This window comes from Ursus arctos, unplaced genomic scaffold (assembly GCF_023065955.2).
Source record: "Ursus arctos isolate Adak ecotype North America unplaced genomic scaffold, UrsArc2.0 scaffold_17, whole genome shotgun sequence".
Taxonomy (NCBI): domain Eukaryota; kingdom Metazoa; phylum Chordata; class Mammalia; order Carnivora; family Ursidae; genus Ursus; species Ursus arctos.
The window spans coordinates 38,940,998-39,513,510 of NW_026622841.1; the positions used below are offsets into that span (position 1 = coordinate 38,940,998).

Genomic DNA, 572,513 nt, shown 5'->3' on the forward strand with positions numbered 1-572,513 from the left:
GATATGGGGCTCGATCCAATAACGCCGGGATCACGCCCTGAGCTGAAGGCAGACGCTTAACGACTGCGCCACCCAGGTGCCCCCAGCATTTGACTCTTGATATTAGCTCAGGTCTTGATCAAGGGGGTGAGTTCAAGCCCATGTTGGGCTCAAAGAAAAAAAAGTTTCTGTGCCACAACCATATTTTGGAATATACACTCCATTTTGTAGCTCATGCCAATTTCTAACTCTTACACAATCTCCATTCCAATTGTGTAAGTAAAAAAAATTCATCTGTTTAAGCATAATTCATCAACCCAACAATTTTCTTTAACTGAATCTCAGGTCCCGAAACCCTGTGTTTAAATATATAAAATTACTATATTTAATCAGTGATTGTAATATGGAGGTCTGAACCCTAACTAACCATAAAAGTGAGATTCAATGTGCTTTCTTTCATTCCTTTTTTCCCCAATTTACAGGGAAAAAAACCTTATTGATTTTTATACTACCAAGGTTGTGAGCAAATCTAAAACACTCCATGGATTTCGTTTAGCCTCACTCAGCATGGACCAAGTAAAATGTCATCCACCTCATCAAACAAGTACATTTGGCTGTTTTGTTGTAATCACAATCTCAGTAATATATTCCTGATAATATAAATAGACAACCATTAGTTAAAACATAATATACTCAGTTTGATACTCAAATATTTAAGAGCATGGGGGCTCTCGTGGACAGAAAATAATAAAAGGAGTACTTGGTGGTAATAAATATAGAACAAAGCAGTCAAATGAAATTCACTTGTGTCTTACTATTGTTATGTTTTGTCTAATTATTTTAAGTTTAAAGTCTTACTGATATTATAAAACTAAACTTTGATGTTATAAAATGAAACTTTCTGCAAGGTCGTTCTGCAAGGTCTGCTGTGGACTTTACCTGGCTCCTCAAAAAGTATCAGTTGATAATCTCGGCTTGGAAAGGTTTGGTTAGCGTTCCTTGAGCTCTGAGTATTTCATGGATTTTGGCTTTACAAATGAGCTGAGACCCTGAGGCATCCTTCAGAGGGATAGAGACTCCACGGGTGACTCAGTAGGAAATTTGGTTTTTAAACAGAAAGAGACCAGCATCACCCTTTACTGTTGCCAGAGTGTGATCTAAAAGAGAGATTAAAAAAAAAATTAACAAATATTCGAATTGTGCTTACTAGGTACCAGCCTCCCCCAAGCTCTTTAGAGGCACTAACTCATTTAATACTTACAAAAACCTTAATAGGTAGTATGATTATCTTTAGATCACTTGATCAGAGGGTGATTGGGATTCGACCTCAGGCTCCCTGGCTCCAGAGGCGTGGCTGCCCCTCTTTGCGGCTGGTGATAAAAGTACCAACTGAGCTGGTTTTCTGGTACACTGCTTTACTCCAGGGAAGAGCCAACCAGTCTTTTTCTTTTTAGAACAAACCAGGCTTTTTTTTTTTTTTTAATCTTTTTCTATAATTGATTTTTTTTTTATTGAGGTAGAGTTGACATATAATCTTACATTAGTTTTAGGTGTACAGCATGATTCAATATTTGTATATGCTATGAAATGATGACCACAATAAATATGGTTACCATCTGTCACCATGCATAGTTACAAAATTTTTTTTCTTGTGATATGATCTTTTAAGATTCACTCTCTTAGCAGCCAATTGGTTTTAACAAGTACTGTGGTGAACTTGAGAGAGTAACCATGGCAGTTGTCTATGCCAGCCAGGCACATCAATACATAGACATCATATTTCTTATAGTAAGCTTAATAATCAATTTCTACGATGTTAATACTTCCCTCTTAGTTACATAATAAACTTTTCTTATAAAAAGCCAACCTTGCCTGAGACCTGGCCATTGCTAAGCCAGCATGGTGGTTGAACTTGTGTGACTAGAGAGATGAAAATTCAGTAGGGTTTGCTTCCATGCTATTCATGGATTTCTTTCTTTTGCATAGGTATTTTTTTAAAAGTGAGTTTTATTTTCATTTAATATTGCTCTGTTTGGATTTCACATTCCCTTAAGCATCTAAAAATGTCACAGAATAGGGTCATTTCCTTTCACATTAAATATCCAATCAGCCAGAGAATTCCAAAAAACCAAAATATTAAAAAATGAATTTGAACTTGGCGATTCCATTCAGTCAACTGTCTAACAGGATATGAGGGAATCTCTTATGTGCCAGACATAATTTTACACAGTTATCCCGTTTAACCCCACAGCCTTGCAAGGTGGTATCACACCCATCATCTGAGGGCCGCGGAGAGAGGCTTGCAGAGGGTAGTAGCTTGCCATGAATTTCACAGTTAATAAAAGGCCTTAGTGAATTATAAACCCAGGTGTTTCAGGCTTTATGTAACATAGTACTATTTAAGAGACGATCCAAGGCATGGTTATCTTGCTAAGAAAGTACCAAATTTGCTGGCGGTCAGGTGATGGGGTCAACACCACTGCATTTGGAAATACTGAGCAAATAATGGCGGTAGGGGGCATCCAGCCACTTCCTACATGACTAGTTGAAACACCTTCACACACACGTTGGGAAACTGTGAGATAGCTAAACTAAGGCTCCGGACTAATTTACTTAGCTAGCAGAAAGATGCAGTTTTTGAACAAAGGGGAGACCACGGCCTAGGAGGGGAATTAAAACAATTTGCTTATTGAAGCTCCTTGGTGCTGCAGTACTGAACGGCCAATTGGCTGCACAGAAGTCTTTTCCGCCCCGCCTGAATGGATAGAGCTACTCTACCCAGTGCTCACCTTCAGATGAGAAGGCAAGTCCCATCATAAAGGATATACACAGATCCATAACACATCCTGGCAGTATGTTTCTATAAGAAGTGCGGGATGGAAGGTTTCATTAATCCGGGATGGAAAAAAAATATTGTTCCCGGAGCGTGTATTTTGGGAGGAAATTACACCATTGAAGTCCCCTTCTTGAGATACCCTTTTCCCTCCAGGTACATCATCCTTCTTTATCGATCCGGGGGGGTGGGGTGCGTACCCGAGGCTCAAGACCGGTCCCTCCGCTGGGAGCAGCGCGGCTGGCGCTGGGGTCCCGGGGCTGGCGGGGGCGGCCGTGACGCAGGAGGCGGCCGCGGCCCAGGTCGCGGCGCGGGGGGAGGGGGCAGGTTGCTCGGCGCGGTGCGGCGCCGGCCAATCAGGAGGCGCGGTGTTTGGGGCGAAGGGAGGGGAAAGGGTGGGTGGGGGCCTCCAGGTTTTCTCGGGTGCTGGGGCAGCGCCGCCTGCAGTTTAGAGCACAGGCGCGGAGCCCCGCGGGGGTCTCCGGACGCGCCCGCCCGTCCCGGTTTTCCGCGGCTCCCCCGCCCTTTCAGGCCCGCCCCTTTCTGCGACCCAGACGCGGCTCCGACGGCGCCCGGCCTCCTCCTCTTCGGGCTCCCCGGGTCTGCCCGCAGCGCGAGTCGCCCGGCCGCTCTACGCCTGGTGTCCGGGGGCGGAGTGGGGGCGGCGCCGGCGGGGGCGCCTCACCCCGGGCCGGCGGCGGTAATGTTGCTGCGGTTGCCGCCCTTGCGGCGGGGCGGGCAGCCGGCGGTGGTAGGAGCTGGAGTCGGAGCGCGCTCGCCGCTAGCCGGGACGCCGCCCTCGCCTGCGCTCTGCTCCCGCGGCCGCCGCGGGGCGCCGGGGCCCGGCGCGGCATGAGGAGGAGGCTGCGCGCCCGCGAGCGCTCAGCTCCTCGGCCCCCAGGGCCCCCGCGGGCCCCCGCGCGTCGCGCGCGCCGACTGCGGCCCCGGCGCCCACGCTAGCCCCGCGCAGGCACGAGACGCCGCGGCCCGGACGAGGCGGCGGCGCAGGCCTGCCGAGCGCGGGCGGGCCGCTTCCCTAGCGCGGGGGCTTCCAGTCCTGGACCCCGGCGGACGCGGAGCGCCCGGGCGTGCTGCACTTTGCTGCCCCTCTCCGCAGGGGCGCCGCGGCGCGCAGCCCGCGCCTCTCCCCACCTGCAGCCCCTCCTCCCGCCGCTGCCGGGCGGATAAAAGGCGCGTCCTTGCCCTTCCTGGGCCTCCTCAGGTCCTGCCGTCCCCCCGCCCGCCTTGCCTCTCTTTTCCCTCCTCCACCCCTTCCTCCTCTCCTCCCGCGCCTCCCCTCCCCCGACTCTCCGACCTCCCATTCATTCCGTCCGCTCCCTCCCCTTTCCTCCTTCCCGCTCCGGCCCTTTCCCCTAGGTCCTCCCCGCGCGGACCCCGTTGCAGTCTCGGGGTTCTTAGCACATTCATGGAAGTTTAGGGCCTGGATGGTGCCCCCAAGTCCGGCCTGAGAGCGCAGCCTGAGCTGCTGGCCGGGAAGAGGAAGATGTCTGTGCTCAAGCGGATGATGCGGGTCTCCAATCGCTCCCTCCTCGCCTTCATCTTCTTCTTCTCCCTCTCCTCGTCCTGCCTCTACTTCGTCTATGTGGCTCCGGGCATCGGTAAGCACCGAGACACACCCTCCCTTCCCACGGTCACACCGAAGGAGATGCAGGATGTTACTTATGGGATTTGGAAGGTGTATAAATAGGCGCCCGGCGGAAGGCATTTTATTTGAAATGTTACAGACGTGTCAGATAAACTGCTGGGGCATGGCTTTGGTGCATGAGTTTCGTTTGTGCCGGTTTAAATAACTTAAAAGACTGCATTAAATGGACGTAGCAAAATTAGGTGTGGTGACCCCGGATGCCCTGGTCGCTTTCATGACAGCTTTATTATTTAATATCAAGTCTTTAAGCTTAAACTCGGTGCTTAATTGTAGTTTTATTCAAACACCCTCAGAATACCTGGGTTAAAAATATGAAGGAGAAACCAACACCAGGGAATGTGATTGAATTCAAGAATGTATGTATTCTAGTGTTCTAGGTCACTTTTTCAGAATGGGGTCAGTGAACATTTGTGCCACACTTCAGGAATTTTTAGGCGATGAGTTTTCTTGTGGAAACAATGCTCCATTATTTAGTCTGCTTTTCAAGGGTAGGTAGACTCTGCTACCTGTTAGGATGATTTCCGAGATAATATAATGATTAAAGTGACAGTTACACAGATAGTTTGTAGTTTAACATTTTAACCTATTTATCATATTTGGGGCCACATATACTTTTTAAGTAATCTACTTGAATTGGCTCATTAAACATTCTAATTAGTCCCCTTTGGTTGAAAAGGTGCCAATATGGCATTCTAATGAATAAAAAGTAAGAACTTCGTATGGTTATGAAAACACATCATATCTCCAAAACTTTTTCTGAGTTTTTCCTGGTTGTTATGTATTTAATGTTAAGTATTTATGGTATGTATTTAATGTTAATGTATTTAGTGTAAAATATAAGTTTAATGTTCACTTAGTAATAGTGTGTATCTCCTGTTATTTCTTTTTAGACACTAGTAGTCTTTTGAGCCAGGGCCATTTCTCTCTGGGTCAGCCAAAAATGTATGGCTTCTTATACAGTGAAAACACCTGCAGAATTTTGAGGTGGCTTAGTATCAGGGCATTATCTTGTGTGATACTAGATTATTGTCGTGAATTGCAGGGGAGAAGGAAGATGCAAACCTCACGGAGACTGTTGCATTTCCTAGGGCAGAATCACTATGTGACTTTTTCTTGATTAAATTTTTGGATTCAAGTAAGGTGTGTAAACTAAGATAATGATGCTTGAGAAGACAGAAATTGTTGACACCTTGATGTATTCCAAAATAGAAGTTTGAGGTTAAAGTTGGAACAAGTATGAATATTTTAAGGTATATTTTCCTTTAATGCAGCTTTTTCTTTAGGCGAAATAAAACCCCCTGGAAGCCTGTAGTAGAAATGATAGCGGTAGTTCAGTGGACTTGAGAGTAGTTAGCCAAATTATTTGGCTAGCTTTTCCTTAAGTCCTCTGCCATTTTGGCAGTCTTAGAAATTAACTCTTCATTCTGCAGCCGTTTTTGCCTTGCCATGTAGCTCTTTATTTTTATTTTTATTATTTTTTAAAGATTTTATTTATTTATTAGAGAAAGAGAGAGAGAGACAGCCAGCGAGAGAGGGAACACAAGCAGGGGGAGTGGGAGAGGAAGAAGCAGGCTTCCAGCGGGGGATCCTGATGTAGGGCTCGATCCCAGGATCCTGGGATCACGCCCTGAGCCGAAGGCAGATCCTTAACGACGGAGCCACCCAGGCGCCCCTGCCATGTAGCTCTTTAAAGGTCGGAAATCTTTGGGTGACGTTAGTTAATCAGACATTTAACTTTGAGAGGTTTTGCAGAAAAAGGTTTTTTGCACTTAGGCAACAGTGTTTTTACTTTCTTGGTATTTTGAGTAACTTGTTGAAGTTATGTTACTCAAAACGTTAACCAAAGGAAATCAGAATTCTGTTACTTGGTAGTCATCCTTTTTTTCCTTGGTACATTGATATATTATCTGCAGATTCTTAAAATTCGATTGATATGAAATACTAATACATTTTTCTCACTTGTGTGTAAGTTTAATGTTTGCCATAGAATAATCACTGATATGTCATAAAAATTTGGCAGTTTTCTTATAGACAATTAGGTTGACACAGTTTAAGCTACTGTTTTTGTGGGTCTTATAATTTATAACCTAAAAAAATTGATTAAAGCTAGTAAAGAGAATGAAAACCAAAACTTATAAGTGCTGTTAATTTGTTAATTTGTATATATTTCCCAAACCAGTACTATTTAGTAGATTAAAAAATCTCCTTATTTCTCTTTTATTGGGAAGCAGTTTTCCAAAAATCGCATGTTTGCCTGAAGGCTCAAATTTTATCATTGGCAACAAATACTGTCTGGTTTTTTTTTTTTTGTTTTTTTGGAGTGTCAGGCTCACTTTGTTCATTTTTGGGGAAATGTAGGTCAAATACATGAGTCTAGATAACCAAGTTTGTCAGTTCTTCAAAGTAAAAGTGATAGTTCATGAAAAATGTGGCTAGTTCAGCTCACAATGCAAAATCATCATGCAAGTTGATTTTCAGGGTAACCTGAGTGGTTATGCTACAGAATTGGTCTGCTACAGAAGTGCTTTATGTATACTGCCCATTTCGTTGCAGATTTCTTCTTAGTGAGATATACCCCAAACTAGCTAGGTTCTTACAACTAATTTACATGAGATTTCAAGAGAACCTTCTTGAAATAATGCATATTTTGGCCTGAATTACATCTTGGGGCAAAACTTGTCTTGTGACTAAAATATATGTGGTGTAAGAGAGTACTTTTTATCGATCCTACATAAATGTTTCAAATGTCTTCTGTTAAAAAGTCCCTCTTATTCCTATCCACATCAACCTGTTGTGTAGACACGAGTTTTATTTCCCTACATTTTCTGTCCAGAGAGCTATTTTTGTCACGCCCCTTCCCCCAGGCAGTCCTGTTCTTGTGTTTAGTTCCTCTTCCTTAGCCTTCTTCACCTGTGCTTCTCCCTCTCTCTCTCTCTCTCTCTCTTCTGAGCACATAGTACCACACAGTTGTCGACAACATAGCCTGTTTACTTTCTATTTTTTTCTCATGTTCAGCACTTTTTTGGCTATTTGAGTGTTACTCTGCAATGAGTTCCATCAAAGTCAAACCTCATTATTTTAAGAATAATTTGAAACATTTTCCTTGACATTTCTAATTCATGCAGGAAACGCAGGGGTAGTCTTTATATTACGAACTTTCGTAACAAGGGAAGCTGGTCTGCAGACACCCACCCCCACAGGAAGACCGATTTTTCCCTCGCCCACCTGGTAGAGTGAGGAGCCATTAGTTGTTTCGCATTCTCTTCCTGCCTTTGTACATGATTGCAAAAAGGTGAGTGCAGTTTCCCCCCAAGATCTTGACCTGGCTGGATTGAGAGTAGAATCCCATTTAGTGTTTAGTTTCCAGTGCAGCTTCCAACACAACATACTTACGTTATCCTGCCATAGCATCATAGGAGAAGATGAACTGGCTTACGCGTTCATTCAGCAAACACAAGTGGAGTGTCTCAGATAGGCTAGACATTGTTTGAGGCACAGAAGATACATGACTAAGACACAGTTACTTCCCTCGTGCTACAATGGGGTGAGCACCAGGAAAGAGCTGTAGCCAGTCCTTGGAACTCCTGCATTGTGAAGTGAGTGAGGGCTGGTGGAGGATTTCCAGAGGGAGCTGGTGGTTCGAGTGGGCCATTTGTGGATGGATAAGCTTTATCTGGACTAAGCGGTGGGACAGCATGGCCAAAGGTACTTACAGAAAATAGGAGTATTTCCACCTGACTACTGCTTGGGGTATGTGGTGGCAGATCAGCCAGGTTGAGAAAAAGCCTTGGGACTCCCCTGCCCAGCCTAGTGTTTTGGTGTTGAGGTCTCTAAAATTCCTGGCAGAGAGAAGCTGGTCTTGACTCACATAGGTTTATCAAAGCTGTCTGTGATTAAGAAAAAAGTTGATGTGCCTCTAATCAACGGGGTAGTATTGTGGAGAAGATTGCACAACTCCATTGGGAGTGGGGTTTCGCTGTCTGTGTGACTCACCAGAGGTTTTGACCTTTCCTAGATGTGCTGACAGGTGGTTTTATTCTTTGAGTCGAGGTGGAATCTGGTTGGGGCACTTTGGTCTGGATTCTTATGGGCCCTTTAAGGAATAACCTGGCAAGTGCTTTGTTATTTGGGCCCCTAGGCGGTTTGTGCTCTGCTGGTACTGGTGTAGCTAATGGGTGGTCAGGATGTGTGGGTATATGTATAAGGGTTGGTGGTAGGGGAGAGGGTCGCTCAGTTAGGTCCTTGCTGACAGTCGCCTGACATTTTGCCTGGGTCTCTCTTGGCCAGCTCAGAAGGTGGCAAGTTGCCCTGCAGCTTTCTTGTCATAGCCCTTTAGCCTCCTGGCCCTGGCTGGGTAAGCCTGGTTGTGTTCTTTTTGAGCTGTTATAGTTTGCTTTGTGATTCAAAGGTCCTTTGGTTTTTTCCTCACCAAGTTCTCCGACCTACATGGCTCCTTCCAGGGGTTCTTTTGATTCGGGCCATGGTGTCAGCTGTTTCTTTCCTCTGGGCCTTCCTTTGCTGGTCACTCATCTGATGCTCAAATTTTTGTCCTGGGAGTAGCAGGAAACATCAGAAGTTTTGAAAAAGGGAATGATGCAATCCTTGGTTTTACAGCATTTCTTTTAGCATGGAGCACGGTGATAGAGAGCAGAACCGGGGGCAGTGAGACCAGGTGGGAAGTTATTTCAGTAGCTCAGAAGAGTAGAACCTGATCAGGGTCATAGGAGGGTCTGGGCGGATTGAGAGGATGGGAGTAGTGACATTGAAGGAAAGGGAGAAGCTTTAAGATGATGCTTGTCTTCCAGCTTAGGCAGCCGGGTGGCTGGTCGTAGGGAATGTAGATAGGCATGTGCTTGGAGGGAGCTGTTTTGGTTTGAGAGAAATGGAGTTAGGGTGCCTGTGGTATATCTAGGAAGAACTTGTCAGTAGGTAGGGAGATGGACAGAAGGACTTGGAGCCCAGGAGAATTGTCTACCAGGAGAGAGACTGGACTGTCTTCAGCAGGTAGGTGAATGGTACTTACTTATTTCTGTCCCAACACACCTGAGTGATAAAACCAATTCCTGTAAGCAGAAGTGCCTCACTGAGTCAGTTACTCTTAAACATGGGTTGGTACGGGTTAAACCAAAATATAGGGGAGGCCCAAGCGTACTTTGAAAAGTTTCCCATGAGACTCTGTTACCCTTTCATTCCCCAGTCCCAAATAGGCAGTCCTTGTGGTCGATACCGTGGAAAGTTTGGGTGGCCGGAGAACTTAGGGAAGCTGAAGAGAAGGTAGCCATGGATGAAACCTAACAGCTTAGGGCAAATGGAGAAATAGGAACAGGAAAATGAAGGGAAAGAGAGATCATACGGCTGAAGTGAGGCCTTTGTGAATGAATGAATGAATGAATGAATGGATGAAAAATGATGATTAGCAAGACAAGGTTTGAAATGGGTTAATTCTTGGAAGGAGAACTACCAATTTGCTAAGTAGGAGGTCCATGACAGCTACTCTGAGAGCAGTTTTTGTTTTGACTGGTCAGATAGCCTCGAGTTGGGTAGTAAATCAGAGGTCCCATGAAAGTGCCCTACTTAGTGGAAAGTAGGGGAAGCAGGCTTTAAGGACCTTACAAGATGGGAAGACCTGAGCTTATATAAAGGTTTAAGGACTGAGGGCAGGGTTTGAAGATTTGAGAAGGGGAACAGACATGTGATCTAGGAAGACTTCATTCATTCATTTATTTTTTTTTTTTTAAAGATTTTATTTATTTATTCGACAGAGATAGAGACAGCCAGCGAGAGAGGGAACACAAGCAGGGGGAGTGGGAGAGGAAGAAGTAGGCTCATAGCGGAGAAGCCTGATGTGGGGCTCGATCCCAGAACCCTGGGATCACGCCCTGAGCCGAAGGCAGACGCCCAACCGCTGTACCACCCAGGTGCCCCCATTTATTTTTTTTCATACAGCAAATGTTTGTCTGCAGAAAGCACTGCGGTTCAGCATCGAACAGGATCCACATGGTCCCTGTCTTCATAGATCACAGAGCCAGTGAGAAATCCTCATAGCTAAAGAGTAACTATTCTAGAGTAGAGTGAAATACCATTTGCTGTGGAGGCATGGGTTGTGGGGTGGCACTGAACTGGTTTAGGGATTATGGAGAAGGTGAACATGAAGCACAGGCCAGAAGCTTAAGTTAGGTAATTAAAAGATTGGCTTGGGGGGCGCCTGGGTGGCTCAGTCGTTGAGCGTCTGGCCTTCGGCTCAGGGCGTGATCCTGGCGTTATGGGATCGAGCCCCACATCAGGCTTCTCCGCTGGAAGCCTGCTTCTTTCTCTCCCACTCCCCCTGCTTGTGTTCCCTCTCTCTCTGGCTGTCTCTCTCTCTGTCAAATAAATAAATAAAATCTTTAAAAAAAAAAAAAAGATTGGCTTGGGGGAAAAATATTTCATGCAGGATTGGAAGATTTGAAGGCTAAGAAGTGAGGGAGAAATGGAAAGTTAAAAAATAAAACCAAACGTAGGGGTTAAAGCATAGAGTACAGAGGGGAGTGTGGGCTGAAGCCAGAGAGATAAATATGGGTCTAGTTATAGTGGTCCTTGTAAACTGGGTGTGAGAGCTTGGATGTTAGCCCGAGGACAATGTCAAACCATTGAACTTATATTTTAAGTAGGAGAGTGATGTGATCAGATTTTTATTTCAGAAATATTTAGGTGGTACTGGTATGAGTGGGTTAAATGGAACAAGACTGGAATCATGGGGAGCAGGTAGAGAGAGTGGGATCAAGTATATAGGTGCACTAATTTTGGCGATGGGAGAAGAGGACATAAAGATGTTTGTGGTAGCAAAAATTAGATGAATATGGAGAAGGAGATTGAGGGAGTTCATACTTGATTAGGTAGGTATCTGGGTTATCTGTTGAGAACGAGGGGCTCAGTTTATTTGACCACATCTTAGTATAGAGTGAACCGTTTCCTAACCTAAGTTAAGAGATTTTGTTTCTGCCTTGGACCATACTAGAGGCTTAGCAAAGAATTGTTGGGTGGCTGAATGTTTCGGATTAAATCACTTCTCTTGGTATGGCAGCTCCTTTGTCCTCTTACGAGCTGACTCATCAATACCATTGGGATGTTACATGTTAGATACCTTGGGAGAATATGGAGGGCCGGGCCGGGAATTAGAAACTGTAGAGAAAATTGGATTGGTCAGTATATTAGTTATCTATAACTTTGTGAATTACCCCCAAATGTAGGGGTTTAAAAGAACAAATAGATTATTTTCTCATAGGTGAGATGGGCCAGGAATCTGGACATGGTTGGGCTGCATGCCTCTGGCTCAAGGTCTCTCACGAGGCTACAGAGTGTTGAGTGTTGATCACCGTTGTGGTTCACCCATGTGGCTTTGGGCAGGATTCAGTTCCTTGAGGCTTGTTGGACTGAGGGCCTCAGTTCTTTGCAGGTTGTTAGTTGAAGGCCTCCGTCACTTCTTGCCACATGGGCCTCTCCATAGGGCAGCTCACCACCCCATCACTTTTGCCATATTTTCTTAGAAAAGAGTCGCTCAGTCTAGTCTACATTCAAGGGAATGGGAGGCCTTCTTAGGGACGTCCGACCCCGGTCGGAGTGCCGTTCTCCAGCAGCATACGGAACTCAGGCTGTGTGGTTTCAGTATAAGTGAATCTAAATCCTATGGACTTGTGGGAAGTGCGGTATTTTTGGAGGGAAAATTAATTCATTGAAATCTGACAATGCTAAATACTATTCTTTGTAGTTATTCTTTCATGAATAAATTTGAGGTCTATTAAACAACATGGCAGAGTGAGATAAGTGATAGATGTATTCTGCGGTAGTGTTTGTCATACTGCCTTTTAATGTTTATGAAAAGGAAAAATAGCCATGTCCGTGGATACTTTTAAGAGAGAAACTCCTAATCTAGGCTTGTAGTCTCTGTATGGTAGGTGTGGTAGGTGTTCCGAATACCGGTTGGAATTTAGTTGGGAACGGAATGGGTTTTTCTCTTGAGGCGGTGTTATATAGGATGGAGAATTTCCTAACCCATCGTGTGGCTGGCCTCTTCATCACAGGGTGTACTTCAAAGCTTATCAGGCACTTGGGTTTGTAGGCCTCAGGCTCTGGTAGCTGTGGTTGCCGGTCTCCCCACCGGAGCCTCTAGGTTTGATCCTCTGTTCAAGGGGCCAGGGCCGTGGGAACCTTGGGCACAGAGGCCGTGGTGTCTCTGAAGCCAAGCTTTGTGCAAAGAAGTCCCAGGAGAAAGATTCCAAATGTAGCCCACTGCTTTGTCCACTGTTGGGGCTTCATAGGATTGTCCCTGCCACACCCCCAAACCCTGTGCTCATGGAATAATAGCCTTGTTGTAAAGAAAGAGAAGGCAAGACAGCCTCCCAAAGATTGTCATTTGCCCAAAGTCTCACATGTTGTGGGAAGAGCTGAAGTAGACAGTTTTTTGGAACAGCTGAAATGTACAGCTTGGGATAGCTGACTACTTCCACTGTTCTGGGTGGCGGGATCTGGTCATTGTTGCCCTGGAAATGATTGGGGAAAATATGAGCTCTCTGTTCTTCAGGTGAAAGGAACACCACATAGAGGAGAGATGAACCTTTTTTTTTTTTTTTTTTTTTTTTTGGGATAGCGTCAGGTAGCAGTGAGGGTAGTTACAACGAGGCAGATTTTAAGAAATCAAACCATTCTAACTGAGCTATAAACAATGAGATAAGTGCCTCATAGGTGCCTCATCAGGCCGGGGGTAGATGACCACCTGTTAAGGCTGGAGAAGGTGCTTTGCTTGGGAGACTGGATGGACGTCTAATAGCCTCTTAAACTCAATGATGCTGTGTTAAACTCTGCAGCACCCTTGCTGACCCAGCCTAGGGGCAGACCTGCTCCTCCACCTCTCTCCCCTGCCCCCACCCCCACCCCCACTGGCTTTTGTGACTCCCTTTCCCTTTCAAGCCTGTTTCATGTTTGTCTTAACCTCAGCAAGCGTGGAGGTGGGTGGGGAGGCTGCAGTGAGCCGGTGGAAGGAGGTGCATTGCAGTGATTTGCCTAGAGCTGGGTTTTCCGGGGTCACATTTGGGAGTTCCCAAGAGCACTGATTTCTACATTTACAGTGTCCCCTTCTGGTCAGTTTTCCTGGCCGTCTTAGCCCAAGCTGGCGGCTGTTCCCCCTGCCTCAGAGTGCAGTTTGCCAGTTTAATCAGAGCAGCCTGCCCCTGCTATCTCTGTCATCCCCCTTACTCCCCCTTTTCCCTCTGGTTTTCCTTTCTTTTCTCTTTTTTTTAAATTTCTGGAGGACACCATAATTTAGTATTTAAAAGACTGTTTCTTTCCAGTCCTGCCTTTTGTCAGAATAACGACAAAGAGAATACTATACAGGTAACGTGATTTGAGTTGAAGATCAGGCCAATTCGAGGTTGAAATCCCATTAACATGCCTTTGCAAAAGTAAGAGTTTACTCCAGTTAGTACTAGATATTTTTACTTCATGTCTTGGATTCACTGGAGAATTTCAGGTAACACCTCAATTTTATTTTTCTCTAGTACGTGAATCCTGTGTTGGGCCAACTTGATTTGTTATGTTTCGTGAGCATACTTGTTTTAGGTCATACCAGAACTTGGCAAAGTTTGGCTTAAAGCTACAGCAGAAACCCTCCTCAGTTAAAACGGGAAAGCTAGCTTAAAGGATGTTCGTCAGCAGTTATATTTTTGGCTATGGGGCACAGCAAAATGTTTAGGAAAACATACTTAGTAATTTTAAATCTGAAATTTATAATTAACTTTTTTTTCTCCAGAGGCATAATAAATATGGCTTTTTGCTTTCATCTTTGTTTTCATGATTAATTACTCGAGTTAGTAAAAGTCTTTGGCTCCACCAAATCGTTGTGTGATACCATTACAACAGGAGGTAAACATAGATTCTGCTATGTCTGAATGAACTGTGCATAAATTAGAAAGCTGTGTAAAGAGGATTTTGTTTAATGTAAGTTAAACTAATATAAAAGGAAGATCCTACTTTTTTGGCTTGTTTCATATGTTAATGTTTAAAGAATTCGTACAAGCAGTGTCTTTCAGACATGAAAGTATTCAAGCCTTACTTAAAGTGGTTTGCATAAATAAATGTATTTCCTAGGTTTTATTACTAGAGATGCTAATTCTGATTCTGGTTCATTTTTAATACACATCCTAGGTAATTCTGGACCCTGGGAACTTTATTTCTGACAAATACCCCAACTGGTGGGTTAAAAAAAGAAAAACCAAGTGCTGGATAGGTTTATTTTTTGAAATTAATCATCTTATTATCATTTGATCTTTCATAGAAGTAAACTTACTTTTTAAAAAGCAGATTAACTTGTGTGTAGCAGCGTGTTTTACTGGAGTTAGAGATGGCTATCATGGTGAAGAATTTTTTTCCTTCAGAAAAGAAATGGACAGAATGGATAAATACATCCTTTAAGACAACCAGGATCATGCACTTCTTTGTGAGTCTGCAGCAACTGTGTGATTGAGTTATAGGTTGATCGGAAATTTGTTAGTGTTTCTAATTATTAGAAACATACATTGTAATTTACTTAATAAGATCAGTAAAAGTGATTAAAGCATATAGACCTGCATGTTAGCCAACGATTTAAAAACATCTGATACAGCATTTGGCTAGAAAAGTCCCTTTGTAATATTGTTTCAGGTAGGTGGGTATAGAAGATTTGTACTGTAACCTGTCGTCTTGATTGAAATGTTATGTCTTGTTTTATTTTTAAATATTTGAGGCTTGCTAGTGTTAATGTGACTTTACAGAGACCATTTTATATATATTGCCTTCCTGATAATTAAGTTAATTGCTCAGAAATTATGACTTATGCAATTTCCAGTTTGACTCAGAGGAAGAGAAATTGGACTTTTTTTAATTTTATTTTTGAATCAAGAGACCTAAGGCAGAGAATTATAAGGTGCCTTGTTTATTGATTTGAAAATATGCTCTGGCTTTGGAAATCTTTTTTAAAAATTTTACTTGAGAGAGAGAGAGTGTGCGTGCGCATAGGGGTGAGGGGCAGAGGGAGAAGGAGAGAAAGGGGGAGAAAGTCTCAAGCAGACTCTGCACGGAGCCCATTGATCTCACGACCCTGAGATCACGACTGGAGCCAAAACCAAGAGTCCGACGCTCAACTGACTGAGCCCCCCAGACCCCCTAGCTTTGGAAATCTTTGAAATTCATTTCTCACAGTGTCCCCTCTCTCCTGCTTGTCTTAAGAGTCATTTTTCTTTCATAAAATAAAGAAGTTTAAAGGTATTTTAATTGCGAAAACACAAAGAAATCAGGGATGATTGTAAAACATATAGTTCAAATACCACTTTTTTCCCTCATGATAGAATTCTTAAGAGGATAGAGATTCATTTCACATTCACCTTATGTACTCTGAAATCATTAATTTTCAACAGTTTTGTACATGTTTTCTGGATATGTTTATTTATGGTTTGATCTTTTAATCTGTAATTTCATTAAGTAAGTTTCCTTACTGATTGGCTTTTTAAAAATCTATTTAATTGCCTGCGGTCTTCCTTCCTCGATTCCCTCATTTCCTCCTAATTTTACTTTTCTACAGTGTGGGCTGTAATGCTTAACTCTCTAAGCTCCTGTCCTGCTTTAAAGAAGTATGTGTTTATTTTAAGTGAATAACAGTGAACTACCACATGACAGTGCAGATCGATATCTTGTGTTAGATAGTGTTTTCATATTGCCAGGTTCGGAGTCTATTTTTAGAATTATCAGCTAAGTGTAAACTAGCCTGAACTGATGATCTGATTATTTCGAAAGTACTTCTGATGTTTTAGGCTGTTTAGGCTTCTTCAGGATTTGGGTTTTTACAGAGGAACCCCCTGGACACCTTGTTTCTGGTACTGCTCGGCAAACGGTAGGCATTCAGTAAATATCTGTTGAACAAACACATGTCTCCACCCTGAACATCTTTAATAATTCTGTTGGAAAAGTCCAATTTTATTTAAAAATACTTAATTTTGATCAGTATTCAAACACAAATAATCTCCCCAAATAACTTAAAACTGCAGGGTAGAAATGGTGAAAGCACCAGTGGTAAGGAATTTCTTGTTAATTTTTAGTGTCTTCGTCAGCAAAGCTGTTAGCCGTTGGCTGAGATCTGAAATAGATCTATACCGCATATAATCACGGAATTCATTATTCCTTGATAAAATGGGATTCTGAATGCAGAGTTCTTTCATTCTCTTTATTCATTAGTCAGCCCATGAGTCACTTGAAAGATGGGGAAGAGGTTATTATAGGTTGGTAATTATTTGCACTATAGATTTCCTTGAGCCCATACCTGGCTTTGAATCATTGTCACCGTGGTAAGATACTCGGCTTAAATAGTACTTTGACATAAAGGGAACTGTTTGTTTTACAGCCTGGCACAGCCTACAGATTTGTTATTTTTTTTGTTTTTAACCCAAGCAGTACTTTGGTCCTAGGCAAGGTATGAACAGTATTTCATACATAGTCAGGCCTCATCCTAGGGTTTACAACATTATTACCAGAGATAATATGTTTAGCTTTACCATCTTGGATGAGTCATTTCGGGGAATTAGTTGAATAAGGGCTAGATGTGGGTAGAAGAAAACGTTTAGGCGTCTGAAACAGATACTTAGAAGATTATTGTGAGTTCTGAGAGATTCCGAGATACCGGATTCGGATATCTGTAGTAATATCCAGGGGCATATATAAGTGGTATTTTGCTTTTTTTCTGCATTGTTGATTTCTTTGTATGTTCTGTAGCTAACAGGGGAAACTATTTTCTCTCCTGTAACCTGTAAGTGCCCCTTCTGGTTTCCTCCTCCTCCTTGGACTAGTTGAGATCTGGCTTATCCCTCCTTTCTCACTCTCTCATTACTGTTTACGTTGAAGATTTTCTCTCTCTCTCTTTTTTTGCCCCTCCCTCTCCTCTATGACTTTCAACCGTTGCTTCTTCCAAACTGCTGCCTCTCAGAGACATTCGGACCTGTCCTTGAATCCTAGTTTTTAAATTCTGCCTATGCAACTTACTTCTGAGTTTGTTTTCCAAGCTTTCAAATGGGGAAAAGTTATACCCACGCCATGTGGTGGTGTATTAGTTTCCTGACTACCATACACATTACCACACACAGAGTGGCTGACAACAACAGGACTTTATTATCTCGTAGTTCTGGAGGCCGGAAGTCTGAAATCAGGTGTTGTCAGGACTGTGCTCCCTCTGGAAGCTCTCAAGGGGGATCCTTCCTTGCTGTTTCCGGCTTCAGGTGCCTGTTGGCATTCCTTGCCTTCCTAGGCTTGTGGTCACATCACTCCAGGCTCTGCCTGCATCTTTACATTGCTTTCTCTTTTGCGTGTGTGCGTGCATGTGTGTATGTGTGTGTGTGCGTGTGTAAAATATCCATTGCCTTTTTCTTATCTGAGCATTTGTCATTGGATTTAGAGCCCACTCAGATAATCCAGGATGATCTCCTCATCTCAAGATCCTTAATTACCTCTGCAAAGACTCCTTTTCCAAAGAAGATAACATTTTCACAGCTTCTGGGAATTAGGATGTGCACATATTTTCAGCCTGCTACATACAGGTGGTTTAAGAATTAAATGAAATATAATTATATGTATGTGTATTTAAATAAGTTTATACATGACCTTGGTAGGTACTCAATAAATGTTAATTCATTTCCCTTCTCTTTATTTTTTTTTAGAAGATTTTATGTATTTGTTTGAGAGTGTGCGCACACTCAGGGAGGGGCAGAGGGGGAGGGAGAGGGAAAGAATCTCAGGTGGACTCGACGCTGTGCACGGAGCACAATGTACAGGTGGAGGCAGAGACTGGGGTGATGTGACCACGAGCCCAGGAAGGCAAGAAATGCCAAGAAATGCCTGATACTGGGGCTCGGTCTCATGACCCTGAGATCATGACTTGAGCTGAAACCAAGAGTCGGATGCTTAACTGCCCCAGCCACCCAGGTGCCCCTCCCTCCTCTTCAGAAGCCTCTGCCCACCAACATTCTGTATCTCGGCATGATTTTGGCAGTTAGTACAGGCATATCTCATTTTATTATGCTTCACTTTATTTATTTAATTTATTTATATTTTATTTATTTATTTATTGTGCTTTGCAGATAATGAGTTTTTTAATGAATTGAAGGTTTGAGGCAATCATATTAGCAACCCATTACTGCCATTTTTCCAACAATATCTGCCCAACTTCATTTCTCTGTGTCACATTTGATAATTGTAATATTTCAAACCTTTTCATTGTTATATTTGTTATGGTCATCTGTGTTCTTTGATGCTACTATTGTAATTGTTTTGGGTATCATGAACTGTGCCCATATAAGACAGCAAACTTAATCGATAAAAGTGTGTGTTCTGACTGCTTCGCTTATCGGCCATTCCCCATCAGTCTCCCTCTCCTTGGGCCTCCCTGTATTCCCTGAGACACCAACAGTATTGATATTAGGCTAATTAATAATCCTGCAGTGGCCTCTGAGTGCTCACCTGAAAGGAAGAGTCGCATGTCTCTCACTTTAAATCAAAAGCTAGAAATGATTATGCTTAATGAGGAAGGGATGTCGAAAGCCGAGATAGGCAGAAGGCTGGGCCTCTTGCATCAAATAGTTAGCAAAGATGTGAATGCAGAGGAATGTTTTTGTTTTTTTTTTGTTTTTTTTTTTTTAGCGTTTTATTTATTTGAGAGAGAGAAAGACAGCATGAGCAGGGCAGAGGGAGAGGGACAAGGAGACTCCTCGCTGAGCAGGGAGCCCAGTGCAGGGCTTGATCCCAGGACCCTGGGATCATGACTTGAGTCCAAGTCAGATGCTTAACCACCTGAGCCACCCAGGTGCCCCTAGAGGAGTGGTTCTGGAAGGAAAGTAAAAGTGCTACGCCAGTGAACACATGAATGGTAAGAAAGTGAAACAATCTTATTGCTGAAGTGGGAAAAGTTCTAGTGGTTTGGTTAGAAGATCCAACCAGCCACCCCTGAAGCCAGCGCCTAATCCAGAGCCAGCCCCTAACTCTCTTCAATTCCATGAAGGTCAAGAGAGGGGAGGAAGCTGTAGGAGAAAAGTCTGAGGCTAGCAGAGGGTGGTTCATGAGGTTTAAGGAAAGAAGCCATCTCCATAACATGACAGAGCAAGATGGAAGCAGCAAGTGATCCAGAAGGTCTCGTTAATCAATGAAGGTGGCTACACTCAACAGCAAATTTCCAGTGTAGACCAAACAGTTTTCTGTAGGAAGAAGATGCCTTCTAGGACTCTTACGGCTAGAGAAGAGGAGTTAGTGCCTGGTTTCAAAGCTTCAGAGGACAGGTGGACTCTCTTGTTAGGTAGGGGCTAATGTAGCCAGTGACTTTAAGTTGAAGCCATTGCTCATTTGCCATTCCCAAATCCTAGGGCCCTGAAGAATGGCGCTCAGCCTACTCTGCCTGTGCTCTAGAAATGGAACAGCAAAGCCTCAATGAGGGCACATTTGTTTACAACGTGGTTTACTGAATATTTTAAGCCCACTGTTGAGACCTACTGCTTAGAAAAAAAGGTTTTTTAACAAAATATTACTGCTCATTGACAGTGTACCTTGTCAGTCGAGAGCTCTGATGGAGATACACAATGAGGTTAGTATTTTCAAGCTTGCTAGCACAATATCCATTCTGTAGCTTCTGGGTCAAGGAGTCATTTTGACTTTCAAGACTTATTTAAGAAATACATCTCATAAAGCTTTACCTGCCATACATAGAGATGCCTCTGATGGATCTGGGCAAGGTAAATTGAAAACTTTCTGGAAAGAAGTCCCCTTTCTAGATCCCATCAAGAACATTTATGATGGGAAGAGTTCCAAGTATCAGCATTATCTAGAGTTTGGGAGAAGTTGATTCCAGCCCTCATGGAGGACTTTGAGGGGTTCAAGACTTCGTGGAGGAAGTCACTGCAGATGTGGTGGAAAGAGCAAGAGAACTAGAATTAGAAGTGGAGCCAGGAGATGTGACGGAATTGCTGTAGTCTCATGAGAAAACTTGAACGAATGAGGAGTCGCTTCTGATGGATGAGCAAAGAAAGTGGTTTCTTGAGATGGCTTCAACTCCTGGTGAGGGTGCCATGAAGATTGTTGAAGTGACAGTAAAAGATTAAGAATATGGCAGAGATTCTGTTGAGAGGATTGATTTGAGAGTGGCAGGGTTTGAGAGGATTGATTCCAATTCTGAAAGAAGTTCTGCTGTGGGTAAAAAGCTGTCAAACAGCATCATCATGCTACCAAGAAATCACTGATGAAAGGAAGAATCATTCGATGTAGCAAACTTCATTGTTGTTGTTGTCTTATTTTAAGAAATTGTCACAGCCACCCCACCATCTGTAATCATCAACGTGGAGGCCAGACCCTCCACCAGCAAAAAACAAAAACCTGCTGAAAGCTCAGATGATGATTAAGATTTTTTGGCAATAAAGTATTTTTAAAATAAGGTATGTACATTGCTTTTTAAGACAATGCTGTTGCACGCGTAATAGACTATAGTGTAAACTTTTATATGCACTGGGGAATGAAAACATTTATTTGACTTGATTTATTGTAGTATTTGCTTTCTTGTGGTCGTCTGCAGCACAGCTCAGTGTCTCTGAGGTATACCTGTGCTCAATTCAGATCACTCCCACTCCACTTCATCCCCCACTGATGTCCTTGTTGGTGGCCGTCAGGCAGTCTGGTCCTTGTCTTCCATCCTCCCTTGTCTGGCCACATCAAGTCCTTGTAGTTGTGACCTGTTCTCCCTTGCACCTCTGCAGACCATAGTCTTCCTAACCTCGCACTTCTGGCACTTTCTCACTGTTGTTAACATTACTTCTCATCTTCACGATGATCTCGAGTCCTCTCCCCTTTTTTCTTCTGTTTTTCCACACCATCCATCCCCTTACATCTTCGTAAGTTATTTTTCATTGCGGCCAAACTCTGCTCAAGTTGGGTTGTTTCCTCCTGGATGTGCCCCCTGTGCAGCCCAGAGCCTCTGGTTAGGCTGTCCCCTCAGTGGAAATGTTCTTTTCCATCCTTCCTCCTGTTTCTTTCAGTGCCTTAAATGTAAATGTACTCTTTCTTCCCTCTGCTGAGGCCACAGGCATGCTCAAGGTTTCTTCTGTCTAAAAAAACTTCCTCGACCTTGCTCTCACTTCTCTTTTCTGAAAATCGCTTTTACTTTGTCACTATCCACTTTACTCTTCCCGACTTGCCTTTTGTTTCCATTGCTTTCCAGAAACTCTTCTTTTACAGATTGACGGTGATCTCCTAAGAGCATTTTGAAGAGGCTACGTAGTATGGTGGTGAAGAGCTGGACGGCCGGGGCCAGCCTGCTGGGGTCTGAATTCTGGCTCTGCCACCAGCCATGTAGCCTTGAGCAAGTTACTTAACTCCATGTGATGGGAATAATATTCGTACCTACCGTTAAAGGGTTGCTTGTAAGGATTAATTAGGTTAGCGTATGTAAAGCTCTTCCTTCCGGGGGCGCCTGGCGAAGAGTGTGCACCAGGTATTAGTGTGTTATTTTTTTAAGCTATTATTTTTTAGTCTGTCTGCTTAGCCTCTGTGGTGTTTGATATGGTTGACCATTTCCTCTTCTCCACCGTGTTCAAGCTTAGACTAATTCATCTTGGGGCCTTTTATCTTCATAACCCTGTTCATGGTCTCTCTCCATGTGTCTGACATCCTTTTTTTTTTTTTTTTTTTTAAGAAATATTTGTCAGCGGGGGGCACACGCAGGGGGAGCAGCAGGCAGAGGGAGAAACTGGCTCCTTGCTCAGCGGGGAGCCCAATGCAGGACTTGATCCCAGGACTCTGGGATCATGACCTGAGCCGAAGGCAGACGTTTACCCGACTGAGCCACCCAGGCACCCCTCTCTCGGTGTGTCCGAACTTTACTTTCTTACCCGTTTTCTGGATAATTTTTTCTTATGGTGATTCAGCATGGTAGTTGCCACTCTTACATGAATGTCACTCCAAATTGTATTTCTTGCCCTTCTTTCTTAGCTCCAGTCCTGCAGTTACAGTGCACCTAACTACATAATCTCCCTCTCAGAATCAGCTCCTCGCTGGATTTCTTTTTTGTTAACGGACCTACGGCAGTGTATCGTAGAGGTCAGCAACGGGGTATTGGGACCAGGGGGATGTTGTGTCCAAAGTCTTCGAAGCTCAGGAAAGCTTTCCAGGTCACTGCAGACTGGCACATTCTCCTTATCTGGAATACTTTTTTCACTGAACAAAGCTGGATGTGGAAAGGGATGGGGAGACACAGTACTAACAAGTGCGTTCCTTAGTTTTCTTAAGTGGAGAATGAGGCAAGTTCATAAATGTCTTGCCTTGAAAACTCAAGGTAGGATGTCTAGAAGCTGTTATAAACTTGATTTTTGAAGGTTTTTTTTTTTTTAAGTTGAATGTATTCCTTCCCCTCTGCCCCAAAAAGCAGAACTAGGTAAGTTAAATTTATGTCTCACAAAGAAGAGGCAAATAGCAGATTAACTGAATTAGAGAACAGGGCATGATTTTAATTAAGCAGTGGTAGTTTTTAATGTATTTCTGAGTTGTCTCAAGACCAAAGGGTAAGGCTGAGAAAGATTTCCCTATTTTCTGAAATGCAGTTTCTTTTACTTGGAATAGAAATTTTAGACAACGATTTCCTCCACCTGGTTGGTTTGCCAATAAGCCGTTACATTTTATATTAATGGTAACTAGCCGTCATATAGTTATTTGAGTGTGGGTTAACAGTTTAGGGTGTTTAGAAATCAGACAGTTGGAACCATTCTCATACTGGTTTAGTGTGCCTTGCCATACTTTGACACATCTCATTCTTCCTGTTAACAACGACTCTATTTAAACAAAACAGCTTCATTCCCTAATGGGTTTTGATCTTTAGGGATTAAACCCATGAGGACCATTAACCTAAGGAATGTAACTCAATTAGCTGTAAATGATTTAAGATAAACTAACAGATTCTCCATTTGGAGAGCTTGGTGTCTTGCATTCCTTAATTTTTTCTCCATCCAGCTAATGAATAGTAAATGCATTGTTTTGGCAAATGGTTCACCTTTGTCACAGTTGCCATCAGTCATCATTCCCCCCCCCCCCCCGCCCCCAACAGGTTTGTTACCTGGTGTTTTGGAAGTTTTTAGGATAACTTGGCTTTGGTGATTCTTTTCTATACCAGATTTTTTCTTTGCTGCTTAAATCTGACTTAGCTTCACGATGTCAGACAATATTCTTTATATGAATAGGTGTGTTAAAAGTAAAAGGTATGTAGTTTTAAAAAAGTTCAGTTTCCAGGACGCACCGGAGTGCACTTTCCTTGCTTGGGCCAGTATTGTTTCCAGCGGCTCAGTTCTGCTGCCCCATGACCGGTCCTTTCCATGTTTTGGTGCAGAGCAAATGTCAGAAGATATTAGATCACTGATAACAAATTTCATATATAACTTTAGGATTCAGTGATCCAAGGTGTTGTAAACCAGTTGGCATTCGTTTTCTATTTGATGGTTTTCCCCTGCATCATTTCAGTGGAATTTTAGATCTCGGCTTCTGCTAATATTAGTTGGCTTTTATTGAATGTTTTCCTACATTTTTGGTTGGCTCTTCTTTTTGTTTTCATTTTTCATTTTGTCTCTTTTCTTCTTTTAAAGTCTGCTCAAGAGCAAAAATGTAATAAAAACTTGTATTTGTAACCCCACGGGTGTAATAAATTCAAGCCTAAACAAGTTATATCTAATTATAGGACTGCTTTCTAGAGAGGATGTAGACACGCTCTTAAAAATGATCGAAGTAAAACTTATGTGAAGCTTGGATTTCTGTTGTTTTCTCTGTTTGGGAATGAAGGTAAAAGGAGAAGAAGGGTCATTGTACTCTGCTCTTCTATTAGTTTTATTTATTCTGTCTTTTGTACTTTGAGCAAGTTAAAATTTACATTAAAAATGGGAAAGGACAGGGGTGCCTGGGTGGCTCAGTTGGTAAAGCGGTTAAGCGTCTGCCTTCAACTTGGGTTATGATCTTGGGGTCCTGGGGTTTGAGCCCCTCATCAGGCTTTCTGCTCCGTGGGGAGTCTGCTCCCCCCCCCAACTCCTGTGCATGCATGCGTGCTCTCTCTCTTACATACTATCTCTCAAATAATTAAATAAAATCTTTTAAAAAATGGGAAAGGCGGTAGTAAACATCACAGTTTGCTCATGTCTCTGTAGCATCTCAAGGAAGTAGAGCAGGGCCCAGAAAATTAGTTGGCATTTAAGATTTTTTGACTTGGCATTCATTTTTTGAGAGTGTCATTACAATGTTCGGGGGCAGCTTATTTTAAAATTGAAAGAGTCATTAACTGAGCCTTACACGGTTTTGCCATGAAAATGATCGCCCTCCTCTTGAATGAGTGGAGTTTATGGTTTTTTGGCTGTATGCTTGGAGAACTGAAAGTAGAAAGGGCTTTAGAGAACATCTCATGCAATACTGCCTTTTTTAGGTGAGGACACTGAGATTCAGTGATGAGTGGTCCAGAGCTAGGCATTGTGCTCACAGAATCAGAACCAGAAAGAGAGGATCTTTTGATTACTTCTATGCTTCTCTGAGGAGCCCTGACATCTCAAAAGGCAGAGATTTGTGTCATCTTTGTAAATTTACCAATTTCTCCCAAAGCAAGAAATTAGGGGCCTAGTTTTGAAGCACTTACCACAAAGAATTAAATGTACCCACTTGAAAATGCACACTGATTGTGATTTGTCTGCTTTTACAATCTTGGTAGGTAGATTTGTGATGGACGGGGGTGCAAAAGGGCTAAGTAATTAACTTAGTAGAGAGAAATTGCCAAAATAGATATTGATTCTAGGTCATTCTGCCCCCTAACTCTCCTTGCCCAAACACATTGAGAATCTGCAAGATCCATTGGAAGATTCATATTCATACTAGATACTATGGTGATTTATGATATATTTACTATTAGATAAGGAATCCTTGCCCTTGTGGAGTTTTCGGTTCGAGGGAGTTAATATGGAATTAGAGAAAGTATACTATAGATTGTATATTTGTAATAAAATGCCTTTTTGAAATTTTAAAGTATATTTTATGGTAGAAAATTATTTATGGATAAAGGAATTCATTATGGTATTCAGCTAGTCTCATTCTGTTTGGTGGATATTACTACTTGAATTTTTCATTTTTATTGTTTTTAAAAAAAGCAGTTTGTTTTTGTAAGTTTGTTTTTTTGGTTTCTTTTTTTTTTTTTAGATTTTTTTTTTTTTTTTTTAAGGAAATCTCTACACCCAATATGGGGCTCAAACTTACAACCCCAAGATCAAGAGTTGCATGGATGCTCTTCTGTTTGAAAGCTTGCCCGGCACCCCTGTTCTTCTAAGTTTTTGATAATGGGAAATAGTCATTTTATATTTCTGTTTTCCCTTTGGACATGTTAATTGAGTCAGTTTGGGTTAATTGGGTAGTTCCCTAGTCTGAATATTATGTTATTAAATTTAAAAAAAAGCTTACCGAGTTATGATATTTCCTCTCTTTTTTTTTTTTTTAGCCAACACATATCTCTTTATGGTGCAAGCTCGAGGAATAATGTTGAGAGAAAATGTGAAAACAATAGGACATATGATCAGGCTGTACACAAATAAAAACACTACCCTCAACGGGACAGGTAAGATTGCTTGCTTCTTAATTGTGCTTTGTTTCTCCTCCTTGCCTTTGTAGTCAAAAGAAGTAAACCAAATCTCTCAAGCTCTGGTTTGGCCTGTAAGGCTCCTATTAAAGATGAAGGTGTCTCCTACTGAGTGTACTGGGAGATTCTATTGCCGCTTGAGCCAGGGCTGTCCATGTTTTAGGATGTGTAAAGGTGTTCTCACAGTGGTGATGGGAGTTTTGTATAAAGACACTTAAGTTAATTCTTTTTATTAAAGTTAACTCTTGGAAACATAAAATACAAAAAGCAGCTTATGCTTTTTCAGCTCACCTATGGTAGTTAAGAAAAATCAACCACAGAGAATAATTTGTCCATATTAGTCATTCTGCCATCTCTATGCCCATTCTAACTCCTAAAATGTTTTTCCAACCATGTTTAGAAAATACTTCTTGTTTTTAATTATAGAAGATTCGTAATAATTTTATGGCCTCTAAGGGGCTTAAGGGGAAATTATATAAAAGTGGAAATCCGTAGCTGCTCTTGTCTTTGAAAAATATTATCTGGAAGTAGAATGTCCATCAGAATCACATGAGGTTAAAGCCAAGTAATAGGCCAAAGTAGTGATTGAACGAAGGCAGAACTGATGCAGATAGATGGAACTATTGTGGAAGAACGCTCAGACTCCCATGTGGCAGTCTCTCTGCAGTGTTTCCTGAAGTTATTACATGTTCCTTCAAGGTTTCAATAACGGGTTGTCACTTGTTGCGTCCTCTATAGTCTCATTTTAGACAGTTAGAATTAAAGATTTCATTTGTGTCAACAGTTCTCCATTGTACCACTGTAAATGACAGACCGATACACACACACACACACAGACACACACACAATTAATAGGAAGTCCCTATCTGCCAACCGTAGATGTTCATTCTTCAAATGTGTGTTAAGGTGGGTAATAGTTTTACCCTTCTAAAAATTCAAGACTTCAAATTGATTCTTAATTTAATTTCCCACGTGCTTCTGCAAAATCCATTCTAGTCATTTGCCTGATTTGTTTTATGATGCCACAAATCAAAACACTCTTGTTTTCTCCCTTTTAAGTTGAAAGAAATTTCTTTTAGAAAGACTGTTGTTGTACCTGATATGTTAATAGTATTGTCAAAATCTCATTAACTGGTCTTGTTTTCATTGGTCTTCTGAATAGTAGGTCAATGTTAGGAGCAGTTTAAACATTATAAAAGCTTCTTTAGGACTTGTCCCGGTTGAATAAGTTGATTGTGAAAGTGTTCATTAAAAGTTCACTTAACTGAACAGAAATACTCAGCATCTTGGATGACTGTATTCATAGAAGGGAGTGCTGGGTATCTGTGCATAATTGAGTTCCTTTCCTGGGGCATGAATAAGTTTTATGTGGGAACTCAGTTGAACTTGATTAGGAGAATTGATTACTGGGTCAAGACAAACTCTCCCCTCACCTCACACCCCACAACTGGAAGAGAAGAAAAAGGGAAATCCACTTTTCCACTTACCAACTCATAGTTTCAATACTGACAAAGCAGCTACCGCCTACTTTGATTAGAGTTGGCTTACTTTTATGAACCTTTGAAAACTTTTCTCATGGTTCCTTTACTGGTGGTAAAACGGTTCACAAGAGACAGTCCATCATTGTATCAGCTAGGCATTGGATTTGGTTGTAAGAGAGACCCAGTTGCAGTGGCTTAAGCCCATGGGACTTTATGTTCTTCTATGAAAGAGATCTGGGAGTTGGATGTCTGGGGCCATCGTGGAGAAAGTCTCCACACGCCTTCTATCTTCTACTCTGTCATGGAGTTTTATAGTCTTCGAAGGTTGTTGTGGGGCTCCAGTCTTCCTATTTGTACTTGGGTCAGTAAGAAGGAGGAAAGGAAGAGGGAAGAAGAACAGAGGGACCCTTTTAAGGAGACTTCCCAGAAGTTTCACGTGGTATTTCTGCTTACTTTGCATTGGCCAGAACTTTGTTGTAGGGACTGTAAATTATGCTCTTTGAGCTGTGTGCATTGGTGCTTTGAATGAAATTGGGGTTCTCTTACCTAGGAGAAAGGGAAAATGGAATTTGAGTAGGCAACTCTGAGACTCTGCTGTGTTCATGTATACTGAACAATTCATGTAGTCAGTATTCTTACCTAGCTACTTGGAGACATAGCATTAAGAAGAACATCCTCTCTTTGTATGAGGATCTCTAGGCTTTTGAGAGAGATGGAAGCATACACAGTTACTTATAATGTAGTTGGTTATTTCTGCACAGACTTATATAGATATCACCTGCCAATAAGGTGTACTAAGAGCTAATTGAACTCTAGGGGAATTGATTAATATGTACTGACTCATTTAAAATTTAGCACTGGATGGCAAATAGGTTGTGATATTTCTAAATACATTTGATTTCAAAAAGGGGTTTTTAACCTTGTACCTGACTTTCTGAAGCACCAAATGTAAATAGATACTACGTATAATATTTTTGCAAAGAAATCACATACCCATAATCAAATGATGCTTTGCCCTGTAGCTATGGAGTTAGGCAAATTAAGGAAATACGATGTAATCAGTGAATAATTACCAAAGCAGATGATAAGGGTCATGCAATGTTAGAACTGGTAGGTTTGTTAGAAATAGCTGAGCACACTTCCTCGTTTGATGGCTGTGTGGTCTGAATGCTCAAACACTGCCAGACTGACACAGTAAGCCAGTGGTAAACAGACTAGAATTCTCACTGAGTTTCTGTACCTGCTTTAAGCTGCCTTTTGCAGGAAGAACAAAGCCCTTGAGAGCCTGATTTGGTGCTGTTCTTCTTTTCTTATAAGTGATAAGGTCCAGTGAGAGCTGAGGAGGGGACCTGTCCAGCAGTTTTCATTTTTCATTCTTCTCTGTTTCTCCTTTCTTCAGGTGTGGCTCTAGAAAAGAGGAAGAAGGCTGGGGGCCAGAACTCATTGTGTTTTCATCCATCCATTCATTAGATGAAATAATGTCTACATTTTAAAGCGGTTGTGGTAGATCCCGTCTCAAGTGCATCTATCATGCGTAACCTTTTAAAACTCCTGATTTTGAAAGCAGTGGTTATACCTGCTGGATCCAAGCACTTTTGTGGGAATAATGATTTTGTGGGTTTATTATAGTGTAGTCTCCAAAAGCTTAAATTATTGTTGGCTGAAAGATCAGTTGTGACGTGTTCATTTACAGTAAGTTTTTACCATGTTGTAGATACTTCGTTAGATACTGGAAATCAAAGGCAATTTGATTTAAAAAAAAATAGGTATTCAGACTAGTGGCAGGGGGTGGGTGGATAGACTTACACATAATACGTTGGTATGACATAAGCACCACTGGACATAGTACCCAAGGAGCGCAGAGACCCTCTGTAAGTCTGGCAGTGAGCTGGTCCTTAGGGTCATTTGTAATTATTTGGCCAAGAATAACACGTTTAGCCCCAAAACTTTGTATTTGAAGGAAGTGAATATACTGCTCTTCCATGTCTTTGAGTTTTGTTTTGTTTTGTTTTGTTTTCAATTTAGTCCTTTAAAAATTGATCAAAGAGATGCATGGATTCTTTTGTGAAAGACTCAGTCATTCTAGCACTAAAATAAAAAGTGAAACAGTCCTCTAGGCCTTCTGCTGCCATCAGACTCCCCAGGGGGAGCTTCCATTAGCAGTTTGTTTTGCAGAAATGTCTAGAGAGCTTACAATATCTCTGAGTTGCATGTAGATTTATAAATCATAGCATGTGGCTAAGAGAAGGGGCCCAAACATTAATCGCAAGATTAATTATGCAAAACAAGAAAATACTCTTATCTAAAGTTAACTACCTGACATTAAGAAATACTTGAGAATTTTGAGAATGTTAATATTTATCTGCCTCAGGATTATAAGAAAATGAATCTTCAGAACACGTAAAGGCCGGGGACAACCTTATTTATCTTCTGTGTTTAGCTCCTGCAAACGCATGGACTGTAGTAGCTGCCTGGTATAGTAGGAGTCCCCGGAAATGTGGAAACATTTTTTGAATATAACTTGGAATTTGATCTATATCTAGATATATTTTTAAAAAGCATCTAAAGGAAAGAATCAGAACTTTAATGGACTTACATTTATTTTATGTTCAGTATCTTTAAATCTTTTGAATGTATATGGGGGACATACAGAGTATGGACTGCTAGAGGGGTCTCTATGCTCTTGGTGTGTCCCTGGGCTTACAAAGCAATTAGTGTCCACTGAATACCCCTTCCCCTTCGGCTCGGAGGATTTTCCTGTGAAGTGCTTTCCACGGCTGCTCTGGAGAGAGCTCTCGGGAGCATTCTGGCACTGGGGCTTTCCCACTTTCCTACTTCCTGGAATAGGCCTTAGCGGTTGTACATCATTCGGCCCTACTTATCATCTTGGGGTTTCCTGGCAATACATACACTTATCTTAAAAACCTCCCCCATGGTCTGCCAAGTTTATAACTAGGATTTCCATGCAGTCCTTTGGAATTGGACCTTTTCCTCCAGCTTCTGAGTCCTCGTTGGTACCGGGACCCTTTACCCTCTGCTTAGCATCCTTTGCAGGGTCCCTTCCCGCAGGCGTGCCTTGGCTTGGAAGGTCCATCGTGGAGCCCAGGCTGCATCCCCTGTCAAGTCCATTTTGATGATGAGTGAATATCTGTGTTAGGCAAAAGGTGTGCAGGGTCGGTGTTTAGTGTTCTTTGACTCTTCTCATATACTTCATGTTCAATTGCCAGGATTCTACCATTCTTCCCTAGGGAGAGGGTTTAGCTTTTACAGATTAGTAAGGTATGTGGTTTTTACCTTTTGCCTTTTGCTTGCTGGTCATGCCAGACAGGCCTCTCTTTCCAGTCATATGCCTGTTCTCCTCTTTCTTATCTCTCTGCGTGCAGACCAGTTCAGATAGGAATAATTCCGTCATCAGAGCAGATTACTGGAGATTGAGAGGATAGCTTTGCATTTTCCTAAAGTGTCTGCTAGAGCTTCATTTCCTGTGGGTACACGGTTTATGATCCAGGAGACACTAGTTTAATCAGCTGTTTCCATGTCTTATCTCTTACTGCACGTTGGTCTCATTCTCTTGGACTGGCTTCCTCTGACATAGAGGAAACTGGCAGGTCACGGTTCTCAGACTTGCATCTCAGAACCTTGTTCCAGAAAGGGCTAAAACATCACCTCTTTGGTTCCAAGTTCAGAATTTCTAAAGTTCTGAATGTCCCAGGTTAAGTCACATGCAGGGCTCTGTACCAGTCACTCATAGCTCCAGCCACTGAATAGGTATATGGGCCAGGGATTGTTCTAAGCAATTTGTGCATTTCTCTTCCGAAATCTGAAAATGACTACATGCGGTAGGCAGAGAAGAGAAACCACATTGTCTTGCCCTGTACCACAAATCTCGTGCATGTTGGAGCAAGGAGTTGAACTCCACATTTGACTGTGGTGCTCTAACCAGTGTCTTCCATGCTGTATTAACTTGCAGTATCTAAAGATAACGGACCTAATGTAATACACAGCTCAGGGCTCCCCAGGGACTGCAGCCTATGAGTTGGGAACTTAAAGATTTAAAATGGACCGCGTTACAGAAGTAAGTTGAGTGGGTAAATCTCAGTTTTTTAAGTGTGGGGTGGTGAGAAAACATTACTCCCACCCCTCAGCCCCTTGGTTACTAGAAGCATTGTGCCGTGGCTCTGTGGTCGCCCAGGATACCCTTGGCCATTGCTAGCGGAGGGGATTCCCGGGTGTACTTCCCCAATCCCTTTTGATCTTGCTCAGCCAGGGGAGGGATGGGAGCAGGTGCTCTCATAGGGTCGGGGATGACCCTGCTCTGTATGTGTGCACGGATGAGGCCAGGCTGTTCTCTAGACTTGTCCGCGAGTTCCCTTGGGAAGTCACGCTCAGAGGTCCTTTCCAGTAGCAGTGACGGGTGAACGGGAGAGCAGCCACGGCGGCTGCATTTGCTTTCCTCTGGTTCTTTATAGATAATTGCCCGTAAGTACAGATTGCGTATAGCAGGTCTTCTTACAGTGATAGTGACATATCTCATACTAGGAGCAAAGCAAAAGGCAGTTTTTTGGTTGTAACTTTTTTCTCTCTCTCTCCAAGATTATCCCGAAGGCAATAATTCAAGTGATTATCTTGTTCAAACAACAACATATCTTCCGGAAAACTTCACATATTCACCATATCTACCGTGCCCAGAAAAACTGCCTTATATGCGTAAGTGTCATCTAGTTTTGACTTAACTGTTTGCTTGTGTTATAATAAAATAATAAAAACCACATGGTTTGGGCACGCCACACTCAGATCATGACTGTGGGTGGTAATGTTTATGTTACGTAGCATGTTACCTGATTGTTCTTTTTTTGAGAAAGCGGTTTTTTTTGGAGGGGGAGGGCGATTGAAAAGCTGAAGAAAAAACTCATCCTTTGCCCAGAAGTAACCCCTATTGTGAGTTTGATAGGTATTCTTACAGGTAATTTTAAAATTATTTCTTACATAAATAGATGCTTAGATAGAAAATTATAATGATGCAAAAGTTTTAAGAATTTATATAAATGGTCTTAAAATTACAATTCTTTCTATAATTTGCTTGCTTAATTTTTAAGAACTATCCATGTCAATGCATATCGATCTATTTATTTTCCTTAGCTACTGTGTAGTACACCCTTGAATAAATATACCACATTTCAATTACCGTTTTCTCTGCTGATGGAAATTTAGGTTATTTCCACTTTTTTGCTCTCACAAAGTAATGTTCTAGGGAGCAGCGTAGTACAGTGTCTGTGTGTGGTGCCTATGTGCTGGGCATGCATACCTAAACTGGAGTTGGTGTGTAGGCTGCTTGGGTTTGTACCAAAGCAGCTGGTCAGTTTATATCCCCAACAGCAAACATGAATGTACCATGTTGATAGGGATGGACTGCAAAATTTTTACTAGTCTGATAAAAATATTTTTTCTAACCTGTTAGATAAAAAGTGATATCCGTTGTTGGAATTTTCACTTTTCTTATTACTAGTGGGTTTGAGTAACTTTTTTTTAAAGATTTATTTATTTATTTGAGAGAGAGAGCAGAGCACAAGTAGGGGGAGGGGCAGAGGAGAGGGAGAGAGAATCTCCAGCAGACTCCCCACTGAGTGCTGAGCCGAATACGACACAGGGGTTCAGGACCCTGAGATCACAACCTGAGCCGAAATCAAGAGTCAGACACTTAACCGACTGAGCCACCCAGGCCCCTTGAGTAACTTTTGATATGTTTGTGAGTGGTTTTGAATTTTCTCTCCTGTGACTCAGTCGTGGGCTTTATCAGTTCCATATTGGTTAATTAGGTTTTCATATTAATTGATGGAAGTTCTTTACATATATTCCAGCGGTGACCTACTGTCTGCTGTATGTGGTTTGATAGTTTTTCAGAGTCCCTCGCTTGTCTTTTCATTTTGTTTATGGAATCTTTTATAGAAGTTTAAGGTTATGATGTTTCCAAGTATATCAATCATGTTATTTAAAGCTTTTTGGTCTTAAGAAAGCTTTCCTTATTACTTGAAGGCCATACAAATACTCTTATTTCCTTCTAACAGTTTTACCGTTTTGTATTTAACTTTTGTGTATAATATGAGATAGAGATCAAGATAGGGAATTTTAAATGTATATATTTTTTCAAAATTATGACGACAGTCCATCCTCATCAGAAAGCCCACCGTAATCACCCAGAAGCCGCAGGGCTAATCATTTTGGCGTTTTTTCCTTTGTCTATTCCCTTGCCCCTAATTTTAAGCAGACTCTATATGTAAGTTTGTATGTTGACTTTTATGTAATTAAAATTTAAATAAACATCCTTTTGAATTGCTTGTTTGCCCTTGGGTTCTAAAGTCCTATCTGAATGTGTTTTTTATGTCTTCACATGAGTATTCTTTATTGAGGAAGTTAGCCTTTGCCTGGCATATTTGTAGGATTTTTTCAGTTGAGTGTACATCAGAATCAGTTGGATAGTCTTTTAAAATAGAGATTGTAGGGCTCCACCGTCAGAGTTTCAGACTCTGTAGATCTCGAGGAGGGTCTGAGAATTTTCATTTCTGGCAAGTTCCTAGGTGCTAGTGATCCTTGGCCCACACTTTGAGACCAACTAATCTAGAATAGATCCTGGCTATACTGAGCCTGGGGAACTCTTATAATTCTTGGTCCCAACCCATAAGTGATTTTATTAACCTGACAGGGGGCATGAGTATTTACAAAAAATTCCTGCTTGCTTCTAGTCTTGCTCTCTCTTTGCTGTCTTATAGTAGAGAATGAAGCTGTGATCTTTGTGGCTCTACATTTGTCATGACTTTGTTATTGTAGCCTTGGTTTTCTAAAAATGAATGTTTGTCTGTGTAGTACCGAAACCACTAAGTAATGTTCTGTTGAAATATTGATTACAATGATTTCATTTTCATAATTTGCATATTCAAGGATTTATAGTTTTAGGAAATCTTTCTGTTCTTGGTGTAGTTGCCATTTTCTTAATTACTGCTTTATGGGTACTAGTTAAACTCTGTTTAAAAGCATCTGCCTGCCAGGCCTTCCTACTAGCCCTGTCCTCCTCCAGGCCCATAACTTGTTATTGCTCCTGTCCTAGGGCTTGCGGGATTGTGTCAGGGCTGCTAGGCGCCGCCTTTTCTCTGAATGTCCTGGTGCTACTGTTCCTTATCACTGCTTCCGTCAGTCTTGTGTTTTCACAAGAGAGGATCACATTGGTTTGGCAAGCCACCTTTTCACAGAAGGCGTCCGCATGGGCTGCTGGCTTTGGGTCCATCAGCAACCCCATGTCCAGTTAGAAAATCAGCCACATACCCATAACTACTTAGAAAGGGGCTATGGGTACAGCCAGTGTAATGAGACTTCTTGCAAGAGGGCCTTGCATGGACCATCCAGGAGAGCCCCTTCACTTAGTCATGTGACCTCTGCAAAGGGGAGCCTCACTTTACCTATCTGTAAAATATGGGAGTGTAATATCAATTTCACAGTGTTGCAAGGCTACAAAGAAGTGTAGTGCTTGAAGCTTGATAGACATTAGTTTGATATTCCCTTTCTTTCTCACTGCTTTGAGGGTGCCAGACTTTGTAATGACGAAGGGGGTATGAGAAACCCAGGAGAAATGGGTGGAGTTAAGGGGTTCTATACTTAGCTATACATCCCAAATTGATTTTTAATTAACAGGATTATTTTCCATCTGTCATAGAGAACAGCATACTAAAATACCTAAGTATAAAATCTTATAATATCATACAAAATAACTGAATACAATACCTCCCTAAATAATAGTTAAAGGAAGTCTGTGTAGGAAGAAGTTCTCCTTTGATGAAAACTGTGCAAGTATGATGATACTTAATTTTCCTACATTCACCAAAAGTGAAGTTAAGGCTTAAAATTGGTGTTTGATTATCTAGCTATAACTTTTTAAAAAATTTTTCTCTAGTGTAACAATGGGGCTAGCAACACTGCATTGCCATAAAGATAAAGTTGGAACTTTTCCAGTTGGAATTCAGATAAAATTGATTTCATGGATTTCAGCAATGTTTTACATTCAATCAGTTACACTCTAAAACCTATTTTAATGTGTGTTATTTATACACTATGAATGACTTCTTTGTCAGTGTTAGTATTTATAGATTTTCCAGAGGGCTTAATCCACTTTCAGCTTTTTAAAATTTATGTGAGACTCTCCATGCTAACAAAGTAGAAATTTCACTTTATCTAGAGGTTAAAAATAATAAGTGCTTAGGGTGGATGTTTTGATTTTTCTGAGTAAAGTAGAGCTAGAAAATGTCATTTGTGTACTTTTCAGAATGAAGGTAGCCTTACGTGGAATTTTCCTGTCTTTTAATTCTTAATTCAACTAGAATACATTTGCAGCAATGTTCATGTATTTTGTCCTTACTGTTGTGGAATAGTTCCCTTTAGGGTTTAAAAACCTGATAATTGCAATAGCTGCTAGACTTAGGAACATAACGAAAGCTATAAGGACTTTTTGAGATGAGTTTAAATAATTCAAATGAAAATCAGCAAAGAGGGAAAAGGTAAATAAATACACTTCAGAGAAGCTCAAAGACTGTTTAATGTGACAAACCATTGTGCATATGTTTTTGTAAAAAGAGAGACGGGAGCCATTTTAGAGTAAACCACATGTGGTGGCCCTGGGTTGTTCACAGGGACAGACAGAGGAGAAACAAAGCTGAATATGATCCCGTGTCTACCAGCCAGAGCAGGTAACACGCTCAGAGGAAGGCAGTATGCTTACTGCTGTGAATGGATTCTTGTGTGATGAAAGGAGTCAGTGGTTCATTCTAGCAGGAGAAGGGAGACGTCAGTGAGAGGGGATGTCTTCCAAGATCGTTCAGTGGGCAGCTGAAGTAGCAGTGTCAGAGCACGAAGGGCTCTGTGTTTTGAGAACAGAGGGTCGTATGCTGTGATTAGGGCAGGTGTGTGGTCGGGCGTGTGGGAGGTGAGGCTGGACAGGGAGGTGAGGGGCCTTGAGGGCCATGTGGGTTCTGTGAATCCCTGGGCATCCGTGAGATAGGCCTCGGAGGGAGCAGAGCCCCTGAGCCTATTTGCTAAGGGTTGATTTATGGCCTCTATGCATATCTGTAGGGTGAGGGTGCACAGTTTTCAAAGGGTTGGGGACAAAAAAGGGTAAAACAAAAACAAAAACCCCACTGCTTTAAGCAGATGACTAATGTGACTAAGGTGGTATCCAGAAAGATTATTCTGATGAGGAGCTGAAAAGTGGATGAGAATGGGGAAGTACTAGACTCTGGAAGACCAGTGAGGAGCTTTCTGAGGGGGCCAAGAGGAATGATGAGAGCAAGTGCTGAAACCGTGGCATTGGAGAGAGGACAGGGCACCAAAGAGAAGCACCAGGGGTGCCATTGGCCGGATGTGGTGACCAACTAAGAGATCAGGGCTCATGGGAAGGTTTCTGGCTTGGTGACTGGTCACTGAAACAAGTAATGCAGGATAAACATCACATTTGGGAAATGGGAAGTTAATGAGGAAGTTAGCATTGGGCCCCTTCTTTTTAAAGCTCAGGAGAGTTGATGTGGGGTCTGAATTTCATCAGCGAGATCCAGGCTGGAAATAGAGGAAGTGAGACAGGATACTAAGGGTGGGTCCCTGGAGAGCACCAGCACTTGTGGGGGCAGGGGGTGAGGGGGCATCTGTAGAAGAAGGCACACAGTCATGGGCCGAGAGGAGTCAGAGGACAGTGTCCCAGAGGCTAATGAGAAGAGTGTTTCAAGGAGAGAGTGTTCTGTCTTGTGACATACCTCAAAGCAGGTGGAAGGACGACCTGTGAAAAGCCCTTGAATTTGGCATGAAGAAGGGGGGGAGGGCGACAGCAAGCACAGTCTCAGTAGAGGGGTGGGCTAAGAGGCAACATATACTGTCTGGAGAAGTGACCCAGAGGTGTGTGAAAACTAGTTCATTAAAAAAAAAAAAAAGTTTGGTGGGAAAGGGAAGCAGAAGGGGGTAAAGTATCGGGTGGAGGTGAGGGCAAGGGAAGAACTCTTTGGGAAGATGTGGACTTGAGCGAGTTTTAGGCATTACAGAGAGATAAGAGATGGGGAGTATAAAGGAGGAGAAGGGAAGTATCCACGGAGCCAGATTCTGGAGAAATGTACAGGAAACAGAAATCTGCTCAGGTCAAGGAATTAGCCTTGGAAAGTAGGAACCGCTTCTCCCCTGAGGCAGGAGTACAGTTCATTTGGCGATGAGGTGGAGAAAGTTAAGGGGGTTCATGCCTGTTGCTTCTGTGTTCCTAGTAAAGTGGGAGGCCACATACATATGAGAGGTTGACCAAGAAGGACTGAGCAGCATGAAAGGGAGAAGAAAATATTTAAAAAGTTGTCATAGCGGAGTCACCTAATCACAAATGAAAGGTGACTAAGTGGTTAGCTGAGAGAGCCCGCCTACCCTGGGGGGTCAAAATGCACAGATATTGTGATGCTTGCTTTGTTGAGAGCTTACCGTGTTCAAGGCAATGTATTGGGTACTATCACTTAGGATGAGGTTAGTGTGTGTGCTTATGTGCTTTTCTTACTGGTGTTATTGGGTAGAGGATTCAGGCATGGACAGTTATTGCTGAGGCGTGTCAGGTCAGCAAGGGAGGGGAAGGAAGAATATTTGTGAGCGAATAGGTGTGGCTTAGTCCATTTGGGCTGCTAAAACAAAAATACCATAGACTGAATGACTTAAACATTAAGTATTTATTTCATCATCAGGAAGGCCGGAAGTGTTAAGATTAAAGAGCTGCAGCAGATTCAGTGCCTGGTGAGGGCCTGATTCTTGGGTCACAGATGGCCATCTTCTCACTGTGTCCCCATGAGGTGGAAAGGGCGAGGGATCTCTCGGATATCTTTTATAAGGCTCCTAATCCTGTTTATGAAGGCTTTGTCCTCATGACCTAATCACCTTCCAAAGGCCCCACCTCCCAATACCACCATATTGAGGGTTAGGATTTCAACATAGGAATTTCAGAGAACACAGACATTCAGCCTGTTACGAGGGGCTGTGATTGGGTAGAACTCACGGAGCTGTGTTTCTCTAAGTGTGCCCAGGGATCATCCGTGCCAGAATGAGCTTGGGATACTGGTTAGAAGTGTAAGCCTCTCAGCCGAACCTCAGATCGACGGGGAAGGTCAGGTTTCCTGGTTGCAAACCCCAGAATACAATCTGGCTTGGTTTGAGGGGAAGGGGTATCTGTGAAAGGATACTGGGCAGTCCTCGGAAAGCCTGGCTGGCCACAGAGAGGATGAGAGGCTGCACGGCCGCGATGAGGCCCAGACTCCCCCGAAGCATCTCTTGCTTTCACTCAGCAGAGTCACAGTTTCCACCATGGTGCTCGGGTCTGGAGACCAGAAGTGCCCCTAAAGCTGGAAGCTTCTGCCAACTGGTTTTACCAAAAGGTAGTTTTGTAAAGTGCCCCTGTCCTCGTGGTGTTCTCTCCTGTTCTGCTGGTGTATGTGGTCACGTGACTGCTCCTATCGGCTAGAGAGGATGGAAGAGTGGGTTCTAGCGTCTTCCTCTGGAAGGCAGGACTCAGTGGTGGGCAGTTCAAGCACTTGGAATGTGTTCACATGAAGCAAACACGATCCAGGGTTATCTACTGACAGAGGAGTTTTGAGAATGGGGCCAGTCACCGTCATTCTAAACAGCCATGCCTGCTGATTCTTAGCCATACCACCAAATTTAGTGAGCTGCTTTATTAGAAGACCAGATAGATGGGAAAAAGTAAGAATTTGGCAGAGAGAACTTGAAGCCAGAGCTGACTGGCTTTCAACTCTGACACTGCCAGTCGTTCTGGGTGACAGTGATGCTGAGGGGGTGAATACAGATCTGGGTTTGTAAGGATGATGGACAGGGAGCGGTGAGTACCTCCCTGTCAGTAAACAGGGCTGGATATTCGAAGGTGGTATGATTAACAATCATACACTTCAAAGGGGGTGGAAGTAAACATTTTTTTGTAAAGTGTAGGTGTAAGTCTGTGGAACACCTTCTTTATCCCTGGCTCCAAGACTGTAGACCTAGGAAAGTGAGCACTTAGCACAGTTTGGAAGGAAGAACACTTGTTCATTTAAGATGATTAGTGAGGTGATTTTCTAGAAAAAACACTGAGGTGCGGCATTTGGAAATTTCTTGACAATGAAATGGTTCCAGAAAACACATTTGAAATCACAGGAGGAGTATATGACATACTGTATTTTCTTTTTTCTTTTCTTTTTTTTCTTTGCTTTCCTTCCTTCCTCCCTCCCTTCCTTCCCTCCTTCCTTCCTTCCTTCCTTCCTTCCTTCCTTCCTTCCTTCGCATATATTTTCTTGACAAGACACACCATTAATTACATGATGGCTTTTTGGGAACAGGAAGAAGCAGTACACTAAATGCACCCATTGTGGGGTATGCCCTGTGTCAGTGTGCTGAAACATTAAACGAGTGCATGTGTCAGAGTTGAGGAAATAAGTAATAGTTGTGGACTGTGACTCTAGAGGAGGTTGTCAGCTTCTCAACAGTCGGGGACTAGGAAAACCGTGCGGAAAAATGTGCTAAAGGCTGTGAGACCTTGGGGGCTGGAACAAAGGCTCATTGGGTGGGTTAGAAGGCAAAGGTAGGGACAAAAAGCAAAGACTGTTACCTGCAGGTTTCAGTTAGTCATTCAGATTAAAGCAGGAGAAAACCATAAGCAAAGGAGAAAATTGGGTGTTAAGAACTGTGTGTTATGGGCAGGATTAGGGGATGAAAACTTGGGCTGGCTGGGGGCTGTTATTTTGGGTCATCTACATGTGGGACACCTTTTACACAAATGTCTTATAGATGTATTTTAGCTCCTGATGGAGCCAGCGGGTGGAGACACAGGTAGAAAGGAAGCAGAAGAAAGAGAGGTAAGACAGAATTTGGACGTGGCCAGCTTTGCCCTTCCTACCCATTCATTCATTCGTTCGTTCGTTTTTTCATTCATCCCTCCAGTGTGCAGGCATTGGTCATGCGTGGCTAAAAACCACTCTGTGTTTAAAATACTTAGATTTGGGGGGCGCCTGGATGGCATTAAGTGTCTGACACTTGGTTTCAGGTCATGATCTCAGGGTCGTGAGATTGAGCCCCACATCGGGCTCCATGCTCAGTGAGGCGTCTGCTTGAGAGTCTCTCTCTCCCTCTCCTTCCGCCCCCTCCCTGCTTGCACACTCTCTAAATAAATAAATAAAATCTTAAAAAAAAAGAATTCTTAGATTTGGTTACTTCAGTAGTTGAGTAAGAAATTACTTGTGTAAACAGACATAAAATTCCAAAAGTTGGGGTGCCTGGGTGGCTCAGTTGGTTAAGCGTCTGCCTTTGGCTCAGATCATGGTCTCTGGGTCCCAGGATCGAGCCCCATGTCAGGCTTCCTGCTCAGTGGGGAGTCTGCTTCTCTCTCTCTGTCTCTCCAATAGATAAATAAATAAAATCTTTTTAAAAAAAATTCCAGAAGTTGAAAAGCCTAAGTAATTCCCCATTGGGAATAGGCAGTTTCTAGTGTTGGCTTCAAAGGGGGCAGTGGGTGACTGGGGACAAGATGGCTGTAACCGAATAGCCTCAAGCTGTGCTCAGGCAGCTGTCCAGAGGGTGGGGGAGAGCATGTGCTCTCTTATCATAACAATAAAAATTTGACTTCGGAGTGGAATTCACCCAATGGGTTATTTCTTTAGGAAATTCAGGTCTTTCTCAACACTGTCATCAGATCGTTCGACTGTGCACATTTGAGGGCAAAGTGGTGATAAAAAGCCAGGGTATCCAGAGTTAGGCTTTAGATGCCAAAAAATAGATAATAGGTCCTAAGCCCAGTGAAGGAGTCACAGAAAGCTGTTGATTTATAGGGAAAACAACTCTCTGGCTAGAGATAATATATGCCTTAAATTTTACTTGAAATGTAAGAAAAAATGTAAATATAAGTAATTCATATGTATTGACTATTCTTTTAAGATTAAATTGTATTTTAGTAGAAAAAGTAATATCCTAAGTCATGTCATATGATACCTCAAATGCATACTACCATGAGCCTGTGGTTTGGTCCTGTATGTACCTGATGGACCCCAGAGCCATTTAGGTTTCCAAACTGTGTGGCATTATTGCATAATTCATCATTAAGAAATTATAGTAAATGTCGTATATAACCAATGGTGCAACTAAGTTTTTCTCATACATAAAAGAAATAGTTTGGCGTGCAGGCTTTGTTGCCAGGACTAATGGGTAGCTTACAGTTGACTTTCATGCTTCCACTTGACCCCAGTTAGGGCCCTGCTCTTTCCTTTCTAACCCCATTTCTGCCTTCCAAACAGTGAAAAATCAAGACTTGATAAATTATGTTATTTACGTGCTGATAGCACTGCTAGATACACTGTTTTCAGCAAATATATTTATTTTTCGACCTTTTAATTTCTCTCCTTTTTTTTAAAAAGATTTTATTTATTTATTTGACAGAGAGAGACAGCCAGTGAGAGAGGGAACACAAGCAGGGGGAGTGGGAGAGGAAGAGGCAGGCTCCCAGCGGAGGAACCTGATGTGGGGCTCCATCCCAGAATGCCGGGATCACGCCCTGAGCTGAAGGCAGACGCTTAACAACTGAGCCACCCAGGCGCCCCTTAACCTTTTAATTTCTAATTGGGGAACGAGCACATGTGTCATTGGAAGAGCTCAGATTAGCACAGGTGCGGAGTGAAGATTGGGGGTTCTCTGTGAAGCTCAGTGGGTCCTTCCTCTCCAGTTGCCCTGGAAATCTCAACAAATGAAATAAAGGGGGCTAGGCTGGCTGACTGCTTACTTCTCTACAAGTAAAGAGAGATGTGTCCTCTCCTGGTTTCACAGCACAGGAATGCTTCTTTGAGTGGAACCTGAAGGGGACATCCAGTATGTAAAGGAGGTGAAAGTAGTTTCAGTGTGTGCAGTGGTAGGAGGACCCCAAGTCCTCCCTGACCACAGGCTCACCTTGAGAGGTTTGTTTGGAAACCACATCAGCAGTAGTTCCTCTGCTCAGTGCCTCTTCCAGGCCATATGCCCCTTTCCCGTCACTTCCTGTGCATGGGGTCTTTTCCCCAAGACCATGTGTTGAGAAGCAGGAGCTGGTGTATTAAGAAGACCCAGATTATGACCTGCTGAATGGGGCACAAGCCACCTACATGGGGTTGGCAGGTAGCTCCCTCAGCATCTGAGCTCCCACTTTGGGGATGTGAAACCCAAACCCATGGGGTTGTTTTGACGAAAGTTTCGGTTTCAGGACAGCCCCACAAAGGAAGTAGATTTAATAACTTACAGATCCCAGAAGCAAGGGGGCGCAGTGAGCTGGGAGAAGGGCAGCACTCTGTTCCACGTGGAGTGAGCAGGAGACCGAGCAGGGGAGCCAGCACCTAATCACTTAAATAGAGTGGTTGGGGCAGAGGTCACTTAACTTTTTTGTGGTCTTCATTCTACATGGTTATTTTAAAAGGTGCCCTAGCAGAAGCAAAGCAGGAACTTATGGCGGAAATCCTAAACTCAGGTCCTTATCTAAGTGTCCGAATTGGGGTGTGAGCAGGGTTATCATACTTTGAAATGCCCAGGCAACAATTCAGAAAAACAAAATTGTTTTTTCAGAAGAACAATAGTTGTTTTTCTCACCACATTGACCCCGTGATGCCTAGGCATTAATCTTTAGAGATCATAGGCACTATTTGGACAGTGGAGATGTTGGACACTGGCAGGGTTTTTGGTCACCCAGTGCATAAAACACTTGAGCAAAGCAAAAATGGCCATCAATAATATCAATAGACAAACAACAGTTTGAAATGCTGTCCGTAACTGCCCTCCCTGTTTGTTCGGGTCCAGCCACGAAAATAAGCCAAAGCCCCTGGATGAGGTTAAAGTAGGTATCTGATGAAACACTTGGATGAGATTATGGAATACTTGTACCTGTTGGGCCATGCCTTGTAAATTTGTCTGAAGTTTTCCAGAATTATTAATACACATGGAGCAGGTGGGGCCCTTCCCAGCACATAGAGCTCCTTCCCTGGCCAGTAGGTAACCTAAAATGGCATGGTTATCCAGAACTGTCTGTGCTAGAGAATCAGGTGTTTGTATCAGGGTTAGTCTTTGATGTTGAAGCCCCGTGTGTTCAGCAGGGCAGCTGACAGGTTGGTGTTTGTCTTAATAATTTGTTGTGTGCCCGGTGCGGTGGCACCTAGCCCAGCTCCAGTGAGGGATAGCCGCAGAGCTCGGCACAATATAACGGGGTTGAATTCTGCATGGTTTTGACGTGAGGGGCAGAGAGATGCATGTGCGGCATTGTGTTCAGTGATTTCTAAGGGAAGCTCCAGCGAGCCTAAAGTACGTTGGTGTGACTAGACAGGACTCTTGGGGGCTGGCACGGAGGCAGACGCGTTGGAGGCTGAGCGAAGAAGTGCACGTGCAGAGAGCCACGTATGTGTGACGGCCCCAGCGCACTGCACCCACAGTGCACCCTGACTGCTTAATCAGGGAAGCCAAAATCAGTTGGAGGTTCCTCCTGGGTGGTTGGGCCTGAAGGCCCAAGACCATGGGGGTGGTTCTCCTTGGGACGGGGTGGAGATCACACTCATCCATGTGGTGTTGGTGTCGGTGCCTGGGCGGATGGAAGATTGTAAAGGGCACTGGGGGCCTCCTGCCAAGTATCACGTAGTGCTCTGCAAAGTGTCCTGCGTGAGAGCAGTTGAGCAGTAGAAAGAGGCCAGGCAAGCCATAGGGACACTTGGGGGCCTTTCTGCTGGTCAAATGGGGACAGGGTCAGTAAATCAGCTTGGTAGGCCACTAACTGGGGAAACAGCCTTTTTTGAGCCTGGTAACATGCCTAGCAATTATAGTGACCCCCAAAACGAGCTCTGATTTCTGCCTATTGTATAAAAATATGAAGACTGTTGGAAGGCTTGAATGGAAGGACTATGTATTATGTGTGTCCTAGTGGATAATTAGAGAGCTGTATGGGTGATTGTCCCCCAGAGGAGAGGCAAGCTCTGGGGAACTGCTGGGTCCACTCTTGGAGGTCAGAGTATGGGACCTCAGATCCTGCTGCCAGGGCTGGGAAATTCTGTTTGCCCTCGTGGTGGGCTGGGAGTCTTTTGAGGAGCCCATAGCGCCTGAACAAAGGCTTCTGACTTGCGTCTGAGCTGTCTCGGATTAGAAACCCCTGATCTCCAGAGCTGCCCATACAGAGGGGCCTGTTGGTCATTGTATGTGGGAGGGAGCTGAGTCCAGGAGCCAGTCCTCCAGGGAGACTGATAAGAGGCCTGGAAGCCCTATATCTCCTAGGGCCTTCTGTTGGGTCACTAGCTGGAGGGGCAGAGGGGCCGTTTGCCTTTACTGGCAAATAAGATCTAGCCTTCAGGAAAATTATCTCTTTCATGTCTAGCTACAGCATTGATGTCGTCTAATGCCCATTATGCTGCATCTAACGCTATAGTGATTTGTAACAATATGGCCTTATAATTGAAGGGGGGAGGGGAGCTTTAAGAAGAACTCCTTTAGACCCGGGGCATGGGTGGCTCAGTCGGTTAAGCCTCCGACTCTTGATTTTGGCCCAGGTCATGATCTCAGGGTCATGGGGATCCAGTGAGGTCATGGGATCCAGTGAGTTGGGCTCCCTGCTCCACAGGGAGTCTGCTTCCCTTCTTTCTCTCCCTCTGCCCCTCCTCCCACTCTTACTCTCTCTCAGAAAGAAATAAATAGATCTTTAAAGAAAAAAAAAAGAACTCCTTAGATTCTGGCCCCAAGGACACCTTCTGGGTTGGAAGTGGTCGGGTGCGGGGGGGGGGGGGGGGGAATCTGCAGAAGCAAGATGTTCCGCAAGATGTTATACGCATTGATCCATCCCGGTTTTACAGAGGAGGAGGCATGCTTCACCCAGGCTTGTCCACTCACAGTGAACCTGACCTGTTGTAACTGAGATGGATGGATGGGCCTGGGGCCCAGCCGTACGGACCCTCGTTAGGAGAAGCGGAGCCGCCTTGTCCTTATCCCTGCGGACTCCGGAGACTTGTTGGGGAGGTCTCTTCCTGAGAGTCTCTTCCCTTTTTTGTCTTCATCTCCTGCCTTGGTAGCTCAGTTCACTTGGGAGTGCTGTTGCTGTGGTGATAAGTCCGGAGTCTCCTCTAAGGTGTTTCTAATAAAATAGGCCTTTAGTACCTTGCGTGGGTTTTTTTTTTTTTTTTTGTACAAATTATGAATTTTGGGGTCTTTGGCCGATCTGGCTAGGGCAGGCATCTCAACTGCTGTAACCAAGAGCTTGGAGCCAGTTCCAGAGACCTGTAAGAGCCAATTAGCACTCTTCTCCTCCTCCCCATAGGCAGATTTTTCTAGAAAACCTTGACATTTCTATCCTGTGTAGTTACTTGTGTCTTTCTTTTCACACTGGCGGTTGGACGTTTTGGTTGTATGGGTAGTAACCTGGGATGGAGGTTGCCACTTCCCTAACTCATACACTGCCACCTCCTGTTCCAGGCTGTCCCAACCAACCCTCCAAGTGGTCGGGGTTCACCTCCACCAGTGCGACATGTGTCGCAAGCCTCAGGAACGTAGCAGCCACGATGAGGCATGGTGATAGGCCACACTGCTCAGTACAGCCCCGGCCATTTGAGCAGGGGTCCTACAAGGGTCTGGTGGTTTTTCAGCCTCCTCTGGGAACTCAGGAGGAGCTGCTATCCTGTGTTCAGGGGCCCTGCTTTTAGTGAGAATTTGTTTTGCTGTATACCACGCCAGGGGTGGGACTCCTGATATCCTGTGGGGCTGGGGGATCATTTGCAACAGCAGCAAGGAATGTGGCAGCATCACGAGTGCTGGCCCAGCAGCACCATGATACCCTGGGTAGAGCTGCCCCTGTCGTGTGTCAGGGCAGGCTTTCGAAGCTCAACACCCCAGTCCTACCCACTGCCACCGTAGGCCCAGCAGCCAGCCTCCCCTTGTGGCACTAATCTAGGGGAACTCTCCTTGCTCCTAGGATCTGATAGCCGCATCCCCTGTGCCTACCTGGGGAAAGGAGGCAGAGCCCTGGTGTTCGTGGTTAGCTCACCTGGACCCAGTGCTGGGACTTACGCATACGAGTATTACCAGTTACCTCCAGACCTGATACGTAGCAGGGACTTGTTTAGAGACTCGTGGGAAACACACCTACCTCAGACTGGGGCCTGCTGGGGGTCGTCTCTGCAGGGGAGTCTGACTTTTACAACAGGGACAATTCAGGGTGGGGATTTGTGGCAACACCTGGCCGCCACAGTAGACAGCGGTGCCCAGCAATGCCACAGACTGCCAGCAAGCTGGGGCTCCTTCCCAGGGAGATGGAGCGGTCTTGAGAGGCAGTTAGTAAGCCATTTGTAGCTCCAGGGCTTTGTATGGGGATACAGACCGCACCCACAACCCCATCCTCATGGTTGTGTTGAGAAGCGGGAGCTGGTGTATTAAGAAGACCCAGATTATGACCTGCTGAATGGGGCACAAGCCACCCACGTGGGGTTGGCAGGTAGCTCCCTCAGCATCTGAGCTCCCACTTTGGGGATGTGAAACCCAAACCCATGGGGTCGTTTTGATGGAAGTTTCAGTTTCAGGACAGCCCCACAAAGGAAGTAGTGTCACAAGATTTAATGATTTACAGATCCCAGAAGCAAGGGGACGCAGTGAGCTGGGGGAAGGGCAGCTCTCTGTTCAGGTGGAGTGAGCAGGAGACCGAGCAGGGGAGCCAGCACCTATCACTTAAATAGAGTGGTTGGGGCAGAGGTCGCTTGAGTTTTTTGTGGGCTTCATTCTACGTGGTTATTTTAAAAGGTGCCCTGGCAAAAGCAAAACAGGAACTTATGGCGGAAATCCTAAACTCAGGTCCTTATCTAAGTGTCCGGATTGGGGTGTGAGCAGGGTTATCATACTTGGAAATGCCCAGGCAGCACTCCAAAAAACAGAGTTGTTTGTCTCATCACACTCCACGCCACCCCACTGAATTCGTGTTTCCTCTTCCTGCTGTCTCTCTGATCACACTGTCAGTGTTCCCAGTGGTGGCAGTCTTATCTTGGAGGCCTGTCTCCTTCCCCCACTCCCATAGTAATGTTGCTGTGACCCCTGGCACGACAACGTCATGTCACTGGGTCGTCTTTGGCCTTCAGCCAGTAAGAGATGCGATTTCAGAGGAAAGAGCAATAAGCCCATGGGAAGGCTGCTGCGGGACTCTGAGGAATGTGCGCAGTGGGGCAGTTGGAAGGGAGGTGAACTCTGGGTACCTCGGGCGTTGGAGGAAGCAGTGGCCACTGGAGGCCCTGCCCACCGAAGAGAGAGAGAGAAGGCTTGCCTCCAGATTTGCCAGCGCCTGTGTGTTTGAGATGAGAACTAAACTAAATGAGGCTGGAGAGAGCTGTTGACCACAATGGCGATCGCCGCTGGATCGGGTCCTGTCAAGGTGGAAAATGGGCAAAGAAATCGGTGTCACCAAGCACATAGAGAATCCCAGCTTCAGTGACTTCTCTGAACTGCCTGTAATTCAGCCTAATGACTATCATTTGTGCAGTCACGCATACCATTAAGTGCATCAGATTTATTTGTGTGAATTTTATTTGATTACGGTGGTAGATTCTGTTTTGGTCAGCGGAGTCTGTACTTAGGCTAATCAGTCTCATGTCGCAACCTGCCCCTCTGCACGTTCGCAGGTTATTCTTTCCTTTAGGTGAATCTTGTCACGTGGAAGGCCGAGTATTTGGTTATAAAAGACCACAAACATTGTCCGGAGAGCTGGCAGACATGAGAAGGTTGCACATTTTTTCCCCAGCTTACCCTTTGAAATGTGGACATTTGTGTTTTAAAATACTTCTCTCTGGCATGCCTCAGTGCTTAGTGGAAGCTGCTGGTATTCCTGCCTACTTAGGAAGAAGGGAGGGATGGGAAGAGAGGCAGCTGAGAAGCCTTAGAATATAGAACCACAGGAGAAAGGGAAAGGGCTCTCTCCAGGAGGAGCTGAGGATTTTATATGGGGAATCAGGGCCACTCAGGCTCAGAGGACGAAGTGGGAAACCTCATTTGTTGGTGCATAGTTCATGAGACGAAGAGGGAGACAGAACTTAGTTCTGTAAGTTCTTAGTTCTGTTTTTGATGGAGTTAATGGGAATGGCTTTCCATCCAAGAGTCATTCCTGTTTTAGTGGCACGCGGCAGAGAAGCTGCTAGTAGAAACACCTCCAGAAATATATTTGTTAATTCAGAGAGTGAATGCCTACTAGGCCAGGAATATCTTAAAAGCCTAAAGTTTTCCGGTTTTACGTATCAGGTGGATACTGGGTAGGTGCGAAAATATAAATTTACTGAGTTGTGTTTGCAAATTCTCTGAAGAAATGGGAGTACAGTAGGGGAGAGTGATACTAGCCAACGTATATTGAGCATGTACCTTTGTGGCTGATGGCTGTGCCTGGCCGTTCACACGCACTATTTTATCCAGTGGATGCAGCCACACTGGGAGGCAGGTCTCACCATCTGCTTTTACAGAGAAGGAGGCTGAAGCACCGAGAAGTTCAGTAGTGTCCCTAGTGCACAGAAGGTAGGATTCGGCGGCTCCCTGCCGGTCTAACTGCTTCGTTACCTCTCACGTACTGTGCTCTCATGCTGCCTGTGTGGATCACGTTGAATTTAAAAGACTTGAATAAGTTCTAAAATTACAATAATAAGCTAATTTGTAATGACATGCAAAAGTTTCCCAAAGAATAATAAAATATTCACTGTAGTCCTCAGAGCAAAAAGTTTAAACAATCTGATTTATCTTTGGCTGATTTACCAAAGGTAGTGGCGTGATCGTATGATGTATCATCCAGACCAAACCTGAAAGGGGGTGATACTAACAGTTATGTGGTGATAACAGGAATAAACCGTACTGTCCTGGTAACTAAGTTACGCCATCGCCCAACTGACTGTTGTTTGTCTTGCTTCATATTAAAACCGTTCTTCACGTGTTTGACCTTCTAGGGGGATTCCTCAATGTCAATGTAAGTGAAGTCAGTTTTGATGAAATTCATCAGCTCTTCTCCAAGGATTTAGATATTGAGCCAGGAGGTCACTGGAGGCCTAAAGACTGTAAACCCAGATGGAAGGTGAGGTGAATTTTTTCGTAAGTAATGTAATTGTTCCTGTGCGTCTGAGGGAGGAAAAGTGTGCTTGGTTCAGAAGATATAGTGAAATTTATTTGTCTCTGAAAATTTAAGACTTCAGAATTTTTGTCTTTAACGTGTAGGTATTCACAGTCCAAGGATGGTTTAGTAGTGTTACACGTGACGACTCCAAGCGTACCCGTGTGTTTACAAACTCTGTGCTCCTGTGTTGTCCCTCGGAGACCCTGCTCATAAGTACCTTGTTGGAGATTGGCTTGGAAAACAGATTTTTTTTCCTGTTTTCCCCGTTTCCTTCTCTGCCTTCTGCTGCTGTCCCGAATGATTACTGTCACCTGCAGGCACAGCCGCACCAAATCCTGGAACTGCGACTTCCAGCTGGGCTCACGCTGGGGTCCTCACAGTCCCAGAATCCTAACGAGGCGGCTCCGAGGTCCCGGGGGGACACAAAAAGGAAAACTTTGGGTTCTTCACCCCTATTTCATTCAGAAGGCAGAGCACAAGCTTTTTATCTTTTTGACACGTCAGAGTTCTAGTTAATGTTGTGTTTGAAAAACTATAAGGGAACGGGTCTGCCTCCGCTGCTTAAAATAAATTGAAATCACAGTTGCTCACAGTACTGTGAAAGTGGCTAGTGAGTGCACATTCCCGTACGGTGGTTACGTTTGAGTATTCACATAATTCAAGTGAAAACCACGTATGATTAAATCAAATGTGTGTCCTTAAGGATTGTGATATAGCCTTCATTTGGGAAGAGTTTTCAGTTCCTCTTTTCAATATTAGTATTTTCTAAAGTATTTGTCTTTTCATACACAAAATCACTGCTGAGGAGGAGAATACAGATAAAAGCCCTCGGACTTAATTGGCCTTGAACTCTTTGTGTTTGGGGAAGTGTGTTATTTATATCTGCATCCGTAAGGCAGGACATTTATCTTGTCTAAGATAAGCACTAAACCCAGTTTTGTTGAATGGCGGTTACGAGATAAATAAATGCCTCATGACAAATTATTAAATAAATGTTTGGGTTTTTGTGCTTCAAACACATTGTAAAGCTGCTTAAATGGATTCCAGTACAAATTTTGGCAAATCATTCATTTTACAGTTGTCTGGTCAGATTCTGTTAATAAGTGAATCTTCATATTTCATGATTGATTTTTCTAATACTTGTAGATAAAATAGGGCCGAATTCACACAATTCTACTTTTTAAAAATGTCCTGGGCAAATAAATGATTTTTCTTACTTGGGTGATGAGTGTGTATATTGAATACTAATGAGAGAAAAAAGCACAATTAATCACAATGGCTGTGGGGTGGCAAGGTCTGTTGATGTGGGTACTGCATACTGCTCCAATGTACACGGTGTGGTATAGTGAAATAATCTGGGATTGAAAAAATTAAGTATTCTTGTTCTTTCGTCATTGGTCTATATCAGACACTGGATTTTAAATTTTATGGTTTTCTTCTTCTCATTTTCTGGGAGAAAGGTATATCACACACAGAAGTAGTTCCTGTTTAAAGATTTTAGTAGACTGTGAACTCCACGCGAATTACTAGGTGACAATATTGGAAGTGCAGTTCCTAGGAGCAAGCTAATTCAGGGATCTAAAAATAAGCTTATTTTATTTAGGAACCGTATGGTAATGCTGCTCTTATTTCAACTTGACGCAAACCCTTCTCAGAATACAGTTTCTAGTTCTGAGCTATGCAGCTAAAGGTAGGAGAGGAAATTTGGACATCATTCAGAGGTGACTTGAACTTGCCGTATTTAATTGAGTAAGGACTCTCCCCCTCCTCTCCCTGCCCCGGACTTGTTTACGTTCTCCTAATGTCCCATTCCAATCTTGGAACAGAGCTGAGGGAGAAGGAGAGAAAAAATTACTAGATTTATGTTACACATGTGCTACCAACTTGATTCTTCATATTTGATGTTCTTTTTTAAAAAAAAAATACCAATTAAGTTCATTGATGGCCAATTAATTGGAACTGAGATCTTCTAAATCTGATGATTTCAGCAATTCTCAGGTATTTTTGAACACTAGAGGTTCAAGTGGAAAAGTCAGCACACACTGGAGGCCTTATGGAGGGAGGCAAGCTTATTTCTATAAGGGGACTTGAAGGGGAAGATGGTGATGCTTTTCCAAACATTAAAAGTAAAGTGTTCACCTGTGGCATTGCCTTTCCATTCAGGGGTCAGGGGGAGGTCTGAACTGCTTCTGCCTAAAACCTACGGGCTTAAAGAACCAGGCAGCTGCCCACTGCACATTATCTGCTCAGAGGCATAGGGTTCCATTTCTCATCCCAGATGGCTCAGAGACGAGTCTTAGCCACCTGTTCAGAACTACCAGGGTGTTTAGTAAAAATGACGATTCTTGAACGTAATGCTCAGACATTCTGATTCTGTTGCTGGAAAGGGACAAGAACCTGCCGTTTTTATCAAGTGCCTCCTGTTTGAGAAGCTCCTGTAGATACTGGAAATGGGGAGGCAGAGGGAGATGGACCCAGAAACACTGCAGGAGAATGAGAGCACAGCGGCTTCTGCTGTGTTCCGTCTTCGTCAGTGGCAGAGACCAGTGTGCCCTTGCTGGAGGCAAGCGTGAAGCTGGTCGTTTAGGGACACTGTAGCTGCTGGTGTGCTTGAAGTTTGGAAGTAGGACAAATACTTGGTGGGAAATGTATGTAGAAAACATTTTTCTTGCTAATCTCTTCATGGTGAATATAAGAGAAAATAAGCAAGTGAGAAAAATAGGTGCATAAATTCAGTAAGATTAGTGGTTTAAAATGAGCGCAAACTGAATGGGATAATTTTGCTTGAATAAGAGGTGGTGAGGAGAGATTCATGAAGACAAAGTGTTGTTTTGCAGAAGATAATGACCAGATGTTGTGTGTCTCCACTGGAAATGCATCAACAGGAGAGTGGCTCCAACAGTGAATTCAACCTTGAAATATATTATTGCAGAACACTGAGACCTTCATTTTCTAGACAATAAATTGTAAACTGTTGAGAATGTCATTCCACAGCCACAAGAAGGGACATGCGAAATGAATTTTTAAGATACTGGTTAGCTTTATTTTAATAAAAACTATTCAGAATATTTGATAGCCATCTCATTAAAAAATGGACATTTGTTTGCTATTAAGACAACAGTTTAGCTTATTTTGAATTTGCCAAGACAGTGGTAATTTCTTTTCTATTATTCTCAGTTTCTTTATAAGATTAAGAAAGAAAAACAACTCTTGATATTTTAAATGCTTCATTGAACAAACGACTGTATTAGGGACTATGACTTTGTCTTGTTTATTCTTATATGTTCAACTCATCAGTCAGTGCAGTTGTAGTTAATTAATATGGACTCCACAGCCATTTAATAGCTTCTTTCCTTAAATATCTATAATTCTCCTTAACTGCTTTTATAGCCCATTTACATTATGTCCTAGGCGGCTAACTTGTGGCCAAATTCAAAATGAGGAAGGGCAAGCTTGATGCTTATTTCTGCAGAAGATATCATGCTGTTCCCTTCAGATAAGGCCAGTGGTAGGGATCTGTTCTCACCATCTGACCCCTTTCTCTCCTTTGACTTTTCATAGCAGTTTGCTCTCCTAAGAGTGAACCGAGGGGTCCCTAATGGCTTTGGGAGTTGTATTGATTTGGGAATAGTGTGGCTCTGCTGGCAGTGGTCACTGACTCCCAGCAGCAGGTCCGAGTCACTGGGGAGGGGGCAGAAGGGACTCTTAGCTGTGGGGTAGCTTTGCTCCGGCTGCCTTGTCATCCTCAGTTCAAGAGGTGTCTTACGGATGAGCCAGATGGGAATGGGATCCAAAGTGGGGCTGGCAGAGGCACCAGAACCTCTTGAGTTCCTACCACATACCAAGTAGAAAACAGTGTGAACATGAAGACAGCAGTGTCATAGTGGCCATCATGCCTTCCTGCTACCTCATCACCATCAAGGAAAATTAGTGGTGGTGTTTCTAGTTTAGACATTCTCAGTTTTGCTAAACTACATTTTGTGGGCTTTTTAAAATAAAACTATTTTAATAACTGAAAAATTTCTCTCATTTATGATCCTGGTAACGTAAAATACACAAGTAAATGTTACTTTTTTCCATTGACTATGTCTAATGTCACGTCCTAATTTCACAAATAGGATTAGGTCCTAAACCTGTGCCCTTTCAATTATTTGCATTTATTCATTCACTGGTAAAAATTATTTCATATAAGTGAATTTCAATAAGTCCCAGATTTAACATTCCTACAAGATTTTCTGTTATAACCAGGTTAGACTGTTGGAATATAGAGTGACACATTAATATTGTAATTAGATATATTTTGACTGTTATGTTCTTTGAAAATCCAATGATTTGGGGATTTATAATTTGTATAAAACTTTTAATTTCAACTTGTATTAGAAAATTCACAATTACAATAAATCCAGCTTAGCTCAGAAACTGCTAAGAAAAGTAATGTTTAGAAAACATTTCATCTTTTTCAAGGGCAAAATCTAAATTGTAGGGCAGCTTAGTTTTTATGACAGAGTTTGGATCCAGGAAATAGAGGATTCGAATAAGTGATGGTTGACAATATTCATTTATTCTTATTTTATAAGAACACGTTTTAGATAGATGGTGTTTTTTAGTCTTGATTTTCAGAGTCCCAATACATTTTTTTTCCTATTAGAAGAAACATTGATTTACTGAGAAACTGTTTAATTTCCATATATGTGGGGTTTTTTTTTGTTCTTTAGATTATGTAAGAAACATTTCTTTGGCTGTTTATAAAGGACACATTTCTCTGTTTTCTGCTGCTTACATTACTTTTTTTTGTTAAGCTTAACATTTTAATGTAATTTTATTATCAATTTCATTTAGAACTCAGCATTATCCTACCACCAAAATAAACATAACATGTATCAAAAATTTAATTGTGAATTTTGATTAAATGAAAAATGTTAATATAATTATGAAACTTCCATGATATATAACCCTAGGCCAGATAAGCCACATGTAGGATAGTAGATATTCAAGTGGAATCTCTTTTAAATTCAGTTTAAAAGCCATGAATTTATTATTTATGATCTACTTTAAAACCTAGAAGTTACTCTTGACATATCCCTTCCCCTGACTCTTCTTATCCAATCCATAATAAACCAGTCCTGTTAATTTACTTCTTAAATGTTTCAAAAATTCATGTACCTCTCCTCTTCACCCTCCCCTCAGTTCTAGCTACCATTGCCTCTTGACTAATTGTGTTAATGTCCTAAGCAGCTCCCTGACTATTTTGGGCTTTCTCCAGTCTACTCTCCATCCCCAAATGGGGTTTTATCACTTTTAATGAATCTTTCCAAAATTTCCCATGGTGTTGATAGAATAAAGACCACGATCTAAGGAGTGGCCCTCAGAGCCCACTTATACCTCCCCAGGTTCACAAGACCCTAAGTGGCACAAAGGCAAGGGCCATGTCAGTGTTTTCTCACTGTTGGATCTCTGGTGAGAAAATCCATAAAGGTAGGACTTTAACACCTTCAGAAATTTTTAAGGATCAGTTTTTCTTTTTACCTCCAGGGCTTGCTGCTCTATTTATTTACATACGTGACTATTTTGTTTTTGAAGGTGGCAGTTCTCATTCCTTTCCGTAATCGTCATGAACATCTTCCGATTTTTTTCTTGCATCTGATTCCGATGCTCCAGAAGCAGAGGCTAGAATTTGCCTTTTATGTCATTGAACAGGTGAGAATATTGTTCTTTTCTTCTTTTTTTAATTTTTAAAAAAAATTTTAAATTTTTATTTATTTCTTTAGAGAGAGCATGTGTGTGAGTGGGGCACAAGGGCAGAGGAGAGGGAGAGAGAGAATCTCAAGTGGGCTCCATGCTCAGCACAGAGCCCTATGTGGGACTCTCTCTCATGACCCTGAGATCATGACCTGAGCCTAAATCAAGAGTTGGGCGCTTAACTGATCCACACAGGTGCCCCTAGGCTAGAAAATTTTTCAAAATGGTAACTTAAGTATACTGGAACTTAATAAACTCTTAGATATGGTGGGATTAAAAATGTTTAGCTTAAGGTGAATCTTTGGTTTTATATTTGGGTAAATTCTCATTTGGGATTGAGCGTGATCTATCTATCTATCTATCTATCTATCTATCTATACACATACACACATACACACATACACACATACACACATACACACATACACACACACCATGTTTTGTTAATCCATTTATCAGTTGATGTGCTCCTGTCATTTTTAATCATCATGTCTTACCTATTAAAGGGAAACAGTTTTCAAATTATTCTTCATATTACCAGCTAGTTTTTTTCTCTATAAATATTTTTCGTGTCTCAATATTCCATATATGCAATTTCTTTCAGTCTTATTTGAACCCCTTGAGGATATTTACCATACTTTTGATTTTTTCCACTTCTGTCATTGCCTAGTTTTATAAAGTATCATCTTGGATTTCTTTCCTCATCTTTTCCCTACCCCACCTCCCAAGCACTAGGGCACTTGCTGAATTTTATCAGTGATTTCTAGGTAGCATTTCTAAGATAGTGCATTTTGTTTGTGTTTCAAATATATTGTAGCTTGGGTACTTTTGGTTTTGACATTGATAACCTCATTTTATCCTGATATTCCTTCTTTTTACTCACACTGGACCTGACTAAAAATGGATGTCCTTACTTATCAGTAGACAGAAAGTGACCTAGCTTATATTATTAGATGCTTCCGGGTTTGTTTCTTTGTGGAACATATTCAAAATTTGTCCTAAGAGTATTACATATAATATGCTTTCCCAGCTCTTTTGTGGCTTATTGTAGATCTGCTCTTCACTTTTTGCCTCTGTTTTTTCCCCTGGAAATACTTGGTATTTATTATAATTTATGCTTCTCTGTATGTAAATCATCCTTTTAAGGTGATTTGTTCCTGTGCAGTGATGCATATAATGCGTATATACTTTCTAATGTGACAACCTATACTGTGAAAATTGATTTTTTTTTAATCTGATAACAAATCAAAATTTCTAGCTTCTTTCATGATAGCCCTTGTTAAAAAACCTCCAGGTCAGTTCTACCAACTGCTAGTTTCCTCTTTTGAAACGTCAGTGTCCTTGCTGTGTTGGGAGGTGGGATGGCTGCGTCTGCATTTTTACGGTCCACTGCGCCCCCAGATGAGCGGTGAAAGAGGGCACTGGGCTTGTGTTTTCAAAGGCATGTTCTTCTGAGAGTCCAACACCACAGAATTATTTTGTGTGTGTGATGAAGCGACCTTTGCAGAGCAGCTAATATCCATATTTTATAAACCTCTTCAGTCTAAATCTCAGCCTTGATCAATATTAATTCAGGCCCATGTATTTGATAGCGGGTGGTTTTGAGGTAGTAACATTTTTACCACGTATGAAATAGAAGAGTGATTTTTCTGCTGGGCCGGTGCCCAGAAGCGCGAAGCAGTTGAAGAACAGCTTAGAACCCCTAGTGAAATATGGAAGAGTGTACACATACTTACCACTTCTTCTTTTCAAACTCCTAAAACGAGAGTGAAAGAAAAATACTTAAAAAAAAAAAGTGTTTAAAGCAGAAGGACAAAGAGATGGTCGTTGAGAGATTGCAACATATTTCTGGAAGTCAGGAAGCAGATGGGACACTAACAGCTCCCTTAGTAGAGCAGAGAATGTTCAAAACCATGTGCGTTGAGGGCGATTGTGACAAGCGTTGAGTCCGTTTGCTGGACAAAGTCCTGTGGATCTCGGCAGTTGAAAGATGTCGCCGATGGACTGAATTTACCCAGCTAAGGTAACAGGATTATTTAAAAGTTTGATTACAAAACACTCATATTCCCAGTTCCTCATCTTTGCTTATGTTGCAAGGTGATTACTCCACCGTGTCTTGTAAAAAATGAAAGTTTAAGTTTATCCTCTGGAGAAACCACACCAGAGAAAGTCCTAACTGTGCTGGCCCAGCTCACCTGGGGAGCCTAGGGTTAAGTAAGTTTGCATGCCAACCCTAGGGACCCTCAGGCCCTTTTCTCCATCTGGTTTTTTGAAGCCAGCAGTTAGGCATGAATCCCCCCACCCCCTCCAACTGAGGTAGGGCACGAGTGGTGTCTTTGTTAGAGAAACAGATTAGCCCCAGGGAAAAGATGCCTAATCTAATATTTAGGCATTTCCAAAGGAAGAGGCCAGCTCACCGCTTTATCACCTCCATTTAGCCCTTTCCTTCATTCAACAATGGGGCTACAGCAGTGAACACAGCAAGGCAAGGCCCCTCGTTCTGGTGAGGAGAGAGAGACAATAAATAATTTGCCATTTGTCAGGAGGTGTTCGGGGCTAAAAGGGCAAAGAGAGCAGTAAAGGCAGGAAGATGTGCTCTTTTTATACAGAGTGTTCAAGGAAGGCCTCTTGGAGGAGGTGAGGTTGGGGCAGCCCTGAGTCATGTGAGGGGATGTGGATTCCAGGCAAGTGCGTGGTGTGTTTGTGGAGAGGTCATCTGGACATCGCTGGAGCGGTGGGTGCGGGACAGTGTTGGGAGGGAAGTCAGAGAGGGCGTGAGAAGCAGCTAATGGAGGGCGGGGCAGGCCAGGGTGAGGACCTGGATTATCACAGTGAGGCTGGGAGACGCCGGAGAGTTTTGAGTAGTGCAGCGACGCGATCTAACTGAGGCTTTGAAAAGATGACTGTGGTGAGAGCAGATGGAGTGGGGCCAGGGCGGAGATGAGGGCAGCCCCGGAGCTTTTGCAGATGTGCGGGCAGGAGGAGACGTGGGCTTGTGCCGCTGGGGTGGCGGAGGGGGAGGCGAGCTGTGGCGCGGTTTGGCTCCTACACTGGGTTGAAAAGTAGTAGCATTGCTGACGAATCAGATGTGCATCGGGAGCGATGGAGAATTGTCAGCAGTGCCAGGGCGTGTGTCTGGAACTAGGGTGTTGCCATTTTCTGGGCTATGAACGTGCAGGACACAGGGGAGAGGAATGGGGCTTTTGGTTTTTTATTTCAGTTTGGTTTGGGGATTTGCTTGTGTACATGTTGTGCGTGTGTGGCGTATGTGTTTGAGTCAAGAGTGGGATGCCACAGACCTCACATGCATTCGTGGAGACTCTCCCCAGCTTTTTAGTGCCTCACTCTTAAGCGCAGATGCTAAGGCTTCTCAGAATTCGAAGAAAGTCTGCACAAAAGGAGACCAAACCAATCCAACAAGAGGGAGTGTAGAGAATAGAGAAAATGAAGGAAAATCTTAAAAGAACAACAAAAGCTCATAGTCAGTATCCACAGAGAGTAAAGATAATGAATCTGCAAAAATGGGACATCATAAAGGAAGAATAGTCAGAATAAGGATGTTATTGTAAAAGAAAATGCCCTAACTAAAACAAAACTTTTACAATGGCTGGAAGATAAACTTAAGAACATATCTCCTAAAATAGAACCAAAACATAAGAAATTAAGAAGATCAACTGGTACCAGTATGGCATGGGGGTAACCACTTCCAAGATGGCCCTGAAGGATTTTGGCCTCTGTGTAGCCAGGCCCCTGTGTGGTCTCTTCCTGCAACAAGTGTGGGCTGACTGGCACGGGCAGCCCAACTGCAGAATGGCAGCATGGGATTTCTGAGGGCAGGTCCTGAAAGACCTTGCTGCCTCTGCGTCGGTCTCTTGGATCCCTCACTGTCAGGGAAGCCAGCTACCAGGTCATGAGGACACGCAAGCAGGCCTGGAGGGGACACCGGCTTGGCAGCAGCACCTTGCTGGCTGTGTGAGAGAGCCGCCTCGGAAGCAGATCCTCCAGCCGAGGCCCAGACGTCACGGAGTAGAGAGAAGGCATCTGTGCCGTGCTGTCAGAATTCCCGGCTCACAATTAGCTGTAGACTCACTAATCCGAGTTCTGGAAAAATAGAGCAGGAAAAAACTGGGCAGGGAGTGGAGGGGAAATGACCAAAGAAATAATATAAGAAAATTTCCCAGAAGGAAAGACACGTCTTCAGATTAAAGGAACTCACATGTACACACGAATAAAATATAGATCCACTGTGAAGCATGTTATTTTGAAATTTTAGAATACAAATTAAAAAAATATCAAGAAGGTTCTGGAGGAAGAATTACCAGTGATTATATATCAGGATCATAGGAACCTTCTCAGTAATGCTGATAGCTAGAAAATTGTGGAGCCATGCCTTTATAATCCTAGGGGAGGGATGCCAGGGGGCTCAGTCAGCTAAGCCTCTGCCTTTGGCTCAGGTCATGATCCCAGGGTCCTGGGATCGAGTCCTGCATTGGGCTCCTTGCTCAGCAGGGAGCCTGCTCCCTCTGCCTCTGCTTGCCGCTCCCCCTGCTTGTGCTCTCCCTCTCTGCCAAATAAGTAAATAAAATATTTAAAAAAATGATTCTAGGGAAAAGTGATTTTTAACCTAGAAATTTTTACCCAGCTAAAATGTCAGTCAGGTGTTAGGGTAGACTGATGGCATTTTCTAGCATTCATTGAGTAAATATATATATAGATATTTATTACTAAATATTATATATAAATACTATAAGTTTATATAAATATAATATAAACATATATACATATGTTTACATTATACATATATATGTATGTTATATGCATTTATATATAAATATACATTATATATAATATAGATATTAGTATATACATATATGCATACAGATGTACATTATATGCATTTATATATACATATACATTATATATAATATATTATTAATATAATTATATAAATATAATTTATATTTATTACTATATATATATATTTCTTTTTTTCTTCTCATGGACCCTTATTTTGGAAGCTGCTGAAGGATATGCCTCAGCAAATGGAGAAAGCCAAGTCAGGGACAGGACAGGGGTGATGTTAGGGAACAAAGAAGTCCTAGGATGAGAGGTGCCCATGGTCAGACCAGTCCAGACTGGAGCAAGAATTCAGGGCGGTGGAAGTTGAAATTGGGCTTGAGAGGGTGGAAAAGGAATTGATAGATGACTTGATGTGTTTGAATTACATCAATTATTAATAAGTAGAAGGCATATCTATTGGGGCTTTTGCACAGAGTAATAATACTTACATAGAAAACTAAGAAAACAGAAGCTGGTTATTATTAATCCCAGTTTGAAAAAGAAAACAGAATTGTAATTCACTTGGCACTCAAGAAATATTTATGCAGTCCTAATAATGTAAACACTATTGGTTTAGCCAAAAACTGATATAACTGTATTGGGAAAATGTCTGGAGAAGCAGTGGGTGGGGTGGCGTGAATCCTCAAGTGACCATGGTACGAAGTCAGGAGACAATGTCTAACGTTAACGAAACCGGGAAATGTCTGAACTCTCATTACCTTGCAGTATGGAGAGAAGTACTAGAGTAAACTACTAGAGGAGGTGAAAGGCTCTGCTTATGGAAGATGAAGATGGGTTAGACATAGAACTTCTTATATATAAAGTATTATGTCCACATTTAATAAAAAACAATTTTTTCAAACCCTAGCGGAAAGGAGTTCATTCACATTGATGTTGATGTGCCAGTAATGACACTACAATTTAACTCCCTTTCCTTTTTGTTCTCCTTTTCACTGGTGAAGAAAGAAGCTGTAAAAAGTAAAGTGATTTCTGTTACCTCAAGTTAGTGCAGGACTCAGGACTATAGATTAGTCATTTCTCACTCCCGCGGCACCTCTGGGGATGACTGTGTCTGGTATCTCCTCTGCTTCTGTCATCATCCTGTTTTGTTGTCTGGTTTGGAAATGATTTTGAGAAATATTGCTAAGGCGTGGATAATTGCTCTTTAATTTCCTTCAGATACAGAATGAGGCAGTTTAATTGCCAGTGCACCTTCATATAATTTCCCTCATAAGTAAAAGGAAGTGGATATTCCATAGGAAGTAGGGTTCTGTGTAAAAGTTCCTGTCTTCTTTTCCCTTAAAATGTTCTTGGTCTGTGTCATAAGCAAGAATAATAAAAATAAGAAGTGTTTGTTTGCCCGGGCACTTTAATAGATTTTTCTTAAAATAAAGGAAAATAGTTGTAATAAAGGAAGTTGGGTTTTGTGTACTCAGTTCCACTTGATTTTGTCTCTAGAAATGTCTGTGTCTTTATTGTAAGTATTAACAGTGGGGAGTTAGCTCTCGCTGGCCTTGTTCCGTAAGCGGGGAGGCCTACCGCTTGTCCAGTCCCAGTTAACTTCATACTTCTCTTAGTCTTAACACATATGGAAAGCTTCACTAAAAAAATGCAACCTATATTATTTTTAATGGTTTTGCTTTTTTCCCCTGCTCATAAATGATCTAATTCTCATGTATTTAAAGTAAAACAGGAACGTTCTGTAAATGCACTAGGTAACAGCAGTGTGTTCTTATATGTAGCCAAAGCACAAAAGAATGTAGTAAGTAGATCCAAACAGTGTATTGGAAGATCCTGACATGTTTTTTATTTTATCTAGTTGATTTGGATGTATTTACTATTATTATTTGACCTTGATTCAACAAGTTAGAAAGCCATAGAAAAGTCAGATGACAAAGCCTGACTCCGTTTCTGTTCTCCTTTGTGAAGACTGGCACACAGCCTTTTAACCGTGCGATGCTCTTCAATGTGGGCTTCAAAGAGGCCATGAAAGACAGTGTCTGGGACTGCGTCATCTTCCATGACGTGGATCATCTACCCGAAAATGACCGAAACTATTACGGCTGTGGAGAAATGCCACGTCATTTTGCAGCAAAGCTGGATAAATACATGTATATGTGAGTAATATGCATTCCTCCTGATAGCGGACAGTATACTTACGTGTCATTGAAGTGGTAGCTCTCTTAATGTGCCTGGATCTGAGAGGGCTCAAAAGACTAAGAGTATCTTTAACTGCACTTCGTCCTCACAGGGAGCCAGGATATAGAGTCACTTGCCCACCGGCTAGGTGCTTCCTCATGCAGAGGTTCGCATGTGGGTTGATGGGAAAGAGAACCTGAGTTCTCTGTGAAGCAAATGTAGATTTAACTTCTGGTTCCACACTTACCAGAGATAGGACTTGGTTAGTTCCTTCTGTCTCTGCATGTTGGTTTTCTTGTTCGTTGGAGTAGTAGAGTCCGTCCTAGGGCCATAGGAGACCACACACACCCGTAGTAGAGTCCGTCCTAGGGCCGTAGGAGACCACACACACCGGTAGTAGAGTCCGTCCCTAGGGCCGTAGGAGACCACACACACCGGTAGTAGAGTCCGTCCTAGGGCCGTAGGAGACCACACACACCGGTAGTAGAGTCCGCCTAGGGCCATAGGAGACCACACACACCCGTAGTAGAGTCCGTCCTAGGGCCGTAGGAGACCACACACACCGGTAGTAGAGTCCGTCCTAGGGCCGTAGGAGACCACACACACCCGTAGTAGAGTCCATCCTAGGGCCGTAGGAGACCACACACACCGGTAGTAGAGTCCGTCCTAGGGCCGTAGGAGACCACACACACCCGTAGTAGAGTCCGTCCTAGGGCCGTAGGAGACCACACACACCCGTAGTAGAGTTCGTCCTAGGGCCGTAGGAGACCACACACACCGGTAGTAGAGTTCGTCCCTAGGGCCGTAGGAGACCACACACACCGGTAGTAGTGTCCGTCCTAGGGCCGTAGGAGACCACACACACCGGTAGTAGAGTCCGTCCCTAGGGCCGTAGGAGACCACACACACCCGTAGTAGAGTCCGTCCTAGGGCCATAGGAGACCACACACACCGGTAGTAGAGTCCGTCCCTAGGGCCGTAGGAGACCACACACACTGGGCCTGCCCTGTGTAGTCACACGTAGCACATGGCGGCTCTCTTTTTTTTTTTTTTTTTAAGATGTTATTTATTCATTTGAGAGAGAGAAATACAAAGAGATAGTGAGAGAGAACACAAGCAGGGAGAATGAGCAGGGGGGAGAGGGACAAGCAGACTCCCAGCTGAGCAGGGAGCCCCACGTAGGGCTTGATCCCAGGACCCTGGGATCAGGACCTGAGCTTAAGGCAGACGCTTAACCGACTGAGCCACCCAGGCACAACCTCCCCCAACACATTTACCCACATCTACCTATCTACTGATCTCAGGTTTCTCCCAAACCACTGATCTGGGAAAGAATAATCTAACTGGCATGGGAAGCCCAACAGCGCCACAAATGCTTATCAGCCCTGTTGAACCCCAACTGGTGCTATAACTGGAATCCTTGCTTCCCACATGTAAGCCTCATGCAGTCTCCTGGGACAGTGTGATTGTCTTTGGGGTCAGTATTGCTGTTAGTGTCTTTGGGTGCCTTTGGCCAGTGGGGCCAAGATTGCTTTCTTCTGCACCCAGTGAGTTCATGCAGGAGCTGCTCCCCCATCTTCTGTGCCCACACCGGATCTCAGCTGGCATACAGCACTTCTTCCCCACAGGGAATGACATGAAAGTCCTCCCACAAAAAAAAATGAAATCTGCTCTCTCTCCTTCTCTGAGGCAGCTTTGCTCTAGTCCTGGCCGGAGTTCTCTCAGCTTGGTTAATGGATGGTGTGCATGGTCATATTTCCCTGCTGGCCCCCCACATTGACCGGACCTCTGTACAGGCTCTGGCATGCCCCTTCCCAGTGGCACGTTTGGGGCCACAGGAGTTTACTCAGAACTAAGTCTAGGGATGCTACCTTGAGTTCAGAAAACCAATTTATATCCAAATGATCAACTTAGTTTGACAAATTTGAGTTAGGGAAAGGTAAGGAAAATAAATCCAAATTTTAAAATGTAGTAGTCATTTCTCAGAGAGAGACAAGTGCTGTATGACCTCACTGACATGTGGAATCTAAAACAGACAAACTCATAGATACAAAGGACAGACTGGTGGTTGCCAGAAGCGGTGGGAGGGGCTGGGGGAGGCTAAAGGGGTTAAAAGGTACAAAGTTCAGTGTCAGATAAATAAGTCCGGGGATGTAACGCACAGCATGGTGACTAGAGTTAATGATACTCTATATGTGAAAGTTGCTAAGAGAATAGATCTTAAAAGCTCTCATCACAAGAAAACAAAGAATTTTGTAGCTGTGTGTGGTGATGGATATTAACTAGATTTATCGTGGTAATCATTTTGTAGTGTAGACATGTGTGAAATCATGTTGTGCACCAAAAATGAATACCAGGTTATATAGGTCTATTATATCTCAATTAAAAAATCATTTATCTAAATATTAGTACATTTCAAAATAATGTATTTGTAAATACCGTGGGTATTATTGTATCATACCAAACAGGTATGATTATTACAGGAATAGGCAGCTAGCTAGTCATTTCAAAATTAAATGCTCGAGTTGTATTTACTGATTTATATTTATCCTGGTCTATGTAATAAATAACACATTTATAATGACGTTCTATTAATTTAGAACACTTTATGAGCTTAACAACGTCTAACATCTCATTGACAGCTATTGATGTATTCAATCAAGTTTACTTTGGCGTGGAAATCTTATCAATTTTTGAACACTGGGTTGTGAGTCTTACAAAGTAACAGTACTGAATATTAAATTTCATTTATTGTAAGTGTTTTACTTAGTGTTTTACCTAACACATTTAGATGTTTCGCTAGACTGTGAAAATGTTTTCTTTCTTGGTATACTTTACATTTCCCAGAATATGATTTAATCAGCACAATTGTTTGTATGGAAAATAAGAATATATTTTGCAAAGCACATATAAGACTGAAAACTTGATTTCAGATGGCAGACTGTTTTGATTTCATTTTTAGAATGCTGTATTCTGCTTTCTTTTTAGTCTTCCATATAAAGAGTTTTTTGGTGGTGTAAGTGGACTGACTGTGGAACAATTTAGAAAGATCAATGGTTTTCCTAATGCCTTCTGGGGATGGGGAGGAGAAGATGACGACCTTTGGAATAGGTATGTTGAGGTACAAATTGCTTAATAATAGAATTTGTATAAATTTCATTTCTATTAGTTAGATTGCACTTTGGTATTCCAAGAAAAGATTTTCTGGGATGGAAAATTTTTGAGGTTTCTAAATCCTGCTTTGTGCTTCTGCTTTTCTTCATTTAGAGTGCCTTCTGGAATTATTGACCACTCTCTAATGATAGCATTCTTTTGCATTTCGAGTTGAACTCATGTAATGAATTTTTATGTCACAGTGTATTCCTTCATATTTTTATTTCCATGTATTGTAGAGTTCACTACGCTGGTTATAATGTAACAAGACCAGAGGGAGACTTGGGAAAATACAAGTCTATTCCTCATCACCATCGAGGTGAAGTCCAGTTTTTAGGACGGTAAGTTTAATATCACTTTCAGATAACAAGGTTTCAATATTATTTGATATATGAGAGATTTGTTAAAAAAAACATTGCAGCCAAAAAAAAATCTTCTGCAGGGAATTTTCTATTGATCTTATTTTTCTTTATAGAAGTAGAATATTTTTGTGCTTGTTTTGAAGAGATATACATATATATTTGTGTTATATTAAAGAGCCCAGTTAACTATTTATATGAAAAGTGTTTCTTTAACATAAGATGTATTAGTTCATAAAACATTTTATTTCTTAAGGATGTCTAAGTTGTAAGTGTGAAAAATAAATTTTTCAGGAGGCGTTTTAAGACTCGTAAAAACGCTAATTTAGATAATGGTTTCGAAAAATTTTTAATCATGTATGAAAAGTAAGAATTGAAAAAGCTTTAAATGCTTTAATTATAAGAACGACCTTGGGCATATTTGTTGTCAGTTTTTCTTTTTGTACGTGTTGCTGTTATTTTTCATTTTTTTCTCTGACACCATAGGTATAAATTACTAAGATATTCAAAAGAGCGTCAGTACATCGATGGGTTGAACAATTTAATATATACGCCAAAAATACTGGTTGATAGGTTGTATACAAATATATCTGTAAACCTCATGCCAGAGTTAGCTCCAATTGAAGACTATTAAATAGCTCTCGTGGCAAGACAGACAGACTGCAGTGCCGGCTGGTCAACTTGGAATGTGCTCTTACTGGAGGTCAGTGAGTGGACGCGTCGCGGTGCCCTGCCGTGTGAGAAGAAGAGCCAGCAGCCCTCAGTGTTTACAGCGTGAGAGTAGAGACATCGCCATCCTTCTCTGAGACACACCCCCATGGCAAGCACGGCAGAGACCCGATGCCCTTGCTGAAATCTGGAAAGGAAGAGAGCTCCCTACAAAGAGAAAATTTTTATACTAAAATATATAATTTAATTCAAGAGAATGCTTTATTTCTGTTTAAACATGTTTTGTATATATGTGATGTAAATTAACGTGTTCAAGTTGTTGAAAAAGAAGATGTGTTGCAGTTTTGCATGTAATTGGTTATGCCTTTATCGGACTTTTATAGACATTTTTTATTTGCATGGAAGAAAACAATGTAAATTCGCGTCACTAAGCAAAGGTTAACCCTTGTGTGAAATGAAGGAACTGTCAGTAGTTGACAGGCAACTGCTACAGCAAACTGACACTAGTTTTGAGCTTCCGACCTCCAGCCTTTTGTGTGGAAGAAGTCACAGCTTTTCCTAGGGTTTTACAGGGTAAGAAGAAAGGGCTTAGACCACTTTTCTTCCTACCGGAATTACCTGTTTTTTTCCTTGCTTGCAGTCTCATCAGATTTTGCTAAATCACAACCACATTGTTGATGCACATTGCATGAGTATTACCAAGAAAATCTTCAACATTGTGATGTAACATGATATAAAGGACCTCTTTATGTTAACTGTCTTCCATGTATCTTTGGTGTAGTTGTCAGGGATTTTGTGCCTCAAAAAATCTTCCCGAGGTTGTGTGTGTTTGTACACTGTATTTTTTTTTTTAATTCATAGCACTTTTATTATTTCTAGTTCAGAAGAGCCAAAAAAAACCAATTTTCATTAAAAAAAATCAAAAGTTTTTTTTTTAAAAAAGAATGAGCTATGGAAAACCCAGTAGTACTTACACAAATGAGTTATACTATTAGATAAGAAATTAAATGTTCTATTTTTATGAAGATAAATGCTTAATAAATAAAAACAAACTTTAATTCTCAGACTCATAGAATTTCAAGTTTTGAAGGGAACCTTTAATGTCGGCCAGTTTTATTAGAACTATATATTTTTTTTTCACTTTTAAGAAATTATGTTTCTGGGGTTCTTAAAATTGCCTCACTGAAATAATTTAATGGGATTATATTAAAACATAATCAGTTATTTAAATGCACTGATGTTCTAGGATACTTCTCTGATAACAGGTCTCACTACCCGACATCCAGTATATTCCTTGATCTTAAATTTGGATTAAGTTTTCATGGTAAAACCAAACAATATCCTTAACTTTGAAAATTATCAACTATAGTTAACCAAAGATTCTAGAAAATATCTTGATATTTTCACAAATTTAAAATAAAAAATTATGTATCTATAAAATGAATCTTCAAAAACAATGCAGAACAATAGAAATCTGTCTGTGAGGGATGTTGGGATAATATTTGCCTCATGGATTGTTTACCTAAAACAGAAATATGGTTATTTATCTCAGGTTGAAGTTTAATTTTGAAGTATCATCTCTTATGGCAATATTAGTAATACAAATGACCACAAACCATATTGTAACTTAATTGAAATTCTTACACTTTGAAAAAAACTGATCACTCTCCCTTATAATACCAAACAGAATTTTCCATATTTATTTCTCTAGCAATATTTCCAAAATATTTATCTTCCATTTTTTTGGTGGTACTCAAAAATCACGATAAAAATCAAACCTTCTGAAAAGTAAGAGATTTGTTCTGAATTTGTGTATCTCTTCGTTTTGGTCTCATAGCCAATGCAGTTTTTTTTTAATTTGGTGAAATGAAAGTCGGTTGGGAGTATTAACATTTGTGATCACTTAATAAGATAGTAGGGGCATAGGAGCAGAATTAACCCAATAATACTTAATATTTTTTTAATACTTACATATTTTAATTGTGGGGAAAATTAGGGCTGTTTCTCTGAGTCTTATTCGTGAAACATATTTTTTGCTTTTTAATGTGGAGCTGCCCACATTTTGGAATCCTCATTTTGATACACATTTTACAGTTTCAGGAGAACTCAGTTCTACTAGTATCTGCCTTATTTTCTTGGATTAAGTCTAATAGCCAGTTTTGTTTTATGAGTAAGCCATGTTGTTTTGTTCTCTTCAGTTTTGAATATGGTATGTCATCCTGTGAAAATCGTCTCATTAGTTTGTTTTTTGCTCTCCCCCCCTTTTTTTGTTGTGCTTTTTAAGTGCACACCTGAAATTGATTTTTGCCTATAAATGACTTTTTTATGTTTCCAGAAGAGTGATAGTTTTGCTCAGTTATCTTCATTTTATTAAAATAAACCTATTCCATAAAAATTAACAAATACATTGCAAATGGAGGTTCTTTTTATCGTTATGTTTGGTGGATTTCTTAGGGAACGTATATTAATTGCCTACTCTGTATCAAGTGCAATGCGAGGTATGTCAACAGAAAAAGTCTTTTATTTCTGAACAAATCAAATCAAGCAAGTTGAAACCTTTCTAAAATTATGAAGACATCCTCTGATAACTTACCTGTTGTATTTCTTAGTTTCAAAGTCAAGAAACACATATATGTGGACATGGAACTATTATGAGGTCCCAATGGCACTAACTGGGAAAGTTACGTAGTGCCTTTCAACTAGACAGAGAAGTAGTGATTAATGGGCTTGTTTGTAGAAAAGAGAGGGAAAAGTGTACACATGAGTATTTTTTTAAATCTATATTTAAATTTGTATTTTGTGAAAATGTGTTCAATCAGAAAACTTACAGTATTATGCAAACACATAATTATGTGTTAAAAACTTGCTTAAATTCCTTTTCCAACCAAAATATTGATATCCATTTTAAAACAAAATGGAAAAATAACCAATACAATATTGTCCTTCTTTTGGAGGCTTCCTGCAAGTGAAAGCAGATTTTGTGTCATTTTATTTGGCCTCTGCTTGTATCTGTTATATTTCTCTGTGTACTTTTCAGACAAATATTAGTTTTGTTGCCTTGTATTTGCAAGTATGCCAATTGAGAGATCTAAAATGGCCATAGTGGTGTTTATCAGAAAGAGGAAGTGTACTTAAGATTATTTTATTAGATCCGAAAGGCTTCTACATAAATGCACTGAAATAAATGCTAGTAATTTCTTGTACTTTTTTTTTTTTTTTTTTTGCTTCTCATGGAAATGTTTGTACTTTTTTATCATTGTCTTTTATGAAATATAATGTTCTAAAGACTCCGTGTGACACTGTAATTATTTTCGCTCCGGAACTTTTTTGGGGTTATCTGGGTGTTTTCCTGATTTTGAGGCGAGCTGTGGATGAATACCTTGGTGGCACTGGAATGGCAACAGAAGCATAAAGCAACCACCGTATCTGCCTTTGCGACAGTTTTCGGTACATGCATTGATCTCATAGCTCTTAACTCAGAAAAGACACAGTAATATTTAAATATTTTGCATCAGTACAATTAATCTGTACCAGGAAGAATATTTAAGGAGTCGTTTTTAACATTTCTTCTGCTTGCGCAACTTGAGTAAACTAAGCTGGTGTGTTGTGCTCGGCCCCCTTCTTGTTTTCCAGGTATCAAGTAGTAGTGAAGATCTTTAAGGCAAATAATACCTAGGGACTAGATTTGTATCTGGACCTAGAATGTGAGATCATGACTTTTGTCCACTTATTTGTGTAATGAATTATTATTGATTTTTATGTATAGTATAAGCTACTGGGATATTGACCCTGTATGTCCCAAATAATGCCAATCGTGAAATAATAATTATTTAGTCTTTTAAATCATGCAGAGCCGTAAAATCGAGTTGGCTTAGTCTGGCCCAAGCTCCTACCTATGGTATTAATGTGTCCTCTGATGAAACATGCCAACTCAGTTTAATGATCTTATAATATATATTTTTGTCCTGTCTTAAGCACATGGATTTAAGGTTGTGGAGATATTCTGGACCCAAATTGTTTCATTTAGAGAAGGCTGTTCTTGACCATATACTGTTTTGCTCTTAATTTAAGTGACTTTAGAGAACATGGTGTTATATCACTGAAAATTATACTACAATTAGAAGAAAAATATATAGGTCATAAAAATACAACTTGTATCTTTCTCAACACATTGCTCTAACATATTTTGGTGGACCTGAATTCCGTTGCTAATTTCATCCTCCTAACTCCATCAGTTGAAGTCTTTGATCTCCAAGAAGTATCAGGCATTACCTACACTTACGGAATTTACTGTCTTCTGTGGGTAAAACAGACGTGGAAACAACTGAAAAACCTACATACTATGAAATGAGGTGCTCAATTGGGTCCCCTGGAAACGTTGGTTTTATATTTTACTAAGGCAGTATTAGGCCAACAGAGCATCTTTGGAGGAGAAGCTTTTCCCAAAGCACAGACGGTTTCTTAGCTGTGAACCCTATACGTTGGAAGGATAGTTGAGATCATTGTTTGTCTACAATGAATCTTGAGGATTTACAGTCAACTTTTAATAGGACTGTGTGGAAGGCAGTGGTTATAAGCAAAGACTCTGGCATCAGACTGACCTGAGTTTGAATTCAGAGATCCCCCGTGACTCACTGTGACATTTTAGCAAAATTTTAAACCCCCGTGGGCTTCAGTTTCCTGATCTTACAGGTGAGGATGATAGGGACTACCCAAGGATTGCTGAAGAACTTACATGAGCTAATCCCAACAGAACTGAGCCCAGCGCCTGACACGCTGAGCAAAAACTCGGCTTATACTTAAGTCAGTTTTCAGCTCGAGGGTAATAAGTTTGACTTGAATGCAAATTATCTTGGATTATATTTTTAAAATGACATTGCATTCTTTGATTCTATTAGGAAATGAAGTTAGTGATTACCCTACCTATACATGGTAATGCATGTAAACAAGAAAACTGGCAAAGGTGCAAAATTAAATTTTAGCAGTACTAGTCATGAGGAGAAATGTAGCAAGTGGGAATCAGGCTCCATTTGCTCAGAGGCTGTGTGATTTTAGGGAGACAGCGTGGAAGCACCTGTTAGGATACTTTGCCTACGGAAGGCAATTCAGTAACATGTAGCTTCTCTCAGTATTGTGACTGAAAAAGTTAAATGCCATGTTGGCCTGTACTGCTTTTTTTTCTCCCACCTTGGCTTTTGGGCTTGGCTTTTTCACCTGTTTTCTTCCCAGTTTCCTCAGAAGACCCTTCTTTCTCTGCTTTCCGTTCTTTCTCCCTTCTCCTTCCTCTGATCAGTAGCTCGATTTCTAGGACAACTGGCCAAAACTGTCCAGTAGAATGCTCTAGAATGATGAAAATGTTCTGGGACTGTGCTGTCCAGTATGGTAGCCTCTAGCCACATGTGGTTGTTGAGCACTTAAAATGTGGCTGGCGTGAGCCAGAAGCTGGCTTTTTAATTGTTAAATCTTAGATAAATGTAAATAGCCCCATACAGCAGGTGATCTCTTATTCTCGAAGAACTTTAACCTCATGGTGTCCCCAAGTACATGCAGGAGGCTCTTAAGCCAATGTCCAGCTTAGAATTCTTAGCTCCCGACCCACATTATCAACTTTTGGGTCATCTCGACCTGCTTGTTCACAGAAACTTAAAACTCCCATGTCCTAAGCTGAATTTATCATATCCATCTTCAAAACCTAGTCTTCCTCTTGTTTTACCATCCACTTGGTAACTCAAGACCAAATTCGTGAGTCACCCTCCCCTTGCTTCTCTGAACTATCAGCGTTAGCTCCACCTCTAAAGTCTCTCTTCAATCTGTAGGGTCTTCTGTTTCTACAACAACTGCGTGGCTCCTCCCAGTCTTGTCTTAACGCAAAGGTATGCTTTCTGTTTTAAATCTGTCTTCCATCTTGACACACAAAATTGTGTCTTTTGAAATACTACCTTGCCTTAAATCTTTCAGTGGCTCCCCATTGCCTACAGGAAAAGGTGCAAATATTTCTGCTTCTCAGACCGGGGCCTTAATGATCTGGCCTCTGCTTGCCTCTGCAGGACCAACACCTCCCCTCCCATCCCTCTCGAACCCTTTTTCATTCTCCAGTTGCCTATGAACTACTCCCGCTGGCCTTTCCTACCCTCATCCACCAGAGGGTCTCCTACATCTCTTAAGACTCAAGCTCCTGGAGCACCTGGGTGGCTTGGTTGTGAGTTCAAGCCCAGTGTTGAGCTCCACGCTGGATTTGGAGCCTGCTTTAAAATAAATAAATAAAGACTCAAGCTCCTCTGGAAGCAGTCCCTGGCCAACCCAAGTACAGTTTGCTGCTCCCCCCCTTGCACTCCTGCCCTACGGTACCACAGCATTAAAGTGTGTCTTATGCTATTACATTTGTTCATGCATTTTCTTTTTCTCTCAAAGACTGTTAGCTCTTTGAGGGCCGCAGTCTGTGCCGTTTGGTTTTGTAACCCGGCATCCTGCATGGCACTCAGCGAATGAACCATCCTGTCAGGGCAACACTGTTTGCCATCTGTCAGGACAGAACACTCCATGGCATTCTAAATCACTGTGCTATTACTCCTTATGCCATACCTACTGAGAGCTGTGTTCAGCAGATCAGGACCTTAATTAGGACTATTAAATGCCCTCATCAAGATGTGTTTTGACCTACCCATACATCTATCTGAATAGGGAGCCAGGCCCAACTTTTTACTCAACATATTTTTAAAATTTAGAAGTATTTACTAAGCTTTAGAAAATTAATGTAGGGGCGCCTGGGTAACTCAGTTGGTTAAGTGTCTGACTCTTGATTTTGGCTCAGGTCATGATCTCAGGGTCGTGAGATCGAGTCCCACATGGTCGGGCTCAAAGCTCAGTGGGGAGTCCACTTGAGACTCTCTCCCTATCCCTCTGTCCCCCCCCACTCTTTCTCTCTTAAATAATAAATAAATCTTTTTTAAAATTTTATTTAAATTCAATTAATTAACATATAGTATGTTATTAGTTTCAGAGGTAGAGAATAAATAAATCTTTTAAAATATTATTATATATTAGTATATAAAAGAAATAGAATAGTGAAGAATTCACTGCCAAAATTTTTATTAAATTAAAAAAAACCCTGGGAAGTGAAAGTCATCCTTCCCGTAAAATAAATGTCACAAGACACTACTGTGTTGATGGAAGAATGAGCACAGATGCTGGAAACACCTGTTGACTTAATACCAGAGAGAAGGTGTAAATTTACCTGTGGAACATAATTTCTATCTGAGGCACTTCTTAAAATGTATTTAGTTGATTTCCAAAGACTTTATTTTACACGGTTATCCCTCCCCCCTCCTACCTTTGTTCACCTGTTTTTCCTTCTTTCTTCTCTTCCACCACCACTGTTGTTAGAATCAGGAAAAAATCGTGGCGGGGATTTATTTTCCTGGAGTCTTTACGAAATCCTGTGAGTGCTTTTGTTCAGGCAGCACAAGGTCACCATGGTAACCAGACTTCCCCTTCATTATTGTCTTATCCCTTGACCTTGTATAAATGTCATTTTGCATTGGGTAATTAACCAGTCTTTTAGCCTGTCTGGCAACTTCTGGCAGCCTTGTTTCTGGTCTCTCCAACCCCAATATGTCCGGGCATTTATTAAGCACCTGCTCTGTCAGGCACTGGGCTGCGCTGAGGACATGAGAGTGGATAAGGCAGTTCCTTCCTCCAAGTAGGCCCCAGCCAAGCAGGGGAATGCTTGCCAAGGGCTTCTCACGGGGCCACCCCTTTGCCTCTAAATATTTTACAACCTACTTGGAAACCTAATAGAAAAGTGGGCAAAGTCTTGGACAGGGCGTGTAGAAGACAGGAGTTCACAAAGAGTTGCATCCACAGGCTCTGTGAGGGAGAGCATCCCCTCTACCATGGAGAAGGTGGGGATGGGGAGGGGAGGGCACAGGGTTGCCGGTTGAGGGCGGAGAAGGCCCTGGCTTTTCTGGAGTACTTTCTGGAGAATAGACACGTGTGTGGGATAAGTGTCTGCCTGATGGCCTGTGCTCTTCTAGGCTCTTGGGCTACAGAGAACAAGCTTTGTTTCGGGGGGAGCATTTCTGGGCTGCAGACATCTCTGGCACCCAGGCTGGGATATTGAGGGGGCAAGAAAAAAAATCCCAGAACTCACACCTGGGTTTTTTCTCGTCAAGTCCCCATGTCCCCTGGGAATTTGCCTTTCAGTCTTCTGGTGGGGTTTCATTGTTGTTTGGTGATTAGTGGGAGAAGCCAATGGAATGCTTTACCCCATCCTGTCCCACTCCTAGAAATGTCCCCGACAAGGAAAGTTCAGGAACTGTCCTGTATCTTGACTGTGGGACAGCATGGATGTTGTGACATGGCATTATAACTGCATGCAGGACTGGGAAAAGGGTGGAGGGATCTCTCCGCGTCCTTTCTTACAACTGCGTGTGAGCTCCAATGACCTCCAAGTTAAAAATTTTATTACCAAAGAGGTAAAGTGCCCTGTATGAAAGCTGATCGACTCAACTCACAGTAAGAGAGATGCAACTGAAAATTACATGGAAGCACCAATTCTGACCTATCTGATTGGCAAAAATCCAGTAGTTTCACCGACACAATTGGCAAGGCTGTGGTGAGCCTAGTACTTTCATACGTGGGGTGCCAAATGTCACAGCCCGTGTGGAGGGGAAGGCAGCAATATCCAACGAAATTACTAAAGCATTTGCCCTTTGTCCCAGAAATCCTTTTTTCGGCGTCCCTTCTAAAGATACATCTCTGCAGATATGAAATAACGTGTACAAGTTTATTCATGGAGGTTTTATTTACAACAGCAAAAGATGGGAGCTAAGCAGAGGGAACTGGGTGAATAGTCACCCACACACTGAAGCACCTTGCAGCCATATGAAAGAGGGGGCCTACATTCTATGTCCTGATTGTACTGGTTGCCAGGCCAGTAGTGCCTGTGGGAAGAGATAAGGTGCACAAACTATATAAAATGCTGCCTTTTGTGAATGAAAGAAGGGGAACTAAAAATACGTATGTGTGCTTGCTTCTCTTGAACAAGAGTCACTGGCAGGATAATAAAAATTGTGGTCTGTGTAGGGGAGGCGAACAGTGGGGTGAAGGCCGCAGGGCTCCAGTGAGACTGATTCTTCCAGTGTGATTTTATAGAGTTAGGAACTGGCATTGTGTCAATGTTTTGACAAAATCAAAAAATTGAATTTACAACAAACCCTAAAATCGATTTTCAACAGAAACAAATTAAAAAATGTATTTGGGCAAAGCAGAACAAATGTGGTCTAATGAGTGTGTTCATTAGTAATGATTAACCTTAGCAAGAATAAAGAAAACAATTCTTGTTTGATCATGGCTGCGTTATGCAAGTGTCGCTAATACCGTGTTTGCGTGTCTTACGGGCTTTAACTTTTATTCTTCCCACTTTTACCACGCATTTGTCTGTTCTGTAGACCATTGACTTTGTATTGTTAATGCGACAAATGTAATAACTTCTCTTTTGTGGTCACAGCAGTGGGTTTAGCAGCCCGGCTCAAGGTCCTTGCCCAGAGAAGCTGCCTTAACCACCTCCTCGAAGGCCGCGTACCCGCCCCGTCTAGCTTCACCGGCCACTGCCCCCTGGACGAAGGGTAGGTAGAGCCTTGCCCAGAGAAAGCACAGCAATACACAGACCAGGCCAACCAGGTTCTCAGAAGTCTGAAGGGACACAGGGACTGAGGGAGTTAATTAGGGGGTGGGGACCGAGTACAGATTTCCTTCCATGTGGTAGGTGAGCGGGGAAGCTGGTCTGCAGAGAGAAGGAAGAAGACTTACATTGGGAATCATGCAACCCAGAAAGAGAGAGAGAAAAAGGTAGTTACTTTCATTCCTGATGGCTTTCCAGACCCAGTCCCTCATGTGTGTCTGTGTCCCTTCTGTGTGTGTTCTGTGAGATACATATGAATCCTTAAATAAATCCCTCATCATTCAAGTTAGCTGCGCTGAGTTTGTGTTTCTTAAATGAACCCCTCGTTGAGACACATCATTTCTCTTTTAGAAAGGGTTTTGACCTCATTCAAATCAAGTTTGATTACCTTGATCAGAGTGACAAGCTATTCGTAATCAAGGGTATTCAAACCTCTATAAAAATAGCCCTACTGGAGTGAGATGTCTTTGAAGACAAGAACCATTTCTTTTTCATCTTTACCTGGCACTCCTAATGGGAGTTCAACTAATACTTGCTACGTGACACTTTTTTCGGTTATGGCCCTTAGAGCATGGATTCAATTTGGGTTATTTGTTTATTTATTTGTTTTTCAAACAACCTTTCCCTAAGATGACAGAATGTAGAGTCTTTCAAGGGGTACAGCTTCAGTCTGAGTTGGATTTCAGGAGCTATGGATATTCTGGAACAATCCCCCAGATATCTGGCCCTCATTGGTCCTTGTCTAGGAAGTCCTGGGAAACTGAGGCACGGGTTTCCCATGGTTTGGCAACTGTTTGCATGGACGACACTCTGGGCTGGTGGGTCTCAATGCTGACTGACATTAGAGTCAATTGGGGAGTTTCTTAAACTGTAATCACACCTGGGCACCACCTCCGGAGAATAGATTTCACTGGTCATGGGTATTCTTGAAAATAAGTCCAAGTGACTAAAATGCAGCCGGGCTTGAAAACCAGGCAGGGAACCGTAAGTCACTGAAGTGGCCTTGCAGTTGATATACTCACGGGGCTTTCACAGATGTAGACCTTGGTCCAGGCTGATGGCGCTGAAGTTTGGGAACCACTGCTTGAGGCCAGAACAGGCTGACGTAGACCCTGCGGAGTTTGTTTTGGTCCATGCCCCCCCCCCCTTTTAGGTCATAAATTATTGTTATTTCCAGAGAAAGATACTGGAGACTTATGACAGACTATTTATTTTAAAGATTTTATTTATTTATTTATTTATTTATTTATTTATTTATTTATTTATGTGAGAGAGAGAGAGAACGCATGTGCGTGAGTGGGGGGAGGACAGAGGGAGAGGAGAGTGAGAACCCCAAGCAGACCTGTGCTGAGCAGGGAGCCCAGTGACGCGGGGCTCGATCCCACGACCCTGAGATCATGACCTGAGCCAAAATCAAGAATCGGTCACTCAACCGACAGAGCCACCCAGGTGCCCCATTATGACAGACTATTTAATAAGACTATTATCTTGACACGTTTTTGACTATTTCATAGGACAATGTGCTCAGTACAAAGTTCACGTAGGTAATATTTCACATGCTCCATGTTTATGATGGGCCAAGTACTTTCTAAGCCTGTTTCATGTCCTACCTCATTACTGGTCCTCACGACCACCCTGAAGGAGTAAAGGTAGGGATTTGTTGAGAAGCCACAAGAAAGAGATTCAGTGGCAGAAGAGCAAAAGTTAAATGCGGCCCCTTCAAGATAAATCAGAATGCGGAAGTGGTTAAAGGACACTGGGGGCTCTAAGGAAGTAGAATAAGAAACAGTGGATAGAAATTTTATAAGCCCCAGAAATTTACAAGCCTTATGAAAACCTTTCTAGAAATTAATTCATGACTCTAGACTCCAACCTTAAAGTTCAACAATTTATTAAAATTAAGGAAAAAAAAGAACAACAAACATTGTTTTTTTAAATCTGCAGTCTGAAGGGTTTCGCTGCTTCTCAGTTACAAGGACGATGGTATTGCTTTTCTAGTGTGCTTTTGTAAGGAAATAGAATCTATCCAAAGACTTCGGAGAATACATCGGGGGAAATAATTGAGTACTTTTTTAATAACACTTTTTAGTAGCTACTTATCTAAAAACTTCTTTTGTAGGTCATTTCCTGGGAGTAAATGTAATTTTTTACTCTAGGCCTAGTAGCTAAAGTATTATAATTACCAGTCCCATGGGGAGGACGAATTGACTAGGGAGCATGAAATCACAGAACTTTAGGTCAGGAAGGAACTTTGCAATCATCCAGTTCATTTCCTTTCCTTTCTCTTTGTTGTATTAGGTACCCATTAAAACAAAAAGAAGTGGAGATGGAATTTACCACTCCTCCACGGGGCAGTTGTAATGTTCCCATCACTCAGTCAATCCCAGCCACAAGACCGGGTTTAAAGCACTGATCAGATCAGTTCATTGCCTGTTTTTAACTTGACACTAGCTTCCCCTTTACCCATAGTTTCTTTAACTTCTTAGCATAGACCTTCTGTCCTCTGCTATTCGATATGAAATAGCCCGCCTCGAATTAAACCAAGTTGCTTGCCTTTCTCTGTTTCATGGTCTCTCAAGTCTCTGTCCCTCTGCAGTTCAGTCTCCCCCCAGGAAAGGCTTTTCCTACTTATTTGCCTGGTGTCTCCTACTCAGCTTTTAAGGACGAGCTCAGACGCCCCCTCTTCTGTGAGGCCTCCAGGCCCCCAGGAATCAGGGCAAGCTTTTCTGTTCTGCTGCCATAGCATTTAAATCTCTTTATGGCAATGCTGACATCCTTTCCTCCCCTCTACTTTCCTTCCTCCTTCCCTCCCTCCCTCCTCCCCCCTCCCTCCCTCCTCCCCCCTCCCTCCCTTCCTCCCTCCATCCTTCTCTCCCTCCCTCCCTCCTTCTCTCTCTGTTCAGTCTTTCATGCCCATCTCCACTGCTAATAACATGAGTTCCCTGAAAACAGACTTGGTGTCTTAATTCATCCTTCTGGCTCCAGCACCCGGCACAGGGGCTGCACACATGTGTGTGTGGAAGAACCGATACACGTGCCCTGCCATAGATTCAAGGATGCAACCCCCCGCCCCGCGCCCCCCAAAGCTTCTATGTGCTAATTCCCAGAATCTGTGCAAGGAACTTTGCAGGTGTGATTAAATTAAGGATCTTGAGATGGAGACATGATCCTGGATTATTTGAGTGACCCAATATAATCACAAGGCTCCTTGTAAGAAAGGGCCGTGAGCCAAGGATGTAAGGGGCCTCTAGAAGCTTAGAAAGGCAAGGAGAACCACTCTTGGAGGTCAAACATCCAGAAGGAACACAGCCCTGCCAACACCTTGATTTTAGACTTCTGGCTTCCAGAAGTGTAAGGGAATAAATTTGGGCTGTTTTAAGCCACTGAATTGGTGGTAATTGGTTCCAGTGGCAATACACTAATACACTAGTACACATGCCTAAATGAATTATGGATCAGACCTTCCAGACTATTAGACATATTTTTTAAAATGGCTTATTAAAGGGAATAGACAATACACATTAAAAATAAAGTAAATACAGGGGTGCCTGGGTGGCTCAGTTGGTTAAGCATCTGATTCGATTCCAGCTCAGATTGTGGTCTCAGGGTCATGAGATCATGCCTCGCATCAGGCACCGCCCTCAGCGTGGAGTCTGCTTGACAGTCTCTCTCCTTCTCCCTCTGCCGCCCTGCTTGCGCTCTCTCTCTTTTTAAAATAAATAAACAAATTAAAAAATAAATAAATACAGGAGAAATGTTCATCCTTTGTAGTCAAAGAATAAAAATTCAAGCAATCACAAGATATAATGATATATCTGCTGAAGTGATAAAACATTTCCAATAAGCAGAACTGGTAAGGCTTCACGTTATAGAATTTTTTGCATTAATATGTTCATACTCCAATCTTACTCCAAATAACATGCCACAGTTCTTGAGAACTTAACAAGTTCTGTGAATTGTTTTAAACATTTTTACATGTATTATGCCAATTGTCATTTAAAATAACCCTTTGGAGGGGCACCTGGGTGGCTCGGTCATTATGCGTCTGCCTTCAGCTCAGGGCGTGATCCCAGGGTCCTGGGATCGAGCCCCACATCGGGCTTCCTGCTCTGTTGGGAGCCTGCTTCTTCCTCTCCCACTCCCCCTGCTTGTGTTCCCTCTCTTGCTGGCTGTCTCTCTCTCTGTCAAATAAATAAATAAAATCTTAAAAATAAGATAAAATAACCCTTTGGAAGTGGTGCTGTGATTATTTCCATTTTACAAATGAAAAAACCCAAGGCATAGAAAGCTGATGTAATCTGTTCAAGATCAAACAGCTTGTAATGGTGAAGCCAGGACTATTTCCCAGGCAATCTGATGCCCAAGTCTCCACGCCATCTAAGAATTAGATACTTCTGGAAAATGTTAGGTCACTCACTTAATTCAACAGAAGCAAAATGCTGTATGCTTCATAAAGATGTTCATTGTAGCACTAACTATAAGTCCCCAAAATTGAGACTCAGTATATGACATTACGAAAGTGGTGTAAATTTTTCAAAACATAAAAATTATAAAGATTGTATGGAAATATGAGAAATTGTTCATGACAACATAATTAAAGCATGAAAATAATGTTACATTATGGTTGCAATTTTATATAAATATGTTTATAGCATTCTATTAGTAAGAACATTCTATTGCGGTATAACTATGTGCAGCTATAATTTTAGTTTCTTGAACATTATTACATTCCTTTCAATAAAAGTATACTAAAATAATTATCTTTGAAAAAACCCTGCTAACTTTATTCTCCATAAACCATGGGATTGAGTCTTTCAATTTAATAATGTGCATGAGAAAGCCTATTTTGGAATCATTACTGATTTTTTGGGTACACGTTTTTCTCTTATCAAGAGAAGATGGATATTTCTACAGCTGTATCATTTGAGACATTCTTTTTTTTTTTTTTAAAGATTTTATTTATTTATTTGAGAGAGAGAGAGCGTGCGTGAGCAGGGGGAGGGGTGCACAGGGAAAGGGAGAAGCAGACTCCCCGCCAAGCAGGGATCCCGACATGGGGCTCGATCCTATTACCCCAGGATCATGACCTGAGCCGAAGGCAGACACTCAACCAACTGAGCCACCCAGAAGCCCCTTGAGATGTTCTTGGTCACAAGTAGCAAAATAAATAAATCAGTAAATCCAAAATTGTTCTAAAATTCAAAGTTTATTTAAAAAAAAACATTTTAGAAAATATATATAATTTTTTAAAAGCCATTTTTATAAATAAAGAAAAATTGATTTAAAAAAGCCCTGAATCAAACACACTTAAAAAATAAACTATTGGTTAATGCCAATGAAAATTCAAGAAATAGTAAATGCTTCGGCTGCTCCAAATTGTCACCAAGCCTTGCTTTCTGCCTTTCTGGGACGGGCTTCCTCCTGAACATCACCCCCTCATAGGACGGCTACCAGCCCCTCCCGGGCTGCACTGTTCCAGGGGAGACGTCACATTCTTATCTCATCGTGAAAGAGAAGTCCCCGGTTTCCCTCTGATCGGACCACGTTAGGTCCCTGAGCACCCCTAAACTAAACACAGGGGCAGAGATGATGAGATTAATTCAGACAGAAAAACTCCTTGCTCCCACTCCCTTCTCCTAGAGGATTTCCATTGCTCTTCAAAGGAAACAGAATGGATGGAATGGTTGCTGGAATATTCACTATAGAGCTTTCATGAACTTTTCTGTGTATTTGCCTCTGTACAGAGGAGCCCCAGGTGGGAAGGGCCTTGACTCCTGGCAAGATGCCAAATTCTTAGGCAGGACCCTGACTCTTGATTTCGGCTAGGTCCTGATCTCAGGCTCATGAGATGGAGCTCTGTGTGGGGTTCACTCCCTGTGCAGGGCCCTGACCCCCCATGATGTGGGGCTCCCACCCTGTGATGCTGGGCTCCCACCTGTGACGCCCCTCTGTGGCCTGGCCTGGAATGGCAGTGGGTCTCTACCTTTGAAGATGCTGAAGCAGAAGCCACTCTGTAAATAGCCTTTGTTTTTTATTTTTTTTAAATAATATTTTTTTATTATGTTATGTTAGTCACCATACAGTACATCCCTAGTTTTTGATGTAATGTTCGATGATTCATTACTTGCGTATAATACCCAGTGCACCATGCAATACGTGCCCTCCTTACTACCCATCACCAGCCTATCCCATTCCCTCACCCCCCTCCCCTCTGAAGCCCTCAGTTTGTTTCCCAGAGTCCATAGTCTCTCATGGTTCATTCCCCCTTCTGTTTACCCCCCTTCCTTCTTCCCTTTCTTAGCCTTTAGTTATAATTTGAATGCAGGGACCCTTTTGTTCTTTTGGCCCCAGCCCTAGGCAGAACATTTTAAATAGACTGTTTTCTATTTTAAACATTCCCAGTGACTAGGTTCTTGACATCAGTTCCAGGATGTAGAACCGTGGCACTCAGGATTTGAACTAGGTTACTCCCAGGAGCTGGGAGTCTGCCAGTGTTTCCCAACAAACTGGTCCGTTTCTTGTAGATTGATAGGTCATGCTGCCATTTCTCACGTGTCTATATGAGGGGAAAAAACACCCTGGTAAATCCCAGAGACCTTGGAGGGGCTCACAGAGGAGCTGTCTGCCTGCTCAGAGTCAAGCCGTTCACTTATCCTTCGGCAAATGTTCGCTGAGCACTGACTAGGTGCTGGACACTGCTCTGCAGACGCTTCAAAATCCATTGCAGTGCCTTTTCCAAAAACGCTTTCCCGGGAAGGCTGTGGAGTCGGGTTCATTCAGCTCAGCCCCGCTCATCCAGACCGCTGCCTGGTGCTCTCGGGCCGGCCCCGGGGTTCTCTCCCTAAGCCCACCACTGCTTTCCACAGCAGGCTTGATGCCTCCTGGGGAGTGACATTAGTGGCAGGGCCAGCAGGTGGGTGACAGCTGAGCCGTGAGGGACAGGCCACATCTCTGGCGTTTATGTAAGCAGGCTGCGCGGAGCCCCTGTCCCCTTGCTAGCTGCCAATGGTTCCAGAACAGACCTTCAGCGTTTGCACTGATTGCCAAAGATAATTACCATCGGCCTTGGCTTTAAATTAACTGGGGCAGTTCTAACCCACCATGAATGGGCAGCTGGGAAACGGAATTGATGGGGAGCTTATTTCCATTTTGAGAGGCCGTAAGAAGTAGTGGGGCTAAGGGAAGGGTGTGTTCCATGAACTGGGAAGTAGGAGGAAGGAATGGCTGTAAAGCTGAGGGTCCGGGTGAGGCACAAAATTCCTAGGACGCGCCATGTCTGAAGACAAAATGTAGTTTAAGGCGTAAATACTCTGAATGTCCTTGTTCGACAGGTGCTATCCAAATGTTTCAGGAGCTATTTTAATACTGGCGATTTTTGTTTTCTGCCCATATGTGTGCCCACAATGCCAACTCCCAAGGTATGAGATTAAAAAGTGGCTTGATTGCTTCAAGTGCAGCATGGTTGAAATTGAAGTCAGCATCTCTGGCTACAGATCTGCGCTTCTGCCCATACTCCTGAGCGCTGGCTCGCCCACCCAACCCACTCACCGCGATGGGTGCCTGAGACTTCACGGACTCCTCGAATTCTCCCCATTCCCACCACAAAGCCAGCATTGCTACCTGCTGATTTTCTATTCTAAATACCTCTATAGACATGGAGGTCAAGGGGGGAGGGGCTGGGGAAGTAGCTCACGCGTGGAGGAACTGGCCTTAGCGTTATCACAAGCTGGTTTGGTGTTCACCATAGGGCAGTGGCGTTCCGTAGGACATGACAGTATCGCAGAACATCAACATCCTCAAGGTTGCTCTGAGACCACGACAAAGACAAAAACCAACATCACCGTGAAACCCACAAAACACCAAACCTCCCCTCTATTGAAAGGAGTCACCGCTTCTGCTTTATTACCAATTACAGTTCTTTCTCTTCTCTGATCTGCCCTCCTTACACATAAACCTCTGCGATGCCCGTAGAATTGTCCCCACTTTCAGACAGCATCCAATCTAGATGAAGTCCCACTTCCTGAGACTTTCTCAAATTATCGAATTAAAGCCCAACTCCTATAACAGGTTCTTTCCAACACTCTCAGTGAGACACTCTAGGGTTCCCCATGGAGTGTGCTCTCCCTGGCTTGAAAGAGTCGTAAACCCAAGTGGTTCAACTCCATAAATGTGCTCCTGGTGGATCTGGGCAGGAGGCAGACTGGAGACACGCAGCTGCAAGCCAAGGACCCCAAAGATTACCAGCGAGTCACCGGAAGCTAGGCGGAGGCAAGGAAGGATCCTATCCTACAGCTTTCAGAAGCGACGGGGCCCTGCCAACGTCTTGGTTTTGGGCTTCTCACCCCCAGGACTGTGAGACAATAACCTTCTGTTGTTTTAAGCTACCTGGTTTATGCTGGTTTGTTACAGTTGCACCAGGAATCTAATACACAAGAAAAGACCGAGAAACTGTGAGGGGTTGGAGGCCACTAGGAAGTCTTACGGCAATGTTGTTTTCCCAGTTTTGATAATTGTACTATGATATGTACGACGTTAGCATTAGAATTTGGATAAGGAGCTCTACATACCATTTTCCCAACTTTTCTTCTCTGAGGCGAAAACTAGTTCAAAATGAGAAGTTAAAACAACAGGGCCTGCGTAGCAACGTTTTTTTCTAGGTAGGTCTCCTGAGGCAGGGGAAACAAAGTAAAAATAAACTGTTGAGACTACATCAAAATAAAAAGTTTCTTCACAGCAGAGGAAACAATCAACCAAACGAAAAGACAACGTACAGAATGGCAGAAGATACTTACAAATGACCTATCCGATAAAGGGTTAGTATCAAAAATATATAAAGAACTTATACTACTCAAAAAAGTAATGTAATTAAAAAATGGGCAGAAGACATGATCAGACATTTCTCCAAAGAAGACATCCAGATGGGCAACAGACACATGAAAAGATGTTCAACATCAGTCACCCTCAGGGAAATGCAAATCAAAACCACAGTGACATAGCACCTCACACCTGTCGCACTGGCTAAAATCAGAAATACAAGAAACAACAAGCGTTGGTGTCGATGTGGAGAAAAAGGAACTATTGTCCACTGTTGGTGGGAATGCAAACTGGTGTAGCCACTGTGGAAAACGGTATGGAGGTTCCTCAAAAAGTTACAAATAGAATTATCACATGATTCAGTAATTCCATTACTGGGTATTTACCCAAAGAACATGAAAACACTAATTCAAAAAAATATATGTACCCCTATGTTTACTGCAGCATTATTTGCAATAGCCTGATTATGGAAGCAGCCCAAGTGCCCACTGATAGATCAACAGATAAAGAGGAAGTGGTACCCGCGCGCGCACACACACACACACACACACACACCCCACAATGGAATAGTCAGCCATAAAAAAGAATGAAATCATGCTATTTACAACAACATAGATGGACCTATAAGGTATAATGCGAAGCGAAATAAGTGTCAGAGAAAGACAAATACCATATGATTTCAATCGCATGTGGAATTTAAGACAAAAACAAACAAAAAAAGGGACAAATAGAAAAACAGACTCTTGGGCACTTGCGTGGCTCAGTTGGCTAAGCATCTGCCTTTGGCTCAGTCATGATCCCAGGGTCCTGGGATCGAGCCCCAGTGCTGGTCTCCCTGCTCAGTGGGGAGCCTGCTTCTCCCTCTCCCTTTGCCCGCCCCCTTCCCCATGCTTGTGCTCTTTCTCTCTCGAATAAATAAATAAAATCTTAAAAAAAAAAAAAACCCAAACAGACTCTTAACTATAGAGAACAAGCAGATGGTTACCAGAGGGGATGGATGAGATAGGAGACGGGGATTAAGAGTAACTTCCTGTGAGAGCACTGAGCTCAGCTATGGAAGTGTTGAATCACTGTGTTGTATGCCTGAAACTTGCGTAACGCTTTATGTTAACTATACTGGAATTAACACACACACACACACACACACACACACACGCAACAGGGCATAGACTTTTTTTTCTTAAACAAGAAACAGTACTCGGGCATTCTAATTTAATCACGCCGCTTCTCTGCTTGAAGCCCTGCATTGGGATGAGAGGCCCACGCCCCTGTGCCCGTTTGCACTGCGGGTTATGGGGCAGCGCAGAAGGAGTCTCACAGGCCGGCCGCTGCCCGTCAGCCTGGCCTCCCTGCTCGGGCCCTTGCGCTCCAGCCATCCTGACCGCACTGGGCTCATCTCTGCGGACTCGCCTTCCCCCTGTGGGTGTTCATACGACTCCATTCACTCGTTACCTCTTCTCTGAGCCTTCCCTTCTTGTCCTCAGGCTGCATCAATGCCCAGCCACATCCTCACGCTGCAGAGCGCGGCCCTGGGCCCCGAGGAGAGCCAGGATGCCCGAGAGATGCCAACAGGTGTCGAGGGAGTACAGGAGCATCGCGTTTCTTTTCTGTTTATCTTGGTAACCGTGAGAAAAATATTCCTTTTCTCCATGCCCCTCCAAGTGCTGAGGGGCTGGTCTCACCCCAGAGATGAGCCTCCTGGCTTTAGCGGTGTGGCATCCTGAAACATCAGAAAGGTTAAATGGGGGTGGAAATGTACGAATCAATTCATCTAGGGGTGCCCAGATTAAGAATTTTTACCTGTGAAGTCTGGCTTCAAAGGCTCAGGACGTCCCATTGATTTTAATGGTGACCTCTGTTTCCCTAACGGTAGGATACACCACCCAGGAAAGACTTTCAACAGAGGTAATCTTGAAACAGATTGTTGCATATAAATGTCCCAATCAAATTATGTTCCGTTGAATATGTTTTATGTGGAGAGCATAGCAGCAGTTTTTTGTCTTATTTTTAGAAAGGCCAGGGACATTTTATGAGAATGAATACCTTGCCTTTCAATGACACTGCTGTTTACACTTACCCTCCACCCATTCACACACATGGACGACACTCAAGTCAAGTGACATCTGAAAGAGCTGTGACTCAGAGCATTTCCACACTGGTGTCCTGGAGCCGGCAGGTAATGCGTTGTGTTAAATTTTCAGGAATTTTATGAGCTGATTATCAAACACTGCATTAAATTATCTTAAAATAAAGGTAAGAAATACTCAAATCTCATTTCTTTCTAATCATCTTCTGTACGCTCTTGCTGTTGCTTACGACTGCTGCATCTGCGTGGTGGAAATCTCCACCACACCATGTGCTGCTCGTCCCGGCTCTGCCTCAGGACACCATGCTGCTGGCTTGGAATTGGCCGTGGTGCGGTTACTTACACCAAGACATTGGCAAACACTACAAATCTGGGCTGACTTTTTTTCTCTGAAGGGTCTGTTGTTAAACATTTACCATCAAACACACATACACACATGCTTACTTTATTGATTTTTATGTTTTTGTATATGGAGATAAATTATTGATTCAAATATTAGGAAGTCTACATGGGTTGAAGAGGTATTTTCACTCAGCTCTCCCTTGAGGCACTGGGTGCTTTTTAAACCACGTCATCATTTTTTTCTGGACAAGGCAAATGAAACCCATTTTATAAGCTAATATTCATTCCTTTTTCTGAATTTCCTTGTATACCACACCACTCCAAATCACACTAACCCACACCTCAAACCTTCATTTCTAAAATGAGTTGGTCTGGTTCCCCTGCTTCCGCTTTTAATCAATCCCATGAGCCAGAGAGAGATCACAAGCAGTCAAGGGGGAGGGGCAGAGGGAAAGGGAGAAGCAGATTCCCTGCTGAGCAGGGAGCCCAACACCCTGGGATCCCAGGACCCTGGGATCATGACCTGAGCTGAAGGCAGATGCTTAACCAACTGAGCCAACCAGGCGCCCCACAAGTTTAGTTTTCTTAAACCCAGCTTCCATCATGTCATTCCCCTGGTCCAGACCCTTCAAGGCCTCCTTATTACCATACACAGGCTTTTCAAAGAATGGATGGTAGTATAGTCCCTGTATTAGGGTTCCCCAGAGAAATATAAATATAAATATACATATAAATTTAATAAATTTATATTTAAAATAAAAATTCAATCATATTTGTATTTAAATACACACATATATATAGAGAGAAAACGATTCACTTTAAGGAATTGACTCATGTGATTGTAGGGGATGGGAAGTCTGAAATTTGCAGGGCAGGCCAGCAGGCTAGAGATCCAGGGGAGAGTTGATGTCGCTGTCTTGAGTCCAAAGGCAGTCGGCAGGCAGAATTCCTTCTTTCTCTGGGGGCCTCAGTCTTTTTCATAGGACCATCAGCTGATTGGATGAGGCCCACCCACATTACGGAGGACAATCTGCTTTACTCAAAGTCCACTGATTTCAGTGTTAATCACGTCTAAAGTAGTTAAAGGGCACAAACTTCCTGTTATGAGACGAGTAAGCTCTGGGGGTGTGATGTAGGGCATGGTAACTATAGTTAGCAATGCTGTATCATATACTGGAGAGTTGTTAAGAGAGTAAATTTTGAAAGTTCTCACCACACACACGCACACAAGAGGTGACCATGTGAAGTGAGGAATGTGTTAACTAACCTTATTGTGGAATCTTTTTACAATATATATGTTTATCAAATCACCATGTTTTATGGGGCGCCTGGGTGGCTCAGTCATTAAGCATCTGCCTTTGGCTCAGGTCATGATCCTAGCGTTCTGGGATCAAGCCCTGCATCAGGCTCCCTGCTCAGCCGGAAGCCTGCTTCTCCCTCTCCCACTCCCCCTGCTTGTGTTCCCTCTCTCGCTGCCTCTTTCTCTGTCAAAATAAATAAATAAAATCTTTAAAAAAATCACCATGTTTTACATTTAAACTTACACAATGTTATGTGTCAATTACATCCCAATAAAGATGGAGGGAAAAAATGTTAATCACATCAAAAAATACCTTCACAGCAACGCCTAGAATGGTGTTTGACCAAAGACTGGGTACTGTAGCCTGACCAATTTGACACATAGAGTGAATCATCGTGGTGCTCCTCCTCTCATTTATCTATCCCAGGGTGAAATCTTCGGCCACATCCTTATTCCTGAGGTTATTGGGAAATTGATACAACATGATGAAGACCCTTTTGTTTTAGGGAAGTAAGAGATGTGTGTGTTTCTGATTAGTGGGAAAGGCCATGAATGGAATTAATTAAGATACTCTTATTTCTTGGGTATTTTTATGGGAAAGAGAGGAGGGCTGATGGGAGGCCACCAAGGTTGAGATGAAGCACATATTGTTGCTTTTGTGCATTTTTGGCGGGATTTTCTTATTAGTGCTCATTGCTATTTCAAGGGTTCGGGTGAGCAGCTCCTCACCATCTGAATAATCAGGAACCCACGGACTACTGTGGCAAATCTCTCTCTCTGCCTTTCAGGGCTTTGCACAGCTCTCTGTGTGGCTTTGGGCAAATTACTTAACCTTCTATAGCTCAGCTTTCTTATCCCAAAAAGACTTCTGAAACCTAGCATTCGGTGATTTTGTAACCTGAACTTACCCATCCAATTATCCCCCCATGATTTTTCATCTCTCTGCGTGTGACGACCCAGTTCCTGCCCTCCTTTTTGCAATGATCACACCAACCTCCGTGAAGATATCTCAGCTAATGTGCTTTTCTACAGCTTAGATAACTAGTCCTCTGTCCACCACATCTACTTTTCAAATACAACTTGTAATATCTTTCAAATACACAGGGCTTTAATAAACCAATACTGAATAGACAGACCCCCTGCGTCATACGGTAAACGATGTGGACGTGCAGTTCACAAGAGGCTCGAATGGCCAATAAGCACAAGACAGTATGTTCAGCGTCACTAGGGAAGAAAAGAAATCTAAAGAAATATTACGTGTAAATTTTGACTTTCAGAATGACATACTTCAGTGACTACAAGCCCAGGATACAATTTGGAAGAATACCATAGGAGGCTACACTAGTTTCCCAGGGTTGTTAAGTGAGTGGCTTAAAATAACAGAAATTTGTGGTCTCACAGTTCTGGAGTTTAGAATTCTAAAATCAAGGTGTCAGCTGGGCCACACTCCTTCCAAAACTCGTAGGGGAGAAGACTTCTGTTGATGGCTATTAATCCTAGGTGTCCTTGGCTCACGGCTGGTTGTTAGTCCATTCTCTGCCTCTGTCACCACATGGCCTTCTCCCTGTGTTATCTGTGTCTGAATTTTCCTCTTGTAAGGACACCAGTCATGTTGGCTTAAGGCCCACCCTACTGACTTCATCTCTACTAATTACGTCTGCAGACTCTGTTTCCAAATAAGGTCACATTCACAGGTACTGGGTGTTAGGACTTCAACATAACTTTTTAGGGGACACAATTCAACCTGTAACTGTGGCCGTGAAAGGCATAAGCCAAGATACTAACACATAACAAAGAGCAAAGGGAGAAAGAATCATTTCAGTGGAGGCAGCAGGGACAGAGGACTCTCAGGGACCAGGCAACACATTCTGCTTTATGCCAAGATGCTACATAGCTTCCAGAAGATAGATGACATTCAGAAAGGAAGGAGAAGGCTGAACGTTAAACTGGAAGTCAAATTGAGTTGATTTCAATGGACAAGATTCAATTTGTTGATGCCAAAAAGAAATGAGGCAGGAACATTAAAAAGTTAAATTCAATTCAGATACATATATGGCATATTTTCAATCTGCCTGGGCTATAAAAATCCATAGCTATTTAACAGCGGCCAAATTGAAATGTAGCATTTAATTAATAGGCAGGTCAGTGACCAATACAGTCATTGTTAAGTATTAGATTGATTCTTATAAAATTGCCAATATTTGACCATTTAATCTATAAAAATGTCAGTTTGATGTGGATTGGCCTAATATACACGGAAAAAGGACTTGCTAACCTTGTTAACAGAATTAGAGGCATTGATTTTACCACATGGATTTGGGGCAAAGCTTAATGAATACATGTTAAAAACCTACACTCCACTTTCTTCAAATTTCTTCCTCTTTCTACACGGTCAGCTAGAGCATGGCAAGATTTTAGCTTTGAATTTGGCAGAAAATGGAATGACTGCTTAGGTATGTTTAGGCCTAAACCTTGGGTCAGACCCAGGTTGTCCTGGGGAACCCTGGTTGGAGATTGTGCCCCAGAAGTAACTATCTCTGCCCCAGCCAAATGGGGGACACCTGTGACGAGTTTCCCAGCTTGGGTCCATATTGTCTGGAACTATACCGCTCGGTGTGTCTAAGGGAGACCATGCGACAAATTCTAGCTGGGGAAATGTCAGTGAGAATCATCGGTCTCACTGCAGCACAGGGGGGAAGAAGATCATACTTTGTCTCTTCCCCCAGTCTGCCGACTGGGTGTCCCTTCAAGCCACAAAATAAACAAATCTGGGCCCTGAGTTACCATTTGGAGGAAAGCCACCCTGGGGGTCAGCAGACGAAGAATTCCTTCACCGGACTTGGCGCGGGGGAGAAAGAAACTGTGGTTTTGTGAACCTCGGAGATTGGGATTGTCATTACGGCAGCACAACCTAGCCCACCTTACTACCTCCCACCCGTCAACATCCTCAATCTCCATCTGTTCCCTCCATTTACCGCGTCGTTTCACTTTGTGTGGGCCTTGCAATCTCTGCTCTCTCGACCTAGAATAACTCCTCCCTTTTCTAGCTGGTAAACCGCCAAGATTCAGAAGTGAAATTTATTCAGTGTCCCTGTCTGACTTCTCCCGGCTGTTTGCTACGCCCTCTTTCCTCCCCTCGCTGAGCCTTGTACCCCAGCCTCGGTGAAATCACATTGACATCGTCATCTTCTCCAAAGTCTGTGAGCTCTTGAAATGCAGACACTAGATCTCATTCTTTATGTTCAGGGCGCCTAAAATAGCACTTGGCATGTAGGGTTTCTCAGTACATGAATTTTGGATGAGTCTAAGTGAATCGGGGTGTGAGGGTTCTCTGATTACATCCTCTAGTCAGCTGACTGTGGGCTGCCGTTGGTCAGAACCGGATTAGAGACCTTGAGTCACTGCAGGTCTGTCCCGGCACAGCTGGGCACTGCTCTCAAAATCAGGAAAGCACTTAAAGGGAATGCACAGAATAAAGAAGTGGGTCCTCAGAATTTGTCTTTTGCTATTCAGCGAAGGTTAGAGGAAACAAAAGCTTTCTCTTTCTCAGAATGTGTGTTTTTAATGGCCGTGGACCACGTCAAATACGTGCTCAGCTCGAAAGACATTGGAAATTGGGACTTCCCTCCAGAATTCAGCCAGAGACTTCTTTGAGTTCCTTTGCTTCTCTCTAAAATTCAAATTTTTTTTTCTTTGAGAGGACAACAAGGGAATAAAAAAGTGAGCTCAAATGAAATGAGAAGTGCTTTAATAGGAACATTTTATTGTCTCTGCCCGAGTTTCTAGCATAGCTTATAAAGTGAAAACACTGCTTTAATAAAAATGGAATACTACTGGTTACACAAAAATCCCGTCCTTTCAGCTTCAAATCCACCCAGGGAGGCGTCCCTCATTCTTTGGGGCTGCTGACGAGGGCTGTGGTGGAGTAGGAGTAGGGGCTGAGCAGGGCCGCGATGGTGTAGTGGCGGAAGCCAGAGTCGTTCGCTGTGAACACCACCTAAGAGAGAGCACAGACAGGGTCCGTTTCTATCAGAGCCTAGAAAGGTGAGTCACCAAGAGGGAGACCACTGGAAGTCCAGTGCCAAGTTAATTCATTTTATCTTATGGTTTCTTTTTCTGGAACAGATTGAACAAAAAGCAAAAATCCAAATATGCCAGTAAGAAGACTTCATGGGAGACTGATGCAGCCCTTGGAACGAGATTTCATTCCTACCGCCTGGGTAACCAGGTCTCTCTCTCTCTTGCCTGTGTTTGTTTTTTGCAAATTCACACTAAAAATCAGGGTGGTGCTAGCCTGACTGAGGGAAATCACAGAAAGCCTAAGTGTTCTTGTCCATTTTCTTGGTTTTAGGAAAAGGAGGAGGAGAGGCAGTAACTGGCATTCAGTCGTCTGAGGACCGAAGAACGGGGACTGCCATCCTCACCGCACACCAGAGACCTGGAATTGTAGAACTGACAGGGAATATTCTTCCCATTTTAGAGATAAGTAAGTAAACCAGACCTCTGAGTTAGGGTTTGGCCCAAGTTGACACAGGACAGAGCCAGGTTAGAAATTAAGGCTTCTGTCTCCAAACCCAGAGATTTTTCTCCCTCTATTCCTTTGCAGTTTTTAACACAAAGAGCAAGTATGTGTTTATGTGTGTAAGAAGCAATGAAATATGGAGTAAAAGCAGTATGGGGTTCTCGTTACCACAGCAGAGTGTGCGGGGTCACGTGGGAATTTTGAAATAGACACACCTGGGTTGGAGCTCATTAGAGCTTCCTGATTGGACAGATTGCTGACCAAAGTGTTGTTCCAGGTGGTCATGTACTTCAGGCAGGGTTAGCAGAGCTTCTGAGACCCAGGCACCGGGGGAGTCTAGATGCCAGAGTGAGACAACTAGGCAGGAAGCTGGCTCAGGAGAGAGATGGGGGGCAGCGAGGAGGCCTTTAATCTTACTTATTTTGTATACAGGCCTTGGATTGAGCTTTGGACACATCCTGGATAAATGAGTTTTTTCCTCAAATGGCAGAAGGAAGCCTTGGTTGTTTGAAAAAAAAAAAAACTGACTGAACCATACTGAAAATAAAAACAGCATGAGGGCAAGAGGAGGGAGGAATCACCTTGGAATCCTGAAGGAGAAAAAAGCATTCCTTAAAGGCCAAGCGTCTGGAATCACCCAGGGAAAGCTTCTGACACTGACCTTGGCTTTCAGCTCCACTTGATTTTTCCTCAAAACTGTAGATGGCATAGTCTGCGCTCACAGTCCCACCAAGTGAAGAGGACGACTAGTTCTGCAGGAAATTTCCTAACCCTCTCGGTGAGTAAAACGGGGCTGCCCGGGTCACAGGCGAGGGAGCAGGTGGCTGACGCAGAAGTGTGGGAGGCCTGGGTCAGCAGAGGCTGGCGGGGAAGGAACTCACGGCTGGACCCCCAGCACCAGCCACAGAGGGGGACCCGGGACGTGCAGAGCAGCAGTGTGCTTTCACGTATGAATTTCTAGCATTTAGCAGAGTGCTGGACACATAGAAGGCTTTTATTTTCCTAATGTTAGTTGAATGAGTGCTAAGGGAGTCAGGACAGACAAGGAAGCTAACATCTAACGACGAGGAGCAACACATCGTGGGCCGTGTGGCCGTGAATCCTCTCGTTAGGCTGAGCCCAGGGCAGACAAGGGTTCCAAGGAGCCTGATCGTGTGTTCTGGGGTGCAGGCCGAGACTCTAGGGGCACGCGTTTTGTGGTAGGCGCCTCCAAGCCCTGCACCATCTAAACTAGTCTGTCTTGCTGCGCCACTGAGGCGGGGCAGCCAAAGGCTTCTTGGGAGATGGGGACCCCCATCTCCCTGGATGACTTGTGAGCCCCAGAAGTCAACCAGGCTCCCACGGTTTTTCTGGCAACACCGTCTACCAAAAGAACCATTTGATGTCAATTGAAAGTCTCATCCATGACTAAGCCACAGAGGATGGTTCCCTTTCATGCTGAGCTATTTTTGATGCAGTTATTTGATCTTTGACTCTGGCCAGCATGTCTGGATTCTCTTTCCGTGATAGCCATCTGTTTTAAATGACTTAAGGAATTACAGACAAGGAGGAGGCACCAAGACTGGGCCGTGGATCACTTGAAGGTTCCTACAATGTGGCTTGATTATTATTGTTTTTAGCCTGACTTCTTACAGGAAGAAGGCTAAGGCACACCTGAGGCTAAGCCCAGCTGGGGCCCTGTTGGTCATTATTTCTGCTCGTCCCTTTACTAGACTCTGGGCAAGTTATATCACTGCCCGGTGCCTCAAATTCTTCCTTTGTAAGATGAGGATAATAATAACAGCCCCAATGGTCTGTGGAGGAGGATTGAGTAGGTTAAATATAGAAAAGACAACAGCCTGGCACGTGGTGTATCCTCGACCAGTGTTATCTCTTGTGTTGCCGTTATCATCTTGAATTTGCTGTCTGGGATTAACAACAACAAAACAAGGAAAATACTAAAAAGCAACGTGCGTGTCTCTACGCTCTCACCTCTGCATATTCATGGAACGGGGAAATGCCGAGTGACTTCCAGTACGACTTGGTGTCTAATTCCACCTTGTATACCCCTTCCACAAACTTCTCAGCCGTTGTGAGCCCATGGAGCTCGCCAAATTCACTGGTTTTCCTAGAAGGTGCAAATTACAGGTTAAGTTAGGCATTAGGGGAATGAATGCCATGGCAAGGTGACACCACAGGCTCGTGCACACGCGCACATACACACACACACACTACGTATATGTGGGGGGAGATACATATATATCTACACATATATATAATACATATATGTGGGGGGAAATATATAGATAGATATAGATATATACACACATACATATTCAAGAAAGGGAGAGGGAAGGAAAGGTGAAATCCCAGTTACTGAAATTAACTGACAGGAAATTTGTCAGAAAGATTTCAAAAAGCTTATTCTAGATTTTTCTTAGGAGAACAGAAGGTATAGGTATAATGTTTCATCTCAAAAACAGTCAGTGCAATTCAGGGTTGGTGTTTGGATGAAGGTTCATAACTACCCCTTGGAAGTGGGGGCATGAGCTGCTTGGACTCTGCGGTCCCCATGACACCAGGGTCTTACTCCTTCCCGCCCCCTGCATGTGAGGGTGTCTTTCAGAGGTGGTACCACTTGAACGCACAGGGGGAACGCCAAAGTATAATGAGGAACCTGTACCTGAAATTATGTATATATTTAATCTTTTTAATAACACTTTGCTAACAACAAATACGAGGCAACTCTCTTTAAAAAAATAACCAGGGAACTTCTGTTTCTATACAGTACCAGCTCCATTGCTGATGTTAGAATTGCCCTCCATTAGACCTCAAAAACTGACAGATAAAAATGGAAATTGTCTTTACTAACTCTAATTGCCTTTCCACCTTTCTTCTTTTCTAGGAAGAAAATATTTAATTTCCTTTTTTTTTTTGTCTTGTCAGAAGAGAGGATTCCCATGAACATCTGAATATATTTGGTGTTCATTCTATCTCTTGCTTAGAATATTCTCTTAAGTACTTTCCACATTGTGCTTGGCATTTTAGATAAACACAAATGAATTCACAAATAAAAACTCAATTGAAGCCACACCAACACAAATGGTCTTCCCAGTGATGGGTGAAGAATCGTAATGCGGTTCTTGAGATTCAGTTAAAGCCCACAGAAATTTTCCTTCCTGGAGACGTAAACACTTAGCAGTATCGCTTGGTGCTGAGGGTTTCTTGGCTGCTCATTCGTTCAGTGAGTTGGTTTAGGTTTGCTAATGTGCATTTTCTTTGAAATTCGTGCTAAGGGAGATTGGAAAACACTTTATGAAAATTGTGCGGTGGCCGAGGAAGGTGAGAAGTCACTGTTGCCCCTGACGTTGGGTGATCGGTCTGTGGCCGTGCTCTGCTTACGTGTCTTTCTTGTCTGTGTCCTTTTGTTACCGAGAGCACCAGCCTCCAGCCTGGCGCGGAGCAGGTGCTCCACGAGCGCTGGTTAGACACAGCTCTGGATTCTGGCGGATCCAGATAAACTGCAGACGCGTGCCTTGTCAGTGCCGTCCCTCAAGTCCTTTCCTTTCATTAATAAACTGATACAAATTGTTCTTCTTGCCTAAAATTCCAAGCCAAGGACACTCAGCTTGAGTGTTTTGCAAGGGCACCGGAGAATCTGTGACACTCCTGAAATTGATTAATACGTGTGTGTGTGTGTGTGTGTGTGTGTGTGTGTGATTTCCTAGGCGCAGAGATCACAGTTTTCATTACCTTCTTAGAGTGGTCTGTGACCCAAGAACGCAGTGGACCGCTACTAGAGACAGAGGAGAAGCTGACTCCTTTTTCCTTTCCCGTCTGTCCCTTCTGGGCGCTCCCGGAGAAGCAAAGCAAGAGGAGGGCACCCTCCCCATGGCCTACTTGACCCCTGCCTGCATTCTCAATCTACTTGAAGATTCTTCAGCGAATGGTGTGAGGCACTCTCTCTTACAAGCGGCAGGGGAATGAGCTGCTAGAAGGAGGTCCCAGGTCCGGGCTTGTTGGGTAGCTTACCCGGAGGCGAAGGGCTCCCAGCTCTCATCAGCAGCCTTTTTGAACACTTTCACGGCCACGTTGACAGCAGGGCTGCCTCGGACAGCGTCTAGGACCTTGACCATCAGAGGACACTTGGATCCACCGGAGCCCTGGGCATAGAGAAGACCAGTGAGAGGTCAATAAAACCGGTAAGAGTGAAAGGATCTATTCTTTTTCTTATTTTAAGGTTTTATTTATTTATTTATTTATTTATTTATTTATTTAGCTCGAGCAGGGGGAGGGGGAGAAGCAGACGCCCAGCTGAGCAGAGAGCCTGACACAGGGCTTGATCCCAGGACCCTGGGATCATGACCGGAGCCAAAGGCAGACACTTAAGCAACTGAACCACCCAGGTGCCCCTGAAAGGATCTATCCTTGATGGTGTTAGAAACCTGGAACAAGGCAAGATGTACATGCCAATTGCATTTCCAGCAGTATATATGTTGATAGTTAATGAGCTCCCCTTCTCAGTGTAACAGAGACATGAGTGCTCCCAGAGCAAGGCTGGTTTCTGCCTCCGGACATGCTGCGATCGACCGGGGATGTGTCTAATGAATTTTAAGGGAGAAAATAGGCCCTCTGAGAGCAGTTGCTTTGTGAAGCCTCGCTATTTGAGTGGAATTACTGAAAAGATGTAATGTGCCATAGGACCCAATAGTTAGTTTCTCCCCCCTAGAGCATTTTAGTTCTCTGTTGCTGTAGTCATTCCCACTTACTAGTTGTAAAGTCATGCCAGACTATTTGATGACCCATTTAATAGTATTAGTTAATTCTTCTAGAGGACTAAAGAATTCGGTATTTGACTAGAATGGTGTCTGCCAAGCCTTTCAAAAATTAATCAATAAAGACATTTTGATTAGCTGAAGGGAAATGAACTTTATAAAAGGATCCATTTCTGAAAACGTGATATTGGTAGCTTCGCGAATATCACGTCTTTATTTCTACCATCTATCTGAGGAAATGGAGCGGAGGAGCCAGGACCCTGCAGGCCCAGGGCACCAAAGCAATAGCGGGGTGCACCAGGGTCCCAGAGCTCTGCAGAGCTTGACTCATTTTGAAGTTTGAATCAATGACATTTAAAAGCCTATGCGGGGTACCCTTGTCCTAGTAACAAAAGGCGGCTGGCAGAGCTGAGAGAAGTCACTTCTTTGCCTAGTGGACCTAAGGGTCTGTATAAAAGGACTTCGCAGAATCGAACACTCACCGCAGGGCCAGCCTCAGCCACGAGTACCAGTCCGGCGAGGCAAAGGAGGAGCAGACGATGAGAAGCCATCCTGCCAGGAACGCGAGGGCCTGTGTGGCGGCTGCCCCCAGCTTGGGGCTTTTATGCTCACTTCTCCCAAGCCATGCTGCTGATCCCTGCCAACTGACTCCAAACCTGCTGATTCTGATTATTGACTTAGTCAACAAAGAGAGAATAAGTAACTCACACAAATATGAACCTTGCCTAGAGAGATTAGAGTGTAGGAACATTAGCTCTATGAAATATTCTTATGCGTAACAGGTCATTGCCCGGCTAGATCACCAAAACAAAACACACAAAACCAAACATATTCTTCCCCCTGCTTGGCTGGAGGCAGCAGCAGCATTCTTGGGATTTTTTTTTCCCTCCCTTACAGATTTCTCTGCGTGGTTTTTTGTTTTTTTTTTTTTTGTTTTTCATTTTCTATATGTTTTGTCTTTCGTTTTAGATGCTAGACGCAAGTTGTAATACTCTATTTCACATGGAACGACGTCCGGCCTCACAGAGTTAAATACAGTGCATTAGAAAACATCACTTGGTATATGTCGGGCGGGGGGCGGTCAAGAGGAAAAACCTTTGACAGTGCTTGTATTTTAAAAAGCCTATGTTTTAGCCAAACAAACTCATCTGTAAGCTTTGCTTACTCAGCCATTTCTCCACCGGTTTTTGTGTTCTTCCCAGACAAGGTTCATCTCAACCCAAGAAATAATGATATATTTCAAACTGGCATTAAAAAGCCTAAAATACAGAGAACCAGATATCCTTCTTTTAAAAATGTTTATTTATTTATTTATTTTAGAGAGCAAGACAGCATGAGTGGAAGGGGCAAAGGGAGGGGGAGAGAATCTCAAGCAGACTCCCAGCTGAGCAGGGAGCCCAACGTGGGGCTCGATCCCACGACTCTGAGATCATGACCTGAGCTGAAACCGGGAGTCAGTTGCTTCACCGACTGTGTCGCCCAGGTGCCCGGAAAACCAGATATTCTTACTGCTTCTCCTGTGTTGATGGGCAGGAACAAGGCTACCCAGCTGGCTTTTAAACCTCAAGAATCATAATCCAGGGAAGCTGACTGACTCAGTGGAGTGTGCAACTCTTGATCTTGGGGTTGTGAGTTTGGGCCCCATATTGGGCTTAGAGCTTATTTAAAAAAAGATTCACAATCCAAATTTCTTGAAGGAAGTGGAGAGGACTGTGAGAACTGGAAGTTATGGTTGACAGCATATTCTCTTCCTCCTCCCAACTTACACACCCAGAAATTATCACTATTTCATGATTCACTGATCAAGTATCAACTCGGGTGTATGAATGCGCACGTATGTGTACGTGGCTTTGTTCGTTGATTCATTAAGACAGGTTTGTCTTTACAGAGACATGCGGAAGAGAGACAACAATTTTGGACAAATACATGTCAAGGATGGGTCGAGTTTGGAGCAGCGAGGGCTGGGAGGGCATTCCCAGAGCTGACGGAATCAGGCTGAAAGAAAGCTGATAAGAGATCATGAAGGAGAACGGCTTTCAGGGCGTAGTGGAAGGACAGGGAGGCATTTCGGGAATATGGAAATGTGCAAGTGACTTGGGGAGGGTGGGGTGATCACAGGAAAGCAGCAATGAGCAAATCCATTTCTGAGCATAGCTAGAAATGGAATCTTAGAGCCTTAGAGTCGGCTCTGAAGTGGAGCTGGAAAGTGTTTTGAGTTTGGAGACAGATAAACCTGAATCATCCAATTCCTACTTCTATTGCCCCATTTCCAGGATGACTTTCTGTGAGCTATTTAGTAACCCAGATGTGTTATGCTTATGCATTTGTAAAATAGAAATATCTAGGGCGCCTGGGTGGCTCAGTTGGTTAATCCTCTGCCTTCGGCTCAGGTCATGATCCCAGGGTCCTGGGATCGAGTCCCACATCGGGCTCCTTGCTCTGCTGGAAACGTGCTTCTCCCTCTCTCTCTGCTTGCCACTCCCCCTGCTTGTGCTCTCTCTCTGTCAAATAAATAAATAAAATCTTAAAAAAAAAAAAAGAAATATCTAATATTTTACTTTAAAGGACCTTTCTAGTAACTTTTAATATGAGATGATACAAAAGCTCTGGTGTCAAGGATAGACATGTATGGGCTGTGGAATGTTTCTTTAAATATTCTGAAATAGTTGCTAAAATTAAAAGTTGAGACACGTTGCATAAAAATTTGTGTTTCTGGCTTCTCTTGAAAAATTAGAAAAGATGGCAGCTCTAGGCCCACATTCACACATGACAGTGGGCTCTCACTCTCAGACATCACAACTCACTAGGCCTCCCTCCAGCTCTGAGGCTAGGTGACATTTCTAGTGGCCCAATCAGGCTCGAGCTTAGTTCTTTCCTTACGTGCCCTTGTTTGAGACATGCCCGTGTTTGTCTCATCTATGTTTCTACCTGGCCTCTTGGCAACTTGGGTTAGCCATTGCTGGCCTTCCAACAGCCATTTAGATAGTGAATAACAGCTCAGTTTTTTATTTTTGTTTTTGTCTTTTGTTTTGCCAAACAGACATCCTTACCTCCTTGAACGACTCCTCTTCAGACACAGTTTCTGGAGCCCTTATCACTTAGAACTTCCCCCTCTGTTAGACTCCCACTGGCTCCTGTTTTTCTTCAAATGGGATGCTCTGATGGGGGCACATGACCCAGATGGGATCAGGCCAGCACACTGGGCATTGAGACCGTTACTTCCCTTGACAAAGGGGCTCCACTGCCAAGGGTGCACCCTGAGAGCATTTGTACCGAAGTAGCTATGACCGCCCCCCTCATCATGACACTACCCGTTGTGACCTGTTAGTCACAATGATCTAAAATCACCATATATTATCCATCACCCTACACTTTTATCATTTATAAATTTGACTTTATCTGTTTTTCAGCTTTATGGAGGTATGCTCGAGAAATTGTAAGCTATTTGAAGTGTATACCGTGGTGATTTGATACATGCATACGTCGTGGAAGGATTTCCCACCATCTAATTAATTAAAACATCCATCACCTCACATATTTACCTTTTTTAAAAAAGATTTTATTTATTTGAGAGAGAGAGAGAAACAAGCGCGCACACAAGTGGGGGGAGGGGCAGAGAGAGAGGGAGAAGCTGAACGTGGAGCGGGACGTGGGATTTGATGAGGGGCTCCACCCCAGGACCCAGAGATCATGACTGGGCCGAAGTCAGATGCCTGACTGAGCCAGCCAGGCGCCCTTTATCTTTTTTATGTGAGAGAACATTTAAGTTCTACTGTCTTAGCAAATTTCAGTTATATAGTATAGTGTTACCAACTAAAGTTCCCATGTTTCACATTAGATCCTTAGACTTTATTCAACTTGTAGCTGAAATCTGTACTTTTATCAACTCTTATTTCCCCCACCTCCCAGCCCTGGCAACCACTTTTCTACATTCTGTTTCTGAGTTTGACTTTTTTTTTCTTTTCTTTTTAATTTAGATGCCACATATAGGTAATATAATGTGGTGTTTGTCTTTCTCTGGCTTATTTCGCTTAGCATAATGCCCTCTAGCTCCATCCATGCTGTCACAAATGGCAGGGTTTCCTTCTTTCTTGTGGCTGAATAATAATCCGGTGTATTTACATACTAATTTCATTTATCCATTCATTTGTCAATTGGCGATAGACATTTATGTTGTGTCTATATGTTGGCTATTGTGAATAATGCTGCAGTGAACATGGGAATATCTCTTTGATACCTGATTTTCATTTCCTTTAGATATGTATCCAAAAATGGAATTGCTGGATCATATGGTAATTCTATTTTTAATTTTTTTGAGAAACCTCCGTACTATTTCCTTTAGTAGCCAAACCAATTTACATTCCCACTAACAGTGTACAAGGGCTCTCTTTTCTCCACATTCTGGCAAACACTATGTCTTTTCTTTTTGATGATCGTCCTTCTATCAGGTATGAGGTGCTGTCTCACTGTGGTTATCACTTATAAATTTTAACCTAATCTGGTAACCTATGTTTATGTCTTATCATCTCACCCTGTTAGTTCTATCTTCCCCTCCATCTTATTGACACCATTCAATAGTTGATTCTGTCATTCACTGCGTTAGTGTGCCCTCCAAGCCTTGTCCTTGGCCACTTTCTTGCTTTTGCCTTCTGAAGTGTCATTGGTCTGGAAATCATTAATAAAATTTGAATTTGAGCAAGACAAGGAGGTGGAGGGACAGCGGAGTCATGCAGAGTACGAGGAGCAGCGTGCATCTGATTGTTGAATCAACGATAAATTTACAGAGATAGAGGTTATTTTTAACATAAAAAGAAGAGAAAAATGTTGGCAGAGACCTACAGATCAAATGGAGATGGTCTAAAGTGAACGTTAAGAGAGTGCAGGAGAAGGAGCTACAGTGCCTTTTAGGTGAGAGAAGAGCAAGGAGGAAGGAAAAAAGAGAAGAGGAGCGGAAATGCATTCTCGGTCAGAGGAACACTTGCCGGAAAAAATGGCAATGATAAATACAAGAAAAATCTAGTGTTTCCTGCCTGAGAGGCAGTCTGTGAGGATGACTGAAGGTCACATGGATAAACACAGGCACCCTAACATAAGAGGGCCTGCCTTTCCTGTGTTTGTTTGAGTTTGTGAAAGCTCTTGTAGAAAGATGGCTACAGGGGATCCACCAAGAGGGATGAGTTAAGGTCAAAGGTCACCACATTCCTGGAGTCCTAAGCGGTTGCTGTAGAAACTGTGCTCTAGGGCGAATATTAGCAGCAGTAAGAATCCATTGCCAGAAAACAAAATGTGCATTGTTGAGACATTTATGCTACAAATGTGTCTTCTCTTCCTCACATTCTGACCATGGGACTATAGGGTAGATGTTTAACTGAGGTAAAACAGACTAATTTGATGACGACATTCCTCCTATGATAGACTATGCAGTGGTTGATGGACAGCTCAGGCCTGCTCTTAATTTAAGGTTCTTCTGCTCTCTCCCTTATAATGAACAAACTTGTTTATTAATATTTTTAAAGTACAAGAGATTAACTCTCTTTTTCTTCATTTAGTTTCTGAAGGTGCCTGTGAACCGCTAGCCAGGGATCTGGTGACCCTGAAATGCTTATTAATTTTACTGCAAGTAAGCTGATTAGCCAGAGAGGTGGCTGGCCAAGTACTTGGACTGGGTCTCCGCGGAAAGAGTGGGGGTGGGGCGGTGCCTTGGATCTTTGCAGGGTAGAGAATTCAATTTTGTTAGCTCTTCCAAGGTGAATAAGCCCCGTGGGTTTGATTAAAGGTAAGCAAATCATAAAAGACTCATTTTAAAACCATAATACCAATTTAATTAATAGTCAGATGGTTGCTGAGTAAGCAAGGAATTACAGCAAAGGAACTTGACCAATTTTTTGAAAACATTTTATCCAAAGTACTGATGAGCCTAGAAAAGTTTCCTTACTTCACCATAGAGTATGCTTTTCTGGTGCACAAAATGCTTGTGTCTACCCTATCTGGCATGCCTTTCCTCCGAGATTGCTGAATAACCACGAAAAAGCCTTTTCCTTTGTCTTCCCTTCTTTCACTGTCCATGTGGACGATCACGCAGGTAAAGGCTAACATTAGCTAGGATACGTTAATTAGACCACATTTTATTTTTTATTAATTCTAATTTTAGTTTCATGGTTGAATCTCAGTGCCCGACCTAGTTGGGAAAAACAGTTGGGAACTCCCCAGTATAAGAATCTTCCATAGCTCTTATCCTGCATGCTGCCGTATTTGGGGACTGTATCATTGAAAGCAGCAACCATGGCCCCACACCAAGTTCTAGAACTGACCCTGTCGCTATCTGGGAGACTTTAATTTACTTTATGCCAGTAGCTCTGATGATTCAAAGTCAAGACACCCATGCCTGGGTCCACGTTCACATCTGTCTCAGCAATCACACATTTGTTAAGGATTTTATCCATAGGTAATTATTAGATGAAGTTAGAGTTTTAGTTTCTAGAGCCACTCAGAGTTCACCCAGCCCTACTTACGATGGAAAGAGGTATAGACAGGAGAGGAGATACCAGGCTCCTATCTAGTTGGCAGGTTTTCTTCGTATTTCTGTTTTTCTCTGTAGCTTTCATGCAGCTGGTGTGGCAAAACAGGCCTGAGGTTGCCTGCCCCTTAGATGGGGCTACGTGGCCATATCCTGTGAAACATAAGCAAGAATCAGGGTATGGCCTGATGAAAAGATAGTATGGAACAGACTACTGTTTTCTCCAAACATGTCTTTGTGATTGGCTGAGAGCTTAGCTCAGTTCACCAAGAGACTGCCCTGGGGTTTGGGTCCATTGTACCAGCTAGAATGAAAAGAGATTTATTCAATTGATTTTATCTCTTTACCATTATCACCTGTAGAATCAGTTTAGAGCCATCATCCAGGATCCATGGCTCAGGATCCATATTTTGGTGACTTTTATGTATCTTTCAGTTTTGGAAATATGACTAATAAAGGGATAGCTTCTGTTCATCAACTGATTAAAAAACAAGCAACTCTTGAGCATTTTCTGACTGTGTGCCGTGTGCTAGCCATCACCCTGAGAAATATCCAGAAGCATAGTTTCAAAGTTGCTTATAATTTAGTTATTTTTATTTTTTAATTTTTTAAAATATTTTATTTGAGAGAGAGAGAGAGAGACAATATTAGTGGGGGAGGGGCAGAGAGACAGACTCCCCACTGAGTGAGGAAATGGACGTGACACGGGGCTTGATTCCAGGACCCTGAGATTACCACCTGAGCTGGAGTCAGATGTTTAACTGACTGAACCACCCAGGCACCCCCTCGAAGTTGCTTATAACTCAGTTATTAAGAAAATACATTTGCCATTCAATGGGAAACAGGTGATGAGGTAGGCAATTTATTCAGAGAAGGAGGAAGTCACTTTCAGGTTCATGGAAAGCTTCTATAAGAAGTGAGATTTAAGGGGTGCCTGGGTGGCTCAGTTGGTGAAGCGTCTACCTTTGGCCCAGGTCATGATCCCAGGTCCTGGGACCGACCCCGCATCAGGCTTTCTGCTCGGTGGGGAGTCTGCTTCTCCTTCTGCTCCTCCCCCACCTGCTCGTGCTCTCTTTCTCTCAAATAAATAAAAAAATCTTTAAAAAAATAAAAGAAGTGAGATTTAAGTTTTATCATCAACGAGAAATACAATCTAGGTAGGAGAAAAGGAGCAGTGCGTGCGATTTGTGTCCCATACAAGTAAGGAAGCATTTGAAGGGTAGATGCTGGATGGGGCAGAAGAAGTCAGTGGAATGCACACTGTGGTACATGGAATAGAGGAAAATCCGAAATCCAGGATTAGGAACCGAGCATAGAATTTGATGGAAGCCTCAGTTTTAAAGGCTAGACAGAGAGGTTAAGACCAGGAATGAGAATAGTAATGGGGATAACAGAGCAAGCAGGTCAGGAGGGGTAGCTGGAATTCCAGAGCCTGAAGTCTGGACTGAAGACGATTCTGGATGCTGTTCTTCCCCCAATTTTCCATTCCTGTAGGAATATAAGATCTGGGGCACCTGGGTGGCTCAGTTGGTTGGGCGTCTGCCTTCGGCTCAAGTCATGATCCTAGGGTCCTGGGATCAAGTCCCGCATCAGGCTCCTTGTTCGGCGGGAGCCTGCTTCTCCCTCTCTCTCTGCTGCTCCCCCTGCTTGTGCTCTCTCTCTTTCTCTGTCAAATAAATAAATAAAATCCTTAGGAAAAAAAAAGAATGATAAGATCTGTAATAGCACTTAGGGTAAATGGAAAAGTCTGCTCCATTTGGAGGTGATGAGCCTACTGACCGGGGCTCCCCAAGCCCTACCTGGCAACTCCAAGGGCAGAGGGGATCATCCCTATACATCCTGTATCCTCCATTTGTTACACATGGATTGCGAATTTCAGCCATTGAGACCTAGTTCTAAGTGTTTGGTTATATTTGTTGTCACTCTTGCTGATTTTATTGGGCCCTTGGAGCCTACTTTGTGAAGGATAAGGAGGTGGTCTGGGCACTGAGCTGTTGGGACAGAGCGCCACGGAAACCAGAGTGAGCCAAAGTGCAGAAGTGGAAGAGTATCAGGTAGGGCCTGAGGATGCAGAGCAGAGCGGAGTCTACTGTATGGATGTGGACTGTATAAGCCTAAGCAGAGGAGCCAAAACACAGCTCGGAGTTGGACTGTGCAAGCTCTTTAGTGCTTTCCTGAGAAGTCTGAGTTTTATTTATAAGCGAGAATGTAAACCTTCCTGATAATTTTTGAAAATCTTTAGAACGATGCTGTGGCCTGTCAAATGGGCAAATACATACTCTTAATAACTAAATTATATGCAACTTTAAATATATGATTTTGATATCTCCCACTGTGATGGGACCCCTTGGCTCACCTTCAGAAGGTGTTCAATTATAGTGAGCCTGGAACACTCTGCCTCATGAGGTCAGTGAGCTCATTGTCACTAGGAGGTCCATGTGAATGCTCACTGGTCATTGGTCACAGGTATCATTTCGATGTCATTGACTTCCTTTATAATCCTCTATATTTAATTTTCGGCACAATGAGGTTAAGGACCCGGGCAAAAAGACAGAATGAGCCCCAGCCCAGCACCACTTGGCTGTAATCTAATGGGGTCCACTGGCATACATGGAAAAAGAGAATGGCAGTCATCCCTGGGATTGGTTAGTCGTGGAAGGAAATTGTCATGTTGGCTGTTTGGATGGAAGATTTGTAGTTTTACGGACGGGACTTTCCCCAGGGTAAAGAAGAGTGCTCTGGAGACTTCCCATGGAGACAGAAGACATGTTGCCATCCTGACCTGTGAGACCATTGGGTTTGTTACGGAATATCACTACACCGAAATGTTTATTTATGCTTCAGCATCTGTGAGCTTGGTCACCAAAAGTCCCATCTCTGAGATTTTAGATGAAACAGTGGTTCCAAGCTCCCACAGTTGACTTTGGACATTGGTTGGCCCACGTGAATTGGCAAATCCACACAGGTAATGCCTCTGAGGAAGAAGACCAGCTGGGCTTCACGTGGAGAACTGACCTCCTACAATGTTACGATAGTAATCAGGCTGGTGTGGTGTCACTGGTTTCCAAGGAAGGGACACTGTTCAACAGACAGAGTTAAACAGGAGGCTACCAGAGGGACAGGGTGTTGAGGAAGATGGAGGGTAAAAATGATTTTCTATTTTAGAACTTAAGAAGATTAGAGAGTGTCTCTCTGACAGAAAAGACATAAGGCAGTGAATAAAAATAGCAGTGTAGTAAACCGAAGGTCTTATTTATGGAACGAGAGCATTTGCATATCTAAAGGCAGAGGGCAAAGCGACAGTTCAAGTTTCGCCCTACTCAGATGGCTCTGCAGCAACATCACTGCTCATCCATTTTCCACGGAATCTGTTCTACAAGCTCCTGCCAAACTCATCTTCTTAATGCACACCTCTGATTACATCACCTCTCTCTTCAAAAGCTTTCTCTCGCTCCCCATGGCCAGCCCAATAAAGTCCAATGTCCTCTGCGTGGCATTCAGAGATGGCTGCGTCTTAGCGCTTCTCCATCTTCATTTATTGCTGTGGTTCCTCAAACACCAGCTGAGCACTGAACGGTTCCTGTGACCTGCCACCCTGTGCCTTTCTCCCCCACCCTTGTCCACTCTCCTGCCCACTTTAACTGCCCGAAGGGCAAACAAAGCTCCCAGAGGCTTTTTAGTGTGTGAAAGACAACCCTGTGTGGAGGGTGAGGCTTGAGGCAGACGTTTTCAGAGAAGAAGGAGCTTTGGGAGCCTTGCAAAGTGCTGGTGAAGGCCATGGTCACAGAGAGAAAAAGCCAGATGAAAGACAGTTATGAAGGTAGTATTAAGAGATTCTGGTGCCATTAGCAATGGAAGGCGAGCGAGAAGAAAGAGTCAAGGAGTCATGACTGGAGTACTTTAGCCTGGGAGGCTATTTAGATGATCAAATTATTTGCTCTTACAGCCAGAAATATGAAAGAAAGTGAATCTAGTTTGGGGCATGTTGAGTTTCAGGGGTTGAGAGCCAGGCGTCCATGTCCAGATGGTGGCTGGGAAAAGCCTGGGAGATGGGGCTTGGTGAGGGTGGGAATCAGCATGGGGCTGGAGAGTCAGAGTCAGGAGCATTCGGGTTGGATTCCAGCATTTGGAGGTCACTGAGAGCCATTAACAATGAGAGGTTCGAGAATGGAACTCCGGGGTCAACTAACGTTCAGTCAGTGATAAAAGCAAAAAAAGCCTGAAACAGAGGTTTTTCCCAGGCAGAAGTTTATTTCTGTCTTGGGAGGTACTTTCTACCTCTCTTGAACATTTATGACATTCTTCAGGCTTGTTGTTACTCAGTTTCTCTGTCCAGAAACAATAGTGCCTTGAAAGAAGAGGCAATGTCTTCTTACTCTTTGCACCCACAGTCCCTCGTGCAGGACGCGGCACACGGGAAATGCCTAATAAACACTTCTCGAATGATTCCATAAACTGACGAGGTCACTTCCAGCTGCAGCTAGGTTTTGCTTTCTGTCTCAGTGACTCAACACTTGCATTGCCCTCTATAACTGACTTGCGGCATTTCTGATCTTGGCCAAACAGTCTAACTGCCATTTGCCTATGTTCTAGGTTGCACGTGCCAGACGGAGCCAGGCTGAGTCTGAGCTCCTGTGCTCCTGGTTGCATCCCCTGACCCCGTACCTTTGTTTCCCTGCCTGCTTGCCGGGGCCCATCTTCACCCAAGGGATATTCCATGGACCTCTATTTGGCTTCTGTATTTGCCTGAGGACTCATTTTCTTCATCTTTGATGATGGACTCAAATTCAAAACTTCTTTACTATGTATGATTCGGCAGGACTCGCTGCTGCCTTGACGTTGGATTGCTTCTAGAAGACGCACTCAAGAAGACAATTTCACCTCGATTTTTACTTAACTCAGAACAGGTTTGGAAATGGGAACAAACTGCTTTATTCTGAGCTGTTAGAGAAATCTCTTGTGTCTTTGGGGTCAGAGGAGGAACTTCTTCCCTACCACACATCCTGGATCAGTGTTTCCTAAAGCATTTGGCCCCAGACCAAGAGGGTCAGCATTCCCTGGAAACTTGTTAGAATGTAAATTTTAGAGAGTCACCCAAACATACTGAATCAGAAACTCCGGGGGTGGGGCCCAACCATCTGTTTTGACAAGATCTCCAGGTAGTTTTAGTGCGCTCTGTATTTTGATATAACTCATGTTAAGGAGTGAGGTTGGGCCTTGGAGTCCAGAGTCCAGTTTCTTTAACAGCTCTGCCACCACCTAGGTGGGTAACCTTGGCCAAGTTCCTTCACCTTTCCAGACTTCAGGTTTTTTTCTTTGTAACATAACATTTTTGAGTCAGCTGAGCACAAATTGGAGTCCTAGTACTCTATGGCTCTTTGAACACCACAAAGAGAACAACACAAATTCTCACGGTGTTAACAGGGGAGAGTTTCAGGGCTGGTTGGATACATTAAAAGGGCTAGGCTGGCCGGTGACCAGGTGCCTGCGGTCTCTAATGACCTCCAACCTTGTTCAGAAACAAATCCGCTTGGCCAGGTGTTCATGAGGCAAATAAGAACCTCTTTGCCAAAGTTCTGTGTTGAGAGAGGTTAAGCGAATGATCTACGACATATGGGTTCTGTTGAGTCAGGGTCCCTTACACTGGTATAGAAGGAACTATTTGCAGATATTAGTAGCTTAGGGAGACTGATGCATGAACAATGATCAACCCAGATTTCAACAGGCAACAGAATTACCCAGATAGTGGCTTAGTGCTGCTTGCTGCTGTGTTTTAGTTACTTATGAATTCAGCAGAGGAGCTCGTTCATTGTGTTCTCAATTTAAAGAGTTTAAACTACAAGGTCACTCTGAAAATGAGTGCTGATTCTTCTAGAGAAGTAAACCATGTCATTAGCTGCCTGTATAGTCAATACAATTCCCTTGGAACACAACTCAGCTTCTATTTTTTTAATGCATATTCATGCCAACACTATAATTCTTCAGTTGGGACAAATGTCTGCATAAAAAAACAAAATGAATATATCCATAGCTTTATTGGAGTCACGTATAACCCCAGTTGGCCTTTTTCCCACTGTTTAGTTCTGAGACCCGCTCCAAAGTCTTCATGAAGATAAGTCGGCTGGCACTGGTGGGTTTGGATCAGCAGTTTTCCCAACAGCACAGCTGGCCCCCAGCATTTGCAATCTCTTATCCCCATTCCTGCGGGTGCTGTGGGGCTGAAGCCGGCTGAGACAGGTAAGCTGCCCCATCTGGCATCACGCCCATTCCCCAGAGTCCCTCACTCACTAAGCTTCTACCTGGAGACCTCAAGGCCTGTCGACATGCCATCTATCGACTCACTGCCCATTTTTATTTATTTTTTATTATTATTTTTTAAAGATTTTATTTATTTATTTGACAGAGAGCGAGAGAGCACAAGCAGGAGGAGCAGCAGAGGGAGAGGGAGAAGCAGACTGCCTGCTGAGCAGGGAGCCTGATGCGGGACTTGATCCCAGGACCCCAGGGTCATGACCTGAGCTGACAGCAGATGCTTCACTGACTGAGCCACCCAGGTGCCCTCACTGCCCATTTTTAAAGACGGTTACAACTATGAATAAGTGGGACATGCCTGCTCATAGTTGATTTTTAAATCTCTTTGTTGGCCGTGCTGGGGAAGGGAATATTGATGAAAAACTCAGCAGAACTTTTGTGTGAAGGAGGCAGTCTGAATTTTTGGTGCCACCACTTTTTTAAAGCCTTCCAGCTATCTCCCCACTTTCCTGGACCAGGGCCGTACTTAGATCTGTCCACACCCACCGTGGCTATGGGGGCTGCTGGGCAAACAAGTCTTTGTCTTGCGAGGCAGCCGAGCAGAGGGGGGAATGCATGGGCTTCGGTGTGAGGGAATCTTGGTTTGCATCAACTTTGCTGGACCCTAACTGTCTCACCTGGGTTTGCTGACACAGTCCGAGAGGCTTAACGTCCTTCCCCCCTAAACAGCGATGAGAATAGGGAGGATTGAATGCACCAGGGGACAAGAAGCACAGCGCAGTCATGGGTGCACAGTCATTCACGATGTTGGTCTAGTGGGTAGAGGTGGATGGGGAGACCGGCATGTTTGCCTTATCTTTTGTTTAAGCAATTTAATCTTTGGCTCTGTTTGTCGTGGATACTCTGCAAAGGAAGTTGCAAGCCCGTGGCTGTCCATTTCCAGGGCCCAGCTCTTTGGATAGGAATCACTCTATCGAAACCCAGTTTCAGATCCGTTTCATTTTGGCCCTGAATGCCATCCCTGTCATCATCAAATACGGAAGTCCTGTCAGAACGTGGAGTATTAGCGAACTCGGTAGTGGCCTCTTGGATTACGACACATGTAGAGATGTAAGTAGTTACCAGGGCGTTCAGGCGGTGTCTGTTTATTTCAGTGAGGCTCACTACGCTGCATGGCTGTCGCTGCAGGTATTCCGTGGAAATAAAGATAGCGAATCAAGGAGGAGGAGCGCTGCAGTCTCTGTTAATGCGGGAAATATGATGAGACGTGATGGCCTCCTCCTCCCAGCCACGCAAAGATAGAACTCTGAATGGTCAGCATTGCGGAGGGACAGCGGTTGGAACCGGGCCTTGCTGTTTATTGTAAGCTAAAATAGAACTCTTAAATCATATTGCTTAAGATCAAGGCTCCCAGCAAATAGGCCAAGGGTGACAGTTGCATCAGTAGCATTTAAACTTTGTCCTAGGCTTTGAGCTTCTGTGATTTCAGAGGCTTCTGTTTGGCAGGCTCAAAAAATACCCATTCAAAGGAACTGACTCTGCAGCAGGTTGAGCTCAGAAATGGGGAATGGGGACCCTGGGCGGCAGTTAGCAGAATATTACCTGACCGACTGGAGAGAAATATCAGCATTTGGCGTGTGGTTCGGTGATTAGAACCTTTTCTAATATGACATAGAAATTCTTTTTTTCTTTTCATGTAAAAAAATTTCTTGCACCTGAACCTCTATTTAAAAAAATTATCTATGACGAAAGGTTAATAAGAAGGCAGCATTGCCTTGAAAGGACTTTGTGTTTTATAAATCAAATGTGCATGTGTTTTTTTTGACAAATGGTAACCCATTTCTGGATGACATAACAACTTCAATCACCTTTAGTAGTTTGTGCCAAGGATTGGCAGGTCCTTTGCCCCATCTATGAGGCCCACGGTGAGTGGTCCTAAAGGGGGGACTCTCCAGGTTTCTTCTGCTAATGCCCCCCGTCCAGGACAGTGTGCAGGCGGAGGGGGTTCAGTGAATGATGCTGATCTTGCAGCAAAGCTGGAGATGAAGTCAAGCATCGCCTTGCTCTCAAGCATCTAAAACCTCTTGCCAGCAGAGTGTGTTAGGAGCCAGGTCCACACACTGGAAACCAGAAGCAGGTATAAAGGACTCGGCCGGTAGTTCACACCGGGAAAAGGAGAGGTGCCGATGCTGGGTTGCGGGATTGAAGAAGACTGTGAAGGAAAGCTTTTTGGTGGGGGCTGGAGTAAAAGAGAAGATCTGAAGATCCAGAAAAGACAGAGGATTGAGAGGGGGAATTTCCTGACCCTTGGCCTCTCTAGACCACCTCTTCGCCTTCTCAACGTTCCCCTCCTAGCTCTCCCCTCTTCCCTTATGCCCCCATTTCGTCCATCCTGCTAGTTTGGCGTCTCTGTTTTGTGGCTTCTAGTACTCCTGGCAGAGAATGAGGAGGGTCACTCTTCCACAGAAGGGCATACTGAGTCAGCCCCAGTATGCCCTACCCTTAGCTGGGAGGCCGATCAAGATGGGATCCTGGGAAGAAGGGTCCTGTAGACCATTCGGAGTCTAAAGTCCTCAGGCTCACTGCGCAGGATTTAGGACCCTTAGGCACAGTCGCTCTGAACCCACTCTGGCTTTCTCTTGCTGCTTACTTCCTGCTTTTGCCCCGCAGTTGTGCTAGATGCTTCCCCCTGTGCAGCTTTTAGTGACAAATCAGAGATTAAGACCTAAACCTCCAAGGTGGCCAGTCTCCTCCGAGCTGGGCTCATGGGAGGCGGCTGCTCTTGCTCGAAAGTGGCTTCCTTGCTTCTTCTGGGGCTGTCTGCACAGGCAGCGACTTTCTGAAGAGGAACGGGCTTGGCAGTTGGGAGCAGCTGGGAGCTGGGGAACAGGGGACATTCTCGGAGCCCTGGTACCACGTTTGGTTGGAGTCTCCGCTGAGATTTGATATTCAAAGCCATCAACTTCATTTTGCTTGTTCTTTCAATTTAGAGCTTGAACTTTCTGGGAAGGCAGTATAAAAACATGGTTTATCTGGGGATTTCGACAATGCTTGATTTCCTTTGAGAAGGATAATCTGGACGTGAATGTGTAAGGGTTGCAATTTCAAGTCCGCAGGGGGCAACTAGGGAAGTGAAAGCATTTAAAGAAAATGATGTATGCACAAAAAGAGGCATGTCTCACCATTTGAGCTCAGGAAAACTGGTCTCGTCCCAGCTTCCTCCTGCCTCTAGGGCTGGAGTGGCTGGATCAGCAGAGAACGAGGAGTGAGAGGTACTCAGCACACGTTCCTCAGAAAAGACAGAGCAGATGCTCCTTCAGTGCTGTCTTGCTGGGGCATCATTGTGGCTGTGAACTTTGGGTGTTTGCATCTCTTTACCTTAAAGATTTCTCTTATTCATGAGTGGGATTTGTTATGCTCTGCTCTTGCAGAGAACATCTTGGTGGGCAGTCACATGTTACTGTGAAGTTGTTCCAGGATCTCCAGGCCTCCTCCTGCCCCAAGTGGAAGACAAGCTGAGGTCTCCCAGAGGTAGATAAGAGTAGCATGGTGTAGAGGAAAAAGCATGAGCTTTGGGTCAGACAGCCCTGTGTTCAAACCCTGTCCTTACTACCTGGTGGGTGATTGGAGAAGTTTCTAGTTCCTCTTCAGCCTACATCAAGGGGATTGGGAAGGACTGGAGAAAACAAGAGGTGGAATGTACTGGTTTAACAAAGAACCAGCTCTCAGTAAATGTCTATCCCTTCCTTTTTTTTTTTTTTTCTTCCATTTGAATGGCTGCTCATAATACCTAGTTTCAGTGTGTTGCTTTCATTCAGCCAGGCCTTGTTCTTTAGCTGCCCCATTATGGAAACCTAGAATGACTGGCTTGGAAGGTACCTCCGTAGTCCCCAGTACAATCCCCCACTTTACAGATTTGAAAACTGAGGTCCAGAGAGGGCAACAGCTTGCATAGGGTGGTACCAACAGCCTTCAGTGAGGGCTTGCTATGGGCTGGGCGTTGTGCCTTTTATCCTTACAATAGTCTTGTGAGATGCTTTTTTAATCTACATTTTACAGATGACAAATGGAGAAAGTTTTGGGCAATTAATCTACACTCTACCAATCAAGGCCACACAAACCTTCATCGAGGAAACCAGAGCTGTGACTGAAACAGACTCTCTGGGCTCCGCCTTCTTCTCCACCCAGCAAGGATGCCTTCCCAACACCTGAATGGGACGGTCAACTTCAAGGTTTTTCTATGTTCTCTGAGATCAGGAAAGGTCCTTAATGAGAGGATCACCCACAGAGAAAAATCTAGAAACATTTTTAAAACTTTTTAAAAAATGAAGAGACTTTACTTTTTAGAGCAGTTTCAGGTTGATACAAGAATGAGTAGAGAGTATAGAGAATATCCATACACCCCCTCAAATGCCCCACCCCACAACTCACGAGTGGGTACATTTATTATAATTGATGAGCCAACACTGATACATTATTATTAACTAAAACCCATAGTTTACGTTAGGGTTTGTTCTTTGTGTTGCATATTCTGTGGTCTTGACAAAGGTATAATGACATCTATCCATCATTGTAGTGTCACACAGAATGAATTTACTGCCCCCAAAATCCTCCGTGCTCTTCCTATTCATCCCTCATGCCCCCCAACCCCTAGCAACATTGATCTTTTACTGTCTCCATAGTTTTGCCTTTTCTAGAATGGCATAAGTTAGAATGATACTATATATAGCCTTTTCAGATTGCTTTCTTTCCCTTAGCCATAGGCATTTGAAGCTCCTCCATGTCTTTTTATGACTTGATAGCTCATTTTCCTTTATGGCTAAATGATATTCCATTGTCTGGATGAGTTACAATTGTTTATCCATTCACCCACAGAAGGACATCTTGGCTTCTTCCGGGTTCTCGCGTGCAGATTTTTGTATGACAGAAATGGTTTTCGATTTGGCAGGTAGAATGACTGGCCCAGCCTTAAGAGTAATCTCAACTTCTCCGATTTCATTTATTTGTTTCAATCTGGTTTGCTTCCCTCATCACACACAAGGATTCCTCATTTCGCTGAGCACACGCTCCTTTATTGAAAGATGAACAATCTATATCATATAATGGGCAGAACTCCGGGGCTTGGGAACCTCTCAGGACTTAAGTTCACACAATGTCCCCTTGGGCCCTCAGACTTAATTAGATTTAGGGGAACTTAGATTCAGAAATAGTCAGCAGCCTTGGAGTCTTGACCCAAAGAAACATGTCACGTGGAAGATTCTGACACTCAGCTGGCCATTCAGGGCGCTTTGGGCATGGGCAAGATTCTTAGTAACTTTCAATCCCATTCTTCCTTCTCCTGAAGTTGGTTCGGGAAAGAACAATTTCTCAACAGCTAATGTTCTCCAGAGCACCATGGGGAGTAAATGTGTGTGTGTGTGCGTGTGTGTGTGTGTGCACGTGTGTGCATGTGTGTGCGTGTGCGTGTGTGTGTGTAAGTGTGTGGGGCGCGGCCAGAGGTAGGTAAGCAAAGAGACATACTCCACATGTAGACTAGGAGGAAATTACCTGAATTTTAATGTTTTGTTACTATTTGGCAATGGGGCTGTGGAAACCGGCATGCTTCCCAGTCGCCCTGGGGGCTCAGTCCATCCCTTTCTTTTACTGAAGAGCTGAGACTTGCATGCTTCCGGGGTTCTATTTGCTCTTATTTTTACGCAGCCATTTCTCTTCTCACTGAAGATTGAACTTTTCTTTGCCTCCGTAAGAAAGAGCCCTGCTCAGAAGAGCTGCCTGGGACAGCCTTGCTGGTGAGGCCACATGCTGTGTTTCAGACATTCGTTTTGTTAGGCTTCTTATTTTATTATGGTTTTAAAATCTTTCCAATAATCGCAGTCAACTTTAAATGAACCTAAAAATATATTCCTATGGCCTTTTGGGAATGATTTCCTTGGGCAATCAAATCAAAATACCCCTTTCTTTAGTTGTTAATATTGGAAATAAGGGAAGGAACTGAGAGAAGGCAGAAACAAAAGAAAGCTGACATTTTTTTCTAGTGTCATTGATGGAAGAGCCCTGCACACGTATTCTAATAAGCTGTGTGTAAAAACATGCTCACGTATGTGTCTACATTGAGAAGCCTGGGTGGCTTATCGTACTTGGAAACGACTACATAAAGGGGCCCAATCCGAGATGGGGTGGTGGGTGGGTCCGAGGGCTCTGGAAGGTATGGGGGTGGGCCTGGGGGATGGGGCCACACTCAGAGCGGCTTGATGTGGATACCCGGGTCAGAGAGGCGGAACTGTACACCTTGGCCGACCTGGTAAAATTCCCACCTGTGCCCACAGTGGAAATTCGATGATATTCTCCCTATTGATAATGGCAGCCTCTAGCATGTAGTGAGATAGAAAGTATTTTGTTAGAAGGGTTATCCATTGACAGGTATAAGCATTGCTATCATAATTACCGCAAAAGACCTCCATGCAGACACATACATAACTAGAATTGACACAGAAGACTGTCCAGGACTCTGAAGAGTTTGATTTTACTCCTTCTCTGGGCATTGATTTCTTCTTAGTACTGTTTCTGATTTTCAAAGTTTCCCCTTTTATGGTGTATCTACATTCAGCTCTAAGGAATCACATAGGGGAAAGTATCCTGTAAATCAAGAAAAATTCCCATGAGGCTTTACTACCTATAATCTGGACAAAACCCCACGTGTGCCCATTTTATCTTTTTTTTCCTACCCAGAGGAGGAGTGAGTGGGCCAGGTTTGGACAGCATGGCGTGGGCCCAGCCTGGCAGTGTCAGGCCTGGGGCATGAGCTTAGCTAGGGTGCAGACTGGGCTGAGCAGGAGTCATATTCTGAAGGAGAAAGAAGGTCAAAGTGGTGTTAGTGCATCCGAGGCCTGACGATGGACGTGAGGGGCTAGCTCTCCGGCAAGGTCGAGCAGCCAGCCAGGAGCGGGCAGACTCCGACAGCGAGAGCGAGGGGGGCCTGGGGAAATCAGGGAGGTCCCGTGAGACCATCCGGGCCCTGTGTGTGGCCACTGGGTAGGCTTGTGCAGATAAGGGGCTGTGAAGGGGCAGCGAATTCCTCACAAAACTGGGAATGTGAAGATTGTGCCGAGCTCAAGTGTAAGTCTGCGGGTAACACAACACCTAGGCAAGAGTGGTTTGAGCCACGGGTGCTTAACGTGTGTCACAGCTTTGGGTCCAGCTTCTCTGTGATTCTCTTGGCTTTTTCCCATAGGCATTCAAGGTAGCCACAACAGCTGTCCCCATTGCATCTTCCTACAGAAGCAGCCTGAGGCCCGAGGGCATCTCTGCTTCTCAGGGAGAAAAAAAAATTTTTTTAAAGGTTTTATTTATTTGACACACACACACACACACACACACACACACAGAGTCCCCGCTGAGCAGAGAGCCGGATGGAGGGCTCGATCCCAGGACCCTGGGATCAGGACCTGAGCCGAAGGCAGATGCTTCACTGACTGAGCCACCCGGGCATCCCATCAGGGAGAAAAATCTCTGCTCACCTTTTCCCTCTGAGCCTGTCAGCCAGGATGGGGCCACAAACCCAGATCCCAGCTACAAGGGAGAGAATTATAAAGCCAGTGCCTGGTATTTTAGACGTTTTAATGCCCTGGGGTCTTTCAGGTCTTGTTCAGAAAATATAAACTTCAATCTCATTGCTGTTTCACATCTCAGCCCCTTTTGGATTGTTCTTTATCCTGGTGGAAAGAACAGTCATAGGTGCACCAAACTACTCCTGAAAACCCTCAATGTGAGACAAACGGGAGGCTGGTGTTGCCCAGCCTGTCGCTGCCCATATCCTGTCATTGTTGGGGATGTAACTGGAGATGCAGGTTGTGAGCGAGAACTCTGTGCTAAGGAAGAAGGGAGGTTTGGGGGGAAATGTTAGTATCAGTAATGGGACGTGTAGGTCATAAATTGTATTGCTCATCAGAGAATCTGTCACATGCCAGCTACCATATGACAAACAGACAAGCTATGAAAGGAATTTTAAGATCAGGTCCTACTGTCAGAGTCAACTTTTCCCATGGCTTTCCCTGAATTCAGCTGACTTTATTTGGCACTGCCATGTGTGCACGTGTCTAATAATAATCCTGTAGCAGGATCAAAATTTATATGCAGTGTGCTGGATTGTTCTAAATCCAGCTTTGTTACTTGAAGAACGATGTGTTCCAGTATTCCCTGATCCCTCTGTGGTTCATATTTAGAGGTGGCCACCAGGGACACTTGCATGAGGTTTGAGAGGCAGAAGGAAGTAGTGGCCATTTTTCTTGGAAGCTCTTTGCAGGCTGATATGGTGGTAGCAGGACGGGCGGCACCCAGCAGGTTCCAGCCTGTCCTTACTGCTCCTCTGTCCAGCTCTTCTTTCCCTCCCTCCCCTGCCCTCTTCCTTCCTTCCTTCCTTCCTTCCTTCCTTCCTTCCTCCCTTCCTTCCTTCCTTCCTTCGAAAGAGAGCGTGAGGGGGGAGGGCGGGCAGAGGGAAGGGAAGAAAGAGAATCTCAAGCAGACTCCCTGCTGAGCACAGAGCCCGACATGACCCTGAGATCGTGACCTGAGCCGAAATCAAGAGTCCGCCGCTTAACTGACTGAGCCACCCAGGCGCCCCTGCAGCTGACACACAGTCCGCCACCAGCCGCATGGTTGTGGATCTGCAGTGGCTAACACCCCTTCTCCTCCTCCCCTCCCTCACCAAAAAGCAACCCTATTGTCATTGGCCTCAGTGACCCACCAGCATCCCGCTTTCCTGTTCCCCAGCTGGCTCTGACTGGTTCGTGTGGCTAGTGCTTCCAGATGACTAGATCGTGACTTTTCTCTGATTCTCTCACTTCCCCTTCCAGATTTTTCCTTTCCAGAGTCCTCCCACCATGCGTCAGGTCTAACCCCACACTAAATCTCATCCCACGGTCCTCAGGGCAGCTCTCCTTTCCCGAGCACAACCTGATGAAGAGATGCCGCTCCCCAAACATACACAACGCTGGCCTGCAGTTATTTTCTCTAATTCACGTTTAAAACCCCTATTTCAGGTCGCCTGAGTGGCTCAGCCCATTCAGCGTCTGCCTTCAGCTCAAGTCATGATCTCAGAGTCCTGGGATCGAGTCCCGCATCGGGCTCCTTGCTCGGCAGAGAGCCTGCTTCTCCCTCTCCCTGCTGCTCCCCCTGCTTGTGCTTTTTTCCTCTCTCTCTCTGATTAGAAAAATAAAAAAATAAAAATAAAACCCCTATTTCTACCAGTGATAAGACGGGGTAGGATACGGTTTAAACTTGCCCAAGTAAGGACATTCTGTCTCTTGTAGTTCAAAGCAATCATTTCTGGGTTAATTTACACTGTTGGGCATTCCCCCCCTTCTTCTTTCTAGGGGCAGTGATCCTGGGTGTAAGGGGAAATGTGCCCATCTTCCCGGCGGGGCCACGCGTTCCTGACATGCTAAGCTCCTTTGCTGTGGCTGGAGGTCCCCGGATGCCCTGCACGGCTCTCGCTTGAGATGTGGTGACTTCCATGTGGTCCTCTGGGCCGTGTGCTGGGACCTGCTGCTGAATTCCAAGGGCCCTGACATTTGCCTCCCCTGACCAGGTGGCAGCCCGCTCTGGCCTCATCTCCTGGCCCCACATCTCCACCGGCTCACCTGTCCTCCCAGCATCTCCACATCCCTCCACTGGGGCACTCCTGGGTTCCTGAATCCCATCCCAAGGCTGTGCAGAAAGCAGGGTGCCATGTCAGAAGCATTTTGGAGGCTTAGACAAGGTTAGGGGGGATCCACAAGCAGGGAAGAAAATATTTCTAGAAGTCTCCAGAAGGTTGAAGAGAAGATGTCGTGGGAATGGAGACACACCCTGGGAAAGCAGGGAATCGAGGTCAAGGTTTCCGAGGTAGAGGAGTTCTAGGAACTGCCTGGCTCAGAGGTGTCCCCTGGAGTGGGAGCATGACAGGGTAGAAATGGAGTTCAGGGGAAGTCACCTCCCTTAGTGCAATCTGACCTTGTTGAGTGTGCTCGGGAGAGGGTTCAAGGAGAGCAGCCTGGAAGCCCTAGGGTTTGGGGAAAAGGAGAAGGAAGCCCAGGAGAATAAAATCATCATGGATTTTGTTAGCCAACCTCCTGAGTTTAAACCTACATATCTAGGGTCGAAGGTCGATCCTTTCGTCAAGCCTTGCTTTCCTCAGGTGCTAAAGGGGGACAGTGAGAGCCCTTCTGCAGGACGACTGAGAAAGAGCATACCACAGGTGCTTGGTGCACGGTAATCCAGCATTAGACATATTTGTACTTGTCGTTAGCTGTCAGTTGCTAGAAAGTAAAAGAATTAAAATGCATCACTGTATTTCCTCAAGATGCCTTGCACTTCCTCTTGGATTTCTAGAATCTTATAATTTATGGTACCTTGAATCCAGGAAATGTATTATTTGCTTCCAGTTCACGCAGGTGCAAGGGGATAAGATACAAGTTTGGTGCATCTTATAATTTATGGTACCTTGAATCCAGGAAATGTATTATTTGCTTCCAGTCCACGCAGGTGCAAGGGGATAAGATACAAGTTTGGTGTTCTTGTTTTTTACCTCATTTTGCCACTAGATGGCGTGTCCATTCTGCTATTGCTCCCCCTACCCCCCTGCCACTTAGTGACAAAAATAGAGCTAATACTTTGAAACGGAAAAATTAAGGTAATTTTGAATGGACAATCATCAAAACACCAAGTTTCAAAAACAGAGAAGTCCCGATCTTCACACATCACACTCTGATGCCGTTGTTTCTTTAAATATCTGCTTCCCCCCTGTGAAACTGTAGGTTCCTTGCAAACAAGGAATGTGTCATAATGATCTTTGTATACCCAGGACTTAGTCTGTCTAGTGTCAGGCCCAGTAAATGCCATCCTAGTGAGTGATTTAGAAATTGAACCTGGAGAAGAGAAAGGTCCACATGAATTCCTGGTGCATGTCAAGTTAATGAAAGATTAAGAAAAGTCTAAAGAAAGATAGATGCTTCTGTTACGAAGAGTACAAGAAGACAGTCACTTAAAACAGTAGCGTGAGGTATTCCAGTGAGACTCAAGGAAGAACTTTTCTGACACAGAAGCTGTGAATAGGAGCGAATAGCAAAGAACTATAGAGGCTCCCCTCCTTTTGTTGGTCGGTAGGTGCCCCTGAATGGGAGAATAGAGTTAGCTGACCTTCTGGGCTGGATTCAGCTCCTTGGACACTGTTGTTTTGAGTGGTTTTTCTCACTTATTGCAAATCACTGCTGTTTTCTCTGCTTGTGAAAGCGAGCCTTGGCAAAATTTTTGTAGTCTTCAGAGCATTTCAGAGCTGATGCTCATGATCATGGGCTGGTGTGGATGTCTGCAGGGGTTCAGAGACTAAGCGAGATGGGGACTCCCCCCTCCCCCCACACCAGTCCAGAATCTGGTCTCTTTCAAAGACCTACATGAGTTTTAGAAACCAAACAAAGAAAACTTGTTTTGCAGTGAAGGAAAATACCAAAACCAAAGCAACAACAACTTTGCCTGACCTTTAAAACCCCTATAAGCCTGAGGGCAGTTGCTGTACCTTGTAAAAACTCTGATCTTTTGACTAAAAAAGAATGCTAATCAGCCCGGCTGTGCCAACCTTCGTTTGTTACCCGTTGCTAAGTGAGAGCCAAAGAAGATTAGCGATCATAGATCATAGGTGAATGGAAATTTCTGCCCTGGGCTTTTGTTTGCAGTGATGAAAAATAGTTTAGGGTATTTGAGGGGAAAAACCCTCTTCTGTGTCTTTGGCTTTTGAATTGTTTTTAAAGAGCCCCTCTCTGTCCCAACAGACTCAAAGACCTTCAGAAGCAACACATGGTTTTCTGCCTTCCCGAAGCTTCCCTCACTCTTGTCTGTTATCATTTCTTTCTTTTTTTTTTTTTTAAGATTTTATTTATTTATTTGACAGAGATAGAGACAGCCAGCGAGAGAGGGAACACAAGCAGGAGGAATGGGAGAGGAAGAAGCAGGCTCCCAGTTGAGGAGCCTGACGTGGGGCTCAATCCCATAACGCCGGGATCACGCCCTGAGCTGAAGGCAGATGCTTAACCCCTGTGCCACCCAGGCGCCCCGTCTGTTATCATTTCTTTAGCTACATGTCTGATGATGGAGAAGGCATGAGATAGATCGTCCAGCGGGACATATTACATACGTGCTCGCTCCCTTAGCTTACTCCTCTATAAAATGGGAGAAAATAATAAGATGTATCTCTACGATCGCTGCGAGAAAATCAGACAATAGTAGGAGAAATGCTTAGTTAGCCTAGTAATAGACCAGTACATACCTCGTACTATTCTTATTACTACACCGTTATCCCATGTCAGTGTCTCTGTGGGGCCCCCGAGTAGGATTATTCCAAAGTGAAACACACATTTATTTTCTCTTAAAGACTGCCTGCAGTTACAATTTTTGACCAGAGTGAGCACCACTGAGCGACGAAGGGCCTCGCACGTCTGAAAGCTTTACCTTGCAGGGTGTGCACGGAGCTGCACGCCTATGAACTCCATCCACCCTTGGTTGCTTGTCTGAAAAGTGGGCCATTCAGCCTCCTGTAGCTGATGCACGTGGACAGCAAGGGCTGTGCAGTGGTCAAGATCCGTCCCAGGTTCCCTCGTATCCTTGCAATTACTGAAAGTAACTTAGGAGCATCTCTGTCCTGTCACTGTAAAGTGCCTCCTTAATCCAGCGTGTTACTGCATAGAACTAACTGCCTTGTATTTATTTATTTATTTAAATCTTTAAGATTAAAAAAAATTTTTTTTACATAGAATTGACTTTTAATGAACTCTACCAGTAACCTACTATTTTCAATTTTTACACGATAATCAGCCCTGTGATGGACATCCTTATACATACATCTTGTCATAATTGTAAGATTATCTCTTGAGGTAAAATTTTAGAAGCTGAGCTGCAGAACCTGATTACTTTCTGCTGGGTTGTTAGAAGTATCATAGGACGCATCTGGTAACACAGCTTCTTCATCTCCCATTGCCAGGGCCATGTGAGAGTTGGGGAAGGATCTGGAGAATTTGTTTGCCTCTATGTTCAGGAAGAAAACTAATTTTAACTTTCTGATTTTTAGTTATACCAAATATTATTGGAGAAAGAGAGAGAATATTCTTTTTAATCATTATCTCTCTTCATTTCCGTTTCATCCTTACTTTTGACTGTGAACTGGGTAGATAGATTGCTAAACCATCTTTCTAATTTTTAAGACTAAATCCTGCACTAGTAACAACCTAGTGGATTGCACTACCCTTCCTGAGAATATTCCAGGTTGTGTGGGAATTTTATTTCTCTTCATTTGCAAGGGAAGCTCCTGGATAGACAAGCTCATCCCTTGGAAAGGCAAGAATCCCCAGCTATCTCTTTAACCACCGATTTAGCGGTTCTCAAAGAAATCTGAAGAATGCTTTGTTTGTGTGCCTTTTTCCTTCGGCATTCACTTCTAACTAAATGCCCCTTCCCAGCGTCTCCATTTCAATTCTCAGAGAGAGGAATGAACTGGACCAGGTATTCACCATCATTCTGTTGTGGGCAGATCTTCGAACATGTCTGTCTCTCGGGCTTCAAGGCAGCCTATAGATGGCTACTCTTGGGTCCAGCATCCCTCTCTCTAATCAGTTTGTGTGTGTGTGTGCGTGTGTGTGTGTGTGTGTGTGTGTTGTCCTAGTCCATTGGGGCTGCTGTAACAGATACCATAGACAGGGTGACTTATAAACAACAGAAATTTAGTTCTCACAGTTCTGGAGCCTGGCCAAGTCCAAGATCAAGGTGCTGCCAGATTCAGGGTCTGGTCAGGACCTGCTTCCTGCTTGACAGGCACTGTGTCTTCACATGGTGAAGGGACAAAGAGCTCTCTGGGGTCTCTTTTGTAAGGGCACCAATCCCATTTATGAGTGCTTTACCCTCGTAATGCCCGCACCTCCTAACACCCTCACATTGAAGGTTAGCCGTCAACCCGTGAATTGTGGGGGTCCCATTCAGTCTGCAGCAGGTGTGCATTGCTTGGAGAGGAAGGACCCGTGATGCTCTGGCTGTCTGTGTGTGGCATTAGCAGTCAGTGGACCTGTATGGCTGCTCTTACTCAGGATCATCAAACTGAGGTGGGGGGAGGATTTGGTAAAAAGGAGCTCCTGATGATATCTAAGCATTTACCCTATGATGAAGGAATTGCAATCCTAGTTATCTGCCCACGGGGAATAGAAATACGTGGCCACAAAGACTTGAATAAGAATGTTCCTATAGCTTTATTCTTGATGACGCGGAATCGTAAAACAGCCTCCGTGTCTATCAAGATGCAAATGGATAAGCAGCTTTGGCGTCTTTATTCTGTAGAACACTAATGCCGATGAAAAGAAATGCATCACTGATACTACACAGGTGAATCTCAAAAACATTAGGCTGAGTGAAAGAAGACCTATTGGGGCGCCTGGGTGGCTCAGTCGTTAGACGTCTGCCTTCGGCTCAGGGCGTGATCCCGGCGTCCTGAGATTGAGCCCCACATCAGGCTCCTCCACTATGAGCCTGCTTCTTCCTCTCCCACTCCCCTGCTTGTGTTCCTTCTCTCACTGGCTGTCTGTGTCAAATAAATAAATAAAATCTTAAAAAAAAAAAAAAAGCCCTATCCCAAAGGGCACACACTAGATGACTCCATTTACGTGAAGTTCTAGAAGAGGCAAAACAAAATAATACAAATATAATAAAAAATTTGTTGCCTCTAGGGGGCGGGAGTGGGGACTGAGGCATTAGTATTTTCTGGCGTGATAGTAATGTCTACGTCTTGAAAGGGGTTTGGGTGACACAGGTGTATGTGCTTGTCAGAACTTAGCAAATGTGCACTTAAAATTGGTGCATTTCATTGCATGCAATTTTTTCTAGGAGAAAAAATGTAAACAAATCCTGAGCTCTAGTTAAAATATATGGACATGACATATTTAGAGCGAAGTCTAATTATGGCTATTATGTCATTTGAAATTCATAAAAAATAAGATGGATTGGTGGATGGATAGAGAAATAGGTAGACAGATATGTGATAAAGCAAGAATGGTAAAATGTTTAATGGTGAAATCTAGGTGATGGAATGTGGGTATTCATTAAAATTCTTTCAAATTTGCTGTGAGTGTGAAAAGTTTCCTAATAGTATTTTGGGAAAAATTCCTCACCGTGCAAAATATACCATTCAATTAATTTCAATACTACTTAGTTTAATTTAAGGGCAACTCAACAACAAATGATAATAATTGAGCATCTGCCATAATATAATATATGTTATATTATATACTGAGGATACAAGAATAAATACAGACTAAGTTCTTGGCTCAGAAAGCTTACAATTTCCTAAGGGAGACCAAAGTAAATCAAACTCTCATGGGAAAAACCGTATGTCAACTGTTTTCTGGAATAGTCTAATTTCAAATACTTTTATTATATTTAAGTGTTAGGGGATTCGTTAAGTAAATGGCCAATGTTACTTTGATTGCTTAACTTTTTTTAAAGATTTGATTTGATTTATTCGACAGAGATAGAGACAGCCAGTGAGAGAGGGAACACAAGCAGGGGGAGTGGGAGAGGAAGAACCAGGCTCATAGCAGAGGAGCCTGATGTGGGGCTCGATCCCATAACGCCAGGATCACGCCCTGAGCCGAAGGCAGACGCTTAACCGCTGTGCCACCCAGGTGCCCCTTGATTGCTTAACTTAGCAAGACTTTTTAAATAAATAAAAATCACAAATCAGAGGAAAAAATCTCTTGTCAAATGCTGTATTCTAATTTTGTTTAGTACAACCTTTTTTTTTTATGTGTGTGCCATAACTGTATCCTACTTCTCTGTTGGTTCTGTGACCTTATTGACATAACATTTAAAATTAATGGGGAGCCTGGGTGGCTCAGTTGGTTGAGCATTGGACTCTTGGTTTCGGATCAGGTCATGACCTCAGGGTCATGGGATCCAGCCCCACCTCAGGCTCTGTGCTCAGCAGGGAGTGTGCTTGATATTCTCTCCCCCTCCCTCCACCCTCCTCTTCCCACCCTACCCCCTACCACTCTCTGGCTCTCTCTCTCAAATAAATAGATAAATCTTTAAAAGAAAACATGCAAGAATAGAGGCACTGAGAATACCTAGAAAATGCAATGGAAGTCAGGGAAAAAAAGAAGTTAATATTTAACATTCACATGGATTGGAATAATCAATTTCCCCACCCTCTTCCTTTGATATCTTGCATCTGCAGCCCATCTTCCTCTATAGCCCGAGGGCTCTTTGATCACACGATTGTCTTGCTCGGAAATCTTCCACGGGCTCTCTAGTGCATAATGCAGTCTAACAGCCTTAGCCTGTGGTCTGTACCTGCCTTTTCACCAGACTTCTGCTGGGCCCACTACATGTCGTTTTCCAGACACTAGCCACCCTCACTGGTGTGACGTGAACCTCTGATCCGGCTGAGCCCTGTTTATGTATCTTCATTTTTCATGAAAAGTCCATCTCTCTAAGAAGGGCTCTTAGTTAAATTCCACCCCAACCTCACAGAACAATTAATCTCTCTAAGCAGTCTTGGAATTTTCTATCTTTGATGGCTTGTCTGCTGCGGGTTGTCTTGATTTTCAGAAGAGGATGTTTGTAACTACCACCTGCACTACTGTGTGGGCCCTTGGAGGACAAGGGCTGGGCCTTACGCATCTTTCATGAACTTAAGAGTCACTAAACAGAGCTCAGCACATAGTGAGAATTGAACAAGTGTTGTTTAATTGAATCTCAACATTTATTCTTAAAATTAACCCACACCAGGCTGAGTGTATTATTTGTAAATGCATTGGCCAGGAACACTTCCTCCAAAATGCAGCCCCCCCCCCTTTTTAAGATTGATTTATTTGAGAGAAAGCAAGAACTCAAGCACATGAGTGAGCGAGTGTGGAGCGGCAGAGGGAGAGAGAGAATCTCAAGCAGACTCCCTGCTGAGCTCGCAGCTGGTCCGAGGGGCTCCATCTCACGACCCTGAGATGGTGACCTTCGCTGAAACCAAGAGTTTCGGATGCTGCACTGAGTGAGTCACCCAGGCATGCCTGAAGTGCGGCCTTTCTAATAGAACCAAAGGCTCATGATGGACCTTCAGCTAGACATTTTGTATTTCACCACCGAAGGAGCCATATGGGTTCTATTAGGCTTCTGTAAGTCTGGGCCAAGCTTTCCAGGCAGTCCTGAAACAGACCACATTTTATCTGGGAGGAGCATAGTTAGCAAAGGCAGGTATTGGCCTTTGTGAGTTTGCACTGCTTATCAACTTATTAAATTGCTTAATTCTTTTTCTTCTAAGAGGTGACGCTGATCGACTTTGCTCCTTTTGCTGCGTGCATAGTGCCATCTTGTGGCCCTGGAGCATATAACACTCATTTACTCCAAAAGCGAAAGAGACAATGGCTTTTGAATGTGGACAGGCTTAGATAATTGGGCTTCTGTTATTCATCTGTTTCTGTAGCCAGAGGACCTTCAGGTGGAGAAACATGGGATTTATGATAGGTGAATGTGCACGTAGTTTACGGCTAAGCCAACTCAACATGGACTTTATCTAGCAGGAGTATATTTAGAAGCATTCATGAAGTTTGTATTTCTTGCACTTCCTCACTTCCTTCATAGGGTTTCCCCAAGGGGTGTTTTCCCCTCCTTAACCAGGTTTTTGTCCTTTGAGAGAGAGCCCTGTAAAACTGGGGCCACAGCACCAGGCGTTCTTGGAGGGGTAGGGAGTGACAAATCTCCAGCCAGGTTCACCTCGAGAGGGTTGTAAAACCAAACTTTCTTCTAGAGGAAGCAGCAGATGAGAGGAGGTGGGATGTGTGGGTTTCACCCTAATGTTGGCCTTGGGTAAAAGGGCAGAATAATAACACAAATAATACACGGAGTAAAATCTCTGACAGTCCAAGTTATCAGCCCATAGAAAGAAATTCTGGAAGAAACGTAAGAGTCCTTGAGCCATTGCGAAGAGTTCCCGCTACGCACTAAAATATAGTTCTCTTCACACCAAAACCCCTCAAACCTTTCTCAGAGTCCACCGATTAAGACTTTACGATGAGAACTTGGGTTTGTGATGCAGCCAATTAGAGGTTGAAAATTAAACGAAGGATGGACAGGTGGGACGCTGACATCATCACACACAGGCTTAGGAAATCCGTTTTGAAAACCTCGTTGGATTTTCAAAGTTCACAATTGTCTTGTTTGGGTGAATCACGAGGAGACAAAGATCAAAAGGGCCCATTCCTGCCTTCAGTGATCTCAGTTTCTAGGGGCAGGGACATATGAAGCAAAGATAAGACACATGAAGCAATTAGAGTGATATAGGAAACCATGTGCTTTTTCTTCTTTCATCTGTATTGTGCCTTTTCCCAAAAAAGTCCATGTAATTCAACAAAATATTTTGGTAAAATAACGCTTTCAAAGGAAAAATTGGAGCAAAACAAAGAAGGGGTTGAGCGCAGGCAGTACATCTTCTGAGAAAAATAATTAAATAGCCTCACTGCTAAGTTTCCTAAGCCACCTGACCATTAAGCAAACGACAATTGAAGAAATTTAAAATATCGATAATTTCTGCTTGTTAGGGTAGATAGGGGGCTATACTAGTGGTTTATTATAAAGTAAGCAAATATTAAACCAATTCCACAAAATGTATGAATATTTATGAGCAGACAGGCACAAACACAGTCATATAACCAGATTTGGTAGCTCAGGGCACGTCCACTCATTTCACCAACGAAAAATCACTTCTCTCCCTTATGTTAATTAGCAAACCCTCTGACGGTGGATTTTAATAATGATATTCGAAGGGCTAAGTAACCACCCCTGGAATTTCAATTTGTGATTAAGATTCTTCGAACGCCGCTAGTGTTAAGTGGGATAAATTAGAAATAATTTGGGCACAGGCTTATCACATACCTGCTACTGAAATATTTTGAAATGAATTTCATGGACATGATAACTGAAGTCCTAATGAAGAAGCAGATCAATATAATTTATTTTAAGGTCTTTGTATCCACATTTTTAACTAGGAGGAAAGACAGAGAAAGAATAATTTGTACTGACTTAAATTTAGAATATAAAAGAAAACCAGGAAAGGCCACTGTGCTATGTATAGAAGCCTCACAAGTAAGTAAGAAAAAAAAAATTAATCCTTAGAATGAGTTACGAGGGAAAGGATCATTATGTTTCCCGTAGCTTATTGGAGTCATTGGTGGTGCACGTACTGCAGATATCCGAGGAAACCGAACAGCAGTGTAAAGCACGTGGCCAGGGCCCCCGAGCTGCGCATGTTAGCTGCTGTCAACAGTACTTAGGTCCATGGCGGATGTGTTTTTGCTTTGATTACCTTTGAAATCTCTCTAAAGGCTCAATAAATACTCTGCAGTCTCCTCATTTGGGCTGCTTTCACCCCAGGTTTCAACTTTATTACTGTGACAAGCAATTTTTATTAATAATTAACCCAATAGTGGGATGAAGAAATTCATGCCTTTCATGGGAAAAAATAATACAGCTTTTCCAGTGAAGCCTGGTTTGCTCACCAGGTCTGACCGGCTGAGTTGTGTTCCCTCAAAATTCATATGTTGAAATCCTATCCACCAGTACCTCGGGATGTGACTCGATTTGGAGATAAGGTCTTTACAGAGGTAATGAAGTTAGATAGAGGTCATCAGGATGGGTCCTAATTCAATCTGACTGGTGTCCTTATTAGAAGGGGAAGTTTGGACATAGATATAGATAGAGGAAAGACCTGCGAAAACACAGGGAGAAGACTGCCATCAACAAGCCAAGGAACGAGGCCTTGGAAGACACAGACCCAGACGACACCCTGATCTTGGACTCCTAGCCTCCAGAATTGTGAGAAAATAAATGTTTGTAGGTTAAGTCCCCCAGTCTGTGGGACTTCATTATGGTAGCCCAAGCAGACTAATGCAACAGGACTTTTACTGTGTCCCTGAGTGTCCCAGGGGGAAGCAGATGGACGTGAGGGGAGTTTAAGGGGTCACATACACACAGTGAGGCAGGTGAAGAGAACCACAAGGCATAGTCCAGGGCCCTACACTGACACAATCGAGGAGGGAGCCATCACCACCAACAGGCCTCAAGGAGCAAGGAGAGGGAGTGGGTCCTGGAACTCAGAAAAGGAGTTTCTGTACAGAGAGAGATGCCAGACAGGTGTTGGCAGAGGGAGAGAGGGGAAAACGTGCCCTGACCTTGTATTTCTCTTTCTGGCCATTCTCCAGCCAATGCTTCCCACTGACCACACCCAACTCGTAGCCAGAGGTCAAGGATGCCTGCCGAAGCATCCAGAAAGGACAAGCTCCTGGGTCTCAGAGCAAGGTGTAAAAGAAGCGTAGAGAGTGGACATAAAGAGGCAAATGGGAAAATGTCCAGCCAGGGGCGTATCTGGATTTTTAATAGAAGCACACCTTCCTCATCTCATTGTCTCTACTCGGCTCTCGGGTTGGTGGACGTTCTGTAAGCTGTAGAATGATGAGTCCATTTCCATTCACTAATGGACTTGATACAGGTTTTAGGATATTCGTGCCAATAATGTACCACAGCCAATAGGGCGGGGGTATGGAGGAAGGTGGAGGGGACAGGAGGCAACAGTTGAAGGTCAGAGATCTAGTGACGTAGCAAGATCCACAAAATGAAAGTCCAAGGTTGATGCACGTTGTCTGTGAAGTAGTAGAAGAGTTGAAGGTGGACTCTGATAAAGAGACATACTGTAATTTCTAGAGCTCTGCTGCCCAAAAAACCTTTCCACAGCAATACAAATGGTCTAAATTTGTGCAATTGGTAGCCACTTGGCACATGGAGCATAGCCCCAAAGTGTGAGAGTAAGAACAAATCTAAGAAAGAAAATTTAAATTTTTCTTGGTACAAAAAGGGAGACACTTGCCCTCCCTTTTCTCTTCCTCAGAGCATTTACTTTAGAAAACTTGTCATTGCTAATTCTTTCTCTGCCCTTTTCAGATACTGCCGACATCTTCTTAAAACTCAACGATCTTTTTGTCAGCCTTACAAGCAGCAATGTCTTTCTCTAAGACCTGGGAGTCACCCCTTTGAGCATCAAGGATGAGACCATCAAGGAAGACAGCACCTCTCTCTTCTCCATGAGCGTCTCGGCAACACAATGGCCACCTTAACTGCCAGGCGAATTTAAGATGCATCGTGTATGACCAACGGTGCCGGCAAGTGTTGCTTGAGGACAAGTCCTCATTGTGTTGTGAACATGCATGCAATGGGTTGTGTCCGCTGGGCTATACAGAGAAGTGAGATTCCTGTCTTTGCAATTTCTTTATGGGTTGCCCGTGATGCACATCTCATTCTGGCATAATGCTTATTCAGTAATGAAACTGTCTTCTTTCTCTTCTACTCTTGTGCAGAGCTTTTTTTTTGGGTTGGCAGGAGATTTTTTTAATTGTATTTCCTCAAGAGCCACCAGTAAAAAAAGGTCAGTAGAGGAACTACGGTGGAATCCTAGAGCACCCAACACACAAAGGAAGGCAGGAAAGGAGCAGAGAAATGAAAAACAAACAGACGGGACCAAGAGAAAACAAACACCAAGATGGCAGGCTTAAGTTCATCAAAGAATAACTGCTTCAAGGAGACTAACCTCCTCCCCCCCATTCAAAGTCAGGAAGTGTTACAATGGATAAGAAAGCAAGACCCATCTCTATAGGTATAAGAAATACACTATAAATATAAAGTTGAGAGTAAAAACGTCCAAGATATAAACCATGCAAACACTAAGCGTAATAAAGCCAATGTGGCCATATTAACGTTAGGCAAAGCAGATTTCAAAGCAAAGAATATAATCAGAGACAAAGAGAGGTATTCCAGAACGATAAAAGGGTCAATTCTTTGACACAATAATGTTAAATATATTTGTACCCATTAAGACAGGCCTAACAAGTTTCAAGATACAGGTAGCAAAGCTAGAAACAATTAAACGTGGAGTAGGCAGGGCCACAATCAGCTGGAGATTTTAATATCCCTCTCTCAGCAGTTAATAGAAACAGTAGACCGAAAAAATCAATGATGATGAAGAGGACTTGAACTCCACTAAAAGAGTGAAGCCAAGGGATTTTGGTATGCTAAAGAGGTAAGATTTAATTACCTTAACACTGTCTTTGGAAGCACCTCATTTCTAGGTGTTACTTGCTAAGTAACATCTTGCCGTAGACATGGCTGTGGTGGTGATTGGAATACGGTCTGTATAGATCAACCAAAAATTGCTCCCATGTGCCACTTGGGGTGGGAGCCCTGAGGTCACAGAAATACCACCCGGTCTCTATGCTTGAGGATGTCTTGATGTGCCAGTGTTGTGAAATGTTTATTAACGTGACATTATAGTATAGGCAGAAACTCTGATCTTTTCTCTCATAAACTATAACAAGCAACTAAAGCAGCTTCTTGACCGTGATGGAATGATTTCGTCACTTTGGGTCAGATGCGCAAACTTTCTTTAGCAGAACACAATGGCCTCCTCCAATGCTACTTTGTGGGCACAGAGCAAACTCCAGTCCCTTAGGAACAAGGTTGCCAGACTTGACAAAGAGAAATATGGAGGCCCCAGCTAAATTTGAATTTCAGATAAACAACAGAGAATTTTTACTATGGGACATATTTATACTAAAATACATCTGAAATTAAAATTTAAGCAGGCCTTCTGGAAAGGATGCTTTTCCAAGGATGTAAGCAGTTCTAATTCAAATACCAAAGTCAAACAAACGTCTGCTTTCAGGGAGCTTCTCTGCTCTGATGCAAAACTATAGTCCTTGTAAAATATCGGAGCGATAAAAAGATTATGGAAAAGGGTCACTCTAAAGGGCATCTTTTTATTTAAATATTTTATGATGATGCACATACAAATATAATCCCCCAAGGGACAAAAGTAAAACCTAATACAAATCACCATTTCAGGTACAAAAAACCATTTAGAAAATGTGATTATGCTACATACAAAGAGACAGGTTAGGTTTGCCGGGTCTGTCCAAGGAGGACGGTTAAGACCACGTTTGGAGTTTTCGAGTACGCAGGTCACCTTCACATTTCACACAATAGTGAAATTCCTGTTGCATACATGGCAAAATATCACTACTAAGTATATAATGGAGAAAAAACAACAAATATTACTGAGGAGAGAGTAAAAAGTCTGGATCATGAGACTGACCTTCACCTTGATCACACGCTTATGATATTTAAAAATATTTGCCTTTTGCCCGTATACAGTCAGTAGGGGCAAAACATATCAATCTTTTGGATAACATAATTCAGGTAAAAAACACGTCTAAAAAACGCATTTTTAAAGACTCATTTCCCTAGCAAAATACCTTGAAAAATAAAAAAATTACAGTCTTTAAAATTTATGAAAATTTTTTTGTTGTGGGAAATATTCACATAAACTTTACTGATATGCTTCGAAACTTTAAATGCACCATCTTTTTAAGGAGCAATGAAAGTGTAATCTACTGAGAAGCCAAAATACCCAAATAACTTTTCAAAATGAAAGGCAAGGATGTTGTACAATTTCAGGCCAATTGTTCAATTGAATAATATTTACTATTTCATATTCACATTGTAAGTTAGGACTGGCCAGCCCGTGACTTTGAGATGTAGAATAAAATCATAGTTTCAAACTCACAAATACTGATAGTATAGGGTTTTTCCTATTTTTTGCAATTGTATATTTGTTTCTAAAATTTGTTTGATGCCACAAATATTTGGCACTTGTCTTATGTACTGAAGGTATATAGCAGTGAAACAGGCAAGTTCTTATCACAGTGGAGAATCCAGGCGAGTGGTTAATTTAGCTGTACAAAATTAGAAGATAATGTATCCTGAGTTCGTAAAAATAGTATATTATTCTAAAAAGTAAAGTGATTTTATATTTATGAATTTTGCCCTGGATTATGCAACTGAATTTGAAGTGTTCATTATTTTCATGATTTTGGGGAGACAAAGGGAAGCAATAATGCTATTTTTACGTTCATACAACACACATGCACAGAGACCTACAAGGTGTGTTCTTTACTGTGTCAATGCCCCAAAATTCAATCATCCTAAGAAAGATTAAAAGGCCAGGCTTCTAGTCTTAAGGAAAACAGTCGTCCAGACTGCGCACGTAGTTTTGGAGCAATGAGGTGTTGATAATCTGCTAGGTGCTGTCAAGTATGGGGTCTAGACGGCAACGTTCAAGGTGAACGCAGGAAGCCAAGAGGCCCAGTTGGCTTCACGGGTGGCTGGGCTGGACGGCTGATGCCCTGGCTACTGTGTCCATTTGGTAAACTCTTAGAAGTAGGACTGACTCTATTTAACTTGCTTTGTGAATATCGTTTGGCCGTAACTCGCTAAAAGGCACTTAAGACACAGCACCGTCCTTATGCCCTCAGCAAACCCTGGAGCATTTCTGAAGTCCGCTCCAGGAGGCCGGGGCAGCGAGGCTGGTTGTGTACTAGTGACTGAGAAGAGTTTTAAGCCCAATGTGTGTGTCTCTTCAGTCTACAGGCTCATCAAAAGACAGGCCCGTTGAAGACATGAAATGGGACTCCGGGTCGGACTGTGGAGGGTTCCGCTTTAGGAGTAAGAATGCTGCACAATGCTGTGCTTGGAGATTCTGGTGGAGGAGGTGGTCTGGGCAGAATTAGAACGACCAGACTCCTCTAAACTGAAATTTGGCAGGGGGCCACGGACTGCGGCTCCAGAAACCTCCGTCTTTCTGGCCATCACAGAGGTTTCGGCAGGAAATTGGTAACTGGAGGCAGGGGTCCGCGCTCTTTCTGTCACTATCACCTTCTGTCCCACTGCCGCAGCGGGAACGGCCAGAGCGGGCTGCAGCCCCGAGCTGGGGGCCAGGAAGCGCTCTCTCTCCCTCACCATAACGTAATGCGCATCTGGGAGATGCTGAGAGCCTTCCAGAGGACCAGGGAGGCCCCTGTTAGGCTGTATGATTCTCTCGGTAACCAGGACGCCACTGTCGTTAGCATAATGCTGATCTCCCAAGGGAGGGGCGGGCGCATACACCCGCTCCGTCACAATGAGGGCCTGTGACTGGCCAGGACCCAGGATCACAGTGCTTGGTGGCACCGTGGGGCCTGTGGCATAGGACGTTTCTGTCACTACAACGTTACCAGAAGCCAATGGGTCAGGGAGCAGCGTCGCTACCTTCTGACTCTGCCTAGAAGATACAGAGCTTTCGGTGACTATTTCCTGAGTTACTTTCTCTGCATTTGCTTCATGCAAAGGCTTTGGAACTTGAAAGCTACTATCAGAGAAGTGGGCATGCTCCGAATGAATCCTAGTTTGCTCACTGAATGAATGTGAAGCTGCCTTCGTACTTGACTCTCCCACAGGTTTTTGCCTCTGCTCAATTTCCCCATCCATATCTATTTTTTGACCCGAGCAAATCTCAGCTAGTGTCCTGAATTTAAACCCTAAATCATCTAGAAAGCGATCATCGAGTTCTCCTTCAATAAAACTGCAGCAGCCAATGGAACCATGGAGAGATGCGGTGTCTTCCTGAGAATAAACCAGAAGGCAATCTTTGCCTATGTGAATGTCATCTTCGTCAGTGTAAGAGGCAGCTTTCTAAAATGGAAATAAAACATAGAGGCATAGAATTAGTGACACAACTTCACTTAAGAATAAGACTATATTTCTGCCCCAAATGCATAACCTGAGTCTACTTATTAAGAAAACATCAGAGAAACACAAACGCAAGGACATCCTACATCACGGCTGGCCTGTATTCTTAAAAAAAATATTCATATTGTGAAAGATAAGACAGGCAGGACTCTGGGTTGGGTCTTGGGTGGGAAAAACAGTGGCTACAAAAGACATTATTGTGATAATTGGCAAAACTGAAATATGGAATATGGCACTGTTAAATCTCTAAATTTGTTTACTGTCTTAGGTTAAGAAAATGTACACGTGTGTGTGTATGAGAGAGAGAGAGGGACAGAGGGAGGGAGAGATTAAGAAAGCAAATAGCAAATACGGCAAAGGGTTAATAACTGGGCAATCTGGGTGAAGAATACACAGGAGTTCAAAATTTCTATCATTCTTGGAAAGTTTCTGGTAAGTGTGAAATGGTTTCTGAATAAAAAAATTGCTCACATACACACACAACCAAGTCTGATTGGCGCAGGATTCGAGTGGAGAGGGAGAACTATTGAAATGGAACTAACAGGGCACCCCAGAGTGCAGCTTGGCAGTGAGGCAGAAAGGGCACACCGTCTTCCCGTGAAGCTAGCAGGTGGGCAGATGGTCTGAAAGAAAGCAGGGGGGTAGGAGACAGGAAGGGGAAAAGCACTCCGGTAATTGGCTATCATGTAGAGAGGGGACCGAAATAAACTGGCCTCCTTAGAAGCCCATCCCTTCACTCGTCTCAAGTATCCTTCGGACGCCCAGCACTCTGACCCTGCCCATCCCTGTGTGGGCCACACCGGCCTTCTTCTCAAGAAAGGCACCCAGCCCTGCTTCTAATTCCTCATTCCACGTACGAGCTTTCTGACTGCATCCCATCATCTTTCCTGCAACTCTCCTCCTGATTTTTTCTGAACCACCTCAATAGTGAAGCCAAGTAGACAAAATTTAAATGGACATAATAGATGTGATTTTTAGATCACGTATTCTCTCTGCTCCTCGTGGGCTCATCCCTATCAAGTCTGCTCCGACAGAGGAACTGTACTTTCTGACCCACTGACATCTGGCTTGGTCATGTGACTCGCTCTAACCAATGAAATGCGAGCACAAAAAGGCAGCTGTTTGAGGAGTCCGTCCTTGCCTGGTTCTGCCTGGCTCTGTTCCCCTTTCTCGGAAGACCGCACCTGCCCAGTCCAATCTGCTCTCTCCGAGTGCATCTTAGAATGAAGGCAACATGGAGGAGAGCAGAGTTGTGTCATCTGACAAAAACAAGAATGTGAGAAATAAGCTTCTGCAAGAAGTAAGATTGTGTGTCATTCGTTATCATTACATAATGGAGCTGACTTAATGGGCCACATCTGTCTTTCCTCACAGCCTATAAGCATTCTCTTAAAAAACGACAAAGTCCTATTTAGAGCCAAGGCAATAATTACCCGAATAATCACACCTTCACATGTCACTGTGCCCCCGCCCCGGCACCTACAAAAACCAACCCTTACCTCAGTGAAATAATTTCTTAAGAACTCTTCGTTGACTGCAACAGCAGCTGCTCGAGCTCCGGCCAGGTCTCTGGAAGACCCTGTGACTTTTGTGATCTTTGTCATTCCAGCGCCTATGTTGGCTCCTGTTGTCCCTGTCACTTCGGTGACTCCACCAGAAATCAGGCTTCTGTGTTCTTCCCATCTGCCATCCACCGCAGCCATCTCATGCTGGCCTCTGATGAGGGCAGACCTACTTTCTTTCGTGGTTTCCTTGGTCGTTACACCGCCCACTCTGGTGTCTACCGCCACACACTCTCCATGATCTGCTGTCACAGGCAAAGGCACCACCTGTGAGAGCAGATACAGTTGGGAAGTGAGAAGGATGGAGGGTCAGTACAGGTGGTTCAAGGATCTAAGCTAAGCGGGCAGGTGCAGGGAAGAAGCTATTTCCACAGAGTCAAGTTAGGAAAAATATTTTGGGTTGAATAACTTGTATCTGAGTCTTCTGAAGATCTCCATTCCACCTTCTTGTTTTGTTAGTGGATTATTACTCTATTGGCACCACTGGCATTTCAACTTTCCTCTAGGGTTTAATGCCTCCTTCTATAGTTATTAAATATATATATATAATTCCACCCCCCCACCCCAGCTAGACACATGGCTGCTCCAAATAAAGACCATCTTTCTAGGCCTCCACTGCTACTCAGAATAGCTACCTGACTAAGCTCTGGTTAATGTGATCTCAAGCAGAAATGGGGTAGGCAACTTTTTGGGAAGTGTTCTTTAAGAACATTTCTCGCAATCTGCTTTTTTGGAATGTGGGGACAGCAGCTAGTGTCTGGAGCGTGAAGACAGCACGGGAAGGGAACTCAACCATGGAGGAACAACAAGGAAGGAGGAGCTGTGACCATGTTGGAGAGGAACCATCACGCTGGTCCTTGACTGCCCACATTCATATTGCTGAGTTCTCTGACACTTGGTACTAAATCATGTCCTACTGAACACGATGCAGATGGTGATGACAGACCCGGGGTGAAAATGCAGTAGACAGACAATGGGATCGCCTCCTATCTATGACGTAGGGAGGAGAGGAGATTTTGCAACATTTTCTAACCGTCATGGGGGTGGTGGGTTTACCTCTCCCAACCCTATGTATTGAGACGAATGGAAATGGAGAAGCACATCCTTCATTCCCTGACCCTTTTTAAAGATTCTCTGTAACACAGGACCTATCACAGTAGAACAAGACCACTTCAACTCTGCCCTGGCAACAAACACAAAATATGTTGTCATTTGAACCCTCTGTCTAACAAAGACGTGTGAATGAAATCTATAATGACTACTTTACTCTCTCATGACTTAAAATGTTAGAAACAGTTCCCAAAGACCCTTTCAAATCAGGAAAGAAGACAAGTCCCGCTGACATCTGATGATCTGACCTTGTCTTCAGGCGGCGCCCCTTCATTATTCCAAGGATGCAGCATCTCGATAGTGCCAGGAATGGGGGTGAAGCCCTTGGCGCCTTCTCCACAGTGGCACATCAGCAGCAGAAGTGGCACGACTGGACAGAAACAAAATTGAGTCCAGAGAAGGTTAGTCCCAACATGTTTCTAAATTTAGATTGCATAGTTTTGGAATTTGCATTTTGCTTCTTAGAGTTCAGTCTTCACTTTACAGCCCTATTTTTGCATTTTTCTTTTCTTCACTCTGATCCAACCTCACCAAGCGTCTTTTGGTGAATTATATCAATGCCTCAAGGCAGCACGAGGGAGTCCTCCTCATTCATCACAAAAAGACTGTGTGTATCGTTGCTGGATGGAGCACCACGCCTGGATTCGATAGCATACAAATCATCAAAACCAATTTAAAGACTTAAATCTTTTGTTGTTCTTTTTTTTTTTTTTTAAAGATTTTATTTATTTATTTGACAGAGAGAGAGAGACAGCCAGTGAGAAAGGGAACACAGGCAGGGGGAGTGGGAGAGGAAGAAGCAGGCTCCCAGCGGAGCAGGGAGCCCGATGTGAGGCTTGATCCCAGGACTCTGGGATCATGCCCTGAGCCGAAGGCAGACGCTTAACGACTGAGCCACCCAGGTGTCCCTTTTGTTGTTCTTTTAAATCAGTTTTTTAATGTGAGAAAATTCACGATCCAAAAAATATATATATGTTAAAAAGATCAAAAGCTCCTAGGGGTAGGAAAATTTTAGTATGTTCAAATATTCTAGAACATTGGAACTTCTAAAACCCTTCACCACTTCATCCTGGAGTAGAATTTAGCAGAAGGCATGGCAAACTGAGGTTCTAATTAACATTTGAATTACCTGAGTATTATTTTCAAAAATGACTCTACATTAAAAGCCCTTAGAATATATGTAACATTTCATCACGAATTCAATAACATTTCAGAGCTCCCTCCTTAAATTTTATTCTACCCCTGGGAGGAAGTGAAAGCCAAGGTTGTCTTCTCGATCAATGCAGTAAAGAATTAATGATACCTCTGCAGGCAGTCCTTCTCAAATGAGTTTTTACCGCCGCTTCCATTTGGCAGCTTCCAATGATGAACTGACTCCTTCCTAGATTCCCTTTTGTGTGAAATAGTTGACAGCTCAGTAAATGCAGCCACTGTGAGTAGCTACACTGTGAGTAAAAAGCTGAAATTAGCCAGTGGCAACTCAACAATTTCAACAGATTTAACAAATGCTTATCAAGTGTCTGCCGTGCACGAAGCACCACACTGGGCCCCGGGAAGTCTGAGATGAGAAGGCAATGCAAGGGGTCTCGGGACAAGATACAGACCCAGCTCCAGTACCTCCCTACAGAGCTGGGGAGCTGAGACAAGTCATTCCTCCATACATGTCTGTATTTTTATGCATAAAACAGAGACGATGGTATAAATGTACACTGTAAACTGTTGAGTGCTGTGCATTCGATTGCCCATCTACTACTGGCTTTGACAAGCTCCTCTTTCATCACTGAAATCACTGGGGGTGCCTCAGAGGTGGTCCTCTGCCCTCGTTCAGTGGCCAAGTGGAGTGGTATTCCACACAACCCCAAGCTGCAGTACTTTGCTCTTTCATGAAAGGGAACCGGAGGTCTTTGGAGGCCATGCAGGGAAGGCAGGACTGGCTGACATTGTCAAGAAGCACGGAAGTGCTCGGAGGTCGGGCTACTGCTGGCGCAGGGGAAGGGGCAAGCAAAGCAGAGGGTCTGAGGAGGCTGAGCCCTGACAAGTTGAAGGTGCAAAGCAAGAACTGATGGGAACAGAATGAGTCTGTAAAATAACTTTGTATCCATCACCCAGATTCACCCAACAAATCTTTTCGGAGAGCCTACTATGCGCAAGGCAGTGTTCTAAGCACCAGGTGTGGGAGAACAGACTACGTCCCTCATCGCAGAGCTTATCACCAACAAGGCTGTCTAGTAACCTTGGTCATTTAAATCGGGAAATGAGATGTTTTTATAAAACAAAAGTTCATTCTCATAAAACAAAATTCTGAAGAGGGCTAGAATAATCTTTGGTGAATTTATTCATGGTCACTTATTGTTTCCCGAATCCCCCTCGGAAGTGTTCTGAGTGGTCAAGGAATCACTGTGAAGAAATCAATGACTACTGCCATGACAAAACACGGGTAGGGCACTGAAATGACTCGAGGAGCTGAAGAGTGGCTTTTAAAATACTTACGTAGCAAGAGCAGAAGGGCAAAAATTATTAGCGCAATGGCTGCGGGTCCCAGGCCAACGTAGGAGTCATGCAGAGCTTCCACACAACCACCGCCGTTCAGACACTTACAGACCGTGAGTTTAAGCACCTGCTTTTCGGGGCAACTGAAGCCCTGATTATCCGAAATCAGAAACTGAATTTCACTTCTCCCAAGCTTTTGCTCCTTTTGTTGCAGCAGCACACTGGTACCTACAAGGGTCGGGGGCAAAAGGAAATAAAAATGCGTGATTACCAAGGAAGGGGTGAGCAGGAGCATCCTTTAATTGCTGAGTGAACTCACACCGCGTGCTTGTTAAAATTAGTCCAGACCCCCAACAGGCAGGCTGACAGCAAAGGGTCAGATGTGGACGCATCTTCCTTTTATGATGATTAATTTTAACAAATACGTGTGATGTCTACCAAATGCTAGAAACTGTTCTATGTATTGGGAATACAGTAACAAACAGGTGGCGAGTTAAATGACATTTTCATTAAATGGCCTTTATTTTACTATCTTAAAAAAACTTTGTGAAGGCAATTTTCAAACAGACAATAATAGAAGAATGTAGTTGACTCTCATGGTACCCATCCCAAGCTTTAATAACTTTCAGCAATGGGCCAATCTCATTCATCTAGTCCCCTCCTTTTTGTTCTCGACACTGTATCACTATATACTCAAAAGTTGGAAACATTTCAAATCTACAGAAAAATTGTAAGAATATTACAATGAATATCAATATACCCTTCATGACTTGTTCACATTTTATAACAATACTTTCTACGCACTCACTTCTTTGTGAACTATTTGAAAGTAGGTTGCAGATATTATGGTGCATACACAGCATATACCTTCTAAGACCAAGGGACATTAGCCCTCTCAAAAAATTTAGTATTGATATAACCCATAGTCAAACTTTTCAATTGTTGCAATAATGCCCTTTATGGTTCTCTTTCTTTCTGTTTTTTTTTTCCCCCTTGATCCTGGATTCAATCAAGAATTGTGCATTGCCTTTAGTTGTCACCCTAACCTCTATGAATGATCCAGGTCAGTCCCACCCTTCTTTTTGGCCTTTAAGACCTTGTATTTTTGAAGGTCACTTGTTTCAAAGGATGATCTGCAGTTTGAATTTGTCTGATTATTTCCTCAAGATTGGATTCAGGTTATACATTTTTGGCAAGAACATGACACAAAGTGTTGTCCGAATGAACTTCTATTTTTTTAAAAATGTGACTGATGCTTCTTTTCAATTTTTTCTCTCACATGAATAAAAATAATGACCAGTTTTCACATGAGTAAAAATTAGTAAAAATTATCCCAACATATTCATACCATATATTTAAAAATAATAAACTTGCAAGACACATAAACCCAGATGAACACAAAGATAAAAATGAAGTATTTGGTTTTTTTTTTGTTTGTTTATTTTTGTTAATTTTCTTTTCATTTTAAGGTCCAAATTTTATGGAATTTGATCTGCATAGCTAGAATATACTTATTAAGATATCCTCAAAGCTTTGGAGAAGGGAGAAAAGCACCTAGTTATTTAAAGGAGTAAGAACTCATGAAAAAAAAACCATGAAAACATGGCCTGGAAGAAGAACATAATTAAATTTGTGATTGGCTCTGAGGGGGCAAGTCGAGAGAGAAGAAAAGGCAAAAAGAGGACTTCTATCTTATCCATTATCATAAAAAAAGAGGTCTCATTCAAAAATGAAAAATTGTTAATATTCCTTTAATTCTAGGTTGTAGGTACAAAGATGTCTGCCATATTAGTCGCTGAAATTTTCTGTGCTTTAAATTTTTCCCAAATACATAAAAATAGACAGGAGCTATTTATTATCATGACAGGTGGCCGATCACCTTATTATGTAACCAAGAAGAAGAAAGCTTGGTTTACAGAATCCTCTCTCTCTAAATTGTCTAGGTATATAAAGTATAAATCTCAGTCACTTCCTCTTATAACACTCCACATGCATATCCTTAAGAGTTTCATGTTCCTAAGACTACAAAAAATTCAAGGACCCATCAAATTCAAACATCTTTATCTTTAGATAGAAAATGTATTTATGTATCCAGAAAGACTCCAGAGCCAGACTGCTTAGGTTCAAATCCTAGTTCCAGCTTTTAACTAGCTGTGACCTTAAGAATGGTTTGTTTGTTTGTTTGTTTGTTTGTTTTTTAAAGATTTTATTTATTTATTTGAGAGAGTGAGAGAGAACAGGAGCAGTGGCAGAGGGAGAGGGAGAGGGAGAAGCAGACTCCCCTGCTGAGCAGGGAGCCCAACATGGGGCTTGATCCCAGGACCCTGCGATCATGACCTGAACCGAAGGTAGACGCTTAACCAACTGCACCAGCCAGGCGCCCCTGACCTTGAGAATGTTAAGAAAACTCTCTGTGCCCTCGTTTCTTCATCTGTAAAATGTTGACGACAGTAGCGCCAAACTTGTAAGGTGGTTAACATTAGTAGAATGCTTGGGACAGTGCCTGGCATCTCCCAGACATCATATGTTTCTTAGATAAAATAAGTAAGAGTTGGAAACCCAGTAAATTCAATGCAAAACATGCTTAGACATCTTAGTCAAAGAAAGGCCAGCTCCTATCAAGCATTCAGCCTGGGTTGGAGTCCCAGACTTCTGTGAGTACAGAATTAGACGCCGAACAAGAAGACCAACCACTTTTCAAGTTTTGAGGCCTGTGACTTAATCACCCTAAGAGGAACCACCTGTCTGCCACCCAGGGCTCATGCTAGCTGAAAACTTGATCTTAAGTAGTCTCCGTTAGTCACGAAGGTGACTGTCATCCTCAGAGGGGAGGCAACTTCAGTTAACTGAGCCCATAACTATCTTCTGTCAGTGAGCACATAAACCCAAGAAGATTTAAAATTAGTTACAGAATATTTAAGCAAATTAAAGACATAGTTTTAATATTTTTGTATCATAAGGGAATTATACTGTGTTTTTATACTTGCATCATTTTTAGGAAAATTAGCCATCTTCACGTGACAGCTTTGTAACTCCAATTTAAAATGTGTGATTATGTTACTGATTTGGCCTTGTAGCTGTAGGTCGAAATATCACTGGTTTGTTCAGTATTGGACCCCTGAAGAGGATTTCAGGTTCAGTGTATTTACAAGTCACATTTATTGGAATTTTAAGAGTACAGGGATCTCAAGAAGTGAGACAATGCATTTGATTTGTTAATTCAGATCATTGAAATTCATGGGCAAAAACTGAAATATGCTAAATTTATAAATGTAGTTTGAGATGTTGAAGGTGTTTGTTTACTCTGTAAATTGGGCCAAATGCTATTCAAAGCTTCTTAAAATGGCTATAAAAATCTGTTAGACTTAACAATGAATTTGTTAGTTAAGAAAAACTTGGATATTATATTTGAAACTTTTCTAAAATAAACACTAATTGTTTAAAACAAAATAGTCTCCTGGATAGTCTGTGGCATTCAAAACCACCCTGGAGAACACCCAGAAGCTCATATCAACAAGGGGGATATGTCTAAGACATGGATATACATCCAGGGTCACCTGGAATGGGGGAGGGGTCAGGTAGACCCTTCTTCATACTGTGTCCATCACTGACCAGCTTTGTGACTTGAACAGCTATTTAATTCTAAGTAAGCCAAGATTTCTCAGCTGTAATCAGGGGATCATGTTATAGATTAAAGGATTAAATGAGATAATGCCTATGAAGGGCCAGCAGAGTGCCTCATACACAGTGAGTCATTCATAAATATTATTTTAATGGAATTGTTATTATAGCTTAAGACTTTAGAAGGCATCTACTCTGATGCTGTGCTTAGACAGGCAAGGTACTCCTCATAAGACAAAACAACAACTTCAGGAGTGACTTAGGGAATACCCAGCTCTCTTTAAGACATCAGGTTATTTTTCTTCTCTCCCTCTTCTGTGACTGCAAATGGGGCATTTACTGTAGGCCGGTGAAAGACACTCTACCTGAGTCCAGAACATCATTTGATGAAACTTCTCTACAAAATCGTATCAGAAATATAATTTATGGGGAAAAAAAGCACAGCCTGTATTATAACGATTTTAGATTTCTCTCAGGTTTAATATTTAAAAATGTAGTCCAATGATTTTGCTTACTTTCTTGGTGTACTATTTGCCATCTTTCTGCCGTTCCAGCTGGTTTGTCAATGATGGAGAAACTGAAAGGCCCACTGTTTGGGGACCCATCCAGGTCCTCTGCGGTCACATTTACATACGGCACGTCATCACAGAGAGTCTGCACTGGGTCGATCAGCGTGGGACAGTTGTCATTGATGTCTCCCACTGTGATAACAATGGTGCCGGTGATGGTTTTTCTTGGATAACCTTAAAAACGAGAAAGAAGAAATATGTATATGCTGCCCATATTGCTGACAACAGACACAGTTTGAATTCTCTTTCCGATTTGAGAAGGTACTAACAAATTATGGCCCTTTCTATCCTAGATGTGTTTTAATATTCAGATCAAGTAATGTTTTTTAATCCACTAAATGAATAGAAATGTGAAGGTTTGTGCATTGGAAAGATTTGGTTTTCCTACAAGAACAAAATGAAGGTCTTGGATGTTCCAAAGTAATATTTAGATACACATAACCAAGAAAAATATATATGTAGTAACTTACTTTCGGATATTGCCAAAATCTTTGCAGTGTATGTACCATTTCGGACATATCTGGATTCAAAATCAGGAATTTTTACAAGTTTAATTTCAGATGTAACAGAATCCACAGAGATCCAGTTGTCTATATCTTCCAACTTGGCATATCTGTTATTAAAAAAAAACATAAAAATAATTTTCACTTCTGGATAAATTGATGATCTCTAGTAATCTACAACTCTTTCAAGCTTAATTTTTGGTTCATTATCTATGTTCTTGTTATAGGCATTAGTTTGAAATATTTTTACTTTCTTGAAACTGTACTAAAAGCCCCCTCTCTTTACTGCACATCATACTTATTTGCAAGCTTTTGTATTTCTGTAATATACCCAAGACATATGCAAGGGCGATCATTTCTCGCCTACAAACCCAGTTGCAAGTTGTTTTGTAATCTGTCCTACAGCTTTTGGTCAAGTCTCGCTTAAATTTAGGGTAAACCTTTGGAGGGTAACTTAGTAACCCAACAACTGGTGGAGACAATGTATTTGCTACTTTCTTGCCTCTAATACTTTCTCTCAGGAAATAAGACAGGTTTAGACAGAATAAGACAGTAAACTTCTTTCTGAACTTTCTCTTTGTTGCTTTTCAGCTTTCTTTAGCCAGAATTACTTTGAGGTGAAGCACCTAGTCTCTGCCTCACACTCAACTGGTGGAGGCAAGGTGGTCTGGGGAGAAATTTCTCCCTGACTCTCAGTTGCACGTATAACTCTGGATAATTTAATCTCCAGACTTTTGGGGGATTGTACGGCTAGGAGGAAGGAATAAAGTGTTCAAATTTCATTATGATTTTTTGAAGACAGGCATTTAAAGTAATTTAAAATAAGGAAATATATTCATAACTATCTCTTACTTCACATGGGCTAGTTGTCCAGTGTCTTCATCAAAAGCTTGAAATTTTCCAATTATTTGGCTTTGGCTTGATTTATCCATGCTCTCGCTAACATGAACTGAGATTGTGTTACTTTTAAAATGAATGCCTTCTTTCACATTTTTCACCTTTACTTTGAAGGGAATGGATGTAGCCTTATATTTATTCTTAACTGATTTGTGAAAAGCTGCTTTGTTGGTGACAGTAATGCTGAAATCAAGATTCTTTATTTCTTCATAATCTACCTCCTAGGAAGACAAAATCAAAGGGAATTCATTCTTTCAAAAGAGAAAACAACGAGAACACACACAGAGCATACATACACATACAGTTTCACTGTTAGATATTACAATTTAACATATGGGGAATACATCAGCCCTCAGCATTCTAACTCATACTGATACCAAGCAATTAAAAAGTCCGTCAATTTGGAGATTCATCAATGTTAAGGATGATTTAGGGTGCAGCCCCAATTTATCTTTTTAACGTCCAAATTATTTAAAAGATATTATATAGATACACACATATATTTAACCATCTGAAGTGATTCTTTATTGAAAAAAGTTAATGGACATGCAATATAATATTCCTTAAAATGTGTTCTATGGGTTTGTTCTGGTGAACAAGGCATGTAACGCCTAGTGGTAGCAGACGGCTGTCCCCCTAGTATAGACTTTCACTGCACACGAGCATACGAAAAAGCTGAGACCTCCTGGTATAACTTGCCTAAACTCAAGGGTTTTCAAATTTCTTTAAACAAAGAACCTATCCCCCCCTTTTTAGCATAATGTCTATTAATATCTGGTTTGCTATTAATGCCATAAAAGATTAACCTTCCTCCAAATAGTGTTCTTTGTGAAATTTATTTATTTACTTAAAGATTTTATTTATTTATTTGACACAGAGACAGCCAGCGAGAGAGGGAACACAAGCAGGGGGAGCGGGAGAGGAAGAAGCAGGCTCCCAGCAGAGGAGCCTGATGCGGGGCTCGATCCCAGAACGCTGGGATCAGGCCCTGAGCCGAAGGCAGATGCCCAACGACTGAGCCACCCAGGCGCCCCCTTCATGAAATTTATAAAGTACATTTGATATACTTAGTGTATCACTGAATACATATTTTATGTTCCAATTTGTCCATTTTCTTTTTATAAACATTTTTACAGTATTCTACTATTTAGATATATTTAATTTACTTAGCCATTTGACTATTATGCATTTGGACCATTATGCAATTTTTAAATATAATTAATACTGCTGTGAACATGTTTACACAAATTTATTTTTCCTCTGTTGAGCTATATCCCACTATGAAAAGAAATACCGAGTCAAATTTTATTTAGATCCTGTTGATTTTTATTTCTAGGGGTCCTGACCATTTAGATGCATGGGCCATTTTTATTGTTTCTTCAGTATAACAGTAAATGTATTACATGTATTTACATGAATTACTGCAAAGCTGTTCACTTTGTTTTTCGATGATTTATTAAAAAATCGTGTTGCTTTTTGTAGGGTTCTGGTTGGATAAGAACTTCTGCCCTCTTTTTAAAATGGACCACTAGGGTGTTGAGGCAAGGACTCAACAGAAAATGACTAGAGAAAATACACTCTTTGTGATTGTAGAATCCTTGTGAAAGTTATTTTCTTTTTAAGTTGCTGTTGCATTTGACATGCTTGTTTTAATAGCATGATGTATGCTGGATGCGAAGTCAAATATTCCAGCCAGATGTCATTAGTATTCAAAGACCATGGAAGGCCACAACAGTGTTAAAAAATGAGCTAGGTACTGGGGCCATAAAAACTGTTTCATGGTGTTTGTTATAAATAGCTATAGTTCTCCAAAGAGAACGAAAAAAAATTTTCAGCATCATGAACAATGAATGAGGGCAGATACCTCTATGTTTTTAGAACTGTCAACATATTTTATCATTTCCATTTTTGCTACTTTTAATAGCGTTAAAGATTTCAAATGTATTTGTTAATTTGTTAACAAAGCTGTGGCTTTTTATCATGTGATGAAATATTATCCGTATTTCCACAGTTAAAAATATCTGTTCTTGGGGCACCTGGGTGGCTCAGTCAGTTAAGCGTCTGCCTTCAGCTCAGGTCATGATCCCAGGGTCCTGGGATCAAGCCCCAAGTCAGGCTCACTGCTCAGCGGGGAGTCTGCTTCATCCTCTCCCTCTTCCTGCTGCTCCCCGATTGTGCTCTCTCTCTCTGTCAAATAAATAACTAAAATCTTAAAAAAAAAAATAAAGTATCTGTTCTCCTTTTGACAGCTTTATTGAGGTATAATTTACATAGAATAAAATTCACCCATTGTAAGTGTACAACATGACTTTTAGCAAAAGTGTACAGTTTTGCAAATGTCACTACCATCCAGTTTTAGAACATGTTGATTACCCCCAGAAGTTCCTTTCTGCCTGTTTGTAGTCAATCATCACTCACAGCCCCAGCCCTGCACAACCCACGTCTATAGCCATTGTTCTGCTTTTCTAAAAATTTCACGTAGATAAAATAATACAATATGTAGCATTTTGTGTCTGGCTTCTTACACAAAGCATAATGATTTTGGGATTCACCCATGTCGTAGTATGAGTACTCCATTCCCCTTTATTAACCAATAGTGTTCCATTATGCGGATATATTGCGTTTTATCTCTTCATCAGCTGATGGACATTTTTATTTTTACCAGCTTTCGACTATTATGAATAAAGCTGCTTATAAACATTTGCATGGAAGTTTTTGTATAGATGTATTTTTTTCTTCCTTTCTGGACATGCAAATGTTTTATTAGTCTTACGTGTACAACACAGCGATTTGACAATTCTACACATTATGCAATGTTCACCAGGATAAGTGGTTACCGCTGACATCATACAAGTTGTTACAATATATGCTTCTATTTTTCCTGGGTGGACACCTAGGACTATATCTTTGGGTCACTGAGTAATTACTTGTTTTAAAAAACTGCTCAACTAGCTGTATCATTTTATGCTTCCCCAGCAAGAGATAGGAGTTCCAGTTTCTGTTTAATGTTGCCGATTGCTGGTGTTGTCAGTCTTTCTGATTATAGTCACTCGAGCAGATGCATTGTGCTAACTCTTCTAGCTTTAATTTGCATTTTCCCCAATAACTAATGATGTTGAGTATCCTTTATGTACATATTTGCTATCTGTATATCTTCTTTTTCTAACTTCCTTTGAACAGAATCTGACTATTGCTCTTAAAATTTAGAAGCAATTCTTTATATAATTGAGACAGTATATTTATAATTTTCTCAATCTGCTGATGTCACAATAATGTTAATTTTACTATTTTTTGCTATGCCTCCTTTGGTAGAAATAACTGTATCCCTTTTTGTGCTACCATGGTAGAATGAGAATACCTCTAGAACTTCTATCATTCATCACTGACTTTTTCCTTATCTGTTATTGGCTTTTTGTCTTAAGCATCTAGCAAGATTGTACTCACTTTCTACTAAGAGGATTGCTTACTTCTATATAAGTAAGCAAATCTATTTGTCTCTGATGCCATTATCCACTTCTTGCATAATCATAAAATATGTCTTCCCTTTAAACATGAGGTAATCGTATTCTATTTTCCTTTGCTTTACAAAGTGGTAGTCTAAGTGCATACAATAAATAGCCTATTAATAAATGGTGCACATAATTATTACTGTGAAAATTCAAGTTAATATATATCTATTCTGTTATATATTTACAGTGTTATTATTCCTCTTCCTGTGGTTAGACTTTACCTACTCTGTCATATAGTAAGTTTTTGTGAAAGTTTAGAAACTTCTGGAATTAACCTCTGTCTGTGTGTGATCAATGGAATAGTATTTTGAAAGCTGTAGCTTTGCGTTTTATTTCAAAATCTGATAAGCCAATTCTATCATAAACCATTTAAAAATACACGGATATTATTTCTTACTTATAATGTTAGATAAAAACCCATCCTATAATTATAATTTTTGTATAAAAAAATTCTGTGGGGGTAATAAATTTCAAAGGTATAAGACCCATATACTTAATAGGACTATTTTTCTTTCACTGATTCAATTAAGCACAAGAAGTTAGAACACTGTGTTTCAAAAGGTGACCCTCGTACTGCTTATATTAGAATCACAAGCGGATTTCTGTTACAAAGGCAAGTTCCTGAGCTCCACCCCATCAGACTTGGTGACGGGGCCCAGGAATCTGCATTTGTGCCATGTAACTTTACAAGTGACTCTTAGGCATATTTAAGTTATGAGGACAACCGGATTCGAGTTTTGTCAAATTATTACAGCTTTTGTTTTTAGATGCTATTAATGAGGTCTGGCTTTATGTTAAGTTGATCAAATAAAATATAGTCAATTGGGGATACTTAGTAGAGGCAAGAGGTCATGATATAAGAATGCCCTAGTCAGACACGGGCTACAAGCAAGACAGGAAGTGTGCTGAGCAATAATGATGCTGGTATCATGTTGTCAGATAAGGGTTCGAGTTTCCTGATCTGAATTTGGACTGTAGTGTGACCATTTACTAACTACAGAACTTGGACAAATAGGGGGGGTCTCCAATCTCAAACAGTTGTGGTGTTGGTTGAGTATGTAAGGCAGTCTTTAGTACAATCATTTCTTCCTCTGCACCAACTTTTCCCATTCCAATTTTGAACACTAAGTACTTACCTTAATAAGGGTCACGATTCCTTCATTAGTTTGAGTATCAGTTTCTATGTGGAAATAACCCATTTCATTTCCTGATACGATTGTAAAATTCGCTAACCAATTATCAGAGCCTATTTCATCTGCATCGAACACTTTTATGCGCATAACTTCTACATTGGCTTGATTTTCTTCAACTACCCCTTCAGTCTGCAAAACATAAACATAGGGTTTTTATTTTAATGTAGCACAAACGCAAGCGATATATTCTTAGGTAGGACAAAAATATGAGTAAGTAGATATCTTTTATAAAAATAATAGCTACCATTTCATTTTTGACTACAGGTATATTGTCATTGACATCCAAAATACGAATCTGAACTTGAGCTTGCTTTACTGGTTTATCTGTTACTTGTCCATTGCCGTCTCTTGCTTCTACCGTCAAAGTATAGCTGCTGTGTTCCTGCAAGACAATGAAAAATACCCATCTGGGGTGAAAGTGAATCACTCCCAAATCTGTCTTTCTAGTTCATTTCATCCTTAAGAGAAGGAACCACAGTATATTTTATTCATAAATATGTTTTATGATCTGTTATTCATGCGAAGATGCTGTTTAGTTGCCGTCAGAGCACGTCTAGAAGCCAGAAAAAGCCTAGAGAAGTTGTTGGTAGTCAAATTCTTAAATATGTCACTGGTGACATTATCAGGAAATGAGTCTCTCCTTAAAATAGTCTGTGCACAAAGGAGTGCCATTCAAAATGTAGTTTGCTCTATATGGAAATGACGGGGGTGGTTATAAGAATTGGTTCTTTCTTCATTTTTAGCTAAGAATTAAGCAAGGAAAACCTCGTCCCCAAGAAAAGTTCGCCGGCAAGGAAAAAATGGGGTTGACTTTGCCCAGACATTCTAAGAGGTGTGATTCTTAGAGAACCTGTCCTGGAGAATGATGTCTTACATGCTACTCCAAAGTGAGCCCTTTTCTTCCACACGGTCCCCTTATGATGGCTCCATTAGGGATAGCTGGAGTTTAAGAAAAAGCAGGGGCAGCCAGTGCCAATGCATGGGGGTCCTGTGTGGGACAGAACTGCTCAGTGCAAGTCAGGACAACTGAGGCCCTGGAGCCACTTGCTTGGATTCCAATTTTGTCACTTACTAGCCGTGTTGGATACACACTTAATCCTTTTGACCCTTGGTTTCATTCTGTGTAAAATGGGGATAATAACTGGATCTGCCTCACAGAGTTTTTAGGTGGATTAAATGGATTAATCTATGTAACATGCTTTGAATAGCACTTGGGACACAGTAGACGCCCACTAAGTGACAGACATCACTATTGGCTAAACTTGCCCTATTTCACAGACAGCAGCTTATCACAAATCAGGATAGTTAAAAATAATGCTTTTCCATTCTAGTTTTATGTAAAAAGTACAGACTAGAATTTTAGGAGTAATAATATTCTTTAATTCTACAGAGATCCTGTTAGCCATGTTGGGCACAATCTTCTTCTCTGGCCAAAACGAAATCATTTTTCCCAAGAAATACAAAACACCGTGACTGCCCCGGACGATGATTTATGTTTGACGACAATACAGTGTTCTTAGGATTATCCACATTTTCCTCGTGCACACTGTTAAAACCTTCATCTATGTAGCATTTAAAAATCTCCTATTTCCTGTTTTTATCTCAAATTTTCCCTTTGAGTTAGAAATAAAAAAGTGAAATGTTTGAGAATAGCCTGCCTGGAATCCCATTGAAATTGTCCTCCAATTTGGGATTTACAACAATTCTTTCCTTTACAAGTATTTCTATTATCCTAAGTAGGACTCCTATGTCCATCTCTGTTCCTCCCTCTGTATCTGTATTGGCCGTGGAGGAGATTCCTGATGTTTCATTACAGAAGCACCAATTACGGAACATTGCGTTAGGACGCTCTAGCAAACAGAATCCTGACTGGAGAGGCCCTAGAACAGAGCTGTCCGTATGGAATTTTAAATTTTCCAACAGTCAGATTTTAAAAAGTTAAAAAAAAAAAAGGGAATACTACATGCAATCAACAGAATATTACTAAGGTGATGTGTTACACTTTTTATTCATGCTAAGTCTTTCCAAGCTGATGACTTTTACATTTCTAGCACATCTCAGTTTGGGTGAATCACAGGTCAAGTGCTCAATGGCCACATATGGCTAATGGCCACCATATTGGACTGCACACTGCGAGAAGAGGGTATTTCTAGGAGTTATCCTATAAATGAAGAATATGTAAGAAAGTAAGAAAATTAGAAAAGAAAGGGAAAGGAAAACCTGAAAAGATAAAGAAGAGCTTAGAAGATGAGCAACATAAAATACCAACTCACCTCTCTGTCCAAGGTGAAACTGGTTGTATAAATCTCCCCTGTGTCTTTATTTAGGTAGAACACTGGAGGATAAGCAGGCTCCTGAGATACGATTCTATAGGAAATTTTAGAATTCAGGGTATTGGGCTCATCTGCATCTGTTGCACTGATTTTCATCACAAGGGTATCTGGCGTTAGAAACAAAGGTCTCCAAGGTGAAACGACTTTAAGCACAAGTTCTGTACATTATTATTCTCTTTATAATTTCAGCCTGTTCACAAAAGGATTTCAAGCGCTTATCAAAATCACAGTTTACCAAGATGAAAAACTTGAATTGGATGAGAAAGTAAGGGTAAATGGGGTGCAGAAATAGGAAAGATAAGAAGAGGGCAACGCTGCAAATTTATTTATAATAGCTCTAATAATCAATACAAAGAAAGAAGGATGGGCAGGTACAAATACATGCTTAGTAAAATACGAACAGTTCAGGAGAAGCATAGCTGTTCTTTATATTATGATCAAAGAGAAATCTCTCCTGCAAGTCTTCACATGGACCACTGCATTGGACCATGTGGTCAATATTTCTATTATAGAAATAATATAAGTCAAAGGTCAGCCAACTACTGCCAGTGGGCCAAAGCCAGCCAGCCACGTGTTTCCGTAAATAACATCTTATGGGGAACACAGCCACACCCATATGTTTACATGTTGTCTATGGCTGCTTTCCAGCTACAAGGCAGCACAGTTGTTACAGAGACCTAACCCGTCACATCGATCTACCATATCTGTTCTGAGGGTAAAAAAAGATGTCATGTAAAGCCTTTAGAACATATCACAGAAAAAGCAGTTCCCAACTTAGACTGATAGATTTATGACCATTTGTCCTGTGGGTAGTACTCAGCCTCCATCAAGATATAGGATTTAGTGTTCAGATACATTATGGGGTTAACGTGACTGGTGGTACTCATTCATAAAATTAACAAACTCTGACCTGATGCGCTTAGCTCTTCAATAGACCCAGCAAAGACGTCCTGTGTGAACACTGGCTCATTGTCATTGATATCAAGAACTTTAATGCGAAGTTCTAATGGTTTCTCCAGGTTGTTTCCTCTTTCATCCAAAGCATAACCAACTAGCTGAAATCATGACATAAATAATAGAAGAGATTAAATGTTAAGCTAAGGTAATTAAATTACCACAATGCAAAAATAAATCGTAACTATTACCAAAGAAAAACTACAAACTAATTAATGTAAAACTGTTCTTCTTACCAGAAAACTTGGCGTTTCTTCTCGATCAAGAATCCTGGTGATGTTCAATTCTCCCGTGTTTTTATTAAAGACAAACACACCAAATGGTGGTTCTGTGATCCCTTTTCCAGTATATTTGTATGTAATTTTTAGTCCTTTTTCTTCTGCAATATCAGAATGTATCTAACATAAAAATAACAGAAGAATGCCCCAAGTTAAGCTCTCTGTAACTTAAATGCACATATTTTTTAATGGAAAATTTCCCTCTGAAGTTGTCATAATATTGATAGGAGAGAGGGAGAGTACATAAGCCCTCAAGGGAAAATGTGCTGATGTCAGAAAACCTGGGTTCAAATCCTGTCTCAGCCACTTACCGGTTACGTGATACTCAGAGTTACTTAACCCCTCTGTGCCCCAGTGTTCCTATCAGTAAAATGGAGAGATACTACTGCCTACCTCTTAGGGTTGCTATGAAACTAAGATATCATTAAGGGTATATCTTGGGATGACAGATTTTAAATTTAGTACATGAGGAGGGGCACACAGGTGGCTCAGTCATTTAAGCATCAGACTCTTGATTCTGGTTCAGGACATGATCTCAGGGGCATGAGACTGAGCCCAGTGTCAGGCTTTGCTATGGGTGTGGAGTCTGCTTGAGATTCTCTCTCCCTCTCTCTCTGCCCCTCCCCCACTCTCTCTCTCTCTAAAAATAAAATAAAATAAAATAAAGTTTATATTCAGCACATGAAGGAAAAAATTGCGGTGTCAAAATCACTTCTATAAATCCATTCGATCATCTGGAGAGTATGAATAAGGCATCCTTCTATAGAAGGATTAAAAAAGTCAACGCCTTCCCTGTTTGGAACGCCTCAGGAAATTCATGCATCTAACCCACTTCAAATGTGTTCTGTAGCCGGCATCTTCTTTTTCTATAAACAATTTCATTTGTGTCTGTCATTCTTCATTAGTAAATATGTCTCTATGGCTCCCTACTGGTTCCTTAATTTTCTTCTTCAGACATCATAGAAGCCGTCGCCACTCACCTACCCAGTCACTTCTTTGTCCAGGATTAGTTACAGTTCCTTCCTATAGGTTTCCCAACATGCACTGGGGCTGGGGAACTGCTGTTGAGAATGACCAAGGAGACAGTACATGGGGGGCCTCCAACCTCCTGCTACACCAGCTCTGCTCCTGGAGTGGAATGGTGAACCTGGGGCAGTCCGTGATTACCCTTCACTGAACTTCTGTCTCTATCTGTTTGTCTTTGTCTTTCTCTTGTACTTCTGTATGTCTCTGTTTTTTGCCAAGTATATACATATATATACAAACACGTGCATACACATGTGTGTAGTATTCTGGATCTTCATGTACTAATTATACATTACATCATGCTATTTAGGTTAAAAATAAAACAAAACTGTGTGTGGACATACCTGTTTGTTTATATATGTGTATACATAAGAGTATGTAAGTATACACATACTTAACAAATTTCTTAAGATTTAGAGGATACTATACTGTTGATAGCATTACCTCTACATAGAGAATGTGGGAAGTTGGGGAAATTCAACTTATACTCATGTACCAAATTTAAAATCTGTCTTCCCAAGATATACCCCTAAAATTTATGTAAATTTTACATATGTAACGACTCATGTAATTAAGATTACTAAGAACAACTAATGCTTATTGAATCCATGCATTTTGGAGAAACCTACTGAAAAAATGTATGAATGACTCACACACCTCAGAAAACCAAACCAAACCAGCAAACTTAGTTGCTTGTATCCATACTATTATGTAAAGCCATAATTAAAAATTTGGATTTTAGAAGGCTTTTATGAAAAGAACCTGTTGCTAGACAGAGGAAATCATTGTCTTCTGTTCTGTAGCTGCTCTTCCTTTGAAGGAGCTCTTCATGCATGATATTTATAATGTCGGAAAGATAAAGATAACACTTGGATATGAACAAGTATTCATTCACACAAATGTTTCCTGACCCCCGCACTGGATGCTGGTATTGCCTGGGGTCCAGGGCATGAGCTGTGAGCCTAAGAACTAAGCCCCTGCCCCCCGTGAGCTTACACTCTACAAGGGAGCCAGACTACAAGCCAGCCAATGTAGGGCATGTCATGTAGTACAATGCACTCTAACTAGGCTGAAACGGGAGTGAAGGGATAGAGAGAGGGGGTGTGGCAGAAAAGGGAACTCTTTTAGGGGATGACACTTGGGAGGAGGCTTGATGCTGTGAGATACTGCAAGTAGCCTTGGGGAAGGGATTCCAGGCACGGGGAACAGCAAGGGCGAAGGGCGAGGAGTTGGGAAGAGTTTGTGTTGGTTTAGGGATGTAGGAGAGTGGGAGATGGGGGCTGTTAGAAGCTGAGGTAAGAGAGGAGGTCTTGTCTTAGAGCTCTTATAGGTCAGAGTAAAGAATATTCCTTCCACTGCAGCAGGAAGTCATCGAAAGGCCTTTGCTAAGGGGGCGAACATGCTTTGATTTGTCTTTTTAAAAGATCACTCTGGCTGCTTTCTGGAGAATGGACTGTGGCAGGGTGGGGGATGGCAAGAATGAAGCAGGCAGACAAAGTCAGGGGCTCTTTTGCTATCGCAGGTCAGAGATGACACGGACTTGGACGATGGGGGTGGCCGTGGAGAGAAGTGAGCAGATCTGGAATATATTCTGGAGGTCGAACTGATAGTGCCTGCTACATTTTTGAAAAACTGGGTAGAATTATAGTGCCATTGACTGACATGGGGAGAACTGATGCAGAACAGCTTTAGGGGAAAAATCAAGGGCTCAGGTGTGAATGCTAAGTCTGAGATACATACCAGCCGGATTATCATCTAATTTATCAAAAAACAGGACACTTTAAAAAGGGGGCTATTAATTGTTAGGCCAGGACAATGGGTACACACCAAGGATGTATGCTCACCCTCCCTATTAAGCACCAGTTCTTTTCATTTTGAAAATTACTTTTTATTTGTAGGGTGGCAGAATATACTGTCCCCAAATAGGTCACTTTGGTGTAGGATTGTTTTGAGCTGAAGGCAATTGAAAAGCAGATTCAAGAAAGTTTTCTGCCCTTCCCCTATGTGCCTAAAAGCAGGTCATAAATTTGAAAAGGTGTCCGCCCTCCCTTCTCTACCAGGAAGGACGAATTTTAATCATCAGAGACAATTTTAGACCCTTATCAGTTTAGATATGGCATCAGGCATCCACGTAATGAGCTGTCTTCACTAGTCTTTCTCTATCACTGGTTCCCCACGTATTTACCCTCCCACAATTTTCCATCCCGAGAGATTCAAGGACTTTTTCTTTTGTCTTGTCACTTCTCTAAAATTTACTGTTGCTTTGCTAAGATGCTTTATAAGCCCCAATTCTAACCAAACTTTTGAATTATTCATCTCTGGGTACTCCCATGTGTTACAGGAGCAATACGCATATTAATAAACTTGTCTGTTACTCTCCTGCTAATCTGTCTTTTGTCAGTCCAATTTATAGGGCACCAGTAAGAGAACTTAGGGAGGGTAGCAGGAAAAAGAACCTTTCTCCTCTACATATAATATCCTTTTTTGAGTATTGTAGCCCTCTCTCTTAAACAAAGATTCAACTAGTGTCAGAGTCCTGACTCTTAGGTGAATCAAATCCCCAAATCATAGAATACATATAGAATATTAAAAGACTCAGTAAGTACATCATATTATTCTCCTTAAATTTAAAAATGAACGTAAAAGTCTTCTCCCACTATATTTCAATAATATACATATATTTCCTATTTCTCTGTAGAAGGTAACTTTTTTTTAAAAAAAGATTTTATTTATTTGACAGAAATAGACACAAAGAGAGAGGGAACACAAGCAGGAGGAGTGGGAGAGGGAGAAGCAGACTTCCAGATGAGCAGGGAGCCTGATGTGGGGCTCAATCCCAGAACACTGGGATCATGACCTGAGCTGAAGGCAGACGCTTAATGACTGAGCCATCCAGGCGTCCCCGTAGAAGGTACCTTGGCAATCGGATTCCTTTTGGACAGATCTTCTCCTTCCCGAAGAGCCACAGGGGCGGTGATCCAGGCACGCTTTTGCCGCACTGAGTGAGTGTGCTTAGGAAGCAGAGTATTGTCATTTTCTGTGTTTAAGACCTACAACAATAAAATATTGTCAAACAATTATTAAGTATCCTAAAACATTAGTATGGTCTTCTGTAATGTATTAAAACTTTAAAAATTGTCACACATATCTTAAGGTATAAATTTCATATTTTTTAATGGGGTTCATTTTCAAAGAGGAAGTATATACACTCTAACAAACTCCATAGGCATTCAAGAAATTGTCTCTAAATCAGGAGAATGGTATAGTTTTGCTTTTATCAGTAAGAACAGATTTCCCAGAGTGAAGAGTTACAAAGGCTTGTTGAAGCGTCTAGACTAAGGCCTAAGATGGAGTCGCCTATGCTAAGCTCCAGATCAATACATTGGAACCTAACTAAATTTCTGTGCGTGGCTCTCCCGGAAAAGGAAGGCCTAGGCCAAGCAGTCAGCACTGACCTGCTCAGGACTGTATCATATCTGCGCCAGGTCCAAAGTGATTCTGTTCTAACCAATCAGCAAATACCCAGTGTAACTTCCTATTCTCTGGGAGCTGGGGTCTACAAAGCCCTCTCGTTTGTACAACTATTTTCTAGACTGGATGCTTCCCTATTCATGAATCATTGGATAAAGCCAACCAGATCTTTTCAAGATTTATGATCGTTAGATTGTTCTTTTAACAGCCTAGAGTAATTGAGTGACCATACAAATAGGCAAATTAAAAAATAATATAGTGTGTCAAAAATATTCTTTCCTTACTGAAAATGAAGTTTCATTTTTCTGGGGTGGCTTATAGTTTAAGAATGAATTATTAAACATTTTAAAACTAAATCTGAGTAACTACCCTGTGGCATTGATTTAACTAAAACCAAGTGAAACTGTCTGTTAATGAATTTATTGTTTAAAGAATGAGATAAAAGATTAAATAATCCGTCTTTTGTTTTCAGAACTTTAAGTAGAAGAGATTTATTCTGTATATTTTCAGTTGGGCTTTAATAGAAAAACATTTTATGCAAGGAAAGTTTCAATACAGCTGACCTAGTATATTAAGATCAGAAATGAATATTATACTAGGTTTATCACCTTACTTATTTTGCTGCTCTACATAACATGTATTTTTTTCAGAATATACTGCTTATCACTAGGTCACTGATTTTTTTTTTGTTTTTAGTTGAAAAAATTTTTCTAGAACTTAAAAAATTAAATTATGTAGCAAAACAGCAAAATAACATTATAGTTTATAATGTAAAATATAAAACTTCATTCTACTTTTTCTCTCACACTTTGGAGTATTCACTGGTAACTGCCTGATGATCTTGTCTTATGACCATACAGTTGCACATGTTTAAGCTCTTTGTCCAAAAAAATGGAACTATACCATACCTCTTATTCTGCCCCTTGATTTTTCATTCAGTACCTCATCATGGACATTCTTCATGTACCCTAAGTTGTTTTACCATTCTATCAATTGAACATTTAGATTGTCACAAAATGCTGCTTTGAACATCCCTGGGCACATATTCTGTGCCCTTCACTGAGTGGGAATGGCCAGGTCTAAGGGAGCGTGCATTTTTAATCTGGTAAATCATAGCCAAATTGCCTTCCATGAAATTAAGCCTCTGAGTGCAAAAGACAGAAATAATCCCTTGGTTCCTTACCTCTAAATGGAGTCCATTTCCAAAGTTAAAGCAGATCTGGAAAATAAGATTATTTATTTGTTGTTTAATATAACTTATCACTCAATTCAGTTTAAATACTTGTTAATAAATTACCAATTGAATGGTATAGATAGTAAAAAAGGTTTAACCACCACCATTACTATCCTCCTTTGTAAAAAAAAAAAAATTTAATTTTCCCCTTTGTCCCCCCCTCGACCCCCACCGCACCAGGGCCAGAGACAGGAATCTACATTCTTCTTGATCCACACTGCCTCCTCCAGGAATCTCAGAACACAACTAATATCCACCTCATGTTCTCAGGGACCTACATAACTTTCCTCAAGTCCTTTAGTGTGAAATGCACCCTTCACTCCTGGCTCCGCTAACTCCCTTCATTGCCAGGGTCATCCATGTGACCACCCATATTCAGACTTCACACTTAAATCTGACCAACTCTTTTCTTTGGTTATCAAGCACTGTCACATCTGGGCTTCATCGTCACACAGAACTAAATACAGTTTTGCTTACTCTAAAATCTGCACAATAGGGGGGCACCTGGATGGCTTAGTCTGTTAAGAGCCCGCCCAACTCTTGATTTTGGCTCAGGTCATGATCTCAGGTTCCTGAGATCCAGCCCCACCTTGGGCTCTGTGCTCTGTGTGGAGCCTGCTTAAGATTCTCTCTCCTTCTGCCCCTCCCCGCCATGCCCTCTTTCTAAAAAAATAAATTTTAAAAAATCTGCATAATAAAATCCTATCCTGCCCTTCGACTTTTGCTTCCCTGTCTTTTTTTAAAATTTAAATTCAATGAGCCAACATATAGAACATCATTAATTTCAGATGTAGATTTCAGTAATTCATCAGTTGCATATAACTATCACATCACATGCCCTCCTTTTTGCCTGTCACTCAGTTACCCCATCCCCCCACCCACCTCCCCTTCAACAACCCTCAGTTTGTTTCCTATAGTTAAGAGTCTCTCATGGTTTGTCTCCCTCTCTGATTTCTTCCCATTCAGTTTTCCCTCCCTTCCCCTATGATCCTCTGCACTACTTCTTATATTCCATGTATAAGTGAAATCATGTAATTGTCTTTCTCTGATTGACTTATTTCACTCTTGCTGCCCTTTACAGTCCAATAATCTCTTGGTTTCATTTTTCCCTTGGCTTAATTTAAACCAGTTATTATTATTTTTTAAAGATTTTATTTATTTATTTGAGAGAGAGACAGAGAGAGCATGAGCAGGGGTAGGGGCAGAATGAGAGAGAGAGAGGGAGAAGCAAACTCCCCTTTCAGTGGTGAGCCCATCGCGGGGCCTTATCTGAGGACCTAGAGATCATGACTCGAGCAGAAGTCAGATGCTTAACTGACTGAGCAACCCAGATGCCCCTAAACCAGTTCTTTCTAAAATGGTAGCCACATGTGGCTATTTACACTTAAATTATTTTAAATTAATAATTCATTTGCTCACTATTCACACTAAGCAACTGGCTTGCAAACATTTGCAACATTGTAGATAGCTCTATTAGACAATGTTAATAGATCATCGCCACCCATTCCAAAGACGTTGTCAGTGACTCATTCTCTTGCCTTTCTAATATTCCAGCTTCACTTCTTCCCCAACTCTGTGAGCCTGTTACTCTCTCTGATTCTGACCCTGTACTGGCAACAATGCTAGACAGGGTCATAGAGGCTGAATGGACCCATCATATCCATTCACTTCCTAATAGCTGCTCCCTCCACAGGGGTGGTGATTCCTTTCTAGGGTGACCATGTGCAACCTTTGCCCAGGAAAATCTGGATGACACCTGCTATGTAGGTATCCCATCTGTATAACCCCTTCATTCTCAAATGTGTGCTCATTCAGACCATAAATTATAAAGTTGCCCTATCTTTGTATAGTAGCCCTATCGTGCCATTCCACACTTCAGGAGACTACCCCAATCACATGGACCACACCTCTGAACCCACTCATTCTTAGATGATCTCACCTTTTATCTGAGATTGTATCTTCAATCCTCCTCTCCTTCCCTGCTTTCTCCAAGACAGAGGTGTCCTGATTCCCTTCCAAAGTTAACCATCATCCGTATGCTTTACCTTCAACTTTCTTTTTTTTTTTTTTTTAAGATTTTATTTATTTATATGACAGAGACAGCCAGCGAGAGAGGGAACACAAGCAGGGGGAGTGGGAGAGGAAGAAGCAGGCTCCCAGCGGAGGAGCCCGATGTGGGACTCCATCCTGGAACGCCAGGATCACGCCCTGAGCCGAAGGCAGCTGCCTAACGACTGCGCTACCCAGGCGCCCCACGAATAGTGCTTCTTAAGCTTTAATGTGCATTTTGGTCACTGGGGATCTTGTTAAATTTAGATTTTAATTCAGTAGGTGTGCAGTTTAGCCTTACACTCTGCTTTTCTAACCAGCTTTTAGGGGATGCTGACATTGCTGGTTCTTGAGTAACAAGGTTATAGAATGTGATTGGAATATCAATTGTTTGTTTAAGGTTAAAGACAATGAAGTTCACCTTATTCACTATTGTCTTAGTACTTAACACAAGAAACTTCATCATTCTTTTTTTTTTTTTTAAGATTTTATTTATTTATCTGACAGAGATAGAGACAGCTAGCGAGAGGGGGAACACAAGCAGGGGGAGTGGGAGAGGAAGAAGCAGACTCATAGCGGAGGAGCCTGATGTGGGCTCGATCCCATAACGCAGGGATCACACCCTGAGCTGAAGGCAGACGCCCAACCGCTGTGCCACCCAGGCGCCCCGAAACTTCATCATTCTTGATTACTAATATCTTGAATGCAGAGAATCTTATATTTCATGAATTTAACATTAAAAAATTTTAATTGCAAATATATATGGAAGTAGAGTGAATGGTACAATGAACACCCACAAAACAACGCCTAGTTCCAATCATCTAGCACACACTTTCTTTAAAAATAGGTTTTTTTAGGGGCACCTGGTGGCTCAGTCGGTTGTGTCTGACTCTTGATCTCAGCTCAGGTCTTATCTCAGGGTTGTGAGTTCAAGCCCCACACTGGGCTCCACACTAGGCATGGAGCCTACTTACAAACAACAACAACAACAACAACAAAACAAACCCACAACTGTAAAAAAATAAAAAAAATATTTTTTGAAATTTAAGAATAACTTTAAATTTACATAAATGTTGCAAAGATAGTGCAGAGTTCCCTTACCCATTTTCCCCAGTGACAGTTTAAATAATAACTATTGTACACTTGTCAAATTTAAGATAATGACATCGGTATATTTATATAATGCAGAATTAGCTAAATTCCAGACTTTGTTCAGATTTTATCATTTTTCCCCCTTAATGTCCTTTTTCTGTTCCAGCATCCATTTAGGATCCCAGACTGGATCTGGACTATCTTCTCTGGTCTGTGACTGTTTTTCAGTCTGTTCTTATTTATGATTCTGGCAGTTTTGATATTGGCCAAGTATCCTAAAAAAGGTCCTCCAGTTTGGTTTTTTCTGTTGGTTTACTTCATGATTAGACCAGGGTGATGTGTTTTTGGAAAGAACGCCATGGCACTGTGAAGTGCCCCTGTCATCACATTATATCAGGGGTAAATGATATCCATATGACATTATTGGTGAACGTAGACTTTGCAGGTTTCTCCACCATAAAGTTACTACTTTTCCCCTTCCCTACTCTATTCCCTACAAGTGAGTCACTAAGTCTAGCTCTCCTTTGGGGTGGGGGGCTTGGTGGAGGAAAGAGACTAAGCCCCACTTCCTATGATAGAGGCATGTATACATATTACTTGGAATTCTTTGGCAAGAAAGCTTTGTCTCGTCTTCCCTCATGTCTTTATCTATTTAATCATTTACATCAGTATGGACTCATGTGTATTTATTTTATTCTATGGGTTATAATCCAGTAATATTTTATTAATTTTGTTCCAACAGTTCCAGCTTGGGGCACTGGAAGATCTTTCAGGTTAGATTCTGTTCCTATGTTGGGCATGTTCCCATCTTTTTGTTTTCTGAGCTCTTCCTTACTGTCTAGCATCACAAGATGCTCCAGGGTCACCTTATACTTCTCCCATCCCAGCTTTATAATGAGCCATTTCTCCAAGGAGCCTTGATTTCTAATATTGGAGGATGGTATTAAGAAGCCAAGATCTGGATATAGATGTAGCAAACACAATACAAAATTGCTCCCCGTCTCCTCTACCACTTTTTTCAGGGGAATCATAAAGATAGAGCTTTCTTAACTTTGTTATTACAAAAGAGACTCTGTTCTAATTATCTTTGAGAAGTAGTATCACCTAGTGGAAAGTGCATGACTTTGGAAATAGTCATACCTAGATTAGAATCCCGATTCTGCTCAATAAATTGATTTAATCTGTTTCCTTATCTGTAGCATAATACATTGGTGGCAGACATTTTCAACTGTATAGCTAATTGCCATTTCCTCTCATTTTAGCATTGACAGAACCCCATTCTGTTCAGGTAGCAAGTAGACCCTGCCTAGCTGCTGGAGCTGAGTAATGATTGGTATATGCCAAAGTATCACAGTCTCATTCACTTTGATGGTGACTAGGCATAAATGTATGTATTACTCAGCTAGGCTGCCATAACAAAATACTATAGATGGGGTGGCTTAAACAACAGGAATTGGTTTCTTACAGTCATGGAGGCTGGAAAGTCCAAGATAAGGTACTGGCTGAGTCAGTTCCCAGTGAGGGCTCCCTTCTGGCTTGCAGAGAGCAGCTTTCTTGTTACGTCCTTACACAAGGAGGAAGAGCTCCAACTTGAGCTCTCCTGTCTCTTCTTGTAAGGGCACTAATCCCATCACCCTGGGAGTTAGAACCTCAGTACAGGAATTTGGGATTGGGCAGAAGGGGGAAGACAAACATTCAACCTATACAATGTGTAACAGAATTTTGGCCAATGAGATATCTGGAGGGTCTGGAAAAGACTTTCCTCATTGATAGGAAGAGAAGTATATGCACAGCCTCTCTTTTTACCTGCTTCTGGACATTGCTGAGCAATTTCAGGACATTTGGATGGAGCCATCTGTACCACGTGGAGAGAGCTAATAAAATGGCAGAGAAACCAGACTGAAACCATAACATCTTTGAGGTACAAAATTGGTCAAAACTGGAGTCACCCCATCTCTGGACCACTTTTTATGAGATATTAAATATTCTTTTTATTTAATCTACTTTCAGTTGGGTTTTGTTACTTGAACCTGAAAGCAAAATGATACACCCAGGTTGCAGGTTATGGTGCATATTAAAAGAAATAATATATGACTGTTATTACTGCTGCAGTGACTGACATATACCAGACACTCAATAAATAGAACTATGATGGTATTTCCTTAATTCTATGACTTGCATTTTCCTCATCTTAAAATTTCTGAAATTTGGATTCATTCATGCCTTCAATTTCCTGAGCTCCTACAATATGCTAATAGAATGTTCTTATCCCCTTGGGTTCTTACTTGTTGGAGAGACAGACAAAAACAGAATGTGATAGCTGTAAAGTAAATTAAAGCAGGGATAGGTAGAGACTGATTTAGGACTGTCAGGAGGCTCTCAGCAGAGATTTCATCTTCAAAGAGATTGGAATGGAATGGGGGAGCAAGTCAAGCAGACTGCTGCAAAAGGAAGAGCCAGGCATGAGGTGGGAATGGTATCAGTGATCAAGGCTGGTGCTGTAAGAGGGGAGTGAGTCAATGGAGATGATGTCAGGGCTTTTGGGGTGCTGGTAATCTTGTTTCTTGATCTGGTTGCTGGTCACACGCTGTGTTCAGTTTGTGAAAATTCAGTAATTCAGTACACTTGTGATATGTACACTTTTCCATGTGTTACACTAAAAAGTTACAGAAATTGATGTTCATCTTAAAGCCAAGGGTGTCATGGAATAGTTCTGCATATAGTTACGCTATCTGCATTTTTATAACACCTGCTGCAGTGCTCTGTTCTCAGACACTTAATAAAGTATGATGGACTGAATATTTGCTCCACACTCGTACAAAAAATCCCAAAAGAACTGTACCAACATTTTGTCAATTGTGGAACTGTTTTGTTTATTTGATTAAGGAAACAGTTAAGGTCTTAACTATTCCTTTCTACTTACTCTAAGTAAATAATCTGGATGTTTCCTGGGAGACCACTGTTAACTCACAGACCACTTTCTTAATTTATACCCGTGGTTCACTTCAAATGGGGGAGATTTCCTGGGAGACCACTGTTAACTCACAGACCACTTTCTTAATTTATACCCGTGGTTCACTTCAAATGGGGGAGATTTCATGTATAATTTCCCTCTCCATCCTGGGGCCACCTGGTTATTCGGTAATGTCTGGAGACATTTTTGGTTTTGAATCCTGTGTGGAGGGCAGGGAGGTAGTCAAACCAGGGTGAGCTACTACTGGCATTTAGTGGATAGACCAGGGATGTAGCTTAACATCCTGTAATGCACAGGACGGCTGCTCCCAACAAAGCATTATCTGGTTCCAAATGACGAAGCGCTAGGTTAAGAAACCCTGATTTAGAACTTGCATCTCTGATTGGAAGTTACCATAATAACTGGAGTCAAGAAAGTCATACAGATTTCAGAGGACTGTGGATTTATGTAAACTTCCAAATTGGTAGCATATTGCAGATAATATAAGTGGAATAGCTGATATTTTCTGACTTCTGTCCCCCATCCCCCCTCCTTCCCACTTCCTTTGAACATTTCCAGCTCTGTAAGTTTGAGTGACATCCTGTGGAGATGTTGTAAAAGGGTTTCAAACATTGGAAGAATGCCTGGACAAGACGACCATTATGGTTTCTCCTGAGTATGAAACCTATAGCTTTTTTCTCACAGGGAACTTGGTGACAGAAAAGTGTCATATGCAACATGCCTTTAAGACTAAAGAGGAAAAGTAAACTTCTAGTCTCTCTACCCAAAGAAGTAGTGTTTTTAGATGAAACAGAAAAATCCTTCAATCCAATTTACTGAAGTTAAAAACAAGTTTTTACTTTTACCATTGGATCCTATGCATCTTGTCAAAACTGGCCTTCCTGGTAACTGGCAAGAAAATAATTTTTTTTTTGACAGAGGCATTAGGGAAAGTCAAACATAACTGCAAAAATACTATCAATCAATGTACTGTTTGTTCTCAAGGTCAGCACTTCTAGAAAAGACTTCCTGTTCTGAAGTCACCTTGATGATTTAATAAGCACAATCCAGGAGGACTTATGAGTCACTGGATGACACTCCTTCTGATTGATATGTTTTTGATTTGGAATAGATGATCTTGGAGCTTTCTTCCATGTTTCTGAGTCCATGGTGAGATGACCCCTTAAACTTTAATAACTCAGACTAATAAATATCTTATTACAGATGGAAGTAGAGGGATACAAAGCAGTTTAAAAGCTCTTTCAACGTTGAGGCATTCTAATGGCTTATTATTTCCAATCAGCCAGAATTAACTTCATAGAGGTCAGTAGTGTGGTCAATAGACATACTTCAGGAGTCAAACAGAGATGATCTAGCATGCACCTGCTGTTGTTCTTCAAACTCCTGACCACCCCCTGGATAATCACAGGAACACCTGTGTTATTTCTCTTTCTCACCCACCCTTCCAAAGAAGCAGAATGTTTTAAAATTCTTTGTTTCTCCATTTTACTGTGTGGAAGGCAAAATCAGAAACTGCTCTAAGGATCTGTGGTTTATCCCCAATCCACTCCTAAGGTGTTTGCAGCTTTGGCTAAAATAATCCAAAGGACAGGGGCGCCTGGGTGGCTCAGTTGCTAAGCGTCTGCCTTTGGCTCAGGTCATGATCCCAGGGTTCTGGGATCAAGCCCCGCAGTGGGCTCCCTGCTCTGTGGGAAGCCTGCTTCTCCCTCTCCCACTCCCCCTGCTCGTGTTCCCTCTCTCTCTGTGTCTCTCTCTGTCCAATAAACAAATAAAATCTTAAAAAATAAAATAATCCAAAGGAAATAAAAATGAGATAAAGGCCACAAATGCCAGTTGTTTATTTCCACTGATCACATATCCTGACTTTTCTATTTGTATAGACTACAGCTAGAGGTCTGGCTCACAGTAGCCTTTGTAGCCCCAAGAAGGTCATGGCAGAGCATCTGTAATCGCAGAACCTTATAGATTCAGAAGAGTTTAAGTGACGCAGTGCAGTAAGAGTGGACAGTGATTTTGGTGAGCTTCCCTGATCAACTTAATGTAGGTTAGATTTAGGTTAGAATTTCACCTACCATACTCCTTCTCTTAATCTTCTTAATCTTTTCTAAATTTTTCTTCTTGAGGGAGGGGAGGTAGTCTTTATAAAATTGATTTTTTTTAAGGCTAAACATAATTTATTTAGACAATCCCAACTAAAAAATTTATATACTATATATTGATTGATATTTTATTCAACTTCTATTTGACCCATACATAAGTACAATTCCTAGTACTTTTACTCAAAAACTAATTTAAATATACAATTGAATTTGTTTTCACAGTTGGTACTTAAGAAAAAACCCTCAATAGCCAAGAAAAGCAGTATTTTGAACTTTAATTTTTCAATTCTGAACTTGAAATTGAATTTAAGTATGTAGTTAAACTACATATTTTAAATCTGAATGCAATAAATTATATGATTTGTCATAGCCATTTACCTGCTTTTCCAATGTTTGGGCTAATCTTAACGAAACAAATAGGGTACAGAGTGAGTCATACTGAAGCTAGCTCTAAAGAGGAAGATATTTTCCTTGGCAACATTTATTGCCTCAAAAATTTTTAAAATATGGATTTGGCAATGTGTGCTACCCTTGAGTTGTTAGGTCACATGGCGAATTCTTATTTCAAGTTGAGTTTTGTGTAATCATAGACAGCTCCTATTTCTTCCCTGATACAGACAAAAAACTGAAGGCCCAGAAAAGTCAATGTTATTTTATTTAGTGTACATTTCTTTGGCCCTTAAAACATTTTTATTTTTTTTAAAGATCAAGACCTGAGCTGATACCAGAGTCGGATGCTTAATCGACTGAGCCGCCCAGGCACCCTGGCCCTTAAAACATTTTTTAAAAAAAATCAGAGTTGCTAACAAGTGATCAAGTGTAAGCTTTTAAAATATGTAATCTTTTCTCTTCCTGTTTGTTTTCTAATAAGGATGTTAGGAGTGCTTCTCAAGCTTCAGTGGCATCAGAATCACCTTGTGAAAACACGGATGGCTGGGCTCCACCAGTTTCTGATTACAATTATTGGTCTGGGAGTCAGGGGCCATAAGAATTGGTCTTCTAACAAGTTTCCTGGTGATGCTGATGCTGCTGTTCTGGGATCACACTTCTAAAAACCACTGTATAAAAGCAGAGTAGCAAAGGAAAAGGAAGAAGAAAGCCTGCATAATTCATACACTGGATAATAAATCCTCAACTACAAAGATGTATGAAACAATAGATTCTAAATTAGGAAATTCAGTAACTGAGTGATTTTTATCCAAGAAAACTCTTCACTTTAGAAGTAATAATGTAATAGGATTACTTGAAATAGGGTTTTCCACCACTTTATACTTTTTCTAGTTGAAGTTTTACTGATCTTGAGCATTTATTATTTTTGAAATATTTTACCATTTTATTGGTACGTATTTTCTGTAATTGCTATGAATGCTTTTGGAATCAGGCAAAATAGTAGTCAATCTATGAAATACATCTCACATAAATTGACAGACAAAAATGATGGGTTGTTTCCACCTATTTCCTACAATTTAGTCCTGAAAATTAAACTTAAAAAAAAAAATGAAGAAAACCAGATTCCCAGCCACCCTCCCCAGAAGTCTAAGAAAAACCAAGAGCTTCAGACTGTCCCTTTTCACCATTAGATGGCACTGGGCTGTCAGTGAGGCAACATGTGACGCCAAGGCTCAAAGCGGGGAAACAGGCATTTCAATTGGCCTCAAATAAGGGGAGGCAAAATTTTAAAAAGTGAAAATCAAGGGCTTTAGAAAGTTGTATGGATCTTTTTGGAGAACTATTATCTGTGAAATTAGGCAAATCTTAACTTACATTTCTTCTCTCTCTCCCTTTTTTCCTTTTTTGAATAATTCTAACTTGTAATGAAACTAAACCAATGAATCTAGAAGTTCAAACCAGACTGATGACTAACTGGGCAGTAAATATTTCTTTTAAACAAACGAAATTCAGGTTATTCTTCCAGATTTCCCAAACATAGGAAGATACTTTGACTCTTGGGTTTTTAAAGAATACTTCTGTGTCCCAGACAGTTAGCTAGTGTATAGACAAGTGACATGTGGATTCTGCTCTGAAGCTTACAGTTTAGTAGGAGAGATAAAGAGTACATAAATTACTATAACGTAAGGTAGAAAAACTCAACTGTCGGAATGACAGCTGCAAAAACAGCTCTGGGGGAACTGGGGAGCTCAGAAAGGCAGAAATCACTTTCTGCTAGGGACATCAGGAGTGGTTTAGGGCAGGAAGTGGCACTGGGCTTGGCCTTAAGACGAGCTGAATCCGTGTTTGTGCAGATCGGAGGTGGAAGGAAATGATCCATATCAAAGGCAGCATGTGCCAGAACATGGAGATCGAGGGCAGTGAACAAGAAGTTTGGCAGTTTGGCACCTAGACTATGTTACGGTGGCAAGTAGGAAAGCAAGGACAAAGAGCTGCGCTAAGATTCTTCACTGACAGCTTCGGATTAGGGTTGCTCTAACACTAGAACTCCAGAAAGTTTTCTCGCAGTAGTGTGTAAGACGAAAGGCAGGTGATGGTTTGAACATTAAAGTAATAAGCCAGAGGAGATAGAATGAGGACCAGCACAGGGCAATAGCACGAGGATGGATGGGTGAAGGCGTATGTTTCAGAGGACACAACTAGTCCTTGGCAATGTCCCGTGTGCGGAGGATAGGGGAAAGGGTCAGAGACACTGAAATTGTACGTCCGAATGGCTAGAAGGATGCAATTCTCAGAGCACATCCTGTAGACATGCTAGGCTTAGATCCTGGGGAAAGAGATCAGACAATAAAGACTAGGGCACTGCGGCTCAAAGGCAGGCAGGGGTTACACTCACTCTGTCCTAAAGGCAGCACTCTCCCAGCCCCAGCTGTCACCACCCACTCTGCACCGCCCCTCTGCCCACTCAACTCTGATATGTCTCCCAGTGATGTGTGTACAGCATACCCCTCTACTGTGCTGGGATGGAAAAGGAGGTGAGAGCCACTGCAGCTTCCTAGAGGCGAAAGGACCCCCGGTAGAATATTATGGAAGCAAAGGAAGGAGATATTTGAAAGAAGAGATGATTAACAGTATTAAAACATGATGATTGACCTAAGTGTCTTTCCCAGTTTCTCAGCTGGAACTTTTGGGGTCTAAGGAGAATAGATCTCTAAGATGAAAAAGCGGGTAAGGGCAATTTAATTTAATGTAATATTTTTATTTTTAAGTTTCGAACCATTTTTCACTGAAGAATAATGGATATATAATATTGTATTAGTTTCAGGTGTACAACATAGTGATTTGATATTTATATACATTATAAAATGATCATCACAAGTCTAGGCAGTTAGGAGCTCTCATCATACATATTGTTACAATATTATTGAGTATATTCTCTATGTACAGTGTAGAGAATATAGTTTTATATATTTTATAACTGGAAGATTGTACCTCTTAATCCCCCCCACACACACCTATTGCATCTAACCTCCTGGCCCCCTATGGCAACCATCAGTGGTTTTTTTTTTTCTTTTAGATTTATTTATTTGAGGAGAGTCTCAAACTGACTCCATGACCAGCTCAGAGCCTGATGTGTGGCTTGATCTCATGATTCTGAGATCATGACCTGAGACGAAAAATAAGTCAGATGCTTAACTGACTGAGCCACCCAGGTGCCTCTCTTTTTCTAGTTCCTTTAGGTCTAAGGTTAAATTGTCTATTTGAAATTTCTTTTATCTCCTGAGGTGGGCCTCTATTGTTATAAAATTCCCTCTTAGAACTGCTTTTGCTGCATCCCATAGATTTTGGAACATTGTGTTTTCATTTTCATTTGTCTCCAGGTACTTTTTTTTTTTTTTTTTTTTTTAAGATTTTTATTTATTTATTTGACAGAGACAGCCAGCGAGAGAGGGAACACAAGCAGGGGGAGTGGGAGAGGAAGAAGCAGGCTCCTAGCGGAGAAGCCTGATGTGGGGCTCGATCCCAGAACGCTGGGATCACACCCTGAGCTGAAGGCAGATGCTTAAGGACTGCACCACCCAGGCGCCCCTCCAGGTACTTTTTGATTTCCTCTTTGATTTCTTCATTGGCCCAAGGCTGTTTAGTAACATGTTTTAGTCTATATGTGTTTGTGTTTTTTCCAGTTGTCTTCTTGGAGTTGATTTCTAGTTTCATACCACTGTGGTCAGAAAATAATGCTTGATAGGATTTCAACCTTAAATTTATTGAGACTTGTTTTGTGGCCTAACATGTGATCTACCCTGGAGAATGTGCCATGTGTACTTGAGAAGAATGTGTATTCTGCTGTTTTTGGATACAATGTTCTGCAATAATCTATTAAGTCCATCTGGTCTAATGTGTCATTCAAGGTCAATGTTTCCTTATTAATTTTGGGTCTAGATGATCCATCCCTTGATGTAAGCGGGGTGTTTAAGTCCCCTACTATTATTCTATTACCGTCAATTTCTCCCTCGGTGTCTGTTAATACTTGCTTTATATGTTTAGGTGCTCCTGTGTTGGGTGCATAAATATTTACAAGTGGTATATCTTCTTTTTTAATTGACCCTTTATCATTATGTGGTGCCCTTCTTTGTCTCTTGTTACACATTATGTTTTAAAGTCGATTTTGTCTGATGGAAGTATTGCTACCCAGCTTTCTTTCTGCTGCCATTTACATGGAATATGTTTTTCTATCTCTTCACTTTTAGTCTGTGTGTGTCCTTAGATCTGAAGTGAGTCTCTTGTAGGCAGCATATGGACAGGTCTTGGTACTTTTTATCCATTTACCACTCTGTATCTTTGGATTGGAGCATTTAGTCCATTTACATTTAAGGTAATTATTGATAGGTATGTATTTATTGCCATTTTAATTGTTTTCCCATTGTTTTTGTAGTTCTTTGTTCCTTTCTTCTTGTTCTCTTGTGACTTATGACTTTCTTTAGTGTTTTTGGAATACTTTCACTTTATTTTTTGTGTTTCTATTACAGGTTGTGGTTTGTGGTTACTATGAGGTTCATATATAACAATCTATGTATATAACTATCTATTTTAAGTTGGTGGTCACTTAAGTTTGAATGTTTTCTAAAAGCAATACATTTTTGCCCCCACCCCTCATGTTTTATGTTTTTGATGTGATATTTATACATTTATTTTATGCCTTCCTTAACTAATTATTATAGATATGGTTGATTTCACTAATGTTGTCCTCTTCTACCTATCTTGTTGCTGTCCCTTGTTGTGGAGGCTCTGTTCACCTAATTTTTAGATCCCCTTCACAGGGAATTATTCCATATATAGTCATAGATTTGCTGTGTCTGTGGGAGGAGGTGAGATCAGGATCTTCCTACACTGCCATCCGAACCCTCCTCCTAATTTTATTTTAATATATATTTTTTTTAGTTTGCATTGTAGGGAACTTGAAAGAATAATGGGATGGAGGAAGTTTAGAATAGGGAGAATTTGAACTCTCTTCTCATCTCATCTTTACCCAAATCTGCCCTCTCATTCTCCAATCAGCCAGGCAGCACTCACTTGACTGATGAAAATAATTCCCATGAAGGTGTGATTTTGATGTGAGACCTAGAAATGTCTGGCACAGAGCAGGTGCTCAATAATATTTGTTGAATGAATGAATGCATCAAGACTCAATCAACCACAGAGATCTTTGCATTTTCAAAAGAGAATAGAGATAAGTAAAATGAATCCTTAATTAGAACCTCTCACTATTTGTCTATCACCATTTCTCAGTGGGGGTACTATTGGCATTTCCACTAAGAAAAAATAATCATGAGTGGCCAATTCTTCTTGAAGGTTCTAAAGAATGCTGGAGGCTTAGCATCCCTGGATTTGAGGTACTAAATACCAGGATAATCCCGGGCCTTGTGACAACCAAAACGCACCTTCCAAACCCCCTGGCCCCCAATGTTTTCTTGAGAACCGTTGCTCCCAAGCCAACCCTCCTGCCAGGCTGCATCCTCCCTCAATTGTACGCTCTGTACTTTTCTGCCTGTCTTTGATCACAACATCCCAAATTTTGGAGCATCTCCTTTAAAAAAAAAAAATGAGGAAAAACTAATCCTAATCAGTCACCTACTATCACTTCTTTCTTGACCCTTTCCTGACCAACTCAACCAAAATTAATTTTTTTATTTTCTTAATGATTGAATACCTCCCTAAATATGCTTACTTGTTAATTAGCCTTCTGTGGCTTCCCCTGGTATCAAGAAGGTTGCACTTATCTTTCTGCATGGGTTTTGTCTCACATTTATGTTCCCGCTAAATGAACTCCTTCACTTTTCCAAAGAACCACGCACCCTTGTCTTGAGACCTTCGCATATACTCTTTTCTCTACCTAGAACATTCTTCTCCCTCCTTCTCTTCATATCATCTTCTCAATAATTTATAATTATTCTCAGATCTTGGCTGGGATGTTCAGTGCTGGAGCTCCTTCTGTAGACTCCATAATATTATCTGTCTTTTATCATTATTCTTCTTACTATAACTCAATTGGAATTTAACCATTTAGTTGTTTACTAGACCAAAAAACAACATGAGGGCAGAACATGTCTGGCTTTTCATGGTCTCCCAATGTCCACAATGTTGTTTAAAATTGAGCAAGGCATTACTAAACAGTGGTCCTATACGGTTAGTTTCTACAGAGTTTCTTTTCTTGTCAGCATTACCATATTACACCATTAGACCATGGTATAAATCCTGGTGTCCTAGCTTCTTTTACTTTAATCACTAAGCTTTGCAAATAATAAAAATCTCAATAATTTTTAATAATTTGAAATAAACAAAAATAGTACAATGTCATATGTGGTATACATTTGATACTTAAAGATAACCTTAACTAAGAAAACAGTCTCTTATATATGGACTATATGTTTGAAAAGTGTTATTCAGCTCTTAAAATTTGTGGCACTTTGAAAAACAGAGGAAAAAAGCTGTGACTAAGAAATGCTCAAATTGTTCTAAAGCTCATTTATGAGTTCAATTAAAGTTTCTGATTTTTACTACAATTTGGCAGTTTAAAAATACCAGTCCCTATTCAATGTGTAATTTTTTTCCATATAAATATTTGTATGCTTCATTCATGAATAAACTGTTTTGTAAAATTTAGACCAGTAATTCTCACTATTATACAAGTCTGATAACTAGATTAACTGCAAAGTTTTTATCAATACATATTTCTGGACCTCAATCATGGGGATTTTAATTTAGCTCATCAGGTATGTGAATGTGTATAACTTTTTGTACAGTACTTCCCTCTAAGTTTATTATTAAAGAAATTTGTTAAGAGTTGACATTTTCCTAACCTATTAATTTTTAGAAACAAAAACAAATGTGAAAGCACGTTTACCTAAAATCCCTTCAAAATTTATCATCTAATTTATATGTGAATTTACTCTAAATTCTATTATCTAGTTGTATATTAAAACATCAAGCATAGCTCCAATGTTATTGATAATTTATAGTTGAACCTATTTGTTATGGCTTGAACTGTGTCTCTCAATAGAAGATATGATGAAGTCCTAACCCCCAATGTCTCAGAATGTAACCTTATTTGGAATCAGGGTCTTTGTGGATTTAACCAAGGTGAGGTCATCAGTGTGAGCCCTAATCCATTACAACCAGTGTCTTTATGAAAAGGGGAAATTTGGACATAGACTCAGACATGTGCAGAGGTAACATGATAAGCGATATAGGAAGAATGTGACGTGAAGTTGGAGGATAGCAGTAAGGCATCTAAAAGGCAAGGAATGCCAGAGGTATTTGGCAAACTGCCGAACACTAGGAAGAGGCAAGGAAGTAAATCCACAGATTTCAGAGAGAACGTAGCCCTGCTGACACCTTGATTTCAGACTTCTAACATTGAGAACTGTGAAATGATAAATTTCTAATGTTTTAAGCCACCCAATTCTTGGTACTTTGTTACGGCAGGCCTAGCAAATTAATACACCAGTAGCTATAACTGTTCATAATACAATGTGTAATCACTGAATCCTTAAAATTTAGTTTGGTTTTTAAAAATAAGCTTAATTAGTCAAAGGCAAAATGGAGGCAACCATCAGAAAATCTCCCCCCAAGTGCCCTCTTCACCAGCAGTCTGGTGAAGCCTATGGACCCTTTCTCAGAATAATATTTTGAAATTTATGAAAGAAAAAAACCCACTGGATTATGAATGAATTCCATTACATCAAAATAGTCAGAATTGAAGAAAAACCAATTTGCGATGCAGTGACATTATGCACTTCATTTTCAACACAGTAATAAGATTTAGAAGTCTGTTAGTGATGAGAACAAATGGTATTTTCAGATAACTCCAGTATGATGTGACAAAATTTGTGACAAAGTCATAGGTACTGCTAATGCTAAGGAGTGTCTTTCTTACACTCATAATTTAAAGTAATGCTAAATTTCAGATAGAGATTTGTAAACACAGATATTTATTCCCAGCCATGTCTAAGGACCCTCTGAATTCTACCTGTGGAGCATTTGGTAGTTGGTGGATCCCAGGTAAAAAACTCTTGAAGAGGAAAGACTGTCATGAAATTGTTCCTATTTTCCAGTTTGATAGTTGGCCTAAATGACTGTGTGACAGTTATGCGGGTGTCACACAGTATCTCCTTTCTTGTGTGTCTCCCTGAACTGCAGAAGAAAGCTAAAGACAACAGGTCATAGACCCCCTTGCAGCTTAAGTTCTAAACGTGATTTAGGTTCAATCAATCAGCATTTATGTAAGATCTGAAAAAAGGAAGTAAAGTAGAAGCTATATGCATGCTGTCAAGCCTAGTATATAGGATGCAGGTGGGTTTTTGCAGCAATCTTATTACTGTTCTAGCGTCTATCACTAGATTAATGGATGCCAAGAGGCAGGGTCCTGGTACATTTAGTTGGCATGCATCCTAGTAAATGTGGCATGGTTCTGGACCTGGCAGCAAAAGTAGCATCCAGATCGTGGCACTTTCTACATTGTGGGATTGGCAGTGTTGGTTTCTGATCACAGGAGAGACGGCAGCTCCCTAAATGCTTGGGTTTGGCTGTGTGGCTTGGAAGGTATTACAGACCACTCAAAATGAAGTCTGCTTCCTCAATCCTTCTTATACTTAAGCAATCAACTTAGTGCCCTGAAATATATTCCCCTCTTGCTTTAACTAGCTAGAATGAATTCTGTTATCTGCAACTGAACTCTGACCCGTACAGCATACAATTTATATTCCCTTCTATAAAAGACCCATTTCCTCAAGAACTCCTTCCGACAGATGAGTTGCTTTCCATTCTTTACCAAAAGTATTACTTTCAACTTCAAACACCCGGGGGGGCAAAATGCTCAACCGTCCACTGTTCTCTGACCAAAGATAAACATACTCAAATTTATACCACAAAAAGCATAACAGAAAATACAAAGAATAGTCTAGAATCTGTTCCAGTTCATTTAGTAATAATCACTTTATAAAGAAGTCAATTATTGTCTAGGAGAGTAAAAATACTGGATTGTTGGAATAGAAAATATGCATAAATTATTAGCTATTTATCCATAAATATATGTGACTTGGCCTGCTTGTTCTACCATTTGAGAATTAAGGCTATTCTTTTCCTGTGGGAAAGAAACTTAATATTTAACCCTCAAGGTAAGCCAGGTGCTATGGTATATGTTAGTGTGGTATACGACCTAGCCAGGAGGTGTCACAGTGAGGGAATTACTCTGTTATACTGGAAGACAAAAAGAAAATCCTAAATTGTCACAGAAAACTTTTATTAACAAAATGAACTTGATTGAAAATTACCCCAATGACTTCAGCAAAATTAAACGGATAAACAGTGCATGAAAATGCACTGGTGTGCCAAAGGTTTGGAGGTCTTAATTATGCTATTCCATGTGAGAGTTCACTGAAATCCCTAGATTGGATCAGCCATGCTTTTTTTCCTCCCTGTGATATACACACATAGACAAAAGAGGAAAAATATATTAATGTAATTAACTAATAACACTATGTAAATATATTAATATAAAAATAGACATATGTATTTTCCCCTCCTTCCTTGCAATTCTGGAAGTTAGAACTTTATTTATTTATTTATTTATTTATTTATTTATTTATTTATTTTTAAAAGATTTTATTTATTTATTTGAGAGAGAGAGGGAGAGAGAGTGCAAGAGCATGAGCAGGGGTAAGGGCAGAGGGAGACGGAGAGGGAGAAGCAGGCTCCCCGCCGAGCAGGGAGGACCCTGGGACCCTGGGATCATGACCTGAGCCAAAGGCAGACCCTTAACGGACTGAGGCACCCAGGCACCCCGGAAGTTAGAACATTTAATATAGAGAATGAACTTGTGTGGTTTAAAGAATTTTTTAATCATTATATAAGAAAACTGAGTATGACTTTGTATCTAATCTCTCTGAATATATATTTAAGTCTCAGGAAGGTGAACCCGCACTTATATTAGAGTAACTGTCACTTTATCAAAACTCACTTAGCAAAATCCCATAAGCCAGATACATTTCTTAATCATGAGCAATTCCTTTACCAAACAGAAAGCAAAGATACATAAAATCCAATCCGAGCACGGAAATCAAGCATAAGAAATGTGGCTCTGGAGACTCAACATTATTTTCCAATGGTTCAAGCCCTTTTCGTTAGTCTGAAAAGCCAATTTATGGCTCTGCACTTCGATTTTCCGTCACCTTTCAAAATGAAAAAGATCTTCAAACTATTACATATGTTCATTATCTTTAACACCCGGAAATACTTTAGAACACCAACTTTGTGAGCTTTAAGTTAAAAGCATATGTGATTTTGACAGTAACGTGGCTTTAACAAACAAAAAAAGTAAACTCTGTAAAATGCGTTTTTAAAAAAAACGTATTTTTAGCCCTTTGTTGCCGTCTAGGGATAAAGGCGTTTCTCCGGTTTCTCGGGTTCACCACCGCGGACCGGATCGTGGAGAACGGCCCCGAACCTGCAGGAAGGCACGGCTGCTGCCGCTCCTGCCTCCATGTTGCCCGTCGGAGGGAGAAGGCTGCAAACAAAGCCCCGATCTCCGGGAAAAGTGCTCCGCGCGCCGGGCCCACGACACCGACGGATCACAGCCAGAGAAGGCGCTAGGGCCGGAGCGTGGCAGCCAGAAAAGCAGAACTTGAGGCAGGTTCCCACACGCCTGGGGAGACCCAGCGGCTTTTCCGAAGCCTGGAGGTTCGAGCTCGCCACAGCCTGCCCAGCCCTTCCCCACCTCGGCGCACAAAGAAGGAGCGCCGGGCGCCGGCCTCTGCTCTGGCGGAGGAAGGCAGGTCGGGGCGCGAGCTCGGCGCCCGCTCCCTCGCCCGCGCCCGCGCCCCCCCGGGGCTCCGCGTCCCCGCTGCCCGCACTTACCAGGAGAAGCAGCGCGGCGCCCTCCGCGCTCCGCGCCATCGCGCCCCCGCCTCCGCCGCGCCCTCGCCTCGGGCCGCTCGCCCTGCTCGGCACCGCCGGCTCCCCCGCGTCCCCGCCAGCGCGCCCCCGGCCCCGCCCCGGAGCACCCGCCCCGAGGGCCGCTCTTTGCGGCCGCGGTGCCGCCCTGCCCAGGGGCGCCGTGCCAGGTGTGGCCGCCGCGAGAAAAACGGAACCGGGAGCCCGCCCGAGCTGCTGGCGCTGAGGTGGGAATTCCTCGGAGGAGGGAGGCGCGCGGTGGACTCCCGCCCCCCGTTGCACACGCACCTGGGACCATGACGTCCCTGGGCTGGGGACTTTAGGTGGCAGGCCCCGCCCCGCCGTCCTCTCCTTCCCCGTCCCCTCCTCTCAGGAGAGTGGCCGGGACTAGGGAGGCTCCGGGTCACCCGGCGCCACTCTGCCTGAGCAGCGGCGGGCCGCCCGGCCCCGGCCCAACGGCAAAGCCTGCTCTCCGCAGCGAGACCTGCTGTGTCCGGAGAGGGTCCTCGGCCACCCAAGGCCGCTCAGGGGTACAGCGCCTTGTGCTTGTGCGCGGGCCCGGAGCTCAGGTGGCGCAGAGGAGACTGTGGCGCGGGCTCCTTCGTCCTCACTGCAGCCAGGGGTGCCTGGGGCCTGCTTTCAGCGAGCTCGGGTTCTGGAGCAGGATTTAGGTGGCTGGCTCTGTGAGGCTTCTTGCTTCTCCCCAATGCCCCTTCATTACTTCCAACAGGTTTGCAGTTTATCTGGTTAAGGGAGAAACAAAAATCACAGACGATCTAAGCAGACAGTTCTTTGACTCCTTGTTAACTAGACACAGCTAGGAGAATATTCTAGGGGTGTTAAGGGGAAGATAGACCCCTCGATATGATTTCCAAAATCTCTTACACAAAGAATAACTGGAGGTCAGGATCCTTGCTCCAGTAGTTACTAGCGGTGTGACCTGGACAATCTCTCTGTGCCTTAGTTCCCAGTCTGTTCAATGGGATTAATAGCACCCAACACATAAGGCTGTTGTGAAGATTAAACCAGAAAATCCATGTGAAGCCTTCTGTGGTGTTTAGTACATCAGGTTCAATAAATGTAGTTGTTGGTAGTCTAATTATTATTGCAAGTGTAAATGTTAAGTTGAACTCCTCTTGAAAAACAAAGCACTGGAATCAACATCAGGTTGGGAAACTAAGAAAGGTTAACTATTGATGTTGGAGTAGTGGAAGAGCCTATGAAAGTATAAAGGGTTGGTATGCTGCTAGGAAGAGAAGTTTGGCATTCAGTTTGAACACAATCGCAGAGTTCCTTCTGTGGTCAAAAGTGCCCTCTTGTTCCTCTCCCTGTTTACCCTACCCTTCTCTCCCCAGCTCTGATCTTACCAGTTTTTCAGATGCAGTGCAGTTGGCATGTCCTCTTTGTCCCTTTCTTCCCTAACTGCCAAGGACCACTCCCTCTTTGAGTGGAGAGAACCACATTCTCCTCTGTTTGGTTAGGGCTTAACTGCTGAATGACTTCTCTCATAGTATTATTTAAGTGTTAGTGATTAAGTAAGCAGAGGACTAAGTATCTAGGAAGAGTGTTTCATTTTCCGCTGTTTCCAGTGCCTAGAACAGTGCTGAGTACCAGCATTGGATGCATAATTCAATCAGGAAAGAAGTATGTCTTCTAGTTTCCATTCCTTTCTCTTGAGCTAGACGTGGGTGGTAGCACCTTGGTGATAATTCTCATTCCCCATCGCTGTGGGAAAACTCCTAAATAAACAAGACAGGCTTTACCAAAACACTTTCACAAATCAACCCTGGAGACTGTATATAAATCCCACCTAAAATTAGTTCTCTTGCACCTGAGTCCTATAGGCAACTATTTATGCCTCGTTATCAAGAGTTTGGTTTCTGTTTAGTAAAAAACATAATTGTAGCTTCCAGAATGAGAAAAAGCTAAGCCAAATTTTATTTCTATTGAATTGTTCACCTTCCCCAGAGGCTGACAAAGTCAGTTTCAGTGTCGTATTCTTTTATAAGACATTTATTCAAAGGCTTTGAGAGAAGGTATCAATACGTGCATTATCCAGTGCCATAGTATGTCATTCTTGAAATCGTTCCCCTTTAAAAACTGTGAAACTTATGACTCAGTGTGTTGAAGGTACTTGTTGAAGAGTCAGGTGAAACAGCTAGTTCTCTAGCTCCTGACTTCTTTCTCCTGGCATGAGAGTAATCTATTTCATAAATCTGTACACAGGAACAAATGTCATTACCAACGAAGCACTTGATTGCCTTAAAATAAATTGAGTGTTAACAAGATGTGAAAGATTTAACTTACAGGGTTTTCCCCCTAAATTAGTTGAACATTATGGTAAATGCACTTTTCTTAAAACATGTACTTATAAAAAAAAAAACCAAAAACATGTACTTGTAATGTACCATTTCGAATTATACTTTGTGCAAATAATTAGCTTTAATGTCTAGATATATTCAAAATACCTACCTGAGTTATGTTTCCCACAATACTTTGCTTTACACATACACACAGACAAGAATAAGTTTCAAGTGATTGGCTTATTATCTCATCTCTTAATATTACCTAAAACATAAAAATTGTGTAAAAACAAAAATTAATGTGTCCTTTATCTACTATCACTGGCTTTTTACTCCTGACACATTCCAGCATCAAGGAACACTTTATGTATCAACAGTTCTTGGCAAATAGTTTGATAGAAGGCTGACCCTTTAAATCCACTGAAAATCCCAATGAGTGTATTAAAATTAATGTCAAAGAGGTGAGAGCTAAATTGGGCGATTTCTGATTTTTAAGTCATAATGTATGGCCATTACAGCATAAAAAATGGTCATTATGGTCAGGAGGCTTACTTCTAGAACATCTATAGATAATGGGTATGTAGATACAAGAAAAAATATGAAATACCTCTACATAACGTGAAAAGAGCAGAAAAAGAAGGAATCTCTTTTCTGGTGTAACTCCACTCATTTATTCCTTCGTTTATTCAACATTTAGCTTGTCCCTGTTCACCAAACATTTCATTTGCATTTTATTGGGAATACAAAGGTAAATAAGTATTTCTTCATCCCAAGAAATAAAAATAGGTACTTATGAAATAATATAACTACAGAACTTAAAAGCTATTATAAATGCAGTGGTAGAACTATATGCAGGGTATAATGCAAACCTAGGGAAGACAGTACCTAACTCACACTGAGGACAATGATATTAGAGAAGGCTTTTGGTAGGGACTGTGGGGGTGGTGTGGTGAGCTGATTCTTAAAGGATGAATAATTGTGAAGGAGACACTGAACGTGCCAGGACAGAGTAACTCAAAACATAGACACTGTTGGTGGAGAGTCAGGGGCTTCAGATTTCTGTGAAGAAAGCATTCTTTTCATCACATGTTAACACCAACAGGGGAGTCAGAAGTAAAAGCTTCTTTTTTTTTTCCGTAAAAATTATGTTGAGGTATTAGAGCACTATCCAATTAGAAAAGTCCAGCACGTAGCTTGAAATGAGAAGGAAAACACAATTGCAAGTAGATTTAGGGAGCGGAAATAATCATCTAATTTTCTTTCTTTTTCCATCCGTTTCTTACGGCCCGCCCCCCTGTTAAATGCTAATGTTTTTTTTAGTTCTTTCCTTCTTTTCTTCTCACTTGGTACTGAGATGATTCTATAGGGACTCTCTTTGTGCAAGCTTTGTCTCCTGAGCTTCAAACATGGGAATATTACCATTTGGATATTTCATGGGGACCTCAAAGTACCATAATAATTTTGTAGGGATGTCAAACTCACAAACTGAAAAAAAAAAGATCTCTGCAATCCCTCTACACCTCTCCAATTCAAGCTTACAACTTCCTCATATGCTTCTCATATGCCTTGTCAAGTTGGCCACCCAAGCCAAGAACATGAGAGTCATTCTCTATTCAACTTTTTCCATACTCTCCATCTCCAATTAGTTACCTTTCCCTTCATTCTCTGTGGTTCTGTTTGAAATGATTCATACAACCTTTGTAGCAGCAATCACATTGTGGCTCATGGTGATTTCATCCATGTCTGCTACTCCACCCATTTCTCTCTCTCAAGACTGTTAGTACTTAGAAAGCAGAGGCCATATCATATTCATAGTGGGTCCAGCCTCTAGTATCTAGCAAATATTTGCTGATCAATAAAGATTGAACTAAGCCCACATACTAGAAGGAACTGATTATAAGTAAAAAGCAGTATAATTAAGGGAAGGTGTTTGAAATATGCACTGTGGATGAATTAATGGTGGATCTGGTCAGAAAATGTTGGTTGGGATCGTGTGTGTGTGTGTGTGTGTGTGTGTGTGTGTGTGTTTCATATGCACACATGCATGCACGCATATACATACACATGTGTTGGTCTGTGTATGTGTGTTTTCCCCAACCACACTACAGCTCAAGCACAGAAGGATGGCGGATGGTGATGTGACTTAGGGTTGTAGAGTGGCCTGGCTGATAGTTAAGAGGTGTGTCAGTATACATGTGAAACTCAGTGTGGCATGAGGGGATGGACAGAATGAAGCTGGAGGAGTTTAGGGGCCAGTTGAGAAGCCAGTGTATTACATTGGATGTGGAGAAATGGGAGAGGATCCCCCTTCCCCTTAATCCTGGGGAAGGAGCCCTGGTCCTTTTCCACAGAAGCCAAGGCAGGAGCGACATCACAGCCACTAGAGTCAGGATGTTGAGATTCTCATGGACTTTCCAGTTAGACGGATCAAGAGCCACCTCCACCTTGGGCAGTGAGAGAGGAGAGCTGGCCAATTTGGGTGGAGGATGGCTTTATTGCCTTTCTGAGCTAGAACTTACAGACTAATAATCAAAGCCTAGCAGACCGCAAGCCCTGTGGTCTCGCACAGAGAAGCCAGCACGTCCGTAATGAACAGTCGCCACACTTGGGGCAGCAACAGTCAGCCTTGAGAGCACAGCTGTGGACACCAACACCCTGAAAGAGCGAGAGCGCCCCATGCAGTGAGTCACAGTGTAACTGAGCTGTTCCCTACAGGCTCCTCCTTGCAAGTCAATATACGGGGATTGGCTGGATGCAAAGTCCCTGAACCAAATGGCTGAAGGAGATCCTTAACGTTGTTCACAGGGCAGAGGAGAATTAGTGGGGGATGTTACAATCCCAAAATACTGTTTGGCTCAGCCAGAAAACCAAACTTGTCTACTCTTGGGTCTAAGTAGAGTACTGATGACATCTTAAGAGATTTTTTTTTTTTGAAATGAATCACACTAGTTTTAAAATGTGATAGGACTGGAATAATGCTGGGTGGCAGTGTGCACAAAGCCCCAGTGTCTAGGAAGCCTCAACAAGCCCTGGTGTCCCATCAGATGCCCCTCCCTCCCAATGACTAACGTCTGGAATCCTTTAGCTGAAGGTTCCCTTAGCCATTATGTGCATCATGCTGGGAGAGTGGCATGTGAATCTCTTATCAGTCATTTACACCATAGCAGATACCAGTTTGGCCAGGCATGCTCCACCTCGGAGCCTTTGCACTCTCTGTTCCTTTTCCCTAGAAGGTTCTGTTCTAGACATGTACAATGTTTACTCCCTCACCCTTCACTTTTTGTGCCCCTCAAATATTACCCTATTGGTGAGGCCTTCTCTGAACACTCATTTACAAATCAAATTACTCCCACCCCCAGAGCGCCCCTTCCCTGCTTCATTTTTCTTCCTGGCACGTCACAATCTAAAAGACTAAGCATTTATGTATTATCCGTTGCCATTTACGAGCATGTAAACTTCAGGAGGGCCGGGGGTTTTCTCTGTGAACTGCTGTGTGTACAGCACATAGAACCTTGCCTGAGCCTTTGTATGTCTTCAGTAAATATTAGTTGAATGTGGGAATGAATGAATAATTGAAAATATTTTCGAGTTATTTTGGAGGCGAGGGTGTGGGTGTGCGCATGCGTGTGTGGGTGCGCCTTTAAAGTGAGAGTAAAGGGGAAAGAACAAGAGACAGTTATATTCCTGGAAGGATGTCAGTAAATGTCTCCAAACTAAGGTGGACAAAAATCACTCTCCCTCACCATTTTATCAAGGATGGGCCTTGCTAAGGCTGGCTGAACAGCGTGAAGTGACGAAGTTCAGAGGCCAGTAGAGAACATTGCTGTGTTAAGACTCCCTTCCTTGCAGGGAGGACAAAGTGCAAAACCATAAAACATATGGAAAGTCTCTTGCCTTCTGGAGCTGAACAAAGCAAGCATTCATTAACAGGAGTGTGACACTTGGGAATGTTGATTTTATCTAGTCAACTACATTTTCTGTCTTTTTAAAGTTGGCTCCACACCCAGTGTGGGGCTTGAACCCAGAACCTTGAGATCAAGAGTAGCATGCTTACTGACTGAGCCAGCCAGATGCCCCCCAACTACAGTTTCTGAAAAAAAAAAAATTCAGAATAAGTTTCTGGCTTTGGTTTTACCCCAGGATTTGTTTATGAGAATTCTTGGAAAGATAAGGGAAATAGCAGTGGCTGGGGACGATCGGAGGAGAGTATTTGGCTGTTAACAGCATCTCTGGACTGGAATCTATCCCCAGCATGACAGGACTTGCCGAGCTTACAGGCAGGGATGGGAGTGTTTACTGAGGGTGTCAGGCAGAAGCCATCACGCTGACTCAATGTGACTAATGAGCCTATGGAAATACACAGAGAAAAACCCTCAGAAGACAGAAAAGAGTATTGGTTTCTTGGCAGTTGTTTCATTCATTTGCATGTAGGCAAGGGAAGTTCTTATGTGTAAGGAAAAGATGAAATGAAGTAATTCAATAGTTTTGGAGAGCAAACTTGGAAGTATACCATTGGTTGTTAAAGATCTTTCAAAATAATCTGGAGTGATATTATAAATACCTTAGTAGAGAGAAGCAGAATCCCCAAAACAGTGAACAATTTTCATTTTAAAGAAAAAACAAGGATCTGAGGAAATGAAATCACTCATTTTAGTTACCTTTCAGTATTCCTCTTGGTGGTGGTGGTTTTTTATTTCAGTACCATACCAGTCGATGTGGTAATCTTAATAATCAAGCTCTGTAATTTGTGAATGGCTTACTTGTTAAAATGATTAGAGCACATTTAAAGTTATTCAATAATGATCTTACTTACTTGCATTTTGACATCCATGTTGGGTGGAGAGAGTTGATTCCGGCTGGGAAGACCAGTGCAGCCTCAAGGTGATCTTGTCCACAGGAGGATGTGAGCTTGTGAATGTTGTCTGTCACACATGTCATGGAGAAAAAAAATATGGGGAACCACTATTTGGGAACACGTTTACATGAGCTGTGCTGACTAAAAGTTATAATGTTGTTATTCTTGAGTCCTAAATTAGATACTGTGAATGGCAGATTATATATGTAGTAACTTTACTTTTGTAACAAAAATAATCGAAAAACTCAATATGATAAAAAATAATATAATTAACTCAGTTACATCTATTATACACCCAGGGAATTGGAGAGTTGAAGCAGTCTTTCGGATATAAGAAAAGAGATTCAAAATGTCTCTAGTGCCTAAGCATTTTAGGAAGATGTTTGTTTTTAGAACTGTTTTGTTTGAGCTGTACATTTTTTCTTTTTTTTAGTTTTTGTTTTTGTTTTGGTGGTAGACCAAATTTAAATTTCACCCCCCTCTCTAGTTCCCACTTAGAGATTTTATTAGACAGAAATATGTTCAAATGCTAAGCAAACCAGTTAAGCAAAACATTGGTACAAAGAAGGCAATGGAAGGGGTCCCTGGGTGGCTCAGTGGTGAAGCATCTGCCTTTGGCTCAGGGCGTGATCCCAGCGTTCTGGGATCGAGCCCCACATCAGGCTCCTCCGCTGGGAGCCTGCTTCTTCCTCTCCCACTCCCCCTGCTTGTGTTCCCTCTCTCGCTGGCTGTCTCTCTCTCTGTCAAATAAATAAATAAAATATTTTAAAAAAAAAGAAGGCAATGGAAAAAAATTACTCTTGAAAAATTAGCTTTAAATATCACAGTGACTTACTAGCATCTCTAAGGACAATTGTGGTTAAAGATTTTTTTAAAATTCCTAATGATCATCATGAACATTAATATATGCCTTGAAAGCAGACCTCTTGTTTGACTAGGCAATTGTCTGCTAATTTACTATGACATTTTTTTTTTTTTTTTAGGTGGACCTCTCTTAACTTTTACTGAAACAATATCTGAATGATGTCATACTTTGGGGAAAGTCACACCCATTTCATGTAGAATCAGCTACAATAGAGGAGGTAAGTCAGTCAAAAAGACTTCTTGTGACTAATTCTTCTTTGGGTATGAAAGAGGAAGAGAGTGTATCATCATCATACTTCTTTCTTAATTTTAGGATTAGAGCATTCATCTGAAGTAATCAGGACATTTGATGACAAGTCAAAAAATTAAGCAGAGCAGTATTACAGGGAAGACTTAGAGGTGAACAAAGGAAAACCCATGTGAAAGCTCATGTAAAGAATTGCCTTATGGTTCATAAAAGTGCCATTGTGAGTTTCCATTGTTTGGCACTGTGGGAGAATCAGCCTACATGTTGGAATTTTCAATAGTTGGAATCTTAAGTCTATAGAGTATGGTTTATTGTTCTTTATACCTTCGATTTTCACCTGAGAAGTATGAATAAGCTGTCTGAAACACAAAAAAATCAGAGGAAGATTGTGGCTTCTAGGTTTTCAGAAATAATTAGATAGTGGGACTTCTACGGAACATTTTATTTACTTTTATTTCTTAGAGACTAGATCCATTGGGTCAGTTCATCAGAATGTGAAACCTGAGTCCCAGGTGTGCTCTGGGCCCTACATGGACAGATACAAAATATGTGATTTGAGAGACCCTGGAAAGTGTATATGCTTAAAACACCTCACCTCTTGACCTTTGACCTAATGTTAATGGAATATCACTTTGTTTTCTAAGTGAAGAGTTATCTTAAGTATTAAAGACATATACTCCAAGGAGGAATAATAAAGTTCTCCTGTGATTTATACTTGATCTTGAATTAACCTATCAAAACAATTTAAGAACCTATCAACTAGTTATGGTCAGCTTTTTAAAGGAAGCAGGAAAGTAGTGATTACCAAAACATTAGGCATATCGTGTTCTAGAAATAAGGTAAAAAAAATGCAAAGGAAAAGACAAATTTCATTTCCTTCCGTTTTATGTTGGGTAACTAGTTTTTACAAATAAATCTCTTTTTTACCTGGCTACCAACTTGACACCAGATATCATAGAAACTGAATGTAAAGTGTGGTCTCTTTTGTGTGTGCAGTAATTGCTATTCTATTAGCGTTACCCAGCACATGGATACTACTGAAGGTTGGGTTAAGAGCATTATTCTTTTCATGCTAATTTTCAAGTAACTTTTTTCCCCCAAAGCCACCTGGCTGCCCCGTTCTACTGGTGAAAATGATGTGATTAGAACTCTTAGGGGGTGCCTGGGTGGTTAAGCATCCAACTGTTGATCTCAGCTCAGGTCTTGATCTCAGGGTCCTGAGTTCAAGCCCTGCATTGGGCTCCACGCTGGGTGTGACTACTTAAAAAAAAATAGAACTCTTAGGGAAAAAAGCTCTCCACTCTGCCCTTTTCCAAGGAAGCTCAACTGAAAAACTATAATCATCTGGTGATTCTCATCATTTTGGCTACATAAGATAATAATTTGATCTGAATGAATTTGTCTCTCTTTGCTTGTGGGTTCAGAGGAGTTTCCAATGTGGAGTGGCCTAGCCAGGACAAGCCTGGTGAATGAGGCAAAAGATTAGTGAAAAAGAAATATTATAGTGGCAGTTTGGAGTCACAGGAAGAGAATTAGCCTAGTCAATTCTTAACTTGATCAACAAGTTGCTTTTCAGCCTGTTTGAACATCTAAGACAAGACTTTGGATCAGATAATATAGATGTTTTGAGTTTGTATGGTTTCAATACGTTGTATGTCAGTACTCTTAACTTTGAGTTGAGTTCATTTTGAAGATTTAAACTATAATGATAAAAACAATAAAAAAAATAGCAATCTTCATGAGTACTTACTGTGTCCTAAGTGCATGCTTGCCACCTGTTTACAGAAACCTCATGATATAGGTAAGGACTGTTATTTCCATAATAATAGTCCAGAGAGGTACAAAGAGGTTAAGTAACTTGCCCAAGGACACACAGCTAGGAAGTGGTAAAGCTGGGGTTTGAACTCAACTAGTTGTCTCCAAAGCTTGAACTCTTAACTGTTAACTTAAAACACACAATTAAAAAACAAATCACATTGGGGCGCCTGGGTGGCACAGCGGTTAAGCGTCTGCCTTCAGCTCAGGGCGTGATCCCAGCGTTATGGGATCGAGCCCCACATCAGGCTCCTCCGCTATGAGCCTGCTTCTTCCTCTCCCACTCCCCCTGCTTGTGTTCCCTCTCTGGATGGCTATTTCTATCTCTGTCGAATAAATAAATAAAATCTTTAAGAAAAAAAAAAAAACAAATCACATTAAAAAAATTCAAATTTATCTTTTGTTAATCCTTAAAACATAATACAGTTATTTTGATTGGCTAATAGATGGAATGGCATTTTATAATTTTCTCATAGGCCCTTGAGTAGTAGCTTTGATTTTGTGCAAAGTTTAGCAGGTTTTCTTTGCCCGACAACTCAGTGTCTCCTATCAAAATATTCAACAACATCTCCTGACTTGTTCTTTCCGTGGAGACATCCTTTCCTAGCCAGAGTTGGCAGAAGTAGCCATTGCATGTGTTGGCTTGTTCTGGAGGCTCTGGGGTGCAATAGGGTTGCATAGAGTAGAAGAGCTTCTATCACCTTGGCAGCAAATGTCTTTGTTGTTGGTTTGCCTCTTTGAAAGCATTTCCAAAGACCAGCACAACAGACCCTTCTGTTGCAGGGTGCAAGAAAGTGTAAGGAGGAAGAGCGGCACGTGAGGAGATCAACTTATATTTCAACTGTAGCAGCATAACTTATAAGGAAAAATTCATAGCAATTTATAAGAGCTGAGAGGAAGAGGGAAGATGCAGAAAGAAATATTGTCAGAACTTATTAGAGTGAGTGTTTATTACATATTAAATTTTTTTGTCATATAAGAAGTTGTACATGATGAATGTATATAACTTGATGAGTTTGGGGGTAAGTATACACCTATGAAAGCATCACCAGTCTATGCCATGAACCTATTCATCCCCTCCAAAAGTTTTCTCCTTCTCTCTTATTTATTATTATTATTATTATTATTAGTGACGAGAACACTTAACATAAGATTTACCCTCTTAGCAAAGTGTAGGCATACAATACAGTATTGCTAACTATAGGTTCTGTGCTGTCCAGTAGATCTCTAGGACTTATTCATCTTGTCTAGGTGAAACCCTGTGCTCTTTGACTAATACTTCCACTTCCTATGACACAGTCTACTAATCTAAAGTTGTGGATGTCAGCCCTGGATGAGGATAGTTAAGAGTTTGCTCAAACAAGGTCTTTTCATTATGTCTTACCTGAAGAAAGTTAGGTGGGGAATCTAGGTGATTCTTTTCTTTTTAATAATAAATCCGGAGAGCAGACTGTGCATGCAGAAATTTTATATCTGCAACACAAATCAAGCATTAGTGTCTGCTCCATGGCTCGGAGGATGGAAAGACTCTTTTCAGCTCCACTACTTGCTTACCTGAGTGTGTGTGTGTGTGTGTGTGTGTGTGTGTGTGTGCATGTGCACGCATGTGCATTACCTCCAGGTTACGACCACATAAATCTTACTATCAACATAGTCAGTTGGACATGGGAAGACATGATTGAAGTTAATCTCACTTTCTGTGTTTAAATACTCATTTTTGGCTTAGTTACAATGCCTTTTTGCAGGAGTGGAAACCATGTCATTATCCCATTTAAATAAATACAAGATTACCTGATTCTGTGCTGCTTTATAATTAAGAGAGTTCTTTGCAATCCTCTCTTGGTTGTGAAAGAATATAAATACTTCCTTTGCCTTCTGAGGAAATGAGGACATACATATTCTTTCAATCTCAGTGTTTTGCTTTCATTGGAATTTGACGCTGTGTGTTTTCACATGACTTTTACTGTTTGCTAATTTAATAATGACAAATTCAGCACACAGAAAGCATCATAGATATTCCAAGGCATAAATTTAAAAATATGATGGTACTTCATGGAATAAAGGTGGAGAGGGAGATAGGATTGAGGAGTAAAATAGTTGTAGTTGTTCAAATGTGTTGTTTTCCACAAATCATGGAAACGCTGAGGTGGAAGGACCCATTTAAAGCTATCATTTAAAAAAAGTGAAACAGAATAAAACAAAAATCGGGGTCTTAGATACAAAGAACAGACTGATGATTGCCAAAGGTGGGGCATAGGGGGGTGGGGAAAATGGCTGAAAGGGGTCAAAAAGATACAAACTTACAGTTATAAATAAGTCATGGGGATATAATATACAGCATGGTCACTATAGTTAATAATACTGAATTGCATATTTGAAAGTTGTGAAGAGGATAGATCTTACAAGTCCTTATCACAAGAAAAAAAAATTTTTTTGTAACTATGTATGGTGACGGATGTTACCTAGACTTACTGTGGTGATCATTTCACAATATATATTAACATTGAATCAAAATCTCTCTATTTAAAGTTATTTTTATATCTAGCTACATGTCACACATAACCTCTTCTAAATAGTGTGCTATCAAAGTAATCCTTAAGGGTTTTATCAGAAAAGAGATTCTATGACTTTTGGGTAATTTGTTTTCCTTATTAAATGTGGAAGAGATGCCATTGTGCCCTGAAAAATAACCTCACATATACTTAAAAATAACAGCAAATCATGTATTTGCGTTCTTTCTATCTATTCCCCCATCTCTACCTTTTCATCTCTATCTCTCAATCTTAGATATACATAGAAATATATAGATTGCTCTGTCCTCTATGCCCAAGTAGATATATTTGCCTGCAATGTACTGCTTCTTTAATCTTTAGAATTATATCTAGATTTCTAGTCTTTTAAAAATTACTTTCCTTGTTTTCTTTGTATTCTTTCCAATTTTTCATGCTCTACTCACATCTTAGAGCTGAAAGCAAGCAGATTATTTTGACAGAGAATTATGTATTATTATTACTGAATAACTATATATAAACCTTTACATTAATGTCACTTTATTGAATGACCTTGAGGAAGTAATTTGTTCTCTGGGTCTCTGTTTTTCTGACTATAATCAGGGTTACTGTAAGAATTAAATTAGAATATGTAACTAACTGCCTTGGCCACCTGGTAGGGCTTATCAGTATCTAGTTTCTTCCTGCTCTGGTAACTGTATCTATTTGCATTTGTTCTTTTAGACCATCATTCTCTTGAGTTTTAACTGTATCTGCATTGTGTTTAGATTTTTCTGTTTTGCATTTGTTAAAAAGAAAGGCTATGAATAAAAGAAAAAGAAAGTAAAGGCACTAACCTTGAAGGGCCCATGTCTTGTCATGGAAGGGTCATGAAGAGCAGAAGGAATCTCAATATTCTCTGTGGTAAACGTGTTGCTTCTGGCACCTGGAAATCAACCAATTATCTTCTTTTCTTTATCAATTATCCCCTTACTTAAAAATGATCTCAGACTGTGTTGTCGAACAAGTATTAAACCATATAGGGGCGCCTGGGTGGCACAGCGGTTAAGCGTCTGCCTTCGGCTCAGGGCGTGATCCCGGCGTTATGGGATCGAGCCCCACATCAGGCTCCTCCACTGGGAGCCTGCTTCTTCCTCTCCCACTCCCCCTGCTTGTGTTCCCTCTCTCGCTGGCTGTCTCTATCTCTGTCAAATAAATAAATAAAATCTTTAAAAAAAAACACCATATAATCTGTGATTCAGAGTTACTTTTTGCAGACCCAGTAAAGGAGTGCAGAAAATGCTGAATTTCCAATAACAAGAAGGAAGGATCCTTAACGTTTACTCATTTCTTAATTGTTAGTTGTATTGAAGCTTGTCAGTTGAGTGTGTTTTTTCACACTCTTCCTTGACTTTTGAAAGTTAAGATAATTGGTCTTGCTGTTTTTATTCTTTAAACTTTTTATAAATCAGAGGATCAGGGGATATTTTTGAAATTTACCTACAGGAGTTTCATTTTTCCTGGGGTTGATTTGGAACGTCAGAGTCAAGCCATCCACTTTTCTTCACTCAACATCCACTCTAATCCAGTTTCTGCTCCTCATACAGCAGATCCAAGTTGAATGGTATGAATTAAAGAATGAAGAAAGTCAGCCAAGGCAAGATTTGAAGTTCCAAAGGGACTTTTTGTGGCATCCCTTTAAAGGAAGACATGAAAATAAAAAAACGGCATTTACTGGGAGACAGACCCAGGCTGAGGGCTGATAGCTGTCACCAGAACCATGGTACATTACCTTCTCTTTGCTCCAGCTTTTCTCTCTGAGGCATCATAGCATGTAAGAACTTTTGCTGAAAGATCATTCCAAACTACCAAACAAATAATAAATGAGTTAAAGCATCTAGTTAATAAAAGTCTGCCCTGACTTCATCCAGCACCTCATCCAGCACTATTTCCACCTGAAGAAGAGATCCGGAGTCCCCAGGTATTTCCTTCCTGCCTGGGAGGATGGGCAAAATGTATCTGCTAGAAAAAAATGTAAAATACTGATAAAAATACATATGTAAGTCAGTTTCTTACCTTATATTTCTTAGTAACTGTTAATTATGGAGAGTAGTTCACCTTTTACTAAATGGTTAAGGAAGTACTCATAAGTTTGTTGCCAAACAGTTTTATTATAACAGTGTTACACTGTTAAAGTTTTAGTATATACTGTTTAAAATTTATACATCAAGTAAAAAGACATTTTCAAACTTTTTTTTTTTTTTTTTTTTGCTTAAAACTTTTTATTTTTGGTGAAAAAATACAGGTACATTTTTGCTTTGAATTTTCTTTTACATGGCAAATCAATTTGAGGTCCTCCTGGACAAGATGAATCTATTTTTATTTTACAACACATTTAATTTCAATTTTTCCCTTATAGAGCCTTTACTGCAATGACATAGTTTCCTCTGCAGTTTGGCAATGCAGCAAAATTCCCATTTCATGAAAAGTTGGGTTTTAAGAGGCAATGCTAAAGTACTTTAAGGATCCTGAAGACACTTTTGAACTTGAAGTAAGGATTATTATGATTAATTTAATTCTCATTCATCACAAATCAACCATGTGTGATCTCGACCCCAGAGCAAGCTTCCATTGAGAAGAGGTCCCAGTGATAATAGCAAGACAGCTTCCTCAGGACCTGCTCCATAGATGGGCACACTGCAGGTGTTGCTAAAACAGCGGGCTTGTCTTGAAAGAACAGATTGCCTGCACTTCTTGGCTATTCTATACCTTCCTGGTAGTCATGGCACCAGGGAGAGGGAAGGATGTTAGATGTAGGGACATTTAGGAGAGTCTTTCCCCCCAGGGATCCTTAGGACTATATCCTTCTGTGTAAAAACACACCTTATTACTTTGCATTCCATCTGGACAAACAAATAGGTTTTGAATATGGCAACAAAACAAAACAAAGAAGAGTATTTTATATACAATTAGAGATAATGGAGCTGGACAATGACCTTGTAAAGACTCAGCTAAGACAAGAATGTTGATAAGAAGATAGGGTGTTCCTTAGGGGCTAAAGGCTGAAGATCTTGAATGACCTTAAATGATTTGAACAACCGCATTGCTATCACGGCAACATGCATGAAGTAATAAATTCGAAATCTTCATTGTTATGCTAGAGAATTAAGTTGTTGTAGCTGTTTCAAAGGAGTGAGGTTTAATAAAATAGAGGGTACTGATAACCCCTTTCCATCTCCTTTTTTGACTTGAAATGGGGTTTATAATACATACTCAAAAATTTCACAATGTTAATCTATTCAGAGGCCTCTTTTTCTTGTGAGAAAAACCATGTATTTATTCTCACAAAGTCTGTAGACATTGTTAACATAATAAACATAATAAACATCATTATATGTCATATGCAAGTTACATCTACCCACTGACGCTTAAAAAATAGAGAGTAATTTTTTAAGAACTATTAACACAGGATTTGTACTGAGAAATGGAGCTCAATACAGATATTTTCTTTGGATAGATCCTTTCAAAGAAATTTAGAAAAACACAAAATATTATTTACACCATACTAAGCTTTCCTAAACGTTCTATGATATATTCTTATCAAATTTTCTTATTTTGAGAATTGAGAAATACAGATATAGCAAGTTTAATGCATAAGCCAATAGCCCTTAGCTTGAGCAAAAGATGCACTTAGGGTCTCCCAACACCAAGAGGATGGCAACAACTCAACTGCAACTACTTCCTTTTTCCAAGCAGCTCAAAATGCTTTAGCAAAGACCTTATGACTCCTACATCATTATTAGTGACATAAGAAAAGGTGACAGAGACAAGAACTGGGGCTCTTGACTCCAAGTGCTTAATCCACTAAAACACGCTGCATTTTGTTGAAAGTGACAAATACCTTTCTTTAGTACTGCAAAAATAGAAGTTTAAAAGTTATTAATTGTTAATGGAAATTTTCCCACTGAATATGATCTTAAGATTTTTTTGAAAAACATCAAGATTTACTATCACTTGGATGGTATTTGAGAAGTGAGAGTGACAACATATCCAGTTTGGGGATATTAACTAGAAAATTCAAACGAATCGAGCTCAGTTTAGGAGAGTACCAAATAAGTGCCCAATTAGACCAACACTGTGAGCTTTGTTATGCTACTTTGAACAATTTGGTCCAAATCATTATATTCGGCCAATATGCTATTCCAGTTCATTCTGGTCATATCAGACGGGAACAAGGATCTTCTGTACAGATCATATTACGTGACCCCCGTAGCTCCATCGGAGTTTGTAGGCTGCCAGGAACATTGGAAATGGGACAAATCACCCTTTCTGTCACTATTACATTTTGCGTGAGAAGCGGCTCAGAAACTGTAGTGGAAGGTTGCACGAGAGAACCAGAGGCCGAGTAAGTCTCTGTTACCGTATAGCTACCATGCTGCAAAGGGTCAGGAATGGAAATGGCTGGTTGGAGAGCAGCGCCGGAAGCAGACAAAGCAGAAGCTCCTTGATGGCCGGACAAAGTCTGGCCCCTAACAGATTCTGACTGTTGGACTCCTAGGGAATAGCTGCAGGATTCAATCCCAAAATGGCTGTCTTTGGAAGGTGGCTGAGATTGTTTGGCTTCATCATCGATCCCGAGACTTATCTCTGCAAGTTTTTTAAATTTGGGGCCGAGCGAGTCCAAGAAGCTTTCATCCAGCTCATCGGCAATAAAACTGCAACAACCCAAGGAGCCCACGGGAGAACTGGGGGCACCCATTCCTTCATTATCATAGATCAGCAAGCAGTCATTTGCTTCCTGGGCATCGTCTTCCTCTGCACAGGCAAATGCTTTCTAAAGATGGAGACAAGTGGAAAAAATGAATTTTAAAAGAGTCTCAGCTAAAGAATACAATACCGTTCATATACTCAAGAATTGATCATGAATGCAAAATTTAGATAATCTGTAGAAGTAAAGGCATACTCTGTATATCAACAGTCTTGTTACAGACATTATCTGGTGTTTGGAGAACAGCGTAGTTGACATTCCTTCAAAATTGAATCTGGCCTGGCCTTGCGTTTTAAGTCTGGGGTTTGAGGGCACTTGCATGCATTTAGACTTATAAAACCAGTGTGTTCAAAGCTGGGAGGTTATTCACTGGGCCAGGTGTGGGGGTCCCTGTGTCCCATTTGCACCATCTAAGCCAGCTCTCAACCAGACTGGGCCCTTGCCTAGATTCCCTAACCCATGCGGGAGCCTGACCCATGACTAAGGACCACACCACACCTCAGAATATCTCGAGTCCTCATCCCAAACAAACTCTCCCTGCCAGTCATCGGACCTGAGTTCTCAGCACCAGGTCTGATCCCAGAACTTACCAGCTCTGATACCAAAACTCTGTAGGAAATCTGTCCTAATGATGCATCAACCAAGAGGAAAGACCTGCCTCTTAAAAGTCTTCTCTGTTCTTGAACCCTTGTTCCTTTCAGTTCTATGCTTCCTGACACTTCATCTGATCTTTGATCACATCCCCTTTTCCCCTTTTTACTTTTGGGTCATTAATTCAATGGTCCTTCATCATTTTGGGGCATAGACTCCTTTGAAAATGTGAAGAGTACTATAACCCTGTCTCAGAAAAACATGCACATTTGACATACTTTATAGTATAGGAAACACAAAATAAGCTGCTTTGTATTTCTAGACAGGATGCTGCTGGCCCTGACATGCAAAAGATTTTGCTTTCCATTGTCATTCCAGTCACAGGGAAGAGGTTCCACTTGCCATATTATCTCCCTTGGTGTCTAGCTACCATTTTTCCTTTTGACTAGTTGCCCAATTTTGGCAGCCACCTTAGGTTATCTGCATTGTTTTAGCAAAGAACCCAATTTTTTTTCTTACATTTGAACAAGCTGTAAGTAAAACAACAACAGCGAATTGCAAACCCGAAGTGTAGTCAAGTAAAAAGATCTCTCGTGTGCATACAAGAACAAAGCCACAGAGTTTTCCACCAAATTACCTGAGAAAAATAGGAGTCCAGGAAATTCATGTTCACTGCTCCTTCACCATAGTCTTTATTGGTTCCTCCAGTGGAATGCCTTGTTCTCATCGTTCCAGACTGTCTCGCAGAACCAATGCCAAGTCCAGTGGCTGCTCCAAATCCTGCAGCAGCTCCAGATCCTGTGGCAGCTCCAAGCTTGGTGGTCAGTTCCATTCCCGAGGCTCCTTCCACCACTGTCCCTCCAGCATATGTATTCGTACAAACTTCTAAAAATGGGAGAAAATTCTATAGTGTCTGATGCTGTATTTTTTTTTTTTAGTGTTTTTTGATATCAATGAGCAGACACCAAGTAAAGCAATTAAGTGGGAGAAATTACAATTATATGACTGGAGGTGATAAGAACATCCTGTGGTCTGTAATGAGAGTAACAGAGATGAAGCTGCCACAGAGGAGGTGAGGCTGTACAGAGCATCTTAGCAGATGGAATAGCTCTGGAAACATGTTAATTAAAAAATATACACAGGAAATAGATTTTCAGTGACAACAGCCAGAAATAGAAAAGTAAAAACAATATTCAGCACACAGCCATGGAAAGCTTCTAATGCAATGCTTATTTGTTTTCAGGAAAAGAGAAATTAAAATTAAGCTATCATATTGCTTTCCATATGGAAACCAAAGAGGAAACACGCATAATGTAATCATGCAAATTAGCATGTGCCAATTTAGTGTCTTGGTGCCTGAAGAAAATTTGAAGAGCTATGACTATTCTCCCTATTACCTTTACATTACACTTTCATGGAAAGTTAATTTTTTTCTAGAGAATTCCGAATATAATTTTTGCTATGTAATTATAATGGGAGAAGCAGGTGAGGACTGGGGTAGCTGAAAAAGGCAGACATTTCGGCATGATCTCATGCAGATTTTGCGGTCTAGACATTTAAAAACAATCTATTGCTAAGTATGGAATTAAGATAAATTTTAACGTTAGGCATTAGGTCTTATTGTTCCTCTAGTTGACGCCTTAATTGTGGCACTGAGACAATATGAATAAAACAGTCATTTGGTAAACCAAAGAAATAAGTAATTTCATCTGTCTGAGAACATAAACGATGTTGTCCCATTATGACTGAATATAAAATTGGTACTTGAACTCAAATCAGGGTATTGTTAGTTCTGGAGAAGGAAGAAGGGCGATACGATTGAGGATGGGCACACATGAGGTTTAACTGCAAATATTAGGGTTAAGAAGAATTAAGGTTGAGTGGTAGGTACACAGTATTTGGTGTATCTTCCTTTACATTTTTCTACATGCGTGAAATCAGAAAAGATTTCACAATTAGTAATTGACTGAGAGCTATACTTTAGTTTATTAAAGTTTGGAAAATGTGTAGTAAATCTTTAGATATTAAAAATGGTGCCATCAGTGGGCAATGAATTTCAATGAACTTATTGAAACCCGAACTTGGCCCTGGAATTGACTAATATATAATAAATCATTTCATTGTAACCCTATTTCAGTGGTAACATCTCCCAACGTGTGTACATATATGCAAATTATTAAGAAAATGATTTAGAACACTTCTTATGTTTCAGTATTTCTCATTTAACCCAGCATTGCCTTCAAAATCCATTCGATGTTCACTTACCAGAATTTTCCATGAAATCGGCTCCGTTGGCAGTGATAGGTGGCACACGAATATTTGTGATTTCCTGAAAACCATGTTCAAAAAGTAAATACGTTTAAAAGTGAGCCAGATTTCATGGTACTATGGGTGAAATGTGGCTCTTTGCAAAAGGTGACTTTAGAAGAAGGCCACATTCTTGCAGGAGTAACCATTCTTATGATTAGGCATCTGAAGAGCTATGATTCAAAAAGGCTCCATTTATTTCAGCACTGACTGACAAAGGTCTGTAAAGGTCAAGGAGTGTCTTATTTTTATACCCCATTACCCCATTTCCTATCTGAATATAAATCTAATTTTGCTCTATGTGATTGAAATAAATGTTTTAGAAACTGGGTCCTCACCTTGTCTTCAGGATGGGCTCCTTCGATTCCCCACTGATGAATTGTTCCTTCTGAACCATCAGGAACTGGGATAAATCCTCCCGTCACTCCCCCGATAGGACCTGCCCCACAGTCACAGGTCAGCAGCAGAAGGGGGGCCACTAGTTATAAAGGAAAACAAAATATCGGAACATTCAAGTCATTTGGAAACAATGTGACATGACAATTGTCTGAAATGTTATGAGGAAAATACAATATTTTCAGTTCTAATGGAAAATCTAATAGAAAGCAAAATTAGTTTCTACAAAATAAAATGTAAGTTAAGCATCCTAAAATTTCGTATGATTATGAAACTGGAGGAGACAGATCTGATCATTCTTGTGATATGTATATTTTCTTAAAATAGTCACTGTTCAATGAATGGTAAAGCTGGTTGCTCAGTTCCTCAATCCTTTTCTGTAATATGTGTGTATATATATATAATATTGTAATATATATGTATATATATTGTAATATATATATATATATTGCATTTATTTGTACATTTTGAGGCAATGTATATTATGTCAGGTGACTACACACCTGGATGGTCAGGATTTTAGGTGGGCAGGAAAATGTTTCTGTAATCTGAACTCACTCATCTCATAGAAAACAGCAATTAACCAGCAAACTCCCTCAGCAACTAGAGTCATGAGCTAATACCACTGTACTCTTAACTGGGACTTAAGAATCCCTAGCTTGGAGGGGCTTTCCTGTCAGGGTAATTTTCATTCTTTCTGTACATATCTGTCACATCTCAGCAGTAAAGATTACCATCATTCTCATGCTAATGGACCAAGAGGTAAATACTGAACTCTCTTGAAAGGAAGTTCTGGAAAGCTAGGTGGTTAGTGACCCCACCCTCGCCTCTGGCCTGTCAGGATCTGTGGAATCCTCATGTTTGAATTCTGTCCAAGTAGAGGCAGTTTAGTGAGGGGTTGTTAGGGTTTGAATTTTAGCTTCACCTCTCACCAGCTGGGTTAAGTTTTGTCATCTTTTCTTGCCTCTAATAATTAATCCAGAGAATGGGAGAATAAATATTGTCTGCATCACAGGTTGTTGTGAGTATTAAATGATTTAGTCATATAAGTAAAGGACAGTAGTGAGTGCTATGAGGATTTGTTAGTATTGGCTGGAAAGGCTCTGTAAGTTATGCAAATTAGGTTGGTCCTATATTATAAATAAAATAGGTTGGACATAATTGATGTATTTTCTCAAAATTTTATATGATATTCGTATAAATGATACTTCTACAGGCTTTTTTAATTTATTGCCGTTCTCAATTCTGTGATTTTGTTAAGTGTGTGGGAAGGATTGAATATTGTGAGTTAGCAAATTAGTTTTTAAGGTGATGAATGTACATCTGTATGGTGAGTATCTTTAGGTGGGCATACATCGTCTTTTAGGGATCTTGCTTATCATTGTATCTACAATATATACTTGGTTTTCATATATGAATCCAGAAAAAAGTTTTTCAAAGTCTTGAGTGTATTTCTACAGACTGAAAACTGTATGTTTTGTCCTGCATAAAAATCAAAACATGGCATTTTTTCAAATGGTAGGAGCACGGGAAGCAAATGCCATCGTGGGAATAACATGGTGTACTTTCTCTGATTGCCATCCTGAGCCACAATCCCAAATGTACAATGGCTTGTGTCTAGGATATAACTACACCCTAAAAGTCAGTATTTCAAAATGAAACTCATCACGGCCACCCTATGTATCTGAACTTCATCTAGGATTTTCAATTTCATTTAATGGTTTAAAGGACAACTGAATTCAATGGTTCATCTGGATTTCTTACCCACCCTTCATATTCCTTAGTCTCCAAATCTTCTCCACGTAATGTCTCACACACTTATACTTTCCTTTCCAGTCTCATGTCTAAATCTGGCGTCTATCATCTCTTTGAAACTAGTAGATCTCCTAACTGTTAATTTCCTTTCTAATTTACAGTACACAGAGCTGCCGATGTTATCTTTCACAAATATGAACATGCTAGGTTTTTATTCAGGTACTTTCAGCAACTCTTTTTTTCTCATAGCTTGAAGCACAAACACCATGACATATGTACATAAGCCCTTTCAAACTGATAACAGTGCATTCTCCAGTTTCATCTCCTTGACTGTCCACAATCTCCCCATGCATTGGCCTCCCCAAGGTGTGATTCCTAAGACATGCAAAGCATTTTCTGGCTTTGGCCCATGCTGTTACCCTTTGGGAACAATTTTCCCTCTCTTTGTATTTTCTATATCGTACTCATTTTCCAAATTGATGTTTCTCTACTCCACAAAGCCTGTATAATACTCTTTGTATTCATTTCTATTAGAGCGGCATCATGGTATAGTTTTTTTCCCCCATAGAGTTAGACATGCATAAATCTGTGAATTACATGAAAACCAGAATCAGGTTCCCTTTCCATCTGGCTGCTTGCGTCAAGACTCACATCTACGTACTTGAATAGTCTTTGGTTTTGAAATTGACTAATATGATGTTAAAAAACTGAAAGGTGAGTCAATTTCAGCTGTGAAATGGAACGATGCATGTTAACTGCAGAATAGTAAACACTTTTGGGGAAGGCAGGAGAAGAATATATGGCATGTGTGGGAGGCCACTAGATGTATGGATAGCAACTTCTTTCTTTTTTTATAAAAAGATCTGAACAGATATTGCAAATATTAAGATCTATTAAATCTGAGTCATGGTTATATATGTGCTTGTCATGTAATTTTCTGCACTTTGTGGTTTAAAAATATTTCACAAATTTTTAAAAATTTAAGTGAAGAGGTTGGAGTAGACTTGTTTATCATGAACAATCATTTTAATTCTAAAAGCCTACAGTTCTATAATAAATTTGGGAAATCAATGTGAATTTATCAAGGGTTTTTCTTATTTATGTAAGAATTTACCATGAATTTCCTTTAAATAGAGACTTACTACATTAAAAATATTTGATTCACAAGATTTTGATTAAACTTTTTAGAAATCTGTCCACTGAATAAATAAATTTTACTTTTATCGAAAAATAAAACATGCGTAGTTTCCCTAAATGTTTTCAATAAACTTAATCTTATTAAGTGAAAGCCTTTAAAAGGGTGTATAGATAGGTGGTAAGCTATTTTCAGGAAGTGCTGGATTTAGCAATAACTTTTCAGAGCCTATGATGTATTAATGTTCATTATAAAGCTCAAAGCCTATATATCCTCTATATTTTTCCATAGGGCAAGGGTTCTTTTTCTATTTTATGTCTATGGAGAAGACATTTTAGAAAGTGCTATTATAGGTAACGGTATTATTTTGATGATGAACATTACTGGCAGTGTGTAGAAAGTGTTCATACTTTAATTTTTTTCTTGTTGATTCTTTTGCAGTTTTCTAAATGTCTAACATACATATGACTTGCTTTGTTGTATCATGAATATAGATTGTTGGCAAGTGACATGTTAACTTTCAGTATTTCCAGTTCTTCCTGAAAATGTTACCCCCATCTTTGCCTATAACACAATTAAGGAATGGTTGTACATTGCAAAGATGGCATTGCCCATGTAGCCTGAAGGCCTCTGCAAAGGCCGATTCTCTATCAAAACCAGAATTTAGCTTTGGCATACTCACATAGCAACAGCAAAAGACCAAGGAGTAGCAGGCCGATGGCTGCAGGCCCCAGCCTCCCTGATGATGTCTTTCCACCTATGCGTTCAGAGTCTTTGTTCCCATTAGGAGTTCTACAGGTGTCCCTGTTGTCACACTGGCAGACTTCCAGACTTAGGCTCTCTGGTGTCTCGCACTGTCTGTCCTGACTGTCGGTAACTGTGAGGGAGATGCTGTGCGTTCCAGGAGATAGCGGCTGCTGGGCATTTAGGAGTGCGGAAGTAGCTGCAGACAAACAATCACACCAATCAACAGCAGGACAAGGTGTCTTTTGCTCTTGAAACTACTTATTTTTGTTAACAGACCCAGGGTTGCCTTAAACATCATTGTCACAAATAGGGAGGCTGATGATAGTAAGGTGAGGTTTGAGCAGTTCTAAGAGTGATAAGGGGTTCAGTTGGGTACATCGGGCTGCGCTTCCTCCTTGTCCTTCTTTCTGCCCCAGATGGCCTGTTATTGCTTCCCGTGAAGACTCAGTCCTACCCTGATTTTCCCCCTGAAAGATGACAGGAGGCAGGTAACATTTCAATATGAAGACCCCTCTCCTGGGGCTTAACCAATCTCCTGTATGTCTGCACCAACCCTCTGGACTCTCGTGTGGCCCTCTGGACGTATGCCTTCCCTCTGAGTCCATGTTTTTGTGCCTGACTTATCAAGACTGAGTTTCTGCTTTGGCTTCCACTACCTCAGCTCTTCCTGATAGTTTTCATCCCGTGTGCCCAAATGCCAGTTGTATGGGATTCTCTGAGGTGAGGGCCTGTTGCCTATCTGATTCATGAACATCGATCATTCTCTGCTCTCCATTGCTATGTTGTCCCTTTCTAAGTGGGCTCCAGGAGCAGCTCTTGTAAGCTGCAGAGCTGTGTCAACTGAATCACTCTTGACCCTACCATGCCCTTTGGGTATCTACTCATTCCAACCACTGTTGCCTTGTTCAGCGTCACTCAAGCAGATGTGTCTACTGCTGGGTCCTGTCTCTCTCTCATGTTTCTTTTGCAGCCTTTTCATTGGCCATGTTCTGGTAAACCCATTTGGAGCCAAAAGCTACATGAATACTTTGGAACTATCAGTAAGGACCTAGGAAAGAAGGCCGTGGAGAACAAGATCCCTTTGGTGACTCTAGCAATGGCTGATACCTATGACTAGGGAACCATAGAGCACATTCATGGAGAGAATCAAGACTGCTTCAGCAAAGTGCTAGAGAAAAGTGAGAAGATTCTTATTAAGTCCAATGGCTATTTCTAGGAGACTCCTAGAAAACACAAAAAATGTAAAATTAGCGTGATAAAGGTTAGAAGAAAAGGAAGGATGGACGAACTCTTTCCCACTGGCTAATGGGCTAATGGGAATTTCAATCCACTATGCTGTCAGGATTCCTAGCTAGGGACAAAGTAGCACTTCCTATGAGCCTTTAACGGACAACCCCTCCAGTGCTTCATGTCTGTTCAGAGTCTGCCCATTTAAGAAAAGTTTATATATTTAGAAATTTAAACAGCTCTACAATAAAAGTGATGGCTGACTCCATTCTTTTTATGGTGTGCTGTGGAGGTAGGAATAAGACATTAAAAATATAAAACAATTAGATTGCACATAAAAAAATATTAATTGCATGAACATATCATTCCTTTTCTGAAGAGAGAATAGAGTCACGAGGCCAGGGCCACATCTTCATTCCAAAGAATTTTTTCAATTATTCTTGGAAAAGACTTGCTCCCAATTGAGCTCTTTTATCCCTCTGGAAATATACAGAAGCAGCAACTTTCATTTATGGAAGCACGTTTACTATTACTCACCATTGAGTGTTGTGATACTCCACACAACTGGCAATTTTAGTGGTTGTTCCTCCAGAGAAAATGTGTAGGGGCCAGTAAATTTATTGTCTAGTGCTCTAGCTGAGACAACCACAGAAGGCTGTGAACTACAAATGGTTTTCTTCTCAAGGACGATTGTTGGACAATTTTCATTAAAACCAGGTACTTCAACATATACGGTGCCTGTAGAAGTTTTACCCGTGTTTTCTGTAAGAATAACATTTGAGAGTTAAAGAAATATATAGAATACATCATACCCCAAAAAACCTTTTAAATGTCTCTTGCATGTAGCCACCTTAATATGTCTCCTCATGAGAAATTATATTTGTTATTCTTACAAGTAAAAAGATGTCATTTAATTTCCACATCTTGTAAAAAGCAAATTTAAATTGATCAACTTGGCTGGTGTCTCTAATTAGTAGCGTTGGCTATTAATTTAATGTGCTTGGAACCGAAACCTGTAAGGTGATGAATTCACTGATTACAAAGAAATCAACATAAAAACAATAGTTTTCTTTTTTTTTTTTTTTTTTTATTAATAATGATTTTTTATTATATTATCTTAGTCACCATACAGTACATCCCCGGTTTTCGATGTAAGGCTCGATGATTCATTAGTTGTGTATAACACCCAGTGCACCATGCAATATGTGCCCTCCTTACTACCCATCACCGGTCTATCCCATTCCCCCACCCCCTCCCCTCTGTAGCCCTCAGTTTGTTTCTCATAGTCCATAGAAAAACAATAGTTTTCTTAAATGTATCCTACTGCATGAACCCAGCACTGTGTGAAAGACTTTTGCTTCTAACGTTGAGCCAGAGTATTTGGAATAAGCAATGATTTATTTTTACTATCCAAGATACAAAAGTTTATTGAAGAAAATTTTTTCAGTGTTGACAATCAAAACCAATAAAGCAAAAAAGTAAAAATTTCTCTATGGTAGGATTATGAATAATTTCTGTTATTTCCCTTAGTGCTTTTTGCTCTTTTCCCAAGTGATATGAGTTTGGTGTTTATTCTTTTGTTTTATTTTCTTATGTTTGCTTATTGCCTGAGCATAAATTAATTTATACTTGATGAAACACAAAACACCCAATGAATATTATCTTTAAAACATTCCAGAAGATTTTATTGTTCAATGATCTGGTCACGTGAGGTCTTTGTAAGTGACTCACTTTATAAGTAACTCACCAAGGCCCCTCACATTTAAGTTGAGCTTTCCTGACAAGCCTTCGGTATCAGTTTTTATCCATCCTCTCAAACACAGAAATTCCTGTGGGTCTCAAAATTTCTGCCTCAACACAAGAGACCACAGGGACTGAACACAGAATTCACTGGTACTACAAACTCCATTGAGAAGTTGAATCCAGTCTTCTGGATTCAGGTGCCTCAGATTTGAGACCCAAGACCCCTAAGATAAGTAATTTTATGTAGTGATAAAGGCAATATGTTAAAAATCAGAATCATCTATTCATAAAGAAATGTCAATTAGAGTAACATTTCTCTAAAAACGATTGAAATCTTTTTAAAGATTAGAGTAACATTTCTCTAAAAACGATTGAAATCTTTTTAAAGATTTCTATTGTTTTAATTTTTTAAAAAAGATTTTATTTATTTATTTGACAGAAAGAGAGAAAGAGAGAACAAGCAGGGGGAGCGACAGGCAGAGGGAGAGGGAGAAGCAGTCTTCCCCGCGGAGCAGAGAGCCCAATGCAGGGGCTGGGATCCTGACCTGAGCCAAAAGCAGTTGCCCAACCGACTGAGCCACTCAGGAGCCCCTAAGATTTTTATTTTTTAAGTAATCTCTATGCCCAATGTGGGCTCAAACTCATGGCCCCAAGATCAAGAGTTGCATGCTCTACTGACTGAGCCAGCCAGGCGCCCCATTTTGAAATATTTTTCTTACCATCTATGGCCAGAACCTCAGCTGTGATTGTCTTGTTAACTATGAAAGTAGAATCCCGATCGATGTTTTTGACAAATTTGATCTGAGCAGTTTTTGAATCAATGAATAGTAAACCACCATCATTACGCCCCATCATATACCTGTTTTATGACAGAAAAAATACAGTTTTCTTTCAAATATGGAATGCTTACCTATTTAATGAAAATAACTCATTTTAAATTTAATGTATTTATACTTAATTTAAGACATCGAAATATACTCTTATAAACAGTGGTAGAAAATTAACGTATTAACATGGATAAGGAGTATTTCATAATCCTTAAGTATTAGCGTGGTTTTTCAATTTTGTACTCTGTGCAATAAAATAATTGTTTAATTGCTCTTACAGCATCTGCTTTGCCTAGTATTCTTATATTGGGGCATATATGTTTTGTATGTGCTGTTTTATCTGATTGCACCGTGGTCTTCTGGTGAACTACTCTTTTAAAACTCAACTGAAAGTTTCTGTGAGATCTTTTCCTGATTTCTCTCCATCAGCTAAGGCATTCTTCTCTTAGTTTCCACTTTAACTTACGCTTACGTTAGCTTTGCTCCTAGTCCACTATGTTCCACTGATTTGGCTGTAAGTCTCTTCTTGAGTTAGCCAGTTCCTTGAGTTGGCCATTTTGTGTCTCCTTGTATTCTTGGCATGTAATAGTTAAGGTATTATTTTGTAGTAGTTTACAAATTAAAACCACATCAAGGAATAATGTAAAAACAGTCTTACTTGACGTATGAGGCGGCTTTTCCAGTGTCCTCATCAATGGCTTGATATGTTCCCAGAACATAATTGACCAGTTTTTTACTACTTATGCCTTTCTGCACAGTAAATCTCTTGGAAGCAGGACGGAATGCAATTCCTTCTTTCACGTTGACTACTTGAATCGTGACTGGGGTTGACTGCACTCGATATTGAGAAATTACTGATTGGTGAAATTCAGCTTTGTTTTTGACTGCAATACCAAGTTGTACATTTTGTAGTTGTTCATAATCTAGAGCCTAGAATAAAAAAATAAATAAAATTAGAAGGAAAGAAGTATCACAGAGATACAATTTAGCAAACCCAGAACAGGACAAGAGAACTCCATGTCCCATGCTATGAATGGCCCCTTTTATTTCTATATAGCAAGACAGCTTCAGAAATCATTGTAATGTTGAGATGGAGAAACTATTAAAATTCTTAACTCATAAGACCTCAGCTTGGTAACCGATATTTACAAAACAGTGGACTTCTTTTTAGACTTCTAAAACATCATCATAGTTTCTTTAGGCTGTGTGGTGCAGTGGAAAGAATCCCAAATTTGCTATGGTAACATGGCTTGAATACTAGTTCTGCTGCCCAATAGCTGTGTGACTCATGGCATAATATTTAATTTCTCTGATTCTCAAATTTTCACTTTGAAAAAAACCACAAACTTTACCTCATTAGATTGTTGTGAGGACTGCACAAATTTAGTCCCATAATACATTCCTATAAATGGCAGTTATAGCCCATCCCAGAATAGCTACTGTATTCATGTGTAATAGTGTCTCCCCTGACTGGAAATTCCTAGGTGGCAAAGGCAAACTATGGTAATAGATTTGGTTGGCAAATATGCCTGTGCAAAGCAGTGGGTGGGTGGCCCACGAACTCTTTGTAGAACCATTTTCGGATGGTTTGACCCTCTAATTGAGGTGGCCCAAATCAAGGTCTGAGGAATCCCAGGAGAGCTTTTTCCTTTCACTAAGATATTTTTTTGAGTGTGATAAGGAAATGTTCATTTGGGTTACATTTGTACATTACTGAAAATAACTAAGATAAGAGATCTGGATTTGAGTTTTAAGTTTGCAGTGACTACTTTTGTGAGCTCCAGCATTCCCCAGTGGTGTGGAAGAGAAAGAGTAAGTGGAAGGAAAAGTATAAACAGGTATTTATAATACAGGGGGTAAGTGACAGAAGAAATTATAGAGTCCATGTGCAAAAGTGAGTCAATACTTCTACTGCAGGTAGTTAGGAAACCTGAGAGGTTTCAAGTGAGCTGAGTGTTGAAGGATGAGGAGGAGTTTTTCAGACAGAGGTGAAACATTTGCAAATGCCCAAAGTTACAGAAGGTGACAGAGAGCTGGCTGCAGATGGTGAGAGGCCTTATCTATAGTTCTGAGGAGGCTGAAAGTCATCTTCAAGGCCAGCAGCTGGTCATCAATCCTGGCTGCTATTAGAGTTCTCTGTGGAGCCATGAAGACTTGCCACTGTCTGGGTTTCCCCACAGACCAACTGAACCAATAGTTCTACATTCCCACTGTGAGGAAAAGTTGCTGGTGATGCAAATGAGCAATAAGAGTGAAGGGCCACTTTCACAGCCAACAGAGAACAAAGTTTTTAAGGAACAGAGTAATCCACATGGGTTTTAAGAAAAACATGGCAGTAGACTGGTGGCAGGAGGAGGATGAAGGGAAGTAGAAATAGGAGATAAGGACATCTATCAGGAGGGATTACAGTCATCTAGGAGCAAGGAGGCAAGGCCTGGGAGATCACAGGCCATAGGAAGGAAGACCAGGGCCAGACTGTAAGGACAATTTCTAGGGCGGAATTGGATGACTGGCTGTTTGTTGTGAGGAAATGTTATGATTGAAGGATAAGGCCCAGGTTGCTAGTTTGGAAGATGAGATGACACCAAGACAGGAGAGAGGGAAGACCTCATTTTCAGGGATTGCTGGGAGTTTATAACACACCTTTGCAAGTGATAGTTATAGCCTTCTCTCTGAAAAGCAGAGTAATAGGAACTGCTCAGCTTCCAGCAATTGGGGATTCCAGCAGTTCCTTGTTAAGGAGATATTATGGGTCTGTCACTCTACTGGACTCAAGGAAATAAAGAAAGAAGGTCCCGTATAGTCCAGTGTCCTGTGCCAAGGAATATCTTCAAATAGTGGTTATTTTTTCTAGTCTATACAGTGCTCAGGCAGAAATATCCTTATGTTATTCCAGATTGGATTCTGTATGTGGGGGGGGGGGGTGAGTGTCTGTTATAGCCAAGCATGTTAAATGGAAGGTTTCCTCAGTTACTATTTTTTATATTGCAGATTTAATTATACATTCCCATTTTCAAATAGTTGAATTTCCCCCCTCTTATGACTGTAACTAATCCACTTAAAGCAAGTTGACAAATTCGCAAGTCACAATATCATTTATTTTTATCTTTTCCTAACTTTGGTTGTAGAGAGTAAATGAGATTAAGTCAAGAAATGTGTTTTACATTCCTGTGCTTAAAACAAGCACACCTATAAATATATGTCTATTAGTGTATTTGTGTTTAATCTAGAAAGTATGGTACCTTGGAAGGAAATAAATCAACATGTTTAAAAAAAGCTGTCCTTAGGTAGTGGGGCTATGTGTGTGTCTTTAAAAAATTCTGTCTACTTTAATGTGTTTTCTAAGTTTTCTGTAAAGAAGTGGTATTATTATTAATAAGTGAATAATGTTCATTTGTAGAAATGATAGTTTGGACTAATATGGAATATTTTTACCACAGGAGGGAAATAGCCTTACCTTAACTACCTTCAGGATGCCTTCATTAGTCCTGGGATCAGTTTGTATTTCGAACCAATTCCCTTCATTTCCGGAGGTAAAGAAATACACTGCAAGCCAATTATCTGTGAATTCTTCGTCCCAATCTATAACTTGAAATCTAAGCAACTCAGAATTTAAAGTATTTTCCTCAATACGTGCTGAATACTAAAAAGGAGAGAAGCAAAATTTAAGAGTTATTGTCAGATTTTATCTAAAGATATTATATTTTATTCTGAATAGCATTAATCATTAATTCTCAAATTATGTGATGCCTCTTGCTGGTTACTAAATTCTTATATTTTACGAAAGCATATTTTTTAAGAAAAGTGAGGAGAACTTAAATAGAAGCCAGCAAGCAGGCGAATGCTGAATTAGAATGGCAAAATATAAACTAAAAATATGTATAAATTGCTCTTCAAGGAGGGCAAGGTGTACCTGAGATTCTCTGAACATTGGGAAATTATCATTAACATCTTTCACTTTGATACTGCATTCACATTGAGTTGATAGTCCTTCTCCATCTTTGTCGGCACCACTCACAATCAGACGATAGCTGCTAACTTGCTAAATTTGGAGCAAAACAAAAAAAAAAATACTTAATCTCCAGTGCCAAGAATACGAATAATAACTACTGCTTTCTATGGGTAAAGAGATGAAAATATTCTTCTCTAGAAGGATCACAATGAGTTGTTCATTGTCCAGCATAGAGGAAGCATGTGGGGCTCTGGATAGTTGGACAAGTTTTTATAGGGCTAGAACAGGTTTCTCTTTTGTGAGCTTCTCAGGGCAAGAAGTACACTTGGAGGAAAAAAGGGCAGTGAGAATGATGGGATGCTTATTTGAGGGAAGTTCACTTATAGAGCTTTCCTATTGGTCTATTTGGAGAATCATTTGCATAGAAGTAATACAAAGTCTGGCAGGGTATTTTATGGTGATAAAGATGGTGGTCAGTGGTTATGGTGGTAGGACGATGGGAAAGAGAGGAAGAGGATTCTTTAGTATTCTGGAAGCAGGGGTAACATTAAAACTAGTCGGTAGAAAAAGTGGTAACATCAGAGAAGGCTTTATTCCAGAAAGCAGTTTCTTCCGTTGTCTGAGAAATGTCTTTTTCCTCAACCATATAAGGAATTAGTCACAGTCCAGTCTTTGTCCATGTATGCCTCCATGCTTTCTTTTACTTTCCCCTTGACCTCCCACTGATATGCTGATCCTTGTTTGTTTAGATTACAGTTTATTATACAGTTCTTAGATACACATCTCACCCCACCAGAATCATATTGAAATGCAAACAATTTCCCTAAGTTGGCGCAGTTGAGTGTGGAGAACCCTTTTCCTTTCTCCTTTCATTCTCACGTAAAATGGGGCCACCTCTCTTGGCTTTCTTACAATCAGATCCTTTATTATTAAATGTTCCCAAGTGCCTTGCTTTACCTCTCGATCCAGAGAACTGGTTAAAGTACGGACTTCCCCAGTGTGTCTGCTTAGGAGAAACATGGCTGTGCCCGCCGGTTCCTGAGACACAATTTTGAAGGCAATTTTAGAGTTCATGTGGTTTGGTTCATCTGCGTCTGTGGCATTTAATATCATCACCAGTGAGTCTAGAAATACAGAAGAAGTTCATTAAAGAATATGTAAGCATTGATGTTCTTTTCACGGTAAATATTCAACACAATTTCAAATTGACCTTTGTTTCTTAAAATCTTAAATCTATCTGTAAGCTCAAAAACGAATGACATATCATTTGCAATATTTCTTACTGTCTGTCTTAATCAGGTCAAACTGTGCTGCCTTCTGCAAAAATCTTCCTGTTGTCCTTAAACCTTTGCTGTGTTGGAGTTGAGACTATTTCTGTCTATTTCTTCCCTTGATATATGGCATTGTCATTTTCCCCTTTCCCCAGATTATCCAAGTAATTGAGTGTGTCTCTGTCCTTTATAATCTAAAAAAGTCTAGCTGATGCATCCAGGCTACCTAAGGCCACCCCTTTAACTTTATGACTACCAGGTACTCGTGTGACTTATATATAGAGAGTAAGATACTATTGACTTGCTAACAGGACCACAACCTAGAAATACACGGCAGTGCGTAATTAGCTCAAGTGCAAATATCAGAAAGGAAGACCCAGGTTATTTGGATGAATTTTTCTGCAAAACTGCTGACAAAACTATGAGAATAAATTAGCTTATAAAAATAATATACTATAGTTATACCTATATTTTAAAATTTAAAAAAAATGAGAAGTGGTAGATACTGTAAAAGACTTACTTGAAGCACTGTTTTCTTCAATTTCACCCATGAATATACTTTGTGAAAATACTGGAGGATTGTCATTGACATCTAAAATTTTAACTGTTAATATAAGTGGTTTCTCTACATCTTGTCCTAGGGCATTTAGAGCATGACATGTGATCTAGAGAAAGGAGGGAAATGTTACTTATTACTCTACAAACTCAGTTTGCATACTACTAAAACTTGTAGAAATAAGGCCTCTACTAGCATATACAGACTTTTTATGCACAGAAGAAAAATGTTTCCCCAAAAAGTAGGCAAAGGAAGAAAAGGTGCCCACACTGGGCAGGCCAGTTAGGCAAGCTGCCCCTTCTTCCAGGCTGGTACTGTCTTATGTACAAAGAGGGTGATGCTCTTTGCAGGATGCATGTTGGATTTCAATGCCTACTCATGCACCCTCCTGGTATATTCCTTCAGGGGCACAACCGTAAGTGAAGGCTCTTTATAAGAGTCATGAACATTGTTATGTTGGTGGATTGATTCATGTACTGATCTCTCTTCTAAATTAACCAGTAGAAGAGTATCACATTATAAAGCCACCAGACACAAACGTAAGGGTGCCCAATATTGAGGACACAAACTTACCAAGAAGCTTGGAGTTTCCTCACGATCAACTATGGCTGTTATGTTAATGTCTCCAGTGTTTTTGTCAACAACAAAGATTCCAAAAGGGGGTTGATCAATTCCCATTCCAGAAATTCGGTAGGTAATTTTCTGGGTTGCTTGGAAATCTGATGTAATCTGCAGCCCCAAATACCCAAAATGTGAGTGTGATCATCAATCAGACCTTTTCCATCCCCCTTTCTCCACCTTCGTAGTCTTAAGTCTTCTGTTTATTTTATTCACCCTTTCTGACCCTGTGATCATTACTTTTTGCCTTGATGAATACTGGGAATGTGAGATATTTCAAACTTTTGCTTCTATTGACCAGCATGGACCAATACTCATTAATCATTTTGGCTCTAGAATGTTTGCTCAGATTGTGGCCACCATGGTGATGTTAAAAGGTTGAGAGAAAGTCATGGATATTTAATATTGACAAGACTACTTCTGAATGCTCCTTTCCTTAACAGAGAACATTTTTTTTTTTAAAAAGACATTTATTTTAAATAGGGGGAGCTGGAGAGAAAAGAGGGAAGGGGATTATACAGTGTTTAAAATATTTATTAAAATAAATTGCTTATTATTATTTATTTTTATAATTTTAATTTTCAAGCTTTTTAATATGGAAAATTTCAAATATATATAAAGGTTAGAGTAGTATAATGAACCTGATATATCTCACTACCCAGTTTTAATCATTATAAATACATGGACCCCCAACCACTTATCTTACTGTTTTATCCATATATTTTTTTCTATTTGTTTGCTAGATCTAGATCTAAATAAGGCATATTCATTGAAGTTGGTTCACCAGCCTCTTAATTATTCTTTATTACTCTAGAAGCCATAGTTCCTTCATCTCACTCTATATTATTATTATTGTATTTTTTTGGTTGAAGATACCAGGTTATTTGTTCTGTGGACTCCCCAGTCTGTGTTTTGATAAATGGAGTTGCCATATCATTTTAATTTACATCTATTACATTTATTCTAAAACCTCACATTGCCCCTGCTGATATGACTTACTTTGGCGATTGGATTTTTTTTCGAGTTGTCTTCTCTTTCTCTGCAGGGTTTCGCAAATTTCACCCATTCACGTTTGTATCTCCTTTTGCCTTGGACTGCAATATCATCTTCTCCGTGTTGACCCTTTGTCTTATGTGAAAAGGCATCCCATTTTATTATGTACATTGTTGGAAATTTTTGCTTTGAGTATTGCTAATCAACACCTAGGTTGAGGAGCCCCCTGTGTTTCATGGTATCTAGGACTGTTCAATGTCTATGTTGCTTGACCTCACACTTTGTCAAGCAAAGAAGGAACATTAAATATCTAAAACAATTACAGAACCATATGATTTTTAATATTGGCATTGAATCATATTTTCTATTTCTTTTGTATATTCCACAATATCTCACTGCTCTGGGCACTTAGGACCTGTTTAATAAAAAGCTGTTGATTTGTTTAAAATAAGAAGAAAGAAAGTATGAGATAAAGTACAAGAATGACATCTATACATTCTTGGTATTTAAAATTGGGTTAGTTTTAATTTTATTTTCACAATTATTTAATAGTTTTAAACATTAAAGAAACATTTATTTTTCTCCAATACAATTTTAATTTTTTGAACTAAACTATTATTTTAGTTACAAAAATCTTTTTCATACTTTACCTCTATTCGCAGTTCTCCATGAACCAATATGAGCACCTGTGGACATTTAAATAAAGTCAAGTTAAATGTGAATTCTTCAAATAAGTAATTGCATAAGATAATCCTGTTCATATTGTAGCTTGTTTCTATTTCAAAAGAAGTGGATTTGAAGAAGCAGTATTCAAAGTGTAAAACCCAGGCGTGCCTGGGAGGCTCGGATGGTTAAGCGTCTGCCTTCGGCTCAGGTCATGATCTCCAGGTCCTGGGATGGAGTGCCACATCGGGCTCCCCATTCAGTGGGGAGTCTGCTTCTCCCTCTCCCTCTGCCTCTCCCCCTGCTTGTGCTCTCTCTGTCTTTCTCTCTCAAATGAATAAATAAAATCTTTAAAAAAAAGGGTAAAATCCTCTCAGGAAAAAGAAAATACTCTCAATATAAACAAGTTCTTCTGGTTTTTAAATCTGACTGAATTATGTGAAACTGTGCCTAACAACCAGTTGCAACAACCAGACATATTTTACCTAGCTGTTCTATGAAGATGTTCTAAGAACTATCGGAGATACTGCTTTGGGAAACAGTGGTGAGCATCATTGTGGAACGCTATTAGTTAGCTGCACTGTCTTAGTTGTATGACAGTGGAGAAGATGGAATAGAACTAGTCAGGTTTAGAGAGTGGAACATAAAAGTTGGGGATATGCTATTCCAGTCACAAGTACTGTTTATGTGGGACATGGACCTGGTAATCCCTGCCCTGTTATTTCAACTTAAATGTTGAGCCTAATTTTCACACTTAAATGAGGATAAAATGAAGTCAGGCAATCTAGAGTCTTTACTTTCTCAAGAACATATGGACCTTCATTTGTGTCACTTTCCATCTTATTTTCTACCTGAAATGAATTTTTTTTTTTAATTTGAGTATAGTCGACATACAATGTTATATTAGTTTCAAGTGTAGAACTGAGTGATTTGACAGGTTTATACATTATGCTATGTTCACAAGTGTAGCTACCATGTGTCTTGTTACATTGCTATTACAATATTATTGACTATTCCTTACACCGTGCCTTCTATTCCTGTGACTTATTCATTCCATACCTGGAAGCCTATATCTCCCACTCCCCTTCACTCATTTTGCTCAACTCCCCACCATTCTCCCCTCTGGCAACAATCAGTTTGTTCTCTGTATTGGTAGGTCTAATTCTACTTTTTGTTTGTTCTTTTCTTTTTTCTTTTCTTTTCTTTTCTTTCTTCTTCTTCTTCTTCTTCTTCTTCTTCTTCTTCTTCTTCTTCTTCTTCTTCGATTCCTCTTATAAGTGGAATCATACAGTATTGGGCTTTCTCAGACTGACTTATTTCACTTAGCATAATACCCTCTAGGTCCATCCATGTTGTCTCAGATAGCATGATCTCATCCTTTTTATGGCTGCATAATATTCCATTACAGCTTTCTTATCCATTCATCTATTGATGGACACTTAGGATGCTTCCATATCTTGGCTATTATAAATGATGCTGAAATAAGCATAGGGATGCATATATCTTTGTGATTTAGTGTTTTTGTTTTCTTTGGGTAAATATCCAGTAGTGGAATATTGGATCATGTGGTAATTATATTTTTAATTTTTTGAGGAACCTCCATACTGTTTTCCACACAGGCTCTACCAATTTCAATTCCCACCAACAGTGTACAAGGGTTTTTTTCTCCTACATCCTTGCCAACACTTTTTATTCCTTGTCATTTTGATTTTAGCCATTCTAACTGGTAAGGTGATATCTCCCCTTTACCAACTTAAATATTACTCATCTTTTAAGATCAGTTCAAGTTCCAACAATTGCCACGAAACTGTCCTTACTAATGTCTTCTCTTCTGAGTTTTTTCAACACATATTTGTACCATGCAGTTTAACCCATAAGCGTTTGCCATGATTTACTATTTCTTATTGTTTTATGTGCTTTATGATGTTAAGCCAAGAGAATTGTAAACTTTCCAGATCTGTGTTTCTGTTATTTTTTTCTTAAAATTGTTATAACCTTTTCCTCAGAAGATATTTAACAAATGTTTGCTGACCCACTGATTATCTGATGTCTGATGTGAAAAGAATCTGGGAGGGAAAAGATTGTGAAAAATAAATCAGAAGAAAAAGAATTAGAGTAATACCATTAAAGTTTATTATGGTTTTTGTGTCAGTTGCCATTTATAGATCTTTATATTTATTATCTCACTTAATACTTATAGTAGCCATCTGATGGAGATACTATTATTATAGCCTTTTTATGGATAAAGAAATGGAGCCAGGAGACAATGAGTACTTTGCTTCCCCCAACAGCCCTAGTTGAGCCAGGATTTGAACCTCTGCAGCCTGACTCCAAAGTGTGTACATCATCATTAGACTAGATTTTAGCCAAAGTTGGAATAAATAAATAGAAAAAACTAGTGGTAGAAAGAAAGTCATGTGATAGTTTAGATTTCTTCCTGGCAACAGTGGAGGTTACTGCTGAAACAATGTAGATTTGTTACATTGATTACTTTGGAAGGCTATAACAAAGAGGCAGGTCGTACTCTGAACCAAAGAAGAAACTATAACATAGGATGCCAGGACGCTTGCATTCTAAAAATTTCACTGAAATCCTTATTCCAAAAGGTCTGCAAATTGTCATGAAAAGGGACCATTGTATATGGTTATAATATGTCTCATAGTGATTTTACAGCTTTGCTTCTCTTTATTAAACATTATCATGAGTTACTTAGGAGAGAAGACCCAAGCACTGTCGTAATTGCACTAATTTCTCAGTTCATAAGGACAACTCAGCTACATGTGAGAGGAGGGTTGGGCCAGGCACCCTTCCCTTTACAGGAAAACTGGAAAGAGTCATCCAGAAAATATGAATCATGTTTGCACTAGCACCTCAGAGAAGGATTGTTTTTTTTTTTTTTTAATTTTACTTATTCATTTGACAGAGATAGAGACAGCCAGCGAGAGAGGGAACACAAGCAGGGGAAGTGGGAGAGGAAGAAGCAGGCTCCCAGTGGAGGAGCCGCCATGGGGCTCGATCCCAGAACTCCAGGATCACGCCCTGAGCTGAAGGCAGACGCTCAATGACTGAGCCACCCAGGCGCCCCAGAGAAGGATTCTTCTAATAGACATCAAGGCATAATTTCTGTTTTCCTGGGAAGCAAAGAAAGGACAAACTCATTGCAGACAGTTGCTTATTTGTTCAGTCTTTTCACTGAATCAGAGCCCTTAGAAGTTATTCAATCAGATACTGACTCTTTTTCATCCTCTCTTTTAAAGTCAGACCACCAAGAATGTTCTCTAGTTTTAGGGAATATCATGAATGTGATGGTTATTTGTGCTTTTAGGAATGTGAGATAGTTAATAAGAAACACTACTGAATATTATAATGTTTTTTGAATATTTAGAAATATAATCATAGCCTTATATTATTTAGAATGGTGTTTTTAAAAAAAACTTTATTATTTTAGATAATTAATCCCTATATTAGTTACTTAGTTACTTTAGTTATTTTAATATAATTATTTTGAGTATTTAATACATTTTTCAAAAGTTTCCTGATAATATAGATCAACTAAGTTGTCTTTTCTGATAACCCTGATTGGAAATACCAATGTAGAGAAAACACTCCTTATCTTGAGAATTTCTATACTTTTTTTCCTTCCTCTGGTTTCCTGGTTATGTCGATAATTTTAGTTATATGACTTTTAAAGCATTCATATGGCCTAAATACTCTGGCATATGTAAGAATTGAGAAATATTTTATTAAAAGCAAATCAGATTATTAAATTAATAAAATAGCATATGGAATAAAGTAATTTGATATCCATATGCCCTAATTGCTAATTAAATGTATATAATTATATCATTAAGGTTTCTATTGAATATAATAGGTATACACTAAATATATTTTGAGGTTATAGGTGACCAGTTTTTAAAAAGTCATTTTAATAACAACTGCTATTTACTGAGTTTGGCCAAGAATTTTTTTAGAGTTACCTCAAACTTTCGTGTGGGGAGGGATAGACTGTTAAACTGTGCATTAGATCCAGGGAGGTAGTCCTAGTTGGCCTAGGGTAGCTCTCTCTCATCTCTAGAACGGGGTAGGAGTAGATATATTCACTCCCCTCTGGGAAATTTGCAAAATGAATTAGGTGATTCAAATAAATCATTTTAAGTTTTAAACATGATTTTTTATTTATTAATCATTTTGGGGAAACATAATATATATAAGCTGGTGATAGTATTTTTATAATTGGTTAGATACAATGATTATTAATGAATTCAATCATAGAGGTCATTCAATACATGTTTGAAGAATAAAGTTCATATGTACAATTCAGAAAATATGAGTGATTTGCCTTTTATGATATCTCACAGCATATATGTATGTGGATGTAGTCTCTCTCTATAGATATATATATATGTATATATATACCTTTTAAACTTAAAATTTAAAACCCCCAAAACATTCTAATAAGCTTTGTATTTATCAGGACAAATCCCTTAATTGAACAAAATGATATATGTTTAATTATTTAGAAATTACTACTTAATTTTGAGCAATTTGATTTTCAATAACTGATTTAAGAGTAAACTCAATTAATTTAGAAAGTTAAGCCTCATATCATGACAGAGATGCTAAGAAAAACAAATACTAGATATTCTCAACAAATTGGACATTCTCAAATGCTTATTTTAAATGCTGTGTAGGATACAGTCAAGTGTAGTAATATGAAATTGGACACCAGATCTTGAATCCCTGAATTTAAATCCCAGTCTCACCATTTACTGGTTGTATAACTTGGGAACATTACTTAATCTTTCAATTTCCTCATCTGTAACATAGGGATAATAATTCTATTTATAGGTTTGTCGTGAGGATTAAATGAATTAAGAGGTGTCAAGTACATAGATGAGTACTAGTCCACAGTAAGGGCTTAATAAGTGTTAATCACGTCTGTCACCAAACCTTAATTAATGTATGTGCTGCTGAAGCGAGCACTGTCCCCAAGCTTTAAAAAAAGTATAAAAGAGTCACTTTACTATGAAGTGACCTTTTATTATTATTATTCACATCAAGGCACATAAGAACTTTCTTTTTCTTGAGCATCAGGAAGAGTCAAGAACCAGTGCTCTACTGTACAGTTGTGTGGGTTCCCCCTTGCACAACTTCAGGGGGTACTGTTCACATTGTAGTTTATGTGAATGTGTCTCCTGGAGTTGTGCAGTGTTTAGCCTACCCAACTGTGCAGTGGCCATGTAAGAAAAATGTGCATATTAGATGGATTCAATTATTCATAGTATAATTATGGGTAGTAACCAGTTGCCCATATAATTTTCCTGTGATGAACTTCCCAAAACAAGCCCTTACCTTAGGCTGTCAGATTGACTCTTAACTGGAAAGGAAGAGCCAAAGGCTAAGAGGTTTATGAGAAACCATATGGGGCACTAAGTGTTCTGGCTCCAAATGAAAACCAGTTTCAGGTATTAAGCAAGTGGGAGTGGTAATTGGTAGATGTAATTGCTTCTTTCCTGACCTTTGCTCAAGTCAGGCAGGACTGGCCAGAATTGCTTGGCAAGTTTATTCTGAATTTAGAATCTTAACTTTTGGAGAGGTTCAGGAGCAAATTTATTGTCATATATTTATTAGCACTGGAAACTGGATTGTTTCATCAATCAAGAGAAGGAAAGGAACCTCAAAGATTTTCCTTCTGTTAAAAATGTAGGCCATTTACATTTTTCATAGAACTAGGACAAAGTATCCTGGAATTTCTGTGGAACCAGAAAAGACCCCAAATAGCCAAAGCAATCTTGAGAAGGCACAAAGCTGGAGGTATCACACTCCCTGTTTTCAAACTGTACTACCGAACTATAGTAAACAGTATGGTATGGCCATAAAAACAGACACATAGATCAATCGAATAGAATAGAGCCCAGAAACAAATCCACACATATATGGTCAATTAATCCATAATGAAGGAGGCAAGAACATACAATATGGAAAAGACAGTCTCTTTCATAAATAGTGTGGGGAATATTGGACAGCTATATGCAAAAGAATGAAACTGGACCACCAACTTACACCAAATACAAAAATAAATTCAACTGGATTAAAGACTTGAAGATGAGAACTGAAAACGTAAAACTCCTAGAAGAAAACATAGGCAGTGAGGTCTTTAACATTGGTTTTAGCAATATTTTTTTGGAGCAGTCTCCTCAGGCCACGGCAACAAAAACTAAAATAAGTGGGACTATATCAAACTAAAAGCTTTTGCACAGCAAAGGAAACCACCATTGAAACAAAAAAAAAAATTAGCCTACTGGATGCAGGAAGACTTTTGCAAGTCATGTAGCTGATAAGAGGTTAATATCAAAAATATATAAAGAATTCACGCAACTTAGTATAAGAAAAAACCCAATTAAAAAGCATGCAGAAGATTTGAATACACATTTTCCAAGAAGACATCCAGATAGCCAACAGGCATGAAAAGATGCTCAACATCACTAATCATCAGGGAAATGCATGAGATACCATCTCACACCTCACACTCATCAGATTGGCTATAATCAAAAAGACAAAAAGTGACAAGACTTGGCAAGGATGTGGAGAAAAGCAAACCCTCATGTTGGTGGGAATATAAATTGGTACAATTACTATGGAAAACAGTGTGGACATTTCTCAAAAAATTAAAAATAGAACTATTGTACGATCCAGCATTTCCATTTCTGTATATTTCTCCAAGGAAAATGAAAACATCAGTTCAAAGAGAGAAATTCACCCCTACATTCATTGCAGCATTATTTACAATAGCCAAGATATAGAATCAACCCAAGTGTCCATCAATAGATGAATGGATAAAGAAGATGTATACATATATAACGTATATATTATACACACATACAATGGAATATTACTCAGCCATAAAAAAGAATGAAATCTTGCTATTTGTGACAACACAGATGGACCTAGAAGGCATTAGGCTAAGTGAAATAAGTCCGACAAAGACAAATACCATGCGATTTCACTTATATGTGGATTCTAAAAAGCGAAACAAATGAACAGACAAAATGAAACAGAGACTTATAGATACAGAAAACAAGCTGTTGAATACCAGAGAGAGGAGGGGTTGGGGGACAGGTGAAATAGATGAAGGATATTCAGAGGTAAAGACTTCCAGTTGTAAAATGAGTAAGTCATGGGAATGTAATGTAAAGCATAAGGAATATAGTCAATGATGTTGTAACAACTTCATATAGTACAGAGACTCATCGTGGGGATCATTTTGTAATGCATAAAAATATTGAATCACTATGAGGTACACCTGAAGCTAATAGGATATTGTATGTCAATTACATTTCAATAGAAAAAAATTGGGCCATTTACTTACAATTCCTTTTCTAAAATTTTACTTTTTGTATGTTCTATAGAAGAAGGTGGTTGAAGATAGTACGGCTAAGTTTAGAACACATTCTAACGCAGAACTTGATATTTAAACTACTCTTTTTCCAGCACCATCACTATTAATTTCTTTAAAACTTTGTGCCTTAAAAATCTTTGGATTTCCAACATTGCTATTAGCTTTGTAGTGCGTAAATTTTTACATAATACAGTAGCATGAAATTAAATAGCTTATTGTTCAGATGCTAATGGAATTGTTAAATGACAAACTGTGTTGTAGATTTTGTGGACCATAAAACACTAAACAATGGTCTCCTTTGAGGATAGACATTATTTTTAAAAGGTTAAATCTCTGAAGATAAGTATTTTCCAATCACAAATTTTTTTTCTCCTAAATGTTTATTTTGTATTGTGTGAAATGGATCAAACATGCACAGGAAACTGGTAACTATTATATTTTTGACTATAGGCAGGTGTTCCCCATGCCTTCACTTCTCAAATAATTAGAAGACTGGACAGTTGAAATCTTGAGTAAAGCTCCAGGTTTGAAAACGTTGTTTTTCTCACACCCACTATTATACGAATGTAAGATATAGTTTGATATGTTCTTCATTCAAGAAAAATGGAAGTCCTTTCTTGACTTATTAAAACTAGCGTTGTGGTTATTTGAAATAGTAAGGCAGAATTTTAAGAAGTTATCAAGTATCACCTGTATTACTAATATAAACACTGCAAATGGTAGGAGTCTTACAAAGCACTTCATATTTTCCAGAGCACTTGTTTGCCCATTTTGCTGCTTTTTTTAGTAAGTGATTTATTTATTTATTTGAGAGAGAGACAGAGAGAATGGGAGCATGGGGAGGGGCAGAGGGAGAGGGAGAGAAGCAGACTTCTGCTGAATGGGGAGCCTGATGCAGAGCTCCATCTCATGAACCTGAGATCATGACCTGAGCCAAAACCAAGAGTCAGATGCTTAACCGACTGAGCCACACAGGTGCCCCAACATACATGTTGCTGCTTTATTCTTACTGTGGCAGAGGCTGTGATTATTGTTATATGGCAGTTGAAGAAACAAAGCCTGGAGTGAGTCAGTCATACAGGCATAGACTGAAGCCTGTGACTTTACTATCGTATCTCACGTCTGTAAGCAACCTTCTATGGTCATAGGATGGTGGAATTCAACACCTCCAAATACGTGTTCCAACTTTCAGACCTCACCCTTCGATAACAAAAGATGTACATTCCCACTCCACAATGCCTTTAAAAACTTGTTTTTTCCCCCTTACCACACTATTTCAAAACTCGGGGTGGCTCTTCACTTCTAAAAGGATTCCATTAGCCTTCACAGAGTGTACTTTTCAATCTGACCCTCATCTACCTTTTCGACTCATGTCCAGTGCAGAATGTCATTCTAGCCAAACCAGTATGTCCGTTGCCCCTAGGTAAATGCTGTAATTGCGTTTTCCTTTGCTCATGCTGGTCTGACAACTGAGGGTATGGGATATCCCCCTTTGGCCCATCTCTACTAATCAAAAAACAGCTCAAATCTCACCTAGTCCATGGAGCCTTGTTTGCTGACCTCACTCTTGACTGATACTGCATTTCACTAACAGCATTAATAATAGATAAGCACTGTCTGATAGAAATATAAGAACCATGATGTGAGCCAAATATATAATTTTAAATGTTCTAATATTTGTATATTTATTTTTTTAAAAACAGAATTTATTTATTTGACAGAGAGAGAGAGACACTATAAATAAGCAGGGGGAGCGGCAGGCAGAGGAAGAAGCAGGCTCCCCACTGAGCAAGGAGCCTGATACGGGACTCGATCCCAGGACCCTGGGATCACGACCTGAGCCGAAGGCAGACGGTTAACTGACTGAGCCACCCAGGCACCCCTAATGTTCATATATTTAAAAAGCTTAAAAAGGTGTAATTAATTTTAACAATGTATCTTTGATCCAATATATCCAAAATACTGTAATTTTAATTGTAGTTAACATAAAAGTTGACATTTTACATTCTTTTTTTTTTATACAAAGTCTTAAAAATATGACGTGTATTTTACACTTAACAGCACATCTCAATTCAGGCCAACCACACTTTAAGTGACTATTAGCCACATGTGGCCAGTAGCTGCCATATTGGGCAGAGCAGGTCTAGACCATTCAATTTAATAATTATGTATGAAGTTATATTGTTGTTTAAATAGCTTGTGTGTGTGTGTGTGCAAAATTTTTCTAAGGGGAAGAAAATGCCTTACTTTTCATAGCTTCCTTAATGACCAGCATTATAGAGGCACTGTGGGAGGTTAGAGTTTGAGAGGCCTCATTTAATAGTTCATCTATCTATTTTTCAAACAATTGTGTGTCCACTGTAAGAGAGATATTATAGGAGGGATTAGGGATATAAAGATGAATGGAACAGCCCTTAGTATAGTGATTTTACTGTCACATTAGAACCAGAGAGGTCCTTGAGAATGGTCTGTGTCAAAGCAGGAGAAAGAGCTTCCCTATGCTTGTGGCGGTCTAATTCTGTGTTCTTATGACAACTTCTGACACCCCCTGCCACCTTTCCCATAGCTTCCCAAGTTGGTCATTGGTTTGGACATGTGGATTATCAAGCTACCTGAGGTTTAGTCTAGAAATGACCATCTGGAAAGGTGGGAACGTTATACAACTGTCTCATTTCTCTTTACAACATTCTTGGGTCAAATAAACTCATTAAATAATCAAAACAATTCATTACATGGTTATAATAAAAATAGACTCTAACAGAAGGGAAGATAACAATTTTCTGCCTGGACATTGTCCTGAGAGGGAAGGCTGGGAAACTATGCCTCACAAGGCAGCCTATTCTAATTTTAGACACCTTTAATTTTTAGAAAGTTCTTTCTAAAGATCTATCTCCCTGCAGCTTCTTGAAATACAATTATCATCTCAATTTTTTTAGATAAGGAGGTGAGGGACACTGGTGCCTAGGCCAACTCAGTTTATTATGAAGTGGGAATTAGTATTAGGAATTTTTTCAGTATTCATTTATGGTATATGTCACTATTTTGATATCCTAATGTAACTGATGAAATTGTGGGGTTTTTTTTTTTTTTTTCCTTCACTAAAACAACATAGTTAAGGAACAAACTAGTCTGTAACATCCAGGCTAGTGCTTTGCTCTTCAGATCCCACTTCTCTTTTAGATAACATTATATAAATCTTTCTCAACCAACGGAAGTATTATTCTCCTGAAAAAAAAAATGGCTTCTATAATTTTGTATGTCTTTTCCCCTCAAAGTCCGGCTGGTTTTTGCACATAATGGCTAAACATAGTTTTCTTAATAACCCTTTCAACTTCTCTAGAGTCAAACATTGCTTTGATTTTGATTCAACAGTCTGACTATTTTAAAAACACGTCAGGTATCAAGACCAGGCACGTACAGTTCTTAGCCATATGCTTAAGAGATATGTAACCTTGGAAAATAAACCTGGTTCTCTTTCAATGTGTTTCAGTTTGTGTATTGGAAAGATGAATAAAAGCATTGCTTTGAAGAAAGTGAAGGTGTTGTGGAAAATAGATCTAAGATCAGTATTATTTAATTCATTAACTAAAGAAATGCTAAATGTCGACTTTCGAGTTCTTTTTCTCTCTGATTTATTTTTCTATGTAAAATACAACATTAAAAAACCACCAAAAGGAGGAAATTGGTAGTCTTTACGATTTTATTCTAAAATGTTTATTTCCACTTCACTCTTTTTAGAATTTATAAGAGAGATTCAGCAACCAAATATAGTATTATCAAACAAGGAAGGAAACAGGGAAAGTTGGAATTATTTAGGAAAAAAAAAAAAGGACTTACCATTAAAATGGCCAGAGCCCTTGATGTTCTGAAAAGGAGCCAAGTCATTTTCTCTGATTTCCCTGGTGGACAAGTCCAAGGAAGCTGCTGCTTCAGTCCTTCCAACTGTCTGCATATGATGTCTAAGAAAAGCCCTTTGGTAGCGTCTCTGCTTTCTGGAGTCTACAGATGGTCTGTTATGCAGCTCCTCCCCACCCTAAACCAAGGATTGGTCTCACCAGAAACGCTTGCATCACTTTTGCTCCCAGGTAAAAACTTAGACACACCTCAATTCCAAAAGCAATGAAATCCTTTGTTGAAGGCTGAAAGAAAAGTTCACAGGCTAAAGACAAGGTTTAATAGGAAGGTCCCAGATGAATAATAAATTAATCATGGTGTGGAAGTGCAAAAGCCAGTCCTGACTACACTGAAAAAGAATCTAGTTGGCTTTTCTTCAGGATTACAATTAAAACTGAAAAGCAAAACAAAACATACAAAAATCCCCCAAAACCTAACTTGTGGAAGAGCATTGGTTTTTAGTCTGAGTATATGTGAGTAGATTGAAAGTTAAGCAAAACATCAGTGCGAAGTAATAATATATTTTATTGAAAGTAATACAAATTCCAAGAAGAAAACCATCACATAAAGCAACTATTAATACAGGTTTTGGAAAAAATATGAGAAATAATTGACAAACAATCGAAAAAATAATTAGAAATAATTGAAAATAATTAGGAATAAAATTGGAGTAAACAGTTATATGGTGCCTTGGATATTTGAAATATATAAATAATGCATTGCAAAACCAGATCCCTGATAATAATCAGATGACATCTTTCCTCTTGTATTCCTTTTCATTTATAAGTTTGTTAAAAAGTAGGTTGCCTAGTGAAGGAAGTTATCTTTGTGCACTTTTAATTACTCAAAACATTTCCTCTGGAGCAGTCAACCTTCTTGCTGCTTTATATTTATGCACTTCTAAAGATGTGGACGCCAACTCAAGTTAGGGGATAGGGGAAAATCTACCAATTAGTTTGCTTATAGCACTAGAGTTAAAAACACTTAAACATTCCAAATATTTAAAGAAAGTTTTGGTAGAAGAACAATTTTATCTTTGTAAGTATTTATGCGTCAGGTTTTGGAAGCTTCTTAGTTTCAGGAAAACCATTTAATCACAGAATATTTTATTTTATCTTTTATTTTTTTTAATTTAAATTCAATTAGCCGACACATAGTACATCGTTAGTTTTTGATGAATCACAGAGTATTTTAGACAGAAAAGATTTTGTGGTCTAAAAGTTAGGGAAAAAACACCTTGTGCACAAAATTTTGTGGTTTTAAAAAAAATTGTGGTGAAAAATGCATAAGAAAATTCACTCTTTTAACCATTTTTAAGTGTAAGGCTGAGTGGTATTAGTGGTGTACTCACATTGCTGTGCAATCATTACCACCATCCATCTCCAGAAAAATGTTGTTTTTGTAAATAAAATTTTATTGGAACATAGACATGCTCATTTGTTTATGTATTATGAATGACTCCTTTTGTGGTACAATGAAGAGTTGAGCAGAGCCTTTTATGAGTAACATTGTAAACTTTGGGGCAGGAAAGAAGAGAAAAATTTAATGAATTCTTTCCTTTCCCGTAATTTAATTTCTTGTAATTCTTCAAAATACTGTACTAAAGACAAAAGAGAGGGGTGCCTGGGTGGCTCAGTCAGTTAGCCTTTGGCTCAGGTCATGATCTTAGGGTCCTAGGATGGAGCCCCTTCATTGGACTCCCTGCTCAGCAGGGAGTCTGCTTCTCCCTCTCCCTCTGCCTCCTCCCCCCCTCCATGCTCTGTCTCTCTCTCTCAAATAAGTAAATAAAATTGTAAAAAAAAGAATAAAGACAAAAGAGATTAAAAAGATGATAGCAGTGAATTATGATATTCCTAGGCATACCCATAAGTGGCATTGAATCTAGATCCTAGATATGGTTTATTTTGCTCTGATTTACCTTTTCTAAAATTCTAGTTCTTTGACTACTTTAATTAATTAGAGGTTTCCACTCCTTCCTTACCTGAACCCTAGTAAGGAAGTACTTTAATTTTCTATTTTAAAATACCAGTTACAGATTATTGATCAGGTGGTGTATTAAAGCTGTGGGCATCCTTGTAGGAAGTAATATACCAGACTTGGCCTGTTGCAGCCTGGCTCCATCTACTCATCCCGGTCAAGGAGGATTGTAGAAATCCATGACAAATCCCATTGTGCATTCTATGGGCAGGCAGTGCTCTGATCTTCCATGTGCTCTTGACAATGCTTTAAGCCAACACTTCCTTTTGTTTGGAGAATTTGGGACCTCAGTAAGGTAATAAAACATGTTGTTGGGGTGCGATTTGCGTGGTGTTGGGAAGGTAGTGGAGGTTACTTCTGCTGGGGAGGGCATTTGCCTAATGCCTTTGGACTAAGCAGTGTTTTCACTTGCCATTTCATTTGTTTGTGAAAAGGAAAGAAGGGAGAATTTTCCAGGGGTTTCTGTGGAGTGGTTATGTTACTTTATGAATAATGGCTTTGGAAACCCAAGCCCAACTTGGAACTGGTTCTTACTCAAAAGGCTGAAATAAAAATGAGGATCATAACAATAATAATCATAATTATTAGAAGGGGAGCTTCATTGTATGTGTATATTGTGGTTCAACTAATGCACCATGTTGAAAATATAACAGTGGGACAGTAGGACACATCACAGGTTTAAAAAGCTAAAGAAACCATTCCTCAGTTTGCTAAAAATTGAACCATGGCATAAAGAGTGAAGCAATAAGAATGGATATTTATTCAAATGGGCAGTAGCTTCTGAGGTTTCTGTGATGTTTCTAACACTCATTTTCTATAGCAGTTCTGTTATTCACCAAGTAGAGTGTTAATGAGACTTGGACTTCACTGGCAAGCCTTCACTGTTTTTTTTGTTGTTGTTGTTATTTTGACTGGAAACATGTATGTGATATATTTTATATGTCAGACATTACTACTTTCTGATATTTAATTGTTCTTGAATATCCACAAATTCATGAATTAAGGTATTAGTTCCACAAATCATGCATTGACAAAATTATACATACATCTTGAAATGGCCTGCAAAAGTTGTGATCCATCACCCTTGGTTGTTCCAGGGAATGGAAATCAGACCTCTTCCATCACAATCATACCTGAAGGCATGCAGAAATGTCAGAGAATGTAATGATTGTGCATCAGCAGAGAAGAGTCTGTACTTTAATAATTAGTGAAAATAGAGCTGTTCATCCAATTTTCTATTAGACGGTGTATAACATGGTTCACCATGTTTCTTCGATTCCTGGAATTATTTCTTTAAAAAGATTTGTGTAATTTTTATCATATATTGATTGAAGCCAAAACTTCAGAAGGGTGATTATGGGTGACTGCACACCTAAAATATTTTTACATAAGCTGCGGACCAGGGTCCAACATCTCTTTGCTTCCATCTAATCTGATTAGGCAATTGCTTCTTTGTGGGAGTATTTTTGTCAGGTAATAAGCATGAAGGAGGAATTTTTCAAATGCACATCATGCTTGCTCCAGCATTCTTTAGGAATAGCTTTGGTTTGGTTCTTGTAGTTTGCTGGAGATCAAATCGATAGGTGGGATCTATTTGCAAAGTGTATTCGGAATCCATCTAGTTCCTATCTCCTTGGGCTTCTGCATTAGCCAGACTCCCAACATCTCTCATGTAGCCCAGGCAATGGGACGATGACAGATCTCTTTTTCCCTTCTCTTCTCTCACCCAATCCACCTCTCACTCGGCACCCTGACTGTTACCTGTAAAAGGATCATGGCTTCCAGTGCACTTGGAACAGAAGCAACACTGCCTGGCAAAGCCTACAAGGAATGGATCAACTCTGTTTTCCTTTCCAACCACATCCCACACTCCATCCCTCTCACACATGTCTTCTTTTGTTCTCCAGAAACCCTCAGCTCTTCTCCTGTCTTAGGCCTTCACTCAGTTTCTTCCTCTCCTAGCTGGCTTCTTCTCACTCATCAGGTGGTAGCTTCTAGGGCCTTCTCAGAGAGGTCTTTCCTTTCCACTCCCCACGCTTGGACACTCTTTTCCTCGTTATCTTTTTATCAGCCATTCCAATTTGCTTTGCATATCAGGCTTAGTACCATGTGTCAGCCGCTCTTTCTTAGTTGGATTGCTTATGTTGCCTCTCTCCACCATTGACTGTGAGCTCTATCAGGGATTAATCATGTCTGCTTCATTTAATAGCATATTCCCAGGACTTTGCAGGGTGAACAAATGAATATATCTTTGAAAATTTTGTGCAAGTATTATCTGCTGGAACAAAGGACACATACCGTTCAAATTCTTAATAGATAGTCATCCAAAATGCTATATCAATTTGCATTCCCAGGGATGGTGTAAGAAAATGCCAGTCCTTCCTCCCTGCCAGGCATAAAGTTTGTCACAGATAAATCTTTTCTGCTTCCTTTATGAGACTATAGTACTCTTGTGAAAATTTTTTTTTTAGCTCTGTTAAGAGATTTAAATGTTGTGGGATGCCTGGGTAGTTAGTTCAGTTGGTTAAGCGTCTGTCTTCAGCTTAGATCATGATCCCAGGGTCCTGGGATTGAGTCCAGAATCGTACTCCTTGCTCGGTGGGGAGCCTGCTTCTCCCTCTGCTGCTCTCCCTGCTTGTGCTCTCTCTCTCTCTCAAATAAATAAATAAATAAAATATTTTAAAAAACCGATTTAAATATTGTTTATTTACATGCTAATAATTTATTAGATTCTAATAAAATAAAGATTCCGAGCATAGCAATCTAAGGTATTGGACCCAGAGCTGAGTAAGTTCTAGATCTTGGTTAGATCCTAAGAACTGGCATCCTTCCTGGATCTGACATCATCCTGGTCTTTTCAGCATTTCGGGTGATATCATGATGGGATAGGAAAAGATACGAGAAAACAAACATGCAAATAGTAATTTACTGTACTCTGTTGCTATTGTTACGATCCCTTTAGTTATACATTTTAATTTTCCTTTTGGTGATAAATAGTACATTTCACATATGTCCTCAAGTATTTTAGGTATCATGGGAGCCATATCTTCTGTTTTTTTAGTAATCCAATTGTACCAGTATTATTGGTAATTCCTAAGGAGGAAAAAAATTGTGATTGTTTTCATTTAAATTTCAACCCACGACTCCACCCGTGGGAAGAAATATGTGGAAGGATCCACCAGCTTCCCAAACCACACGCCACACACAGGGTGTGACCGCCAGTGGAAACGGATACACCGCATCTATGCTCCCAGCTATGCCATAAACACCCATCTGTAGAAAGAGGAAATCTGAAAACAGCGTGGAGCACTTAAAAAAAATGATCTCCAAGGATTTCAGGAAAGACTGCAGTTGACAACTCCTAGCTCTCAGATGGTAAGAAAAGGGGATGCTTCTAAAAACAAGCAGCTTGTCCTTCTTTACTTGTCAGGGGCTGCGCATTTCTCTACCAGACTCGTGTGTTACCAGCTTTTTACCTAGTGAGGCGTCATGCACCGATCGTTTTATGATTAGTAAGTTCCAGGTAAATTTGGCCAGCCTGTAAAACTTGTACCACTTACTGTACTATGCATTTTACAGTTCGTGTCTTGATGAGGAGCCATAAAACTTCTAAAAAAGATAAAGAGAACAGAAATTTCAAGTTTATTTTCTTCTGCTGCTTTTTTCGGGGAAGAATAACTTTCACAGCATGTGGATCAGTGTTGTATTCACATAGTACTTAGGGAAGCACTGAACTTTCCATTCAAACACATGAACATGTTTTTTCTCCATTGTGGGCATGTCTAATTGGCCTGCCTTGGAGTAAACACCATTTTTCTATTCACTAACATTAAGAAGAGGATCAGAATCCATTACCTACCTGAATTGGTCATAAATCCACGCCTTACAGAAAAATGTTTAGCCTATAGAATTTTTTTCTATTTTCTTTTTATGTTGTATCACATTAACTTTTTTGAACATCGTTTCCCTTTACTTTCCTTTAGTGAAACTTCTGAAAATTCCTATGGGTGCATTTAGACTGAACGTTTTGCACCATCTTTGCAGCGTGAGTTTATGTTCTTTGATCTGGGGCTGGCACAGCTGCAACATATTTGGCCCATTTCTGGAAGTCTGCACCTAAAGAGAGATTAAAGGGAGAGAAAACTCTGTTCTCCTTGTTAGCACAGCACGTCCATGAGTCACTTCGGGCTTCATTTTTGACAATGCCAATTTTACGGATGTTTATGCATGCTGATTAACTTGTGCAACTTGGTGATTTAACGTGAATCTCCGATCCCCCATGAAAGGTCAGGATTGACAGATTCTCGAAACACCTTTTTATTCCTTTAGACTTTGAAGTGATGCAACTTCTAGTAATTTGGGTTGGTTAGCCTGCACTTGAAGGAAGCGATCTGAGCTTATGAAATTTATCTCTGGTTACTCCAGATTTCACTGTGCTGTAGCTCCCCAATATTCAGTTGGTCTGTTGAGGTTTTCCATTTTTGCGGAGCTACATTTTGTTAATTCACATTTGGAGAGGAAAGTGTATCTTTCAGTGTTTTCTTTTTTTTTTTTTAATGATATTTATTATATTATGTTAGTCACCATACAGTACATCCCCGGTTTCCAATGTAAAGTTCGATGATTCATTAGTTGCATATAACACCCAGTGCACCATGCAATACGTGCCCTCCTTACTACCCATCACTGGTCTATCCCATTCCCCCACCCCCGTCCCCTCTGAGGCCCTCAGTTTGTTTCTCATAGTCCATTGTCTCTCATGTTTCATTCCCCCTTCTCTTTCAGTGTTTTCAAATCTATTGCACGTATTTTCACATAGCACTTTTTAAAAAAAGAAATGTTAAGGTCAGGATGCCTGGGTGGCTCAGTCGGTTAAGTGTCTGCCTGCAGCAGGGTCCTGGGATCGAGTCCTGCGTTGGGCTCCCTTCCTAGCAGGGAACCTGCTTCTCCCTCTGCCTGCTTTGCCTACCACTCCCCCTGCTTGTGCTCTCTCTCTGACAAATAAATAAAATCTTTAAAAAAAATTAAGAAATTTTAAGGTGGATTTATATGGAATTAATCAGTAACTATTCTTTGCCATAATCATAAGGATCTACAAAGTGAAATTAGATAAGAATCCACTCACAGTCTCATTTAAAAACCATAAAGCATGTGGAAGTAACTTTCATAGGAATGCACAGAAGAATATTAATGAAGGACATAAAATAATGGGGTGCTTGGGTGGCTCAGTAGGTTAAGTGTCTGACTTCGGCTCAGGTCATGATCTCCAAGTCCTGGGATCGAGCCCCGCATCAGGCTCCCTGCTCAGTGGAAAGCCTGCTTCTCCCTCTGCCTGCCGCTCTGCCTACTTGTGCTCTCTCTCTCTGTTAAATAAATAAATAAATAAATAAATAAATAAATAAATAAAATCTTTTAAAAAAATGAAGGGCATAAAAAAAGATCTAAGAAAATAAATAGATATTATTACATTCCTGGATGAAAAGAATTACTATTATAAAATGTCAGTTTCTCAAAGCACAAAAATCTTAATGCAGTCCTCAGACCTGACCCTTAGTTTATGTCAGGGATAGAGACAGGGGAAATTATAAAAAATCTTAATGTCTATATGGAACAAACCGTCTTACAGAGAACACACTGTCTGATTAATGAACTTGGGAAAAAGAATTATAGGCAGTGGGTTCAGCCTACTGCCCCCTCCTGCCACGCAACTTCTCAGCCAGGGTTTTCTCTTTTGGAGCCAGCCTGTTGACAAGACACATTTTCTGTTTCTTCTAGGTCTAAGCTCACTGGGGCAGGCTCCATCCTTTGGTCTGGGTGGTGGGGATTATCTGTGACTTGGTGAGTAAGTTTAATTCTGGAATGAATATTAGGTTGCTCACCATGACTGCCCATCTCAACCACATCATCCACATCTATTTTGTTACTACTAATAAAACTGATACTTATTTGTGTGTATGTATCTCCTACACCTTATTTCTCAATTGCTTTCGATATAAAGAGGTAACAAAAGTTGGTTCTCTAATGCCCTAACAAATATGGTATTGGTCTAGGAATAGATAAATAGAATACAGAAAGTAGAATATTCTGCAGACAATAAAAATAACTAAAGATATACCAGTTGACTTAGAGATATTTGTATGGGGCACTCTTGAGTGAAAAGAGCAAGATATAGACTAGTATGTGTAATATGCATGTGTATGTGTGTGTGTGTCTATGTGTATGTCTTACTGTAAATGATTACTTGAACATAGAGAAAAGCCCGAAGCACAATACGACACAGTCAGCATGGGTTTTCATGCAAGAGTCTGCTATTGCTATGTGTTCAGGAGTGGGAGGGGCAAGTTCGGGGAGGGGCAATAATTTCCTGAGGAGGAAATGTAAAAAAAGTGCACTGAAAATGTATCTTAACATCACCTTTGTTAATTTATGTCAAACTAAATATATATGTAACATTCCATTTAAAAATATTTTGATTAATTATATGTTTAATATTTTTCCTTTCAAAGCATTAGCTATTAAGAAAGTAGGGATTTTACAATTTGATGTTTAAACCATTTAGAAAAAAGACACACCTGGCCAAAAACAGGAGGAGTTATATGTAATTATTATTTTAGGGCTTTGTCTAGTAACAAAATTAGCATAAAATACTGAGCTATTGAATTCCTTTGAGTCATGTGTTTTGCCCTAAATAAGAACCATGTGGTTTGAAAACACATGAATCAGCTGTGTCCGTGCTGCTGAAGGTGTTGGCATAGTGACCAAGTGTGTGCATTTTTTTCTGGTATGACTGGGAGAGCAGTGCACTTGAATTGAGAAGGGGCAAAAATAAGGAAAAGCATTATTTTTTGTAGCAGTTTGAAATGAAAAGCCCAAATAACGTATTTTATTATTTTAGATACAACATTCTTCATGCTAAAGATAGAGGCAGACAATTGCTGTTCTGGCAATGAGTATTAATAAAAAAATGATGTTACTAGGTACACTGGGATTTACTGGCAATTTCTAGAAGCACAAAAGATTTAAAAAAGTGATCCCTGCTGTCCTTGGTGGGAAGGCTGTCCTGTAGTAGGTAGACGGCTCCTCGTAGGTGAGAGTGGGAGCAGCTGCCCTCATCACCAAGTCCAAGGGGACACCCTTGGAGAGTCTCGTCAGCTGTGAGCCAGCATCTCCATCACAAGGGCAAATGGTGGGGCCCCCTATGCAGTGACTTCAGGTGGATAATTCCATCGTAAATCAAGGCAGTCCTGAATTAATACAAGCAATGCAGGAAGCAACACATAGTTCAAGAGAGTTATCACCTGCTTCACAAGGTCCGGACCACAAGCTTTGAGAGGGCAGGAGCCACTTCTCACCTGGTCCACTGCTTGGCTCACTCATTGAGTACATAAGTGGATGGATGAATGATTGGATGAGGAGGTAGAGATGAAGGGAATTAGACTGGGATTTTTAGTTGGGCTCCAGATTGAGCAGGAAAGCCCAATAAATAAAAGCTAGGAGCAAGAGGTAGAGCAGAGGGCCTGGTAGGTGAATGAATGGCATGCAGTAGGGCTCCCCTAAGGAGGCTAGATCCTCAAGCTTATTGAACACTCAAACACACTTTTCATTTCAGGCTGTGAGGGAACAGTTATTAGTTGAGAACCCCCTATGTACTTAACTGCGGCATGACATATTTTCTTTACATCATTTATTTATTTATTTTCCCCGAATACCCTGCAAGGAAGATGTTATTAATCCTGTTTTGCAGACAAGACAACCAAGGGTCAGTAATTTTTTTCAAGATCACCATACTGGTAGTGCTGTAGCTGGGATTTGAACCAGATCTGCCTGACTTCAAACTTTATGCTTGTTCCAAACCCCAGTGACTCTAAAAAAGCGGGACCTAAGGAGATGTGGGTTCACCGAAATTGAAAAGTACTGTACTTGCCTATTTTGTCTTCATTTCCTTCTTAATTAAAAAAAAAAAAACAACCCTAGCTTTTGGTGATTACATTAGTAGTAAACATACATTGTAGAAAGTTAGAAAATACAAGCAAGCAAAAAGAAAATAAAGGCACCAAATTTCCATCACCCAGAGATTAGTTGTATTCACGCCTTTCAAATACATGTCTCATCTGGAAAATGAGGCTAATTTCATTTTCTTGGCAGGGTATTTGGGAGAATTAAATACATGATATAAAGAAAATTCTTAGCATAACATATAAATACCTAGAAGGTAAATAAAAGTTTCTTTTCCTGCTTGAAATTCTTCCACTCACTTTTCTATTTACGTATATGTGATTTTTTGTTTTAGCGAAGAGGAGAATCCGCTGTATGTGATCTTTTATCACTTGCTTTTTCCTATGTGTTCTCTACCTTTCCATGTCAATAGACATTTATCTTTTCTAATATTCAGTCCATATTCAAATTTCCTCAAGCCAAAAAGATGGCTTTTACAGGTGATTTTTCCAAATTAGGATCACTCAGGACTGCAATTCCACCTTAAATTTATTTAACTCTATCAGTTCCCTCCCCCCCCCCCCCGCCACTTTTTAAAATGACGCCTACTTGTTGAAAGGACTGAGCCAGTTAACCTGCAAAATGTCCCACTTCTGGATCGGTCTTGTGTTTAAACTTGTCTGCCATCCTTGTATTTCTAATCTCTTACATGTTGTATCTAAAGGTTTGGCAGATTTGAATCATTTTTGTCCAGAATCCATCCTATGTACTTCAGCTGCCATCTCTGATCTCCCAGACTAGCCGGGGCTCTGTGCCTGCGTGCCCATACATACCACTTGGGTGAAGTTTCTTAAAGATTATACTAAAGTATTTGCTTAAGAGTTGATCCCTCTTACTCTTCAGTAACGTCCCCAAGGGTCGAACTGTGTCTTATTCCTCTTTGTAGCCCCAGTGCCTCGTCTGTTCATGGCAGATACTCAATAAATATTTGTTGAAATAAAATGAAATCAGTGGATTAGAAGTCAGCAAAACGTGGGCTGGGCATCATGCGTCTGAATGTTACATTGAAAGAACGGATCAGGGAGTCGTGGGGGGAGTCTAAGATCAGGTTCAGAGATTCCAGGTCAGGCTGTAGGTTGCAGGCAAGTTTCAGTCTCTGAAAATGTTCTTGTTATGTTAGCAGTCAGAAATCCAAGGCAGGTATGAGGGAGAAGCGGTCTGAATAAAAGTTGAGTTTGGCCTTTAGGATTAGCCTGAGACAACATCAACAACGGGAATGGAGTACAAATTAGGAAATAAGAAGCAGAACAGGCAACTAGTTGGTTCACCCAGCTCCAAACCAGGAAATGACTGTCTATCCTAGAACAAGAGCAATCTCTGCTGTGCCTTGGGCGGGCTTCCTGGTGAGGTCAGAGATCAGGTTGGGCAGGTGTGGCTGGTTCCAGGGTGCAGCGGGCATCTTAGGGCTTGTGAGCCCAGTAGAGGCTCCAAACCCCCTTTCTGGATATGTCTCTCCTCCAGTCCTCTAGCCCGTCTCTCTGGGTGCAGCCCACTCTCTCTATTCTTGTTCGTCTCCTTCCCTCTCATCCTTCTCCTTCCTGCTTCTTTATGTACCCCCCCAACCCCTATCCATTTTTCTTTTTTTCTATTATTTTCCCCTTCTTTCTTTTCCTTCTTCTACATGACCTTTGGGTAGAATGTACATCTGAAATTCGTATTAGTCTGTTTATCAGAGGAAATTTTATGTTTTGTTTTTTCACTAGAAAACATAAATTCTCCCCATTGTTTTCTTACTCTTAAAAGAAGATCCAACTAAACAAGCAAACAAAAAGACCTAACTAATAAAATTGCTTACTGTTCATTTAAATTTAATTAAAACCCACTCTGCTAGAGAGTGTATGTCTGGCAAGGGTGGGGGCAGTGGAGGCACTGATCCTAGCCCCCAGAAGCCCCCTACCCATCAAGAAAGGCAGCATAGGGAAAGGGAAACAAAATCTCAAGGAATTCTGGAGGTTCTTTGGGAAGACTTCTTACTCAGGGAGCAATAGTTCACTGCTCTCCAAGAGACTTCATCCCCAACTTTCTCACTTGACCATAAAACATCCCGGGTATTACATACCTGGAGTTTTACTCACAGAGAATCCTCCACAACTGGTTTCTTCTTGAACAAAATGCCTGGAATGCCTCAGGTCACTCTCATTTTAGGAAAGATTTAATGTCTAATAAGGATTATCTTGTTAAGCAGGAGCAGTTCATACAGGTCCATAACCAGGGACATATGTTTTTCCAGAAACTTACGTTTGGAAGGTGGTAACTGGGAAATCCGGAGAGGTAAGGGACCTGCCTACCATTGCATGGCTCATCAGTGGTATGACATAGGTGAGAATCCCATCCTGTGGCCAGGTTAGGATGACAAATTGCCACTGAGCAGGAATCATGGGCACATGCCTCAGCATCTACAAAGTGCCATCTATTTCATACTCTAAAAGTTAAAGGTGAAAGCAAAGATTGTCAACAGTGGGGTTTGCTAGGTTCGGTTTAAATGAAGATATGAGGCACCTGCAATCCACTGGCTTTTCTCCATGTAGTCAAACTATCTTTCTTTAGGTACAATCATAATTCGTCTATGGTAGGTGAGGATCACTGAGTGCTCATTTTACAAATTCTTCCATAGTATTCCAGGGACTGATAACTTCCTTGTTTTCCCAGTGCGTTCCAGGAAAAGGTATTCTATATGAAAGATCTACCTAGTGCTTATTTTCATGTGATGTGAATAATATGAAGGGCACTAAGATATCTCTCACCTGCACTACTTTTGTTCTGCTCCAAGAGACATGGCTCTAGCTTCCCCATTTCCAGCACTAAAACCCTTCTCATTTCTCTTCCAACCTATTTAAAAAATTCAAGCATTTGAGAACCTGAGGAAACTTAAGATGACCTAGTCTAGTGGTTTTCAAACTTCTTTTAACTGTAGTCAAAAACATAGTTTGTCACCAACCAATGCACACAGGCACAAACACGTACTCTTACTATGTGTGATGTACTCTGCTATTTCCTTTTCTTTTGTATTGTTTAATTCCATAAAAATGTTCATCATGTTAGGTATACTAAATTGACTTAAAGACCCATTATTAAAGAGTATGACCCACAGTGTGAAAAACACTGGTATAATCTAATTCTCTAATTTTACAAATAAAGTAAGGTGAACAGCTTTAAGTGACTCATCCAAGAATTGGTCCCGAATATGAACAGAATTCTCAGTCCAGTTATGCAGAGCTGCAAGCCTTGAAAGGTGGAAGGTGAATATCTAATCATTTTTACTTCCCAGTAAGTTATTAATATCTCCTTATGATTTCTCTTTTAGAAAGATAGATTCTCCCATAATCTACAACTAGTAGAAGAGATAATTTTTAAAACAATATTAAGAATTGATTGAAGAAGGGTAATTCAATCAACAAGTCCTCGTTCCACCGGCATTTACTGGGTGTCTAGTATATTCTAGGCACAGTTTGGGCCTAGAGATACAAAGATGAATGAGATAGTGTTAGAAACTTAGATCAGGGTGTGACCATTTGCATAGAAAGAAAGTGACTAACTCAATTCATGCTGTGAAGGATTTTACATGACTAACTTGTCATGTGAAATTGACAAATATTTAATGGATGCCTCCAATGATGACTGCATTTTCTAAAACTCAACTTGTCTAACAAGAATGAGTATGTAATGGGTAACAGGTAGACAATTTTAAGTTAAGACTGAAAGGGATGGTGATCATTGTGAACCTGTCCTGAAAATCCAGGAAGTAAGGTTACTATTAATTATGTAGCCAACCTAAGATTCAATGACTGCTCCAAATTTCAAAACTCATTACAAAGCATTTTTTATCTTAGCCAGATTTTGCAGTTGACAAAGTGATGGATGTTTTCTCTTTTATGTAGTCACTGCTAATCAGTCTGACTATCATGGAGCTTAGTGGTTCCAACTTCAGATTTCACTTCTCAGCCTTTTTCCTGTTGAGCTACATGCTTTTCTGACTTAGCTGAGAGCATTTCACAAGTACTCTGCCAAAACATGCAATGAACTGTACACACCCTTATTTCAGAGAAAGGACGCCCTTTTCAATGCCACAGAAACCATATTTTCTAAACCAGTGGCATTTTCTGTAGTCTTTTCTCCCCTCCTTTCTTCTGCTCTCTAGGGGAGAGAGGAGTCTGGGAGGAGTGTGCTGTCTTCTTGACCTGCTGGGTTTTCCTTTCTGAAGCAGCCTGTGGTGCAGGGCAGAAAGGCACAGTTGACTTGGTGAGAGATTGGGAGAGGCTTAAATTATAGGAGGGTAGGTGTCTTATTCCCTCTTGTTCTACTGAAGAACTGCTCCTTCTTTCAGTTTCTCCTGCTTGCTTCCTCCCAACAGAAAGCAATGCTACCCAGGGGTCCCCCAGTCAGAAAATCTGAAGGTTGAGGGAAGAAGGCCCTAGGTACTTAAAGCAGTCTGCTACCAGAATATGGTAATGGATTTTCCTTTTCATTTCTTTAGATAATCAATTATTTTTCACTGACACATTTTATGAAATTGGGGTGGGTGGAAAAAAAGTGTTAAGGTGGCAGTTGACTGTTTGTGGTGCTGGCTGTGAGATATGGTCCTAAGGTATTGCTTGATTTCAGCAGTTGGTGGAAGCTCTTGTCTCTAGCCACGCTGTGGAGAGTATGCTGCTGTTGAAGAGATAACACCCATCAGCAAGACTTAAGAATCTTATTAGCTTGTGGTGGTTCTTTGGGGGAAGTTTTCTTATACTTGTTTTGAAAGTGGTTACTGAATAAGCCAGATGTTCCCTCAAGTGTCCAGGTCTTCTATCCCAGCTGTTCAAGGGTAAAACAAAACATTTTATGGTGGTTTTTAAACATCGTTTGTCGTGGTAACTTCTCCCCCCCACCCCAATATCTCAGTGCAGGTGAAACAGAGAATGTAAATTCCCTAATTTAAGGGGGGCAGATGAGAAATGTTGGTTTAAAACTGTGGAAATGGAAAGCCTCAGGAACAGGCTAGTACTTGAAAGCCACACATTGTGGAAGATTAGTCATAGATTAATGTATTCTGGACAGTGTAAAAATCTCAATTTTTTTGAAATTAAGAACAAAGATAAGGAAAAAGTGTCATCTCGGGATGGGATCTACAGTCATGTCAGATCATGTCCTATCCTTGCTGGGCATAGTGCTTTTCCTCTAAAGCATGTACCTAAATCAAAGGATTTTCTTGGTGGATGGTGAACCTCGTTTTATCAACCAGCCTAAAAGGCAGTACTTGGGAGATGCCAGTGTGCCATTGTGGTTTAGGTTTTCTTATACTTTTTGGGGGGGGGAGAGATTTTTTTTCAGGGTTCAGATTGTTAGATGATATTTGGTACTTTCTTAGAAAATTACGGCCTATAACTTTGGTTCTAGGATTATACTAGACATTGATCAGGGCTGAACACATAGATATACTGTCTTCACTTGAGAAAAATAAGTAGGTTTTAGGGCCATCAAAAATAACCTGGGATCTTTTTTTTTTTTTTTTTTTTTTAGTAGGCTCCACGCCCAATGTGGAGCCCATCGCAGGGTGTGAACTCATGACGCTGAGATCAAGACCTGAGCTGAAATCAGGAGTCAGATGCTTAACTGACTGAGCCACCCAGATGCCCCTCACCTAGGATAATTTAAGCCTTGATAGCAGGGCATATCTATCCAAATATTCCTCTATAATGTTGGCATCCTTACAAACGAATATAAGCCTCATAACTATATGATACATGTATTAGATTCATGGTCTCCATCAGAGTACTGGAAGGGAAACTGGAACTCCAGAAGTTCCATGTACAGTGTATGTATAGTCCCACATCATTATTTACAATATAAAAGGAATGAAAGAAACCTCAGTGTTCATTCAAGGCATGAATATCCCTTAAAACACTTTTATTAAGAACTTTAAATAGGGGCACCTGAGTGGTGCAGTGGGTTAAGCACCTGACTCTTGGTTTTGGCTCAGGTCATGATCTCAGGGTTGTGAGATCGAGCCCTGTGTCAGCCTCCGTGCTCAGCAAGGAATCTGCTTGAGATTCTCTCTCTCCCTCTCCCTCTGCCCCTCCCTTCCTGCTCTCTCTCTCTCTCTCTAAAATAAATAAATAAAATCCTGAAAAAAAAAAAAGACTCAGGACACCTAGGTAGCTCAATCAGTTAAGCGAAGGGTCTGCCTTTGGCTCAAGTCATGATCCCAGAGTTCTGGGATCGAGTCCCAAATTGGGCTACTTGCTCAGTGGGGAGCCTGCTTTTCTCTCTGCCAGCCACTTGTGCTCTCTTTCTCTTTCTCTCTGACAATTTTTAAAAAAAATCTTAGAAAGACTCTCTCTTCCTCTCCTTCTGTCTCTCCCCCACCAAAATAAATAAATAAAATAATTTTAAATATAAAAAATAGGCACAAACTTTTATGTATAATAATCACAACTTTAAAGTGAGATGCAACAAGCAAAGGATGTAGAAACAAAGTTTAACAATCATGAAATTGGATTTCTTGGGTATTAATCTGTCAGCAGAAGGATAGAGCTGGGAAGGAGTTAACTGAAAGGAAAACTATCATGGTGTTAGCAGTAGTTGTCTCTGGGTGATGGTATATGATTGCCATTACCTTTTTATATATTCTAAATTTTCTACAATAACTACACACTAATTTTATACTAGGAAAATAATGAAGCTGCACAAATAGCAAAAACAAAAACAAACCTTAAAATCTTAACACTGACCTGTTTCAAATATTTTCATTTCTCTCCTTTATAAATGTAGAAAGCATATTATTCTTGAGGAGCAAGTTTGGGTCTTAGTATCCACATTCTGTTCCTTTAGCAGACAGTATTCCAGGGAGAGTCCTAACTATTTCAAGGGCATTTACTGGGCTTGGTGGCTTTAGGTTGCAGTGCCATCTTTGGGACATGGATGGTATAACTGGTTGCCACCATTTAGTGATGTGAAGTGCACCATGTTTTTTTTTTTAGATTTATTTATTTGGGGGGTGTGGGAGGGACAGAGGGAGAAAGAGAGAGAGAGAGAGAGAGAGAGAGAGGCTCTTCAACAGACTCCCTAAAGAGCGTGAAGCCTGATGTGGGGCTCAATCCCAAGACCCTGAGATCATGACCTGAGCCGAAACCAAGAGTTGGACGCTTAACCGACTGAGCCACCCAGGTGCCCCATGAAACACACACTTATACTATGATTTTGTGATATGGGCAGTTAATTGGTCCATTATCTCAAAGATTATGATGGGCAGATGAAACTCAAATCATTCCCTCACTGCCTTGGTTCATTGAAACAGCTTCCTCACTGATCTCCTTATCAATAGCCTTGCACCCCTTCTATCTGTACCAGAGCAAACGTCACAAGTGATTTCAAATTCACTATTCTTTCAGTATTTCAATGGTTCTCTTTAACTTTCGGATTAAAATAAGAATTCCTTAGCAAGTCATACATATTTAGGCTTCTGACTTCTTGTCTCTACAGTTGTCTTCCTTCCTTCCCCAGCCTTACCAAACTCCTTCCAGTTTTCAGAGAAGCTGATCTCTTTTTCCATGTCCTTGGTTTTTCTGCTTCTCTCCCATTCTTTCTAGTTTTGAGTGCCCTTCCAATTTCTTCATCTCGCTTTTTCCCTTGGGTCCTTCCAGACTCAGCTGAAAGATCATTTCTTTTGGGAAGCCTTTCCCATTTGGCTGGATGCCCCCAGTCTTCGCCCATAGCACTTTTATTTATTCTCTTGGGTAACACTTGCCAAACTACATTTTAACTCTACTTCTTCCTGCGTTGGACTGTGAGGCCCTTGATGGCAAGGACCTCAGTTTACCTCTCTACACCTAACAGTTAGCTCACAGGTAAATAGTGAAATGATCAAAAAACATTTAATGAATGAATGAGCTCTGAAACTAGGTCACAGTAGTTCCCATAAGGTTTCTTTATCTCAGTTTTCTCCATCTAGAAAGACAGATCATAAGTGGATTAAATGAGAATAAGTTTGAAAAACAATTAGTGTAATCCTTTACATATAATAATAAATATTTGATTTTTTTATTCTTCTCTCTTCACAACACCTCTCTAGTTTCGTGTTCTGCGCACCTGTGGCTCATGTCTCACTGATACCAAAGTCCCCACCCAGTCAGTACCTCCTGTGTATTTAAATACGTGATGAAGACTTTCCAGTCAACCGGTGTTTATGCTGATCGCATGTGTGCACTGTGACTTTTGTACCAACACCTCACCATCACTCACCACCCATATTCACTGCCTCCCTATTAAGCACATAGTCAGCTTCTCTCTTACCTTTAGTTTAGTCATCTTGCTAATCACAGAAACTCAGCTCTATGGATTTCTAACCCAACCTCTTTTTAGGAAAAATTTTTCAATGCTGAGAGTTGATCTTTTATGCCAACAACAATAAATACAGGTGGTCTTCAATTTTCATTTGTTCCACTTTCATTCAACTCGCTTTATCCACCTTATGTATTGGCATCCTTCCTTACGTCGCCTTTCCAGGCGCAATTGCGCCTGCGTGTGAGCTAATACGCAAGCACTCTTTGTTAGCGCATGATGCCTGCCCACCAGAGGTTCGGTTCCAGACAAGTGCTATTTTCATCTGTAAAAGAGAATTTATTTGTGCAATTATTAGAAGGGTTTTATTCTCTTTTCCTTTACTATTTTTTAAAATGATAAGATACCTCACAATCTTTTGTTTAGTCTCTTTCTTAGCAGTCCACAAAAGCACTGGCAAACCCCACCAGGGGTTTCATTCCTGGTGTGAGCCGTGTTTTTTCAGTCTTACCGTTAGTTCAGATGAGCTGAAATAGCATTTATTTATTTGTTTGTTTATTTGTTTATGATTTATTTTATTTTATTTTTAGAGAGAGAGAAAGAGAGAGAGAGGTGGGGGAGGGGCAGAGGGAGAAGCCCTGAGAATCCCAAGGCCGACTCTGCACTGAGTGTTGACAGGGTCAACATCTTCTGACCCTGAGGTCATGACCTGAGGAGAAACCGAGAGTCGGAGGCTCAACCGACTGAGCCACCCAGGGACCCCTTAAAGAAGCTGAAATAGAATTTAAAGAAGTTGTCTTAGCAAATTAATTTTCATTGCCTGTATTTAATAATTAGTCCATGTTTAAAATATTGTAACAACCACTTAAATATTGTAACATTCAAGAAATTATACCATATGTAGTGACAATAAGTGTTGGCTTTCTGGAAATTTTTTCCATGTAACATGTAAGTGTAATTTTTAGGGTTCGTTTATTTGGTTTGCATGGTTGTTTTGATAAAAAAGTAAAGAACATTTATCTTAATATTGGGAACTCTATTTTTCTTGCTGTAATGCTCTATCACACACACACACACACACACACACACACACACAATTTTGTTACCAACCTTATATAGAAAAAATGGTTTTGAAAGAAAAAAACCCACAATCAATGTCTCTAATGAAAGGTAATTGTATTACCAGCAGTCTCTCAAATTCTCAGAAATTTTAACTTTTTCTGATGTATTTATCCTGTAAACCCTGAAAGTAAAATCACTTTCTCTGTAACATTTTAGAATTTATCTTATTCAGCTATAACATAGTTTCTTTCAAAAAGCACATGAGGTTTTCAATAACTTTATTACTTTTTCTGCAAAAGGTGAATTTCTCCTGAAATTAATTGTCTTTCTGAGTTATATACTTACATTTTTCTTGCCAAGGATGGCATTTACACAAGCTTTTCAAAGATCATTCAAAGGGCTGATATCTAGAGGCAATGCTGTTAAACCGTAGACACTTCCATTTAGGTGCCTGAGAGAATTGGACTATATTCTTCTCTTCTGAAATTAATGAGTGCATGCTGTGTGCTAGATACTCTATTAACACTGGAGAAAAGCAGTGCCCTTGTTCTCAAGGCGTTCACAGGCTGGCGGGCATAGGCTAAAATTGTGTGTTAGTGGGGGTAGAGGAGAGCTAGCTAAGCCAGCAGCTTGGGGGCAGTGGAAGAGATATCAGGAAATGCTCTCAAGAAGTGGCAATGCTTGAAGTGAGTGTTGAAGGGTAAGTAGGAAAAAACTAAGTAGATGAGGAGAGTGAAGAGAGTTCCAGGTTAAGGAACTAGGGAGGGGCAGAGTGACAGAGGTATGAGGAAGCATGACCTGTTCTAGGAACTACACATAGTCCATAGACCTCACTTTAAGTGGGGGGGGGGGGAAGGTCAAGGGCATTCAGTGTAGAAAAATTTTGATTGATTGATTGGAGTCACTTTAGACCACCTAACATATACTTACTCATCACAGTGGTGGTCCAAGAGGATCTCTGAGGCTTTGGGGCAGCAAGCTCACCTTGGAATGTTGACTTTTGGAAGATCCTTGGCTCTCTGGCCTCATGGCTGTCTCTGTGATCAACAGCATGCCAGCTGTAATGAGGACACCTCATGGCTGCCCCAGTGTCATCACCTAAAATAAGACCTGGCCATTTACCAGCCCACAAAATTTCACTTGTTCCCCATTTTATACCAAGTTAAAACCAAACCCCTGATAGGATTCAAGATTCTTTACCATTTGACTTTCTCACATATCCTTCCAGAATTAAGTTGAAAGAATTTGATGATTGAGAGTAGGCCATCCTAGGTTTGAGTTTTAGCTCTGCTACTCACTTAAGCTCTAACATCAAAGTAACAATGCTTTAGTGTCTTCATGGATGACATGGGTATCAGTCATACCATAGTGTTGTTTTGTGAATTCAACAGGATAATATATTCTGAGTAATTAGTACAGTAAGCGTCATATCAAATGACTGACTATGTAATAATTTTATAATGCCCATTTTGCTTCAGATTTTTTTTATTGTATTTATTTTGACCACTTAGTATTCTTTGAATAGATCCTATGTTTTTGGTTTTTATAGCTTTGGAATCCCTGTTGGATGAAACTCTGCTGGGCCTAGCTCAGATCTCACCATTTTCAAGAAGTCTTCCTCAATTCCCCTCATGAAAATTCATTATTCTTTTCCTATTTCAACAGAAATTGGTGCCTCTGGTAGAGGAACAATAATAATAATTTTATTGAATTTAAATCCAGGGGAAAAAAGACGATATTTAATTCTGTAATTTATATAACGTCTAGAACAATTTCTGGAATTTATTCAGTTGACTTGTTAGTTTATAGTGAGCATTTACAAAGAAAATGATGATTTTTATTGAGAAATTTTACCATTGATGAGTAAACACATTATTCTGAATTTCAATTTACAAGCAAATCCATGCTCCTGTATTATACCCATCACAGTAGACATGATAATCACCTAGTAACACAATGGGGAAGGTTTTCTGGATGTGTGTTTGTGTGTAGAACACTACCTGCATCAAAGAGAAAATGAAACATTTCTTTCTTTATTGCATATTTTTTATTGAAGAAATATATAAAACATTATTACATTTGGCAATATATTGCAATCAGAAATATCTAATCCAAAAGAGGAAATTTTTTCAAATAGTTTTTTTCTGAAACAAGTTTATAAATAGTCTTTTTTTTTTTTTAAGATTTTATTTGAGAGAGAGAGAGAGCACGAGCAGGGGGCGAGGCAGAGAGAGAGAGAGAGAAGCAGACTCCCCGCTGAGCAGGGAGCCCAACACCTGGGCTGGGATCATACCCCAGGTGCCTCGGATCTTGACCGGAGCCAAAGGCAAATGCTCAACCAACTGAGACACTCAGGTGCCCCTATAAATACTCTGTCTTCTTAATATCTTCCTTTCCCTTCACCTAATCAGACTTTTCTAAGAGAACCCATTTATGCATTTGGTAATACCTTCCCTTCAGGTAATTGCATGGGGCAAGAGATATGACTCAAACTGTATGTTATTATATTTATTAATTAAATTGCATTTCTTGGACTTCTGGGTCCATTTTCAAACCTTAACATCAATGCTGTCAAAGCTATATCATCTTTATATCCTAGAAAATCAGTACCCTAACTCTTCAGCAGTGAAGGGGAAATCTTGCTTTATGCTTTCTATTTTGTTTGGTGTGATATTTTAATAATATTCCAATTTCAGAGGCTTACGTCATATGTGAGTGATACGGACCATCTTGGAATAATGGAGGAGTTCCTCCTCACTAATAATGTTGAGAGAGAAAATGAAATGGTTCTGGTCTTGTTTCCATGAACAGCATAAAGGAAAACATACTCCAGAGGTAGATTTCCTCTTTTGGAAGCACCCTTAAGTCTTTGTGTATTGATAGAAAAGTTCATAGAGAAATTTTCTTAGCCTGCTCACAAGTGCTTTCAGTTACATGCTTAGTATTCTTTTCTTCGTCATTTCTCAAATCTTATAGTGCTTTCGGTTTTAAACCCATTAGCACCTTACATTTAATTATTCACTAGTTTTTTTTTCATAATAAAAAATTGCTGGCCCAGTAGAATGCAGATTTCAAGAGAGAAATATCCACATCAGGATACGCCATAGCACTGAATGCATGCAAGGTGTTACATGGCTGGTTGTTGACTGTTAAAATGACCGTGGTACTAATGCTCGTTGGCTACCCTATGGATTCGTCAAATTACAGAGTTATGAAATGTAGCAGGATCTTGGCTGTGAGTAACTACAGTAAGGAATGACTATAACAACTGGTAATACATGTAATTTGGAAAAGATGAGAAAACATGTAAATAACCTTCTGGCATTATACTCTTTTTAGCCATTCTGTATTTAAACTTCACAGAGCCTATTGTCTTTTTTTAAGAGAGACTTTTTTTTTTTTCCAATTAGGAAATAGCAAAGATCATGCAATAGGCCAAACTTGATCCTCTCCATGTCTGATGAAGTTATAGTATGAAAACCTGGGCCAGAGTATCCGAGCAATGGCTTCAGCATTCTGTACCACAACTAGCAGGTTGTGATCATTTTACCTCTTCGGTTCTAGATTCCTCTTCTGTAAAATGAGAGAATTGGGCAAGAGATTATGTGAGATGCTCCAAATTCTATAGTAGTTTTATTTATAAAGGAACAAATTAAGCAAGAAGCACTACAGTTATTTCCTTCCGAAAGGAACAAGCCCTGAAAATAAGTTTATTTCATTTACATTATTTTATGAGTCACATTATAGTTACTACTATATAGTTTACATATTTTACAGAATTAAATAAAATGGTCTTGCTAGAACTTCTTTTTCTCAAGCCCGCTTCATACCTACTAAAAGGGAGTCATCTGTGCATGTGTTTCCATTTCATTCATTCAACGTAAGTAGCAGTATTAAAAAGAGAAACACAACTTGGTAATGGACTTAAATAGTTTGTTAATTGTTCTTGGTAGGAACTCAAAGCTGTATCCCCGGAGTTTTAAGTCTAGAAATGAGTTCGAAGTTCTAGGAAGACAGAAGTCATGTTTGTCTTCTTCATCTATTTATTCGCAGAGACAGGACCGGCACTCAATACAAGGTAGCTTCTAAGTAAATATTGTTGAGTACATGCATAACTACAGAGGTGACTTGGAGAATATCTGATCGCCAGATCAAAGCTCTATGACTCGGGTCAACAAAACGGAGTAAACCATATTTCATATGGTTTTCTGACATAATTAGCAAGAATAGAAAAAACAGTCTCTGTAAGAAGGAAATACTCTAATGCTTTCCCTAAGGACTGTTTGTACTCTAGTGTTGTCATAATTCTTTTTACTATTCTAAATTAATTTACAGTTACTGATATGAATCAATAAAGTGCGATAAAAATTCATCCACATTGATTTATGTATACAAGCATATCTATACATATGTAATTCTATTCAGCGAACCATTTTCAGTGATGCACTCAGCTGGCAAACTCGTTCCCTGTATTATATTAATCATGCCCTAAATATTGCATATCTTGAGAAACTGAAAAGACAAATGATTTCAGATCGCTAATGATAGATGCTCTATTTTCCTTTTCAATCTCCATTCAGAAGTGTACACTTCATTCACTTTTTCAATTAAACATTTTTAATAGAAATATTTCTCAAAAGATAAATATGACTGGTAAATGCAGGCAAGACTTCTTTTGCAGCCCCCAAGAACAAGGGCATCTTGGCTTACATGACCAGTCCTACAGGCCTGAAGACCTCTAAGATTCGCCTTATTTATTAGACAGTATCAAAGGATAGAACACATTTTCTTTAAGTTTTTGGCACATTATTTAAAACCAGAAAGAATTATAAAAGGCTTATCTAAAGTGCTTAGCCATATTCACCCCCCAAAAGAGATACTCAAAGAGTGGCATTGATCTTAGGATATTTGAATATTTGTTGGCTGTTAAAAATGTTAAATATAGTACATTATACACCTTTGATGGATATGTTGGTGATTACAAGGTGCGAGGCCTCCCTATGGAATACTGACCCAAAGCACTTACTGTTGGGAGTAATGTATGTTACTATACCGTGTTACTCTGTGTCGAGATGTCACTGGGGATGTGGAACTAGCGGTTTGGCTTATGTGAACGTTGGGACTCACCATTTGTGTTACTTGAATTTCAGGCCCTACCAAAATACCGCCACTCATTACAGGTCCCATACAGCCCTCAGTCATGCTATCACTCCTCACGTCAGGCATACCAGGGCTAGACAGCACTCTCTCAGCATAGATTACATTGTGTGTGTTGGCTAACTCAGCAGGTACACAGATATTCCCTTGAACATCATAGACAGGTGCCATTACTGTTTCGGTCACTACCACATTGGGTGCGAGCTGAGGATCGAAAACAATTGTAGTGGGTTGCATACGTTGGTCAGCTGTTGTGTAAGTCTCGGTCACTACAATATCCCCATGGATCATGGGTTCAGGTATTGCCATTTCTGCCTGGAATTCAGCTTCTGAGAGAGTCATTCCTGAAGAGTCACTAACAAAATAATTAGGCCCCAGCAAAGGCAGGTCAGTACTGATAGGTATACAGGCCTGCTGTGAAGGAAATGGCTCAATTTCTGTGTCTAAGCAGATTTCAGCCAGAGTCCTGAATTTTGGATCTAAAGTTTCCATGCAGCTTTCATCTAAATCATCCACAATCCAACTGCAGCAACCAATGGAGCCAACGGGAGACCCTACTCCCTCGTGGTCATAAATGAGCAAGCAGTCATTTGCTGGCCGACCTTCATCTTCGTCTGCATAAGCATATGCTTTCTAAAATTAGAAGAAAAGCAGGAAATTAGAAGTTTCTTTTCCCTTAAAATAACCAAAGAATAACAAGACGTTGGCCTTAGAGGTGTCTGATCTGAGGAGATTTTAATGGAATGAATTGAAAAAAAACACTGATGATTTTTTGCTAAAATACTAAGTGGAATTTTTAAAGGCGATCCGTCTGCACTGATGGTGCATAGAATTCGAATAAATGTGAACTTATTTGAAAGCTAACAAATAATAATTTCTACATTTTATTCAGATTTTGACAATTCGGATTTGTCAAAAACAAGGTTTTAGTTTTTTGGATTTACAGTCTTTTGTTTCTGAGGTGGTCTAAAATAACAGAATATATTTAGTTATCTTCAACATGTTATTTACTTAAGGAGAGATAGTTGATCAACTTGGAATAAAAGCATAGGTAAAGATGTCAATATCTTTAAGCTTCAGAGACTTATGTCCAAATGTTCAGTGGTTTTATGTGACCTAAGTGTAGAGAGCCAAGATGTGTTTGGAGTTAGGTTAACAGGAATAAGGCACTAAGAGGTTACCTACTGTGATTTTCAAATTATTTTTAATTACAGCCCCTTTAAATGAAATCCTAGGTAGGAGCCCTCTAAGTAGAACAGATGAAAGAGAACTTCTCTGTTCGAAGGGGGTGGGGTGGCTGCCAGTTCTTTCCCCACTTTCCCTCAACTGCTATGGTCCTTGTTGGGTTCCACGAAATCCCGTGGGGCCTGATATGATATTATCGCCTCTCTATTTTGTAAAAAAGGTACCCGAAGGCCCAGGAGAGTGAATGGCATGCCCAAGACTCAAATCATTGTAGAATGCTACCTCAAGTCCAACTCTCCTGTTTACACTACATCATGCTGCCTACCCTCTGGTCTGTACTAGACTCTAAATTCTACCATTGGAAATAAATGGTTTTAAGTCTTGAAATCAGGTCTTCATGAGTTTGGTATTACCTTAAAACTTTGCTGTTTAATATATTTTTAAAACTTTTATTTATATATTTATTTGAGAGAGAGAGAGAGAGTGTGTGCAGGTTGAGGGGGAGGGGCAGGGGAGAGGGAGAGGCAGACTCCCCGCTGAACAGGGAGCCTGACATGGGACTCAATCGCAGCACGCTGGGATCATGACCTGAGCTGAAGGTGGACACTTAACTGACTGAGCCACTCGGGTGCCCTGCTGTTTGATATTTTGAAGTGACGCCTCTGTAAAAGGATAATCCCCTCTTGCCTGGGGCACAGGTTGGCTGTAGGGGTGGAGGGTGATGGTATAAAACATGGCAGGAAGGAAGCACTTCACCATTCTACAGGTTTCACCTAGTGAAGGGAGAGGCTGCGTGTCACCACCTCTGAAATCTAGTGCCATTTTTTTAAGTGTAGAGTTGAAATGTTTGGGGAAGGATGACCTCAGTGATCACAGAGAAAGGAGAACACGTTTTGATTTTATTTGACATATCAGAATGCCCAGTGCAATTTTGACATTAATGGTGAAGCTCTTTTAATATTAGTGTGACTTTTATGAATGCTTCGTTAAATATAATTTCTATGACATTTCTATGATACGTATATAATTTGTGCCCATTTATGGAGCGTACTTAGTGATATCAATCACTCATTTAAATAGTCGATATTATTCATGCATAGTCTGTGATAGTATGTGTAACCACCAATTTTAAGAAAGAGCTTAGAATTGCAGTATCCTTAGCACTTTTTTGTTAAGAGCAGTGGTGAAACTCATGTAATTACCATATACAGAGTAAAACAGGCCAGTTGAAATATGAGATGAAATGGATTGCTAATTAAATGAAATAAACATACTAAATGGGGATTCACAAGGGGATTTATTTACCCCTGTGCTACTCTTGGATTGGTTAGGCCAATCCAATGCCTATGGAGCTTTCTTCTTTGGAATGCTCCTAGACCCATGATCCCTTCTCTTAGTGAGGGACAAGTATCCTTGGTGATGGGGCACTGGATACAGAATAGGAGACAGGGGTTCTAGGCCCTGATCTATCACCAAGTCATGGTGATGCTGTGTTCCTGAGTTACCATTCTCTTCCGTCCCCAGTCCTAGCTTTTAATTTATTTTTTTCTCCTTTGTGTTGGAGGTACCTGCAGAGCAGGAAGGACACCATAAAGACAGGACATGGGTACATTTTTTTTCTCTTGATCAGGATCCTCCTGTTTGGTGCTGCTACGGGAAACAAAGTGGGAAAACCAGAAGGAGATGGAAGACAGAAAAATGGGAAAAGGGAAGTAGGGAATGATGAGAGACGCTAGCCTTTTCCACGATAGTAAGATGGATGTGTGTCAATTGAATATGAAATGCTTTTGACGAATTGGCTTTCTGTATTTTAAGGAGAAATGAAATAATTTTTTTTTCAAGATTGAGGTAGAATTGAGAATAACTGAATAGATTTCAGAAGAACCTACTGCCATTGTTGTTATCATTCAGTCTCAAGACTATTTTGGATAACCGTGTGCAGGGGGATTACCTCCGAGAAATAGCTGTCCAAGAAAGCCATGTTCAGGCCCATGTCTGCATATTCCCACTGGGTTCCTATAGTGGAACTCCTCCTCCGCCGAGCTCCTGCTGAATCTCCGGCGGCCAGGCCAGCGGCTGTCCCCAGACCTGTGTTGAGTTCCACTCCTGACACACCCCCTTCCACCGTTCCTCCACCCGCGTAGGTGTTCGTGTAGATTTCTGAAAGGAGAGCGTGTTCAGGTGACGGTGCTTGAGTGGTCTGCTGTGTTCATCCATGTGAAGCACTGCCAGCCCCTGTCTGCTGTGTTACACAGCACACCTACCCACACACGTAGGTCCTGGAAAGCAAGGCAAGCAGCCTTCCGAGTTCTACCCAGTCTCAGGCTTGCTAATAAAATAAAAGTAAATGGTACAGAGGGAGCCAGCTTTCAGACTTTGGTCTCACATTTGCACAAGCTTCTCCCCTAGACTCACAGGTGGAGAGCTAGCCAAGAGGAGCAGGACCTCTGCCTCTGCCCTGGTCCCTCTAATCGCTGCCTCTGGCAAGCTGCCCCGGCCTGTCAGAGAGGGCTTGCACCCCACCCAGGAACCCTCCAGAGCAAGGCCAGCAGAAACGGAAACAGTCCTCATTCACCCCAGCGCTGGCGGGAGAGCTAGCTTTCATAGGTGTCTTCGGCCACCTTAGGGTTCCGGTATCCAGAGTCTGGTTTGGGATACTCAGGAACCACCACTGAGAAATCTCACATCTGCTCTAGAATTGGGTAACCTCTCAACTTTGTTCAGTCATTGCCCACTAGCTGGGTATTTTACAGTATTCCTAGGTGTACATGGAACTGGTAAATTAGGAGAATATAAGACTGGTGAGGCAAAGGCATGTGTATATTAAAAGAGCATATTAGCTACTTTTTCTTTTCATATTTTTTTTGAACAGCTTGTATTACAAATAATGGCTATAATAGCTCTCTGTACAAGGCACTGTTCTAATGTATATTTTGTGATAATATATGTACACATTTTGTGTGTATATGTATGTGTGTATATTTTGTGATATGTATTCACATACCACACACATACATATATAATATATATCATATAGTACATAATACATACATTATGTATCATACATTATATGTGTATATGTCACTCTTTACAGTGACACTTTGAAGTAGGTATTATCATAAACCCAATTTCAAAGATAAGGAAATTGAGGCCCAGAGAGATTAAGTGCTGGCCCAAGGACATAGCTGGGAATCAAACTCAAACATTCTGGTTCTAGAGTTTACCTTTTTAACTGCTATGCCATGCTACACTGCCCGTAGCTAACTTCAAACATGTAACGTTCCCTCTCATTATACCATCATCCAAAGAGATTGGCAGACATACTGTTTTCTTTAAAATTACTTGTACATGAAATTTATCTGGTTGAATTATTTTGCAAATTTTAAAAAGAAAAACAGATTTTGGTGTCCACTGACCAGAAGAATCTATACGATCCTGGGTATTAGAGGCTGTCATGGGTACACCTATATTTGACACATCCTGAAAAGAAAGAAAAATATTTTTTAAATGCATGCTCTATGTTTAACATATAAAAATGGACATATTTTTATTTTTTGTGTCTTGTATAGTTGTCAAGACATGCCAATTCCATTAAACCCCACCCTTCTCTGGAACATGACTCACCCTGTCTTCGGGATGGGCCCCTTCTATCCTCCAAGACTGCATCACTCCTTCTCCCCCCTCTGGCACAGGAGCAAACCTCGTCCCCAGGCCTTCGGGCTGTCTTCCTTTGCAGCAGCACATGAGCAGCAAGAGCGGTGACACTACCCAGGAAGTGGACAGAGAATTAGCGCATATTGCCCAATTTAGGGAGTCACTCAGTGCCTCCTTTTTCAAAAAATGTGGTATTATATTTAGAACCAAAGGGATAAATGCACATGTAAGCAAGCATCAGTTTTCCCTAAAGGACTGAATATACATATCCATGTTTATAAACACCAAACCACCAAATCACAAATTTGGGATCACGTAATCAGGGTTCTTTAGTGATAGATTAGGAAAGTAAGGTCCTTTCTTCCCCCTACTCTAGGACTCCCAACTGGTTGCTGGGAGATCCAGGATTCAAATCCAATTTTCTGACTCCTAGTCCTCCATGTACACACATATAATTATCTGTGTATGTATGTATATTTGCTAGCCTATACACACATATGAATAAACATGTTCTTACCTCCAAGAGCATGTGTATATGTGCAGGTACGTGGATATGTATATAAGTACACATAGACTCTCTCTGTGGATATGTATATATATTTGCATATCCATATAAAAACCAATATCTACAAACCCATGTACCCAAACATAATGTATATATGTGTAAGTTAAATACATAATCAATATATGCAATCAAAAGGATTGAATACAAATTTCAGTATAGGACCTAGAAATAGGTCTCTTCTTCAACCCTTATATTTACACTTAGAATTAATCAAATATCACCCACTAAATTTAATCGAACTATTTACTTTTATTATTTTAAGATTTTTATTTACAAACTATAATGAAAAATTTACCTCAATTCTACACTTTAATCCATAAATATCGACATTTCTTAAGTTTTCTAAGATTCTAGAATACATTCAGTTTAGTTCTTTGGGTCCACTGCAGTTGTTTTTATACTTTTCCATGCATTCCACTGAATTAATTAGAGGTACAGGAGAAAGTATCCAAGCTGCTTTTATCAGGGCTTTTATTAATTTCGTTGAAATAGTTAATCTCACTGGGAGCAAACATCAAAAGTCTTAAATGAAGGTCTTTGAGAAGGTGTTTTGGGCGGGGACCCCTCCTCTCACCAGCACACTGCTTCTCCCCCACCAGAACACAGCCTGGGCTTCTCCATTGAGAACAAATCACTTTGTCCAAAAGGTTATGCCCCTTCTACAATTGACTTCACAACTCTTAGGCTTTCTCGGCCTGGTTAAGGAAGAGTCATGAAATTTTGAGTGCTAGTCCTCTGGGAATGCAGCTGATTCTGGGTTTTTATCCCTGAACTGCACATTAGCTTCAGCAAAGGACTTACACATGCCACAACTGGGGTCTCATCTTGAGTACTCCTGCTTGAACAGGATTAACCTTAAAGATCTCCAGTGATTCTGTTGTGCAGCTGGGACTGGCTTAAAGGCAAGCTGACACCTCGACTCATTTGCTATTGTCCGGTTCTGGGAAAATATCTCTAATACCATTATGATAATCACTCATGATCTTGGTATAATCTTGAAAGTTCGTATTAGTATAAGAGAGTCTGCCCAAAAGTCATTAGTTATTTTTTCACGCCTCAAAATGATAATGTTTCCATGTGTACTTCTCCATTGAAACATATTCATATTATAGTTTGAAGGATTTAGTCAGCTTTAATTTTAGAATCCAGTTTTTGATTTCCATAAAATCTAAAGTATTACAGGAGCAGCCTAAATGTATTGCTCCTCTGAGGAGCACATGTTTTAAAAAATGGTAGAGGCAGAGGAGGACCCTTTTGCAGTGTTTGCTTAGGGACCTCACCATTCCTATGACCATGGTCTTAGTTGTAGACACTCCTATCAAGAGTCCAGAGGCTCATTTTCTCTTCCAGGCTCTTCTCCCTGCTTCCTGTTATTCCAGCGTGAACATGTCACCTGATCTTTCACATCTTCACTGATTTCTCACTGCCTGTGGACCGAAGCCCAGAATGTTTGGCTTATCACGAATATTCCTGTGTGATGGTTCCCAGCCTACCTTTTAGGCTGTCCATTTCCTGAGTGTTTAGTGCCTTTCCATCCCTCTCCTTGTTTATGTTTGTGTTGTTCCTTTCATATTTACCCAGATACCACCCTCTTTCTAAGAAAATCTTTAGCTTATAGGGCCTCGGTCAAAGGCACTTTCTCCATAAAGACTCCCAACCTTTCCCACTTGGAGTTGAATTGCTTCTACCTCTCTTAAAGCACTTCGCTGAAATTTTCATGATGGGATTTACTCTATGTTTTGCTGTATTATACTTAGAAATTTGCTTGGCTTTTCATCTCTATGACCCTCACTAATTCTAGTTATCATTACTGAACAAGTATATGCCCTTCTTAGTTCCACTGTTTTTTTCCAAATTCCCATGAGAATTGCTGTAGATACCAAAAGGACATGGCCAAATGAATCTACCCACCCCAGTGAGCCTGCTTACATTCTTATTTTGAAGAACTCCTGAAAAAGGGGCTTTGATCCAGTACTTACAAAGTAGTAGGAGTAGTCCCATGGCGATCATGCCAATCCCTGTTGGTCCGAGACCAACATTTGAACCCCCAGCTTGTTCATCAGTGACAGTCCCATATATGTCACTGGTAGCTGAGCTGCCGTCCTCTACGTTGATGCCCGTGGTACTAGAATACAAGCACATGTGGTTGTTGTCACATTCGCAGGCCTCTAACGCCACAATCTGTGGCAATTCGCATGCTCGGTTATAGCTGTCCTTCACTATGATTGGGATTTGGTAAACTATAGGATTTAAAAGCTGCTCAGCCGTCAGGATTGCAGAGGTAGCTGAAATGGAAGAGAGGAAAGAGAAAATAAATTGAAATTCCTTGGGTAACCCTTCTTAATACCCAAGATTTACCTAGGGCCTGATTTTTTTCATGTTCCCTTAGTCATACGGCCCCCTATACTTATTTTTAAAAAATATTTATAATGAATTGTTTAATACTTCTTTCTAAGGAATTGTTATTTCTCTGAAGCATGCTGGGACCCTGTTGCTTATTTTCCAGAGTAACAATATTTGGCATATTATATGCATGCAGTAAATATTTGTCCAATGAATGAAGAATATCAAGCAGAAAGGAAATATTAGAAGTCTTCTATTTAGGATTACAGTTTGCAAATACCCTCCTTAAGACTGTTGTTTATCTCTTATTCAAAGTTGCTGTTGTTTCATTTAAATTTAAATGATTCCAGTAACTATTATTTTCCTAATTCTTTGTGCTACTATTGCTTATCGATTTGCATGGAAACTTTGCTTAAAACATAGGTTGAAATTTATTTATTAACCCAAGGAGGGCTTAGAGATGATTAAATTTACACCTAAATCATGAATGTTAATTGATTAATCCATAACATGCAATAATTGTGAATATTATGTTTTATTAATTTCATTTAGCTGCATGATAAACCAGCTATGTCTGCTGAAATATGATCCGTGCACAAGGCTAGAGTTAAATAACATGCAATGCCATAGCACATTAGGTGAAAGCTTATTCTGTTCTTTAACACCAACATCGAAATAGGACTCTAGAAAAATTGTCTCCAATGCAATTATATTTTTTATTGGCAAATCTATAATGTAATTTGAATACCTTTACGAACCTCCACATTGAACCTTTTTTTTTTTTTAATGTTTTTACTCATAGTACCTAGGATCTTAATGAGGAAAATGTGGTTAGCAGTTGTTATTTAAGAATGGCATATTATTGGGCTTTATAGGAAGGGTGAATTCAAAGTTGTCTTAATTATAATATGGTTATAGTTATATGGTTATATGGTTATAATATGTACTACTGTTTGCCTGTTTTAATGTGCTTAACTTTTTAAAATATTAAAATGGTTTTGTGGAAAAAAGCTAAAAAGTTTTATTATGAAAACAATTTCCTCTTTTGACTAAGTCCTTAAGGGTGGCATTTTTTTCTGGCATTGTTTTAGGGTTTCTCCATCCTATGAATGGAGAAACTTAGTGGCTTCAGAAAGGTGGGAAATATTTCCTCTCTGGGCTCTGAGGTCTGACCCCCATCCCATCACTCCCTAAAAATCTTTTATTGTTGCCTCAAATGCATATGAAATTAGAGAGCTATTTTAACCCAAATGAGGTCCTCTTACAGTATTTCAGTTTCTATTATATGTTTAACATCTCCGGGAAGTAGAATCTAAGTATATAAAATGTTATGTTGTCTGAAATTTACTCTCAGTACTTTCAGGCATTCATTTTTACATAGCAACAGTTAGCACAAACACACATACTACTCAGACATCTTTACTGTTTAAATACTTTGGTTTATGTGTTTCTTTGTATCTAAATGCTTCACATAATTCTAATTTTAATGCTGTATATACTACATCTTAATAATATGTACTACTGTTTGCCTAACTTGTCTTCCCATATTGAGCAATTTGGACTTAAATTTTTACCTTTACAAAAAGTCTGAAATTGGGGCACCTGGGTGGCTCAGTCGGTTAAGCATCTGCCTTCAGCTCAGGTCATGATCCCAGGGTTCTGGGTTCAAGTCCCACATTGGGCTCCCTGCTCAGTGGGGAGTCAGCTTCTCCCTCTGCCTCTGCCCCCTGCTCATGCACTTGCTCTCTCTCTCTGTCCCTTTCTCTCAAATAAAAAAAAGTCTGAACTTATCACTCTTTCTAAAAAGAATTTCATTGCTCTTATGTGCACCTGAGTAGAAAATATGTATATGTGTCTATGGGATATGTGAGTTTCAGAAACTTATTTGCCTGAAATAATTTAAAATAGGGAATTGTAACACATGGTGAGTTAGTCAAGGGTTCTGTTTATTTCAAACTGATCAAATATTGGTGTAGCACCCCATATATACAAAATGGTAGATAAACTGATATTTACATACTACTATTCGTAATTGCGGTATTGATAAAACATTTTTACTTTTATAACAGTTTAAAAATTTTCTAAATATCCTAAGTGTGAATATGAAAGATTTTCTCACTTATTATGAATATGGCCAAGAATCACAGAAACAGCGATAGAAAGTATTATTACATGTCTTGCCTAATTATTTAGTCATTGTTTTTGCTTTTGGTCTTAAAGATGAGCAAGTTTGCATTCCACTTACCATTTATTGATCTGATATCCCACGAGTTAGCTGTCCCTGGTGGTTGATCAACAACACAGAAGGTATAGGGAGACCCATAAGAATGATCACCAACGTCTCTTGCAGAGATAAGGATCGATGGAGAGGCAATGCATATGTAATCACTTTCAGCAAAAACAACTGGACAGTAATCATTGACATCAGGAACTTCGATACATATGGTTCCTGTTGCCGTTTTCCCAGAGCCATCTGAAACAGCAGAGCATCATGGGTGTTGGGGTTAATGGTGTGAGGGAGAAAACTCTTTCTTATATTCCACGATGATGCCACAGCATAAAGGAATAGCATGAATGACTCCTTGAGGTGGGGCCTGATGGGTTCCTGCTTATTTCAATGACCCGAAGCCACTTTTGCCTTAGTCACTACCTGCCAGCCATGCTGGCTTCTTTTTAGTTCTTGGAACAAGTTTCTTCCTAACCCAGGACTCTTCTGCATTCTATTCATTCTTTCCGAAATGTTTTTCATCTCAATTTCATTTGGCCAACTCCTACACATCCCACGATGCAAAAGTAAATGTCCTTCAGAGAAGCCTCACAGCTTTCTGTTCCTACCCTGTCCCTGTGAACGAGATTCCCAGTCCAGCTTGTGGCCTTCCATTCACAATGCTTATTGAGTTCTGTGTTTGTAGGAAAATAACCACGATTGAAATGCAATAATTGTCTGTGTATTTTTTCTTTCTGTTTTGCTGTTTATTTTAATGCCATCTCTTAGATGCTATTTCTCATTGAAATGGCACTTCTGAAAACAAACATAAATCTGTTAAATTTTTTTCCTAACCTACTTGACACAACTTTTGGGTTAATATAGTTTATTAGAAAGGGCAGCAGACCAAGAAATAAGAATCTGGGCTTTTAGTTCACTTTTCCATCTGGTTGGCTTGGGCCTGTGCAGATACTCTGCTTAGGTACCTAAACAAGGTACCCTTGTTTTTAGCTTTCTGTTGTACATTTTGATAGTTTTTTTCCTCCCTCTTTATTCACTTGATGACTAATTTTTATTCTAGTTTTTGAAGGTATTCACATATGACCAACATGCAAACATAGGCCCTGATCAACATGGTCAGAATCCATTATAGGAATAGGTTTTCTAGAATACTGATAATAGACTATAATATTTCGATAACAGACCCAGGTGTTAAAAGTTACACTCATAGGATGAAGACCAGAACATATGGACCATAATTACTTGGGTATTATCATGGTTTCTTTTCAAGTCTTATACTTCCCCTTTATCTTTTTCTTTGGCCACTGTAAAGCTCAGATATTGATAATACAGACCTATAGTATCTATCTTCTATTAGGTATATATGTGGAACATCTGTTTTCTCTCTTCTGTCCTGATTATTGACCTTTTTCTGTTTTGTTCTGTAGTAGCTGGTTTCCTAGGCACTGTTCAGAGAATGATTAACTACCGATACATAAATTCCTGTTGCAGTCACCAGGAAGAACACTTAATAGATTTTCCCACATGAGAAGCAGCTCAGTTAAAAGTTCGATGTATCTGCACTTATGACTTTTAATTTGGCTCTTATACTTGGAATAATCTTGTGATTTAACATCTTACTTTTGACAACATGACCACTTAAGCTGCACTTACACCGGCCTCTCATTGTAGCTCAGTTTTAGTGGTTCTACAATAACCATACTCTTGGGACACCTGGGTGGCTCAGTTGGTTAAGCATCTGACTCTTGGTTTCCGCTCGGGTCATGATCTCAGGGTCCTGATATGGAGCCCCACCTCGGACTCCAAGCTCAGTACGGAGTCTGCTTGTCCCTCTCCCTCTGCCCCCCCCTCGCCGCCCCCCCTCGCTTGCACACACATGCACAATCTTTCTCTCATAAATAAAAAAAAAATCTTTTAAAAAACCCTTAAAATAACTATACTCTTTGGGACACTGCCTTTCCCAAAGGTCCTCCCACAAATGAACTTTGTATACGTTTTGTAGCACTCACTTTACATAAACATTCCTAACATACTCTGAAAGTTGGATTAAACATCTCAAGAAATGAGGCCATAAGCAGAAACTGAATTCTACTTTTAGACTTAAACTTTTATGGTTTATGCTGTAAGTCACGTACATTTCTTTTTTGGAAGTAGGTAAAATAAATTATGATTTAAATGTAAATTATGGTTGTGAGTGTACTGAGTTCAGTTCTTAATGTAAGATATTTAGAACTCTCTATAAGTCTTGCAGACAGACACACTAAATGATGTATTTTATTAGAGTCAATCTCATAGCAATATGAGAATTACATTTATATTTAATGGAATAATAATTTTATTAAAATATTGAGAAGAAATTTTCTTACCGTCTATAGCGAGGATCTCTGCTGTGTATATCCCGTTGGTAATATATTTTGAGTTCTTATCAAATTCCCTAGAAAATTGTATCTCACCAGTCCGTGAATCTACTTTTAACCAGCTGCCTGCATCATGTCCTATGATATACCTGTTTTTAAATAATGAAATTCATCATTTGCTCATATGAAAGTTAATAATTTTAAGTCATATACATTGTGTTAAACATAAATATGGTGTTTGTACGCTTTATGGTGATAATTGCCTTGGTTTGTAAAATGTATATATATCAATAAAATTTTAGTGTTGAACTTATTAATACACAGGTTCACAACAGAGTTTTAAAATTTCATGATTCACACTCTTCTAGCTCTTACTATAATCCTTAGTAAAATGTGTGAGTCTCTTTCAGGTTTATTTATTATAGCAGTATCTACTGAGGGAATATCCTTTACTCATTTTTACATGTGATGTACTTTGTTTTTCCTAGATTTTAAGGCATATTAGTTTTAGGGTACCTCGCTGTTGGCCTGTTAGGGGTTGTGGTATTACATCAATATCATATCATATCATATCATATCATATCATATCATATCATAATATAATGGATTCAAAGTGCTTGACCTTAGTGAAGATCTGGCCTCTGTACCAGGCACAATTTCAAGCATCTAAGGCGTGTATCTGACACATCCTTTTCCTTTATCCCATACTGAGAGACTTCATAATTTTTGTTGTCTGTCAATTTGTCTATTAAGTAATCAGAACTGTTAATATCAAAGTAATTTACATGTCAATAGACTCTTTACTCCTAAAATATTAGGAGGAGGAAAAGAAGAAAGATAAGGAAAGGACACAGAGAATACTTACATATTTCACTAGAGTCGTTTTCTAGAGTATCTTGTAACATAATGTAATTCATGTATAATCTGTGTACCTAGTGCCTCGAATGCCTATCTTTCTATTTCTCCACTTCTGACTTTCTTTGTACTCATCAGATTTTTGAAACACCTGTGTTTCGGCTTCTTCTATTATCTTTTCTCTTCCTTTTGAGATTAGCCCCCAAGTCATTAGGTAACACAAGTTTTAAGGAAACAAGCAGTGATTCATCTTTTATGATGTCTCATAGTTTACAATAGGCTTAATCAGCCTGGGGCAGGGGTGGTAAAAACTGGCCACATAAGATTAGAGAGACGCAGAGTCTCTTAGGAAGCCCTTTGACCTTTTGTTTCTCCCTGGACACAATTACCTTTCTAACCAGTTGGAAGCCATATTGCCTCTAAAATACTATTAAAATCTTGGAAAAATGTCAGTGCCACAAGAGTGTTCTAAAACAAGCAAATGAACAAGAGAAGCAAAGCAAAACTCAAAAAGGACTTCAACCCACATAGTCTAGCACGTTCTGTGTGAGCTAACGCTGGACAGAACCACATTTTATCACTTTGACATGAATGCAGTATTTGTGGTACCTGACATTTGTGGCAGGATTTCCTGTGTCCAAATCTGTAGCCGTGTATGTGCCAAGTGCGTAATTCAATAAGGAATTCCCTCTTATTCCTTCTCGTATACTGAAGGTCATAGAATTTGGTTGAAATGTGGGTCCTTCTTTCACATTAACCACCTGAATTCTCACAGGGATTGAGTGCATTTGGAATCGAGAGGCAACTGAGTGGTGAAATTCAGCTTGGTTTTTCACTCCGATACCAAGATGAATATTAGGCATTTGTTCATAATCCAGCATCTGAAATGATAGAAAGTAAAAAATTCCAAAACAGCAAAAGAACTCTCTTTTGATAGAATAAGTACCCATGATAAGAAAGCAACACATTGAGAGTGAATTCCAGGAGCTATGTAATTCAAATTTTTAGTGGATAAAACTTTACTAATCACTGCATCAGATATTTCAGACAGGTTACTCCCTTTATCTCTCGGCATAATCAGGTATGTAGGTCATTTAGGCCTGTGACTTCAGTTGGACTCAAATCCTGGAGTTTTAAACTTCTTATGTAAAAACACTGAAGTCAAAAATCATCTCCTTCCAAATGAGAAACATAAACAATAAACTTACATGAAATAAAAAGGGGTTTGCAACTGGGGAATGAATAAATAGGACCCAGGTTTTCTTTGTAGAATCCACATCTGAGAATCTCTTGAAATCAGCGGAATAAAGGAGCCAATATATGTGATGTATATGAACATGTAATTTAAAAAAAAATGATGCAAACAACTTCTAAAGGAAAATTCATGATTATTAAATGCAGCCCCAAACTATAATTTCATTGTGCTGGGTCTGGTGGACAAGATTTCTTCACAGGGCACATTCAAATAAGTGAATACCTTTCCCAGAGAAAAGCCACCTTTGAAATGGGTTCTTTGGATAAAAGGTGAATGGAACCTTTTGATCCAGAATGATTGATGTGGTGACATGAAAAGTCACCACCAACAATTCAGCACAGAGCTGACTGTGAATTGCGTACTAAAAAATGGAGTTTTGGTTGGAAGAGAGTTCCCTCTTGTACAGTGAGTGAAAAAGCAGTTGTGAAAAAGGGAGTCCTGGACAAAGTCTGTTTAGAAGTGTTCTAGAAGCTAATGTAAGCATCCCTTGCATCACATTTACCAACAACAGAAGTCAAGATAACAGTGCCATCAGCAAGACCGTGAGGTAAATCTCTGCTTCTCAAGGAAATTCTATGGCATCATAAATATTTTCTCAGTATATTTTAGTTGATTTCTTCAGAAGAGCTAATAAGATGGAAGTAGTCACAGGAATTCAATTGCGACCTTATTTGGGGCCAGCTCCACATGATTTTCTTAGATTTCAGCTCAAACCCTTCAGGTTTGGGATTTTGATTCTTTTGTACATCTGTTCTCCTCCCTGATCCACACGATGCCTCGCACAGAGGCGACTATGAATGTTGTACTCAAAGATAGAATTTCGATTGGAAGAAACCACTCTTCTATAACTCAGTTTTCATTTTCTAGAATTCCATGTTGTTCTTAAATAAATGAAAGATCTGAGATCCTCTCTTCTGGTAGAGAAATCTCTTGGGGCTCTTTTGTGCATACACACGAATGTGGTTTTTGTTTGTCAGAAGAGTTCTTTCCCTTTTGAATAGATGTGGTGAAAAATATATTAATATGTATATAACATTGTGCCAATTATAGACATTCACAGAATATAGTGACAGGAAATTGGTTGGGGCTAATCTTCCCTCCAAGAGGGAAGATAAAAAGCAGAGGAAAGGCACAGAGCCTGTCTTACATCCTTTGCAAGTGGGACCTTTTATCAAGAGTTTTGTGCTTGTGTGCAGAGGTCAGGATTGGGCGAAGAGCAGTGAAAACAACCACGAGAACAGTTACCTGTTACAACAATCTAAGTCAATGATGAAGATGGTAAGAAGATGGGTAAGAATTATATGACATGTCTAGATCTTGGTTGTTAACTGAGATGCAAGGTTGAACAAATTCTGATCGCTGGCAACAAACTTGACTAAATATTCAGAATATGATAGGATGGTAGGTGATTTCTCATCTCTTCCTTATCTATGTTAATTCAGCAATGGCTTCTATTCTTGTTCCCTCATTTCCATTTTTACTGCTGTTGCCTTAGATCAGGTAGCACCTCAGGACTTGATTAATATATAATTAGTTTCTTAACTTTAATCTTTCCGGAGTAGAACTCATAATGTGACTGCTATTTTTTTTTTTAATATCCCCAAGTTTTCTTGGTCTAGAAGTAGGGATTAGTAAAATTGTTTGGGTGAGAGCAGATAGTAAATATTTTAGGCTTCGGAGGTCATACGCATTTTTTTGTCTTAAACATTCAATTCAGCTGTTGGAGGATAGAAATGGCCATAGAAAACAATGAATGAGTATGGCTGTGTTTCAATATAATATAATGTGCAAAAGGGTGGCAATTCATATTTGGCCTTTGGGCTACAGTTTGCTGACCTATGGCCTAAAGCAATATTTCTCAAACAGGATGGCTCTAGTACATTCTTAGAGTCCTTGTGTTCTCTTCAGGAATTTTGAAATTTTGTGTGTTCATTTAAATGACAATCTCAGAAGGTATACATAGATATTTTCCATAATTTTGGTGACCACTTCATAAATTAATACAGTGCATGATTTCAGTGCTGGTGATTGTGTTTTGTAGTAAAAAAAGTAATACTTCAATTGCTCCAGACAATTGCAAAAAGAATGGAGAAAGACTGTATATAGAAATGATATGAACTGGGAAGATCAGTAGGGGAAGGAAGGGATAAAGAAGGGGGGGTGATCAGAAGGGGGAATGAAGCATGAGAGACTATCGACTATGAGAAACAAACTGAGGGCTTCAGAGGGGAGAGGGGTGGGGGAATGGGATAGGCTGGTGATGGGTAGTAAGGAGGGCACGTATTGCATGGTGCACTGGGTGTTATACGCAACTAATGAATCATCGAACTTTACATCGGAAACCGGGGATGTACTGTATGGTGACTAACATAATATAATAAAAAAAATAAAAAAAAAAAAGAAAAAAAGGAAATGATATGTTTGCATTAGATGAAGGCCAAATGGCTTCCTGGTTTATAGTAATTGGGATAAAGAAAAGTAGTAACAGAATGGAATCATTGCAGTTCACACTTTGTACCAAATTAAATGTGTGCATTTGTCTATTAGTATATATTTTCATAACTGTACGTTCTGTTAACGTTGTTAGTAGTAATTTTGTTTGAGAAAAACATTAATTTCCCTTATTACATTAAAGTTCATTTGCATCTCACTGGTTTGCAGGTTTACTTGTTTCTAATTTGTATTTTTAGATTTTATTCCTGTCCAAAAGGTAAAATCATAAAGTAGTTTAAGAAAAATTAATTTATAGGAAAGTCAAATGAGAGCAACTCTAACTCAACATCTTTGTTCTTACATCTTTGTTTCCTTCCATGAACACTCTGCTGCAGCCTCAAAGAATTGCTCGCAGTACCCTGGGCATGGTTTACCTTTCCTCCCCTCAGTGAGTTTGCTCATTTCAGTTCTCATATTAGCAATCTCAGTTGTAAGGTCTTGCTTAAGCTGTATTCTCTGCACAAAACCTTTTCAGACAAATCCAGCTCAGAAAGATCTTACCTCTTAGTAATTATTTTATATTTCACCCATTTGGCTATTAATTAGGTTTAACGTTATAACATTTATACGACTTCTTTGTTTTTAACTTGTTATCTAATTCAGGAGTGCATGCCTTGTCTTCTCAACTAGATATTGGGCTCTGTGAGAACAAAACACCCTCCTTATTTCTTACTGCTCTTGGTAGTAAGGAGCGTGTTGCTGAGCTGCAAGTCTCAGATTGACATAGTGAGCTAACTCACGGCACTTGTCCACATACATAGTATTGAAGGTTATGGAGTGTTTTTTGGAGGTATATTCTGTCTGTAAGAGTATTTTAAAACTTTAGAAGTATTGCAGATCCCATACTGTACCTTGACGACTTTCAAAATGCCCTCATTGGTTTGTGGGTCTGTTTGGATATCAAACCAATTCCCATCATTTCCGGAGAGAATTAAAAATTTTGCCAGCCAATTATCGGTGCCTTCTTCATCGAGATCAATTGCTTGTAATCGTATCAGTTCTGAATTTAGACAGTTCTCTTCAATACTTGCTGAATACTGAAATGACGTAGATCAATTTTATAATCAGCAAAGTTTCAAAAGAGGAAAGATATTTACTAATACACAACTGTCATTTAAGATACTAACAACAAACTCTGTCAATAATTTTTGCACCATTATTAAATGCCATACATTCTAATCAGAAATATAAGAATAAAATGATTATAAGATAATAAAACTGATTTTTTTGTGGTGTATGTGAAGTCAAGGTCAAGCTTGTTCCATTTTTCTTGCTTATTTTTAATTTTCCTTAAGTTACTTCCTCCTTTTACTATGAAGGGTCAGATGGTAATATTTTAGGCTTTGTGAGCCAGAAAGTTCATGTTGGAACTAGTTATCTCTGCTGCTATAGGATCAAAGCACCCACAGACAACATATAAAGGAATGAGTCAAGTTGTGGTCCAATAAAACATTTTTTTTTAACCAAAATAGGTGGTGAGCCAGATTTGGCCTTGCTATTTTCAAATTTATGCTTCCTTATGCCTAAAGATGAAGGTGTAAATTGAGAATGTCTGGGACTCTTGTAGAATTAATTCAGCAAATTATCAGGCCCATAAAGATAGATCAATAATGTTACATGATTCCTAGATTTATATTAATAAAATCCCACATTTCTATAAGTAGAGCATATGGAGGGGATGGTCTGCTGCTTTCACAGATGCGAGTTGCAGAGAATAGTGACTCAGAGGTAAACATGCACTAGTAAGGTATATTATTATTTTTTAATGAAATACAATTGAAATACACTATCATTTTAGTTTGATGTACAATGTAGTAATTTGATGTTTATATACAGTTTGAAATGATCACCATAGTAGGTCTAGTTACCACACAAAGTTAGTACAATATTATTGATTATATGAGGTCTATTATTAGTATACGTAAGAAGTTCCAAGGTTTACACAGCAAAGCTGAGTCCATCCATACATATAACAGAATCAAGCTCACAAACTAGCAGGAAAGCAATCAATTACTGACACTTCGGGAAAAAGGATTATAAGAGTAACAACTTACAGAAGATTTCTCCAAGGTGGGGAAATTATCGTTGACATCTAAAACCTTGATTCTACAGTCGCACTCAGAAGACAGTCCATCTGCAGCTCCGTCTCGATCTGAGCCCCTCACGAGGAGGTTATACATACTGTGTTGCTTAAGATGAAAAAGAATTGTAAGACTTAGATCTCCTTTTGAATGAAATCCAACACATTCTGATGTTGTTCTTCCAATTTCCTTTTTATAATTTTATGTAAGACTTTAATTTTTTCTTCTTATAGTTTTCATTGAAAAGTCATGGTTGGAATATCCTTCCCTCCTTTATAGGAGGAAGGGCATACTTAGGTCATTTTATCTTTGTTTTTTGAAAATGGAATTCTTTATTTCTTATCATTCATTCATAGAAGGCTTTACCTCTCTGTCAAGGAAACTGGACATCGTGCAGACTTCTCCAGTGTGCCTGTTCAGGATGAACATTGGTGCACCTGCTGGCTCCTGAGAGATGATCTTATAGGCTATTTTAGAATTCAGATGATTGTCTTCATCTGCATCTGTGGCACTTAACTTTACAACCAGTGTGTCTAGGAATGAAGATGGAGGTGGAGAATGTTTGGGGCTCTGTTAGAATCAGTTCAGCAAATCATCAGGCATAGGAGGAAAGAGTGGTTGGCCTTCCCCGGAATTTTCTTTTGTTTTAGTTCCCATGAGAATATAGTATCATAACTTTCAGCTACACCCTTGACTGCAAAAATAATGGTGGTTAATATCCTTTACAGTTTATAAATCCTTTACAGTTTATAAAGTACTTGCACTCTTTACGTGATTAAATGGTAAATTAGAAGCAAACGAAAGTAATCATTAATGAATGAGAAGTTCCATAGCCTTGATCATAAAGCTGAAAAGCGGATTTTATCAATTTGTTTTTGCTGTGGTCGTGTGACATTATTTTAAAATGCTAAGTAAGAAAGATTGTAGCTTGATTAAATTCAATGTTAAGATTATTTATTGAGCACCTATTTTCTTTATTTTTGTTCATCCAGAAAGTAGAGAATTACTGTTGGTTGCCTTGGAGGATGATAGCACTTAATTGATTAGTCAAAAACATATAACTATTCAAATGAAGATCTGTCCACAGGAATAGAAAAAGTTCTTAATTATTCATAGGGACAAAGAACAAGCATCTTAGGCGGTCCTCAACGGAGAACAGAGGAAAATAGCGACATAGGACAAGCATAGAAAAGGAAAGATGTTTAGGAGAACCAATAGAAGGAGGTGGAAAAAAGTATTGGAGCTGGAGATGGAATTAAGCAGGATGGAAAAAGTGAAAAAAATGAGAGAATGTAATGTAGCTTGCTGTGTAGACTGTGAAGAACCGGTAATTACTCTCTGGGATCAACCTGTTGGATACTGTTGGAAATGACCTTCCATCAATCTCTGGTGTGCTTCAGCCCAGAACTTGAGGAATAGACCAGCACAAAGCCCTTTTCCACATGCATGGTTTCTTCTTTAGTTTATTCATTTTGATTAAGTTAATCATGAGTCAGTAACAACCTTTAAGGAAGGCGCTAAAGCTCCTACTAAATCACATGTATAAGAATTCTCCACAAACAAGAGGATATTTAGCATCTTAGACATGTTTTTTTTTTTTTCTAGGTCAGTTTTAAGCTAGAATTTGTGGGGTTTATTCAAAATACAAGTTTGACTTTTCTGATCTTTAAATTACCTGTGTGTCAATTTCCTACAGCTTTTGGCCAAGAGAAATCTTTGTGGTATAACGCAGAGAGGGAGTGTCATCTACTTACTTGCATCACTGTTTTCTTCAATGCTGGCTGTGTACACGTTTTGTGTAAAAACTGGAGGGTTATCATTTATGTCCATAACCTTGACCCTAAGCTCAAGAGGTCTTTCTAAATCTTCACCCCGTGAATTCAGAGCCCGGCAATAGATCTGTGGAGAGTTGGGGGAAAAACTGTCGTTTTCCATCAAAGGAAATTAAGTAACATAGTCAAAAAAATATTTCAGGAAATATGCAGGGAAACAATTTACTTAGTGAATTCAGACTATATTACAGTGTATTAATTTAAACATTATCAAGACATTTGATGGCAAACCAATGCAACATGCCAGACACTCTTGAACTATAAACTTATGTTTTCATACTCTTTTCATCTCTTCAATCCCTTTATTTGGTTTCAGCTTTACAGTGTTTTAAAAGGGGAAGAATAATAAAATGCATAATTTAAAACACACTGTTGTGACTTACCAAGAAAAGTGGAGTTATCTCTCTGTCTACCACTGAAGTGATGTTAATTTCCCCAGTTCGAGGATTAATGGTGAACACTCCGTAAGGTGGTCGATCAATTCCTACGCCAGAGATGCGGTATGTAATCTTCTGGTTCGCTTCACAGTCTGATCGAATCTATAAAGAAAATGGCTAGGACTGTGATCTTATTGAAAGTAGATTATGAACTGCAGAGTATAATAAAATGAGAAGGGAATAGCTTTGTAGCCAGATGGGCTTTGGGTTGAAACCGGGCACCATGATTTACACCTGTGTGACCTTGGAAAGCTCACTTAACTTTGCCAAGTATCAGTGTATAATGGGATAATCCCACCTACATCCTAGGTTTGTTGTGGAGATTGTATGAAGTAACATATATACACCCCACCCCAATGCCTGGCATAAGGCACATACACGCTTGATGCTAGATTTGTTATTGTTAACAATACATTTTTCAGTTCTCTGATTTTCTTTGCATATAAAGAGTTTGACAGAAGAAATCACCATCTTTAGTATTTCTTAAAAGGTTTTGTCATATTGATATGTACCTTGACTAGACTTTAGTTGGAGATTTAATCAAAATTATAGATAACTCAAGAAAACCAGAAGAGAAACACATTGTTTAGAGATAATTTTTTGAATTGAAACCTACCATGTCATTCGTTCACCTGCCAAATAGATTTTATGGCACATATTCTGCCATATAGGTTTTGTTTTAATAGTTTTATATATATTGCTCATAAATTTAAACAAAGATAGTTTAAATTTTTAAATCTCACCTGTATACTGAAGATGAGAACATTCAGCAATACTAAGATTTATGACCCAAATATCCACAACTAAATAAAGGCAACTGGAAATACAACATGGATTAGCACCACTCTAACCCAGAGATCTTATTTGTGTAGATGAAAATCTAGGAAATCCTCCAAATGCAATAAAAAGAAAAGAATATGCCATACGGTGAGAGTGAAGTAACCTAAAGTCATAACTGTGAGTCAGAAGGAAACAATAATTATTTAAAGCGTTCCAAAAATTTCCCAAATTCTGGAAAAATTCCCAGAGAATATATAATCTCTTCTTGAGCTAAGGTTGTATTTGTCAAATCACTGCTTACTGTATATATATGTAAAACTTTATATGTACATTTAAACAACGTATAAATGTAAAGCTTTCAGGAGAATTCTGGTTGATCACTCTACTGATTTCACTAGTGGGCAAGGCCGAGATGCCTGAAAGAGCTAATTAGTGATACTGCTAAAGTGGATCCCGTTCTTCACAGGTTAATTTACTACACTTTCTTCCCTTAAATTTCCTTCCTTATTAATTACCATTATTTGGTATACTTTTTAAGTTTCTCCTGATTTCTGGATATAGGAATCTAGTGGGAACTTTTAACACTTTCCTTTCTTGGAGAGAATTAATTCATACTGTAAACCTTTGATTTGGGGGAGGGATAGTCAGAAGATTATTACTACATGCATACATTTCCTAAAACATGTAGATAAGACAGATAAGCAAAACACGAATAGATAAAGCCCCGTTGTGCTGGAGATCCAGGTCTCTCTTTTAGGATCACTCAAAGACTCTCTGCTCTGTATCAACTCTCCAAAGGTGATATTCAAAACAGTGCCTCACCAGCATGAGCAGATGACTACACGTCACCCATCTTCCTAAATCACTATGCAGTAGTGAAGGCTGCAGATCTCCAAAACATCTGAGGGCTTTCCTGCTCTGCAAAATCATTTGTTATCAGCACAGCATGCTCCTGTTTATTTCATCACTTACTCTGGCAATCGGATTCCTCTTGGAGTTGTCCTCTCCTTCTCTACAGGCAGCAGCAAACTTGATCCACTCCCGCTTTTGTCTTCTGACGGTCTGCCATTTTGTAGTGCCATTTTCAATGTCTAATTCTTTCACCTTATGCAAAAATAGTTCACGTTTTGTACAGTGTTAGTACAGTTTTACTTAGGAAGGACATTTATTCAACATTATAAGGTGCACCCAGAAGAAGCAATGGTATTGAGTTTGAGAAACAAAGAAGGAGTTTACCAATTTATGACTCTACATAGGTATAGCCTGATCATGTGCCTACCTACTTCTTTTGGAATCATCTCACTTCTAACTATCTGATTCTAGTGAAACAAATTTCATTAGCTATGTGTGGTGCTCACAATGTCTTATACTGGATGATATGTTATGATTTTTCTTTTTTCAATCTGTCCTCAACATGTGGAGACCTTGCCTGCCTCACTCCTTGAACTCTGATCAGGCTTTCTGGTCTCTAGAGTTTAAAAGACTACTAGTGTTCCATTGAGTACATCCTGTGCAAAAGGAAAGTTGTGCTGGTGAGTATGTTCACCTAAAAGAGGGAAAGGATTTTTCTTTTCTGTTGGTAAGGACATCACTTTGTCTAAGCACCCAAATATATTATTGTAGGATTAGAAGAATATTTTAACTGAATTGATGGTACTTGTGATAATCCCATGGACAACTCTTGGCTTCTCAATGTTGTCCATTTGTATTTCTGCTTGCTATATGTTTTTCTCTTTGTAGTCTTATGTTGCTTTTGTTGGAGGACGTCTAACAATTTTATAGTATTCAAGAGTTTAATGTTACCACATGCATAAACGTTTGTATACATGTGTAAATAAATGCATATATTTATATGTGTAAATATATGTATAAATTTTTTAGTAACTCCTAATGTACTTATTTGAGACACAGATGATTGTAGGTTTGTTTAAGCTAGGGCTTCATTTAATTAGCACTTTGTGGGAAGGAAATGTTCCTTGTGAATGGAGCTTATCCTTTCAAGAACCAAAGCATGTACGTTTTCCTCCCATTTTGATACGACTTCCTGAAACGTACCACATATTCGGTATTTTGTCAACAGACATTAGAAAAGTAATTTTATTTTCTTCAGTGATTTGAGACAATCATAATGAAAGTTTAACCACTGTAATAAAATAAAGCCCTCCCAGAGATGGAGGACAGTAGCTTTATTTCCTGAACCCCACTCTAAATGGCACCAAATTCTCTGTTGTTCTACTTAGTTATGATTACATATTTTTTTACTTTTATATCTTTCCCTCATTGATTGACCATCAGTTGTCTTTCTTGATGATGTAAATGTCTAAAGATCCTCTTCCCATCCTAATGTGTTACTGTGCTTCTTCTGTTTGGCTTTAAGTTGGGAAATGTATGGATAAACTACTAATAGAGTTTGAAAAGTAGGCGTTACTATGACACTGAGCTGTCATAAACCACGCCTGTAAACATGTGTATTTGGGAGTATGGGTTTACCATTGCTATTTCAGTTTGGCAGAAGTTCTTTCTCTTACCTTTTATCTAGATGATTATGATTTCAAATATTCTGATATTTGATATACGATGCATTACAAAATTCCATTTTTCTTTCAATTTTAAATCAAGAAAATAGTTTTATTATACATTACCTCAACGATAAATTCGCTGTTTACTTCCAGCACCACCTGTTATAGAAGGCACAACATTAACAAAAATTTGCATAATTAAAGGAAGCAGTGTCATAAAACCATTGACAATGGTCTTTTAGTAATTCATTTCTTAAATATACATTTTGTTCATACTATGGAATAAACATGGGTAATACAAAATAAATAATAGAATTTTTGCCCTCCAAACGTTTTAAACTTTTAGTGAAGAAAAACACATAATTACAGCAAGGCAGGTTAGGATGCATGCTTTAACAGAGACATCCATGGGCTCAGTGGGAGGATGCAGCAGACCACTCAAGTGATCAAAGTGAATTTTGGTAAGGCCTTGTAGGAGAGTAGGGATGAAAAGGGTTCTGCTTTTAAGGATGAAGTTGCTTTGATAAGAGGAACTGATGAAAAAGAAAATTTCAGCCAGAGTAAAACATGAGCATAGGTGTAAAGGACATTCTAGAAATGATCAATAATATTATTAGCTAGAAGGTAGAGGAAGTATTAAGGAGACATGGGAAACAAGGTTTGGAATGTCAGTTTGGAAACAGATCATGAAGTGCTTTATATACCAGATTCAGGAGTTTGGACTTTATTGCATAAGAGACTGGGAGTGACAAAAGTGGTGTGCATAAAACATGGCATTGAAACACAGGTAGATTTTAAAGGAAAAGACTGGAAGTTGAGACACTTAGGAATTAGCAGTTGCTTGGGTAGGACATAGTTAGAACATCAACTGTTCTAACTACGCTGAAGTGGCAGTGGAAAGGAGAGAGGACAGAGATGTTCCCAAAGGACTGATAGGGCTTATGGACCGTGGGTGCCAGGGGAGGAAGGGTCAGATGGCTCTGGTGGTGTAAGCTTGACTTTCAGGGACAATTGAAGTGCTAGTCATAGAAACAGAAAATTCATCAGTAGAGTGTCACTGCAGTGAGAGGATTACTGATGTTTGTTTTATTTACTTTCAATGTGATTCTAAAATTGGGGATAGATATCAAAGCTAAAAAAGTAGAATTTTCCAAGATGAGTGTTATTTAAAGTTAAAGGAAATGAGGATATTACATTAAATGGTTTAAAGTAAATGAAGTAGGCAGGGAATGAAATCTTATGGGAGATGCTTATATTTGTGCATTGTACAGAAGGAAGAAGTCTAAAAGCAGAGGGCTCTGAGAGACTAAGGACAGAGAGAGATCAAGGGACCAGGGTTGTGGGTGCACAGCACATTTGGTCAATGTCAGAATGCTAGAAAGTGGCAGTGATTGTGGTGATTGTAGTGGGTTGGTGAGGAAGCTGACTTCAGAAAGGAGAGATTGGATAAGTAGTTAGAAAAGTAGCAAGAAAGGAAGCAGAATGAGTGGAGTGCAGTGATAAGAGGTTAGACAAAGAGGGAATATTTAATGATTTATGTGCATAGCAAGGTCAAGGTGAATGGGAAATGAGAAGGTCATGGGATCTTAAAGCAAGCAGTCATTGCTAACTTTTTCTAGTGGCATAAGCCAAATTACAGGAGTCAAGGGATGAATTATTGAAAAAGTGGAATAGCAATCATAGATTACGTTTTCAAGTTAGGAGATAAAAGAAATGCAGAGGTAAGATGCAATTTGAGGAGTTAATTAGATCAAGACACATTTTTTTCATGTTGGAAAATCATGACCAAATATACAATTTAAAGGGGGAGGAAAAGGGGTTTGTGGAGAAAGAATGATAGGAGGAAAAGGAGAAAGAGAGGGGGAGTAGGAGGAAGAAATCAAGGAACAGTTACAATGGTAATTAAAAGAGAATAGGAATGACTGGATTAAAACTGTGAGTAAAAGAGACTTGCTAATGAGGTAGATTATTTCTTCCTTTGAAATAGAAGAATAAAGAGAGAAAATCATTTTGAGGTATAATTGAAGGAAAATTATACCAACATTTGGTGGAGTTGGAGTGAGCAAGAATGGGGAAGGGTGAGGGAAAGTGACAGGATGCCAACTAATGCCTTAAATCAGGAGCAGTGGGCCCACCTAGAATTCTTGATTTAGGGAACACTTGAGCACAGAAAGTTAGAAACAGAGGAAGCCAACTATTAGTCCATAGCTTTGAAGAGTTTGAAGACTAGTTGAGATGAAGCAAGAATATGATGTGCAGCCCACCTGTTTTGTGCCTTTTCTAATAGAACTTGGCAGCCTAGGAGCAGAAAGAGGAGGAATGTGAGGGCTCTCCTTTAGTTGGGGATTGTTACCATGGCAGACTGGAGATTCAGAGAGGGGATAAGGTACTATTGTGAACTCCAGTGAGTCGGGGAGCAGAGTAAAACCAGGGAGAGACTAGAGAGAGGTTGGGATGGGGTAGAAGGTGCAGAGCAAATCTGCAGGTGTGAGGGGTGTGTAAGAGGAAGTGGGGGTGTGATGGGGATTTAGAATCCACCTGTGTCCAGAAAAGGGAAAAATACAGATTAGAAATTTGCCAGTGGGACATCGTATTTCCTCTTAATTCACTTTCTCCCTCACATGTACTTTTATTAGACATTAGCAAAATATCTAGACTTGGAAAAAAAGTTCAGTATTTAATAGAAGATGGTTTTATTTGATTGCAAAGGATGTTTTGTTTCATAATAAATAATGCCTTTTGGGGGTTAGGTATTTTTTTGCTGTTAGAAAATTAGATGATTCTGGAAGGCATAAGGAAAAGTAAAAATCACACTAAATCCTACTACTTGGAGATTATTACTGGTAATATTTGGAAAAATTCTTTCAGCCCTTTTTTTTTTCTTCTTCTTTTCCCCAAAACACATACATACACAAATTGTAATTTTTTTTTTAACCAAAAAGAAGTTATAATATGCCATTTGGTAGTGATTTTTTTGTGCTCAATGATTATCATGGTGAAGTTCCACATGAGTGAATACGTAGGGACATCATACACTGTGAAGGTTGTCTTATGTATCACTCTAGTAGTTGTCTTCCATTGAAGTTTTTGGGATATTAGGATAACAGAGAACTGACTAGTTAGTGCTGCAGACTAAACTCTGACATTAGACTGTCAGGCACTGTCCTCCAGTGGGAGGTTAACTTAACTGGAAGCACTGCCTTGAAGGATGCCAGAAGGTTGGTGAGCTTGGCACGTGAGCCCACTGTCAAGAGTTTCTTCTTCCTTATTTTCAGCTTCCCACTGGTCTCTATTTTCTCCCTCTCCTGCACTCTCTTCTCTCTCACAGATGGAATATCTCTCTAATTCTTCTTTCATTTCTTTCATTGAGATTTGGTAGATTTTTTCTGTACACCTTGTATATATTTTGTTAGATTTATACCTAAAATTTTAATTTTGGGATATTTAAATGATACTGTGTTTTAAATTTCAAGTTCCATTTGTTCATTGCTGGTATATTGAAAAGCATTTGTTTTTTGTATATTAATCTTGTATCCTGCAACTTTGTTGTAATTGCTTATTAGTTCCAGGAGTTTTTTTGTCAGTTCTTTTCAACTTTCTACATAGATAATCATGTTATTCCATTTGTGTTGGCTTTTAAAGGAAGGTTGGAAAAGCTTTCTTGCTTGCATAGAAGCTTGTTTATTTTTAACTAATGAATTGCACTTCCATTGAAAACTATTGTACAAACATGTTTACTGTGGAGTGTAATGTATAGCTTTTATATATGTTCCTTAACAGTACCAAATCTTTTCTCATTAAGGTTCTTTCCTAACTAGTTATCCCCAACTCTCTTAAGATTGACAAAGTTACCAAATACAAAGTCCTTATTTAAATCTGATATAGTAAAATATCTTACGGGGCTACATCATGGATTTTTTGCAAGGACCAAATAAAAATGATATAATAGCCAAGGCGGTCTTTTTAAAGCACAAATTGGATTAGATCACTCCCTTGCTTAAAACTCTCAGGGCAATTTCCTGGAAGCCTTAGAATGGAATTTAGACCCCTCCATAGCAAAGAGGCTCTATCTGATTTGGCTCTGCCCATCTCCCAACTCTATCCCTTATTTCTGTTCCTGCTGCTCTCTGTTCTTCCAGGACCCAAGGGCTCCCTTGTCTCAGGTCACCGAGTCACTGTCAGGAAAGCTCAAACTTCTGATTTTCAAAACACTGGCTCAGTCCCCTTCTCAGTGAGACATCCCTGACTCCCTGACCCTGAAGCTCAGTCAGCATCCATGACCACCCTTTGTCGATGGTTGTCAAATCCATCATTGTTACATCTTCCTCTGTAGGAGTCTTCCTAGCATTTTTCAGTGTCTGATGTTATTTTGAAAAGCTATCCATTTACTTCTCTATTATCTGTACCTGTCCCATTACTATACATGTTCCAAGAAAGTTGGGACTTTGGGGAGCATGTTCTTCCTCTCTCCTCTATCAGAATGCCCAGTGTCTGAGGCATGCAGTAAATATTTGTTGTAGAAACGAATGGACAATCGCTATAAAAATGATAAAGATATTAAGTCTTGCAAAAATCGAGTGTGGCATTATTAGAAAATGTAGAAGATATAAAAAGAAAAATATATACAGATACATAGATGTATGACATAATCCACATAATTCTTTGAAAGAAATTGTTTTACAGTGGCTTTGGTATCCTTTTCTTTTGGTTCATGATATGCATGTGATCACTCACTATCCCTGCTCTTGATTAAGCGTTGAACTTGGAGCAGCCTTGAAGTGAGAGAGCTGCTATTCACGTTCACTCAGGCACACTTCAACCTTGTGGGGAATTTTCTCTCTCCAAATTTAAATGATTTCTTAGACTTCTCATGTACCTTAAATGGTAATTTTCTGAGATTTCTTTTCAACTTTTTACCTTATCTGTAAAGCATTAATCTAATTATAAGTATGATAAACGCACATAAGAATATTTGATTAGCAGCATCTGAAGGAATGACTAAAATCGTATATCATGCATTTGTACCATTGGATTTTAGTGTCAGTGTGACTAAATTATGGTTTTGTACAAATGGATAGATGACAGATTAGAAAACCAGTTGGGTAGCAGTGAATCGAACTCTACTCCTTGCAAATACATTGGCACTGATAAAATAGCTAGAGGGGACTGCCTTCTACAGGGCCATGTGATGGCTCTATGGGATGATTCAAGTCTTATTAGACTTGATCTTTGCCACAAAACTATCTGCTTAAGAAAAATGAAATATATAAACTTCGTTTGAAATCCAGAAGTTGGCTTTGTTTATAATCTGTATTTACTTTGTAAATAGTTGGGTGAGATGTAGACCTTTCAGAAAAAGTGGGGATTAAAAAAAAGGAAGACAAAATAATATTTGTAATTTAGTACTGTTCTTCTCCTGCCTCCTATCCAACTGCTTGGTCTTCATAAAATCAGTTCTACTACATGTACAGACTTTAGATGAATATATAACATCAATGATTATGAAGCTTATTTTGTTTCAAATTGTTTAGTTATGGGAAAAATACGTGGAGATACATGTTATAAGTGAAAGTCTTGTTCTGATCTAAAAGTAGGACAAAATAGGTATTTTATTTTTGCTGAGGGACCATTTGGAATTTATTGTTAATAATGAATCTGCCAGAGGCATTTAGTGTTTAAAAAAATTTTAAGAAATGGAACACAGGCATAACATTTAAGAGAACAAAATTTGACTTGTATCTTTTCTTTATATTTCCAAAATAAACTCTTTGGATTTCATATTCTTATAAGTGATCCTGCAGATACTTTTAAACACTAACATTGCCATGAAGAGAAACATTTTTGTAGTATTTTGCATTCTTGAGAATGTTTAATAATGTTTCATCTATCATTAAAAATGATTTTTAAAATGACCTATATGCTGACAATTCTATTGAGTCCTTTTTTAATATTGTTGAAAATAAATAATTGAAAATCATATGACTTGAACAGGACACTTTATGAGTTTTAGAGTCAATTCTTTCTCAATACTGATATAGATACTTTGAATTATCCCTTGGTTCAGTGCGCCAGATACTTTTACAGTCCACTGCAGGGCAACATGTAATATTTGCCATGTGTGAGAGGTGTGACTTTTTTTAAAGGGAGATTTGGGAGAGACTGGCTTGATACCTCAGGTTCAGGTGCATGTTCATAAGATTGACTTAAGGAAAGAATATATACATGGAAGCTGAAGATATAGTAAATGGTTCATTTAAAACGATCTGTGTACTTGTACCCTCTGAAGTGATCATGTTTCTCAGGGTTATCAGTGCCCCAGATGAAGATTATTGTTAAGGTAGCAATTAAGCTGGTATTAAGTCTGTGTCTAAGTCAAATAATTTATATCTCTAAGTGGATATGCAGCCCTAAATTATAATTTAGCTTCATAAAACGCAATGTGGTTTAGACACATTGGACGTAGAAGAATTGAGCTGAGTCTTGACTTTGTTTACCAGCTGTGTGATCTTGGATAAATCTCCTAGCCTCTCTTTGATTCAGGTTCTGATCTAAAACGAATAAAAAGTGTGAAAGTGTTAGGCACAGTAAATGCTCAGTATATTTATAAAGAGGAAGAAGAGTGAAAGAAGAGTTTACTTCTGTGCTTTAGAGGGTATGTTCACAGCACACCCTATCATATAAAAGTACTAGTCATTCATTTTTAAAGACTTGAAGCCCCATCAACCCGGTTAGTCCTCAGTTTAAAGGGATAAAGAGAGTGTTTTGAATTTATTTTATTTGTTCTTGTACTCTCTACAGAACCCAACTCAATTGAAGGATAGCAATGATCCATTGTTGCCCTATGAATCTGTGAGTATAAGTGTAAATGTCTCTCTCTCTCTCTCTCTCTCTCTTTTTTTAGTTTGGGGAAGTTGCAATGTTAGATCCTAGGGTTCTTATCTACTAGAGTTTATATTGTGCCTGATAGGGGTGGTGCACTTCTGGTATTTCTGTTTTCTGCTCAGCTGGCTCTACTGATGAGGGTTCCAATAGCCACACTTTCCAAATCCTGTCCCTTTATGGGCAGGTGTTCCTGAACGAACTGTGATTTTTATTCTCAAGCCCTACAAAATTATGAGCCCCGTCAGGAGGCTCCTCACTTTCCAGGAAATACCTGTGAATAGGTGTTTTGGAAGAAACGTGAAAGGACATCATCTTTCTAAATTGCAGTTAGTAGCCTAACTGCATGAACCTCAATTAAACTGTGAAGAATAGTTATGGGTTTCTGTATAATTGCAGAAATTCCTTGCCTATAAAAGTCTCCTTTTTGGAGCCTATGTAGGTCATGCATCCTGCTGAGGTGTGGTTTGGCCTGAGAGCCTGGCTAAAAGACATCACACAGAATGGAGAGGGTTGAACCAGTTGCCGTAATGGTGGAGTACATGAAAAAGGGAATTAGAGGCATGTGCAGTTGAGGGAGGAGAAATAACCCAGAGAGATGTTTGATACCCTGAGTGTGCTATGCTCTCTGTGGCCTAGTTTGATGAGAGGGTTTCCCATCTTCTTTTTTTCCTTTGGATGTCCTCACCATAAATTGCATTAGCTGAAGTAACATGAATAAGACTTTTTCTGGCAATATAAATCTCCTCAGAAACTAAAACGTATGCACCTGTGCTACTTATTCTCCAAGAATGTGATGAAGATTAACGGAGTATCTGCCCAGAAGGGGCTCCCACATTCCAAGAAGGAGGAAAGCAGAGAAGTGTAAAAAGATACTGTATAATACTATACAGTATTATAGATACTGTAAAAGAAGCACGAGTAGGATACAGCATTGGCCCAGTTAAGGGAGGGAGTCAATTCTGGAACAGTGGATAAAGTTTTGGACATGTACTATTGGGTTCAAATTATAACTGTACCCCTTATGGTATATTTATGAATCATTTATGCCCTGAAAAGTTTCTTTATTTGTAAAACAAGGATACTTCTATTTATCCTTTAGGACTTCTGTCATGTGTGTGAAATGACTTCGTTAACTGTAAAGTGCTTTGTTAGTGTAAGACAGTAAAATGGGAATGCAATGACAGACCAAATCCCCAAGATCCAGCTCCATGGTTGTCTCAATTTTAAACCGTCAAGCTCACTAACTACATTAAAGTGGCCTATTAGCATATAGGTGGGAAATACGATGAAGTGACTTGGTAAGAAAGGTAAATTAGAAATGAAACCCTTTCATTATTTAAAAATTTTCATTGATGAAATATTATGTGACAGGTGCTGTCGTTTGTGTGGGAGTTCCGACTTGTAATGATGTACCCATTCTAGGGAGAATAAAAGGATAGACAATATTCTGTAGCCATCTAACTTTTGACAAATTGCTGAAATTTTTCTGGACCTATTTTTCTTTGTCAGTACTTTCTCCTAGAGAGAATGTGATGATGTTATACAAGATATTGGAACCTAAGTCATTATATGTGCTTATATTAGACTACACCTTATTCTTTTACATACTGGGTGATTTAAAGTAGTAGCTACCAAACAAGGCTATTTTTCATTTTTGTGACTTACCTTTTTGAAGTCAGTTTTTGAAGTCACTTGCACACCTAGGACTAACTTATTAATAAGCAGTTCTTTCCTGAATAATACTTGTAAAAATAATTGAGTAAAGCCATTGGTATCCTCATAGAGGTATGTTAGAGATGCCAAGTACAAGCCTAATTATACCACTTTTGTTTATAATTGAAGGTATATCGAGTAGTGGCATTTTAGTTTGTAAGCTGCATAATTTTCCATGTAGAAAGGAAAGGCAAATACTTCTCATGCAGGTAATATCTGAAGGTTTCATTCCAGTCACTCCTTCCACAAACCCTCTCGTCAGAGATGCTCCCTGTGTGTGAAATATTCCAATAGTGCTCCGCTTGGGAAAGGGAAAGAATGCCCGGCAGTTCAAACAATGGTTTCATTACTTTGTAAGGAACTCCTGCCTGGATACTTAGGGACCAGCAAGGAGTCAGAAGACTATGTACTCAGGATTGAGAAGTTCTCTTAAAAAGAGAAATATCTTTGAAAAAGGGGAAACATCATAGACTCTAAGAGCCATGAAGTATTTTTTAGAGCAGGATTTTTATCCAGCAACTCTATAGGTAGATATTCTTGAGAAGACTGTAGTAAAATTATGGGTCATGTTATGGTAATAATACTAGATATCTCTTGGGATATGACATTTTTTTTTTTAGCCCAACATGAAGTCTGCAGGAATCTGAAGGCAAAAATATTAATTTGCCTACATGGATTAAAGTATATATTATAATTCCTTAGCCCTTATATCGGCAACAACAAAAATAATGGAGGTGGGATTTGCTTCCATGTGACCTTTGGTGTTATGTGTTGAAAGAAGGAGGAAAGCCGGTAAGTGAGAAAAGATACTGTAATGTAATAAACAATATAAAAGAAACATGGAAAGGAGACAGCATTGGCCCAATTGGGATATCAGTGTTTCTGTGACAAGCAGCACTAAACCCAGGTATTTAATGTTATCTAGGGTATTCTGTTTAGCGCAAGTGAAAAACAAAATCAGATAAAGTGGTTTTGTTTGTTGTTGTTGGTGGTGGTGGTGTTCCCATTAGTCTCTACTCCTAGAGATTTGCCTGACAATAAAATAAGACACAAATTTCTGTTCTACATGGTAGAATCACATTGTTTTATCTGAGAGTTAAATTGATAAGTGGCTATTTTTTTTATGGTATCAACCTGATAAAATACAGGTCTCTCACAGCTAATAACTGTTCTGTCTTAAGTGATTCTTTCCTAGTAAAACTTATACAATCCATAGCATGACCTAAATCTTTAGATTCTTTGACTAAAGTTACAAAAATAGGGGCGCCTGGGTGCCACAGTCGTTAAGCGTCCGCCTTCGGCTCAGGGCGTGATCCCAGCGAACTGGGATCGAGCCCCACATCAGGCTTCTCCTCTGGGAGCCTGCTTCTTCCTCTCCCACTCCCCCTACTTGTGTTCCCTCTCTCACTGGCTGTCTCTCTCTGTCAAATAAATAAATAAAATCTTTAAAAAAATAAATAAAGTTACAAAAATAATATTTGGGAGCCAGAGATGAACTTCTACGACATGACTCTTCAGTAGAGGTAATTAAAGAATCTCAGAGTTTCTGCATTGGCAGAAGCTTCACGACATGATGTCTAACAATGTGTCCTGACACGGAGTACAATGAGGTCCTGAAAGGTTGTGTTCTTTGACCAAAGTTACCCACCCCTTGAGGTTCCCCTTTGAGGGGAACCTGTGACTCACCGTTGAGGTTTCCGAGTCCCAGTTCAGTTTGGACTGTACCTGACCACCCCAACCCATTTTTAGCAAAACATGATGAACATTCTTAAGAGGAAGATGCCAAAGAACTCACATGATAAAGTGAGACACCCTATCATAGCTTAGAGTTTTGGGTGGCATTTATAGATCATGTCAGTCAAAATCTTGTTTAAAGTACTCTTTGTGGTTGAGATATAGATGACACAAAGTACCCATCTCTAAGAAGCTGCCACACCCTCATTAGCGTAAGCTGCAATGATGCCCAGATAGCCTTTGATTTAGTTAATGAAAAAGGGGCAGAGTTCACATTCAAGAAATGAAAGACAAGTAGGTGTACCTATTTCCACAACATCTGTAATAGTATAATGATTTTCCCCTAATTTATTCCAATCTTGAGACATGCTAGAAGTTTCTACTTCCTAATTACAAAAGTTATTAACTGATGTTAAAAGGTCTATCAGAAATCTATTAGAAAAGACCTTAAATCTATCACAATTACCAAGAAATGTAAAACACGAATACTGTAGTATCAGTGGGGAGTAGGGAGAAATTAAGCATCAAAAACATGAAAATTAGTAAGAATAATAAATCAATACTACCAAAAAGAGATGCTGAGAATCTGAAATACAATACTCTTTCAAGATCAAGGAGAAGAAAAATTAACTCTTCAATTAAATAATATTGTCATAAAACATGCCTGTGCAGAGAATAGGAGGCAAAATTTAGTGCTCAGAAGTAGCCTTTAAAATCTGGATGCATGCAATCAGTTTTCCTTACAAAAACAAAAGATTTATCTGAGTTTAAAAGCATGGAGCTAACCCACAGGAATATAACAAGAGGTCTAGACTGATGACTCTCTTTTTTTAAAATAATTTTTTAAAAAGGATTTTATTTACTTATTTGAGAGAGGGAGCAAAAGAGTGAGCATGAGCAGGAGGGAGAGGCAGAGGTAGAGGAAGAAGCAGATTCCCCACTGAGCAGGGAGGGGGTCCATCCCAGGACCCTGGGATCATGACTAGAGCTGAAGGCAGATGCTTAACCGACTGAGCCTTTTAGGTGCCCCTATATGGATGATTCTTAATTTCTGTTACATATTGAGTCAGATTCTTTCCTTTTCCTTTAGTAACATAGATAAATAATGATCAGTATAACAGGGCATTGCACTTCTTTATGGAGTTTTTCAGTTTCCAAATGTTTTTCAAAAATGGTCGTATTTAATAGTCTGTCTCCCAAGCTCAGAGAATGGAATGTTCTATCACTGTTCCCTTCCAAGCTTGGGCTGTGTGCCCTTTGGCAGTGTTAGGCGCCTGCACTGCTATTGAAGCCTGTGAAAACTATGAAGCCCAGAAGAAGGGCACCTTCTGGGCCAACTGGATGGCCATGTGTTCCCTTATCTTCCTAGCTTTGGCTGCCCTCTGCCTTTTAGAACTGATGTACAGACGAGTCCCATATAATGCCAGTTGCCTGAGAATATGGTGGAAATGATTTTGCAAGCTAATATCATAGCATCACTGTGGACATTTCTGGGAGACTGAAGTGAGGCCAAAAATTGTGTATTTGCCTCTATTTGCTTTGAAAAGAAAATATGTACAATTTCCTAACAATCCCCTTCTCTTATCATTCCCTTTAATTTTTCTTAACTGTTTTGACTGAATTGTTTTATCATTTGACCATCAATAGACTTATGTCTAATGTAATCTAACCTAGTTTAATTTATTTTTTCAAAGATTTATTTATTTATGAGAGAGAGAGAAAGACCATGAGTGGAGGGAGGGGGAGAGAGAGTCTCAAGCAGACTCCTTGCTGAGTGCAGAGCCCATTGTGGGGCTCGATCCCACAATCATGAGATCATGACCTGAGCCAAAATCAAGCTTTGGATGTTTAACTGACTAAGTCACGTAGGCACCCCGTAGTTGATTTTTTTTAAATAGATTTTTCTAATTGAAAATTGGTGAATTGACCAACCTGATCTTTGTTCTCTAGGCACCTGGCATTAAGAGCCTTTTTTAATGGATAGGACACTCGCTATACATGATATCTGTCTGGAGAGCACGTAGTACCTTGACACCCAAGGGTTGGAGGAAAGTAGTATAATATCCAAAATGCCATGTTTGTTTTAAAGAAATATATCATCTAAATGGATCCTTCCTGGACTGTTGGAATGCTTTAATAATGCCAGAAAGAGTTTGTCCTGATGACTTGGTTTTCTTCATTTTCTTTAGCCATTTCTGATAGGAAAAAATTCTCACATGACTTAAATATTTCATAGTTATTCACAATGTAATTTTCACATAGCTAACATTCCTTCACCTTGAAACAAACTCATAGGGAGCTTGACCAACTTTACTTCCCTACACATGTAGAATCCATTGCACTGGGAATTTTGACAGCAATCTGTTTGGTTTAAGTATAAATAAAAGAAAACAGAAAAATAATTTTGTTTCTGACTATACATTTTAGAATTATTCTGGCATTTAATCTGAATTAGATTATGTCTGTGATGCCACTGAATTCTAATTCAGCCAGATTCTCCCCATGCTTTTCTATGGCATTTGGTCCCTTAAGGTTGGAGAGTCTTTTCAAGTCACCACTGGCTGAACTCACAGAACTCTCTTTATAGGAACAGGTTTAGAAAGGAATAAATCCCGCGTAGAAAATCTGAAAACCAACAGAAGAGATAGGCCTTAAGGCTGCATTTCCTTTCCAGGCCTTTAAATTCTACTTACCATTAAAATGATCAAAAGGCAAATGTTCCTGAAAAGGAGCCAATCCATTCCTTCGAGTCTCTCTTGCACACGAACCCCAATGAAATTTGATTTTAGTCCTAGTCCTCTGGGTTCTGAATTCGGCTCTGCAGCAGGATGTGCTTCAAGATGCCCTTTTAGGAGGGCATGGGTGATAACTCCGGTGCTCTCTGGGCAGAGGAATGAAGATGTTCTATAATGACTCTGTTTCCCCACCCCAAACTCTTGGGCTGGTCTGGAAGGCTGGCATTGTTTGAGCTCTGGGTAAGAACATAGACACACCTTGATTCTTATTGCAATGAAACCCTTTGTTGGACACCAAAGAAAAATCTTATAGAGTAAGGACAAGATTTACAGGGAAGATACCCAATGAATAATAAATTACTCACAACATGAAAAATAATTAAAATGTTAGGGCCTATCATCATGCTGAATAAAATTAGTAGGCTTCTTCTTCTGCCAACATCATAAAAGCAAAATTATATATACTGACTACACACACACACAGGTTCACTACAGCACCAGCTTCAAGGACTGACACTTTGAGCAGAGCACGTTGCGAAAAGGTATCAGGCCCAAAGGATGGTGTAGAGAGAGAGATAGAATAATGAAACTGTCATCTCTTAATTCAGGTGATTCCTGCTTCCCTCTTAAGAAGTCCTAGGGTCAAACTGCATTTCTCAACTTAAAGATGTTTAAAAAAAAATAAGGTTAGGATAAAGAAACTCAGATTTCACTAGTATGTTTGTTCCCACATTTTTGCACCTTCTTTCCTCAATATACAGTTGAACCTATTATATATAGTATTAATTAACTAAACTGTCTTAAGGTAACCGCAAGACAGAGTTTGCTCATTCTTCATGACATTTCCACTGGTAAAAAAAAGTATATAACATGGGTGAGGAGTGCATTTGAAACCCTCATAAATATTTATTAAGGAGAAACTGAAATTGGGAACCTGAGAATTTAAGGGGAAAAGACCAGAGCAGCAGCTGGATATTCCTGAAAATCATTTCCCTTTTTTCATTTCTGTCTTTTGTTAGTGTGGGTTTAGAATAGGTATAGTTTCCCCATGAAAAAATTGCAAATTGGCAAGCATCATCAACAAACATAAAAAGAAAATGTAGTTGAATGTTCTCTGTTATTACATGTTGGTTGGAGAATTTGATACAGTTCTCTAACTGCTAATACGCGTTGGTTGGAGACTACATCTTGTCTTCACTACCCCATTGCTGCAATTCAGAAACAAGACAGGCTCTATTGCTGGTAATGGAAAGTATTCTAAATAACACTCAGTCTTTGAGAATCTTAGTTTGGCATTCTGGGGAGCATAGGAGAGAGCAATAGAGGAGAGGGCTGGCATAGTATCCTAAAATGAAGAGAAATGAATCATATGTTGAAAATATATATAAGGAAGAGAGCAGGAAATTATATTTAAGAAATGGAAAAAGTGAATTGTTACAAGAAAGGCAGTATTTGGATACATCTGCCCAAGCCAAATCAGTATTTGAGTATATCTACCCAATTCAAAAATACGTAAGCTGACCTGAGAAAGCATGTTATGGTATCAAGTTTTAAAGTACATCAGGTGGTCCTCCAGATATTAATGTACTCTTTCGTTGTGTGTTAGAAAAGTCCTTAAACCAAGAGTTTTGGAAAACTGTGCTTAAGTAAATAAGCTTTTAAAAAATTCTTTTGCAACTGTTTTACACACAACTGAGCTTTCATCCTTTGTTTTCATGAATTGCTCAGAGGTTTGAAATGTGACAATTGTATCTACCTTGGAAAAATTTTCTTTTATAGCCGGGTTAGAACAGCATTAAATTAAATATTTTTACTCTTGAAATATAACCTCTATCAGTAGTGGTAGTGAGCTTTGGGCTGTGGGGACACAGTGGCATTTTCCCTATGTTTCTCTACATGGGAGAAATATAAAGGGTGTTGTTGCTTGAAATGATTTCCAAGAGACAGGGTGGTGTGAAGTGGTTCTCTTTAATCCAGGCTACCAAAGACCTTTTCATTGGCTATAACTGTGTTTTGGCTTTGTTTTTTTAAGTTTTTGCACAAAGCATTCAAATTATTTTGGAATAAAGAAGGAAAGACGGTGAGAATTTGGGCTATATCAGTGAGTAGGGATAGTCCTTGGCGAACTATGTGCATTTTTATCCCTAGAAACGCACCAGAAACAGCAATGGAGATGGTTTTTGTCTTGTGGAAATTCAGTGCGCTATGCTGCTTCAGATTTGAATTATAGAAATATAAGAGGAGAATATAAAGTGTCTCAAATGAAATTTTAGGCTTTGAATAATATGTGGCTGACATCTTCATTCTGTGCACCACCCTGTTGACCATGGCCCTTGTACATAAAATTTCTTTTGGTGTCTGTATCCAAAGGAAAATATGAAGGACTAGAAGACAATGTATAGCCTCAGTGCTTTCAGTATGATGTTCTGGGCCATCAAGCAGAAATGAATCTGGGAGACCTTTTTATTGCAATGGGACTAACTGCAGAACAGTGGAGAATGGGAGAAGCCAGTAAGGATTCTTTAGCAGATTTATGGTTATAAACAATGGGTCAGTCAGAGCTTAAGAAGGAACTAAAAGTTCAGAGAGAAGTCAGTGGCTGTTATGATGGTTTTATTTCCACCACTACTTCCAAACAGGCTCTGAGTCAACATATAATAGTGCATTACATTAACATGCATCGTAGGGCAAGTCGATTATTGCGTAGCTAAAGAAATTCATTTTTGTTTTATTTCGGCTAATATTGAACTAGAATAATTTAATTTGCTTAAGAGAATTAATGAAACAGACCTAGATCTCTATGCGTGGCTGTTTTTCACAAGGGGAAAAATTATACTCTGCCCTGGCTACGTTTGATGGAGGTATTTGCAAGGATTTCCACCCTTTGTTTATATCATGATTGGTTGATTTCTCCTGAAATATAAAATTTTCTACTTACCTGACTTGCTATTTATTCATAGGGTGAGTTTCAAAATAAGAAAAGAAAAGGAAAGAAAAGAAAGGAAAAGAAACAGCAAACAATAGAAATAGGTACTAGATCTTTTAGGTGATTCCTCCAGACTTCCCCCATTTGTAACTCCTGTATTCAGTAATTCAGAATTTGAATCTGGCGATTACGATGATACACAGATTTAAAAGATTTTGCAGTAACTGAGGAGTGGACACTTGATTGCCCCATCACCTCATTTGTATTTACTCCTTGGGACAATTGGGGAAGTGATTTCAAAGCAGAATCCTGAAAGGATTTCAGTTAGTGGCTAGTTACTAACTGAAATCCTTTTCTGGGCAAAACTTAGGTCATGATTCTGCGCTTAGATAGATGAAGAGCAGCTTCTCTTGTTTCTCTTGCGGGGTACCAGCCATCATAAAAACAGAGCATGAAACATTAATATTTAAAAATACCCTAGAGATGATATAATGCAATCTCTCCTCTCCTCCTTCTCTCCGATCCATGTTATAGGTATAACCCTGAGAGGCTGTACAGTTTATTAGTGCCAAAGTAGGGCAAGAATTCTACCTCCTGGTTATAGTCAATTTATATAAATACCAAACCACTATTCAGTGTTGCCTGGGTATGCGAAAGCAAAATAAAAAAGAGTTGATGGCTAAATGCTATTATCTTTTACAAAACCTCTTTGCATAGTTTAGAATTTACCAAACTATTAAGTTTAATAGCTGGCGCTGCAAGCAAATTCTAAAAGTAAGTTTGTCCTATTGTTAATGTTTGATATCAAACCAGTAGCATCTCATTTGCTTATATGAAAGTGTACATAGAATTTCAGGGATGCTCTTGATATTTAAGTATTGTTCTGTGCTTCTGTAATATTGTCTCGTACTGGACATTTTTAAACAGTGGGACATTCTCATTCCATTCATCATGTCCATCTAAAAGAGTAAGTATTTTAACACTTAGATTTTTAAAAATAATGCTGTCAAAGACAAAAAATAATTGAATGCATGCCAGTACAAATTCTTTTTTTTTTTTAAAGAAATGTTATCTATTTAGGCCAAATATTGTGAGCATGATGTTAAGACAGCATTTGCCATCCAGTTATCAGTGTAGGGTTACTGGTGGTTATTATTTAAGTACCCAAGGGCAGCTGTATTTCTTGATAGCAGGTGTTAGAAGAAAGGAAATTTAAAAAATATTTATGGTCCTAAACTATGTTTGTCAAATGCAGTAGGCAAGTAGGTTCTAGAGTTGACTCAAGCAAAAGGGTTTTCATTAGCACGGGCCTGAGGGGATGAACAAAATGTAAACAAGGCTTGTCTTGGTTTTGACCTGAGCAGTGCTGTGAATACACCTCTGACTGTCCACCTTGAGTTAATGGACTGAAGATAAACAACCTGTCTCCTTGTTAAAGCCAATTTATGTATGGCAACCGTGGTGCCTGCAAACCAGGTTATTTAGGAGGTGTTGGAAATCACAGAGATTAAATGTCAGTTTCCTAAAGAGTTATGTTAATACCATAAGGATGACGTCCGTTTACACCCTAAAATCATACTTACACCCTGACAGAGGGGCCTTGTTGATTCTCCCTGTGACGTCATGACCTCGGTGTGGGATGTCTTCTCAGTCAGTGCAGAAAGAATAGTGTGGCTTCTCCCTCTGTATTAATTAAAGCATGCACTTACATACTTATTACATACTTGCTGCATCCTTATCCCACAAAAATGTCATCTTTGTCTGCCCCCTGTCTCCTGGACATGATGACAGTGGCCGCTCTTTGCACCATGGTAATTACTTAAGTGTCATACTGGTTGCTTCAAGGGCTCTGACAGTGCCCGTCCCCCCCACCCCGTTTGCCAAAGTTGTATTGTGTATATAGTTTACCCTTTATGCGGTTAGTTATGCATCTAGCAGACTCTGAAGTGGGATGTGGGCTTAGGATATCTAGGAAGAAATTCAGGAGTAGGAAAGTCAAAAGCTAAGCAGTGGTTTTCTGAAATGTATTTCTTGGACCACTTGGACCCAAAAATCATATGGTCCATAGAGTTCGACCATATATAAGAAATACAGAGTTCTTGGCCCCAAACTTACTGAATCAGAATGTCTGCAGATGGGAGCAAAATTATTTACTCTTTTTTTTTTTAAAGATTTTATTTATTTATTTGACAGAGATAGAGACAGCCAGCGAGAGAGGGAACACAAGCAGGGGGAGTGGGAGAGGAAGAAGCAGGCTCCCAGTGGAGGAGCCTGATGTGGGGCTCGATCCCATAACGCCGGGATCACGCCCTGAGCCGAAGGCAGACGCTTAACGACTGTGCCACCCAGGCGCCCCCAAAATTATTTATTCTTAACATGCTCTTCACATAAGTCTGGTGGCGCAGAAGTTGTAAGAACTACCAAGTCAGGGTAATTAACCTAGTTGTTGTAGGCAGAAATGGCAGCATGTAAACATATTTTTCTAATATGATGAAATTAGCATTTCTTCATGGGGGGTTGGTATTGGCTGTTTTTTTTTATGTGAAAAGTTTACTTCCTTTTTTTCCCCCCATCAGTGTTACTGATGCCTTCACTGTGAATTTGTAAATACTCTTCATATATAAGGGAAACCAACTTCTGTCAAGTACGTTGGAACTATTTTTTGCATTTTTTCTCTTTTGCGTTTGTTTTGATTTTTCTTTTTCTTTTTCTTGCATTTGAAAATGATTATGTTTTTATTTGGACTAGGCTGTTATAAACAGTCCTATTGTCTATTAGCTTCCTGTTGCTGTGGTAATAAATTATCACAAACTTAGAGACTAAAAACAATAAAAATTCATTATCTTACTAGTATAAATGATATATTTTCTTTAGTTACATTTTCTAACATTTATTTTCTTACATACAGAAGTATATGGGGCACCTGGGTGGCTCAGTTGGTTAAGCGTCTGACTTCAGCTCAGGTCATGATCTCAAGGGATCAAGCCTGGGATCAAGCCCTGAGTTGAGCCCTGCTCCACACTCAGTGGGGTGTCTGCTTGTCCCTCTCCCTCTGTCCCTCCCTCCACTTGTGCTCTCTCTGTCCCTCTCTCAAATAAATAAATAAAATCTTAAAAAAAAAAAAAGAAATACAATTGATTTTGGCCTTTCAATTTTTATATCCAGCAACTTTGCTAAGCTTTCTTTCCCTCCCTCTCCCTTCTTTCTTTCCCTCCCTCTCCCTTCTTTCCTTCCTTCCTTCCTTCCTTCCTTCCTTCCTTCCTTCCTTCCTCCCTCCCTCCCTCCCTCCCTCCCTCCTTTCATCCCTCCTTCTCTTTCTTTATCTCTCTCTTTCCTTCCTTCTTCTTCCCACCCTTCCTCCTTCCTTCCCTTCCTTCCTTCCTTCCTTCCTTCCTTCCTTCCTTCCTTCCTTTCCTTTTTCTTTCTTTCTTTCTTTCTTTCTTTCTTTCTTTCTTTCTTTCTTTCTATATAGTTGGCACACAATGTTACATTAGTTTAGAATATAATACAGTAATTCAACAACTCTCTATATGTTGTGTTGTACTCACCACAAGTGTGGTTACCTTCTGTTACCATACACTATTACAATACACTGACTATATTCCCTATACTGTACATTTCATCCCCATGACTTATTCATTCCGTAACTGGAAGCCTCTACCTCCCACTTCCTTAAACAGAATTTTGCATCCATGTTCATGTATGAAATTAACATATAATTTTCCTTTCTTACGTTGATCTTGTCGAACTTGTCAAAAAGTTATGCTAGCCTTATAAAACGAGTTGAGGATTGTAAGTCCTTATGTAAACGAGTTGTATAAGATTGAAATTCTTTCTTTCTTGAGTGTTTGGCTCTTGATAGTTTGGGTAAATTGTACTTTTTACTCTGAATTTGTCCACTTCATCTAAATCTTTTAATTGATTGGCAGCAAGTTATTTATAATCTCCTCTTATTTCATTAATGTCTGTGGAATCTATAATCTTGTCCTATTTTAAAGAACTCTTGATATTTTTTATTTGTACATTCTCTTTTTGTTTTGATCAGCCTCACTAGGTATATAAATTTTACTAGATTTCTATTTGTTGGATAGTATATGCCTGATGATTTTTATATATTTTTATTTTTATTTTTTAAATGATTTTTTATTATATTATGTTAGTCACCATACAGTACATCCCCGGTTTCCAATGTAAGGCTCGATGATTCATTAGTTGTGTATAACACCCAGTGCACCATGCAATACGTGCCCTCCTTACTACCCATCACCGGTCTATCCCATTCCCCCACCCCCCTCCCCTCTGAGGCCCTCAGTTTGTTTCTCATAGTCCATAATCTCTCATGTTTCATTCCCCCTTCTGATTACCCCCCCTTTCTTTATCCCTTTCTTCCCCTACTGATCATCCTAGTTCTTATGTTCCATAGATGAGAGATATCATATGATAGTTGTCTTTCTCTGCTTGACTTATTTCACTTAGCATTATATCTTCCAGTGCCGTCCATGTTGTAGCAAATGTTGAGAACTCGTTCTTTCTGATAGCTGAGTAATATTCCATTGTGTATATGGACCACAACTTGTTAATCCAGTCATCTGTTGAAGGGCATCTCGGCTCCTTCCACAATTTAGCTATTGTGGACATTGCTGCTATGAACATTGGGGTGCATATGGCCCTTCTCTTTACTACGTCTGTATCTTTGAGGTAAACACCCAGTAGTGCAATGGCTGGATCATAGGGTAGCTCAATTTTTAACTTTTTATATCTGAAGTCTTTTTCGGTATTTTTCTGCTTTCCCTTGTTTCTTCTGGGTTTTACTCATGAAATCTAGTTGGGATTGCTGTCTGAGTTACCTTGAACGTGCTGCTGTGTTCTCTGTCTCTTTGTGCCTCTCCATCCTGCCTCATACCCAAAGTCCTCTATGGGGGAGGAAGCTTAGTTACAGAAAATAAAGGTGACATCTTTAACGAGTCTGCCTTTCAGCTTCAACTCCCTACTGAGCAGTAATGTGGAACTGGTTCCTTGAAGAATGTTTTCTGATAATTCTATAGCTTGCTTACATCACTAGATCTTGAAAGAATGTGTTATTATCACATCTGTTAGCTTTTGTCATGTAGAATTTAATTTTATTTATGTAGTTTTATTTATATACTTTATCCCTAATTATAACTTCTAGTTTGTCATGCTTATAGAATTATCTATTTATAGTTAAGATAAATGTGTAATGCTAGTGCAGCAGATTAAAATAGATAAAGATGCAGATCTGGTTCAAATTCCAGAAAGTTCACTAACTTGGTTTGTTTCTATGAGTGAGTTAATTTATCTCTGTAAATTGCAATTACCTCATCTATTTCCTTCCCTGGCAGATTTTGGGAGTTAAATTAGATACATTTATATAGAGAAACTGGCACATAGTACACTCTCTTTGACTAGTATTCTTTCTTGCTTGTTTCTAGAGTGTATATGTCTGTAACAGACTTGCCATTTATTAAAGCATATGGCATTAACTGTAGATATGCTATTTTTTTCTATTTACTAATATTTAATTTTTAGTGACAGTCAATAAATATGGTTTTCCTTATTGTTTGCTCCTCTAGTTTATAGCACATTAATTTCTGACAGTTTTGTACCTGTGTTTGAAATTTTATTCTATTTAATTGGCTTTTAATCTTCACTTTGGTTTTAATGATTTTTAAAATACATTATATATCTTTTTTTAGAAAGTTTATTTTTATTTATTTTTTGTTTTTTAGATTTTATTTATTTGACAGACAGAGAGAGAGCACAAGCGGTGGGGGGGCGGTTTGAGTGGCACAGGCAGAGGGAGAAGCAGACTCCCCGCTGAGCAGGGAGCTGATGTGGGGTGGATCCCAGGACCCTGGGATCATGACCTGAGCAGAAGGCAGCTGCTTAACCGACTGAGCCACCCAGATGCCCCAAAATATGTTATATATCTTTTTAAAAATTTGCCTCATGCTGGCAAGCTTTACAGTCAAACTTTCTAGCCTCAGATTATTTGAATCCTTATATTGAAAGTAGATTAGTTTTCCTGGTGATTGGTGTTCAATAATCATGTTTATAGAAGATGATTTATGAAGCAAAATATTAATTTATTAATTTGCCATGGGGAGATTTTTCCATTGCGGAATAACTGTAAAGTTCATATTCTCTCTAAATGCCCTCCACTTACCCTAGCAATCAGTGTACTAGCTCAAAAATTGTTTATTGGTCATGAGTGGAAAGCAAAGATGCATAGTTATTTTGAGATGCCTTTCATCTAAGCTGCAGGGGTATCTATTAAGATATTCTTTCAACAGGAGAGGAAATACCTTTATTTATTCTCCCAGAAAGCAGCATATGGAAAGTCCTGAACTTCTACAAAGATTTAATTTAATCTATCTGATGATATATTTTAGGAAAAAAAAATTTTTTTTAAGATTTTATTTATTTATTTATTTGATAGAGAGAGAGACAGCCAGTGAGAGAGGGAACACAAGCAGGGGGAGTGGGAGAGGGAGAAGCAGGCTCCCAGAGGAGGAGCCTGATGTGGGGCTCGATCCCAGACTGCTGGGATCACGCCCTGAGCCCAAGGCAGTTGCTTAACGACTGAGCCACCCAGGCGCCCCATATTTTAGAAAATTTGAATAGTGGATGGGTCTCATTTATTTATGTATCCAACAAATAATTATTGAGTTTCTTCTTGTTTTATCAACCTCACAGAGTTCTGGGAACACTTTTCAACTCCACCATGACCTTTGTCATATGAAGAAAGCCACATTTTCATCTCAAGTTTTTTTGGACTCTATTTTCCAAATATTTTCCACTTGAAAAATGTTTAGTTATATTTGAAAATAGGGGTGCCTGGGTGGCTCAGTCATTAAGCATCTGCCTTCGGCTCAGGGCGTGATCCCGGGGTCCTGGGATTGAGCCCCGCATGGGGCTCCTCCACTGGGAACCTGCTTCTTCCTCTCCCACTCCCCCTGCTTGTGTTCCCTCTCTCGCTGGCTGTCTCTCTCTCCATCAAATAAATAAATAAAATCTTTAAAAAAAAAAAAGAAGGAAAAGAAACTACCTTTTAGTTTACCCTTTAATTCCTACATCCTAGTAAGATCTAAATTTTTATATATCTAATCTTTCCCCAGAGCATATTTAAGACAATTGGTCAAAATACATTTTACAATCTAACGAAGTTAAGTTATATTGTCCCTCATTTTCAGGAGGAGCCATCAGGTTAAAGAATAATTTATAAGGAGAAGTCCTATTACGAATGGTGGATTCTGACAAGCAGTATAGCGTAATCTGGGGGTTCAGTTCTTATATAGACTATCAGTGCAAGGATGGAGTTTAGAAAAGTTGAGTTGCATTTATGTATGCATTCAACAAATAATGATTGAGTTTCTGTTTATTGCTGTGCTGACCTCTGTGTATCCCACATTAATTCAAAATTTGTTATTTAATTGCTTCCATATCCAAATAATGACAGTACAATTTTTGATGTACCTTTTTAAATAAGCCAGCTGCAAGAACATGTCTTAGAAACTGAGTGAATTGACACGCTGTTATTGGAAATAAGCTTTTAAAATTTTGGGCTGTGTATACAAAAAATGATGACTTTAATGAACTCATGACCCTTCTTTCTAGCAGTAAATAGACATCCAAATCAATTATCTATCAAGGTCACTCCTAAGTTTGTAACAGTAAAGCTAAGTCATCTCTTATAGGAGAATGATTATATGTCTAAACACTTTACAGGGACAGGCATCTAATTAACATGAATCATATAATATTATAAAGGTACAAATTAATGACAAGGGGGACTTGAAGACTTTCCTATTTTTACACCACCAGATTTGATTATCCAGTTTATCAATATATTAACTTATAATCCATTCTTATTTACAGTGGGATGTTGAGGAAAGGACTGTGAAATCAGATCATTTTGTTTCTTGCTAGTAGCATATTTGCTATACGATGCCCACCTGTGCAGCAGGCATAGTTCGTCCTTGACTCTGAACTGATGGTTCCTGTTGTCTAAATACATGGTCTCCCTCATTTCTGAGTTGGTTTATCTCTGCAGTGCATGCAGTACACTGACTTCCAACATTTTCCCCAGGAGGGCTGAGCTTCAGTTGCTCATGGGTATAATTGGCCTCTATTGGTTGTTTTCCCTTCTGTATTTCATTTAGCATTTACTCACCAGTGTTCCTTTACATCCATCCCCTTCCCCCTCAGATTGCCCACAAATCCTGTTTCTCAGGGTCTAATTCTGGGTAAACCCAACCTCAGATGTGATCAAAACAAATTGAGAAGCCCAGGTCAATAATTTATCAAGTAGAAACTGGCGTATATTTTGAAAAAGATAATCTATTAATTTGAACACAGCAAAGGATTTTCCACTGAAAACTGTGACAAATTACATTCTAGGCCCAACCAGATATGCTCCTCCCCCTCTTTTTTTAAGATTTATTTATTTATTTGAGAGAGAGAGAGAGCAGGAGTGTGTGTGCATGAGTCGGGGGAGGGGCAGAGGGAGAGGGCGAGAAGCAGACTCCCCACTCACTGAGTGCAGAGCCCAATGCAGGGTTCAGTCTCATGACCCTGAGATCATGACCTCAGCAGAAATCAAGTGTTAGATGTTTAACTGACTAACACACAAGTGCCCCCAGATATGACCTTTGACAAGAATTAGAGCCTGACATTTTGAGCAATTGTGGGAAAGTTCTTGAGGTAAGGGCTCTTCCCCCTAGGTTTTATTTTATTTATTTATTTTTATCTTATTTTAATTCATGTATAACTAACATATAGTGTTATTTTAGTTTCAGGCATGCGATATAGTGATTCAACAATTTTATACATTGTGTGGTGTTCATCATAATAAATGTACTCTTAATCTCTTCACCTAGTTCACTCATCCCCCACCCACCCCTCTGGCAACCACCTGTTTGTTCTTTATATTTAAGAGTCTGTTTTCTTGTTTGTCTCTTTTTTTGTTTGTTTGTTTTGTTTCTTAAATTCCACATATGAGTGAAATCATATGGTATTTGTCTTTCTCTGATTGACTTATTTCACTTAGCATTATACCATCTAGGTCCACCCATGTTGTTGGAAATGGTAAGATTTCATTCTTTCTTATGGCTGAATAATATTCCATTGTATATACATATATACCACATAGTCTTTATCCATTCATCTGTCAATGGCCATTGGGCCGCTTTCATAGTTCGGTTATTGTAAATAATGCTACAGCGAACATAGAGATGCATGTATCTTTTCAAATTAGTGTTTTTGTATTCTTTGGGTAAACAGCCAGTAGTGGAATTACTGGATTATATGGTAATTCTATTTTTAATTTTTTGAAGACCTGCCATACTGTTTTCCAGAGTGGCTGTACCAATTTGCATTCCCACCAACAGTGCATAAAGGTTCCTTTTTCTCCACATCTTTGTCAATACTTGTTGTTTCTTGTGTTTTTTTATTTTAGCTGTTCTGCCAGATGTGGGGTGATATCTCATTGAGGTTTTGATTTGCATTTCCCTGATGATAAGTGATGCTGAGCATCTTTTCATGTGTCTGTTGGCCATCTGTATGTCTCTTTGGAGAAATGTCTGTTCTTGTCTTCTTCCCATTGTTAAATTGTGTTACTTGTATTTTTTTGGTGTTGAGTTATATAAATTCTTTATATATTTTGGGTAATAACCCTTTATCAGATATGTCATTTGCAAATATCTTTTCCCAGTCAGTAGGTTGTCATTTAGTTTTGTTGATTGTTTCCTTTGCTGTGCAGAAGCTTTTTATTTTGATGAAGTCCCAGTAGTTTATTTTTGCTTCTGTTTCCCTTGCCACAGGAGACACATCCAGAAAAATGTTGCTACAGCCAATGTCAGAGAAATTACTGCCTGTCTTCTCTTCTAGGATTTTTATGCTTTTAGGTCTCACATTTAGGTCTTTAATCCATTTTGAATTTATTTTTGTGTATGGTGTAAGAAAGTGGTCCAGTCTCATTCTTTTGCATGTAGCTGTCCAGTTTTTTCCAACACTTGTGTTGAAAAAACTGTCTTTTTCCCACTTGCTTGCCTCCTTTGTCAAAGTTTAATTGACCATATAATTGTAGGTTTATTTCTGGGCTCTCTGTTCCATTGATCTATGCATTTGTTTTTGTGCCAGTACCATACTGTTTGATTACTTCAGTTTTGTAGTATATCTTGAAATCTGGGACTGTGATACCTCTGGTTTTGTTTTTCTTTCCCAAGATTCCATTGGAGTCTTTTGTGATTCCATACAAATTTTAGGATTATTTGTTCTAGTTCTGTGAAAAATATTATTGGTATTTTGATAGGGATTACATTAGATCTGTAGATTTCTTTGGATAGTATGCTCTTCCCCCTAGGTTTTATACAAGGAGGGATGACTAGCACATAGGCAGATGCAGATGGGGATATACCAAGTTTCTCATAATTAAGTTTTGTTTGTAAAATTAGGAAAAGTAAGAGTCAGCTAGAGTTTGTCTTATTAGAACTCAGTCACTAAGTATATGCCCAGAAATTGGCTCATTTTCAAACTTTTGGACCAATTTAACATGCTCCATTTGTGTTTATTTTGCTGGAGTTTTTTCAAGACACTTCATAATGAAATTTGAATATAATCTAATGGAAATCCATTAAAATCCTTAAAATCGAGGATTGGCTTAACCTAATATACATTTTAGAAGTCCACATAGACTCCTCTGTAGAAAATCTTTGAAGAAGGCCAGTATGGAAGTAGAGAGACTACTTAAGGGACAGTTCTAGTCGGGTGGATGGGGATGGAAGCTATTGGATGTCCTGAGCTATATTTTGGTTATAGAACCAGTCAAAGTCATTAACACTTACTAATGGGTCAAATGAGGGAGGGGGATGTGAGGAAAGGGATGAAATCAAGAAGGAATATTTAGTTTCTGTCTTGAACAATGGATTGGTGGGGTCATATTTTGGGGGGGTTGGGGGGTCCAAGTGCGTTTAATTTTGAACATTTTAAATGGGGCTTCGATGAGGTCTCATAGAGACAGTGTAGAGTGTTAAGAGCAGAGGGAATGGGACCAAACTTTAGGGGGAACATCACCATTTAATCATTGGGTAGAAGGGAAAGAAACAAAAGAAAATAAGAGAGTGGCCAATGAAATGTAAGCTATATTTTGAAAGGATGATATAAAAGCCAAGAAAGAAAAGTGTTGCAGGGAAGAGAGAATAGTTACTTTTTTCAGATTCTTCCAGAGGTTAAGAAAGATGAAGACAGAAAGGTAGACCTTGTGTTTGGCAATCTGTAGGTCTTAGACAAACTTGACAGGGGCTATTCTGGCGGACTGATGGGATGGAATTGAAGTTTGATAGCGTATGGGAAAATAAAGAAGGCACATATATGAGTCTTAAGAAGTTGGGTAAAACAAACAAAAAATGAGGCAGTAGCTCCAGGGAGCACACTGATGAGTGTGCTCTGAAAGAGGACAGAGAAGGTATGGTATAGTGACCTAGTATATTGAGATGGGAGGTCTATCGGAGAAGTAGGTAGGATTGTGGGGAAGCATTTTATATTAACCTGAGATTTGAGACTGAGTACTCAAAATGAAAAAAAAAAGTCAATTCCCTTAAATCACTTTTTCCGCTGTTTCTGTGAGGACAGAGATGAAGGGTGAAAGGTTTGGGATATGAAAAGGGAGAGCAGGGCAAGGAGTTCGAAGGCATTCACCAAGAGGCAGCATATTTGAACTCATGAAGTTTGATTAGACATGGAGGAAAGGGGGGTGGCAGGTAGTGGAAAGCAGGAGGAGTCAGAACAAGGAAGCTTTGATGAAGTGGAGGAACCGTGCAATCAGAATACACAAGCAAGTGAGCTGGAAGGAGAAGGAGGAAGTGTTCAGAGGCTGGGAAGACTGCAACAGGCATCCAGAAAACTGCCCAGCTGAGGGGGGATGGGGAGAATGGAGGTCTGAGAACTGAGAATTCCGGGTGTCAGCTGCCTCACCCATGGGGTCACTTGAGTTCCTGTGAATGCCCTCCAGAGTTGGAAAGGTCACAGTGGACTGTGGGCCAGACTATGAGTCTTCAGTAAAAGTGAGGACCTTGTTGGGAGGTCAGGGAATGACACAAGTAGAAGAGAGGGAGACAAGAGGTTCACAAGAGTCTGAAAAGGGTAAGGTTTTGTGTAAGATGAAGTTGATCATGTTCTGAAAGTGGCATTGGAGAGCAAAAAGGTGATGTACCCCCAATAAAGATGAAAGGGCATGATTTGAAAAGCAAATAAGAAGAAAATCCATTTTAAAACAAATATAATGCTAGTGTAAACAAAAATAAACAGTAGAGTATGAAAGAGAGAAAGATGAAAGCATAAAGATTCTTAAAGTATCCAACGGATGTTGAAAATCCAAACTATTTGTCATTTATGTATTTGTGTGGGGCTGCTCAAGTCTGTGCTCAGACCCTGCTGGGAAGCACTCTGGAGAGGAGGTGTCTCAGTAAACACTGGAAAAAAAAAAAAAAAAGAGCTAGAAAATGGAAAATGAAAATAAGTTTTAACAGTGTGAAAATAAAATAAGTATTTCTTCCCCATCTGGACTGAAAATAATCATTAGATTTAATAACCTCTAATTATTCCTTACAGTCTAAACCTCCCCACCTTTACCATTCAGAAAAGAGAATGGAAGCATACCAATCATTTTATTGCTGTAAACATAAGCCTTTGGAAATTACAAACCGACTTAAAAGAGCCAACGGAGGACCAAGTAAGGAACTAGCACCCAAATAAGCCAAGAGTTTTATACTGAAATCTGAAAAAAGCACCTTGTTTTAAACATCACCAAAGATGAATATCAGCGTTTAAAAATACTTGTAAAATAGCAAAAGAAAAATAAGTTAGACTAGGTACCACTTGATGATAAAGTGTTCAGTAATTCAAATATAACTAAATGGAAGGAATACAGACAGTTAAACAATAGATTATTTCTTGTTTCCAAATTCTTTGATGGTTAATAGGTTGATCCATTCATGCTTTTGTCCTAACATAAACTGAACAATCTAGAACTGAGAGGCAGATTCTATTTCATGGGGACTAGTAATCTACGTGGACTGGTGTATTGCAGAACAAAGGGAAGTGAGTCTTTAAAATACCGGAAATCCTACAAAAGGTTAGAATTTATTAAATAGGCATGGGGAAATGTGGCAAATACTTCTAGAAGTTTGTTTTGGGTTTCAAATGTTTTTCCTACATTGGCTATTTTAGCCAACAATTATAAAACCTTTTATTTCCTACTCTAGTCTGAGGGTATCATATGTGTTATACCCTGGTTGACCTTCAGATGTTGGTATAAATTCAGAAATGAATTGTGTATGTAACTAAAAACATTCAGTTAGAGAGAATCTGTAATTTTTGAAGCTATATAATTAAAATTCTGTCAGGAAATTACATTGAATGGAGATTATAAGGCTAAAAACTATACATCAATGTAGAAGAGATATCCAGATGAAGGCCTGTCTGTATCCCCAGATAGATAATTTTTCTGCAGATTTTTAGTGCACATAGTTACATCAGGCAATATACACAGAGGCTAATAAGATGTAGCAGATATATCTGGAATTCAATGTCAAAATTAGCTCAAGATGGTATTTTGGTTGATATTAAATTATAAAGTATTTATGATACACTAATTTTTTACCCTAAGGACCACCTCTTTAGAATGTCAGATGTTTTATAAGCATTAAACACTTTGTTTTCAAACTATATACACATAACATTTAAATTACTATTTCTTCCTTCTCCCTTTTGTTAAGAGCATGTTGATCTGAGATTCAGCTTGCAATATATATTTGAATTATAACTACTTATAAAATAATTTCCATATCTTAGGTCTGTAGAATGACCTAAGGTCCATGAGTTGGAGTAAAAGATCTACAGAGAAGAATTGATTTCTGCCCAAAGGTTGTTTATTGAAAAAATGACATGCCTTTAAATGATTGTGAGGGTTGTATCTTAAAAAGATAATTTTAAAATTTAAGAATAAAGAGTTAAAACATCAGTGTGTAATCCTGACCAAAAAATTTATTTGAAAGTATCTTTCTGGAAGGATTGACAACTAATACTGTCACTTTTTATATCTTCCATGGTTTTTTACTAATCAATCTTAATAACAACAGTTATTGCAGATGGTCACTCTGGCATTTGTTAGACAACCTAAAAACCTTTTTTGGAAGATATCCAGAGTCTTTAAAGAACACTTCTGATGATAAGTCAAAGTGACACATAAGCTACTTGTGGTCAAATACCATTCCCTTTAATGAATTAACTAATAGTTATTTTTATTCCTTCAAACTCCTGGGTCCAGCATACTCAAATGTATTTCAATAAATACCTTTTGACTTTATTTCTGTAAAGATTATCCATCATTAATGGAACCCCCCTCCCCAAATGGGAGAGAAAGAAATGAAAGAAAGAGTCCCTGTGAATGACTTTATTAATACCTCTGCATTTGGGCATGCTACAGACTATCAAAATTTCACATAGTCTACAGACATAAAATAAGATGTATATTGTGGCTTTGAAAATATTGACATCACCTGCTATAACATAGAGCAAAATAGCTCTAATAAAATAGTTCACTCCCTAGCCCCCTTTGACAAGTGTTGGAAGTTGAATGACTATTCTTTGATCTTGTAACACCCTGAGAAATTTGAGTAGTTGGCGGGGAATAATCCTTAAAAGATTTTGTCATATCCAGTTTCACTTTAGTGAGCTCATATTAACACTGAATTTAGAAAAGAGAAAAAAATTCCTCTACTTTGCTATAGTAAATTTACCCCTGTCTAAAAATGCTTTGATTCTATTTAGAGATTTTTTTAAACCAGGAAATACTATATAGCAAACACACAGAAATGACATATCATAAATAATACATTATTAAATTTTGAAGCTAGAAAAATATATCATACTATATAATTTGGGAACTATCTATAAATTGGAGCATTGTATAAGCCAAGAGCTTATTGACAAATCAAATCAGGAATGTAAGATTTATTCTAGTGAGAAAATTTAGTTAGGGAGTGAGATAGAGTAAGGCTATGGGGTTGTCTAGTACAATTTCCTTTGTGTTAACACAATACCATCAACTCTGTTAAAAGTTATTAGTTGACCCCTTTAAAATAGCAGCAGAGGGTTGTTTTTAAAAGTGCTAAACTCAATTAAAACTAATAGTACGGTATTACTTTACAGAACAATTCTAACTTTTCCCATTAAACATTTTACATGTTCTAAAAAATTTTTTTAGATTCCCTTAAAAAAAAATTCCCCCAAAGCTTAACCATACTGCAGACTTTTTTTTTGTTTTTTTCACAGCTCAGATTAAGTAAATTATTTTAACTTCAGAGATGTATAATAAAGAGCTGGATATAGATGAATAAGACTTACTAAATACACATCTGAAAATACAATGTGGTTTCCATCTGCTTCTTTGGAAGGTAATTTACCATTAGGGATGACAACCAGGTCAGGTGTCACTTGCTTCAGTCAGAAAAGTACACTTGGCAAGTTTACACTGTTAGGTCAGAGCCACAGTGATAAGGAGAAAAATGAGTGTGATATCCTGCAACCTCACCAGCATGCAATATTCATGAATACTGCATCTACTACTAAACACAAACTAGAATCAGAAAACTCCTTGACTCCATAGGAATTTTAGCTGAAGCCCCTTCTCAAGATTCAGGTTCAGATATTGTCAATTTTCCCCAAATGAATCTCACCCTATTGCCATTCTCTTATGGAAATTTCCTCCCAGGAAACATTTCCTAATTTGAGGTTTATTTTATCTAGTGCAATTATTAGGGTAGGAGCGCTTGGTGGCCTGTGAACTGGGTTGTGTAGCCAGATTTGTTTTCTTAAATGGTTAATTATGGTCTGAATATATGATTGGATTTTTATTTCTCTTATCTGTGAAATTGACCAGGTACTTGGCACATATTTCAAATTCTTCCTGCATACGTGAGCTCATATTACATCTTTAGTCCTTTTTGAATATTGCCTGAGCTACATGGCAAATCAAAACAGAGCAAGGAGAATGGTGCCAATAGCCATCTTAAGGCCAGTGCTTTTGCATGACTGAGTTTAATTTATTCCATGTGCTGGAGGTACAGGACTGGCCACACAGAAGCAAAGAAGACCCTACAGGCCATACAGGCACAAAGAAGACCCTGTCTCAGGTTTTAATTCACTGTCATGATTACATTACTATTAATGTAAGAAAAAATTTGCAAATGCTAAGGAGAGCTCTTGCCCAAGAGCACTGTTTCATTCCATCTATTTTTCTCATTGTGGTTTTTCACCTCACTCCACAGTTACTTAGCACCCAGTTGTGCATCTTAAATCACACTGTTAGTTTTTTGGTGGTGGGAGTTGAATCTAAATCACCACTACTGAGAACAAGTGTGCTGGGATCCTGGCTACTTCGTGTATTGTACTGTACTGTACTTTGTGATTCGACTTCGGGCTGTACTAGGGGAGGCAGATCCAAGAGTCTGGCTAAAGTGATGGTCAGAGGAGCTCCTCATGTGACCAATGGTAGCTGTGCCCCCCATGCCACTACTCAGGCCCCCACCTCCTCCCAGGCTGCTCAGCCCAATGCCACCACCACTTACTCCAGCTGCACTGCCAACCAGGCCACTGCCTCCGCTCATCCCAGCTGGGCCACTAATTCCACTTATGCCAGAGCCAGAAACAACTCTCTCTGTCACAATCACATTTTGGGTATTTGATAACTCAGGGTGTATACTTAGATTGCCCATCATGCCAGAAGCTGGTCGGATTACTCTTTCTGTCACTACCACATTTGATGACTCTCTAGGATCAGGCATGGTCAAAGAGGTGGGTAGACTTGAACTTGGTGCTATTACTCTTTCTGTGACTATAACGTTTGACCCATCTCTCAAGTCAGGCATCTCTAACATTCCATGCAAATCAGTGCCAGAGATTGGGCCTAGCACTCTCTCGGTCACCACTACGTTTGATGCGTGTCGATTATCATGAACAAGGACAGAGGGCTTCAGAGTGCCAGAGGTGGTGTAAGACTCGGTCACAGTGACATTACCATAGCCCAGAGGATCAGGAATAGGCATAGGATGCTGTACACCAGGTCCTGAGGGGTAGGTGCTCTCAGAAATGACTGTGGTGGTGCCAAAATGTGGGGAGATGGGTGGGTGTCCACCACTGATGGGCTCTGTTCCCTGCTGAGGGCAAATCGGTTCGGTGCTCTCAGGTGGCCAAGAGGGATCAGGGTCTGGATATAGTTCAACTTCTTTTCCCAGGCTGATATCTGCCAACTTCTTAAATTTAGGCCCCAGTGTGTCCAAAAAGCTGTCATCCACGTCTTCTCCAATGAAGCTACAACAACCCACGGAGCCAGCAGGGGAACCTACACCTTCAATGTCATATATGAGCAAACAGTCATTGGATGGGCGTCCTTCATCTTCATCTGCATAGGCATATGCTTTCTGGATTTGTACAGGAAAGAGAAAATGAGATTATGGATACATATTTAGCAATAATAAAAGTCTTTATCATTCTTTTTTCTTCTGGGGCATTACCAAAGAGGAATATATAAGACAAAATTCTAACCTCTCCTAGAGATGCACTAAAAATCATTATATAATTTCTTAGAAGAATTTGGTTAGAAATTATTTTAACTGTAATCCTGTTAATACATTTTGATTTTTAAAATTTATTTAAATGGACTTCCCTCATCATAGTGCCCTTTGGATACAAAAACACATGCAAAAAATCACATGAATTATTTTAGAAGGAGGTACTTTAAAATACTGAACATGAAGTACACCAAATCATGGGGGGTTTTCTTTTCTTCTTCTTCTTCTTTTTTATGGTTTGTATAAAAAAGGTGGCTCACAGTTGATTTGGGTTCATTCAGGATTGCACTTTCCTTCCTCCATGGAGTGAATTTGGTGGTTCTGTGAAGATTTATTTCAATGTGGCTTTTTCAGCAAAACAACAGAACATTTGACTCTGGGTCTATGCCATTTTTGGATTCAGAACTGAAAGTTTTTAAAAATAGGATCTCCTTCAATTCAAAGTTAAAGCCCACAGACATGTGCACTTTTTTTCTTTAGGATTCATTTATTTATTTCAGAGAGCGAGCATGAGCAGGAGGGGCAGAGGAAGAGGGAGAGAGTATCTCAAGCAGATTCCCCACTGAACGCAGAGCCTGACATGGGGCTCCATCTCACAACCCTGAGATCATGACCTGAGCTGAAACCAAGAGTTGGATGCTCAACCAGCTGTGCCACGCCGGTGCCCCAAACATGTGCCCTTTTATTTCATTTTTGTAGTTCATAATATTGGTTTGTAGACTTTCAGGTTAAGTCTCAGAAATATCTTTATTAGCAAACCAAGTCATTTTGCCATTTCATTCCAAAATATTTTTGAATCCTTACTATTTGCCAGACACTCTATTAGGAACTTGGCAATGCAGTAGTGAACAAAAGCAGGTGAAGTCTCTCTCTCATATGGCTTACCTTTTAGTAGGATGAGACAGACAATACATAAACATATTTGTCAGCAGGTGTTAAGTGCAAGGTGAAGGGAAAGAGGGGCCAAGGACAGCATCTCATAAAGTGATGTTTGATCAGAGGGAAGAATAAAGCAGCAGGGTGAGGAAAGCACATAGAATGTCCTGGGCAGAAGGAGCTGCAAGGTGCAAAAGTTTTGAGGCAGAATTGTACTTTTCATGAAAATAACATGTATTTGTAGGGACATGGATAGGAAGCATTCCTGTGGATTCAGTAACAGATCTCTTACTATTATCTACTGCTATTTGAAAGGCTTTACTCAGTGTTTTTTTTCAAGGTATCAGCCACCCTCTAAACCAATAGTAGAGTCAAAGAAGGTATTTTAGGCCAGAATGTAGAAGGACATAGATCTATCAGGGACAGTTTCAGAAATAGGAAATCCCTGAAGGCTTAAGTATCATATGGTGTGTAGCCACAGACAATTCTGTCACTACCGGAGGATGGCAAAATTAATTCTTGCTGGTTCTTAGAATATTCTGGAAGTGTGCTATGGCTCTTGAATCCATACTTACTGAATGTTTACTGTGTGCCCGGAACTGAGCTAGGTACTGGCAACATGATGTAGAGAACATATGGACAAGGCACTAAAAACCACGGTAGACATATAAACATATTTTAGCAATGATAGGTTCTATAAAGTCTATACACAGAGCACTACAGAAATACAGATAAAGAAACATCAGTTCTATTTTGGATGTGAGGGTTACCAGTAAAAGGTTCAGAGACACAGTGATATTTGAATAGACTCTTCAAAGACGAATAGGAGTTTATGAAAGAGATGATGGATAAAAGCATCCTGGGAGGGGCACAGCATAGGCAAAGGCATGGTGTGAATGAGGCAAAGACACTTGGTATGTGGGGCTGGTGGTAAGGAGTAACTGGAGAAAAGGGAAGGGATCATTTTATGAATAATCTTAATTTTCATAATAAGGAATTTAGACTTCATTGCTTTGGACAAATAGAGCTGGGAGCCATTGGCTATTTTTAAGTAGAGGAATAAAGTGATCAGTTCAGAATTATAGAAATTTTATCCAGCAGCAGTATGATTGTCAGGCATAGACTAGAGGCTGGGAATCTGCCAAAGCCCTGTTGAGAAATAGTGGCAGCCTGGAGTACAGCCAGAGGCACAGAATGGAGAGGAAGGCATGGCGCTTGAGAGCTTACCTGACAGAAGTAGCTTTCCATGAAGTTCATATTCAGACCTCCTTCTCTACATTCTCTCATAGAATTTCTTCTTAATGTTCCAGAATATTCTTGACATATCTCAGGTACTCCTGACGTTTTAACTCCTTCTGTTAGTTCAAATCCTGTTGTTCTTTCTCCTCCTCCCAGATCTTGCATTTCTCTGCCACCATACTCATTTGTGTAAACCCCTAAAAGTGTTGATAAAATTGTTTACTTTCTATAGTGTATTGTAGACGAAAAGTGAATAACTTTCTACAATGTGTGGTTTCTTCATTGAAGTAAAATAAAGGTGATACATAAAGCGCTATGAATACAATATTGAGTTCAAAATAATATTATTAATCAGTTTGTTAATTTGTTAGTTGTTTGATGTTAATTATTGGTTGCTAATTATGTGTCGTGCTGGAAGAGGGGGGCTGCACAGAGGTTATAAAAACCTATGCTTGAGTGAGTTTGATTTCAAATTGAGGGGGTTTGGGGGAAATACCCAAATTCTAAAAGTTAAATAGTATAAGAATACTCCCAACACATTAGAAGCACAGGGCATCCAGAGCAAGACCCGAGAACCACTGGCTTTCGGAGGAGAAGCCACGGCTGTGGTGAGGGGAAAGGTTTGCACGGAGAATCTTGGGTTTTCAGTTGGATATGACGGGTGACGAGAAGCCTGTTACCATATTTGAGGCAAGATGGACAAAATGATGGCTCAGACTATGAAAGAGCCATGGATAGGGAAAGTAGTGACAGTGGGGTAGGTGCCTCATGGCTTTAATATTTTAAAGATCTTGATTCTTAGGGACAGTGTGTTTTTCATCCTTTTATGACTTGTGCCAGATTTGTGTAAAGGCTTGTAGATGAAGTGAGGGGATAGATGCATAAGTAAATCCTGATGGATTTGATGATTTGACAAGTCTTGAGAACGGGTTGGGTGCCAAGAATAGGGAGATAGAAGAGTCAACCAGGGCTGCTGCTTTTGAGGGAGGATGTCGATGTCACTGACACAAATGGAAACATCGGGAAGAGAAATAGGTTTTAGAGGCCAGTGTGTCTAGTACTTTGAGTAAGGTGCAGTCCTACAAACATTCCTACGCCTCTCCTATTTTAGAGTTCAAAGTAGGAAAGTAATGACAACAAGTTTGAAAAAGACTGAGAGAAAAAGAAGAGAATCACTAACTTTGTTTACTCTGAGAAAAGGCAAAAACGGTATAACTGTTCTCAAAGATATAAAAAGTTTAAAAGGAATTTTTTTTTTTTATTAGCGTGGTAGCTATGCCCTTGCTGTGAAATTCGAATTGTTCCCTTGTTTCTGCCTGCTAACTGGTCTAGACCCCTGTTTTAAGGCGTATTATCATTAGAGTCTTGGTGAACCGTGTGCAAGGAGAAATTCACCCCCTGCACATGGCCTCAGCCGAGAACTTGGAGAGATTCTGATACTGTTTCATCTGCTTACTTCTAATTTGAGAAATGGGACAAATCTTTTCAGGTCAACTTTATGCTCATGCTGAGAATGGATGCAGTTTTTTTCTTTGTCATGATAGCAGCTAAAGTCAGAGTGAGTTTGAATGCAGATATTTATTTTTATGGCTACAGTTCAGTAATAGAAATGTTTTTCTCCTCCTTATGATTTTCTTAATAGCAATTTCTTTTCTCCAACTTACTTTCTTGTAAGAATACAGTATTTTATATATATATATGATATACAAACTATGTGTTAACCGACTGTTTATGTTAACAGGAAAGCATCCAGTAGTTAAGTAGTAGTTAAGTTTTGGGGGAGTCAAAAGTTAATACTTGTATTTTTGACTGATGGGAATCAGCATCCCTAACACCTGTGCTGTTCAAGGGTCAACTGTATCTTTTTTTTTTTTTTTTTTGGTAAATAATCTTTGCTCTATTAGACAGAAAACCTGGACCAGAATTGACTTGTGGTTCTTCTCTCCTGTTTATAGAGGTCCTAACAGAGTCATCTCCCAAGTACTCTCTGATGATTGAGGAAGATTTTTAAAATTCGACTTGTAAGAATAGTAATTCCTATAAGTGTTTCCCTTACCATTTGATTTGCGAATTAGTCATTTAAAAACGAATGATAGAAACAATTTTAAAGACAAGATAATCGAGAAATAGTACGGTATGCAGAGACAGAACGAATTCCTTCTTAGTCATTGGAGCTATTAAAATTAAAAAGACGCAACAAAACCTTCTTACCTGAGGTGTCAATGCATTCAATTAGATTTGCATTGTCAGGGGGTATGGGTGGTACGCAGACAGTGGTCACATCCTAAAAGACAAGACACATGTCCCCATTTGTAGTGGCTCTTTTCTGTCTATCCTTATACATTGGGTTTGTTCTCAAAATAGACTCAGATTCTGAAAGACTATTATTTTCAAAACTTCTGAAATCCATTTAACACCTGCACTTCATTTCAGAAAGCCTTTCCTGGTTACTCCCATCTACTGTGGATGCACCTTTGACTTCTCTTCATTTTCCACACGGGCTGTCCCAGAACGAAGAATAGCACAGACTATGAGTGATCGCACGCATCTGGGTTCATGTGCCTGAGGCTGAGTTTCAGGGACTATCAAAGGCCATTTCTTAAAAGTTAGCACTTACTACGGGAGGCGGCTGTGGGCCTTCTACTGCCCATGAGTGAATTGCTCCATCTGAACATTCGGGGACAGGCTCAAAGCCAGCTCCCCCACCAGGGGCACCTCCACAGTCACAGCACATCAACAAAAATGGGACCACTGTTGGTGAAAGGATAGGAATATGGGAATTAGCAGCGGAACCACATTAATATAAAACAACTTGCTCTTTTATGATTAAATTTGAAACCCTAATATCATTGCATTTGACTTCAAAATTCTTATGAAAGTTTGGAAAACAAATGGAACAACGGTCAGATACCAAAGTCAATGTGAGCTTCAGTATACTAGACTGCAATCCATTTTAATTTGTTATATAGTATACATATGACAAATAGTATTATACCATTAAAACAGAGGAGTCTTTTCACTGTCGTTTCTCTGGAAAATATTAAAGGAGACAAAAAGGAGAGCTGCGGAGCACCGGCAATATGTTTGAATCTTTGTGTTCCCTCCTCCATGCCTTTACTTTTTTTCCTTTCACACATGCCTGCCTTTTTAATTTCAGCAGTAAAATCTTACTCATGCTTCAGGTAATTATTCCCTCTATTATTTTCCTCTACGTGGATTTTTTTCTTGACATGACTCCCACACAGTTAGAGAACATTACACTGTCTAACAATGTCTTTCTGTTAATCAGCTGGGTTTTCTTATTCACCTAAATACATTTCTATCACAGAGCCTATTATATAATATAATCTTGGTAAAGGATTTGGAATGAATGGACGGATGAAGGAAAGGATGTGTAAGTAGAAAATATGACAAAGGAAGGAAAGAAACAAGAATAAAGCAAGGTAGAGAGGAAGGAACATAGGATGGTTACAAGGGAGGGATGGTAAGAGAGGAAAGAAAGGAGGAAAAGAATCCTGTGTATTTTGTTTTCTTGAAGATGTGCTAGGCTTAGAGAAAGCTTTGAATCTAGAGGTATTTGACCCCAAATATATAATTTTTAAATCTTTTATTAACTACGCTACCCAAAGGCAATCAACAATAGGAAGAACAAGCTCAAAGTGAAAGTCAGATATTACTTGCATTAGACATAATCAATACCTGGGTGATTAAGTTACTTTTATAAAGTACTTAATTCTGAAGTCTTAAAATGTTGGTTAATAATTAATATGGCTAAAAGAGTGAAATTAGAGAATTATTTCTTCTCATGTATTTTATGTTACATTCTGCAAGTTTGCTTTCTCTATGTAACTGTTTCTGATTGTTTGGATCATCTCTGATTGTCTTCTTCACTCAAGTGGCAACCCGAACCTGCCTGTTATGGTGCTTTCCCATGGCCCTGAAATGAATGCAAAGAAGTTTTTATCCTCCACTGCACTATAGGGGTCAAGCAGTTTGATTTTTTTATCCTGTAGACCCAACAGGCATTTCTTGATCAGTGCACAAAATAAGAATTGGTAAAGTGTATTTTATCAAAGGATCAGAAAGCTTATCTCCTACCTATAATTTCAGGAAAGAGGGATACATATGAATGGAATTGTTAAAAGTACTTACATCCTAGGACCAAGAATCCCATGATGAGCAGTCCAATGCCGGCAGGACCAAAATGGACATTATCTGAAGGATTTAATCCATTTCCCATTGGCTGGGTGCCAGGGGTGCCAGTGTTACTTTTGTCATCTGTGTTAGTATCAGTATCATCTCCATTCACACTTGTGCTAGTAACAGCAGGGCCAACTGTACCAGTACCCGCACTGCCTCCAGCAGTACCCCCGCTGCTTCCAGTACTGGTGCTATCAGTAACTTTTCCATTCTCAACCCAGCCAGAACCTTGAAGGTCAATATTAATTGTTCCAGTACAAGTTCTTCGAAGAGTATCTGCAACAAGATTCAAAAGGGAAGAAATATTTAATACAGTCAGTGTAAAAATCTTTGAACAATACAAAACCACTTTTTTTTGCATCAATATCGTATTTCAATGTCTTTATTCTCATCAATTTAGTAACTTCCCACATCATCCCTTGTTTGTGACTCAGTTTTTAAATAGAATCATGATGAAGATTAGTGCTCCTGAAAGACCGCCCCATATATTGAGAAGCATAAACAGTAAATGCCATGTCATGTGTGTGCTGTCATTCACCTTAGATAAATAAATCAGTCATATTCTGCATACTATTTAAATGAATGGAAGCCACTTGTATTTGTATTGTATATGCAGTAGTTAGTTGCTTTATTCTCTCCTAAATTACCTTGACAGGGATTCCTTCATTACATCTGCGCTATCTACTTCCCACAGGATTTGATTATATGATCATCTCTGATTAGGAACTGCTCAGGGCAGGAAACCCACAATGCTGAAAGTTCAAGGTGTGATTTTTTTTTCCTCCTTCAGAGATAAGATTTCCAAATTCTAGCATCCACTGTACAGCTATTAGGTTAGAAATGTGTCATAACTCTGAGGCTCTGGCTGGACATTGGTGATTATAATAATTCTTACTACAGTGTAGGAATGATGCTGATGGAACGTTATCCTTTTCTGTAGCCACTTGCAATTATTTATACGTAGTTATGTCTGAAGTAATTTTTAAAAATTCCATGATAAACTTTTTTTCTGCTCTCTTTCCCTTCCAATTTTATTGAGATACTATAAATGACATATAACATTGTATGAACTTATATACACAGTGTGTCATTTTGATATACTTATATCTTGCAGTATGATCTCCACCATAGTGTTAGCTAACATCTCCATCACCTCACGTGATTACCATTTCTTTTTTGTGATGAGAACATTTAAGATCTACTATCTTAGGAACTTTTTAAGTATATAGCAACAGCACTGTCATTGATAATCACAAGGCAAGGCTCTGCATCAGATCCCCAGAACTTATTCGTCTTGTGACTGGAGGTTTGTATTTTTTGACCAACATCTCCGCATTTCCCCATCCCTTTGGTGGCCAGTCTAATTTTAATTTTGTTGGTCTGGAAAAGTAATATAAGCATGTTACTTCCAAATTGTTCACACAAAGTTGTACCTCAACTTTCCAAAAATTATGTAAAGTTAACTTTGTTTCTGGACTAATTATTTGAAAGTAACTTACAAATACAATTTAAAAATTTCATTTCTTGACATTAATAAGAACCAACATTGAACACCAGCACTCTTCTAAGTGCTTTACATGTAATAACTTCTGTAATATCTGTAAATCCATAATCTAGTGTCCCATTTTACAGAAGAAAAGCTGAGGAATAAATGGGTTTAATGACTTCTCTAAAGTCCCATAGCTACTAAGTGATGGTACAAGATACCAATCCAGTCTCACTCCAGAGCTCATGGACTTGGCCACTGAGTTATACGGTCTCTCATATTATTAAAAATTTGATTCTATAATACCTGATATGATTTTTTTGTTACGAAAGGGTTATCTCAAAATATAACAATTAAAACTTTAATTTCTGAGTGTATATATAATTTCCTCTAGACAGGGATAAAGTTAAATTGATTTCTTACCATCTATAGATAAAATTGTTCCTTGGTATTTTCCACCAAGCATGTTGTACTGTTCCATGGTAACTCTATTTCTCAAAGTTATTATGCCTGTTTTTGAGTCAACATCGAGTAGGTTAGCTGGATTATTTCCCATTACATATCTGTATTTGAAGAAACAGTATGAATTAATGTTAGCTTTCTAAAACAGACAGATTTTGATTATAAAACACATGTTTCAAGTCAGGGGTCATAACCTCAGGATATCATTTTCAATTATTAGGGACTTTATTTTTTTTTCAGGGCAGGTGCCTTCTGTTTGAGGACATTCAGAAATAGAAAAGGTTTAAATGTAAGAAAAATGAATTGCTGGCAGCCATTTCTGCTGGAAAGATCTCTCATGCCCACTTGGATGTCAGAATAATCGTTGATTCTTGCAGTCTCATTTTCATTTGGTTTTGGCAGCATCGGAACTCTCCTGGAAGACCCAGATCCTGGGATCTCCTGGGCTGCTTCTAATTCTGAACTGTTCTCTTACCAAGGAAATTACTTCTCCATCAGCTTGGGGCTTCATTCTCTCCCTATTTTCACTCTCCCTCCCCATATACATACAGACTTTCTAGGACTTCTTTTGCATTTCCTTCTCATTTACGTATTTGTTAAACATTGGTTAGACAACTCTGTCTCAAGCACCATGCTAAACTCAAAAGACTAGAACTTCGAAAGGAGCAGAGTAGGGTGGGGAGGGTGGGATGGTCTGCCCTCAGTGAACTCACATCTGTGGAGTACAAGAGAGTTATCAATTTTAAATGCTGATTAAAGTGAAGGGAGTAACTGAAATTAGCTAACTAAATCTAATTGATTTCAACCTGGGCACATTTGCAATGGGAAAATCAGTCCGGGAAATCTTCTGGGGGAATAACCATGATATGTGGTATCAGCTAATTGGACAATAAAATACATAAACACAGAAATGTCAAACTTTCAAGATCCAGTATTTTCCACATTTTACATCTTCACCTTGTTTTCATCTTACTTTTTGCACAATTTTTAAAATATTTTTTTAAGGTCCAAGCTCTAAATTAAATAACAACTCAATAGTTAGTATTTTTTTGTGATTTAATGATGGTTTCAAAAATAATGAAAAATATTTTAATTCAGATACGTAAAATTTCTAAAAAGAACATATATACTTTAGTTCAATATATGGTAAAAATTATTTGGAAAATATCAGTCTTACCTAACAGTTGTTGAAGCTCGACCTGTGTCCTGGTCAATAGCTATAAAGTCTCCCACTTTATAATTCTGTCCCATGTTACTAGTTACTACATATGTCTTTGAACCTGGACGGAACACCGCACCTTCAATTACGTTTAACACAGTCACAGTGATTGCAGTTGCTGTGAGTTTGTATTGAGACATAATTGAATGGTGAAATTCAGCTTTATTTCTGACACCGAGACTAAGTTGCAGATTCTTCACATCTTCATAATCTAGTGGCTAGAAAATACAGAGTGAAATAGTTTTACCCTAAGGAAAAAAACCATTCTGGAAGAAAAACAAATCCTTTGATAATGGGCAAGAAAACTCTTACATCTCTTTCTTTAATTAAATATAAATACATACTCTATGTTTTATCTTTAATTCAATATAAATGCATGAAAATGTAGTAAGAAAAAAATCCAACTGCCCTAGATACTTCGTCAAAAAAGTTGAAAATATATGACATGAGTTTTAATTATCCATCAAAAGAACGTAAAAACTTAAAATAATATAGATGGTCAAATCCATGCATTTTGTAGTGCAAACACAGTTTATGTTAACTTCTGGGATTTCGGTTTTCTCACAAAGTAACTCTGTTTATTACAAAGTATGGGCCGAATATATAGTAGGTTCAATCATTTGGCTGGTTTTATCCATAAAGAACTATTTAGAAGAAATTTTACTTCTGTAAATGTGACTTCTTTCAATAAGCCCAGTAATTGAACAAAGTATAAAAATAATAAAAATCCTTATCTTCTTCAACATATTCTGGAAAAAAAATTGTTTCAAATAGCCATTTTTATTATGAAAGTTGGTGTCAATATCTACTACTTATGAAATTCACAAACAAGTACGCATTATGCCCATAAGTTCCAAATATATTTTTCTAAATTTTCACATGAGAGTAATTTAGATGACTCTCGATTCACACATCATACTCTCCACTTAGTAAAATCTTCGATCTTGGCTCCAATTTTGACTTTATTTGTAATTCAAGAATGGCTATCAAATCATGTATACATATACGTTACACATGCACACACATAATGAAGGAATTAATATATGATGTCATGCTTGGGAGAAAAATCAACATTACTCCTATTTTACAGATAGAGATACTGAGAATAAATAGACTACTCTTTTAAAGTAATATAGTAGTTTGGGGTGAAATGGATTAGGACTGTTTCCCCACATGCAATCAGATAGAATAGTGATGACAATATGAACTTAATAGCCAGAGAAACATACATTTGAATGTCAGCTGTACCACTTACTAGCTATCAGAACTTGAACGGTTACATACTCTCTCTCTCAACTTTAGTGCATTTATCTGGAATATGGGCATAGAACCTAATTTGTAAGGATGCCGTGAGAAAGAAACTAAAGCATCTACACCCTGCCTCAGTAAATGGAAGGTATAGGCATGGGCACACATTATGAAGACCTGAGATAAATGATCAGACATTCTTGTGGGAACAGAATTCCTTAGAAGTCTATTTCCCAGGACTATTCTTAAGAAAGGAAATGGTTAAAAAAGGGCTACATTTTGCCATAAAGAATACATATTGCATGTATCACACAGAATCCTTGCGTAGCTATTGCAGATTTAAAAAAGAGACTCCACAAGTCTTACAGCACAGGCTGAAACCTTTGCTCTCAGCTGCCTATGAGTCACATTTTTTTTTCTCAAGTCTTAGAGGAAATTCCACCTCTGGTTCATGAGGTGGATCATTAATGTAGGGGGGACATAGGAGAATTCTGTTCACTTGGACCATATCATTGTTATATGGACCAAAGCTCTAGTATATTTACGTTGATGATAAGCCCTGGTCAGCAGCCACGGGGAGATGGGAATGTCATAATCCTATAATTACAGTAATTTAAATTTTATAAAAACATGCCAGAGAACTAAACTTTTAATTTACATGAGAAATATTCTCAGTGCATAACAATGTACAATGTTGACAAAGACATATTTTTTAAGGCCATGTGAAATCTGCTTAAAAAATACTCTTCAAACATCTAAAACAAAACCTTAAACGTAAAATAAGATTGATTTTTAGAAATGCTCTTAATTTATATGATCTGTGAAGGAGTAGTGTATTAATAGAAGAGAGTTTCAAGTTTAATCACTGTTTTCATAAAGTCACACAAGTGGAAAAACTGTAAAAAGCCCCCTAATCCTATATCATTTTAAAACACGGTAATTTTTATTCTTTCACCCCCTCAATTTTGTGACATGTTAACATTTTATCTTAAGACCGACATTTTGAAAAAGACCAAGAAAACAGAAATATTTAGGATAATTATACCATACCTTAATAACCTTTAAAATTCCCACATTTGTCCTTTCATTCATTTCTATGTCAAACCAACCTCCCTCATTTCCAGAGATAAAGAAAATTACTCCCATCCAGTTAGCTGAGTACTCTTCATCCAAATCGATTATTCTAATCTGGAGCAAATCTGAGTATAGAGCATTTTCTTCAATACTAATGGATTGCTGAAATGAGAAGCAAAAAAATCTTAACACCAACTGTGTGAGTGAGAGAAGAACTACCCTGGACTTACAAACAATGTTTATAGTCATTCACTATTTAGAAATGAGATTTGTGTTTATAGGCTCACGCTTCATTGTCCAAATACATATATTTTTCCTACATAGTATATAAACAAACACCAGGCAAAGTACTTGTCTACATTTGGGCTGTATGTGACTAAAGATAACATGGACCTCTGTAAGTAGAATTGTTTGAACAAATTTTAGAATGTAATGAACTGAAGTTATTAATTTCAAGGACAAATACTTACCGAAGGCAGTTCCATGTATGGGATGTTATCATTAACATCAAGGATTTTAATGTTGCACTCACACTCTGCTGACATACCGTCTGCCCCACCATCTCGGTCTGAGCCTCTCACAGCAAGGGAATACTGGCTATATTGCTAAAAGCACACATTACAAAAAAAAATATCACAGTTGATCCAGACAGTCCTTATTCTATCTCATGCAAAGTTCTTTTAAAAATGTTGGTTCAACATTTACTTAAATCTATGATCAAGATATGGGTAACACAGAATATTGAAAATCCACAGATCTCACATGAATCAGTATGGCAGTTGCCTCTTCTATTTCCAGCAATGCTTATCCAGCATCATTCAAGAGAAAGAACACGTTTAAAGGCCTCATGCCTTATTATATGTCCAAGAGCTGAAAAAGTTTATAAAGGGTAAAGTGGACCAAAATGCTTAGGAGGAGAGAGATTAAGGTTTACCAAGAATTTATGGCATGAAAATTCCATACCATAAATAATCGGCCCTATAATGTGCAAGAAAAATAGAGATAACGAATGGTTTACATTTCTGGGAGGCGAGGGTGGTGGGCTGAAGCAGTGGACTTATTGATAATCTATCTTCTTGATTCTACTCAATGGTGCTTAAATTTTTAGAAGTTGGCAAAAGCAATGAAGCCTTTCCCAGACACATGCGTACACACATCCTCATTCAAAATCGTGGATATAATTTTAGAGGACTCATAGTTAGAGACATCTTGAGGTCTCTCCATGAACTCCAGGTTAAAAATATCTGCTTTGGTAGCTTGCTAGCGACTTTAATTTTTAGAGCTCTTCACCCTAAACCTCATTTGACATTAAAGGACTCCCACTGGGCTCTTTAAGGAAGTTTGAGCGAGAAAAGTTAATAGTCAATTTCTTCGATGATTATTTTCAAAGAAGTGAAAAAGAAGATATAGATCACTTAGGAACTGCTAGGATTTGGATCATTAAAAAGTGAAAATCATCTGATTTATTCTAAGCCTAGGAGTCATTAACAGGGGAACTGTCATTTCAAAATAACTATGATAATTAAAATAAAATTTAATAAAGTATAAATTCAAAAGTGAAACTTCTTCATTTATATCCCTAGAATACACACAGGTCGGGTACATCCTACCAATATTTACAAAACAATGAAAAAGTTGATACTGTTATATTAAATAATGGGACCATATGTTATTAATAGAAACCATGCTGAGTCTAACTTGCTAACAATCACTAATTATTTTTCTTATTTGTAAATGAAAAGATTGGTCTAGATGTTACTCAGTTGCTATCCATCATTCTGATTCTGTGATACATTTCCCAAAGTGATGAGGAGGCTGTCAGTAGGTGAGATACAGGAAGGAAAAAGAAGAGTTCTGTTGTCAGATGAGCTTAGGATATTCTGGGTTAAAGAAAGAGAAACAAGTTACTTAGCCGGTAGGAATTCTTGGAGCTTCTACCATGTTCATGCATTGTGTCTTGCCAAGATGGGGAACATAATAGCAATTGTTTCTTAAATCTATTTCAATATAGATCACACTTTTTATTTTTTTAATAGAGCTTCTGCCTCTGCCTTATGGATATTCTTGTGTATTTTCAAGAACATAGTTTTCTTAAATTGACGCAAATATTAAGTAGGATTGAATGAAAATGACAGTTTAAAATGTATTTGAGGAATCCCCATTTTTTCATTCTGAAGATATTTATGTCATTACCATTATGTGAAAAAGTTATATAATTATATTGTTTTCTATTTTCTTTCTTTCTCAGGTACTCTTGCTTTTAGAATCACTTGCTTTGAAACTAACAAACCATTCAAAGGAAAAAAAAATTACCTCTCTGTCTAGAAAATTATTCATTGTTCGAATTTCTCCAGTGTTTCTGTTGATAATAAACATTGGTGAGTCAGAAGGTTCCTGTCTTATGATCTTGAAGGCTATTTTTGAGTTCAAATTATTTGGTTCATCTGCATCAGTAGCATTGAGTCTCATCACCAGCGTATCTAGAAATCAAGGAAAATTAGTTGCAAGTGGACAGTTTGCATTTTCATTAGAGTTTAGTATATTTGCTTTTCTTTTTTTTTTTTTTAAAGATTTTATTTATTTATTTGACAGAGATAGAGACAGCCAGTGAGAGAGGGAACACAAGCAGGGGGAGTGGGAGAGGAAGAAGCAGGCTCATAGTGGAGGAGCCTGATGTGGGGCTCAATCCTAAAACGCCGGGATCACGCCCTGAGCCGAAGGCAGACGCTTAACCGCTGTGCCACCCAGGCGCCCCAGTATATTTGGTTTTCTAACAAGGTGTTGTTAGGGTTGGTTGGTCCATATAAAGTATGCACTACCATTTCTCCTTTCTACTTCTTCAACATATCATTAACTTACTCCTTTTTTTACCTTTGCCTTGACAAAAATATCACATTTTATCAGGAACTTATACCTTACTGATAATTAGAAAACAAAGAAATGTTTTAACTCTGCCTTTCCTTTTCTTAATCTAGTATAATACATTTTTTTAAGGCTGCTGTGGTGAAATAAAATGTTATGTATATAGCCAGACCAACGCTTTCCCAACTATAGAACTTTCTAGCTCTATGATTTTGGCTTCAGTTTCCACATCTGTAAATGTCCCCATTTACAGTACTGATAATAGTACTGTCTTCATTGAGTTCATGAGAGACTTAAACACTTTAATGAGAGAAAATCACAGAAAATTCAGTTTGACTAATGTACACTCCATAAATATATATTATTGTTCTGTTTTGCATGGTCCCCAGTGAAGTGCTAGGTAACTATTAGGCTGAAAGAGATGCTTGTTTAACTACATACTTTGTTTTATCCTTTATTTTTTCTGTGAATCTTATAACCCATTTCAGTGGAAACTGGGGAAGGAATAGCTGCCAGTGTTCATAAACTAGAAATCTCTACACTCAAGTCTGTTTCAAGCACAATTGTCCTGTCTGTAAACACAAATGTCACAGAGTATCTCCCTTCTCCCTTTCATTTTCTCTCTCAATCTCTGTGTGTATTTGTGTAATTCATTTCAGCATTCTTTTAAAAATATTTTCAGTAGGCAATTAATTAGGGCACATTCATATAGTAAGATCCAATGCCGCTGTTAAAAGGAATGAAGACATCTTCATTTCCTAATATGGAAAAATGTTAAAAATATATTTAAATAAAAATTTACATCATGGATTTGTTTGTAAAATATCTTCCCATTTGTTTCCGAAAGTATGTTTATATAATCATAAAACATATGTATCTCAGTAACAAATGATGGTGCTTGCCTCTTAAGAATGGTACTAGGGAAAACAAACATTGGATTTCTATTCCATTTTTACTTTCCATATTGTGTGAATTTTTACAACAAACATTTAAAAATGATATTTTAGAATGGATACCTAGTCAAAGTATAGGTATAGTATTTTAATGAATAAAAGTAAAATGTAGGAATTTTTAGAGTTTATAAGAAATTATCCCACTTGGGGCACCTGGGTGGCTCAGTCGTTAAGCATCTGCCTTCAGCTCAGGGCGTGATCACAGGGTCCTGGGATCAAGCCCCGCATTGGGCTCCCTGCTGGGAGCCTGCTTCTTCCTCTCCCACTCCCCCTGATTGTGTTCCCCCTCGTGCTGGCTATCTCTCTCTCTGTCAAATAAATAAATGAATAAAATCTTTAAAAAAAAGAAAGAAATTATCCCACTCAAAGGTTAAAAGTAACTATGGTAAGTTGAAGTTTTGAATTCAAATGAGAAATCATCTCTGTTATTTTTAATATATTTAGAACAATCTTCACTGGTGTGCTGGGCAGTTAATTTTCTCTAGTGACTGAATATTTGGCAGTTGAAATGTTGCCATATCCATAAGGAGGACCTTAAATCACCAAAACTCTTAGGTAAATGCTCTATCTAGTTTCTAGGTTTTCTAGTACCTCTCAACTAACTCCACTTGAGACAATCAGCTTTCAATATGGATGGTGGGCCAAACAGGATTAAGTTTATAGTACATTCCAAATACATACAATTGGTAACTTGAGTAAAAAGCAAGCAAGGCCTGTATTTATTTCATCATATATAAAAAGGGAAAACAATGCTTGCTTGGTGTTTATTTACTGTCAACAAAAGCTCTTGAAGATTATGGTCACAAAACAGATAGCCTGGGAGTGATTTCTACTAATGACTTTAAAGTAGGTTTTAAAAAAGGGTGGGGACGCCTGAGTAGCTCAGTCGTTAAGCGTCTGCCTTGGGCTCAGGGCGTGATCCTGGCATTCTGGGATCGAGCCCCACATCAGGCTCCTCCGCTGGAAGCCTGCTTCTTCCTCTCCCACTCCCCCTGCTTGTGTTCCCTCTCTCACTGGCTGTCTCTATCTCTGTCAAATGAATAAATAAAATCTTTAAAAAAAAAATTCTCTCTCTCTACCTCTCCCCTCACTGCCGCCCTCGCTCTGGCACTATCTCTCTCTCTCTCTAAAATGAATAATAATAATAATAAAAGGCAGCATGAACAGAAGTGATGAGATTGTCCTTCAGAGCAGCCAGGCTGGGAGGCTAAATCTCCCAGTGCCCCTGCCACCACTTTACAAAGTATTTTGATTTTTCTCCTTAGGAATCTAAAAAAAAAAGCTGGTGTGTGAGGTACATGAGAAAGCCCTTCTCATTTCTTTGGAGTTGCTCCTTGGTTGTGCCAGATTGGACCTGCCACCACAGTTGAAGGGAAAGCCGTTATGGAGACTTCTCATGCCTTTCTGTTCTGGATGCTTTTCTACACTTCATCTCTTACATTCATGGTGAAGTAGTACCTTCTTAGTTTGGCCTTTCATTGCTTGGCTAAGAGTGACCTGGAAGTCAGTATATTCTTGTTTACTTAATAAAATGGATTACTTACTTGCATTAGAATTTTCTTCTATTTGTCCTACAAAAGTAGACATAGAAAATACTGGAGGGTTGTCATTTATATCCAAAACCCTGACTCTGAGCTCAAGAGGCCTCTCTAAATCTTGACCCAGTGAATTAAGAGCTCGGCAATAGATCTAGGAGAGATGATAAGAATAATTACTTGGTGCAACAGATATTAATTAAGTTTTTACTTCGTTTGGACACTATCCTAGGCACTGGGGGTAACCAAAAAAAGTAAGGCATATTATTTCCTATTAGGATGTAGGTACAAGCAGTACTTAAAATCAATAAAGGGAGGCAAACGCAACCTCAAAATACCATTTGAGGAAAAGGAACATAAGTTATTTAAAAGAAGAATAAAAATACTATGACATCACAGGAGAATGTAATGATTGAGAAAGATCTTGAAAGAGAATTTCAGCAAGTGGAACTGGTATTTGGCAAGATGTTCCATGCAAAGAGATTTATATGAAGAAAGTAGCAGAGTAATGAAAATGCATTGTTTGAAATTAGGAGTAGGGGCTGTTGACTTTGAGGGTGGGGTAAAGGAGAGTCACATATGGGCTTCAAAGAAAGGTAGTATTCATAAGCTAGGTGGTGACTGTGTGGGTGTTCGTATTTTTATTGTTGTTGTTATTATTTATATATGAAGCATACATAAGTATAATGTATGCTGTTTTACCTGTGTGGTATATTCATATAAAAATGCATTGTGCTTCAAGAAAACCTAATAGATTGGCATGCTGACCTCGAGAGTTTGTGGGTAAACATGGTCAGAGATAAGACAGGAATATAGATTTGGAATAGAAGACTAAGGAATTAAAGTAGCTTAGGCAGTATGACTGAAAACACAAGCATCCATTACTACTTGAACATGTTTGGGGATATGGATGGATGGGGCTTTAATTGAAGAGCCTACAAGATCAAGGAAGGTTTTCTGTATTTCCTTTTTATTTTAAGTATTAACAAGTGTTGACCGTGATGATAAATGGAAATGGAAGCAGGTAAGGAGCAAGCAGAAGAGAGATGATAAAACAAAGTTGATAGAATAATGTTCTTGAAGAAACAGGTAATTATGGAACAATGGATACCTCTTGGGGGTAAGCTGTGGGAAAAAGCAGAAAATTAATCCTGTTTTTGGATTTAAGGCAGAACATTTCTGAACCAGGGGAGAGAGAATTGTGGGAGTATGTGATGGAAGGCCTCAGACTTTTTAATGAAGCTGGCCATCAGGTTAGCTGCTTAAAGGGGAAATGAGGTTGAGGGTTTGAAGTTTTGTCTCAGCCACTGTCAAGAATGGAAGTGTGATTCAGTTAAGGATGGATTAGAGTATTTCCAAAGCACATTCTGAGCTCAGGTGAGCTGGAGCAATGTGGATTTATAATAAAGTATGTTTACTCAGAAGAGGCTCCTTACTAGCTCAAAAATCATCACTTGACATTGAAGTTAAAGAGAACCAATATTCTCAAGTGAATTAAAGCAAAAGAAGTAAGAGTTAGGTCCTTGCCCTTCCAAACAGATATTCTAGCTTGCCACCAGGGACAGACCAGAGGCTAAAATTTTTGCTAAAGCGTTTCTCCTAATCTCTTTGTTTCTGCTGGGTCATGAGCTGCTCAGGAATTGAGACAACCAAAAATAATATGGGGATTTCTGAAATCAAATCAAATATGATCTGAGCTTAACATATTCCAAAAACAATGTAAGCGGGAACATATATTTCGACGTGGAGCCCACTTACAATGAAAAAAGGGGTGACCTCTCGATCAACTATGGATGTAATATTAATTTCACCAGTTTTTTGATTAATGATGAAGATTCCATAAGGTGGCTGATCAATTCCTACTCCAGAGATGCGGTATGTAACTTGCTGGTTTGCAGCACAATCTGAGTGAATCTGCAGAGAGAGCACAGGTGAAAATATTACGGAGAGCAGATAGAAAGTGCAGGTTTGTTTAACAACAGCTACCTTTCTCGAGAACTGTCCAATGTGAGTGCTTGTTATCTTTTGGGAAATCCTGGAAATAGTTATTTTTCTAGTTACAACTCTAGTATTTTCCATGATTACTAGCCATAATAGAAGAAATTCAATTTCTATTTCTACCAAATAAGAAAAAAAAATCACCTTAATAAATCCAGGACTATGCAGTCATCATTCATTCATTCAACATTTACAATTGATTGCATTATTTTCCTGCTCTGTGCTAGCACTGGCACTAGAGTAGGGAACTCCTTGCCCTCTTAAGGAGTTTATCAGTGTTGTCATTATATAACTTTGACCTCCCGATCCCAAAATTTTTAAAATGTAAAGTTTTGTAAGAAAATTTTAAGTAGATTTATGTAGGTGACAAGAGTCATCTGAAATGGGGAGGATGTATTATCAGAAAAATAAGGAGATTGCCCCAAATAAGTGGTTTATAGAAGCTGGGGTTCTTTCTTTGAAATGAAATATTGTATGACTCTAAGCAAATCTAACTGGGGAGTCTCTGTATATCTGTCTGAATAGGTGTGTATATTTGTATATCTATATCTATATCTATATCTGTGTGTGGGGATGTATTTGTGAGTGTATGTGTGTGTGTGTTTGTACAAAGGAAGACAAAGGGAAATGAAAGGAAAAGAGATTATGAAATAGGGTACATTGTGAGTTCTTATTTAAAAAAGTCAAAAGTAGGAATTCGATTCTAATAGATCAAGGCAGAAAGAATACAGATTAAAATAGACCTTCTGACTGTTCTGTTAAATTCATTATTTAAATCACTATATTTTTCTACCTAGAATTTGGGGTAAATTATGATCATGTGTATTTATTTTACCCATGAGGTGCATCAGTGTTTAACTGTTTACCCCAGTGCCTAAATTTCTTAATTTATCCATTTAATGGCTTCAGTTTTCATAATCTGAGTGACGATAGTTTTGTTTTGTATCATAACTGCTCAGTGAGTTATATTCATAAAATATTTAAGAGATAGGTTCTTTTGATATTTAAAGCCATGCATTCTAATTTTTGATTTTACATTTGGTGTTGATACTTACTTTGGCAATTGGGTTCCTCTTTGAATTGTCTTCACCTTCACGACAGGCTGCAGCAAACTTGATCCATTCACGTTTTTGCCTCCTGATTGAATGCCACTTGATGGTACCATTTTTGGTGTTGTAATCTCTTACCTTGAATGGGCACGATAAAGTAGTGGTATCTATTAACTTTCATTCATAATTCACATGCCACTGAAGGTTTTGGAGGAGAGGGTAATTGTAATATGAGAAAGAGACGATGTTTAATTGGGAAAATTCGTGATTTTGATAATCTATTAAGTTTAGCATAACATTATTTTTTACTTATAAGGATGAATTTTCTTTGGAAAATGTGTGGTTACTTCCAAACCATTTTCCTTGTTTTTAATTTGGAAAAGATAGATTTGCTGTATATTATTACCTGGATTCGAAATTCACTGTTAACTTCCACCACCACCTATAAAAAATAAAATAATCACAATGGTTAGTTTTTATTAAGGGCTTTATAATTCATGTTATCCTATCATTTTAAAAAATCAAATAAATCTTGTGAGTCATTAGAATTATTTTATCAGTCTGGATAGCAGATGGATCTGGCTTCTCTCTCCGGTCTAATGATGATGCTACAGATTCCTTTTCTTTTTGTGTTTACTTTTCAGTTATGCCCTTCTTTTAATTACTTTTATTTTTAACCTCTTTTTCATTCTTCGCCTATGCAAATACTTGTTATGATATGAACTAGGACATTGAACTCAGGGGGAGTGAGGTTTGCAAATGTAGGCTTTCTTAGTAAATCTTGTGTCTAAGGAGCTAGAGATGATCTGACGCTATTCAGTGATATTCAACAGTAAGTTATGGTACTTAAATTTTTGACTATAGTTTCAGGATCTGACTAGCCATAGATGGAAATAGAAAAAAAAGTGTTTTGGAGTGAAGAAAGGATATGGAACAGAGAGTGTCTGAAAAGTTTCAGAATATTTGCTCCTTCATATTCTAATTCTAAATGAAAGACTTTCTAGTATTTTTGAAAATCTTAAGATGATAGATTTACTTGGAAATATGAGAATAAAAAGTTCTAAAATAAAAGCAAATAATTTCCTCTGTAAAAATGAGTTCCTGCTTGATGTTTTATGCTAGCCCTAAAAAAAAAAAAAAAAAAAAAGCGTCCTTCTATAGTTCCATAGCAAGGAGAAGAAATTGTAGGCATCTAGGAACAAATTAATGGGTAAGCAACTTACATTAGTCTCTTCTCCAGCATTAAACAATTTCCCTGTCCAACAAATGAGCTACTCAAGCAGAGCTCTGCCTTGTTTCAGCGTGGCCTCGATCTTTACATATGATTTTGTAGTGAAAGATCAGGATACTTAAATTACTTTTCTCTAAAACCCAAAAGCATTTCTAAAAAGACAGATATCTGTATATTAAGTTTAATATGTCAATATACTTAACACAGAGTAAAATACCTATCTAAAAAATGAGATGTGGATGTGAAGGTTAATTTGCATTTATTAAGTTTTAACGTGCACTTAAAGTCATTAAAGATGGTGTAAATCCTTAGTTTTTATTTCTCCCCAAGTACAAAATTTTCAACTATTTTAATTTTTTTCAGAATTGCAAAGTATGAAGATTATTATCATAATTAGACTTCAGCTGTATCACTGATAAAAGAAATTATAGCTTACATTTTAAAATTACTAATAATAGTAATTTCAAAATATAGTAAGTTACTTTTTATAGTTTTAATCTCACCATTAGATAAAAATAAAATTTTCGTTTTCAAGAACATATTTTTCAAAAATTGTTATAATTGATATTTTAGGAAATATATATTTTTTGGTTAATAAGAGTAGTGTAAAGAGATTTTTTTATAGGAATTATATACTCAAGGTATATATTTAATGTTGATTATTATTACCGCTGTTATACTTCACTGAATAGTAACTAATTACTAGACAATGTGTTTAGAGAAATCCATGTATTCAATTTTCACAAATACATGTGGTCAATACTATAATTTCATATTTCCATTTTACAGCTGAGGAAATTGTGTTTGAGATACTAACTTGTGGCTAAATATTACCCAATACAATTCTTCCTAAATTTGTGCTTGTGGTATGGGTTTTACAATAAAAATGCTAGATAGCCTATTCCAACTAAATTACTAAATAAAATATACTATGGAGAATTGACATTACAACTTTGAGAGTTCAAAACATTTTAATCTCATCTCACATTAGCCTTATAATTAGGATTATTCATGTATGACAACAACAATAATAGTCATTCCAGGGGGGAAAGAAGTAGATGGCGCAGATGGTTTGGATGAATAACTGAAATGTTATTGTTGAGTCCCTCTCGGGTGCAGAATTAAGATGATGTTACTTCTTGCTACTTGTGAACTCATGAGCACCCTATTGTCTCTCTCATTTGTGGTGTGGGGATACCTTCTTTGTCTATTTGGAAGCCATTTCTTCATAGCTACAGAGTTGTGTAGGCATCTGTTATCTGTTTTGCGCTTCCCTTCCCCACTGAAGTGTCAGAGCCTACTGTTTGTTTTGGAGAACTATGCCAGATGACTAATAAACCTTCCAACTTTATGAAGCTGGGTCATTCTTTTTCCCATGAGAGGCAATTTAGGCAGAAGACCAAGTCAGTTTCACCATAGTGTCAGGCTCCCAAATGAATTAGTAATTAAAAAACTGCCAAGTCTGCTTAAAAATATGTTGTGTTGACATGGCTTTATTGTCTTTTGCTCAGAGTCTAGAATAAACGTTAAAACAAAGTCACTCTTAGACTTTCAAAGGTAAAATAATGGGATAAAAAGAGTATTTGGTAGAGTCAGAAAGCTTTCAATGTACTTCTTAAATTCTCAAGCCTTAGTTTTTTCATTTGTAAAATGGCAGGGGTAAACTAAATTATATACAGTTACCTTTCCAATTCTAACACCAAATCTCTGTGTGCAGTAGGAAAATATCAAAGTTATTTGATCATGGAAAAGGCATGATAAAATTGTGATTTTAAAAGATTACTCTCACCACAGGTGGTGTAAAGAGGCAGGATTATAGGCCATAAGTAGTGGAGTGTTCCACATCAAAACAGACCAGAGATGAGGCAGAGAAGAATGGGAGCAGTGGCAGTGGTAACAGGCTGGGAAGATCAAGGGAGGGATTCCACACAATTGAAATTGATGGGGCTTGAGAACAAGTAGGACAAGGAGTCAAGAAAAGGAAGACTCTCAAGTGTTGGCAGTTTCAAGCTAAGAGATGAGGAGCAAGGCAGTAGCAGAATTTAGCAGGTTAAAGCACATTGACTTTGAGATGCTACAGAAATGGCCAGGTGAAGGTGCTTAGCAATTTGAAATACGTCTCAGCACCATGAACAATAGTTCAGTCCTCATACACAGATTTGAGGGACATCTGCTCAGGTAGAATAGTTTAAATCATGGGAGAATTTGAAGACCATAGTAGGGAATACAACAAAGAAACAGCCTGTGGCTGAACATGAAACTAGGGGAATTCCTACATTGATAGAATAGGGAACGATGACAGAAACAAGCAACAAAGAAAAAGAGAAAAGAAGTGGCCAAAGAAATGGGAAGACAATATAATGCAATGTCAGAGATGTCAAAGGAAGGGAGAACTGAAAGAGAGATGGGATGTGAACAAGTGTCAGATGATATAAAATACTTGAGTAGAGTGAATCCCAAGGTTTCCTTTGACCTTCAGGAGAATCCTTTCAGTTCTATGGAACAAGTCCTTCCTGACTGAAAGGGATTGGGGAGTAAAATGGAGGGGAAAGGATATAAAGATGGCCACCTTTCCAGGAAATTTGATTATGAAAAGAAACAGAGATGGAATGGCAGAATGAGATCAGGCGTCCAAGGAAATTTTCTAGGAGAGGGAGACATGGATATTTGAAGGTGAAGAAAGAAGAAAGTAGGAGATTTTGATTGGAAAGAGAGGTTCAAAAAGAAAAGAAAGTACTTGGAAGTGTGATGGAGAGAGCAGAAGGGAATAGGCAGAAAGAAAGGACTCTGAAGACAGAGGGTAAGGAAGAGAGGAAGGATAGAGATTAAAATCAATGGACTATGAGAGGTAGTTGAAGGACATCATTCGATCGATCTACCCTGTCTGTAGAGTAGGGATAAAGTCATTTTCTGTCAGCCAGGGGAGCAGTTTGGATTCCTAAATCAGTTGGAAATATGTACTGTGGAGAGTAGTGAATATAATTTACTTGAAGTGCATCCTCAATGAGTCCTTCCTTCATTTCTATTTGAAGAGCCAAGCCACATATAAAAAAATTAAAAAGCCACAGGACACAAAATTGCATGCTAATTTTAATGATTCTTTAATTACATTCATTTTTAGGTTTTTTTCCTTGGATACTGAGATTTACATTTCTTTGCAAATAATAAAATGGTCTTGAAAGTAGTAAGTAATTTCTATGAGGAAAACCTCTTGTATATAATAATTGGGAGGTGGTCTTCCATAGCCACTTGTCAGTTGTTAAGCATCAAATGTGGACGTATTTGATAACTGTATTTTACATCACAAGGATGAACTTGAGACAGAGCCAAAATATAATAATTTGCTTCTTTTAAAAAACCTCCTCTTTTGTCTTTGTGTTACTATCAGTTTGGAGTTGACAACACCTCAATAGGTTGATTTTTCTTATTTGCTCATTGGTTTTATTTATTTATTTGACAAAAATACATATTGAATGCGTATTATATGGATTCAAGACTGGATTAAAGGGCTTAAGCCCTAAAAAATACTATGGTAAACCTTAGATGAAATGTAAAGTAAATGTAATAAAGCACCATAAAAATAAGTGGTTTTTTTTTTAAGATTTTATTTATTTATTTGACAGAGATAGAGACAGCCAGCGAGAGAGGGAACACAAGCAGGGGGAGTGGGAGAGGAAGAAGCAGGCTCATAGTGGAGGAGCCTGATGTGGGGCTCGATCCCATAATGCCGGATCACGCCCTGAGCCGAAGGCAGACGCTTAACCGCTGTGCCACCCAGGCGCCCCCATAAAAATAAGTGTTAAGGAAATTCAACCTGATTATTTCTATGTTTAATTCCTTGCTGATTTTTTGGAATGTGTAGGGGAAGAGAAATATAAACTATCCACAAATTGCCTTCTCAGTCCCCTACATTGTGTGATTAAACATCTACTGAGCAATCTTGCACTGGTGGAAGGCACTAGGAATGATACAAAAGTCAATCACACACGGATCTGCCCTCAAATAACTTACAGTCAAGTAGTTTTGTGAGCAACCGGCAGCCATTAATTTGTGGAGATGTGGTTTTTCATCAGACAAGTGTAAAAGGCTGCACCCTATTGTCACAGACCGATAGAGAATATAGATCAGCAGCCAATGGCATTTGAACTACTTCGACCTGCCTAAGTCCTTTAAAGGAATTTGCGTGGCAAGCACAACCAGCGAGAGTGGCATGTCCCAGCACTCTGTAGGGCGTTCCCTCATTGACAGAAGCATAATAAGTAACTGCAATGTCGAGCATGCTTTCTGCTTATTCGTTAGGCAATACCTGTTAGGACATGGGGATACTCGGCACCAACGTCCTTGAAGCATGTATAGTGAAGAAAGAGTTACCTGAGATTAAGGGCTCTGGGTATAGACAAGAGTGTTTTCTTTTCTACATTCATAAACCTTGTTAAATAGGTGAATCTTGTCCCTTAGGGGCCAAGCCTTCAAATTTATCAAGACAGCATTTGTCAGCGGTTTAGGATTTTCTACTACCTAAGTCAGGCATTGCAAAATGTTTCACTCTGTGGCAACTCAAACTAATTAAATGATGGTAAATTCGTAGTCCCTGTTTTCACAAAGGTGTAAGAAGATGCTGATCCTAAATCTTCAGTGAAATAATAAAGTTTTTAAGAACACATAAGTGGAAATGATTTTCCTTAAATACAAATTGTAAATTTTGCTGGAATAGGTGAACAGAAATGTTTCCATTTTCTGTAAAATATTTTACTGATATACTTTTATCTATTATATATATCACTATAATATATGCACAAGAAAGCATAAAGAATCCTCTCTTTTGCTTGTCTTCTGTTTGGTCTGTACTAGTTTATAGTCCTTCTCTTGCTTTAAGCATCAATGAACACAATTATGGGAGTTCAAGATGTCTGGTTCAAGTAAGTTGACGAACTATGTAATGAAGTATGTATTTTTTTTCTGTGTATTTTAGCCTGAATGCTGAGAAATACTCTGCAAACTCCTGCTTCTATCCTAAACTATTTCAGCTAAGTCAAATCGTGGAGCTGGTTTGTCAGGTGGTCAGAGGTTTTCTTTTGAAAGAAAATATTAACCATGGAAAGAGAAGAAGCTAAGGTGCTATGATCAGCTGTACAAATTGGATTCTTGGAAATCAGTAAAGACAGGTTTACTTGTTCTTTGAGGATAAGCTGCAGAAGTTAGACTTTATAGAAAAAGACACTGTGAGTTTGTATTGATTTGTGTTGACTAACTGAACCTGGAAAATTTGCAAGAAATTTTCAGAAATCATTAGAATTATAAAAATTCTATTGCTTCTGTTTGCTTTCCTAGAGTGGCCTGGCCATACATTATCTGATTGTCACAACCATTCACAAAGATTTCTTGTGTATGGTACCTAGGTGACATTGTTCTCCGGTCTAGAATACATTCCACACACCCCCTCCCCAATATACTAATTACATGGAGAGAGAAAAGAAAGGAAAATAAATGAGGAGTCAATACCATTTCTTTGGCTTGCAGTGCTGTAACAGGTATAAGCTCTTGTCATTCTAGGAGGCTTGTCTAAATAATGGAATAGTCCTGTGGCCATCCTGCTTGTTTTAAGAGCAGGTTCTTCAGCTTTTTTCTCTCTGATCTAACTCACTAATCTGAACATGGCCTAAAACTTTCAGGTATATTAAGCAGACTACACAATGTACCATGTAAATAGTTGGCTGCTTAGCTCTCAGATGGATTTGCATTAAAGATGTCACCAGTTTAAATGTCTTAAAGGTCTTTAAAATTGTCCAAGTATACTCCCTAATGTAGATTTTCACTTATTATAGACTTTAATCAGAGAAGAATAAAGGCTTTACATAGATTTTTTTCTTTTTCTTTCTTTCTTTCTTTCTTTCTTTCTTTCTTTTCTTTTTTTTTTTTTTTTTGGTAAAATTAAACATTCATAGTGAGGCTAGCAGAAAGGTAAGTGGAAGAGTTTGCTATAGTGGTAGCTTTCAGGGAGCCCTGGGATCATGACCCAAGCCAAAGGCAGATGCTTAACCAACTGAGCCACTGAGGCACCCTAGAAAAAAAATATTTTGAAGCAAAAATAGGTTGTATAACTCCAAAGGACATTTATCCAAATCATCTGGTAAAATCTGTGGTAAAAATAAATGATGATTTTTCAAACCTTAGAAGTAAATGTTTTACAAAAAAGTTACAATAACATGAAAAAGAAACATTTTAATTCATTATAGAGTAAGTTCTTTGAGAAATAATTTTCATCAGACGAATGAGAAACTTGTGATTGATTCCAAAGTTAAATATGGCAACAAACAAACGATCCACAAACAAAAAAACCAGAACTAGCCAAACTTAGACAATAAAGTACAAGTGTCCAGAAACCTCTCTACAAAGAAGAGAAGTCAATGAGGCTACATGACTTTGATAAAACAATACATTTTATGAAGAATGACTAACTAGACAGTGACTAAAGAAATTTCATAGGATGTAATTAATTAGAAATAATAAAAAAATAAAGAAATAAGGTATTTTTATACATTTAATGAAAGCACGTGAGCATCTGAATAAACTGTAATCAACTGAAAGTATAATAGGTCTTAATGGATCAGATTTATATGAAATTAAAAGTATTTGATTACCTTGCAATATACAGATGTTCCTATATTTACATAACACGGTGTACGGTGCTTGTTAATTCTGACCACATCCCAAATTATGATATTAACTGATCCTAAAGATCCATTAAAAAGTCCACGATAGAGGGCTTGTCTTTGAAGGCAGCTTGGAACTGCTGCTACCAGCTAATTGATGCTTATTGGTAACAAATCCACTGATATGACCTGTCTTACTTAATAAACTGCATTCAAACTAACCAGCGTACGTTGAATCAAAAGTCTAACTTGTTATTATAGAAACCCAACAATCCAGTTCAAAAATTAAGCAAGTAGAAACAAATATGAGCCACAGCACTACCTCCTGCCAAACTGGAGGGCGATTTACCTGGCACTTGCCTCTTTAGATTACATTAACCTTACTGTGAGAAAGACTATGATTTTAAAATTTCCAACCTATGTGAAATTTGATGCAGCACTTTAGTGTTATCTTAGTTATCTCTAAAAAGAGAAAATTAATGATGTGTAAGGAGGACAGTGATAAAGCATCGCATTACATTTGTCTAAACATCAAATATACAACTTTTATATCACAGTCATTACTCACTTTCCAGTAGTAAGAACCAGTATCATAATAATTACACTTACTCCTTAATTATAGCTATTCCTTCACTTATTATATCATTTATAAATCTCCCGTACCGCCATGTTTTTCGAGATTAAAAAAAATGTTGTTTTAAATAAAGTCATAGTTTAGCAGTGTGGGGCTTTTGATATTAGTGATATGGACCCCAATCACATATGGAACCGATGAGATTGTTTGGGTCGTGAGGCCAGTCACACATTGCTATGATTTAAATTTGTATGTATCCTATTTTTGTGTTTTAAAATTTCAGTCAATCTGCCAGCAAAGATACCCAAAGAATGGGAAAACGTTTAGGGTAAAGATCAGGACACACCTGTGATACTAGTTTAAAAGCCCACCTACAAAAAAGAATTTGAATAACAAAACACTAGTAAGTGGTGATAAGACTTCCCGAATTCAGTATTTTCCCAGCGTGACTTAGCCCTGACTTCAGTGTCAGAGATGTGATATGATGAGTTAACTCTGATGCGTAAATATGCTCCAGTCTTCAATTAAAGAGAGAAACCCTATTTAAAAATCTAGTTCATAAAATCACCTTGTCATTAACATAAACTTTTAATGGGTTTAGGTTAGAAATAACACTAAATAACACTTTCTAAAAAGTTCTCCCTTGTTTACAATGAGCATGATTATGAGGGTTTGGAACAGAATCCACTTACCAGAAAAATGAACAGCACTGCGGCTGTTCTAACAGAGTGCCAGTCCATTGCAGCTGGGTTCTCTTACATCCGAGACCGAGGGAGTTTTGTTTGTTCTTCTCTGTTCTTTTTCTTTCCCCCACTCAGCTGGTGTCTGATTAAAATAATTTCTCAGTAGATGTTCTTACATGCAGGCTTTGAGGTGTTTCTGCCTTCTCTGGGAGAAGAACTGAAGCTACGTATAACCAGTCTAGATCCCCACCCTAAAAACTTGGGCTGGTCTCACTGAAACGCTTGACAAGATCATCATTGCTCCCAGGTAAAAGCTCAGGGACACACCCTTCTTCCAGCTGAAAGGCAGCTCTCTGTGGGGCTGGAAGATTCGCTCCTTTAATGAAGATTTTCAGTGTCAGGCATTTAAAAGGATCAGATGTATGGAGAGTCGTACAATTGATAGGGGCTTTGCCCCCCTATGCTCTATTTACGGGTTGTTCCACTTCTTCTCTCTTAAAAAGGCAAGTGTAGTCTGGATGCAGATAGTATTCAAAGAGGATTATCCGGTTCATACTCACAGCCAGACACTCCGGTCAAAATCGAAAATCATAAACTTTCCATTTCAGTGGATGTTACAAAATATTCAGTCATTTTCTAAGCTGTTATCAAAGAAACAGGAAATTTGCTGATGTTAAGAGTGAGGATTTTTTTTTTAAAGTATTCATTCAAACAAGCAAAACGATGCTACTTACAATGATAAGGTCCCCTGCGTAAGTCACAGTTCCTTTAAGTGGACAGCCTGAGTCCAAGGAAGCCTCTATTTTTTCTCTGGGGATATTCTCTTCCCAATTATTTTTCTCTCTTTGAGATTCTGCTCTTTTCAAATGTAGTAAAACAAAATTTAAAGTATCTCTAAGCCAGATTAAAAGTGAATATCAGAGCCACCAATTAAAATCTTGTTGATCATTTTACAAATGAAGATCAGTGTCTGAAATGCTAATGGGAACACGGAAAGCTGCTCTGCAGGTGGGGTGGGTGAAAAGTCAATGACGAGTCCCAAGCACAGAGCCAAGAATCTGGATAGTGAGCCAATTAGAACATGGGCAATGCACTGAAGAAATGGCAGCCCACATACCTGCAAATGGAAGACTGAATGCAGCCCTGAGATTTATGAAAAGAGTGACTCTCACAAGGCAGCATTTGAAAGTGTTCTTGGGTTATCCTCTCTTCACCTGGCTACATCGAGTATAAGCATTGTGAGTGGTGGGAAGTCTTGACATGGCGATGTGGAACAAGAGAACCATCTGATAAGATGTGGATTATGGTTAAAAAGATCCTAACCACATTCCAGAAAGGGAAGATGTCCCTGAGGGTCAGAGGCTCTACAAAATGCTGTATTTCACGACAGATGTGTGGCAAAGAAGGTGACTCAACAGTGGTTTGAAATTTCATGCTCTTCCTCATGGAACTTAGAGAGAAGGAGCTACGATGCCTATATGTAATTTCAGTGAGTAAGAATGCTTATGGTAAGAATTGGTTGATATGAATTAATGATATAAAAGGAGATGGTGGGGCCAAATTTCTCTTAGTGGAGTAAGATAGAATGTGAGTTTCGACCTATGACTTAGTCTGAGCAATTGATTAGTAGTAGGATCCTATGACCGTGAATGACTGTAGACTCACTGAGCGCTGGAGATAAAACAATCTACTCCTGCAGCTTTCCAGTGGCAAGTGAACGTTTTATCCACCTTGAGTTCTGGGCATGGTGCTAGGTTGTACACAGGCCCTCTTCATCCATTGAAAGGTCCTTCCCCAGTCCCAACCCTGGCTCCACCCTAACTCAATGCCCTGCTCCAAGAGTCCCAACCACCTAGAGCATTTGTCAGGCAGCAGTCTCCGGCGGCTCTCTGGAGAGGAGGTGTGGCAGAACCTTAATATAGTAAAGCAACGGCTGTCTTAAGTGTCACCTGAGGACTAGTGGCAGTGAGGACAAGTGGGAAAGGGAGTTTAGGAATCATCATTCCTTCTCCGTCACTTCTTTTCCTGCCTTTTTCTCTTCCCTACTACTTTAATCTCCTTAGAACAGCGTTGTCCAATAAAACTGCTTGAAACGTGGAAATGTTCTCTATCTATGCCATCCAGTATGGTAGCCACTAACCATCTGTGGCTACGGAGCATTTGACATGTGGCTTAATATGACTGAGGAGCTGAATTTTTAACTTCACTTAATTTTAGTTAATTTAAGCTTAAACAACCAGATGTGGTCAGTAGTTGACATATGGCACAATGCAGAAGGTTAGAGCAGCATTGCTTTTGTTATCTTCTATCTCGTTCTAAGCCTTCACTCCTTTTGTTCTTTATAAATTCAACTCCCTTTAATTAAATCTACTCTATTCCTTTTCTCAACGGAGGGACCTCTATCTTGCAGAGTTTCCAGGGAACGCCTTTGATTCCCTTTCCTTTATGTGCACTTGTTATATGAGTTGGCCCACTCCCTCTTCCTGACTCCTCCCTGATCGTATTTCCTAATGCCAATGAGTTAAGATACTTTAAAACACAGGCAACACAAACCCCTCACATTTGCATATTCACATTTTCTCAATTATTTCTTCCAGCCATCTTACCTGTAATTTCATATCCCACAGTCACATAACTGTGCGGCACAGTTGGCTTCTGGGCTCCCTGGACCCTGTTTCTATCTGAACATCAGTTGGTGTGCAGACCTCCACGTACATACCAACAGTTTTCATTTCATAGACATTTTGTGAAATTTGGGGTGATTTTTCTGTTTGGAATTTCCCTGATAAGCAACAGATTTTCTCACAGGGATCAAAACGTTCCTGGGAAGGGATTTTCCTCTCTCTTATAAGGTACTTGCAAACTCCAGAATGTCATCTCCAGAATACATTTCTATATTTGTTCACAGCGTGGGATACTGTAACACCTTCTTATAGCACAAAATAATCAGCACCGTTCACTAAAGGTGATGGATTTTACTGATCTAGATTTTCTTTTTTTTTTTTAAGGTTTTATTTATTTATTTGAGAGAGAGAGCGAGAGGAAGAGAGCATGAGCAGGGGGAGTGGCAGGCAGAGGGAGAAGCAGACTCCCCACTGAATAGGGAGCCCCATGCGGGACTTGATTCCAGGACCCTGAGATCATCACCTGAGCCGAAGGCAGACGCTTAACCGACTAAGCCACCCAGGTGCCCCTGATCTAGAATTTCTTTAGCCTAATTAAAATACCTGACCATTCTACCCACTTCATATACATAGCATGAATTCATATATTTCAGAGAAACCCAGTGAAATCAGCTTTTATGTCATATGTGAAACTCTGCTTTCATATATGTGTCAGATTACCCTAATCAGCTCTACAAATTGTTCAAAAAAATAGGTGAAAGATGAAAATAATCTTGAAAATAGAAAAATTGAGATGAATATGTTGAGGAGAATATAAACAAAAATTTTTGTATTTGTCTCTATATTAATGTTCCTATGAGATGTATTGATTCCAGATCTTGTTTACATTGTTTAAAATCAGTCTGTTTCTCAGTGAGTCACAAGAAAGTCTGGGGGATGGAGGCTGTTGTTTCAGATTAAAGGATACTTTTCTTTTAATATGTAACAACCAAATATAATGTCTGATCCTTAATTGCATTCCTGATTTGAGCAAAACAGCTGTAGAAATGATTTTAGAGATATTGTGAAATTTAAATATAGACTATTGGGGAATTATTATAGATTTTATTAGGTTATGTAGCAATATGTCTATTTTTAAAGATACATGCTGAATTATGCAGAGGCAAAACTGGTGACAGAAGTTTTCTTAACGGTAATTTAGCAGTAACATAGATAAAGTAAATAAGGCAAAATGTTAATAGCCAAATCTAAGTGATAGTATATGGTCTTCTTTTTGTTTTTCTGTATATTTGAGAATTTTCATAATAAAATTTAAAATAATGGTCTAAAATAGGTGTTGGGAAATTATAGCTATGGGCCAAATTGGGCCCACTGCCTTGTTTGTTATTTTATTGAAAAATGACTGTGCTCATTTGCTTATGTATTGTCTATGGTTACTTTTCCTCTATAACAGTGGAACTGAATATGACCAAAGTGGCTTGTGGAGCCTAAAATAACTACTTATCTGGTTCTTTACAGAAGTTTGCTGACTCCTGCACTAGGTGAACAGATTATAATTTACAATACAAAATATGACTCATTAGGAAATTAGTTGACCTTTGGAGAATCCACAAAATTGATTGAAAGTGTATGAACAGAAATCATGATGACTTAAAGTAACCACTAAAATTAAAGCAGTTAATCACTGAGGAAAAGATACATCTTTATAATCAAAATATATTTTTAGTTTTATATTTTCAGAAAGACTGTTTAATTGACTAGAGTAATCTATGGCCCAACTCTTCTGCCTTTCTTTTAAACCAGATTTAAGGGACAACCTTAATTTTATTTTTCCCCAGTCAATTCTAGAATAAGAATTTGATAGCATCACATTTTAATGTATTTTTCTTTATATAAAAGGAATATTCAGGAATAGGGAAAAGTCTCAGATTATTTTGTGAACCTGGGCTTTATCTTCATGCTTAAATATTTTAGGATAAAATAAGAGTGGTCAAAGAAACTAAACTATTATCGTTGTTTCTTTTAAAAAAATTAAGAATAATTCTGAATGAACATCCACTGCATTTTCATTGCTGTGCTAGGCATTGTGGAACATTCAAAATAATTTTGAGCTTTGCCCTTATAGAGGTTACTCTGTAACTGCAAACATATTGTAATAGAAAAATTACTACTCCCTTCTGCTTCCACATTTATTTATTACTCACACACCTATGTCAATTAGCTACCACCCCTGTGTATTATTTGGATTTCATGTGCAAACTCAGTCCTTCCTTTTACTTATAGTAAATTACCATCAAGGCAGTCCTATAGCATTTTTTTGTTGGTTTGGTTTGGTTTTCTGGGCCTACTATATGCTTTGACTATACTAGGGACGGGGGTTCTAAAGATGAATATACCATGGTCCTTGCCCTCAAGTGGCTCCAGTCTAGCTGTAAAGGGAAAGAACAGATTTTCCCCTAACATGCTAAATAGAAGCAAGCATGGGGTGTGTTGGGAACCCTTAGCCCTGTTTTGTTGGAGGGGACATTGAAGAAATCTTATACTGTCAAAGAATCTATAGAATTCTAAAATGCTGGATTTTTTTCTTCTTTTCTTTGTAGTTTACCTAAATCAACTCATTTATGCGTTCAAATTTATATCTTCTTTTGTCTCAACGTTGTGTTTCTGTCTTCGCTTCTGCTGCTGTAGACCCTCGCCACCGAGCACTGCTGGGGCACACTTCCAATTGCACCTCAACACTTGCCCTTTGAATCCATTTTGCATTCATTTTCCAGAATAATGTTTCTGAAATATGGCTCTCCTTATGTCACGCCTCGTTTCAAAACCACAGTAACTTCAAATTTCCTCCCAGATCAAAATGTCTTTATACTGGAACTTATCAGCAGCAAATGTATGTCTCCAGGTTATTTAGTGTCTCTGGTGAAAACAAAATGAAGTCGCCCTCCACATTCTTAAGATTTTCCACCATTGCTTGTCATTTTTGAAGACCCTGCTTTTGGTGATGATGATGATGATACTAATAGGTTTTAGAATAATATACTGATTGATACTTGTCTGGAATATTTTCCATTTAGAGGTGTATGTATAGTCAATGAGCAGGTAAAACGTTTGTCATTTTCAGAAACTATTGGTGACTGTAGTTTTAAAAATTCTATTCCACCAATATTTCTTGAGGGCTACTAGGGACTGTACTAGTTGTCAGCAGAGATAAAAATAGGTAATAGAAGTTTCCGTCTTTAAGAACGCTATGACCTTGACTGGATCTCAGAGGCTTGTCTCTATGATAAGACACACTGACGTATGTGCTGTAGGAAAGGCCTGTAGCCCTGCAAAAGGGGAATAATTTCCACATTAAGGGAATTGGAGAACTCTTCATGGAGGAGGTAGAATTTGAAATCTTCCAGGTGACCACATTCTCAACAAATGGAGCTATAGATGAGAAAGAAGGCAGAAAAGAATACGAATTTTTCAGACCAAAAAGGAGTCCATTTGGACCTACGTGTACCCTTTGTGAGAGGTAGCAGAGATGACGTGTTAACAGAATGTGGAGGACTTTAAATGCCCTGCTGAGGAACTTGGATGATATTCTATGGCACACAAAGGACCACTGTGGGCTTTGAGCAAGGTATGGACCTAGTCAACATTGTGCTGTGGGAATTTGGAATGGATAGAGAAGAGACACCAGAGGGAGAAAGATGGATTTGGAGGTCACCAATAATAGTTTAAGTGATGAACCTGAAATAGTGTGGTGTCAGTGGGAAAGGGAAAAGGAGATAGAAGTGTTAACAAAAGTAAAACAAACAGTACCTGCTGGCAGACTGGATGGAGGGCAGAGGAATAAGGTGCTGGGGACTAGCGGGAAGCACTTCCTTCCTTCTCGTATTAGGTGCAATGAAAGAAAAAGGAATCTGAGGTATTGGTGTAAGAACTAAGCAGTTTTTAACATTTTATCTGTGTGTACTTTGTTTCATTCCTTTTCTGCTTAAAAAAAAAACTCGAACCTTCATTTGGATTTAAAATTTGCTAACGCTTTTCCAAATTAGCTCTCTCTTCATGCACGTATACATTTTGGGGGGTATATTTTGTATAATTTGTGCATTCATATATTTTGAATAATTTGGAAGTAAGTTGCATATATCATGACACTTATGATATCATGACAGTATATATCTTCTAATAACAAAGACTTCTGCTATATAATCATAGTTTGTGTCTTTGATGCAAAAAGCATCAAAAAGAATAATGATGCAAATGAGTTATGACACATTGAATAAAAAAGAATACATGAACCTATAGCATTCCTTATAAGGGCAGTGGGGTGAAGAGTAAGCTCTTCTTTAGGAGAGATTGCCATCTAATAAATATAGGGAAAAAAGTAGAATTAGATAATTTTAATAGCTCACCCAGCAAAATAATAACTGATTCAGGTAAAGATCATCAATTGGTGTTAATACTATTGAATGAAGATTTGTTGGGAAATCAGGCATTTACATGATCTCAAAATATCACGTCATCTCACCAGCTGATGAGACTTAGCATTGGAACAAACTCACAATGTATGCTTCCTTGCATGATGCTATAAAAACTACACAGTGTCGCCCTTATAACATTCTTGCCCAGAATGTTCAACCTGAATCAATAAATGAGAAAACAATCAGAAAAATATCAATTTGGGAATATTCTATAATAAAATGGCCTGGATTCTTTAAAAATATTAGTTACGATATAGAAAATAAAATGAGGGGTAGTACCCGATTAAAGGAGACTAAGGAGACATTAAAACTAAACATAAAATGTTTGATTCTTTATTCTGAATCATAGAATGTTTGATGGCAATGAAGATTAGTCATAAAGAACTTTTTATGGGACAATTGAAAAATTTTGATTTGGGGCATTTTAACCCTAGAAAATATCATGTTTTTAATGTCTATTTTTCTAAATATTTTTAATACAAAATAAAAAGTAGGAATAGTATTATAAATTTTTGGAAAAATATAATTTAATTGAAGCAAGATTTTTTTTTAAAATAATAATTAAATATCACAGAGAATATTTGTCATGAATATTCAATAATTGTCATGAATATTTTTTCATCAAGTAAAAAAAGCATAGCATGCCCCAAGGGAACAAATGCAGGGGAAATAGAACTAAAAGATTTTCATTTATAATTTTAGTCATTGACAGATTATAAAAATATGATTTTGAAAATAAGCTAGACAAAGACAACAAAAACAAAAGGCAACAACAATAACAAAACCAAAGGGAACAATCTCATTCATTAATATAATTGCTGAAATTTGAAATGGTGTATTGACATATGGATTTGGGGAGCATGTTAAAATCATTATGACCAGTTGAAAGGCTCTCTAGGAATGTAAGGTAGTTCAAAATTAGAAAAACCTTTTGCAGTTTCTAACCATTGTAATAACTCAAATTAAAAAAATAACTTACAGGGCCACCTGGGTGGCTGGTTAAGTGTCTGCCTTCGGCTCAGGTCATGATCCCAGGGTCCTGGGATCAAGCTCCATGTGGGGCTCCCTTCTCAGTGGGGAGCCTGCTTCTCCCTCTCTCCCCTGCTCCTGCTCTCTCTCCCCCTCTCTCTCTCTCAAATAAATAAGTAAAATCTAAAAGAAAAAAGAAAAATAACTTCCATAGATGCTTTGAAAAGCTTCATTTAATTCATCTATTTTTAAATGAAAGAATGAATATGAAGAAATAGAACAGTCCCTAACTTGATAAAAATAGTATATCATACAAAAATCTACCATTCTACTCAATGTCAAAATGATAAACACATTTTTATTAAATTCAGGGAAAAGTTTCCACTGTTATATTACTTAATATTTTCTGTAATGAATAGTCAAATAAAAATATTGGAAATGACTTAAAATTATGATTATTCACAGATCATACATTTTTCTACATGAGAATTCCAAGAAAATCAGTTAAATATTATTGCAAACAACTTGAAAATTTATTAAGTAGGCTGAACACCTAATTAATAAATGAAATTCAGTAATCTAAATAAATATCAGGGATTATAATGAAAGAAATATAATAGTTTATAGTAGTAACTATAAACATAAACTATCTCATTGTGAGAACCTGCATGATAAAATTTTTTTAATTTAAATTCAATTAGTCAACATATAGTACATCATTAGTTTTTGATGTAGTGTTCAATGATTCATTAGTTGTATATAACACTCAGTGCTCATCACGAATGCCCTTCTTAATGCCCATCACCCAGTTACCTCATCCCCCCACCCACCTCCCTTTCCACAACCCTCAGTTTGTTTCCTGGAGTAAAGAGTCTCTCATGGGTCTCTGATTTCTTCCCGTTCAGTTTTCCCTCCCCTCCCCTATGATAAAATAAGGATTTCCTAAGGAACATGGGGAAGACATGAATCAATCAAAAGACATACCTTTTTTTTTTTTTTACAGAAAGACACCATATGATAATGAGACCCCCCCAATAGTTTTTTTTTTTTTTTTTGGAATTTGACTGAATGATTTCATATTCATGTAGGATAAAAAATAATCAAGAATAGAAATTAAAATTCTAGTATTTGAAAAAGCACAGTAATGAGTGAAGTCAAACCTGGGAAAGATATTAACCACAATTCTACAATGATTAACATAATCTGGAATCAGAAAACAAATAAAAAGTTCAATGAAATAGATCAATGATTCCAGAAATAGATTTAATGTATGGATGAAGAAAAAATCTCTAGTGTGAAATACTGATGTCTTTTCAAATCACTGAGAAAAATATACATAATTCAAAAGATAATGTTGAGGCAGGTGACTTAGAACAAAACTAACCTACTCCTTGTACCAGAAAAAATTTTAGATAGAGAAAAGATTTAAATTGAAAGGAAGCCATTCATAGAAGAAAAGAACTAAGTAAAAATTTAAATACCTTGAAATGGGGAATATCTATCTAAATCCAGAACCCTTAGAGTGAAGGACTGATAAATTCTAGTAACAAAAATTAAAGCATGTATGTAGCAAATAAGCATAAACAAAAAACAAACAAACAAAAAAGTAGTAAACTGGAAAAAAAGATTTTTTACATATGTAACAAAGTCCAGTTCCCATAATATATAATGAGCTTTTGCACATCTATAAGAAAAAGTTGGCAGCCCAAAAGAAAAATAGGCAGAGGATTAAAAAAGGGTTTTCACTTAAAAGAACATAAAACAGTTAATAGGCAGAAAAAAAAGATATTCAACCTTAGTCATAATTGGACATATACATAACAAAAACAACAACAACAAAAGAAAGATATTTCACCAATCAGATGAACATCTGATAACAAAACATTTTCTAAAATATTATCTAATATCCATTGTTGGGGAGGAAGTAGAAAAATAGGAAATCATCTTCTTGACTGAAAGTGGAAGTGCAAGTTGGTAGAATGTTTTGGGAAGGTAATTTGACAATAACTGACAAAAATTTATACATACACTTTGATGCAACAATTTCTATTCTCAGAATTTAGCCCCAGATACACTGATAAAAAATATACATACAAGGACGTTCATTGAATTATTGTAATAGTGAAAAACTGGTAACAACCCAAATGTCTCAGAGCCTAATTTGTTAAGTGAATTAGGGTACATTTATAAGTGGAATTTTTAAAAAATGAGACAAATCTAAATATACTGATATGAAAAGAGATCGAAGTTACAGTAAATTTAAAAACTAAGGTGTAGAACACTGCAAAAATACATGCTGCATATACACATTTTTATATCTGCATGGAAATTTTCTGAGGTTGTTCACAAAAATCTGTTTATTGGAAAAGAAATTGTATGCTTGGCTTTGTATTCTTCTGATCCAGATCTGTATTTTATTGTCAGCAGGCCTTTATTTTATAATAAAAGGTGAAGATATTTGAAGCTTTGTAATTGACCTTTTAAAAATAGAAGAGATAATCTTAAGTGTCCATTTGGAGACAGATGGAGAGATAAGGATTAGAGATATATACAAGAAAGTTGTCAGTTTCAAGATGACAATGAAACTGTGTAAGTGGTAGAATCACCTAGGGAGAGCATGAAGAGAAAGACATGAAAATATCTGAAGAGAAAACTTACATGTTTACGTTTGCTCTGTAAAAGGGAAGAAGAGTTAGCAAAAGAGATGAAAAAAGGTGCTTTAAAGATGTGATCTCACTCATATGTGGAATTTAAGAAACAAAACAGAGGATCATAGGGGAAGAGTGGAAAAAATAAAACAAGACGAAATCAGAGAGGGAGACAAACTATAAGCGACTCTTAATCATAGGAAACAAACTCAGGGTTGCTGGAGGGGCAGGGGGTGGGAGGATGGGGCAGCTGGGTGATAGACATTAAGGAGGGCACATGATGTAATGAGCACTGGGTGTTATATAAGATTGATCAATCACTGATCTCTACCTCTGGAACCAATAATACATTGTATGTTAATTAATTGAATTTAAAATAAAATAAAATAAAATAAAATAAAATAAAATAAAATAAAATAAAAAATAAAATAAAATAAATAAATAGTGTGTGGGGGGGAGATGTGGTCAAACCGATTCAATCCAATGTAATTTAAATTACAGAAAGAATTTGAAGATGAGTAATTTCCAGAACAGTCCTGAAGATAAGAGAAAAACAGAGCACAAGCATTCTCCTGATTGATTTCCTAACGCCCTGACTCTAGTTTCCTGTTTGTTTGCAGGCATATTCTTCTCCAGCCATCCATTTGATGCATAGTTGCATGAAGTTTGGTCTTGTATCCTGTTCCCCTAGATTGGTTTCATGCAATAACAATCTACCAATCTACAGGTGGATTTATTCAGTCCAGGCCTTTATTATTCAGCTCTAGACCTGTATATCCAAATGCCTATTTGACATTTCCAAGAGGATCAAAGTGTTGAAAACTCTGTTCTCCCTCTTGGAACGGGTCCCTTCACTTTGTTTTTGTTTTGATTTGTTTTAATTCCAGTTGTTAACATACAGTGTTATATTAGTTTTAGTTGTACTATATAGTGATTCAACAATTCCATATATTACTCAGTGCTCATTAAGTGTGCTCTTAATCTGCTTCACCTGTTTCACCCATCCCCCCACCTCCTCTCCTCTGGTAACCCTCTGTTTTCTGTAGTTAAGAGTATGATTTTTGTTTTGTCTCTTTCTTCCCCTTTGTTCATTTGTTTCATTTCTTAAATTCCCCATATGAATGAAGAAATCATATAACATTTGTCTTTCTCTGTCTTATTTCACTTAGAATTATATTCTCTAGGGGGTGCCTGGGTGGCTCAGTTGTTGAGTCTGCAACAGGCTCAGGGCGTGATTCTGGAGTTCTGGGATCGAGCCCCACCTCGGGCTCTTCCGCTGGGAGCCTGCTTCTTCCTCTCCCACTCCCCCTGCTTGTGTTCCCTCTCTCGCTGGCTGTCTCTCTCTCTGTCAAATAAATTAATAAAATCTTAAAAAAAAAAAAAAAGAATTATACTCTCTAGATCCATCCATGTTGTTGCAAATGGCAAAATTTCATTTTTTTTTTGGCTGAATAACATTCCCTTGTGTGTATAGATGTATATGTACATATATATACCACCTCTTTATTCGTTCATCTATCGATGGACACTTGGGTTCCTTCCATAACTTGGCTATTATAAACAATGCTGCAGTAAACATAAGGGTGCATATGTCCTTTTGAATTAGTGTTTTTGTATTTTTTTTGGTAAATACCCAGCAGTGCAATCACTGCATCATAGGGTAACTCTGTTTTTAATTTTTTTGAGGAACCTCCATAGTGTTTTCCACAGTGACTACAGCAGTTTGCAGGGTTCCTTCACTTTGACCAGACAATAAGACCACCATCTGTCTAGTTGTGCAAGACAGAAGCCTGAGAGTTATTATCAACAAATTTTTCTTTTTAGCCTTCCATTTCCAATCTGTCACCAAGTTCTATTGATTTTACATCTAAAATATCTCTCAAATTCGTTTCCTTCTCTCCATCTTGACGCTACCACCATCTTAGCCAAACAATTATGGTGCCTCACCTGGATTGCTGTTGTAACTTCCTAACAGATCTGCATCCCATTCTGGCTGGCTTCTAATCTGTTTACTACACTATTGCTGGAGAAAAGTATTTCCAAGAGCAAATCTAAACATATCAATCTCTTTAAAAAACTTTTAATGGCTTTTAGGGTAGAGGGGAACAAAAGTCAAGACCTTGTACATCTCTTTTGCAGTTCTAGTTACAAGTTTACACGTGTTTGTGTGATTGTGACTCTCTGTCCTCACCACTATACTGTTATGTTCATGAGAATAGGAACCATGCTGTTTTTGTCATCAAAATTGTATTTCTGGAATCTAGCACATGGTACTGGTCAATAAATATTTTTAATTAATAAATGAGTGATAACAAAAAGGAGTTTCAAGAAGAGTGTGTGTCTTAAACTTTGTTCAGAGATCTAAAAGGATGATGATAAAAACTAAGAAGAAGTAGACAAATTTGATGATTTGATGAAATAGATGATTACCAGTGAAGGTGAATATTATCAAGAGTATCCAAAGAGATAGACTATGGAGTATATCCTGGGAAGTGAGGAGTAGATCCCCTAGGTGATTAATTCTGAAGAAAGGCAAGGTATAGGAATCTAGAGATCTTACTAAGGTCAAAGACATATGTATTAGAAGCAAAAGAGTGAGGCCATAGGAACTTAGCTGTGGCCGTAGGAACTGGTGCTTATGATGGTATGAATTGTATTCTAGATATCATGTATATGCTTCTTGAGAAAAAGCTCTCTAAAACTGGGGATCATGTCTGCCCTTTGCTTTCCTAGAGTTGCCTGGGAACTCATATATGCCCAATAAATATTTTAAGTTAAGTCGAATCAAAGCCCCATGTTTCAGAAATTCTGCCACCTTAATTCTTGTAACATTTTTTAGACTTGATGTCTTACAGTTACTTCCATGTAAATTCTACTTCATTGCAACTTCTTGAAAAATAATCTGTATTTGTTGTATCCACTTCCTCATCACTTGATCTCAAGCAGTGATTTTTTTTTTTAATGTTCTACTAGTGGGGATTTTAAGAATAAGTTTTCAATTGCAGTTAGTGAGCAGTGCGTATTTTTTTGGCAGTTATGACAGAGTTACAACAAGAAACCTGGGAACAGGTTTTTAAAACATGTTTCTGGTTTTGGGGAGGGTTTTTCAGCTCAAGCATCTGCAAACATCATCAGAATTCCATGATATAATCTACTAGCTACTATGAAATGCTGATGACTAACCTCTGGAACTGCACATCCAAGCAGTCAGACTTGTATATTGTGAGTCACAAAATTGTGCATTTAGAGTCAGTGAGAAGAACACCCAGGAAAATCTGCATATATTCAGAGATACTGATTGAGAAGTATGAGAGAAACACCCAATTCTATTAGGAATCTTGTGTCAATATTATATCATCAACTCATCTCAGACTAATATCAAGTTAACTACAGAATCTTAATGCAAGTTTTTACCATCAAACAAATTTACTTTGTTCTAGAGGTACTAAATTTCCTGGTAATAAATGCCTTGCACAATAAGAAATATATGGAAAATTATTTTTCAAAAAGGTCTTACTATTAATTCTTAGGTCTTATCTTACATTTACTAAATCCTTATTTTTTTAGAGTATAAGGCCCAGAAAACTATATATTTAGTTAGTGCCCAAAGTGGATTGGCTGTATCTTAAAGTTTGAAACCTTGATTTTATTCCTAAATTGTATTGGTGTGTGTATCACAAATTACAGAGACACAGTGATCCTGAGATCTGTTATTCCCAAGATCTGTATTCTGTTATTTAAACTGTTAGTGTCAGTTTCTGACATTACCCACAAGGAAGAACAACCCAAATGCTTCTGTTAGGTGGGAGAAATTAGCTTGACTTCAAAGACAGACAAACTGAGATCAAATCCTGACCTTCCACAGTGTGACCTTGGCCAGATCAACCAATGCCCATGAGTTTCAGTTTTCTCATTTGAGAAATGGAGAGAATGAAATCTGTTGCATAGCAACAGTTTGTGGGAGTTAAATGAGGGGCATGAGAAATCATGATGAGTTGGTGGGTCTTCAAGTCGTTCAATAGCAATGAAGTATGAGAGACAAAACCAGAGGGATCAGCGGGAGCCAGGTTATGAATGGTCTTATAGCCTCAGGGAGTCATTTGAGAGGGGTGATAATAGTTTTCCAAATCCTAGCATGTGGTCTTATGGGCTTTATTTTATTCGAGAACCTAAGTAACTCTTCATCCTGCTCCCTGAACAATCTCTGCCCCATTCAACCCAAGCCTCACTGTCTAAGAATCCTGAAGAAGATTATAGGGATGTTGCTTCAAGATTCCTTGAGAACATGGAGGGGAAAGAGGTAGTGCTAATCTCCTGGCCAGCAAGAAGGGTTATCAGTGACAACTTTGGTACTCTCAGTGGAATCTGCCAGGGAGTCAGGGAGAGTTACACTCACTGGCATTGAAGCATCAACAAAATTATTGAGCACACGTCAGGCTAGGATTTGAGGATATGAATATAACTGAGGTATGCGTGCTGTTAACTAACACACAGCGTTTTTTGTTTTGTTTTTTTTAATATGCAGGTAAAAAATAAATTAAAATGTTACACCGCAACTTCTGTGATAGAAGTTTGTATAATGAGCACTGGGATTTATATGAGACTGATGAATCACTGAACTCTATCTCTGAGACTAATAATACACTATATATGAATTAATTGAATTTAAATTTTTTTTAAAAAGAAAAGAATTCTACAAAGAAAACAGTAATCTGCTTTAAAGAGTGAGAGGAGTCTTGGGGCACCTGGGTGGTACAGTCGGTTGAGCGTCTGACTCTTGGTTTCAGCTCAGGTCGGGATCTCAGGGTCTTGGGATGAGCCCTGCATCAGCCTCCATGCACAGCACTCCATGTTCTCTCTCTCTCTCTCTCAAATAAATTAATAAATCTTAAGAAAAAAAAAGAGTGAGAGGAGTCTTCACAGAGATGGACATTAATGGGATATGGAGGATGTCTGAAGATGGAGAAAGATGTGGGCAAGGGGAGTGCATTGTTCTAGAGGGAAATTGTACCAATGTCACAATAAGCCCCAACCTGTAGAGTTGAAAGAGATAGGATCTGGCAGGATTGTTCTTGGGGTTAGCTCTACTGTAACTGGCCATGTTTTATTTTAATCCGAGAGGAGATACAGGTGAAGTTCCTTTTCCTGCTGTTGAGTAGGTTGCAAAGGGCCTTAGGATGTCATGTCAGAGGGTTATCATTCTGTCTTTCCTCCATCATTTCCTCCTTAAGACACACCCTAGCAGATACCTTTGCAACCATCACTAGCTTGCTTACATCAGCTCACATCAGAATTACTTTTCTGAAGGCCAAGTACTACTTTCCCAGTGTTTGTTCAACAGTCGATTTATGTTACTCATCTGCAAAGCATCTTGGGATACTCCATAATAAGCTGCTTCTCCTCAGCACAAGTTGAAAATGAGGCTCCTGATGGGAAAGTTTCATGTTCATTTTGTGTATGTAATGGAATCCAAAACAACTCTCTTAAATGCTAGGTATTCCTCTCCAAACATTTGTCTAACAATTTATTACTGTTGCTTATCTTCTTTCCAGAGGATGACCTCAGTCCCTCTGTGTGTATGTGTGTTTATGTGTGTGTGTTGGTTCCTGTGTGTGCATCAGGTATGTCCTTTCCGTAAACCCCTCACAGTATACTAAAGATCGTCCTCTTCTTGCCTTTTGTTTGTCGTCAAGACTTTTGGAATTGGGGCTAGATATCCCATCGTAAAATCTCCATGAGCCTTTCTCCCTAATTCTAGAAATGAGGGCTTTTTGGCATTGAATAAGACATTATATGTAAAGCCCTGCTTGGGCCAGGGTTCCTCCAAGCCAGGATTCTTTGTGAAAAGCAGTTTCACCATCAGCAGTTAATTACTCTTTAAGAAAAACATTTCCCAGAGACCTTCTTTATTTTGAGAAAGGAGGTGCAAATAGGGCTGCGCTACCATGTAGTGTGGGCCATAGTGTGGTCCTGTCCATAGTATGGTCTACCTTGCAGCAGGAATACCCCTTCCTGCTCACACTGTCCCTTCCTCCACCCACCCTCAGATCCCAGCAAACATTCATTCGATTTAAGAATACCCGTTGATTATTAAAACAAAAAGATCCTGTCAGTGGAATACTAAGAAAGTGATGGAGGAAGTGATGGAGAATGAGTTTGTAGAAACCTGACAATTAGTGAAATTAAATAACTTCTTTGTTCATGTAATAAATGGGGATTGAGTTCTTAGTATGTGTCAAATGCTACATTAGGAGTTGGAGATCCAAGATATCCATAAGGAAGTCACAGTTCAGAGAGCATGATGCCCTTGTGGAGAAACTGGCGGTATTATCTTTTATTTATATTGGTACTATTTATTTTCCTCTGGTCAGTGCAGCCCAGCCTATAAGCCAGGAACTTGGCAGGTTGAAATTATTGCAAGGAGCCTTTGATATTTTACATTTACCCATCATTTACTGTAGATTAAATAGATAGATCCAAATTTATATATTTTCTATTTACTAATTAGTAATATTTGTAAATATTTATTCAAATTGTTGAATATTTATAAAAATGATTCTATTTGTAAAATAAAATGAAAGTAATAAAATATAAATTAAATTGTTACTTTAGTCATTGAGTATTTTCTTAACAGATATTAATAGTAGTATAAGCTAGTAGTATAATCTAGAAAAAGGTTTTATATAAATACAAACTACCTAAATATTTAAAAGGAAAATCTAATATTTTCAAAATAGAAATCACCTGTGAACCACTGACCATTTAAACTTTAACATGAATGAGGCTAAGACATATTTATCTTGAAACAAATAAAAAGTAATAACAAATAGTAATAATGAAAAGTAATAACTAAACAAATAAAAAGCCATAACGAATTTTCCAAAAGCTCTTGAGATTTAAAATTATTCTACCATTTATTCCACTAGTATTTATTGAATATCTACAACTAGATACTGTGTATACCACAGAATATTGCATAAAAGCCCGATAAATATTTGTGAGATTAACCATTTAATAAAATATATGGATAAATTTATTTCTGTGCAGTGAATCTACTTTTCTCATTAGTTTTTACATAAAGTTGTTAATGCTTCAAATAAAATGTTATTGACCCCCCCCCAAAATAATATGGTCTTCAAGTATGAATGCAGGAAAAAAATGGATGCAGCAAAAATGTTTTTTTACTACACAAATTGGAAAGGTTTTTCCTCTAATTGGCTCTCTGACTTGATTCTTGAATTACCTTCTTATATCCCATGTTTGATGTGAAACTGTTAAATAATTTTAAACTTTCCAAAGTTCAAAAATTAGTAAATGTATTTGAAATAATTCCTGATAGTATTGTTTTCTATTCAGGATTAGTAACAGAATAAGTACTGAAAAACAAAAGCAAATATAAAATCAGAACTTCTGGTAGTGTGGTTATCGGCCCGATGCCCTTTACTGCAACAGAGCTAGAAGACCAAAGAGTGTCAAAGTTAATGAAAGCCCTTGAAAACTCCTTCACTCCTAAATTTAAAGTGTATGTTAAATGAAACGTTCATTTCTTTTGCAGACACTATGAAACGCATCAGTCACCATCTTCTGAAGCATCTTTATATTTAAGAACCTTATATATAGTTTATTGTCCTTGAATTTCAGGAATTGTGGCCCTTAAAACTGAAGATTATCGGAATTTGCTAAAAGATTAAGTGGCTGCTTCTGGGGCCTGGGTTATGTCTAGAACCAGCCAATATTTTTCAGCAAGGGACAGACGAGTAGATCGTGACAGTTTATCCATCTTCTCAAATAACTGTGCGTGTATTTAATTAAGGGACTGTTGCTTACTAGGGGCTATTAACGCATCAAGATGGAATTTTCAGAGTCTAGCCAGGTAATGACGTTCCTGAACTTTGACGGTGGATAAATTGTGAGGTTGATAACATGCTGCAGTTTGCTAGATCCCCACCTTCCCAGATCCCCCAGATCCCCAGATCCACCCCATGAAAGCAAGAGGGGGACAGTGGTGATGTATGATTGCCAGATTCTCTAAGTTGAGGTGAATATTTGATTTAAAGGGTAAACCCTTAATTTCAAAATGATTTTGAAATTAGAGCCACTCCTAGAAGCTGAATGGACTTTTACTGCCTAATGGCATATCTGTTCCTTTAGAGATACCTCCCAGATAGAAACAAAACCATAAATGTTACCTCACACTCACGCACGGGTTGTGTTGGAATCTAACTGGTGAACTGTGGGAGAGATTTGACCATTGTCCCATGTCCACTGCTATCTCATTATCTTACCACCTACTGCAGTTGCTTTATAACAATATTACTATTATTTTACTAAATTAATGGGTCTAGTAAATGTATGTTCTCAGCAAGAACTTGCTAAACTTGTTTTGTGTGTATGTGTGTGTGTGTCTGAGTAGGCGTGATCCATTAGCATAACTTCACAGTCGCCCTGTTATTTCTCTGTACCGACTCACATAGACCTTAGTTTGAAGACAAAGCACTCTAAATACTTCAAAGACATGGAAACATTAAGAAGAGCAACTGATTATTTTTAAGTGCCATTTTAAAAGCTCTGACATGAAAAATGGGGTTTTCTTGGCAATATTCAAGGGAAGTTGCGTGTGGTTAATGTTTTTAAAGCCTTCTTACCATATCTTTTGAAGTAAATTCTATCTTGAGCTAAGTTGCCACCTCTCTGGGTCTCAAAGCTTTTTTTCCAAAGTGGTAGGTGAAATAAGCCTCCTACTTTTAAGAGTTTGTGATTCTGGGAAATAAGTATTTTGTAGTAAATACATTTTGTTATAAACAAGAGAAAGAAAACCTTGGTATTGCATTTAAATAAAGCTGCAGAATTAGTTCTTACCGTAATGTGTAATTAATTCCCCGATGATTTTTGCATAGCAAACTTTCTATCCAATATGATTGCAGATTACTACTTTTTATATCCCAGAATTTACCATATAGTATGTACTCAATATGTTTTAGAATAATCAGATCTGGCAAAAAAGGGCTTGCTAAGGTCAGCTCAGGACTTCTGCCTCCTCTAGAGCTTTCTTCCACATTGGCTTAGCTTCTCAATGTGAGATTTCATAAATTTAGCCATTTTTATTGACAGAAAAATAGCATTCAGATATAAGATTGTAATTACTATAGTCTAACATGACAATTGGGATGACAGATAAATACACTACCTGGGTATTCCTAGAATTAAAGGAACCAAAAAGAGTTGTATTATCTGCACAGTTATAAAAAAAAAAAAAGTAAACTTAAGCCAATAATTGAAAAATAGGATCAATAATTGAAAAATAGGTCCCAGATTTGGTATTGTTTTTCTTTTAAGTGAAACACATTGGCTTTTATTTAGTTTCCCAATGTCTGTGATTTTAAGATTGCTTGGTCACTAGCACTTGGTTATGGTTTTGTAGGAGTACATTTTTCTAGTTTTTATTCAATTTATAGTAATAGCATTAATGTACATATTTCCCCCTTTTTTGTTTAAAGAAAAATGGAAAGATGTACTAGTAAATTATTACTGGAAGTCTTTTGTATTCTGTTCATGATATCAAACTGTCCTGAGATATAGAAATGTAACTTATTAAAAGTGTTTTATATTGAACTAGAAATATACTAATTAACATTAATTTATTGTATTAAGATCTCCATCTCCAAAACTTGAAAAAATATGTCTGTTAAATGTATTTACTGATAATTTCATCTTGCAGGGCGTAAGATTATAAAGTAAGTGAACAGAAGCAGAATCACACTGATGATGATAATCTATAAAGACCCTTAAATCACCCATAAATAGCAATATGCTTTGTTTTGTAAACACTATGCAGTGATTTAAGCTACATGTCTAAATGTAGCAGGAGAGAGTAGCTGGGCGTGAGTGTGGCAGCCCGGATTCAAATTCTGGTCCAGTCATTTCCTATCCATGTGACCTTGGGAAAGTTAGTTCACCTCTCGGTGCCTCAGTTTCCCTATCGGTAAAATAGGCCTGATACAGGGCCTACCTGTAGTGTTAGGGGAATTAAGTGATTTAAAATATGTGCCAACCTGTGGTGATGAGCACTGGGTGTTATACGCAACTAATGAATCGTTGAACACTACATCAAAAACTAATGATGTATTATATATTGGCTAATTGAGGATGATAAAAAAATTAATTAATGTTAAAAATAAATAAATAAATAAAATATGTGCCAAGCACAGAGCAAGGGCTGCATCATTGTTACCTAGTATCGTTACAACATAGAAATGTACATAATAGAATAAAGAGTTCATGTATGCTGTTTGAGTGTACAGTTTTTCTAAATGTGTGCTTTTTCATGCAAGTTAAGTCTGTGCCTTACGTAGTTGGTACATCCCATTCTTTCCATTAGTGTTGTGTTAATTTATTCTTTCTTCAGTGGATATGTGTACACACTGGGTCAGAGCGTAAAAATGCATTTCTCGTGATGGGTTATGGTTAAAAAAAGGGGGTTCCCCTTTTGAAAGTCACTATTCTGGAGCATCTGAATTCCTCCGCTGCTGCCTCAGTTTTGTTTTGTTTTGTTTTGTTTTGTTTTGTTTTCCCTCTCTGGGAACAATGAGTAGTAAAACTGGCTCTTGGGAGGGGGAGTGAAGATAATGGTCTAAGTAGCTTGGGAGAGCAGGCGATTGCCTCCAGGTGTAGACTGGGCGGGGGACAGGGGAGGTGGGTGGAGAGCTATAACAGGGTGGAGGTGGAGAAAGCCCAGAGCATGCAGCAGCCTGTGCTCAGGCTCTGGGTTGGGCTGTGAGGGGCGGAGAGCTCCGCTGAGATGAGACATGTTGGTCCTGGGAAGGAGAGGACGCAGGTTGGGAGAAGGCAGAGAAAAAGTTTCAGTATGCTCGGACTTGCATGGCATGAGATGCGGTTCTGAGAACAGCACAGTTGAAAACTTGGCAGGGAAAAGATAGAGGGGTAGTGGGGCGGGGTGGAGGGGTAAGGTGGTGAAAGAAGTTGGCGGGGAAGAGGTAAGGAAAAGATGGAGTCGATTGAGTGAGAATCTCGACATGCTCCACTCCTTATGACTCAGGGTGACGGCTTAGTGCTCTCAGGCCAATTAAGAGCTAAATCCAACAATGGGAAGTGGAAGTTAGCGCTGGATGCAGCGGTGAGAATAAAAAGCTGTTGCTGCATTAATGAGGTCCAAAGTTTGGTCTCTGAGGCTGATGAGGAGCTTTTGTCTAATTGTTGAGTTCGTGATGAATTGCACAAGCACAAAGGGTGATGGGTGTGGTTTTCAGTGTGATCTACTTCGGGGCTTTTCTAAGGAGGTAGTGAACCCCCAGGAAGTGAGCCAGAGGTTACAGTTACGCACTCAAATTGGTAAACAAACTGTAGGGATCCAATGAAGGACAGTCTGCAGGGGGGAAAGGAGGTGGATAAATCATTGGGTTTTTTATTTATTTTTTATTTTTTATTTTATTTTTTTTAAAGATTTTATTTATTTATTTGACAGAGATAGAGAGAGCCAGCGAGAGAGGGAACACAAGCAGGGGGAGCCGGGGAGGAAGAAGCAGGCTCGTAGCGGAGGAGCCTGATGTGGGGCTCGATCCCAGAACGCCAGGATCACGCCCTGAGCCAAAGGCAGACGCTTAACCGCTGTGCCACCCAGGCGCCCCCGTTGGGTTTTTTAAATGGTGATTGATGTCATTCTCTTTTACTTTGGGTGGGTACCAAACTGACCAATGCATTGTTACCTTTCAAAGATGAAGATTTTTGTATCACTGTCTTGGCAAATCTCAGGCATGGGCGGGCCAGGACAAATTCTGAGAGATACACATCATACTGTTCTCAGTTGTGTGTGTTTCACTCTCCCAGAACCAAGGCTTTACTCCTGGGCCAAACTAGGCTTGTCTTTTCCCTTTTTTTTTTTTTTTCTGCTTGTCTCTTTCCTGTACATGAAGTCTGTACCTCCCTCCTCACTCCATAATGATTATCAGTGTAACCTTTTGTAAATAACTTTACTCGATTATTTTAAAACAATCTTCATAGTATAATAAGGGGAGATATTTTTTTTTTTTTTTTTCATTTTAGAGCTCCTAAAGCATTTCTTTTTCATACAGCATTTGGTAATTGCAGTGAATAAATAGCTACGTAAAATGTGTCCTCTGTTTCTGTGGCTCTTCCTAAAAGGCAAGGGCTGGCAACACGCAGAAAGCATGAATTGAAGGGCAGGAAAGGCTTCTGTCTCTCGCTCACCTGTTTGCCTCTGGGTTTGGCATGTGTGAGATGGGTCTACCAGAAACTGAGGTATGCATGAAGGATTGGCGAGCGGCCTATGAGAGAATGCCCACCTGAGAGGAGAGTCAGGAAGATAACTTTGGTCCAGGAAACAAAACATTGGTTGTCAGAGGGGAAGACTCGCTCATGAATACACTATATTGTTCATCATATCGATTTGTCTCTTGACTTAAATGCACGCCTAATTCCACTGGGAAAGGAAGTGCTCTTATAAAACTGAAATGATATTTTCATGAAAGCCTATAAACACTGATTACCAGCAGCACTGATGCATGGTTCCCAGTTGGAAATAAAAGGTCTAATAATTGTTCATTGTGGAACCCATTGTAGCGTCTACATTTTGCGGATTCCAGGAGATGGTAGTGTGTGACAGAAGACGATGATAATACTGTAAAAGTGCTCATCTCTGAGCACTGTACCCACTGGAGCAAATATCGCCAGAGGGGTAGAGAGGAAGGAAATGGCAGATATCATGGAATGTTCGAGTGAACATGTTCATGAGCGTGCAAGAGACATCCTACAGTTTCTGCTTATTCTAAATATTGCTGGCATACAGGATAGATTTTGTAGGGACAAGAGGTCCTCTCATAACAGCTGGGAAATAAGAACCAACAAAACTATATCAAAGATTCATGTGCAGGGATGCTCAGGCCATTTACCCTATTGGGTAGTCATTTCAAGGTGTAGATTAGTCAAACAGGGTTTAAATGTGCTCTGTGGGTCAATTAAAACCACATGTACATTTATAAGAAAGAATATGTAGGATGGCTGAGAAAGGCGGCTTTTATGAAAGCAGATACAGGGTCCCTACATAATAGAGCTAGCGACGGAAGCTGCACCAAAACCCCTTCTATATTGTCCTGCTCTCTTACCCTGAGAAACATGAGTTGAGAGTGACAGCTATGGATCTTAATCATTTCTACAGTGCCCAGTGTGCTGCCTGTATGCATGCTTAAGTCAGGCTGCATTTCTATAAACTAGTGAGGATAGGAAGATTGCTAGCCAGAAGAATATTGTTCTTCATGTGCTGTCTAAAGTCTTCAGATCTGCAAGAATCAGACTCTTAACTATAGAGAACAGACTGCTGGTTACTAGAGGGGAGATGGGTGGGGGATGGGTGTAATAGGGAATGGGGACTAAGGGGTGCACTTGTGATGAGCACCGGGTGATGTATGGAAGTGGTGAATCACCATATTGTACACCTGAAACTAATATAACACTGTAAGTTAACTAACTGGAATTAAAATAAAAACTTAAAGTCTCTAGAGTTGACTGAAACCTTCCTTTTAGCCCAACACCCAGCATGTAGTCCACGGAACTACTTATCCTTTCTCCAAATGCTCCAAAAAGCCCTTTCACTCATGTTACTTTGCTCACGTGGTTTTAACTTCTTGGGATGTCTTCCCTTTGCCCCTGTCTCCTTTCCCAGCCTCACAAATTCTTTCTTGTTCTTTAAAATGCATCTCAAAGACATACAAATGGACAACAGACATATTTAAAAATGCTCAACATCACTTATCAGGGAAACACAAATCAAAAACCACAATGAGATAACACCTCACACCAGTCAGAATGGCTAAAATTAACAACTCAGGAAACAACGAATGTTGGTGAGGATGTAGAGAAAGGGGAACCCTCTCACACTGTTGGTGGGAATACAAACCGGTGCAGCCACTCTGAAAAGCAGTACGGAATTTCCTCAGAAAGTTAAAAAAAGAGCTACCCTACAATCCAGCAATTGCACTATTAAGTATTTATCTAAAGGATACAAACATGGTGATTCGAAGGGGCACGTCACCCCTATATTTACAGCTGCAATGTCTATAATAGCTAAAATCGGAAAAGACCCCAGATGTCCATTGACAGATGAATGAATAAAGAAGATGTGGGATAGATAGATAGATAGATAGATAGGTAGGTAGATAGATAGATATTACTCAGCCATCAAGGAGGATGAAATTTTGCCTTTTGCAATGATATGGATGGAACTAGAGGTTAAGTGAGTAAGTCCGTCAGAGAAAGACAATTATATGATTTCACTCTTATGTGGAATTTAAGAAACAAAACATGAACATTGGGGAAAGGAAGGAAAGTTAGATGAAAACAGAGAGGAGACAAACCATAAGAGACTCTTAATTATAGGAAACAAACTGAGGGTTGCTGGAGGGGAGGTGGAGGGGGGGATGGGATAACCGGGTGATGGGCATTAAGGAGGACACTTGATGGAATGAGCCCTGGGTGTTATACGCAACTGATGAATCCCTAAATTCTACTGCTGAAACTAATAATACACTATCTGTTAATTAAATTGAATTTAAATAAATAAATTAAAATAAAATAAAATAGAATGCATCTCAAATGGCTTCTCTTTGCAGGCTTTCCTGACTTCCTAGGAAGAACTAGTGTTCAAGTACCCATTTCTATTCTATTACCTAACGCATTCTGTTATGTAATTACCTGTTCACCTGTTTCCATGCTAAACTGTTAACTCATAAAAGCAAGGTCTGTTTCCTAAATGCCTAGCAGAGAGACAGGCTAATAGGGCTCATGAATATTCAGTGACTGACTGACCAACTGAAATAAGAAATATAATAAATAATTTGAAGATCTGTATTTTTTAAATCCTGCTTGTTTTTTATTGTAGTTGTTGTTTTGTTTTTATAACATCATTTTGAGACTGAGATGATTTGACAGGAAAATCTGATTACACATTTTCATTTCAAATCGTGATTTTTTTTTTAAAGATTTTATTTATTTATTTGACAGAGAGAGACAGCCATCGAGAGAGGGAACACAAGCAGGGCGAGTGGGAGAGGAAGAAGCAGGCTCATAGCAGAGGAGCCTGATGTGGGGCTCGATCCCATAACGTCAGGATCACGCCCTGAGCCGAAGGCAGACGCTTAACCATTGTGCCACCCAGGCGCCCCGTGATTTTTTTTTTTTTAAAGAAAAAGGAGATTTCTTCTCTGCTTTGTAATTCCAAACCTTTGAGGAACAGCCTATTAAAAATAGATTCTTGGGGCGCCTGGGTGGCTCAGTCAGTTAAGCATCTGCCGTTGGCTCAGGTCATGATCCCAGGGTCTTGGGATGGAGCCCCACCTCGGGCTCTCTGCTCAGTGGAGAGCCTGCTTCTCCCTCTCTCTCTGCCCCTCCTCCTGCTTGTGCTCTCTCTCTTTCTCTGTCAGATAAATAAATAAAATCTAAAAAATAAATAAATAAAAGAAAGAAAATAGATTCTTGGCTAAGTGCGTAAGTACAATTATTTTTTTCTGAAATGATATATTTATCACTTTAGGGAGTAGGGCATGACTCTTTCCAATCAACATTTTGCTTTGTCTTATCAAATTCATCTAAAAAAGGATTATGAGGAAATGGCTTAGGAAATTAGAATAATGAATAGGTTTTTTTTTTTTTTTCTTCCCGACATCTGCTAATTCTGCAGTTGTTGTACGTGTTGTTCAGATGGGGCTGCCCTTCCTCCTGGTTCAGTGTGGGGCAACGTGGGAAGTGCCTGCTCAGACAATGATGCTAAGAGCAAGGACAGCGCAGAAAATGGGTGATAGGCAGAGGAGGGGTGTTTGGGGGGCTGGAGATAAGAAGGGGAAAAAAGGAAAAGGAAAAGAAAAGAGAAGAGAGAGGCTGACAGAATACTTACTGATGATGTCACTCAAGTCCCTGTATCCAAGACAAATCAACCCCTGTATTTCTTAGTATTACATGAGCCAATGAATTTGGCTTAAGTGATTTGAGTTGTATTTGAGCTCATTTGAATTGTATCATAACCAAAATTTTCCTGCCTATTAGGTTTAGGAGTTCAAGGTGGAGATTAGAGTCAGAAATCTTATAGTCTACAGACTGAACACCATCATAGGAGGAGATGGAAATTGTCCTTGAGACCACAATTGGAACAAGAAAAAAGAATAGTGATAGTTTGCCCTTAACATTCGTGCCTTTCCCACATGAATTTCCCCTAAAATGTTTCAACTGACCCAATACTTGCTGCCACACACATATACACACACTGACACACATGTGCAGAGATACAGGAAATGGAAGAAATTATAACAAGAGGAAACCAAAGTAAAGAACCCTCTAAATGTTTGTTCATTTATCTAGAAGCAGTCAATTAAAAAATATAAATTATAAATTTATAAAATTATAATATACATGAATGAACATAGCATTCCAAATGAGGGATATCTTTTGCAACTTAGAAAGCATGTGTTAGACAGTTAAAGGAAGTAGAACCATAAGATTTTGCAAGCATAAGGGGACTTTGATGTCATTAGATCAGAGTCCTCTCTCTCATCCTCTCTATGAAGCAGATCCAGGCAATTGACAGACTGGCCCTTTTCTCCCCCCAGTTTTGAGATAGTGCCAGGCTTACTCTGTTTCAAGTATTCGATCCATTATATAATAGAACACTTCAAAAAAGAAATTACCTCCAAGAGCCAATGTGTGGCTAGACACTTAGTTTGTTAAAAAAAAAAACACCTAAATTCATTAATAACAAATTAATAATGAGGGGTCTTTCAGGCAAACCAGCGCTATGTGTAAGCCCCTAATCTTTGAAGCTGATGTCATAAAGATCAATACTTTCTTTTATCCACATAGCCTTTGATGACACTCTCAAGGAGTGGAACACCAGATTGGAAATACTTTGTGCAACCATGGTTAGGCATTGCCATGTTAGGTAGGAGGATACCGTTCTCCTTAGAAACTGAAGTACTGTCTAAACACTTGACATAGTTGTTACATTACTTCACATAACATATCTTAGCTAAACTCCCAATAGCACTGTTAGGTTTAACTAAAGAGGTTAAAATTGCAGGGTTTAAACTCTGTGAGAACAGGAAACTTGCGTTCTTTTTGAACTATTTATACTGAGAGTGCAAATGAGAATTGACATAAAATGGATACTCAAGAGATATTTGCTGAAAAAATGAAGTGAGGCAGATGGTATTCAGATAAAATTCTGAGTGACTGTAAAGCCCAGATCGATTCCAGGATGACCTATTGACTCCTAGGCTCTGGTGTGAACAGAAGTATCTTAACTATGGAGTAAAAGAAGTTGTACTTTAGCCCCTGTCTCTGAAAAGATCTTTTGTAAAATCTTAACAGGGAAGACTAATAGGTACCTTGAGCCAGGTAAACAGAAATTTATCATCAAATTTTTGCTGCCAAAGCATCAAGCTCTATAATACAACAAACACCAAAACAAAACAAGGAACAAACCTTGCCACCAACTCTACCCATCTGTCCACCCAATAAAAAAAAAATGTTTTAAGAAACTTTGATAGATAATGATGCTAATGTGATATCAAGGTAAAAGTCATGCTAGACGCCAGGCTGCATTTGGTTGGCTCATGTTCGCTCTAAACTCTGGTCACATTCAGTTCTTTAACACCACTGGATTATAGTTATTTTCAAATAACAAATAAGACCCTTGTGAATCTTCCAGAGTAATGCAGCTGTTGATGGCTACAAGAAAAGATGAAAGGAAAGAGTCGCTTGTCGTCTTTGAACCACAGATTCTATAATATGGAATGGTACATGAAGCCAGTAGATAATTACTTAAGGTTTTATAGTATATAAAACCATAGGGTTTCCTAGTATAGCGGGAAGAGCCTATAGGAGGTCAGGAAGATGTTATACTAGTGAGAAAATAATCTGCCATTCGACTCATATGATTATCAGAAGTTAGGCATATTAGTCACTGAATAAAAGCTCAGGTTTATTGTTTCTTCTTCTAAGATAAATTCGTTTCTAATTTTTGGAATAACATCAGAAATCAATTAGCACCCCTATAATAAATATGGTAGAATATTTGGAGAATTTCAATGTGAATATTCTTCTACTCTCAAACTATATCTGAACTTTATTGCACTGTGGCATTCTGTTGGATACATAACATGTACAAATATTCGAAGAATATTGAGAAAATCCAAATAGAGTCATAAAAATAATTTATAGGAAGTAGGCTTACTATAATGAAATGTATTTATTCAGTCTAGAAAGTTAAAGCTTGGGAAGGATAGTTATTTTCATGTCTATTCAGTCAGCAAACATTTATTATTGAAAAATGGTTACATTTTTCCATCATATTCAGTTTCTCAGTTTTTAACATTCTCTTTTGAGTTTATTTGCATCTACTTTTTGCTCCCTCTGCTTGACTACTTCTTATCTTCAAAGAGTCACCTTGGGCTGAGCTCTGGAATCCTTTCTGAATCTCTAGACGGACAGTAAATACCCTTTCTATAGGCTCCTGGAGTGCTCTGGCCTTCTGACAGAGCTTTTCTCCCTTTCAGGTTTTAGGCTTTAGTTTTCCCTAAAAAGCAAAACAAGACAAAACAACAACAAAAAACAACAAAACTCTTTAAATTCCTTGAGTTCTCAATCAGTGCTCAGAACATAATATGCCATTTATGATGTAAATGAGGAAATCAAGTGAAATAAATGATTTTTAATCCTTTCAGAAAAAATGTGCTCAAAGAGTAAGAAAGATAATATGGAGAAAGTGATGTTGGGAATCCACAGAAGTCAAGGAAATGTCTTTTAGATCCTCCCCCACCCCCCAAAGTAATCCTGGGAAATCCACCTGAAAATTTCTGGAGGGGGGGGGTCTGGTGGCTCACTTGGTTAAGACTCCCACTCCTGGTTTCACCTCTGGTAGTGATCTCAGGGTCCTGGGATTGAGCCCCAAGTCAAGCTTGCGCTGAGCCATGAGTCCGTTCTCTGTCTCTTTCTGCCTCTGCCCTTCCCCTTTCTCGTGCATGCTCTCTCTGCCTCTAAATAAATGTCTCTCTCTCTCTCTCTCTCTCTATATATATATATACATATATATATATATATATATATATATATATTTTCTGGATTTCTGGATTGAATATTATTAGCTTTGAGGGTTTTTTTTTTTTAATGAGGATTTAAAAGTACATAAAATTAAAGGCTCAAACCACGTCCAAAACATTATCTTCCCAAAGTCTAAACTGAATGTGAAACCTTAAACTACAAAAAGTACCAGTCTTGGATGAGAGGCTACTTTGTGACAGAAATGAAATCCAACCCATTCAGGACTAATGTGTATGTGGATTAACTTGATATTATGTGTGGTCATCAAGGTCATCTCTTGGAAACATTCAATTCCCTGGAGATAAAAGCAAATGGGAATGCACTAAATTACCGAGAGGCAACTCAGCTCCCTCACCCAGGGCCCTCGCCATCCCCCAGCATTCCTTAGGGCTGCTGCCGCAGCAAAGAAAGACTCCGCCTCATTCTCTGCCCATCACTTTAGCACCTGGCTTCCTCCTCCAGGCCCAGAGGCTGCCTCCTTCTGTCGACCTTTTGGATATGTCTTACAATCAGAAGGAACACATCTGAAATACCTCTATGGCTATTTTCATTCTGACTTAAATTGCAGTTGACTGTTTACATATTTCCTCCTAAGTATTCACCCTTCTTTTATGCACATGTACACACATGTGTGCACACATAAATACACACACTCAAATATAAGCTCTTAGAAGAAAAAGATTGGGGCTTACTTGTCTTTCACAGAGTTTTTCATATTGTAAATGTTTTCAAAGAAGGAAGAAACTAATATTGGAGAGTAAATTCATGGAAAGTGCTTAGTTAATGCTGTGGATTGGTTTCCTAAATAAAGGAAAACAGTATGTAAAAGAAAGAAAGCATGGAAGGAAGGAAGGAAGGAAGGAAGGAAGGAAGGAAGGAAGGAGGGAGGGAGGGAGGGAGGGAGGAAGGAAGGAAGGAAGGAAGGAAGGAAGGAAGGAAGGAAGGAAGGAAGGAGGGAGGAAGGAAAGAGATATTTGGGCACAAAGTTTACTGTATATTGAAAAATGCAATTAGCACCATTTATATACCCTTAAATTGGGAGTATTAGAATAGAATATTTATGGTCTCTCTTTTTAATAAAGAATTCACAGTAAAAGGACATTAAATAAGGGAAGAAAAAATGTGGTTAAGGAAAATGGAGAGATATACTCTGCTGTTTTTAAAATGTTCCCTGAGATTCATTCCTACTGGGGTGTGGATTTTGTGACCTTGCATATGCAAGCCTGAACTTATTATATCTTTGAAAAATAAAACAGAAGCCTACCCAGTTTGATTGAGATCTTGGCATAGACTAAAGAAAGTCAAAGAAACCTAGTTTTCTTAGCTGGCTGACATTATAAAATGGGGGAAATTCTCAGAAATTGGAGGCTAGTTGGTAAAAAACACCACATGTATGTTGCAAGATTATGCAGTTCCCCCAAACTCTGAAAGAATACAAATAGCATAGTTCTTTAATATTTGTATGTTTATAAATTTGTATATTTATAAAAGATGATGGTATCAAAAGATGTTATTTTGGAAGGTTAGAGGTGAAGGACACAAGTCAGAATGACCTTGACATGAAAGGAAATCATTTATTTTCTGGGTCAAAACTAAATTCTTTGACCCTGTGGAAGATAGAACTGTTTTAAAATTTCTGTTTGTATTCCTATATCCACACATATTGATTTTCTTCAGCTTTTCTCACAAATCCTGCACTTAGAATCCTACTCTCATAAGTGAGATCGCAAAAACCCACCCAGTCTGTCATCACCACCATTTTCAAGAAGTGTTTATCAGCCCTCAAGCGGAGTGTTTTGGCAGCCGCCACTCTGGAAACCACTCCCGAGATGAGAGAATTGTCTGATTCATCACCTTGGAAAGAGGGAGGGGGTCTTACTTCTGGAGGTGGGTTTGGAGAGGAACCCCAGGCTCTCAAAACTCACCAACAAGCGTTCCCATTATTCTATGAAAAATTCCTCATCTTCCTCTAACATACCAACTCAGCTCATAGAGATCTTGCTCTTTTCTTTTTTTAATGGGCACTCAATCTACATTGCTTTCCTAAAGCAAAGCGATCCCAGACACAGGAAGCTTGGACCAGTCCTCTCTGGAGGGCGTGGATACTTTTCCAGGTCAAACTGATTCTGGACTTTTATTATCAGAAAGGCAAGAAATTATGTAAGAAGTTCTGTGTCGTAACACAGTCAAGATTTAAAAAACAAAAAAACTGGGGCACTAATATTTACCTTTTGAAAAAAAAAAACTCAACATTCTCATTTAGAACAGCATCAAAGATGATGGTATCAAAAGATGTTATTTTGGAAGGTTAGAGGTGAAGGACACAAAACATGGGCTGGGAAAAGAATTCCAGTTTGCTTTTTAAGAAAACTGTTTCATCCAGGAAAAAACATGTCCTTTGGAATGTATAAAACTTGGTAATAAAGATTATAAATTTCAGAATGTGATTAAAAAAAAAAAGCAGTAGCAGGATCTGGTATTCTATGTGAAAACTACTTTGTTGATTTAATCTACACACATATCTTCATTTAAAAAAGTACACACACACCACGCTAAAACTGCTTATTCAGTGACGCTGCTCACCAAAGGAATTATTCTTTGACTCTGTTTTTAGTTGGGTGTGGAAAGGTAATTTTCCCCTTGTCTGGAAGCTTGGAGAGGGACCAAAGTGAACACCCGTGTGAACACAAAACAATTAGGAAAGATTCATTCTGAATCAGTTGGTTCCCATGAACAAGCTGGGATTTATTAATCTGCCCTGATTAAAATTAATTAAAATATAGACTTGGGAGTGGGTAAGCAAGTGAACAGGAAAAGAGACAATCAGAGGTAACTAAATATTTAAACATTCTGATATCATAAGGATGAACATTAGTAAGAAATATAATGTTAGTACCATTATTACTTTTCTTACTAGTCATTATTTTTAAAGAATGAGAAAAGTATTAGTGTTATAATTTCTATCTCACAAATTTGGCTTTATGAAAGCATAGACAGATATAATTCTTGAAAATTTTATATTCTCAATACTTAGAATTCATAATTCTTTTTAAATAAAGAGATTTGTTTCAGTTTTCTGATTAGACTATGCAAGTCAAATTATTAACCATGTTGAGGTAGTTTTCTTTGAGAAATTAAAAATAACTTTTGTTTGAAAATATAACTTTCTTGTCCAACTTTTATGGAGTTAAAGGTTTTTTTATGGAAACATTAGAGTAGGTAACAACTTTCCTTTATACAATATTTGCTTAAAAGCAGAGGCCAACATAATTGTTATAAATAGTTGCCTAACTTGTGGATGGGACATTTGTTTTCAAAGTTATGAGTAAGAGGTCAAATTCTACCCGTCAAGTTTGTTGGTACAACTACAAATAGCTTTGGAGGGAAAAAAGGCACCACCCAAACATCATTATTTAATTCACAAGTGCAATTAGTTGCAAGCATTTTCAGCCATAATTTTGTAAAGTCTTCGAGTATTATTCCAACTAATAACAGCAGAGGTCAATGGTGAAAAGTCGATCTGATTTTAGTATAATTCTGAGAGTTACCTTGCTTTGATCATGAATATATGTTGTATTCATATAGATTGAAAACAAAACCTCATGGGATTTTATCTTTTTGAAAGTTTTACTAGCTCAAATTTATTTTCAGAATTTTGTGTCTCTCCACTTTATACAAAGCAGAGTCATAAACTTCCAGGGTGACTTTATAGTGCTATAAAATAATCTCAGGCAGAAAAAACACAAGTGCTTCATATTCAGAGTTGGGCAGATAAAGAAAAAATTGTGTTTAACAGTTTTGATTAGAGACCGGGGAGCCCATTGGAAATCGTTATTGACTTGAGATAAAGAGACCTCTGTTCCTGAATCCAGCAAATGACACATCACTGAAGTAATTGGTTTCATTTTTCTCACCTGAAAAATATGGAAATAGCCACCAACCAACAGCCACTTATTTAACAGGAGTATTTTGTTTATAATGATCATAATTGAGAAGAATTTTGAACTTGGAAGATATGGTGCAAAGACAATTTTAAGTTGTCTCAATGTTCTGCAATTTAACACATCAGAGTTCTACCTTAATATTTAGGCAGAATCTCTATAATTCTATAATCTGAATAGTTTTTCTCTTCAATTTTCCAGAAACTATCAAATAAGTAGTTTACCTTTTATTGGAAAGAAAACATAACATCAAATGCTATTTTTAATTAAAATGCTCTCTTAGTTGAGCTGAGCATGTATTTTTGCATGTCATAATCATATTGTATAAATCACCTACTTCATAATATTTTTAGTGAATATGATTTTTCATTTTTAAGGGTATTGTCATAGTCTATCCTTATCAGAATTCTCTCATTAAACTGTCTCACTAAACCAATATATTTTGGGTTTTTGGCCTTTTTTCCCCTCCAATTTTGCTTTTGTTATTACAGGTGTTGCATTAACATCTCCATGAATTTCTCTTTGCTGTTTCAAATGGCTTCCTTAGGATAATCTATTCTTAGTGTTCTCTTTCCCCCACCTGTACTATACTGTAGAGAAGCCATTACCAAACTGAAAGGTAGCATTTTATTGTTTTTTCCTCCCAAGTCTGCGCTCAGTTAAATATTAGCTTCTCGAAGGAAGGGAATAGATATTGCTGGTCTCTATGTTCTAGGGCCCTAGCATGGCTACTCAATAAAAATCTGTTGAGTAAATAAATGAGCAAATGTCCAGAAATGGAATAACTATGATATGAAGTTCTTTATGATTCTTGAAATATATTGTTCCCAAAAGCACTGCATAATTTATAAAGCTAGTAACAGTGTTTTCTTGGGGCCATTTCACCATGACATAGCTGTCACCATCATTAACAATATTTTTTTTTTAAAGATTTTATTTATTTATCCGACAGAGATAGAGACAGCCAGCGAGAGAGGGAACACCAGCCGGGGGAGTGGGAGAGGAAGAAGCAGGCTCATAGCGGAGGAGCCTGATGTGGGGCTCGATCCCAGAACGCCGGGATCACGCCCTGAGCCGAAGGCAGACGCTTAACCGCTGTGCCACCCAGGCGCCCCCATTAACAATATTTTTGGCACTCCTCTGGATATAACATGTCATCTCAAGATTGTTAAAAGTTATGATTCTTTGATTGTGAGAAAATATAAATATTTTTCAAATACTTTTGGAGTACTAATTTTAAAATATCTTTACTTAGCCACTATTCACTTATTTATTCATCTTATTTAACACCCATTCAATATTTGTTGTTTGAAGTGTACATTACATTCATTTCTTTTCTTTAAACCTAAAGTAATATTTTTAGGTCACTGATTTCTTAATCATTTTTAAGAAAACAATCTTTAAAACTATTATGTGAAGATAATACTATTGAAAGGAATTTAAAGTTTGGCCTAGTTTATATGCAATTAAATTTAATGATCCTTTAACAAAGCCACTCCCAGAATTTTGAAAGAAGTTGCTTCAATTAAAGATCCCAACATTATAGTAGAAAATAAATTGTATGGAATGATACTTTTTTTAAAAAGATTTTATTTGTTTATTGAGAGACAGAGAGAAAGAGAGAGAGGGCACATGTGAGTTGGGGAAGGGGCGAAGGGAAAGAGAGAGAGAATCTCGAGCAGACTCCACACTGAGCATAAGCTTGACATAGGGCTCAATCTCACCACCCTGAGATCATGACCTGAGCAGAAACTAAGAGTTGGATGCCCAACCGACTGAGCTACCCAGGTGCCCCTGGAATGATAAACTTTAAATCTTAGGCTGAGCTGCTATACTTTAGGTACGCTGACCCCAAAGTACTGCTTTTCTGAACACGTGCTCTTCACCCGTTTATGTATTCATTCACTTTGTCATCCATCCGGCACTTGAACAGGGCTACAGGATGCGTGCAGTACCTGGCATGCCCTAAATTCCTGCATTCATTCAACATTGGCTGGTTTACAGACCTTTTTCTAGTTTCTTAGGTTACAGTAAGAAAACACATTGCTTTCCCCCAAGGAATTTAGAATCTGTGGTATTTTCGCTACATAAAGTTCCATTTCTTCTCATTTTTTCCCCTTTAAAGTACTACCTTATCTTAAAAAGCCAGCTCATTCAATGCCATTTTCATAACGTTCCCCACTTCCATAGACAGAATTTATCTCTCCCACTTGTACCAACTCTCAGATAACTTTGTTGTTAGCCCTATTTTTAAGAACACATCCTATTCTGTCTTTTGTTACAGTCAGAGGATGGTGTAATGGTTGAAAGTGTACTCTGGAATCAGACTTCCTGGGTTTGATCCCATTTCTACATCAGGGCTACCTCGAGAAGTTTCTTCCATTGCTGTGCCTCAGTTTCCTCCTCTATAACAGTAGGAGAACCTACTCCAATGTTTGTGGTAAGGATTAAATGAGATATTATGTTAAAAGTGCATGTGCTCAAAGAATGTTAGCTATTACTATCTTTCTCTTTAGCTTGCAGATTGCTGAAAAGAAGAACTCTCTTTTATTAATTTTTGCATCACTGATAATTATCACAGTAAACATCAGGTTGTAATAATTTAATGAATAATATTTTAATCTAGAACAAGTTTTTTAATGGGTCCTTTTTCAGCTTTGGAAATCACCAAAGCATTCTGGATAAATTTCTAAAACAGCAGATAATTAGACTGATTAAAAGTAAAATGATTAGGTAGAAAAATGAAATTACTTGAAAAAACATGTATCCTTGAAAGTGCAGGTTTATTCAGTGTGGTTGAATTGAAGAATTGACCCTTTGAGTGTTTTTCAGAGACTTTGTTGATGGGTAAAGTTGGCTTGCTGGGTCAATTTCTAAAAAATCTATTGAGTTTCAATTACCAAAAAGATGCTATATACCAAGGTGGGATATGGGACCCAAACACCACATTTACAACTAGAATTATTAAGATCTGGGTCCAAGACTCCTCAAACAGCATTAGAGTACAGCTCTAAACCCCATGGTCACCCCCCAGAAAGGGTAAAATAAAAAGACTGAAAATATTGAGGCTTGTCAAAAATGTAGAGCAATTGGAACTCTTACACATTACGACTGGAATGTAAAATGGTAGAAACACTTTGGAAAATTGTTTGGTGCTATCTACTAAAACAAAGGAACATGTACCTACCCTATGGTTTACTAATTCCACCTCTTTGAGATATATATATAGATATAGATAGATAGATAGATAGATAGATAGATAGATATAGATATAGATAGATAGATTTGAGATATAGATAGATAGATGATAGATAGATATAGATATAGATATAGATATAGATAGATAGATTTGAGATATAGATAGATAGATAGATAGATGATAGATAGATAGATAGATAGATAGATAGATAGATAGATAGATAGATAGATATCAGTCATAGATGAATGAATATAGACACTGAAAGACATATGGGAATGTTTGTGGGGGATCTACTATGCATAATATCTCCAAACTAGAAATGGCTCAAATGTCCATCAATAATAGAAAGGATAATATATTACAGTGTATTCATATAGTGAAATACTGTACAGCAATGAGAACACCTACCCCCAAACACGTGAATGAATCATACAAACATAGTATTGGGTGGAAGAAGCCAGATGCAGAAAAAGAACATACAGCATTATTTCATTTTTTTAAATAGACAAAAGCTGAAAAACAAAAAGGAAACAAAACTATGCAGTTAGAATTCAAGTTAGTAGGGGCACCTGGGTGGCTCAGTTAGTTAAGCCTCGGCCTTCAGCTCAGGTCACGATCCCAGGGTCCTGGGATCAAGCTCCCAGCTCAGGGTGAAGCCTGCTTCTCCCTCTCCCTCTGCCTTCCACCCCCTCTTGCTTGTGCGCTCTCTCACTCTCTCTCTCTCTCTGTCAAATAAATAAATAAAATCTTAAAAAAAAATTCAAGCTACTAGTTACATTTGAAGTTAGTGATAGAGGACCTTCACGTTCTAGATCATGATCAGAGGACTAGTTACACAGGCTATAGTTACCTGATAAAAATTCATTGAGCCATATGCCTGTGTACTTTTCATAGGCACATAGCTACCCCATATATATATTATATGTTAATTTAAAAAGTAATTAAACTTTCCCTATGAGTCTGAGCAGAGCTCCTCATAGATTTGCTTTTATGAAGAACTTTTTGAATCTCTTTCGAACTGCCTAATGGAAGCAGGTGAGCAAAATACACTGTAAAGTCCTTCTCCTAAACTCAAAACCGCTTTTGTGCGTCCACAGGCATCTACATTTACTCTTCTCTGTCCAGAAGGATAACTCTAAGGCTGCTTTCCTAAAGTTTGAAGGAAAAAAAAAAAAAAGAAAAGAAAAGAAAAGAAAAGAAAAAAAAGCCCTGTCCCTGGACTTCTGACTCAGCCACAGGAAAACCTGGCAATAAGCTCCACTGTTTATCCACCTTATCTAAAAACCTGGGGGCCTTTATGTAAATGGAATTCCTCTGACACCACAGCAAACCCGAGGTCCAGCATCGTGGGCTGCGTAAGTAATAATTAACGTCAACTATTACTCACCAATCGTAGAAACTAAGAGTTTACATTTCCTTGTACCGGAAGTCCAGAGAGGAGAGTCAGTTTCTAATGGGACGTTTGACAGTGGGTGGATGCTCTGGGCGCTGCACCTTCGGTGTGACTAGCCTGTTGTACCCAAGGGCAAAGGAGGAGGGGAGTACGCTGAGGGTGACTCTGCCCTGCCTCTTCTTTTCACTTTGGCAGCGAACTGTGTATATACCTGGACTTAGCAGGAGAGATCAGGAAATAAATTTGTCTCAGATGCAGAGAACCTAAAATTTCTAGGTAGTTGGTATGGGATAAGAACCACATTCCTTCCTGCTAACTTTGTTTTTTTTTACTGTGTGACTTCAGTTGAGCTCCAGAAATGAGCTTGATGCTGTCCACAATTCACTTATGCTCACATTCCATGAGATTAGGGAGAGTTTAAAATACAATTAGTGTCATCTCTGCTTTCAATGATAATTAAATTATGTACGTGTTGCCCTTTTATGCTTGGTGTGAAATCAGCTTGTTGGCTAGAACCAGTGTTTTTCACTCTACTTGGTTCATGGCAAAACTGACTCCTCACACAACAGTTACTGAATTTCTTTTGTCCTTCCCAAATGTCCAAATCTTCACTTGGCAGATAATGTGACCAGCCCCCCTTTTTTGAAAAATTCTTGGCAAAATCTTACTGCTGCTTCCTCCATGTTACTTTCCAAATTTATTTTCTCCTTACAATTTTGATCACTAAGATTTTTTTCTGGCCTCTACTCATGTCTCTTTCTCTCTGTCATCCCCAAACATTATGACCCCGGTTATTATTTTTTTCTTGCCCGTGTCCTCGGTCTGCCAAGGCAGTCGTTAATTGCTTATATGAACACTTCCATTATTTCTTATATCTCAACTTTTGTTTCTTTCTTATTTCACTCAAGTTCCCCATGCTACAATCACGTCATTTTCCCTTTTTTATAGTTCTATCTTCTGTTATATCACTCATGCTTAAGTGATCCAATTTCAGTTAAAATAGCTTTCCCATTCTTTTTCATAAATTTTCTCTTTTTCAAGCCTGACTTAGCAAAGCGTAAAATAAAGGAGCCCAGTTTTTCTCTCTATACGTCTTCGTCTGTACCTGTAATGTGCTGGCTAGTTCTAATAGCTAGTCCATAATACTAGCTGAGGAATTCAGACCAAATCTTCCAAGAATTTTTAACTTGCTGGTCCCGAATATACAAAAAATCAGCTGTATGGGTTGAATATGTTGGAAATTTTTGGTTTTCAATTATCAGTAGACTGCAAAGACCTTTCCTTGTCTCTATTTTCTCTTTCCCCCCATACTCAGTAACATGCAGATAAATCATCACTCCAGCCATTGCCCATCACCACCCAGGGTATTGCTGTTGTTGCTTCTGTGACTTCAAGTCCAGTCCTGGTGCTTTTCTTCAGTCTTTATAAAACACCCCAGGAAAATCCCTCATATCCACTGGGCTCAAAGATTCAGAAACTGAAGAGGGAAGGAACAAAGGTGAAGAAAGACAATATTATTAAGTGGAAGCAAGAACAATCAGGTGCAGAAGAGTAAAGGAAAGAAACAGAATGAAGGAAGATGTAAAAATGCAATAGGGATAGAGGGGGAAACTCTGGTTGGGGAAAGTCTAAAGAAAGTAAGTTGCTGACATTGCATGGGACTTCCAGGGACTTTCTCTTTGCTAAATCACGCCATCATATATGGGTTTAGCTGGCTTGCAAGTTACCATCTGCAAAGAAACACCGTGTCTTTGTGTCTGTGACACCAAAGGCCTCCTTGGTTTTCTACAATGACATTTGATTACATGGCAATCTAATTTAGTAAAAATGATAAGTGGGCGTTAAAGTTTAGATAGGAGGTTACTGACAAACACTGTAGACTTTAGACATTTATCCACATATTTAGAAACAAATAACAAACGAGTGACTGGAAATCAACCAGTAAGTTTAGGAATGGAGAAACGCATTTCATTTTAAAAGAAAAATACCCACATCTAGAGGAGCTCTGTTGATGAATGATACAGCAAAAGGTTAGTGGCTGTTATTACTGAGAAAATGCTTCTTCCCTCCTCGGGACTTGTACGAGTGTGAAAGAATTTAGGTACACCGGACCAGGAATAAATCGAAAGATCTGGAAATTATGTGATTCTTTTTAATGAACTATATGTTTCGATTGTTCCTACAGGCTAGCATTTCCTTTGAGGAGACTTTGATCTTTGATGGGGTATTTAATCAGGGATGGCATGATTGGCCATGATAATGAAGTATTTCTTCCTACAAGAGTCCCTAATCACAAAGTATAGGTCAGGAAACTTGCTTTTTAATAATAATGGTAACAGCCATAACCATCTGTATAGACAGCGCATTATAGCTTCAAAAGTATGTCATCAAATAATATTTTATTGGCAGGCAAAAAAACCTTTATGGGTTCTCATTTAAAACTGAATTGAATTGAACAAGTACTTTAAAACCCAATGTTTAAGTTAGAATTTCCCTCCTGATTTATGGGGCCATGTTGTTTCAAGAATCATAGTCATAATATTGATTATGATTATTTTGCTCCTATTTTAAGAAATGTAAAAGCAAAGACTGGCATTAAAAATATTTTCCTCTGATAAGAACATGACTCGAAGTTGAAAATTGGAATTTTGAAATGTGTCTCTGTCACTTCATCACTTTGCTGACATGTATTAGTAAGAAAATTCATATAATGAATCAGGAAACAGAAATCTTAATAAAGATAAAAGGTCTTCACAAAAATTTTTGTATCTAGTATAAAATATATTTGAAAGCATAGGCTATACTTTAAATAGGAATCCTATAGAGATCACATCATTATGATGATAACGATGTTGTTTTCCTAATTAATAATGGTTTATAACGTTACTAGCCATTTTAACCAGCAAATGTAATAGTTCGTGAATAAGTACAGCTGGCTGCAAAGGTTGAGGACACATTTGCTTAGGATGCTGCCACCTTCAGGAAACTTCACCTTATGATAATTTGTATCTGTTATATTGGAGAATTCTTTCCGTTTAAGGGACATTCAAATTCCCTGTACTCAAATTGTGATCTTTCACCTGAAAACAGAGAGTTGAATGGTACTCTTGATATTTTAAAAATTCTATTTTAGAAAACATTTACGATGGGCTATGTTATTCCATTCGGAAAAAGAACATCATTTTTATTAATTAAGACATGTGAATTTTATATACTTTAAAATGTTATCCTTGACTTAGTGAAATACATACATCACTCTAAGTGGTTGGATAAAAACTAAATATCATTCCTTCTTAAAAGAAATTAAGTAATAGAGCAATTTACTTATAATTTCTTAGGCCTTTTAATTATGTGACTATGAATACAGTCATGCTTCGTTAACTGTAAGATATGCTAAAGAAAATTATGCTTTTATTTAAAAAATCATCTTTCACTCAATATTGGGTTGAAATATTACTAGTTGTTTTGAAGTTCGTCCCAGGTCATAGTTCATCACAAATGTGAATCTACCTAAAGCTAAGGATTTAGGTATAGAATTTTGCAATTGACAATAAACTCCTCAAATATCCTCAATTGTCATCATGTCTCGAAGACTAAATTCACAGATGAATAATAATTAAAAAGCATTTCTCTAAACATCTTTCTATGTGTAGGAACATTAAATTTATGTTTCTAGGGAAATAACGTTCTTCCAAAACATACAGGCCTGTGTAAGGCATATTAACTTATTAGATTTCTTTTTTTTTAAACAAGAAGAACAAATGGCGGGGCGTCTGTGTGGCTCAGTCGGTTAAGCATCTGCTGTCAGCTCAGGTCATGATCTCAGGGCCCAGGGATGGAGTCCAGTGTCTTCAGGCTGCCTGCTCTGCCCCTCCCCCCACTCATGCAAGCTCTCTCTCTTTCTCTCTCAAATAAATAATAGGTTTTACAAATCTTTAAAAAATAAGAAAGAATAAATGTTTACTGTACTCACTGAAATTATGCAATAATTACATAAAGTTAGTCATTGTTTTCCACTTCACCTCTCTTTTAAGTGTCTATCTGGACCATGGCACCCATAGAAACATAATACGCACAGCTACACACATATACACTCACGTACACACACATTATGTACACATGGACATATATGTTGTTTTAGAGAATTTAATATCTACATCACATTGCTTTTACATGGTTTGAGTATTTATTTCATTGCAATTAAGACACTTAAGAAATTTTCTTATGTATAACAAGTTATCCCTGCACTTAGGGGATGATCAAAAAGGAAGTAGAGAATATTGGCTTATATATAGGAAGAGGCAGAGGGGTGTCAGGGCATGGACCTGAGCTCTGGGTTTGAATCTTGGTTTCTTCACTTACTTATTGTGTAATCTTGGGGAAGTTACCTAAACTCTCTAAACGTTGATTTCTCATCTATAAAATGGGGGAAATATGACCTAATTCAGTTTTTGTGGAGTTTAATGAGATAAGGAATGTGAAGTCTTTAGCACAGTGTCTAGAATATGGAAATCTCAAACATGTCTATAATTATCTTCTACATTCATTCAGTTAGGTGTAGATGAGCAAATTGTCTGGTGATCTTGTTTGGTGCATAGTCAACAACCAGCCCTTAAACTTTACTTAATTGATTACATCTGTTTGAGGGTTGCCCTTGTTTTATTTGGCCAGCTATTCATTATAAGTGTTAATGCTTCCTAAAGACGTAGAACATTTGCATTACGGGCATGCGCACATGCATGCTGAATATGCAAAGGAAGTTCAGTTTTTTGTTTACACAATTTAAATGTTTCCATTTATTTTTTTAAATTTTTTTAAAGTTTTTTTATTTATTTAAGCAATCTTCACAACCAACATGGGGCTCGAACTCATGACCCCAAGATCAAGAATCACATGCTTTTCTGACTGAGCCAGTCAGGTGCCCCTAAATGTTTTCATTTAATTCTTTACTCATAAATTTTATATATATATATATATATATATATTATATATATATATATAAAGAATAGAAGCACAAAGTCCCATTTCCAGTTGATCATATTTTATAAAATACTTTGTAACAAGATTTTTAAAACTTGTATCCACAGGGGTGCCTGGGTGGCTCGGTCAGTTAAATGTCTGACTCTTGATTTCAGCTCAGGTTATGATCTCAGGGTCATGAGATCCAGGCCCATGTAGGGCTCCCTGCTCAGTGCATGGAGTTGGCTTGGGATGCTCTCTCCCTTTCTTTCTGCCCCTTCCCCAACTTGTGCTCTAAATAAATTAATAAATAAAATCTTCAAAAAACTATATTCACAGAGAAATAAGGATTTATATAAAGTAGTTCATCAAGAGAAGGACAAATAATGAATATCAGAGCTAATGGTTTTCTCCTATGTATTGTCTAGTAGTTTCTTTAAAAATTTTTTTTGATTGCTTACTAGGTCTTAGGGATATTGTAGGTCTTTTTTTCACCTCATTATTTATGTTTGTTTTGGAGTTATGCTTATGTGTGTCTCTGGACCTATATTTGCTCAAGAATACTTCCATTCTAGAAATAATTTCTTAATCAATCAACTATAAAGTTATTCAAAAGGCATATATGACACAATGATTTTTAGGAGGTACCTGGCTGGCTCAGTGAGCATGTGACTTTCAATCTTAGAGTCCATTTGTATGTAGCTCAAATAGGCCGGAGACTGTAATTATGTGTGTTTATAAATATAAAACATCTATACACAGCTAAATAAAATGCGTATTCAGCACAGCTCAATGTACAAATTCTTTTCTCAGAGAAGCAAAGCATATTAAATAAGTAAAATGAGTCTGAGTTACTTTAGTTGAACATTAAGTTGAGTGCAGGGGACCAGCCCCTGATAAGAGAAGAATGTGGATCTGGTTTTCAGAGTGAGAAATGTTAAGGAGGTGCAATTTGCTTTGTAAATAGCAACTGGGTTGAGACACAGAAAAACAGAGATGTGCTAAAACACAATGCCAGGCACCATTTGCTGTAAACAATCTTCTATTTGCATTTAATTTATATACAAATTTTCAAAAGTTTTAGCTTTAAAAATAATTAAATAGACAAACATATTCAGTCTTTTAAAATGTGAAAAAAAAGGTTTTGAATTTTTTGTAAAAACATTTGTTAGATACACAGATGTACATTTGAATTAAGAAGAAATCACACTCTTCTGTCCTTAGCGCAATAGACACACCATGCCGTAAGGGCGCGTGGCCTCTCATTCTCCTGGCTTTGGGCATGTACAGCCATCTCTTCTATTGGTCATTCAGAATTTTCACAAGGACATTTATATTAAAACTTGAGACTTGAGTCTCTAAAATCCTAGGAGAGCCATAGATGCCTTGGAAATGCCCCTTCTTATCTTGGAAATTTCTTTAAGATTATGGGGCACTTTGGGCCCTACTATTCCTTAGCTTGCAGAATCCATTTAAGAAGGGGCTAGCAGGTGGGAGTCTGGTTGAGCACAAATCTTTAAAGTCCTTAGAATGGGGAGAGGATGTGGTCATGTTGTGACTTGTCAAGAATTTGGGGCTTCTGGGTTCAGAAAATATGTTCAAGATATGTTGAAGTGCCAAGGTGTATCCAGAGGGAGTATTTGGATATACTTTATTTTTGTTCGAAAAACTGCCCTGGAATTTTGGGAGCACAGTTTAGGGGACTCAGTGAACCTGTTTGTGCTTCTGAATAATAGATCAGGGCAAAGATTTACATCTAGGTGTCTCAACTGCTGGTCCCTACCTATTAAAAAAAAATATCAGCAATATGCTTTAAAATATTTAAAAAATATTTTAAAAATTTAAAATGTAAAATAAAATGAGAAAGTGTATATGAGACAAGTTAGCAATCTCATGCCCAATGTGAACTCATCCTTGGTTCCTACCTACCAGGGCAACCCAATTTCAATTCTGTTTCTTCTGAGATTTCTTCCAAATTTTATAATGTACTCTTCAGTTTAAACATGGAGATATGATCTATTAAGTTCCTTCTGTGGAAGATGAATCTACCATTTACCTCTCTTTAAAGTGTCAAATGGAAAAAACTTGTTTCACACATTTTCACACATTTCTCTCTCAACTCATCCTCTCAATTCAGCTATCGCATAAATTTTGGTAAGATGAAAACAGTGCTTACTTTGTCCTGACGATGCATGTATTATTCACGGCTGAACTGCATAGCACTCTCTGATCATATTTCTTTTTTTCATTTTCAAATTACATGTGAAATGATATTTTCAAATTTCATGTCTATTTCAAGTTACATGAAAACGTAATTTTCCATTTCCCTTGGAGATAGTCAACAATTGTCTTGTATCATTTAGTCATTCCCAACAATTTCTCAGAACTTTGAAAACTTTGATAATCATTCACTCAGGTTTTAATGTGCTCATTTGTTATTTTGTTTGACTTTGTCTTTCAGCTTCCCTCCTGGAGTGTTTTCTCTCTTAGCTCTGATTTGATCTGCCTGTTCTCCTTATTAGATTAGTTTTAGGGCTCTCCTCCCCTCTCATTCTTCAAATTTTCTGCTCCTTTTCTCTTTTTTGAATCTCTTTTTTCATGTTCCATGATTTCTGCTTTCTTGATTTATTCTCTTGTTTTGAGAGAGCAACTTCTGAGAAAGAGTGCATTGGAAGTAACTGTTCAGAGACTTGATATATGTGAAAATACATTTATTTTACTCTCACACATAATTGATTATATGACTAGACATATAATTCTAAGTTAGAAATTAATTTCCCTTAGAATTTTAAATAAATTGCTCCATTTTCTTCTGGCTTCCAAGATCACTGTTATATAAATTTTGTTTTTTAGTGGGATTTTGGCAAGGAGAATTACTATGTTCAATCTCTGATATTTAACTCTTATTATAATGCCACATTGATTTCTTGTTTCCTCAAATTTTTCTATCTGTTCAAGCACATCTGATTGTTTTTCAAAAAGGACAAGAGATAGAGGATTGATTTGTGCTTTCAGGGAGGTCTGACATGAATAATAATTTTTTTTTAATAAAAAAAGTCTTGATAAAAAGGAGTCATAGTACAGGCCAAGAGAATTCCAGAAAATATCAGAGAACTCTGGAGTTACTAAGGAATTTATAGCCTTTTTAATTGAATAGCTATTGATTTCTTTATGGCTCTTAAATCAAAGAGGGTGGCCTAAAAATTGTTTGGAGACTTCTATACTTTTGTGCCTATGTTACTGGAAATTTCTGGAATTCAAATTCCCTAAAGACTAGTGATAGACTTATTATTATAAGAAGACTTCCATTGTAGGGGCGCCTGGGTGGCACAGCGGTTAAGCGTCTGCCTTCGGCTCAGGGCGTGATCCCAGCGTTCTGGGATCGAGCCCCACATCAGGCTCCTCTGCTAGGAGCCTGCTTCTTCCTCTCCCACTCCCCCTGCTTGTGTTCCCTCTCTCGCTGGCTGTCTCTATCTCTGTCAAATAAATAAAATCTTTAAAAAAAAAAAAGATTTCCATTGTAAATTCCTTAATTACGTTTTACCCAAGAAACACCATTTTCAGTAATATCTTTTTGGCATCTAAAACATGACCTTTAAGTTTATTCTTATGCCTTATACCTGTTCATGTATTCAACCGGCTTAAATCCAATAAGTATCAGATTGAAATTAAAGAGCTATGGCTTCTAGAAGGCCTAGTGATTTCCATCTTTATATCTAATGTATTAAGTTTATAAAACCTAGGCTTCTTATCTCTAATATTAGCATTTTTCTTTTCATAACTTTCACTTACCTTTGCACAATGATGAGATGAGATGAAGAAAATTCTATTTATAACACATTCTTTGTGAAAAGTAATTGGATTGGGGGGAAAAATGATTCATAAGCGTTTCTAGTTAGATACTGTAGGTTGAATATACCAAAAATCAAATCCAGATGATTAAAACAACTGTTTTATAAACCCAGTGGAATTAAAACAACTATTAATGTGCAGGATAAAGATAGAGAGTCAGCAGATAATTTCAACTATGCTTTAAAACAGAGATGAATCAGTAGAACTTCGTGAGTTGAAACCAGAAGTAGATGGATTGATGCCTCAAGGTCAAAGGACTCAAGGATTGGAGATAGATGCAGATGGAGAGAAAAACAAGGTCTACAGTCAATATTTGGAGTAGACGTTTGATTGGCTCATTGTTCTAATCATGCAGGTTTTTGCTCAAACATCACTTCTCTGATCAGTCTACAAAAAATAGCACTTGCCATCACTTTATATTAACTTCCTTTTTTATTTTCTTCATTGGACATATCGATTCCTGAAATTTTGCTATTTTTGAAATTGTTTATTTTCTATCTGGTTCTCTGCTGTATCCCAGCACTTAAAACATTGTCTAGAATGTGGTAGGTGGTCAAAAAAACAAAAAACAATCAAACAAAACTGTGGGATGAGGAACCCATGTGTGGTAAGCTCCATGGAAGCAGAGATGTCTTGTTGGCCATTTTATCTTCAACCTCTCACCAAATGTGTATTGGTATGAGTATTCCAGAAAGGATGGATGGATGGATGGATGGATGGATGGATGGATGGATGGATGAATGAAATCAATGGTGAGATTTCTCTTAAAATGTTTAATAAAAATAATTGTTTTGGGGGCTTCACACAATTAAAGAATAGTCATTTGTGCAGTAGACTCAGGATGACTAATGAAATAAATTATTTTCTTCTCCTTGGGGGAAGCTCAGAGTCTGAACTGCAAGCTGTGAAGATGTGTGGGATGTTCCCTCACACCTGAGTGAGCAAATCCAAATAAGCACAGTTACTAACATGGTTAAAAGGTGAAAAGTATACTCTAGGGTCAATGTCAGTTCACAGTCTCTTTGGAGTTCTATCCATGGCAGGTAATCTGCCTTGTGCCCCTCCTCTCTGTATTTGGAGAGATTCATAATTCATACATCTGGGGAAAGGAGGGAAATAGTTTTGTACATTATCTGTGAATACTATACACTAGAATTCTACTGACTTCTTAAAGCAATATGACAAGAATTAAATACTGTAAAAAATGGACCATCCCCTGAAAATGTAATGAACAACATAGACAAGCTCTGGAGAATGGACAGTTGTGAAGTAATGAACATCCCCCCATGGGATGGGGGGTTAGCATTCTCACTTCTCTGTCTATAAATGGCCCGTGGTAAGTGAGCTTTATAAATTTCTATTGGCTACATATCGCCATTGTCCTTCTTGATAAAAATATTTATATATATTTTAGAAATCACAAAGAGGAAAAAAATAAACCCAAATCATTTAAATTTAAGAAAGCAACAACTAAAAGAGCACTCCATTGCTCGTTTTGATGTTTTTAAGAGCTGAGAGTGTGTTCTTTCATGGGGGGTTCCTGCTTTCAACAGCAGTGCTGACAAAACAAGGAATGTGGTTGCCCTTAGGCTAAAGACAAGATCCTACCTGTCCTCTCTGTGAGCCTGAACTATGTAGTCTAACTCTGATCCAGAAAAAGTGGAGGGGCGGGCAGGGAGAGAAAGGGAGAGAATTCTAAATTAATTTAATTTAGGTGCATATATCCTCATTTATATCAAAATATTAATCACTCTGGATTACTAGCTGCAGGGAGAAACTTTTTGGACAAATTAATAATTAAGGGTAATTTATACTACTCAAGTGATGTCTTTGTTTTGGTGTTCAATGCCACTCCTGGGGGCTGACTTTAGCCCAGGATACTGGAGGGCAGAGAAAAAGGAACTGCTGGGTTGAACAGCCAGGTCAGCTGAGCTGCAGCAGCTCAGATGCGTTCTGCCAGAGATTGCCCTCATGTTTCCTATGAACAGCGTGTGGTCCACCTGTTGTGGAAGTGGGGCTGAAGTCCCTGAGAGAGAGAAGGACACCAGCAATGTGTGCCTGGGTGGGATGGGCCACTCGTGAAGCCAGGCTTTTGCCTGTGTCCTGAGTATCACAGTGAAAGGGGCCTGTAGGGACCCCCAGTATGGTCCTTGAAATCACATAGAAGAGAAGCACTTCTAGGGCAAGAAATTGAAGCGACCCAACCAAGTCCAAGTTCTCATCTTTCCTCCCTTCTTCTGCTTCATCCCTGATGGGGGTGAAAACATCCCCTCGAAAATGAGGGATGGATGCAGGAAGTCAGCACAAAAGCCAACAGCATCCCCTGTACACAGAGGTTGCCAACTATAGAGGCCTTAGCTGGGAAAGGGGAGAAGACTTAACTTTGAATGAATATTGAGGAGTTGATTCTACTATTTGCTGTATATATACTTTCTTCTTGATATTTTGATTTCTAAACTGGAACGATGCATTTTGTGACTTTGTGAATTAAAGTTCCACTCATCTAAGAATAAGTAAAAAGTTCACAAGAACTACCTCAGTTTCAAAATGAATACATTTTGAAATGATGGTGGGAGACCAAAAATTAAAGGTGTATTTTGATTATACCACAAAACAAAACTGTTTGAACTGTTAATTAATTTTCCTGTACATGGTCCTTTGACTCACCTTAAGGGAATAAACTAAGATAATTATTTTCACAAGAAATCATCAGTAAGAAAAGTTATTCAGGGGCACCTGGGTGGCTCAGTCTGTTGGCGTCTGCCTTCGGCTCAGGTCATGGTCTTGGGGTCCTGGGATCGAGCCCCCTGTTAGGCTCCCTGCTTAGCGGGGAGTCTGGAGTCTGCTCCTCCATCTCCCTCCCCGCCCCCCGCTCGTGCTTTCTCTAGTGCATACTCTCTCTTTATCTCAAATAAATAAATAAAATTTTTTAAAAAAGAAAAGTTATTCAGCCTTCCACAATGGGTAGCATTGTTTGAAATTTGTATTTTGTGCATTTTCTAAATTTATAAGCAATGTGTATATGAAAGTGTCCTTAGACGTGATAGAGGGTAATATCTGCTCTTGTCCAAGAGTTGCCTAACACAATCAGGCTCAGTGTGGGCCAATGGAATATGAGGATGCTTCTTGATAAAGCAACACCCCAAGAAATGGATGAAAGGGGCGCCTGGGTGGCACAGCGGTTAAGCGTCTGCCTTCGGCTCAGGGCGTGATCCCAGCGTTATGGGATCGAGCCCCACGTCAGGCTCCTCCGCTGTGAGCCTGCTTCTTCCTCTCCCACTCCCCCTGCTTGTGTTCCCTCTCTCGCTGGCTGTCTCTCTCTCTGTCAAATAAATAAAATCTTTTTTAAAAAAAAAGAAATGGATGAAAGAACTATGTGCAGCAACCATTAATATAAGAAGGTGATTATTTGGACATAAAGTGAAATATATTCTTGAAGAAAAGCTGGATTGCAAAAACTTGTCTTTTACAAAGCAGTGATAGCAAAGAACAAGGGGTATCCTTGGATATCTCTATTCCTCATATCCCACACCTAATATGTCAGCAAGCCTGATCACTGTTAACCATTTCTCTGGCCTTTCTACTGCTCTCCATCTCCACCACTATCACCCCAGGCCAAACTCCCATTGCTTAACCCTCCGGACTACTCTGGGAGCTTTCTGCTGGTCTCCTTGCTTCTACTATTAAATCCCAATGGTTTATTTTCATTACAGCAATTGGAGTGGCCTCTCAAAATAAAATATATAATCAGATCACACCCTCACACTATTTAAAAACTTCTAATAATAGCATGGAGAAGAAATATGTACATTTGTAAATCCTTATGTGACCCAGCCTCCACTTACCAGTCTGACTTCATTCATATCACTTTCCCTGTCATCCAGTGCTCTCCAGCTACTCTCACTGTTGACATAGCCGGACTAGCTGGCTTCCTCTCGTCACTAAGATCTCGGTTCAGATGCCACCTCCTCAAACAGGCCTTCTCTGACCATTCATTCGGGAGACACCAAGTCACACTTTGTGCCCTATTTTGATTGAGAACTCATTTCCACTTGATATTATCCCTGTATATTTATTTACAGGTGTGACAGACAGACTTCAAGGTAGCCCACATCATCCCAGCTCCTGGTATTTATGCCTTTGTATAATCTCCTCACCTTGGGTTTGGGCAGGACCCCTGACTTGCTTCTAACCGACAGAATATGGCAAAGGTGATAAGAGACCATTCCTAGAATTAGGTTACATTTTTTTTTTTCAGAGGTGATGGGATATTACCCCTGTGATTAGGGTACATTATAAAAGACTCCATTTCACTAGCAGACTTGCTCTTGAGACTTTCTCCTTTGCTGGCTTTGGAGAAGCAAGCTGTTAGGTTTTGGGGGCCCCTCATGAAGAAGGTCATGTGACAAGGAACTGCAGATTGCTTCGAGAAGCTGAACAGAACTTTGAGGCTTATAGTTCTGTATCTACAACAACTAAATGCTGCCAGCAACCACATGAGCTTGGAAAAACCCTGAGCCTCAGATAAGAACTCAGGCCTGCTTTATACTTTGATTGTAGCCTTGGGAAACCCTAATCAGAGGGCCCATTGTTTGGACTTCTGATCCACAGAAACTGTGAAACAATAAATGTGTGCTATTTTGAGTTGCTAAGTTCATGGTAATTTGTTACACAGCAAGAGACAACAGATATACCAATTTATTATCTCTCCAGTTAGATTGTAAACTCCAGTGTCCAGAAGAGTGTCTGCCACATAGTGTTTCAGAAATATTTATTGAAGGAATAAATTAGAACAATTAGAATATTAAACATTTTTTTTCCTTAAAACAATTTCTTTTTAATTGAAGTATAATTGACCCACCATGATACATTAGTTTCAGGTGTACAGCATAGTAATTCGACAAGTCTCTCCATTACGCTGTGCTCACCACAAGTGCAGCTCCCATCTCTCACCACACAAGCTATTATAATACCATTGACTATATTCCTCATGCTGTACTGTTCATCCCTGTGACTTATTCACTCCGTAACTGGAAGCCTGTACCTTCCACTCCTCTTCACCCATTTTGCCTCTCTTCCCAGCCCCCTCTCTGACAACGATCAGTTTGTACTCTGGATGTATGGATGTTTCTGCTTTTTGTTGTTGTTGTTATCTGTTTTTTTTTTTTTTTTTTAGATTCTATCTATAAGTGAAATTGTATAGTATTTTTCTTTCCCGGTCTGACTTACTTCACTTAGAGTAATGCTCCCCAAGTTCATCCATGTTGTAGCAAATGGCAAGAGCTCATTCTTTTTTATGGGTGAGTAATATTCCACATATACTACATCTTCTTTATCCATTCATTTATGGATGGACACTTGGGTTGCTTTCATATCTTGGTTGTTGTAGATAATGCTTCAGTAGACATAAGGATACATATACCTTTTTGAACTAGTGTCACTTTAAATGACAACTAAATTCCCAGGGTAATTTAGTATATGAAAACTGAAAATGCTGTGGTGGGTCAATATGGTAGGGAGATGGTATGTATCATAGTGGCCAAAGTATGGGCCTTGATGTTTAGCAAACCAGGAGATGGAAGCAATCCATTAAGCAAAGTCCCTGTTTCTGGTCACAGTTCTATTTATCTATTTTTCTGGCACACTCATGTAATTTTACTTTCGTTTTTTAGAGATACACTTTATACATAGATGTTAGGAACATGACAGTGATGGATGGCAGTGTTCAAAGCATATAATTCCATGGCCATCTTAATCATTCTGTAACTCTGTAATTGCAGAGAGTGTGAAGATACGGTCACGTTTCCACTGATCTAATTTATAGCTTGTCATAGATATATATTTCAAATGAAAAAGTGAAATGGTCTCTAAAATAAAAAGATTTTTAACATGTAAAAATCAACTAATAGTGTAACATTATTAAAGGAAATATTCAGGAGAAAAACACTCACTACTTAATATTCTTCCCTTCCTTGATATCCCTCATTTGGTTTATACACAAATATACCTGGAAAATTAGTAATGTTCCTTCAAAGTGTTCGTGTTGGGAAACCACATGAATCAATTATTAAATATTGTTGCCGTATCACACAGAATTTTAGAACTTTGCATCAAAGTTTCTGGCAACAAATTTCTGTCCCTTGAGGTGTCCTTCAAAATTTCTGTTAATAATTTTTTACAATAACCAGAAGTCATTGAGATACAAGTTTCTGTATTAATTCTGTTATTTAACCTGAGTGATGCACTTTTAGATTATAAGCAAACCATTTTAGAACAAAAGTTATAGAGTAAGTCTCTTTTTGTGATTTGTAAATTGGATGTACATTGAAATGAAGTACTTTTTTTTTTTTTTAAGATTTTATTTATTTATGTGACGGAGAGACAGCCAGCGAGAGAGGGAACACAAGCAGGGGGAGTGGGAGAGGAAGAAGCAGGCTCCCAGAGGAGGAGCCTGATGTGGGGCTCGATCCCATAACGCCGGGATCACGCCCTGAGCCAAAGGCAGATGCTTAACCGCTGTGCCACCCAGGCGCCCCCTGAAATGAAGTACTTTAAAAAATGTTCTATGCCATTATTCCAGCTTTCTGGAGCAATTACTTTGATGCACATGTTGGTTAAGTAGTAGATTCTGGGATATCTGTTGAAAAACCTGTAAAATAACTTAATTTGCATGCCCTAAGAAGTGGAAGGGAATCTACAAGTTATGATGCTTGAGTTTTTAATCTCTAGGTCTCCCAGGAAATAACTGTGGTTCTTAAACACACAGCTTAACTTCACGGGACTTTATGTTCTCCATTGTGAAATGATGGTTGTTGGTGTGTAGCTGGGATATGGATTGAGGAAAAAAATCTAAAATAGTTTTTAGTGATATATTTATGACATTTCCATCCTTTGATAAATTCCAACCAGTCCCTGTCATTTGTTAAATAATGGAGATATATTTTAAAATTCTACATTAGATATCATTTTCCCAAACCTTTAATTGTTTGATAATTTAGTCAATTCATTTTAAAGTCCAATGAAACAAATTGAATGCTAAAGAAATTAATTGACCATAACATAGCACAAATTTATGTCCAGACTTCTGCTTGACATTTTTTGAATATCTTCCAGAATCATGTTGACTTGTTCACAGTGCTATTTTGCTGAATCATTCAGCATGTGGAAAACTGGGACACCCGTGCTTCTCTCCTCCTCTCCAACCTCTCGGGCTTTAAAACCCAGAGTTTAGAGCCACATTGTTCTAAGTCCCCTGCAGTGTGATGTAGTTTCTTTGATTTTTATTGTAGAAACTGATTTTTTTCAATAAATGGTAAAACACCACATGTTATTTGTACAGAAAGGAAAACAAAAACATAACAAAAATTTTCCTTGTTTCTTGCTATTTTTTTTAACCTTACCAATAGTAAGCATAACAGCACCTTTGGGGCCAAATCCCATTTAGGAATTAATGAGATGCAGTTAGTGTCTATATCTGGTGAGTCCAGTTGAATATGAAATGAATAATCATAAATCAGTTTGAGAAATATAACAAGTTAGTGAAAAGTTAGTAACAAGGACTATTAAATTCTAATGGAAAAGTGATTTCTTTGATTATATACATGGCTTTTGTTTAATGTCTAGAGGACGGTATTGATAATTTAATTGAGAAAAGTAGATCTTCTTTTCTACTGTAATTCTTTGATGGTTTACCTCTTTTTTTTTTTTAAGGGTTTTATTTATTTACTTGAGACAGAGACCACAAGCGGGAGAGAGTTGGAGGGAGAGGGAGAAGCAGACTCCCCCCTGAGCAGGGAGCCCGATGCGTGGCTTCATCCCAGGACACTGAGATCATGATCTGAGCCAAAGGGAGACACTTAACCAACTAAGCCACCCAGGCGCCCCAATGGTTTACCTCTTAATGATGTTTTAATGATCTCATTAAAAAAATAAGGCAAAACAATGGTCTATGACTTCAGGGACCTTAGTTTTACTTTATTGATATGACTCCTTCATTCCTAGGACTGAAGTTCTTCAAATTTCCTTATGTCATTTATTGTAACTATCAATGCAAATAGCAGATATCCTGGGGCTCCAAGCAAGTCTGTGACTTGTGGAATAGACAGATAGAAATAGAGGAGACTATAGTTTTCTAAAGGAAATCCAAGACAAACTTCTTAGATTTCCTTCCAGCTGATGATAGAGAGGGAATAATTTTTAATTGAGATTTGTAAATTGTAGAATTATCCATTGATACAGAATTCTAATTTTGATTAATTGAACTCTGAATTTTTGAAAATATTTTTTAGGTATTGCCTTGGTTCCATCATTTTTGAATTTTCTGAATTTATATCGAGAACCTTATCTATAGATATTTCTGTTCCAGTTGTGAGAACTAAATCTGACCTCAATTGAAAAGGATTGAAGAAATTGCTTTTAAATAATTTTTGCTGTTTCTCTTGTGCTCAAGTAGGAAAATTGGACTTCTGCTTTGCTCCCATGATAAAGCAGCCTGTCTGGTATCTTTTGCATCCTCTTTTTCTGAAACCATTTTCCCAACCCCACCCTACACATTTCATTCTGAAGCCCAGCTCTGTGATGGTACAAGTCACTTAAAGAACATATGTGACCAAAAATTCCTGGCATCATCTGAATCCCTTCTTGTACTAAATAGCAGGTTTATCTCACCAGACACCATTTTTTTTTTGCTGCATCAATAGATTATTCAGTGTGTGAATGATGACCTCTATTTATACACATCTTAATATATTCCCAGGCTCATCGCTGATAAAGTGGTATCTTTCGAATGGTATTGAGATATATATAGTGGCACGGCTTCAGATAGACATTTTTGGTAAACAAGCATAACTTTCTAACACCATACCATCGCCTAGCATACACACACATGCACACAAACACACCTCAAATACATGTATTAAAATTTAATACTTAGAGTGAATAATGAACAACGATATGATCCATTCATTTGGCTTTACAAAGTATGAGCTGTCATAATGATGGTAATTTGCATGACCCATACCACTGATGATAATGTCTGAGGGAAAGCTGAAATGAGATAATGTGCAAAAGATGCACTGGTATTTATTATTGTTATCAGTATTAGTTATCATGCTTCTATCTTAGAGGACATGATTTGAAAGAGAAATAAAGCTATGAGAGTTTGTAGGAACTTACATACTGTTGGAGGTTTCAGTTGACATTTTTTTGGATGAAGTATCATTGACCCACAATGTTACATTAGTTTCAGGTATACAACATAGTGATTCAACAACTCTATACATTATGCTGTGCTCACAAGTATAGCTACCATCTGTCACCATACAATGCTATTACAATACTATTGGTCTATATTCTCCATGCTGAGTCTTTCATTCTCATGACTTATACATTTCATAACTAGAGGTCTGTACCTCCCATTTGGCCACAGCCCCTCCCCACTTCCCTTCCCTCTGGCAAACTTCAGTTTGTTCTCTGTGTTTATGCATCTGTTTCTGCTTTTTATTAGTTTGTTCATTTGTTTTGTTTTTTAAATTCACATGTAAGTGAAATCATATGGTATTTATCTTTCTCTGACTTATTTCACTTAGCCTAATACTCTCTAGGTCCATCCCTATTGTCACAAATATCAACCTCATTCTTTCTTATGGCCAAGTAATGTTCTATTATATTTATATGCTACATCTTTATCCACTCATCTATGGATGAATATTTGGGTGCTTCCATATCTTGGCAAGTAATTGCAAATAATGCGGCAATGAACATCAGGGTGCATATATCGTTTTGAATTAATGTTTTCATTTTCTTGTAAATACCGAGTAGTGGAATTACTGGATCATATGGTTTTATATTTCTAATTTTTTGAGGAGAATTTATACTGTTTCCCATCATGGCTGCACCAATTTGCATTCCCACCAACAGTGCATGGGTTTCTTTTTCTCTGCTTCCTCACCAACACTTGTTCTTTCCTTTCTTTTTGATACTAGCCATTCTGACAGGTGTACGGTAATATCTCATTATTGTTTTGATCTGCATTTCCCTGATGATGAGTGAGGTTGAACATCTTTTCCTGTGACTGCTGGCCATCTGTATGTCTTCTTTGGAAAAATGTCTATTCAGGTCCTCTTCCCATTTTTAAATTGGATTATTGTTTTTCTGGGGTTGAATTATATAAGTTCTTTATATATTTTGGATATTAACCTTTTATCAGATATATCATTTCTAAATATATTCTCCCAGTCCCTAGGTTGCCTTTTCATTTGTTGATGGTTTCCTCTGCTGAGCAAAAGCTTTTTGTTTGGTGTAGTCCCAATAGTTTATTTTTGCTTTTATTTCTCTTGCCAGAGAAGACATGTCTAGAAAAATGTTGCTGAGACCAGTGTTAAAGAGATTACTGCCTGCCTATGGTTTCTTCTAGTTTTATGGTTTCTGATCTCACACTAGGTCTTTAACCCATTTCAGTTTATTTTTGTTTATCATGCAAGAAAGGGGTCCAGTTTCATTCTTTTGCATGTTGCTTTCCAGTTTTCCCAGCACCATTTATGAAAGAGACTGTCTTTTTAAAAATTATATATTCTTGCCTCCTTTGTCATAGATTAATTGATGATAATAAGGGTGGGTTATATTCTGTTCCATTGAACAGTATGTATTTCTGTGTCAGTACCATACTGTTTTGATTATTATAGCTTTGTAGTATATCTGGAAATCTGGGATTGTGATACCTCCAGGTTTGCTCATCTTTGTCAAGATTGCTTTGGCTATTCATGGTCTTTGGGGTTCCAAACAAATTTTAGGATTCCTTGTTTTAGTTCTATGAAAAATACTGCTAGTACGTTGATGGGGATTGCATTAAGTCTGTAGATTGCTTTGGGTAGTTTGAACATTTTAACAGTATTAATTCTTCCGGTCCATGCTCATAGAGTACCTTTCCATTTGTTTGTGTTGTCTTCATTTCTTTCATCAGTGTTTGGAGTTTTAAAAGTACAGGTCTTTCACCTCCTTAGTTAAGTTTACTCCTAGGTATTTTATTCTTTTTGGTGCAATTGTAAATGGAATTGTTTTCTTAATTTCTCTTTCTGCTACTTTGCTATTAGTATATAGAAACACAACAGATGTCCATAGATTAATTTTGCAACTGCATCAGTTAACATTTTGAAGGAGCAGGTGCTCATTTGTAATGCATTGTTCATATTGCTAGAGAATGTTTAAAGTATATTGAAGTGCTAACCAGGTTAACATTTTGATTTTGCATGTTTTCTTCAGCAGGAATGAGTATCAACTATTTCTGTCTTAAAAATGGGAGAACAATAATAGCTGACACATATACAATCCCCTTTACCACATTGCCATTATGAGAACAAATGAGTGTTTAACTGAATAAAACAGCAGTGGAAGTAAGCTTAGAAATGTATATGACCACCAGCTATATATAAATCCTCATAGAATTTGATGTGTTTGTTAGTAAAGGAGGTCTCATGGCATCATTTGTTGTACTTACTCTTTATGGGAGAGGAAAACAGTGAGAAAGGTGTTTACAATATGTGGCTTCCCAGAGCTCACTATGAGGACACTATCTCTGGTATGTGAAGTCACTTCTCACCTGCAGGGTTGGTTTGTCTTCACACCCATGAAATCTCATTTTCTCTGCTGACACCGCCAATTTAAATTTATTTTATGTGTGATGTAGACAGATGTCTGCAAGGACCTGGACTGAGTCCATTAACCCTTCACAGAAGGAGGTGGTTTAACACTTAAGTGGTAGTTAGCAGTTCTGACTCTTCGTCCTAGCTTTACCACTTCCTGTAAACTTGACTAGTATTTGATGCATAGGATAAAAATTAAGCAGTCATATAAATAAAATAAACATAAGCTAAAGGTTCACTAAGGCCAAAAGATGCATGTGCTCAGCCCCCTTTTTTGGTTAGTAGGATCTGCTGTTGTGCCAAAGTCAAAGTGTAAAGAAGAAAATGAAAGTATCGTCACACAGGCTGTGTGGGCATGCGCAAACTCGGAGAAAGAGCTTCCCACTGTCTCCTCAGGGAGGAGTGAGGCCCCCAAATTTGACTTCCCCTGTCCTCTGCTACTGTATTAAGAAGTTTTCAAAAATAATGCATTGCTGTTTCAGATTGAGTCCTAGAAAAGCAGAGACATTAGTTTACTGAGGAAAGTTAGTGTATTTGATTTTAAAATGTTAAGCCATAATTTTTTAAAGGCATAATTCTTATGTCCTAGGCTAATATTTACTTTTAATAATTTTTTTAAAATCCTTCTTACCTTATGCAAATATGCATTTTTCAGACTGCTGAGGGAAGGATAGTTAATTTATAGCCATAAAAATGTTTTCTAGACTAACAGAACAAAATGAAAGCCATGCTTTATATCTGAATGTTAGTCAGTTACAAATTATTTGATTTTGGTTTTTGTTTCTCTGTATTTTTCAAAATTTCTATCATAGCAAATTTACTTTCTCTTCAGTGTGAAATAAAATAGTGTTTGTTTTTTAAAGTGCTTTCTGGCAACTTTTAGGGACTTTTATCAATAATGATAAAAACCAAAGCCAGGTCGTTTTTGTTTTTGTTTTTGTTTTTTTTACTCTCAACATAGATTTCTTTTTAAAAATTTGCTTTAGGTGAGTTTCTGTTTTGGTCTTCATTCAGTCCTTCACTAATTGGCTCATAGCTCATTTCACTCCAAACCTTTCTTGCTTGCTTGCTTGCTTGCTTTTATTTTTAAGTAATTTCTACACCCAACGTGGGGCTTAAACCCACACTCCAAGATCAAGAGTTGCAGCTCCACTGACCGAGCCTGTCAGGAGCCCACTAAACATGTCTTTTTTGTGTTTATGGTTTCAACATTCTTTTTTTTTTTTTTTAGATTTATTTATGTATTTATTTGAGAGAGAGTGAGAAACAGAGCATGAGCGGAGGGGGAGGGGCAGAGGCAGAGGGAGAAGCGGACTCCGTGCTGAGCAGGGAGCATGATGGGGGCCTCGATCCCAGGACCCTGGGATCATGACCCAAGCCAAAGGCAGATGCCACCCAGGCACCCCTCAGCATTCCTTTTAACGACACAGAGGGCCGTAGAAAATGTTGTGCTTCGTTAGGCAGAATGGATTAAGGAAGGGAGTGTTGGAGATGTTGGCAGTGAAGACTGTCATTGTTCGCAAACCCAAAGCTATAAGAGACTCATCAGTTTTCTTTCCAGTTTAAAAAGCTGCATTGTAAAAGACAAGTCAAAGCATGAATACAAGAGCGATGAGAGATTTGTGTAAGAAAATAAGTGTACATTAGAGACATATGACCAAGAGACTCTCTTTTTGTCATTTGTTGAAGAGTCTGTTGTGAGATAGACCATTTCCCAGAATGCAACACTTCTCTGTTTTTGTCTCGTGTCAGATATTATTGCATCCCAGGCCTTAACAGATTATACTGCTGCTTGTATACACCAAATTGCGTGTGTTGGTGGCCTTCCGAAATGTGGTTCCTGGGTCTGTTCATTGTTCCACTTCCTACTGCTCTCAGTTCCGCCATATTACTTCAGTCACAAGACTAGCCAAAAGCTAGCTGAGATCATGAGGTTCATGAGGCTCAGGGTATGGCTGCCTTTCTTTGCTGGAATAGCTTTCTCAGGAACGTTAGTCTGATTACCTCTCTTTCCAGTTCTTTTCTAAAGCTCATATCATGAAAGCCAGAGTGCTGACTTCCAATAAGCTATTTTTAGGCCAGTCCTGTGTTCTGACTCTGATAAGTGTCCCAAGTGTAATATGCAAGAGAATGCCAGTGTGTGTTCAAGCCTTCTAATTGTGCAGGGCTTTGACTCTTATGGAGTATTTTCATATCCAAATTGTGTCTCGTTTAACTCTCACAGAAACCTCTAAGCGTTGGATAGTATCCCCCATGTCACAGAGACTTAGCCAGATTTAGCACTGATAGATGACAATCTTAAACCCATATTTTTAGATTTCATTCCAGTGCAAAAGGGCTTCGTATTTTGTTTTTCTTTGTTTTCCAGGGTAAACTTATCTTGCCACATGCCTCAAAGGTCAAGAAAAAATGGAAGGAAGAGCGGAAAAAGGGCTTTTCTGATAAATGACAAGTTTAGAGCGCTAGTAGTATGAAAATATATTTGATTTAAAAATACATTCACCGTACCTTTTGGAAGTATTCTTGGAAGGCTTTCTTGTACCTTGAAAATGCCTGCTTTTCATGGCCAATCTCTTTGATGTGGGAAGAGGGTATGCCCAAAGCACATAGCTCACTACTCAGGGGACAGTGTGATCAACTATTTCCGTCCTGTGGTTGGGTGATTGCAGCACTGTTCTTAGCCCTGAAAGCTGGCTGTATTTTGTGGGATTTCCCCTTTCCTGCCTTCCTTGGGCAGGTGTACAGTCTTAAATATAACCAATGATCCCATCGGCTATTCATGACCATGCTTTATCTGCCAAGTTGAAATAAGGAAGATTTACCTGGGTAACAATAATGCCCCGTGTATAGTATTCATACCCCTCTGAGATCACAGACCAAGTCTAGCTTCCAGTTTACTAGATTCTATTGGAAGTTAGTTATCAGAATCAATGAGTTTTAATAATTTGGGCTTATCAAATGAATTCAAGTTAAGGTAATCAGATATTTTAGAAGTCAAGTCAGCGCATTGGCTTACTGGGCAAGGATGGTATGACTATCGGGAAAACTTTGAGTGGTTTTTAACACAAATTGCTAAGTGTCTCACACTTAGAGACAACTGAAATATACGTGTGTGTGTGTGTGTGTGTGTGTATTATTATCTGCTGCCCTCCAGCTCTGGTTGTATATTCCTGGCATCTGCTACAATCTCCTGTGGAACATTTAAAACCTGTACTTGGAAAGCCCTACACCCTTGATTCTGATAATCAGGATCTCCTTTCAAGAAAGCCTGTTGATTTCTATTTGGAGGAAAAGGAGAAATTAAATACAAAAATGAAAACTAGGGACATTTTAGAAGAGTTAACTCTTTATATATTCCTTTCCCTTGTAGTACTGTCTGCATAGCAGTTATTACTGATTATTTACTTGTTTATTCCCACCCATTCATCCATCGTATATACTCCATGAGAGCAGAAACACTCTGTTTTACTTTGCATTAACTAAAGATTGTTGAATAAATAAAAATAACTTCCGAGAGTGCCTTTATCCACCCTACTCATTGTGCATTAAAACAGTAAGACTTGGTACTTGAAATGATTTTAAAAATCTCAAAACTTGCAATGAACGAATGAGGGAAGCACCCAGGTCTCCTTGCAGCTCCTCTTGTCCGTGTGTTGGTTACTCTCAAGTGGTCACCTGCTCAAATACATTCATCCAAATAGTATTTATCAACTGCCAATGTGTCAGGCACCTCAACAGGTGTTGTGATGAATACAGAAAGTACAATAACACTGTTCTTGACAAAAGGAATTTATTATCTAGTAAGAACAATAAAACATCTCTACTGAAACTACTTCCCCAAATGATTAATCCTTGGATATGAATAAAACCAGTGAACTTTGGCATAATCATCAGTGATGCAGCAGTTTGGCATAACACATTTTGCTAAAAAGTTATATTGCACAGCAGATAAATATCCATTGCCAAATTCATCGACCTATGTGTCTGTGATTTAAGGTACTGTTTCAGTCACCGTGGACATATGGTTAGAGAGTCTATGGATCTTTGGATGGAATTCTTGGGTGCAACTTCTTCTAGGTCCTGACAATACACCATGCTTTGTCACACAATTCACTAATCCTCTAATGGTCTGAGGAGAGGGTAAGAGGGGGACTAGAATGAGTTAAGTTTTCATTTTTAGGCTTTAACCAAGGTGTGGGTTTATCTGTCTAATGACCGGAGGAGTTTACTTGTTAACATAAGACAGGCAAAAATCCCACGTTGTCAGCAAAACTCCGATGGTATCAAAATAAATGAGTCATGTAATTTCAGCTTTTGAAGGTGGGGTTTGAGAAACCAGAAAGGAGGCTTTCCCGGCTGATGGGAGCTGAGAAGGCAGCAGCCTAGTGGCTACAAATAGAGGCTCCCTCCCACCACACAGCACCGTGGCTGAGACCACACCACCAGGGTGCCTAAGTCTGGCTCACTGATGCAAAGGAAGAATTTTTTTCTGGACAATATTCAGAAGCACCATGAAACACACTTCTCTGTTGTGATCCCTGCAGTCTCAGGCAGATCACAGATTTCAAGAGATTTCTTTATGTTGCTGGACAGTTTCATTGCTCAGGGCTAATTATTCATAGGAGGATCCACCCAAGAAAGTTGCTAAGCTGGTTTGCTGGCTGTTTGGTAGAGACTTTTAAAGAGACATCGCCACATTTGAATAGAGAATTCTGTTTTACGTGAAGATCAAGCATAGAGAGAACAGTGAAGAGGCAAGTACCAATGGCAGAGTAAATGGGACTTTTCTTAATTTCTGCCCTTGAAAATTATATTTAAGAGTGAACTGAAGAGCATGACAACTGTTCATAAAACATCCTGCTCAAAAGGCAGATTTGAAGTTTCTTTCTGTGAAGCATTTTACGGCTACAAATGAATGGAGATGAGTTGAAATATGCCATATATTTCTATGGGAAAATCGTGATAAAATATTTCTCAATAGGGTCAGTTTAGAGACTCTACACAACATGTACACACCTACACACAATTACAATCTTTCTTATATTGTAAAACCAAAGAATATGCATACTTGGGTCCTTAATTATTATTAACTTTTGAATGAAATTGTCTTGAGTAAAAAAGAAGAAACACATCCTTTTACAACCACTATTTTCACAGTGTTTTCTGGAAGCTTCGATTGGGCAGAAATTCCGTGCTCCCAAGTCTTCCCTAAATCTTAAAGGGAGAGATATAATTTTTTTAAAAAAATGCAACTAAGTTAACAGTTTGACATGCTTTATTCTCTGTATGTCTCCACAGCTCTTGCTGTCTTCTTCGTCCGTACCAACAGTGCAGCACCATGCCTAAACCAGGCATCTGGTAAACAGCTTGTTGAATGAATCCCTAACCACATCTAAAGCTGTTTTCTATTGTAATGCAGCACATCTTGAGTGGGATTTAGCGCATGATTTTTTTTTAAAGATTGTATTTATTTATTTGTCAGAGAGAGAGAGAACGTACAACCAGGGGGAGGGGCAAAAGGCAGAGAGAGAGAGAGAGAGAGAAGCAGGCTCCCCGCTGAGCAGGAGCTCGATATGGGGCTGGATCCCAGAACCCTGGAATCATGATCTGAGCCAAAGACAGACACTTAAGACTGAGCCACCCAGGTGCCCCAGAGCACGATTATCTCTCTACGTTTATGTTTATAATATATATGTTTTATGAAAACCTGTTCTACTGAATATCGCTATAAGGCCTACGGTAGAGTGAGAAGTAGAATGATTTGACTGCTGTAATAAGGACTGCCACACTTCATTTTAAAACACTGCCAACTTGCTATTCAGGAATGTAAAAAAAATTTCTTCTTTAGCATGTTTAAATATTGTCATAGGCTCAGGTGGGAGGGTAAATAACATTTATTAGTAATCCAGGATGTCCAGTCACCACTTTGCATAAATATTATCACATTTAATTGTCACAACAAGCCTATCAGGTGTTATTCTGACTGTTTTATAGAGAGAAAGAAACTGAGGTGCAGAGAAACTCTCTAGTGAGTAAATGGGAGAAAAGACAGGGTTCAAGCTAAGGTCTGTCTGACAGTGCCCTTTACACATACCTATTAGGATTTTCAGTCATTCGTATCTTAGTATGAATTATGTTTATTCTGATTTACTTTCTGCTGAATATAACATATCAGTCTTCCCGAGAAAGGGGAGGTTTGAGGAGAAGGAAGGGGGTGGAAAGTTTAAAGGAGACAAAAGTAGAAATCTGGGGTACTTTGGTGATGGTGTATAAACAAAGCATGAGGTTTAACGATGCTTAATGTGTTTGTACTTCCACTGAAGTCAAGGAGGGCATCTTGTGGGAAAGAAAGGAAACAGTAAAGAAAGGATGGCAAAGGCATTCTCTTCGAATTTTGACATATTCAGTTTTAATGATAGGAAAGAAGCAGCATATCTTTAAATAGTGAAGTGATGCTGAATGCATCCTTATTTGGCAAATTCTAATTTCGATGGGTTAGAGAAGTATATCTTTACCTCTTTAAGATTCATTTCATCTGGTAGAACTTATAAACAATGGTTAAGAATGATATGAGTGGCGGAAGCACATAACTCTGGATCTCAGGGTCGTGAGTTTGAGCCCCACTTTGGATATAGAGATTACTTAAACAAATAAAGAAACTTAAAAAAAAAAGAGCAACATGAGTGGCAAAAATGTCCAGTTCACAACAGAGGATTGGAATTTTCTCTACATGAGGCCAAGGGCAAGCTGTAGCCCTCCTCTTCAGCCCAGAGCTTGGGTTTTGGACACAGGAAAGGCAGCTTCCCTCACTCATACGATCGGCCCCCGGGGGTGTCGTGCCTAGATCTCTTGTGTGCACATCTGTTCTTTTTTTTTTTTTTTTTAGTAATTTTTATTTTGTTATATTAGTCACCATACAGTACATCCCCAGTTTTTGATGCAATGTTAAATGATTCATTATTTGCATATAACACCCAGTGCACCATGCAATATGTGCCCTCCTTAATACCCATCACTGGCCTATCCCAATCCCCCACCCCCTCCCCTCTGAAGCCCTCAGTTTGTTTCCCAGAGTCCATAGTCTCTCATGCTTCATTCCCCCTTCTGTTTACCCCCCACTTCATTCTTCCCTTTCTTCTCCTACCGATCTTCCTACTTCTTATGTTCCATAGATGAGAGAAATCATATGATAATTGTCTTTCTCTGCTTGACTTATTTCACTTAGCATTATCTCCTCCAGTGCCATCCAGTTTGCAGCAAATGTTGTGTAATCGTTCTTTCTGATAGCTGAGTAATATTCCATTGTATATATGGACCACAGCTTCTTAATCCAGTCATCTGTTGAAGGGCATCTCGGCTCCTTCCACGATTTAGCTATTGTAGACAATGCTGCTATGAACATTGGGGTGCATATGACCCTACTCTTCACTACGTCTGTATCTTTGGGGTAAATACCCAGTAGTGCAATGGCTGGATCATAGGGTAGCTCAATTTTTAACTTTTTAAGGGACCTCCACACTGTTTTCCAAAGTGGCTGTACCAACTTGCATTCCCACCAACAATGTGGGAGGGATCCCCTTTCTCCACATCCTCTCCAACATTTGTTGTTTCCTGCCTTGTCCATTTTTGCCATTCTAACTGGCGTAAGGTGGTATCTCAGTGTGGTTTTGATTTGAATTTCCCTGATGGCTAATGATTTTGAACATTTTTTCATGTGTCTCTTAGCCATTTGTATGTCTTCATTGGAAAAGTGCCTGTTCATATCTTCTGCTCATTTTTTGATTTGATTATTTGTTTCACGTGTATTGAGTTTGAGAAGTTCTTTGTAGATCTTGGATACTAGTCTTTTTTTTTTTTTTAAGATTTTATTTATTTATTCGACAGAGATAGAGACAGCCAGCGAGAGAGGGAACACAAGCAGGGGGAGTGGGAGAGGAAGAAGCAGGCTCATAGCGGAAGAGCCTGATGTGGGGCTCGATCCCATAATGCCAGGATCATGCCCTGAGCCGAAGGCAGACGCCCAACCGCTGTGCCACCCAGGCGCCCCTGGATACTAGTCTTTTATCTGTAGTGTCATTTGCAAATATCTTCTCCCATTCCGTGGGCTGCCTCTTAGTTTTTTTGACTGTTTCCTTGGCTGTGCAGAAGATTTTTATCTTGATGAAGTCCCACAAGTTCATTTTTTCTTTTGTTTCTCTCGCCTTTGGAGATGTGTCATGAAAAAAGTTGCTGTGGCCGATGTCAAAGAGGTTGCAGCCTATGTTCTCCTCTAGGATTTTGATGGATTCCTGTCTCACATTGAGGTCTTTCAACCATTTGGAGTTTATCTTTGTGTATGGTTGTGCACATCTGTTCTTGAAGAAGCAGTTGTGTCTCGTTACTCAGTAAGCTCTGTTCTGCTTCTGCTGCACAAGTCATAATATAATAACTAAAGATTTTTGCTACATGATAACAAATTAAGCTCTTTTCCCACAACCTTTCCTTGAGAAGCTCAAGTGTCAATGTGCCCAAAGAATGGATGTATTTGAAAACAGCCCATCAATGGTCATGAGCATTGATGGTGAAGAATACCATTGGTTCAGAAATCCTGGAAGAAGAGTTCACCTTGTGTTCAAATAAGGCTCTGCCACTTGCTGGTTGTATGACTTTGAGTGAGTTACTCCATATATCCAACATTCCAGTATCTCATCTATAATGTGGAATAGTAATTTTACCAAACTCAGGAGATTGTTATGAAGATTAAAGAGGATAATCTGTGGAACATGCTCAGTGCAGTGCTTAACATGGAGTAAGATCTCAGTAAATATTAACAACCACCCCCTTCCTAGCCCCGGAAATGAATTTTGAGATTCCAACTGCTCTTCAGCTCATATTCTAGTTAATTCTCCTTGGTAAGAGGTCTTTTGTATTTCCATTTCTTCCCTATAATCCAGAGTTTAACCCAAAGCCGATACAAACTAGGACAAATCTGACAACAAAACATGAAAAGTTAAGGTTGGAAATAAATAAGTCTGGCAGATTGAAATCACTTTCCAACCTTATATGCTTCTGGAGATGTGCTTGCTTGCTCTGTAGATCTTTAGGAAGAGAAGAGAATAAGACAAATTTTGTTTATGGAGTTAGGCTTAAATTTACTTCATCCCAAATGATGGAAGATTGGCAAATTCTAATAAAGGGAGGAAATTATTCTCCAGAGATATCGCAGTTGACCTTAGTAGAGGCTCCTATTAATAAAATGTGTATGAGTTTTTTAATACACAGGGAACATGAAAATCTCCCTCCCATATTTACTCTTCTGAAATACCTAAGAAGTTCTTTGGCCTGGAGCCCTCTGCACATGTACCCCTGGCATGAGAAGGCCTCCCCCAAAAAGGAGGGGAGCTGTAGACACATCTTCATGCTCAGCTGAAGATTTTTATAATCTCCAGTCCAGTCTTTAGGTGTCATTCATAGTCCTGGCAAACTTTAAATGGGCCTGCTTCTCCACTGTTTGTGCCATTTAAATGGAGTATTTACAGGTGTTAGCCAACTGTTAAAAAATTTTTAATAGAGTAATTTTGTCATGTGATGCCAAGTATATTATTTCAAGTGCCGCTGCTAGATTGGAATTTAATGTTTTATTTATTTTTGCTGCCTCTCTCTAATTGTCATGTATATTATTCATGCATGCTTCTTTGCTTACACACCCAAGCCATGGTGATCTCCCTGCCATTTACGAGAGCACATCACTATTTGCACTAAGGGAAGTAAGAAGATGGCAAATCCAAAAGTCTTTACTAGATGACATTGGATCACAATATTATGGTAGATTTTACTTTCTAAATAAAGATGATTTATGCCAATATTAAATTATTATATAGTCTTCTACCAGGCTTTGGTAAAATAATGGAGGAAGATAGTGGGGAGTTTGAGCAGAGGGGTAGAACGTATATGTGAATCTGTATGTGTGTGGAGGGGCTGTGTCTGAATACCAGGAATAATCCTCAATGAGCTATTTTGTTGAAAAAAAAATACCACTGTATGTATTTTACACACATTAAATATAATGTGACTCTTCTGAGTTATACCATTATCAGATATCACCACTTCCTTTTTTTTCTCACAAACTAAGGTAAAGTAGATGCCAAGTAATTTTTAATATTTGATAGCCATTGAGTACTCTTCTCAGAAAAAAAAAAAAGTCTTGTAAAATTAGAAATTGATAACAAAAAGCCCAGAAAAATAAAAATGTATCAGGTTTTACTTTCTCTTTCCAGGTTTTCAAAATAATCTGTTTCCAAAAAAAGAGGTTAAACGAAAGCCAAATGGAAATTACTATTTAGAAATGAGAAGTAATTGGTCACTACATAAGCCTTGGGGAATAATGGTATAAAAATATATAAACTCAGATTATTAGAAAGCAAAAAGAGGGGCTCCTGGATGGCTCAGGCAGTTAAGCATCTGTCTCTTGGTTTCAGCTCAGGTCATGATATCAGAGTCCTAGGATCAAGCCCTGTGTCAGACTCCAAACTCAGCAGGAAGTCTGCTTGAAGATTGCTCTCCATCTCTGCCCTTCCCCCTGCCTTCTCTCTCTCTCTCTCAAATAAATAAATAAATCTTTTTTAGAAAATTAGAAAACTAAAAAAGAAAAAGAAAACAAAAGTATAAAAAGCACCAAACTCAAAGTATTATTTTTTAAAAGCATAATGAAAATAGAAGTCAATTTGATTAATAAAATAATTACTAAAAACTAGCGTATATTTCACAATAATTTCAGAATGTTAGTCAATGTAAGAACTCAGACCAGTACTCTAACGCATCCACCATCAACATAGGCTGTGATGCTGGAATTAATGAAGGATACAGAGAGGTACTTAATTAAAATTCTAGAGTACTTAATGAGGGTGGGGAAAGATTTAAGAAAAACAACAAAAAACTTCACTTTGTTTGGTAATATAGACATTTTCATAATTTGATCCATCGCGACTTAAAAGAAATCTGCATTTAGTTAACAAGTCTGCTCGCAAATACTCGCTAACCGTGCAGGCTCCCAGAAGCCCTGACTGAAAAGTGCCTGGGACATGTTTCAGTCCTTTAATAGTATTTGTTCAATGAACATATAAATGAATGAGCTGCCAATTACACAGGTAAAGACTGAGCTAAGTTTTTGGAAGCAATGAAAAAATTAGCAGTAAACTAGAATTAGAAGTGTTGTATATATCACTTTTACTTTATTATTGACCATGATTTAGTTCATCTAGCAACAGTTTTGAAATCAAGCAGAATTTAACATGGTTCATATTTTTCCTATATTGCCATTGAAAACATCTCTTTTCTCCTAATAATCATTCCTATTTTAATAATGCTTGTTTGGAAATATATTTAGACAGAAATTTTCATTTTGGATATTTTAAATCAATGGATGCTCAGTCAGGACAAACGACCAAAATCCCTTTGCAAATATTTCTATAAACCAGATGAGGCTCATTATTTAAGTACTTATTACATTTGTGTAATTTAAATCATTTAATAATTTCAAAATATTAATTCAACATTTTCACCAAATTAAAATAAGGTTTTTCACATATCCCTGTTTACAAAAGTTTATCGTTTTTCAGCAACTAGACTCCTAGGTTTAGAAAAGACCTTTTCTTCTTTTTCCTGAATATCTGATTTGTTAGTGGAGAAGAACATTGTCCTGTTTATTTTAGTGATGGTTGAAATAAATACAAATATTTGCTAACATAAGGTAGTGTATTCATGGGATAGTTGGAACTAACCACGACATTAAGTATACCCTTTATGAGTTTCAATGATCAAAACTGCACCACTGTATTTACTGGATAAAACCTGGAGAAATAGTTTTTATTTTCAGAAAATAGCCCTCAGACTGTATTACTTAAGGAATTTAATGCCTGAACTTTTGTCCAAAGGTTTCTTTTAAAAAAGTTTCATGACCAATGAATAATATTTGTGAATGCATAATCAGATGAAAAAACTGAAAAACTAGATGCTAGTTCTAGACCAATACGCCTGTATTTACAAATTGCACTGGTTCACTCTGATCAAAAACGGTTCATCCTTCTTTTTAAAAATCCGTATGGAAACAGAGAGCAAACGAAAAATAAAGCCAAATGAGATGTGTCACACTGATAGGCAATTGCTTGGGCTCAGTCCCCGCCCTCCCGCTCACCTCTCCCTTCATGTCTCCTGGAACTATCATGCAAGCTGGTGGCGTCAACTGTCACTTCTATGCCAAAGGTTCACAAAGACACCCCCTTGCAAGTCCTCTTATCTTGCTGCTATTCTTGTGTTTCCATCCTTCTACTGAATGGGACATTTTCACCCCCAACACTCTTTGTTCCAGTCCAAGGTCAACCATACTCAGAAGAAAAAGCCACATTTGTACCTCCAGCTCCTCTGGTGGCCGTGAGACCCCAGCATGCACATGCAGCTGGGATGGCCCCAGATAGCCATCTGTTTGGAAATATATTTGATCCATTGATTTAAAATATCCAAAATGAAAATTTCTGTCTAAATATATTTCCAAACAAGCATCTAAGCCTCTGTTAAGGACTCAGTGACCTCACTGCTCTTCCAGCCATTGCTTGCATGAAACTGCAGAATCATTCTGATCCCTTTTTATCTTTTCTTCATTTCCAAGCTTTATCAAAAGTTTTCCTTATGTCAAGCTCTTTCTCTTTATTCCCACTGCTCCAATCCAACACGCAATCTCCATGGTTTCCCTGCTATATTACACATTACTTATTACCCCAGCTCCTCTCCAATTCAGTCCATCCTGGGAAATACTGTCAGACTTGTGCCGAGAAAATCATTTTTCTGCCATATCCAGACTAGACTAAGCAGTAAATAGAATATACAAAGGCAGGTCCGCAAAAATGTGACTGTTATGTTCTAATAATTGCAGTCTGAAGTCCATACCACTTGAGAGCAGGAAAAGAAATTTTTTTGATCTAGACACTTGAAGGTAAAAGTATTCAAATTCCACAATTTTTCAATTAATTCAGGATTAAAATTCCAATATATGAAAGATGAAACCCCTCTCCTCATGCTTTTTCTTCTTCCTGGGTGGTGTGTGCAAGGAAGGGAGAACTTTGAGGTGTCTTGTGTGCCTGGGGTGGTTTGTGTGTTTTCTAGCAGGGTCTGTGCACACTGATTTCCAAGGACACAATGCTTCTTGTCGGATCCCTGGGCCAATACATCTCCACAAGGACAGTGACAAACGGTCTCTATAGGAGGGGCTGAGGTAGGATAGCAGGCTGGTAGGAAAATGAGCGTAGGAGAATTAGCTTATAGCAAGAATACTACTTCTGCTTAAAAACGTATATTTATTTGAGGTGGCTTGAAGTTACTTTGCAAAACAAATAAACTTTCTGCTTATGTTAAATTTCATTAAACTCTCTGCCATAGATTCTTACGGTCCTTATCAAAAGATTCTGCCCTATTTTTAGCAACTGATTTCCATACCTTTCTCAGGAACACGCACATTTCATGGCTTTCTCTCTGAACTATTATCTGAACCATTCAAAGGTAATCAGAGGGTAATAAAAAAAATATTTAGCAAACTGAGGGTTGATGGAGGGAGGTGGGCAGGGGATGGGCTAAATGAGCAGTGGGTATTAAGGAGGGCACTTGTGATGAGCACTGGGTGGTATATGCCCGCGGTGAATCCCTACAATTTACACCTGAAACCAATTTTACCAAATACGTTAACTAACTAGAATTTCAATAAAAACTTGAAATAAAAAATAAAGACATAAAAATTAAAAAATGAAAAATATTTAGCAACCCAGGGGACACAAGCACCAAGCGGTCAGCATGCATGCCAGGCGGGGCACACTTTGTTGACTGTCCTGCACCTCCTGGCTGCATGTCAGCCTGGGGCTGTGTGACGCGGGAACACTGCACTCAGGCTCAGAGGACCTGCTACATGACCATCTGGTGCCACATTAAGTGTGGGACTTCTCTGCTCCTGCTACAGTTTGCTCAGGCATGGGATTCGGACATTCTAGGGATGTGGCTCAGGATTCCGGATTTTAACAAACTCTGCTGATGACTCTGATGTACGCCCAAGTCTGAGAACCAATGGCCTAAGCTATGTGGGTCGTCTTTCCTTTTTTTAAAAAAATATTTTTATTGAGATATTATCGACATATGACATTGCGTAAGTTTAAGGTGTACAGTGTGTTGATTAGATATATTTATATTATCAAATGTGATTACTTCTATAGCATTAGCTAAAACCTCTATGACACTACATAATTAGCATTTCTTTCTTGTTGTGAGAGCAGGTAAGACCTAGTCTCTTAGCAGCTTTGAGTTTATCATACAATATTGTTGTCTATAATCACTATGCTGAGCATATCTCCAGGAGCTATTTATTTACTGGTTGCAAGTTTGAACCCGGAACATCTCCCCAGTGCCCCCCCGACCCCGCCCTGCTCTTCAGCCCCGGGTAACCACTATTCTACTCTCTGTTTTTACCAGTTCAGTTTGTTTTTTTTTTTTAGATTCTACATATAAGTGATACCATATAGTCTTTTTTTTTTCTGACTTCTCTTACTTAGCAGAATGCCTTCAAGGTCTACCATGTTGTCATAAATGGCAGGAATGTCTCCTTTCTCATGGCTGAACAATATTCCATTATATATAAAATCACATCTTTTATCCATGTGTGGATGGACACTTAGGTTATTTCCACATCTTAGCTATTGTGCATAATGCTGTCATAAACATGGGAGTCTGTGTATCTCTTAGAGAGCCTGTTTTCATTTCCTTTGGGTATAGACCCAGGAATGGGATTACTGGATCATATAATAGTTCTATTTTTAATTCTTTGTGGAACCTCCATATTGTTTTACATAATGGCTGAACCAATATGCATTCCCATCAACAATGTACAAGGGTTCTTTTTTCTCCACATTCTAGCCCACACTTTTTAACTCTTGTTTTCTTGATGACAGCCATTCTATCAGTTGTGAGGTGATATATCACTGTGGTTTTTATTTGCATTTCCTGATTATTTGTTATGTTGAACATTTTTTATGTACATGTTGGTCAGTTAGATGTCCTCTTTGGAAAAATATCTATTTTTAGTTCCTCCACCTATTTTTAAATTGTTTCATTTGTTTGTTATTGACTTATATGGGAGTTTTAAATATATATTTTGTATATTAACCCCTTATCCAACATATGGTTGGAAATATTTTCTCTTGTTCTATAGGTTGCCTTTATGGATCATTTCTTTTGCTATACAGAAGCCTTTTAATTTTATATAGTCCCAGTTGTTGATCTTTGTTTTTGTTTCTTGTGCTTTTGGTGTCATATCTAAAAATTTATTGTCAAGACCAATGTCAAGGAGATTCTCTCCTGTGTTTTCTTCTAGGACTTTTACAGTGTAAGTCTTTAATCCATTTTGAGTTAATTTTTGTGAGTGGTGTAAAATAGGGGTGCAGTTTCATTTTTCTGCGTGTGATTGTCCAGTTTTCCCATCACTATTTGTTGAAGAGATCTTTTGCTCCCATTGGATATTCTTGGTTCCCTTGCAAATGTTAGTTGACCATAAATTCAAGGGTTTATTTCTGGTGTTTCAATTCTTTTCCATTTGTATATGTGTCTATTTGTATGCAAGTATGATACTGTTTTAAATAATAACTTTGTAGCATAGCTTGAAGTGATGAAGTGTGATGTCTCTGGGTTTGATCTTCTTTCTCATGATTGCTTTGACAATTTGGGGTCTTTTGTGATTCACAAATTTTAGCATCGTTTTTTTTCTATTTCTGTGAAAAATTCCATTGGAATTTTTATAGGGATTGCATTGAACTTACAGATGGCTTTGGATAGTAAGGACATTTTAATAATATTAATTCTTTGAATCCATGAACATAAGATATCTTTCCATTTGTTTGTGTGATCATCAATGTCTTCCATCAAAGTCTTATAGTTTCATTGTGCAGATTTTTCACTTTCTTGGGTAAATTTTTGATGTTATTGTGAATTGGGATAGGTTTCTTTATTTCTTTTTCAGATGTGTTTTTGTTAGTGCATAGTAACAGAAGTAATTTCCATATGTTGACTTTATACCCTACAACTGTACTGAATTTGTTGATTAGGTCCAGTAGTGTTTTGGTTGGATTTTTATGGGTTTTTTATATATAAAGATCATGTCATCTGCAAATAAGGACAATTTTATCTGATGCGGATGCCTTTTATTTCTTTGTCTTGCCGAATTTCTCTGGCTAGGGCTTCCAGTACTATGTTGAGTAAGAGTGGTGAGAGTGGACACCCTTGTCTTGTTTCTTGATCTTAGAGAAGATGTTTTCAATTTTTCACCATTGAGTATATGGATTTGTTGTATATGGCCTTTACTAAGTTGAAGTATGTTCCTTCTATAGTCAAGGTTGGAGGTTTCCATCATGAAAGGATGTTATATTTTGTCAAGTGCTTTTTCTGCATCTACTGTATGATTTTAATCTTTCATTCTATCAATGTGATGTATCACATTTATTGGTTTATGTATATTTAACCATCCTTGCATTCCAGGGATAAATGCCACTTGATTGTGGTATATAATCTTTTTAAGATGTTGTTGAATTCAGTTTGCTACTATTCTGTTGAGAGTTTTTGCATCCAAATTTGTCAGGGATATTGGTCTATAGTTTTCTTTTCTCATAGTATATATATCTGGCTTTGGTATATAGGTAATGCTGGCCTCATAAAATGAGTTTAGAAGAATTCCATCTTCTATAATTTTTTAGAGGAGTTTGAGAAGGATTGGTGCTAATTCTTAAAATGTTTGGTTAAGTTTGCCAGTGAAGTCATCTGGTCCTGGGGTTTTCTGTGTTGAAAAGTTTTTTTATTACTGATTTAGTTTCCTTACTCATTATTGGTCTGTTTAGATTTCCTATTTCTTCCTGACTCAGTCTTGGAAGACTGTATGTTTCTAAGAATTTTTCCACTTTTTCTGGGTTATCCAATTTGTTGGCATGTAACTGTTCATAGTAGTCTCTTATGATCCTTTATATTTTTGTATTAGTTATAATGACCTCTCTTTGATTTCTAACTTTATTTATTTGAGTCTTCTCTCTTTTTTCTTAGTCTAGGTAAAGTTTTGTTAATTTCATTTATCTTTTTGAAAAACCAGTTCTTAGTTTGGTTGATTTCATCTATTGTTTTTCTGATTTGATTTCATTTATTTCTGCTCTGATAGTTGTTATTTCTTTTCTTCTGCTAACTCTGGGCTTAGTTTGTTCTTCTTTTTCTACTTCTTGAGGTGCAAAATTAGTTTTTTTGAGATCTTTCTATTTTCTTAATATAAGCATTTACCACTATACATTTCCCTATCAGAACAGCTTTGGTAGCATTCTGTAGGTGTTGGTATGTTGCGTTTGTTCATATGTTGTGTTTCCATTTTCATCTGTTTTGAGATTTTTCTTTAAATTTCCCTTTCGATTTCTCTTTTGATCCATTGGTTTTTCAGGAGTGTGTTGTTTAACTTCCACATATTGGTAGATTTTATAGCTTTCCTTTTGTTGTTGATTTCTAGTTTCATATCATTGTGGACAGTAAAAATTATTGGTAGGATTTCAATATTCTTAAATTTGCTAACACTTGTTTTGTGTCTTATCCTATGGTCCATCCTGTAAAATAATGTATGCACTTGAGAAGAATGTGCATTCTGCTTTTGTTGGATGGAGCACTCTATACATACTTATTAGGTTCATTTGGTATAATGCATGATTTAAATCCATACATTATAATGTATAATGTATTGATATTTTTCTGTATAATCTATCCATTGTTGAAAGTGGGGTATTGAAATCCTATACTATTATTGTGTTGTTGTCTATTTCTGCCTTCAGATCTGTTAGTAACTGCTTAATAAATTTAGGTGCTCCAATGTTGGGTGCATATATATTTATTACTGTTATGTCTGCTGGGTGAATTACCCTTTTATCACTATTTATTGACCTTCTTTGTCTCTTGTTACCATTTTTAGTTTAAAGCCTATTTTGTCTATGTGTTTTTTTCTCATTCACTCTCCTTTATTTTCATAATTCCACCTAAGGGATTAGGGGGTTGGGAAGCAGGCAGTTAGCAGAGGACCTTTACTCTATCTTTTAACCTTCAGTGGTTTCTTTTCTGAGAAGAATGGAGATAAATTAGGGGCTCCTGGGTGGGCTCAGTTGGTTGAGTGTCCAACTCTTGGTTTTGGCTCAGGTCATGATCTCAGGGTCATGAGATGGAGCCCTGCTTTGGGCTCTGAGCTGAGAGTGGAGCCTTCTTGGGATTCTCTCTGTCCTGCTGCCCCCTGTCCCACTTATGTACTCTCCCACTAAAATAAATAAATAAATCTTTAAAAGAAGAAGAAGAAGAAGAAGAAGAAGAAGGAGGAGGAGGAGAAGAATGGGGATAAATCCCTAACAACACCTCGTGAAAACAACAATGAAAATTGAATTACTCTGATTGGTTTCAATAATATAGTCCTAACATCCATTGTTAAACACTTTACTTGTTGTACATCTATATTCTGTATGGTAACAGCTTAATTGTAGAACTTTAGGTCCACAACTGACATTCTAGGTTTCAGTTTTTTAATTCATTGCGTGATTATAGTAGGAAAACTTCTTATGTTTTGTTTGTAAAATTTCGACAATTTGATTATTTGCAGGAGAGAATTATTTAACAAGGATGTATATGAAAAGAACATGTTTTAGTCAGGGTCAATTTCCATTTAGAAATCAGAAATTCAAACTTAAAATATTATATGAAAATCTTGGAAAAGGTGCATTGCACTCTCCCTCTCTTCATGACGTTATTTCTTTTTTTGCTAGTGATTCAAAATCAACATTATGAACAATAATTGTTCTATTTATATGTCCTTGACTCTCCTACTTGGCTGTTTCTAATCATCATGAGATTTGAAATCAAATTAATAAAGTTTATTTATAAGTGTGTAAAGTAAAAATAAACAATTTCTGACAGAGGATCCAAAGGAATCTTCAATGCATATAGTGCATGAACTATAAATTCGTTGATTTTATGGCATCCGTTCAACAACCTCCTTATCGATCGTCTCACCAATTATTGTTAAGTAAGGATTCTGATAGAAAAAAGGTACTAAATGATAATATAAGGAAAGTGAATCTCTTTGGAAAGTAATTCTGTAAACAAAAAAGTCTTTCCCTGATTTTCAAAACAACTTTACTTATATTATAATCTGGCATTTCTTAAGAGTAATAAGTCTGTGAATCACTATAAATTTGATATTGTTTCAAGTTGGACTCACCAGAATAAGACCATTTATGTAGTTAGAAAATAAACCACCAAATGTATTTTGAACAACTTTGTATTCATTTGGCAACTAGATGTTTCACTTAATCCAAAACTTATTTAGCTAACGAACATAGGTTGTCTTTTCCTTTCTCAGAGAAGTGAGACAAAGCCTGTATTATTCCCACATACTCATTGTGTCGTTCTGGCATGTCTTTGGTTAGGTTTGACTCACTAAACAGAAAAGGCCATCTTTCACTACTGAAAAGAAAAGGCTTGTTTAAACAGAGCGCTGTTAACCCTATTTAGTTGAAACAGGAGGCTACCTGATGACTATTATGCTATTTTTTTTATCATGCATTTATGCCTATGAATCATACCTAGGAGTTACAGCATGGGGTCATTATACAATCAAAAATGTATAAATAAGTAAATAAATAAATAAATAACGGAAATAATTTACAATGATAAAAATATATAATATTTTAAGCAATCCATTTTTATTTATTATGGGATATATTGTAAGGGTATTTTAATTCTCATAAATTTATGAGCAGTACAGTGTTCTCTAATGTTTAGCAAGTGAGTTAAGTGAGTCTTGGAGTTAGTTTTGTCTCATAACCAAACTGTATATTTTGGTTAAGATATTTGAGTTTAGAAGATCTTTTCCATACATCTTTGTTATCATTATGGTTTAATACATCTCCAGGTTTTGTTTCTCTTTTTGGCCAGATGGTAATACTGTAATATTTGTTTGTCTTGTTCCAGGAAATTCTTAGAAAGAGGATCATAGATTTCTCACATATGGTGACTCACCAAACAGGCCAATAGGTAGACCCTATTTTAACAAAGCAAAGAAACTGATAAGAACAGCAGAGTTACCATTGATTTGTCTATATATTTGACATGTAAGATAGCTTTATTTCTATTCCTCAGGTGCAGCATGGTCTGCCTTCTGGTATTACAGTTGGGCAGAGCACATGGGTTTGAATTGCACAGGTCCTTTTATGTGGATTTTCTTTTGATGAATACAGTACAGTGCTGCAAACATATTTTCTCTTCCTTATAATTTTATTAATGATAGTTTCTTTTCTCTAGCTTAGTTTAAGAGCACAGTATATGATATATATAACATACAAACTATGTGTTAATTAGTTTTATATTATTGGTTAGGCTTTCAGTCAACAATAAGCTATTATAGTTAAGTTTTGGGGGACTCAAAAGTCATATGCTGATTTTCAACTACATTGGCTCCCCAACCTTCTCATTCTTTAAGGTTCAACTATATTGTGATCAATAATCAAAAACAAAATAAATCAACACAATAAAGCAATAATCAAAGAACCATAGAAGAAATCAATTTATGGATCTTTTTCCAATAGCATACAAAATGTCACTCAGAATTAATGCAAGAAAAATATTCATAGGGCATATTACAAAAGTATCATAGACTTTACAATTTAAAATCACGGGGGAAAAAAAGGAATAAACATTCTCAACTTCTTCTGGAGCTTAAGATGGGCAGGCACACATAAAGTTAGAAACTGCCTGGTTGTGGTCATGTGACTGATTTCACCAGTAGATTGTGAATAGAAGTAATGTGTAAAATTTCTGCCATAATTTAAAGAAAAATTGCCTGCCTTGATTTTCCTATTCCTGCAAGCTGACTATAAACATGTTCATATACCATTTTTGGCTATAAAGTTATGAATAAAATCTGTGCTTTGGCAAAATAACAAAACAGAAGGAACCTGGGTGCCTGGAGAGTTATGTGGAGCAGAATCATCTTGGAAACTCGAATTGCTCATTTGGGGGCTGGTGTGTATACAAGAAATAAATGTGTATTTTAATAAAGGTTCTGTATTTTTGGATCTCTTACTAATAGCTTAGCTTTTGCCATAACATTGGAGAAATTAGTACTAGAAGTGGGATACAGCCATCACAAAACCAGAGAAGATGTGATGTTGGCTTGAAGATCAAGTAATATATAGCAAGGATGAAGATATAGTAATAGACCAAAAGATGGTTACCCTCATTCAAGTGTTTACCAAATGAAAACATTTGGTAAAAATATTACTTGTGATGATTTGCAAGACAAACAAATTTCTCACTGAGCTTGTGCCTCTAGCTGAAGTAGTTGGAAATTTTCAGACCCATAAAGAAGGATGGTTATAACACAGAAGTCTTAAGAGAGATATGCTCAAGACTAAACACACACACACACACACACACACACACACACACACACACACGCGCACACACACACACATATATTTGGGTGTAGTTATTGGAACATTCACCAGACTCTAAACAAATAAACCTGCAGATTAGTGTTTTTAAGGGATCATGTTAACAAATTAGCCATCGGCATAGTCTACAAAAACAAAATTGTGAGGCCTGAAGAAATCCTAAGGAATGCATACTGATAATCACTTAAGAGTTGTCATGGAGTGAGTATAAGAGACTAGAAACAGTTCCCAGAAGGCAACAAGTGTCATGGACAAAGGAGTTCCTCTCAAAGAGCTGAATCAGGGACAGCCAAATGGACCAACCAAGACCTACTCCACTGCCAGCACAAACAGATAAACAACTCCTGCCCAGCAGAGTGAAATTGCTCTAAATCATTCTCTCCAATGTGTTTCTCATGCTTTCCTTCTCCAAACTGGAGTTTCTGTTGCTATTGCAGTTACCCTGGTCCTACTTAAAAAGTGCTGGGACCAATTCCAATGCGTGGGTATGGGGATTTCCTCCACACCACCAAGCAATGTTCAGGACACTAGCTGGGTTTCCTACGATTCAACCCAATTCTGAGACTACATGGAGATACCATCAGATTCCACAGGTTAAGGGCTCAGTCCTACAAGACTGCCTCCTCCCCCTTCAGATGCCAGTCTCACGCCCAGGTTATCATCCGTGCTTCTGACCTACCAGCTAGAGATCAGAGCTCCCAATGACCCAATTCCTTGGGCTTGATTGATTTGCTAGAGTGGCTCACAGAACTCAGAGAAATATTTTACTTCCTAGATCATCAGTTTATTATGAGAGGATGTAATTCAGGAATAGCCAGATGGAAGAGATGCATAAGATAAGGGATGTGGAAAGAGACACTGAGCTATAATATTCTATCCAGGCATGCCACTCTCCCCAAATCTCCATGTGTTCACCAGCCCAGAAGCTTTCTAAATTTGGTCCTTTTGGGTTTTTATGGAGCCTTCCTTAGGCAATCTTCCATAGGCAGATTGATTAAATCATTGACCATTGACAATGAATTTAACCTCCAGCTCCTCCTTGCTCCCCACCAAGGTCGGGGGTGGGACTAAAGGAGATTCCCCTGGCAATGAGCCCTGTCCTTAGATGCTTTCCAAAAGTAACCTCATTAACATAAACCCAGTTGTGGAAGGGGTTTGTTTATTTTGTTGTTGTTGTTGGTTGGTTGGTTTGCTTTATTTTTTTAGTTAACATATATTGCAATATTTGTTTCTGGAGTAGAATTCAGTAATTCATCACTTATATACAACACCCAGTGCTCATAACAACAAATGCCCTCTTTAATACCCATTAACCATCTAGCCCATCCCTCACCTACCTTCCACAGGAAAGGGGCTTGTTATGATTAACAAGATACCCATCTCACCTTTATGGCTCTGAAATGATTCCAAGAACTGAGTACAAGAAACCCAATATTATGACAAAGGATGTTCCTATTGCTCTTATTGCTCAGGAAATTCCAAGGGTTTTGGGAGCTATGAGCCAGGAACCATGGACAAAGACCAAATACATAAGCTAATGGAGTTGTATGATATAAATCACAATATCATGCAACTCCACTCCTATTTATTTAGAAAAGGCAACGTGGGAAGCAGATAACATATCGACTTGATGAAGAAGACTATGCTTCAACTAGAGATCCTGAACTTTGAGCTGGATGAAATAACCGAAATGGATTTTGGATTATCTCCCTTGGAAAGGGGACCAGTATGTTCTATTTTTGGAAAGAAATTTCCACCTAAATACATGGCTAGAGCCATGTGTTGTGTCAGTGTTTGTTAATTGTCCCACCAAATTCCATTCCCCCTTCATATAGTAATGCATCGTAAGTTGAGCATATGGTTTCCTTGGCCAAGATTCCACTTCTCAGACACTTCACAGATAATAATGTGATATGACTGTATTCTTGTCAATGCCATGTGAGTAAAATTGCTAAGGACAATTTCTCACTGTTTAAAGATAAGTGATTGCTCTGATCACCTGTCTTTTTTTCCCCACTCCCATGAGCTGGAATACAGATGTGCCCATGACCCAGTTTCAACTGTGTAGGAGAAAACATTGTACTAGAGGGTAGCAGAAGAAACTGGGATTTCTCAAAGACCACACAGAGCAGAGATACCCTCATGAATCTGGACGTCTCTTCCCAGTACTATTAGGTGATACAGAGAAAAATGTCTGTGTCTAAGCTACTGTATTTTTCAGGTCTCTTTGTAATGGCAACGTAGCCTTTACTCTACCTAATGTAAGTGGATAGTCAAGACAAAATAGCCAAAAAAAAAAAAAAAAAAAAAGGAAACAATAACAACAAAAAACATAGTAAGTAATAACAGCACATTTCCTGAACAAAATCAAGTATATCTGTTATTTCACTCAATATGAAAGTACTGGCCTCAACTGGTAAAAAGCAGAAGTAGCCAGATATTAATTAAACAACAAAATCTAAGAAAAATAAAAACAAAAATTCAAATCAAAACCACACTAAGATACCAACCTTACGCCAGTTAGAATGGCAAAAATGGACAAGGCAAGAAACAACAGTTGCTGGAGAGGATGTGGAGAAAGGGGATCCCTCCTACATTGTTGATGGGAATGCAAGTTGGTACAGCCACTCTGGAAAACAGTGTGGAGGTCCCTTAAAAAGTTAAAAATTGAGCTACCCTATGATCCAGCCATTGCACTACTGGGTATTTACCGCAAAGATATAGACGTAGTGAAGAGAAGGGCCATATGCACCCCAATGTTCATTGCAGCATTGTCCACAATAGCTAAATCATGGAAGGAACCGAGATGCCCTTCAACAGATGACTGGATTAAGAAGTTGTGGTTCATATATACAATGGAATATTACTCAGCTATCAGAAAGAACGAGTTCTCAACATTTGCTGCAACATGGATGGCACTGGAGGAGATAATGCTAAGTGAAATAAGTCAAGCAGAGAAAGACAATTATCATATGATTTCTCTCATCTATGGAACATAAGAAGTAGGAAGATCGGTAGGGGAAGAAAGGGGGATAATCAGAAAGGGGAATGAAGCATGAGAGACTATGGACTCTGAGAAACAAACTGAAGGCTTCAGAGGGGAGGGGGTGGGGGAATGGGATAGACTGGTGATGGGTAGTAAGGAGGGCACGTATTGCATGGTACACTGGGTGTTATACGCAACTAATGAATCATCGAACTTTACATCAGAAACCAGGGATGTACTGTATGGTGACTAACATAATATAATAAAAAAAATTTAAAAAACAAAAAAAAATAACAAAAAAAAACAATGATCTCTCTGTCAACTTTTACAGAATTAGATGGAAACATACAGTTTTTGTACTGTATGTTGACTAACATAATATAATAAAAAATTAATAAAAAATTAGAAGAAAAAAATGAAAGGAAAAATAACTCAATATAATGGACAAATGATATGAATAGACAACTCATCAAAGAAGAAATACAAATTACTAATAAATATGTGGGCAATATCTCAACCTCCATAGTAGTTAAGGAAACTAAGAATTAACAATTTCAGTTAAAAAAATTTTTAAAGCCATGAGAAAAAAATTAAAACAACAATGAGATATCATCTTTTATCTTTCAGTTGGGCAAAACTTTTAAAGAAGAATTATTTCCTGTCTTGGCAGCTTTTTAGAAGACTGGTAGATTTATGGAATGCTACCTTCTCTTTGGAAAGTATCTTGAGAATACCTATTAAAATTTCTGAAATGCATGATCCTTTGACACAGGAATCTAACTTCTCAAAAGTGTATTTGTTAAGAAAGAGTAGGTTATACCACATATACAAAAATTCTGAAATCTCTATAGCTTAAGGCAATATTTGTGCTACATACCGACATAGGTAGACTGGGGGATTGCTCACTGTAATCACTTAAGGAGCCAGGCTGAGAGAGGACCCATCTCCACCATGACTCCCACAATCACTATAAAAGGGGAATGGGATGTGGCAAGTCCTGCACTGAACCTTAGAATAGCTCTCAGAAGTGACACACATCACTTCCACTCACATTTCATCAACCAAAGCGTGCCTCAGAGCCATACCTAACCTCAAGAGATTCAGAAAGGACAGTGCTACTACATGCCTAGAAGAAGAGAACATCAACCATAATACTGTAAGGATCTATTTTATAGAAATAAAAGCACCAGTATATGAGGATGTAAATACAATGATGTATCACAATATTATTTTTAGTCACAAAAAAACCTAGTAACAATCTGAATACCCACCAAAAAAGAAATAATTTTATAAAGCCAGTGAAGACTCCATCCTCTGAGTGAGTTCCCTAATCTGAAGAGGAAGAAGGTGAGTTCAGCTGGTTTTCTACCAAAAATGGCGGGCTGAAGGCTGGTGATGGATCCTTGTTCCTCTCCTGGTCTCCCTCTGGCCGCTCACCTCTGTCCCCTTCCGGGGAGGGCTGCCCCTGCCTTAGTCCTAGGGCAACCAGACAGATAGCGGGCTTCTCACCCACTGCAGTGTTGGAGCAATAAAATGTGATGCTTGGGGGTCCCCCCAGGGAGCTGCCTGTGGCTTTATTTATGAATCTGGTTTTTGGGGAGTGAGGGGAGGAGATGTCTCCATGTCAGTGCAAATCCCCTCTTCCAGGAACTATGACTCAAAAGAAGAGGGTGCTTGGACTTTGCTATACACATTTGCTTTGTGTAAATAAATGTTTACAATTTCATATTAAACAGGAAATAAGTGTTAGAGTTTCTGACTGTGTATTTTTTACTTTTATAGGCTTTGAAACTATGATCCTTTATATGTGTGTTTTGGGGGAGCTATGATAATTTTTATGGCAAACAGTTGGTATTGTTAACTTTTTATTGTCATTAAAGTACATAAAAATCCCATTAATCTCCTTATTCTTCTATTTCCCTTAACGCTGGTATACACCAAAAAGAAATCTTTGCTTTCCTTCTTTTATCATTATAACCTAATAAAAATATTTTGCTAGCATAAAAAAATGATTATATACATATTATAGGCTTTAATCCAGCTATTTAACATACTGATTTAATATATTTGTATTGGGTGCTTGTTCGAGATGTATTATATGACAAAAAACACTTGATATAGAATGTGCACAGTATGATACTACTTTTGTAAAGACATACAACAATGACAAAAAGCTCTATATAGCTGTATATATGTTTTTTAAATATATATATATATATTTATTTATTTATTTATTATTTGGGAGAGAGAGAGGGTGAGTTTTAGAGAGAGAGAGAAGATGAGGGAGAGAGAGAGAACCCCAAACAGACTCCCCACTGAGCATGGATCCTGACTCGGGGCTGGATCTCACGACCCTGAGATCATGACCTAAGCCAAAAACCAAGAGTTGGAGGCTTAACCGACTGCAGTACTCAGGTGCCCTTAGCTTTATATATGTTTATGTGTGCGTGGAGAAAGCTGTGGAAGAATAGATACCATATAACCTTAATTTATATGCATATACATAAAGCATACCTGTATGTATGTTTGTATAAACTTGTATGTATATTTGTATAAACTCATGTGTGCATACATGACATATGTGTTAACTTTTAGGAATATCACTTGGGGCGCCTGGGTGGCACAGCAGTTGGGCGTCTGCCTTCGGCTCAGGGCCTGATCCCGGCGTGATGGGATCAAGCCCCACATCAGGCTCTTCTGCTATGAGCCTGCTTCTTCCTCTCCCACTCCCCCTGCTTGTGTTCCCTCTCTCGCTGGCTGTCTCTATCTCTGTCAAATAAATAAATAATATCTTAAAAAAAAAAAGGAATATCACTTAACTTTCTATTTATTCATTTCAGATTTTTAAATAATTAGCATGTAATATTTTGTCATTTTAAAATTAATAAATTTTACTAATTCCTAAGAATTAAATAGGTACATCGTAGGTAGAAAAATGCTCACTTACTTTAAACAAATACAGAGACATTTAGGTACATAATTCCTTCAATATAATTCTGATACATGCAATTCATTCTTCTATTTATGCTTTTCATGCAATTTATTCTTGTACTTATGCTTTTTAATTATCAATACATATTAAATATCTACTAAGTGTCGCATATTAGGGCTAGAACCATGAATAAGCTAGAGAAAAATTCCTGCACTTTTGAGCTTGTATTATAGGAAGGAGTCAGACAACAATAAAATAACGAACCAGCATATAATGCAAACTTAAGTACTGAAAAATATTTTAAAGGAAAATAACAATATAGAGAATGTGTTTTGGAAGTCAACACCATAAATAACGTGGTCAAAAACATTCAGGAAGACTTTCTCAGTAGGGCTGTGTTATGATAAGATTTAATTTATATTTTATAAAAGAGAACTGACCATATGGGAGCAGGGAGAACATTTCAGGAGTTATTGCAACAGCCCAGATGAGAGATAAAGGGGGCTTTGTCTAGGATAGTGGCATTGAAGGAAGGTCAGTCAGTTCATATTCAGGATATATCTTGAATTTTGAACCCCATAGGACATGGGGGTATATTAGATGTGAGTGAAAGGGAGCAGTGTCAACTCAGCTGATTCCAAGTTTGGGGCCAGAAAAATTGGGTGGATGGAAGAATTGTGGAGGAGCAGGTTGGGGGCGTGGTCAGAAAGCAAGAGTTTTGTTTTAGATCTGTTCTGTTCTAACTCTCTACTCAATATCCAAGTAGAAATGTCAAATAAGTGTCTGCACTGGGGCTCATTAGTTTGAAGATGATATTTAAGCCTGAGAGACTGAATGAGACCACCAAATATGTCAGTGTGCTGATGAATAGAAGAAAGTTGAAAACTTAGCCCAGGGACACACAAAGTTCAGAGGCCAGGAGTAGAGAAAGAATAACCAGTGAAGTAAGAGAAGAGGAAGTATTCTGGAAGTTAAGTAAAGAAAGTGTTTTTGGAATGAGACCAGAGATGGTATTGAGTGCTGTTGTTTATCTGGGTGGTTGTATGCCCGCTGCTCTTTTATTATTTGTAAAAAGAAAAAAGAAAAAATATGGCTCACATAACCAAGAGCATACCAGAAATACTTCTAGGGTATTGTTGTTAGAAAAGAAAAAAAATAATATTATAATCCCTAACTGCCTTTTATGAAGGTTTGATCCTGTTAAATAAAGAGCCCTTTATCCTGCTGTGTATCCTGAAGGGTTTGGTTAGATAAATTTCCATCTCAGTGTTATAGAAAGTTGAACTGATCACATGATAAAGGGAAAAGAGACAGGACTTCCAGCCATATGGAATTGAAGAGATTGACAAATCCTGTCTTCCCAAAGCAACTAGAAAACTGCAAAAGTGTTGGGGGGGAGGGGAAAGTCATTTCAGGGCTCTGGAAATCTACCAAATACAAACCACAACTGACATATATTCAGAAAAAAAAAAAAAAAAAAACTACTGAACTTTGGGAAAAACAGTGGGAGTCTATAGCATTCTTGCCTGGGCTAGCCACCTGATCCCGCACCAGTTCAGATGATACAGTAGTTCTGCTCTCAGGGCTGGCTGGCCATGAAAACCAGCACTTTCACTGTGGGAGAGGGTGGACTTTACTGGGAGTGGAGGCTGGACAAATCTCACCCAGCAGAAAACAGGAAAAGCCTGGGGCTCTACTGGTCTAAGGTTGCAGTTCCTGTAGGGACAAGTAGCACAAGAAGACTAGGAAAATATTTAGCAGTGAGACAGTAATTGAGGGACTTGATAAGCATTCCACACATCTCTGACTGTCCAGGGGCCTGTGTGCGTGTGTGGTGGGGACCTGAGAAAGCCCAGCAGAAAGTAAAAGCCAGGCTAACCTGAAAAAACTGCCCAAACTTTGAATGTGTGCCTCAAACCAGACACAAATTCACCAGCAGAGGAAGAGGGAAGCCTTATGGGCCTAAGGTGTTTGACCACATCTTTGTTTAATTTATTGACTGTCTATTAAGTTTTGCAAACTTAGGGGTCACTCCTAGGAAGCCTGGTTTTAAAAAACGTGTAGGGCAGGAAGAATCTTTCCTCTACCCTTTTTGCTGGTCTATTAGTTAAATTGATTTAAGACAGATTAATAGGAGGAAAAACAAATTTAATTACATACATATGGGAGCCCCATTAGACTATGAGACCCACAGGCATTCAGGTCATTGAGGCTTATATGTCATCCTGAGCTAAGGAGAAGAGGCTGGGGTCTGGAACTTCAAAGAGAAGGAAGACAGTTTACAGGAAGGTAGGAAGAGCAAATGTTTGGTAAACAAATGTTTGGCATGCCACGCAGAGACAATGGGATACAGAGAGGAATTTTATCTCCATGCCCTACCGAGCTTTCCCCAGCTCACCACACCTAGCCCATATTTTTTGTAGTTATCTCTGGTGATGGTTCTCTTCCTGGGCCAGGTCTTCATCTAAATTCTTTCAGGCAGTAAGGGGGAGGTAAAACCTCTTCTAAGTCTTTCAGGCCTTGATTGACTTCATCTCAACGTAATCCACATGCCAAGATGGCACATGTTGGGGAAGCTTGTTCTGAACCCCTTCAAATATAAATAATAATAAAAAACATAAGCAGATATGAACAGCCTCACACCACATGGGTGATAAATTCCTTGGATTAAATCCAGGTAAATTACTTAAAACACCACACCAACAATCTAACAACAAAAAATATCAAGAAAAAACCTTCAGAGAAAATAAAGAAAAGAAGGTCATAATCTAGAGTTGCTAGAATATATTATCTAAAATGTTTAGTTTTCTACAAATGAAACAAAACCAGGAAAGTATGAACCATGCTTAGGTAAGAAGTAATAAGAAACTTCTTCTGGCTTGGCCCACAGGTTGGGTTTAGCGAAGACTTTTACATCAGATATTATAAATATGTTTGAAGAATTGAAGGTATCGGAACATATATTTAAGAACAAAGGGAAAATATGTTGACAGTGGTTCAAAATGGGGAATAAAAGAAAAAGAATAGAAAGAACTAAAGAAAGAACTAAATGGAGATTCTAGAGTTGAAAACAATGCAAATGTCATCGGAACATTTTTTGTATTAGCCAAAAAAGCTGGAAGCAATCCAATTATCCATCAGTTGGTGAATCATTAAACAAAATGTGGTATAGCCATACAATTGAATATTATTCAGCAATAAAAGGGAGTAAACTTCTGAAAACCACTACAACAAAGATGAACCTTAACAACATTATGCCAAGCCAAAAAAGCCGGACACAAAGATAATATATTTTGTAATTCCTTTTATATGAAATACAGAGAAAATTAATATCTATAGAGACAGAAAGAGAAGCAATGGCTTCCTGGGACTGGGATTGTAAGGGGGTTGACTGCAGATAAGAAAGAGAGAATTTTTTCTGAGTGATGGAAATGTTTTAAAATTGTATTGGGGTGATGGTTGCACAACCTTATAAATTTACTAGAAGAACCATTGAATTCTATACTTACAATGACCAAATGTTTTAGTATGTAAATTATCTGTTTAAAATAAATCTGTTTAAAAGTAGAGGGAAAATAGCCCAGTATACAGATCCTGGGGGGATCTGGTGGGTGGTGCCGAGGAAAGGCCATCACACAGGTGGTATACAGCTGCGTGCTCCATGTGACTTCTCTTCATCATCTGGCCGATGAAATGTAGCTGAAGTGATGTGTGGCTCTTCCAGGTAGATGTTTAAGAATCATCATTTGACATCATTTGATTTGCCGTGTCACTTTTTCTTTTGCCTCAGTGACTCGCCTACAATACAGTCAGGGCTGCTCTGTTAGCCTTGGTCTTAGAGAAAGACCAAAACACGGAACAGAGTCATAGCTCATCTGCAATAAATGTGCATCACGAACAAGAAATAAATCCTATTTTTTTTTAATTATTGGTATTTGGGGATGGTTTCTTACTACAGCATAATGTCACCCATCCTGATGTGTCCATGTTCCTTAAAAGAGATTACAAACCCACAATTAACTCTTTTGCCTCTATTCACTCATCCCTATGGGGTACTATCTACAAGTGTATTGTCTGTCATTTTCCTTTTCTAAGGGTAAGCTTTTAAAAATGCTTTTTATCTGTGATACATCATTGAGTGACTGGTGGTGAATTGATGTCTTATCAGTTCTCAGACTATCTTCATTCATCTGTAATGGACTACCTGGGATTAGCAGAGTCTGGAAGTGGAGCCACCTGCTTGGGTGTGGTAGATATTAGGAAACAGACACAGTTGTAGGTACTGGAAGAAGGTCTAGTCTAGTAGCAGAACATGTCCACTGAAGCAAATTTCTTAATTGGTACAAGTGATGAGTTGTAGATGATTAACTTAGCATGCCTGGCTTTTGGGTCAGGCCTCAGGAGGCTGGAGATTCTGGCCTAAGTGTGTCTGTTCAGAAGCAATTTCATCCACCTGCCCTATTTTTCTGTTCAAATATGACCACTTTGGATGTGTGCTGTGATGTGAAAAAGATTGGGAAACACAGTTGTAAAGGGTAAAAATAATCATATATTAATCAATTCGTTTTGAGGAGAGGAGAACAGAAGCAGAGGAAAATAGGGGAAGGTATTAATTAAGGAAACAGGGTCTCTATACATGAATCCTGTTAGACAATGAATTGGTAGTGATTGAGCACCTGCTACCAGTCTTAGCATTTCAGTTAATTCATAATCATATTTAGTCTCTACTGTGTGTGAGGAAATTGTTGCTGGCAACATTTTAAAGATGAGGAACCCAGAGCTTAGAAAGAATAAAATAACTGGGCCAGAATTGTGAGTTTGCAAATGTGGAGAATGAAATTTGAGTCAAGTTTTGGACTGAAAATCTCAGTCATGAGATCTAGGAGCAGGTGATTATATGGACAGCATAGAGGCAGGTTGGTTGCTAAAATCTGTGAAATCTGTCTTCTGGCAACAAGACCCCATCACTGGGTTTGGGTTTGTATGAGTTCCTAATAGGGGATGAGAAGAATTGGCATGAATCAAATAGGATTACCAATTCTGAGGGGACTGTGGCATTAAATTGGAGCTTAGTCACAAGGGAAAACTTTTGACTGTATAAATCAAGTTTAGTCTACAAGTTAACGAATAAAGTAGGTGTTTAAGGCCAATATGTTGTTTAAGGCTAATGTACTGAAGGGTAAGTGCTATAATCTTAATTAAATGTGCGGGATGACTCAAAAAAGATAGGAAAACTTCAGGTTTTCTCATGGGTGTCAACAGTGAGAAGAGCATCACTTTCACCCTTACAACGACACAAAAAGTCAAACTATAAATTCATCACTTTACTTTGAATCCATGAAAGGGCTAAGGTCTTAGGGCAACTAACTAACCTGAACAACAAGAAAAGAAAAACACCTTCAGAGAGAGAGGGATGTGAGCATTTGTTGACCTGGGGCAGATGCAACCACACACACTAATCAAAGTCCAGCTAAGGAGTTCAGTTAAGCAATTGATGGAAGCTGAGAGTGAGCTGGTGAGACTGTAGAGCTTCTGGGGTCTATAGATGTAAGGAAAGTTCGCACCCTCTTGCAGGCTCGTCTCCAGGGATCTCACCCAGTTCTCACAAAAAATATTGGTGAAATCCTGAGAGAGCAACATAGTGGTTGGGGGGAGGGGAATAGCAGTCTCCATAGGAAGGTATGAAGCTATGTGTAGATCATTCTTGCTTATCTGCCCTATAGAATAAGAGTCTGAAACTGTAGGCAGAGGGACAACAAACACTATGGCACTTGTGGCACTGGGGAAAACTACTCCAGCTGTGTATACAGAACAGAAAAGCTCTCTAGTCTTGGGGAAAAGGCAGCCCAGAACTACAGCTTGTACATGGGGCAGGAGGCCACATTTTCAAGATCCAGGGACAGAGTGCTTGCATAGGACCAGCATTTAACCATAATAACAGAGAATCCCCCACTTGCTGCCCTCCCCCAAGCCAACAGCATTGAGCAATGGGTAACTGTGGAATCATGCTGGGAAAGCTGCAGGAGTATGGAGAGAGAGACTCTCTCTGAGGCACAGCAGAAAGGGATGACCTCAAGCAAAAGGTAAAGCAGATATTCAGGAAAAAAACTCTTTGCAAACACAAGGTACCTAAATACAAGTTTTCTCTGGAAGAATTTTAATGTTGTGGTATACTGACTTTAACCAACAACAACAAAAAAACCCAGACCCAACTCAACCCCTTCCTAGACTGACTTAATCCTCCAAAATAAATGTCTAGCATAATGAAAGGCATATGCAAACAAAGAAGCTGTTTGCCTAAGTTTCTATTCCTATGCAAGATGTCCAACTTTCAACAAAAAATTACAACGTCTACAGAGAAGCAAGAAAAAATAGCAAACTACCAAGAGAAAAGCAATCAATACAACCAAATTAAAAAATGACAGAGATGACAGAACTATCAGAAAAGGAATTTAAAATAACTATGATTACTATTTGAAAGCTCTAAAGGAAGAAGATTGACAACATTTACGAACAGACAAGCAATTAAAGCAGAGAGATGGAAACTATAAATAGAAATATTAGAAATTAAAAGTGTAGTAACAAAGATAAAGAATTACACTATAAGGCTCTTTAGAAGATTTGATACACTGAGGAAGTAGTCACTAGGTCAACAGGCATTACCCAAAACGAAGCACAAAGAGATCCAACTGTATTTCTCATTAATTGCTAGTGAAAATGCGAAAGGGAACAACGACTTTAGAAAACAGTTTGATCATTTCTTATGAAGTTAAGCATATATTTACCATATGATCCAAGAATCCCACTCTGAGTAATTACCCAGGAGAAATAAAAATGTATGTTCACACAAAAACCTGTACGTAAATATTTATAATTGCTTTGTTCATTATTGCTAAAAATTGGACAGAACTCGACTATCTTTCAATGGGTAATTGGATAAACAATCTATGATCCATCCATACCGTACAATACTACTCAGCCATAAAAAGGAATAGACCTGATACACCTAAACATGATTGAATCTTGAAAGTACTTGCTAAGTGAAAGAAGTCAAACCCAAAAAACTACATACCATAGGATTCCATTTATGTGACATTCTGAAAAAGGCAAAACTATAGACTTGGAGAATTTGTCAGTGGTTGATAAGGGTTGGAAGGGGGAAGAGGACCTTACTGTGTAGGGACAACATGAGCAAATTTTGGGGGGTGATGGAACTATTCTCTGTGATAATTTTGATGGTGGATATATGACTCATTGTATTTTTCAAAATGCTTAGAACTCAACCACAAAGAATAAATTTTGCTGGGTTTAAGTTTAAAAATAAAATTTCTAAAAAGAGGTGAATTGTTTGTGTTTCCACACTCAGAATTTGAAGTTGGAGTAGTTTTTAGGGCTAGTGATGTTTGTCAAACATAACTATAACTCAGATTTGTTCTTACTCCTTTAAGTGTCTGAATGATTCCAAGGTGAAATCTGAAGATACTCTTTCTCAAACAGTTCTTCCTTACAGAGAACACTAAATTTGAGCTTAAATGAGCTTCTCCTTGTCTTTGGCTCAGTCAGATTCAACATCATGTGCATTATAATATTTACTGATTTAAAAAATAATTGTTTCTTAACTACTTAACATTTTGATTAATCCTTCTGTTCTTCCTCACAAATATCCATTGTTACTCTCTCTACATTATCTTAGGAGGCATCAGATTGTTCACTCACTAAAGAATGCTCGTGGGTGTGCTAAAGAACCGTGCGGAATGTTAGAGACATGCTGCCTTTACATAGGTATGTTGTGAGGACTGCCTTCTGCTAAATAATTTGCATAAATTACATGGTTTAGCTATTCAATTTATATTGCCTTGCTCTCTGAAGGAACAATGATGGTGATTTGTAATTATCATCAGCTTTACTTACAATTCTTAAAATCCTTTGAAATGCTTCCTCAGTTATTTAAATAATTGTACATGCACACAAAAGAATAAAATGATGGACATTTAAAGCACTGTAGGACCTGTTTTAGGACTCACTACTCATAAATAGAGTTACCCTACCATCACTATCAATAGCCTTGAAATAATTTTATTGTTGAACTCAGCTAAGTTCAACAAAAATATTCATGTAAGGGTTCAATTCAAAGTATGGAGAAGGTTCATAACAGGGGTGGTAAAAGGGATTCTCTTTCTTTCCCAATTTATAACCTACTATTGTTACCAATAAGCTTTGGGAGAAAACCCCTACTATCTGAAGCCAAGGGAAATCCTAGAAATAACTGCGAAGAGGAATTCTAAGGGTGCCAATGAGTTGCTGACTGATTAGAGCATAATATAGTTCTCTTTGTAATACAAAATTTAATGTCTAATATTGAGAATAAACATACACTTTTAAAAATTGAGATGATTCTTGGATGATTAAGGTGAATTTATAGTTGCTTAGTGCCTTTTGGTGGGTATAAGAGGTCATGTCAGTGGCACCAAAAGTTCATCATCGCAAGAGTAAGGATAAATTAGGTTAGAGCTGTATGTCCAAAGCAGAATTTCTATCTTTCTAGATCAAATGTTCTCTTTTCTGTTTTCTCTTTGTGTTACAGGTACCTTCTAGTTCACTTAGACTCAAAGCCATCCTGTCTTTGACTCTCGTTTCCCTACTTCCTTCACCACCACCCCTATTTGTGATTAATTTGCACCAGTCCTGTATCTGCAGTATCCTCTGAATGAACTTCACCACTCCTTCTGAATGCTCTTCCTGCCACTGTAATATTTCTGTCTCACAGTACTTGTCACTTCTCCACATGGAGCTTTGCCTTGGTTTCCTGCAAATCAAGTGTGTCTTCTTCTGGAATCAAGGTCTTGCTAGACTTCTCAGTTCTGATCTTACAACTGTTTGTGTGATTGCTCTCTGTTCCCAGCACTCCACTGTGATATTTATTCTATGACCACTTAAGATAAATATGACAACACATAAACCAGATCTCATTTTCTAGAGTTTCTTTGAATGCTAAGGTGAGAGGTCTCCCTTACTTGAGTAGCAGTGAAAGGATATTGGTTTTTTGTTTGGTTTAAGTAGGAAGAATATGCAGCAGTATGATGGCTGGATTTGGACAGAGAGAGAGAGAGAATTACCAATCAGAAGGGCATTGTGATATTTTAGGGGAAAGGTAATGAAGACCTGAACTAGGGTGGCTGCAGCGGAAAGGGAAAAAAGAGACAGACTGAAAAAAAGTGTTAAATAGATAAAATCTACAAGATGCTAGCAGGGACCTGTTTAAGGAGAATGATGGATAAGGAGGGGCCGCCAATGACTCTGAGGTTTCCAGTCTTTGTGATGAAGAGGCTGGAAGTGCTAGTAACAGATGGAGGGAAGAGCAGAGCATGGGGGCATCGGGAAGCAGAGGCAGGCTTTACATTTCGAGAGACCGGCTTTGGATCGATTTCTGGTCCTTAATTCCGTATGATAGCAAACAAGCATCTTCCTTTCTTTCTGCCTCAGTTTGCACAACTATCCACCGGCGCAAAAATACCTACCTAAAGAGGATGGTTATGAGGACTGGGTGAGCAACTACATGAAGGTCACCAGCCTCACGGCGAGTTTTGGACCAATAAATAGAAGTTATTGTTCTTGTTATTATTGTAATTACTGTAAGGAAATAAGTGCCATCCTAACTGTTAACCAGTAGTTAGTGATATCTGTCTACACTAGAATGGACACCATGCAGCATTTCCATGACGCACTGCCTGACTAATTAAGAGTCTAGCAATCCCTTCATGGCAGATGATCTGTCTTTGGCAAGAGACTCCCAGGAGGTTTCCTCAGGCAATCTGGTTTGTGATTTGAAGTAATTTGGAAAGGATCCATAAAAGGAGAAGGGAAATGCCAGAAGACAGGCCAAGCAACCTAGCTGGGAGCTGTCTGTGGAGGAGCCAGGAAAGGCACATGAATGGGAGGCTTCCTCAAGGTAGAAGCTGGGAGTTGAGGGTCAGGAGAGAGCGAGAGAGCAGGTGGCGGGGGAGGGGGAGACCACTGGAGCCAGAGCTGGTACAGTAGACAAGGTGTGGTATGTGAGCTGTTAGCTGAAGAGGTGCAGTCGCCATAAAAAGAGGGAGGTGCCTGGGAAGGGCAGGCGGCAGGAGGGTGGACACTGGGAGGGGCAGGATTGGGAAGGGACAAATGGGAAATTGCTGGGCTTCCTGGGGCGGACCTCTCCCAATAAATCATTTGCAGTTGCTGGAACTGCCCTGAGTGTCTTCCTTTATGTTGCAGCGCTATTAAAAGGGCACTGCTCCCTTTCTGCGTTGGCTTTAAGTCACTCCATTACTCACCCGGGGCAGCTTGAAGGCTCCATGCCGCCCAGCGAGTGAGGCACGGAGCGGTTGAGTCTGTTTCGCTTGAGCAAGCACAAGCAGGATTGCACATCTCTGGAACATGGAAGATAGTATCAGAAATGGGACAAGCGTAATATCAGGGTGGAACAGAATTATTACTTGAATTAATTATATTGCAAAAATGTGTTGCTCATGAAATTATGCACATGATACATACTTATGTACGTATTTAGGTTTTTGTGATTAAAAATATTTTTTATTCAGTATTTTAAATTATAATCTATAGCACTGTGTGGTTGATATGTAACAAATAGGAAGAAAGAGAAGAGAGGGCCACTAGGAGTGAAGGGCATGGCTTAGGTATGCGCTAGAACTGAGTTCAGATCCCAGCTCTGCCACTTAGCTGTGTGCCTTTCAGCAGGTTGCTTACCCGATCTCTTTAGGCTCTATTTTCCTTACCTGTAGAGAGTGAAAAGTACACCTATCAAAGGGGTGTTATGAGGATTAAATCAAGTGTACAGTGTAGCCAGGCATACTGCATACTCAGCAAATGACAGCTGTTCCTATATGTTCCGTTTTACTTTAGGCAGATGGGTTTTTTGGTTGTTGTGTTGTTTTGTTTTATAGTTATCTCACGTATCCTTCCAAAGCCATCACAAGGCAGGAGTGAGATTCTAGTCTCACAGAGGAAGGGAGTGAGGCTACACCAGGTAAGCTATTTGCTGGAATCACAGAACTGCTAGGTAGCAAAGCTAGCATTAAAGTTCAAGTCCTCTGACTTCCAGGCTCAACGCCTTTCCCAAAAATGACACAGAGACACAATGAAGTAGGAATTGAGACCAGTGTTCAGCATTTGTTCAGCCAAGGGCTTTGTTTCACAGTGCAAGGTGAACAGCACCACATCTTCTACTTCTATGAAAAGAAGCTACTGAGGTTGTGTTGGGAAGTAGTTATTTTCACTTGAGAAGTTTTTTTTTTAAGAGTTTATTTATGTATTTGAAAGAGAGAGAGTGCGAGTGAGAGAGAGCACTAGCAGGTGGGGCAGGGCGGAGCAGAGGGAGAGGGAGAAGCAGATTTCCCACTGAGCCAGGAGTCCAATGCCGGGCTGGATTCCAGGACCCTGAGATCATGACTTGAGCCGAAGGCAGATGCTTAACCGACTGAGCCACCCGGGCACCCTGGCCTGAGAAGCTTTTCATAGATCCTCTCAACCCTGGAGCACTGAACATCCAGAATGATTCTCCCACTTCACTCACACAGAGGGGGGTGCCTCAGCAGACAGGTGTATGGTAGATATGGCTGAAGACAAGCAACAGTGGGAGGAAGTCTGGGTGGGTTGAAGGTGGTGGCCGATAACTGGTTTGAAAGCAGATGGCTGCCTACAAATATGCTATTCATTTTTCTCTATGAAATGGTGGCATTGACCATAACCCATGTATTCTAACCAAGAGATCCAACCTGGAAGGGTGCCAGGCAATTTTGTGAGGCCTCTACATCCATAGAAGCATAATCTGGCCTAAGAAATTGGACATCAAAGTGGATGTCAATGGTTTCTACATGTGTCCCCCACCCCTACCATGTTGCTATACTGGTTGGAACCCCTTGCCCATAGAAGAAAGTCCAAATGTTTGAGTACTGCTAGAAAAACCCTGCAAAAGCTGACTCTTCTTTAGCTTTTCATCCTCATCTCTTGGTACTGTGCACCTCACACTCTGCTCGGGCCAGATCAAAGTTCTCTTAGGTTCTTGTATGTCTCTCAGGCTCTCTCTTGGAGATCTTCACACATGCTGTTTCCCCCACTCTTCCCCTTTAGTCAGTAATTCTTATCCTTCAGAGAGTAGCTTGATTCCCACCAGCTTAGCCTTCCCAACCATGGCCCACTCCCCTTTCCCTGGCTTGGCCTCCTTCACACATATAGCAGTGCTGTTTACTTAACTATCATCCCCATGAGAACCCCACTCCCAAGGCCAGAGCTCACGGCTGTCTTGCTCATCACTGTATCTGCAGGACTTAAACTTAACTCTGCCTGACACATGACAGAGCAAGTTCTCCTTATGTATTCTCTGAATGAATAAATGCATGCGTAAAAGTATATTTCTACAGGAAATATACTTCTCAGGAAGTAATGGAGTTTATGAGCAGAGCTTTCCAGCAAACTGTATTCAGTCATAATACTACATACATGCATATATATTATTTCCACATTTCTTCTTTTTCAGTGGTAATTATTTCTGCTCCAATTTATGGGAATGAGCAATATTAATTTAATCATGACAGTAGATGGCTCCTGTTTAAAAGTTATGACAGTTTTCATTCTAGAATTAAAGGGCTCAAGTGGGAACTTCTGTTTTAAAAACAATATAATGTGGAACATGCAAGGAATTATTTTACCTTAAAAATAAAGAGCATATGTTCATCTTCTAAGTATAAAAATTAAATGAATATTGTGTTTGGTCCATAGATGATTACACTTAGAAATAATCATAAGAGATATTATGATTAATATTATTACATATTACATTGATATATATAATTATATATTACATAACATATACATAACATATGACATATTACTATTACATATGTCAAGAAATTGATAAAATGCCAGCTAGGTAAACTTAGGGGATGTGGCTTTTCTGGTTATAAAATATGCTTTTCCCCAAAATACTTATAGTTTGTCTTATAAGTAGATAATTTCCATTGAGAAAAGTATATTTTTTAAGTCAGTGTGGCTGAAATACTACATTCTTACAATATCTGAGATGCAAATCAGTTAAGCAAGTGTCTTACCTAATTCACAAATCAGCTACCTGCGGCCTTTAGAATAGAGGGACGAAGGGATACCAGCATGCATTGATAGAATGATGATGTTGGGGGAATTTCGTATCTAATTTATCCTCTTGACAACCTTGCAGAGAGTGCCATGTTCGTTTTTTATTTTACGGAAAAGAACACTGACACACAGAACAGATAAGCCTCTTACTCAAGATCACACTGTGAGTTTGCAAAAGTCAGGTTGGTGTAAGCACTTAGCTCTAACATACCAAGGGTACAGCCATTGCCTCCCCGTGGGCTGAGCCCAGGTTCCTGAGCGCCAGCTTATTATCCCACACAACAGACTGTGCTTCATTCACGCATGTACCGATGGCTACCAGCAACATTTATCAAAATAGTATATTTCTGAGGGCAAAATTCTCTGTCTGAATTCTGGCTCCATTTTTTTATTAACTGTGTGAACCGAGCAAGTCATGTAACCTCTCTCTGTGCTTCAGTTCCCTCACTGTTAAATAGGGATTCACCAACTCATTGGGTTCATCTGGGGATTAAACACCGTAATGCATGGAAATTGTAAAACCCAGGATGAAGCACAGAGTAAATGCACCTCCAAATCGGGTATTTTTCATATTAAGCTTGATCACAGGTTTTATTTATCCATCATCAATAGTTTATTATAATTGCATTCAAATAATTAATTTGAATTGCATTCAAATTTTACTAAAGAAATAAAGAATAACTTAGATATATACATGCAGTTGACTTACTAAATTACATAGCATGAAGTGGAAACTCTGGGCTCTTGATTCAGAATCATTGGTTACTGACACTTTAGAAGCTGCAATATACACATAAATACACTTGCCATCTTTACAATTTAGAAGAGTTTTCATGGGAGGAATAGGATGATTAATATACTGTTTAAGAATATGATATTCTACTTATAGTATCTTCTTTTCTTTTTTTTCAAGATTTATTTACTTGAGAGAGAGAGGGAGAGAGCATGAGGTGGTGGGAGGGGCAGAGGGAGAGGGAGAAGCAGACACCCCGCTGAGCAGCCAGACTCCAGCCTGGATCCCAGGACTCTTGAGTCTGAGATCATGACCTGAGCCGAAAGCAGACGCTTAGCAGACTGAGCCACTGAGCCACCCAGGCACCCCTATAGTATCTTGGATTCCTTTCATCTTTGATTCCTATTTTCTAATGGAATCAAATAGTAACAAATGTTATCTCATCTTCCTTAGCTACTTTTTTCTTTTAACTGTGCATGCTTTGACACTTTTAATTCTGTGACCACAAAACACAGCTATTAACTTGAGCCTAAATCAAATCATAGTCATTCCTGTGGCTGGTTCTACTTCTCCAAGTTTGCATACTCATCACAAACCTCTTCCTTTGAGATGCTGCTTATCAGGAAATGTGAAGTAAAAGATAGAGGACTTTTTCCATTACTCTCAAGTCGAATTCTGTATATAATCTCATTACAGTCGACTTAAAGCCACTCAAAGAATTCCTATTTTATGGTCGAACACATAACTGAAGGCGGATAAGCATAGTTAGAAATACTTCTCCTCCTTCCCACAGCATCTGCAAAATCGAGTTTGTTCTAGAAATGCAAAGTTGGAGATTTTAAATAACTGTAGTCTAGTTTCATTTTTAAGAGAAGTAAACTTCTGTAGTTCCATGCCTACTTTTGTCACAGATAAGGTAGAAAGAGGGCTGAGTGAATTTGCTATCCATTTATAAATTAAATTACACCATACCCCATTCTCAGATTCTAAAACGATTTGTATCTGATCCTAGTAAGACACTGAGGATTGACTCCTGGTCCCTTTGCCTCACTTTTCCACCTGGGGGAAGTCTAGCCACTGCTAGAGGTTTCATTCAAGCTTCCAACTTCTTTCGTTAACAACTGTCGGAATGAGGGCAGCACACATATTCATAAGCTAGGACAGCTCCGCGAATTTAAAATGAGAACAACCACGATGACAAAAACTTGCCCAAGTAAAAATAATACAGAGGCCTGGTTTTCCTTTTAATTTTCATTTTAAATTGAGAAAAAAAAGTTTGCATATGTATACTCCTTTAATAGGACAGAAACTTCCAGCACACAGATAACTCACAGCATAAAGGCCCAGAAATTTCTTCAGGTGGTGGAAGAGTCACAAATGGAAGTGGCTTCCTTGTGAGCTTTCCTTGCTGTATACTTTTTGTTTCAATATCAAGCATTCTCACATAGGGTTTGTTTCCTCTAGGAGGCAATGAAGGAAATTTTCTCTGCTAAACTTGATGAAAGCCAGTGTAAACAGAGCTGTCCAAGTCTCAGGCTACGAGACTTCCTTAAGTTTGCAGAGTTTAAACTTCCAAGACAAAACCAATAGTGTCAAGGTAAACTGGAGGGCTTTTGATATGGATTCCAAACTCTAGGAAGGCCTTATGGGATTTCTCAATTATAATGATTAAACCACTGCCACCCAGCAGAGAACTTGCCAAATGCAATCCAGTTATTCCAGATTAATCCAGTTACTCCAGATTATCTCAGCCAGCAATCAGAACTTTCGCCCGGATTTAGTCTGACCTCAGAAGGCAAATGGGGCAAGCCTCAACAGGGAGGAGCTGTGGATTGGGTGCAAGGGTGGAGAATTTTACAGACATGGCTTCCCGGGAACCACCACTAGCAGGACACCTGGAGAGACCTGGAGTAGAAGTGATTGCTGCTTTATTCTTCAGAAAATGGACGTGGGCAGCAGGCCAGAAATATAACCTGCATTTCTCCTCTTAAATATTAATCGCATACCCAAGGCTTGCATTTTATTTTCAAACTTTGGCACATGCACTGTATACATGCGTCAGATATTTTTTCACGCAGTCTAAATGTTATGCTTCTGGAAGGATTTTTACCATGTGAGGTATATTTAGTAAATGTGCATTTTAATTCTGACCAGACTACTAGCTTCATACCTCAAAATGGGTTTTATTGGGCCAATGGAATAGTTTTTGCTAGGTAAGAGACGTGGGCCATTTTGCTGACCCTGCAACCCTGGTTTTGTCACCACTTCTTAAGCTTCGTAATGAAGTAATCATTGACAAAAGGAACACCAGAAGTCAGCTGGAGTCTTGGAAGAAAATCAGGTTTTATCTGCTTGTATAAATCTAAAAGCCAGTGTCAGATTTCTGAGCTCTTCAGAACAGGCAGATATTTGGGCTTGAAGAATAAAGACCCAAGAGACAAAAAAAGGAGATGGTGATACTAGAGTTGCTGTGATGTCACCAGAGGAAATCTTAGACCCGTACAGCAGGATAGATGGGCAGGAAAGAGCATTTTTAATGTGATTATCTTATTGAAGGCAGTTTATTGCCAAAGTCCAAAGTTAAATTTGCAGTGGGGAATGTGAAACTCATTGCATGACTCAAGAGAAGTGACTTCGACTCTCATTCAAAGCAAATGAAAAGCAGAGGCAACATAACCAACACATTGTAGTATTTACTTTGATAAATCTAATTTACCTTAAATAAAACACATGGCTATTTCTCTTCTTTCTTCCCCATTGTGGGATTGGTATGTGTATAATAACATTAATTAGGATAAAAATGACAGTATAGTACTGCTGTGAGTTATTAAGGGTGCAAGAAACAGTAAAGACAAAACCAATCTCAAAGTCTTAGGAAATGATTTATAATATCACCACATGAAATAGCAATCACTATTTAATATTTAATATAAAACCCTTTCCCAATTAGACAAAAGGTAAATATACTTATGGTACAATTTAAGAACATAAGAGAGCAATACAAAATTTACAGCCTTTTATCGCAGGTAGTATTTTTAGGTTGAAGACAGTCCAACCAATACAAGGTTCTGGGAAATTAGATGTGCTTCCAAAATGGGATCCTTCTTTTGAGAATATCTTAATTTATGGTTTTGACTTTTATCTTTTCCCGTGATGATAACTGAGGGAGAGACCAATGAAAGAAAAGCAAATGTATGTTTCAGTTGAGAGTGTGCCAAATACACAGTGACTCACAGCGTCCTAATCAGATAGGCGTGACATCTCACTAAAAAAAAAAAAAAGAAAAAAAAGGGTCACCCCACCCACCTTGGAAACTGTTCTTTGCCAAAGCTCAGCATACTGACAGCTACTTTCTAGACATGTCACTCTGCTTATTGTGGTTCAGCAAGGAAATTATATGAAAATACTGACCAAGGCAGGTTAAATCATTATGTGACTCTGATGCTGGCCTCTTAGATTCAGCTATGAGTAAGGATTTTTTTTTTAATTCAAGAACTAATCTCATTTACTTATGGCTTTTGATTTGTTCTCAATTTTCCAGCATTTTATGTAACCCATATATTTTTGAGGAAAATTGTAATAAATATTTCTACTCACATTTCTTTTTCACATCTAATTCTGTAGGATTACAGAGGTTAAATAAATGTATGGCTTAAAGGAACTTTAAAAATCATCTCATCTAAAACCCTCATTTTATAGATGAGCAAAATAGAGGCCTTTTCTACTGTCACATAGGATTCGGTTTTTGCCAGGATGAAAATCCAGTCCTTAGAGCAGTATTAGAGATACTCTGATTTTTAAGAACAGAATTATTTCATGAGTTATATAAATGAGTGCTCTTTACAAATTATTGCTAATGTAATCTGCAGGGAGATTAGGCATTTGAGTTTAAATTCATGTTTTCCCAAAGTGACAGTGCTTCCGAATCACCTAGAAAATTAAAAAAAGAAACCAACAAAATAAAATACTTAAGGGAACCAACACAGATCTACTGGCTCAAAATCTGGTAAAGTTGGACCCAGGCGTTAATATATTAAGTCTTTACGGGTGTTTCTAAAGTCATAAGTGTGGATCAATGTTTAAGAAGTAGTAGATATTAAATGGGCATAAGTTTACTGTCCAAGATGGTTCAACAGAAGGTAGGCTATAATATCCAGCTAAAGTAGGAAAGTATCCAGCTATTTAAAGAATGCAACTGTAAAATTTTAACTTGGGGAAATCTCAATAATTTTCCATTTCATGTTGTTTCTTTCCAAGATCTTTGTTGTCACTATTTCATATGACATGGCATATGTAAGAAAACCTCTGAGTTTCATTAAAAGGCATGATCGCTTAATTTTTGTGTAGAAACAATTGACTCCATGGTCAAAGTTAATGTTCGAAGATTTACAAATGAGAGTTCGTTGTCTTGATTAAATCCTGAACAAATACCCAATAAGAATTAATGAAGGCTACTTTTTTTTTAGTAGTAGTAGTAGTTGTTGTAGAAAGATGTCTGTAGTTGACTGATATCCAAGAATAACATAAAAAAAAAACCATAAAAACCCAGAAGCCACAGCACCTTAGGCCATGTTATTGATCATCTGTAGGCATTACGGTGTCAGGCAAAATCACAGACCAAGTTTGATATATACAGTATACATTTCATATGGGATTTTATAAACGCCAGTATTACAAGATCTTTTCATTCGTTCTCTTCCTAATTGTGCCTTCCTCATCACTTCAACAAGCTATATAATTAAAGGACCAAGAAAGATGTTTCTGATGGTGTCATATTTTGATATTCCAAATAGGCCAGAGCCAGGCTCCCTCACCTGCATTAGGGCAGCTATTCGTTATAGAGGACAACTATAGCATGCCCTCCTTAGCACTCCCCCCTCCCCTGGGAGCAGCGCTCCCATTCCTCTGGGAATCAATCTCCCTTTCCTCTTGTGCCCATATTCTCAGAGGGAAATCTTCATCGCGATACCCCTTGAACCCGGCCACGCAGGTGGACACATGACTCAAGAACAACATCTCAAGGTCTTCTTGGGATTCACTCAGGTGGCAGTTAAAAGGGAAAAAAACCCTCTCATCTCTGCAGGCGAAGGCACAAGACAATCTTCTGTAGAAAAGAGAGAGGGCAAACAGAGGGACAAAACACAGGGCAAGATAGTCTCGGCAATGCTGGAGTCCCTGTTTCAGAATCCCATGAGCTTCCCACGCCTCCTCCCTGCCTGCAATTCTTTGTTTTTGTGAATCAATAAGATTTTCTTTTTGGCCTCAAAACCCAGTTTGAACTGGGTTTCTATAACTTGCAACCAAAAGAGTTTTAATTCGATAATTCAAGATCTCTTAGATTTTTATATACTATTAAGGGAAAGTACACGTTACTTGACTTTCTCATATAATACACTTGTTGAGGAGAAGGGATGGCAGAGGCAAGTTTATTGTTGGCTATTCTTTGGAAAAGAGAAAGCTAAAATAACAAGAGCTTCTTAGAAAAACATAGTATTAAGCCAAGAGAGGGACAATAGATATGAGAGCAGATTTCAACAGTTATTACTAAATATATTTTATATGTATTATTTTACATAAGTGCAAATATTTGCACACCCAATTTCTTATAGACTAAATTTAATACTGTATTTTAAGTTCAAAATACAAGGGATTTTGCTTTCATGTGTGTTTTTTGTTGTTTTTCTTTGTCTTTTTTAAGTAGGCTCCACATGCAGCTTTGGGGCTTGACCTCACAACCCCGAGATCAAGAGTCGCACCCTCTAGGGACTGAGCCAGCCACCTGCCCCCAAATACCAGTGATTTTGGAAAAAGCTTCCCAATTAAGCTAAATTTATTACTCATACATTTGTAAGTTCTGAGAGTATATTAGATGTTTTTTTCCAATTTTAATAGATTTTATCTATTGGTTAATTATATTATTTTAACAAAATCTAGGTGATTTGAAATGATCGATGTTCTTGCCAAAATCTGTCACTTTCATTTCATCTTAACTATATAACCTTAGTTGTGGTTTATATTTGACCTAACATATTATTTTCAGACTTTCCAACAATAAAGTATCCCAAGATGTCTTATGTTCCAAACAGCAATTATAATTATTTTTCATGTACTTGTATTTTTTATTAGTTGATCAGGCTTCCTTAGTAGTTACCATAATGTTCAAGTATATCTTGTGTTCATCATCAGCCTGTTGACACAGCCTTTTGTAGTTTCAATCTCCAGAGTCAAACGTTTGAGTCATAATCAAAGGGCCATTCCATTTCTAGAGTTTGCTGAATGCCATGTTTCTTGCCTCCTGTGAAGACATGAAAAATAGTTGTATGGCCACAGGTGATGCTGACTACAGTGTCAATCTTTATTATTGGCAAATATGGGGAAATCTCTGTGGAAATGTGTCTGCATTTCTAGTCAGTAAGTACTAGTTGACTAGTACTTGTTGACTTGTTCAATGCTCAGCATTTGAGATAAAAATTATGAAAGAGTCAAAATGAGTGGAGGGCGTGGTGCCTTTGAATTAATATACTTAACGACAACAGAAAACAACAAGGACTAAATTATATATCTCTTGGAAAATATAGAAACTCTATAGTACTAAGATGAGTGACATGCATAGACAGAAACAAGGGAGGAGACATTCCCAGTACTGAGTTAACTCTCTCTGAGGTAAAAACCTCCTGCATCATATCCCAATCAAATGATTAACCCACCCTTTTTGGTGTATTTGTTCTCCTTATTGGCAAGACATTCTGTACCTTGTGGGGATCCTGATTCCATTTTAGTTTAATTAGAAGTTTCTTTCTTATGTTTGGTTGAGTTTAATCTGAACGGAAAGTTTTGGCCCCATGTAGCAGCTGGCTCCCTACCACCTGCAGGCTGGTCATACAATCTGACCCCATGTCAGGAGGGACTGACCTTCTGTCTTCTCACCTTAAATTCCTCCCAAAGAGGAGTGTTAGGGATCTTGAGGATTCTGGAATCATGAAGATTTTTGTGCCCCTGAGGACTATATAAGGTGAAAAAAGGTGCTGTATTTCTTTGAACAGAATCCATCTTAGACTTCTCTCTTGGTGTGATAAAGGATAAAGAGAAATGAATGGATTGAGACTTGAACTCCTTGAGAATTTAGCATGGCTCTTTGAGGATGTGTGTGTGGTGGGGGGAGAGGGTACTTGATTATCACATTTAGTCCTCAGAACAACACTGTGAATGGATATCATTATTCAAATGCCTTATGAGAAATTGAGGCTTAGGGAGAATGAGCAGAGGCGAGCAGTCTCTCTTTACACACTGTGGCTTTCTATTGCTTTCTTTTCAAGAGAGGTCTTTAAGTACAGAACAATGCTCTTAAGGTGATCTTAGTGATCATATATATATATCCTCACCCCATCTAGAACACTTTTGAGATTGACAGGGATCAACGTTATAATTACATCCCAACCAAAAGTAGAAATTGGGATTGTCTGGGCAAAGCTTGACCCTTGGTCACTAGAACTTAAGGTCACTCCTAAGCCCCCAGGAGGTCTTGGCTAGGAGCACTGTAGCTTAGCTTAGGGGCTTGATAATAGTAATTGCACCCTTGGGCCCCTGTCTATCCATAGTATGAGAAAGTATCTTCTTACATCAACATCCACTCAAAAAGTTTTCTCGCCTTTATAAGGGTTATATTTTCAGCTAAACTCACTTGAGCTCTTGACAAAATTCCAAACAAAGAAGGACTTCTCTAACTCTCCCAGCACAAAAGTTGAGTCAGAGCACTGTCTTTCATAGCATTGTGCCTGCTACTGATAGGAACCGGCTCACCTTGGGCCTCCCATCCACTCAGTTTCTTAAGGCCTGAGCAGGTTGGAGCTGTTCTCCTCCTCTTTGCTCAGTGCTGTGGAATTGCTATCCCTAGACATCACAGGAAGAGGTGAAATTAGTATTGTAGAATCCCTTTGAGATCCTTGATAAAAGATGATTTGATAGGGGCGCCTGGGTGGCTCAGTCGTTAAGCGTCTGCCTTTGGCTCAGGGCGTGATCCCGGCGTTCTGGGATCGAGCCCAACATCAGGCTCCTCTGCTGGGAGACTGCTTCTCCCTCTCCCACTCCCTCTACCTGTGTTCCCTCTCTCGCTGGCTGTCTCTCTCTCAAATAAATAAATAAAATCTTTAAAAAAAAAAAGATGATTTGATAGTATAAGACATTATTATGATAAACAGACCCGGGATTGTGTCCTTGGTGTTGTAAATGATCCTCTCTTAACATGAACCTATGAAGAGATGAATTTCAAGCATCCACTTGGTAGCATCTTTTAATGATTCCCATTATTTTGAATCAGCAAATGTCTAGTCAATACATAGTGAGAAATGCTCTGTGTGATCGTTACTTAACAAGAAACTTAAACTTGTTCGACATGCACAGATAGACTGACTCACGTTTTGAGTTGGGATAAGCACCACAGGTAGAAACTTGTTCAATTATGTGCCTTGGAAGAGCCAACTACCTCACAGAAGAAACTAAATGTGTCAGCATTATCCAAAATGATTCAAGATTGGATAAAGCCAAATTAATAGAATCTTGTCCAGTTTTGCGTTACTATCTCAAAACTTGCAAATCTTAAAAGCAACGCTAAAAGCTTACTTCAAAAACAAAATACTTGGTTTCAAGGATGTACAGTAAGATGCTGACACCAACATTTCTCAAATGAGTGAAGAGAGATACTTTAGAGCACCTAGAAATACTAGCAGAAGCTATTGTAAGGGGAGACTAATGGATTTTTTATTTTATAAAGTTGTCTGCCTGTGGATTTATTAGTGTTAGGTTAGTTACACCAACCTTTTTGAGGTTTAGCTTTGGCTCTCTTTCACAGGAAAAGAGATTTTTGCATTTTGCAATCTGTTGGCCACATCAAAGGAAAAATGGAGCTGTCGGGTAAACAAGCTCATTATTTATGTTGGTGTCTGGTCCTCAGGACCACAGAACCAGGTAAAGAGAATGGCTTTGCAGTCATCTCAGGACCACAGGACAGCACCAAAAATGCACGTGCAGAAACGTTGTCCGGCAGCAGTTTGCAGACTTCAGTGGGCGCGGACACTACCTGCGGTTCTCGCTAAACGTGCGTTTTCCTTGATCCCGTCCTTCCCCCAGCCCAGGACAGATTCATCTAGACTGGAATGAGATCCTGAATTTCAGGTTTGCCAAGCACTTGGGTGTTTGTTTTCCAGTGCTTGTAATCCAGACGCCACTCTGAGAACGCTTATCCAGATTCTCGGGACTAGCACAACGGCTGGAAAGTGAAGCCGGGTGGGGGAGAGGGAGCCGTAGAATGCTTCCTATAGCCCGGTCCAGGCGGTCGCAAGGCGTGGATAGAAGCAAAATTGTAAAATTGTATTTTCTCCCATTTCACTTTCTTTCTTATCAGTTCCTCCCCCAAATCCACTCTTCACCCTGTACACCCTTCAGACTAGACCCTGTTTCTCTGAATCTTTCTAGGAGGATAACTAAGATGCTCTTACAGCGAGTCCCCTTCAAAGGGGATGGTTTCACTCTAGTAGTGTACTTTAGAAAGATCTTTCTCATCAACTGCTCCTCGATTTATTAGAGAAGAAATTTAGTGCAGTGGTTAAAGCCAGGCTACCTGGATTCAAAGTTCATCTCTATCATGTCGTCACCATGTGCTTTTAGACAGTCGCTTAATGCTTAGGTTGTGCTATCCTTAAAAGGGGGATAATAATCGCATCTAGGTCATAGGATTATTGTGAGGAGTAAATAAACTACCAGATATAAAACACTTAAAACAGCATGAGGAAATGTTAAAGCTATATAAATATCGTAAAACTTGGGTTTAAATAGTCTTCAGGAACCATTGGCTTCTCCATATGAACAGAAATGAATACAGAAGTAGGCATAGTAACCAACATAAAGAAAGCAGGAGAGAACTGTGAAAACAAGAAAGGGGATTTTTGTGAATGAAGCTGAATCTCTCCTATCAGTGTGTGCATCGGTCATAAAGAATTGTTTTCGAAGTCACTCAGAAGGCCATTTGACAGTTTGGCAGCTATCCCTAATAACATTATGGTCATTACTATTATTTCGTTAATCTAGGAAGAGAGGCACACTGTCTTAACATCAGCAAAGTTCTCCCAGCCGAATCGACAAGCTCCTACCTGTCTGATCGCCTGATCAGGGTCCCTACGGGTGTTTGACGGTTGTGATGAGGTTACCTTAGTACCTGACACCAGAGCTTTGCCTGAAGAGAAAAATGTCCTTGGTTAGGGAAATACCATGATATTGTGGGTGATAAACTGAGGACTTAAAGCAAAGATGGGAACGAGATGAGGAAACCAAGACATGGATAAGGCATGCTACGTTAGAAATAGAGACAAATTTAAAGGAGCAGAGAGAAGAAGGCAGAGACTAGGAGAGGAAAGAATGAGAAAAGAGAGGGAATTTAAATGGCACAGCACAGGCCAGAGCCCGGGTGTCCAAGGCTACTAGGAAATTCCTGTCACGCGGTTAGGTAGATTACAGCTACAGCAGGAGTATTAATAGGAGGTGTTTCTAATATTACGATGTTTTGTTTTGTTTTATTGTTTTTGCTTCCTAGTTTCTGCCACCCACTCTCTCATCTCTGTAAAGCTTCGGTGAAGCCCCGTATGCTTATGCATTTCCGTGGGGCTGGGTTGTGGTCCGTAAAGCCTGGGATGATAAAGGAAACTGTGGCTGGCTGGACGTTCCAGCGTGGAGGAAGAGCGGTCAGGGATCTCCACGCGGTGAATTTCAGGCAAGACAGTGACCGGTCATGGCCAAACTGAGAGTGGTATAGAAAAGCAATTGCAGGGTAGCCCTAACTCGGAAGAGGGCAGGGCCACCTTCTCCCTTCCCAATTTAGTAAATATTATTACGTATTAAGCATATACTACACGCCATGCACTAATTATGAGCTCAACCCACGGTACCACTTAGGCCTCACATGAACCTTTCAGGTAGGGAGCACTGTGCCTTCTATGCAGACAAGAAAACGGAGTCAGAGCTGGGCTAATTCTCTTGTCCAGGATCACCCAGCTAGTCACTAGCAGAGCCAGGATGTGAAAAATGCCTCCAGATCTAGAGCAGAGCTCTGTTAACCTTGGTAACACTTTGATTGACTTCAGAGCTGGAGAGATGAGAGCTGGGTTCTGCCTGAGAGCCACAAAGTCAAAAGTTCAATGGGATGACCTGGGGGTGGAAACCTAAGTACCAGGTGTCAGCAGGAGGGCCTCGCTGGGGCTGAGAGCTGGTGGTAGTTGTAGACAGCTAGGGCAACAACTCTGGGAGCGCCAGAGACACTACCCTGGCTCACAGCTCGGATTCTGCGGCTCCCTGTAGCATGAGGGGTGCCAAGGCCAGCTCCACTTAAAGCATGTGTTCGTAGAGTAGAAAAGACCTCACAGTGATGCAGGACTTTTCCAATGAATTCATAAATGAAAGAGAAATGCTTTATCTATTACTCAACATGATGCTGACAAGTGTGGTACAATAGAAAAAGAAAATTGGAAGGGTTTAGAAGAAAGTAGAGAAAAATGGTTGCTGTTTGCATATAAATTTTTTTAAAAGATTTTAAAAATTTATTTGTCAGAGAAAGGGAGAGAGAGAGAAAGAGCATAAGCAGGGGGAGTGGCAGACAGAGGGACAAGGGGGCTCCCCACAGGGCAAGGAGCCCAATGCAGGACTTGATCCCAGGACCCTGGGATCATGACCTGAGCCAAAGGCAGATGCTTAACCAACTGAGCCACCCAGGCCTCCCTGCACATAACATTTTAATCAACACATTACCGGGCTTGAATTTAGTAAACAACTAAGAGAGGGCTGTTTATTGGTTCTTCTGGGAACCTTTGTGAAACACATCCTTATAATTTATTTTACAGAAACATGTATGGTAAGCTGACTACAGTTCCCATTACAGAATATAGGTTGAGTTAGTCGACTCTCAACTGAGTCACTCTTATAAATTCTTTTGCCTTCTTTATATGTTTTTGAGTTTAACCCTTAAGATATTCTTAACTATACACACAAGGTCTTGACAAGTCAAAGTACTGGTGCTCAGAAACTAAGCAACACCAACTAGTATTTCTGTCCCAGTGGGCTTTTGTTCAGAGCAAGTGGGCTAGGTTTCAGTGGAAAAATACTTAAAAATAATGTGAAATATGGTTAATTGAAGTGGATGAAAAAGTAAAGAAATCTGTAAAAATCAACATATTTTAAAATATAAAGATGACCACATTAAAGCCCCTTCCTCTCTCCCTCTCTGCCTGTCTCTGTCTCTCTGTCTCTCTGTCACACACACACACACACACACACACACACACAGGACATGGACATTAGGAGGTAACTTTCCAGGAAATAGAAAAGGCAGCTCTTTCTTCTAGGACACACAGCTTTGTGCCAGAGCTCACAGCTGATGGGAATGGGCTGTGGCCAAATCTCATCTCTTGCTCACCCTTCCCTAGAGACCCTTCCTCAGGATACAAATAAACGTATGCACTTAGATTTTTTGGGAAAAAAACTTATTAGCAGTAACGATATCATATCATGTCATATCATATCATAAAGTTAGGAATGACCTGAATAAGATATATGCATAATCTATATGAAGAAAATTGTGAACATTTACTGATAAATAGAAGACAATAAATTAAGAGTCATAGCTTGTGAATATCAAGCATTTTAAAGACATCAACTATCAGCTCAAATATTTACAGGCTTTGGAAACTTTTGTGTTTGGAAAATAATGTGTTCTAGAGCAAAGGCCGGGGGGGACCCAAGGGGTGTTGCTTAGATCAGAAAACTCATTCCGGAACACAGCATAACCGCATAGAAATGTATGTCCTCTTCAACTCTCCATGTTTGCATAAACGACACTGGCTCCCCAATGGAGAAATCCTTTTTTTTTTTTTTTAAGATTTTATCTATTTATTTGAGAGAGAGAGAGAGAGAGAGCGCATGAGCGGGGGGGGGAGGGGCAGAGGCAGAAGGAGAGGGAGACTCCCCTCTAGACAGGGTGCCCGTGGCAGCGGATCCCAGGACCCTGAGATCATGACCTGAGCTGATTAACTGACTGAGCCACCCAGGCACCTTCCCCTCCCCACCCCCTGCCCCATGGAGAAATCTTAAAGGCAATAAGCAAAGAGGGAAGAAAGCTGGAAGGCTGGGCACTTAATACAAATAGATTGCTACTGTTCAGAAGATGGAACTAACAGTTGCAGGTGAGTCTAAGAATCACTATTTTTACCACAAGTATCACCATCCCCACTACGCTTCATCTCGAATTTCCTCAATCTTTTACTCTTATTTCTTTGAGGACTTTGACCAGTCAGCCTGGCCATTCGTCACTGACAGGGATTATGAATCACTATAATTCAGGCCACTTCTTCCTTCATACAACATAAGAAAACAAGTATACTCTTCTTGGCTTTACCCATTGGGAGAACTTCCCTTCACTGTCAGGGCCACCCCTGAGTGGGGCTGTAATATGGCAGCAGTCCACTAACAATTAACCTCAACTATAGTGTTGACCCATTCAAGAGCCAGGAACAGGTGTAGTTTCTGTTTTGTTTTTCCCTACTTCATCAGTCCATCATAATTGCCCCTTGTGAGGTAACATGTGTTAGTTGGGGAAGAGACATGAATATAAAAGAAATAGGTACCACAGGAATCTGGGCTGTCTGGTAATATAATTGACTTGTGCCTTCTGGGCCTTCTTGGACCCGATTCCAAATATATAATATCTATCATCTAATGAATTTTTTCATGCTCTCACAAGTGAGACCAAGGTCTTACGTCTTGGAATATTTTATAATATCCAGAACATGAGGGAAAAACAGTTGCATTACAGGGCCCTTCCTCAGGGAGAGCCAATTTTCCCTTCAATCCATGGATTCTGCATCTGTAAGCTCACTTACATCTGGAAACTGGACAGAGAACCGTAAATCTTCTGTTATGGTGGCTATCAGACTTTTACTTTTTGGTAAAGCGGTACCCTGATGGGTGGTCATATATCTCTACTCTTAGAACACTATAAACTGTTATCCATCACCATGGATATTACTGTGTCCAGGACTTTAATTGCCACTCCAGCCTTGCTGCTCATTATAATAACTATGTCAAACTTACATCTGGCCTCTGCCATCCGGGAATCTCATCATCCCCATCACCAGTAGGAAGTTGTGGCATCATTGTTTACTATGAACTCCAGCCCTGTAGAGGATGGTCATATCCATTTCCTCAAAGTGCCAGTGTTCCTGTGCCGGTATGTTCCTCATTTCTTTAGTTTAAGTAGTACCCGCTAGGCCCTCTCAAGAAACATAATCAGATGATGGCTTCTACCATCTCACATAATAAATTCATTAAAATATTCCCACTTCACAAACCTTGTGGCCACCAAATTTCAACTTCTCCACTTCATGTACTGTAGACCATTTCCACATCCAAATTTCAAGGAACATTCTCAGCAGCATATTAGGATCAGCTCCAAAGGTGCTTGCTGAGCATTAAATCCTTAGTCAAAGAAGAATGCTCTCATATCAGAAACTTCTTCCTTATCTAGTTTTATATTCTCCTTTCTGTAGTTCAACACCAGTTTCCATGTGTGACCTCATAGTTCATGCCAGGCCGAATGGATCAGCTCTCTCAATTCCTTTGGTGTATAAACTATTTTTCTCCAGAACAGAGATTTTATGTCCCCATAAGGCTATGTTGAGATTTGTGGTGCTTAATCTTATGTGTCAACTTGGTAGGCTATCGTGTCAGTTGTTTGGTCAAATCCCAGTCTAGATGTTACTGTGAAGGCATTTTTTTTAGATGTGATTAGTCAATAGACTTTAAGTAAAACGGATTGTCCTCCATAATATGAGTGGGCCTCATCCAATCAAGTGAAGGCCTTAAGAGCAAAGACAGAGTTTTCCTGAAATAGAAGAATTCTCCTCAAGAGTACAACATAAAAACTCTGAGTTTCTAGACCATTGATCTGCAGAATTTGGATTCAAGATATCAACTCTTGAGTTTCCAGCCTGCTAGTCTGTTGAATGGATTTCAAACTTGTCACCCCCAACCCCCCAATTGCATGATTCAGTTCCTTAAAATAAATCTCTCTATCTTGCTCTCTCTTCACACACACACACACACACACACACACACACACACACACACACATTCTATTGGATGTATATTGGTTCTATTCATTCTGATTCTCTGAAGAACTCTGGCTAACACAAGACCTCAACTTAATTATAGTCCTGAAAGCAATGAGAAGAAGCAGGGGTAGATCTTGAAAGAGGCTGCTCACTTCCAGCAAGAAGCATTCATCCTGAAGGTTTGTCTTCTAAGGCCACTTCCTATTGTTTTGGTGAGGGTTTTCCAGAGTAGAGCCTAAGACAAGGTAATGACTTGAGTGCAGGTTGTTTATTTAGGAAAAAAATCTCAAGGAGGAGGAGTGGAGGGCAGGGGAGAGAAACATGAGAGGAGGAAAAGCCAATACACAGGTACATTACTGAGTCTGTCACCAACACAGGTGACTGATGCACAGGGAGCCTTATGAAATGTCTCCCAGAACTTTCTGGCTAGAGGATGAAAGGAAGAATTATTTATCTCTCAGCTTGCATCTTCACTGTTCAAGATTATGCTCCATATTGTGCATACATGGGCACCATGTGGATTCATCACTTCCATAAGGAACCTTGAAACTTGTCACCCAGAAATACGTGAGGGGTAAGATAGTAAACTCAAACATTCTATTCTCTGATCAAATCTCCTTTAATTCAATCCTCTCACTTTGTTACTATTATTTTATGTGCTTTCCAATTCTTAATCTTTGATCCCTACATTTTATCCCATTTACAGTGTCCTACTGGTTTCAAGTAGGTTCAGATTCTTCTCCACCAAGTGCTAGTTCTTTGACCTTGGGGAAGTTACTTAAACTCTCTAGGCCTCAGTTTTCTTGTCTATAAAGTGTCATAATAACAGTACCAGCTTTCTGGAGTTGCTATGAGCATGATTTGAGATAATGCATGTAAAACATTTAACAGTGTCTGATACATAGGAACCAGTCAATAAACAGTATCTGTTATGACTCTAATGGTGATTATAATAATGATGGTATTTCCAGCTCAGATACTGCAGTTCATCACTATAGCTACCATCTTCACCTTTGACCCTTGGGTTTCTGCTGGCCCTGACCAATAAGCTTCAAACCTGATTCATAGTCTCTTCGTCTCAATTGGACTACTGGAATGTCTTGCAGTTGTTCAACCTAAAGAGGAGAGATCATAAACAAAGCAGTCATGGCAAGGGAAGAGAACAGGAGGAAAGGGAAGAGTCACGGACAATTTTGGCTTTAGCATTACTTACTAAGACAGTACAGGGATGTGAGCTGATTCGGGTGAGGAAGATGATATAGTCAGTTTATCCAGGCCATATAATGACAATTTCTATTATAGCGTTGAGAAGTAATCTTCTATCTCCTTTCCCTCTACGTCTATTAATTAGAGTTCATATGTAAGAAGAATTGTCTATTTACCCCCATTTATTTATATAGCTAGTTACTTACATCAGTATGAGCTTGTAATGTTTATTTTATCCTTTGGGTTATAGTCCAGTAATATGTAATTATTTTGTTGCTCAGGTTGTTCTAACTTTAGCCATTGGGAACTCTTTTAGGTTGGCTTCTGTGTTCTTTTGGCATGCCACCATCCCTTTCTTTTTTGAGCATTTCCCTACTTTCTGACATTATGAGATGTGCTAGGTTCGTCTGGTATTTTTCCTGCCTCAAACCTGCAGTCAATCTGTTTTAAAGGATTTCTGGATTTTTTTAATTGGAGATTTTATTTATTTATTTAAGATTTATTTATTTTAGAAAGAGATAGAAGGAGCAAGCAGGGGAAAGGGAGGGGGAGAGGGAGAAAGAGAATCCTCTAGCAGATTCCCTGCTGAGCATGGAGACCGACATGAGGCTCAATCCCAGGAGATCAAGATCATGACCAGAAATCAAGAGTAAGATGCTTAACTAACTGAGCCATCTAGGTCCCTTTAACTGGAGATTTAGAAACCAAGATCTGAGCACTGCGTGTGCTCATTGCTACTGGGGCATCAAAAATTACAGGAAAAAAGGGTGTCTGCGTGGCTCAATCATTGGGCATCTGCTTTCAGCTCAGGTGATGGTCCCAAATTCCTGGAATCAATACCCACATTGGGCTCCCTGATCAGCAGGAAATCTTCTCCCTCTGACCCTCATCCCACTTGAGCTCTCTCTCTCTTAAATAAATAAATAAAATCTTTTTAAAAAAATTACAGGAAAAAATATAGAAAAGAGACAAAACTTGACAAAGGAAATTTCTGCAATGATATTGATGAACAGTCTCAGGAAATCAGCTGAGCGGAAGGCCTAGAGCTCCACGAGGCCATCTTGGGACAGGACAGAAATTTTTAGGAAGAATTCCTGCAAAATATAAATGGAATTGGACAACTGCTAATCAGCAGTCATAATGAGGTAGAAACTGGACATTGATTTAATCTAAATTTATGAAGGAAGTTGGGTGAGAGGTTGAGAATTGTGGATGGGGGGATGTAAGAGAGATAAACACATATGGAAACCATTGTAGAAAGTTAATGGTCTAAATTTGGAAAATAATAGTTTCTGTACAAACATGGTATTTAGCAAAGTGATGGCAAATAAGAGAACAAATAGCTTAAAAAATTGAATGTACTTGCTTTTAACAGTAAGAATTGGGACTTGGGAGGAATAAGGCAACAAACTGCAATATTTTTTGAGCAACATGTTTGAGATTTACATACTTTGTTGCTATAAATAAAATATCAAATTTAAAAAGGAAAAAAGATGGGGTGCCTGGGTGGCTCAGTCGTTAAGCGTCTGCCTTCGGCTCAGAGCGTGATCCCAGAGTCCTGGGATCGAGTCCCATATTGGGCTCCTCCAGTGAGAGCTTCTTCCTCTCCCACTCCCCCTGCTTGTGTTCCCTCTCTTGCTGGATGTCTTTCTCTCTGTCAAATAAATAAATAAAATCTTTAAAAAAAAAGTAAGTAAAATACAAAGTTAGGTTGTAGTAACTGCTAAGAAGAAAACAAAGAAGGAGTTGGCAGAGAAAATAATGGGGACCAGGGTATTTACTTTACATTGGGTACCCAGGAGAAACTCTCTGAGATGATTTAAGCTGATTCATAGTAGACGAGAACGAGGAGCCACTTGCTAGTGGTAAGGAGGCACTCCAGACAGAGGGACAGGAAGCAGCCAAGTCAAGACAAGAACAACTCTGGGGGCGCCTAGGTGGCTCAGTCGTTAAGCGTATGCCTTTGGCTCAGGGCGTGATCCCAGAGTCCTGGGATTGAGCCCCACATCAGGCTCAACCACTGGGAGCCTGCTTCTTCCTCTCCCACTCCCCCTGCCTGTGTTCCCTCTCTCACTGGCTGTCTCTCTCTCTGTCAAATAAATAAATAAAATCTTTAAAAAAAAAAAAAAAAAGACAAGAACACCGCTGAAGTGTGCGGTCCTGTGTAGACAAAGTTATTTCTCAATACTTAATCTTGTTCTTTTTCATTCAACAAATACTTACTTGTTTCCCTCTATGTGGGAGGCATAATTCCAGCCACTGAGAATACATGGTCCCTGAACATAAAGAATTTATCATCCAGGAAGAAATACTTATGAGTCCATTGGAGGTGAACTACTAATGAGTGAGGAGGCCTCTTATCAGAAGAGTAGCTAACACAAATTTGGATGGGGAATAACAGAACCAGGAAAGATTTGCCTACAAAGTGATGTCTAAGCAGATATGTGGACTTATATGGAGTTATATGTAACAAACAGTGCATGAAAATACATGGGGCATAACTGGTTTGGTTTGGTTTTGTTTTTTCCATCAGATCAAGAAAGTTGAATAAATGACTTCAACATTGTTATGGGTGGAATTGTGTGCCCCCAAAATTCATATGCTAAAGTCTGAACTCCCAATACATCAGAATGTGACCTTATTCGGAAACAGATATTATTAGTTAAGATGAGGTCGTGAGACTGAACACTAATTCAATATGACTGGTATTTCTAAAAAGGCAAAATTTGGACACAGATACACATGTAGATGAAAGACAAGGTAAGGAGACATGTAAGGAAATGTAAGGAAAAGACAGCACTCTGTAAGTGAAGGAGCAAGGACTGGAACAGATCCTTCTCTCAGAAGGAACCAACCCTGCTAACATCTTGTGAACTCTGAGATAATAAATACCTGTTGTTTAAGTCACCCAGTTTGTGATACTTTGCTACGGTAGCTCTAGCAAACTAATACAAATATAAACTTGGAATTACCTACAATATTTATTAAATGAAATAAATATACAGAAGTGCATACCGCCACCTATAACGTGGCACGGTATCACAAGCACACACAGAAACACACACGCACCTACACATAAACATTATGGCCTGGGGAGAAAATATTTGCAAAAGGTATATCTGACAAAAGACTGTTATCCAAAATATGCAAAGAACACTTAAAATTCAACAGTAAGAAAACAAAGAAGTCAACGAAAAAATGGGCCAAAGAACTTAAGGGACCTCACCAAGATAGATGGCAAATAAGCATATGAAAGCATGCTCCACGTCAAATGCCATCGGGGAGATACAAACTAAAATAACAATGAGAAATCATTACACACCTATGAGAACGACCAAAACCCAGAACACTGACACCACCAAATGCTGTTGAGAATGTGGAGCAATAGGAACTCCCATTCATTACTTGTGGGAATGAAAAATGGCACAGCCCTGTTGAAGACAGATTGGCAATTTCTTACAAAACTAAACCTACACCTATCATGTAATCCATCAAGGGAACTGAAAACTTAGTCCACATGAAAACCTGTACACAGCTGTTTATATCAGCTTTATTAATTATAATGAATTTTATATATAGTTATAATTAGTAATCGCCAAAACTTGGAAGCGACCAAGCTGTCCTTCAGTAGGTGAAGAGATAAACTGTGATACATCCAAACAATGGAATATTATTTAGCACTGAAAATAAATGAGCTATCAAGCCATGAAAAGACATGGAGAAACTTGAACGTATACTACCAAATGAAAGAAACCCATCTGAAGAGGCTGCATACAGTATGTAATTCCAATTATAATGACACTCTGCGAAAGGCAAAACTGTGGAGGCAATCAAGAGATCAGTGGTTGTCAGGAGTTAGGAGGGAAGGGGATGAATAGGCAGAGCCCAGAGGATATTTAGGGCAGCGAACCTACTCTGTCTGATACCATAATGATAGATGTATGTCCTTGTACATTTGCCCACATCTGTGCAATGTACGCCACTAGGAGTAAACTCGAATGTAAACTATGAACTTTGGGTGATCACGATGTGTCAATGTGTCCTCACTTGTAAGGAACGTCACACTCTTATGGGGGATATTGATAATGCGGGTATATGAAAAGGGGGTATATGAAAAATCTCTGTACTTTGTTCTCAGGATTGCCGTGAACCTAAAACTTCTCTAAAAATTAAAGCTTCTTTAAAAATGCAAGAGCTTGTTTTGCAAGGCCGTATATGTAGAATATACCAGAAAGTATGTGAAAGTGAAATAAATCCTTCTAATTTGGTAAATGTGAAGTATGACATGTCTGTCTGTTCAAAAAAATCTATTTATTGGTAAATATGCCAGCTTTGTAAGTTGTACTTGATAATTAATTCTATATTTTATTGCATAAGTGACAATGGTGTTCAGTCACTCTGAACTGAAAATAAAACAATCTTTTTTTAAAAGATAAGGTTTTCTCCAATAACATTAATCCTAGCCATGTCCTAACTGCCCAATTTGCTGCCCTTTGCTGGATTTGCCAATTGTGAAGATGGGAGCAACTTCCTTGGGACCTTGATTATATCCTTATTTAGACATTTATTGGAATTTATTAAAATTGAAGGAGTGTATTTTCTCTACAAGATTGGATAATGAAAATAAAAAGAAGTTCTTAACAAGTAGACATCCATATAAATAGGATAGACTCACGTTTAAATTGCTAAGGGGAGTGGGTGAGATGTCCTTAGAGATTTTATTTTATATTATTTTATTTTATTATTTTTTTATTATCAGATTATGCTGAGAGTTCTCCCGCTTTATTTCTTCCCTTCCTGCCAATTCTCTGTCCAAAAATGCATACATGAAATGACAAGAGGAAGAGATTCACCTCTGTGGTCATCAGAACATCTAGAAATGCCCCAAATTTGCTACTTTTTCCCTAAATATCTGTAGTATCCACAGATTGGACAATAGGTGTTTCCTCATTATGATTTCAGTGATTCCCTTTTTAGGGTAGTATTCTGTCAGCTTCCTATTAAGGTAAGGCCAGTGATTCTCACTCTTGGTAGCACAATAAAATCACCAGGAAGTTTTGTGGTGTTTTATTTGTTTGTTTTGTTTCGTTTTAATGAATGTGCCTGAGCTCCAATCTCAGACGTTCTGATTTAATTGGTCTGAGGTGGTGCTGGGACATCAGTATATATATTTTCTTAACTCTCCAACTGATTGAAGTGTGTAGCCAAGGTTGGAAATCCCTGATCTGGGCTGTTTCTCGTCCTGGCTCCTCATCCAGATCACCTGGCGCATTTGTTAAATAGGCAGATTCCTAGGCCACGCCCTCAGAACCTGATGCCATAAGTCTGAGGTGGACCAAGGGAATCTGCACCTTAATAGGAACCCTACCCGCGTCTGATAACTAGCCAAGTTTGAGAAACACTGGAGACAGCCAATAAAAACGCAAAACAAGCTAGACTGGTCTGTTTTTTGCTTTATGACAAAATTTCCTCAAACTTATCTTACCGCAGCCTCTCATTGAAAAAAATTTCCTTTCAAAATATTCTACTTTTTTCTATGTTTGTGTTTGTGTACGTGTATTTGGTTTAGCTATCCATCAATGCCTTTCAGAGCATCCAAGAACCAATTTGCAATATTTATTTTATACATACACATTCACACATGCACCCAACATATGAAAACAACAAACTAAACGGTGGTAAAATATTTGTGTATATATAATCACTCTAAACACCAAAAACACTTTTCTAAGTGATATTTTTCTTTGGGGAGCATTTCTTTCTCTACAATCAGAGCCTTCTTTCCTTACCAGTTCTGAATCATCATGTTCTATGCAAACAAATTGGAGATTCTTAATTGACGTTCTTAGAGTCTGACAACACTGGGTCTAGGATGCATATAACCAAGCACATTTTCCTTCAATTTTCAAATCTTCTGCACCAGAACACCTTATGCTCATCCTCATTTTAGAGATAATACCACTAATTGGGGGTGGGAAGGGAGTTCCATTCTGCTGACCAGTCTTTCCAAGTGGCTCTGCCCAATGAGACTGTCTACAAAGCTGCTTTGTTAGACAGGCGTCTTTCAACCAGGGATCAGATTGCAACTACCAAGTCCAAGTGGGTGGAGCAGGGATGGAAGAACTCCTATATTTTCATAGTTTAAATATTACACAGAGCATTTTAATTTACAGTATCTGCTATGTACATTTGTACTTCTCAAATCAGCGTGGAGTTCTAGAAATACATATTTGACCTAGAAGGAACACTTTGCAACTTGTGTTCAGTAAATATCAAGTTGTTGCTCCAGACACAGGAGGATTTCCACCTTTAGCAAACAAAGAAAACAAACACAAATGAATAAAACAGCATCATTATCAACAATAAGAAGAAAAAATACATTTTGAGACAATAACAAAAAGTTTTCTTGGGGCGCCTGGGTGGCATAGCGGTTAAGCGTCTGCCTTTGGCTCAGGGCGTGATCCCGGTGTTATGGGATCGAGCCCCACATCAGGCTCCTCTGATGTGAGCCTGCTTCTTCCTCTCCCACTCCCCCTGCCTGTGTTCCCTCTCTTGCTGGCTGTCTCTATCTCATAAATAAATTTAAAAAAAAATTTATTTTCTTTCTTTCTTTCTTTCTTTCTTTCTTTCTTTCTTTCTTTCTTTCTTTCTTCCTTCCTTCCTTCCTTCCTTCCTTCCTTCCTTCCTTCCTTCTTTTCTTCCTTTCCCTTCTTCATTATATTCTTTCCTTTTTACCTATGGATATTTCACTCAGATCTTCAAACTCTCTGCAGTTAGATTTTTTACTTAGGCTTAATATTTTTATTTTGCTTTAATTCCTCTTTGAGAAAATGAAATGTATTGATATACTGTCTTTTTCTTTTTTCTTTTTTTAATTTACAGTTGGAAATAGAATGAGATTGTCTAGGTGTAAAACCAAAACAGAACATACAGAATAGACAATCAATGCTTTACTTGTTGGTTGCTTAACAATGAACTCTCCAGAAAAAAAAAAAAATTAAAAAGAAAAGCCCTCTGATTTAGAACATGTGATGATTGCCATGGTGTAAATATTGCCACCATAGCTGATTTCGAACTACCAACACGATGCCTCTTAGTGCAGATGTTAGAAGAGATATTCATTGTTGGCTCTAGAGAACCAGGACATGCGGCACACCCCTGGCAGGAACTTTACTGGCATTTGCTCATTTGATATCCATCATAGCCAGATGAAATAGAAGAAGAAACACGTAATTTAAAATCAGAATAATTGGGTCTGAGTCTTGGTCTAGCTATTTATTGGCCACATGAACTCAGGTAAGTAATTTCATTCTCTCTGACCCTCAGTTCTTGGAAATAATGTACTTAAATCTTGCTTTTTAATGACATTCTTCAATATTTTCTACTTCTTAGCATGTTTCAAATTTATTATAAGTCATGTTGATAGTATGTACCCTTGATAGCATGTAATGAAAATGGCACTTTACCCCAATCTGATCATGAGAAAAACATCAGACAAATCCAAACAGGACACACAATACCAGCTCTCCTTAAAACAGTCAAGGTCATCAAAAATCGGGACAGCCTGAGAGACTGTTACAGTCAAGAGGAACTTAAGAAAACATAATGACCAGATGCAATGTGTTATCCTTGGAATAACTGGAGCAGAAAAGGCACATTAGGTAAAAACTAAGGGAATCTGAATGAACTATAAACTTTAGTTTATAATGATGTATCAATTGTGGGGTGCCTGGGTGGTTCAGTCCATTGAGTGTTCGGCTTTTGGTGTCAGCTCAGGTTGTGAGATTGACCCTGGCATTGGGCTCCATACTCAGTGGGAGTCTGCTTGAAAATTCTCTCCCTCTGCCCCTCCCCCAACTTGCACCCCCCCCAAAAGAAATAAATCTTAAAAAAAAAATAATGTATCAATCGTGGTTCATTAATTATAACAAATTGTACCATACTAATGATATTAATAACTAATGATACTGATAATGATTAATATCATATTAATAACAGGGAAAGTAAGTGCAAAGTATATGAGAACTCTGTACTGTCTTTGCAATTTTACTGTAAATCTGAAACTGTTCTAAAGCATAAAAACAAGAACAGACAAACCAAGTGTAAAATTTCCCCTCTGTGATCATTGAAAACAAGTATATACTATCACCCCTGTCCTTTTCTGTAGGATGAAAGTTCCCCTCTTCCTTAACCATTCTTTGCATGATACAACTTGAAATTTTGTCTCTGCCTAGGAGTTTCTCATCATTTCCTGAATAAGCATTGTTCTTTCATGCTTTTTTGATTTTGATTATACAATTCTCTGGCGACTGTCTTTCCTCTGGACCCTTCTTTCTGGTTAAGAGCCACTAAAAAGTACCTCCTTCCTTGCAATACACCAAATCTAATAAACTTCCCTTCCTTATCTGCCATGCTGAGTGACTTTCTTCTCTATATTCATGGCATTTGTTCATAGCTGTATTTCATCATGCTCTGTTGTAATATTTTTCTGTTTCTCTTATTACACTGTGAGGAGAGGCCATGCCTGTCTGCTGAAAACCTAGGAAAGCACTAGACACATAGAAGGGGCATGCTGAATATCAGTTGATAAAGTTGGTCCTACTTGGACTATATTTCCTTCTTCTTCTTCTTCTCCTTTTCCTCCTCCTCCTCCTCTTTCTTCTTCTTCTTTTTTAAGATTTGATTGATTGATTGATTGATTGATTTGACAGCGAGAGAACACAAGCAGGCAGAATGGCAGTCAAAGGGAAAGGGAGAATCATGCTCCCCGCAAAGCAGAGAGCCCGAATCAGGACTTGATCCCAGGACCCCAGGACCATGACCAGAGCCGAAGGCAGACATTTAACCGGCTGAGCCACGCAGGCACCCCTAGCTTTTCCTTCTGGTCCATTTTGGTCAGTTCTCCTGCACCTCTCTCGTTTCAGGTGTTCTCCATCCTCCTTCTACTTATCAAATCTCTATCTGCCTTTCTCGTCTCCATTTATGGGATATGCTCATCTCTCTCTGAACCTCAGTTTCATTTATAGTTAGCAAGACACCATTAATTTGCCTCTCCTCGTTTTAATGTACTTTCAGTTTGTCTGAGCTCAGGACCCTTGTCTTATGCTATGCTTGTATTCCTCACAGGTCACCTTACTAGGATAACTAATTTGGCTAACTAGTATGTGCTGATGGTTTGGTTTTCTGATTATCCTATTCTTCACTGAATGTCCTTTCTCTAAATGCTGGGAACACTTCAATTCTGTACCAATACTTAGCCTGTGATTACATATTTGTTGTTCCATTTTCCCTTTGATACATATACATTTTGTCTGCTTAGCAACATTGTAAGCCTTTTTAGGGCATAATTGTTCCTCCCTATTAGCCACATAACAGATACTTAATAAATAGTGGACTTATTCTAGACTCACACTGTCTGAGGACCTGCTAAAATATTGGGTCCAAATCCGAACTCCGTGAATGGAATCTGGGAGTTCCTATACTCTGCATTTTCTAGACTAACTTTTCATGAATTATTCCATGGCAGGGGAATGGTCTGTTACCAATTGATTGAAGAAGCATTTATAATGCAATAATAATTTGAGCCCAGTGGCTAATTGAGGCTAATTCTTAAAGGGAGTGTGCTTTAAAGGGTGTAGTTTCTTTTGTTTAATGATACTCGCTCTTAATCCATTTACACTAAGGAAACCACAGTTAACATAAACCTAAAATATAGAAGTGTATTTTTAATGTAGTTTAGTCTAAAAATATTCATGGGCTACTACTGTCTCTTTCTCCATCTCTATTTAATAGTCTACACTAAATCTGTAAGGTAAAAGTTCTTATATACTTTATTAATGCAAATAGAAATGTAGGGGCGCCTGGGTAGCGCAGTCGTTAAGCGTCTGCCTTCGGCTCAGGGCGTGATCCCGGCGTTCTGGGATCGAGCCCCACATCGGGCTCCTCTGCTGGGAGCCTGCTTCTTCCTCTCCCACTCCCCCTGCTTGTGTTCCCTCTCTCGCTGGCTGTCTCTCTGTCAAATAAATAAATAAATCTTTAAAAAAAAAAAGAAAGAAAGAAAATAGAAATGTAGATGTCCAAGCAAAGATTTATGTCCGTTCTATATTTTGTCTATTTGTTTTATGATGCAACTAATAATATTAAAGATTTTCCCGAATATTTGCCATTTCTTTTAACTGAAATTCACTAAGAGGTTTACAAAAGTTAAAAATGTGAAAGATATGCTATCATATGCTATCATATGATATTTTAATACTTTAAAGAAAATACTTAGCCTAAATGATAAAATTTGAAGATAAAAAGAGTAAAATCTGAATAACCTTAGGAGCTCCCTTCTTCATAGCCTTTAGCATCGGGGACCTAGAAAATCAATTTAACAGAGTCTCCTGTCCTTTTTGGTGAAGGCAGTTGTACATTCTATCAGACTTTCACAGGTAGGTCAGGACACATATAAGGTGCACAAAGAATTATTCCAAGCCAATTTATAATATTTTTTCTGAATCAGCTCTGAAATAGACATCTGTTTTGTTATGCTTTCTTTTGTTTTAGCCATGCAGAGTGCTTTGATCATGTTGCAAATCTTGAGCTCTCTCTCCTTTGCGTCATTATTTATTGTCCTGTTGATATAGAATACCTTTCTCTCTTTCCTTTTTTATTGATAAATTCCTATACCTCCTTCAAGACTCATTTCAAATGCCGTGTTTCTGGAAAGATCTCCCTGCCCCTTCTGCTCTAGGTTGATTAATTATGACTCCTTTGTGCCTCATCAGACAGTGAGCTTATTGTAGCCATGTCACTTTGCCCTTTTCTTTGAGCAAATCCTGATCTAGTGTGTGGTACGTAATAGGCACTCAGTACAGCTAGTTGAATCGATCATTCTCTCCTCTTCTATCTTTTCTCATGTCTTGTCTCTTTTTCTTTACTCCTGGTCTTTCTGACTCTAATTCATTTTTAATAGTTTTGTCAAGCATATTATCTTAAAATTTATAAACTTGGGTATTTTCTATCATTTTTTACTACTACTACTATCTTTAAATTTGTGCCACAGAATTTAAAAATCCTAGATGTTGTGGTTTTACTTCAATACATTGAAATATATGCAATTATACATTTAAAAAAGACTAGAGTCATAGAATGCTTTACATTGCATTTTTAAAGTAGTACAACTCAACTATTCCATCAGGCTATATTCATTTTCTAGTATCTATTTTCTAGTATAATAGGTAAACAGGGCATTTGCCAGGCTATCCATGAGCCAATGTAAGGTGCAGCCTGCTTCTCCTCTGTGACCTGGTTCCTCCTATTATTCTCTTCCTAGACTTAGGTTCTCTTTCTCTCTTTTTCTCTCTCCATATGTATAGATATAGTTATAGATATAGATATAGATATAGATATAGATATAGATATAGATATAGATATAGATATAGAACGCTATAATATATAAATTAAAATATTTAAATTATAAATATATAAAAAATCTTACAACATCAGAAAAAATTAAAACAATTCAAAGCATGACTATTCCTCTCAATCCCAGGCAGAAGAAGAAAAAGGAAAGAAAAAAAGAAAGCTACCAGAAGTTATTCACTTCCTGGGCTGGTCCAATCTCCTGTCTTCAGTTGTTCAGGGTATGAATCTGTTTACCCCTCTCTCCATTAAGATCAATAGCCACCCTCCTCCCCACAGGAATAGCCCACAGGACATGGCGGTGCAACAACACATTCTCTAGAAGTCAGATTATTTGTTGTAAAATAACACCGCTAAGGCTTCAGCAAGACATACCATAAGTGTGCTTCCCTTTCAGAATAGTGGTAAAATAGCAAGACTTTCAGCCTAGCAGACTCAGCTAACCTGAGGTAACACCGAGCTTTTTCACTGTACCTGAGCCCTCTGACCTGTTTTCGAGAAACACAGTACACGCATGCATGCACATCTTCAAAGTAAAGGCAGAAATTCTCAAAACATTCTAGTTCAACTTCACACAGGGACACTTTGACCGAAAGACAGCATGATTTACAAAATGTTACTCTATGCACCCAAGAGAATGTGTTTTGTTTGATCACGCAGAGCACTTTCTGTTTCCCATTCTCATCTTTCTAATTATTGTCCAGAATGTAAGAAATAGCAGCAACCCAGTTTCATAGCAACCCAGGTAGACCAGCAATGTAATTCCTCACCTTCACCTTAGACCCATGAAGCAGCAGAGAACCATTGAGATGACAGTCTGTTCAATTAACCTTAGGTAAGAACAAATTCTCAGGGGTGTTTCGTGAAACAAGATACAGAATCTGATCAATAGGCATTTATTTTTGTTACATCCAAAACAAGCTGCCAGAATCTTGGAGAATGGGTTTTCTTTTCAGTTTAATAGCAAGTAAATTAGAAATGGTTCCTTTGAGTAGGTATCACATTTCCTATAGAAATGACAACACTTACATTGCAATCTAGCCAACAAATCAACTTATAAAGTTCTAGGTGAGTTTTGTGGTTGATACTTCAGAAAATACCAATAGTTTCTCAGGGAGTATTAGCGTTTCAAAGGACTTATAAGGCAAAAATATTTTTGTACTGTCCTCCGATTCAATCATAAATATATAAAAGGCTAGAAACTAAAAATGTAACAATCTTCTTATTTCAAAGAAGCAGCTCCATTGAAGAGAGTTTCAATTATTAACTTGTTTGGTTGACTTCAAATGTGCCAATTTCCTTATGATTGCCAATATATGCCAACATATTCAGAGTATATATACCATGAAAAAAATGCAATGGCTTAGCAGTTGTGAAAAGGGCTTGACATGATCTGATAAATAATTCAGATTAAAATGGTAACGTCTTACTTATCAAAATAGGATTTTTAACAAAATGTTAATATTCGATCCTGACTGGGATGCTTACTGTGTGTTGTCAATGAGCATGCACATCAGTACTCTGTTTTGGGGATATTAAGTTGGTTTTATATACCAAGAGCCATTAAATCTCATATCTTTTGGGGATACCTGGGTGGCTCAGTCGGTTAGGCGTCTGCCTTTGGCTCAGGTCATGATACCAGGGTCCTGGGTTCGAGCCCCACATTGGGCTCCTTGCTCAGTGGGGAGTCTGCTTCTCCCTCTCCCTGGGCTGCTCCCCCTGCTTGTGTTTTGTTTGATCTCTCTCTCTCTGTCAAATAAATTAATAAAATCTTTACTAAAAAAAAGATACATTTCATATCTTTTGACCCAGAACATCTGTGTGTAGGACTTTATCTCAAGAAATGATCCTATAACCAGAAAAGACTTTAGCTTTTATGATGGTTTTTATAATAAAAAAAAAAATTGGGAAAAACTTAAGTACTCAACCTTAGGGAGTGGTTAAATCAATTGCAATGCATTTATTTGAAGGAATTTAATACAAGTATTGACATATCTATATAGGACTTGCCATGATATGGGACAAAAGTCTGTTTTATAAAAATTATTAACGGGAAAATGTATGCTACAAAATTAAATTTCTAGCACAGTATAACAATGTTTAAAATTCTATACACTCGGGGCGCCTGGGTGGCTCAGTCGTTAAACATCTGCCTTAGGCTCAGGGCATGATCCCGGTGTTCTGAGATGGAGCCCCACATCAGGCTCCTCCCACTCCCCCTGCTTGTGTTCCCTCTCTCACTGGCTGTCTCTCTCTCTGTCAAATAAATAAATAAAATCATTAAAAATAAATAAATAAAATAAAATAAAATTCTATACACAGAAACTAGACTAGAAGATATACACTGGAAGATTACATTTAGATCATGGGTGAAGTCTTCCCCCCTAATTTTCTATCTTAACAAAGTTAAGGTAGTGAGCATCTATTCTTATCCATAAATATCTACATTTAATAACATTTTTAATTTGTAAGATAAGTAATTGACAGTAAGATTCCATGTATCATAGAAAAAAACAACACACTTTTCAAACATTTAACTTTGAAGGCCAGCAAAGAAAATAAAAACTGGAGGAAATTTCAAGAAGTGAATAAAAGTCTATAATATTCATTAAGTTCATTTCACCAGGATTTTAATCCTAACTATATCATATGAAGTACTTTAACTAATTTTCAAAGTGTATAATAGATTTTTAGGTCCATGAGGGCAGAGGTCGTGTTTTCTTTGGCTTTCTGTCATCAGCACTGTGGGTAGTGCTTACAGTATAGACGCTGTTAATAAATGATTTGGTGCATAATTGGTATTATTGAAATGACAAATAAAGAAATGGTCAGTTTGGAGGATATTTGCCTGCTGAGCTACTATTCCTCCTTTTTCTGTCAATAGCCTACAGTTGTTTTGGGCAATGACCTCTCCTCCACTTTCTGCCTATGTGATCTGTCCTGCCCTTTGACTTTAAACTTATGGACAAAATTTGGCCAGTGGAATTGTGTTTTGCCCAAACTATTGGAAGCAAGACATGCTCTTTCAACTTTGGGTTACCAAACTGGTAGAATATAATCTTGGTGTTTCTGGTGGTCATCTTTGCCTCCACACTGAGAAAACTGAATGACAATGAAACCAACACAAAGAGCGAGCTAAGAGATGGAGAGAACTAAGAGCGTGGTGAGATCATTTGATCACTTGGCTTGAGCTATGCCTGAATCCAAGATATCCCTGGACTTTCCAATTACATGACCTAGCAAACCCCTTTATCCCTAACGAGCTGTTTTGTTTTGTTTCTCTTAAGCCAGATTGACTTAGGTGTGAGTGCTGAATAGAGTTTTAAATCATACAGAGACGTTATGCTGGCCTTTCTTTTCATAGGTTTGCCAAGAGTTTTGATAATAGGAAGTAGTCATTTTTAAGGTTAAATTAATCCATCCCCTATGCAAGCAACCTCAAGAAATCATTGCTTCAGTACTTATGAATTACTTCTAATTTTCAATAACCTTTTACCCAGATAAAAGGTTATGAGGCCAGTGGAATTGAAGGGGATTTCCACTGCAGTACATTGAACTCATGGGACCCAATGTGTCTTTTATAGCTAAGACTTTTTTTTTCTTGGGGCGCCTGGGTGGCACAGCGGTTAAGCGTCTGCCTTCAGCTCAGGGTGTGATCCCAGCATTATGGGATCGAGCCCCACATCAGGCTCCTCCACTATGAACCTGCTTCTTCCTCTCCCACTCCCCCTGCTTGTGTTCCCTCTCTCGCTGGCTGTCTCTATCTCTGTCGAATAAAAAAAAAAAAAAAAAGATTTTCTTTTTCTTTGTTCATACATTTCCAGCCTCCCACATTAAGATCACACACCCTCACTTACCCCTGTAGTTTCTGTTTTCTTTGGTCCTGCATATTCAACACAAAGTGCCTTGTTGTGGGTTCATCAATGCATAGAGATTCCTACCCGTCCAGAGTCTTTTAAAATAAATTGGGTCACCTGACAGAGAGAATAATTCTATCACTATGTGGCTATTTTGAGGTCTTTAATTTATTCATAAATAACACTTTCTACAAGTTGTCTGTGCATAAACATTTCTTATGAAATTTGTCACTATATTTCCATAAGACATATTCTTGGAAATTCATAAGAAGACATATTTTCTCAACATGTCTTAAGCTAAAAACGAAAGAACTATAAAGGCCATGTGAGTCTTTAGATTTAAATCTTTCTCGGTATGACCATAAATCTGGGGTGGGAAACAGGTTATGTAATATTGACATATTTAAATTTTTTTTTCTTCTACAGGACTCTGCATCTAGAATGTGATCATTGTCTATTCTTAATTTCTCTCTAAATTGCTGAGATATTTAATATTTTCTATAGTGTCTTCTTTTACCCTATATTATGAACTAGAAAGAAAACTACATTTCTGCTTTCCTCCAGAAAGTCGTGCCTTTTTAAAATTTTGATAAGATGCCTGTCTTCCTTTTTTCTGTCTACGGTGCTTATCTTCTAGCAGAAGTGACAGTCCTGTATATGGACCCTTAAATATTTGTTCAATGAATACATCTGTTTGTGTATCTTTAGATAGGCTTTACATAAGAGACCTTGGACGTACAATAATGTTGTGTTTGTTTTACTTGAAGTGCAGTCTCTTTAACTTTGTATTGCACACTTAGGCAATTACATGGTATAAAACACTAGCACTTGCTCTGAGCCAGACATTGGTCAGAGTGCTTTCTATGTGTTATCCCACTTATCTTCATAATAATCTATAAATTAGCAGCTATAATTATCCCCATTTTATAGATGAAGAGTCTGAGGTGCAGAAGGGTTAAGTAACTTGCCTAATGGCATATTGCTAGTAAGTAGTAAAGCCAGGAGTTGAAGCCCAGTAATCTAGCTACAGAGTCTAAACTCTTAATCTGAAGAATCTAAACTTTTAACCACTGTACTACACCATCAATCATTCAGTTATGCTGGTAATTTAGACATAGATTAAAACAAAATACAACTAACATACACGTAAAAATGAAAATAAAATAGGGCTTTTTCTGAATAATCGGTAGTATTATAAATATATTTAGATATACCCATATTTAAATATACACCTAGATAATCAGGCAGAAACATACACAGACAGAATTACACTTGGATCTGCACATATACACTCAGGTAATTATTCCTATTTCTATATTTCCATTCTTTCCTTTTCTCCCAAAGTATCAAATATGAAGATATCTAATTAAAGTGACTTTACTTTCTGAGCAAACACAGAATATATTTATCGGTAGCTATACCTTTGGCAATAAAATACTACAAGATATCTTTAGTTGTTGTTCCCTGGTCTTTTATTTCCCAAATCTTCCCAGCCTCTATGTGCAAAGAAGCAGTTATATTACTATTTTCACATTTATATGCAGGAAAGGAATTGCTCTCACTGTCAAATAACCAAAAGAAAATCTTTCATCCTTCCTTTCTGAGCAGCACGGGTATTAGGCTGTGCCTTTACTTTTCAGTTAAACACGAGGTAGAAATGTCAGTAACAAGAGCAGGAAGAGTAATTTCATGTATAAAAATTCATAATGTAAATGGTTTAGCAACCATTTTACTTGATATAGAATGACTCTCACAAAAGAGGCCAGGTGCTCACAGTATTCCAGAATGATGGGCTGTTCTTAAGAGATGTTAACGTTATAACTGCTTCTGAATACATTTTACTAGTCCCATCCTGGCTTATCCAGCCAGGCTGAATTCTTACATACCTGGTCTCTTTTCTTTTCTTTTCTTTTCTTTTCTTTTCTTTTCTTTTCTTTTCTTTTCTTTCTTTCTTTCTTTCTTTCTTACTTTCTTTCTTTTGACTTTCTTTCTTCCTTTCTCTCTTTCTTTCTCTCTCTTTCTCTCTTTCTTTCTTTCTAAGGTTTTATTAATTTATTTGTCAGAGAGAGAAAGAGAGAGCGAGTGCGCAAGCCCGCACACACAAGCAGGGGGAGTGGCAGGCAGAGGAAGAAGCAGGCTCCCCGCTGAGCAGGGAGCCTGACCCGGGACTCAGTCATAGGACGCTGAAGTCATGATGTGAGCCGAAGGCAGATGCTTAACTGACTGAGCCACCTGGGCGTCCCGCACCTGATCACTTTCTGCTCCTTTTCAACATATGGGTCTATATTTATCATTGAAATAGGTCAGTTGGCAAAGGATGATCACATACTTTCTCGTGGTTCCATCATCTACAAGGAGCTCTCGCTGGGCTGTCTGGGAGGATTCTCTGAAATGCCTGCCGTGGTTCCTGATTTTTCGCAGTGGTTCCGGAAATACGAATTTTAGTTCCTTCTTTATAGGCCAAATGAAACAATTACCATTTGAAAATATTTACCCTCCTTTCCTAACATCCATCACTGCTGACGGGGGCCATCGATACTCAACTCACTGAGTCGTGATGGGAGATATGATGCTGCAGTCCTCCTTGCAAGTGTCATTAGTGTTTAAAAAACTAAACTGGACGGAATATGGTACTTTTAGGCTAGGATAGCCCGCATGTGATGTACCGGTAATTAGGATGAATGGAGTGATTTGAAAGAGCGTTCATCTCATATCATAGTTGTTCTCAAATAATGATACTCAGGGGAAAAAAAAAATATATTGCTTCACAAGTACCAAAAAGAATGCCATAAAAAAATTACATCCTGGCTATTTCTTTATTTTCTTTTATGAGGTCTATATGCACTCTGCTAAGTTCTTTGTGATACCTAGGAGACCAAACCTCAGTGGCCAGCCGATGACACGGAGTGAGCACGGCTAGGTGGCCGCTGTTCCCTCTGCAGGGAGGGAGGAGCTCCAGAGCTGTCTGTGGCAGACAACACCTAAACGCTTAGATGGGGAGATAACTTCTGATGGCTGTGATTGCACATGCATATGGCCCCTGATTTGCCAAAACGGCAGCTGAGGAGACATCACTTCCTTGTACGGAGTTTGTGCACCATTTCTGTTTGCACCCAGGGGCAAGATAGGTTAATACGGCCAAGAAGGAGGGGAGGACGTGGGAGCGGGTAATAACTGGGGAGCATCCACCTGGGGGGGAAAAGGAGGAGGGGGGAAGATGGAGGGTGTTCCCTCTTGCTTCTGCCTATGTGTCAAGTGGCAGGAGAAATTTTGAAAGCCATGAGGAGGAGCTAGTGACTGGGTTTTGGGGTGTTTCGTACCCCACCCTCCCCACTTGTAGGAAAACCTCTTCACATTCAGAGGTTATTGAATTGGAAGGAGGAGGACTGACCTGGAAATAGGAGGAAAGCAATTCTCCTGCTGCTCCTTCTCCTGTCTTTTGTCACTTGCCTCCTGACTCTCCTCCAAACCCAGCTCAGATGCGCCAAGGTGGCCGCAGCAGACCCTGCACACGTGCCAGCCATTGGGAATCTGCTTAAGCCACCCTGTGCCTCCCAAGCTGCCCTATCATCCAGCCACCATCCCTGACCATTGGGACCACTTCTGATGGCTCTGGCCTCTGCTACCCCAGGGAGCATCTTCTGTAACCAGCTCCTTTTCTGTCTCCTGGTGAGTAACAACCAAAAGATTAGGGAATTTAAGCATGCCGCTACATGCTTCCTCCCTCCAGTTTGGGCTTGAAAGAGAATAGGGGTGGCAGTGGAAGGCAGAGAAGATAGACTGGTAAAACAAAAACAGAGTGGAGGAAAATTCAAGGAAGAGTTGAGAGACCTGTGACCTGGGATGGCAGGTGTTTGGTTTGTTCTTCACCTGCCCACTGCAAGGACATTGAAGTTTTTCGAGGGAATCCCCTGTTGTCTTGCTGTGATGTTTTCCTAAGGGTTAGTGGAATGAATTCATTCCTCGGGCATTTGGCCCAGAGGTTCTGAGGTTTGCTTTTGCTAGGAGTCATTAAATAAGCTTACATGCTTAGTTCCCCTGAGCTACAAGAAGAGGAAACGGAGTCTGGGTGAAGATGCAAATTATCCAGGACTTTCGTTTTACCCACCAGGAGCTAAGAGAAGAGCAGAACGCCTAGCTTGAGCTAGGGGTTTAACTTGGAAAAAGCAATAAAGAAAAATGTGACCATCATTGAAAAAATTCTATTCAGCTGGTTTCCACTTAGGTTTTTCAGAACTTTGTACGTGTGTACTCAGGCGTTGTTTTTCTTTGGTGGGGATGAGGGAGAGGGGACTTGTCCCATATCTCCACCTGGCATTTCTGAGCTGGGCATTCCCTTTTTTCCCTCTCCATTTTGGCAAAATACTTTAGCTTCAAATTATATTTTCAGAATTTAAAGATTTAACTGTATGGGGGTAAACATTTTCTCCACATAAATATATGATGCAGGGTTGATGGTCCCATTCTCATTCTGTAACTGCTTGGTGGGGGGGGGAAACAACAACAACCTCAGAGACCACCTTAAATTAATATGGTAAAGTGCAGTGAAAGATTTCTGAGGGATTGGTCCAGATTTCTTTTGCTTCTGGTCTCTGTGTCCAGCATCCTTTGGTTCATCCCTTGCCCATCCATCCTTAACCCCCATAATAGCTAAAAGGATGTCTGACCCCACCTCTCTCTAAATCATTAAGCTGCTAATTTAACTTGAAAACTGGAACAGTACTCCTGGAGACCTCCATTGGCTCTGCGAACAGAGGCAGAAGCAAAGAAGTGGGGGTCCTAGGGCAGGAAGGAAAGAAGATCGGTGTGGGAGTGGGAATGTGGCTATACTCTAGGAGAGTAATGTGTGTGTGTATATAGGTTAGATATATGTCTGTACACACACACGCACACACACACACATATATGTACATACACACACAGATGTGCGCCTATGTATATATATTTTGTCATTTACAAAATACTCTTCATATATTTAGATCATTACTGATAGAACTCTTCATGTTCAGAAAGTTCTTGGGATATAATTTAGTTTATTCCCTGGCATTAGGAATGAGTATATTAAAAAGACAAGAATGTCTGATGTTTTAAAAAGTGGTCGTTTGAATTAAACTGAATACAATTCCATCAAATTCATTCTGCAGCTATTTGCTAAGTACCTACTATGTGCTGAGCACTGAGTTTCTAAAGGAGAACAAGACAGGTGTAGTTTTTCCCCTTCAGTAACTTACAGGCTATTGGAAAAGAGCCCTGGAAACAGAAAGAGCATTTCATGACTATATGATTAGGCTTATGCTACATTCCAGGAAGGGAAATGTGGGGGAGTTGTGAAAATATGACAGGGAGGCTAAAAAAAATAAATGTAATTAATTAATTAAAGTGAGTACAAATTGAGTTTTTAAATTCCAATTTTTGGTATTACCCACATGACAGAGTTTTTGTAAAATTACAAACTATTTAAATAGGCTGATACAATATGGTTAATGGAATTGAATTGAGTCAGAAATGAAGTACGCACTCTGAGTATGAACGATGATGCCCTCTCTTTCTCCCAGATAATAGGTCCCATAACTCTAGAAATATGTCCTCAGAAACATTAATCATAAAATTGACCTGCTTCTGGGAAATCTAGCTCTGCTCTACCTTATATTTAAATAATCAAAAAGCAGTCATTTTGATAAACAGAGAGGAAGCAAATAAATACAAAATGCCAAGAAAAAGAAGCAAACTGTGTTTCCAACCTGTCAACACTTTTAAGCTAATAACTTTTTTCCCCAGATAATCTATCTTCTTTCCTTTAACTACCTAGCTTTCGAGAACAATAGCTGTGTCTTGAATTTAGTTACTGATCTTTAACCTGTTGAAGGCTACTCTCTATATTTTGAATTATATTACTTTGTAGACTAGTTTTTTTATTTGAGATCATTCTTTCAAGTTTATGCCAAACCAGTCCCAGGAGTGATCTGAGATGAGTGAAGATTTGTGGGTGTTCTTCTTTACAAGGTTAAAAAAAAAAATCCTCATGGTTTCTAGCCTTAATCAACTATAACCTCAAATTGTGTGGGGCTGTGGCAACGATGATTTGCATACAAATATGTGATCATTAAATTCCAAAGTTAAGTACTTTCTTCATGCTAAGAAATCAGAGTGACATTTATGAATGGGCTTAGAGATGACAATCTCTATGTAAAATCAATTGTTTATAACCCATTTCTTTTAAATGGTACCATATGATTTGGGTTCTAAGAACTACTGTTCATTTTAATTTTTCATTAATACTAAATGACTGTGGTGCCCCTAAAGCCACTTCATTTGCTTTTCCCTTTTAAAATGAATAAGGGGGAGCCTGGGTGGTACAGTCTGTTGACCACTGCACTCTTGGTGTCGGCTGGGGTCCTGATCTCAGGCTCAAGACATCGGGCATCAGGCATGGAGTCTGCCTGAGATTCTCTCCCTCTCCTTCAGTCCCTCCACACTGCCACCTTCTCTCTCTCTCTAGAATGAAAGAAATAAGTTTTTAAAATGAAATGAATATGAAAAATATTGAAGGTCTAGAAGGTAAATTTGTTTCTGAAATTGACATTTTTATCAATAAGACAAAACTGTAACGTGTAAGTCTGTGATCAAATATAATTCCTGATTTTTTTCTTTTTTTTTTTCTTGAGGTTTTAATATTCTCTTGCGATGCTTGTCAGAAAATTTCTCTTCAAGTTCCTTCTCATCTTCAGGCTGAAACACTTGTAGGCAAAGGTGAGAAACGGTATTAAGAATTTCATAGTGTTAACTGCTGCATTTAGCTTCAGGCTGCTCTTGTAAAGTTTGGGATAAAGCCCTGTAATCGCTCCTTGGCATTAAAATTAACATAAAATGAAAGATGGACCGCTCGTGTTTTGGTAGTGGTTAGAAACAATGAAAGTACCAAGTTAGTTGTATACTTTTCTTGCCAGAAAAATTAACAAACATCAAAGGGCTAAATTAGCTCGGTTCACACGAATGAAGGTGCAAAAACCAGAATCATATTTTAATTCATATCAAGTAATCTGCTGCCCAAATTCCAAAGCCAATGCTCTTTAATTGATTAGATAGAAAACAGATGTGTTAAAATTTAAATGCCCCCAAATAATATTTGTGCTTGAGGTTGACTATAATGAACAAGGACCCCCCCCCCCCAAGAATGTATGTGATTTGTCACACGGAATAGCTTGGGAAAGTCAAATACAGTTTCCAGGAGTCTTACTACCACAGCCATTCCTAAAGCGTGGGTTGGTTGCTCTGAGTCCAAGGGTCACATTCCTTTTATCAGGTTTTTTTCTTGGCCTTAAGTTTACACCTTGAATACTGAAGTGGTATCCGTTCCCAGACAGACATCTTGTTGCCCAGTGCTTTGAAGATTTAGATTAATCCATTGCTTTATATCTTCTAAAAACACTTAAAAGATAATGCAACCTATACTCCATAGACACATAACAAATATGCTAAATATGTTAAATAGGAATCTGTAAAGGCAATATTTTGATAACAACCCCGTTATATACTAAGTATTACTTAAGGAGAGGTCAGTTTTCTTACTTTTTGCAAGATAGTTTTCGTTATCAAAGATTGTTGCAAACGTGTTCCAAGTCTACTGATACCATACATTTACACTACATATAAAATGATAAATTTGTATGGATACGTACAAACCCATAAGTAAGAGTTAAAGTGGAAACAATAAATCCAGGGACCCAAAGAAAATATTTTATATCTCTTCACAAATTAATTTATGATGAAAAGAATGGAAACAATGACTCCATTTATTTAATTATTTAATTTCCGTGGCCCCTCAATTTTATAATAGGAGGTACTTAACAAGGGGCAAGGGTAACCTCCCTCTTTCTGTTTCTCATGGACTCACTGTCAGTTGTCATTCCTGTAAAACTTGTTCTGTTCCTGTTTTATTTTACAAATTACTGTTAATGTCTTCCCTGCAGTGAATCTGAAGGAATGCTTCCCGTCTGCCAGCCTGATCCTGTCCAGTGATCCTGACTTCAGGATTCTAGAAGATGGCTCCATTTACACAACACACAACCTCATTTTGTCTTCTGAAAGGAAGAGCTTTTCCATTTTTCCTTCAGACAGCCAGAGCCAGGCACAGAAAAAGATAGAAATTGTACTGGATGTGAGAGGAAAGAAGGTATACAATCTGCTTATGAGAGTCCTTCATTCATAGATTTCCTTCCACGCTAAAATCATTGTTCCTGAACGCTCACTTGTCTGCTTATTCCACTTCTAATCAACCTGTGTAAAGACTAGACCATTCCGAGGAGTGGTAGAGCTATCTACAAAATGGTGTAAAAATGAACAGCTCTGCAGCCAGAGAGCAAGGTCAGAATATCAAAGGTTTCAGATAGTGGTTTGAGGTGTGGCAATTAGCAGAACCAACTGTGAAGAACAGGCAGGGGTGGGTCTAAAACTCAGTGAAAACTGATTCAGGTCAGAGGTGTGGCACTCCACCCTGCGTGGTTTTCTCCCAAGTGACTGTGGGTTTCAGTCACTTTAAAGAGATTGTCTAAAGCTTACTCCCATCTTAATAGAAAAATGCCACCAGGGTCCCTCTCTTCCAAGAATGAAGTATAGCCAGTCCACAGGACTGGTTGGAATGTTCTGGCTCTAGGCTCATTTTCTGCCGTGAGTGCTAGTGACCAAGGAGTGGGAAGGGAGAGGTTACTGAAATTCACATAAATCTCACTTTAAGCAAATTCTGCACAATGAAGTTTAAGTCTTGTGGAATAATTTTTTAATAAGTAATTTAATTTATGAGAGACTGCCCCGGCTAAATTTCTTTAGATTATAAGAATTCTTCACCAAATTTAGAATACGCTTTGCACTTTAATATGCATTACACGTATTATAAATTTAGGAGAAGGCTTATAAAACATTATTTCATATTGTAGAGTTTCCACATCACATAAAATTAAATATACTTGAACGAATGCTGACCTCTGTCTTTGCATAGTTATACAAATGCTTTGTACTGGTGCCAGTGTTTTAATAAATATTGGTTGTTCCACGCCTAGTGGAATAAACTCGGTTTTTAGATATTTGTTGATGGATTATCTCTGTTTAGGGGGTTTATACTTCTCAAGATGGCATCTCTCAGCAATGCCCTACAAAGTTCTGGTTGATTAACTGGTTAAATCAAATGAAACTGGTTCTTATGTGTTTGTGTATGTATCTTAATAAAAAACAGAAATGGTTTGGGTATTACCTGTGATATGGTGATGTACAACCCTTACTTATTTTCTTCATGTTGATGTACATGTGAAAATCACAGCTCCTGACGAGAGGAGGGGCTGTATTTCTTCATCTCTCCCATGCAGGCGCCCGAGAAGAGACACACCAGAGACACTGTTCTCAAACGCAGCAAGAGACGATGGGCCCCTATTCCCTGTTCGCTAATGGAGAACTCATTAGGTCCATTTCCACAACATGTTCAGCAGGTATATTTTACCTCATTTGACTTAATATAGTAGAGGTTTTGCTTGTTTACTTTTAAAACTGTACGTTTGAATGGAATCAGGGCTTTAACCTGTTTGTGCTAATAAGGATCATCCATTCATCAGAACTAGAAAAAAAAAATACAGTGTGTTTCGTCACTTTTCTCCCGAAATCCTATTCAGCATTTAGAAACAAGTTTCATATTTTGAGTTTCTGATGCTCTTAAATCGATATCCGGGTTCTCCCGACTACACTACCAGACTTCAGCATTCTTGGACAGAGGACGTGCCTAGAGATTTTGCATAATTCAGTTGTCCCCTCAATTAACACTTCTCGCAAAAAAAGACCGGTATTTTTGTTTACCAAAAAGGTGATGTCACTGCCAGCTAGCTGGAGTGTAAGAATAGGCCAGCTTTGAAATTATGAATTAATTGTGGGTGGAAGGTTACATTATTTTTACTTTTTAAAATCAGTACCGTTTCCATTCCAAATAACTCGAAACCACGGAAATTGTTACTGTCCTTTATATAGAAATAAGAATTAAGTGAATTGGAATTGTGAAGGTATGCCCAGCTCCCACATTTTCCATTCACATGCAGAGAATTCAAAAGAATTTGGGATAAATAGATGATCCAGTTTGTGGCTTTGCACACTGCAGAATATGAATACAAGCTGAAAAATATGAGGGATGATGGGTAAGTAAGCAAGGGGAATAAAGAATAGGTGACTGGGAAAGAGCAAGTGATAAAAATTAAAGCGTCACAACCGGTTAGGTAGAAGGTGTTTACCATAGCATGTCTGTTCTTTTACTGAATCGTCACTTAATGTTACAGGTCCAGTCTGATGCTGCGCAGAATTACACCATCTTTTACTCCATAAGTGGACCAGGAGTGGACAAGGAGCCCTTCAATTTGTTCTACATAGATAAGGACACGGGGGATATCTTTTGTACACGAAGCATAGACCGCGAGCAATATGAACAGTTCCCAGTAAGATTATTGGATTCTTAAGCATTATCTTTTTAGTTACTGTCTTTATATTTTCAATGCTGCTTATTTACATATTAGAAGAATTATTTCATTTAATACTTTAAAAATTGTTAAGGTATAATGTAAACTTCAATTTTCTTTTTTTTTTTTTAAGATTTTATTATTTATTTATTTGACAGAGATAGAGACAGCCAGCGAGAGAGGGAACACAAGCAGGGGGAATGGGAGAGGAAGAAGCAGGCCCCTAGCAGAGGAGCCTGATGTGGGGCTCGATCCCATAACGCCGGGATCACGCCCTGAGCCGAAGGCAGACACTTAACCGCTGTGCCACCCAGGCACCCCTAAACTTCAATTTTCTATTAGTGCAATTGATGATGAAAGATAATGGGTATCATAAGGGAAGAAAAGGGGAGAAAAGCCATATAAAATATAACGACACAATTTTAAAGGACAGGCTTTGATCTGTAGAATCCTGGGTCAACAGCAGTGAATTTTCTTGAGTTTGTAGTTCCCTAAAACAGCAGGTTTCAATTATTCTCAACCTGACTGTACATTATAAATCACATGAGAACTTTTGAGAAAATACTGATGCTTGGGTCGCTTCCCAGAAATTCTGATTTAATTGTTCTGGGATGGACTATGGACTATGAGAAACAAACTGAGGGCTACAGAGGGGAGGGGGCTGGGGGAATGGGATAGGCCGGTGATGGGTAGTAAGGAGGGCACGTATTGCATGCTGCACTGGGTGTTATACACAACTAATGAATCATCGAGCCTTACATCGGAAACCGGGGATGTACTGTATGGTGACTAACATAATAAAAAATCATTATAAAAAAAAAATTAAAAAAAAAATAAATAATTGTTCTGGGATGGGGCCCCAGCAATTGAAAATTTGAAGTCACCCAACGTAATTCTAAGCATTTCCTAAGACTGAGTTTCACTGCTTTCACCTCTTGAATAATATTGTGCTTCTTTTCTTCTCTCTGATTGTCCAGCCATGAGAACCATGGGTATCATTTTATTTCTTTAGCAATCCAGAATAAGTTTACCAGTTCCTTTTACTCTAATTTGACCCAAAGAAAAATTCTAGCTCTTTTGAAAATTAAATCCTTTCTTTTTTCTCTTTCAAACTTCACATATCTCCTTAGTGTTCTGAGGTCTAACCTGACATATAGGAGAAATTCACAGTGAGTTTCAGGGAGATGGTGAGTTGAATTGTTTAAGCGCTTGGATTCTTGAATTATGAGTAGAATGGAAGAACTCTTTGTTAAAGGAGTCCATATAAGGGAAAAGTTATCTCATACTTGAGCAGTCCAGGAAGTAACATCTTAGCAGGTATCTGAAAGATAAGCAGGAACTGGTAGCCACACAAAGGCAGCCATGAAAGAAATGAATGCTCATGGGGGGAGGGGGAGTGCAGACCCCATCCTAAGGATGTCAGAGCACTGGATAAGCTGGTGAAATTTTTAGAACAACATAAATGTCCCACTTTAGGGATTTCATAATTAAATTGAATGGTTGGATTAGAATGACATATTTTCTTTATAATTTTATGCTCCCACCCAAATTCTCTGAATAGACATACTTTATTCATAATAATATCAAAGTATTACTTTAAGAAATAGCTTACATAGACTCTAATAGGAGAGGTATGCTAAGCATGATTGCAAACATTTTGGTCTATCAAGAAACCAAATAAAAAGTTGATAAATCTATAGATATAGGTGTGTGTGTGTAAGTATGTAAATTCTCTGCCCCCATCTTTTTAAAGATTTTATTTACTTATTTGTCAGAGAGAGAGAGAGCACAAACAGGGCAAGTGGCAGGCAGAGGGAGAAGCAGACTCCCTTCTGAGCAAGTAGCCCGAAGTGGGACTTGATCCCAAGACGCTGGGATCAGGACCTGAGCTGAAGGCACACGCTTAATGGACTGAGCCACCCAGGTGTCCCTCTGCCCCTTTTATGGATCCATTATAGTAAGAAAAGTTCTAACCCTAGTAGTCTCCCAAGGAGAAATAATAAGCTGCCTATTCCGCTGTGCAGTGTACCTTTCATTTCTTACTCTGCCGATAACATCATGTTCTTGAATTTCGCAGTTGTCAGCTACTTCTCACTGGATCATTGCCGGAGAAAAGGAGGAGAGAATAGTTTTATTTTAAAAAAGGGGGGGGAGGTGCGTGGGTGTCACAGTCAGTGAAGTGACCTACTCTCGGTTTTTGGCTCGGTTGTGATCTCAGGGTGGTGATCGTGCCCGCCTGGGGCTCTGTGCTCAGCACGGAATTGGCTTAAGACTCTCTCTCCCTCTCCTTCTGCCCTTCCCCACGTTCTCTCTCTAAAATAAATAATAAATCTTAAAAAAAATAAAAATAAGTTACGTTGGAGTCTGGCTCAAGTTGGTAGAGCATGTGACACTTGATCTCAGGATTGTGAGTTCAAGCCCCATGTTGGATGTAGAGATTACTTTTTTTTTTTTAAAGTTACTTTGCTATTTATTTAACATCTTTTAAAGGACAAAAGGAATAAAATCGTTTGGAATTTATGCTTAACACTGGGCTTCTGGATAATTTTTATGTCAGAATTACCCATGTTTCTCTAGTTCCCATTACCGTAGTTAAGACTGAATTGATACTAAGAAATATCACTTGCAAATTAGTAAGATTCATAAAGGGATGTATAACAGCTAGCAGTAAACATGATGAAACATGAAATCACTTGAGGCAATAGAGAATGGAAGGTTTCTCTGTCAACATAGAGGTGTAAATTAAAATAATACCTCTTTGCTTTTCTATCAAATCAATTCCACTTACTAGCTTTATATTGGAAAGCTTATTTCTCTGGAAATTAGTAGATTTTCATTATTTGCCTCTTTTTCTTTTAGCCTTGGATAGGTCAACCTTCATGAATCTGTTTCCTTCTCTGTCCTATGGGCTACTAATAGTCTTATCTACCTCAGAGCTGTTGCAAACATTAAATACTCATATTAAATATTGGTAAAATCAATATGTAAACCATACAGTTTTTAAAAAATATTCTACCAGTAGGTCACACAATACACATGCTCTAGGATTTTGTCCTCAAAACAGGATTTTGATGGGATTTCTTAATTTTTCCATTTATCTAACCTATATAAATGTTATGTATTACTCAATTATTGTTACTTGAAATAATTTTATTTCATTGATTATTGGCACAGGTTGTCATGGGTCTAATTCAATACACATCCTCATTGTGCTCCTGTTCTCTCTCTTGCCCCATGTTAGATTATTTAATCTTGGTTTGTAAGTATTTTTCTGAATGAGTCACACCATTATTGCAATGTGAGGAGTTTGTCTTAAACCATTAAATTCATCTAATCTTTCAGGGATGTGTATAAGTCCGTTTTATCCAAGCTTTTCAAAGAATAGTTGTATAAGAAGAGGATTTTCTTCAATAATTCCAGGCTATTCTATGAAAGAAAACATTTGCAAACATGTTTCTCTTTGAGTGTTGAGGAGACAATGTATTTTTGTAAATACGTGGGGAAAAATTGGTTTCAGCCTAGTCCCTTTCCCATCCAACCAGAGCCTTATTATCTTGCAACATATGTTTCTTTTTCAGCCATACTGGTCCATCCATTGTCTTTATATGTATATTGCTAATAACATTCTGTACCCACTCAGCTTTGCTGCTCTCCCCTACCCCTGCCCAGTCTACACTGCATATCTTTCTTTACAAGGTCAAACTCAAGTTCCCACTCCTGTTGGCAACTGTTCCCATCTTCCCAAAGATTAAAAAAACAAAAAAATATTCAGCAAATTGCAGTGGGAAAGGGCTAAAAGATATGAGATTCTTCAAGCTACAGAAGAATTCAAGGGAGAAACAATATATCAAAAATGCACATGAAATTTAAATAATACTCTCCTAACTCAGCTAAAAATATGACTAATTTTAAGTATAATACTCTATATACTTCTTATAACAATAATCAAGTATATGATTATTGCTCTCAGTATAAAATAATGTGAACTCTATTGTAAAACCAGTACTATTCTTGAGTTTACTTTAATGACTAAATAAGAAAATATTTATAATTAGTTCCTCTATTACAGGCACATAAATGGATTCTCCTAGGAAGCTAGGCTATTCTTTAAAGTTTAGTTATATTCCTAGTTTAGATTATCCTTTCTACAATAATGATTTCAATTTTGATTTATTTTGGAGATATTTAGCTCATTATTAGTATAAATAAATAAATAAACAAACAAACAAACAAACAAATAAATAAATAAAACCGTGTACCCAAAATAGTACCTGAAACAAAATCACCACATCTGAATCCGTGGAATGTGAGATAATGACATTTACTTGTTGTTAAACATCAGGAACCACTATTATTTCAAACTACAAGTGATTGTATGTATGGTGGGAACAAGATGATCTTCATTTCTGACAAAGAGAAGCACTAGCAAGAAATTGTGTAAATTACAGCAGGATGGACTTAGATAGGGAGGTATTTGAAGGCCAACATGATGAAGTAGAAGAATTCCTTACAAATGATTCTATGGAGAATGTTTATGATAATTTTTTTACAAAGGACCAATTTAAGGGCTAGTTTGTCTTTCAAAAAGTAAAGATGGGTGGAATTGAGTGCACAAAGCTATTTATTGAAGAATTACCAACCTGGGCACTGTGTTAGGAGCTTTGTCATACAATTATCAGAATGTCTCAGGTTTCATCCCTGAGGACAATTATCATCTTATAGAGACATAAACCAATTTCATAGTTTTCTGTAGCTAAAAATCTCAAAATGGCAGCAGTTTAAAGAAAGAAAATTTCATGCAAAATCTGAGGGGAAAGGAAGAGATTGGTAGGAAGGCTGATAGTGTGACATCCGGATAGGATGGTGGTGATGAAAACCACAGTGCTGCTGGTGGGGGTGATAAACCGCAAAAGAAGAGTGCAAAAATAAATTGATGGTCTTTGAAAGAAAAAGACATTAAATCCTGGCCTTTGGAACCAAGATAGATCATTTTGAGATGGAATTTGGAACGTGTATATGATTTTATTGGCACTTTTATTGCGCAGGAAATATGTTTATGATAGAAAAATGAGAACATGCAGGTAAATAGAGAAAAGAATTTGTAATTGAATCACTGAAGATAGTTGATATCTATTTATACATATATGCAAATCTGTAACTAAATGGAATCATATTTTTTTTAAAGATTTTATTTATTTATTTGACAGAGATAGAGGCAGCCAGCGAGAGAGGGAACACAAGCAGGGGGAGTAGGAGAGGAAGAAGCAGGCTCATAGCGGAGGAGCCTGATGTGGGGCTCGATCCCATAACGCCGGGATCACGCCCTGAGCCGAAGGCAGACGCTCAACCGCTGTGCCACCCAGGCGCCCCTGGAATCATATTTTTTATAAACTTTAATAAAATACTTGCTATTAGCATAACTGGGGGAAACTTACATACATTCTAACAAGCAGAAGGGCATGAGGTTAATTCAGAGAACGGAGTAGCCGCATTACCTGGGGTGCATTGTCCTTGGTGGGAGAATCCTGCGGACGCTGCAGGAGGATTGAAACCATACGTCACATCCACTGTGCTGGTGTGTTTTCCGTTGCACAAGTTCTTAGTTGCATATTCTTTTGTGGATAACTTTTTAAACATTATGTCTTTCCCCAACTGCTAGGCTTAATTTTGTGCGTAAGGTGTCATTGGAGAACAAGCTGACAGTGTTTGCCTACCTTTCAGCTCTACGCCTATGCCACAACGGCAGACGGTTATGCCCCGGAGTATCCACTCCCCTTGCTGTTCAAAGTTGAAGACGATAACGATAATGCTCCGTATTTTGAAAACAAAGTGACTGTCTTTAGTGTGCCTGAAAATTGTCGAACTGGTAAGTTCACGTCTCAGGAAAACACTCAATTTTTGCTTCGATTCAATTCCTCAGTAATGTTTTAAACACAAGTATGCAAAAACATTTAAAAATGCTTGCATGTCGAGGATCTTCTATATAAAACTTTGTAATCTTCGAAGATCGTGTACTCTTCAAAGGCAAACCTTTTTGTGCTCATTTTTGCTGTGCACATGTGCAAGGCAGCTGATACATGAAGTTACCAACTTTGTTAGATTAAGCCACAGTGCATATGAATGTGCGACAGGCAATTGCTATTCATATTTTCTATTTTGACTATGTACATAGGTGCCACAGATGCATTTATAAAGCAATAAATAATTTGAATCTTTACAAAGTTTCAATACATTTTCAAGGACCCCAAAATATATCAACAAATGGAAATGTTTATCTGACTTATAACCATATATATATATATTTATATATATATATATACATACATACACACACACACACACACACACATTTCCTTGGCATATTTTCCAAACAAATTTAAAAAAATTAAACTGGTTTGATGTCATAGGCAGCCAGGATTGTGACCTAAGCACATCAGTGGGCAGAAGATTATCCAGTTTATTTTAAAAATAAAAAAGTTACAGGAAATGCCTCCTCCATTCTCTCGTCGTTATGTATGTATGCATGTTTAACATTGTTTTTTCATAGTTAGTGGTTTGCTAAAGTAACATTTCTCATACTCAGATTTCTGGGCTGTAAAGCTTGTCCAAATGATACTCAGACTGCTACACAGTGTTTGTCTTACATATATTAATAATTACTTGCATATATTAACAATTCGGCACATTTATTAAAATATCAAGGTATAAAACTTTGTTACCATATTCAAAGCTGTGGTATTCCTCTAACTAAGATTATCAAGTCGGCCTATAAAAGAAACAAGACATGCAGAGAAGGTCCCATCCAAAAATGGTCTGTGGACTGGGTGGTGGGTTGGGGGGAAGAATTTGAGAACCACTCTTACCAAAGGTGGGGTGGATGTTCTCAGACATGTGGAATATAGATCATATTTTTCAGAATACCCACATAATTGAAGTTTCCAAGTGAGGGGAGTTTGGAGTTTGGAATTTGGGAGAGCATTTAAGACACTGCACTTGTTTGTAAAATCAATAATTGTCATTTTGGGGAGAATATGCTATAACCATACCTTGTTTGTTTGTAATTCAATTATAGTGCTCTTTTAAGTCGTTGACAATATGGGATTTCTCTGAACAGGAACTTCAGTGGGACAAGTGACGGCCATAGACCTAGACGAACCTGGCACTCTACACACTCGCCTGAAATATAAAATCTTACAGCAAATCCCAGATCACCCGAAGCACTTCTCCATACATCCGGATACAGGCGTCATCACCACAACTACACCTTTACTGGATAGAGAGGTAATGAACTGATTGATTAATTTTAGACTCACTAAACTATATTTAAACCGATAATGAACTCCCAGAGGAGTTTGGCCACCTCTCCAAGCTTGCTTCCATACAGGCTGTGCTGAGGGCTTCTCTGGATAACTTCCTTTGTCTCTACAGAGATTTGGGGAAGGTACAAGGTTAGACAAGTTCTTACTTAAGATCATTGACCTGATGTGATGTGTGGATGTGAAACAGCTTTACATTTTGAAATATTATGTTAGACCTATCAGGTTGCTATTATACCAACTAGCCAATCTCTTGTTCTGTATTTATATTTGAGGTGGCCTTTTTTTTTTTTTTTTTTTTGTAAAAAAAAAAAATCAAAAAGGAATGTAAAATAATCAGAGCCTATGCAATGGCTATGAGAATTGCAAGTTATAAGAAATAGAAGTGTTCATCAATATACCTTCTTCTTTCTTTTTTTTTCCAGCATTGTGATACATACAAGTTAGTAATGGAAGTGCGAGACATGGGGGGCCAACCTTTTGGTTTATTTAATACAGGAACAATTACTATTTCACTAGAGGATGAAAATGACAATCCACCATATTTTACTCAAACTTCTGTGAGTATATCTTTGTATTCATTTATCTAGGTTCATTTACTTTTTCAAAAAAACACACGAGAAATTTGGTAGTTCTGTGAGATTGCATAATTCGGTCTTAAGAGCTGCCACTTACAGATAACATGCAAAAAAAATATGATCTCTGTAAAAATAATTGAAGGACCAGTTATTTCTTTTTTTTTTTTTAAGATTTTATTTATTTATTCGACAGAGATAGAGACAGCCAGCGAAAGAGGGAACACAGGCAGAGGGAGTGGGAGAGGAAGAAGCAGGCTCATAGCGGAGGAGCCTGATATGGGGCTCGATCCCATAATGCCAGGATCATGCCCTGAGCCGAAGGCAGACACTTAACCGCTGTGCCACCCAGGCGCCCCAGGACCAGTTATTTCTAAATGCTAGGGAAAAAACTACTCTCTTGGCTGTCTAAGGGCTTCTTAGCCCTTGCTGTTGTTCATGTATTCACCATTTTCTCAGATGCCAAGTTCTATTATTGGATGCCTTGGATTTAAATTTATTTTGTAGAGTGCAGGAAAAGAGGCCCGCTCTCTCTGGTATCCTTTGCACTTCAACTTCCTAAGACGGAAAAGAGACTAGATTTATATCCTCTGCTTTGCTGGGACATCAGTAAGTACAGTGTGGCCCTCCCATTATCTATATGTAAATTCTCCCAGCATCATGTATGAGTGAACTTTCCCTTAGGAAGTACACAATACAAGAAATATATATAGGATGGTACTTCCAGGAAATGGCTCTTCTTTCCTGAACTTTTAGTAAGTAATCATTTTTTCATCAATCTATACCAGAGTACAAGTTAAAGAAGAGAAAACCTCCAGTGATAGGCACATTCATACAATGTTTTATATGAATCCCTACAACTTGTAAGGATATGTTTATCCCATAGTTGATTTGAGAAAATGAAAAGTCAGTTAAGTAACTTGCTTACGATCTCATACATACAGACCATGTAAGAGGAAAACCTGGGATTAGGATCAAGATCTCTTGTGCTCCAGTGGCTATGAGGTTATCATTCTTCTATGAATTCATTTTACATTTCTAGAAGATTCTGATTTACGACTTTTTTTAATCTGTTAATATAATATGCTTCTGTAACTGTATTTCTTTTTGGGGGGAAGAAGAGGAAAAAATGTGATTTAATTTCTCAAAACCGGAAAAATTTTTTCTTTAAAATGTTTGCTAGGGAATCAGAAGTAAATTAAAAACAAAAATTGGCATAGTAACAAGCCATCCAGTAATAATAAGAAATCAATGTAGGTTATAATTATCTATAAATATTGAAGGCTTAATAGGTTAATATAAAAGGGGCCATAGCCTATAAATTTTGAGGAGATGCAGAATAGAGACAAATATGAGGGCTTGAGTGATTTCAGAGAAGTTTAGAAGTTAAGAAATGAATTAGTCTTTGAAGAATGGGTAAGAGTTGAAAAAGCATTTTAGTGAGGAAAGATAATCTGTGCGTGAAATTTGTAAATTCTTTCCAATTTATGATTGCATGTTCCCATATCACTTTATTTTCTTTTTCTTTAAATGTAGAAAATCATGTTGTTAAAGCTATGAATTTATAATAATAAGAGGCAACTGTTTTAGTATTTTACAGAAGTAGAAGAAAACAGAATTGACGTCGAGATTTTACGAATGGCAGTACGTGACCAGGACTTGCCAAACACTCCTCACTCAAAGGCTGTCTACAAGATCCTACAGGGAAATGAAAATGGAAACTTCAAAATTAGCACAGACCCCAATACAAATGAAGGAGTCTTGTGTGTTGTCAAGGTAAACAACAACAACGAAACGATCAAACAATACTTTAAAAAATACTAATGTACACTTGGGCATTGGTACCCAAATATCTACATCCTATGTACTATGTATCTCCATAGTAATTCCTATATGTATATGACTAGAGAATTGCCACACAATGCTGAAATGATTTACATTGGTTTACTTAAATGTTTTTATTATTATTATTATTGTTGTTATTTTACCCTCGTATTTTTTTCTTAGAAGATGGGCATTGAAGGCACAAAACACATTGTTCTCTCTACATGGGGAAAACGAAGGCAGAGAAATATTGTATTAGCAATCAAATATTAGTCTTGGAAGGAGTCTTAGACACCCACTTGTCCCTTATTTTATGGAACACAAGGAAGAGAGAAATGGAAGAATCACTACTGGAAATCAAACCTCTTGCCTTTACAATTGCCTTCTTGCTCACATTATACTTTTACTTCTCTATGATGTATAAGGCAGACTCTTTATTAAATATTCAGCAGCTGTTCCCATTAATCCTCCTATATTTGAGGTAGCCAGCACTTTGGGATTTTAAAAATTCAGTCGCAATTACTAGCACCCAGAATGATACACTAAATCTAGTTCCTTTCTCCCTTCCAAGTACTAACCAGGCCTGACCCTGCTTAGCTTCTGAGATCAGAAGAGATCAGGCATATTCAGGGTGGTATAGCTATAGACACACCTGGTTCATTTCTGAGTCCTTCTACGCATTGCCCTTACTAACCTCTGACATATTTTCCCTGATTACTTTCTTAGGGACAGTGTATTTTGTTAGAAACTACATGCACAAGTTGTACTTTCCTCCGAAGATTTTTAGAAAATGCCCTTTAAATTATTATATTGCTTATTCTTTCTCTCACTTACTCTCTTTTTCTTTTTCTTCCCAGTGTTTTTTGTTTGTTTCTTTCTGATTGCTTGGGGGTTTTCTTTGGGGGGGGTCCAGGTTTCTTTCTCTTGCTTTCCTTTTTTTGTAATCTTGATGGATTTTAGTCTCTGATAGTTTAACCATTGTTTCAAGATTCTTTCTTATTCTTCAGGACTGAGCACTTTGATTAGGAGCTATACAACCTTAAATATGATAATTTTTTTTAAAAAAAAAACCTAAATATAATGTGCTTCCAAAAGATGTTACTGAATAGTATCACTATAATTTTTACACATACACTCAGAGTAACTGCTCCATGATAGCCAAATCTCGGGTCCTAGTGGTCTAATGATTTTATATACTTCTTATACTCTTTATATACTTCTGTTGTTTAGTCATCACTATTATCCCATTTGATGAGTTTGGATTTATCCAAACACTCATTCTGGATTTCTATTAATATTTAAACTTGTAATGAAAAAAAATGAAGGCAAGACCTTCCCGAAGAAAAGTGAGAAGAAAAATTGGTTGAGTCGTCAACAATTTTGCATTTGATAGTGTTTATCATTATAGGAGGTCAACTATTAGTCTTTACTATATTAGCACCTGCTTTGGGTAACATTTTATACACAAAAACAATATTCCTTTTTGTGCTAAAACTTGGAATCGTAGTTGTCTTTTGTAGGTAGTGTTACAAATTGACTGATTAACGTATGTTTACTGAACAGCCATTGAACTATGAAGTCAACCGCCAGGTTGTTTTGCAAATCGGTGTCCTTAATGAAGCACAATTCACTAAAGCAGCAAATTCAAAAACTCCTACTATGTGCACTACAACTGTCACTGTTAAAATTAAAGACAGTGATGAGGGTCCTGAATGCCAACCGCCAGTAAAAGTTGTTCAGAGTAGAGATGGCCTCCAACCTGGGCAAGAATTGCACGGATACAAAGCGTTGGATCCAGAAACACGCAGTGGAGAAGGCTTAAGGTAAGGTATTCTTCAAAATGACATATTTTGAGATTATGTCCACTCTTTGGTTGGAGCATTGACATTTGATTTCTAAAAACTAGGTATAAGAAGATAGGAGATGAAGATAACTGGTTTGAAATCAATGAACACACTGGTGACTTGAGAACTATAAAAGTGCTAGATAGAGAATCAAAATTTGTAAAAAACGACCAATACAATGTTTCCGTGGTTGCCATGGATACAGGTGAGTGCAATTTTCTAGAAATAGAGGATATATTTTTAAGGAAATCTTGGGGTGAATTTTGTTAATTTTCATATCAAAATTTAATGCAAAACAGATTTGCATTGATGGCTCAATTTAGTGGAGACTACCCAATGTCAGCTCCAGTGCATCAGTAATGCAAAACTAGGAGAGGACGAACGGCCAAAGACGGGGTAGCATCCTCCTAGATCCCCATTGTTTTCAGGAGTACATACTTGGATGATTATGGTTTGAACTTGCTGAAAGGGTTTAGCTCCTAAAACAGTTGGGTTCAAGGTAGGTCTGTTCTGAGCCTTTCTTAACGGGGAATAGAACATTTATCCTATTTCCTAAGAAATGGTCAAACCATGACTCTTAAGTCTTTTGCCATGGTTTGCAGTCCTTCTCCAAGGTTAATTCTAGAACTTACCTTGCGAAGAAATGTCCTTCAAATGTCATAAAGTAGTAATTTCCAAATCCTTTTGAACGTACACTCCTCGCAGTACACCATTTTTGAATGTGGACCATTGTAGCGTGTGCCCTGACAGTTTTGCTTGATGTAATGCAAGTGCCTGCCTGACTTAAGCTTTGATTGCTAAGACATCCTTTTCAAAGATGGCTATCTGGAATAAATGTTGCCCAGCAGACTAGAGAACGATCACATCACAATAGCCCTACCAGCCCAGGCTCCTTTATCTTAAAGATCTTGCTTGATTTCAGTAACTGACCCCTGGGGCTGTTGTTTTTTCATTTCCAAGCACTTTAAATTTCTGCTCATATGTTTTAAATTCACCAGTAAAGAGTGAGCTTGAGAAACCCTCAGGCCCCACTCTTGACCCCAATAAAAGCAGTATCCCAGGCTAGCTTTTTTTTTTTCCCTGACCCCCACAGTCTCGCCATGTGGCCCCAGGAGTGCCACATAATCTCCAGGACTTGTAAGTAATAAACCTTCCCCCCACCCGAAGTTCCTGATGGTTAGGACACATTGCAATCATACAAGAACCACAAAGGCCAGTCTAGCCACAAAACTGGTTATCCAAGACTGAGATCCGCACACAGCAGCCTCTCTGTGTTTACTAGTATGTTTGCACACATGTGCTGCTAGGCTAATGTACGCACCCTACAAATGCACAAACAAGCACTTGTAAAGTACTATTTCCATGTGCCCCAAAATATTTAGGTTTCAAAATCTAAAAGAAAAACTAAATGTAGGGGCGCCTGGGTGGCACAGTGGTTAAGCTCTGCCTTTGGCTCAGGGCGTGATCCTGGCGTTGTGGGATCGAGCCCCACATCAGGCTCCTCCGCTAGGAGCCTGCTTCTTCCTCTCCCACTCCCTCCGCTTCTGTTCCCTCTCTCGCTGGCTGTCTCTATCTCTGTCGAATAAATAAAAAATCTTTAAAAAAAAAAAGCTAAATGTAAATATCATTGTAAATATCATTACTTAACCACATGCATATCATCTTCCCTTCCTCTTGATACCTCTCACACAGACTTTTAATGTAGTTCTTTCAGTATAGGTAGAAAAAAAAAACTACTAAAGAATGGAGAAAACATTAGCTGAGAAATACAGTTAATGTTGCCACCACTCTAAAACCCTGGGTGATTTGCTACTCCTGTATGAGCAGAAGTGAAAGCTGAATGGTTTAAGAGCACAATTATGACGTCAAAGAAGGATTTACATTTACTCATTTATTGCACAAATGTTGATAGTCTAGTTAGTCCCAAGTACTAGGCAAGTTACCATAGAAACTAGAATTCAGAAGACAAGGTCAAATTCTCACATGATATGAATGAAAGGATTCCTATATTCTCATAAGAGGTTCTTGGCATGACAACTTTCCCCATAGAAGACTGTATGGGTATCATAGGAAGTAGAAATCAGTTAGGAGCTGCCCCCATAAAAGGATAAAGAGAAATTTCACAGAAATGAGGAAGCTTAGTGATAGGAAAATGAAATACTATTTGAAGAGAAGGAAAATACAGAGAATAGAAATATAAGAAATTAACTTTGTCTTTTGTTGCTAAAAATACAAGGAAATGAAACACCAAACCTAAACTCTAAGAATCTATGTCCCAGGCTCATGGATAACCTGGCTGTGCGCATAAAGAAGTAAAAACATGGACGTTATTCATTTTAATGTAAGACCACATGGTGACATCAATGCTTTTGTTTATTTGAACTTTAATCCATTAATATATACTTCCAAGGACCAAATATATAAGTAATTCCTTGTATTTCCACATGAACATTTACTTTTGGTGTTCATAAATAGTTCAGGATGATGACCTAGACATTCTTCTAGCTTTCTTCGCTTTTTTTTTTAAAGATTTTATTTATTTATTTGACAGAGAGAGAGAGACAGCCAGCGAGAGAGGGAACACAAGCAGGGGGAGTGGGAGAGGAAGAAGCAGGCTCCTAGTGGAGGAGCCTGATGTGGGACTCGATCCCACAACGCCGGGACCACGCCCTGAGCCGAAGGCAGATGCTTAACGACTGAGCCACCCAGGCGCCCCTCTTCTAGCTTTCTTCAAATCCAATTTATTTACTTCTGTTTCTTGTGTCAGTCTTCTTTGTCAAGCAGCCTGGTTTCCCTGCTGTCACCCTCTGCCTAGCACAGCACTGTCCCTCCTGTTCGAAATTCAGATCCCTTAGCTTCTTCACATGAAAGGCAGTGACATCTTCTGTGATTGTTTCCATTCCGTCTGTATTCAGTTCCTCTCTTAATACCTCTTAAGTCCCCCTTCCCTAGGAATGATATGTTAATTATCACAAGTAATGTATCTTTTCTATAAAAGGGTGTTTCATTGCTTCTCGTTTATATTACGTTCCTCTAACTAGATTAATTGTGCTAATTAACTCACATTTTTGTTAGTTTGCTGATTTTGACGTTGTTACTTGTATTCAAATTTATCTATAGATTTCTCAGGATCAAAATGTTTATGTCCTACTGCAGATTTCTTATTAGAAGAGCTGTATCTCTCTTTTATTTCTAGATATTATAAAATTTGTTCAGATAGAATAATTTTTAAAGAGGTATATACAATAGTGGCCTTTTGTGAAGTAATGAATTTTAAAATAACTTTTAATAAATTAATTTTGTAGTAATTAAGTGTTATTTCAAATTAAAAATGGATTATATTTGCATATGATTTATAGCAGTCTTTTTGATAAATGCTGAATTTATCTAATGCTCCAAATTCAGACCAGCATTCAAAGCAAAAAAATGAGAAACTGTATCAATTATTTTTCTGTTCATTTCAATTTTGAAAGCTTACCATTTATTGTAGCTTATTATCTTATCACAAGTGGTAAAATTTAAATACATTTGTTGAACTTCATTATCTCTTAAATAATGGGCAATATTTTCATCAAAAATATTGAGACTTAAGGTGTAAAGCAGCAGGCCAGTCACAGTGGCCATCTGGAGATGAGTAATGGCTCCTATGGTCAAAAGCCTTTATTGAATTAGGGAGGGTGTGCAAACTTATTTTTACGGTTTATTCAACCACGTTTTTTGGGAAGTATAAAATAGTAATTGCTTTATGTTCAAGGTGTTAGTATGAAGTTATAAGTTAGCCAAGAACTGCTAGGCAGATCATTAGGCTCTCAAGATGAGCATGACTTAGTTCTTAGGATGAACATGTTCACAGTTTAGTGTGTGAGTCAGTGATGAGCAAAGTGTTCTGAGAAATCAAAGGAGACTATTGCTGCCATTGTCCATAGAAGTCACGGCAAGTTTCAAGAGGAGGAGATATTTGAGTGGTTCTTGAAGGATAACCAAATATTATCAGGCAAAGAGAAAAGTATTCCCTGCAATGGCAACAGAATGTACCAAAGCAGACAGCAAAGAGTGCACGTAATGGGTTTGATGAGAAGTTTTACAGTTTGAGCAAAGAATATGTGAAGAAATGAGTCAGAAGAGGAAGTCAAGGAAGTGATTGAAGACCCCATGTGAAGTCTTTGTATATTCAAGGTGAACATATGCTCTTCACAAAGAAAGCTGTAAGAAATCAATTTCATTTTCAAGTGGCTATTCTGTAGTGACATTGCTCATAATCTCATACCTTTTCATTTGAAAAAAGCACCTCAAGATATCATCTGATACAGCCATCAATCTTCAAGGGAGAGGGACATGTCATTATTTTGTACTTGTAGCAATGGTATTTGTGATCCAAAAGTGTGTGAAATTCAAGTTCAGACAGCCACTAGACAGCAGAGGTCAGATGTGTATCACAGAGATGTTGAAAATAAGTTTTTAAATGAAGAAATAATCTATTTTTAATTTTTCTTAGATGGCAGATCTTGCACGGGAACATTAGTAGTTCTTTTGGAAGATTATAATGATCACCCACCACAGATTGATGAAGAAGTGACAATTTGTCAGCACGCTAAGGATTATGCTGTTCTCCAACCTGTAGATGCTGATGGACCTGAAAATGGTCCACCTTTTCAATTCTTTCTAGATAATTTTGCCAACAAACTTTGGAATTTAGAAACAAAGAATGGTATGTAATTATGCTAAATCTTCTAATCAGGAGGAACTTAAGATGGCTGTGGTTTTGACATCCACCTTAGTTCATTATGATAAATAAGCATTCATTTTGGTAAATTATTTTATTGATACCCCCAAAAAAGATAATACCTTGCTTTTTATTTTTTTATTTTTGAAAAGCTCTTGTTAACATTTAATGAATCTCCCTCCACATGGCTTCAAGCTACCAGGACACAGTCCTACCCCCCACACCCCTTACTCTTCCTCCCTTTTCCACTGAAGAATCTGGTCTCCACGAAGACAGGCTGTTTGGGGGGCTTTCCCTTCCCCTAGAACTTCGCAGTACCCGGGGCGCAGCACATCAGTGGTAGGGGCAGCTGCCGTCTTGTTCTTGGCAGCATTTACCCGTGTCTGCTCACTGACCGAGGTTCAGTCTGTCAAGGTCGACAGCTGGGCAGCAGCTCTGGTTCCTCTTCAAGCAGTAACGCCTCATACTAACTTTTACAAAGTGACCTGGGTGATCTTTGTCGAAGCCGATCCAGCGGTGACGAATGCATGCCGCCCGCAGCAGCCCGGCCCCCCGGGGGCTTCCGGTGCTAGCCCACGCGGCCGTGGCCGTGGCTCCCGTGGCTCCGAAGCTTCCGGGTCTTCCTCGGTCTGAATGGAGTGTTGGCAGCCCCGACAAAAGAGTGATACCTTACTTTTTTAAAGCGATGGATAATGTATTTATGTTTAGATTCTTGTTCCAAATATCTTTTAAGAAAACACATCAATCCATTTTAATATAATATTTGAGTAACGTCACGTATAGATCAGTCTAATGTATTTTGTGTAGAGCAATATCACTTCTTTTCCCTAGTTTTTCAAGAAAGCAAAACCATTTTTTAGAAAAAAAATGAGGGGCATCTGAGTGGTTCAGTAGGTTAAGTGCCCATGGGCTTTTGATTTCAGTCAGGTCATGATCCCAGGGTTCTGGGCTGGGTGTGGAGTCAATTTAGGATTCTCTCTCTACCTCTGCCCCTCCTCTCTCTCTCTGTCCTCTCTCTCTGTCTCTCCCTCTCAAAAACAAACAAACAAACAAACAAACAAAAACACCATAGAATTTTTCCTTTAAGCTAAATTCTGCACCTTCTTCCCCCCACCTTGCCCCAAACATACCAAGTAGAAACAATATTGTGAGTGAAAAGTCCTATCAATATATATTATGTCTTTTTTTCTCTAGGTAAAACTGCCATTCTCCGTCAGCAGCAACCTCTTGATTATAACTATTATACTGTGCCTATCATAATAAAAGATAGACATGGTTTAAATGCAAAACACATGTTAACAGTGAGAGTCTGCGACTGTACAACCCCGTCTGACTGTAAAATGAATATTAAAAACGTGAGAGATGTTAAGCCATCAAATGTAATACTTGGAAGATGGGCTATTCTTGCCATGGTGCTGGGTTCTGCATTGTTGTTATGTAAGTATAATTATCTAGAATGTGTTAGTTGAAAGCTTATCTAATATTTAAAATATACATATATGGTTGATCTTTATTTAATGACCTTTATAGCCTTCAGTAAATGTGTCCTTTTAAAAATCTTGTGTGTACTGTATGCCTGGGGTTTCGATTCACAGAAGAAACATATCAGTAAGAGCAAATTAAATTTAAAGTAATTTTTGGAGGTGTACGCTTAGTTCTTTCAATAAGAAGGTGTGAGATGCTGTATAGATCATTTCCTCTTCTTTGAGCTCATTTTTCCACAAGTAAAATAAAGAAATTGGTTAAGATTCCTTCCCATACAAAACATAGTCTTTTAGCGAGCCAAGTTTACACACAGGAAGAATCCGTGACGAGTATTCCAAAATTCACTTAGATCTTTATGCTCACTGTTATTAATGAAGGGATTTAACATACGTCTTAAGAAGACTCCAGTGAGGTGTGTCTGGCTGGCTCAGTCAAAAGAGCACAGGACTCTTGATCTCGGGGTTGTGAGTTTGAGCCTCACGTTCGGTGTAGAGTTACTTAAAAATAAATAAATAAACTTTAAAAAGAAAGAAACTTGTAATTAAAAAAAAAAAAAAAAGGACTCCTGTTAGTGGAAAACGGTCATATGGTGAACCACAGAGGAAAAGTAACGCATGCAAAGAATGTTAAGATTTTGCATTCTGTGAACTTTTTTTCAAGATGCAGAAGTGGTGGAAACCATTGCCCACACTTCATCTCTCCTTCCTACTCAGCCTCCCTCATGCCTTCCTTTCCTTTTTTGACAATGTATTTGAATACAGAACCTATCTGCATTTATAGTCTTTACCGTGTCCTAATTCACTGCTTTGAGCTTCAGATTAAACTAGACGTTCCCCTTAACGCGGTTATTACTTGACATACACTTTTAAAACCGGGCCCAGATTTTAGGTCACTGCCTTTCATGTTTGTATTTATGCCTAATGCCCTTTAAGTGTTTTGTATCGATTTGAATTATCAATAATACTAGCTTAAATTTCAATCAAAGGGAGTTAGTATTTCAGTGTGGAGGAGAAAAGAGAAACATTTAAGTTAATTCTGGACTTGAGAAGAGACCTGTTAGTAAACTACGCTCACTTCATCCTTCTTACTTGTATTGATTTCTTTCTCATTTTGCCAAGAACATAATCTCAACAAGACAGAGATGGTCTAAATACTAATACATTTGTTAATATTGTGTTTTAAATTTCACGATCCAAAGAGATCTCAATTTATGGAATAAATTCTTCAAAGTTCTGTGAAGAAACTTTTTTAAAAATCATGATTTAAATGATATACACCTGCATGAAAAAAATACTATTTTACTTAAATACTTTTTATTTTGTAGGTATTCTGTTCACTTGTTTCTGTGTTACTGCTAAGAGAACAGTAAAGAAATGTTTTCCAGACGTAGCCCAGCAAAATTTAATTGTGTCAAACACGGAAGGACCCGGAGAAGAAGTGACGGTAAATTAGATTTCACTTTTGTATGGCCTGTATGGTGATCGAATGGTAACTGCTGATTGTTACATAATAATAATAATAACAACAACTAATGTTTGTTGAGCACTTACTATGTCAAGCAGAACTCCACATGCCCTGCATGCATTAACTTTTTTTTTAAGATTTTATTTATTTATTTATTTGAGAGTGAAATTGAGAGAGCATGAGCCTTGAGAAGGGGCAGAAGGAGAGGGAGAAGCAGACTCCCCACTGAGCAGGGAGCACGCAGGGCTCAATGTCAAGGCCCTGAGATCACAGCCTGAGCCAAAGGCAGATACTTAACCAACTGAGCCACCCAGGAACCAAACTTCGTAATTCTATTGTATTAGTTTCGTAGGACTGCAAAGAATCACAAACTGGTAATTCCTTGACTTATGGCAGTATAAATCAAATTTTCACATGGCAGTCTTCTCCCTGTGTGCATGTCTGTGTCCAAATTTTGCCTTACCCACCCTAATTGAGTATGGCCTCATCTTTATTTAACTAAATACATATATAATGACCTATTTTGAAACAAGATCACATTCTAAGGCCCTGAGGGTTAGGACTTCAACATAATGAATTTTGATGGGAAAGAAATGAGGGGCGCCTGGGTGGCACAGCGGTTGAGCGTCTGCCTTCGGCTCAGGGCATGATCCTGGCGTTATGGGATCGAGTCCCACATCAGGCTCCTCCGCTGTGAGCCTGCTTCTTCCTCTCCCACTCCCCCAGCTTGTGTTCCCTCTCTCGCTGGCTGTCTCTATCTCTGTCAAATAAATAAATAAAAATCTTAAAAAAAAAAAAAAAGAAATGAAAGGAAATTGTTAGTTTCAATTCGACTCGCTCACCTTATAACTCTAACTTTATTTTTAGGAAGCAAATATTAGACTCCCCACACAGACATCCAACATTTGTGACACAAGCATGTCTGTTGGCACTCTCGGTGGCCAAGGAGTCAAAACACAGCAAAGCTTTGAGATGGTCAAAGGTGGCTACACCTTGGATTCCAGCAAAGGAGGTGGACATCAGACCTTGGAATCTATCAAGGGAGCAGGACAGGGAGTAACGGACACTGGCAGATACACGTATAACGACTGGCACAGCTTCACCCAACCTCGGCTTGGCGAGGTGAGTGCCAGTGTCTTTGAGTTCGTATTCCATGAAAGTTAAAAACTATTTATAAATCAGGATTTCCCAAAAGTTTTACTCCTCAGGCACCTGGAACCCATCACCTTTTCAGTCTTTATCATAGATAAGGTTTCAGGCCCAAGCCCAAAGGAAAAAATGATCTTTTCAAGCTTAATTTTTAAAATAAGGTTTACAAAACTGCACAACTATCTGGGAATGGCATGTGTATACATGTTTAGGAAGTATAAGAAGACCGATAGCTTCTTCCCTAAAAATTACCAGGAAGATCACCTGAAATGAAAGATTTGTATAGAGTGATGCATGGATCATAAATTATAAACATTTTTTAGTGTACTGAATCGTCTGTTTAGTTATGAAGGCCTAGCTATCGACATCGGCCAGATAGACTGTTCAGCTTTTATTTTGGGGGTTTTAGTTCCTTGTTTTATGTTCAGATTAATCAATATTGGTGAATATTAGCCAGTTGAATATATTACGTTATTGTCACTATATAACTGTACATAAACAGAAGAATCATAGCCTATATTGGTCCCCCCAAGTATGTGAAGACGCTACAAAGATACATGGAAACTATACAAATCTTATGTTCAAATGGGAAATTGTAAATTAGCTTTTTGATGTGTGTGTATCTTTAATTTTCATAAATGTGTTCTCTAGGAGTATTTATATATCTGCTATATTTTCAGAATGAATATAATACAGACCAATCATGTGCATTTTTTATATGTAGGAATCCATTAGAGGACACACTCTGATTAAAAATTAAACAGTAAAAGGTAAATCAAAGACATTATTTTTATGCTAATATGTTTAGGTGTCTTTAAAAAAATAATAAAATGTGCTTTTTTTTGATACAGAAGGTGTATCTGTGTGGACAAGACGAGGAGCGTAAACATTCCGAAGACTACGTGCGTTCCTATAACTATGAAGGAAAAGGGTCTATGGCCGGCTCTGTGGGCTGCTGCAGTGATCGGCAGGAAGAAGAAGGGCTTGAGTTTCTAGATCATCTGGAACCCAAATTTAGGACGCTAGCAAAGACATGTGTGAAGAAATAAATGTGTGTTTTAACAGAGAAACATCTACAAATGCATATGTAGGAGTTTATTGAATGTAAAATGATAGCAGCATCTGCTAATATGTTGTTTATTGGAAGTAAACTTTGAGTCATGTATAGATAAGGATACTATAAATACAAAGCGCCCCTAAAGTCTCCTCGTCTGATATAACTTCCATATTCTCTAGAAAGAAAAGTTTCGTATGTTAATTTTCTTTTATATGCATGTATATATTGCCCTTTTCAAGACTCTACCAACGCGTGCTCTTGCATCTTCTATTTGAAAACTTACGTTACTCTCTATGCTAATGAAGTGTGTGGTGGGAGACCTGGGTATTGTCAAGGCTAATGAAAAAAGAATTTTAATTTGAGATGAAAATTAAATATTTTTTTTTCAAAATTCTGGGGAGATTGCTCTTAGAAATACTCTTAGAAATATTGTCTTTGGTCCCAGAGAATTGATTCCTCTACCTGAGTGGCTATGTATTGAAGGACTTTTAAGTATTCTTTGGTGCGGTCTTCAATTTGGTAAATAAGTACTCATTTCTCACTACACTTTCACACTGCGGCGGTGCTCTCAGCACGGTTTGCTTTCAGGAGCCTTCAGCACTTGGTCCTTGGATCTCTGCCCATATGGATGCATAATCAGGTTCCTATAGCTTCTAGGATTGTTGGAAAGGCAGGGACCAGAACAAGCCCACAATAATGTGAGCCACAGAGATTTGGTAAGCATCAGATGGGAGGATTTCCAAGAAAGAATTGCAACCTTGATGCCCATGGTTTGACTTAGACTCACAAATATGGTGCTCGCTTCGGCAGCACATATACTAGACTCACAAATATGTTTTGTTTGCCCACCAGGATGTACTATTACCTTTTTAAAACATAAATACCTTTGCAAGAACGCGCACTGTCTAGCTTGACAGAGGCCCACCATCTTCAAGCGTTTGTGAAACCGCCTGGCAGGCATTAGACTTGCAACCCTGATCCACGGTGCTTAGCCTTTTAAATATGCTAAAAAATGGAATGAGCATCCATATTGGAATTTAACACTCTGCCTACCTTGGTAATTACTTTAAGAAAATGGAAAATCAGAAATAATGAATTTCTAGCACGTAAATGTTAAAACATGGAAATCTATGAAAGCAACACTTAACCAAACAATTGTTGAATGATGGATAAATGAATGAACACGAGTTAACAGATTATTTTGAATGTAATTTAGAAAGAAGCCATATATTTAAATAATATTTTAGTAGTCTTTTGTGCCAAACTCTCTACATTTACAGACAATACAGTGTATATCACATGGAAATTTCTCATTCAGACCAAAAACCTGTTTCATTTTCTTTAATCTATTAACTAGTTAACTATTGAAAAGAGTGGTTAATTTTTTTAAAATTTTGTAATTCTTCTTCTTATTCTCAATTACAGCTTCTGATTAAAGCTGTTTCTTGATGTGAAATTGGATATTAGAGCAGGATATAAAAGTAGTTTTAAAAAATAAATATTTTATTTTATAGGATGTCCACAGTGTTTGATTTTTATAGCAATTGTGAGTAAAATAATTTTGGGGGGTAATTCAATTTCTGTTGTCTGAGGTATACATTACTCTGACAATGGTACCTGTTTAGAAATCTTTAGGTATAATATTAAAAATTTGGAAATAAATCATGACATGTTATAATCTTGAATGTAGGTGCAGAACATTTTCTGAGCAATTAAAAACCATTAGCCGAACATTAATTTATATGTTTGTTTATGTTTTCATTTCTTGTATTTACTTCAATAGGAAAGAGAAATTTTATATCTGAACAAAAAGTAGAATTAAAGTCCAAAGGTTAGCAAAATAAGACACTCTAAAAGTATTATCAGAATTGTTGGAAAGTACAGAAAATGAATTTGTATTAAGCAGTTTGGGCTCTTTTAAATATTTTCAAATACTATTAAAATTTATCTCACAGGGGATCTATGATTTGTCTTTTATTTAGGAAATCCATGTTCTCTGTTTACATTCAAAATTAAATGTTATTTGTATGACTGATAAAATTTATGAAACTCCACTGTCTTGTTTACCAATTTAGTTGGTTAATAAAGCATTCTATTATTTTTATGGCTTATTTCATATAAGTTAATCATCAATCATCAATAAGTAAATCATTACGAACTGTTCTTCCTTTTATTAAATCTATAGTTAGGGAAAATATAAATTAAGTTTTTCTTATCTTGATTCAGATCTCAAAAGTATACCATGTTGAAAAAATTCCATGGGGATACCACGATAGATGAAAATTGATATAATTATTATAAATTAGCTTTGTTAAATACCTCTAACTTTACTGAGCTTTCAATTCTCCTGAGTTTACTAAAAATATTTTATAAAGCTTGATATCTATGCTTGTGTTTACTTTTAGAAAATGGAATATGCTGTTATTTGGAAATTGTTCACAATAGATGTTGAGTTGAGGAATTTTATTATCGTAGAAAAGAAAAGCTAACTCCATTTCGTAGTGTCTTAGCTTTAAAAACCCTGTACCAGTTGAAAATCCTCAGTTAGATGAGGGTAACGAAACAAAACAAACTATGTATATTTCTGCATGTCTCTGGTTTCTTATCGATGCTTTTCTAATAAATCTGAAGGAACACTGCATTTGTCTTTCTATTACACAGGGAAAAGAGAGAGAGCAGGAGAATGTGTTACTAAGAACGAATAGACCATTGTATATTTTGTAGGGTTCGGGAAAATTAAGGGAGCATAATTTTTAAAAACTCTTTGAAAGCATAATGCTGCATAAAAAAAATAATAAAAATCACAATCTCAAATTCTTATCACTAACAATAAAATAACCACTTGCAAATATATGAATAAACAAAATAAGAAGCATCATAGAAACAAATCCATTAAGTACATTCATAACACACATTTTGTAAAGATTGATCAAATTATTTTAAAGTCTTCAGTGTTGAAGTACAAAAATTTGAGTAAATTTGAAGAGGTAATTGGCTTTACTCCGGGACTCATGAATCTACCAGCATCCCCTCTAGTAAACAGCCAGGCTTTCTGAGGAGTTGTGCAAAATGGAAGGTTTTTATAGGCAGAAGGAGGGGGTGAGGGGAGAAAGTCATTAGCAAAAGGAAAGAAAGGAATGTTTTGGGCCAGGTGTTATTATGCAGATTATCTCACTAATGCTGATCAGGAAATTTCAGATTGACTTGAAAGGTCACACTTTTGGGAGAGTCTGAAACTGCAAATAAGTCCTGGATTGCTGTCCTGGGGACAAATGACTCCATTTTGGGCCTGTTGTTCCTTCCCAACACTATTTGAAGTTAAGTTTTTTGATTGATAAGAATAAAATGCCCTTTGATAAAACCAATCTGCAGTTAGAAGTTGTTCCAAACTGTAGAAAGAAAAAAAAATTAGAAACAAGTGTGGACTTCCTCTGTATTTGGCCAAACATTTTTTTTTAAGATTTAGTAATTTATTTGCAAGAGAGTGTTCACGCATGAGCAGAGAGAAAGGGAGAGAGAACCCTCAAGCCGGCAGAGCCCCACATGGGGCTCGATCCCAAGACCTTGAGACTACATTTTTAAAATTTAGTTGTCAGTGTGCAATGATGAATAACTGTAATTTTGGAGTGTTCTTTTTTGCCTGTATTTAGGGAACTCTAAATGCTATAACATGGAATTATTAGTGTTAAAAGAAACTCCAAGGCTTCCTTTGAGATAGCCAAGGTTTTGCCTAGAATTCATACTAAAAATTCATGTAGGAAATTATTATTAAAAAAAATTCATGTAGCATTATTTTCTGCCAGAAGTCTGTAATCCAAAGTGGAAATAAAAGAATTCCTAATGTATACAGAAAATGGAGGGACTCAGGGTGCCTGACATTTGCGTAGTTTATTTGTACAAATTTTAAAATCCAAATTCACAAAGACAGGTCATCTGTAGTAGGTACTCTACAAGACGGATATGATACTGGCTGTGCCCCCCATATTTCTCACCTGTCTGAGATCTATGCTGGAATTCTATTATCAGCCGTTCTTGAAATGTGATTCCTGGGCCAGCAGCATCCACATCATAAAGGAACTTGTTAGAAAGGCTAATTTTAGGGCGCCTGGGTGGCGCAGCGGTTGAGCGTCTGCCTTCGGCTCAGGGCGTGATCCCTGCGTTCCAGGATCGAGCCCCACATCGGGCTCCTCCGCTGTGAGCCTGCTTCTTCCTCTCCCACTCCCCCTGCTTGTGTTCCCTCTCTCGCTGGCTGTCTCTATCTCTGTCAAATAAATAAATAAATAAAATCTTTAAAAAAAAAAAAAGAAAGGCTAATTTTGGGGTCCCTCCCCTAGGTCGGTCAGATAGGAAACAGGGAGAGTGAGGCCCTCCTGGCATTGCTGAGGTATTGCCAAATTCACCTCAGTCCTAGTTCTTTGCTACTCTTGAGTTGTTCACACCACCTGAGAGCTTGTGAGGAAAGTGGATTCAGGCCCCAGCCCAGACCTAGTGAATCAGAATCCGCCTTTCAGCAAGCTCCCCGGAGGTCTACCCTCACAGGAAACTTTGATTAGCCTGGGTAGTGGATCCCTCGAGAGGAACCTGCAAAAACTAATATGCGAACAGCACAATGAGCCAATTAGAGTAGGCGACACAAGCAGCCTCAGGCAGCAAGTCTGCGGCCGCCATCTGGTAGGAAAATTGTCCCAGTTCACCTTGCAGCCTAAATTCAAGCCAGCTTGCCTCTCACAACCCACTCACGTCCTGCTCTGTGTTCTTCTGTCCCTGGATAACTGACTCTAGGAACTTCATACCTAAGAGTGCCCTGCATTGGAGGACAATGACCCATCAGGTAACCAAATTTAGGGAGATGACACGTTCATTGTCACTTTACTTAGTAAATTCATTTTGCTAACCCACAATTTAAAAAATCGCATTTTGATGTTAATTATTTTTGACCAAGCCTAGCCAATAAATTTACCAAATCATGTTTAAAAATCAACCTGAATAATCCTGATGGTTTAAGCAAAACACTCGTAGTTTCCTGATTTCATTTTGGCAAATAGGTGTCTTGATGTATTCTTTTCTGACTGGGCCAATTTATCTCCATGTACATTTCTAACGTTTTATTTTTCTGGGCGGAGCTAACTTTGAGTATATTCTAGGTGTGGCTGAGAACCTGTCAGAACCAGCGGTGTTATATTAAGCAACCACAGTCTGCCATGATTATTTCCTTTTGTGTCAGACTGGGTGGAAGAAAATTAAGACAAATTTTCAGTTTTTTTCAGAGTTGTTTTAAGTTTAATATAGTACATTATTAATGTTAAATATATATAATACCATAGAAATACAGAATATAACTGTTAAATATGTTAAAGATTAATATTAAATACTAATTTGATATTTATGCTTTTATATTAAATATATTTGAAGTTAAACATTAAGAAGACTGTTGACGCTTACGAACACATGTCCCTTGGTATTTTGTGAGGGTGATGGCAGAGACTGCTGGCTGTCTACCTACTGTCTCCTAACTTAATTCTTCATTAGAGATGGAGCTCTGATTTCATTAAGGATGGCTATGTGCCTCGCTGAGAGACCACTATTTCCCAACCCCCTTGAACCAAGTGTGACGTGCCCTAAATTCTAGCCAGTGAGAAGTGAAATGCTGTGTATAAGATTTCTGAGTAGGTATCTTAAAGGACCTGATTCAGCTAGAAGAATGTTTTTTTTTTCTTCTCCCAATTGTTTTTTGTTTTGTTTTTTAAGTAAGCTCTACACCAAATGTTGGGCTTGAACTCATGACCCTAAGATCAAGAGTCACATGCTCTACCGACTGAGCTCTCCAGGTACCCCTGCTTCCCCCAATCGTATTTCATGGTGCCTAGAACACAGATGTGTTGGCCGTGCTCAAGCAATCCTGTTGTGAGCTGCAGCTTGGAAGCTATCAGCCATTTGTTGAAAATGGAGGAACATAAGGTTAGGAGGCTGGATCGCTGGTAACTTTGTGGAGCCTCCAAACCAGCCCTGGATGTCCTACCTCCAGGCTTGTTCACTCGAGTGAAAAGTCTTGAGTGTTTAATCAATGAAATTTTGGGTTTTCCATTAAATGTAGCTGAACCTTATCTGATTCAGGTAGAGAACAGAGACTGAATGGAAATAATTGATTTACCGAAGTCATGATTCAATAAACTTGGGAACTCATTTTCTTTTGGCTAAGATTTTAAAAATGGTTGGTCTTGAAGACATTTCAGTGTTTTCTTTCCTTTTTTTTTTTTTTTTTTTTGAGAGAGGGAGTGTGCTCAGGGGGAGGGGCAGAGGGAGAGAGAGAATCTCAAGCAGACTCTGAGCTGAATGCAGAGCCTGAGCAGGACTCGATCTCACCACCAGGAGATCATGACCTGAGCTGAAAAAGAAGTCGGACACTTAACCGACAACCACCCAGATGCCCCAAGACACACATTTTTATTTTTTATTTTTTTAAAGATTTAATTTATTTTTTTGAGAGTAGAGAGAGCAAGTGAGAGAGAGAGAAGGAGAGGGAGAGAGAGAGAGAGCATGAACAGGTGGAAGGGGCAGAGGGAGAAGCAGACTCCCCTCTGATCAGGGAGCCCAACTTGGGGCTCCATCCCAGAACCCTTAGATCATCCTGAGCCGAAGTCAGATGCTTAACCGACTGAGCCACCCAGACGCCCCGAGACACACATTTTTAAATGCTGCCTACTGCTTCTACCACCTCATCTTCTGTTCCTCTGAACTGTGGGATCAAATTGATGTGTTCCCTTAAGTCTGAAAGATTCAATATTTTGTTCCATTCTCATAGCCTGCCGCATGCTCTCATTTTTCAGTTAATTAACATACAGGTAAATAAAAGTAAATAAAATTTATTTTCCTATTAATCCAATGGATTTCTGTCATAATCTGAAACTGTTCTTATACCAGCTCAAATAGACTTCAAAGTGAGTAAAGGCGTGTTTGACAAATACAGGAAATTACAGAAGTTTCAGCATGTGACAAAGAAGACAATGTTATGGTTTTGGTGCATGACAAATGGTGATTCCATATCCTAATAGACTCAGTTGGAATTCTGTTTTTTAACATTAGTGGCCATATAAAAATGCATTTTAAAAATTATCTCAGTGAATTGGTTAGGACTTGCCTTCGAGTACTTGGTAAAGAGAAATAAAGTGGCTGAGACAATGTAAAAGTTTATTTTCACTAATGTAAAACAAGCTAAAAAATCTTGGACTTGTATGGATGCTTTTTTTTTCTAATTTATTTTAGAATTGCCAGAAGAGGAAGCTTTACAGATTTGAATCCATTAAGTCTGAAGATTTCTCCAAAGGAATAGATAACCAAAAGTAAGTCAAAAAAGTAAATAAGAAAATTAGGGGGAAAAATATAAGCATTTGTGAGAGACAATGTATTACTGTTAGTAATACACTAATGAATTTCATAAGTTAATATGAAAATAATAAATTACTAAGTAAAATGGGCAAAGAATATAAGCAGATCATTCATAGAAGAAAGAACACTTAAATTTCATTTGAACGAATGAAAATATTCTAATCTCACCAATAGATTTAAAACAATGAAAAATTAAACATCTGTTTACTACTATATTTCTTTCATTCAAATTAAGTAATTTTTAAAGTACATATATTTGGGGAAAAGTATGGAGAAATAGAATCTCTCATAAATTACTTGAAATTGTTCAGAAGATTTTTGGTAGGTTACATAAAAATGCTTTAATAATGGTTATATTTTAGAAGTAGGACTTATTTTCTTATGAGAAAGACATGTTTTCATCATTTACTCTTATCCTTTGTATTCTTTTTATCATGTACAAGTATAAGTTTTGGGGTTTGGTACTTTGTTTTTTGTTTTTGTTTTTCGGTATGGATGCCCGGGAATGTCCCGGGAACCTTTATTTTTTCTGCTCAACCATCTTTTGTGCAAATTGCTTCACGATTACAAGATGGCTAATGCAACTCCAGCCATCACATCTGTGTCTGTAAGAGGAAAAAAGAGGAAAGAGGAAGACTTTTTTTAGGAAGCATTTCCAGAAGCTCTCTCCAACACCTTCTGCATATCCTTGGGAGAACTTAGCCACATTGTCCATCCCTATCTGCAAGAAAGAGTAAGAAATGTGGTATTTCAGCTAAACAAAATCAAGGCACTATAACTAAGGAAGATGTTTAATAATGATATGAGGTAATCTGGGGACAAATGTGCAGAGGGAATATTGTTTCTTATTCTTAACCAATATTACTCTGCCCCAGGTCAATATGATTCTTAGCAAAATATTTATTCCTTATATAATAGTTAAGGGACTGTATACTTAAAGTGGAGAGACATATTCTTTCACTCGCCAAGTTTTAAAAAGTACTGCGGAACAAAAACTTATTTTAAAAAATCACATAAGTAAAACTTAAGGTTTTTTAGAGATTAAAACTTGATTACATCTGCAGGCCAAGATGTAGCCGGCAAATGTTTAAAAAAAAAATTATGAATGCATTGCTATACTCAAATCAAGACATTTTACCCGAAACATAAATTTGTGACTTCTTTTGAAAAATTGGCAGTTCTGGTGAAACTGAGTCCATATTCCCAAAGGCTACAAATTGGCTAGAAGTGGAAAGTGCCTTTCCCAGTGCCCTCTGTCAAAGCCAGCGTCCTCTGAAGCTTGCCCTTCATGTCTCAGATAAGAAGGCTTCAGCTGAAACAAGTTTTCTACACTTTTATCTTTTTTGAAACAATTTCAGAATAATTAAAAAGGGCTGCTTTTTCCAACCAACCTGACTTATTTATTTTGATTTCTTTCCTGACCCCTGCAGGCATTGAGGTGTGTAGTTACTTGTGCTAAATGAATTTCAATATAAAATCAATTATGTTGCCATGTGGCACACAATATAATTGACTTCTTCCCAGTGTTCGTTGTTTATTGCTTTTTCTCTTCTCCCTGGATTTGAGTGTAAGCTCCACCAGAAAGGTGCACAGCACATAAAGGGAACTCAATAAATGTTTTTGGAAGAAATTTATTGCATGCTTACTATGTGCAAGCATTCCAGAACTCTCTTTTCACAAATATTATCCCATTGAAAATATTAACAACATACTTCCAATTTAGGCATTATTATTCCTCTTTACTAATAAGGAAACTGAGGTGGAGAGAGATTAGCTGACTCAAACAAGCTCAGACTGCTAGGTTTCCAAAGAGCCAGGAGTTAAATGCAAGTCTGACCAATGATTGCACCCTGAACATTCCTCTTCAAATGGTCTTCCATATCCGTAACACAATGGAAAAAAATGTTTAGGACTTCGTAATCCTGAAAGAAAATTATATGTCCTGTGACTCTAGGCTGCTTATTCAGACCTTCTACAATGTAAATTTCAATCGTCAGCTGGTAAATTTCCATGGGAAAGAGGATGACAAAACACAGTCTTTCTTACATCAGAGCAATTCTCTCCACACCAGAAGCTGTGGGTTAAGTAGATGAATTGTTTCCATATGGAGTTGCCCTAGTTATGTGTCTATGTGTAACAATCAAGTTTGCATCTCCAGATTGGATGTCTCTTGACTTCCACATCCATATCCCTTACAAATTATTTTCAGCCCCATGGCTCACAGAAATATCAAACTCAGTATCTTCAAAAGCGAATTATTTAAAACCTTCACAAATGAACACTTTGCTGCTGTCCTTATCTTTGTGACTAACAGTATCATCTACTCTTTGTCCAAACATACAACAAGCGCAGAATTCTGCAATTATCTGGGCATAAGAAGAATAGAAAATTAACGCACTCCCAGAGGAGACAGACTGATAAATCAAGTAATTACAACACTTGGGTCAGATAACAAAGAGGAGAGGCACATGTCAAAGCCTGTATGCACACAGAAGACTTGGAAGTGCTTTTCCCTGCACAGGGAAGTGAGGGAAAGCTCCATGAGCACGATGAAAGGAGGCATTCTAGTTGAAGTGGAAGTTAGCATTCCCAAAGCAAACAAAGCCAAAAACAAACAACCAAAAGCAAAACAAAACAAGCAAAAAATAAGAATGACTGGAGTTCCAAAAAGCACAGTTCTAAAAACCACTATTATGCAGGATGGATTGGAAGGCTCTTAGAGCTGGAAGACCAATGAAGATGGTCCAGATGAGAGATCAGGAATCACATACAGCAATTAAGCTGGAGACAGCTGGATGTGAGCGTGAGGCAGAGACAGTGTCTAGGATGACTCCCTGGTTTCTTTCTTGAGTAAGTGGGAGCATCATGAAACCATTAACACGAGAAAGAGAAACGCAGAGCAGTTTTATTATGGAAAGACAATGGCTTTGTTTTGAGCCGTTTTAAACTTGGAAGTATCTGTGGGAGTTGCAGAGAGGTATGTCCTGTCTCACAGTTGGAAAGGACATGATTGATGCTCCCCACCCCCACCTCCTACCTTTTATTACTTAACATCCAGGTTATACGTCCCTAAATAGTGGAAGTTGATTTAGGGCAGGGACAACATTTTAAATTGCTTTCTATCTAAGTAACTATTGGTATAAATACTTGTTTTCTCTGTATGAATATTCAAAGCATCTTGTCTTTCCTCTGTTCAGCAAGGACCACCTAGTCATTTCCCCCCTTACACGTCCTTCCTCCCTCTACTAGTATCACTTCACCCCTACTCTAAACTCTAGGATCTGTTGTGAAAATCAAGCCAACCAGCAATGCTAGTGAGGATTACTATTGAGTGAAGTAAGATGAATGTGAGAAAGAAGGGTATGAATTGTATCTCAATAAATTTGTTATTAAAAAAGAAAGAAAAAAAAAAGAAGAGATGAGAAAAAAAGAAGAGCTCAGAGAATGAGGAGGTGGTTTAATTTATGTGGTGATAGTTGTTGTTGAGAAATAGAAGGATAAAGTTAAATTCAAGTGTTCAGGAAGCAGCAACAAACTGAATACAGGACATCCGGAAGGAAGAAAAGATTGTAAAGATGGTTGCAGCGTATTAAGAATACCTCCTGAGAAGGCTAGAAAAGACTGGAAGTACTTGAACAGGTTGGTGTTTGACTGTTTTCTAGAAGGCCCATTGGGCTGAGACTGGGCCTGGCAGGGACGGCTGGGAGCACCAGCACAGTCACTGGTAGGCAAACGTCAGGGGAATGATGGCATTGGTGTTTGGTTTTGCTCTTCAGTTTTATTAGGCATAATTGACAAGTAAAATTTATATATACAAAGCATACAATGCGATGATTTATTATACGTAATACTTTATGAAATGATTCTCAGAATTAGGTGAATCAGCAAATCCGTCAGTTCTTAGAGTTACCTTGTTTGGTTTGTGTGTATGGTAAGAACGCTTTGGGGTCTCCCTGCTTAGCAAATTGCAAGTACACAATACAGCGTTGTTACCTACGGTCGCCAGGCTATCCGTGAGATCTCCGAAGCTTATTCATTTCATAACTGAAGCCTTGTACCTTTTGACTGGCATCTTTGTCGCTCCCCTACCTCTCAGCCCCTGATAAACACACTTTAATCTTCATTAGGATATCTATCTCTATCTCTAGCCCTATCTATCTATCTACCCATCCGTCCATCCATCTCTCTCTCTATCTATCCAATATTGACTATCTGGCTTCCTCAAAACTGCTTAGATGAAAAACCCAACCATAGTTAAATACCTGGATCCCTGCTATTATTTCTCTCGCGCAAGCTCCATAGAATTGTCTGTATGGAAAACATCTTCGTTGCAGACCAAAGCTTGTAATTAAGAATCCTGGGACTTTTTATTTTTGGTTTGAGCCTCATGTTTATGACCATTGTTTATTAACATTTTTCATATGTTTTCTGCAACTGGAAATTACTTAAATCTCTCCTGCCTCATTTTCAGTTGTTTTGAAGGATCGCTGCCTCTATATGGGGTGACTTCTCAGATGCCCGAGTGTAAATTTCAGGTTTGCTTATAGCCAATATTTTACCTATGCTTAACTCAAAGTAACATCATAATTTGTTAATAATTAGTCTATGGATTACAGGCAGTTTGATAGCATATATATATATATATATATATTTGTTCAACAAATATTTACAAGGGCCCACATTGTGACAGGCACAGCTGAGGCCACTGAAAGTGGAGAGCAATATAAGACCTCATGAAAATGACATTGACTGAAATCCACAGGAAGTCATCAGAGATTTGAAATTTCAATTAGGGTGGACAGGGGAAACCCCGGAGAGAAGGGGACGCAAGGGTCAAGAGCTGAAGGAGGTGAGAAAGCAGGCAGCGTGGCCGGCTGAGGGAAGAGCGTTGCGTGCAGAAGTGAAAGCCTGTGGAGGAGTGTACCCTGCACGTTCAAGGAACTGCCGAGCCCCCCCTCCCCCGCCCCGGGGGGCTGGAGGCATAGCACATGATCCGGAAGTTAAGAGCTGGAGTCCGAGACACACCGCGGTGGAATGTGTCAGCCCCCGTGGACCACTGGACAAACTCTGGATTTGATCTCAATAAGATGAGAAGCCTCGGAAGGAATTTTTTTTTTTTTAATCTTTTAACTTTGGAATCCTTCTAGAGGAGTTTGGGTAGAGAAATGTCATGATCTGACCTATTTATTACCAGGGACAGTCTGGCTGCTGGATTGAAAAGAGACTGAAGTAAGGCATTTTGGAAGCAGAAAGACCAATTAGGAGGTTTTTTGAACAACCCAGGTGGGAGACAACAGTGATCTGGAGGAAAATGGACATGGTGGGCAGGGGGTAGATGGCGGGTATATTTTAAAGGTGGAGTTCATAGGATTTACTGACAGAATGGATTTTGAGTATAAGAGAAAGAGGGGAAGTCTGCAAGATGTTTTGACAGAAACAACTGGGAAGGATGGAATTGCCATTTATTGAAAGGGACGAGACTGTGGGCATCCTCAATGGGGAAGATCGGGAACTCAGATTTGGAAACATTAACTTTGCAGTGCCTTCCAGACATCTAAGCTAAAATGTCACATGGACAGTCAGAGCCTGAAGTTTAAGGGAAAGATGGGGGATAGAGCTTTTGGTTTACCAATCATCAGCATGGAGATGGCGTGTAAAGTCAGAAGCCTGGGTGAGATCAACAAGGGAGTGAGCAGGGATAGAACCAGAAGAAAGGTTCAATCACCGAGTCCTGGGCACTCAACTAGTTAGAGGTCATGGAGGGGAAGGGGAATCAATCAGTGAGGTGCGGAAGGAAAAAGAGAAACCAAGTAAAGAATGTGTTTCAAGGGCAGTGTGCAAACTCTTTGCAATTAAGACAACAACGTGAAGCTGGAAAATGACTATTATACTAATATGAAAGTCCCCCCAACCTTTGTAAAAACACTTTCGGTGAAGCAGTAGGTGAGAAAATCTGATTAGAAAGAGCTCAAGAGATAATGAGGAAAGAAATCAAAGACAGTAAATATAAAACATCTTTTCCTAGAATTTTTTTCTGTAAAGGAGAGCAGAGAAATGGGCTGTGATAGCTGGACAGAGAGATAAGACTTAGAAAGGCAGAGAGATGCCTGGTGTTTTTGTTGTTGCTGTTTTTGTTTTTATTTTTTTTAGTTGATATGCTACTGGAGAGGATAGTGTTGGACTAAATTGATGCTGTAGGAGACGAGGAGCAGAACTACCCGAGCAATGGCCTTGAGTAGGTGGGAGGGGATGGGAATGAATACGCAAAGGGAGAAGCAAGGTTGTTCGTCCATAGCACAGCAGAAACCACTCGGATGGTACAGATCCAGGCAGGTGGTAGGTGTGGGGTAGCTTGCCGAAGCTCTTGACTGTTTCTTCTTTCTCTGTGCAGTGGAAAGCTAAGTCAGAATGGAAAGTGAGAATCGCGGGGCATATACAGGAAGTTTGAGCAGAGAAAAGGAGGCTTTTATTTTTTATTTTTAAAAAATTTTTTAAAGATTTTTATTTATTTATTTGAGAGAGAGCGAGTGAACACAAGCATGGGAGGGGCAGAGGCTGAGGCAGAGGGAGAAGCAGGCTTCCCGCCGAGCAGGGAGCCTGGTGCGGGGCTCCATCGCAGGACCCCCGGGACCGTGACCCTAGCCGAAGGCAGATGCTTAACTGACTGAGCCACTCAGGCGCCCCAGAAAAGGAGGTTTTGAAAAAAAAAAAAAGCCAAATAGAGTGGGGGCTGGCTGGGTGGACTGGGCAGATAGGGTAAGGCTCTGGGCAGTGTTAACTCCAACTTAAGACACTGATCGTGACCTTAAAGTGAAACTCCTGGACTTGGGTATGAGTTCATCTTCAGCCACATTCAGCTGTGACTACACAGGAGCTGGGAAGCTGGAGAGTTAGACTGAACTGGGGAGTAACTTTGACCAGGGAGAATCAGCTTCTGATTTTGTCAGTTCAACGGGTGTAAAAGGATATTTTATGATTTTAACATGTAGTTCTCTAATTTTTAAAAATATACTTTGTAGGCTTTGGGATTCCTCTGTTGTAAAATGTCTGGTCAGACTCTGCCCATTTTTTTCTATTGAAGTTTCTGTCACGTTCCCATTGATGTGTGGGAGTTCCTTGCATGTTCTAGATATTATTCCCTTGTCTGTGTTAGTCATAACTAATGTCTTTCCCAATCTACCATCTGTGTCTTACCTTTATTCATGGTGTCCTTTGTTGAATAGAAAGTCTGACTTTAATGTAATCGAATTTATCCCATTTTATTATTATTCCTATTTGATACATGCTTTTGGGGTATCATTTCAAAAATCTTTCCCTACCTCTGGGTCACACAGATATTCTCTATATCATCTTCCGTGGACTTTATGTCTTTGTCACCACAGGAAAGTTTAAACCATCTGAAGGCCGCTTTGTATGTGGTGTTTAGTAGGGAATCCGTTTTGTTTTTCTCCAATAATGATTCAGTTTTCCTAATACCACCACTAAGTAATCTCCCCTCTTCTCAATGGTGTGTGCTATCCCCACTTTATCAGATATTAAGTTCCCACATATGCACTGGTCTCTAAGTTAAAATTCATTAGGATATTTATCTGTTTTTGTGCCCAAAAAACACACTAGAAATCTTGATAGGCCCATCACACATTTTAACAAATATGCTAATACATGTCCATCATGCATGAGATCAGATTAGGAACTCTCATCCTGCTAAATTGGATCCGAGACATCGCTTTAATAGGCCAATAAATATTAAAAATAGAGAAAGGAAAACAAAGAATTACTGATCAAAAAAGTGCTCAGGCATTACTCATTTATTCATTCATTTACTCGCTCATACAACACATACTTACTAGGTGCCTATGGGCGGGGATTCATGATGGGTAGAGCTGGAGATGCAAGGTTGAGCCAGAAGAAGCAAGTCACTGAAGTCCTGAAACCACACCATCTTGGATGAGAAACAAACATTAGTCAAATAATTATTCAAACAAATTTAACGTTGTACTTGTGACAAGTACTGTAAACAAGAGGAGCTGTTTAAGGAGGAAGGCTTGACTTCTAGAATTTGACCTGGTAGAGGAGAAAATAAAAGGTAATATTTGTAGGGTGGACGGGAAGTAACCAGGCTAGGGAGTTGGAAGAAAGTTCCAGGAGAGGAAAGAGCATGTACAGAGCACCTATGGTAGAAAGGGCCTGAGTGCAAAGGTCTGAAAAAAAATACAGATGTGTTTGTGCATCAATATTTAGGAGTCAGAGCAGGAGTTAGCCACGGAGACTGCATGGGCACAGCCAGCAAGGGAAGAAGAAAACAGGACACACTGCTGTGCAAGAAGCCAGGAGCAAGTATGCTCTAGGCTGGGCCATCTCACCGCACAGTGCATTTCCGTTCTCTAGCTCCTTTTAAGCAGTGGGTAACATTTCCTGATCCATGAACAGATTTAACACACGATGTTTATATCGGTTATTTTTTCATCCTTATAGGATGCTATTTATCCAGCATTTTGTACTTAACTTGAGATTAATCTTCTCTTCTTCTACAAAGGAGTCAGCAGGATCTATATCTCAATGGAACATGCTTCTTGTCCTACCCAGTTATTTTATTTTTCCCTACGTGTTTCCCTGTCTTGTTCACCACAGGATTCCCAATGCCAAGAACAATGCCTGAGACATAGTAGGTTCCCAATAAAACTTGTCAAATGAGTTAATTAGTAAGGTAAACAAATGAAAATTTTGTAATTTTACATTTTTGTATGTTTGCTCATTGCACTCCTGGGGGTTGTATATCAATGGCATCTATTAAAAGTGTAGCAGGTGTCAGGGACCGACTCTGGTCATGTTCAACACAACTGCCTCAAAATTCTTTCATTGGCTCGTTTTTATTGAGGGTTTATTAAGTCAAAAGTACTGTAATAAGAATTGATTTATAATTTATTTCACACTTTATCCCTTTAGCTAAAAAATATACTTTGAAATGTCATGGAAACTGAGTTGATTAGTACACTATGCTTTATTGAGGCCAATTTTGAAAAGAACATCAAAGAAATATAGACAGCATTAAAAAAATAAAAAAATTATTTGTTGGACAATAACATTTAAAAAAACTTTTCTCCCATTATATAAAAGGATTCTTCTTACGAAAAAACGGCCTAAATTTTCAGAAAGTGCACCACAGCGCCGACTGTGGCATTTCACCTTAGTGTTGCCTACTTGATCCATTTGGGTCAGACAAGGTCTGGGGGTCACGCTGAGGGAAAGGGGTTGAAGGATTTGCCTGTGGGGAGCTACTTGGCCCTGGGGTTCGTCCCTAGACCAGCGTCTGAGGTGGGTACTGGTAGAACAGGAACCAGGGAGCTGGGGTTGCTGTTTGTTCATCTCTGTAAGGACAACTCTGATTCTGATTTTCCATGTAGAAATAAACATCCATTTCCAGCTGACCTTTTCAAAAAATCAGCCACAAGAAGTCTAAGTAATTTAATTTTAGAAGTGGAAGTGACCATAGACGGCATCCAGTATTTAATTACCTTACTTAATTGCGACTTCCTTTAAGCTGTTCCTGAACTTTGGTCTGGTGCAAGCTTTGCTAGAGCATGCTGGAAAACCAGTTCAAGTCAGCAGTCATCCTCACAGCCAAAAGACCTTTTTTTAATTATTATTATTCTTTATTTATTTGAGAGAGAGAGAGAGAGATCACAGGCGCAAGCACAGGAGTGGAGGTGGGAGGTGGGGAGGGGAGAAGCAGACTCCCCGCTGAGCAGGGAGCTCTAAGACACTGGGCTGGATCCCAGGGCCCTGAGATCATGACCTGAGCTGAAGGCAGACACTTAACAGACTGAGCCACCCAGGCATCCCCCCAAAAGACATTCTTAAAAAAAAAAAAATTCTATACCCATTTCATTGTCTATTCAAATTTATACCTGATATTTCAAAATTGTATTATTGAGGAATCCATTTCAGTGACCATACAGTCTAATCTAAATACATTAAATAAATTGGGCAACTTGCTGAGAGGAAGTCCCTTACATTTCATTCCTTTGTTTAAAAAAAGTCACAATACCCCCCATCACCATTTTAATAGCCTCAATTAGTGTGAAAGATGAAAATAAATATCTAAGATGAATTCTTTTCATATTGCTCTTCCACCCTTCTCTGGAATGAGGAAAAACGTAAGCTACCCTTAAGGCATTAGGGGTTGAAGGGTAGGTAAGAGTTTGGAAATATCCTATTGTCAAGGACTATGATGATAGCCTGAGTACATTTCTAGAACCTGAAACTAACTTGTTTCTCTATCCTCTGGAGAGCTTCATGCTAGAGATCATGATGTCATTAATAGGATGAGGTGTGTTTATGAAATCATTGCTGGAAAAACATGAGGGTTAAAAAACATGGAAACAGAAGCATGTCAACTATAGTCTCATGCCGATGACCCAGGCTCATTTTACTAGCAAAGGTTCAATGATAAATTTTGTGGTCACGGAAATAACAGAACTGCTCATCATGTGTCATTCATTAATAAAATAGAGCATGGGACTAAGACATAGAGTACAAGCCATGTAGTGTTTGACATTACTTTCGAGTTTAACTCTGTGGTCAGTAGTATAATAATTTTGGCTCTGTGTATAATGGTATAAGATGGTACAGGTTTTTAGGAACTGAAATGATGCGAGTGGCACAGTTGGCTTTTCAAACAGGTTTCTCCAAACATCCCAGAGGAGACAAACCAAATGAAATGGAACAGGCTAGTTTCTCCTTTGTGGTCAGACTTTCCTGGTTTAAGCCAGTCGTTGAAAAGAGGTGCAGGAGGATGAGTCAGAACGCCCTGTCATTGTTCTCTGGAGAGCCTAAGGATACTTACTGCTCTCAAATTTTAATCTTCCAGGTTAAGGCCAGAGGTAATTCACCTCGTCTAAGTACATTGCAAACCAAACATAAATTGTATCCCATTCTTTTTCTTTTCTTACTACAAACTCTGGTTTTGGTGGTAGGAAAGGAAGAGAGAAATCGCCAGGAAATGTCCAGGAGTTCAATTTAGGAGATAGGTATAAGAAGGTCAGTGGATGGCTTTCATTTGGAACAAGGGAGGGTCTCGGAGAACAGCGGTAGCGCACATTTAGTTAACGTCTAAGATCTGAAGCGATGCGTTTTCTGTTGTAACTTACCCTTGATGTTGTTAATTTTTTGTAGCCTGGAATCCCTTGATTAATGTCTTTGATTTTTGGTTAATTTTCTTGCATCACTGCTGTACTGGCCGTGACATTTCTAAAAACAAAAACAAGACCCCCAAAAAGGCAGAGGAAAACCCTGTCTGCACTGCGCTTGGGATGTCCGCCGTAAATGTACCCCAGCGAGTTCCTGGAGTTCCTCTCTAGCAGGGAGGCCTTAGGAAGCTGGGTGGGAAAACCCGACCTCTCGGGCTCCGGCGGTCTCTGACCTCGGAGCGGCGGGCCGAAAGGGCAGCGCGCGGGGCGCGGGAGCGCGCCCAGGCCCGCGCCCCCTTCCCGCGGCCCGCCGCGCCCGGCGAGTGAGTCTTCTTACAGTCAGGGCTTCTGCTGGGCAGGGCCAGCTGCTAATCTTCCAGGCGGACACCGGGGCGGGGGGGCGAGATGGGGCATATAGGTGGCGTCCGGGGCTGAGAAACACCTAGCTCAGGTAAAAGGGTGGCGGCGAGAGGGTGTTCCCACCTGTTGCGCTCTTAAAGAAATGAGGACTTGAGAAAATACCAAGGAGGGGCCGATCGGTGTCTTTCGGACGCGCCTGGAGCCCCACCCTCGGCCGGAGGAAAAGCCCCTTGGGTGCGAGGCAGGCGCTTCAGAGAAAGCCAGAGGAAAAGCGCCTCTCCCCTGCGCGCCACCTCCTGTGCCTCGCGCTCGCCCTGCGCGGCCGGCCCAGCCTGCACTCCGGCCGCGGCCTTTGGCCCCGCCGAGCCTTCCCGCCCCGGCCTCCGGCCGCCTCTCCGGCGACCTGTCCCAGAGCGCTCCCATGGCGCCCGCGCGCCCCACACGCTCCCGGAGCGGAGCCCTCTGCCGGCAACTGCTGCTGACCCTCACGGTGAGTGGCCGGCCGGCTCCCAGGGGCGGGCTCCGCGGGATGGGGGCGCCAGGGGAAATTCTGGGAGCAGGGGTGCGGGGTGGGGTGGGTGGCGGGCAAAGCGGAGGTTAATGGGTCGCCGGCCGGTTGAACGTGTGGAGTTGTTGGAATGGGGGAAGGTTGCCAGAAAGAGGTTCGCGACCTGGGCGCCGCGCTCCCGAGGGGAGGAGAAGGGTGTCATCCGTAGATGCAATCAGCGCAGGCAGACAGAGACGCAGACGCCAGCTGCAGCCGCCCATCCAAAACCGTGGCCTCTGGGGACGAGCGGGGAGCGCGGCTCCTCCGTGCCTCTGCCGTTCCCGGGGAAAGCGCGGTCTGCTACTGCCTCGGTGCCGCGTTCCGGCCACGGCTAAGGGGAACGCCGGGCGGACGCGACGGAAAGTGCTCGCCCTTGGGTCGGAGGGAGGACGACGCGCCTTTCCGGGGGTTGCTCTCAGTGCCTGTGTGTGTGCATGTGTGCATGTGTGTAGAGGAGTGGTCTCGACACTCGCGCCCGGAAACGGTAGAGGGGCGGGCCCTAGGTGACCCTCCGTATAGTTCCCAGTGTCACTGTGTGCGGTTGCCACCCCCTTTAATCTTTAGGGAAATGTTTGCCCGGATCTCTGGTGCGCAGAGGCTTCTGGATTCTTCTCCTATGCACTCTCGCTCTAACTTCTTTCCCACTTTAAAGAACACAGTAGCAATGACCTCACCCACCCAAACCTGAGAGTGAAAAGGGGTGGTTTTATCTGGGGACGGACGGTTCCCCTCCCAGGCAGAAAAGCCTGGCATTCCATGGCCGGGGGAGGCAGAAGGTACAGGAATTCAGTGCCAAGGGACAGCCCCTGGGAGAGTTTGGGATCAGAGGTTTCCCAGACTGGACTTCCTGAGTCCCTAGGAAGAGAAAAATTAAATAGACCAGGTGCCAGAAAGTGCTCAACCCGGTAGTGTCCTTTCTCGTGGAGCCCCAGGTGCTGGAGCTCAAGTCCCTGAAAGACAAGGGGACAAACCTGGAGAACAGGCAGCAGGAAGATTCCTTCTGGGAATGCTGGAGCTGGGGGGGCATGAAATATTTGGGTAATTTCACTTCTCAACCGCTCTTAGTTTACAGTGAATTCCTTAAATTTTTAAGTCATGAAATTGTAGTGCTGTCATTACAATGTCTTTCTCTAGGAGTTCTATGGACTTCAAACTCTTAAATTCCCAGGGCACATTAGTATCATAGAAAGGGCCAAGTGCTCAGCGATGAATATTTTACAGTTGAGAAAACCAAGAATGGAATAAATAACGGTCACAACATGTAGTCGATGACAAAGAAATGACTTTGGTTAGATCCCTAATAAAGTTGCCGCTTCTTTTTAAACCACTGGCCATTGTTCTTTGAAGGAAAAGGGGTAATTAAGCATGGACAGTAATAGTTGTGGGCAATAAATAGCATTGCTTTGCGTATACTTACACACAAAACTTTATATGTGATCTCAGATCCTTTCTAGAAGAAAGGCGATAAAGTGAATAAACTGAAGGTGACTTTTCTTAGCTTCAGAGGTGGACTGGCCAAAAGTGGGATAAATAGAAAAAAAGCTCTGGCTCTGGCTGCACCCCTCATCCTGCTGTATTCTAGCTGGAAGGCGTGGTGTGAGTTCTCGTAGTTGTTCTGGTGTTCGCGTGTGCATGTCGGGGCAAAGTCCTGCCAGCCTCAGATGATTCTTGTGCTTGTGAGCCTCAAGTGTGATGGATGTGTAAAGAGCATTTGAGTAGAAGATATTATTAAGTAAGAGTGAATAATTCCTATTCACTGGGGGAACACCCTTTACATTTCCTCCTCTCCGCGCACCCAATTAATCCATCACCATTCCACAAATCAGCTTCGCCCTGCTTCCTAACACTGCCTTACCTCACACGTGTCTTAACCACTTGAACTCTGGTTTCTGCTTAAACATCTAATGAGGCTGCTCCCTCTCTAAGCTCATAAGGGATATTGCTAAATATAAACCATTCCTTACACAATTCTACCCTATAGCTTGTGCCTTTATTGAAATTCACTCCCCTTTTTTCTTTTGACCTTCCTGTTCCTGATTACTCAGAATCAGGCTCTCCTATTCTAGGTCCTGTCCGTGAAATATCATACAGGTGCCTCCTTATACGAAATTTATTTTGTTAGTTGCGATGTTTTCATTGAACAATAAGTCTTTATTTCTGCCTAGTATGAGGTGGGACACAGCAGTTATTATCTTCTCAAACAATGTTGCTTTTCTTCTCACATCCTGTATTTCCGTGAATGACACTGCCATACACCTTGTTGCTCAGGTAGGATGTCTGGAAGCTGTTTGCTTTTTCTTCCTCATTGCTCCCCTCCCCAAATCCATCATTAAGTCCCATTAAGTCTACATTCAGAAATATCTTATGGATATTTCTGCTTCTATCCATCACTTCTGCTATTACTTTTTGCTATTACAAATAATGTCATAGTGAATAAACTTGTGTATATATGTCATTTCATGTATGTGCAGGTGTATGAATAGAGTAGAATAGATTACCAGAAATGGGATTGCCAGATAAAAGTATAAGTGACTCTGTACTTTTGGTCGATATTATCAGCTCCTTTACCCCTCCATAAAGGTTGTACATGATGAGATGGAAAGCTATTTTATAATGGATGGCATATCACATCATTGAGGATATATAGATATATATATACACACACACACACATAGTAGTATAGTACTATACTAAATATAGTATACTAAGTATACTAAGTATAATATACTTATTATAAATTATATAGCATGTTCTATATGGTATGATATGTTACGTTATATGATATGATATGATATGATGTGTATATAGTATGAGACTACTTGATCTAGGCAGTCATTTAGCAAAAGATAAGATCGAACCCATAACTTGTGCAGAACACAGAAAAGTCCAAACGGATGAAAGGTTTAAATGTAACATATACCATACAGTTAATAGAAGAAAACATGATGGATTCCTATTTAAGTTTGGAGTCAAAAGGTCTATTTATGGTTCATGTGGCTTAGATTTCAAAAGCCATTTATTAATGTTGAGAAAACCAATTATATCAAATTATAATCATTAATATAAATATATTATAAATATTAGAAATAATATAAATCAATTATATCAAGGTACACACACACTGTGTCCATGGCAAAAAGCACAAACCACGTCATAAAATACACAAAAATATTATAAGCAAAGTCAGAGGTAACAAATTGGAAAAAAATTGCAGATCATATTTTAAAAGGCTTATCTACAAGTATATAAAGAGTCTTATAAATCGAATAGTCTAACATGAACATGGATATGAAAAAGTCCCATAAAGTAATAAAAATGGCCCATACAAATATTTCAGCCTCACTCATAATAAGAAAAGATGTAGTTAAACTTCAATGACATGTTCCTCATTTGGCAAACATTCAAAAGTTTGACAACACACGGCATGGGCAAGAATGAGGCAAAATAGGAACTATAAATTGTTGGTGAATGTAACAAAGTTACAACACTTATGGACCGTATACAGTTATAACAAATGCAAATAGAAACTGTTTTACTTCTTCTTTTCCAATTTTTATGCATAATGTGTTTCTGCCTATTCATATATAACACCGCAGTTTTAATTATTGAGACTTCATAGAATTTTTAAATATGTTAGGTCTAATATCCGATCATTGCTTTTCTTTTTCATAATTTTCCTGTCTATTCTTAGTTAATTATTTTTCCTTCTGACCTTTTAAATCGGCATGTCTAGTTCCAGAAAAAATACTGTTAAGATTTTTATTAACATCATGAAATTTACAATTTAACTTAGTGGAAATTGATATATTTATACTGATATTTTTTCTATCCACAATAATGATATATCTTTCTTTTTGTGTGAGTCTACCTTCCTGTCCTTCAGAAGTGTTTTCAGATTTTTCTCAAGTAGGCTTTACATGTTTCTTGTTAAGTTTACTCCTTGGCCTTTTAACTTCTTATTGCTTTTGAAAATGATTTCTTCCTTTTCATTATATTTAACTTGTATTTATGTGTATAAAGACTAAGATTTCTGTATTTTAATAGTTGTTTCTGCTGCTCCCTTACTGAAATTTTCTTATTGTTTTATAGTAGTTTATTAGTTGATTTCGAGTTTTCAAGTAGTCATATCAAATGCAAATAGAGATTTTTTTTTTTACTTCTTCCTTTCCAATCCATATGTCATCTAACATTTCCCTCTTGCCTGATAGATTTTAATGTAATGTTAACTGTAAATGATGACCTTGAAAAGTCTATGTTGTTTCTGAGTTTAGCGGGGCTGCTGCTAATGCTTTCCTGTAGATGTTGTGATTATAACATAATATGATTTAAAAATTATTAATAAATAATAATAAAAATATTGAAGAAGTACTTATTAACTTCCTTGGGGGGCTTTTTTTTTTTTTTTTTTTTTTTGGTAATCTAAGGATCGTTATTGAATTTGGTGAAATGTCTTTCAGCACCTATGGTGGTGATTACATGCCAGGCCTTCTTTAAACTAATCAGTGGCTTACTGTTCTCAGACCAAGCGAGTAAGGTGAACGTAGACCACAAATCCATTCAAGGACCAGTTTGCTTCAGGATCCCTCTACAGCGAAGGCTTTACTTTGGGGTCCCAGATTAATGTGGAAGCCTTTCTTTTAGATCTTAGATCTTAGGCAGGCCTGTGCTTTGATTTTCTTCTGTTTTATTGAGGCCAGACAACCAGAGGCTAGTTTTTTCAGATCAGAAGTGGTGTCTGATTACCACTCTGTGAACTTGATCTCTGTTTCTGCCTAGCAGTTCTTTGCTAGATGGGTTAGGACGGTTAACAAAAAAACATATCCATCATTTTTCGTTTTGGCATTTTTTCCCCCCGAATGACCTAGCTGCCGTTATTGGAAATGAAAATTACTCCCTTGATCCGTTCTCCACACTGCTCAGACTCACCTTATTCCAGTAGGAAGCTGCTTATGTCATTTATCCACTTAAAGCAAATCTTTGGTTTCTTACTATCTTTAGGGGAAAAAAGATCCAGAAATTTTGTTTAACACTGTTCAGAATCTACACCTACTTCTCTGAATCCATTTTCTTTTATTTCTTTTATAAGGTTTTATTTATTTATTTATTTATTTATTTATTTATAAAGATTTTATTTATTTGACAGAAACAGGCTCCCAGCATAGGAGCCTGATGTGGGGCTTGATCCCAGAATGCTGGGATCACGCCCTGAGCCAAAGGCAGACACTTAACGACTGAGCTACCCAGGCACCCCATAAGGTTTTATTTTTAAGTAATCTCTACACCCAAAGTGGGGCTCGAACTTACAACCCCGAGTTCAAGAGTCGCATGCTCTACCGACTGAGCCAGCAGGCACCCCTGCATCCATTTTACACTTTGTCCCTCTTGTGCGGTGAGCATCAGCCTTTCAAGATTTTGTTTTCAGACCTGTGTCATCTCTGGGCTTCACACACGCCGTTTCTGTATTTGGACCATGGAAGCTCTGCCTCCTGCTGACGTGGCTAATGGACAGCTGCTCTCCAGGTGACCTCGCCCAGCTCTTGCGCGGGGCTGGTCCCGCCTGCTGTCCTATAGCACCCTGTACCTCTCGAGCGTTTGTCCTACTTTATTGAAATGATGACTGTCTCACCCTTGAATTGAATGTTTCGTGAGAATCGTGTTTACTGCTCTGTGTCTGGTACGTAGGAGACATTCAGTAAATATTAGTTAAATGCATGAATGAATGGATGTCCAGGATACTGTTCTCTAAAGTGTTGAATTAATCCAGCCATTTTTCACCTTCTCCGCTCTTTTCACCTTAGTCCAGGGCACCATCCTGCCTCTCGTACATTTCTGCTGAACCTCCCAACTGGTCTTGCTCACACTCTTGCTTTTCTGTATAGTCTGTTCTCTCTCTCTCTTTAAAAAATATTTTATTTATTTACTTGTCAGAGAGTGAGTGAGAGAGAGAGCGCACGCAAGCAGGGGGAGGGGCAGGCAGAGGGAGAAGCCAAGGTGGCCGATGTGGGACTTGATCCCAGGACCCCGGGATCATGACCTGAGCCAAAGGCAGACACTTAATCCGCTGAGCTGCCCAGGCGCCCCTGTATGTAGGCTGTTCTCACAGGGCCACCAGAATGAGTCTGTGTAAATGCTCACCACATTATGTCACTCCACAGCTTCTAAACCTATGGTTGCTTCTCTGCACTCAGAAGAAAAGCTACACTCCTACTATGGTCCTTTAGACCATATGTGATATGCCCATGACTGTCCCTTTAATATCCTCTTGTATCACTCTTCCCTCACTGTGCTTTCCTACCATGACTGCCTTTTTGTTCCTCTAACACACCAGGTAAAATCCCCTTCCAGCGTCTTTGTTCTGGTCTTTCTTCCACCGGGAAGACTTTCCCAGTGAGCTGGTTTGCTTCCTCATTTTGTTCAGGCCTCTGGTCTTCCCTTTGTCACCTTTTCTCCCTGCTTTATTTTTCTCAAAACATTTATCTCTTGGCATTATATGACTTTTGTGTGTTTGTTTTTTTGTCTCTCACTATAAGGTAATCTCTATGAGGTCAAGGACTTTGCTTGTTCGCTGCTGAACACTGCCTTGTACGTAGTAAGCAACCAGTAAATGCTGGTTGACTGAGGAAGGAGATGCATGCTTTCAACCACCTTGAGTTGGAATCCTCACATGTCTCATTTTACTCCTGTTCTAAGACGATACAGCCAGTGAACATTCTTCTCATCTTTCAATTTCCAATCCAAATAGTCTCTTCCGTCCTAATTTCCACATGACATGTAATCACTGCCTTGCCTGATCCTTCCTATATAACTTAAATTGGTTAATTAAATGTATGTTGGCATTTGTAGTGGAAATAAAAATGTGTATTAGAAACAAAAATTTTAATCCAAATTTTGATTATTTTAATTTGTGTTTATAGACTTTGTAAATACAGTGTCAGTGCTAGTCAGCCCTCTTCCTTTTGGTCAAAAGCCTTTGCAAAACTATAGAATGGTGAATCTTTCAGAAGCATGCGTTATACAGTTTTAGAAAGAACAGAATTACATTTCACTGTGTTCAAATATATATTGTATTGGAATTTGTTACCATAAATCACTAACTCATTTCAAAAATTTTAAGTGAAATATTTTATAAAATGACCTTACTGGTCACTTGTGAGAAGATGCGCCTTCAATATAAATTCATATTTCAAAGTTATGTGCTTGTTTGTGTGGGGTCATAGATAAATAATCTCCCAGTCGCTCCGTGAAATGAGTGGATGCTTCTTTCTAAAGCATTGGGTTTTTGCTTAAGATGTTATTGATTTGGTACCATAGTTCACAGGCAGTTGACTATGAATTGAAACACTTTGCTGACTCCGTAAATTTGGTTTTGGTTGTTTTTCCTATTCACATACCTGTGCTGCCTACCCAAGTTTTTCGTGCTCTCACATCGGTTGTCATTCGTTCCTCGAGATACTCCCTGCATTAGTTAGTGAATGCACTATTACCTCCTTTTTGCAGAATAGGAAACAGAACCCAAGAGGGAAAGGAATTCTTGGAGTTTATGTGCTTTGTGAAGGAGGGAGCCATGACTCTTGGTCTTTTGTTTTATTCTTCCTCTCCATACAATTCTGTTCTGATTTCTACTGCAGTGTATGTTTTTAAATTTTATTCTGCTAGTTGTATAAACTAATTTATAATTATACCAATCTCTAATTTGTATAAACTATGTAGAGATTAGAAGGATCTTTTCTAATGCATAATACTGATTTGATGTTTCAGATCTTAACATTCACCTGTGATGCCTGCAGAAAAGTCATATTACATGTTCCCTCCCAACTAGATGCTGAGAAATTTGTTGGTAGAGGTAAGAAACTGCTAAAATGCGTAATAAATCTTATTTGGTATGGTCTTGTAAAATTAGTGTAATTTTTAGAAGGATAGCTGCATTGGAATTAATAGTTAAAACTCATATAATACAGGGGCGCCTGGGTAGCACAGCGGTTAGGCGTCTGCCTTTGGCTCAGGGCGTGATCCCGGCGTTATGGGATCGAGCCCCACATCAGGCTCCTCTGCTGTGAGCCTGCTTCTTCCTCTCCCACTCCCCCTGCTTGTGTTCCCTCTCTTGCTGGCTGTCTCTATCTCTGTCCAATAAATAAATAAATTCTTTAAAAAAAAACAAACTCATATAATACAGTATCATTTGTAATACATATAATGTCATTCCAGTAAAAGAAATATTGTCCTTTATTGAAAAACATGATTAAATGAAGTAGATAAAAAGGTTTAGTTTGAGTAATAAATAAGTATTAATATTCATACTACCTGGGTGTGATGGTATATGTTATAACATACTTTTATGAAATTGAGAAATAGTATTGAATCTATTTCTTGAGTTTAAAGGCGTTGTTTTTGGATTTTAACCGTTAAACAGTTTGGTATTTTACAAAAATATTTCTACAAATTGCTTCTTTTAATTATTATTACTTTTTTTGAGAGAGAGAGAGAGAGAGAGAATGCAGAGGTGGGGGCAGAGGGAGAGAGAGAATCCGCAGGCTACACTCAGCATGGATCCCACAACCCTGAGATCATGACCTGAGCTGAAATCCAGAGTCCCACATTAAACCAGCTGAGCCACTCAAGAGCCCCTTATCAATTAATTTTTTTCACATAACTCAAATGTACAAGGAAAGAGCAGACCAGTGAGAACACAGAATATAATGACTCTAACAATAGACGGAAAGAGTTGAATATTTTAATTTAATAACTGCTGATTAATTTTCTAGATTCTGTTTAACTTAAGTTCTCATGTGTTCCTCTATAGCTAATTTCATTAATAAAGAAAAACTTCTTTTGGTGTTGGTTTACATATTAAAACACTGGAACTCACATGCGTTTATTTTAGGACATATGTCTCTTTTTTATTTATTTATTTATTTATTTATTTATTTATTTATTTATTAAAGATTTATTTACTTATTTATTCGACAGAGAGAGACAGCCAGTGAGAGAGGGAACACAAGCAGGGGGAGTGGGAGAGGAAGAAGCAGGCTCATAGAGGAAGAGCCTGATGTGGGGCTCGATCCCATAACGCCGGGATCACACCCTGAGCTGAAGGCAGACTCTTAACTGCTGTGCCACCCAGGCGCCCCTTATGTCTCTTTTTTAAACAGATATAAAGTAGGTATTAGGAGTGATGTATGTGTTTATGCACAATTTAATTAACCATATAGTTTCATGTGTACTCTTAAAAATGCAGCATTTACAAGTGTCAATGTAATTTTTGGCTCCCCACCCCCAAATGCATAGATTGCTGTTAATACTATATATTGTTTTGTTTTACCTTACAAACGATTGCTGTGTATATTTTCTACAGTTAACCTGAAGGAGTGCTTTCAATCTGCAAATCTAATTCATTCAAGTGATCCTGATTTCCAAATTTTAGAAGATGGTTCTGTCTATACAACAAATGCTGTTCTTTTGTCCTCAGAGGAGAGAAGTTTTACCATATTACTTTATGACACTGAGAACCAAGAAGAAAAGAAAATACTTGTTCTTTTACAGCATCAAACAAAGGTACACCAGACTATAAAAATGAAGTATAATGAATTGTTTTCTGCAGGTGTAACATTATCAGGGAAGATGTGGAATCAGAGAGAATGTGGGATAGTTCAGCTTGATGAAGAATGGAAACCGTCATACAACTTAGCAGTGTTCAAATGGTGGAAAAAAGGTTTTGCCTCATCAGTTGTTCTAGGTTGTAATTGCTTTTCATTTGGGACATAAACAGAGAAATTGGGAGGCTACAGCATGACAACTTGAGATTAGACACAAAGAAGCATTTCTTAATGTTTCCTGTAGAATAGATTTCCAAAATAAATTTTGAAACTCTGTCTCTGGAGGTCTATACGTATCTTAGCATAATTTGTAGTCTTAAAAGTAGATGACTATTTTAGGTTGAGGAACCTCATGCATGCTTATTAGACTCTGACACCAAAGATCCAGATGATTTCTATTCAACCATCAGCCATTATTCACTGCAGCAGCTTGAGAGTTACCACCATTTTTCTCTCCTCGTTCTGACACAGATCTCTCTGTTGGTCCCTGGCTCTTCCTAGTTGCTGGTGAGTGCAAGGTGCATATGCTAGATTTAGAAGGTCACTCACGTTATCTTTGCATCTCTCTCCTCCCATGGTTTTGCATGGCAGTATGGTAACAGTAACGTTGTTGGTTTTATTTTTGGTTTTTTAATTTTGCTTCTAGGCTTCCAATTCCATATCTCTCTCTTCCATATTCGTACCAAATTATTTTCTCAAGAGGATTGATGTGATAACAGGACCGCTATTTTTTGTTATCTTTTTGCAGTGTTGACATTTAGTTTGGTTTCCCACCATGGTCTTACACCTTTCCAGTTAATCTTCCTGAGAGATGTGTCAGCGTGTCAATGTTTGTGGATAAAGTAATCATGGACTTTATTATTTTTTTCCTGTGTTCTAAATTGAGGTACTAAAGAAGAGGCATTCTAAAGAAAAAGTTCTAAGACGTGCCAAGAGAAGATGGGCTCCTATTCCTTGTTCAATGCTAGAGAATTCCTTGGGTCCTTTCCCACTTTTTCTTCAACAGGTACAATTTACTTTCCTTTCACTGTGAAAGTTTATGGTCTCCATTTTTCTTTTTTAAATTTGGACAATGAATATGCAGTTATCTTAAAAACAGTTTGTATGAGTACATGAGTGAGTATGTGTATTGTATGTTTCGATAACTGGGTACAAATATATATCTTTATACCAGCATACACATTTTTGCAGTTTTAGTCACGCAAAGTCCATTTATGAAATTGTAAAACCCATCTAGCTCTCTCAAACACATGGTTCCTTAATGAATTTTCATATGAGCCAGCATGTCCCATCGGCATAGTCTAAAAACCCCAAAACGTCTTCCATAATAGATGAAATTGCTGATGCCAGGACAAATGCCGTGAAGGGCAAGAGACACATACATCCTTTCTATTGTTTATCCCCAAAGGTACTACTTAAATCATACTGGATCCACATTTTCTCTCTTTTTAAATTTAGTAGCAACCCCAGCAAATCTTGCCTTCTTCCACTATCCGTTGCTAGGACCGTTCAGTTCTTGATTTGGGTTTCTTTTCTCTCAGTTCTTGAAATTTATAAGAGAACTCTCCTTTATATCCCACCAATAAATTTAATACAATTGAGAGAAGAGCGTATTAAAGTAGGGAAAGAAATCATTTGAAAATAGCTGTTAGTCATCCTGACTTATAGTCAAGATCTTACTAAGAGGATCAAAACAACTTGAAAAAAAATTGCTTTTTGAGTCAAGTACCAGAATATCACACTTGCCAGGATATTACATCATTTCTTTTCTCACTCATTTCCACGCCCCCTTTCACCTCACCTTCCATAATGAAAAAAGATGCTGACAAATAACAGAAACTAATGAAAGAAAGCATTTCCCATGGTTTTGCCTGTAGACAGTAACTTTAAACCCAGCGTCTCAAATGTTATGTTATGTATAATAAAAATTCAAGCTTAAAAAATTGACAAAAGGGTAACTTTTCATGCTCAGAATACTTTGTTTACTCAGACAGTTAAAGTCTTAAGTGTTTGGTCCACATAGGTACCATTTAACCTTAAAGTATTTCTCAGTTATTCTGGAAAACGAAGACACGACTACACTGTTTTCCTCATGCCTTGCTCTTGAAATTTCTCAGTTATTGGGCTTCTTTATTCTATTGCTGTTTTTTATTCATACATGATAATAAATTACAGGGGGCAAATATTTATTGCAACAAAAATGGCAATATGATTGTATAAGTATATAGAGATGAAAGTTTTGCTGAATTAAAAATTTGTCTCTTATGTATATAATATCTACTTTCTAGATTCAATCTGACACTGCACAAAACTACACTATATACTATTCCATAAGAGGACCTGGGGTGGACCGAGAACCCAAGAATTTATTTTACGTAGAGAGAGACACTGGAAACCTGTATTGTACTCGGGCTGTAGATCGTGAGGAGTATGAATCTTTTGAGGTAAAGTCTGAAGTTTACATATTGTATTCGTCATTATTAAGCTTGGCTGTTTCAGCTCCCATTCTCAATTTGTTTACCTTTTTCTTTTCCCTGAGCTTGTCTGTGCTCTGGCTCCATCTGATAGCACAGACTTGAAGCATAAAGAGCTTTATAGAATAAAGAGCATTAGATTCTTAGATTGGTATTGGTATGATAGTTTTACCTTTTTTTTTTTTTTTTTTTTTTTTACTTTTTAAAAAAGATTTTTTAAATTTATTTTATATATAGAGAGAGCATGCCTGACTGGGGAGTGGGGCAGAGAGGGAGTGAGAGGGAAAGAATCTCAAGCAGACTGTGTGCTGAGCAGGGAGCCTGATACAGGGCTTGAACTCATGACCCTGAGATCATGACCTGAGCTGAAACCAAGAGCCGGACACGAACCAACTGAGCCACCCAGGCGTCCCCAGAATCGAAGATTTAGGTTTGGAATTGCTACAAGTTGGCCTTCTAAGTACCTGTGATGTTCTGCATTCTCTGAGAGCTGTTATGAGAAAAATTGGAATTGAAATTCATATTATAAAATTAAAAGAAAGAAATTGCATTCCACACACAATTTATAGCCGTGCATTTGTTCTGTTTCTGACTTTCCTTTTTTAAAGTAAAAAGTTCTCATGAATAGAATTATCTAAATATAACTGCCAATATGCATGAAATTCTAATTAGTAGAATATAAGATAATATTCTAGTTAACTGCACTGGGGAATTTGGCGTCCTAAGAATCCAAAGTTAATGAAGATCCAGAGAGTGGTATTTAAAACCCATGCACTGGGAACTTTCAAACAAAACAAAATAATAGATGGAAAGATATTCCAGGCTCATGGATTGGAAGAATGAATATTGTTAAAATGTCCATATATGCAAAACAATCTATAGATTTAATGCAATCCTTCTCAAAATACCAACAGCCTTTTTCACAGAACTAGAACAAACAATCCTAAAACTTGTATAGAACCACAAAAGACCCTGAATAGCCAAGCAGTCTTGAAAAATAAAAACAAAAATTCCAGACTTCAAGTTACATTACAGAGTTGTACTAATGGGGGCGCCTGGCTGGCTCATTTGGTGAAACGTGTGACTCTTGATCTCAGGGTTGTGAGTTTGAGCCAATGTTGGATGTAGAGATTACCTAAAAAAAATAAAATCTTTAAAAATAAAGGACACCTAAAAACAAAAGGCACCTGGATGGCTCAGTCGGTTAAGCATCTGCCTTCAGCTCGGGTCACGATCCCAGGGGCCTGGGATGGAGCCCCGCATCGGGCTCCCTGCTCGGCGGGGAGTCGGCTTCTCCCTCTGCCCCTCCACCTGTTCGTGCTCCCTCTCTCTCTCTCTCTCAAATAGATAAATAAATAATATCTTTTTAAAAAAGATAAACGGAGCTGTACTAATCAAAACAGTATGGTACTGGCATAAAAATAGAGACCTATATTAATGGAATAGGATAGAAAACCCAGAAATAAACTCACAATTATATGGTCAATTAATCTTCACCAAAGGAGGAATGAATTGGGAATGGGAAAAAGACAGTCTCTGCAACAAATGGTGTTGGGAAAACTGGTCAGCTACATGCAAAAGAATGAAAAGAATGAAACTGGAACACTTGCTTACACCATACACAAAAATAAACTCAAAATGGATTAAATGTGAGACCTGAAACCATAAAAAGGCTCTTGCATTTTTTTAATGAAAGATTTTATTATTTTTTTTAAAGATTTTATTTATTTATTTAACAGAGATAGAAACAGCCAGCGAGAGAGGGAACACAAGCAGGGGGAGTGGGAGAGGAAGAAGCAGGCTCCTAGTGGAGAAGCCTGATGTGGGGCTCGATCACGGAATGCCAGGATCACGCCCTGAGCCAAAGGTAGACGCTTAACGACTGCGCCACCCAGGCGCCCCATGAAAGATTTTATTTTATATATTTATTTGAGAGAGAGAGAGTGGGCGTGAGTTGGGGGGAGGGGCAGAGAGAGAGGGAGAAGCGGATTACCTGCTGAGCCGGGAGGCCGCAGGGGCAGGGCTCAATGTGACTCTGAGATCCCATCTCATGACCCAGAGGTCATGACCTGAGCTGAAGTCAGATGCTTAACTGACGGAGCCACCCAGGCGCCCTGAACTCTCTTGCACTGTTGATGGGAATGCAAACTGGTGCAGCCACTGTGGAAAACAGTATGGGGAGTCCTCACAAAGTTAAAAATAGAACTACCCTATAATCCAGTAATCACACTGTTTGGCAGTTACCCAAAAAATACAAAAGCACTAATTCAAAGGGATACAAGCACCCCTATGTGTATAGCAGCATTATTTACAATAGCCAAATTATGGAAGCACCCCAAGTGTCCACTGATAGATGAGTGAATAAAGAAGAGTGGTGTGTATATGCAGTGGAATATTATTCAGCCATAAAAAAGAATGAAATCTTGCCATTGCAATGCCATGGATGGAGCTACAGAGTATTATGCTAAGTGAAATAAATCAGTCAGAGAAAGACAAATACCATATAATTTCACTCATTGTGGAATTTAAGAAACAAAACGAACATGCAAAGGGAAAAATAGAGGCAGAGCAAGAAACAGACTCTTAACTACAGAGAACAAACTGATGGTTACCAGAGGGGAAGTGGGTAGAGGGATGGGAAGAATAGGGGATGGGGACTAAGGAGTGCACTTGTGATGAGCACCGGCTGTTGTATGGAAGTGTTGAATCACTATATTGTACACCTGAAACTAATAATAACACTATGTTAACAACTGGGATTAAAAGAAAAAACTGAATAAAACAAACAAAACAAAAAAATCCCACAAAATAATCTTCAAGACTGTTCTGGGGCAATAATAATAAAAGCTGTTACACTCATCAACAACAGTACAGCACTAGTAAAGAAACTAAATTATTTATGTTATTATGTTCGATAAACATAAAATGCTGTAGTATACCATGAGATTAACCACCTCCTGTGGCATTAAGGTTATGTCCACATCATCAAACAATAACAAATGGTGAAACTCACACTGCAATGCTGAACAGTCTCCAAATTAAAGCCAATGGAAATTGGAACCAAATTTTAATTTTGCTTTTTTCCTTATTTGACTCTTCACAGCTAATTGCCTTCGCCACAACTCCGGATGGGTATACTCCAGAGCTTCCACTGCCCCTGGTAATCAGAATTGAAGATGAAAATGATAACTATCCAATTTTTACAGAAACAACTTACGTTTTTACAGTTTCTGAAAATTGCAGAGTTGGTGCGTACCTACCTTAACAATGTATGGCAACTTAATGTTTTAATTCATAAATTGAATTTCAGTGTGACCATTGGAAGGCAGCATATTCCACCGACCAGAACAGGGGACTTGCCAATCAGGGTTGCTGTGGGTGGAATTTTGCTCTGCCTTTCACTAGCTGTGTGCTGTGACCCTGGGCAAGTTTCCTAGTCCTGACAGACCTTAGTTTCCGTATCTGTAAAATGGGTTATTAATATGCGAGATTGTTGTGAAGATTAAATGATGCATCATACACCTGGAATGCCCAGCCTAGTCCCTGAAAACTAGAGAAATTACTCAATTACTTCCTATGTGAGATAAAAGAAATACTTTTAAGAGAACACATTCTAAAAAGAATAAGTCTTTGAGCAATTGAAGTCTTAGCCTTGAAGAGATCTACTGATATTCCATACTGATTAAATGATTGACAGTACTCTGAGCATTATCATAAACGTCATTGAGAGTAATACAAAGGTTTTCTCAATCTTATGTCAATGGACCGTATCAGCTGGAAGTCAGAAGGCAGTTTTTGAGTCTTCCAGAAAGATCTAACTAAACCAAGAGTTTTGGACACATTTTTGACTATTTGATCAATTTAAAGGCGGACTTATAAATTGAAAAAGTTTAAAGAGTAGTTAGAATTCTTTAGTCTAGAAATACATAGGCAGTGGATGGTTTTTATCAACATTTATAAAAGTATACAGTAAATACAGTAAATACTATTTATCTCCCATGTGTTAGAATGCTGGGAATTTTTAAAAATGATACTTCATATAGAAGTCTGCAAACACATAAAAACTTTTGCTCTGCCATATAATTAAGTGGCCCCAAATCTTTTTGAGGTAGATGGAAAGGAATGAAATAAAGGGAAAGTTGAAAATGTAGACGTTTTGGAAATTAAAGAGGATTTTTCAATATGTAGGTTCTACTGTGGGACAGGTATGTGCAACTGACAAGGACGAACCTGACACGATGCACACGCGTCTCAAGTACTCCATCATCGAGCAGCTGCCCGCGTACCCCACGCTCTTTTCCATGCATCCGACTACAGGCGTGATCACCACATCCTCATCTCAGCTAGACAGAGAGGTAACCTAAATGTCAGCAGACAAAACCTGATTATCACATCGCCCCTGAATCATATCTGTATAGATCTCTGTGGAGCACCTGTAGATGTGTTTGTGAAAAGCATGTTGTGAATCTAATTAGAAAAGTTCATAAGTATGCTGATGGAGGTCACTAACCTTGCAGTGTGCTAATTTTGAACTGCTAATTTGTTCTCTCTTGAAATGTATGTTTTACAAAGTCAAATTTCCTTAATAATTTGCTGAGAATGACACTATAACGCATTTTTCCAAGTCTCTTTAAAACCGGCCTAATATAAGACTGGTGGATTCTCATATCTCCTACTGCATTCAGTTTGTTAAAATATGTAGCTTTAGCTAAAGTATATAAAGAAAATCCAACATGATACAAAGTTACAAAAGAGAGGAGTATTTTAATAGTAATTTCAGATCGTTGTGGCTACTCTTTTGATACTACACCAAAACTTGACAAGTTTTGTTTCATATTTGTTAGTTTCATAAATGCGTACTCTAAAGCCTTATCAAGGAGCTTTCATACTCTGTTATATTAAAACCCATCGGTGTATCTTGTACTCTGGACAATTTATCCATGTATAATTTTGTAACATCATGTGTTGACCATTTGGAAAATAGTGGTTCACTGAGTTATGTAAATCTTCCATAGATTAACACATGTCATTAAGCAATATAGGAAAAAAGTCACCTTCTCACCTCCATTGATATCACAGTGGTTGATAAAAGTTTTCCAGAAGTCTCATTTTTGTTTGAAACTCCAATTTATCATTGACAACAAATAGCTGTTTTCCTTGAAGTGACAGATTCACTTTATTAAGATATAACGTCTTCCAAATACAGTACTCTGAATAATGATAGATGTCCTCCTTATAAATTCATTTGTTCTTACTATACATACCAGTGAAGAATACAGTATCATTTGCAGAATAAATGAGTAAATAAATTGCAGTGATAGCTCCAGAAATTATATGGATTCTTCATGGAATTTATGTGCTCAGGAAAAGCAGATTATAGTCCAAATCCTCTTTTATCAAGTCTTGCGTAGCTCCTCCTAGTAAGTCAGTCGAAAACATTGGACTAATGAAGGGAGTCTCAGAGTGTTTTTACCCACGTGCTCTGGGGACACTTACTGATGCCAGGATCCCAGCTGTCATCTGTTCCCTTCAATCCCTTAAGCTCTTTAAACATCATAATTTTTCTTCCATCTGAAGATATTGCAAGTTCATATTTAGGTCCCAAACTTCGTTTCTTTCTTTGTTTTATCAGCCAGTTGATTATTTTGAATAAATCTTAATTCACTACAAACAAAATATGTATTCTCTCCTTGAAAGTAGACTAGCATGAGTTTTTAAATGAGGCCAGTATTTTTCAGCTCTGCATATGTGATTGATTATGAGAAAAGAGTATATCAGGAAAATCGTGTGTAAAAAGCACAGAGAAAGAGAAATTTTAGTTTTATTTTAGGGAAGACATAATGGACAAGAAAGTTTAAGAAGGAATTGAGAGAAGGGTAAACGTTCTTGGTAAAAGGGCAGGATGGTTTTTTTCATATTATTTTGTCTTATGAAAAGATGTGAATTATATAGAAAAGGTATTATTATCATCATTTTATAGAAGAGATAACCTAGCTAAAAAGATTTTCCAACTGCCAGAGAGATTACATTTGTTATTTTTAGAGTTAAGAAAAGAACCCAAGGCTCCTAAAATTCATTTAGAAGGCATCAGTATTAGAGTTGCTTTTATTTATTTTTTTTTAAAAATTTTATGTATTTATTTGACAGAGATAGAGACAGCCAGCGAGAGAAGGAACACAAGCAGGGGGAGTGGGAGAGGAAGAAGCAGGCTTATAGCAGAGGAGCCTGGTGTGGGGCTCGATCCCATAACGCCGGGATCACACCCTGAGCCGAAGGCAGGCGCTTAACCCCTGTGCCACCCAGGCGCCCCTAGAGTAGCTTTTAATCCTTTCATGCCTCAATAGTTATGATAGATGAAACCATTATGAGGAGAAGCACATTTTTTTTAAACTAGCAATGAGCCTTCTATCATCCCTGATGAATGTAAAGCCCTAAGAACCAGATTACATTTTCCATAGAGAGAAAAAAAAATACAGTTCCAGATCTTTTTACAAATGTAAATATTTAAAATCTGTCTTTTTTATGGGAGGTTATTTTACTTTATTATTCAAGACTAATTTAAGAGTCACTGCTATATATTTTTCAACCTAAGAATGTACTTTGGATAGGAGATAAAGATTTTGATTAACTGCTAAGCAATTTAAAATGTGCTATGGCTACATCTTCCCTTTCTGGTGAGTAAAAGTAAAACCAGTTTTTCTGTATTCTATAGAGAGTAGCACTTTAAATTTGGGAGACTACTCTATTTTCATAAATTAAGGGGTGCCTGGGTGGCTCAGTCGTTAAGCGTCTGCCTTCATTCGGCTCAGGGCGTGATCCCAGAGTCCTGGGATCGAGCCGCCCATCAGGCTCCTCCTCTGGGAGCCTGCTTCTTCCTCTCCCACTCCCCCTGCCTGTGTTCCCTCTCTCGCTGGCTGTCTGTTAAATAAATAAATAAAATCTTTAAAAAAAAATTAATAAGAAATTACTAGTGTGAGGAAATTATTCTTTTGCCAATACATGAAAACTATGACATTTCATAGTGTACGTCTTAAATTTTTAATGCAAGAAAAATTACAGAGTGAAAAATAAGGTCTCATTTACAATGTTGCTTTCACTCAATAAGTAAATTCTTTCTTTTCAGGTAATTGATAAATACCAGTTGAAAATAAAAGTACAAGACATGGATGGTCAATATTTCGGTTTGCACACAACTTCAACTTGCATCATTAATATTGGAGACGTAAATGACAACTTGCCGACATTTACCCGTACTTCTGTAAGTACGTGATAGTAATAAAAGAAAAATGTACGAGCCGGTGTTAATTGCTAAACATGCATAACTCCATCCATGCCTGCCCCATGATTTCAGATGCAGTATCCCCAATCACATGACAGTAATTTGGACTTAGGGTTTAAAATCCTGTAAACATAGTCCTTGGAAATTAGAAGAACTAAATTTCCCACAGTGCTCTATTTGTGATAGTTACTAATTAAGGCTTTTTTGTTGTTTTTATGACTTTAGTATGTGACATCAGTGGAAGAAAATACAGTTGATGTGGAAATCTTGCGTGTTACTGTTGAGGATAAGGATTTAATGAATACTGCTAATTGGAGAGCGAATTATACCATTTTAAAGGGCAATGAGAATGGGAATTTTAAAATAGTAACAGACCCCAAAACCAATGAAGGAGTTCTGTGTGTGGTTAAGGTAAGAATAAATTGGTAAATTAGTTATTTGTAGCTTATAATATCATAGATTAGCTTACTAGAGCTTAAAGAAAAGAAGGGAATTCTGGTAAATATAGGAATAAAATAGATACATAGGTAAATATAAATGCTGGGTTCTCCGTATCTATAATGGGATGAGTATATTCATATTGAGGAACCTTTTATAAAGTCATGTATTTAAAATAATATTATATGTGTGTGTGTGTTCAGTAGTATCCACTTTGTAACCAACATGTCCTAACAATTAAAAAACTGCGCAGCGTTGGGGCACCTGGGTGGCTCAGTGGTTAAGCGTCTGCCTTTGGCTCAGGGCGTGATCCCGGCGTTCCGGGATCGAGCCCTGCATCAGGCTCCTCCGCTGGGACCCTGCTTCTTCCTCTCCCATTCCCCCTGCTTGTGTTTCCTCTCTCCCTGGCTGTCTCTCTCTCTCTCTCTGTCAAATAAATAAATAAAATCTTAAAAAAAAAAAAAAAAAAAACCTGCACAGCCTTGATGCCCATGGGACAGTGCCAAACTTTCCTAGCCTATTCTTTCTATAGCTGGGTCAGGGAGCCCCCACTTATTTCCTGAATTTCGCAAATGGTGAGTTACTCCTGGTGAGACCCACAGGGACAGCATTTATAAATTTGTTCATCTGTATCTGGCATACATTACAACCTTAGCTTTTTTCTCGGTCGAGAATGGGAATCCTCAACCATTCAAAGACGCAAATACTTGTGAAACCTCCTTCTAATACTCTTCTGCAACATCTCAGAAGACCTCCCTGCCAATTCAGAAGCCAGTTAGCCCATAAAGCCACCTGCTTTGGACACAGTCATAGTCTTATTAATGTGCATCTTTAATTAGAACATGATTCTATCCTGGGTCCATGGAGTTTCCCTTTTGTACATATTCACAAAGAGCATGAATCAAAATGACAAATCCTTTTCTTGCAGTGGTGAAAATTAACTGCAGTTTATGGGTTAATTTCTCTGTTCAAAACAGCAAAGCAATGTCTTTGGAATCCTCTCTCTTTCCTCATCCAACCCCTGCCCTAATCCTTGGTATTCTAAGAAGCAATTTTATCTCTGTGAAGTCCAGGACCTGACAGAATTTCCGTTGTGCAGGAAATGTCTTTACCTATTCTCATTACAGCTACATATCAGGCAAGATAAAGTAAAAACCTTCCATTAAATTTGGTACTACCAGTTCTTTAAAACGTAACTGGGATGGAAGAGCTAAAAAAGGAAAGTGTAATGTCCATGAGCTTTCTATTTTCTTCTCTGTCCTCTCTGAAAAACATTTTGTAAAATTTGACCCACTTTTTCTACCCCAAACCAGGTACAAATAATTTTTTTCATCTCCGAAGGATAGGATACGCTGTCCCAAAATGAATGGAGTAGTAAATAACCATGTTGATTAGGGTATGGAGTTCCTAAAGTAATCTCTCAAGTGTTAACCTTGAAACACCTTCCTTAAATGCTTTTTGAATTCATTATCGGGTCCTCTGATATTACTCACAGTTGAGCAACAGTTTTTGTTTTGTTTTGTTTTGTTTTTCTGGTCCCACCCAAATACAGAATCAGGTGCATTCCCCTCCTCCATCCACCACCTGGCTTCTGGGTATATATTTAATATTCTCCTGACTATTCTTAACGCTAGTTATGTATGCCAGTTAGCATGGCCAAATCTTAAATGTCTTGATCTGATTTTCAGCACCCTTGTGTTTTGTAGCCACTGAATTATGAAGAAAGACAACAGGTGAACCTACAGATCGGTGTCGTTAATGAAGCTCCATATTCTAAAGAGGCTAGTTCACGATCAGTCATGAGCACAGCAACAGTTACTGTTAATGTAAAAAATCAGGACGAGGGCCCTGAGTGTAGCCCTGCAGTGCAAACTGTTCAAATTAAAGAAAATGTGCCAGCGGGAACAAAGAGCAATGGATATAAAGCATATGACCCTGAAACAAGAAGTAGCAGTGGTATAAGGTATCCTGTTTTAGTTAACCCCAAATTTACCATGTTTTTAAAATTCATAACTTGTGTTGATGCCAGAATTGTAATTTGGCCTATGATACAGTTTGCTATTTTAATTCATCATTCCCAACAGGTATAAGAAATTAACTGATCCGAAAGGGTGGGTCACAGTTGATGAAAACGAAGGATCGATCACGATTTTCAGAAGCCTGGATAGAGAGGCAGAGAGTGTCAGAGGTGGTATATACAATATCACAGTTCTTGCATCAGACAAAGGTAAGAACTTTGTGTTTAAGCCCATCAATTTCCACCTACTTACATCCTCAGTTTTTAAACCAACAACATCGATTTGAAATCAGCTGCATATATTCTCAAAATGTATTTCTCCCCAGAAGACATAGAGCAATTAAAAGGTTTGCTGTAATTTATTAAGTCTTGGCTGCTTTCTTTTTTTTTCTTTTTTTAAATTAATTTTTTTATTATGTCACCATACAGTACATCCTTAGTTTTTGATGTAGTGTTCCACGATTCATTATTTGCTTATAACAACCAGTGCACCGTGCAATACGTGCCCTCCTTAATACCCATCACCGGCCTAGCCCATCCCCCACTCCCCTCCCCTCTGAAACCCTCAGATTGTTTCCCGGAGTCCATGGTCTGTCATGGTTCGTCTCCCGCTCTGATTTCCCCTGTTCATTTTTCCCTTCCTTCTCCTAATGTCATGCCTGCTTTCTAATAACACCCTCAGTTTGATGTAATTATAAAATAATTTAGTAATAGAAATGCTGGAAACCGTAATTCATTAAAAGTAAACAATCATTGAAAATTGGGAAAGTTACTTTAGTAAAATTAGCTTCAATTTGTCTAGTCATGACTTTTAAAATACTCAGTTTGGCAGGAAAATTCATTGCACGGAGGACATACTGATTGCTCCATAGTGCGTTCCTAGAAACCTGTTGTATCTTTTTACGGGAAACTCTCAATATACTTGGGGATTAGAATTCTGATTAAGGACATTATATAAAAACAATCATAGTCATGATTAACGGTATATTATAAAATTAGAAAGGCAAACACTGTGAATCCATAAAACCGTATGAAATGTAAAATGATCTGTGAGTCCTACAAAATGGAGAGGGATATGAGCACAGCGGTTATGTATGAGATCCATTTAGTGCATAACCTACATTTGACCTTCCCGCATCCATAAACTAAGTCTGCTAACTACAGCAAATAGAAATTATTATACTATAGCGTACAGCATTAGTTTAGAAGCGATTTGGGGAGCTGTTTCAGTTCTCTGTAAATGAATGAGAAATGGTTCATATCCATTGATTGAATCAGTAAGGTTGTAATTATTATTAATTTAACTTTGATTAATGAAAGGCTGTCCTTTAAGGCCTTAGCGTCCTTTGTCCCTTTGTCAGGACATGCTTTTTGGCCAAAGGCAAGTGAAAAAGAAGAATAACATGAAAATCAAATCTGTTCTTTTTACATTTTTAACAGCACTTGGCAAATGGCTTGTTGATAGGTCAGATAAATTTACTATTTGCGATCAGAGATTTGGGATATAATTATATTCTACATTCTCCTTTGTTGCAGAGGAGATAAAATAATTGAGAGAGCAAATATTTGTATGGCGTTTAGATGAGCTAATCATCACCGTGGAACAGAATAAATGTGTCATGGGGCCTTTTCCATTCATTTCTCTTGAAGAGGGTAGGGGCTAAATAATGTTACAGCTATTTATTTTATGAACGGAGATCATACAAAAGGGTTTTTTTTTTTTTTGCTTGTTTTTGTTTTTATCTTTTCTAAAATCTATGCTGGCTAATTTCATTTGGACCCTCCCAGCTGCTTCCTAATGCAAGACGATCTCTCGTGAGAGCACTGACCCTGGGTCCATTCTCACTTCCCATCCTCCTGCTTCTCTACAGCACATGCCTCCTCTTTCTAAAACACTTTTGCAAGGCTTCTGTGTATAAATTTTTCCACACTTTCCTCTCTGGTCCATATGCTTTCTTTTCTTTTCTTTTTCTTTTCTTTTTTTTTTTTTTAAGATTTTATTTATTTATTTGACAGAGAGACAGCCAGCATGAGAGGGAGCACAGCAGGGGAGTGGGAGAGGAAGAAGCAGGCTCCCAGCGGAGGAGCCCGATGTGGGACTTGATCCCGGAACGCCGGGATCACGCCCTGAGCCGAAGGCAGACGCTTAACGACTGCGCCACCCAGGCGCCCCCTGGTCCATATGCTTTCTGATACTACCTTCTGCTCTCCCGAACCTAGCTATTTCTTCAACCTTGGGTTCAATTTCTCTCTTCTTCTCAGTGTCTTCTCAGATTCAGCTCTATTGGCAGTGTCACTCAGATATCTCCTCTATGCTAGCTCAGTTTTAGGTTTCTATGTTTGTTGTATTATTCCAGCTTTGGGGAGGAGCGGGCTTTCAAAAGTTTTGAAACCTTGATCAGGAGGATGCCATGCTCAAAAATCACGAAACCATGGGTAGTTCACTTCTGTGACTTCATATTTGGAATTCGTACTTACTCATATAGAATTGCATTGATATTAGAAGGTGAGTATTGCATGCATACACTCCAATGACTTAGAGTATCATTTATTTAGTCAACAGATGAAAAACAGAGCCATGAAACACTGTGAATTAGATGTCTAAGATCTTTGGCTTAAATATTGTACACCAGTACAAATCACAATGCCTCAAAAATGGAGTGTATAGCACAACTCTAAATATTTAATGGAAGGGAAGTTCAAGCATTTAGCATAGTGGCAGAAGAACAGACATTGCAGAGGTCAATTTTTAAAGACAATGTGATCAACCAGACTCAGTAAGCCATGTGCTTCCAACTCTGTGGACTCCAATGGCGAGAAATGTTCAGGACATTCCGCAGTCCCAATTTTCACATAGAGCCAGAACACAGCACATAGCATGAGCACAAGAGACTTTGAGAGGTGAAATTATTCTGTCCTACGAAAAGTATGCCAGGGAGATAAAATACAGAGCTCCCTGCTTTCTTTGTTTCCCTCTCCTCTCTCTTTTTTTAAGCTGTCCAACGGGAGAGATCGTTGCATTGTTTCTTACATCTCATTCCTTCTCTCCTGGTTCCTTTCTCTTCTTGCTGGTATTCGTCCTTTACTGGTTCTCCCAATGGTGTGGTCTAGGTGATAAACCCTACCCATTTTATTCCGAAAAATATTTTAATGTCATTCTCCTGCCCGATTTGATCATTTGACTTGATGTAAAGTTTTGAGTCAAGTCCTTCTTTCCCTCAGCACTGTGCACGTCATACTCCATTATCTTCTGGCGTCTCATGGTGCTGAGGTTTTTTTCTACTGTCAATCTCGTTATTGTCCATTCATAGTTATTATGTCTAGGCAACTTTTTTGGCTCCCTAGGTTGCATTCTGTAGTTTTAATACAATGTTTATGGTGTGAGTTTATTTTTATTTATGTAGCACTGCTGTCAGCATATATTTTAAAAAAAAAAGAGAGAGAGACCCATGCTTCTCTTTAATTCTGGGCTATCCTCAGCAATTTTCTCTTTAAATAGTGCTTCCCTGCCATTCTATTTATTCTCTTCTTCTAGAGTGCCTGTTAGAGCAATGTTGCTGTTTTATTTCCACTGGAATTTAAGCTCTAATTTCATTGTTCTTTAAACAGTTACCTTGGAGATACTACATATGCGTGTTTCAGAGACGTCTTGCGTTGAGTGAATTAATCTTCCGATGGGCGATTTTGTTGGTTTTCCTTTCAGCGTTGCTCTTGCTCGTTCTGGAATTTCGACTAGCAAGCTTATATTACACAGGAGGTGTTCAGTTTGCTTTCTGTTTTTGGTTTCTTCCTCTCTCCCCCCAACTTTACCCCATAGCAGTCTTACAGTTGCCTTCACCTTGTCCTCTTCTGGGACCCACATTGCAGAACCAGGTCTCCCGGTTCTGCCTCGATGTCACTGCAGGTATCACAGGTCCTGTCGCCTTGGTCGAGGTTGTGCCCGCAGGCCGTGCCTGGTCTTCCAGCTTTCCCAGGGTGGCAGCTTCACATAAGCCCCAGCCCCAGACGGCAGGCAGCATAGGTCTGTGGATCTTCTTGTCCACCGTCGATGTCCCAAAGCCTCCAGACTGAGCAGAAAGAAGAAGTGGTCTAGAGACACAAGTCGTGGGTTTGTGTTCAGTTTCAGGCTTTATAGCTGTGTCACTGATTTATGGCCTGGACCCACGTCCACTTCGTCTTTGAATCCCCTATATTTTCCAGTACGGTGCCCTGTACAAAGTAGTTACCTTTATTAAAGATAGAGACAGATGCATTCCTTAGGCTGCAACCACTGTGATTAGTTTGGTTTAGAGTTTCTGGAGTCTTACCACCCTTTAAACGTTTCTATGTATTATTTTGCTCTCATCTTCCCAATCCATATCTTCTACCTTTTGGTTTCCCGGCTCTAAAACCTTCCGCACTTTCTATATGCATATGAAGTTCCGGGCTCCTTAGGTTGGCTTTCGAGGACTCTTTGCTCTTCTCTGCGGTGTCAGTTCCAGCCAATCTGCTGTCCCCCTCGTTACGTCTAGAACGTGGGCGTGCATACTGTGCTTTCCCACCTTCTCAGACTTCCTTGTGCTTGTATGTACACCACAAGTGCCCTTGGTCATATGTTCTCCTTTCGAAACATCAGTCAAAAGTAACCTCCGTAAAAGTTTCCATGGCTTTTGCAGCTATTTTGTGAATGAATGACAAATCGAATAGCAGTTATTTCAGATAGCACAACCTATTTGAAAGTGATCATTTTTTTTAAGCATTCTTTAAGGGCATAGCCTGCAACTGTGCTTGTCACTGCCATTTATATGTTACTTTTTTCCGATGTACAATTTCCTAGTGAAAACTCAGAACATTTAAAAAATTCTATTTTTTCATCCACTTTTCTAGATGGGAGAACATGTACTGGGACACTGGGAATTATACTCGAAGATGTGAACGATAGTGGCCCAGTTATACCGAAACAGACAGTGGTAATCTGCAAAACCGTCATGTCATCTGCGGATATTGTTGCTGTCGATCCTGATGGGCCTACGAATGGCCCGCCCTTTGATTTCAGTTTGGACAGTGATGCTGATTCAGACATAGAAAGAAAGTGGAGATTGACAAAAATTAACGGTACGTAAATGCCGTTAATACCAACTTAGTTCTTAGCCTGTACTTCTGACTTTAGCCACGAGAGGACCTATGGTGACAGGAATGACAAACACGAAGGGGCTCTCTCGCCCTGCCAGCTGCATCACTCCCTCCATCAGCTCTCAACCCTTCGGTCTCCTGACTGTCCTACCCACAGGGCCTGAAGTCCTGGTCACCCAGCACTCCAGCTTTCACGACTCACAGTCTGCTGTAAATTGAGTGGGTTTGCCTTTAAAGTGTCCTTGAGTGTGAATTTCAACCCCGTACTTCCAATGAATATTCCTCCATTTTCTTTTTTTTTTTCTTTTTTTTTTTTTTAAAGATTTTATTTATTTATTTGACAGAGATAGAGACAGCCAGCGAGAGAGGGAACACAGGCAGGGGGAGTGGGAGAGGAAGAAGCAGGCTCACAGCGGAGGAGCCCGACGTGGGACTCGATCCCATAACGCCGGGATCACACCCTGAGCCGAAGGCAAACGCTTAACCGCTGTGCCACCCACGCGCCCCCTCCATTTTCTTTTATGACAAATTAGAACACAAAATTCTAAGCCAAGGGAAGGGGAACAGGAAGGGAGAAGGAAAACAAGGACGCATAGAAGCTACAGTGATGAGTTAAGACCTGTGTCCCAAATCCTGCGCTGTGAACTAACAGCCTTTTCAGTCTTATTAACAAAATTCTGGGGTGTGTGTGTGTGTGTGTGTGTGTGTGTGTGTGTAAGGTTATCAACTGTTCTTTCTTGGGAAGAACTAACCTTATTTTTAGATTTTCTCCTTTCTACTGATTTGGTGTCATAACATTTCTTTTTAGATCGTGTGACAGGAGGTAGTAATTTTGTTACTTCATAGAGTAAAACATTGGCAGGATTATGTCGGTCAAAACGTGTTACCTTAAAGTTCTACTCATCTGTGAAATAACCCAAAAGTCTGGGAAACATGAAGTTAAGAAGAATGTATCCCAAAGAGTCTTTGAAGTCGAATAGGCTATGTTAAAAGCTGGTTCCACTGTTTATTAGTGATATAAATATGACCATGTTGTTTATTCTCTTTGGGCCTTAATTTACTCATACGTAAAATGGGATTATTTGGGGGAGTAAACAAAATAATGAATGCGTCAGACCACAGCACATTATACGTAATACATTTTGGTTTTGTTAGTCTTTTCATTATTTTTTACGCATAGACTTACCAAGTTAACCATGCTTTCTTTTAAAATGGACTTACTGATTTATTTACCCAAACACCCAATTTTTTTTTTTTAAGATTTTATTTATTTATTTGACAGAGATAGAGACAGCCAGCAAGAGAGGGAACACAAGCAGGGGGAGTGGGAGAGGAAGAAGCAGGCTCATAGCGGAAGAGCCTGACGTGGGGTTTGATCCCAGAACGCCGGGGTCACGCCCTGAGCCGAAGGCAGACGCTTAACCGCTGTGCCACCCAGGCGCCCCAAACACCCAAATTTATATTTAGAGCTTCAAACACCCTAAAAATACATGGGACTGTCACACTAGGCCAGTTAAATGGAGAGGGATTATTCTTAGGCGTGGGCATGTGGCATTTACATTCAGAATAGTATTTTATCTTTGGATCTGTACCCAAGACTGAACTGGATATTGACCTGGATATTTTCTACCCTTGACCTAAAAAAAATAAAAAGTTTGCAGTTGGTCCCAGAGTCCTATAGGACTGTGAGACTGTATAGCATTAGGACAGCTCACACCTGCCCTTATGTTCAAGGTCAGCCATGTTTGAAGTTGTCAGAATCAGTCTCTTGCAGTGAGTCACAACTGTTTATGTTTGTTTGGCACAATATATGAAAACAGAGTAAGGGGGAACATACAGAATTTCAGACAGTTGCTCTCTAATGAGCCACATATACAAGAAAATTGCACTGAATGGTGAGATTAAAAATTTTCAAACATAGGATAAAGACCAGCGTCTTAACACGCCTGTCACTTGTGATAAGAAGGGTTTGTGTATGGACAGAAAAATATATTATTATAAAAGCCAAAGGACGTTTATGTAAGAGGCAGCAGAGAGAAACTTGTGTATGCAATGTGTTTACCGTTGCTGTAGATGAGAACTCCTCAGTCCCCTCACGTTCTCCGTCCTGCGGCTGTGGTGCCTTCCCATCAGGAAGATCCATTTGTCGGGAAATATGGCGACTATCCTAACTCTGGGAGAAATCAGGGACATTCTCTATCACTCAGTTTTATTTTCTTTCAGATACGGCAGCTCGTCTTTTCTTTCAGGAGGACCTTCCATTTGGAACATACAGAGTACCTGTCAGAGTCACAGATAGACACGGCCTGTCCCTCATCACTCCATTAAACGTTATGTTATGTAACTGTGTTACTGAAAATGACTGCACACTTCGCACAGATACGCGGACCGGCCACGGAGAAGTGAGACTTGGAAAGTGGGCCATCCTTGCAATATTGTTGGGCATAGCCTTGCTCTTTTGTAAGTCCCTTCACCAACTCGGATAATAGCCTTTGCGATAACTTTCAAGACCCGTTCTTAGAATCAGGACTGCTATCTGTGGCTGTTCATTTGTACGTAGTTCTATTTCTGCTTAACACAACATATTGAATTTATATATTGAAAGAACTGTTCTCGTGTTAGTCGCAGCATCGACATAAAATTCAGCTCAGAAACACAGCAGTTAGGACGTCTTCGTGGCACACCTGTTTAGGGTGGACTTTCTCCACAAGCCATCGTATTTACGTTTTCTGGAAAGCTGTCTTTGTATCAGTCATCTTAAATTCACGTTGTTTTATGATCAACTGAAGTAACTTCTCTCATCCTCCAGGTATCCTGTTTACCTTAGTCTGTGGGGGTACTGGGGCAGCTAAGCAGCCCAAAGTATTTCCTGATGATTTAGCCCAGCAGAACCTCATTGTGTCAAACACAGAAGCTCCAGGAGATGACAAAATAGTAAGTAGTTTGTTCTTTTTAAAATAAATACGAAGGACAAATTGGCCTAAACAACTATAATTATCTTTTCTGAGAAAAGTTCTTTTGAAATCAGGTAACTGACAATATATACAGTTTCATCGGTCCTAGGGACTAGGTAACACGATGTCGATTCTCATCGTGCTGTATGGCCTTTCAGTGTGGTCGTATGGTGTTACTTAATAGAAAAATCCTTTAGCATCTCATTCTTTCTTTCTTTTTTTTTTTTTTAAAGATTTTATTTATTTATTTGACAGAGATAGAGACAGCCAGCGAGAGAGGGAACACAAGCAGGGGGAGTGGGAGAGGAAGAAGCAGGCTCCTAGCGGAGGAGCCTGATGTGGGGCTCGATCCCATAACGCCGGGATCACACCCTGAGCCGAAGGCAGACACCTAACCACTGTGCCACCCAGGCGCCCCGCATCTCATTATTTCTACTTAAAATGTTTCGTGACTTCAACTTTAGGTCCAGTCTTTTTTATATATTGAAACTGCTGTTTGTGCTGTAAGAATATTTCATTTTAATTATTCACGGATCATCAACATAATTATTTTAATTTTTTTTCTGGCAACAGCAATAAAATGACTACAAGCTTTGATCAGTGTGGGAAGAACTTTAATGGAGTCTTTCTGGTTGTAATATGGGTTAGAAGGAAGCCTGAGGTCAAATATGTGAAATGGCAGTGCTAGCGAGTGACTACAGAGCTCCAACTTCAATTTCTAGCCTACTACATGGATGAGGAACACGCACATTTCCTACAAAGAGCATAATGATGATAAGAACAGGATTTAGAAAACAAAAGTGTGTTGACATCTAGGAAGGTATTGGGAAAAAAATAAAACTTAGGGTTTCCTAGAAAAACGCAGCATAGAAAACTAGTGGCCAGAGCTTTGGTGTTCTTATTTTCCTTGCTGATTTATTTGTATTTATTGAGATCGCAAGGATTTATTATCCCCGCTGGGATTTTTATGGCAACTCTTTTTTCTCTATTTTTGTTTTAGTTGAGGGGAACGACATTAGACACTGAATAAAAATACCGATCATTTCTGTTTCTGCTCTAGTCGGGTGAAGGGAGTGAATTTAAACCAAGCACAGTAAATTCAAGTGAGATGTTGCTACCGGAATCCTGATTTTGAGCCTTGAGATTTTGGAAGGATTTCAAAAATGACATTGTACAGCAGTCTCGGAAGTTTTTAAAGAAGGACTATACATTCAGCTTTCTGATTTGTCTCAAGGTGTAGACCGCTTGACAGCTGCAGTTTGCAGATGCATTGGACGCTGTATGAAGTACTCAGGATTGCCAAGACAGATTTAGTTCTTGCTCTCAGAGAGCTTACCTCCTAACCCAAAAATGTATGGCATTATCTGCATGTTGCTGTTGTTGTTCACCTCTATATGCAAATTGTTTGCCTTTCAGTGTTCCACAAATGGCTTCACAGCACATACTGTGGGCAGTTCGGCTCAGGGGATTTGTGGCACCCTGGGATCAGGAGCGAAAAATGGAGGGCAGGAGACCATTGAAATGGTGAAAGGCGGACACCAGACCCTGGAATCGTGCCGGGGGACCGGGCACCATCACACCCTGGATTCCTGCAGGGGAGGACACGTGGACGTGGACAACTGCAGATACACTTACTCCGAGTGGCATAGTTTCACTCAGCCCCGTCTTGGTGAAGTGAGTTTTCCTGCGTGTCCTATAAATTTATTTTGATTTCTTTTCAGCTTTCTACATTACTTCAATTTAGTGGCCTGACCCTTGTTTTCAGTTAATTATTAATCTATTAATTGTAAAGTTGTCTTCCTTAATTTTGATTTAGTAATGCTCACTATTAAGTGGATGTTTAATTTTCCTCTCAGTTTGTTTGGTTTTTAATTCTTACGGAAATAATGTTAGATGATATTTATTTATTTATTTATTGGATATGAAATATCTTCTTTATTTGGTGTAAAACAATGGAAAAGAATCTTTATCCCAGTTTATGTGTTTTTAATTTTCAAATATAGAAGTTATCTGTGTGATGATATTTAAATTATTTTTTTCCACGACTTTGTATTAATATTCCCCATGTGACAAATCGTATCTTAGAAACCAGAAGCGTGGTGGTGCAAGGCAACCATAGCCTTATGGTCACTAAGCCAATCTGGAAAGATCTGAGCCCACAACAGTTTGGGTTCAGTTTAATGGGTGCATCTCACTTTAGACATGATTTTGAAAGGGAAACTAATGATTACCTAATATGAACCCTCGTATACTTGCTGCCACGTATGTGAGTTTTTAGAAACATGCTATAGAGTGAATTTATAGATGATTTATGATATAGACCAATCATGTGCATTTTTTATATGTAGGAATCCGTTAGAGGACACACTCTGATTAAAAATTAAACAATGAAAGGTAAATCAAAGCAATTATTTTTATGTTAGTAAGTTTTGGTGTTTAAAATAATAATAATAAAATATATTGTGTTTCTCCCCTGGCAGAAGGTGCAACTGTGTAATCAGGATGACAAGCACAAACACGCTCCAGACTATGTCCTTACGTACAACTACGAAGGCAAAGGATCGGTGGCTGGCTCTATAGGTTGTTGCAGTGAACGACAAGAAGAAGATGGGCTTGAATTTTTGGATCATTTGGAACCCAAATTTAGGACACTAGCAGAAGCATGCATAAAGAGATGAGTGTATTCTAAGAAGTCTACAAAAGCCAGTAGCTTTATCTCCCTCCCACCCATGCTTTTTTCATTATAAGCCAGGTTTTTTGAAAAATAGCAGATGCTATGTTTCAGGTTTTCCCCTCTTTACTTCGATGGGATCTCTTTAGCCAAATGCATATTTACAGAAAAATGCTGTAAATATGTATACAAATTTCCCAAGTTTTACATAGTTATTAATTAGTTGTCTTCCACCCAAGGAGACCTAGAGATAGAAAAATTAAGGAAGTCTGCATTATTGTTTACATTTGGGCATAATGACAATAGCCAACTTACAGTGCAATAAAATGTAATGAACTCAAGTGTGTGTCATACACTACTTAAAGTATAACCTAATAGAAAATTGTAGAGAACTTGCTTTAACATTATCTTCACTGACCTAATTCATTAATCGTTTGTGTGGTGGTTGAAAACTGCTCTTCTCCTAAACATTATAAAGCGTGTACATTACATTCTTGATAATGTTTTATTCTGATAACATTACCTTTCTTTTTAAGGCAAAGGGAGAGTCCCAGCCAGGCATTGACTGTTAATACAATTCCATTTTGGTGGAGTTTAGTTTCTATGTTTTATTCTGTATAAAATCCTGAACTGAATCTACGTTTCTCTGTTACCCACCTTGTCAGCGAAGTTTAAGTTTAAAAACTGCTTTAAAAATGTATTTTTACTTCTGCAGGGTTTTGGTCCTTGGTCTCTCTCTGTCTCTCTCTCTTACTATTCCTCTTTCTCTTCTCTTTATTTTTTAAATTTCTACTTGGGTTGGAGAATCTAAATATTCTAAAAAGCCATCTCTCTTCTAAAGCGAGTTTGTGTATTACGTAAGTGTATTATTCTCTGTTTCTTGAAATCAGTGTAATATTGACGTTAGTTACTGTTTCGAGTATCTTGGTCATTGCTTCATTATTTCCTCAACAAAGGAACTTTAACTTTGCCATTGAAACTGAAAGTAAGTCATGCTTTTATTAGATGCAACATTCTGTGTGAACAAAAGGCTATTTAAGATTGGAATGTGGCTAGTTAGTGTCCACATAGAATATAATAGCATGTTTATAGTTCGTATCTTCAATGCAAAGATATAGTTTTTCAATGGGAAGTAATGATGGTATTTGAAATAAGCTTTGAGGTACAGGGGTTGTGAAAGTTTTCCAGGAATAAGTATTTTATAACTTTTTAGATGAAACGACTAGTCGTATCTGTGTGTTTGAGAAGTTTTTGGGTTGTTTTTTTTTTTGTATTTTAAGATTACAGTTTTTAATAAATGTAGAGTGGGCCAAACTATTTATATTTTGAAACAATAAGACAAAATTAAACTTAACAGCCAACCAAATTCTAGGCCAGATTTCACAGTTGATTTCAGTCAATGAATTTTCTATGTATACTAACCATGTGGACATTTTAAATGTATTTCTGATAGTAACAGTTGTTAATAATGTGCCTATCTTAAATTCACGAGTTTGGCTTATGACAGTTACTTTTAAAGAGTAACATTGGGTTAATCTTCTTCAGTAGTCAGTTTATCTTTGTAATAGTTTTATTATTGTTCAGTCAAAAATACTGTTTCTCAAAGTTATTTTAAATAAATCGTGTCTACCATGTTGTGTATGGCTAGTTATAAGAAAGTAAATCAAGTAGTTTCAAAATGTTAGTGTGAGTTTGTTAATCATGTGTCCGATATGACCTTATAAGATTGTATTTGTCTTACTTTGAGAAGCGAGTCCCTTCTTTAGAATTGTGTTCTACGTTTTTCAGAATTTCAGAGTTTGATGATCATTGGTCCATTGTTATCACCACATATATATAATTTTGCTGTTCTAAAGGTTGTCATGATAGGGGATATTGGTTAAGGTGCATAGTTTCTCTGTGTCTGTGTCTGTGTCTGTGTGTGTTTTCCTTTAATTTCATCATAAAATGGGGGATAATAATATAACTCCGTTCCTAAGGTGGCTGTAAGACACTTGAATAAAAAATGGTTTTTAAGCATGAAATTCATATAGAGTTGTCCACCTAAAAGGCACTCCTATAATACTAATGATTTAAAATATGTCACATGTACAACCCATTCGTATTAACAAAGATCAATTAAGAAAATAGGATAATTGAAAGCTGTTTTGTTTTGCTTTACTTTAGAATGCTTGTCAATTGAGAATATGTCTTTTCATAATGATTACCTGATGCCTGGGTCTTGTATATCGAATGGTTCGGAACAAATACTGCAAAGATTTCTGAAGCATCTGCAAAGGATTGCCTACTTTGAAATACTACAAAACTATTAGTTCCAATTGGATGGAAAGCAGAACATCTACTTAAAATGGGCACTAATTCTAAAACCCTATAAAAAGTTATATATGCCTAAGATTCTTCCTGCCATGCCCTTCCTAGGCTTCTGTCCTGGCTGGAAGGTTGCTTGTCTCAGAGACAAGCAATTGCTTGTCTGGGGAATTTAAGACAGTTGGCTTTAGTCAGGGTAACCCTAAAAGTACAAAGACTCCAGAGAGTGCCTGCTGTAAATCCCAACTCCACCCTAACTAGCTGTGAGATTTGAGAAGTCACTTAAACTTTGAGTCTAGTTTCCTCCACTAGATGACCTATATTTGAGGGGTGTGTAGGAGTCCATTTCATAGTTTTGTTGTCAGAGTTAAAAGAGTTAATTCATTAAAAGAATTAGCGTAGAAGGGACATCGAGTATACATTAGCTGCTATTATTATCATAAGAGAAGAGAATGCCTTAGTTGGGATAATTATAGCTTCAGTCTCAAGTCTCATTGTATCTTACAGCTGACATCTTGCCATCATGTTCCCATTTGTCTTTCCCAAAGGCCTAACTGGCATTTTACCTGGGATGGCCTTTGAGAACTTGATGGCTCATACTTGTTTCCAGGTCTCTCATTCTTGGTGCTCAGGAAGCTACATCTTATCCATAAACCACAAATCAGTGTGATAAATCTTGAGACTTAAATGAGAAACAGATATGATTTCTAGTTGCCAGGTTTTGCCTCCTCGAGGGATTTCCCTAAGAAATGGACGGAGCTAGTTCAACAGAGACGTACTGTTAGTTCAATAGAGTCTGTATCTGGTGTATCCTTGAAATCATTTTCTGCTGTATTTTTTGGATCTCTTCTCTTACGGCTAGTTTTTATCTTCTTCCTGATTGTGTTGTGCAAAATATGACTTTGACTATCGGCTTCCTCTTCAGTCTCCATCTCCAGCTTTTTCTTGGGCTCCACACTGAAGCCTTGACACCAGACTTAGGCAGCAACGTCCTGAAAATCCAATGTTTTTTCTTCTCTGTGCCTATAGCTATCATATTTTCCACTTCCTTGAATAACTGAAGCTCCAAGAGGTGATGAGGTTTTGGAATCCTTGGGATGGTAGGAGTGGCAGATCCTATCTGTACATTGTGGTTCAGTTTAGCTAATTCCTTCCTACCTCCAAAAATTGCCTGACCTTCTCAGAACTAGCTATACCACATTGAAATGTAGTCCTCGAAGGTTCTTGTCATCTTCACCACTGTGTGCCCAGCAGAACAGAACTTTCCTGTGTGCCTGGGTGGCTCAGTCGGTTAGGCATCTGCCTTTGGCTCAGGTCATGATCCCAGGGTCCAGGGATTGAGCCCCGCATTGGGCTCCCTGCTCAGTAGGGAGTCTGCTTCTCCCTCTGCCTCTCACTCCTACTCTCTCTCAAATAAATAAAGTCTTAAAAAAAAAAAAAAAGAACAGTAGACTTTCCGTATATTATATGAATGGGTGAATGAATTCACATAGGTACCTGACTGAGATTAGACGGCAGCTTTGCTTCAACAACCACTTTTTTCCAGGGCACCTGGCTGGCTCAGTTGGTAGCGCATGGAGCTCTGGATCTTGGGGTCATGAGTTCAAGCCCTGCATTGGGAGTAGTTTACTTGATTAAAAAAAAAACTTTAAAAAGAGCCATTTTTTCCTCCATGTGAAACTCGTTGGCCAATGTGGAAATCTTTTTTGTGACCATCTCATTATCAGCATATCCTCACACTAGTGAAAAAAAGTTTTGCTAAAGGGCTAACTACCCTCCTGTCACTGATGAAAAGCAACTAAGAGCCACTTAGTATCTTAGAAATGCAGGAAATGATTCTCATGGGTTGCCAAAGCCCAGTTAATTCTAAACTGTTGAGAGTCAGGCCTTGTTTCAAGAAGTATCTTGAGAAACCAGAAGCAAGAGAAGTGCCGATCTCAGAGCTTCCTCTGATGCAGAGCAGGACAGCACGGGCTCAAGTGCATGGCCACAGAGAAGCTGGGAAAGGAAAGGAAGAGGCACACGTGTAGCTGTGAGTCCAGGAGGCAGTGACTCTACTGCACTGTGAGCTGCTACTGTGGCCACGAGAACACAGAAGGCAGAGACACCTGTCTGCTGTTTTAAGGAACAGACCCACCCAGTGAATGGTGGGCAAGGCTTAGTAAATAGCCAGTCAGCTACACTTCTGGGTGTTTGGTTATGCCTTCTTTTATTTCCTCTGTCCCGGGTCTGGGTTTCAGTCTGAGAACTGAAATCTTAGGAAGTGAGATCCTGTTTTTCCTTCCTAGGTGGGTCGTCTGTCCTCACCTCCCCATAGCTACAGAACAGCTTAAGTCACTTTTGCTTCACTGTTTAAAATAGAGCAAATAAATGAATCACCCAACTGCATTTTAAACCCACGGCACAGAGTTTTCACATAAAACAGTGTTGGCAAGACAGGAAATGAAGGTAAAACTAGTGCTTTGCATATAGCTGGTATCGTACGCAGAACACTGCGAGCTTATTTTACTGAAGAAGACGCATATCTTACTTTATAGAGGGATAGTGCTGTGTTGGGGCTTTGGGACATAACACTTGACTTTCAAGCCCATTGGGTATGTTTTAAATTCTGTGTATATGAGACTAAGCAGAAGAATCTCACTGGTGGCCCTCTGTTGGTAGTGACAGTGCAAAGGGAAAGTCAAGGACTGTGTTGTGCCATTCTTCAGCTCCTGTACCCTCGTGCCCCAGCAGGAAATCCGGGCATAGCTGAGAGCTTAGAACTGCAGTTTCTACTAGCTGCCTCTTTGTCGTCATCGTCGTTATGTTAGGATGCAGGAGAGAGGACAGAGCAGAATATTGTTTCTTTTGCAGTTGACAAAGATTAGAACAAGTTTGCTGAAATACTCAACAATACTCTAAAAAATACTATTTTTTAGAGTGTGGTTCACAGACCATCTGCATCCAATCACCTGTCGTGTTGTCCAAATAAAGGTCCCCTATGGAATCAGAATCACAAGGATGACAGGGAGGAAGGATGGAAGGCTTCACTTTTCAGTAAGTTTCCTAGGCTACTGGTACATCCTCTAAAGGTTGAGAACCATGGATAGGGATTTACCGACTGGGACTATGTGATGGTTTGGAGGTTTATGACACCGAAGTGTTTTCAGCTTCCTTCTTCATATGAGATGCACTCAATGCTGGAATTGTACCAAAGAGCTGAAACACACTGATTAGTAAAATTCTACACTTGCAGTAAATGAGCCATTTCAGAATGTGCTTTACTCCATGGTTCCCACTCACCACATGGAGGTGAACCAGAGACATAATCTGAGGATTGTGGGACCAGGACAGTTAGTAAACACTCAATAAAAATTCACTAATTTTGCTCCATAAATGTGACTAGCCAATAAGGTGCATCCAAATTATATTGCGTATAGTCCAAAAGCAAGTCGGAATCGTCAAATCTCCAGAGACAAATAGGACCAGGGAGGCCAACAGCATGTGCGTCTGGTGACTCTGTCCATGAGGTGGCAGCTGTTTGGCACCATTATGCTGTTGTGTGGAAGCCACATCAGGTAGGGTGACAGGTCATGTTCATGGGGTGACTAGCATGGCCAGGACATTCAAAGGGGCCAATGAAACACAAAAGAGACATGTGGGAAAATCAAGAGTTTTCAGTTGAAGAAGTGTTTCCATGGAGAGAGGGCCAATTGGAAAACTTCTAGAAACAAAAAACATGAGAGGTGGAGGGCAGTGGGAGGGTGTCAACCTACAAGCTTCAGTGCAAAATTACCAGTCAAATCCGATAAAAGGAATTTATCCTAAAGAAGTAAGATAATAGCACAAAGATCCCATATACATGCAAGGATGTTTATCTCAGTGGCATTAAATATGTGGATAATTGGAAATAAATGTTCCATGACAGGAAAGCAAATGATTTATAATATGTTATTGTGATATAATGATTCACAACGACTTCCTAGTCAGGAAGACATGAATTCAAGTTGTAGCTTTGTTCTCACCAGCAAGGTAAACTTAGGAAGTCAGAAGAGCCTCAGATTTCTTACATACAAAATGGAGACAAAATAGGAATAAATGAGGAAATAATATAAAAATCCTATCTTAGTGCTTAGCTCCTGAATATATCAATAAATGGTAGCTATTGCTATTTTTGTGATGATGATAAGGGAATGTTATGCAATCATTTTATTTTGAAGACTATTTAATTAAGAATAGGCATAAAATATAGTATTAATGAAAAAGTAGAATAATTCTCCAGATCAGTATAATTCCAAAATCATTTAACTATCAGACTGTATATAATATGTGAAAATATTAAGCAGTAATCCCTAGGTGATGGGAATATTTTTTCATTATATGTTCCTGTGTTTCCATCCTACAATGAATATTATTATTTATAAAATCAAGGGGAAATTAATAGAATAAAATTAAGAGCAAAAAAAAAAAAAAAGGCTCATAAGCTTTAGAATTTTTGGAGATTTGCTGACCTGTGAAGAAAAACCGTAAATCTAAGCCTTACTATGTCAAGCCTACAATGAACATCTTGTATTCACAGCAAATGACTGAATTGAAACAAGAAAAAAATTTCAACATCTTTCATTATTATATTTTAATGTTTAACTTTTACAAAGTTTTTTTAATAAACATCAGTTAATTTAAATTCCTCTTTTTTGCATAACACAGATAGAAATCATATGAAGATCATTTTTAGAAACCTTCATAATAAAATATTTCTAAAGCTCTCTATGATTCATTGCACATAAGGCTTCAGAAAATTAGCTACAGGACAATAAAAGAATTTGGATAGTTTCCTAGAAATCAGAACAGGATTTAACTTGCAGATACAGTTTTGTTTCTGACAGTTATAATTGAGCATACCGTGTCTTCCAAGAATGATAATAATTTAAACCCTGCCAAAACATTTTAGGTTTAAGCAGGAGAGAAAGAAAACAGTACAATTGCTTTCAACCATTTTGGTTTTGATTAAGTGGTTCACTTATCTCTATAAAATTTTTTAAGAGAAGGGAATAGGAGTCTAAAATTCTAGGGTTTTATCTCAATCTTCTTATCTTCAGGTAAGTCTTATAACTCCCTTGGGTATATATCTGTCTTTGATAAAATAAGGAGTTAAACCAGATTCAACATGGAATAGTTTCCATTATAATTTTCTATGAGTCTATGTTAATTAAATATGAGTGAAATGGTCATTCAGCGTTAGTAAAACTTTGATTGTCAAACTTTTGCCAAGTTAGAGAGATTGTATTTCAAGTGTCTGTGGTATGTGGGGTTTTACGCCAGGGGCGGGACAAGTGGGCTTGGATTAGTTTCGTTTTAGCTCCATACCTACATAATCTGGTAAGGGGCCCTGAGAACAAGTCTCTGGTGGGCAGATGAACAGATCTCTATCTTAAATCTGGGACTTTGATGCTGCGATTTCCATCATTTGTCTTCCTCAGGAAGCTCCCTTCTGCTTTTTTAGCCTGAGGAACTTTAGAAAAGTTGCCAATATTTTTGGCAATTTCTAGTCTCTTGTCATTTAGACAAAGTTCCTGTCTTGAATCTCAGCATTTGTATAGGAAATTTAAAATGGCAATATTCTATCCTGTGTTATTTAGTCATTTTACCATGTTTCCTTTAAAGGAAGTCTTAGTAACACTTGTAAAGTTGACTGCTCAGAAAGGAGGAACTGAAGGGCCTCCCAGCCAATCTCCTGATGTGATCCAGGGCTCCCTGTGCTAATGGATGATGTTGTAGAGAAGGATGGCCCCACATTCAAAAGTCATCCTATTTGAGATAGGACAGAGGTTGCATATAAATGCCATTTGCATTTGAAGAGGTTCGTGATTGGAACATCACATCCAAATAATGCTTTAAAGGTTTCGAAAAAGCGTATTTGAAAATGAGATTCATTTTGTTCACCTAATGGTTTTCTTAGCAGGCTAATGCAATGCTAAGATGACGTTTAATACTATAGATGAGCTTTCATATTTTCTTTTGTTGCACAATGAGAGCTATGTAACTCCAAAACTACAAGTAGGGTACCTTGCCTGAGTATCCAGGAAGTTAGAAGCAAAATTTAGGACTCAATCGTAGTAACTGACCCACTTCAGTTGCTTTACTCATATCTAATTTTTTTTATCTGCTTTATATAATTTAAGCCTTCTTTTTCAAAAGTGGGTAGGATAACAACTTGAATTAAATAAACAAAATGCTTATCAACACTTATTCTGATAATATAAACCAGCAAAGAGAGAAGAAAACACTAAGATTCTAACACCTGTCTGTGAAAGTTTTTATATTTTAAGGAAAACAAGTCATTATTCTAATTATTAGTAGGATAAATGAAAGACACCAGACACAAAAGCATACAGTCAGCCGCTAAGATGTCATCCAAAGATCTCTGCCTCCCAGTATTCATGCCTCCTGTAATCACCTCCTGTTGACTTTAGAGTATCCTTGGTGACTTCTAGCCAACAAAATTAGGCAGAGGTGCAAGAATGTCACTTCCGATACTGGATTACAAAAAGACTGTGCCATCCACTTTGGTCACCTCATCCTTCTAGCTTGTTCTGAGGGAAGCCAGGTACCCATGTTGTGGGCTGCCCTAGAGAGGACCATGAGGCAAGGAACGGATGTCTCTGGCTAACAGTCATCAAGGAAAGCCTGTCAAAAGTCACAGAAGTGAACTAAGACACAGATCCCACGAACCTTGAAATGGATGCAGCCTCAGCAAAACACCTCACCACAGAGCGCCGGAGCCAGAGGCAGCCAGCTAAGCCACGCCTACATTCTACAGAGACTGTGAGATCACGGGGTCTTGTTTTAAGCCACTAAACCGAATAACACCAAAGTTTTCCAACAGATAAAAAGTGCAGTGATAGATAACAATGTGTGATGGCAATACAGTGTGTGATGCCATTTTATGTGATATTACGAGGAAGTCAAAACTACTCAGTGACTGAAAACAGAACAGTGGTTGCCTCCTTGTGGGGATGGGTGTTGACTTGAGTGAAAGAAATGGTCCATATCTTGATTTGAATGATGGTAACACCAGTAGATAGATAGATGATAGATAGATAGATAGATAGATAGATAGATATAGATATAGATAGATGATTGATAGATAGATAGATAGATAGATAGATATATTTGTCAAAACGATTGAAGTGTCCATTTGAGGTCTATAAATTTTACCCTATGTAAATTATACTTCAATGGAGAAAAATAAAAGGGTCCAGGAGCATCATTGTTTGACCACCTGGGGGAGGTAAATTGGGACCCACTCAGGTGCTATAGATCAATCACATAGTTGGATCAAATTGAGAAGAAAAAATCGTTCTAAAAATTTTATATTTTTACAAGATGGACAGGCCAGAGATTCTAAAACAACATAGGACAATTATGTCAAACACATTAACAAACATTTTAAAACTTTACTTAAAATCTCTAAACAAATGGGGCTAGAGTACCCAGGTCAGGCTGACTTGTATTTTTGTTTTGCTTACTTTTTTTTTTATTTTTAAAATAATCTCTATGCCCAACATGGGGCTGGACCTCAAGACCCTGAGATCAAGAGTCATATGCTCTCTGGCTAAGCCAGCCAGGCACCCCTTGAATTCTTGTTATTTTTGAAGTGGTTTTCTTTGTTTTACTAATATTATGTGGTTGCCAAAACAGTCTCTTTCATTTTGCCTCAACAATGTCAAAGTACAAAGATTTACTGTGAACTAAAGAACATTGCCCCCATTTGTTCAAAATTTAAAAAAGGGATTAAGGGGAGAAATGAACTAGAGGCCTTTGGACGAACTTGGGGAGAAAAAGACCTAGCATATTCCCGGCCAATCACCATAATACAGTACTTCCATCCATGAATAGATGAATTTGGAAAACTGTCACAGGAAAGCCTGGTAGAGCAAGGCTCAGACCACCTAATTCTCAGGAACCATTTATATGTTATAAGAAGGAAACATGGCAGAAAATAAGACATCCTTTGTCTTCCATTATGTCATAAAAATGTAAGTGCGTGCTTATCACTTTCCAGTATCTCTAGAGAGAGAAAATCTGACTTTCAGTGTACCAAGTGAGAAAGGAAAAGTTGAGATTGGATAATATTGGTGTCAATTTTCTTGGAAGTATTACAGAAAGGCAGGTCACCATAAAAAAGAAAAGATGTCAAGGCTACATCCATAGTGCTTGTCTTTTCCCCACTTCTTCTTGTCTACCTACCCTGGATGAGAGGAATGTGGGAGACAGTGGTCTCCAGTCTCTGCCTAGACCTTTGGAACAATACAGCTAGTTCAGGTAAGATAATTCATCGTTAGATGGTTGAGAAGCTGTTCCAGGGAATATCTGATTGCTACCTAATGTTCCCTTGAAGAGGAAATAAAGAAGTTCCTATGGATGCCTCTGAGTTTAGAATCGTTTATTCTGACACTTACAAAAAATATTTATTACTTTGAGGGCCTGGCAGGGAGATTTTGGTCTAAGATTCTCATTTTAAAAGTAAAGTATTATAGTTAAGATTAGACCTTCCTCTGACCACCATCTGAACAGAACTTGGAATCTGGGAGAAACAGCCAATTTTATTGAACATGTTGAGAACACTACAAAGTTAGTAGAAAATGGGGGGGTGCCTAGCTGGTTCAGTGACTCTTAATCTCAGAGTCTTGAGTTTGAGCCCCACAATGGGTGTCGAGCTTACTTAAATGAAGGAATAAATAAATAAACAAACAAATAAATAAAATTTAAAAACAAAGTTAGTAGAAGGTGACAACAAAATAGTTTTCCTGGTACATGCCCATATGCCTACTAGGAATATTACTAGCCCTTCAGTTTTCGTGTTTTTTGTTTTTGTAAATGTTTGGGTAGGACCCTTGCATTAGGGTTGTTTAGAGGAGGAAGAATCTGGCATAACCGTACATAGGTAGGTTCAAGTTAAGACTACACTTTACCAGTTAGGAACGTGAGTAGCTTATAACATTGAAAGGCAAACACAAATATGATGCTTGAAAACAACACAAGAAAAGAACCAATTATTGTGTTGGCATCGGCTAAACAGTTTAGTGAACACTAAGTAGTAGCTCATTGATGGAAACCTCCTCTAGTGACAGGAGGGCTTGGGAAACCATGTAGGCTGAAAAGTAAAGACAAGTCAAGAATAATAAATCTTGAGTAAGTAAAAAGAATGAATAGATAGTTGATAATAAGATAAATTAATAACAAATAAATCAATGAAAGTTGAAGTAAATAATTTAGTGCCTATAGGGAACTGGTGGGAAAAGCTGCTTTTCCAGTCCTGAGCTGGTTGATAGGCCTTTGAGCCAGGGGGTGGGTATGCTGCTTCCCCAAGCTGGTGTTGAGGGACAGTCCTCCTAAGTGTGTGGGAGAAAAGAAGGCTGATGGGGCAGTGAATCAGGGGATGATGTGGAGATAATGACACATGTCAGCCCACTCACACCTGTAAACCTTCCTGCTTGAGCAATGCCCTTTGAACAGACAGATGCACACAGTGAGCTCCTGGGACAGGAGAATGTCTAAGAGAAACTACAGCCTCACCCAGTGGGAGGAGGGAGTCTCTGAGGGAGACTGAAGTGAAGTATTATGGGATGCATCACAATGACAGGGACTAACATTTGACCCTGAGTCAGGGCTTTGTTATACTGCTTTTGGCCAGTTCCTGGAAGAAGTTATCACCCGTACAATGGGGTTTTGTTTTTTGTGTGGAAATCACCATTCCTTCCAGTCCAGTGAGAAGTCACTGGAAGACCACTTCCCCCCTTAAAAAAGGCCTGTTTTAAGAAGATAATTGGAAGAGTGTCTGAAGAGTTTAGTGAAAGGAGAGTAAAACCATTTTAATAGTTCTTGAATCATTAATTAATAAAGACAGACTAAAAGGAGGCTTTCAGAGCCTGGCACATTCTAACTGGATTGGATGATTGTCATGGTGTTCATTTATATTGGATAATTCTGAATTTGAGAAATGTAGAAATATCTGAATTTTGTGTGATTGTTGCCAGTGTTATAGTGAAAAGCCACCTGTCTGTGGATGGGAGTGAGTTTTCTCTCTTTCAATTACTCTGGGTAGAAATTAATCCTTGAGTGTCAACTGAGGACCTGACAGGCCCAACATAACAAACAGGAAGGGACACTTCTCTACCTTGGGAGGCCAGGGTCATTTTGGTCTAAACGAGGTTCTCTTAGCTGCCTGGAGCATTTTCATGGCAGTGGAGATAGAGCTGGGAGATGTACTTGCCATGGGAAGACAGGAGAGGAGGGAGGCAGACAGGGATTCTGGGATGGCTCTTGTCCTGGGCAGCAACGCAATATGATAGGTCCTCCTCCCCCCTCCTCCCCCTCTCCCTCCTCCCCCTCCTCCTTTCTTCTCCTTCTTTTCTTCTTCTTTCCTTCTTCTTCTCTTCTTCTTCTCTTCTTCTTCTCTTCTTCTTTTCTTCTTCTTCTTTTCTTCTTCTTCTCCTCCTCCTCTTTCTCCTCCTCTTCCCTTCCCCTCCTCTTCCTCCTTCTCCTTCTTCCTCCGTTTCCTCTTCTTCAATGTTATAGGCTATTCTTGATTTCAAGTGTCTATTACTCCCAGCAGTCTTTTTTTCACTTTTTAAAAAGATTTTTTTAATTTATTTATTTAAAAAAAAAGAAAGAAAGAGAGAGAGAACATTAGTATTTGGAGGGGAGGGGCAGAGGGAGAAGCAGCCTCCCCGCTGATCAGGGAGCCCTACATGGGGCTCGATCCCAGGACCCTGGGGATCATGATCTGAGTTGAAGGCACATGCTTAACCGACTGAGCCACCCAGGCGCCCCATCCAGCAGTCTTTTTAAATGACCAAAAAGTCAAGGCTGTTCTCAGTGGCAATCTGGGAAATTAGCGGAAGGCCTCTAGTCATACTGTGGAAAGGTGATACAGGAAAGTCCTCTCCTGGAACCTGAGTGACAGTAGCACAGGTGTTTACTCCTGGAGGAAAATGACCGCTTGGTTCCCAAGTATGAGGAAGGAGTCTCTCTGAAAGAGCAAGTGGGTAGATTAAGGAGAGCTAATTTTCAAAAATAAAGTCTGCAAGGGCCCCTGGCATCTGAGTACACACTTGTACAGTATTCCTCACTGCTGATCTAACAGGTAATTTGCCCAATTACTGCTTATTACTGTGACCGTCTATTCTAAGCCGTATTCTCTAAGTGCTTCTGATACTGTATCATGGCTGAGCTGATGCTATGTCTTCAGAAGGACTATTCAAGACCAATCTTTTACTTGGATTTAGTTTAAGCTTCTTTTCATAAATTTCTCTTTCTTTACTAGCAGTTTCATTCCAAACATCATACAGTCGCCCTGGTTGTATTTTATAGGCATGTTTGGGGAGACCCACACTTGCCATGTCACCGCCCACATAAGCCACAGAGGCGAGGAAGTGTGAGAGACCAGCACCTGCTGGCACTGCGTTGTGCAAGGCAGGCTTCTCAGTGGGCCAGGGGTGAGCTCCCGCCCCTTAAGGTCATTACTCTTTCTGTGGCCAGAGCTTCCGCCTCAGTACAGACAACTCTTCTTAATAATCTTAGGTTTGCTTTCTATTGACAATTTTAGAATTTACCTGGATTCCTGAAGTTTTGTACTTCAGCCTAAAATCACTTCCCACTTTGATCCTTTATTATTGCTGCTCTTACCCTTCAAACTAAGAAAGTAACAAGCGAAAATAAGACGTTTCTTTCCTATTTTTGTATGTTATCCTTTTAAGAGTGACTTCCAACTGCTTTGGCAGTTTGGGAAACAGGGAATTAAAATAACGACATTTCAGAATAACTCTTTATGCTTTCTGATGTCTCATGATGATTTAAAGTGAACCGTATAGAAGGATTCAGTTCTCGGTCTACTCAAACTGAGGCTCCTATTTTAAATAGATTTTCAACAAACTCATTTTATATTATAATTAAATAGGAAAAATAAAAGCAATTTTTATTTATTCTCAAGTCACATTTATATTATAACTGCCTATGATGATTCTTCTAAACTATAAAAATGCATTTTTCATTAGAACCGAATCTAGTCTCCTCATGATGGACAAGCGCATGCTATGGCAAACAGGGCATGCCGACTCAGAAACTAAAACTACACCCAGTTATTCAGTATTGGTCTTGCACCGAAATTTGCAATATAGATGGAAAATATCCCCAATATGCTTTCTTACAGGATTTCTGGAGTAGACTCCTATCACGTTTATTTTGTAGAAGCTAAACATGGAAGCTCAGAGTAACTGTTCCATAGTCAGTAAGCTTAGGAATCTCCTCAATCACACAGTACAGCTGAAAAACCAGATAATAGCTCTCTTAGAGTTTTCGTCATAGGGATGACAGTAATAAACAGGTCAGACTCAGTCTAGTAGATAGAATTGAAATCATTGCAAAGTAGGGCTACTTAGAACAAAGAAAAACATTCCGAAGACTTTTATTCCCTAAGTATTAACAGAAAGCTGTGTGAAGACATAAACAGGTTATGAATGAAGTTAATGAGTTCATTAACTCACCAAAAGTGATGATTGTGTAACTGTAGTTAGTAACCATTTTTACAGATTAAGTAGAAAGTTCTTCATCTTTTCCAGGATGAAATTCAACTCCTCAGCCTCGTTTGTTATAAGCCTGTCTTTCTAACCTAATTCCGTCATAGAACTTCTGAACACTAGGGTTTCTGAAGAAACTCCCTGTTTCCCTGACGGAAGAAGCTGTTACAAGGCTCTCTCGTGCGTCAGTGGTGCTGCTGCCTTGGTCTGGAACACGCTCCTGCCCTCTCCTTTTCTCTGTTGGTTCTTATCTCAAGCATTAGTTCTCAGTTCTGGAGGCTAAGGGTCCAAAATTAAGGTGTTGGTCTATTTGATTTCTGATGAGAATTCTTTCTGGTTTGCAAACAGCTACCTTCTCACTGTGTCCACGCATAGGGCAGAGAGAGACAAAGACAGAGCAAGAGGAGGGGAGCTCTTCTCATAAGGACCCTAATTCCAACAGATCAGGGCCCTACCGTCATAACCCTGCTCATGTTCATTACCTCCGTAGCGGCCCTACCTCCAAATGCAGTTGTAGGGAGGTTAGGTCTTCAACATAAGAATTTTGAAAGGACACAGTTCAATCCATGGCATCATCTATGTTACAGGAAAGCCATGATTCATTTGTGTTTCTTTTTTTTTTTTTTTTAAAGATTTTATTCATTTATTTGAGGGAGACAGCCAGCGAGAGAGGGAACACAAGCAGGGGAAGTGGGAGAGGAAGAAGCAGGCTCCCAGCAGAGGAGCCTGATGTGGGGCTCGATTCCAGAACACCGGGATCATACCCTGAGCCGAAGGCAGACGCTAAACGACTGCGCCACCCAGGCGCCCCTCATTTGTGTTTCTAAAGGCTGGCTGGGGCCAGAGGTATCTTTGAGAGACTTTCCCTTCTTGGGTGGGGTGAAAATAATTGGAATGGAGAGACTGGGAAAGCTCTTTCATGCAGAGGCCTCCAGAGGTGAGACACGATTTTTGATGGGTACCTTGAATGCCTCAGAGATGGGACTGGATGCCGAACTTACTGTCCAAATCTTAAGACGCTGTGAGTTTCAGGGAAGCCTCAGACGTCAGTCAACCAGCCTACTGGGATGACCAGGGCAGGATGAATGAAGGCCATGGCACCTTCCCTGATTAATCTGGACTATTTGAGGATTCTGAGGTTGGAATTTACACATGGACTTCGAGGAGCAGCAACACATCTAAGAAGGAGTTCCTTCTGAATCTGCCAAGTCGGGGCTTGGAGGACACAAAATTTCATCTAGAGAGAAATAAAGGAAAGTGCCTAGGTGTTGTTGTAAGTGACTTCTCTATCAAAACATTCACCATGTTGGGCTATAATGGCTGCCTTTATTCCCTCCTCGACTTTGGGTAACTTGGGGCAGGAACTGGGTTTTGTACATACTCTTTCCTCTAGCCCTTCACTCAATGCCTGGACAACTGAGCCTTGATAGGTGTTTGTTGAGTGATATTGAATTGCAAGCCTCATTTTATTTTTTTTAAAAGATTTTATTCATTTATTTGGCAGAGAGACAGCCAGCGAGAGAGGGAACACGGGGGGTGGGGGGAGGGAGGAAGAAGCAGGCTCCCAGTGGAGGAGCCCGATGTGGGGCTCGATCCGAGGAC

The 572,513-nt window shown here is 39.2% G+C and overlaps 8 protein-coding genes, 1 long non-coding RNA gene and 1 pseudogene across 14 annotated transcripts; 4 read left to right on the forward strand and 6 right to left on the reverse strand.

Annotated features, from left to right (window-relative positions):
* The first annotated feature begins 3,845 nt into the window (after nt 1–3,845).
* Nucleotides 3,846–69,965, forward strand: B4GALT6 (beta-1,4-galactosyltransferase 6). The gene is made up of 9 exons (XM_026496149.4): nt 3,846–4,431; nt 26,017–26,133; nt 32,229–32,342; nt 49,616–49,740; nt 55,360–55,476; nt 62,287–62,474; nt 65,485–65,607; nt 65,889–65,990; nt 66,495–69,965. Exons 1-9 carry the CDS (start codon nt 4,317–4,319, stop codon nt 66,640–66,642), a joined length of 1,149 nt encoding a protein of 382 aa, XP_026351934.1. The 5' UTR covers nt 3,846–4,316; the 3' UTR covers nt 66,643–69,965.
* A 22,679-nt stretch (nt 69,966–92,644) lies between these two features.
* Nucleotides 92,645–98,816, reverse strand: TTR (transthyretin). Its single transcript, XM_026496148.4, has 4 exons — nt 98,660–98,816; nt 97,435–97,565; nt 95,395–95,530; nt 92,645–92,898 (listed from the first exon to the last, which is right to left on the reverse strand). The coding sequence occupies exons 1-4, from the start codon at nt 98,726–98,728 to the stop codon at nt 92,791–92,793; spliced, it is 444 nt and encodes a 147-aa protein (XP_026351933.1). The 5' UTR covers nt 98,729–98,816; the 3' UTR covers nt 92,645–92,790.
* A 34,972-nt stretch (nt 98,817–133,788) lies between these two features.
* Nucleotides 133,789–181,216, reverse strand: DSG2 (desmoglein 2). Its single transcript, XM_026496147.4, has 15 exons — nt 180,880–181,216; nt 161,314–161,349; nt 159,575–159,709; nt 155,592–155,753; nt 155,312–155,456; nt 154,342–154,508; nt 152,313–152,450; nt 152,012–152,197; nt 147,322–147,587; nt 146,437–146,579; nt 145,913–146,140; nt 141,777–142,004; nt 139,535–139,656; nt 138,114–138,443; nt 133,789–136,557 (listed from the first exon to the last, which is right to left on the reverse strand). The coding sequence occupies exons 1-15, from the start codon at nt 180,916–180,918 to the stop codon at nt 135,547–135,549; spliced, it is 3,336 nt and encodes a 1,111-aa protein (XP_026351932.2). The 5' UTR covers nt 180,919–181,216; the 3' UTR covers nt 133,789–135,546.
* On the forward strand, nt 181,027–381,084 carry LOC130543932 (uncharacterized). The gene is made up of 6 exons (XR_008959710.1): nt 181,027–181,142; nt 189,057–189,155; nt 284,165–284,215; nt 376,404–376,559; nt 378,416–378,673; nt 380,027–381,084. It is a non-coding gene; the product is annotated as an uncharacterized LOC130543932 (long non-coding RNA).
* On the reverse strand, nt 194,547–228,458 carry DSG3 (desmoglein 3). Its single transcript, XM_026495971.4, has 16 exons — nt 228,274–228,458; nt 217,025–217,060; nt 216,381–216,509; nt 215,337–215,492; nt 214,728–214,872; nt 213,894–214,060; nt 212,898–213,026; nt 212,442–212,627; nt 209,643–209,914; nt 208,877–209,016; nt 206,952–207,176; nt 205,123–205,383; nt 201,493–201,632; nt 201,113–201,176; nt 199,485–199,732; nt 194,547–198,322 (listed from the first exon to the last, which is right to left on the reverse strand). Exons 1-16 carry the CDS (start codon nt 228,319–228,321, stop codon nt 197,705–197,707), a joined length of 2,964 nt encoding a protein of 987 aa, XP_026351756.3. The 5' UTR covers nt 228,322–228,458; the 3' UTR covers nt 194,547–197,704.
* Nucleotides 251,330–290,689, reverse strand: DSG4 (desmoglein 4). Its single transcript, XM_044382906.3, has 16 exons — nt 290,389–290,689; nt 277,490–277,525; nt 275,820–275,951; nt 274,014–274,169; nt 273,553–273,697; nt 272,165–272,331; nt 271,772–271,906; nt 270,569–270,754; nt 266,579–266,850; nt 265,124–265,263; nt 262,776–263,003; nt 260,167–260,472; nt 257,593–257,732; nt 257,385–257,448; nt 255,920–256,128; nt 251,330–253,416 (listed from the first exon to the last, which is right to left on the reverse strand). Exons 1-16 carry the CDS (start codon nt 290,434–290,436, stop codon nt 252,649–252,651), a joined length of 3,132 nt encoding a protein of 1,043 aa, XP_044238841.2. The 5' UTR covers nt 290,437–290,689; the 3' UTR covers nt 251,330–252,648.
* Nucleotides 306,021–378,826, reverse strand: DSG1 (desmoglein 1). Of its 2 annotated transcripts, none has more exons than XM_026496146.4 (16): nt 378,706–378,826; nt 340,356–340,987; nt 331,612–331,647; nt 331,212–331,343; nt 329,917–330,072; nt 328,168–328,312; nt 325,122–325,288; nt 323,279–323,413; nt 322,785–322,970; nt 320,445–320,704; nt 319,229–319,368; nt 317,272–317,595; nt 315,737–315,870; nt 315,331–315,403; nt 313,108–313,316; nt 306,021–310,854 (listed from the first exon to the last, which is right to left on the reverse strand). In XM_026496146.4, exons 2-16 carry the CDS (start codon nt 340,401–340,403, stop codon nt 309,808–309,810), a joined length of 3,192 nt encoding a protein of 1,063 aa, XP_026351931.2. In that variant the 5' UTR covers nt 340,404–340,987; nt 378,706–378,826; the 3' UTR covers nt 306,021–309,807. The 2 variants fall into 2 exon arrangements, with proteins under 2 accessions (XP_026351931.2, XP_057169144.1); XM_057313161.1 differs by lacking the exon at nt 378,706–378,826 and adding an exon at nt 341,081–341,286.
* A 94,337-nt stretch (nt 381,085–475,421) lies between the features above and the next one.
* Nucleotides 475,422–506,018, forward strand: DSC1 (desmocollin 1). Of its 2 annotated transcripts, XM_044383141.2 has the most exons (17): nt 475,422–475,769; nt 478,766–478,850; nt 480,071–480,273; nt 481,460–481,579; nt 482,411–482,566; nt 488,309–488,453; nt 489,702–489,868; nt 490,329–490,463; nt 492,069–492,254; nt 493,866–494,125; nt 494,209–494,351; nt 498,642–498,854; nt 500,064–500,306; nt 501,679–501,797; nt 502,686–502,940; nt 503,692–503,737; nt 503,819–503,903. In XM_044383141.2, the coding sequence occupies exons 1-16, from the start codon at nt 475,707–475,709 to the stop codon at nt 503,725–503,727; spliced, it is 2,529 nt and encodes an 842-aa protein (XP_044239076.2). In that variant the 5' UTR covers nt 475,422–475,706; the 3' UTR covers nt 503,728–503,737; nt 503,819–503,903. The 2 variants fall into 2 exon arrangements, with proteins under 2 accessions (XP_044239076.2, XP_026351930.2); XM_026496145.4 differs by lacking the exon at nt 503,692–503,737 and having other exon boundaries at nt 503,819–506,018.
* Nucleotides 499,060–499,611, reverse strand: LOC125282720 (60S ribosomal protein L27a-like; annotated as a pseudogene).
* Nucleotides 506,019–522,919: 16,901 nt separating the features above from the next.
* DSC2 (desmocollin 2) lies at nt 522,920–558,068 on the forward strand. 4 transcript variants are annotated; one of them, XM_044382905.3, is made up of 17 exons: nt 522,920–523,449; nt 531,265–531,349; nt 532,859–533,058; nt 533,995–534,105; nt 535,388–535,543; nt 538,677–538,821; nt 539,762–539,928; nt 542,697–542,831; nt 543,078–543,263; nt 544,997–545,253; nt 545,375–545,517; nt 550,174–550,401; nt 552,643–552,879; nt 553,229–553,353; nt 554,790–555,047; nt 555,722–555,767; nt 555,854–555,940. In XM_044382905.3, exons 1-16 carry the CDS (start codon nt 523,381–523,383, stop codon nt 555,755–555,757), a joined length of 2,538 nt encoding a protein of 845 aa, XP_044238840.2. In that variant the 5' UTR covers nt 522,920–523,380; the 3' UTR covers nt 555,758–555,767; nt 555,854–555,940. The 4 variants fall into 4 exon arrangements, with proteins under 4 accessions (XP_044238840.2, XP_026351929.2, XP_044238839.2 ...); XM_044382904.3 differs by having other exon boundaries at nt 522,921–523,449; nt 533,986–534,105; XM_026496144.4 differs by lacking the exon at nt 555,722–555,767 and having other exon boundaries at nt 555,854–558,068.
* The last annotated feature ends 14,445 nt before the right edge of the window (nt 558,069–572,513 follow it).

Excerpts from the sequence above, each read along its gene's own strand:
- B4GALT6 (XM_026496149.4), top strand. The coding sequence starts at position 4,317 with ATGTCTGTGCTCAAGCGGATGATGCGGGTCTCCAATCGCTCCCTCCTC. Across the intron at positions 55,477-62,286 it reads CCTTTTATGTCATTGAACAG|ACTGGCACACAGCCTTTTAA; the intron begins GTGAGAATATTG and ends TCCTTTGTGAAG. Across the intron at positions 62,475-65,484 it reads CTGGATAAATACATGTATAT|TCTTCCATATAAAGAGTTTT; the intron begins GTGAGTAATATG and ends CTTTCTTTTTAG.
- TTR (XM_026496148.4), bottom strand. The coding sequence starts at position 98,728 with ATGGCTTCTCATCGTCTGCTCCTCCTTTGCCTCGCCGGACTGGTACTC. Across the intron at positions 95,531-97,434 it reads TGGGAGCCCTTCGCCTCCGG|GAAAACCAGTGAATTTGGCG; the intron begins GTAAGCTACCCA and ends TGCACCTTCTAG. Across the intron at positions 92,899-95,394 it reads CGTTCCATGAATATGCAGAG|GTGGTGTTCACAGCGAACGA; the intron begins GTGAGAGCGTAG and ends GCTCTCTCTTAG.
- DSG2 (XM_026496147.4), bottom strand. The coding sequence starts at position 180,918 with ATGGCGCGGAGCGCGGAGGGCGCCGCGCTGCTTCTCCTG. Across the intron at positions 161,350-180,879 it reads GCGCCGCGCTGCTTCTCCTG|ATCTGCTTTAACTTTGGAAA; the intron begins GTAAGTGCGGGC and ends CTTATTTTCCAG. Across the intron at positions 136,558-138,113 it reads TAAGAAATTATTTCACTGAG|AAAGCTGCCTCTTACACTGA; the intron begins GTAAGGGTTGGT and ends TTTCCATTTTAG.
- DSG3 (XM_026495971.4), bottom strand. The coding sequence starts at position 228,321 with ATGACTTGGCTCCTTTTCAGAACATCAAGGGCTCTGGCCATTTTAATG. Across the intron at positions 213,027-213,893 it reads CCAGTTCTCTGGATCGAGAG|CAAGTTAGCAGCTATCGTCT; the intron begins GTAAAGCAAGGC and ends CTCCAAATTTAG. Across the intron at positions 207,177-208,876 it reads TGAGGTTCTGGCCATAGATG|AAAACACGGGTAAAACTTCT; the intron begins GTAAGAAAAATA and ends TTATTCTTACAG.
- DSG4 (XM_044382906.3), bottom strand. The coding sequence starts at position 290,436 with ATGGATTGGCTCCTTTTCAGGAACATTTGCCTTTTGATCATTTTAATG. Across the intron at positions 273,698-274,013 it reads AGATAACTCCACTTTTCTTG|ATCTATTGCCGGGCTCTGAA; the intron begins GTAAGTCACAAC and ends AACTCTCCACAG. Across the intron at positions 263,004-265,123 it reads AGAGATCCTCGCTATAGACG|ATGGCTCTGGGAAAACGGCA; the intron begins GTAAGAAAATTT and ends CTGCTGTTTCAG.
- DSG1 (XM_026496146.4), bottom strand. The coding sequence starts at position 340,403 with ATGGACTGGCACTCTGTTAGAACAGCCGCAGTGCTGTTCATTTTTCTG. Across the intron at positions 331,344-331,611 it reads ACAGTGAATTTCGAATCCAG|GTAAGAGATTACAACACCAA; the intron begins GTAATAATATAC and ends TGCCCATTCAAG. Across the intron at positions 315,871-317,271 it reads GGGATTCTTGGTCCTAGGAT|TGGTCCCATTTTTGTTGATG; the intron begins GTAAGTACTTTT and ends TTTCACCAACAG.
- DSC1 (XM_026496145.4), top strand. The coding sequence starts at position 475,707 with ATGGCTCTGGCCTCTGCTACCCCAGGGAGCATCTTCTGTAACCAGCTC. Across the intron at positions 494,126-494,208 it reads CGCAGTGGAGAAGGCTTAAG|GTATAAGAAGATAGGAGATG; the intron begins GTAAGGTATTCT and ends TCTAAAAACTAG. Across the intron at positions 494,352-498,641 it reads CGTGGTTGCCATGGATACAG|ATGGCAGATCTTGCACGGGA; the intron begins GTGAGTGCAATT and ends AATTTTTCTTAG.
- DSC2 (XM_026496143.4), top strand. The coding sequence starts at position 523,381 with ATGGCGCCCGCGCGCCCCACACGCTCCCGGAGCGGAGCCCTCTGCCGG. Across the intron at positions 531,350-532,858 it reads TGAGAAATTTGTTGGTAGAG|TTAACCTGAAGGAGTGCTTT; the intron begins GTAAGAAACTGC and ends TATTTTCTACAG. Across the intron at positions 545,518-550,173 it reads AGTTCTTGCATCAGACAAAG|ATGGGAGAACATGTACTGGG; the intron begins GTAAGAACTTTG and ends CCACTTTTCTAG.